Consider the following 480,520-nt stretch of genomic DNA (forward strand, 5'->3'; position numbering starts at 1 on the left):
CGAGAGCTTTCAATAGATCAAAACACATTTTTCTTCCTCCTGTCAGTCTTCGCTCGTGTTTAAAAATCAGCAATGGTAATAGCTTTTTTTCTCTCTGCGGTATATCAGTGACGCTATAAAGCAATCAAGCAGATATCATACACTTTTCACCTTGGAAAGGATATGAAGTCCCTTTATTTCTCTGAATGATCTTAAATCTTTAATTTGTTCCGTTAAATTGCCTTTGGATTTAGATGGCTTACTCTAGCCCCACACAATATGCTGTAGTCAGTTGGTTTGATGGATATGCTACATCGTAGTAATTACGATGAAAAAGTGCCATCGCAAGAAACATTTTTTTCTCAAAGTTGCTTGGTTGTGAGTGTGAGTATGCTTGTGCAAAGGTGTATATAAATATATACATGTGTGTGTGTGTGTGTGCGTGTGTGTGTGTGTGTGTGCGTGTGTCTGTGTGTGTGCGTGTGTGTGTGTGTGTTCATGTGTGTTTGTGAGCGTGTGTGAGCATGTGTGTTTGTGAGCAGTTGTGTGTGTGTGTGTGTGTGTGTGTGTGTATGTGTGTGTGTGTGTGTGTGTGTTTGAGCAGTGAGTGAGGAGAACAAGAGTGTTCGTTGTCAATTCTTTTAGACAGATGGCGCTCTCATTTGAAGATCCTCTGGAGTTTCCAAATTTACAATACATCAGCTCCAAACCAAATCTATGGTTCAAAGTAATCAGATCAGATTAGAACAGTGTGTTTACCCTGTTAACTATAATTATGTTTACTCACAAGAGAAGCTATTTAGGCAGATAAGCATCATATAATGATATGCCAGAAATGTAATCACTAGATACATACAGTCAATAGTATTCTATTACATAATACAACCATTGAAAACAGTGTCTAGGTCTGACATGTCACCCTATTCCCTACATAGTGCACTACTTTGAACCAGAGCCCTATGCCGGGCCATAGTCAAAAGTAGTGCAATATGGAGGGAAATGGGGCCATTTCAGACACACAAAGTGGTGTCTTTCGGTCATATACAATACGAGGTTTATAGTACAGTAGTAATCTTTCCATATGTCTTCATCTGACCTGTCTATGCCAAAGAGATACAGTACTACATCAGCCGCTACCAACACTAGTAATGAGTGGGGCTTTATGTGAACTAACTACAGTGCCGTATCTCACTACCTCTGTGCTGCTGAGCCAAGGATCTGACGCTAAAAGTCACCTGGGGAGTCTTTTCCTTGGCTATTACATGCTTCACCTATGTCCCCTGATCTTACCTGTCTAATGAAAACCATCATGGTGATAATGGGATATCTAGCCTGGGTTCTCTGTCGAAAATCACTATAATGAATAGAAAGGGGATTGTGACACAGTGGTATTGCACTTGCTGTGGTATTGGATGGTTGCTTAGTGTTGCTATCATAAGATGTGTTCTAAGTGTGGTGTTGCTCTCATAACAGGCATTAAAAGTAAGGCCTGGAGTTTTTCCTTGACCATGTCAACTGACCAGGAAGAAACTCAGTGCCCTAGTTACAGATGTAGGATCTTAATTTGAGCATTTGCTACAGCAGGAAAATAATCCTGCAGCAACAGGAAATGTGAATTATTATGTGGATTATAATTCATGGACATTTATGTATGGGTTGATCCATTTTTCATTAGGGAAAATCAAGTCTGACATTTCAAAGTGACAAACTTTAGAAGCCTTTTTAAAACTCAAATACACAAGTTTGCATTTCCTGCCGTGCAGGAAAATTCCCAGCAACAAAAAGAGTGATCAAATTAAGATTCTACATCTGTATAAGCACACTTTACCGCTAAGTGGTAGTTGTACCGGGGTCAAGTTGATTGTTTTCCTTGTGGTTATGAAAGCACAGCAGCCCATGTTACGTCCACAGTCCTGGAACTCAACGCCAGGCTGCTGGAGCTCTGGTAGTGAGTGCTGTCCAAGGTCCTGGAACTCTAGACGCCAGACTGTAGGCTGCTGGAGCTCTGGTAGTGAGTGCTGTCCAAGGTCTTGAACCAAAAATGTTCTAGCTGTAGTGTTTTTCTGCTTTGAAAACATACCGAACCACTCATTTATAATGGAAAACCTTGTTTCTTTGGGGGGGGAGAGAGAGAGAGAGAGAGAGAGAGAGAGAGAAAGGAAGAGAGAGAGAAGAGAAAAAAAACGGTATTATTCATTGCCTATAGTGTCTCCCTCTCTGTGTATTCTGAAATAATTGATCCTATACTTGATTTGACATTGTGACATAAGCAGAATGTCTAGTTAATTATACCTCATAAGAAGCTGCAAACAAATTTGCCGTGTATCTTTCATTGTTAAAATGTCATGGCATTTTGTATCATTTTTTTAATCATTCTAAAAATGGAACTATGTGAGTTAAAATGGAAAATCTCCTTATCTGACCAATTGACTGTTGGCTGGATCCTCTCCCTCTCTCTCTGCAGCTTTCACAAACTAAAATGGAAAGAAGATGGGAAATAGTGGAGGGGGCACAGTATAGCTATAGGCCTTCTGACACTGACTGGAAGCAACATATTTTTCTCCTTCTTTCTTGATACAATCTTGTTAGTAAGAATTGTAATCCCAAAGTCCCAACACTAGCAGAACTTCAGGGCTTAAGTCAATAGAGTCTAACAACCATGGCTGTATAGAGGTTAGCTACACATCCGGAGTGCTTGTTAAGCGCGCTCTGCTGTTGCTATAGCTCTCAGATCTTTCCTCCGTGTATTTCCTCAGCTTTCCTAATACAATCCGGTTGGTTCTACTGCATTATCAAGGCTAACGAGTGCCATGCCTAATGAATCACAGTTAAAGGTTTACTTCAGATAGACTGGCATGGTCTGATAGTGATAATGGGTACAGACTTTGATAGCATTCAGTGAAGATCATGATAAAGCTGAGGAAGAAGGTCAAATGCCATGTTTCAACTGGCACAGTGCTATGGTGCACAGAGCCACCTGCTTCATACACACATCATTCATACACTTGTGTATGGGTGGGTATTCAAACACTTGCCAACATGACCTCACCAACTCGGTGCATTACTTGCAGATGTTCCGTCTGTACTAACAGCGAATGGTCTCAACCACACACCCCTCTATTGGTAGCCATGGAGACGGAAAACATAATCTGCTAGACCTCCGTGCCTCGGTGCACTGCTACAGGGGAATTATAACTGTGCTGTACCATTGCATCTATGCATTATTGAGGTTGTGGTCTGTGTTCAATTGGCTACAACCTCAATATTGATGCACACGCGCACACATATACAGTGTGGTGAATACTTTGTTCTCCATGTATTCCAATACAATCTTTACTCCCTCTCCTTTAGCATGCTTTCACGTATGAAGCAGGATTCAATAGAAAATAAATATTTCAGCAAGTTCTGATAATCTCCTCTCCTGTAAAGCAACTCCTTGCACATAAACAACATTTCATGGAAAACATGAAGTGATTCTATTATTTTGAAGCTGATTTCATCTGAGCTGTGTTTGGTTCAAGTTTCTGAAGTTTATAAAGGAGTTGTGAATTTTTCCTGAATTCACGGATGGGCTGTAACGGTTTTCTTCCGTCGAAGGAGAGGAGGACCAAAATGCAGCGTAGTTCGTGTTCAACGTGTTTAATAAAAGACGATAACGTGAACACTACACAAATACAAAATAACAAACGTGGCAAAACCCGAAACAGTCCTATCTGGTGCAGAGAACACAAAGACAGGAAACAACCACCCACAAACCCCAACACAAAATAAGCTACCTAAATATGGTTCCCAATCAGAGACAATGACTAACACCTGCCTCTGATTGAGAACCATATCAGGCCATACATAGAAACGGACAAACTAGACACACAACATAGAATGCCCACCCAGCTCACGTCCTGACCAACACCAAAACAAGGAAAACACAAAAGAACTATGGTCAGAACGTGACATGGGCAACATAAATTCTCACTCTCGAGGTAAGCAGCACACAGCAACAATATTAGCATTGCTTTAAAATGCTGCATTGTTAGTCTTATAAAAAAACTCATTTTTCATGAAAAAAACATTTTTCATGGACATCTGGGCCAGGGTTTCTGCCAATACTACTATTTCATATTTACTAATAGACACAGAGTTGGCTCATCCATGGACCTGTGTAAGTGACATAAATGGATCATTAAAGGGGAAATATGGGATTCAAACAATAACAAAAAGTTGACCCCACCACAACAAGTTGATTTAAAGTACGGTAGAAGAACATGCCAACACGGTCTGGGAGCATATGACTTGTCCCAAAAGGTAGCTACTGTAGCTAGCTAGTTCTCTAGAGTTCTCAGCTGTCAATTTCAGCTGTCCCCAGGAAACTACAGGTCAAATTGAGCTGATAAGTTCACAATCCACATCTTATGAAAATAAATGTGCTAAATAATGTCACATTTGGACAAAATAAGTACTATATTTAAATCTACACTACCGGTCAAAAGTTTTAGAACACCTACTCATTCAAGGGTTTTTCTTTATTTGTACTATTTTCTACATTGTATAATAATAGTGAAGACATCAAAACTATGAAAGAACACATATGGAATCATGTAGTAACCAAAAAAGTGTTAAACAAATTTAAATATATTTATATTTGAGTTTCTTCAAAGTAGCCACCCTTTGCCTTGATGAAAGCTTTACACACTATTGGCATTCTCTAAACCAGCTTCATGAGGTCGTCCCCTGGAATGCATTTCAGACAACAGGTGTGCCTTCTTAAAAGTTAATTTGTGGAATTTCTTTCCTTCTTAATGCATTTGAGCCAATCAGTTGTGTTGTGACAAGGTAGGGGGTTATACAGAAGATAGCCCTATTTTGTAAAATACCAAGTCTATATTATGTCAAGAACAGGTCAAATAAGCAAAGAGAAATGACATTCCATCATTACTTTAAGACATGAAGGTCAGTCAACATGGAATATTTCAAGAACTTTGAAAGTTTCTTCAAGTGCTGCCGCAAAAACCATCAAGCGCTATGATGAAACTGGCTCTCATGAGGACCGCCATAGGAAAGGAAGACACAGAGTTACCTCTGCTGCAGAGGATATGTTCATTAGAGTTACCAGCCTCAGATTGCAGCCCAATCACAGAGTTCAAGTAACAGACACATCTCAACATCAACTGTTCAGAGGAGAATCAGGCGTTCATGGTTAAATTGCTGCAAAGAAACCACTACTAAAGGACACCAATAAGAAGAAGACTTGCTTGGGCCAAGAAACCCGAGCAATGACATGGAAATCTGTCCTTTGGTCTGATGAGTCCAAATTGGAGATTTTTGGTTCCAACCGCTGTGTCTCTGTGAGACGCGGAGTGGGTGAGTGGATAATCGCTGCATGTGTATTTCACACCGTAAAGTATTGAGGATTAGGTGTTATGGTGTGGGGGTGCTTTGCTAGTGACACTGTCTGTGATTTATTGAAAATTCGAGGCACACTTAAATCAGCATGGCTACCACAGCATTCTGCAGCGATACGCCATCCCATCTGGTTTGGGCTTAGAAGGACTATAATTTGTTTTTCAACAGGACAATGACCCAACACATCTCCAGGCTGTGTAAGGGCTATTTTACCAAGAAGGAGAGCGATGGAGTGCTGCATCAGATGACCTGGCCTCCACAATCCCCCAACCTCAACCAAATGTAGATGGTTTGGGATGAGTCGGACCGCAGAGCGAAAGAAAAACAGCCAACAAGTGCTCAACATATGTGGGAACTCCTTCAAGACTGTTGGAAAAGCATTCCAGGTGAAGCTGGTTGAGAGAATGCCAAGAGTGTGCAAAGCTGTCATCAAGGCATAGGGTGGCTACTTTAAAGAATAATTTGATTAACACTTTTTTGGTTACTACATGATTCCATATGTGTTATGTCATAGTTTTAATGTCTTCACTATTATTCTACAATGTAGAAAATAGTCCAAATAAAGAAAAACCCTTGAATGAGTAGGTGTCCTAAAACTTTTGACTGGTAATGTATGTCTACCTCAATATAAAAGAACATGTTCATCATCTGCAATTGATTACTCCTATAGTGACAGGTGATGACATTTCTGCCTCTCTATCAATATTCACTATCAGTGCAGTGCACATGATTAGATTCTGAATTTCATCAACACATTCATTTGAATGCCAGACTGCGCAATTGTTAGGCTATCTATCCAAAGTGCATCAGGCAGCCGTCCAATGCATCACTGCGCTTTGTTCTCTCGTCCGCTGTTTCGTGCCAAAGTGCTGTCGGATTCACTGCTATGTGGTCGCGTTGGCGCTCCTTGTCCCTTTCCCACACCTCGCTCTCGCCTTTGAAGGGATCGCCAAGCCGTAGGAATGTTCCCACATTAATGCGCAGTGCACGTGGTTCTTAACCGCAATATCTAAAACCCGGTATTGAGGAGCAACATTGTGAAAGAAGGAGGGGTAGAACACAATTTCTGCGCAGATGTGGGAGAAATGCAGCTCGTGAGGGATTTTCTGATTCATGAAGAGCGCGAGACGGACTCGAAATGCCCTCACGTGCGCATCGTGGGAGATAAAGCTGTTCTGGCGCTTCTATTTTTGTCTTGATTTATAACAAAAATGCGACCGAAAAGGACCTAAACAATCACGGTAAATGAGGCAACATGCAAATACGCACCGCCAGTAAGTCATTGTGATGTGTTTAGTGCTGTCTGTTTAACCATTTGCGCTGTAAGTAGTAGGGTCACCTTTATTTATTTGAAACTGAAAGGTGTCACTATCGTCATCATCTCTGGTTTGAATTTAGTGACACATGTAGTTTAATGATTGTTAACTATGAGAGAATAGCCTACTGTTAGACTGGTAGTGTTTTTTTTATGTGCAGCAAAATGTTTAAATTAGTGGAATGGTGGCTTCTCAGTCCTCTGCATTTGCGATTAGGCAAAATGTCAGTAAGAGGTCTACATGCTGATACATTTAATTTTTTGTTTTAGGTGAACGTTTGTCAACAGCTCCCGCAGAAGGTGGTTTGCCACCGACCAACAAATAATATTTCAACCGGAGTGGCACGAGCCAAGAAGAACGGACTCCGTAGTTTTTAGATATTGGGATTATATCTTCTTACTTGGGTGTCCACGATGAAGAGGAGACAGAAGCGAGTGTTGCAAATGGCCTTCGTATTCATGGTGGCTTTGATATTTCTGCCAAACGTCGGACTGTGGTCTTTATACCGGGAGAAACACCTGATGAAGTCGCACGAGGCCGGCGAACAGGTAAGGTCTAAGGTCAAGTTACTTTGGCTTTGCCACTTTTTAAGCACCAAATTCGTCGCATTTCAAACTGGTGTAGCCTACAGTAACTAACTGGAGCTACAAAGTTGATAATTTTTAAGTTCATGTAAAGTAATTGTGAGTTGGTGGGGAAAGTATTTTGGCAACAACCTGCATATTCATGGCTTGAGCAACAGTGTTAGTTAGGAAGGCTCATCAATCATCATGATCACATCATCAGTTGGGCCCACATATCATGCATCTTTTCATCAACTTTACACTAGGCAAATTTAAATCTGGACCTTGAAGCCCAGTTGCACTGCTGATTTTCATTCTTCCCCTCTGGAGGACTGATTTAGATGGGTGTGGGGCACCAGTTGGGTGCAGAAAATTTGGCCTATCGGGTAGAACATACAACCATATATAGTATTTGGTTAATATAGCCTGATGGTAGCCTAATTCTAACCATTAAATGCAAAAAAAAAATATGAATGCTTTTATACATTTCCTTGGGTGAAAGATGTGTATGCATACATTATACTTTAACAGGTGCTGCAGGCAAGCAATCGAGAGTCACCTCTGTGTAAGAGTACATTTAGTTCCTGGTTTAAATTGTACCCAAGTTATTTTGCATCCAGGCCAATGTCCCTCAAACATGATCACATGTCAACCTTTGTTGTGATTGTGGCAGGCCCGGCACCAGGATAAAGTGACTAAGGGGGCAGTTGAAATCGGCGAAGGGGTCACAATTTTGGGGCGTAATTACATTTGAATGATATTAAATTCTGCTTATATCACGCCACACCACAATAAACATAAAGTTCAAATGCCGAGACTCCATGACCATTGAGTGCTTTTGAAGTGGCAGGTTGGTGTGCACTCTATCAGCACAAAGGACAATGCTCTACACACTAAAGCGATGCCGTTTTGGTAATGAATATAGGCTACAAGATAGATAGGGTAATTCACCTATTACAAACAGCCTATGTGAATGCAGCTGTACACACAGCCGTCTTACTAAAAGAATGCAAACTAAATGCTGAAAGTAGCAACCTAGTTATTAATGCAGGCAAACAAAAATATTGAATAGTAGTTTGGCTTAGAATACAGACAATGTGAACAAATGAATGTGAACAGAACAAAACAGCGATAACAAGTATGCCTAGTAAACAAAATGTCAAATCAATAAAGGCATGACAAAATCTATATTTAGGCTAGTTACATTAACAGTAAACAAGCACAGTAAACAAAAAGCAAATAGAAACCAAAAACACAGCCTACAGCCTACTTCAGTGAGATACAGCCATGCACCGTTGTCTTGCCAAACAAACAGGCCTGTAGGCCCGGTTCAAACATGGAAAGTCATGGCGCTCATGAGTTCAGCAACACGTTGTGATATGGTACAATACACTTCTGTGGATCAAATTCGATCCACATAATCGATTAAGCAATGCCAGGCTACCATAAATGCATTTCCAATACGCACAGTTTACAACCACGAAAACGAATAGGCTACCAAGAAAGCCATACTAGAATGTATCTATTTCTATGATAAAACATACTGATATGTAGCTATACCCAGGGGCGTCATTTGGGTTCTTGCATTAGAATAATATTGAATTCTGCTTATATCACGCTATACCGCAATAAACATAAAAGTTAAAATGTCGAGAACATTGAGTGCTTTTGACCAAGAAGTGGCAGGTTGGTGCAAAATCTCAGCTGCGCTCTATCAGCACCATGGACAGCGCCCTACAAACTTAAAGGCCTATAGCCTGGCTAAGGAAGTCATTTTGCCATTCCATACCATAGGTTTTTGCTGAAAGTACGCCACTGGCTGTACCACCAAGACATTGATAAAAATCAACCAGCTAGATTGTTTCTTACCTTTTCAGAAGAGTTGCAGCCTCCTTGATGCTCTGTGGAACATCCTGATTAATCGATCATTCCACTCTCCCCGAAATATTCTTGTAAGATCCCCAAAAAATGCCAGTTGGATTAGTTGAGTGAACACGTTTGTCAAAGTGGAAAATTAGTTCTCGCATGTAGCTGTGGATGCCCCAAAAGTCAATACGTGTCAGTGCAGTAAACATGGTCGACATAGCGGAGAGAGGCCCAGAGAATCGTTGCAAGATATCAAGTGTGGCCCATTTGTCCTCATTGGAGCCGGAGCGGGCGATTTCAGTCTGCAAAAACTGGCGCGCAACACTAAACTCAGGTTCCACCAAATCTGTTTTGGTTAGATCCAGCAGTGGTTTCACCTTTTTCCCGCCTAGAAAGACATGGTTCTCAAGGGTAAACAGGGTCTCCACCAGTTGGATGTTGCGTTTGCTGAATCGTACTGACATTTCACCGATGACAGCATCCAAGAACAGTCTTTTACACTCAGTCTCTTCTCCTTTGTCCTACTGGCCTACTGTACTGTCTATCACATAATGCGATGAGATTTGTACTTACATAACTTTGCCATAATTGCTTGGAGCTTGTGGTGCGTCAGTGCCAATGGCACTGAACTGTCCACAAATGGCTTCGAACTCGCTGTCACACCCTGGCTTGTCACACCTCAGCACTCCAACGCACTGCGGACCACTTTGACTCCAGTGTAAAGATCTTACTTCTGTGTTGTACGAACGCATGCATTCGATTTCAGAGAGGAACTTCACGATGCTGTCACAACGTTTAACAGCCACTGACACAGTAGCCAGGTGTCCCCTTCTCCATTGGCTGTGTTTGGATACTTTAACTAAGCCAATTTCTGCTATCCACCGTGGCAGTGGCAGATTAGCTGGTTCCAGCTAGCTAAATAGGCTAATAGGCTACTTACGCTTTTTACAGCTAGCTAAGACGCTAACTAAACTCTGTGGTGGTGGGGTGTGAGGCTGAGTTGAGTGAAGCAGCTTCAACGGTAAACTTGACCCCGCCCTTATAATTCTAAATCAAATATTACAGGCAGAAGCGTATCACGTTATTCACTTAGCCTACCATAGATGAGAAGTGTTTTTTCCCGCTTTTTATGGAAACCAAAGGAGTCATACCTAACTACTGACAGCACAGCGGAGATACACATTTTGCACCAACCTGTCCCTCTATAATTGTAACTTTTTTATATAGGGACATAAACCTAAAACTGCGGGGGCTAAGCCCCCTTTTGCCCCCTTGTGGAGCTGGGCCCAGGTTGTGGTGGAAGTCACTGTGCTGTCTCCTAAGTGTGACTTATTATAACAAGGGTAGTTTGGTTCCTGAATGCTGATTGACTGAAACCGCTTTCCAGTAATGTGTACATTCAGAATATGATAGCATGAGGTTGGAGTACCATGGCACGAAATCCTCTTTAGCTTGTGTGGCTTGATGATCTCTTTGAACACCTACAGCTCTTTGCCAGCCCTTCATGTTATGTAGCCCTAGCTGCACTCTGTTTAGCCGTGAGGCTTGTTTCAAATATGCCTATCATCTTGTAATCTATTTCTGCTGCTGGGGGGTGCAGTGAAAACTGCCTGAGTCGGTTTATGATTGCATCTCGTCATTGCCTCTTTCTCATTTGCCTGATCGCGATTTGCATTGCCGCATGGAGTAACATTGCCCTTCGGCACTGCATGGCCCCGTCTCTGTGAAGCCTTGACAGTTCATCACCATTAGGCTAACCCAGCCTGTCGCCCTCTAGCTCCGGCCCGGGTTGACAGGGACAGAAACATCAGGCGGTGGTCATTATGTGGGACGACACCTACCGTCCTCTCCTCTCTCCACTGACCTCTACATGATACAGACTGAGTCACCCTGCTGAGATGGTCTCACATTCCATTTCGAGGTTGCCTGTCTCATAGAAAGAATGAGTAGATTGAACAAAGCCCCTCGGACCAGTGCAACTCGATGACCAATGTTCTCTCTTTTCATTAAATGTTTTTATCCACAGAAAATAGGAGCCTTAGTAGGTATGTGTTAACTTTAGATTAGTCATGTGTTGCTATTTTTGGCAGCAATTATACTGAACAAGGTGATGTCCTTTGGTTTTCTTGTAAGTCTTATTGATTCCTTTTGCTTTAGTTTATTCCATAGTGTCATAGTCTCTAAATTGAGCTCCTATACTACTGGCATTTGATACAAACAAAGCAAATCAAGAAAAGAAGAAGAAGAAGGTCTAGAACCCTTTAGTCGGGATCAGTAGGTCCCAGAGCAGCAACACAGGCGAGCTGATGAGTTCCTTCCTGATTCCGTGATTCAGAGCAACCGAGCAGCCAGCCAATCCTCTGAAAGACGGAAGGGAGCGACAGCATTATATGCTCTGGGGGAAAAGGCTCATCCTCCGTGGCAGGCAACAGAAAAATAGGAACAGTTCCTAAGATCAGAATCACCCCGTTTCCTCCCCTGACTCAAAGTCTGCGTCCCAAATTGTACCCTATTCCCTATATAGTGTACTACTTTATAGCCCTGGTCAAAAGTAGTGCACTACATAGGGAATAGGGTGGCATTTGGGAAGCTGTCCTCTGGCTCAAACTCAAAACAGCTGAGGTTTCACACACCAGCCAATCATAAAAGGAAAAAGACGCCTGGGCTTGTATCTGCTTGATTGGGCCATTTTGTCTGCAGTCAGGGTGAGATAATTGACATTGGGGATGGATGTTTCTGTTGGTCCCAATTACCAACGAAACTCACCAGATTGTCATTTCAGTTATTAACCTAGTCACCATGGTGATGTTTAGCCTATTATTACTGACATTATGATGTATTTCACACTATAAACGCACTGTAGTTTCATGTATATGGACATCATGAGCCATCAGTCTTTTATGTGATGCATCACATCGGACACATTATTGCCTTTGACCAGTTCTGTAACATTGTTCATACATTTCAATATAAGCAACTGCTTTGTGGTAAGGGTCCTGATCTCAGCTCACAGGTACATTTAGTGGCCAACAAACAGCTAGCGTGTACTGATGGTGTGTTTTGTACCCTAGATACCAGGTGCACACACACACACACACACACCAGCTGTCACTTGTGATGGGATGTTTACATGGGATGATGAGTATGCTAGATTTGGATATATGATAGCACACTGAGCAGTGAGGTGTGATAGACAGGAGTAATGCAGGCTAGGCCTAATAACAATTTGGAAGTGATGGAGGGCAACAGTAGCTGAGATTGTACATTTTTGCACTGTTAATTTGTAGTAATGGCGCACCGTACATACTGTGTCATGGCTGTTGAAGGAAGTGGACCAAGGTGCAGCGTGGCGAGTGTACATTTTTTTATTATAAAAAATGACGCCAACAAAACAACAAACGAGAAAACAACCGTGAAGCTACAGGCTATGTGCCATAAACAAAAGTCAAATTCCCACAAAGACAGGTGGAAACAAGGGCTACCTAAGTATGGTTCTCAATCAGAGACAACGATAGACAGCTGTCCTTGATTGAGAACCCTACCCGGCCAAAACATAGAAATACAAATAATAGAATATAGAATACCCACCCCAACTCACACCCTAACCAAACCAAAATAGAGACATAAACAGGATCTCTAGGGTCAGGGCGTGACAGTACCCCCTCCCCCCAAAGATGCGGACTCTGGCCGCAAAACCTAAACCCATAGGGGAGGGTCTGGTTGGCCATCTATCCGCGGTGGCACCTCTGGTGCGGGGACCCTCGTAGCGGTCCCCGGACTGGGCACCCTCGTAGCGGTCCCCGGACTGGGCACCCTCGCTGCGGATCCCGGACTGGAGGCCGTCGCTGGAGGCTCCGGACAGGAGGCCGTCGCTGGAGGCTCCGGACTGGAGGCCGTCGCTGGAGGCTCCGGACTGGAGGCCGTCTCTGGAGGCTCCGGACTGGAGGCCGTCTCTGGAGGCTCCGGGCTGGAGGCCGTCTCTGGAGGCTCCGGGCTGGAGGCCGTCTCTGGAGGCTCCGGGCTGGAGGCCGTCTCTGGAGGCTCCGGGCTGGAGAACGTCTCTGGAGGCTCCGGACTGGAGGCCTGCATTGGAGGCTGCGTGCCATGACTCCTCACTGGAGGCTGCGTGCCATGGATCATCACTGGCGGATTCGTGCCATGGATCATCACTGGGGGCTTCTTGCCATGGATCATCACTGGGGGCTTCTTGCCATGGATCATCACTGGGGGCTTCTTGCCATGGATCATCACTGGAGGGAGAAGATGTATGGGCAGTCTGGTACGTGGAGCTGCCACAGGGCTCACCAGGATGGAGAGACATACAGGAGGCCCTGTCCTTGGCAGAGGCACCGGATACACTGGGCCGTGAAGGCGCACTGGAAGTCTCGAGCTAGGAGCCTGCACAACCCGTCCTGTCTGGATGGTTACTTTGGCCCGGCACATACAGGGCGCAGGCACAGGACGCACTGGGCTGTGCAGACGCACCAGAGACACAGTGTGCAGAGCCGGTGCAGGATATCCTGGGCCGTAGAGACATACTGGCAGCCTGATGCGCTGAGCTGGCACCCTCCGACCTGGATGCCCACTCTAGTCCGGCCGATTCGGGGAGCTGGAAGGTAGCGCACTGGGCTGTGCACGCGCACTGGAGACAACGTGCGCTCCACCGCATAACATGGTGCCTGACCAGTACGACGCTCGCCATGGTAAGCACGGGGAGTTGGCTCAGGTCTCCAACCTGACTCAGTCACACTCCCCGTGTGCCCTTCGTAACACTGCCGCTCTGCTTTTGCTGCCTCCAGTTCCTCCCGTGGACGGCGATACTCCCCAGCCTGCCTCCAGGGTCCCTTACCGTCCAGGATCTCCTCCCAAGTCCATGAATCCTGAACATGCTGCTCCTCCTTACCACGCTGCTTGGTCCGTTGTTGGTGGTGAGAAGTTCTGTCACTGCTTTTGAAGGGAGTGGACCAAGGTGCAGCGTGGTGAGCGTACATTTTATTTTATTATAAAAAATGGCTCCAACAAAACAACAAATGAGAAAACAACCGTGAAGCTAAAGGCTATGTGCCATAAACAAAAGTAAACTTCCCACAAAGACAGGTGGAAAAAAGGGCTATCTAAGTATGGTTCTCAATCAGAGACAACAATAGACAACTGTCCCTGATTGAGAACCACACCCGGCCAAAACATAGAAATACAAATAATAGAATATAGAATACCCACCCCAACTCACACCCTGACCAAACCAAGATAGAGACATAAACAGGATCTCTAAGGACAGGGCGTCCACATAGCATCATGAGGACAGAAAATGATGTGGCTATCTATTTTGTGAAGTGCACCAGTCCCTCCTGCAGTAAAGCGCCCCCACAACATGATGCTGCCACTCAAGGGCTTCATGGTTGGGATGGTGTTCTTTGGTTTGCAAGCCTCCTAATTTTTCCTCCAAACATAACAATGGTCATTATGGCCAAACAGTTCTATTTTTGTTTCACAGACCAGAGGACATTTCTCAAAAAAGTACAATCTTTGTCCCCATGTGCAGTTGCTTCGTTGTACTGTGGATATTGATACTTTTGTACCTGTTTCCTCCAGCATCTTCACAAGGTCCTTTGCTGTTGATCTGGGATTGATTTGCATGTTTTGCAACAAAGTACGTTCATCTCTAGGAGGCAGAACGCGTCTCCTTCCTGAGTGGTATTGTTAAGGTTTTCTTCCGTCGAAACAGAGGCGGACCAAAATGCAGCGTGGTTATTTCGATACATATTTAATAAAAGATAAACACGAACAATACAAAACAATAAACGTAACGTGAAAACCTAAACAGCCTTATCTGGTGCAAACAAACACAGAGACAGGAACAATCACCCACGAAACACTCAGAATATGGCTGCCTAAATATGGTTCCCAATCAGAGACAACGATAAACACCTGCCTCTGATTGAGAACCACTCCAGGCAGCCATAGACTATTCTAGACAACCCCACTAACCACAATCCCATGACCTACAAAAACCCCAAGACAAAACACACCACATAAATAACCCATGTCACACCCTGGCCTGACCAAAATAATAAAGAAAACACAAAATACTTAGACCATGGCGTGACAGGTATGAAGGCTGCGTGGTCCCAAGGTGTTTATACTTGCGTACTATTGTTTGTACAGATGAATGTGGTACCTTCGGGCATTTTGAAAATGCTCCCAAGGATGAACCAGACTTGTGGAGTCTACAATTTTTTTCTGAGGTCTTGGCTGATTTTTTGATTTTCCCATGATGTCAAGCAAAGGGGCACTGAGTTTGAAGGTAGGCCTTGAAATACATCCAAAAGGTACACCTCCAATTACTCAAATGATGTCAATTAGCCTATCAGAAGCTTCTAAAGCCATGACATCATTTTCTGGAATTTTCCATGCTGTTTAAAGGCATAGTCAACTTAGTGTATGTGAAAGTCTGACCTACTGGAATTGTGATACAGTGAATTATAACTGAAATAATCTGTCTGTAAACAATTGTTGGAAAAATGACTTGTGTCATGCACAAAGTAGATGTCCTAACCGACTTGCCAAAGCTATAGTTTGTTAACCAGAAATTTGTGGAGTGGTTGAAGAACGAGTTTTAATGACTCCAACCTAAGTGTATGTAAACTTCCAACTTCAACTGTACCTGGCCTATCCACAGCCCGGGTACTTGGGAATGGGAAGACTCAAGAGCATAGAGTGGCAAGAAAAAGTATGTTAACCACTTGGAAATATCTGAATTTCTGCATAAATTGGTCATAAAATTTGATCTGATCTTCATCTAGGTCACAACATTTTGACAAACACAGTCTGCTTAAACTAATAACACACAAACAATTATACGTTTTCATGTCTTTATTGAACACACCGCATCAACATTCATAGTGCAGGGTGGAAAAAAGTATGTGAACCCTTGGATTTAATAACTGGTTAATAATAATAACTCCTCTTTACAACACTGTTTCAGTTCAGCTATATTCTTGGGATGTCTGGTGTGAACTACACTCTAGAGGTCATGCCACAGCATCTCAAATCGGGTTGAGGTCAGGACTCTGACTGGGCCACTCCAGAAGGCGTATTTTCTTCTATTGAAGCCGTTCTGTTGATGATTTACTTCTGTGTTTTGGGTCGTTGTCCTGTTGCATCACCCAACTTCGGTTGAGCTTCAATTGGAGGACAGCCTAACATTCTCCTGCAAAAACTTGGGAATTAATTTTCCGTCGATGATAGCAAGCTTTCCAGGCCCTGAGGCAGCAAAGCAGCCCCAAACCATGACGCCCCCTCCACCATACTTTACAGTTGGGAAGAAGGTTTTGGTGTTGGTGTGCTGTGACATTTTTTCTCCACACATAGTGTTTTGTGTTCCTTCCAAACAACTCAACTGTAGTTTCATCTGTCCACAGAATATTTTGCCAGTAGCGCTGTGGAACATCCAGGTGCACTTTTGCAAACTTCAGACGTGCAGCAATTCTTTTTTGGACAGCAGTGGCTTGTTCCGTAGTGTCCTTCCATGAACTCCATTCTTGTTTCGTGTTTTATGTATCGTAGACTTGTCAACAGAGATTTTAGTATGTTCTAGAGATTTCTGTACGTTTTTAGCCGACACTCTAGGATTCTTCTTAACCTCATTGAGCATTCTGCGCTGTGCACTTGCAGTCATCTTTGCAGGATTGCCACTCCTAGGGAGAGTAGCAACAGTGCTGAACTTTCTCCATTTGATGAACATCAAGGCTTTTAGAGATACTTTTGTAACCCTTTCCAGCTTTATGCAAGTCAACAATTCTTAATCTTAGGTCTTCTGAGATCTCTTTTGTTCTAGGCATGGTTCACATGAGGCAATGCAGCTTGTGAATAGCAATCTCAAATTTTGTGAGTTTTTTTTATAGGGCAAGGCAGCTCTAACCAACATCTCCATCTCTCATCTCATTGATTGGACTCCAGGTTAGCTGACTCCTGACTCCCAATTAGCTTTTGGAGAAGTCATTAGCCTAGGGGTTCACATACTTTTTCCCACCTACACTGTGAGTGTTTAAATGATGTATTCAATATGGACAATAAATATACAATCATGTGTGTGTCATTAGTTTAAGCGCACTATGGTCGTCTGTTGTTGTGACTTGGATGAAGATCAGATCAAATTTGAGAAATACAGGTCATTCCAAAGGGTTCACATACATTTTCTTGCCACTGTAGGCCTGATGATCCACTGCAAATGAGGGGGTAGCCTACTTTGTTTGGGGGTGTGATTGGGACTTGAAAATAACCCAAGAATGTTGAGAAGCACCTTAACCTCTGGATCCAACTGAGAGAATGTTGATTTCCTAGTGACTGACTGCTATTGTCAGTATCCATTTCGTGACAAAGTGACAGTTGGAAGAGCAAGGCAGTCATTCTAATTAGGCTACCCACCATGATGTCACCATGACATGCATGACAGTAATGCAGATACAGAGCTGAGTGACAATGTGGCCATGGATGAATGATCAACCAAATATATTGGAACGGAGATGGGGTTTATATAAAAACTAGAAACGCAAAAAGATTTCACAAATCGTCTGTGGAAACGGAATCTATTTTCAGTGTGAGATGGGACAAAACAGGTTGAAAAGGCCATTCATGATTAGTCTTGTAGTGGTTGTCACTAGGCATAAAAACCCTCTGTTGAAGGGACCCGATTTGGTGTGACATGCAAAGACTTCAATTGTGTGAGCGGTAATAGCTTGTTGGCTTGTTGGTAGGAATTCAATTGTGACCATGATATTTTGACAATGAATAAGAATATGAATCTCCGGTATTGTTATCGTTCGTCTGAATATGAATTTGAATCAAACTCTCCCCGTATCAACTGTGGAAGAGGCTTCCCCATTAGCATAGAGAAGGAACACATAAGACATTTAGTAATTAAACCGGTAGTAATTAAACCTGTCAGTGTTGCTTCAAAGTATTGACTCCTAGCTTCCTCAGTACAGTATATTATTTTATAGTCATTCGCTTCCTTAACGACTTCATTTTAGTTTCCTTCTGTTTTTATGACACCTCGTTATCTTCTCCCCTCACCGTTAACAGTGTTTTTCTGTAATTACTGTGCTATTTTAGAGAACTGAGATGATTGTGTTTCTGTGTTTATATAGTAGAACTATCATTATAGAAGTTGTTGTTGTTGGTGAGGTGTTGTATCATCAATGCTGCTATCATCATTTTCACCAGTATCGCAATGAGCTTGATTACCGATCCTTTTCCAAAAATATTGGCGTTTTGGTGTTGATGGTGTTGATGTTGAGTTGTTGCTCACATACTTATCATCTACATTCCACTCAGCTCCCCAATAAGCTTTCTGGCAGGACCAAGGATTTGCCACATTGTGTATTGATGATATGTATCATGAAGCTTTACATCATGTTCACCTCCATCCTCTCCTTAGTCTTGGTCCGTTTAAACCTGATTTGTCAGATGTGCCTTGTGTGCCGCTGACAGGTGGTAGAATGTGGTGGGAGGCTGTTATGTGTCTTCTGAGAATAAAGGGCATTTCATATGGAGTGACTGCCTGGCTCTATCTGCACAGTGATATAAAACAACTTATTCACCACCACCGGCTCTCGGGAGGTGAGATCTAGACGTAACCATTAAGGTTGCTTCCATAATGGCATTTGACAGGGCCCATAGGGTTCTGCTCAGAAGTAGTGCACTATGAAGGGAATAGGGTGCCATTTTGGACGCTCATCAGTGTTGTGACATGGGCATCTCTATTAAGCTAAAAGCACTCCCATAGCACTTAGTTTTTTCCCTCATGCTTCTGAGAGTAATGGAAATAGGCTCGATGTAATCACTGCCATTGTACTGTCAGACACTACACAGCAGTGCAATCTGTTTTAATGGTCATGAACCTCTTTCAGTGTAAGATGTAAATATAGACACTTATTCGAGCCTATAAAGCTCACACCTATTTATTCTCCTGGTGGCACTAACCTAAATCAGTGAGAAAGTGTGGACATTGAATGTCTATCCATGTCAACGTGTGATCAGTCTCAAATGCTCCCATACGCTAGACTAGGGCTGCACCTCAAATGGCACCCTATACCCGATAGGCCCTGGTCAAGAGTAGTGCACTATATAGGGAATAGGGCGCCATTTGGGTTACACACTAGGTATACATACCATGAGTGTAATCACATAGATGGGCCATGAATTGTCCCCGGCTTGTTCAACTGTCCCTCAGCACAGATATGGCTGAGTTACGGCTGTTTAAACTGGCAGTTCTGACTGACTCCTCCACTCTGGTGATTGTTATTCAAGGAGAGCAAAGCTTCTTATGTTTTATGGCTCTCTTCTCCTCCGCGGCGCCGGCGTCGCACCGTAGATTTACAGGCGTTTCAAACCCACCGCGCAAGGTAATACTTGTCATCGGTGAAACATAACTAACAGTTAAATTAGACAGGCAGTTTAACAATGTGGCCTGGCAGAGGTTTGTAAGAGATTATCGTGAGTCTGAAGGGTCATTATATTGCATCTATTAAAGGCAATCCAAAAACTACTTTTCAATTAAGAGGTTCCCAAGGGAGTAGTTGATCATGCCTGTGACTGTCCACTCCACTTGATGGCTAGTACCTTTAAAAAAGGTTTTATTTTAGCCTTTAAAAAAAGGTACTAGCCATCTAGCTTTCTCCTCCAATGATTGTCTTGTTGGATCGGCTTACTTACAAATTAATAAAGTTGTTTCCTTTTTCCTGTTTGCTTTTACGTTTCAAACAAGAGTTTGTAGACCTAATCAGAATGTTCAAGTTGAAAATGTGATTTTTAAACATAATTGGTTGCAATCACCACCTCTCAACAAACATTCCTCTCAGAAATCAATATTTATGATTGTATCTTGATCCATGCTGAGATTGCCAGTCAGCCGTGTCTTCCAATCACATCAACCTTTGTTTTTGTCACTGTATGAAATGGAGTCAAATTCGATATGGTTCTGAAAAGGATGCCCCCCCTGTCATTATGTCACACATTGTGTGGTGGTAGTCAGTGAAAGGGAGACGTTGTGTCCCGCTGTGTGTTATTGAGATGTAACCTTTTCGTTGTATCCGACAGTATGTGTGGAAAGGACAAAAATAGGCGTGTCCTGCATTTGAAAGCAGACAGTTGACCCAGTCGTGTTCTGAAAAGGCCTATTGTCCTTCTCGGTGCAACCAACAGACACATCTAAGAATCAACCCAGCAGTTCGGAAACACTGACTGAGTGGTTGAATGAATCACAGCACAGCTATGCTCACAATAAACCCTTGATTTATTTTAGCCTTCAAGCAACATGAATTTAAACCACAACACTACTTGTTAGACTGCTCCCCAAGAGCCACTAGCATCTTCCACAGCTTCCAGGATAGTTACTGATGATTTACAAGTGAATCATTGTAGCCTAATCACTTTAGTCACAAACGATGGGTATCTCTGTTAGTTATTAACGGCAGTCAGTTATTTTCTTTGTGTGAAGGACGGGATGTGATATCTGATTGTTGTGGGGAACCGTTGAGAAACTGAGTGATTTGTAATGTGAGGAATATAAACGTCAACAGTGTATTAGGACACCAGAGCTGATTTAAATGATGTTGAAACTGGATCACAGTGGAGGATGGATAGGTGGGTAGGATATTTTACCTAGGTTTAAATATGAATGAGCTTGATGAGTACCTTTTAATATTGTGCCGGTTCCTCAAGGCTTATTTGTGAGTTGGTCTCAGGTTATCGATTTAAATGACTTTCTATTCCCTCTTTATCCTTTTAATGAACTCCCTTCATCATCCTCCCTCCTTTTTCCTCCTTTCTTCCTCCTACTAATTCACTGACTGCACTGATGAAAAACCCAAGCAGTCTCCCTAACAAGAAAAGTCTTTGGTGCTTATTAGGATATGTGTGAGTCATTCCACAGTATTATCCTATCTCATTAAAAGCCCACGGTGCAGTTTTTGATTCTCTACTGGAGGAAAACTGTGAGGAATCATGTGTAGCCTGGTTAAACTAGACTGAATGTTGAACTCACCATTCACCTCAATGGAGAGTGCAGCGTTCAGTCTGGTTTAGCCAGGCTATGAACTGGGTTCCCTGTGTTGTCAATATATCATCTCTCTCCTCTCTTCCTGTGTCGTGAATTGCTGGCCTCTCTGAAACACGAAGTGGCTGCACTATCTTTTTATGAGGAGAGAGATGTGTCTGGGTGAGGGATGCATGTGCTGTGCTGCAGCAGTGCTGGGTCAGGCTGATGAGAAAAGAAAGGGCCGGTCGGTGCTGATGAGGGACCATGCAGCCAGTGAGTGACTGATTACTCAGCCTGTATACAGGGACAACTGGGACAGATATTATTCTGTAAAGTTTGGAATCTTGAATCCTCTGTTGTCCCATGGGGTAATACGCAGGGCCTGGCCAAATACATCTACCTGTGTGTGTGTGTGTGTGTGTGTGTGTGTGTGTGTGTGTGTGTGTGTGTGTGTGTGTGTGTGTGTGTGTGTGTGTGTGTGTGTGTGTGTGTGTGTGTGTGAAAGCTGAGGAAGTATGTGTGACGACAGGGAGAGGGAACCGTTTGCTGCCGTTATGACAGACTGACAGTGCTGCCTCCCACACTGTGAGAAACTGTGACATACGAGTAGAGCGAGGTGGGCACTGTTGTGTGTGTATGTGTGTGTCTGTGTGTGTGAGGGATTTGAGAGATGTGGGTGTGTGTGGGGGGTTTGTTTCTCCTGCCAAGGCTTTTTGATTCCCTCCAAATTGTTTTGAGCAGAAAAATGCACTCTGTCACACTTCATGCTCTTTCCCAGGGCGATTTAACAGTCAGACACACACACGCACACACACACATGCTCTGCCTGCCGGCTCTCGCTCTACAGATGAGGGGATTTACTGAAACCCTCACAGCACCCCTCCTGGTCACACTGAGAACTTGTTATGGCTCATCCTTAATCACTTTTCTCCTAGTGACTTTGCCTACCATTGAGGTGGACTGAGGTGGACTGAGGTGGACTGAGGTAGACTGAGGTGGACTGAGGTGGACTGAGGTGGACTGAGGTAGACTGAGGTAGACTGAGGTAGACTGAGGTGGACTGAGGTGGACTGAGGTAGACTGAGGTAGACTGAGGTGGACTGAGGTAGACTGAGGTGGACTGAGGTAGACTGTATCACTCTTGTTGTTTTCAGATTATATAACTACAGTTACCGAGTCAGCAGCACAAACAAATACGGTTGGTTTTCCTTCTGGCGAAACGGATTCATTATTTATTACACATAGTAACAACCACTGGTCAACCACTGACATACCGGACAGCCCCGCAAGGAAGGGAGGCACAAAAAGGAATTTAGAAACCTCGTTTTCATATGTACTAGGAAGCTAAGTGTTTGTTTCTTGGGCTTCAGGAATGTGACTGAAAAAGTGCCTCAGGCCTTGAAAAAGGAAACGTTTAACTGATTGAAAGTATTCGGGGATATCGGTGAACAAATGGCGTGGTCAAGGCTACGACGGTGCCAGTGCAATGAGTGGGGCTTCCTCAGGTGTTCAAAAGCTGATTGCCCAGTTTCCCTGATGTTGCTGTGGCAGAAGGGAGTGGTGCTTCAAATACAGCAATTCCGCAACATCTTTAATTGAGCCTCTCATTCTCCTTAATTGCCTCAACAGGTTGTCTGGTTACTGGACAGCCAATACATTGTCAGATGCAAACAGATGATCATGTTTAGCAGGCAACAGTTCTTGAGGGCTTGAACAAAAAATGCTGGTGGACCAGCTTGGTGTGGTTGTAATATCAACAGTCCCTTATCCCTGGTGTATCTTGGCATGCGTCATTCAAGACTACATTTAATTGTGTGCAGCACAATGGACATATAATGGACAATGTCTCAGAAAACTGTCTGGGTTGGTAATGCTCAGTAGAGGAAGCAGTCGGACCTGCAACCTGGACCTACAGGCTGTGGTAAAAACATTTGCATACAAAAAAGGAGGACTTCAGGAAACCAGGGAAGTCTCTCAAGTTGGATTTCATTTAATTTACCTTGACTATTTCATTCCATTTGGGAAGGCTAATCGCCAGACAAAACCAGGTGAGTTTAACAATAAATTGTGGCTAAATGTATCCTTAAGCTGACTACTTTTTTTCCTCAGTGTTAGGCTATTTGATATTTACATTTCATAAAAGGTTTATAAACTGCAGCTAAATAGCAGTTAAATACAGTATACAGCTATAGATAGTACACTGCATAATGAAACAATCCCTAGTGACCACATGTTTTGTTGGTGGACAGACTGTATTATATTGCATTCATAGACTGGTTTTACGCACAACAACTTTCTATCCAAGCTGGGAGAGAGCGCGAGGACAGCTCATGTCATGCAGGTTCAGGTAGGCTACACAGAACAGTTTTATATTTTTAAAAAATGGATTGGTAGCTGATTAGTATGCTGTTGCATTGAACATGTATTTTACAATCTGCAATGTTTGACTTTCCAACTTTAATTACTGAACGAGGAATTTCATTATTGCCACCAGCCAGCAGTCTAAAAATGGCAGCATTCCGACACCATGTAGCTTTGTGAAATGCTAGGCTTAACATGACAAAATGATGACCAAATAGGCCTATAAACATTTACCCATTAGCTAAAGCAAACTATACATGCCCTGGCACCACAGAAAGCCTATCATCGATTCAATAGGCATGCAGCTGCATAGACATGTCGCAATTTCAGCACCACGGACAGCGATCGGTAGTCTATACTTTGTGAGTGGCTGTCTGGCTGACACATTACATTTCTTTTTATTTTAGGAATGTGGGAGGGTCGAACTCGAACCTTGCGGGGGGTCCAAAGAAACTGCGTTACGCCAGTACGGCCAACCCCATGAATCTTGTCCTGTTGACATGTGGCTGTTCACAGTGACTCTTGGGTCATTAAAAGACAAGCTCCTTTCTCCTCTCTCTGCTCCTCTCTGGTTTAGAGTTATTTATGGCATCATGTCTGCTCATACAGCCGCTTCCTAATTACACTTTGCCATCAAGATTAATGTTGGGCCTTGGCTGACTGCATCTGCCAACTTTACCTTTGTTTCACCCTGCTGATGAATTGTGAGTGAAGCTAAAGTTTTTTTCTTCCAAGATCCCCCTCTGGAAACCTGGAGTTAAGAGATCAGAGGAGTAGCAGGGGAAGGCAATCACTAGCAGTGCTTGATTTGGGCCGATGCTCGCCAGTATGGAGTACCATCAACTCATATTTTCTACTGCTTGAGTACCGGCACCTCTTATAGATGAAATGTTTACCTCTTTGCTTCACGCTCTGAACGCTGCTGTGCTGGCCCTGATATCCAAAGGCGTTTGTTGATTGATATTTAGAGACTTAGAAAATAAAATAACTTGAGATGTGACTTGCACTTGGAGATTCAGAACTCAGGACTCGACTTTAATTTGAAATTATCTTGATTTGAAATGAATGTTTTGTCACTCATTTAGTGGCACACAATCATATTATCCATATAAAATACAGTTTAGCAATCTGCTATGGACTCATCTTTGCCAGAACAATACTATTAGGCTTCCTGGTGATTTCATTGCTCATTTTTATTTTAGATAGGCATAGTTTGAATGGATAATAATTATATACCTCAGTGGTGTTACTGGCCATATGTCTAAAAATAGCTGTAACATCGCGCTACCTTCAATACTTATGGGATGAAGATGTAACATATTCTGGCGAATGAATGATGTGTTAATTATTGTGAGGAAGAGAAAGTCTCCAGCCAGATCATGATTTCCATTTGGTCCTGTGTAACCCCCACTACAAACAGGTAGTCCATATGATCCTGCTTGCTCTGGACTCCAGAGAAGTGACAATGTGACATGTCCCTAGTTGATATTGACTGACTAAGATGAATGACTTTCAGCTCAAAATGCAGGTGTAAAACGCAGTTTATTTCTGTGTCTTACGTTCTGAAAATGCAACACCGTTTATGGCTGAAATGACAGGGTACATTTGCGCAGCGATTGTGTTCCCGTGTGCATACGAGCATGCGCAGGGGTCGCAACCTTTGACCCACACCTTTTTCGGGGCCACGGGTCAAAAAGTTTGAGAACCTCTGAGCCTAGCGAACAGATTGCTGATTTGTGGTACAGCTATAGGATTGGCTGCAGTACAAATGTCAAATTGTAGGGAGAGAGAATTGCCATAAATAAATATGCAGCTCCAAAACAAATGCTTTTACTTGCAAGCTCACCAGCAATGTGGCATCAAGCAACAATAGGATAGGCCGGCTGTCACTGAATTTACTTGAGACTTGACTTTTGACTCGACTCAACTCGACTTGCTCTTAGAACGCATGACATGGACTTGACTCGAGACTCGACCTGTTTTCCTCGTGACTTGAGACTTGCTTGTGACTCGAATAATAGTGACTTGGTCCCACCTCTGCTGCAGCCTAATCATTTTAGTCACCAATGATGGCTCTCTAGTTATTGCCTGCAGTCAGTAGGTGATATCTGATTGTTGTAGGGAACAGTTGAGAAACTGTGACTGATGTGTAATGTGAGGAATATCCATTTCCACTGTGTCTAATAGGACAGCAGAGCTTTTGAAATGGAAGATTTTCTTGGACACCATATTGTGTCCTCAAAGCCCCACCAACTAGTTAGATCAATCTTGATGGATGTAATTTCCTAAATGGAGTATTGGCTCTATTTGCCGACCAGCTGCATTGGCTTGGCTACAGTAGGAGTCTGAATGTATTATCCACATAATGGCTTCACTCCATGTTACATCTGCAAGATAGCGAGGTTATTTCATCATTCCTTATTCTCAGATGTGCTTTATGTCAAATCCCCATCACACAAAAGCCAAAATACTGTATTGAAACAGTCAAAAAAAATGTACCGTTGAATCAAGTTAGGTGTAAGAAAAATGACCAAGTACACCAATGGTATGTTATTATCAGGAGATTTATGATCTCAGCCTGTCTTTCTGACGTGTTTTGAGTCTTTGATTCAATCCCAACTGCCTTAGTGTGACAGCCAGACACTTTGCGGAGTGATTTGTCTACATGGGACTCATTGTTTTTTCCTCTAGCTCTGTGATGTTATTTGTGTTCCGGTATCTTCAGAGGCGTTCCATGTAAACTCCCGGGCTGATTCTCTTATGACATCAGACTCAAAACAAACACAGATCTCCGACACGACGGATATGTCCCTCCAGGCCCTCTGGCTGTCGTCTCGCTCCTCACGCCTCTCATCCCACTATAAAGTGACAGATTGCAGATATAATATGTACAAAAAAATGGGAACGCAGAGAAATAAAGACAACTTTGGGATTGTTTGGGATGTGGTTCGACCCCAAAAAGAGGGAGCGCCATTAAAAACTATGTAGCTGTGTGCCTCCCAATGCAGATATTCAGTGACGTATGGTATTAGTTACACGGCTGAATCGGAGTATATTTTCCAGGAGTGAAGCAAAGCATCATTTCTTCATCAGTATGCATTTGGTGCATCATTTCTGATGGGGGTATTATGTAATCTACCAAGTGGGCTTTTACAGTACTGCAGCTAGGCTACGACTGGCCATGACTGGGAGTAATATCAGTGAAAATGTCAACATGCGCTGAATCCACAGCATCTCTAACAAGGACCATTATTCTTGTTTTCCTTTGCTTCTAGTTTGTTCTAATGTTGTTTAAGTGTGTAATTTGCTTCCGCCTCGGGAAACGCGAGAGGAGCAGCGAAGCAACAACAAAAAAAGGAAGAACCTTCAGCCCATTTCTCCTGTGCATCTGTTTGGGTAACAAATGACCTTTTATTGGCGTGATGTTTGTGCAACAGCACTCTTGTGGATGAGTTCTCCCCTCAGCTATATTCATTTAGACGGCACGAGTGTTCATCTTCACAGCTCGGGGATTAGAAATGTAATTACAGTTTGCTGTGACATCTCTGTATCCGCCGAGTTGCTGACAAAAGTCTGGAACAAACTGGGGGATTTGCTGCCGGAGGTGTTTTCAAGACACATCTTGGCCCGGTGTAAACAATGTGTGTTTGCGTAGAAGAGAGTGATCTCTAATGAATATAGTCTAATGAATGCATATACATTAGGTGCCATATCATGTGCTAGCTTCACACAATGTGCAGAACATTGAACACTTTGCTTAAGTGCAGTAGCTTGAGCAGAGATCTCAAGCTTTTATAGTCCGTCACAGTTAGAGCTACTTTTAAGCAATTATTTCACAGTGACTGTATCAATTGTATTATTTTCTTTCGTTGACTTTTGAGGTGACTTTATTTTTAACTGAATTACTCGCTGAAGTGTTATACTGTCTTCATCATGACGTTTTGAAAAACACATGAATCGTTTTTTCCCCTCGTTCTGCATCAGATGAAAATGAGATCCACAGTCACATCATATTTATTCTAACAGTTCAATGTATCTGAATGCAACACAGTAAACCTCTAAGCCGGCAATGTGTAGCTGCTGAGAGATAGATAGATACGGGCTCTGTCCCAATTGGCATCCTATTCCCATTAGTAGTGCACTATGTAGGGAATATGGTGCCATTTGGACACAGCCTTTGAGTAGTGGCTCAAGGGTAGAGGGGCATTCAGGACAATCCGGGCACTGGCAGACTAGTGAATAATTAGACGTCATTGTTTCACTGTCTCCACCTAGCACTGCAGAAAAAAGCTTTATATATTAATCATCTGGTATATATTATGTATTGGGACATATGTTCCTGGTGAAAGCCGCATTGAGGCAAAGTGAAAAAGGTAGGAATGGGTTTGACAGCAACCTCTCTCTGCTCCTGCACATGCAATAGCCTGAGAACGATATTAATGCGTTTCCTGTGTGATTTGAATCACTTTTCCCGGTCGTGGCACTTTATATTACACACATTATCATAAGTATACCTACCCTTTGACCTAGATTCCATCTTCCATTTCTCAAAGCTTGAAGCGTTACTACGGATACTACTGGGGGTAACAACGGATACTACTGAGCCGAGAGTGGTATCCGTTGTGTCATAACCGGTTGTTGTTCTAGGCAAAAGTGAACTGAACTCACCTGAGCCTTGAGTCATTTACTAAAAATCCCCCCGTATCCCTTCTTAAAGTGTGTGTGTGTGTGTGTGTGTGTGTGTGTGTGTGTGTGTGTGTGTGTGTGTGTGTGTGTGTGTGTGTGTGTGTGTGTGTGTGTGTGTGAAATTAACAGTCAGAGTACTAGATGCTGTGTTCCTCTCTCTCCTCTCCATGTTAATTACTCAGGGATCAACAGGATGATGAGTGCACTGCTCTCCACTAGAGGAAGTGACCTCTCTCGGGATGTATAGGTTTCTGCTATTAGACATATGACTCCTAAGTGGATGTTCAGTGTAGCAGGGCATCTTCTCCACGTACTTGGCTGTAGTGGTTTCTGGTACTGTATGAACAGGGAATGATGAGATTGAGTCATACAGTTGGAGGTCTCATTTAGAAGATCTAAAACAGGAAGCGTTCATTCATCCAGTAATGGCACTGTTGAAGGACATTCGGAGATGTGTTACCTCTGGTGCTTTTGGATAACGAGAAGAATATTCACCATTCAGCGCACCATTTTGTAAGCTCTGTTCAATCTGCTGTAAGGATAGTGTATCATCCCCCTCCGACCACATTAGTTGTCTATAGAGTCCAGCTTCAGCACTTGTTCTGGTGATGCATGCCTCCACAGCGCCTCAACCAGGTAGTTTGGTTATTGGATATGCTTCAGGACAGTGTATCATCATCGTCCTAGTCTAGTCTAGTCCTTTAACATGCTGATGCAACTGATTTACCACAGTCCCAGGTCACTCTGTCTCTGAGAGGGAGGGAGGGAGGTGTAGAGAGAGAAAGAGAGAGAACAAGAGAGAGAGGAATACATTAAGTCATTCTTGCTGACTCAGGAACAGTGGGACAAGGAATTGTCGTTTTCTGAAATCAGGAAATCATTACATCAAACTGGGAGATATTTCCCCTCCATTTTCAGTGTGATATTGATAGATCGTGGCGGTTAACCGTGCTAGCCAGCTACCCACTGAGCATCACATGAATACATGGCGTCTTAAGTGTTGGTGTTATACGTCTTGAAGTTACTTGCTGAAGCGTTTGTTGTGTTGGTGTTTATGGGGAGGTTGATGGGGCACAGTGATTAGCATATCCGGTGTTTATGCTAATAGGAATGCAGTAAAAGCAGTAGTGCTAGCAGATTTTTGACCAGAAGACACAATGTGCTTATAATTGCTAGCATAATTTGAGCCGTGGGTGGGAGATTGGAGTAAGCCTTAGCCCACACTGCAATCTAAATCACAGATTGCCCCCCAGTTTATCACTGCTTGTTATTATTTGTGTTCACCCAAAAATCCCTTTAGTACTTACAAGTCATGCTTATATCAATGATGTAATGATGCCTAGATTTTAGCTCGAGGGTTAGCTGACAGCCCGTCAATTTGTCATTCAGAAGTGTCTGTTGCAAAATCTCTCTTCAAATATATTGCGAAATATGTAGGCCAAATAAACCAAAATGACGGGAAAAACATTGCCAAATGACCATCAGGCAGCACTTGAGAGCAGCTCTATGGGGAACATTTGTAGAACATTTCTGTCTGTACTAGAAAACAGTGTTGACCGTTTTGTCACCTCATTTTGTTCATGAATAATGGCATCTTGTGGAAAAACTCTATAGGGTCTCTATACCCCCCTCTCTTTCACTCTTTCTCTATTTCTCTCTCACTTTCTCTCTCTCTTCTACGTTGTCTCTCTTGCTTTCTCTCTTCCACTTTCTCTCACAAACACATAATGCATGTTAACAAAGTATTTTTGAGAGGAAAGGAACATTAACCTTGAGAATGACTTGTAAAGGGCTGTGGAACGACTGGGAATGAACTGTTACACAAAGCCTGGTGTCGTACCATTCATCAAAAATGGACTCAGAGCAATGTTATGTGTTTTTTCAGCGTGAGTTATTAAAAGAGATACCAGGGCTGACCGCTTTCTACTCCAGGCTGTTCTTCTAGAACACTGAGGAGTTCTAGAATGCTTTATTGCTCTCACATACTACAGCAACAGCAATACTGTTACTGTACCATACAAGAATGGCTTGTTCAATATTACACTACCGTTCAAGAGTTTGGGGTCACTTAAAAATGTCCATGTTTTTGAAAGAAAAGTACATTTTTTTCTCCATTAAAATAACATCAAATTTATCAGAAATGCCTAGAAGGCCAGCATCACAGAGTCGCGCCCCTGTTGACTTTGAGACAGGTATTTTGCCGGTATTATTTAATGAAGCTGCCAGTTGAGGACTTGTGAGGCATCTGTTTCTCAAACTAGACCCTCTAATGTACTTGTCTTCTTGCTCAGTTGTGCACCAGGGCCTCCCACTCCTCTTTCTATTGTGGTTAGAGCCAGTTTGCGCTGTTCTGTGAAGGGACTAGTACACAGCATTGTACCAGATCTTCAGTTTCTTGGCAATGTCTTACATTGAATAGCCTTCAGAACAAGAATAGACTGACAAGTTTCAGAAGAAAGTTATTTGTTTCTGGCCATTTTGAGCCTGTAATCAAACCCACAAATGCCGATGCTCCATATACTCAACTAATCTAAAGAAGGCCAGTTTTATTGCTTATTTAATCAGAACAACAGTTTTCAGCTGTGCTGACATAATTGCAAAAGGGTTTTCTAATAATCAATTAGCCTTTTAAAATGATAAACTTGGATTATCAAACACAACGTGTCTCGTGGAACAGTGATGGTTGCTGATAATGGGCCTCTGTACGACTATGTAGATATTCCACAAAAAAACAAACAGTTTCCAGCTACAATAGTCATTTACAACATTAACAATGTCTACACTGTATTTCGGATCAATTTGATGTTATTTTAACAGACAACTTTTTAATTGTCTTTTGAAAACAAGGACATTTCTAAGTGGCCCCAAACTTTTGAACGGTAGTGTATGTTTGATGCGTTGATCATGCAATAAGTACTAAATAAGCCGTACATAGCCTCTGTGTTTTGTCAATTTACTAGCTATGTCACAGCTAACAGCAAGTCCTAATTGCACCTGTAGATCAGACCATCAAAATTTAACTCTATGAAAAACTGAATTGCATTCCCACTTTGGGACAATAGTATTAATTTCTTTCAGTAGAAATAACTCTAAGCAGAGACTGACATCCCAGCAGTGCCAATTCATTAGAGGTTGCAACACACGCACACACACACATTACCATGGAGCCCTACATTCTAAGAATTAAGAGAAAGTTCACGCCATTGCGATCCCACTTAAATATTGTGCTGTTTCTATCTAAGGAAAAAAAGCAGGCCCCATCTAAGATGAACTGTCTTCTACCACGCCTTGGTCAGTGCAATGCCCACAGCGTTACCGACTAGCACTATCCCGAGGTATTGATTAAGGCGAAAGTACAGTAAACATTTATTATATCTGAAATGGCAGCCTTTGCACCAGTGGCAGAACAATAAGGTTGTCACAATGATGAATTGGCTGTGTTTACTCTAGGTTTTTTCTTACTTCCACAAGAAATAGGAAGCCGTTATTGACTAAACAGTTACAGGATTCTTTGTTGACTGAAATCATGGGCGTATCCCAAGTAACTTTTGGAGGATTTATGGAATTGAGATGTTCTCACCACTTGTTTGTCATAACTGTAGTAGTGAATAGTGAATAACTAGTAGTGAGATTTGAATAGTAGATAACTGTAGTAGTGAATAACTAGTAGTGAGATGTGAATAGTAGATAACTGTAGTCGTGAATAACTAGTAGTGAGATGTGAATAGTAGATAACTGTAGTAGTGAATAATGAATAACTAGTAGTGCGATGTGAATAGTAGATAACTGTAGTTGTGAATAGTAGATACCTGTAGTAGTGAATAATGAATAACTAGTAGTGAGATGTGAATAGTAGATAACTGTAGTTGTGAATAGTAGATACCTGTAGTAGTGAATAATGAATAACTAGTAGTGCGATGTGAATAATGAATAACTAGTAGTGAGATGTGAATAGTAGATACCTGTAGTAGTGAATAATGAATAACTAGTAGTGCGATGTGAATAATGAATAACTAGTAGTGAGATGTGAATAGTAGATACCTGTAGTAGTGAATAATGAATAACTAGTAGTGAGATGTGAATAGTAGATAACTGTAGTAGTGAATAATGAATAACTAGTAGTGCGATGTGAATAATGAATAACTAGTAGTGAGATGTGAATAGTAGATACCTGTAGTAGTGAATAATGAATAACTAGTAGTGAGATGTGAATAGTAGATAACTGTAGTAATTAATAATGAATAACTAGTAGTGCGATGTGAATAGTAGATAACTGTAGTTGTGAATAGTAGATACCTGTAGTAGTGAATAATGAATAACTAGTAGTGAGATGTGAATAGTAGATAACTGTAGTAGTGAATAATGAATAACTAGTAGTGATATGTGAATAGTAGATAACTGTAGTAGTTAATAATGAATAACTAGTAGTGAGATGTGAATAGTAACTGTAGTAGTGAATAATGAATAACTAGTAGTGAGATGTGAATAGTAGATAACTGTAGTAGTGAATAATAAATAACTAGTAGTGAGATGTGAATAGTAGATAACTGTAGTAGTTAACAATGAATAACTAGTAGTGAGATGTGAATAGTAGATAACTGTAGTATTTAATAATGAATAACTAGTAGTGAGATGTGAATAGTAGGTAACTGTAGTAGTGAATAATGAATAACTAGTAGTGAGATGTGAATAGTAGATAACTGTAGTAGTGAATAATAAATAACTAGTAGTGAGATGTGAATAGTAGATAACTGTAGTAGTTAACAATGAATAACTAGTAGTGAGATGTGAATAGTAGATAACTGTAGTATTTAATAATGAATAACTAGTAGTGAGATGTGAATAGTAGATAACTGTAGTAGTGAATAATGAATAACTAGTAGTGAGATGTGAATAGTAGATAACTGTAGTATTTAATAATGAATAACTAGTAGTGAGATGTGAATAGTAGGTAACTGTAGTAGTGAATAATGAATAACTAGTAGTGAGATGTGAATAGTAGATAAATGTAGTAATTAATAATGAATAACTAGTAGTGCGATGTGAATAGTAGATAACTGTAGTTGTGAATAGTAGATACCTGTAGTAGTGAATAATGAATAACTAGTAGTGAGATGTGAATAGTAGATAACTGTAGTAGTGAATAATGAATAACTAGTAGTGCGATGTGAATAGTAGATAACTGTAGTTGTGAATAGTAGATACCTGTAGTAGTGAATAATGAATAACTAGTAGTGAGATGTGAAGTAGATAACTGTAGTAGTGAATAATAAATAACTAGTAGTGAGATGTGAATAGTAGATAACTGTAGTAGTTAACAATGAATAACTAGTAGTGAGATGTGAATAGTAACTGTAGTAGTGAATAATGAATAACTAGTAGTGAGATGTGAATAGTAGATAACTGTAGTAGTGAATAATAAATAACTAGTAGTGAGATGTGAATAGTAGATAACTGTAGTAGTTAACAATGAATAACTAGTAGTGAGATGTGAATAGTAGATAACTGTAGTATTTAATAATGAATAACTAGTAGTGAGATGTGAATAGTAGGTAACTGCAGTAGTGAATAATGAATAACTAGTAGTGAGATGTGAATAGTAGATAACTGTAGTAGTGAATAATAAATAACTAGTAGTGAGATGTGAATAGTAGATAACTGTAGTAGTTAACAATGAATAACTAGTAGTGAGATGTGAATAGTAGATAACTGTAGTATTTAATAATGAATAACTAGTAGTGAGATGTGAATAGTAGATAACTGTAGTAGTGAATAATGAATAACTAGTAGTGAGATGTGAATAGTAGATAACTGTAGTATTTAATAATGAATAACTAGTAGTGAGATGTGAATAGTAGATAACTGTAGTAGTGAATAATGAATAACTAGTAGTGAGATGTGAATAGTAGATAACTGTAGTATTTAATAATGAATAACTAGTAGTGAGATGTGAATAGTAGGTAACTGTAGTAGTGAATAATGAATAACTAGTAGTGAGATGTGAATAGTAGATAACTGTAGTAGTGAATAATGAATAACTAGTAGTGAGATGTGAATAGTAGGTAACTGTAGTAGTGAATAATGAATAACTAGTAGTGAGATGTGAATAGTAGATAACTGTAGTATTTAATAATGAATAACTAGTAGTGAGATGTGAATAGTAGGTAACTGTAGTAGTGAATAATGAATAACTAGTAGTGAGATGTGAATAGTAGATAACTGTAGTAATTAATAATGAATAACTAGTAGTGCGATGTGAATAGTAGATAACTGTAGTTGTGAATAGTAGATACCTGTAGTAGTGAATAATGAATAACTAGTAGTGAGATGTGAATAGTAGATAACTGTAGTAGTGAATAATGAATAACTAGTAGTGCGATGTGAATAGTAGATAACTGTAGTTGTGAATAGTAGATACCTGTAGTAGTGAATAATGAATAACTAGTAGTGAGATGTGAAGTAGATAACTGTAGTAGTGAATAATAAATAACTAGTAGTGAGATGTGAATAGTAGATAACTGTAGTAGTTAACAATGAATAACTAGTAGTGAGATGTGAAGTAGATAACTGTAGTATTTAATAATGAATAACTAGTAGTGAGATGTGAATAGTAGGTAACTGTAGTAGTGAATAATGAATAACTAGTAGTGAGATGTGAATAGTAGATAACTGTAGTATTTAATAATGAATAACTAGTAGTGAGATGTGAATAGTAGGTAACTGTAGTAGTGAATAATGAATAACTAGTAGTGAGATGTGAATAGTAGATAACTGTAGTATTTAATAATGAATAACTAGTAGTGAGATGTGAATAGTAGATAACTGTAGTAGTGAATAATGAATAACTAGTAGTGAGATGTGAATAGTAGATAACTGTAGTAGTGAATAATACATAACTAGTAGTGAGATGTGAATAGTAACTGTAGTAGTGAATAATGAATAAATGGACATAATAAACACAAGGGAACACTAGATGAATGTCTTGACCTTGACATTCAGAACAGTTATGGAGGCCAGTGTGTCTTAACTTGTTGAGTGTAGGGGCAATATTTTGTTTGGATGAAACTGCCTATTTCTCAGGCCCAGAATCTAGAATATGCATATAATTGTCAGATTAGGATAGAAAACACGCTAAAGTTTCCAAAAATGTCAAAATATTCCCTGTGAGTATAACATAACTGATATTGCAGGTGAAATCCTGAGGAAAATCCAACCAGGAAGTGCTGTTTTTCCTGAAACCTCTCTGTTCCATTGCATGCCTTCCTTCCATTTAAAGGGATATCAACCAGCTTCCTTTCCTATGGCTTCCACATGGTCTGAACATTCTTTAGACATATTTTCAGGCTTTAATTCTGAAAAATGAGCGAGAAAGATCACATTGCGTCAATGGATGGCTGGGAGCCAGCAGCGTTTTGCATGCGCGAGCAGCTTGGAGCACACATTTTCTCTCTCACTCCTATTGAAAAAGCTACGGTCTGGTTGAAATATTATCGATTATATATTGTAAAAACAACCTGAGGATTGATTATAAAAACCGTTTGACATGTTTCTACGAACTTTACGGACACTATTTGGAATTTTCGTCTGCCCCGTCGTGACCGCTCGAGCCTGTGGATTTCTGAACATAATGCGCCAACCAAATGGAGGTATTTTGGATATAAAAATAATCTTTATGGAACAAAATAAACATTTATTGTGTAACTGGGAGTCTCATGAGTGCAAACATCCGAAGATCATCAGAGGTAAGCGATTCATTCTATTGCTTTTCTGACTTTCGTGACCAGTCTACTTTGCTGCTAGCTGTTTGTAATGTTTTGTCTGCTGAGAGAGATGTCCTTACATAAACGCTTGGTATGCTTTCGCCAAAAAGCTTTTTTGAAATCTGAGACGCCAGGTGGATTAACAACAAGCTAAGCTGTGTTTTGCTATATTGCACTTGTGATTTCATGAAAATAAAATATTTGTAGTAATTGAATTGAATTTGGCGCTCTGCAATTCTGCGGATATTGACGATAATGATCCCGCTAACGAGATGGGTGGGTCAATAAGTTTTTAAGAGTAGCATGGCCTTAGAAACAGATGATGCACAAAGCTCCTGAGATACTATCAACCTGGTGTCATGGCCAGCACCACGCTTGCGCGTGGAAGCACACTGCTCACACTGCGTTACAATAACAAGCTCAGGGTTTTGTCTGGCGGAAGACAAGAGCCAAGTCAGTCAAGGCTGTAGAAAAGCCGTCGCTGTGTAGCTCTTTCTCAAATCATGCTGCTACAGAACAGTAGCCTTGCCAGTCTAGCGCTTCAGAGAGCCACGGCAACCCTCAGCTCAACAACAACTCAAAGCAAACAGGGCCTCATTACCGTACAGCAGACTCAGCCCGGGCTGCGGGATAAGCACCTGTCACTCTCAGAGAGAGAAGGGAAGGACAGTCTAAAGGGATCTGCCGCTTGCTGCTTCGCCAAAGACAAATCCATACCGAATGCATGTCATTGCTTCTTCCATGTTATGCCTCATTAGGCTGATTTTCAGGCAATTCTTGTGTGTGTGGACACACATTGCACTGTGTCAGGAAAAGTGGGCTTAGAGTACACATCAATTTAATTGTCGGGGGATATACTGGTCATCCTCATGCCACGTAATAGCCTTAGCAAGGTCAGTGCATATTGCATTTTGAAATGTCAGTAGTGTTACAATCCTGCCTTGTCTAGGAAGCACAAGTACTGGATAAAACAAATAAACAACAGTAAGAATAGTGTTTTTTTTTTCAATGTATCTACTAAATTCGACCAGTATTTGACCAAAACGCTATAGCTAAGTGTGCTGCAAAGGCAGGTTATCCCAATGTTTTATTTCTTGCACCATCAAACTTCTATCAAATAACACCTCCCGCCTCCCTCCTTATAAAAGCAGAGTACTTTGAAGTCGAACCATCAATAAGACAGAGAGGTGTTTTCTCCTGGTACCTCCCCTGTGTTAAGCCATAGCATCAGAGGCAGGAGAGAGAGAGAGAGAGAGAGAGAGAGAGAGAGAGAGAGAGAGAGAGAGAGAGAGAGAGAGAGAGAGAGAGAGAGAGAGAAGCTTTGGCTCACGTCTTCTGAGACAGCGTGTCTCCTGAAACGATGCTTTGATCAGTGTTTAATGACTTGCATGTGGCCTCCCCACTGTGGCGCAGAGGCACAGGAACAAAGTGAACGTGCTTCTCCACTTGTGACATCTGTCATTTACTCCTTTAAAACCTTTTATAGGTGGTGAACGGTAATGACTCAGATGAGTTTAGATGTGTTAAGTAATGCATTAAGAGGTAAATGTGTGTGTGTGTGTGTGTGCGTGTGCGTGCAGCGGTGTACACTTGTGTGCATGCTTGTCCGCATGTTCTTGTGTTCACACACTTTACAGTATGGTGTTGCATTGAATAATGTGTAGCCACAAATCCTCACTCTATGCATGATTCCCTGGTTCCCTGGTGAGATGGTGAATGCACCTGGCCATAAGCCCTTTTGTCCATGATGCCATCTGGAAGGTGATTGCAGATGCACTCTCTCACACAACAGCCCCGTTGCTGCTTAAAATAGGGCTACTGTGGCAAGAAATAAAAAAATGAATGTTGACTTTTATTGGGATGAATCTTGTCCTGCAGGCAGAGCTGAGCAGTTTCCGCTAGATGGGCCAGCCGCAAAGTCAAAATTGTCTATCTCGTAAAAAAACTATGACATTCATTTAAGGTTGGGGTTAGGCACAAGCTTAACAGTGTGGTTAAGGTTAGATTTAAGGTTAGGGTTAGGTATAAAATCTGATTTTATGACTTTGTAGTGAGGCCAGGTACTGACAGCAGCAACAACAAAAAAATCAGCTATAGGACCTCATTCATCTACCTATAGCTTTACACTGGGTGTTTGCACAGACTCCTATTGCTGCGCTGTGAAGTCGACACATTAAGGCGGTAGTGCGAATATAGCCATTCCCTTCTCAGTACAGCCAGTCTGTTCTGGAGCGGGTTCTGAGCAGTAGGCCTATCTCTGAAAGCTTGTCTCTGCTGCCTGGCCACTGAGACCCTGTCATATACTACTGCTGTATTACTGTGTGGAGGGATGTCATGGTTCTTTGTTACGGGTGGGACAAATGCAATGTGGCGAGTGTACTGTGGTACACATAGGTAGTTGCAGTCAGTGCTTTCTACTGCTGTGGCGTGCTGCATTGCTATGGTGTTGAGACACTGAAGCACTGTGATGTTGTGGTGTGCCGCAGCCCAGAGTCATCCTGCAGGGCTGATCCATCCATGGACCCTGAAGGCCAGACATTTATCTCTCTCTGTACACCAGCACTCCCAGTGCCACAGAGCATAACATGAAGACAACCAGCAGCAATATGAGTGGTCTGGGAGTGTACTGGAGCATTGTTGTGTTGAATATTACATCATCACAGGAAGCTCCATGCTGATTATCTGGAAAGTTATCTGGAATGTTTGTTGCGGTATTGGGAGAATATTGAGAGAGAGGGATTTTGAATAATGAAAAAGAGAGAGCAAGTGAGAAACAGAGCGAAGGAGAGAGAGAGAGGGGGAGGGAGAGAGGCACGGAGAGAGAGAGAGGCACGGAGAGAGAGAGAGAGGCACGGAGAGAGAAAGGCACGGAGAGAGAGGCACAGAGAGAGAGACAGAAAGAGAGAGAGACAATATTGGATACGTAAATAACACTATTTCCTCTCTCAGACATTCTCTCTAAGATATTACAGTTTTTATCTGGCAATAAATAATGTGTTGAGAATTAGAAACTATAATAAAAGCCCTTTCATTTCTGGGTCGCCGCTGGCTGCCTCATGCAAAATCTCCCGTTATTTGTTGGGAACGGCTTTGAGAGAAATACAAACTGAGTTGCAGAAAAGCAATAAAGTGGTGTGTAATAAGGAGAAATCTTTACATTAGCAGCCTGTTGCTCAGATCCCAGTCTCTCTGTCTGCAGCTTGAAGCCAAGCCACTTGGAACAGTGAAGCTCATCTTCTCTAAAAATGAAACACTTTCGAACAGAAAGACGGTTAATGAGGAGAGGCTGAGCACAGCAGCAGGCCCCAGATCTGGTGGAGATGAAGCTGTGTGTGTGCGTGCGTGCGCGCGCGCGTGTGTCTTCTGCCGAAAGTTGAAAACGTCAGGATAATTAGATTTGAAGAAGCGCAGTGTGGTATGTCTGTGTAAAATCAATATGACTGAATGTTCCTGTAATCAGTGTTATTTTTCATGTCAGGAGTAAATTGCTTAAAGCAGTGACATTATCAAAGACAAATGTCCAAGACAAGGAAAAACGCCTGGAGGTACAGAACATCAGACATCCTGCACAGGTTTATCTGCTAGGTCTTGCTGTCTTTCATGATGACTCAATAAAACGTCTTTACTTTATCTGAAACTAGATAGCTAGGAGTGGGACTCTGCACATGCTGTGGTCCTTCGTCCTTTTCTCTTTGATGGGTCATTTAAATATATATACAAAAACTGATTTGAGGGTCAGGAAGTGTAATTTAGTTCTCTCAATTAGGTTTTTATGTCCTCTTCCCAGATAGTCAGCCAGGCCCTGGGTTTATAGAGTATTGTGCTAGGTACTCAAAGGGCTAATGAGAGAAAGGGCCCAGTGAACAGGCATTTGAAGTTGTAATTTCAGGAGAATGATCCTCAGTAAATGAGTTCTTGTGTAATGAATAGTGTCCCAGGGAGAAATGGAGTTTAAAAGCCTGAGAATTAATCAAATTATGAGTGTGACTGTTAGGGGAAATGTAGGAAATTGAGTGCGGCACTAAGTTGGTGTGCGCGTGTGCCTGCGTGTGCGTGTGGAGGGCAGGCAGCGAGGTGCAGCAGGATTACATGCGTCCCATGCTGCTGTGACTTCTACGTGCACCTCCAGCCCTCCACAGCGAGAAGGACTCCAGCCTGATGAAGTAGAGCAGAAGCACCATTCACCTCCTCTACAGGAAGATGAAACATCTGCTCAAATTACAGGGGACCACAGCAGCCAAGTACACTCATTATTAAACCATGCGCACAAATCACACACGCACACACTCTCTCAACCTACACACACACAGACACACACGTCAGCTCAGCCCCAAGCTACAGTAGTCCTTTTGTGTGCAGCTTTCTCAGAATGACACTGCAACTCACACCATTGCATATCTGCTTAGTGCCTATTGTCCACCAGAATGGCTATATCATTATTGTTCTCTCCCTGTTTTAATCTCCTCTTTTCATGTTCTCTCTCTCTCTCTCTCTCTCTCTCTCTCTCTCTCTCTCTCTCTCTCTCACTACAGCACCTGGTCTTTGTGTGTTTTCATAGGACAGAACTGCTCCCATTCCATGGTGATCTATTTATGGTTGGAAATGCAATGATGCGGACAGCAGACAGGCAGGCAGGCAGGCAGGCAGACAGACAGACAGTGGGGGCAGTGAATACATAGCGGCTGATGACTCAAACAGGGGCCCTCATCATCCTTCCCTCCCGCAAATGACTGAATTCCCTCCGTGACACACACACATACATACACACAAACACTGTGAATTCCCTCTGTGACTCCCCACCGTCTTTCAGAGAAGAGAAATGATAGGAGAGGTCACAGCGTCATGTTCTCTGCTAGATTGGAATTTGTTTTGTACATCGTTTGCAGCGGGCGGCTTCTCGCTCGTTCCTCGCTGTTTTTCCGCCGACGTGCGCACTAGAGATGTAAGACCTGGCACTGAAGAGCAGACAGGAATTGCATTAGCAGACAGGTGATTGGTCACCTTGGGTAGACATTAGAGGAGCAGACAGTGCAGCAGCAGCTTCCCAGTCGGTCTAGATGCTGAGCAGAGCATACATACGGTAATGGCCCTGTGTGTGTGTGTGTGTGTGTGTGTGTGTGTGTGTGTGTGTGTGTGTGTGTGTGTGTGTGTGTGTGTGTGTGTGTGTGTGTGTGTGTGTGTGTGTGTGTGTGTGTGTGTGTGTGTGTGTGTGTGTGTGTGTGTGTGTGTGTGTGTGTGTGTGTGTGTGTGTGTGTGTGTGTGTGTGTGTGTGATTGGTCTGTGGGCCCATACCGCACCAGTTTCATCACCTTCAGTAGTCTTATCTGCTGAAGAGGACATTTCCAACCAATCTGTTTGTATAATTAAAACATGGTGTTCAGCTCTATACAGTCAATCAGCGTGTTTTGACGGGATCAATTTGACCGAGACCAGCCGCAGAATCTTGTTCACATAATGAGTAGTTATTTGGGTTGCAAGTTCATTTACAAATCAGTAATTCTGTGCAGTCTAACCGCAATGTAGTCACAAACACAGTCAGTGAGTGAGTCAGTCAGTCAGTCAGTCAGTGAGGCAGTCAGCCGGTCAATATTGAGCTTTTTCTGATTGTGTATCTGGGTCTTTCTATAAACTAGGGTACCAGTGAGGAGTTCCTACGCTGGACAACTTGTTACAGATGTTGATAAGTCACTGATAATAATCTGACCATTTTTTCCCATGTCAATACATTAACGTATAAGGGGGATCATAGCTACAGTCGGAAGTTTACATACACTGAGGTTGGAGTCATTAAAACTCGTTTTTCAACCACTCCACAAATTTCTTGTTAGCAAACTATAGTTTTGGCAAGTCGGTTAGGACATCTACTTTGTGCATGACACAAGTCATTTTTCCAAAGATTGTTTACAGACAGATTATTTCACTTATAATTCACTGTGTCACAATTCCAGTGGGTCAGAAGTTTACATACACTAAGTTGACTGTGCCTTTAGACAGCTTGGAAAATTCCAGAAAATGATGTCATGGCTTTAGAAGCTTCTGATAGGCTAATTGACATAATTTGACATTAATTGACATAATTTGTACCTGTGAATGTATTTCAAGGCCTACCTTCAAACTCAGTGCCTATTTGCTGTACATCATGGGAAAATCAAAAGAAATCAGCCAAGATTTCAGGAAATGTTTTTTAGACCTCCACATGTCTGGTTCATCCTTGGGAGCAATTTCCAAACGCCTGAAGGTACCACGTTCATCTGTACAAACAATAGTACACAAGTATAAACACCATGGGACCATGCAGCCATCATACCTCTCAGGAAGGAGACACGTTCTGTCTCCTAGAGATGAACGTACTTGGTTGCGAAAAGTACAAAACAATCCCAGAACAACAGCAAAGGACCTTGTGAAGATGCTGGAGGAAACAGGTACAAAAATATCTATATCCACAGTAAAACAAGTCCTATACCGACATAACGTGAGTGGCCGCTCAGCAAGGAAGAAGTCACTGCTCCAAAACCATCATAAAAAAGCGAGACTACGGTTTGCAACTGCACATGGGGACAAAGATCATACTTTTTGGAGAAATATCCTCTGGTCTGAGGACAAAATACAACTGTTTGGTCATAATGACCATCATTATGTTTGGAGGAAAAAGGGGGAGGCTTGCAAGCCAAAGAACACCATCCCAACTGTGAAGCACGGGGGTGGCAGCATCATGTTGTGGGGGTGCTTTGCTGCAGGAGGGACTGGTCCACTTCACAAAATAGATGGCATCATGAGGGAAGAAAATGATGTGGCTATATTGAAGCAACATCTCAAGACATCAGTCAGGAAGATAAAGCTTGGTCGCAAATGGGTCTTCCAATTGGACAATGACCCCAAGCATACTTCCAAAATTGTGGCAAAATTGCTTAAGGACAACAAAGTCAAGGTTTTGGAGTGGCCATCACAAAGCCCTGACCTTAATCCTATAGAAAATGTGTGGGCAGAACTGAAAAAGCGTGTGTGAGCAAGGAGACTTACAAACCTGACTCAGTTACACCAGCTCTGTCAGGAGGAATGGGCCAAAATTCACCCAATTTATTGTGGGAAGCTTGTAAAAAGGCTACCCGAAACGTTTGATCTAAGTTAAACAATTTAAAGGCAATGCTACCAAATACTAATTGGGTGTATGTAAACTTCTGACCCACTGGAAATGTGATGAAAGAAATAAAAGCATTCACATTTCACATTCTTAAAATAAAGTGGTGATCCTAGCTGACCTAAGACAGGGAATTTTAACTGAGATAAAATGTCAGGAATTGTGAAAAACTGAGTTTAAATGTATTTGGCTAAGGTGTATGTAAACTTCCGACTTCAACTGTATATTCAATCAAATTCACGGGTTAATTTAAAATCTATGTTTAACCCTTTCTCATGTTTGGTGTCTTGAACCTCGGATTTGTCCAAAACAGTCAAGTGAAGAACGGCTGTTGTAATAGCGCCTGCGATGCAACAAATCCGATATTTCCTCAATTTGGGGCTTGAAAATCCTTGTCATTATTGTAGCCAATTTCTAAGTTGTCCTGTTCCCTTATAATTATCAGTGATTTCCTTTTTGATCTGTTTTTGTGAGAGGTGTGTCCACTTTCGTTTGTTTTCCGGCACTTCAATTGAAGGGTGCTGCGCTACTGTGTTGCGGTAAAACAAACACAAACGTGTGGTTATTATGAGGACGACATCTAATTCTGGCTTCAACGTGTCTTTCCATAACAATCCTTCCAGTACAAAAGGAACCTGGTTTTCTGGTGGCTTTCTCATTATAAAAACAGCGATGATGAGATTCAAATGGTGAGATTAATGCTACCTCTATTCAAAGGCTTTATTATGTGTGGCTGTGTCGGCCACACAGGCTACAGGAAATTCACCCCTACATCCATCCAATTTATTTAGTCAGGCCACATTATTCTCACATATTTTAGAATGTAATATTAATTTGAATATCAATGCATTGGTAAGGCACTGGTAAGGCATAAAAAATGCATCGTTCTCAAAGTGGTATTGACCTTATTTTTTTGGGGGGGGGGGGGGTGACAGGGGGTTCTATAATTTTGGGGTTCTATAATATATGTACAATTATATAAATGATACAATTGTATACTATTGACGACCTTAAAGTCCTTGAATTGAAGTGCTTGCATTTGACTTGCCAATGTCTGTATGAACCCTGCTTAAAGGATGTATAGTCCTAGACCTATGTTGTTATATAGGTGGAGTTATGGGATAATTTCCATATATTGCTCTAAGTACACATGTGGAAATGCTTAAAAATCTTTCTTAATTTTGTTTCAAACCATTTCAAAATTGTTATCCCAATGTTTTACACGGAGGGCTTTACATGGAACCCAAAACAGTTCTACCTGGAACCAAAAAGGATTCACCTACGGTGACAGCTGAAGAACCCATTTTGAACCCTTTTTTCTAAGAGTGGACCTGCTGTAACCATGTTTCCCAGCTGTGAGACGCAGAGCTGAAGGACAGGCTCATGATATCACATAAGGCTGTGCAGAGCGGTGACGGCTCCACCATGTCTACCTGACAGCATCACAAAAAGATGATTTGCTGTAAAACGCTTCCAGCCAGTCTTTAATCTGGGTTCTGTTCTGCTTCATACCGACTGGCTTAAGTGGCACCTTTCAGTGTGTATGTGTGTGCCAGGGTTTCGATGTGCCTGTTGACCAGAAGAAAAAAATTATCCCATCGTAACATAGTTATCATGTATCTTATTCATCACACGCACACAGCGTGAGCTGAATATCACCTCAGTGAGCTGAATATCACCTGGAGTGAAACGTGCTTTTCATTGTCATTGTGCAACTATTTTAAACGCAATCGCATGTTAAAAACAGTTTTGATGGAAATGTGGAGGCAATTATTTTAAACTTCCTCGTATGCCATTGAAACCAGCATGTCTCCTGTTCTGTTGGTTTTCATCTCGACTAGAAGCATAGTTGTTGCATTTTTAGATTCCCCCTCTTTCTAAATGTCTAACAAAGATTTAAATCTCTGTCACATATGTGCGCTGTTTACAATGGTGTTTTCCAGCAAATTTGATTGGCTGCTTCATTACAGGAGTTGCATGTTCTGTTAATATTATTTACCATAATGAGAGAGAGAGAGAGAGAGAGAGAGAGAGAGAGAGAGAGAGAGAGAGAGAGAGAGAGAGAGAGAGAGAGAGAGAGAGAGAGAGAGAGAGAGAGAGAGAGAGAGAGAGAGAGAGAGAGAGAGAGAGAGAGAGAGAGAGAGAGAGAGAGAGAGAGAGAGAGAGAGAGAGAGAGAGAGAGAGAGAGAGAGAGAGAGAGAGAGAGAGAGAGAGACTCTCTCTCTTTCCTTCGGTAGAAAACCATGATGCTGCCTAGGGCCTTGACAATAATTGAATAACCGTGTAACTGGCGGTGGTGGATGAAGACCATAACCGTTTACATTCATTTTTAGGATTGTAAAAAATGTGTATGAACTTTAGTTCCATGTAGATGAACTTTACCTAATAGCCGGAGTGTTTGCTAAGGATTATAAGCAATTGTTTTGCTAACTTAGTTTGTCTATGAAACGTTTTACATCTCCTCTTTCCAACTGTCCTTTGATGCTGGAGCAGCTAATCTTCTAGATCGGCGGGGTTGTAGAGTGATGCTGGAGAAGCTAATCTTCTAGATCGGCGGGGTTGTAGAGTGATGCTGGAGCAGATAATTTTCTAGATCGGTGGGGTTGTAGAGTGATGCTGCAGCAGATAATCTTCTAGATCGGTGGGGTTGTAGAGTGATGCTGCAGCAGATAATTTTCTAGATCGGTGGGGTTGTAGAGTGATGCTGCAGCAGATAATCTTCTAGATCGGCGGGGTTGTAGAGTGATGCTGGAGCAGATAATTTTCTAGATCGGTGGGGTTGTAGAGTGATGCTGCAGCAGATAATCTTCTAGATCGGTGGGGTTGTAGAGTGATGCTGCAGCAGCTAATCTTCTATTTCCACAGGGTTGTAGAGTGATGCTGGAGCAGCTAATCTTCTAGATCGGTCGGGTTGTAGAGTGATGCTGGAGCAGCTAATCTTCTAGATCCGCAGGGTTGTAGGGTGATGCTGGAGCAGCTAATCTTCTAGTTCCGCAGGGTTGTAGAGTGATGCTGCAGCAGCTAATCTTCTAGTTCCACAGGGTTGTAGAGTGATGCTGGAGCAGCTAATCTTCTAGTTCCGCAGGGTTGTAGAGTGATGCTGGAGCAGCTAATCTTCTAGTTCTGCAGGGTTGTAGAGTGATGCTGGAGAAGCTAATCTTCTAGTTCCACAGGGTTGTGGAGTGATGCTGGAGCAACTAATCTTCTAGATCGGCGGGGTTGTAGAGTGATGCTGGAGCAGCTAATCTTCTAGATCCGCATGGTTGTAGGGTGATGCTGGAGCAGCTAATCTTCTAGTTCCGCAGGGTTGTAGAGTGCTATAGGCTACTGCACTTCATTAAAAATATAGTTTGGTGTGTGAACTTTCTTTTTTATACAATGCACGTTTTCATTGCTTGTTAGTAAGTAAATAAATCACTTCTTTTAAAATAGGTTGAATGTGCCTGACTATTCATTAATTATTCAAGAAGCCGTTGACAAGGTTGTTCTGGCTCTGAGGCCTATAGCCTAAAGTGCTAATTTTGGGTCAAATGGAGAATTAGCCAATCCTCTCCAACCTGGCATGGTATAATTTGACACAGAATATTTTCTTCATTTATAGACTAATCAACGCTGATCAGACCAGGTCTTGGCTATACTTCCCTAGGCTGGTGCGGCAGTCAGCCTAAGGGTTAGAGCGTTGGACTAGTAACCGAACGGTTGCAAGATTGAATCCCTGAGCTGACAAGGTAAAGAAAAACAGTTAACCCACTGTTCCTAGTCCGTCATTGAAAATAAGAATTTGTTCTTATCTGATTTGCCTCGTTAAATAAAGATAAAATAAATAGGCAAGATTTTTTTTTAAATATCCCCATATAGAAGAATAGTAGACTTCTATGAACGCCCATGTGGTAGTCTACTGTTTGGAACACAGGCAATTAATTTCTGTTAATGCATGTATTAATTACAGAAATGTACCGTTCTCATTCTCGGAATGGAAACGTTGTTTGCAAAGTTCATCATCTGCTATACTTGTGAGAAACAAGTTTTGGTTTATTTCATACCGTCTTTTACACGCACCATGTGAGAATTGAGCGCGTGTCTGGGTTCTCTGTCCTGTTAATGTAGACAGAGCGTCTGGGTTCTCTGTCCTGTTAATGTAGACAGAGCGTCTGGGTTCTCTGTCCTGTTAATGTAGACAGAGCGTCTGGGTTCTCTGTCCTGTTAATGTAGACAGAGCATCTGGGTTCTCTGTTCTGTTAATGTAGACAGAGCGTCTGGGTTCTCTGTCCTGTTAATGTAGACAGAGGGTCTGTCCTGTTAATGTAGACAGAGTGTCTGGGTTCTCTGTCCTGTTAATGTAGACAGAGGGTCTGGGTTCTCTGTCCTGTTAATGTAGACAGAGGGTCTGTCCTGTTAATGTAGACAGAGTGTCTGGGTTCTCTGTCCTGTTAATGTAGACAGAGGGTCTGGGTTCTCTGTCCTGTTAATGTAGACAGAGGGTCTGTCCTGTTAATGTAGACAGAGTGTCTGGGTTCTCTGTCCTGTTAATGTAGACAGAGTGTCTGGGTTCTCTGTCCTGTTAATGTAGACAGAGGGTATGTCCTGTTAATGTAGACAGAGTGTCTGGGTTCTCTGTCCTGTTAATGTAGACAGAGGGTCTGGGTTCTCTGTCCTGTTAATGTAGACAGAGGGTCTGGGTTCTCTGTCCTGTTAATGTAGACAGAGGGTCTGGGTTCTCTGTCCTGTTAATGCAGACAGAGGGTCTGGGTTCACTGTCCTGTTAATGTAGACAGAGGGTCTGGGTTCTCTGTCCTGTTAATGCAGACAGAGGGTCTGGGTTCACTGTCCTGTTAATGTAGACAGAGCATCTGGGTTCTCTGTCCTGTTAATGTAGACAGAGAGCCGTGAGCATGAGCACGCATAGAAGTACCTGGCCTGCTTCTAGCATTTTTTCTTCACCTCACACAGTAAGTCAACAAAGTCAATTTTTTTTGTTACATCCATTCAAATGATCAAGTCAAATCAAATTTTTATTGTTCACCTACACATATTTAGCAGATGTTATTGCAGGTGTAGCGCAATGCTTGTGTTTCCAGCTCCAACAGTGCAGTAGTATCTAACAATTCACAACAATACACAAATGATAAAAAGTTAAAAGAATGTAGTTAAAAAATATATAAATATTAGGACAAGCAATGTCAAAGGCATTGACTAAAATACAGTTGAATAGAATACAGTATATAGATATGAGATGAGTAAAGCAGCAAGTAAACATTATTGAAGTGACCTGTGTTCCATTATTAAAATGGCCAGTGATTTCATGTCAATGTATGTAGGGCAGCAGCCTCTAAGGTACAGGTTTGAGTAACCAGGTGGTAGCTGGCTAGTGATGGATATTTAACAGTCTGATGGCCTTGAAATAGAAGCTGTTTTCAGTCTCTCTGTCCCAGCTTTGATGCACCTGTACTGACCTCACATTCTGGACGATAGCAGGGTGAACAGGCCATGGCTCGGCTGGTTGATGTCCTTGATGATCTTTTTGGCCTTCCTGTGACATTGGGTGCTGTAGGTGTCCTTGAGGGCAGGCAGTGTGGCCCGGTGATGCGTTGGGCTGACCGCACCACCCTCTGGAGAGCCCTGCGGTTGCGGACGGTGCAGTTGCCGTACCAGACGGTGATACAGCCCGACAGGATGCTCTCAATTGTACAGGGGCCCCTGTGTGGAGGATCAGCGAAGTGTAAGTGTTGTTTCCTACCTTCACCACCTGGGGGCGGCCCATCAGGAAGTCCAGGACACAGTTGCACAGGGTGGGGTTCAGACCGAGGGCTCTGAGCTTAATGAGGAGCTTGGAGGGTACTATGGGGTTGAAGGCTGAGCTGTAGTCAATGAACAGAATTATGACGTAGGTATTCCTCTTGTCTAGATGGGATAGGGCAGTGTGCAGTGCAATGGTGATTGCATCGTCTGTGGATCTATTGGGGGCTGTAAGCAAATTGAAATGGGCCTAGGGTGTCAGGTGCGGTAGAAGTGATATGATCATTAACCAGCCTCTCAAACCACTTCATGATGACAGAAGTGACTGCTACGGGGCTATAATAATTTAGTTCAGTTACCTTTGCTTTTTTGGGTGCAGGAACAATGATGGATATATTTATGCAAGTGGGGACAGCGGACTGGGATAGGGAGAGATTGAATATGTCCGTAAACACTGAGGACGCGGCTAGTCTGGTCTGGCAGCCTTGCAAGGGTTAACAAGCTTGAATGTCTTACTCACGTCGGCCACGGAGAATGTGAGCCCACAGTCCTTGGGAGTGGGCCGGTTGGTGGCACTGTGTTATCCTCAAAGCGGGTGATGAAGGTGTTTAGCTTGTCTGGAAGCAAGACGTCGGTGTCCATGACTTGGCTGGTTTTCCCTTTGTAGTCCGTGATTGTCTGTAGACCCTGCCACATACGTCTCGTGTCTGAGCCGTTGATTTGCAACTCCACTTTGTCTCTGTACTGACGTTTTGCCTGTTTGATTGCCTTACTGAGGGAATAACTACACTGTTTGTATTCAACCATATTCCCAGTCACCTCGCCATGGTTAAATGCGGTGGTTTGCACTTTCAGTTTTGCACTAATGCTGCCATCTATCCACAGTTTCTGGTTTGGGTAGGTTTTAATAGTCACCTTGGGAACAACATCCCCTATACACTTCCTGATTAACTGAATCACTGTGTCCGTGACATTGTTAATGTTATTCTCAGAGGCTACCTAGAAAATATCCCAGTCTGCGTGATCAAAACAATCTTGAAGCATGGATTCTGATTGGTCAGACCAGCGTTGAATAGACCTTAGCACTGGTACTTCCTGTTTGAGTTTCTTCCTAGAGGAAGGGAGGAAGGGAGGAGAAAAATGGAGTTGTGATCTGATTTGCCAAAGGGAGGGTGGGGGAGGGCCTTGTAGTCATCCCTGAAGGGTGAGTAGCAGTGATCATATGTTTTAGTAGCGCGGTGTACTAGAACTTCAGTAGCATTTTCCTCAAATTTGCTTTGTTAAAATCCCAAGCAACAATAAATGTTGCCTCAGGATATGTGGTTTCCAGTTTGCACAAAGTCCAGTGGAGATCCATGAGGGCTGTCGTGGTATCGGCTTGAGGGGGAATATACACGGCTGTGATTATAACCGAAGAGAATTATCTTGGGAGGTAATACGGTCAACATTTGATTGTGAGGTTTTCTTGGTTGGATGAACAAAAGGACTTGAGTTTCTGTACGCTCTCACAATCACACCATGAGTAGTTAATCATGAAACATACACCACTGCTTTTCTTCTTCCCGGAGATTTCTTTATTTCTGTCTGCACGATGTGCTGAGAACCCAGCTGGCTGTATGGACTGGGACAGTATATCCGGAGAGAGCCATGATTCCGTGAAACAGAGTAAGTTACTCTGCTACTATGCTTCTAGTAGTGGCAGTCATTCAGTGTAACAAACATCAGATAATAAATTAGTCCATGATGCTAAGTGAAGTCTGTGCCACTGAGAACCCCACAGCCAGCCCAGATGTTGGGAGCTGGAGCAGTTTGGTGGGGATTTTTACTTCTCTCTGTCTCTCTGTCTCTCTGTCTTTCTGTCTCTCTGTCTCTCTGTCTCTCTCTCTGTCTCTCCCTTTCTCTCTCTCGTAAATATGTGCCAGTGAAAACTTCATAACCTCTCTCCCCCCAGAGAGAGCGGAGCGAACTCGACGGCCACTACCAGGGTCTTCACTGCACTCTGATGAGCAAACATTTGAATAGGGAGAGTGAAATATCTTCCCATGTTCGTTTCTTTCCTGGCATAGAATGGAAAGAGAGAGAGGGAAGGGGCTGTAGGCACGGAGTCACACAGTATCCATAGTGAACGAGAAAGAGACGAGAGACAGAACTGGATGCCAAATCCACACAGACATTAATTTGCAGCGCCACATGGGACTGGTAGTGATGATGAGAGAGACAGATTACTACTGAGTCACAGTTGGTGACCAGAGAAAGTCAGAATACCTAACAACCTTCTCAAATGGGTTGTTAAATGTCAGTTCTATAGTATCACTGCAGATATCTATTGAAAATCACATCGTCTGCCATCATTACACGAAGAACCGTTCTCATTGTTAGAATACAGAGACCTAAAAGTACTCCCAAATGAATCTGTGTGTTAGCGCATGTAGGTTATAAAACAACTCCTGCAATACCTGCGTGTTCCTCTGCTGAGCGAGAGAGCAGCATTCTCAGCATGTGTAATTAAGTAGCACATTGTGCAGTGAGTCTGTGGCCCTAGACCCCGAGCTGTCTGGGCAGAGCCTGTACGGTAATTGGTAAATTTACTGGAATCAATGCGCAGGGAGCGCAGCCCGGCAGACTGCCAGTCTCAGCAGGCTCTAAGAACAGAGGGAAGAAGAAGAGAAAGGGTAGAGAGGAGGAGGAGAGAGAGAGAAAACAGAAAGGGAATGGAGGAACCACAGAATAAGGAGGAGAGGAGGAGGAGAGCAAACAGACAAGGTGAAGGAGAAGAAAATGCAACAGAACAGGACAGGACAGGACAGAACAGAACAGAACAGAACAGATGAAAAGAAGAGGACAGAACAGGACAGAACAGAATAGGACAGAACAGAACAGAATAGGACAGAACAGAACAGGAGAGGTGAACAAAACAGGACAGAACAGAACAGATGGACAGAACAGGACAGAACAGAACAGATGAATAGGACAGAACAGAACAGGACAGATTAACAGAACAGGACAGAACAGGGCAGGACAGATTAACAGAACACAACAGAATGGAACAGATTAACAGAACACAACAGAATGGAACAGATTAACAGAACAGGACAGAACAGGGCAGATGAACAGAGCAGATGAACAGAACAGAGGAACAGAATAAGTACAGGACCGGAGCGGAGAGGGAAAACCAAACAACATTTTGGTTTCAGAGAGAGAGGAAGAGTACACTGTACAGTACAGGATTAGAAGGAACAGATCAGTGGAGAGAAGAAAAAACAGAACAGAATAAACAGAGGAGACTGTTTAGAGAGAGAGGGAGTACCCCGGAGATGGATAGAGTGACATGTTTAACTCTATGGAGAGTACACTAACACAGGGTTAGTCTGGTCTGAGTAGTATGTCTTCCTTTTATTTTGATTCGAGCCATACCCCACAGGACCTGTCAAGCCTTGATCCACTGCTGAGGTCAGATTTACACAGGCAAGGTCACTGTACTGTTTATTGATCAGCCTTTCTGTCTGTCTAGCTACAGTATCTGTCTGGAGAATATAAGAGATTTTTAAGTATGCTCAACTGTGTGGATTTGACTTACTTTCCACCTTGATTGTGTTTTACAGCATTGGTTGGTGGGAAACGTGTATATTTTCAAAGCATTAGGGCTTATTTCTCCACAAGGTTTTTAGTTTGAATACACATAGGGCATAGAGGAAAAGAACCATTTGCGTTTACCCACAAAGTTCTCTTACCGAAGACGGTTGCAAAAATAACTCCCTGTATCGTGCGTGTCGGAAAATATCTGGACTGTTGGGGAAAAGTATTTAAGAATCAGCCTTTAAAGCAGGAACTTAATCAATAGCCTCCTACCTAACTTTACCTTGAAGTAGTGTATCTTTCAGATGTATTTTTCAAGTGGCTCACTGCCAGTGCTGCAAGGACATTGAAGGACAAAACCCAGACCAAAAGGAACAGTCTCACAGTTCACAATGAGTCCAGGACAACCCTGAACAAGAACAACCCTGACCAAGAATTCAACCTCTTTGCAGAAAACAACACTCTTCAGATTTTCAGAGGCTAGGTCGATTAGCTAGCTCCATGCATACTGATGTTCTATTCTGGATAGAACTGGAGAGAAGAAAACGTTGTACTCTGGAGTTATTCCTGACACGATACTAACCTAGAAAAACATAGTATAGATAGATACCCATTATACAGTCTACATGAGAATATTTAAAGCAGGTGAAAGGATATGAACAGATGCACAGTGCTTAGGGCAGCGGCCTGTTTAGTTCGTATTTGTGCGTATTTGTTCACTTTGTGTGTATGTGTGTGTCTGTTTGCATGCACACACACATTTTTTTTTGTGTGTGTGTCTGTGTCTTAGCTTTCAAAGCCTGGGAGTCTGAGAAGGAGAAGTCATGAAATATTGGTAGCCAGCTCCGACAACCCTTGACCTGCCCTTTATGAGGTGTGGATCAGAAGATGAGTTCCCTGTCTGTCTTCGTGTGTGTGAAACCCTGGGGTCATTTAGACATTTAACAGGCGTGGACCTAGTGTCTTCAGGTGGCAATGAAATAGGAATTATAGAACAATGTAAATGAAACTTGCACTCCTTTAAAGATTGGGATTACCTCTTGGCTTGGCAATTATTTTTGCGCTGTGTTTCCTGTGTCAGCTTGAGAGAGATGTAAATTACTCAAAGTGCAGGGTTTCGCAGGGTCACAGTTGTGACTGTAATGATATCAGCCTCTTAGGCTCTACCTGAGTAGTTAGAATATATTCTGTGTGCTGAAAACAAGCTGGCGTGGATGTGTGAAAACAGACAGTTATCCCTCACATAAACTGTAGTATCCTTTACTCTCATGTGGGTGAAGTGACTTCATAACGTATCCTCAGTTTATTGAACAGTTGTCATGGCAACATTACATAAAAAAAGGAAAGAAAAGTCTGAAATGTATTTTATGCTAATTAGTAGCATCAGTTGACTTTTAGAAGTCAACAATGTCCTTGTTTTTTCATCACAAGGTTTATCAGATGTGTTCTCTAAATCTCACGTCTGTCCCTAATAGAGAATGAAACTCTAAGCAGTAAACACACATTTTTATTTTCAACCTCATGCTTCATTTTACATTGGAGCTTATTTTCAATTATCCAACTGTTTCCCTATCCTTCTTACCTCTGATTAGTAAAGTGAGGAGACTGTAATAACTGTGTCTCAAAATTTTAGATTTTAGATAACGTCCAACTGTAAAATAACTGGATTATGTCCAACTGTAAAGTAACTGGATTATGTCCAGATGTAAAGTAACTGGATTATGTCCAGTTGTAAAGTAACTGGATTATGTCCAGCTGTAAAGTAACTGGATTATGTCCAGTTGTAAAGTAACTGGATTATGTCCAACTGTAAAGTAACTGGATTATGTCCAACTGTAAAATAACTGGATTATGTCCAGATGTAAAGTAACTGGATTATGTCCAGCTGTAAAATAACTGGATTATGTCCAACTGTAAAGTAACTGGAATATGTCCAGTTGTAAAGTAACTGGATTATGTCCAGCTGTAAAGTAACTGGATTATGTTCAACTGTAAAGTAACTGGATTATGTCCAGTTGTAAAGTAACTGGATTATGTCCAGCTGTAAAATAACTGGATTATGTCCAACTGTAAAATAACTGGATTATGTCCAACTGTAAAGTAACTGGATTATGTCCAGTTGTAAAGTAACTGGATTATGTCCAGCTGTAAAGTAACTGGATTATGTCCAGCTGTAAAGTAACTGGATTATGTCCAGCTGTAAAGTAACTGGATTATGTCCAGCTGTAAAGTAACTGGATTATGTCCAGTTGTAAAGTAACTGGATTATGTCCAGCTGTAAAGTAACTGGATTATGTCCAGCTGTAAAGTAACTGGATTATGTCCAGCTGTAAAGTAACTGGATTATGTCCAGTTGTAAAGTAACTGGATTATGTCCAGCTGTAAAGTAACTGGATTATGTCCAGCTGTAAAGTAACTGGATTATGTCCAATTGTAAAGTAACTGGATTATGTCCAGCTGTAAAGTAACTGGATTATGTCCAGCTGTAAAGTAACTGGATTATGTCCAGCTGTAAAGTAACTGGATTATGTCCAGCTGTAAAGTAACTGGATTATGTCCAGCTGTAAAGTAACTGGATTATGTCCAGTTGTAAAGTAACTGGATTATGTCCAGCTGTAAAGTAACTGGATTATGTCCAGCTGTAAAGTAACTGGATTATGTCCAGCTGTAAAGTAACTGGATTATGTCCAGCTGTAAAGTAACTGGATTATGTCCAGCTGTAAAGTAACTGGATTATGTCCAGTTGTAAAGTAACTGGATTATGTCCAGCTGTAAAGTAACTGGATTATGTCCAGTTGTAAAGTAACTGGATTATGTCCAGCTGTAAAGTAACTGGATTATGTCCAGCTGTAAAGTAACTGGATTATGTTCAGCGGAGGCTGATTAGCTCTAAAATACCACCTCATTCAATAATTGAATTTCTCCTATATGATCATGATCGCTCTCTTCATATATCTACATGGCTTTTTAAAGTTATTCAAAAGCACATATTCATTGTGGTGTGTCTCTTTAAATTACTATTGCTCCTCTATCTCCAAATCCCTTATTTTGATGTGTGCCTCATGGGCTGCATTTACACAGGCAACCCAATTATGATCTTTTCACATCCAATCTTTCTCAGAGCTGATTTGATTGGTCAAAAGGCAAATTAGTGGAAAAATATCACAAATGGGCTGCCTGTGTAAACACAGCCATATCGCCTTCAGCCAACAGTAAACCACTCCAATACGACTCTCATGAGGAACGTCTGTTGATTTACCATTCAGGAGTGTGTTTGTTCTCAGAGCTAACATATGCATGTGCTATCAGGATCTCTGAGATGAGATAATAGCATTACAGAATGCCTCTATTGTCTTGTTCAGTTGAGGGGAAACGTTTTGAAATGCCGTGAAACAGGGAAGTACTATCTGAAGAGATTTTACTACTACTACTGAACATAACCAAGGTCTAGTTGTAGCCCTGTAGCTCAAATTGCTCGTAATAGCCATGCAGCTACCCATAGGGCATTATCCCACTGCTACTAGGGGTGAGAAGAGAAAAACCTCAATTACTCCTCAGGGAATCGAACATAAAATACCCATTGACAAATGACTCTGGTGTCCTGTCTGTTTCCAAAAGCTGCTGAAAAGTTAGCTCTTCTGAGGCAAAGTACTATAGGGGTCCATTTGTGAGGGATCCATTTGGTGAGGGGTCCATTTGAACCACAATAACCACATTTCCACCTACATGCCATGATACTTCAGCATCTTTTGAGAAATAAAATGATGCAGGGCCTCGAAAGGGCCACTTTTCAGCAGCTTTTGGAAACAGACAGGACACATAATGGTCCTCTTTAACCCATTTGTCAATGGGTCTTTTTCGGTAGATACCCCGTGGAGTAATTGCAGTGTTCCTCTTCTCTCCCATTTCTATGATCAGAAAAGACACTGTAAATGCACAGATTTCTTTCAGGGCTTGGCAGTAACGACGACTCCTAAATCCTCAAAAGATATCAAACCAGGAAGGGAAACATTTTGCCTGCCCTGCGATGACTAATATGATCATACACACCTTTGAGATTTATCATATCAGGAGTGTGTGTGTGTGTGTCTGTGTGTGTGTGAGAGAGAGAGAGAGAAGGAGAGATTACGAAGCCCTATCTGCGCCACGGTGCTTTTAAAAGTAGAATTTCATAAAAGCTTGTTCTTCCCCCTCCGGTTATGACTTCAAATAAAATTAAAGTTTATTGGTCACGTACACAGTTTTGCAGATGTTATCGCCATTGCAGCAAAATGCGTATGTTTCTAGCTCCAACAATGCAGCAATATCTAGCAATACAATAACAATGCTCACATAATCCAAAAGTAAAATAAAAGAACAAGAAATTAAGACATCAGATTGAGTAATGTTAGAGTCAGGAATGTAAATAAATATTTCTTTATTTTTACTATTTTCTACATTGTAGAATAATAGTGAAGAAGACATAAAAACTATGAAATCACACACATGGAATCATGTACTAACCAGAAAAAGTGTTTATTAAATATATTTAGATTTTAGATTCTTCAAAGTAGCCAGCCTTTGCCTTGATGACAGCTTTGCACACTTGGCATTCTCTCAAACAGCTTCACCTGGAATGCTTTTCCAACAGTCTTGTGCTGAGCACTTGTGTGCTGCTTTTCCTTCACTCTGCGGTCCAACTCATCCCAAACCATCTCAATTTGGTTGAGGTCGGGTGATTGTGGAGTCCAGGTCATCTGATGCAGCATTCCATCACTGTCCTTCTTGGTCAAATAGAGGCACACTGGTTAAGTGTGCCTTGAATTCTAAATAAATCACTTACAGTGTCACCAGCAATGCACCCCCACACCATCACCCCACCTCCTCCATGCTTCACGGTGGGGTGGGAACCACACATGCAGAGATCATCCATTCGTCTACTCTGCGTCTCACAAACACACGGCGGTTGGAACCAAAAATCTCAAATTTGGACTCATCAGACCAAAGGACAAATTTCCACCGGTCTAATGTCTATTGCTCGTGTTTCTTGGCCTACGCAAGTCTCCTCTTCTTATTGGTGTCCTAGTGGTTTCTTTGCAGCAATTCAACCATGAAGGCCTGATTCACATAGTCTCCTCTGAACAGTTGATGTTGAGATAGATGTATCTGTTACTTGAACTCTGTGAAACAGTTATTTTGGCTGCAATTTCTGAGGCTGGTGACTCTATTGAATGTATCCTCTGTAGCAGAGGTAACTCTGCGTCTTCCTTTCCTGTGGCGGTCCTCATGAGAGCCAGTTTCATCATCGAGCGAGATGTTTTTTGTGGCTGCACAAAGTTCTTGAAATGTTCCATATTGACTGACCTTCATGTCTTAAAGTAATGATGGACTGTTGTTTCTCTTTGCTTGGTCTTTTACCAAATGTTCTGTGTACCAACCCTACCTTGTCACAGCACAACTGATTGGCTCAAACTCATTAAGAAGGAAAGGAATTCAACAAATTAACTTTTAACAATGCACACCTATTAATTTAAATGCATTCCAGGTGACGACCTCATGAAGTTGGTTGAGAGAATGCCAATAGTGTGTAAAGCTGTCATCAAGGAAAAGGATGGCTACTTTGAAGAATCTCAAATATAAAATATATTTTGATTTGTTTTTTTGGTTACACTTTTTTGGTTACTACATGAATCCATATGTGTTATTTCATAGTTTTGATGTCTTCACTATTATTCGGCAGGGTAGCCTAGTGGTTAGAGCGGTGGACTAGTAACTGGAAACCCCCGAGCTGACAAGGTACAAATCTGTCGTTCTGCCCCTGAACAGGCAGTTAACCCACTGTTCCTAGGCCGTTATTGAAAATAAGAATTTGTTCTTAACTGACTTGCCTAGTTAAATAAAGGTAAAATAAATCAAATGTAGAAAATAGTAAAAAGAAAGAAAAGCACTTGAATGAATAGGAGTGTCCAAACGTTTGACTGGTGCTGTATGTATGTGAATTGTGTGTAGAGACAGTAAGGACAGTATATGAATAGAACAGGTGTGTACAGTCGTGCCCAAAAGTTTTGAGAATGACACAAATATTAATTTAACAAAGTGTGCTGCTTCAGTGCCTCAGACATTTTTGTCAGATGTCAGCATTTCATAAGTGTCAAAGGCTTTTATTGACAATTACGTGAAGTTGATGCAAAGAGTCCATTTTTGCAGTGTTGACCCTTCTTTTTCAAGACCTCTGCAAACCACCTGGACATGCTATCAATTAACTTCTGGGCCACATCCTGACTGATGGCAGCCCAATCTTGCATAATCAATGCTTGGAGTTTGTCATAATTTGTGGGTTTTGAGGATTGACCACAAGTTCTCAATGGGATTAAGGTCTGGGGAGTTTCCTGGCCATGGACCCAAAATATTGATGTTTTGTTCCCCGAGCCACTTAGTTATTACTTTTGGCACTTTTTGGCACCTTGTGGCAAGGTGCTCCATCATGCTGGAAAAGGCATTGTTCGTCACCAAACTGTTCCGGGATCATTGGGAGAAATTTCTCTCGGAGGTTGTGTTGGTACCATTTTTTATTCATGGCTGTGTCCATAGGCAAAAATGTGAGGGATCCCACTCCCTTGGCTGAGAAGCAACCCCATACATGAATGGTCTCAGGATGCTTTACTGTTGGCATGACACAGGACTGATGATAGCGCTCACCTTGTCTTCTCTGGACAAGTCTTTTTCCGAATGCCCCAAGAATTCGGAAAGGAGATTCATCAGAGAAAATTACTTTACCCCAGTCCTCAGCAGTCCAATCCCTGTACCTTTTGCAGAATATCAGTCTGTCCCTGATGTTTTTCCTGGCGAGAAGTGGCTTCTTTGCTGCCCTTCTTGACACCAGGCCATCCTCCAAAAGTCTTTGCCTCACTGTGCGGGCAGATGCACTCACACTTGCCTGCTACCATTCCTGAGCAAGCTCTGTACTGGTGGTGCCCCGATCCCGCAGCTGAATCAACTTTAGGAGCGGTCCTGGCGCTTGCTGGACTTTCTTGGGCGTCCTGAAGTCTTCTTCACAACAATTGAACCGCTCTCCTTGAAGTTCTTGATGATCCGATAAATGGAGGATTTAGTTGCAATCTTACTGGCAGCAATATCCTTGCCTGTGAAGCCCTTTTTGTGCAAAGCAATGATGATGGCACGTGTTTCCTTGCAGGTAACCATGGTTGACAGAGGAAGAACAATGATTCCAAGCACCATCCTCCTTTTGAAGCTTCCAGTCTGTTATTCGAACTCAATCAGCATGACAGAGCCTTGTCCTCGTCAACACTCACACCTGTGTTAACGAGAGAATCACTGACATGATGTCAGCTGGTCCTTTTGTGGCAGGGCTGAAATGCAGTGGAAATGTTTTTTGGGGATTCAGATCATTTGCATGGCAAAGAGAGACTTTGCAATGAATTGCAATTCATCTGATCACTCTTCTGGAGTATATGCAAATTGCCATCATACGAACTGAGGCAGCAAACTTTGTGAAAACTTATATTTGTGCAATTCTCAAAACTTGGCCACGACTGTACAGCAGTAGTTACATAGGATGAGCCTTGACTAGGATACAGTATATTCATATGAAGTTTGTAAAACAGTTTGTAAACATTATTAAAGTAACCAGTGTTCAATGACATTAGATGAATGTACAGCAAAAAACATTGACTGTATTTGTGTTTGCAGCAAGCTCCTGCTAAAGTCCAGGTTAAAATTATTTCTCTGAACCTCCAAGGCAACCTTCAAAATTCACAGAAAGCAAACAGAAAGCAGAACAAAGCTTAGGGTATCTGAATTATTACTAGCTTTTGTTGCACTGGGAAGCACTTTAGAGAGCAATTTGAAGTCACTTCAGGTTCGTTCATGCATACATTATTTTTGACAGTTGAATTCAAATGTCATTCATATAGAAGAAAACATTTAAAAATATTAGAATCAGCACATGTTCGACTGTTGATGGAGTGAAGGGAGAATGAATAGAAATGACGGTCAGTTAAATTATCAGGGCTGAACGCTCTATCAAAATGTAAGTGTTTTACCTTTCTCTTCATAGCCTGGTTCCACCCCTCATAGCCTGGTTCCTCTCTAGGTTTCTTCCTAGGTTTTGGCCTTTCTAGGGAGTTTTTCCTAGCCAACGTGCTTCAACACCTGCATTGCTTGCTGTTTGGGGTTTTAGGCTGGGTTTCTGTACAGCACTTTGAGATATCAGCTGATGTACGAAGGGCTATATAAATACATTTGATTTGATTTGATATTACTGTTTGGCTGAGGCTCACACTGAATTACAGCGTTTAATCTCTCAGAGTGGGCGATGATGGAATGATGGAATTGTCCCCCACCCTCTTCCTCCTCTCCTCTTTCTCAGGGCTTCTCGCTGGGGCTGAGCGAAGGACACATTTACACCTGGACGGACGGCTTGAGGAGGAGAGACTGGCATGATAACGAGAGCATCAGGAGAGACGAACTACGTGTCGGTACGTCTCACAGAGAACTCACAGGAAACCACAGACAATCACTACACCTCCTGTAGCTAAAGAGTTTTCACTCTGCACACAGCGAGCAAGCTGAGACCTCACGTAACGAATGTCCACATAAAGAACTTCAACCAAGTCTATCTTTATCATGATTTACTGTGATGGTTTCCGTGAAGGTAAAGGGGAGATTGTTTTCCCAGGCAGTAAGTGTATTATTAAGGTACTGTAGGTACTGGACAGTAACTTTGTAAGTCATATTGGTCTATTTGATAATGTTCGCTTTAGCTCTGCTTCTTGAGCAACGGGAGCCCAGATGCTGGACAAATGCATTTCCATTTGAGACATGTAAAAAAATAACTCATTATTGTCTGTTTCCACCAAGTAGAGGCAAGACTAACCCTTAGCTAAGTGAGAACATGTACCACGATCTCAATTCAGATTTACATTAATTAGAAAAGGTCACTGGCAGACAAGCCAATAGTATCCACTATTCATACAAGAAGAATCTGGGGGAGGGGTGTTCGGGCCAGAAATGATTGTGTCCACACATATAGTAACCCAGCTATTTCTATTTCCATTCATTACATAAATGTCAAGTAAAGAGCAGAGAGGCAGAGACCCAATGTTCCTCTCCTAATCCAAACACAGTATCTGTGTCTCCTTCCTGCCGCTGTGCAGTTACAGCATCAGTCAAAAAGAGCTCTATTTGAAACTTAAGTATTTTCAGTCTTGGCCCCCTTAAGGTTAAATCACTGTGCCATTGCCAGTTAAAGCTTTAATATTTTAGCAGATAGATTTCAATAGTCCCATCCTGGTAGAGACCTAGTCTACATCCCAAACGGAACCTTAGTTCCTACAGAGTGCACTACTTTTGACCAGTTCTGGGTAGTGCACGATATAGGGAATAAGGTGGGTTTTGGAACGTACCCCAGAACTGGGAAACATTTGAAGCCAAGCTGGATAAATCATCAATGCCAGACAGGAAATATATTATTTCGGTCAGGGGTTCATGTCAACTGTAGATAAACATGTCAGAGGCAGTATTAATGACCAGGCAACAATGGAGAATAGAACACTTTTACAGCTTCTGGAATTGCGGAACTCGGCTGTAAATTCTAATGCATGCAGACTTCAGAGTATTAAATAAAGTCATTAGCCAGATTAGACTAAGTTGAATTGCTACTAGACTAAAACAGAGACGTCAAACAGGGCTTCTGTCTAAATGGCACCCTATTCCCCACATTCCCCTATGGGCCCTCTTCGAAAGTAGTGCACTATGTAGGGAATAGGGTGCCATTAGGGTGGCAGACCTGTCACATCACGTAACCCTACAATATGGCTGCCTAAATCCTGAACGTTGCCCTCTCTGCCCTCCTGTCTGGTCAGATCATGATGCATGGTCATTGTCCCACCAGACCTCCACCACATATGTTGAGCCTCGATTGTACGTTTGCGGCGACCATGATAAAAAGCTTTCTATTCATTTTGGATGAATCAAGCTGATTATAGCTCATCAGTGCATGAAACCCAGGGGTGAGTAATACATTTTCCCCTGTTTTTCTTGCGTATGTCGGATGGGAAAAGTGTAGTCTACTATATGCATTAACCACTTACGAATCTAAAGCAGTTCATATACAGATGCTCTGTATAATGAATTGTAGGCATGTGTATTAACCACTTATAAAGCTGCAGTGCTGGTAATCAACATCATTGTACTGTGATGGGCCTGTTAATTAAATGTTGAGCATCTCTCAATCAAGTTTGACGTCAGCCTCTTGCCCATCTCTGTTGTGAATAGATTAGTGATTACAGAACAGGGCCTGCGTTCAAATAGTGTCTCCGAGTAGGAGTGCTGATCTAGGATCAGGTCCCCCTTGTCCATGACCTCTTATTAATTATGATCTAAAAGGATAAAATGATCCTAGTCTGAGACTCTTTGTGAATACAGACTCATAATCACCACCATCCCCCTACCAGGAAGCTGTAGAAAATCTCACCCCATTGAACAGCATGTAGGAATGATTCATGTGTTAAACCAATTAGGTGATTTTCTCTATATATTGTCTCTCCCATTATGCCTTTTAAAAGCATCCATTTACATGTTCTGTCAGCAGGGAAATTGGGTGAGTGCACTTTGTCCATGTTTTTCTTTAGTTTTTTGAACCGCCATTGTTTCGAAAATCAAGCCCCTTCCGAGTGAAACGATGGAATGGAAATCCATTACTATTGAACATTAATGTGTGGGTGTGCTGGATTGGAATATTTCATTCGCCTCCCTCCTGTGAGCTTGGCTGCCCTGTGCTGTGGGTGTAGTGTTTCAATAATGATGTACCGTGGAAAATGAGCTTCCAGCGGCCAACAATACTCACAGTAGAGTTATTGAACTCACCGCATTATTGAGAGGGATCACTGCTTATGTCAATGTATAATTCACGTTGATGAGAGAAATTATGAACTATGTAAAACTTAGCAAGTGATTTATTCATTAGCGTTGGTTTTGGCGAAGGACGTAAAATGAATTGTGTTTATGAGAGGACAGGGACGTGGGTTTCGTTTCATCCTATTTCCAGCCGACTCTAAGATTGTGGCATACGATACCTACTTGAAACACAAGCTTTTACTTGGCAGACGGCGCCCTCAAAATATTTCCCACCTCCCGCTTCCAAATCCATTTAATATTTTACAAAAACAAAGATTTTTCTATTTCCCTCTTTTGTACTCGTCCTGGAAACTTTCCATGTTTCCCTCGGTCTCGCTCACACATCAAAAGGAAAGCCTCTCGTTAAGAATGTCATTGTTTTCCTTTCTGCATCCTCTCCGTACATCAAACAAAGCCAGCTGTCAGTGTACATTAACTGCATGTTTGCCACGCCAGGAGTGTTTTCAGGGATAACCTTAACATACCATACAATAATATGTGCTAAAACAGTTATTTCCCCCTAGGAGATTTCTCTCTGTATTGTAAGCTTTCTCTTTATATTAGAAGCTGTACATTTCTCTCATATGTGTCTCTCGTCCAAAAAGAACAATGCACATTAGCAGGATTCCGGAATTAGATGCTTCTATACCCACTTGTGATTTCACTGCAGCATCCTCTTATAAAGTATACCGATAGGATCCTCTACTTCTGGCCCCTTGGAGGTATAAACGAGGTAAACGGTTTAATTAGATGAAAGAGAAAGCTGTCAGTCAAGTGTGATTGGCAGCGTAAGTGATATGTAACTCCTTCCCTTCGGTGTCGGGGCCCCCGGGGCCCCCGGGGCTTGATTCATGGTGGCCATTTAGTCAAGCTCAAGGCAGTAATGCACATTGCAGAGTGTGAACCAATGATTCTGTCACCGACGCAGATGCTTTCTGAGGTTTCACATCTCAGTCCAGGAATCAAGATTAAACAGTAGGGGGGGTCGCAGAACAAATGGATGGACTCGAGTACAGCCTGTGCGGATAGATACTATAGTATGTCACCATAGTTAGTGCCATAGTATATCACATGCAATAAAACATAGCGTTTTTCATCTTAATTGGTTTCAGTGCACACAGCAAACCATTGCATCACCTTGGTAACCACTAACCAGCACCATTTGATTGAAGAAAGACAGTAATACTTTACTTCAAGCCTGCAGGCATAATGTTTTAGGTCTATAACTTGTTATAAGCATCCATGAGCTTTTAGAATCATTGAATGTTGCTGTATAGCAGTGTTTCAGTACAGCTACTGATCCACACTCATGTAGGCTACTGTTTTTAGCATTGCATGCTTTACCAAGCCCCCCTAATGAGATACTCACACCGTAGCAGTTCAAATGAACACACAGCTCTTAGCTTATTGTTTGTATTTCACTTGTGCCTAAACGGCAGTATCCAAGGAGATTTCAATCTCCTCTTCTCTATCAGCATGTTAAGCAGAGTGTGTAGAGGGCTGCTTATTCAATTTAAGAAGTCCCGGTTCCTGTTGTTGGTTTGGGGCAAACGTTGATTACAATACCGAAAACAGTGTTTTGCATCTCTAAATAGACATACACACACACACACGCACACACACACACACACACACACACACACACACACATACATACTTACGCTCCTGATCTGATAAATCACAGACGTGTGTATAATTGTATTAGTGATCGCAGGGCAGGAAAAATGTTTCCCTTCCTGGTTTGATATCTTTTGAGGATTTAGGAGTCGTCGTTACGCCAAAGTGGCTAACTGCCAAGCCCTGAAAAAAATCTGTGCATTTACAGTCTTTTCTGATCATAGAAATGGGAGAGAAGAGGAACACTGCAATTACTCCACAGGGTATCTACCGAAAAAGACCCATTGACAAATGGGTTAAAGTGGACCATTATGACCCTCTGACAGGCGCACACACACACACACACACACACACACACACACACACACACACACGCACACACACACACACACACACACAACAAAGCACCTTGAGATTTCACAGTATTTTCTGTCTTTTAGGGAAAGGGGAGCACGGCAAGCCCTACCCTCTGGCTGAGGATGAGTGTGACGACTCGGTTTACAAGGAGAACGGCTTCAATATCTACGTTAGTAACAACATCGCCCTGGACCGCTCTCTACCAGACATCAGACATCCAAAGTAAGTAGAGAGACAGATGGGTCTTTCTCTGATCCAAATGTTGACACAATAAATGTGCAGAGCAGAGGTAATAACGTGTGTTAATTGGGGGTCAATTGCTGCACTACTAACGAGAGAACAAGGCGGTGTGCGTGTTAACATTTCACTTCAAACACAAAATGGGGTCACACCTCGCATCTCCAACGATGTTGTCTTCTCTAATCCCCCAGGTCTTAGTATCTGTGTCTGTTCATTGGCATGGAGGAGAGGAGCGTGAACAAACACGTTCACCTCTATTGATTCTCACATCAAATAAATGTGAATGTAACCCGTATACAATGCACACGGTCTGCACTGGCACTTTACTGCCACTCATTAGTAGGCAAACATGGCTAATATCATTACATGGAAAATGGCAGCTTACATCGATTAGGGGTTTGTTGTGGGTGTTTACTCTGCTACTCTGGTACCAATCAAAGGTGTTTAGTTGAACAGTGCTGCGTATGTACGTTAGCATGGCCGTATTGGCTGCTTTTCGCAGTGATGTCAGATATTGCTTATTTTTTGCAATGAGGTATTTGATGGATTGGTCCATAATGGCTCTCAGGGAGCACTAGAAGGCATTGTAAGAAAGTGAGAGAGAGAAACCACTGGCCTTCTGCACACCATTAGGCCCTCATAGAAACAACATGGATTCTCTCTCTCTCTCTCTCTCTGTCTGTCTGTCTGTCTGTCTGTCTGTCTCTCTGTCTGTCTGTCTCTCTGTCTCTCTGTCTCTCTGTCTCTATCTCCTTGCAAGAAACAAATCTTCCAGTAACTCCTACTGCAATGGGTTGGAAGTCAGGAGGGGGGTTGCAGTAGTGTTACAGCTCTGTCGATAATGAGAACTATTCCCTACGCTGCGGGGGGGCTGGAGAGTGACTGCATCCCAATGGCACCCTACTCCCTATATAGTCAACTACTTTTTACCCTGTGGGCCCTGGTAAAACATAATGCACTTTATAGGGCATAGGGTGCCGTTTGGACTCCAAGTGATTCCATGTTAGCGAGGTAGGGAAATTAGATGCCACACTGTGCTGTGCATACTGTGGAGAGGGATATGGGGACATTTTCTCATTTGAAAGCTAGTTAAGCTTAGGATTGAAATATAGTGTTTTCTCCCTCTGGATATTGTCCCGTGTCTAATCTCTACTGACTGTGTGACTGTCTATGCATGTGTGTATTTAGAGTGTGGGTGTATGTGGGTGTGTGGGTGCAAGTATATTCGATAAGGTGCGCACGTAAGTAAATTTACATGTGTGAAAAGGGTGTGTGCTCAATTACCGGTAAACATGTTTTCCACACCGCACTTCGTGTGTGTGGGATCAGAACATGTGTTGACAAGAAGTCAGGTTTCTATGAAGCTAAATCAGCCCTCCAGGGCAATGCTCTTCAGTTCAGTTCCATCATCACAAAAAACCATGGCAATTTTCTTCAGCAGGTGACGTGCCTTGTGCGGAGTGTGAGAGAGAGAAAGAGGGAGAGAATGAGAGAGTGTGTTTATTAGTGTGCGAGAGAGAGAGAGGGGAGGAAGAAAGGAAGAGAGAGAGAGAGAGAGAGAGAGAGAGAGAGAGAGAGAGAAAGAGTGGGAGATAGATAGTTAGAGAGAGAGAGAGAGAGAGTGAGGGGGGGATAGATAGTTATAGAGAGAGAAATATATAGAGAGTGAGGGGGAGAGGGATAGATAGTTATAGAGAGAGAGGGGAAGGGGAGGAGAGAGAGAGTTAGATAGTGAGAGAGAACAACAGAGAATATCTATGGTGAGAGGGCATGGCATCTCTGTATATTTACAGTAATCCTCTCAGTATGTGATCTGTAACATTATTTTGTAGACAGTGGCTGAATGATCTCCATCTCCCTCACAGTAAGCTGGGGCCCTGTCTGTCTTCCTGCTCTGCCTGTCTGTCTGTTTTGCCTGCCTGTCTGTTCTGCCTGCCTGTTCTGCTTCCCTGCCTAATGTAATGACGGCTATAACTCAGATACACCCCTGATTTCAACTAATTTAAGAGATGGAAATGAGGCCAGTGCTGCCGCTATCCTAGCTGACGTTGTTGACACAAAGCGGTACGGAAAATAAACCTCACAGGTTAAAAACATTTAAGGGATTGCGATGTCTGTGAATGCTAAGTCATTTTGGCAATGTTGTATTTCTCAGTCTGCACATACTGTACACTAGAACCTAAAATGGTTCCTAGAGCTGTCCCCACTGGAGAACCCTTTGAATAACCCTTTTTGGTTCCAGGTAGATCCCTTTTGGAATTCAAATAGAACCCTTTACACAAAATAGTTATTCCTGGATCCAACCCTACTTGGTTTCAGTTACTGTTTTATATTTGGTTATTTTCAAAATGTTTTCACTGCTGAGTTAATTACAGTTTTTTCTCAATTACTGAAGCATTGGACTATCTATAATCAGTTCCACAAGTCATACGATATGATGGAGAAGTTGAACGTTCGGTAGTTAGTGTACATAGCCTACACTTGAACAGAGCCTCAGAATAAAGCCTGGCATGTCTTTAAAGCAGATGTGATACTGCATTGTGCATTTTACACCAAATGACGCTGTCACGTTCTGACCTTAGTTCTGTTATTTTATCTTTGTTTTAGTATGGTCAAGGGCGTGAGTTGGGTGGGCAGTCTAGGTTTGTTTTTCTATGTTGGTTTTTGAGTTCGGCCTAGTATGGTTCTCAATCAGAGGCAGCTGTCTATTGTTGTCCCTGATTGAGAATCATACTTAGGTAGCCTGGGTTTCACTGTTGGGTTGTGGGTGTTTGTCTTCCGCGTCAGTGTTTGTCGCCACACAGGACTGTTTCGTTCATTTCACTTTTATTATTTTGTATTTCATAGTGTTTAGTTTATGTTTTAAAATAAACATTATGGACACTTACCACCCTGCGTTTTGGTCCTCCGATCCTTCTCGCTTCTCCTCCTCAGAAGAGGAGGACGAGATCCCTTACAGACGCTGCTCAACATTTCATCCAACATTAACACCTATGCATTTACCCAGGCAGGTGTTACAGTATGTTCGGATCTGATCTGGAGAGCAGTGACCTGTTATTAAATGGCTGTAACAGCATGGCAGACAGTATAAGACGCAGTGGGGAATCCAATCATGCTGGAAAATCAACACGTAAGGAACAGACTGAAGGCGTTTACCCATACAGAATGTAACATGAATGTCATTCTCATCGGGTCTGTGTGTGCGACAACCACGGCGGTGCAAAGGCCTAGTTGAGAGGAAAAATAATCACATCAGCAGTTGATAGCATCAAGTCTGCGTAATGTTCAATGTTACCTTATCAAGTTCAACGGAAGCTGACAGTCTTGCTTCATTCTTACCTGAACTGAACGGAGTCTCTATTCAGTCATTTATTTATTCACTCTCTCATTCTTTCTCTCTTCCTCACACACTCATTTCATACAGCAAGGAAGGGAAAATGGAAGTTTAATTTAAGCCTATATGCATTTAAGAGAGGTCTATAAAGCCCCAATCCAGCCCCATATATCTTGTTTCCTCACTATACGGTGCTGGAGGGGGGTGACAATGATATTTTCCATAATGGTATGTGGCTCTATCTGCCTATTACTATGCAAATCGATGCTCTTCTCCTTCCTGAATGGTATTTCATAATGTAGAATTATCTGACAGGGCAGCTGGAGAGACCAACCTTGTGTTTTAGAGATTGGCTCAACTCCAGCAGGAATGAATTTGCTTTCCCAGCCCAGCACAGATGTAGGGAGCTGGAGCAGTTTGGTGGGCTCCCTCCCTCCCTCCCTTCCTTCCTTCCTTCCTTCCTTCCTTCCTTCCTTCCTTCCTCCCTCCCTCCCTCCCTCCCTCCCTAAATATACAATAATAAAAAACAGGGCTTCTAACCAAGTACCGAGTCATAATTCTGCAAAGACCGGTGATAAATTAGAACAGCTTGTCAAGGTTGTCACCGGGGTAAATTAGCAGGAGACTCGTGTGAACCGTAAAACTGCTGCTTCATTTGCCAATTTCAGCTTTGTCGAGGCGGCTATTAACATGCAGATTTCCTGAATTGTTTATTAGGCCGGCTGAAGCTGGAGTGGCTCTTTTAAAAGCTGATTTACTTTACGACTCAGCACAGAGGTAGAAGGTAAAGCAGGCTATGTGTTTGAGGCTGGCTGGCTGGCTAGCTGGATGGACAGCTGGCTGGCTGGCTGGAAGGCTGGCTGGCTTGGCAGTGTGACACACAGCAGGGAGCAGGTTGACTTTCCAGATGTAGGAAGACGTGATTAAAGATATCAGTTTTAGATTGTGACATTTAGCCTATCACAGAGTCACTACCAACACATGTAGCTAGTTCTACATCAAATGCATAAGCTACACGTGGAGATAAAACGCGCACGATGTCTCTGATGTATTGAATTTCGATCCCACTGGCGTCTTTGTCAGGACAGGTCAAGAAAGGTTTGGTCTGATGTATTAAAAACCATGGAGGCTAATACAGTCCCTGGTATATTGTGTATTCTCTTTCCTCAGCTGCAAGATGAAGCTGTACCTGGAGAACCTTCCCAACACCAGCATCATCATCCCCTTCCACAATGAGGGCTGGTCGTCCCTGCTGAGGACCATCCACAGCATCTCCTACCGCACCCCAGACCACCTCATCGCTGAGATCATACTGGTGGACGACTACAGCGACAGAGGTAGGACACCTGGTTAACTGTTACGCTACTGTCTGTGTTGGTGGTCAGGGTTCTTACACCACACCCTGCTCAGTGACTGTGGTAGGACCCTGGTTAAACTACAGTTATTACAGTATGGTGTTGGTAGGACCCTGGTTAAACTACAGTTATTACAGTATGGTGTTGGTAGGACCCTGGTTAAACTACAGTTATTACAGCATGGTGCTGGTAGGACCCTGGTTAAACTACAGTTATTACAGTATGGTGCTGGTAGGACCCTGGTTAAACTACAGTTATTACAGTATGGTGTTGGTAGGACCCTGGTTAAACTACAGTTATTACAGCATGGTGCTGGTAGGACCCTGGTTAAACTACAGTTATTACAGTATGGTGTTGGTAGGACCCTGGTTAAACTACAGTTATTACAGTATGGTGCTGGTAGGACCCTGGTTAAACTACAGTTATTACAGTATGGTGTTGGTAGGACCCTGGTTAAACTACAGTTATGACAGTATGGTGCTGTTATTACAGCATGGTGCTGGTAGGACCCTGGTTAAACTACAGTTATTACAGTATGGTGCTGGTAGGACCCTGGTTAAACTACAGTTATTACAGTATGGTGCTGGTAGGACCCTGGTTAAACTACAGTTATTACAGTATGGTGCTGGTAGGACCCTGGTTAAACTACAGTTATTACAGTATAGAGGTCGACCGATTTATGATTTTTCAACGCCGATACCGATAGAGATTATTGGAGGACCAAATACCGATTAATCGTCCGATTAATAAAAAAAAAAATTGTAATAATGACAATTACAACAATACTGAATTAACACTTATTTTAACTTAATATAATGAAACATGTTCAATTTGATTTAAATAATGCAAAAACAAAGTGTTGGAGAAGAACGTAAAAGTGCAATATGTGCTATGTAAGAAAGCTAACGTTTCAGTTCCTTGCTCAGAACATGAGAACATATGAAAGCTGGTGGTTCCTTTTAACATGAGTCTTCAATATTCCCAGGTAAGAAGTTTTAGGTTGTAGTTATTATAGGACTATTTCCCTATATACCATTTGTATTTCATTAACCTTGACTATTGGATGTTCTTATAGGCACTTTAGTATTGCCAGTGTAACAGTATAGCCTCCGTCCCTCTCCTCGCTGGCCTCGAACCAGCAACACAACGACAACAGCCACCACATCGAAGCAGCGTTACCCATGCAGAGCAGGGGAAACAACCACCCCAAGGCTCAGAGCGAGTGAAGTTTGAAGCGCTATTAGCGCGCGATAACTAGCCAGCCATTTCACTTCGCTCACACCAGCCTCATCTCGGGAGTTGATAGGTTTGAAGTCATAAACAGCGCAATGCTTGACGCACAACGAAGAGCTGCTGGCAAAACGCACGAAAGTGCTGTTTGAATGAATGTTTACGCGCCTGCTTCTGCCTACCACCGCTCAGTCAGATACTTAGATACTTGTATGCTCAGTCAGATTATATGCAACACAGGTCACGCTAGATAATATCTAGTAATATCATCAACCATGTGTAGTTAACTAGTGATTATGATTGATTGTTTTTTATAAGATAAGTTTAATGCTAGCTAGCAACTTACCATGGCTAACTACATTTGCGTAACAGGCAGTCAGTCTCCTTGTGGAGTGCAACGAGAGAGAGGCAGGTCGTTATTGCGTTGAACTAGTGAACTGTAAGGTTGCAAGATTGGATCCCCTGAGCTGACAAGGTGAAAATCTGTCTTTCTTCCCCTGAACGAGGCAGTTCACCCACCGTTCCCCGGTAGGCCGTCATTGAATATAAGAATGTGTTCTTAACTGACTTGCCTGGTTAAATAAAGATTAAATAAAGGTGTAAAAAATACCGATTGTTATGAAAACTTGAAGTCGGCCCTAATTAATCGGCCATTCCGATTAATCGGTCGACCTCTATTACAGTATGGTGCTCTATGTATCAAGTAGGACCCTGATTAAATAAAATAAAATAAAATTGTATTGGTCACATACACATACTGTATTTAGCAGATGCTATAGTGGGTGTAGCGAAATGCTTGTTTTCCTAGCTCCAACAGTATGGCGTTGGTGGGTATGGGGCACTGCACTAGTTCCATTACCCCTACCAACTAATAGAATCTCACTTTGATTCATCTCTGTTAGTGTATGTTTTTGGTGTCCACAACCCTGGATGTTGCTTCTGGGGGTCTTTGCCTTGAGGATAACCCTGTGTGTGAAGCTAGTGTGAGCCATACTCATTTGTGTCAACCTCTCATCCGTCTATGGTCAGGTAGTTTGGTTTGGGAGGAGTTGGGTTTTGCTCGCCAGCCAGCTGGTTGCCCTGTTGGCCGTTGCCCTCTTTCTCTCCTGTGGTTCTGTGGATGTTGTGCAGAGAAACAGATTCACTTCCTATAGTGGTGTGGCTGCTTGCCTCAGGGGGAGGGAGATAGAATGTATGCATTCAGTAGCCAGACCACTGTGGCCGGACAGGGTCAGTCATTGTGTACTGTATGCTCCCCCGCAGTGTTGAGACAATCCACTGGAACTCTCAGTCCACTGGCCTTCCGAGACACACACACACACACACACACACACACACACACACACACACACACACAGAGAAGACTCACCACGCCACCGGGCTTAGCCCGGATCATTCCACATTCCGTATTCCGCCTCTGGAAGCCCATGCATATATTAGCATAATTGAGGTATTTTTATATTGTTTTAGCGGGCGAAGAGCAACAGCACAAACAACCTCTTGGTGGATGGACTTTAGAGTGTGTGTTCTTCATTTGCATCAGGTGATGATTCAGCCTAATGGGGAATTCACTGGTTGTTTAAAGGAGCGATGCGCAGTTGCTGCATCCATTTTGGACTTATCTGGAATTCATTCTTGAAGAAGTATGTCTTGTACATAAATGGCTGATGAGTTTAGTTCAACTGTCGTATCCCATCAGAACCCAAAATATCAGCTTGTTTCACTCCAATGTTTGTAAACAACCTAAATGTAAACAAACACAGTATAGGCTCAAAACATGGTCAAAACTCATTTTGATATCATGGATGGTCAATCCTGGCATTTAGCTCTGTTTATGAATTTGAAAGTGGTTACATTTCTCCAGCCCTATCCCCTAGCTTTTTTACCAAAAACAGTGATTAGGTGCCAGCTTTGTTGTCGTTTCAACTGCTGAGTTCCCCTATGACGTTTGTAACGTTTATGTTAAAGCTGTGCACGTTCATATTTTGAGTCCATGGTCCACAGTTCATCCATGTAAACACTCTCTGTTGGTTGCTGTAGGCCTGTCTGTTCTGTTTACATACTGAGTCAGGTGAATGTGTGGAAATGGGTCATTTGGGTTCTGTGTGTGTGTGAATGGCAGCGTTGGGCAAGGTTTTGTGTGTGTGTGTGTGGGGGATCAGTGTTAGAGCTGGCAGATTCTCAGTGAGTTGAGGCTCTCTGGGACCATAGTCCTCACGGTGGGACACCAGATGGGCACAGCTGCTGCTCTACCCTACAGCTGAATCTATCCCCCAAGTGTGTGTGTGTGTGTGTGTGTGTGTGTGTGTGTGTGTGTGTGTGTGTGTGTGTGTGTGTGTGTGTGTGTGTGTGTGTGTGTGTGTGTGTGTGTGTGTGTGTGTGTGTGTGTGTGTGTGTGTGTGTGTGTGTGTGTGTGTGTGCTTGCCTGCATTTGATGTGCTAATGTTATTGTCACTGGCCATATTATATTGTTTAATTATTTTCCCATCTTACAACCACACTTCAATAGTACCTAAACTGGTCAGCTGTGTAATGCATGCCAGATATCCTGGCTACACATCCCAGGACTGCGTTCACCCCCATCATGTTCTGGTGTGTCACACAGAGGACCTAGGCACGTTCTGGTGTGTTGCACACAGCAGCTAGGCAGAGTGGCCTCTTTGTGCCTGTGGAGGACAATTCTCCAGTGAGGGAAGCGGAAACAGATTTTTCACCTGAAGCGAAAATAACAATAAGCTTTGCTGACAGAATAGCTACATTTGAAACCAAACCTTCTGAGAAATAATTTGGCAATGTATAATTATGAGTCATAATGATAATAACTCTCCATCTGTTGCTCGAATGATAAATAATGAAATCAACCTTTATTGTCTGATGCTACGTTCATAACCCTCTGGCACGGTTGTAATTCCCAGTTGTGAAGTCATAAATAAGTTGGATGCAGTCATGTGCTTTGTACTCGTTGAGAAACACTGATTGGCTAAAGGCCAACACGCTGCATCACCCATAAACTAAAAGTACAGCTACCATGCTTGTAAACAAATTATAATGCTCAAAAACCATATTAATAGATAGCTTTTTATAAACAATGTTTTGTTGTTGTATTTGCCTGCCAAAAATGCAGTTATCGAGGTTATTTTCTTACTAGGTGACATCAGAGGTCAGCATGTGGGAGAAGTTGGAGCTCAGGGATGATAGACAAGCTTCCCACTAGTAATTACCAGTTGGAGGGGCGTTCAAGTGGATCTTTCCCAGCTGAATGTGGTAAATACCACCTTCCCACTTTTTGTGAACACAGCATTAGTCACCTACTGTACCTGTGAAAATATCCTATCTATTAAGTGTCAGTGGAAAACTATGATTAGGTTGCATAAGTATACCAATCAGTTGGCTACATAGTTTATATGGATGGGCATTAGAAATTATTTCACTATTCAAATAATATGAAGGTGGAGTGGGACCAGGGGACTTACCTAGGACGGAGAGTGCACCAGAGGAGTGGGGGTCTGCAGCGGTGCGGAGGACACCAGAGTTGAGACGGTGATGAGGCCAACGGAGCAGCGCCTGGGGAGGGGTGCTCAATGGTGGCAGTGCAGCGGGAGGATTGTAGTACAGTGGGAGGTGAGATACAAGTGGATCAGGAATTCAGTGAGGCCTTTGGGGATACGTGTTTACATTTTGTGTACTTAAACGTCCGAAGCCTACTACCGAAGATAGATGAGATATGTCTGTTGGTTCGCAAATCAGAGGTGGGTGTCTTATGTTTCACAGTGACAGAAAGGATCGGAATTGGAATGGGGGGGGGGGGGATATGTGCGTTTGTAAGATCGGACATTGCTTATAACGTCAGATCGGATTTAAGCGTTGATCTGGAGATTGTCAGGCTGCATATCTGCCTTCCCAAAACCAAGCCGATTTTATTGGGGGTGTGTTACAGGCCGCCCAATCAGAATGCATTCTATGTAGGTCTTGAAATTGTGTTGTCAAACTGTAATGATTCCCTGGTGAAGGAAATAATTTTGTTAGGGGATTTCAATACGGATGTCTGCAAAAAGGCAAACCCAACTCACAATGTATTTATGCACTTCTGTAGATCACTTGCCCTGACCCAAATGATAAAAGATCCCACCAGGGTATGGGAAACAGTGCAAAGTACAATTGACTTAATATTGGTGTCTGATAAATCCAAAATATTGCTGAGTGGAGTAATAGTATATGGAATCAGTGATCATTTGATTATATTTTGCTCAAGGAGGGTTTTTAAATATATATTATAGTGTCACAAAACTGTTAGAATCAGAGGACTCAAAAAATTCTGTGTTGAAATGTTTTGGGAGCAAGTTGGTAAAATTGACTGGTCACCAGTGCTGTATAGTGTTGGGGTAGACAGTGCCTGGGAAGCCTTTAAATGTAGATTCCTTGATGTGGTGAATGTGATGGCTCCCATTAGATGGGTCAGGGTAAGGCAGAGATCTAGCCCTTGGTTTAATCATGAGATTATAGAATCTCTCCTAGCAAGGAATAAGGCCTTGATGAAATTTAAGAACTCTCAAGAGCAGCCTGATTTTCTCCTATATTAACGTCACAGAAATTAAGCACAGAGCAGGATGGATGAAGCACAGAGCAGGATGGATGAAGCACAGAGCAGGATGGATGAAGCACAGAGCAGGATGGATGAAGCACAGAGCAGGATGGATGAAGCTAAGAGGGGTTACTTTGCTGATAAAATAATTGAGAACTTAAATGACCCTAAAAAGCTTTGGAAAAAGCTAGGCTGTAGTAGTACTACCAAAAACAAACTAAACAGTATTGGACTGAACATCAGGGGGGAGATTGTTTATGAAAAAGCAGAGGTTGCCAATGAATTCAACAATTTTTGTTACTTCTGTTGCCAGCAAGCTGGTTAGAAAGCTACCCACCAGTTCTGGTATGTATATAAACGACCAAGTCAATAAGTATTATGCCGAGTTACGGGTTCAGCCAAACTCTTTTGCAAAGGTGGCAACAGCCAAATAGCAGAGCTTAAATGCTCCAAATCCACAGGCCTGGATTATATTCCTGCAAGGTTTCTTATAGATTCTGCTGAGGAAATTGGCCCATGTATTACGCATATCGTTAATCGTTCTCTTGAACAAGGCACCTTTCCCAGGGACATGAAACACACTAAAGTTATACCTCTGTGAAGAAGGAGATAAAGTCTGACCCTGGGAATTATAGGCCTGAATCTCAATCAATCAATCAAATGTATTTATAAAGCCTTTCTTACATCAGCTGATGTCACAAAGTGCTGTACAGAAACCCAGCCTAAAACCCCAAACAGCAAGCAATGCAGATGTAGAAGCAGGTGATACAGTTAACTACTGTCTCCTAATCTCCAAACTGGAGGCACTGGGGTTAAGCAGTATCCCTCTAGGCTGGGTAAAGTCCTTTTTATCAGGTAGGGAGCAAATAGTACAGGTTAATGGTTCACTGTCTCAGGCAAAACCAATAAGTTGTGGTGTTCTGCAGGGGAGCGTGCTTGGACCTTTACTGTTTTTACTGTATATTAGCAATATGAAAGATGCTTGTTCTTGCCGTCTTTTTCTTTATGCGGATGACTCTACACTTCTGGTGTCTCACAAAAGTAAAACTAAGTTGGAGAGCATACTGAGCACAGAGCTTACTAATATTAGCAAATGGCTTGGAGATAATAAGGTATCTCTACACTTAGGTAAAACTGAAGCAATTATTTTTGGATCCAGACCTAAATTGAGTAGGTCCTTTGAAATCAGAGTGGAGTTAGGGGGGAGGTGCTGACTACTAAAACCTCTGTTAGCTACCTGGGATGCATCCTTGATGGAAGATTGGGAGGTGTGAGCATGGCCACTAAAGTGCTAGGGAAAGTAAATGCCAGGACTACATTTTGGCCAAGAAAGTCCAAGCTGCTTAATAAGGACTCCATGAAAGTGATAGCCACTGCCCTCATTCAATGCCACTTTGACTACACTAGTACTTCCTGGTTTGGGGGCTTATCTAAACTTATGAAGCTTAGGTTAAGATAGCCCAGAATAAGCTGATCAGGGTAGTATTGAAATGAATCCATGTACACACATAGGCAGGAGCTGCTTTCAGGAACTCAACTGTTTGCCTGTTGAGGGTGTCCCAGATTAGACTGGGTTTGGTTTACACAAGTATTTATGGTTCTGTGCCCAGATGTCTAACTGATTACCTTCCCACTGCACACAATCACTTTCCTGGTGCACACAATCACAGCACCAGATCAGGTGTTGCTGATGTGTGCTTATACAGGTTCAGGAGTAATGCTGGGAAAGGTACTTTCTTGTATACTGGCGCTCAGAGTGTAATAAGTTGCTTCTTCCCATAAAAACGATGTCCTCTCTGGGCAGCTTTAAAAATAACGTAAAAAACTGTTTGTCTTCTGTCCCCATATGAATGACCCCTATTATGTACCTCTGTAAATCACGTCACTCAAAATGACGTAAAATGCAACAACAGCAGACAGTACAGTGGTTTTCAGGGTGCTATTCCGGTATTTGTTGGCTAGGGGTGGCAGGTCGCCTGGCGGGTAGGAGCGTTGGACCAGTAACCGAAAGTTTGCTGCATGGAATCCCTGGGCTGACAAGGTAAAAATCTGATGTTCTGCCCCTGAGCAAGGCAGTTAACCCACTATTCCCCGGGCGTCGAAGATGTGGATGTAGATTAAGGCAGCCCTCCGCACCTCTCTGATTCAGAGGGGTTGGGTTAAATGCGGAAGACACATTTCAGTTGAATGCATTCAGTTGTACAACTGACTAGGTTTCCCCCTTCCCCCTTTCCCTAACAGTAGCCTCAGCTAACAGCAATAGTGAATATGTCTGATGTTTGCCATCATAGAACTGATTCTGTTTCAACAAAAAGTTTTCTGGTGAGTGTTTTGCTTTGATCTGTGTCAGGTCTGGTGAACTCTCCGTTGGTGCGCGCCTGCAGGCTATTTGAAGTGGGGAAATAGCATACTGTTGTCAGGGCTGACCGGAGGGCTAAATGCACTATGATAGTAAAATGCCTTTTCACGTGAAACGCAACCCATAACCCATAGCCCATGAGAGAGAAAAAGGAGCTTTAAAATAAAACAATCACTTTTTGAGTCCTCAGAACTGTAGGCTACATTTAAAAGTCAGGCCAATTCATTTATCAGGATCATTAATGGGTATATCCAAAGAATTGGCAATATAAACTAAGGTAAAACAAAGGAAAATGCACATAGTTGGCTGTCATTTCAGCTGCTTGATGTGATTGTGTGTTAGTTTTAGTTGGCTAGTTAGCTACAGTAGCAAAGGAGAAGTAACAATTAGCCTAGCTATCCTCAGTGCTTAATTTGTCAATCGGGAAGTGCTGGAACAAAAAGTGAGCACGAGAGGGGGGTGACCTGGGCAGCTCTGAGGTACCAGAGCGCATGAAAAATAGAACCATCTTTATAATAAAGCATTGCATGCATATCATCACATTTGTGTAGTGGCATGGGGAACAATGTTAGTGGCATAGAGTCTGGGAAACTGTTTGTCTTTTAAAACGCATTTCATTTGACTGGAGACTTTGGTATAATCTTTTTTAATGCCGAGTTCAAAACAACTAGGAACTCGCAACTAGGAAATCTCAGAATTCCGACTTCAGTGCGTTCAAGACAACTGGGAACTCTGGAAAAACTAGCTCCAATTGGTCAAATTAGTTTTGAATAGTCATCTAACTCGGAATTCCAAGTCAGGAACTCTGGCCTCTTTCTAGAGCTCCGACCTGAAGATCACTGACATCATGATTCCGACTCGAGTTCCTAATTGTCTTAAAATCACCATAATACCACACAGTTGATCGAAATGAGAGGCTACTTTGACAAAGAACAACTGAAAATCTGAGATCAATAAAAGCTAACTCAATAGCTATTGTAGGCTACAATATGAGTAGCAAATTATAGTCCCAAAAATTATTTCCAGTTCCACTGACTCACCCAATGACACGCAGCTCCCTCGCTAGTAATGGCCTATGCGCTCATGCCAGAAGCCTCTCTCTCCTGTTTTACTTTGTAAAATACTTGGAAGTTGATCAAGTATTTTGGGAGCCTACAGCATAGAGTCTTCTCTTTTCAGCAGGAGCCATTTGCTTTCCAACCTGTTTTGTCTGCATGCTGTTTGTTCACTGACAGATTTGCCACGTGTTCCAGACTGTAGGCTATGCCTTGTTATTGGGATACACTCCACAGCTAGGCAATTTAAAAAAAATACGCTATTGATCCTCTGTGGCAAAATGATAGGCTTTCTAGTGTAGTAGGCTATTCTGAGTTATTTCATTTATTTCTGAACAAACAGCATTAACTCTATAATTTTGGCAAATGTATATAAATTCATCAGTGCTGCTGCAGCTCCTCCAGATCCCTTCGCACGGTTATGATTCTATAAGGAAATACAGTGCCTTGCGAAAGTATTCGGCCCCCTTGAACTTTGCGACCTTTTGCCACATTTCAGGCTTCAAACATAAAGATATAAAACTGTATTTTTTTGTGAAGAATCAACAAGTGGGACACAATCATGAAGTGGAACGACATTTATTGGATATTTCAAACTTTTTTAACAAATCAAAAACTGAAAAATTGGGCGTGCAAAATTATTCAGCCCCTCTACTTTCAGTGCAGCAAACTCTCTCCAGAAGTTCAGTGAGGATCTCTGAATGAACCAATGTTGACCTAAATGACTAATGATGATAAATACAATCCACCTGTGTGTAATCAAGTCTCCGTATAAATGCACCTGCACTGTGATAGTCTCAGAGGTCCGTCAAAAGCGCAGAGAGCATCATGAAGAACAAGGAACACACCAGGCAGGTCCGAGATACTGTTGTGAAGAAGTTTAAAGTCGGATTTGGATACAAAAATATTTCCCAAGCTTTAAACATCCCAAGGAGCACTGTGCAAGCGATAATATTGAAATGGAAGGAGTATCAGACCAATGCAAATCTACCAAGACCTGGCCGTCCCTCTAAACTTTCAGCTCATACAAGGAGAAGACTGATCAGAGATGCAGCCAAGAGGCCCATGATCACTCTGGATGAACTGCAGAGATCTACAGCTGAGGTGGGAGACTCTGTCCATAGGACAACAATCAGTCGTATATTGCACAAATCTGGCCTTTATGGAAGAGTGGCAAGAAGAAAGCCATTTCTTAAAGATATCCATAAAAAGTGTTGTTTAAAGTTTGCCACAAGCCACCTGGGAGACACACCAAACATGTGGAAGAAGGTGCTCTGGTCAGATGAAACCAAACTTGAACTTTTTGGCAACAATGCAAAACGTTATGTTTGGCATAAAAGCAACACAGCTGAACACACCATCCCCACTGTCAAACATGGTGGTGGCAGCATCATGGTTTGGGCCTGCTTTTCTTCAGCAGGGACAGGGAAGATGGTTAAAATTGATGGGAAGATGGATGGAGCCAAATACAGGACCATTCTGGAAGAAAACCTGATGGAGTCTGCAAAAGACCTGAGACTGGGACGGAGATTTGTCTTCCAACAAGACAATGATCCAAAACATAAAGCAAAATCTACAATGGAATGGTTCAAAAATAAACATATCCAGGTGTTAGAATGGCCAAGTCAAAGTCCAGACCTGAATCCAATCGAGAATCTGTGGAAAGAACTGAAAACTGCTGTTCACAAATGCTCTCCATCCAACCTCACTGAGCTCGAGCTGTTTTGCAAGGAGGAATGGGAAAAAATGTCAGTCTCTCGATGTGCAAAACTGATAGAGACATACCCCAAGCGACTTACAGCTGTAATCGCAGCAAAAGGTGGTGCTACAAAGTATTAACTTAAGGGGGCTGAATAATTTTGCACGCCCAATTTTTCAGTTTTTGATTTGTTAAAAAAGTTTGAAATATCCAATAAATGTCGTTCCACTTCATGATTGTGTCCCACTTGTTGTTGATTCTTCACAAAAAAATACAGTTTTATATCTTTATGTTTGAAGCCTGAAATGTGGCAAAAGGTCGCAAAGTTCAAGGGGGCCGAATACTTTCGCAAGGCACTGTAAATGATGCAACACTGGGGAGATGAGAATTGCAGGCCCATGTCTATCAGAGCAGAGAGAGGGAGATAAATCACAGGAACGGAATGTCATTGTAGTTCTGAGAGAGATACGGGGGGGGGGGGGGGGGGGGGGGGGCAACTCGAAATAAATACATTTTATTGCTTTTATTTGAATTTTGACATTGCAAAAAGCGGCCAAATAGGTTCATTTATTTTGTCTGATACCCCCCCCCCCCCCCTAAAGGACTGTTTCCCTTGGCTTCGCCTCGGGCCTAAGAACAGCCCTTAGTCGGGAGTTATCACACGATAATCCCCAGGTCCTCATGCCTTATTGCTTAAAAACTGGTGTGCTGCTTGTTCATTTTATTGTCTATACATATGTACTGTTGCTTCAAATGTGCATGTTTTACCCTGTATTAGGGGTACACCTAGTCCAATTATCCTGGTACCTGCAATGTGTGAACCAACCAATCGGAGACCTGTTGGCAAGGACTCAGCTGAATTGTGTCCAAAGGTCTTCACCTTGGCTCAAACTCAAGAGTTTCCCTCTCTCTGAGCCCAGACCCCCTCTGACACCTTGTGGGGGAAAAAAATCACCTGTCACTCCTGAAGTGTCACCTCCCGCGGTCATCGTGGAGATATCCAGGAAGTCACTCACAGCATGGAGCTGTCACCACCGCTTTATCTCCACGGCAACATTTAAGGGCAAAGATCCAATTCCCGTCAATCACGCTGCAACCGCCCCCCCAAAAATGTGATGTGCGAGATAAGAGAGAGGTGTTCTTATTGGAATAGACTGACTGACTGACAGTGTCATTTCTGCAGCTCTCAAACAAGAGGGGTTGGAAAATGGAATATGAATTAGATTCTACCGCTCAAAGCATCAAAGATGACAGTTGTTTTGAATTTATTCTACCTGAATGACAGACTCAATGAGATCGGTAGGAATCTCAGAACATGAATTTGTTGCTGTCTAACTTTAGACAAATTAGAAATATGACAGGGCATGCCAGGTTAGAAAACACTAAGCTGAAAGCTAAATGTTCACAGTAAATACCAAATAGCCTAAATTAAAACTTTGAAGTGCTTTGAAGTTTTTAAAAGAACAATCCTTAGCTAAATGGAAGGCCCTGCAAAAACATCCAGCTGTGTATTGTGTGTGCTTTGTAAATGTTTCCTTTTATAGTTAAGCCAAATCACCATCCTGCCTCCACAGGCAGTAACATACACACACACAGAGAGAGAGCCCCCACACACACACACACACACACTTCAGCTAAAAGTCTTTAGAAAGGAAAGCTGTTCTTGTGAAAGATACCCTGAGAAGCAATGTGTAATGGTTATCTCTAAATTAACCACTGCTGGGCACTCATTAAAACATGGGCGCAAATTGAATTCACTCCACAGAATTTAATGAATCATGAAATGTCCCCTCATTCAGTGTCATTTAGCTAGAACTGTGATGGCACTCTGTTAGGCACTTTTGCTCTTTTTCTTCTATGTATTATGCAAAGGTGTGCTAATTGCAAAAATAACATTTTTCGCATAGAGAAAAGGATGAATGCATGTGGCAATGCTAAGTACACAAGCCACCAAATCCAGAACGAATTTCTTGAGAGCTGAGATTGTACAAAGTGAAATAATAAGAGAAGTAAAGGAAAGTCAAGTTTTCAATGGAATTGCAGATGAAACCAACGATTTTAAGAAAAAATAACAAATGTCTTTGGTTGTGAGGTACCATCCACAAAAGCTTTTTACACTTTCAGTCAGCTAAAAGCTTAGATGCAGCAGGTCTCACAAAAAATAATTATTGATTGCCTTGAAAAACATGCTTTGGACTACAGAAATAATCTTGTGGGGCAAGGCTATGACGGTGCATCCGTCACGAGCGGAAAGCATTCTGGTGTGTCTGCGGGGATTAAAAACAGTGCAAGTTTTGCATTTTATGTGCACTGTATTGCACATAGTTTGAATTTGGTTCTAGTCGATGCTGTAAAGTCAGTGCCTGAGGCAGTTAACTTTTTTGCTCTACTGCAGAAGCTTTATAACTTTGTATCTGGCTCATATGTTCGTCTCAAGTGGCTTGCAGTTCAGAAAGAGCTGTATCCACAGCAGCAGCCCGGGGAACTACAGAGACTTACGGCTGTAAGGTGGGCATGCAGATACATGGCATGCCGTAATCTGAGGGACAGTCTTCCAGCAGTTCTGAGAGTGCTACAGGATATCACACTTGAAAATAGTGGTGATGGATCAGTGGAGGCAAGGGGCCTTCTTTCTCAGATAGATTTACATTTCATAGGGCTTTTGGCCCATTCCTCCTGACAGAGTTGGTGTAACCGAGTCAGGTTTGTAGGCCTCTTTGCTCGCACACGCTTTTTCAGTTCCTCCCACACATTTTCTATTGGATTGAGGTCAGGGCTTTGTGATGGCCACTCCAATACCTTAACTTTGTTGTTCTTGAGACTTTTTGTCACAACTTTGGAAGTATGGTAGGGGTCGTTGTCCATTTGGAAGACCCATTTGCGACCAAGCTTTAACTTCCTGAATGATGTGTTGAAATATTGCTTCAATATATCCACATCATTTTCCTCCCTCATGAAACCATCTATTTTGTGAAGTGCACCAGTCCCTCCTGCAGCAAAGCACCCCCACAACATGATGCTGCCACCCCCGTGCTTCACGGTTGGGATGGTGTTATTCGGCTTACAAGCCTCCCCCTTTTCCTCCAAACATAATGATGGTCATTATGGCCAAACAGTTCTATTTTTGTTTCATCAGACCAGGGTACATTTCTCCAAAAAGTACAATCTTTGTCCCCATGTGCTGTTGCAAACCATAGTCTGGCTTTTTTATGGCATTTTTGGAGCAGTGACTTCTTCCTTGCTGAGCGGCCTTTCAGGTTATGTCGATATAGGACTCGTTTTACTGTGGATAGAGATACTTTTGTACCTGTTTCCTCCAGCATCTTCACAATGTCCTTTGCTTTTGTTCTGGGATTGATTTGCACCTTTCACACCAAAGTACGTTCATCTCTAGGAGACAGAACGCGTCTCCTTCCTGATCGGTATGACGGCTGCGTGGTCCCATGGTGTTTATACCCGCGTACTATTGTTTGTACAGATGAACGTGGTACCTTCAGGCGTTTGGAAATTGCTCCCAAGGATGAACCAGACTTGTGGAGGTCTACAATGTTTTATCAGAGGTCTGATTTCTTTTGATTTTCCCATGATGTCAAGCAAAGAGGCACTGAGTTTGAAGGTAGGCCTTGAAATGCATCCACAGGTACACCTCCAATGACTCAAATTATGTCAATTAGCCTATCAGAAGCTTCTAAAGTCATGACATAATTTTCTGGAATTTTCCAAGCTGTATAAGGCACAGTCAATTGTGATACAGTGAATTATGAGTGAAATAATCTGTCTGTAAACAATTGTTGGAATTACTTGTCATGTAAAGTAGATGTCCTAACCGACTTGCCTAAACTATAGTTTGTTAACAAGAAATTTGTGGAGTGGTTGAAAAACAAGTTTTAATGACTTCATCCTAAGTGTATGTCAACTTCCGACTTCAACTGTATATAAGCATAAATATGATACTGTATGTTTGTAATATTGATGGGCACCAAAATTATTTCTATTTTTCATGTCCGTTTCTGCATGATACCTGGTATGTCAAATTGCAGTGTGTTTTTTTGTAAATGTACTTTTTAGTAAATAAACTATGCAATTCCTGTAACACACAAATGCTATCTTATCTCCTTGGTGCTTGAGCTATATTTTCATCATTTTTGGGGGATGTTCAACACTTATAGACCCAGATTATGTACAGTGCCTTGCGAAAGTATTCGGCCCCCTTGAACTTTGCGACCTTTTGCCACATTTCAGGCTTCAAACATAAAGATATAAAATTGTATTTTTTTGTGAAGAATCAACAACAAGTGGGACACAATCATGAAGTGGAACGACATTTATTGGATATTTCAAACTTTTTTAACAAATCAAAAACGGAAAAATTGGCCGTGCAAAATTATTCAGCCCCTTTACTTTCAGTGCAGCAAACTCTCTCCAGAAGTTCAGTGAGGATCTCTGAATGATCCAATGTTGACCTAAATGACTAATGATGATAAATACAATCCACCTGTGTGTAATCAAGTCTCCGTATAAATGCACCTGCACTGTGATAGTCTCAGAGGTCCGTTAAAAGCGCAGAGAGCATCATGAAGAACAAGGAACACACCAGGCAGGTCCGAGATACTGTTGTGAAGAAGTTTAAAGCCGGATTTGGATACAAAAAGATTTCCCAAGCTTTAAAAATCCCAAGGAGCACTGTGCAAGCGATAATATTGAAATGGAAGGAGTATCAGACCACTGCAAATCTACCAAGACCTGGCCGTTCCTCTAAACTTTCAGCTCATACAAGGAGAAGACTGATCAGAGATGCAGCCAAGAGGCCCATGATCACTCTGGATGAACTGCAGAGATCTACAGCTGAGGTGGGAGACTGAGGTGGCACAAATCTGGCCTTTATGGAAGAGTGGCAAGAAGAAAGCCATTTCTTAAAGATATCCATAAAAAGTGTCGTTTAAAGTTTGCCTCAAGCCACCTGGGAGACACACCAAACATGTGGAAGAAGGTGCTCTGGTCAGATGAATCCAAAATTGAACTTTTTGGCAACAATGCAAAACGTAATGTTTGGCATAAAAGCAACACAGCTGAACACACCATCCCCACTGTCAAACATGGTGGTGGCAGCATCATGGTTTGGGCCTGCTTTTCTTCAGCAGGGACAGGGAAGATGGTTAAAATTGATGGGAAGATGGATGGAGCCAAATACAGGACCATTCTGGAAGAAAACCTGATGGAGTCTGCAAAAGACCTGAGACTGGGACGGAGATTTGTCTTCCAACAAGACAATGATCCAAAACATAAAGCAAAATCTACAATGGAATGGTTCAAAAATAAACATATCCAGGTGTTAGAATGGCCAAGTCAAAGTCCAGACCTGAATCCAATCGAGAATCTGTGGAAAGAACTGAAAACTGCTGTTCACAAATGCTCTCCATCCAACCTCACTGAGCTCGAGCTGTTTTGCAAGGATGAATGGGAAAAATGTCAGTCTCTCGATGTGCAAAACTGATAGAGACATACCCCAAGCGACTTACAGCTGTAATCGCAGCAAAAGGTGGCGCTACAAAGTATTAACTTAAGGGGGCTGAATAATTTTGCACGCCCAATTTTTCAGTTTTTGATTTGTTAAAAAAGTTTGAAATATCCAATAAATGTCGTTCCACTTCATGATTGTGTATTAAGAAGAAAGCCATTTGTTGTTGATTCTTCACAAAAAAATACAGTTTTATATCTTTATGTTTGAAGCCTGAAATGTGGCAAAAGGTCGCAAAGTTCAAGGGGGCCGAATACTTTCGCAAGGCACTGTATTCATGAAAACAGAGTTACCCAAGTCTCTCCAGTATGTGAGTACTCTGTGTGTGCGTGCGAGAGAGAGAGAGAGAGAGAGAGAGAGAGAGAGAGAGAGAGAGAGAGAGAGAGAGAGAGAGAGAGAGAGAGAGAGAGAGAGAGAGAGAGAGAGAGAGAAATTGAGCTGCAGTTCTGACTATTCATAGTGTGTTAAAGAATTCTAGTGAAGTGACTCTTTTGGACCACACTATCTACCACACTGAAGAACTCCGGGTTAAGGGTTAAGTCACTTCTACCTCTAATCAACAATCGTAGGTAGGGCTGGGCGATATGGCCAAAATCTCATATCCCGATAAGGATACATATCACAATATACACATTTTCTGTACATTCAATGAATAAATAGTTTATAGAAAATGCTCACATGTAAAGGCCTATTTCTTATTACATGTTGAATTATACTCAACTAATAAAAGGTACTACTCATATTTGATTATTTCTCCTTTTTATTTAGAACCTTTGTGCAAATTTTCAATTAAGCATTTAACAAAATATACAATATTAATGCATAAAATCTAAAAAAGGTGAATAGAAAACACTTTAACTATAGTTGGAAACAAAATAAATATAGGCCTAAAATATAGCTTCTTGCAAGCCTCTTGCAACGTCTGATTCGGGGGTTTGTTTTGAGCACTCAACTGTACTTTTTTGGGTCTCATCCGTAGACTCTCCGTGCTGTTTCACATGATTCTTGCCTAGGTGATAAAACAGGTTAGTGGTGTTTGAGCATGTTGTTGGGACCGGCCTGCGGCATATTTTGCAGGGGACGGTTTTCTGGTCCGTGTCAGACTTTTCATACCCAAACCACGTCCATGCGACCGAAGTAGCCCCTCTTTTAGTTACGGTCTCCGTGCTCTGTGTCACGTTCACTCTCCTCCATGTTTGTTTGTGTTGTAAATTTCCTTCCACACGGCACGTGCGAACGCACGTCCAATTGACAAAAAATATTGCCGTTTAGAGTGTGATTTGCGACACAACAAAATAAACGATAGAGCATAATATGAAACGATAGACGCTGTTCTATCACACAACATATATCGTCATATCGCCCAGCCGTAATCATTGGATTCATTCATGCTCCTTAGGTGCAAGGTTAGGGTAACACACACTTCTTCTGTCATGGTCTATGGACCCCCTGAAGTAACCTTGGCCACCCCATATATAAAACTCTAGTTCCGCCACTGCCTTTACGCTCCTGGAGTTGCTAGGCTACACCAACGGGTCGGCAACCTTTTCCATTTGGAGTGCCAATTTATCTTACCATTCCTACTGATCTGTGTGCCTGTTATGATTTTGATACGCACATTTTTGTGGTACAGTTTCATTTCATTTATAATAGTCTTGGTATATCAAAATCATTGTCTGCGGTTAATGACACAAATCTAAAAGTAACTTTTATTGCCATTGCCAAAACATATTCTGGGCCCTCAGAGTGTCCCGTGCCAGTGAGCTGGGGACAGACACAGCTGTAGGTTATTTGTGCAAGGGATAAGAAGTAATCAGGCATTTTATAACTGGAACAGAGCATTAGATTTTTCCTTTTAATGCCGAGTGGTTATCGAAAGGGAGAGAGCTGGAAATATTTGCATTCTCAATTGAGTCTAAAAACAGACTTTGTTTACTTGCTGTTTGAGGTCCATTGGTGGTGATATGTTGAGACAATCAAAGATACTTTTATACATCCCCAAATGGGCATATTTATAGGCCTACATTTGCACGCAGGCCAGGTAGACTAGTCCTACTTCTATATGTGTAATCAGGTGCGAGTCCTTACTCAACAAAGACGATTAATAAATTGACAAAACTCGAAAATGGAAGGAAATTAACAAAAACTTGTCTCTCACAAGTGTAGCATAGGTTGTGAGTTCTGCAAACAACATGTCCACTCAGACAACTGTAATAATAATAATATATTGAATGCATTAACAGAAATTACCGGCCTGTTGACTAAATGGGGTATAGATACATTATACAATAATCCTTAATTACATTGAAACTAGTAATTAGAGGTCTTACTTCACTTGGTTGTTTGATGATGAGGTAGCCTAGCCTTAACGGTGACTGTATGTGAGCTTAATGGATTATCAAAATATAGTATTTGAAAGGCAGACATTTTAATGGGTGAGGAATAGGTGATTATTATAAACCGTCCTTGAGGCAGAACTGCTCGATATCTGATGGGCCAGCCTCAAATTGGCTATATTGTAAAAATTCAAGAAAACAAACATTTTATTTTCAGTCCTCGTTTAAGGTTAGGGTTAGGCATTAGAGTTAGCAGTGTGGTTAAGGTTAGGGTCAGGTTTTAAATCAGATGTTATGACTTTATGGCTGTGCCAGCTAGTGACCACTCCGCAGAGCTGCCTCCAGAACAACATTCATGACGAAAAACGCTCACCTGCGAAACACAAGCCTGCACTTTAGATTTCATCCCCAATTCTCTTCTCTAACCCTCCCCATAGATCCAACTGACGCCTTGTCTCAACAGATGCTAGTGATGGAAGTCCTGGAGGCACTTAAAGCCAATGGTGTGTAGCAAAAAATACAGAAATGTAATTCTCTGTTGCCTTTTGGGAGAGCTGAGTGGTGAGGGGTCACGGCAGCTCAGCGGTAGAGTTGTTTTAGCTTTTGGCTAAAGCTACGGTCTGGGATTTGTGGATGTGGGATTTACCTTTAGGGAGCTAAATTTGGGGGTAATTACTGAACATTTTTACTCTGCCTTTTGGATTAACCAAAACAGGCTTTATGAGATTGGAAGCCAACAGGGAGCCCTTGAGACCACAAATGCACTCATGAACACACACACACACACAAACTCTCTCTCTCTCTCTCTCTCTCTCTCTCTCTCTCTCTCCCTCCCCTACTCTCTCTCTCTCTCACACACAAACACACACACTCTCTCTACACACACTCCCTCCCTCCCTCTCTCTCTCTCACACACAGTCTAGCACGCCGTATCAGACTGACAATGAATAATTACCACCTGTTCCGTTCTGTGTGTGACGAGAGAACAGAGAATGAATGCAAGCTAAACATATTCTCTGCAAATTCAGAAGGGCGTGTCCTTGGAATATTATTGAATGATTCATTTATCCACTGTCCTGTATATCAATCAACATGTAGAAAGTTACTTTACTTTACTGAAGTTCCCTCTGGAAGTCTCCAATAAATATTCAAACATTCAAACAAGGAACATCTCTGACATAAAATGACATGAGCAGCCACTTTAATTAAGGGCTGTATGATAATTCGAATTTCACTTTTCCCAGAAAACCTCGACACGGTTACAGTTAGTTTCAATTGAAATGAAATCAAACACCCTTTTAAAAGTTGTTTTGGGAGTGTTCTGACTTCTACCATGTACAATTCTGAAACATCTGGTTCATTTATCTGGTGTGTTGCATTGAATCTAGAATGACTCCAGAAGAATGCAATTAAATGACTGAATTGACTGTGATTTAGATGGAATTGATCCCACCGGCTATAGATGTGTCAGTCAACCCCAAATGTACAGGTATCTACTGTATCTTGTCTACTACATTTGGGGCCAATACCTAATATAATAATAAATGCAATGTAGCAGACGCTTTTATCCAAAGAATCTAAAGCCCTATTGATACAGGATTCGTTTTACTGGGGGAGGTTGGGTAATGTAATTATGTACACAAGCACAAAACACCACGTCTGTCATTTTTACGTGTCAGGAGAGTAATAATTCCAGACAGAATAAACTACTGTTTTTGGCAAACTCCAAAGTCTTCTGATAATACTAGTCCCGTGTGAATCGACATCCCTGTGTTATGAGAGAAATGTCTGCGTTTGACAGGTGTTTGATCGCGGTTTGAGCAAGAAAGCAATAACTGATCTAATCAATTGAACGAAGTGCTGCGCAAAGCCCATATATGAATGTCCTACATGTATCAACTTTCACAGTGAATTATTTTGTTGACATGTTTTGTGCGGATTAATTGAATATTGCCAAATGCATCAGTAAAAAATATTGCGGCTATAAAATGCAACCCTTGCTGTTAATCGATCTCCAAGCAGCAGCAAACTGACCTAAACATTTGGAAATGAAGTCAACTTTAATATATATATATATATATATAAAATCCTGTCCAAATCGTCATCTGGAATAACAGACATTCTGGAGTAATAATTACATAACCAACATTGTCTAGGAGTACTAGTCCTGTGCAAATAGGGCTTTACAGTCATGCGTGCATACATTTCATGTACAGATGGTCCCGGGAATCAAACCCACTACCTGGGCGTTGCAAGCACCATGCTCTACCAACTGAGCTACAGAGGACCTGTATTTCTTCCCCTAACAAGACAGGTGGGTTTAGGACCCCTCTTTAATGTTACGTGTTAATTATCTAAGCTAATTAAGACCTCCGAACGGTGTTGTAAATCGCCTTAAAATGCCTCGATTACGGTACCGTAGCAATAAATAGAATCAAGGTAAGAGGAAGATCCATTGTCTTAAGACTTATACTGCACAGGACGCGTCTAATGTAGACTAAGCTTTTTGGGCTCAGGATCAGCTTTAAGGATCAATGTGAAGTAAGCCAAATCAAAGCTATGTCCTTGTTTTATTTGGCCAGACTAATTGCAGCGACTGAAATATGTTAATTCAACCCGGGCTCCATTGATCTGTCTACTGTACACTGAGTGGACAAAACATGAAGAACGTGGATTGTGTATGTGTGCCGTTCAGAGGGTGGATGGGCAAGACACAAGATTTAAGTGCCGTTGAGTAGGGTATGGTAGTAGGTGCCAGGCGCACTGGTTGGAGTGTGTCAAGAACTGCAACGCTGCTGTTTTTTTTTACACTCAATAGTTCCCTTGTGTATCAACAATGGTCCATCACCCAAAGGACATCCAGCCAACTTGACACAACTGTGGGAAGCATTGGAGTCAACATGGGCCAGCATCCCTGTAGAAGGCTTTCGACACCTTGTAGAGTCCATGCCCCGATGGAGTGAGGCTGTTCTGAGGGCCATCGGGAGGGGGTTGCAACTTAATATTAGGAAGGTGTCCTTAATGTTATGTCCACTCAGTGTACAGTATGTGTTGCCTTAACATATTTAAAAGACATGCTCTTCATGGTTTCTGATACATTAACCCTTATCAAACATACCCTTTCTTTAAAAATAATCTTAAGTGACAATGTAGCGTTCACCATTCGGTATAATTATAGTTTTTCTGTCTCCATGAGATTGTACAGGGAACACTTCAGGACCCTCATCAAAAGCTTTTAAGTATGGCTCGGGAGTCCCTCTCTCTCATGGTCAAAAAAACTAATTTCAGGTCCACATGGCACTACGCTTCAACAGGACATTCCAACTCACACAGTATCCCACTGTATTCATCATGGATTGTGAACACCATTGTCTGGTACAAGTGCTTTGTGAAGTGGAGTAGTAACCGGTGTGTCACAGGGGCCAGGGATAAAACCTCGCTTCAGGCCAGTGATGGCCCATTGACTTAGGCTCGCTGTGATCTCGAACTGTGGGGGCAGAAACCGGACCGGACTCAGCCTGCTGGGATGATTTGAGATAAGACGAAGATGGATCCAGGGCCATCCAGAGTCAGATGCCCTTGGCCAGTATTTCTGCTGCCTCTGCAAGGCTGCGTTTCTTGGGGAGGGGGAGAATAAGCCACACACTCCTTTCCTGGGAGAGTGGATGGAGATGGGATTGATTGGTGCAGGCAAAAGAGAGAGTGATGTACACTTTGTCCCTGCCACCCGCCTGCTTACCCGCTTCTCCCAAACCGACCAGCTTTTCTTCCTTCGGCAAAAACATTTAAGGCAAAATCAATCGTCTTGTCCGCGTCCTCCAGGCGTGCCTGTCGATACTCATAAGCGGCCAACTTTACTGTTGAAGTTAAGCGAGAGAGAGTCCTTCCGGAATGTGTCACTTGTCAGTGAAACTTCCTCTGGCAGATATTGGCTGCCTGCATCACTCTCTCGTTCTGCACGTCAATAGCAGCATCCCAGTTCTGAGATAAATGGAGGCCTCATTGAAGCCTCTTCAGCTGAATTTGCCTTAGCAAATAATATTAATCATTTATATGCAGTATAATACCAAAGTACTGTTACGTAAGTTCTTGGAAGGACTTGAAATGTTCCTGTGTATTATGTGGTTTTTAGTACTTCTTCAAGACACATTATGAGGCTGTCTGTGATATTCAGAGTGTTTCCTTTGTGTGTGTGTCTGTGTATGTGTGTGTGTGTGTCTGTGTATGTGTGTGTGTGTGTCTGTGTATGTGTGTGTGTGCGCATGCGTTTGTTTTCTTTCTGGCTCAGAGATAGAGGGCGGAGGCAGGTCACAGAATCTATTAAATGATGAGAATTCTCCATCAGTTCTGAGAGCCACAGTGATGTCTTTCTTTCTGAAGTTCTCATTTTGGCATTGTATTGAATCACACAATCCCACGTCATTTTTTATTTTCACTCAAGACGGATTTCTAATACAGTATATATCAGAAGAACACACACACACACACACTGTATGATCTTTATATGGAGTAGCCTCTCTATCCTCTCTTCTAAGTCCTCTATACACTGTAGAGTTAGCTGGCGGTGTGTGTGTCTACACGCAAGTGTGTATGCGTCCAATGAGTGTTAGTGTGTGTGTGTCAGGGTCAACCTTGCCAACCTTGCCATTATATCTTAATAGGAGAGTGCCAACCAGCCCTGCTTAGACTGGCTAAGTCCCAGGTCCCTCCAAGGATAAAGTTATCTCTCTGGCCCACCTTGACCACACTGCAGATCAAAGACCTACTGCTCTGGGCAACAAGGCAAGAGATCAGACACACACCCTGTCTGCACCCTAAATAGCACCCTATTCTCCACATAATGTACTACTTTTGACCAGTGCCCTATGCATGCCTTGTCAAAAGTAGTGCACTACATAGGGGAAAGGGCTCAATTTTGGTTGTACCCTTCTGTCTTGTTCTCGGTCTGCCCCATTTGATTTAGCACACTAAATAGACCCACTTTGTTTTAATTCATTTATCTCAATATATGCTCAACGAAATGATTGTTCTCAGACAACGCGGGTTAAACACTTTGTATTCTGATAAGGTGGCCTGTTGACTTGGCAACCAGACCCCCAGTTCTAATTTATGAGATCGAAACAAAAACACACCAACCGAACGAACCAACAAACGCTCAATTCATCCCTAGCTACTTAACTTCCCAAACCAGACCCCCCCCCACCCCCACCCGCCACCTCCCGTTCACCACTGCCTTTGTCTGAGATCCCAACAGAAACAACACAGCCCTAATTGCTGAAGTCAAGTTAACTCCATCCAAAGTTGCTTTGCCTCTCCATGACGCTGACAGCCAGGCTCTTTTGTCAGTACCAGTCAATGAAAGGTAAAGGTCAATGAAAGGTAAAGGTCAATGAAAGAAGCTGTCTTGGTTCCGTAGCTCCGGGGCTGTATTTCTCCCTGTTTCCCTGCAAACTGACGTGTTGCACTCCCCAGGGGACTGTCTGGAGTCTCTGGCTGCCCTCCTGGCCCTCTGCTCAGCATAACTCTCAACCTTAACACACACGCTCACCGACTCCACATGACCGCATCCTTAAGAGAAGTGTCCTCCGTGATTGATGGCCGTGCTCTTGGCTGAGCCATCGCTTATTTTGGACACCCGAGACGACCGATTTGAGCTACCCTCCCCGAACCTTACACACACACACACACACACACACACACACACACACACACACACACACACACACTCTGTCACCGTCGCTGCTGTCTCCATCCCCGACAAATTATTCCAGACTATGGCTCGCAGATGAGCTACTCTCTCTGATGAAGATGATGCACGACAGTCCCTGGCTTTTCTCCTCAAACTTCAGTAAACAACATCCCCAAAGTCATTAGGTTGAGACAGGACAGCATATTAGTCACTTCATTCAGGAGCAATGAGCTTGTACTTTGTGACCTATTGTAGACCTGGTTCACAGGTTACTTTCTTGGTACTGAACCCCTTTGACTCCTGTCTGTTTGACTGGTTATGGAGAAGTCTACGTAAGTCCCTGTTTTATAGATGTATTTGTCCCCGCCTAATTTGACTTGAACCATTTTCTCGGTGTTTCGCTGTCTTCCATTATCCCCGCAGAACATTAAAGTGTGTCGTCGGTTGGGGTCGGTACCATGGAAATTAGCCTGGAAACTCTTCCAAATGGCACTGCAATTAATCAATCATTACTGGCACATTTCCCGCTTTTTTATTTGCATCATTACCAGAAGTCCTACCTCTGTCAGCCGTGCCAGCGTGCCGTGAATGTAAGTGGATTCTAAATATAACCCCGGGCTCGTTAGTGAAGCACTACTCCGTGCTCTAGGTACTGTAGCATGCTACTGTACATTATAACAGGCTTCTATGAAACGAATAGAGAATGTCGTACCTGCTCTTACAGCCTTTAGAGTGCACTTACTGTACAACTATGGACTTGGGGTTACTGCGCTTAATAGATAGAACACTGCTGTCTGTACATTATCATATAGGCTTCTATGGACATCACAGAGAATGTCTCCTGCTCATAGAGCCTTTGGAATGCACCTACTGTTTGCTGTACATGCTTAGCTCTACATGTAGCTGGACTATGGACTGGAGTATGTGGACTTGAGACTGTACTGTTTTTCCCAGTTGATTAGACTTGGATCTACCCATATGTAAAATGTATGCACGTATGACTAGACCCGCTAGATAAAAGCGTCTGCTAAATGGCATATATTATTATATGTATAAAATATATATATTTTTTACCCTTATTTCACCAGGTAAGTTGGCTGAGAACACATTTTCATTTACAGCAACGACCTGGGGAATAGTTACAGGGAAGAGAGGGGGGGGATGAATGAGCCAATTGCAAGCTGGGAGTGATTAGGTGGCCATGATGGTATGAGGGCCCCAGATTGGGAATTTAGCCAGGACACCGATAAGCCAGGACACCGATACTCTTACAGTGAGTGCCATGGGATCTTTAGTGACCACAGAGAGCCACGACACCCATTTAAAGTCTCATCCAAAAGACAGCATCCTACACAGGGCAATGTCCCCAATCACTGCCCTGGGTCATTATTATTATTATTTGTTTTTCATACAACTGAAAGGTTGCTGGGCTATACAGTATATCAGGGATATTCAACTCTTACCCTACGAGGTCCAGAGCTGATTTTATTTTCAACCTTGATCATTAATTGCGTCCACCTGGTGTCCCAGGTCTAAATCAGTCCCTGATTAGAGGGGAACAATGAAAACAAGCAGTGAAACTGGCTCCAAGGTCCAGGTTTGAGTTTGAGGGCAGTATATGATGCTGCTGAACCTGTTTCCATCACAGCGAAAATCCAATAATGAAAAGCTGTGTGTGATAACACTGTACTGATGAGACTTGGATCTAACTGCTCCGTTTCCAATGAGGAGCTGTGTGATACAGCAGCTCATCCAGCTCCATTCAGTCAGTAGTGATCTGATCCTCCAGCAGGCCTGATAACCTGACGACCAGACCCCAGAACAGAGCACTTTTATCAGCCTGGCTTAAGACAGATAACCCCCTCCTCTCCTCCTCCTCCTTCCTCTCCCCCTCCTCTCCATCCTAACGAGATTGGACCTCCTCTATCACTCTATAAATGAGGATTGGTTATCTCGCTGAGAGCAGTCAGACTAGAGGGAGAACATTGCAATTATCATATCACCGCTGTGGATCGATTCCCCAATCCTTTACAAAAATACAGGGGTGGAAGTATACGCCCAGACAAACTGAAAGCTTTCCTGTTCTGTCATTTTTGATTTTCTTGTCCGCGATGAAGGATCCATGGCAATTATTCTACCCATTCACTTCAATTGTCAGGGTGTTCAATTCAACACTGTCATAGCCCTTTAGAGAATGCATTTTATTTAGTAGGGGTATAATGTCAATTTTTGGAACATTGTAATAGATTTCTTTGGCGGCTAAATTTCTGCTATTTTCACTTGTAAGCTTACAGAATATGTTCTGAACACATCATCTGCATAACCGTCAACTAAATCTTACAAAGGAAGTTACATGGGAACTGAAGGAGCTGTTCTGCCCACCCTGTTAGCTCATTTACTCTGAGCAGACGACAAGAAAAAGGGAGGGCCTGGGAGTGAGTCTAATTGTGTAATATGGAGCTAATTACAAACAGCAGTGGTTGTTTGTGTGGTGAATCCAGTCCAGCTGCTAATGCCAGTCCTGGCAGAGAGAAGAGCATCACGTCCAAACACAACAGAACAGGAGACGAAAACAGGACAGAAAAAGACAGAGAGAAGATACTATTTTGTCGTCCGCCCTGTATGGACAACAGTGGACAAATGAAGCCACGAATCAGGCCTGTACTATGGTTTACTGTGGTTAAGGTACAGAAAAAGCCAGAGAGAAAAAATACTGAGAAACAGAGGACTGACAAGCCACCACCATCCAGCTAGAGCTTGCCAATCATGCCTTTTTACTATAGTTTACCAGTGTGTTGTGTTATACCTCTGTTCATCAATGGTAGATGATTACGCCTTTTGTGTAGATCAACAATGGTTCACACAAGTACACAGTCATGTCCTTTTTATGAGAAGGCTTTTGTGCAGCATAAAACCCCAGCTGTGCCTCACACATTGTATGCACATGGCCTGTTTAGTTTAAAGGTACAGTATATTTTTTGCATCGTATGCTATATTGGATAGAGGAGAGACAGTGGGAAAGATGGAGGCCAGATTCAAACCCATTCTGCAGCGGTATATGTGATATGGAGGCAGCGGTTTAGACAGCTGGATCATTGTAGTCATCTTCAAGAACAATCTGCCCTTAAATAGCCATGCACTCTTATAATCTCCACCCGGCACAGCCAGAAGAGGACTGGCCACCACTCAGAGCCTGGTTTCTCTCCAGGTTTCTTCCTAGGTTCCTGCCTTTGTAGGGATTGTTTCATAGCCACTGTGCTTCTATATCTGCATTGCTTGCTGTTTGGGGTTTTAGGCTGGGTTTCAGCATAGCACTTTGTGACATTTGCTGATGTAATTTGATTGATTGATAGATATAAAGACATATCATGATGACATGCATTCTGTAGGTTTTGTAGCATATTGCTCATTTAGCATTTCATCACTTTCGTATCAATGCTGTAGTACGTTTGTCTAATATCTGTGTCTGTGTGTGTATGGCGACGCAGCCTGTGTGTGTATGGCGACGTAGTCTGTGTGTGTATGGCGACGTAGCCTGTGTGTGTATGGCGACGTAGCCTGTGTGTGTATGGCGACGTAGCCTGTGTGTGTATGGCGACGTAGCCTGTGTGTGTATGGCGACGTAGCCTGTGTGTGTATGGCGACGTAGCCTGTGTGTGTATGGCGACGTAGCCTGTGTGTGTATGGCGACGTAGCCTGTGTGTGTATGGCGACGTAGCCTGTGTGTGTATCCGTGATACATTTGACATTTTCCCAGACCTGATCATTTGGTGGTGCAGAGGGAGGGGGAACTTGTCTAGATGGTGGAGCTGGTAAATCTAGTCCAGTGAAACAGAGAAACTGGGGGGAGAGTTGTGTTGTGCAACCGAGCTCTGCCCAGTGCTACAGTACCTCTGCCTGCCTGAGACTGATGAATATGCCTGGTCTCCGAGATGGGCCCAAGCTCTGCCCAGTGCTACAGTACCTCTGCCTGCCTGAGACTGATGAATATGCCTGGTCTCCGAGATGGGCCCAAGCTCTGCCCAGTGCTACAGTACCTCTGCCTGCCTGAGACTGATGAATATGCCTGGTCTCCGAGATGGGCCCAAGCTCTGCCCAGTGCTACAGTACCTCTGCCTGCCTGAGACTGATGAATATGCCTGGTCTCCGAGATGGGCCCAAGCTCTGCCCAGTGCTACAGTACCTCTGCCTGCCTGAGACGGATGAATATGCCTGGTCTCCGGGATGGGCCCAAGCTCTGCCCAGTGCTACAGTACCTCTGCCTGCCTGAGACGGATGAATATGCCTGGTCTCCGAGATGGGCCCAAGCTCTGCCCAGTGCTACAGTACCTCTGCCTGCCTGAGACTGATGAATATGCCTGGTCTCCGAGATGGGCCCATTTGTTACCCGGCCCAGATGACAAATCATGGCTACGGCAATACGGGGCTAGTTGGTGCACTTGGCCACCTCTGCACAACAGAGCCATAGATAACTCCTAATGCCTGACATTTCTTTTATGGGCTTGCAAGGCCATCCCCACCGTGTAACCCCCATGGTGCTTGAAGCTGCTGGAAGTATGGATGGGCTGTATTTTAAATGGGGTACTAGGGCCTACATCCGCCATGCAGAGGCGCAGTAGGGGCACGCTCGAGGATGGTGCTTTACCACGTTTGATCCTGCATTAGCGACTCCTGCATGAATTAGACTTGATTAATCCAGACATCAAGAGTGTTAGATGTATGACTGTAAAGGTACTGCACTCTGAAGTACCCCCCCCCCCCCCCCCCCCCTCCCCCGTTTGAGAATCACTGAGCTACACCACTACATGGCAAAGTAATTAACTACTGAAAACGTTACCGAGATTGGAATTCAGCCAGCACCAAGCTTATAGCAAAATGCAATTCAATTGCTAGTTGAGCTACATGTAGTTCTCCCCAACACTTGTCAAAGGAACTTAGAAAGGCCGTGTTAAGAAGAAAGCATGAGCCCTGCTCCGGTACAGTGCATGGCAGTTCTACTTTCCTACTCAGCCATTCCCTTTTAAATAATGCATCTCCACTCAAATTACGCTCACTACATTAACTCATTTGATCTGATATCTTCTTCAGAGGAAAATATTCCTCCTCTCTCAGTTTTGGCTTTGATTTCGGGTTTGATAAAACTCCCCTTGACTCAACTCCCGACATGGTGCACTGTAGGCGTGTTTAATAGTGTACTTTACATGCAGCAAGAGTGGACAACACAGTGAGCAGGGTGAGGGGGGGGGGGGGGGGGGGGGTGTCCCAAATAGCACCCTATTCCCTATATACTGTAGTGCACTCATTTTGACCAGCTCTAGTCGAAGGTAGTGCACTTTAATATATAGGGAATAGGGTGCCATTTTGGGTAACAGCCAGGTTTTGACCAACACTGAAGGACTGGAGGATCCACTTGGCTCAGTTATTAGCCTACAGTTTGGCAGCCTCATCTCTGCTCTGAAGTGACTTCACTGCACTAGCTACTTGCTAGTTTAACTAATTGGATTTTTAATTCGTCTCTCAGATGACAACTGACAGTGATTACAATAATGCTGTCTTTCAGTGTTATTCAAGCACGACTTTGTTAATTAGATTCGGCGCTCTGAGCAGCTCCATTAAAATGCTGCATGCGGTTGACAGTTGGGAACGTGTGGCTTCCTGTACATGTGTACCTACCTGTGTTAGTACTACTACTGTATTCCTCTCCATCTCCCATCTCCCCATCGCTGGTGTGCTGTGTTTCTCCCACATCTTTCTAATACTTTTTTTTGTGTTTGATTGAGCCTGGCTGGATTGCCAGGTGGGTGTGGTTTGCACTTTTGGGACATTTCGATTGGTTCCATTGCGCCAGGCAGTCAAATGAAATTGTATTTGTCACATGCTTCGTAAACAACAGATGTGGACCAACAGTGAAATGCTTACTTACGGTTCCTTTTTTCAACAATATAGAGACACGAGGGATGAATACACACTGAATAACGAATAACAATAACGAGTAAAAAATAACATGGCTATATATAACAAGGCGAGCTCAATCAAGCAAAGCTAAAGAATTTGAAATTGTTATTATTACCCAGGTCTGGTACCGCTAGTATATTCCTCTCCCATACTCCCATCGCTGATGGTGGTGTTATGGTGTGTTGGTCCCAACTCTATTGTGAAGCCTGAGGGTATGGCAGGCAGAGTTGGCTGACTCAGAGAGAGAGAGAGCGGGAGGGAGGGAGAGGGAGAGAGAGAGAGAGAACGTACTGTTCTAGCAGCAGAGAGAAAAACAGACAAGTAGTTGATTGAGAAGGATAAAATCCATCCTGCTCAACTCAAACAGGTAGGAGGAGTCAGCCCTGAGGACCCACCTCTCTATCCAAAGAGGTAGGAGGAATCAGCCCTGAGGACCCACCTCTCTATCCTAACAGGTAGGAGGAGTCAGCCCTGAGGACCCACCTCTCTATCCAAAGAGGTAGGAGGAATCAGCCCTGAGGACCCACCTCTCTATCCTAACAGATAGGAGGAGTCAGCCCTGAGGACCCACCTCTCTATCCAAACAGATAGGAGGAGTCAGCCCTGAGGACCCATCTCTCTATCCTAACAGATAGGAGGAGTCAGCCCTGAGGACCCACCTCTCTATCCTAACAGATAGGAGGAGTCAGCCCTGAGGACCCACCTCTCTATCCAAACAGATAGAAGGAGTCAGCCCTGAAGACCCACCTCTCTATCCTAACAGATAGGAGGAGTCAGCCCTGAAGACCCACCTCTATCCTAACAGATAGGAGGAGTCAGCCCTGAGGACCCACCTCTCTATCTTAACAGATAGGAGGAGTCAACCCTGAGGACCCACCTCTCTATCCTAACAGGTAGGAGGAGTCAGCCCTGAGGACCCACCTCTCTATCCTAACAAGGTTGAGCTCAGCACAAAGGGAAGGGGAGAGGAGAGAGAGCACCTTTCTACATACTAAGATTGAAGAGGAGGAGTCCATCCCTCTCTTTCCCTCTGGTCTCTCTCTCTCTCTCTCTCTCTCTTCATCTCTCTCTTCATCTCTCTCCTGCGGTAGCGGCCTGTTGGTTGTCTGCTCCTGCTTTGTTTAACATTTGTCTGGCAGGCCCATGTGGTATTCATCTGGACAGGTTAGTAGCAGGATTATTCCTGCCACAACCTGTTTTCTCTCTGTCCCCAGTGATGCAGCGTTGATGGCTTAATGATGGGACAGGAAGGGCTCTGGGAGACAGCCATGCATCTGGTGCAGGGTGACACCTGCCAGAGAGGAGAGGCTCTAATGGGAGCAGAGCAGCTGGACCAGAGAGCAGACAGACTAGAGGCGAGGGGAGGGGAGGGGAGGAGATGGGAGGGGAGAAAGGATAGGAGAGGCGGGGCCATAAAGAGAGGCTACTCTCTCTTTCAAAAAAGTATCTCTCTGGTCTCTCTGGTTCTTTTTCTGGTCTCTCTCTCTCTCTCTATTTCTGGCCATCACTACTCCAGAGGTGGAGGGGAAATGGCTCTTTGTTTTACCTTAATCACCACCGCCGTGAGTCTTACTGCTGGTGATTAAATGGATGGGTTTCTCTCCTCTCTCTCCTGCCTCTAAACTCTATTCCTCTCCTGGTGGCAGCTACAGTACAGTCACCAGTGGGTACTACTACAGGGTCTTAAAGTGGAGCTGTGTTTACATGTTTTCCAAGTCAGATGAGCTGTATCACTGTGGACCGTTTCTCTTCCTGTAAGTATCACCCAGGGTTGTGTACTGTACAGGATGGGTTCTGTATGATAATCATTGGTCTGAGTGGAGACATTATTATCTCTCCTAGTTCGCAGATAATAAAATGTGCAGGGTGGTGTTGTTGCAGAGAGTAAAAGGCCATAGAGTCCATGTGTTGCCAGACTAGAGCTGCACATTCCCCAGAACACCTGGAGCTGAGAAAGATTCATGTTCTATGTGGCTTAATGTCGCTTCACTAATGCAGCGTGATGCCAGATGGTATTTAACTGGGCTGGGTGGCAGCGCAACAGAGGGGCCTGTCGTATTTAATGGCAGACAGCACTTGTGACAGTTCACATTAGTGGTAGTGCATGTTGAAAGTTTTATACCAGCCCTATTCCCTCAGTTAGGTTTTTACATGAAATATCATCAGCAAATTGTAGTGGAAAATTAGGTCACAGCCGTGGAAAGGAATCACCATGGTTGTCCAGACAGGAAGGAAGGCTGCACTGAAAGCTCTTCAATACACAAGAAGAGTTTAATGCTAAAGTACCATGTACAACACAGAAACTGTCCTTCATCTCCTTATTAATCAGGAAGTGAACTTATTCTAAGAAAGAGAAAGCATTAGCATTCACATTGGGCTTGTGTGCATTTTCTATTTCAGGATTATTATTTTTTTAAGGAACTTCCAGTTCCTACAGGCAGCAATTTCCTGGTTCATTATTTAAACTCCCCCTGTTTAAAAGTAGGTGAATCCAATTAAGCACCTCTGTCAGGGTATGTAGGTCTATACCAGTTTAAATAGACGAAATAGACTAGAGATTCTGAAAAAAACACGTTGATCAGTATGGTCATGCAGTAATATATTCTGGTGGTAGAGCAGAATATATTCAGTAACTTTCTGATTGTATGGGTGTGTCAACAGATGGGAAGAGACAGAAGATCGGATGAAGGCCCCCGGGTTGTTGGTAAAGAATTTTAGCAGTATAATATAGCTGAGAAATACAATGACTACCCCGTCTTCAAAACGTCAGGCACAAATCAAATTTACTCCTAATTTACTTATAAAAACGAATCGAGAAAATTTTTCTCTCCCCTTTAAAGACCTGCTCAGTTCTCTCTCATTACTGCTCACACACTCCAATCCATAGTTAATTAAAAATCGCTGTTGTGTAAAAAGGGTTTGGAACACAATGGATATGAAGTGAAACTAGGAAATAGGCTGCTAGTACATCATTTCCATCGGCATAGTTTTTTTTCGGTGTGTTTTTATACACCTCGACCACTTCCGTTCTCAGTCTATCTCTGTGTGGAAAGTGTTTACGGATTATATTACAGTCTGTATACTAAAAATGTTATCATGCAATAGTGCTGAGCGATTAACCGGATTTCGGTTATTAAACAACTAATTGACCGACGTCGGTTCAATTACTTGAATATCATTTAGTTAGTTTTTTTGTTGTGAGCCCAACGTGCTGTTTCTCTAGAGAGAAATTGGAGAAATCAGTCAAGAACCATGGGACACTTGGCTGAAGGGAATTGTAGTTTTCACTAAGCTAATATTTAACCTAGTTCAGTACATAAACGTGGTTAATTAATTTTCAATGACCATAATCTATTGCGCCATTTTTTTCAGGCTCAGAGACTTATCAGACTGATCTGAGAGGTAGAGGCGAAGCACGAGGTTTCACTCTTGCCAAATTGGTTTCACGCTGGGCTAATTGTGCGCCCCCTATGGGACTCCCAATCACGGCCGGATGTGATACAGCCTGGAATCGAACCAGGGACTGTAGTGACGCATCTCATCATTGTGTGCAGAACTCTGGACGGATACACCTTTACGCCTGCTATCTTAGGTTAGATACACACAGACTGCATAGACCACATGAGAGTAATGTACACAACACAAAACGAGAGGGACAGAGATAGTTTGTGAAAGTATACCTCATCTACTTTGAAGAACTAGTCAAATCATTTCATAAGACAGCGCTGCAGCGTACTTAGGCTAGCTAATTAGGATGACGAAAGACGGTACAGTCTGGGGAGGACATAACGTTAGATGGCCTGGCAGGCGGACTGCTACTGCCTGAGCAGAGATGAGATTATTACTTTAAGGAATTCAAATAATAAAGTAATCAAATAAAAACTAAGCAATATACACAACTGAAATATTTTATTATTTCATAGTAATTTCCTATTTTTCTATTGATGTCTACCCAATGTGGAGCTGACAGAGACAACGGAATATTTTCAATGTTTTCGTAATTGAATGTTTACCATTTTTGGCTTTGGAATTTGAAAAGCTCTAAAATCATTGTAACGTCATTATTTCATCATATATTTCATGTTAAAAAAATATATAGAAATCGTAAACGGTGATTTTTTTTTTTTTTAGAAGTCGAACCGAAACGGACAGAAAAAAGCACTAATGGCTCAGCACTATCATACACACAAGGGAAGGTGTAAAACGCCCCTCAACAGGACCGTTGTTTTGCTCAGTACTACATCAACATCTATTGCTAAGGTCTGGAGGGAAAAGCGGACTTAGGCTGCAGTAGTAAGCCATTAGAGGGCTGTTCATCTGTGCTCACTTGCTTGACCCCATTGCAGAGACCGTAGTAATCGAGTAAGACGACATGACTAACCAATGAGACATCTCACTTAATCAACTGTCCTCTCTTAAAGCAACAGCGCAATAATAAAATGTTTGTGTCGTCTCTGACTAGAAATCTAACTTTTACAGTTGCCATGGTAGCACATTGTTCAGCAAAATCGTACAAATGCTAAATACTTTACTGTATACATGTTTTTTCTGTATGCTAATACGATTCTTTGTCTTGTGTCTTAAACAAGACAGAGCAATTAAAATGTTTGGAACGACATAGTCCAAGGGCAACAGGAGCCACCATTAGGCTCAGTACCACCATTACGTCAACGGCGGTTTTGACGGCACCCTAGTGGTTTCAGTTGGCTGCAGCAGGGATCCCGTGAACGCTGTCTTTCATGTAGACCAGGCTTTTCCTGCCAATGTCTCGTGTAATGCCATTGCCCCGGGGCCGTGGTGTAAATCTGCGAGCCTGCTGCGGTCTTCACGGACGGCTGGCTGATGCTGCTGCTGCCACTGACTGTCGTAATCAGGGACCGTGTAAGATATGCAAAGCCCAGGGACTGTGACTCTGACATGCCAGCTCTCCTTTAGTAAATAAGAAGAGGGGCATATTGAAACATGTGGGTTTCGGAGCTGGCTAAGAGAAGAAGTTTGGGGGGAAATGGGGGAGGAGAGAGACTTGCGGGCTGACAAAGTTTAAAGTTATTGCCTTAATTCACATCATCATGATATGTTGTCAGCTCATATTGCTTCAATAGTTAGTGAGATGTGACTCCGAAATGGCAAACATGATTACAATGAATGTTGCGTTTTGTCACGGTGATGCTTGGTGACTAAAAACATTTACCACTTTGCAATTTGCAGTACGCTGGAAGCTGCAGATGTACTCCAGAAGCAACTCAATTCAAGGTACCAATAGGGACCCTGGAAACTATCACACTAATCAATGATAATATTCATCGTTTAAAACTCCCCGCATTTTAAATGTTCATTATTTTCTATTATGTGAACATGAGGGAATTGTTAAAGGGGGTCCGAAATTACTGATTTGACCTTGTTTTTTAGCTTACTCATTAAGAAATGCAGCAGCCATGACTGAAGACAAATGAGAGTTGTCTTGGGAAGGGGGTTTAATGTGGGTGTCTCGTGTGTGTGTGTGTGTGTGTGTGTGTTTGCACGTGGCAAGCGTTTGTACATTCACTCTGCCAAAACAGTACACAGTTACAGTCACTCACCCTTCTAGATAACTTAAAACAGCCTAACCAGTCTTGCTAGCCAACTTCGTTCACCAATAAGCTTCAGCCTGATAGCCTTCGAGGGTAGTTAGGGACTGTCAATAAATCACACACAATACTGTCAATGTGGAATTATGGATTTAGAAATGTTTACAAATAAATAAAATATGAAAAGCTGAAATGTGTTGAGTCAATACATGTTCAACCCCTTCGTTATGGCAAACATAAATAAGTTCAGGATTAAGAATATGTGTAACAAATCACATAAAAATTGCATGGACTCAATCTGTGTTCGATAATAGAGGTTAACTTTATTTTGTTACGATTACCCCATCTCTATATCCCACACATACAATTATCTGCAATGTCCCTTAATCGATTAGTGAATTTCAAGCACAGATTCAATCATAAAGTCCAGGGAGGTTTTTCAATGTCTCGCAAAGAAGGGCACCGATTGGTAGATGTGAAAAAAACATTTGAGTTACTCCACAATATTAACATACATTAACATACATACATATTAACATTAACATATTGGGAAAGTATTCAGACCCCTTCACTTTTTCCACATTTTGTCACGTTACAACCTTATTCTAAAATTGATTAAATGGTATTTTCCCCCTCTACACACAACACCCCATAATGTCAAAGCAAAAACAGGTTATTAGATTTTTTTTGTTGCTGATTTATAAAAAAGAAAAAGAAAAATGGAAATATGACATTTACATAAGTATTCAGACCCTTTACTCAGAACTTTGTTGAAGCACCTTTGGCAGCGATTACAGACTCAAGTCTTCTTGGGTATAACGCAACAAGCTTGGCACACCTATATTTGTGGAGTTTCTCCCATTCTTCTCTGTAGATCCTTTCAAGCTCTGTCAGGTTGGATGGGGAGCTTCACCCCACAGCTATTTTCAGGTCTCTCCAGAGATGTTTGATCGGGTTCAAGTCCGGGCTCTGGCTGGGCCACTCAAGGACATTCAAAGACTTGTCCTGAAGCCACTCCTGTGTTGTCTTGGCTTTGTGCTGTGTCGTTGTCCTGTTGGAAGGTGAAACTTCTCCCCGGTCAGAGGTCTTGAGCACTCTGGAGAAGGTTTTCATCAAGGATCTCTCTGTACTTTGCTCCGTTCATCTTTCCCTTCATCCTGTGTGTCTCTCAGTCCCTGCCGCTGAAAAACATCCCCAACAGCATGATGCCGCCACCACCATGCTTCACCGTAGGGAAGGTGCCAGGTTACTTCCAGACGTGACACTTGGCAATCAGCCTAAATAGTTCAATCTCGGTTTCTTCATACCAGAGAATCTTGTTTCTCATGGTCTGAGAATCCTTTAGGTGCTTTTTGACTCCAAGCGGGCTGTCATGTGCCTTTTACTGAGGAGTGGCGTCCGTCTGGCCACTTTACCATAAAGGTCTGATTGGTGGAGTGCTGCAGAGATGGTTGTCCTGCAAAGATGGTTGTCCAGCTCCACAGAGGAACTCCGAAGCTCTGTCAGAGTGACCACCAGGTTCTTGGTCACCTCCCTGACCAAGGCCCTACTCCCCTGATTGCTTAGTTTGGCCTGGAGGCCAGCTCTAGGAAGAGTCTTGGGGGTTCCAAACTTTTTCCATTAAGAATGATGGAGGCCGCTGTGTTCTTGGGGACCTTCAATGCTGCATAAATAGTTTTGTACCCTTCCCCATATCTGTGCCTCAATCCTGTCTCGGAGCTCGACGGAAAATTCCTTTTGACCTCATGGTTTGGTTTTTGCAAAAAATTCTAAAAACCTGTTTTTGCTTTGTCATTATGGGGTATTGTGTGTATTTTCAGAATGCACTTTAAATGACAGAGGGAAAAGAAGCAAGCCTGTACAGAACTAAAAATACTCCAAAACATGCAACAAGGCACTTTAGTAATACTGCAAAACATGTGTCAAAGACTTGAAAAGGGCTTTCTAGTAATGATCAACAACCAACTTGACAGAGCTTGAATAATAAAATAAAAAAATGTGTAAATATTGTACATTTCAGGTGTCCAAAGTTCTTAGAGACTTACCCAGGAAGACTCACAGCTGTAATAGCTACCAAAGTTGTTTCTAGCATGTATTGTCTCAGGGGGCTGAATACTAATCTAATCTATAAATATGAGTGTTTTTATTTTTCATAATTGTGTTTCAAATGTCAGAATTTTTCTTCCACTTTGAAATTAGAGTATTTTGGGTAGATCGTTGATCTAATTAAATCCAAATTAAATCAACTCAATTCCCACTTTGTAACACAACAAAATGTGGAAAAGGTCACAGGGTGTTAAGCACTGCAAATCCCCTCTTGACAGACCAAAGACAAGTGAAGGCAACGAACAACTTCTCTGGTAGAATATTGACATTAGTCAGAAAAAAATGCTCCAGGGTCAAAATTGACTACAAAATGTAAATAGGATATTTTTGGTAATAAATTCATTTTCGTTCAAAACAGAGATTTGAGAGATAATTAAGAAAACATTTTACGTCACAGAATGAAGGTTTACCATAACAGTTTTCCTTGGGTTGGGTTTATTTCAACCCTGTCCACATGCCCACAGCTGGCAGCACCAAAGTACCATCAATTCGGAGCACAGCTACACGCAACCCATTCGTAATGCCGGTCAATTTGGTTTGACATTCGATATCCCTATGGGGCTAGTTAGTGACCATCAGTTAATTACACAATTTACATGGAGCAATATTTTTAAATGTCAATAGCTTAAAATTCAATGACTTCAAAAAACCTCAAACCAACTATACATTTTAGAAATCCATATGCAAATATTAAAAGCATTTAGTGAGACAACTTAAAGGTGTGCAACATGAAAATATGGTCCCATTTACATTGTGTAGGCCAGTGACAATAAAAGTCAGGATTTTAATCGATTTAAAATTTAGGCTGTAAAACAAAAACATTTGAAAGAGTCAAGTGGTGTGAATACTTTCTGAAGGCCCTGTATATTAATATCTTGTCAGCGCATTACCGGGTCCCAAGGTCTGGCCGGTAGCAGTTGTAGCAGGCTGTACTGTACTTTAACATGACAAATGTTCCTCCTGCTGTTGAAAAGGTTTTAAATCCTCTAGCAGTCGGGATGATCAATCGATACCAAGTCCTGCAGTTCCACAGTCCTCCATCTTGACTACTGTATGTGTGGTACCTAAATCAGCGGATACGTCACCTTAATCAATGGATGCATCACTTTTCACCACCATCAACCGTTCTTTCTGCTGGAGTGAAGGAGAGAGAGAGAAAGGAAAAATATATATTGTCACATACACCGGATAGGTGCAGTGAAATGTGTTGTTGTACAGTGTCAGCAATGGTAGTACAGCAAATCTACAGATTTTATTTCACCTTGTCTGCTCAGGCATTCAAATGGCCCAATGCTCTAACCACTAGGCCACCTGCCAGGAGAGAGCAGGAGCAGTGTTCTATTCATATAGGAGTCATTTACCAAAGAACGGCTGGAGTAAGATCATCACTGGGCGGGGGCGGGAAAAATGCTCTTTACTTTTTAACTGCAAAAGGAGGCAACCTGGGGATAAAAGTTTAAAAAACAAGCCAAGTCAAAAAGTCCAAAGAAATTAAAGCCATAATGGATTTAGAATTTCCTACAATTTCCTTTCTCAGTAATTTCTTTACTGAAATGTCTTTCCACTGTCTCTCCTGGTGGACTGACATTTGGTAAATGACTTTTCCAACAGTCTTGAATGAGCTCCCACATAGTCCATTGTTTTGTCTTAAACCAGCACATTTTGTCTTTCTTCTTTTTAGAATATACAGGTGTTACTTGACCCATCTTGGAGACCCATATTGGAGAGAAAACATAGGGGAAACAATGCTGTACTCACAGGGTTAATTCACCTAGAACAACAAATAGCTCTTCCACTCTTCTACAGCTCTAACACTATACTCTATATAACCGCCAGGGCATTAGTAGCTGAGGTGGATGTCACAGACATGATTGGTTCTCCAATCCACATGGCTTCCCTCCCATTTCTCACCATATCAGGTTTGAGGCTTTTTTCTCTCAAAGCATTTCTTCCATTTCATGGATGAGGTTATTTCTCCCAACACTCGTAATGGGCTTGAGCTTTAGACCCAGAGAGCAGATGGAAGCAGAGAGGTGAGGAAGGAGGTTGGGAGGGAGGGAGGGAACCTGCCAGGCGTAGTCATGATGATCATCTGACTAGAGATACACTACTGGTCAAAAGTTTTAGAACTCCTACCTATTCAAGGGTTTTTCTTTATTTTTACTATTTTCTACATTGTAGAATAATAGTGAAGACATCAAGACTATGAAATAACACATATGGAATCATGTAGTAACCAAAAAAGTGTTAAACAAATAAAAATATATTTTATTTTTCAAATAGACACCCTTTGCCTTGATGACAGCTTTGCACACTCTTGACATTCTCGCAACCAGCTTCATGAGGTCACCTGGGGTAGAGGAGAGGAGAGAGGAGGTAGGAGAGAGGAGGTGGAGGAGAGGAGACTGGATGTAGAGAAGAGGATAGGTAGAGGAAAGGAGAGAGGAGGTAGAGGAGAGGAGAGAGGAAGTAGAGGAGAAGAGAGAGGAGGTAGAGGATCGAGAAGGTGGAGGACAGGAGGCAGAAGAGGATAGAGGGAGGCCACAGGTGGTCTGAAAGGCGGAGAAATGATACGTAAGATTGTTCCTTTCCTCAATTGTATTTTCTACATTGCTAATGTTATTCCTACTAAACACGAGGAATGTATTAGATGTGAGGCTCAGTTTTTGAATGGTGTATGCTCTGGAATGGCATGTACATATACTACATAACCAAAAGTATGTGGACACCTGCTTGTCGACCATCTCATTCCAAAATAATGGGCATTAATATGTTGTTGGTTGCCCCTTTGCTGCTATAACAGCCTCCACTCTTCTGGGAAGGCTTTCCACTAGATGTTGGAACATTGCTGCGGTGACTTGTTTCCATTCAGCCACAAGAGCATTAGTGAGGTCAGGCTCTGATGTTGGGCGATTATGCATGGCCCGCGGCCTGTGTTCCAATTCATCCCAAAGGTGTTTAATGGGGTTGAGGTCAGCTCCAATGTTCCCTCAAATTGTGGGGGCACTGAGCAAATTTAGGCCATGTGAGGCTACTGTAGCTATTTGATCATAATGTAGGGCTACCAGAGTGGCCAACCATAAAAAAACAATGCAGAAAATGCATCCCCTAACATTATAACATGGAAATAGCTGTTCTATCATTCAGCCTACAGTAGCAGCCAATGTGTGGTGTTCAATGTAGACCTACATTTCATGATACTTTTTTAAAAACATGCAGGGCTTGACATTAACCTGTTTATGTTGTGTTGTTTGATGCAAGAAACCACTTTACAAAATAAAATGCATTATTATTCCCTTACCATTATTACAGAGAATCAGACAAATTGTGCTACCCTCTGCGAATTGGCTACTTACTTTATTCAAGCCTGTCTAAAAATACAACACTGCCCCTTTAAGACAAAAGAAAAGCTCTTCACCTGACTTGCTTTTCAAAGAGGTCTAGAAATGTATACATTTTGTGCTCTTGTAGGAAGCAATCAGTCCCCTATTACTGACTACATATGATCTATAACTAGGTTAATAGCTCACTAACTAGCAAAGATATGAACAAAATGTGCACATGTGGCTACATTCAGCTCTCGCTTTGATCTCAAAACAAGCGCATCTATTCATGACCGCTCATGCTGTCAACATAGTCCAGTTGGCACAGATTCATATGTGGCAATGTTTGATTTGTAAATAAGCCTACTGCATCTCCGTTTATGCCGGCTGAGTAGTGAGTGTAAATACAATTGAGTCCTACTCCGATGCGTTCTGCCTACAACAAAATCTGTTGCATTTGTTTTGGTATGTTGCATTGAAGGTGGCTAATATTGCATGTCACAATTGCCACAGTAAAGAGAAACGTTGATAGTTTTAACAGGGAAAACTCTCGAACAGTGGTCACCAACATTTTCTGAGTCAAGACCACTTGCAAGCTAATATCTTCCGCTCAGATTCTTTTTAACATGACTTAAAAAAAACGTAAGCCTATGCAACATGAACCAATGATAAACAGTACTGTAGCAATGAGGTTTGTACAGTAAGCTATAGGCCCAATACATTACCGCCGCTTTTGGCCTTCTGCTTGAATTTACCTGCCATTGCATTGTTGTTCGGGCCATTTTTGGAGGTAGGCTAATGTGATCTGTTAATGTATTATTTGTGTAGCACAGCTGAATGATCATACATTGAAGTCATTTGATTTTAATTGTAATTTTACCGGGGTGAGGGTGCCTGCATCTGATGGTCAGTCTCAGCGGAGGGAGAGAGCAGACTGAGGGTCCGCCTCTCAACATCCCTCGGCTCTGCCTTTCCTCCGCTGACACTGACCAAGAAGGGACACCGTCTTCCAGCTGATGGTAAAACCCGTGTTGCACCGCATTATTTCTCCCATGAACAGAGAAAGTGAAAAAGACCCAAGCCACTAATAATAACAACAATGCAAGACTATAGATACACTTTCCTCCTCATTCATTACTGCTGCAGTGCTTGTTGTAGAGCTGAGTGGAAATAGGAAGAACGGGCATTTTATGGGTTATAAAAGTGTTGAATACAGTGTTGACAGTGCTGAGTAAGAACTTAAACATGAACTCACTCATAAAAACAGAAGCTCTTTGCCCTATTCGTTGACAGTCTCTCTCTCGCAATCTCACAGTATCAATTTTGCTGTAGCTTTCTTTTATGCCTACTACGTTACTGCAGACACGGTCATCTGAGCCATCCGATTGGCCAGCAGGAGGCTAATAGTGCACTTCATTTGTTCTCTGGGCCCGCAGGGAAGGTGGAGTTTGTGCCTTCAGACACAGGAAATGGTTCAAAATAGCAACAGTTTCATCTAAATAATTTCTTTGCTGCTGCTTCTTGTTGACTTTTGTACATTGTCATGCTGAAACAGGAAAGGGCCTTCCCCAAACTGTTGCCACATAGTTGGAAGTACAGAATCCACTGCTCCGTTCTGTAAGCTTGTGTGGCCTACCACTTCACGGTTGAGCCGTTGTTGCTCTTAGACATTTCCACTTCACAATAACAGCACTTACGGGTGACCGGGGAAGCTCTAGCAACGGTGCCACATTGAAAGCTCTTCAGTAAGGCCATTCTACTGCCCATGTTTGTATATGGAGATTGCATGGCTGTGTGCTCAATTTGAAATACCTGTCAGCAACAGGTGTGGCTGAAATAGCCGAATCCACTCATTTGAAAGGGTGTCCACATACTTTTGTATATCCAGTATAGAAAAAAGCAATGGATACAGGCCTATATTGAATGCTGTAGTCAGTACGTTTCAGAATAATAAAAAACTGTATCCATAGTAACTGTGTTATTAAACACAGTTACTGAGTATTGTTTTAGTTGCTTCCCACAACCAAAACACAAACACACACATTCACAAACACCCGGACACTCTTGCCCAGACACACTCAGACTCAACAGGTTGATGGATGAACCAAGGATCAGGACATCAGCCTGACTGCTAGGCCACCATGTTGTCTGGTTTGTTTCTGCTGAATATGGAACAGTCTTCCCTCCCGCTGACTTCCTCTGTATCCCCGGGGGGCCAGAGTGGTATAATGTCTGGAGCTGCTGTCTGAGGATGAGGCACTCAACTTGTTGTTGTGTTTGAGTCATTCGTTTCCCAGTAGAACAGGACACCTCATCTGACCGTGTCAGGAGATTACAGCTGAGACACGCTGCACCAAGTGAGATCAGGAAGACTGTCATTACCTGGCAAGTGCGTGTGTGTGCGTGTGTGTGTGTGTGTGTGTGTCATAGACATTAAAACCAGTAGATAGTGATAGCGCTGACGTATTTCTATAAAAAACTCCCAATGGCGCATGAAGCCAGAAGTATTTTAATTTGAAGCACACCATATTGCCGAATGGGGCTGAATGGCACCAAAACATCACTAAGGATCATGGTGAAAGTGGCCGTAACTTGCAAAGGATCATGATCCATGCAGTTGTTTTCATCCTGCCTGAGAGACACGTGCAAAGAGCGTGGATGAGGGCGTGCCGGACAGTGATTGGTCTGTGTCAGCACGTGGTCCTGTGTGACGACAAATGTGCATAACGGATCACTATTTAATTTGATTAATAGATTTGTAGCAAACTTCAACGTAATTCAGCCCTGCTAGGTTGCTACGCATTAGCCAAACAGCAGAGCTTGTGACTTTACACTCCAGAACGGACACGGGGGGCCTGGTGTGTGTGTGTCTATGGCCCTTTCTTACCCTTTCTATGTTGAGAGCTATTATTTCCCATGGGGAAGAGTGTCCCTCTCCTGTCTGTCAGTCTTTGTCCATCATTGAATAGATCCTGCCGAGCCATCAGAGGTCTGATTACAGCCCTGGAGGAGGAAACATGAAGGGACAATATCAGGGCAACTTCCAAGTCTTCATTTAAACCAGAACTTTTGACAAATCAGAGAGCGTGTGTGTGTGTGTGTGTGTGTGTGTGTGTGTGTGTCATTCCCCTTCCGATAGACACCAACAGCTCACCATGCTGATGTATCATCCTCTAGAAGTGACTTGGGGGTGTGTGACTCTGTGCAGTTCTATCCTGTTGTTAGTCATTGAGGGAGGGCTCTCTCGCTGTTAGACAGTCAAATTGCTGTGGGGTCAATGTGAGATCTTTTCAACAGCATCCTCCTGTGTGGCTTCTTGACAGAATGGCTATTGATTCGTCAAAACACACAGCCTTCGAAAAAGCTTTTAGTCAAAGAGCTGTGTTTATTATTGCTAACTGTGAATAGGATTGCTTGTATTGCTCTAGAGTGTATGCATTGCAGATTAATTAATTGATGTATTGATAGTTTTGCAATTTCACCCAGTGCAATTTCACCCAGTGCAATTTCACAGTTTCTCTCTGAAATGATGTGGCTTTTGCTTTGGTCGACGTGGTGTTGGTGTTTGTTGTATCAGAGTTTAGTTACTGTTGTCATGTTTTCCCTGATGAAATCAGAGCAGCACCGGTCCTATCACAAACATCACCTGTTGTCATTATCAAATATGACAATGATATTGGGGGTATTCAATTGTGACATTGCTTCTCATTTGCAACAGTCGTCAGTTGACAATGAATCCCCTGTTGATACTGTGGATGATATTGTGGTTGTAGGTTACCTTTGCTCAGTGTTATCGTGGAGCTTAGAGTTTAGAGCAGACCACCATAGTCCCTGTGCCCAAGAACACAAAGGCAACCTGCCTAAATGACTACAGACCCGTAGCACTCACGTCCGTAGCCATGAAGTGCTTTGAAAGGCTGGTCATGGCTCACATCAACACCATTATCCCAGAAACCCTAAACCCACTCCAATTTGCATACCGCCAAAACAGATCCACAGATGATGCAATCTCTATTGCACTCCACACTGCCCTTTCCCACCTGGACAAAAGGAACACTTATGTCCAGGTGGGACACCATAGTACCCTCAAAGCTCATCACTAAGCTAAGGATCCTGGGACTAAACACCTCCCTCTGAAACTGGATCCTGGACTTCCTGACGGGCCATCCCCCAGGTGGTGAAGGTAGGTAGCAACACATTTGCCACGCTGATCCTCAACACTGGAGCTCCCCAGTGGTGCTTGCTCAGTCCCCTCCTGTAATCCCTGTTCACCCACGACTGCATGGCCAGGCACGACTCCAACACCATCAGTAAGTTTGCAGACGACACAACGGTGGTAGGCCTGATCACCTACAACGGTGAGACAGCCTACAGGGAGGAGGTCAGAGACCTAGCCGGGTGGTGCCAGAATAACAACATCCCCCAGAATAACAACAATATCCCTCAACGTAACCAAGACTAAGGACATGATTGTGGACTACAGGAAAAGGAGGACCGAGCACTCCCCCATTCTCATCGACGGGGCTGTAGTGGAGCAGGTTGAGAGCTTCAAGTTCCTTGGTGTCCACATCAACAACAAACTAGAATGGTCCACACACACCAAGACAGTCGTGAAGAGGGCACGACAAAGCCTATTCCCCCTCAGGAAACTAAAAAGATTTGGCATGGATCCTGAGATCCTCAAAATGTTCTACAGCTGCAACATCGAGAGCATGGTTGCATCACTGCCTGGTTGCATCACTGCCTGGTACAGCAATTGCTCGGCCAACGACCGCAAGGCACTACAGAGTGTAGTGCGTACGGCCCAGTACATCACCGGGGCTAAGCTGCCTGCCATCCAGGACCTCTACACCAGGCGGTGTCAGAGGAAGGCCCTAAACATTGTCAAAGACCCCAGCCACCCCAGTCATAGACTGTTCTCTCTACCACCGCATGGCAAGCGGTACCAGAGTGCCAAGTCTAGGACAAAAAGGCTTCTCAACAGTTTTTACCCCCAAGCCATAAGACTCCTGAACAGGTAATCAAATGGCTACCTGGACTATTTGCATTGTGTGCCCCCTCCCCAAACCCCTCTTCTTACACTGCTGCTACTCTCTGTTTATTATACTGTATATGCATAGTAACTTTAACTATACATTCATGTACATACTACCTCATTTGGGCCGACCAACCAGTGCTCCCGCACATTGGCTGACCAATGTACTTTTACTGTACATAGCCTTTTTACTGTTGTTTTATTTCTTTACTTACCTATTGTTCACCTAATACCTTTTTTGCACTATTGGTTAGAGCCTGTAAGTAAGCATTTCACTGTAAGGTCTACACCTGTTGTATTCGGCGCACTTGACAAATAAACTTGGATTTGATTTGATTTGAGTGCTCCACTCTCAGATGGAGGCTATAGTCAAGTCAAGTCAAAGGTTAAGACTACATGGCTTTGAATGGTTTTAATTTACTCCATTAAAGTGCCTAGATATTCCTGATAATCAGGCCATCAGACCTATAGGGAGCAGAGTGTTTCCGGGCCATGTCATGTAGGTCTCCTTTGTAAAAGAGTTGACCTCAATGACATTTCCTGGACAAACAAAGGTTAAAGAAAAAAGGAAAATGTGGATGAACTGAGGAGTGCAGGATGGCTTAGTTGACAGTACAAAGATAATTAGTACAAAGATCATTTAATGACAATGCGACTATAATATCATAAATAATAATGGCACAGTCTGGAATTATTGTGTCATTAACGCCGCAAAACGATTATATTGGATATCGCGGTATTTGGAGTAGGATATCATAGAAGAGATCTCCCCAAATAGTGCAATGGGCCAGAGTCTTTAATGTTCAGTATGATATTATGACTGATATTAGGGTTGTCTGCTTATTTCTGCAAAGTAGTTAAAACGCTGTCCGTTCCACTTTAATGCTCAGTATGAGCCATGCCACTGTAGTTGGAGATATGAGAATGCAACCATAACAAGGCATGGGGCCTCCATATCATGTCATGCCTGTTTGGGTTTCATTAGCCAGAGAGGAATGATAGCACCCTATTCCCCATGGGAACTGGTTAAAAGTAGTGCATTATATAGGGAATAGGGTGCCATTTGAAACACTGCCATAGTATGCATGTGCTCTTTGGGGTGTGACTGTTTACTGAGCTCTGTGGTTTAAACACATCTGCTCCTGAGGGCCTCGGAGACAGATTAACTATGTCACTAAACTATCACAGGGCCCGTTGGAGGCAAGGTGGAGATGGGAGTTCAAACAGACAGAGAGGGATAGGGAATAGATAGAGGAGTGTGTGTGTGTGTGTATAGGCGGAGAAGAGAAATGCAAAAAAGCCTCACCCCTGTGGGATTGCCAGTGCCAATCAGCATGGTGGAAACAAGAAACTAGATTTACTCGTAGTAATTACAAGTAAATGTGTAAGTAAATGTACTGTAACTGCTGGCTGAGGATTCACAATTAGAGGAGCTATTTTGATATCTCGGCAAGAGACAAATGTTTTTGGGAAGGGCATTGTAAAGGAGAGAGCGAGAGAGAGAGAAAGAGAGAGAGAGAGAGTCAGGCTGTGTTGCTTCCTTTTAGATTGAAGCCCATTGGGAAATCCGTCCTCCCATCTGAGAAATCCCTTTGGTGAGATTTGATGCTGTAAAATAGAGCCTGCAGTTATTGCATTGCACTATTCCTGTCCTCATGCGCATATGACTCCATAGTTTACTCCTCAAACCTGCAGTTATTGCATTGCACTATTCCTGTCCTCATGCGCATATGACTCCATAGTTTACTCCTCAAACCTGCAGTTATTGCATTGCACTATTCCTGTCCTCATGCGCATATGACTCCATAGTTTACTCCTCAAACCTGCAGTTATTGCATCACACTATTCCTGTCCTCATGCGCATATGACTCCATAGTTTACTCCTCAAACCTGCAGTTATTGCATTGCACTATTCCTGTCCTCATGCGCATATGACTCCATAGTTTACTCCTCAAACCTGCAGTTATTGCATTGCACTATTCCTGTCCTCATGCGCATATGACTCCATAGTTTACTCTTCAAACCTGCAGTTATTGCATTGCACTATTCCTGTCCTCATGCGCATATGACTCCATAGTTTACTCTTCAAACCTGCAGTTATTGCATTGCACTATTCCTGTCCTCATGCGCATATGACTCCATAGTTTACTCCTCAAACCTGCAGTTATTGCATTGCACTATTCCTGTCCTCATGCGCATATGACTCCATAGTTTACTCCTCAAACCTGCAGTTATTGCATTGCACTATTCCTGTCCTCATGCGCATATGACTCCATAGTTTACTCTTCAAACCTGCAGTTATTGCATTGCACTATTCCTGTCCTCATGCGCATATGACTCCATAGTTTACTCCTCAAACCTGCAGTTATTGCATTGCACTATTCCTGTCCTCATGCGCATATGACTCCATAGTTTACTCTTCAAACCTGCAGTTATTGCATTGCACTATTCCTGTCCTCATGCGCATATGACTCCATAGTTTACTCCTCAAACCTGCAGTTATTGCATTGCACTATTCCTGTCCTCATGCGCATTTGACTCCATAGTTTACTCTTCAAACCTGCAGTTATTGCATTGCACTATTCCTGTCCTCATGCGCATATGACTCCATAGTTTACTCCTCAAACCTGCAGTTATTGCATTGCACTATTCCTGTCCTCATGCGCATATGACTCCATAGTTTACTCCTCAAACCTGCAGTTATTGCATTGCACTATTCCTGTCCTCATGCGCATATGACTCCATAGTTTACTCCTCAAACCTGCAGTTATTGCATTGCACTATTCCTGTCCTCATGCGCATATGACTCCATAGTTTACTCTTCAAACCTGCAGTTATTGCATTGCACTATTCCTGTCCTCATGCGCATATGACTCCATAGTTTACTCCTCAAACCTGCAGTTATTGCATTGCACTATTCCTGTCCTCATGCGCATATGACTCCATAGTTTACTCTTCAAACCTGCAGTTATTGCATTGCACTATTCCTGTCCTCATGCGCATATGACTCCATAGTTTACTCCTCAAACCTGCAGTTATTGCATTGCACTATTCCTGTCCTCATGCGCATTTGACTCCATAGTTTACTCTTCAAACCTGCAGTTATTGCATTGCACTATTCCTGTCCTCATGCGCATATGACTCCATAGTTTACTCCTCAAACCTGCAGTTATTGCATTGCACTATTCCTGTCCTCATGCGCATATGACTCCATAGTTTACTCCTCAAACCTGCAGTTATTGCATTGCACTATTCCTGTCCTCATGCGCATATGACTCCATAGTTTACTCCTCAAACCTGCAGTTATTGCATTGCACTATTCCTGTCCTCATGCGCATTTGACTCCATAGTTTACTCTTCAAACCTGCAGTTATTGCATTGCACTATTCCTGTCCTCATGCGCATATGACTCCATAGTTTACTCTTCAAACCTGCAGTTATTGCATTGCACTATTCCTGTCCTCATGCGCATATGACTCCATAGTTTACTCTTCAAACCTGCAGTTATTGCATTGCACTATTCCTGTCCTCATGCGCATATGACTCCATAGTTTACTCTTCAAACCTGCAGTTATTGCATTGCACTATTCCTGTCCTCATGCGCATATGACTCCATAGTTTACTCTTCAAACCTGCAGTTATTGCATTGCACTATTCCTGTCCTCATGCGCATATGACTCCATAGTTTACTCCTCAAACCTGCAGTTATTGCATTGCACTATTCCTGTCCTCATGCGCATATGACTCCATAGTTTACTCTTCAAACCTGCAGTTATTGCATTGCACTATTCCTGTCCTCATGCGCATATGACTCCATAGTTTACTCCTCAAACCTGCAGTTATTGCATCACACTATTCCTGTCCTCATGCGCATATGACTCCATAGTTTACTCCTCAAACCTGCAGTTATTGCATTGCACTATTCCTGTCCTCATGCGCATATGACTCCATAGTTTACTCCTCAAACCTGCAGTTATTGCATTGCACTATTCCTGTCCTCATGCGCATATGACTCCATAGTTTACTCTTCAAACCTGCAGTTATTGCATTGCACTATTCCTGTCCTCATGCGCATATGACTCCATAGTTTACTCTTCAAACCTGCAGTTATTGCATTGCACTATTCCTGTCCTCATGCGCATATGACTCCATAGTTTACTCCTCAAACCTGCAGTTATTGCATTGCACTATTCCTGTCCTCATGCGCATATGACTCCATAGTTTACTCCTCAAACCTGCAGTTATTGCATTGCACTATTCCTGTCCTCATGCGCATATGACTCCATAGTTTACTCCTCAAACCTGCAGTTATTGCATTGCACTATTCCTGTCCTCATGCGCATATGACTCCATAGTTTACTCTTCAAACCTGCAGTTATTGCATTGCACTATTCCTGTCCTCATGCGCATATGACTCCATAGTTTACTCCTCAAACCTGCAGTTATTGCATTGCACTATTCCTGTCCTCATGCGCATATGACTCCATAGTTTACTCTTCAAACCTGCAGTTATTGCATTGCACTATTCCTGTCCTCATGCGCATATGACTCCATAGTTTACTCCTCAAACCTGCAGTTATTGCATTGCACTATTCCTGTCCTCATGCGCATTTGACTCCATAGTTTACTCTTCAAACCTGCAGTTATTGCATTGCACTATTCCTGTCCTCATGCGCATATGACTCCATAGTTTACTCCTCAAACCTGCAGTTATTGCATTGCACTATTCCTGTCCTCATGCGCATATGACTCCATAGTTTACTCCTCAAACCTGCAGTTATTGCATTGCACTATTCCTGTCCTCATGCGCATATGACTCCATAGTTTACTCCTCAAACCTGCAGTTATTGCATTGCACTATTCCTGTCCTCATGCGCATATGACTCCATAGTTTACTCTTCAAACCTGCAGTTATTGCATTGCACTATTCCTGTCCTCATGCGCATATGACTCCATAGTTTACTCCTCAAACCTGCAGTTATTGCATTGCACTATTCCTGTCCTCATGCGCATATGACTCCATAGTTTACTCTTCAAACCTGCAGTTATTGCATTGCACTATTCCTGTCCTCATGCGCATATGACTCCATAGTTTACTCCTCAAACCTGCAGTTATTGCATTGCACTATTCCTGTCCTCATGCGCATTTGACTCCATAGTTTACTCTTCAAACCTGCAGTTATTGCATTGCACTATTCCTGTCCTCATGCGCATATGACTCCATAGTTTACTCCTCAAACCTGCAGTTATTGCATTGCACTATTCCTGTCCTCATGCGCATATGACTCCATAGTTTACTCCTCAAACCTGCAGTTATTGCATTGCACTATTCCTGTCCTCATGCGCATATGACTCCATAGTTTACTCCTCAAACCTGCAGTTATTGCATTGCACTATTCCTGTCCTCATGCGCATTTGACTCCATAGTTTACTCTTCAAACCTGCAGTTATTGCATTGCACTATTCCTGTCCTCATGCGCATATGACTCCATAGTTTACTCTTCAAACCTGCAGTTATTGCATTGCACTATTCCTGTCCTCATGCGCATATGACTCCATAGTTTACTCTTCAAACCTGCAGTTATTGCATTGCACTATTCCTGTCCTCATGCGCATATGACTCCATAGTTTACTCTTCAAACCTGCAGTTATTGCATTGCACTATTCCTGTCCTCATGCGCATATGACTCCATAGTTTACTCTTCAAACCTGCAGTTATTGCATTGCACTATTCCTGTCCTCATGCGCATATGACTCCATAGTTTACTCCTCAAACCTGCAGTTATTGCATTGCACTATTCCTGTCCTCATGCGCATATGACTCCATAGTTTACTCTTCAAACCTGCAGTTATTGCATTGCACTATTCCTGTCCTCATGCGCATATGACTCCATAGTTTACTCTTCAAACCTGCAGTTATTGCATTGCACTATTCCTGTCCTCATGCGCATATGACTCCATAGTTTACTCTTCAAACCTGCAGTTATTGCATTGCACTATTCCTGTCCTCATGCGCATATGACTCCATAGTTTACTCTTCAAACCTGCAGTTATTGCATTGCACTATTCCTGTCCTCATGCGCATATGACTCCATAGTTTACTCTTCAAACCTGCAGTTATTGCATTGCACTATTCCTGTCCTCATGCGCATATGACTCCATAGTTTACTCCTCAAACCTGCAGTTATTGCATTGCACTATTCCTGTCCTCATGCGCATATGACTCCATAGTTTACTCCTCAAACCTGCAGTTATTGCATTGCACTATTCCTGTCCTCATGCGCATATGACTCCATAGTTTACTCTTCAAACCTGCAGTTATTGCATTGCACTATTCCTGTCCTCATGCGCATATGACTCCATAGTTTACTCCTCAAACCTGCAGTTATTGCATTGCACTATTCCTGTCCTCATGCGCATATGACTCCATAGTTTACTCTTCAAACCTGCAGTTATTGCATTGCACTATTCCTGTCCTCATGCGCATATGACTCCATAGTTTACTCCTCAAACCTGCAGTTATTGCATTGCACTATTCCTGTCCTCATGCGCATATGACTCCATAGTTTACTCTTCAAACCTGCAGTTATTGCATTGCACTATTCCTGTCCTCATGCGCATATGACTCCATAGTTTACTCTTCAAACCTGCAGTTATTGCATTGCACTATTCCTGTCCTCATGCGCATATGACTCCATAGTTTACTCTTCAAACCTGCAGTTATTGCATTGCACTATTCCTGTCCTCATGCGCATATGACTCCATAGTTTACTCCTCAAACCTGCAGTTATTGCATTGCACTATTCCTGTCCTCATGCGCATATGACTCCATAGTTTACTCCTCAAACCTGCAGTTATTGCATTGCACTATTCCTGTCCTCATGCGCATATGACTCCATAGTTTACTCCTCAAACCTGCAGTTATTGCATTGCACTATTCCTGTCCTCATGCGCATATGACTCCATAGTTTACTCTTCAAACCTGCAGTTATTGCATTGCACTATTCCTGTCCTCATGCGCATATGACTCCATAGTTTACTCCTCAAACCTGCAGTTATTGCATTGCACTATTCCTGTCCTCATGCGCATATGACTCCATAGTTTACTCTTCAAACCTGCAGTTATTGCATTGCACTATTCCTGTCCTCATGCGCATATGACTCCATAGTTTACTCTTCAAACCTGCAGTTATTGCATTGCACTATTCCTGTCCTCATGCGCATTTGACTCCATAGTTTACTCCTCAAACCTGCAGTTTCCTCTAGTAGTCTCCACTTTTTTCCCTTTTTCTTAATGCAGATCTATCAGCATTATATTATACTTTTCGTGACATTAGATTAGCTGAGTATGCATAATTGGACACCAGGAGGGCCTTTGGGCATGTCTATAGTCTATTGTGGCTTCCTGTCCTTGTCCCTATAAGGTGTATCCACATAAGCCACACAACAAGTGAAGTGTACCCTTTATATTGTACCGGCCCTTTTCAAAAGTGTGTTATTTTAGCCCCACACACAAGCCTTTTCAGACAAAAAGCCAAGGGGTTGCTATGATACACCTCATCTGAACAGCCCATAAATTGCAACCAATAATGAGCCTGTTGCCGTGGGAAACATCTTGAGTTGATAGATGGCTCTCATTAATGTGAGGTGCTGCTGCATCTGGGAAATGGCCTTTCATTCTTTTCCCATGTTGTTTAATCTGCAGAAGCAAGAGCCATTTTCCACCACGTCCCTTGGTAATAGTAACCAAATTCATATTTTAACGTGGAGAGAGAGAGTGAGAGAGTGAGAGAGTGAGAGAGTGAGAGAGTGAGAGAGAGAGAGAGAGAGAGAGAGAGAGAGAGAGACAAACAGAGAGAGAGGGAGGGAGAAGAAGAGACAGAGAGAGAAAAACACCCCATGCGGGAGAGGCACGCTACTTTACCTTCCCTTTATTGGAAACGGTGAACATAACGTGATTTAATTCACTGACTCAGGTGACTCTGGGGAGCAGACTGGAGGTCTGGGAGCGGACTGTCATTTCCCCAGAAGTTCGTGTAGCACCACGTTTCCATTTAGGACAAGCATAAGAGACAGACAGACAGACGGCTCTACAGCTCTGCTACTGTGGGACTGGGAACGAACCCCAGGTTGGGGACATGTTCTATTAACATACTGATACAGCCTTCAGCTACGAGACCAGCCTGTGTACTACAGTGTTGTATTGGGATGAGAGTTTGACTGCGTGGAGACTACTACGCTGTAGTCGTGTAGTACAGTGATGTACTGTAGTCAATGAAAGCGTGTGAGACAGCAAGCCAAGACACTCCAACCCTGTGCCCTTCCTACTCCGTGTCACTTAGCTCAGTGTGGAGCTACTTGAGAGGAGAGCGGAAAATGGTAGAGAGTGTGTGTTTGTGTGTGTTCACTCTTTTGTGTGTGTGTGTGTGTTCAATCTTTTGTGTGTGTGCGTGAGTACCTGTGTTTGAGAATGTACACGTGTGTGTACCTCTGTGTGTGACCCATATAACAAGAGCGATAATCACCAAGCCAAACAAGCCCAAGCAATTGGGGTCAAGTGCTGGAAACACTATCGAAGCACCGTGTTGGAGGAGGATCAGTATCTCTACCTACCAAGGACACACACACACACACACACACACAGCACTCTTAACTACTATACAACAGTGCGATGAACAACTTCTCAGTTTTTCAACCAGCGCATAACACTGCTAAATGTGATATGTCGATACTCCTCCTCCTCCCGGTGAACGCCCTTGTCGATCAAATGTTCTCTGTCTCCTTCACAGAGAAATCCAATTACAGTGTTTCACCCGAGCACACACCTTCTAGTAATAGCAGTGGATAAACAATGTGCTTTTTAAAATAAGTGCTAACTGAGACTTGCACGCACACACACACACACACACACACACACACACACACACACACACACACACACACACACACACTCAAAGCATTAACCTTTCCAAAATACCATCTGGGAGACGACGTTGGTTAAGTCTTCTTTAATAGATTTTTAATTCTAGTTTGTCTTTTAAATCCTCCCAGTGAGAAGCACAATGACTAGATGATTGGCTATCCATCAGCTACACAAGTGGATGTTTTCTCACATAAAAAATTAATCAACCGTTTGAAAAATGGATCATGTATTATAATACAGGGGGTTTGTGTTTTGTTGTCCTTAGATTAGTTACCAGTTAAGCAGTTGATCATTTTTTCTGTTGGCTTGTACTGACTTACAGCCACCATTTTGTACCAGATGTTTTGTTAGTTACGATCAGGTTATATCCCATCATAAATAGGGCTACAATATGTTATACAGATAAAAATACACCTTATGGAACAGCGAGTGACTGTGAACAGTCACACACACAGGTACAATCACACATAACATACACACTATACACACGCGTACATCTGGATTGTGTATTGTAGTAGAGTAGTGGCCGGAGGGCACACACTTAATGTATTGTGAAATCTGTGGGAAAATGTATTTTAATGTTTTAAAATGTTATTATAATCGATATTACTGCCCAGGAAGCGTAGCTGCTACCTCGGCAGGAACTAATGGGGATCCCTAATAAATACAAATGCATATTTTAAGACATTTGTAGTGGGCTGTGAGTGGTGTATAATAATTAGCCTAATGTTGTTGTGATACAAGCAGTCTTGCATTTTTGTATCATATGTCTTATTATAGACAGTGTAGCCAGGGTGGAACCAGGGTGTAGCCAGTGTGTAGCCATGGTGTAGCCAGAGTGTAGCCAGGGTGTAGCCAGGGTGTAGTCAGGGTGTAGCCAGAGTGTAGCCAGGGTGAAGCCAGAGTGTAGCCAGAGTGTAGCCAGGGTGTAACCAGGGTGTAGCCAGAGTGTAGCTAGGGTGTAGCCAGGGTGTAACCAGGGTGTAGCCAGGGTGTAGCCAGGGTGTAGCCAGAGTGTAACCAGAGCGTAACTTATGGTGGGTGATGAGATTGTGAAAACTTGTTTTTATTTTATTCTCTCAGGCCTTGTCTTATTAAGGCGAGACATGATGCTGTCCAGTGATTCACTAACTCATTGTCAGGCCCAGGTACTACTGCCTGTCTGCTCTGTTGCCTGCTATATCCAATTCAATCTATCTGCTACACCACCATCTTAATAGGCTAGAGCCCTCCCGGGGACATCTGGAGTGGAATACACACACACACACACACACCCACACACACACACACACACACACACACACACACACACTTTAATAGGCTATATACCTCATGGGGATATACAGTATGTAGTGGAATGCTCTCGTCTACTGGACCGTAGGCTATGAAATAAGCAACAGCAATCATTGTGCTACATGTCCACGTCAGACCTCATGTAAAACCTCAAATATGTTAAATACCATATCTTATCTGATAATCTAATGACTAAAAATCCACATGGCCAAATCCCAAAGGAAAATATATGGTTGGAACATAATATATCAAAATGTCTAAGCTGCAATTATTTTTGTATCCATCCCCCTGCAAACAGTAGGTGTCACTCAGTCAACACATGCGTTGGAGGCTACTCCTTTATCTTATAATCACAGTTCTTTCCTCTCTAAAGGTCAACTGTAAGGGGGTTATCTATGGACAACTATGAATAATATACAGTACCAGTCCTGCCAATATCCAGGATCTGAAGACTTGTCTTCTGCCACCAGAATGATTTTCTGGACAGAATTAGGTCATTTTCTGATGAAGATGAGTTGTGTATCGTGTGTGTGTGTTGCTTGGTAATGGAGCTAGTGGTTGTTGGCCCATCTGGCACCTGTGTCTAATTCATGTCCAGGCAGGCAGTCTCTTTTGATTTGTGTCTTCCGCTTATTTTTCAATGATATGTGGCATCCTTCAACCCCCCCCCCCCCCCCCAAATAATTAAAAAAATAACAGCCTTCCTTTTTGCAATGCCACTAGTCAACTAGGCCCAGTTAACCCTGGTTCTCCACATCTCCACAGAACCAGATGGTCTCTCCCCAGTTATCCCTGATTCCATCTCCACAGAACCAGATGGTCTCTCCCCAGTTATCCCTGGTTCTATCTCCACAGAATCAGATGGTCTCTCCCCAGTTAAACCTGATTCTATCTCCACAGAACCACATGGTCTCTCCCTAGTTATCCCTGGTTCTATCTCCACAGAACCAGATGGCCTCTCCCAAGTCAGCTGTCGGCAGGGCCAGATGTGAGTCTAGATTTACTGATGTCATGGTCTCCTATGGGGCTTCTCTGGGGCTTCAGAGTCCAGAGTGTCTGCACTGCACCATGGAGACTGTTACTGTAGGCTGGCAGTAGAAATGTGGGACGTCACACCTACACCTGGGTTCAGCTACTATTTGGACAATTTAACAGAATGGGTATAGTTAAGTCTTTGTTTGTCAATGGTGGGTGTGCTCAGTGCTCAGTGCTCAGTGACCAGACTGTTCCAGTATGTGTTTTTAGGAATCAATAGCGGTACGTATGCCATCTCTATGAGTCACGTCACTGCATGTTTATGCCATTGATAGGACATTTACATTTACACAGGCAGCCGTTTGTGAGCTGCATTTTCCCTCACTCTTTTTAAAAAGACATTTAGGATATTATGAATGATCCACCAGTCTCAACATAGCTCTATAACCCAATGTTGTTTTCTTCTTCGGTGCTTATGAAAGGCGGCATGGCAAATGAACCCAGTTCGCAGTACTGAGACATCATCATATCGCTGCCTATTGATTCCATGAGCATTATAAAGGAGCCAGAACCAGAAAGAAAAGAGGGAAGAGCTGAGAGAAAGAGAAGATGTATCAAGTCTATTGACTGGTGAAAAGAAAGATCTGGGAGGCAGACTCATGGGGGGATTAGAACATATGAACATTTCCACTCTTAATTCGGTTCCCACAATGCTAATGAATGTGGATCCACGTTATTACCAGAGTGTCAGGTGGTGTTATAATTAAATACAGAACAACAAGAACAAAACAGAGCTGCTGCATCAAAGACCAGAGCTTCTCCTTTCACACAGTCTATACCCAGATGGAAATACACACACACACACACACACACACACACACACACACACACACACAGTCTATACCCAGATGGAAGTACACACACACACACAGTCTAAACCCAGATGGAAATACACACATACACACACAGTCTATACCCAGATGTAAATACACACACACACAGTCTATACCCAGATGGAAATACACACACACACACAGTCTATACCCAGATGGAAGTAAACACACACACACAGTCTATACCCAGATGGACGTAAACACACACACACACACACACAGTCTATACCCAGATGGAAGTAAACACACACATACACACACAGTCTATACCCAGATGGAAGTACAAACACACACAGTCTATACCCAGATGTAAATACACACACACACAGTCTATACCCAGATGGAAGTAAACACACACACACACACACAGTCTATACCCAGATGGAAGTAAACACACACATACACACACACAGTCTATACCCAGATGGAAGTAAACACACACACACAGTCTATACCCAGATGGAAGTAAACACACACACACACACAGTCTATGCCCAGATGGAAATACACACACACACGCACACACGCACGCACGCACGCACACACACACACACACACACACACACACACACACACACACACGCACAGTCTATACCCAGATGGAAATACACACACACACAGTCTATACCCAGATGGAAATACACACACACACACACACACACACACACACACACACACACACACACACACACACACACACACACACACACACACACACACAGTCTATACCCAGATGGAAATACACACACACACACACACACACACACACACACACACACAGTCTATACCCAGATGGAAATACACACACACACACACACACACACACACACACAGTCTATATCCAGATGGAAGTAAACACACACACACACACAGTCTATACCCAGATGGAAATAAACACACACACATACACACACACACACAGGCTATACCCAGATGGAAGTAAACACACACACACACACACAGTCTATACCCAGATCGAGGTAAACACACACACACACACACAGTCTATACCCAGATGGAAATACACACACACAGTCTATACCCAGATGGAAATACACACACACACATGCACACACACACACACACACACACACACACATACACACACACACACACACACACACACACACTCACACACAGTCTATATCCAGATGGAAGTAAACACACACACACACACACACACACACACACACACACACACACACAGTCTATACCCAGATGGAAATAAACACACACACACACACACACACAGTCTATACCCAGATGGAAGTAAACACACACACACACACACACACACACACACAGTCTATACCCAGATGGAAGTAAACACACACACACACACACAGTCTATACCCAGATGGAAATAAACACACACACACACACACACACACACACACACACACACAGTCTATACCCAGATCGAGGTAAACACACACACACACACAGTCTATACCCAGATCGAGGTAAACACACACACACACAGTCTAGACCCAGATCGAGGTAAACACACACACACACACAGTCTATACCCAGATCGAGGTAAACACACACACACAGTCTAGACCCAGATGGAAATCAACATGAAAAAACAACCTAAATGTATTCTGAGGTAATTAGAATGGCGCATGTTAATAGTGGCAAAGAAATACTGTTTATTCAGTGCCCCACACGTGAGGTAATTGCTTTGAGAGCAGATTGATACTCTGTTAGGTTGTTATATTTACGGCTTAATCTACGTGCCAATCAAATTTATTGGGATTATAAAAATAATGACTTTACGTTGAAACATACTGTAAATTGTTTTATTGTACCACTGCCTTGTGGTGGCAGCAGCAGCAACAGGAATGTAGAAATCATTGGGGTAACAATGTGTATTAAATTGAACCACCAGTTGTTGGCAAGACAGGCATTCATTTATTCTCCATTACAAGGATGTCAAATGGAGAACAACCTGAGATTTAAAAATGACAGTCTGACAGCTCAGAGCTCGTCGCGATTCATCACTTGATCTGAAAGCACATATGACATTTGAAGCGAGAGATAGAGACAGAGAATAGAGAGATAAAGAGCTGGAAAGAGCCAGAGAGAGAGAGACAAAAGGAAGAAACATTGATCACAGAGAAACATGGGGTAAATGGATGGTCGATTGAACCAAACCTTGGCAGGAGAAAGGATGGCATGCTTTTCATCTTGGTTATGCTACTGTCTGAGATTCCCTTACAGCCAATGGAAACCCTTGATCCGGGTTCTGAAACACTGCTTAGATCATCCCTTTAATGACTTGTGTTTATGCATCATCACCAGGCCTACAGTATACTGCTGTTGACTTCTATGAGACAGACATGAGGGCCAACTGCCTTGATTCGACCAACTGAAAGACAGCTATGGTGAGCCTATAATGACTTGTGCTTGTGTGTTATCAGTGCATACAGTGCACTGCTGTAGTGTTGACTTTTACAGTATATTGTAGGGCCTATTGCTGACTCCATAACCCTCAGAGCAACAATGGCACATACTAATAGTTCCTACAGGGAGACTAGCAGTAGAATAACTCACCATCCATCCAGAATACATGATTGTTCATTCTGCCCCTCAGACGATTATATCCTGGCCTTTATCGTTTCCATAGCGATATTAGTAATTGATAGGCCCTCCCCTGCTGACCGGCAGTTCTTCTCCTGATGACGTCAGCTCGGTTAAAATATCCTTCCACCCTGTGAGGAGGTTCATCTGTAGCGCTACATTACATTCTGTCGATGTGTGTCGTGGTTTGATTGGAATCTTTTGGTGTGAATTTCCTTCACTGAGCTCTTTGGTGTGAATTACTTTCATTTGTTGAGCTCTTTTGGTGTGAATGATTTGAATGAGAACAGGCGGGTAGGGCTTGTTTCAGTTAAAATAAGTCTGGTAGCCTACTGTATAAATGCATTCACATTATAAATGATTCATACATAACACGTCCTTGGGCTAGTGCACTGAAGTTACTCTGCACTGGGTGTAATGGTGTGTGTGTACAGTATTCAGACATGCTCCTGGCTGTGTGTTGAGGTTGTCGTTGTAAATCAGTGTGTTCTGGAGTTGTTCTTCTCCTGACTAGAGGCTGTAGGCTGTTTAGACTCCTAGCAGGTAAAACTCTTCTCTGTGGACCGACAGGCAGACAGACAGACCTCTTAGTGAACACATATACACAGTGACATTTACAGAGATGCAGAGTAGCTTAAACATGCTTAAATACCTCCTCCGCGTGAAGGTTAATTATGTCCAGCTAAAGCCCATTATTCCCATTCCTCTTGTTATGGAGTCCCATGTTGCATCCCAAATGGTACCATATTCCCTATATAGTGCACTACTTTTGACCAGGACCCGTAGGGCTCTGGTCAAAAGTAGTGCACTTTATTGTGGAAAGGGTGCCATTTGGGACGTATCCCCAATGTGGCGGAGTAATAATGAGGGTTGAATCCCCTGGCAAAGCAGAGTGGCTGGTGGTGAAATCCTCTGGGGCTGAACCCTCATCAGAGCCTGGTGCTGCTGCACCTGCTGAGGACACATCCACTCTTCATGTCCCACAAAGCCCCAGGCTCACATCCAGCTGTTCAGATAATCAATGATTTCACACATGGGTGGTTAGGGTGGGTGTGTGGGTGTGGGTGCGTGCGTGCCTAAGTTACACGTTTCCTTGTTGTACAAATACATTTTTTCTTTGACCTTCCCTTGTGATCTTACTTCACTGTCAGATATAGAGAATCCGGCTATGAGAATCCGGCTATGAGCCCTCCTTCCTTTTCCTGTGTCACAATATCACCTGCACTCACCACCCTCCTAATATCACTCACCACACTCCTAATATCACTCACCACCCTCCTGATATCACTCACCACCCTCCTAATATCACTCACCACCCTCCTAATATCACTCACCATCCTCCTAATATCACTCGCCACCCTCCTAATATCACTCGCCACATTCCTAATATCACTCACCACCCTCCTAATATCACTCACCACCTTCCTAATATCACTCGCCACCCTCCTAATATCACTCGCCACATTCCTAATATCACTCACCACCCTCCTAATATCACTCACCACCCTCCTAATATCACTCACCACCCTCCTAATATCACTCACCATCATCCTAATATCACTCACCACCCTCCTAATATCACTCACCATCCTCCTAATATCACTCGCCACCCTCCTAATATCACTCGCCACATTCCTAATATCACTCGCCACATTCCTAATATCACTCACCACCCACCTAATATCACTCACCACCCTCCTAATATCACTCACCACCCTCCTAATATCACTCACCACCCTCCTGATATCACTCACCACCCTCCTAATATCACTCACCACCCTCCTAATATCACTCACCATCCTCCTAATATCACTCGCCACCCTCCTAATATCACTCGCCACATTCCTAATATCACTCACCACCCTCCTAATATCACTCACCACCTTCCTAATATAACTCGCCACCCTCCTAATATCACTCACCACCCTCCTAATATCACTCACCACCTTCCTAATATCACTCGCCACCCTCCTAATATCACTCGCCATCCTCCTAATATCACTCACCACCCTCCTAATATCACTCACCATCCTCCTAATATCACTCACCATCCTCCTAATATCACTCACCATCCTCCTAATATCACTCACCACCCTCCTAATATCACTCACCATCCTCCTAATATCACTCACCACCCTCCTAATATCACTCACCATCCTCCTAATATCACTCACCACCCTCCTAATATCACTCACCATCCTCCTAATATCACTCACCATCCTCCTAATATCACTCACCATCCTCCTAATATCACTCACCACCCTCCTAATATCACTCACCATCCTCCTAATATCACTCACCACCCTCCTAATATCACTCACCATCCTCCTAATATCACTCACCATCCTCCTAATGTCACTCACCATCCTCCTACTTTTAAACCTTTAGAATTGTATGTACGGTTTGTACGCATGTATGCATGTTTTATGCTTACTGTATTGAATGACTTTCAGTGCAATGGACCGTTATGAATGTAGTATGTTTGCATCTGTAATGATCATAACCATTATTGTAAAGTACTGTACATTTAGAAATATACTGAACAAAAATATAAGCGCAACATGTAAAGTGTTGGTCCCATGCTTCATGAGTTGAAATAAAAGCACAAAAAGCTTATTTCTCTAAAATGTTGTGCACAAATTTGTTTACATCCTTGTTAGCAAGCGTTTCTCCTTTGCCAAGATAATCCATCCACCTGACAGGTGTGGCATATCAAGAAGCTGATTAAACAGTAGGGTCATTGGGGCGGCAGGTAGCCTAGTGGTTAGAGTGTTGGGCCAGTATCCAAAAGGTTGCTGGATCAAGTCCGTGAGCTGACAAGGTAAAAATAATTCTACCCCTGAACAAGGCAGTTAACCCACTGCTCCATGGTAGGCTGTCATTGTAAATAAGAATTTGTTCTTAACTGACTTGCCTAGTAAAATACAAATAATAACAATTACACAGGTGCACCTTGTGCTGGGGACTCTAAAACATCTAGTTTTAACACAATGCCACAGATGCTTCAAGTTTTGAGGGAGTGTGCAATTGCCATTCTGACTGCAGAAATGTCCACCAGAGCTGTTGCCAGAGAATTGAATGTTCATTTCCCTACCATAAGCCGCGTCTGACGTCGTTTTAGAGAATTTGTCAGTACGTCCAACCGGCCTCACAACTGCAGACCACGTGTAACCACACCAGCCCAGGACCTCCACATCCGGCTTCTTCACCTGTGGGACCGTCTGAGACCAGCCACCCGGACAACTGATGAAACTGTGGGTTTGCACAACCAAATCATTTCTGCACAAGCTGTCAGAAACCGTATCATGGAAGCTCATCTGCTACCTCATTAGGATCTTGACCTGACTGCAGTTTGGCCTCATAACCAACTTCAGTGGGCAAATGCTCACCTTCGATGGCCACTGGCACACTGGAGAAGTGTGCTCTTCACGGTATGAATCCCGGTTTCAACTGTCCTAGGCAGATGGCAGACAGTGTGTATGACGATGTGTGGGTGAGCGGTTTGCTGACGTCTACATTGTGAACAGAAAGCTGAAAATGTCTCAGTCCTTCCATGGCCTGCCTACTCACCAGACATGTCACCCATTGAGCATGTTTGGGATGCTCTGGATTGACGTGTTCGTCAGCGTGTTCTAGTTCCCGCCAATATCCAGCAACTTCGCACAGCCATTGAAGAGGAGTGGGATAACATTCCACAGGCCACAATTCACAACCTGATTAATTCTATGCAAAGGAGATGGTGCGTGAGGCAAATGGTGGCCACACCAGATTCTGAATGGTTTTCTGATACACAGCCCTACCTTTTTTTTAAGGTATTTGTGACCAACAGATGCATATCTGTATTCCCAGCAGTGGCAATTTTAGCATGTACATCTTGGTGGGGCAAACAAACAAAAAAAGTGGGATGCATGCCAGCAAAGCCACTACACATAAAAACATAGATGATGTGGCAGACTTGCTTAAACTAATGTGGTTCCTCCTGACAATTGAGATGTACAAACTATGGCATAAGGGGACGACAAGTGGACAAGAGGCCATCCGTAACTTCGATTGAGACATTAATGAGAAAGCGACGATGGACTTCGTCAATATAACTATTTGTTCAGTACTTTTGAAATGTACAGCGACAGAATTCAGAACATGGGCCGTTCTTACAGTGTTCTCCCTGTACACCAAGTCTGAGCCGTAGGATAAATAAACAGACAATGAAAGCTCTTACAATATTCGATTATTACATTTCTCTAAAACAGGTTATAGGCTATTTGTGCACCACCAAGTCAGAACAGTAGGCAAAATTAAGAGGTGAAAATAGACCAAATTATTAGGGTGAGGCACATGGGTTACTAACAGCTTGCTACACAACATACACTTACTATTACTTTATTAGCTACAGTATACATTTCTCCCTTTCATATTGCATCATTTATGCAGCAGCATACAAGACATTTTTGGGCTCACCTTGTGAAGGTGGCGCAGCGGTCCTTTGTTGGAAACTTTTGTTATCAAACTTTGTCATCAAAGTCTGGCATTCTATGGATTGATGGGTGGGAACTCTGGAAAAAACACAGCCACTCCATTGAATAGCAGGCTAACGTTAGGGGTTTCTTTGCAACGCTTGCCGTTAGCCACTGATTCCTTCCAAGTGACTCATTGTTCAATCAATCAAACAAATGTATTTATAAAGTTGGTTTTACATCAGCAGATGTCACAAAGTGCTATACAGAAACACAGCCTAAAACACCAAAGAGGAAGCAATGCAGATGTAGAAGCACGGTGGCTAGGAAAAACTCCCTAGAAAGGCAGGAACCTAGGAAGAAACCTAGAGAGGAACCAGGCTCACTCCTCTTCTGGCTGTGCTGGGTTGAGATTATTATTGAATTTGCGATTTCCTACTTGTTGTGTAATCTTTATGTACAATGGCCGATACGTTTTATCTATAATTTCTCTTAATTATTTATCTTCATGTGACAAGGATTTGCCAGTAGATTGTTGACAACTGATAATGACTGCTAGCTAAGACTTTGAAAGTAAGATGTTGACATAATCAGTCAAGCAACTAGGCAGGTAGCCTAGTGGTTAGCACGCTGGGCTAGTAACAGAAAGGTTGCTGGATCGAATAAAAATCTGTCGTCCTGCCCCTGAACAAGGCAGTTAACCCACTGTTCCCCAGTAGGCCCTCATTGTAAATAACAATTTGTTCTTAACTGACTTGCCAAGTTAAATAAAAAAAAATGTAATGTTGTAGATATAATGTGATTTGATGTCATTCTATCTGTGACCTTCAGCAAAGGGGCTAACATTTTTGAGCTCTAACCTTGACGTACTGTCCCATTCATGACAGAAAACTGAGCCAATCAGGCGCAACGCTCTGTATTTTCTGCTGGCTTGCCCCACCACCACAGAAAGCACTGAGCTCGGCTGAAACACCTTCCTTTTGGAGCTGCTTTACTGAGGAAATAAAAAAAAGACCATGTTTGTATGCAGCTTTATTAACTCAATTACATTACATTTTTTTACATTGTTTTCAAACTGATATGTGACACGTATTAATGACAAAATAACATGCAAAACAGGCAAACCCGACCCCAAAAAAGTAAAGGTGTGCCTCTGCCCCACCTGCCCTGAATGACGGGTCACCACTGATTCCCAGTCATGTGAAATCCATAGATTAGGGCCTAATAAATTCCTTATATGAACTGTAATTGAGTAAAACCTTTGAAATTGCTGCATGTTGCGTGGATGTGTTTCTTCAGTGTATATTTCCATCTCTCATTCCTGAAGCATCGAACTGTGAAGCCTCTACTTCACTCACACAGTCATGCTGGCAGGTACTGTAGCCTTGGAACAGCACAGAGGCTGAATGCATGATCCAGGAATCATATGAATCATTAAATGATTTCTCGCTTTCTGAAAAATGTGTGTTATTTTATGTGTAAAGGTTGCACCACTCACAGCAGCAGCCAGAGAGCGTCTGGGGTAGCAGGTATGAAATAGAACAAAGAGAACCATGCTGAGCTTTTGTTGTAGAGCCAGCTGTAAACAGACCAAAATACTCCCCACACCACGGATATAATAGCAGATCTATTCCTCCACCATGCAGGTCAAGGGATACAGCGTACAGCAGGTCTGGAGGTCAACAGGTCTTTCCATCCGTTATGGACTGTGATTCAGTGAAATCACTAGGTGAAATAGGGGTGGTTATCCACTCAGCTGCCGTGAATGCATCATTCTTCAAAGCCTCTTTCAGAGAAACACTTTTGATTTGAAAGCCAGGTATTTTCCCTTTGATCGTTCCTTCCAACCAAAAACACAGAGACCCAATCACTCACTCAGAGATGCCAAAAGGAAAGCTAGACTGAAATGAAATCAAATTGAACTGAAATAAAAAACAATTGAAGCCTAATTGAATTTACGTGGGGCACTGGAGCAACAGAACTCACTTGAGGAGCCCACTTTGCCCAAGTTATTGTGTGAGACATATTGGATGCCTTTTGGTAAGGATCAGACACACTGACTCAGACCCATTTGGCATCATCTTTCTCCAGGTGCTCCCCAGCTCTTTTCAAGCCAATTCATAGCTTCTCTTCTTGAGAGTCGTGGCTGCTTCATTATCAGAGTACTGAACTATATTTTGGGTGTTGGGATTTGACATTCCTCTGCTTTTAGCTCGGGCTGTGAGTCAGAACCTTAGGAAGTGTTGCTCTGCTCTGCTCTCCCTGTGGCTCTGACTGCTTACTGTTTTACAGAGCGGCTCCTCCGTACTCACGAAAGTCAAGCAAGGCCGTCGTCCTATCTCTGCTCTGATGGGCTATTGATTTAGCTGCTCTCTAAGTCAGGGAAGGGATTTCTCATTGAGATAATACTGTAGCAATTCTATCTGAAATCTTCATTGAGTGCCAAGGGGCTCCAGAGTTCTTATCTCGCCCGCCTGTGGATTGAGATTGACTTTGCCAACAATGCCGTTGTCCTTCTACTGCACTCCACTGCACTGCTCTCTCAGAAGGAAGTATCCTTACTGTCTTTGTCCCCGAGCAACTCACCCTGTCTGTTACACTCTAATGGGTTTTGTGACACAGGGAATTGTTCCGGGGTCTCGATACCTTTCGTTCTGCATTATGTTGCCCCCTTTCCAGATAACCACTTACAACAAAAAAAATGTTGTAATGTTAATCTATGTCAAAACACTGTAGGAAGGTGTTGTCGGCTAGCTAGCGTCCCCCTGGATGCTTGGTGGCCATGACCTCCATTTTATATAGGAAGCACAATTTGACAGGGCTCATTCAGGTGACTTCCAATCTGCTGTTCCCTTGGAAACGGTGTGTGTGTGTGTGTGTGTGTCTCTGTGTGTATCCCCACCTAATTGGAATGCAGGACTCATTGTGTGGCATCTCATCTGAGTTTATAAAGCACTTTCCTCCTCTTTCCTCTTTCTCTAATGAATATTAATGCGGCCATGTTGAGTGAGGTAAAGTGGAGGCTCTTCTGTTTTTTTTGTTGTTGAGGGATTCTTGTACACAATGAATATTTCCTCAACACAGACAGAGAGAGAGAGCAATGCATCATGCAACCTTAATGCTTCTCTATGAGTCTCTATGACTGTGTTGAGAAAGAAGGGAATATTTAACATAGACACGCTGCGTGCAGTCACTCAGAAAACAGGCAAGCACCTCAGTCTTACCTCTCCCTCCCCAAAGCACCTGCATCTATTCATTTGCTCTACCCCGGTTACCATACATGATTCAAATATGCCCTCAGGTTCTCTTTCCTGTCTGGACTGATGTGTTTCACGTTTATTCTAACTGCAATGTACAGGTAACTGACAAAATAATGGAAACACTTGAGTAAATGAGGGTAACAAAGTATATTGAAAGCAGGTTCTTCCATACAGGTGTGGTTCCTGAGTTAATTAAGAAATTAGCATCCCTTAATGCTGAGTGTTATGTATAATGTTAGGCAGGCCATTATTTTGGAAATTATTTTGCTTACCATGGCTATGCCCCCATAGGATGACAATGTCCCGATTCAGTGGGCACAAGTGGTCACTGAATGGTTTGATGAGCATGAAAACGATGTAAACTAAATGCCATGGCCGTCACAGTAACAAGATCTCAACCCAATGGAACACTTATGAGATATTCTGGAGTGGGATCTGAGACAGCGTTTTCCACCACCATCAACAAAACACAAAATTATGGAATTTCTTGTGGAAGAATGGTGTCGCATCCCTCCAATAGAGTTCCAGACATTTGTAGAATCTATACCAAGGTGCACTGAAGCTGTTCTGGCTCGTGGTGACACAACGCCCTATTAAGACTCTTTATGTTGGTGTTTCCTTTATTTTGGCAGTTACCTGACATCCCAGATTAGATAGATATTCTCTACAGTGATGTGTGAAACAAGTAGAGCTTGACACATGTTCAATAGCAAACCCCAAACAGTGTGAATAGACCTGCTGTGTATCTGATTTTCCCACAAACTGGTTGAATCAATGTTATTTCAACATCATCTCTCAGCGTATTGTGACGTGGAATCTATGTGGAAAATACAGTGAATTTGAAAAATGTCCATCAACTGTTGTTTTGAGGGTGCAATTTCAACCACATGATTTTTTTCAACGTGGTAACCAAATTTCAACATAGACAAACCTTGTATAAAATATGTTACATTTATACCTTTAAAACAATGTCAGATCTTCAACGTTATATCCACAATCAGAAAATAATATAGGCTGGGCAGCACCTCCTACTGGAGAATTGAACCCACAGCTACCCTTTGGTCTCCCACCCAGAGTTTTAACCAATCCCAGCCTTGCATAGCTATTATATTTGTCACTCACTATTAATCTGTTAATTACCAATGTGCTATCGTGAGGATGATTGTTGAGAGATCACCATTTTAAAACGAAATACATTCACTGTTGCTATCATTCCAAAGGGTAGGTTAAACCGAGCAAATGAAATATGACCATACTTTATCACTTATATATCATCAAAGATTCTATTTACTGTAGAGCTCTAATATAGCCTTTAGAAAGTCAGCTATTGTTTAAATTCAACCCAGAATTCAACTCAAAATGTACAATATAGTATGTCTAGGGTTTCAAGCTCTGGTTGATTTCAAATGGAATAAGGTTATTTAGTGATATTGTGTTTAGTTGTCAGTACAACCGAATATCAACATTTGAAGGAGATGTATTTTCTTCTTGGCTTTAATTCCAGTTTGTCAAAAAATGAATCATTTATATGTTGGATACATCCATCTCAACCAAACAAGTTAAAGAATAGGACTAAATTGACTTTATTTAAAGTGCATTTAAAGTTTGATTTGATATTGTCCTCTTTAACCTTGGTTTTTGGTTGGGATGGAGACCTAAACCCAACATATCAATTATTCATTTGTATACCAACTGTAATTAAAGCCAGACTAAGTCAGTGGCTCAGATGGAACTGTCCAAGCAGAATACATCTCCTTTAAATGTTGCTATTTGGTTGCACTGACAACAAAACACAATTCAATATCACTTTCAAAATACAATAAATAGCCTCAAGTTATCTTACAGACGAATGTAACAATCAACATTAAAACGAGTATCACATCCATGGCCTGCATTTTCAAATCAAAGTTATTGGTTGTGTACGCCGTTTAGCAGGTGTTATGGCAGGTGCAACGAAATGCTTATGTTCTTAGTTCCTATTAATCAATACAGCAAATGTCAACAAACACACACTAATCCCAAAAATATTACAAAAAATGTAGGTTACTGTAACTGTAAATGTCTTCTTATGTAATCATATAAAGCGTGCAGCTTCAAGATGCTATAGGTCGTAGGTCGACGTAGGTCTGTGGAGACCTTCATGAATACTGCAATCATCTGTGCAGAATCTCGAACGGCATTGGTCACTTGCACCATGTACTTATAATGTGTTCTCAACTGCAATCCAAAATATCTGACAATGTATTCCCATTTGAACTTTGCTGTGCTTTTAAATGGTTGAAAGCGCAGTGATGGACATTCGGGTGACAACTAAACCAAAACTCCGACATTGTTTTTCCATTGGAATTTGGTTGTGCGTTTAGATCCATAGTGACAATACATTGGACATTCAACCAAATTTTCATTCTCTTTTTGATTGGCTGAATATAGGTTGTAATCTTATTATACAGTTGAAATGACGTTGAGTGCCCCGTGGTTTGTATCCAATAAATGTGTGGGTACGTAACACCTTAGAAGTCTGAGAACGAGTCTGTCTGTGTAGCTTAGTGTGGACTGTCAACTCTTATCTTAGTGTGTCAATGTGGAAATGAATTAAAGGTTGGGCGTGAACATGCTCATAGCCACTAGTGAACGAACTAGATCATTAATAAACATGCTTTATAAGCTACACAGTATATCTGTAGTCCAGAGGTAGCTAAGTGAATAATAAAGGCAATAGTATAGTCTCTCCCTCTCTCCTCTTTCTTTCTTGATCTGTTTGTCTCTCTGTGTTATTCTCTCTCCTCTTTCTTTCTTGATCTGTTTGTCTCTCTGTGTTATTCTCTCTCCTCTTTCTTTCTTGATCTGTTTGTCTCTCTGTGTGTCTCTCTCTCTCCTCTTTCTTTCTTGATCTGTTTGTCTCTCTCTGTGTGTCTCTCTCTCCTCTTTCTTTCTTGATCTGTTTGTCTCTCTCTGTGTGTCTCTCTCTCTCTCTCTTTCTTTCTTTCTTGATCTGTTTGTCTCTCTGTGTGTCTCTCTCTGTGTGTGCGTCTCTCTTTCTTTCTTGATATGTTTGTCTCTCTGTGTGTCTCTCTCTCTCCTCTTTCTTTCTTGATCTGTTTGTCTCTCTGTGTGTCACTCTCTCTCTTTCTTTCTTTCTTGATCTGTTTGTCTCTCTCTGTGTGTGTCTATCTCTCTCCTCTTTCTTTCTTGATCTGTTTGTCTCTGTCTCTCTCCTCTTTCTTTCTTGATCTGTTTGTCTCTGTGTCTCTCTCTCTCTTTCTCTTTCTTTCTTTCTTGATCTGTTTGTCTCTCTCTGTGTGTGTCTCTCTCTCTTTCTTTCTTTCTTGATCTGTTTGTCTCTGTGTGTCTATCTCTCTCTTTCTTTCTTTCTTTCTTTCTTGATCTGTTTGTCTCTGTGTGTCTATCTCTCTCTTTCTTTATTTCTTTCTTTCTTGATCTGTTTGTCTCTGTGTGTCTATCTCTCTCTCTCTTTATTTCTTTCTTTCTTGATCTGTTTGTCTCTGTGTGTCTATCTCTCTCTTTCTTTCTATCTTTCTTTCTTGATCTGTTTGTCTCTCTCTGTGTGTCTCTCTCTCTCTCTTTCTTTCTTGATCTGTGTGTCAATTCAATTCAAGGGGCTTTATTGGCATGGGAAACATGTGTTAACATTGCCAAAGCAAGTGAGGTAGATAATATACAAATTGAAATAAACAATAAAAATGAACAGTAAACATTACACATACAGAAGTTTCAAAACAATAAAGACATTACAAAAGTCATATTATGTACATATACAGTGTTGTAATGATGTACAAATGGCTAAAGTACAAAATATAAAATAAATAAGCATAAATATGGGTTGTATTTACAATGGTGTTTGTCCTTCACTGGTTGACCTTTCCTTGTGGCAACAGGTCACAAATATTGCTGCTGTGATGGCACACTGTGGTATTTCACCCAGTAGATATGGGAGTTTATCAAAATCAGGTTTGTTTTCTAATTCTTTGTGGATCTGTGTAATCTGAGGGAAATATGTGTCTCTAATATAGTCATACATTTGGCAGGAGGTTAGGAAGTGCAGCTCAGTTTCCACCTCATTTTGTGGGCAGTGTGCACATTGCCTCTCTCTCTCTCTCTCTCTCTCTCTCTCTCTCTCTCTCTCTCTCTCTCTCTCTCTCTCTCTCTCTCTCTCTCTCTCTCTCTCTCTCTCTCTCTCTCTCTCGGTTTGAGTCCAGTCCAGCTGCAGCTAAGTGAATGATAAAGTTACTGTGGTGATCAGATATGGATCACAGCAGGGGGTTAATCCAGCCAATATTGAGCTGAACACAGTCTTTACAGCAGGGAGCCCCACACACATACTCTGCATCCGGGAGCTAAACAGCCCAGGTCACAGTTTAATGAGAGGATAGAGCTCTGATTATATAGCGTACAAGCGGGAATGAAAGATACTCTGCACCTCATGAAGAGATGGATAGGAAATAATGTATTCACAGCGATACTCGATACTCATTAAGGGTTCCCTGAGATGAAATAATTGCATAGTACTATGTTGTTCAAACATATTTGTTGAACGGGAAGTGTTGTAAGGTAATACAGCAAGCCTACTTGCCTGTGTGAGCATTTGCACTTATATACTTTCTTGCTTGTGTGTGTGTGTGTGTGTGTGTGTGTGTCTGCACTCATCTCTGTGCATCTATGTCCACCTGCGTGTATTTGCAGATGCACTAAAAGTGTCTCTTCCTGTGCGTCCAACCAACATCCCTCAGGTATTGATGTTGAAACGCCATTACAGCGGCAGAGGGGAAGATTTATATATGTCTGTGTGCTTTTTAGTGAGTGCGCATTCACCATCCAGCCCATCCTCCATCCAGCATGCAAAGCGTGAAATGTTCGAGGTTTGTCAGTAAACCTGTCAGCAGTCTGAGATTTCTCTCTCGACGTCTGCCAAGCTTGGTTGGTTGGTCGTAGGCACTGGTGAGGTGGGCTGGGCTCTCTGTCTGATGCCGGCAGCAGCTGTTATGTTTCACCATTCATGGCCTTATCAAACGGCACATCCATCAGAAGGACATGTCCTCTCCTTTCCTCTCCTCTTCACATCCATGGGCACCAGCTGTCAGAGACAGAGACAGAGAGAGAGACAGCGAGAGAGGGACAGAGAGACAGAGAGAGAGGGAGAGAGAGAGAAAAGGGCATGCCATCTATGCCATCAAAAGGAACATAAAAGGGCATTCTATGCCATCAAAAGAAACATAAAACATCAAATTCATAAATCTCAACATACCAATTAGGATCTGGGGTCCGCTCACAAAACAAGATTTCACAAAATGGGACAAACATCAAATTGAGACTGCATGCAGAATTCTGCAAAAATATCCTCCGTGTACAACGTAGAACACCAAATAATGCATGCAGAGCAGAATTAGGCCGATACCCACCAATTATCAAAATCCAGAAAAGAGCCATTAAATTCTACAATCACCTAAAAGGAAGCGATTCCCAAACCTTCCATAACAACGCCATCACCTACAGAGAGATGAACCTGGAGAAGAGTCCCCTAAGCAAGCTGGTCCTGTGGCTCTGTTCACAAACACAAACACACCCCACAGAGCCCCAGGACAGCAGCACAATTAGACCCAATCAAATCATGAGAAAACAAAAAGATAATTACTTGACACATTGGAAAGAATTAACAAAAAAACAGAGCAAACTAGAATGCTATTTGGCCCTAAACAGATAGTACACAGTGGCAGAATACCTGACCACTGTGACTGACCCAAACTTCAGGAAAGCTTTGACTATGTACAGACTCAGTGAGCATAGCCTTGCTATTGAGAAAGGTCGCTGTAGGCAGACATGGCTCTCAAGAGAAGACAGGCTATGTGCACACTGCCCACAAAATGAGGTGGAAACTGACCTCCTGTCCAATGTATGACCACATTAGAGACATACAGTGGGGCAAAAAAGTATTTAGTCAGCCACCAATTGTGCAAGTTCTCCCACTTAAAAATATGAGAGAGGCCTGTAATTTTCATCATAGGTACACTTCAACTATGACAGACAAAATGAGAAAAAAAATCCAGAAAATCACATTGTAGGATTTTTTATGAATTTATTTGCAAATTATGGTGGGAAATAAGTATTTGGTCGCCTACAAACAAGCAAGATTTCCGGCTCTCACAGACCTGTAAGAGGCTCCTCTGTCCTCCACTCGTTACCTGTATTAATGGCACCTGTTTGAACTTGTTATCAGTATAAAAGACACCTGTCCACAACCTCAAACAGTCACACTCCAAACTCCACTATGGCCAAGACCAAAGAGCTGTCAAAGGACACCAGAAACAAAATTGTAGACCTGCACCAGGCTGGGAAGACTGAATCTGCATTAGGTAAGCAGCTTGGTTTGAAGAAATCAACTGTGGGAGCAATTATTAGGAAATGGAAGACATACAAGACCACTAATAATCTCCCTCGATCTGGGGCTCCACGCAAGATCTCACCCCGTGGGGTCAAAATGATCACAAGAACGTTGAGCAAAAATCTCAGAACCACACGGGGGGACCTAGTGAATGACTTGCAGAGAGCTGGGACCAAAGTAACAAAGCCTACCATCAGTAACACACTACGCCGCCAGGGACTCAAATCCTGCAGTGCCAGACGTGTCCCCCTGCTTAAGCCAGTACATGTCCAGGCCCGTCTGAAGTTTGCTAGAGAGCATTTGGGTGATCCAGAAGAAGATTGGGAGAATGTCATATGGTCAGATGAAACCAAAATATAACTTTTTGGTAAAAACTCAACTCGTCGTGTTTGGAGGACAAAGAATGCTGAGTTGCATCCAAAGAACACCATACCTACTGTGAAGCATGAGGGTGGAAACCTCATGCTTTGGGGCTGTTTTTCTGCAAAGGGACCAGGACGACTGATCCGTGTAAAGGAAAGAATGAATGGGGCCATGTATCGTGAGATTTTGAGTGAAAACCTCCTTCCATCAGCAAGGGCATTGAAGATGAAACGTGGCTGGGTCTTTCAGCATGACAATGATCCCAAACACACCGCCCGGGCAATGAAGGAGTGGCTTCGTAAGAAGCATTTCAAGGTCCTGGAGTGGCCTAGCCAGTCTCCAGATCTCAACCCCATAGAAAATCTTTGGAGGGAGTTGAAAGTCCGTGTTGCCCAGCAACAGCCCCAAAACATCACTGCTCTAGAGGAGATCTGCATGGAGGAATGGGCCAAAATACCAGCAACAGTGTGTGAAAACCTCGTGAAAACTTACAGAAAATGTTTGACCTCTGTCATTGCCAACAAAGGGTATATAACAAAGTATTGAGATAAACTTTTGTTATTGACCAAATACTTATTTTCCACCATAATTTGCAAATAAATTCATAAAAAATCCTACAATGTGATTTTCTGGATTTTTTTCCGTCATTTTGTCTGTCATAGTTGAAGTGGACCTATGATGAAAATTACAGGCCTCTCTCATATTTTTAAGTGGGAGAACTTGCACAATTGGTGGCTGACTAAATACTTTTTTGCCCCACTGTATTTCCCTCAGATTACACAGATCCACAAAGAATTCGAAAACAAACCCAATTTTGATAAACTCCCATATCTACTGGGTGAAATTCCACAGTGTGCCATCACAGCATCAAGATTTGTGACCTGTTGCCTCAAGAAAAGGGCAACCCGTGAAGAACAAACACCATTGTAAATACAACCCATATTTATGCTTATTTATTTTCCCTTGTGTACTTTAACCATTTGTACATCGTTGCAACACTGTATATATACGTAATATGACATTTGTAATGTCTTTATTGTTTTGAAACTTCTGTATGTGTAATGTTTACTGTTAATTTTGATTGTTTATTTCACTTTTGTATATTATCTACCTCACTTGCTTTGGTTTCCCATGCCAATAAAGCCCCTTGAATTGAATTGAGAGAGAGAGAGAGACGTCAATTGGCTAGTCACCAAAGTCACTTCCAATTTCCCCCTCAACGCTTGCAGGGCCACATTCCAATTTCCTGTTGAACATTTTGAATGTGCACACACACATACACACCAATATTTTGAGTGGGCCCCACCTGGAGTGTGATCAATCACCTCAAAGCAGAGCAGAGCGGGGTCTGTCTGTGAGTGTCTCCATGCGGAAACGCACAGCGGGATTCAACACACAAACAATCAATTCACCACCGAAGCCCCTGATTGGTCAGTACAGCTTCCCCGACTGCTCTGCTCTGTCCACTAATTGGCTGTCTTGTTTTTGATGTCTTGTCATGAAGCACTATTTCCTGCATGTTTTTTGTGTGTTTTTTTTCTCTCTCTACCTTTCTCTGGCTTTCCCCCTCTACCCCTCTCTCCCTCTCTATACATCCCCCTCTACCACTCTCTCTCTCTCCCTCTCTATACATCCCCCTCTACCCCTCACTCTCTCCCTCTCTATACATCCCCCTCTACCCCTCTCTCTCTCCCTCTTTATACATCCCCCTCTCTCTACCTTTCTCTGGCTTCCCCCCTCTACCCCTCTCTCTCTCTCCCTCTCTATACATCCCCCTCTACCCCTCTCTCTCTCCCTCTCTATACATCCCCCTCTACCCCTCTCTCTCTCCCTCTCTATACATCCCCCTCTCTCTACCCTCTCCCCTCTGCATTTCTCTCTCTCTTTCTCCATATACCACCCCTTTACTGTCTTTCTCCATTTCCTCTTTCTACCGCTCCCATCACTCTCTCTCTCTCTCTCCGCTGTCGTCTGAATAAAGCAGTGATCCTGCCTGCCTGCACTCAACAGGAAGTAGGCCTATTAAGCATAATGACTGAGGGAAGGAACTGCATTTGACTGACTAGAACTCATCAGAGCGAGTAAAATCAGCCACAGATTTGGTTCTGAGACGCTGACGTGTTCTACACACGCCGCCACATTGTCATTACTGTTACGGCGTCACAACCATGTTGTTCGCAACACGCCTGGCTGCTCTCTGCTGGTTTGAATGGTGGGAGCTTAAAATGAGGAAAGAAAAACATTTGCCTGACATGCTATAACCTCCATTTTGGATAATTAGATGGATTATTTTGTTTTCTGACAATGTGAGAAGTCTGGGTGAGTATAGCGTTTAAATCTGCCTAGATGACTGCCACAGTGCTTACAATTCTCAGTCTAGCTGTGTGAATCCCATTTACTGCCATACAGAGTCAACGATTTGAATATGAATAGGACAGTGTTAGCATACTGTGTTCAGACAAATGAAGTCATTCACAGTATTGTCGTTTGCACAATCGAAGGATGGAACACTCAAGCAGTTATGATTATGACTTTAAAAAAGCTATTATTATTATGAATGGGGAAACAGCAGTTATGATTATGAATGGGAAAACTGTTATGACTCAAAAAAAAATCAAAATATTGGTGAATATATGGAGAAGCTGGATTCCAGGTCATGTTTCGGAGGACGCATGACTCGAACCCGCCTCTCACAAGTCCGTTGGGGAGTTCATAAATGGATCTCTCTCTCTCTCTCTCTCTCTCTCTCCCCCCCTCTCCCTCCCCCTCTCCCTCTCTCCTCCCCTCCCTCTATGCAGAAGACACATTTCAGTTGAAGGCATTCAGTTGTATAACTGACTAGGTATCCCCCTTTCCCTTTCCTTTCTCTCTACCTCTCCCACACACAAACACATTTATCAAGACCTACATTTGGGGCCAGCCTTCATGTCACAAGAGATTTGGGTATGATGACTTGTGTATAGCAGCAGGGACAGTTTGGAGCCCTGATGGGGGCCCGGAATTGATCCATCCTCTAGTTGTTCAAGGGAGTCACGTGTGTGTGTGTGTGTGTGTGCGTGTGCGTGTGCGTGTGTGTGTGTGCTTCACAGACTCATGACTGGGATGAGGGCTTCCCAGTGACTAACTGTAATGGCATTCCAATGCTTCAGAAACTAGCTACTGATGGAAAGTGGCTTTCTGATGAGACTTCTGGCTGTAAAATCCATAGCAATGGGCAAAGGGCTGTATTTCATGGACCGCGACTTAGCTGGTTGTTAAAGGCTCCATGCAGTAAAATTGGTTGGTTGGTTTAATTTATGATACAAATGAGGTTGACTAGGAACCATATGCAATGAGGTAGATAACAGATTCAGGGACAGGTTGAATGAAAATGGGGTTGTTAAACAGATGTATTTCCTCCCCAGACAAACTTCTATACAACATTAAGTCGTATAGTTGTGGGTAAATTCTCTGTTCAGATTGTTGTATTTTGTCCTAGTAAGACTATGATTGGAGATGTATTGCCTGTGACGGATAGACATTGTATACTAATACAACTAAGGTACCTTGAAAAATCAAATCAAATGTATTTCTAAAGACCTATTTACATCAGCAGACGTCACTAAGTGTTTATACAGAAACGGTGTACCCAACATCAGATGTAGTTTGACGGTAGTTGGAGTCCCTGGTGTACTGGTCCACAGCTTGAGGTGGGGTCGAGGTCACACACACACACACACACACACACAAACCGGCCGAGGTCCCAGCTGGCTAATAGGTGAGGATCCAGGTCCTGCCCTGTCACTCACCCACACTGAGGTTTTAATATTTAACACCAGGCTGTTTATTTACATGGCTGCTCAAGGATGTGAGCCTCGGAAATTCAGATGAAGGATGGAGAGGCGAGGCGCCACGCTGCTATGGAAATGAGACAGTACTCTGGAGGCCAGGACACAGAGGGTGGAAAGAGGGAAGGAGAGAGGGAGTGACGCCCAGCATAGCAGGGCTGCTAATAAGATGAGGAGTATTGTCGCCCAGCTGGCGTACTGTATCACGTTGTGCAAGCACACATGCATGCAAAACGCACACACACATAGAGAAAAATAGATTTTGTATGACGTTCTAAAGTAAGTTAGTAGTGATGCCTGAGCCAGAATGGCCCATAGTGACAGAATTATCCATAGTAGCAGAATGGCCCAAAGCTGATGAAATGAATTCATGGTCAGTTTACAGATTGATGTCAGTTTTCAAAGTGAAAGTGATCCACCAAGTATGTTCACACAGAAATGAGTTTAGTCTATTGTTATAAAGTACCTTGTATAAATGAAGTAGCGTTGTCCGAGCCAGAATAGCCCAGAGGGCAGGAACCTTTCTCCTGTTATGATGTTGTTGTTTGTTTCACCTTTATTTAACCAGGTAGGCCAGTTGAGAACAGTTGAGAAGTTCTCATTTACAACTGCGACCTGGCCAAGATAAAGCAAAGCAGGGCGACACAAACAACACAGAGTTACACATGGAATAAACAAACATACAGTCAATAACACAATAGAAAAAAGTATATATACTGTACAGTGTGTGCAAATGTAGTAAGATTAGGGAGGTACGGCAATAAATAGGCCATAGTAGCGAAGTAATTACAGTTTAGCAAATTAACACTGGAGTGATAGATGTGCATATGATGATGTGCAAGTAGAAATGCTGGTGTGCAGAAGAGCAAAAAAAAGTAAATAACAACAATATGGGGATGAGGTAGGTAGTTGGATGTTGTGGTGTACAGTATCTGTTTGAATTGATGGCTGCTGAAATGACGTTGTGGTCAGATTCAAGGCAGTTTAGGAAGTGAAAGTGATCCACCAAATATGTTTTTCAAAGCGAACAAAAGTTTCAGGACATGAATATCAGAGGAACCGACACACCACAGGTGAGAAGGTCAGCAGGCTGTTAGAAAACTGAGACAGAGGTGAAAGAACGAGGTGCTTCTTCTGCTTTGTTACCAAAGTGACAGGCACACTCGCCCACACACTCTCACCCCTGGGATTCATCGTTCATTCGGCCCCCCATCCTCAAACACAACAAACACTCATGTGCGTGCACACACACTCACACACACAAATAGACTGAAGGGCAATTCCATGGTAATGGGATTACGCCGAGACTCCGATGTTTCACTTTAAATTGTATGCCAAGCAAAAAACATTCAGTTCAAAGTTCAACAAACCATTCAACTCTATGCACAATGATAACTTTGGACAACTTGCCCAATAAATGGAAAAACACACATTTACCGGAGGAACTGTGCCGATCCAAAGTTTGGTAACAGAATTACGTTAAATCTCCCTCCGTTTTTTTCTGTTACCAAACTGTGTATCTGCACAGACAGTGCTTTCTGTAAATGTGTTTTTGCAAAATGTTCAGTTGAAATTGTTAAAAGTACATCTTGTGCATGGAGTTCTATGGTTTGTTTTTACTTTGAAATCAATGGTTATTGTTTGGTACACATTTTAAAGTGAAAAATCTAAGTCTCGGAGTTGCCCTGAAGTCTGTGTAGGAGGGTCAGCAGTGGGTCAACAACCAGGGGTCAAAAGCTCAGATGAGTCTGACAAACATCTTCCAATCTCTCAGATGGATCTACAGCGCTAACTAGATGATTCATTTCATGTCAGCCTTGATGCTTGCCCTCGTTTCAAAGGTGAAAGGTCAGTTAACAAGGCCAGACGCTCGGAGGATCACAATAAAACTGTTGATAAGCAGTTTGCAGCCTCCTACCTTTTCAGCAGTAGACTTACCAGAGCATGGGCCATATAGCTCTGTGATCACCATAAGAAGAATAAGAAGAATATGAGACAAGTTCGCTATATTGCAAAGGGAACTTATTATCGGGTGCAACCCTGTCACACATTTTTACAACAGCATCGTCCAGGTCAGGGTTTTGGTTGTTAGTCAAACGGCTCCACGTCACTAGGATGGCATTTCTCTTTTAGTGATGTGGCGAGTTTGGCCGTCATGATGAGGCTAATTAAAGGTTACACTCTGAAGGTCTGTACTGAAAGCCTCCTTCCCCTGTGTGTCCATCCGTCTGCCTGTGCAGAATCCTCCTGTGTGTGTGTGCGTGTGCGTAGTGCGTGCCTCCGTCTCAGACTGCTTGTCCTCAGAGGTCCAGCTGTAGTAAGGCAACATCTGCTAAGATACATCATCATGACTAGGCGTGATCAGGGACTAATGAGGTATTATGTGAGTGTGGTGAGATCCTTTTCTTGGATTCCTTAAAGGGCATTGTAGAATTGGATCAGACACTGATCAGACATTGATCAGACATTGATCAGACACTGATCAGACACTGATCAGACACTGATCAGACACTGATCAGACATTGTACAGTCACATTTGATGATGATATTTAGTGTATATTTATCTGTTGAGTGAATGATAGATCATGATGACTGCAGCTATGGAATTGCCAGTGTGAGCTTCAAGCAATTCTGTCAGATAGAGAAAATGGCAGCTGGTTTCAGCATTTTTTCCACCGTAGATCTGTTTAAATGAGTGAAGATAGACTAGGTGATCTGTCTGTTTGCCTTTCAAAATGAGGGTCTGCACAGGAATATTTTACCTCGACAATTATTAGCGGTGCCAATAGTATCGCAGGTAAATAATTAACACCTTGTGATAGCATTCCGTTACCTCAACAACCCTTTCATGTCCTTCAGGCACGCGGTTTCAAGAGGTGACGTAACACCGCAACACCACTGTACATCATTGCACGTGACACAACTGTATAACAGCGTAAGAGGTCCAGCCTTGCTGCAGCAACATGACAGCAGGTTCACATCATCACTATTACTGCAAATAATCGGTTAGTGACTTGGATGTGTCTGCGATTAGACACCTTGTTATCTTCAGCCGTCTAAAAATGCATGTAATTAACAGGTCTCACCATCAGACTCCGATAGTAGAGGAAACGCTAACCTGGGATTCACTGAGGCCATTCTGTTGGGATTCACTGAGATTCACATGGGATTCACTGAGGCCATTCTGTTCCCTAACTACCACAAGACTGCTCTCACCGCTTCATTTTCTTCACTTTTACCCTGAATCTCAACACAACCCCAAGGCTCCATTCCACTTGTGGAGAATTGTTGGCGCAATATCTCAACAATTCCACCTGGCCTATCAGAGGGGAAAGATGGAGCCCTATTGCGCCAATACTCTCAGATCTACTGAGAATGCCTAGGGGGTAGGAACTAGGAGTCGATTTGGGATTCAGGAGTAGACTTCTGTGGTTCTCCTGCCATGAATATTCTGGATAGCAGGCGGGCAATCTGTGAAGTATTTGATTTTACGCTTTTGATTGACAGCTCAGGACATGTTAACGATCATTACAGGGAACAACTTCTGCCTCCTAATGTAGATTCTTCCTTTGTCTGTTTTTATGTTGGTTAAACAGTGCACAAGATCATAAGCAGGTATCCACCAGCCATGCACACACACACACGCACGCACGCACGCACGCACACACACACACACACACACACACACACACACACACACACACACACACACACACACACACAGCCTCTCAAAAGTCTCCTTTGACGCTGGTTGTAAAGTCCAGTCCTCGTTGGTGATATCGATCGGACTCACCTTCATATCTCTGTCGGACATTTCTCTTTTCATTGCGAGAGAATATCTATTTCAGACCGTTGTCTCGACACCTTTGCCAGTCACAGCGTACAGCTCTGGTGTTGAAGCTGCTCTGTCACCATTTCATAACACAGAGCTCTGACCTGTAGGACACAACAAGATACAACAGGCAAAATTCTGTCTTAGTGCAGGTGGTAACATTTCACCCTCCCTTATGGATATAGGAGCACTAACCTATGGGCCCTGGTTAAAATGAGTGCACTGAATAGGGAATAGTTTGCCATTTGGGACGTACCCGTGCTATCAGATCAATACAGACCTGCCTGGCCTGATCCCTCCCTCCCTCCTCACACACACACACACACACACACACACACACACACACACACACACACACACACACACACACACACACATACACTGTGTGTGTGTTCCTGAGAGAGACACAGAGAGAGATAGAGATACAGAGAGAGAGAGATAGAGATACAGATAGAGAGAGATACAGATAGAGATACAGAGAGAGAGATAGAGATACAGATAGAGAGAGATACAGATAGAGATACAGAGAGATAGAGAGAGAGATATAGATAGAGATACAGAGAGAGAGAGAGAGAGATACAGATAGAGATACAGAGAGGGATACAGAGAGAGATACAGAGAGAGATACAGATAGAGATACAGAGACAGAGAGAGATACAGAGAGAGAGAGAGGGATACAGAGAGAGAGATACAGAGAGAGAGATACAGAGAGGGATACAGAGAGATATACAGATAGGGATACAGAGAGAGATACAGATAGAGATACAGAGAGAGATACAGAGAGAGATACAGAGAGGGATACAGACGGGGATACAGAGAGGGATACAGAGTGAGATACAGATAGAGATACAGAGAGAGATACAGAGAGAGCTACAGAGAGAGATACAGAGAGGGATACAGACGGGGATACAGAGAGAGATACAGATAGAGATACAGAGAGGGATACAGAGAGGAAAACAGATATAGATACAGAGAGAGATACAGAGAGAGATACAGATATAGATACAGAGAGGGATACAGACGGGGATACAGAGAGAGATACAGATAGAGATACAGAGAGGGATACAGAGAGAGATACAGAGAGAGATACAGAGAGGGATAGAGAGAGAGAGATACAGAGAGGAATACAGAGGGAGAGAGAGAGAGAGAGGGATACCGAGAGAGATACAGATAGAGAGCGAGAGATTGAGATACAGAGAGCGATACAGAGAGAGAGAGAGAGATAGAGATACAGATAGAGAGAGAGAGATACAGTTAGAGATACAGAGAGGGGTACAGAGAGAGATACAGAGAGAGATACAGATAGAGATACAGAGAGGGATACAGAGAGAGATACAGAGAGAGAGAGAGAGATATACAGAGAGAGAGAGATACAGATAGAGATACAGATAGAGATACAGAGAGGGATACAGAGGGGGAGATACAGATACAGATAGAGATACAGAGAGGGATACAGAGAGGAAAACAGATATAGATACAGAGAGAGATACAGAGAGAGATACAGATATAGATACAGAGAGGGATACAGACGGGGATACAGAGAGAGATACAGATAGAGATACAGAGAGGGATACAGAGAGAGATACAGAGAGAGATACAGAGAGGGATAGAGAGAGAGAGATACAGAGAGGAATACAGAGGATGGGAGAGAGAGAGAGGGATACCGAGAGAGATACAGATAGAGAGCGAGAGATTGAGATACAGAGAGCGATACAGAGAGAGAGAGAGAGATAGAGATACAGATAGAGAGAGAGAGATACAGAGAGAGATACAGATAGAGATACAGAGAGAGATACAGAGAGAGATACAGATAGAGATACAGAGAGGGATACAGAGAGAGATACAGAGAGAGAGAGATACAGAGAGAGAGAGAGATACAGATAGAGATACAGAGAGGGATACAGAGGGGGAGATACAGATACAGATACAGAGAGAGAGAGATACAGATAGAGACACAGAGAGAGAGATACAGAAAGGGATACAGACGGGGATACAGAGAGAGATACAGAGAGGGATACAGATAGAGATACAGATAGAGATACAGAGAGAGATACAGATAGAGATACAGAGAGAGATACAGATACAGAGAGGGACACAGACGGGGATACAGAGAGAGATACATAGAGGGATACAGATAGAGATACAGATAGAGATACAGATAGAGATACAGCGAGGGATACAGATAGAGATACAGATAGAGATACAGAGAGAGATACAGATATAGATACAGAGAGGGATACAGAGTGGGATACAGATAGGGATACAGATAGAGATACAGAGAGAGATACAGAGAGAGGTACAGATAAAGATACAGAGAGGGATACAGAGAGAGATACATAGAGGGATACAGATACAGATACAGATATAGATACAGAGAGAGATACAGATAGAGATACAGATAGATATACAGAGAGGGATACAGATATAGATACAGAGAGAGATACAGATAGAGATACAGATAGATATACAGAGAGGGATACAGATAGAGATACAGAGAGAGATACAGAGAGGGATACAGAGAGGGATACAGAGTGAGATACAGATAGATATACAGAGAGAGATACAGATAGAGATACAGAGAGGGATACAGAGAGAGATACAGATAGAGATACAGAGAGGGATACAGATAGGGATACAGATAGAGATACAGATAGAGATACAGAGAGGGATACAGAGTGAGATACAGATAGATATACAGAGGGGGATACAGAGAGAGATACAGATAGATATACAGAGGGGGATACAGAGAGAGAGAGAGAGAGAGAGAGAGAGAGAGAGAGAGAGAGAGGGATACCGAGAGGGATACAGAGAGAGATACAGATAGAGATACTGAGAGGGATACAGATAGGGATACAGAGAGAGAGAGAGAGAGAGGGATACCGAGAGAGATACAGATAGAGAGCGAGAGAGAGAGATACAGAGAGAGAGAGAGAGAGAGAGACAGAGAGAGATACAGATAGAGAGAGACAGAGAGAGATACAGCGAGAGATACAACCCCCACTCTTACACTCGCCCTAGCCAATGGCATGTACCAGATGCTCAGCAGGCTCTGCTCACACTTACTGGCCTGAGGCCAAACCACGACAACAACATTGGACACTTTATGGAACAAAAAGCCTTCACTATATCATACTGGAATATCCAAGGCCTGAGGTCATCTGCCTTTGGCCTAAGGAGCAGGAACCCGGACTTCACCAAATAAATCGGTAATACAGACATTGTCATCCTGCAAGAAACCTGGTATAGAGGAGATGGACCCACTGGTTGCCCTCTAGGTTACAGAGAGCTGGTAGTCCCATCTACCAAACTACCAGTGGGTATGCTAATTTGGTATAGAGCAGACCTAACTCACTCCATTAAATTAATCAAAACAGGAACATTTTACATTTGGCTAGAAATTCAAAAGGAAATGATCTTAACAGAGAAAAATGTCCTCCTGTGTGCTACCTATATCCCACCACTAGAATCCCCATACTTTAATGAAGACAGCTTCTCCATCTTGGAGGGGGAAATCAATCATTTCCAGGCCCAGGGACATGTACTAGTCTGTGGCGACCTAAATGCCAAAACCGGACAAGAACCTGACACCCTCAGCACACAGGGGGACAAACACCTGCCTGCAGGTGACAGCATTCCCTCCCACATATGCCCCCCTAGGCACAACTATGACAACATAAAGAACAAGAGCGGGTCACAACTCCTGCAGCTCTGTCGCAAGCTGGGTATGTACATAGTCAATGGTAGGCTTCGAGGGGACTCCTATAGCTTATCTCTTGGCAGTAGTACTGTAGACTACTTTATCCCTGACCTCAACCCAGAGTCTCTCAGAGCGTTCACAGTCAGCCCACTGACACCCCTATCAGACCACAGCAAAATCACAGTCTACTTGAACAGAGCAATACTCAATCATGAGGCATCAAAGCCAAAGGAACTGAGTAACATTAAGAAATGCTATAGATGGAAGGGATGCAGTTTGGAAACCTACCAAAAAACAATTAGGCAACAACAAATTCAATCCCTTTCAGACAATTTCCTGGGTAAAACGTTCCACTGTAATAGTGAAGGTGTAAACTTGGCAGTAGAAAATCTTAACAGTATATTTGACCTCTCAGCTTCCCTATCAAATCTAAAAATCTCAAATAGAAAACCGAAGAAAATGAACAACAATGACAAATGGTTTGATGAAGAATGCAAAAATTCTGCAGAGCAGAATTAGGCCGATACCCACTAATTATCAAAATCCAGAAAAGAGTTGTTAAATTCTACAACCACCTGAAAGGAAGCGATTCCCAAACCTTCCATAACAAAGCCATCACCTACAGAGAGATGAACCTGGAGAAGAGTCCCCTGAGCAAGCTGGTCCTGGGGCTCTGTTCACAAACACAAACACACCCCACAGAGCCCCAGGACAGCAGCACAATTAGACCCATCCAAATCATGAGAAAACAAAAAGATAATTACTTGACACATTGGAAAGAATTAACAAAAAAACAGAGCAAACTAGAATGCTATTTGGCCCTAAACAGAGAGTACACAGTGGCAGAATACCTGACCACTGTGACTGACCCAAACTTAAGGAAAGCTTTGACAATGTACAGACTCAGTGAGCATAGCCTTGCTATTGAGAAAGGCCGCCGTAGGCAGACATAGCTCTCAAGAGAAGACAGGCTATGTGCTGTCTGCCCACAAAATGAAGTGGAAACTGAGCTGCACTTCCTAACCTCTTGCCCAATGTATGACCATATTAGAGAGGCATATTTCCCTCAGATTACACAGATCCACAAAGAATTGGAAAACAAATCCAATTTTGATAAACTCCCATATCTACTGGGTGAAATTCCACAGTGTGCCATCACAGCAGCAAGATTTGTGACCTGTTACCACAAGAAAAGGGCAACAAGTGAAGAACAAACACCATTGTAAATACAACCCATATTTATGCTTATTTATTTTCCCTTGTGTACTTTAACTATTTGTACATTGTTACAACACTGTGTGTGTGTGTATATATATATATATATATATATATATATATATATATATATATATATATATATATATATATACGTACAGTGCCTTGCGAAAGTATTCGGCCCCCTTGAACTTTGCGACCTTTTGCCACATTTCAGGCTTCAAACATAAAGATATAAAACTGTATTTTTTTGTGAAGAATCAACAACAAGTGGGACACAATCATGAAGTGGAACGACATTTATTGGATATTTCAAACTTTTTTAACAAATCAAAAACTGAAAAATTGGGCGTGCAAAATTATTCAACCCCTTTACTTTCAGTGCAGCAAACTCTCTCCAGAAGTTCAGTGAGGATCTCTGAATGATCCAATGTTGACCTAAATGACTATTGATGATAAATACAATCCACCTGTGTGTAATCAAGTCTCCGTATAAATGCACCTGCACTGTGATAGTCTCAGAGGTCCGTTAAAAGCGCAGAGAGCATCATGAAGAACAAGGAACACACCAGGCAGGTCCGAGATACTGTTGTGAAGAAGTTTAAAGCCGGATTTGGATACAAAAAGATTTCCCAAGCTTTAAACATTCCAAGGAGCACTGTGCAAGCGATAATATTGAAATGGAAGGAGTATAAGACCACTGCAAATCTACCAAGACCTGGCCGTCCCTCAACTTTCAGCTCATACAAGGAGAAGACTGATCAGAGATGCAGCCAAGAGGCCCATGATCACTCTGGATGAACTGCAGAGATCTACAGCTGAGGTGGGAGACTCTGTCCATAGGACAACAATCAGTCGTATATTGCACAAATCTGGCCTTTATGGAAGAGTGGCAAGAAGAAAGCCATTTCTTAAAGATATCCATAAAAAGTGTTGTTTAAAGTTTGCCACAAGCCACCTGGGAGACACACCAAACATGTGGAAGAAGGTGCTCTGGTCAGATGAAACCAAAATTGAACTTTTTGGCAACAATTCAAAACGTTATGTTTGGCGTAAAAGCAACACCCTGAACACACCATCCCCACTGTCAAACATGGTGGTGGCAGCATCATGGTTTGGGCCTGCTTTTCTTCAGCAGGGACAGGGAAGATGGTTAAAATTGATGGGAAGATGGATGGAGCCAAATACAGGACCATTCTGGAAGAAAACCTGATGGAGTCTGCAAAAGACCTGAGACTGGGACGGAGATTTGTCTTCCAACAAGACAATGATCCAAAACATAAAGCAAAATCTACAATGGAATGGTTCAAAAATAAACATATCCAGGTGTTAGAATGGCCAAGTCAAAGTCCAGACCTGAATCCAATCGAGAATCTGTGGAAAGAACTGAAAACTGCTGTTCACAAATGCTCTCCATCCAACCTTACTGAGCTCGAGCTGTTTTGCAAGGAGGAATGGGAAAAAATGTCAGTCTCTCGATGTGCAAAACTGATAGAGACATACCCCAAGCGACTTACAGCTGTAATCGCAGCAAAAGGTGGCGCTACAAAGTATTAACTTAAGGGGGCTGAATAATTTTGCACGCCCAATTTTTCAGTTTTTGATTTGTTAAAAAAGTTTGAAATATCCAATAAATGTCGTTCCACTTCATGATTGTGTCCCACTTGTTGTTGATTCTTCACAAAAAAATGCAGTTTTATATCTTTATGTTTGAAGCCTGAAATGTGGCAAAAGGTTGCAAAGTTCAAGGGGGCCGAATACTTTCGCAAGGCACTGTATATACACACACAAATGTCATATTATATATATATATATATATATATATATATATATATATATATATGACATTTGTAATGTCTTTATTGTTTTGAAACTTCTGTATGTGTAATGTTTACTGTTAATTTCTGTTAATTTTGTTTGTTTATTTCACTTTTGTATATTTTCTACCTCACTTGATTTGGCAATGTAAAACACATGTTTCCCATGCCAATAAAGCCCCTTGAATTAAATTGATACAGAGAGAGAGAAAGAGAGAGAGACAGAGACAGAGAGAGACAGAGCGACAGAGAGAGCGACAGAGAGAGAGACAGAGAGAGACAGAGAGAGAGACATAGCGAGACAGAGAGACAGAACAAGACAGAGAGAGAGAGAGAGAGAGACAGAGAGATAGATACAGAGAGAGAGAGACAGAGAGAGAGACAGAGAGAGAGACAGAGAGAGAGAGACAGAGAGAGAGAGACAGAGAGAGAGAGAGACAGAGAGAGAGACAGCGACAGAGAGAGATACAGAGAGAGAGACAGAGAGAGCGACAGAGAGAGAGACAGAGAGGATAAGATCAGTCTTGAGAACATCTGTGATATTCTCTTCCCTACTTGTTAATCCTTACTCTGTCTTATCTCAGGGTCAAGAAGGCCTTGTGTTTTTGTCCAGCCCTGACAACACAGGCCAACTGGTGCTATATGGTGCTAGGCTGTCAGGCTAAATATACACACTGAGATTAGGCCTGTACTGTGTAATATTGATCAATCTGCATCTCTTAACACATACTGTATGCACAAAGACTTATGGCATGAGGTAACAGTGAGCAACAGACCGATAACAAATAATCATGGCATCCTTGTCTGATGTCTGTATGAAGACTTGTTGCCCGGATGTTGCATCATTGCATCACGCTGCAGCACACCTGGCTGTACGGCTACCTGAACCTTATTGTGGACATCACTTCAAAAGCAGACGCTGCAGGCAGGGGTTCTGCAAGGAGGAGGGCAGGTATGGCAGGGAATCTGCTTCTATATGTATAGCTGTCTCTAGTCTGCTACCCTTCAGCCTCTCGCATTTTCTCTTTCAAATCCTCTCACTCTCTCCTCTCTCTCTCCCTCGCTCTTTCTCTTGCTTCTTTCTCTCTCTCTCTCTCTCTCTCTCTCTCTCACTATTTTTACTTTTTGACTGTCTCTCTCACGCTCTCCCCTCTCTTTTTCTCTGTCCCTCTCTCACTCTCTCTGTCTCTCTTCATATCTGTCTTTACTTTGAGCTCTTGTTTACTTCTCTCCTCACCTCTGAAAACGTGATGATCTGATCTGAGAGCCTACCTGGACAACCCAGAGTTTGCTACGTGGTTTGAATGTTGCCCCACGGATGTTGGGCTGGACTCACAAATTTGAGTATGTCCCCATGTTGACTCATCCATTTCCAAGTTATTCAGCGTGCTGTGTTGGCTTTGGGCTAAGTGTGGTGAAGCCTATAGGAGGTATGTTTTGATATACAACATGTGGTTATGCTTATTGTGAGTCGAACCTTTTAAACAACTCACCTTTCCATAATACAATTAAATATGATTTAGGAATCAGTTTCTGAATCGATTTTAGGGTGCTATTTTTTGTTTTGCGAAGTTTATGGTACGTGCTTTCTCAACTTATGGATAACTATGTGTCAAAGAAGAAAGAAGTTTTCGAAGAATTTAGAAAGCAAAATGCCATGAAACAGATTAAGGGGAGCGCAAACATACGATGTGGCACACAAATTATATTCGTATTCTTCTCAAAGACGTCGTGATCAAAGGTTGTCACTGAATTCCACGTAGATAAACAAGCCTTGTTGTGATAGGGATGAAAACGCATAAATGAATAAACAAACAAGTATTAAGAGAATCCAGCCCAATCTAGTTTAGTCATGTGTTTGTGTTTGTTAACGTATCTGACAGCAAATGCTGTGTCCTGTATAATCATTGCAACAAGAAAGCTGTTGGCGTATCTCAGGACACAGCTTGATACGAACACACACACGCGCACACACACACGAACACACACACGCGCACACACACACACACACACACACACACACACACACACACACACACACACACACACACACACATACACAAAGACAGCTTGATTCGAAGAGACAAAAACTTATAGAGATGCCGGATCCGTCCTCATTCCCAATGAAGTAAAGAAAAAAAAATGCTTTGAGAGACACAGAATATAAGTAAACTTGTGTTAACTTGTTTTGCACAACGGCACCAATATTTATGCTAATAGTCCATTTTGTTATGACATTACCAGTCCTCAGTGTCGTCTGAAAGAGGTCTAAACATCCTCCTTCTTTTCTCTCGTCTCCTCCATTTTCCCCTCATCATCACCCTCTGGGCTCTGAGAAGGGAGAGAGAGTGGCCTGCACGTGCTCAGTAGGGAGGTCCTCTCATCCAATCACAGTTGATTAACCCGGCTAATTAAGCCAGACTTCATTATTAATTATGGAGGTATAATTAATACTCCATCATTCCTTGGGTAAAGGCTCCCAACCGTAACCGTCCGTATCCCCCATGGAGTGGAGGAGGGTGGGATGTGGTCGCCTCTAGCACTGGAGCCTCGGAGGATCCAGCTGGTTGCTGGTCAGGCGTTTAGAGGGACGCTGTAAAAACCCTGGACACTGGAGTGAAACGGAACAGGGACCTAGGGATCAATCTGTGGTGTCCTTGACTTTCTTCCTCCATCCCTCCCCCGGCCAGTGGGAGAAGATCATTGCGCCACACGGAGGAGGCTCCTTGATTAATGGCCGTTCCACTACAGTACCAGACAACGGGCGAGGTCGGGCGTGAAGAAGAGGAAGAAGTTATGAAAAAGGCAACATAAACCCTTTTTTGTAGAAGAGGGCAGTGGGGGAGACTTTAGTCTCTTTGATCTAAGGATCTAGGTTTCAAGGAGGATCTGTAATACATTATCTGATTATAAAATGAAAGGGAATCAGGGAATAGAGTTAAAGGCTTTGTTGTCGAGACTTCGAGAGATTGGATGAAACCGAAAACCCCCCCATCTCACTGAGGTTTCATCCTTATAGTTTGAATGAAAGCCCTTATGAATGAGAATGTTTACTAAATGCATCACTGGCCCCTCCCTTGTTTCACGTTCTCAATGCTGATGGATTGACGAGTGACGTCATCCACACTTTATCGCTTCGGAGGGTGTGCAAACTGTCATCGAATCAAACAAGCATCTTGCGGAGAGCACGGGGGAAACAGCAAGAGTTGTCCTTTTGTCTGTGTTTCTCTCCAAGCGTCTGCCTGGCTGGCGTGGAAAGTTAAAGTTTCTCAGGCTGCCTCCCAAAAGGCACCCTATTCCCTTCGTACTGCACTACTGTTGACCAGAGCTGGTCAGAAGTAGTGCGCTATAGAGGCAATAGGGTGCCATTTGGGAGGCAGCCCATGACGTGGAAGAAGTGCCTCCGCTGAGATCTGTGTCTTAATTGAACCTCGCTGTGCCCATAGAGTTCTGCTCAGCATTTAAAGCTTTTGTCACCGCGGAGGTCTCTGGCTTCGCTCACTTAAAACCTTTCCTCAGCATCTCTTAATGGTGCCGGATCAGACTTTAAAGCTTTTCCAGACAGTCAGAGAAGAAGTGACAGACAAGAGTGATTTTTTCCTGTTCCTTTTTCCTCATTTTTTTGTTTTGTTGTCTGAACAGGAACATTTGTGCCATTTTAGTGTTATTACTGTAGAGGCACGTAGACAGGGGGTTATATACCTCCTCTCCATGTCTCACCACAGAGGAATCTCTCCATCGCTTCCCTCTCTCTCTCTTTTGTCCCTCCCTCCCTCCCTCCCTCCCTCCCTCCCTCCCTCCCTCGCTCGCTATCTCTCTCTCCCTTTCCCCTCTCTCTTAATTCAATTCAACTTAATTCAAAGGGCTTTATTGGCATGGGAAATATTCTTGCCAAAGCAAGTGAAATAGATAATAACAATAGAAAATGTACAGTAAACATTACCAAATGTCCTATTATTGCTATGTACAGTGTTATAACAATGTCTCGCTCTCTCTCTCTTTTGCATCCCCCTATAATCAGAGGCAGCGATCCAATGCCAACCCCGTAATTGTGTCTGTGCGCCTCTCTGTAATTTTTCTGTCCATCTCCCTGAATGACAGATGTCATCCTCATCCTGTCTGTCTGGAGAAAAAGGGCAAAAAGCTGTCTTTGATTAAAGGGATACACAGGCTCCCGGGGATGGGCGGGAGTTGACTATTTGTTCGTGTATAATTAATGATTGGCTTCAAAAGGGGGCCTGTCTGATAGAAGGGTAATTCATCTGAAGGGAGAGCAGGAAAGCAGGGGGACTATGCCTTTGACTGACCTCACCGGATTTTTGCAGCATCACACACACACACTCCACTTTTAATTAGCCAAGTCAAGCAAATTGTTAGGATCCAGATGCATCAGCTGTTAATCTCAGGGCGGTAATCCCTTTCAAGCCCCAATGACCCCTCAGAGGTATTTGATGGTAACACTAATCTGCCTGTGCTGATTATACTGCTGTGTTAACCTGTTCATAGACGAACAGCAAGCGGTGCATGGCTTTGCATTAATCGGCTAGCACACACACACACACACACACACACACACACACACACACACAACTACAGAGACATCAACTCTCATCAGATTTCTTGACTGACACATAGCTAGATTTAAGAACCGATCCATGATCACTCACTGCCAGTCGTGGTGTCGATAAGGGACCCGCGTTTTCTGAATTTTTTTCTGTAAATGACATTTACAGCAGTATAACTCCTTTCTGAGCCACTAGTTTGCAAATGAGAATGTGTCATCACAGAGCTTAAAGTACGACTGGATGGGGTAGTGCATACGTGTGTGTGCGCTCACTCAAGCGCAATGCATTAATCACTTCATTATCAGACCATCTTATTTCAGCATGGTGTCCTACTGTATCTGTTTGCTGCTGGCCTGCAGCGTTGTGGCGTGATCCATCCTGGAGATGTGATGTGGTCCGTCTCCTACCCCATGTAATCTAGTGTCGTAATGAATCAGGCTTCATAAGAGGATAAAGTGCAGTGGATGGCACAATGAACTGCTTCGCCAGAGAAAATATATTCTGTGTCCCTAATGGCACCCTATGCCCTATATATTGCACTACTTTTTACGAGAGTTCTCCACTCTTGGGAAAAAGGGTTCCAAAATGTTTCTTCACCTGTCCTCATTGGTTCCAGGAAGAACCCTTTTGTGGTTCCCTGTAAAAATCCTCTGTTCTACAGGAACCGAAGAGGGTTCTTGTCACGGATCCCTCCGGAACTTTCATTGCGCACACCTGGCCCTTATTCTCACTGATTGTATTTGTATATATGTGCTCTTTGTTCACCATGGTGCTGTCTATTATTGTTACAATGTCCGTTGGTGCGTGTGAGTACCTGTGCTGTGTGTTTCGGGCTTTCGTGCCCTTGTGGATTGCGCAGATGATTACGGGTCTCGCCCCGTGTGGTATCATTGTGGGCGTGTGTAATTTTTTCGAGGTACTCCTCGCTCTTTTGTTTGTCTTTCAACCCTGTGTTTTGGATAGTGTTTGTTTGGTCTTTGTCCCCCGTGCCTTTACACGGCCCTCCGTAATTTGGGGGCGTAATAAAAAAAACTTTTACGCATTCCTACGCCTGTCTCCCGAATCATTGTTACCAACGTGACAGTTCTACCTGGAACCAAAAAGGGTTCTTCAAAGGGTTCTCCTATGGGAACAGCTGAAGAACCCTTTAAGGTTCTAGATAACACCTTTTCTTCTAAGAGTGTTTGGGCCAATAGGGTGCCATTTGGTATTCACACTAAATGTATTCCGCTTGTCCTGTCTGGTCATCTTCTCTTGGCCGGGCTTAGGAGGATGTGTAGGTGATTCAATTTGGATGGCACTGTATTATTTAAGAGCTCGGCGTGTTGTGTGGCTGGTGAGAATTCACATGTTTGGCGTGAAATAAGCTTAGATGGAGAGGGAGGAAGCGAAGGAGAGGGAGAGAGAGAAATAGTCTGGGAAAGAGGGAGAAATGAAACTTTCTTTAAAGTACATGTTGACTTTGGTGTTTTGCTAACTTGTTGACCTTAATACCAGCCTTGGTTATATTCACAGATAGATTTTACAGCAAAAATGTTTTCCTTAAATACTCGGTTTCGTAACCTTGGTTGTTTGAGGTCAGACAATCTCATCGTCCTCCCTCTGTAAACACTAGACAAAAAAAACTCTTTCTCCGTCTGTAATGACTTGTCACTCTGGTGATTAGAGAGCTGCACAGTGAGGTTCAGAATCACCCAGGTAGTGATTACTTTTGATTTGTCATCTTGCCTTTTGTTTAGTTAATCAACATACGCTGTACGGTGCAGTACGTGGGTTGCCACCCTGCTGTGGCAAAACCTTGAAATATTGTACCCTTAATCACAGAATAATTATTTTTCTGTTTATTTAGTGTGTTTTTTATTCTTTGCAGTTGGGGGGGAAGGGGCCGTGATTCATGAAATTGATACCTTGAGAGCTTGAATATCAAAATGCTACCTGTAGGGGTGTATGCATAATTATACAGTATGTCCACCTACCCAGCATGTCAATCATGCGAGGCAATACACTTTCAGCAGTCTGTTTTCCCATGTCATGTAATTTGTGAAAAGACCAGTCTTGGTAATGCTAATAGATTGATGATGGTTTGTCTAGCCTTGAAATTGCTCTTTGAAGCAGATGGCCCACCCGCCCGCCAGTGTCAGTTCATCATGAGCTGTTGCATTGCCTGCCATGAAATGAGTGTGTGTGTGTGTGTGTGTGTGTGTGTGTGTGTGTGTGTGTGTGTGTATGTGTGTGTCTACATGTATCCTCCAAGACCAGAGGGAGTATGTGTTTATACTTACTAAGGAAAGTAAACATTTCCCATCCTTAATCACGCAACTCCATTAATATTTGATTGAATGTTCTAGATTTTTCTAAGATAGTGTTGCAGTTCCCTGATGTTTTTCATTGGTTTTTCTATGAAGTGTGCATATGGTTTGCATCCCATCATCCCTCTAACAAAGTTGAATGTAACTTGAGTGTAGGCTTTGAGTAGGCTTCACTGTTTCATTATTTCATTATTTGCCCATAAAAACACTGATTTTCTTAATGATACTTCAGTCTGATCTGTGTGCTGTTTCATCTATTTTCCCCATTCTGCATTATGGCCTGTGAGTATGAACAATTATGCTATTAATTAAACTAAGCAATTAACTATAATGTAATGCTAGAATTGACTGTAGGTTCAGGGGAAGAGATGGGTGGCATTTAATATATATATTTTTTTTACCCCTTTTTCTCCCCAATTTCGTGGTATCCTATTATTAGTAGCTACTATCTTGTCTTATCGCTACAACTCCCGTACGGGCTCCGGAGAGACGAAGGTTGAAAGTCATGCGTCCTCCGATACGCAACCCAACCAAGCTGCACTGCTTCTTAACACAGCACACATCCAACCCGGAAGCCAGCCGCACCAATGTGTCGGAGGAAACACCGTGCAACCTTGGTTAGCGTGCACTGTGCCCAGCCTGCCACAGGAGTCACTTGTGCGCTGATGAGACAAGTATATCCCTACCGGCCAAGCACTCCCCAACCCGGACAACGCTAGGCCAATTGTGCGTCGCCCCACGGACCTCCCGGCCGCGGCCGGTTACGACAGAGGCTGGGCGCAAACCCAGAGTCTCTGGTGGCACAGCTGGTGCTGCAATACAGCGCCCTTAACCACTGCGCCACCCGGGAGGCCGAGTTTGGTGGCATTTTTAGCTTGACATTGTGGTGTCTACCACTGCCATTACGAGATCGGTGTCCCTATGACAGGACGGTTGTTGCTAATGTGACTAGAATGATGTTGTAAGTCACAGCCAACTTTCCAGGAAATATACATGTCTTATATGGGCAGAAAGCTTCAATTCTTGTTAATCTAAATGAAGTGTCCAATTTACAGTAGCTATTACAGTGCACAACAACAAAACACTTTTAGCACGGAAACTGGTTTGATACATTCACCTCTGAAGGTAAATAATGTACTTACATTCAGTAATCTTGCTCTGATTTGTCATCCTGAGGGTCCCAGAGATAAAATGTAGCATAGTTTTGTTTGATCAAATCCATTTTTATATTCAAATGTTGTAACTGGGTTCTACAGTTTCAACCCCTGCTGTGTCTGTATTATCTCTTACCAGGTCGAATGTGTTATATTCTCCTACATTAATTTCACATTTCCACAAACCACAAAGAGTTTCCTTTCAAGTGGTATCAAGAATATGCATATCCTTGCTTCAGGTCCTGAGCTACAGGCAGTTAGATTTGGGTGTCATTTTAGGTGAAAATTGACAAAAAGGGTCAGATCCTTAAGACATGCTAGCACATATTTTTTAAACCTCCCGCTTTGGGCTGGATGTGTCAATGTGTAGCAGTATTACTGTCTTAACTCAATTAGCCATAAAAATCCCTTGAAAGCGGCTGTTTACTGAAAGCTGTGTTGCGCCATTTTCCCAAAATGTTGCAATTTCCCCCCTAGCAATTAATGATCTAGCCAATGGGCTTCAGCCCCTCGCCATTTAAGTGACAGTTAGCAAGATTCACACACGGCAGAGCAAGAGCGTGAGTGAGTGAGTGAGTGAGTGAGTGAGTGAGTGAGTGAGTGAGTGAGTGAGTGAGTGAGTGAGTGAGTGAGTGAGTGAGTGAGTGAGAGAGAGAGAGAGAGAGAGAGAGAGAGAGAGAGAAATGACATGGTGCACATACAGTGGGGAGAACAAGTATTTGATACACTGCAGATTTTGCAGGTTTTCCTACTTACAAAGCATGTAGAGGTCTGTAATTTTTATCATAGGTACACTTCAACTGTGAGAGACGGAATCTAAAACAAAAATCCAGAAACTCACATTGTATGATTTTTAAGTAATCAATCACCCTCGGTCTGGGGCTACATGCAAGATCTCACCTCGTGGGGCATCAATGATCATGAGGCAGGTGAGGGATCAGCCCAGAACTACACGGCAGGACCTGGTCCATGACCTGAAGAGAGCTGGGAGCACAGTCTCAAAGAAAACCATTAGTAACACACTACGCCCTCATGGATAAAAATCCTGCAGCGCACGCAAGGTCCCCCTGCTCAAGCCAGCACGTCTAGGCCCGTCTGAAGTTTGCCAATGACCATCATGGATGATCCAGAGGAGGAATGGGAGAAGGTCATGTGGTCTGATGAGACAAAAATAGAGCTTTTTGGTCTAAACTCCACTCGCCGTGTTTGGAGGAAGAAGAAGGATGAGTACAACCCCAAGAACACCATCCCAACCATGACGCGTGGAGGTGGAAACATCATTCTTTGGCGATGCTTTTCTGCAAAGGGGACAGGACGACTGCACCATATTGAGGGGAGGATGGATGGGGCCATGTATCGCGGGATCTTGGCCAACAACCTCCTTCCCTCAGTAAGAGCATTGAAGATGGGTCGTGTCTGGGTCTTCCAGCATGACAACGACCCGAAACACACAGCCAGGGCAACTAAGGAGTGGCTCCGTAAGAAGCATCTCAAGGTCCTGGAGTGGCCTAGCCAGTCTCCAGACCTGAACCCAATAGAAAATCTTTGGAAGGAGCTGAAAGTCCGTATTGCCCAGCGACAGCCCCGAAACCTGAAGGATCTGGAGAAGGTCTGTATGGAGGAGTGGGCCAAAATCCCTGCTTCAGTGTATGCAAAGCTGGTCAAGAACTACAGGAAACATATGATCTCTGTAATTGCAAACAAAGATTTCTGTACCAAATATTAGGTTCTGCTTTTCTGATGTATCAAATACTTATGTCATGCAATAAAATGCAAATTAATTATTTAAAAATCATACAATGTGATTTTCTGGAGTTTTGTTTTAGATTCCGTCTCTCACAGTTGAAGTGTACCTCTATGATAAAAATTACAGACCTCTACATGCTTTGTAAGTAGGAAAACCTGCAAAATCGGCAGTGTATCAAATACTTGTTCTCCCCACTGTATCTAATTACTAGGTACATCCCCCATGTGAATGGACTTGGAGAAAACAGGATACTAGTGTTACCTCCTCTCAGCTCCATGGCTTTATCCGTATTGATACATTTTGCAGTATATACAGTACCAGTCAAAAGTTTGGACACACCTACTCATTCCAGGGTTTTTCTTTCTTTTTACTATTTTCTACAGTGAATACATCAAAACTATGAAATAACACATATGGAATCATGTAGTAACCAAAAAAGTGTTAAACAAATACAAATATATTTTATATTTGAGATTCTTTAAAGCCACCTTTTGCCTCAATGACAGCTTTGCACACTCTTGGCATTCTCTCAACCAGCTTCATGAGGTAGTCACATGGAATGCATTTCAATGAACAGGTGTGCCTTGTTAAAAGTTCATTTGTGGAATTTCTTTCCTTCTTAGTGCGTTTGAGCCAATCAGTTGTGTTGTGACAAGGTAGGGGGTTATACAGAAGATAGCCCTATTTGGTAAAAGACCATGTCCATATTATGGCAATAACAGCTCAAATAAGCAAAGAGAAACGACAGTCCATCATTGCTTTAAGACATGAAGGTCAGTCAATGCAGAATATTTCAAGAACTGTGAAAGTTTCTTCAAGTGCAGTCGCAAAACCCATCAAGCGCTATGATGAAACTGGCTCTCATGAGGACCACCACAGGAAAGGAAGACCCAGAGTTACCATAAGTTCATTAGAGGTACCAGCTTTAGAAATTGTAGCCCAAATAAATGCTTCACAGAGTTCAAGTAACAGAAACATCTCAACATCAACTGCAGGTATCAGGCCTTCGTGGTCGAATTGCTGCAAAAAAAAAACACTACTAAAGGACACCAATAAGAAAAAAGAGACTTGCTTTGGCCAAGAAACACGAGCAATGGACATTAGACCAGTGGAAATCTGTCCTTTCCAAATTTGATATTTTTGGTTCCAAACGCAGTGTCTTTGTGAGACGCTGAGTAGGGGTGATTTGCTGGTGACACTGTTGTCATTTATTTAGAATTCAAGGCACACTTAAACAGTATGGCTACCACAGCATTCTGCAGCGATACCCCATCTCATCTAATTTGCGCTCAGTGGGACTATCATTTGTTTTTCAACAGGACAATGACCCAACACCTCCAGGCTGTGTAAGGGCTATTTGACCAAGATGGAGAGTGATGGAATGCTGCATCAGATGACCTGGCCTCCACAATCACCCGACCTCAACCCAATTGAAATGGTTTGGGATGAGTTGGACCACAGAGTGAAGGAAAAGCAGCCAACTAGTGGGAACTCCTTCAAGACTGTTTGAAAAGCATTCCATGTGACTACCTCATGAAGCTGGTTGAGAGAATGCCAAGAGTGTGTAAAGCTGCCATCAAGGCAAAGGGTGGCTACTTTGAAGAATCTCAAATATAAAATATATTTGGATTTGTTTAACACTTTTTTGGTTACAACATGATTCCATGTGTTATTTCATAGTTTTGATGCCTTCACTATTATTCTACAATGTAGAAAATAGTAAAAAGAAAGAAATTAGTAGGTGTGTCTGAAATTTGGGCTTGTACTGTGTATATCATTGGCTCTGGCGTTATCCACCCAGAAGAGTAAGAGTAAGGCAGAACGTCAAGGTCTGCTAACCTTGCATAATGATATAATGACAGGGTAAATCACTCATGTCCAGATTGAACAGCACACAGCAGTGCAGTTAATGGCATACTACCTTATTAATAGGAGCCAATTTATTTGGGGACAGCGCTTTGTTGTTGGATTTCAACCTATGGCAAAGTCCGTCCCCGCTGCGAATGATTCCTTCCTGTCCTGTGGGCAGGAGTTAGAAAATGAAATGCCTTCAAGTCATCAGCAGCAGCAGCACCATTTACTTGTATTCAATTCAAGGCCGTAATGATTTGAATGATAAGGCTTGGTTATGCCTGGCATGGCAGGGTCAGTTGTTATTATTATTAAGCTGTGCGGAGAAAAGTTTCACTTAAGCACACAACGGTCAATCATATTAAGGTGTATTGACGCAATACTGTATATCCTGCCAGCATACTGTATAAGGGCTGTAGTGTGTCTTTATGACAGTGGAATACCTACTGTATTCCCCATGGTGTCTGTCCACAGTGTCTCGGGTATAGCATTAAGAGGTGGCCAAGTGGGAAACACTGCCCATAACAACCCTAGTGGTGTGACCTTGGATGTACCCTTACAGGATGTACCCTGTCCTAATCTGTAAGACCAGAGACAGAGAGAAGGAGAAGAGAGAGAGAGAGAGAGACAAAGAAGTGAGAGAGAAAGTGAGAGAGAATGGGAGAAAGAAGTGAAAGAGAGAGAGAGAGAGAAAAAGAGAGCGAGAGAGAGAGAGAGAGAGAGAGAGAGAGAGAGAGAGAGAGAGAGAGAAAAATAAGTGAAGAGAGACAAAAATAAGTGAAGAGAGAGAGGGATGAAGAGCGGGAGAGAGAGGGAGAGAGTGAGAGAAAGAAGTGAAGAGAGAGAAGTGAAGAGAGAGAGAGAAATAAGTGAAGAGAGAGAGATAAATAAGTGAAAAGAGAGAGAGAGAGAATGGGAGATTTATTCCACACTGCCGGCCGGTTGTGGTGGTGGTAATCCCCACATGGATGGTAAAGCTGTCAGTCAGTGAGACAGAAGGGCCAGCCCCGGTGCCTGCTGCCTCTTTAACCTGTCATAAAGCTGTCAGTCAGTGAGACAGAAGGGCCAGCCTCGGTGCCTGCCGCCTCTTTAACCTGTCATAAAGCTGTCAGTCAGTGAGACAGAAGGGCCAGCCCTGGCACCTGCCGCCTCTTTAACCTGTCATAAAGCTGTCAGTCAGTGAGACAGAAGGGCCAGCCCCGGTGCCTGCCGCCTCTTTAACCTGTCATAAAGCTGTCAGTCAGTGAGACAGAAGTGACAGCCCCGGTGCCTGCCGCCTCTTTAACCTGTCATAAAGCTGTCAGTCAGTGAGACAGAAGGGCCAGCCCCGGTGCCTGCCGCCTCTTTAACCTGTCATAAAGCTGTCAGTCAGTGAGACAGAAGGGCCAGTCCCGGTGCCTGCCTCCTCTTTAACCTGTCATAAAGCTGTCAGTCAGTGAGACAGAAGGGCCAGCCCCGGCGCCTGCCGCCTCTTTAACCTGTCATAAAGCTGTCAGTCAGTGAGACAGAAGGGCCAGCCCCGGTGCCTGCCTCCTCTTTAACCTGTCGTAAAGCTGTCAGTCAGTGAGACAGAAGGGCCAGCCCCGGTGCCTGCCTCTTTAACCTGTCATAAAGCTGTCAGTCAGTGAGACAGAAGGGCCAGCCCCGGTGCCTGCCTCCTCTTTAACCTGTCATAAAGCTGTCAGTCAGTGAGACAGAAGGGCCAGCCCCGGTGCCTGCCTCTTTAACCTCTCATAAAGCTGTCAGTCAGTGAGACAGAAGGGCCAGCCCCGGTGCCTGCCTCCTCTTTAACCTGTCATAAAGCTGTCAGTCAGTGAGACAGAAGGGACAGCCCCGGTGCCTGCCGCCTCTTTAACCTGTCATAAAGCTGTCAGTCAGTGAGACAGAAGGGCCAGCCCCGGTGCCTGCCTCCTCTTTAACCTGTCATAAAGCTGTCAGTCAGTGAGACAGAAGGGCCAGCCCCGGTGCCTGCCTCCTCTTTAACCTGTCATAAAGCTGTCAGTCAGTGAGACAGAAGGGACAGCCCCGGTGCCTGCCGCCTCTTTAACCTGTCATAAAGCTGTCAGTCAGTGAGACAGAAGGGCCAGCCCCGGTGCCTGCCTCCTCTTTAACCTGTCATAAAGCTGTCAGTCAGTGAGACAGAAGGGCCAGCCCCGGTGCCTGCCTCCTCTTTAACCTGTCATAAAGCTGTCAGTCAGTGAGACAGAAGGGCCAGCCCCGGTGCCTGCCGCCTGTTTAACCTGTCATAAAGCTGTCAGTCAGTGAGACAGAAGGGCCAGCCTCGGTGCCTGCCGCCTCTTTAACCTGTCATAAAGCTGTCAGTCAGTGAGACAGAAGGGCCAGCCCCGGTGCCTGCCTCCTCTTTAATCTGTCATAAAGCTGTCAGTCAGTGAGACAGAAGGGACAGCCCCGGTGCCTGCCTCCTCTTTAACCTGTCATAAGCTGTCAGTCAGTGAGACAGAAGGGCCAGCCCCGGTGCCTGCCTCCTCTTTAACCTGTCATAAAGCTGTCAGTCAGTGAGACAGAAGGGCCAGCCCCGGTGCCTGCCTCCTCTTTAACCTGTCATAAAGCTGCCCTGACAGCACTACTACTGCCCAGCCTCTCTGCTGCTGTTCATAACCTGGGTGCTTTAGGCCCTCCACACTATGGGTTGTGGTTGATAAGCTGTGGTCGCTGGTCGTGTTATGGTCTGAGTTATATATAACCATGAAATCAATGTGTGATCATAGATCAACCTGCGCAACGACTGAAATAAATATTTCCTTTTCTAACAATGGAATCAAGACATGATCCTACTGTACAGTCTTATTGAGCAGCGACTCCCCAGGGATAAAGAGAGCAATATTCCCCAGAGAGCAATGTTCCCCAGAGAGCAATGTTCCCCAGGGATAAAGAGAGCAATATTCCCCAGAGAGCAATGTTCCCCAGGGATAAAGAGAGCAATATTCCCCAGAGAGCAATGTTGCCCAGGGATAAAGAGAGCAATATTCCCCAGAGAGCAATATTCCCCAGGGATAAAGAGAGCAATATTCCCCAGAGAGCAATATTCCCCAGGGATAAAGAGAGCAATATTCCCCAGAGAGCAATATTCCCCAGGGATAAAGAGAGCAATATTCCCCAGGGATAAAGAGAGCAATATTCCCCAGAGAGCAATATTCCCCAGGGATAAAGAGAGCAATATTCCCCAGGGATAAAGAGAGCAATATTCCCCAGAGAGCAATATTCACCAGAGAGCAATATTCCCCAGAGAGCAATATTCCCCAGAGAGCAATATTCCCCAGAGAGCAATATTCCCCAGAGAGCAATATTCCCCAGAGAGCAATATTCCCCAGAGAGCAATATTCCCCAGAGATAAAGAGAGCTTTGACTGTTGACAAGTAGTGGGTGGGTGTGTTTGCTGGTGCAGAGAGAGATCATCTATTATCTACTAGTTTGTATGCACGGTATTACGGGGCTTTGGGAAGATATGATCTCCCTAGGACCAATGAGAAACTTTGAGAGAAAAGGTTCATCAAATATGATTTTCTCTTTAGCTCCCGTTGCTGCGTGAATAAGTCCCTCATGCTCCCCTGGTCTCTGTGATAACTGGGTTCACTTCAAGCATTAAGGTTACTTCTGTTTTCTCCCCAGTCCCTTTCCATCACTGTCGCATATCTCATGCATCCACCAGCTAAATGTGAAATGACACATTACACCAAGTCTCCTCTCCTACTGCCAGCTAAATGACCAGTTCTGGTGCTCATCTCGTCTCACCAGCCTTGAGATTATATGGCCACTGCCTCCTGTCCTCGTCTCAGCTAAATCTCTTCTATTTACTTCAGCTTACTAATGCCTCTGGGTGCCTGACTCCCGGCTTGTGTCTGACCTTCACGGCTCCGTCCCTTTCGTTTCAATCTGGTTGTGGGGTTTGACATTGGCAGCGATGCGTCGGGAGACCGAGACCCTCTAACACCCATGATTACACTCGGCAGGAGGAACAGGGAGATTTCCTGCAACCCGCTTTCCACATTTGTCCTGGCTGGGATCCATTCTACGGTAACCGGCGTCGGGGAGTCTCATAAGCAATTAACGACCAGTCACTGAGGACCTGGTGTCTCCTCTGCTTTACCTTCATATACATCATATTAGTTACAGAATCTCATTCCTCAGAACAATACCCCTTCTCTCTTTATCTCTGTCCCTCTGTCTGTTCCTCTATGTTCCTCACTCTGTTCCTCCTCTGTTCCTCCCTCTGTTCCTTCCTCTGTTCCTCCCTCTGTTCCTCTATGTTCCTCCCTCTGTTCCTCTATGTTCCTCCCTCTGTTCCTCCCTCTGTTCCTCCCTCTGTTCCTTCCTCTGTTCCTTCCTCTGTTCCTCCCTATGTTCCTCCCCTTGTTCCTCCCTCTGTTCCTCCCTCTGTTCCTCCCTCTGTTCCTCCTTCTGTTCCTCTCTCTGTTCCTCCCTCTGTTCCTCTCTCTGTTCCTCTCTCTGTTCTGCTCTCTCTTCTCAGTGGCATGAGTCATAGTCAGAGATGTGAGCACAATCCCCAATGGGGATGTCTTTCTCTCTTTTTCTCTCTCTCTCTCTCTCTTGTTTTAAACAATCCCATACCAGGTAGGGTGACAAGGGCGGGAGGGAGGGAGGGCGGGCGGGGGGCAGAGAGAGCGAGATGGAGAGAGTAAAATAAAGGCACACCTTGCTCAAAGGATAGCCTTCATTTTGAGGAAGAAGCCAAGCGATAGTAAATGTCACAGCAATTCCAAGAGCCATAAAACAGCGTAGTCACCGGGATTTTATCTGGAGCCCAGAGCTGATGGGATCTGAATTTGCTTAGCTACTGTTTTACTATACCCCAGGGGGAGCGAGACAGAAGAGAGAGATGGTATGGTACCCTTAGGACTTTGAGCAGCCATTCGTTCTGTAGGCATGGAAATAATGCAATATAGAGCCTCTCCCCTAGGCACACATTCTGGTTCTGATGAATAAGGAAATTCTACTTTACAAGATTGCTATCCTTTATTTGGCAATATTTGTCTTTAATCCCCTGCACAGCAAAAAGGAAGCAGAAGCAAAGCTCTGACGGTGATCTAAACCAATTGTCTGTAGTCTTCACATACGAATACACTGAATGTATAAGAAATAGTATTGCTACAATATGTAGAATACCTAAGAAGTAAACTTTTGATAAAGAAAAAAGACAACTTTTAGTTGACCAAACTTGGAGAAGAAACCCAAGTAGAATCCACTTGTGGAAACCTCTCCCATTCATTGATAAATGACTCCAATTCAGCGAGACGTTATGCAGAAACGACAACATCCCCTGACATTAAATACTGCCTGGTGCTTCTTTGACATTGTCTGGCGTTCATTACCGTGTTCTGTTTTCCCTTCCAGTCACTTCTATATTTATTTAACATGGCTCATCACTGTCTTGACATATTCAATTAGACACGGTGATTGTTCTTAAACAGACCTTGAAGGGTTTTGTTTTCCCACTGCGCCGGGACGACAAGGATAATTGCGGCGACTCGTCGACAGAGGAGTTTACTTGAATTGATGAAACACCCGCCACCCCGCCATCCACGTTCAACAATGAGATTTGAATGTCATTTTTCATTGTGTATGTAGCAACGTCACCTGTTGTAGAATCGATGGCAATTCATAGTGGCTTTCATTAGTAGATCAGGCCTCGGGCCACTGAACACAACACAGGTAGCAACAGCGGCTGTAGCAGCAGCAGAAACAATGGCAGTTTATTGTGGCAAGCAGAAGCACTTGCACTAGTAGATCAGTCCTCAGGCCTCACAACAGAGAGTGTGATTGCATCCCAAATGGTACCCTATTCCCTATATAGTGCACTACTTTTGAGAAAGGGTGCTCTAGTGCACTACTAGAAAGGGTGCTCTTCTCTCCATCTCTCTCTTTGTCCTCTCTCTCACTCTCTGTCCCTCTCCCTCTCCCTCCCTAGCTTTTAAAGTAAGCTTAACCGAAGGAAACATGATCAGTTATCACTGTGCAGCATGTGTGTCGATTCTCAGCTATGTGTTTACCTCCGTGTCTTCGCAAGCAGTTTTGAGTGTGTGTGTGTGTGTGTGTGTGTGTGTGTGTGTGTGTTCTCTAGTCCATGTAATGCAGTCATTCCAGAAATGGAATCCTCCACCATTTTCCGGATGGGAAAAACATTCTCTCAATGGCTCTCTCTTGTTGGTGTCATGGCATGCTGGATTATACTTTAATTATATCATAATCCCCCAATAAAACGAGCTTGATGACAGCACGGAGCCAGATGTGACCCCCATTACTAATGGAGATGCAGCCCTACTTTCTCTCCCTGCCACCCCTGCGTTATGGAGATGTCCCTACGGCGACAGCAACGCCATTAAAGTCGGCCGCCGTCGGCACGTTACTCAGATTCCTCAGGGGATTTGTTTGGCAGCCGTTCTATAATATTTAACATATGCCGCACTGTTTTTGACAGCCCTCCGTGCTAATATTGAATCCTTCCTGTTTTTGGATGTTGGCCGGTTGGTTCGATATGCAGGGGTTCAAAGTTTGCGCTCAAATTAAAAGAGGAAATCAGAGGAGGGTGCAGCTTCTCCTCGTGAAGTAATTGAATTTCAACAGATGTTGATGGGACTTGGCAAGGAGCAGACTCTCCACGGGCTGTTGGCAGTGATTAAGACATTTTCTGATCATTGTGTGTGTGTGTGTGTGTGTGTGTGTGTGTGTGTGTGTGTGTGTGTGTGTGTGTGTGTGTGTGTGTGTGTGTGTGTGTGTGTGTGTGTGTGTGTGTGTGTGTGTGTGTGTGTGTGTGTGTGTGTGTGTGTGTGTGTGTGTGTGTGTGTGTGTTTAGTGCCTCCAGAAAGTATTCATAACCCTTGACTTATTCTATATTTTGATGTGTATTTATCATTTAGCATTTATTCAAAATTGATTCAACTGATTTTTTTTCGGATCCATTTACACACAATACCCCATAATTTTTTTTTACATTTATTGACATAAAATACAGAAATATCTCATTACTATAAATATTCACACCTCTGAGTCAATACAGTTGAAGTCGGAAGTTTACATACACCTTAGCCAAATACATTTAAATTGAGTTTTCCACAATTCCTGACATTTAATCCTAAATTCCCTGTCTTAGGTCAGTTAGGATCACCACTTTATTTTAAGAATGTGTAATGTCAGAATAATAGTAGAGAGAATGATTTATTTCAGCTTTGATTTCTTTCATTACATTCCCAGTGTGTCAGAAGTTTACATACACTCAATTAGTATTTGGTAGCATTGCCTTAAAATTGTTTAACTTAGGTCAAACGTTTTGGGTAGCCTTCCACAAGCTTCCCACAATAAGTTGGGTGAATTTTGGCCCATTCTTCTTGACAGACCTGGTGTAACTGAGTCAGGTTTGTAGGCCTCCTTGTTCGCACACACTTTTTCAGTTCTGCCCACACTTTTTCTAGAGGATTGAAGTCAGGGCTTTGTGATGGCCACTTCAATACCTTGACTTTGTTGTCCTTAAGCCATTTTGCCACAACTTTGGAAGTATGCTTTGGGTCGTTGTCCATTTGGAAGACCCATTTGCGACCAAGCTTTAACTTCCTGACTGATGTCTTGAGGGTTTGCTTCAATAAATCCACATACTTTTCCTCTCATGATGCCATCTATTTTGTGAAGCGCACCAGTCCCTCCTGAAGCAAAGCACCCCCACAACATGATGCTGCCACCCCCGTGCTTCACGGTTGGGATGGTGTTCTTCGGCTTGCAAGTCTCCCCCTTTTTCCTCAAAACATAACGATGGTCATTATGGCCAAACAGTTCTATTTTTGTTTCAGCAGACCAGAGGACATTTCTCCAAAAAGTACCATCTTTGTCCCCATATGCTGTTGCAAACCATAGTCTGGCTTTTTTTATGGTGGGTTTTGGAGCCGTGGCTTCTTCCTTGCTGAGCGGCCTTTCAGGTTATGTCGATATAGGACTCGTTTTTACTGTGGATATAGATACTTTTTTACCTGTTTCCTCCAGCATCTTCACAAGGTCCTTTGCTGTTTTTCGCACCAAAGTACGTTCATCTCTAGGAGACAGAACGCGACTCCTTCCTGAGCGGTATGACGGCTGCGTGGTCCCATGGTGTTTATACTTGCGTACTATTATTTGTACAGATGAACGTGGTACGTTAGGAAATTGGTCCCAAGGATGAACCAGACTTGTGGAGGTCCACAAGTTTTTACCCAAATCAAATCGAATTTTATTTGACACATACACATGGTTAGCAGATGTTAATGCGAGTGTAGCGAAATGCTTGTGCTTCTAGTTCCGACCATGCACTAATATCTAACAAGTAATCTAACTAACAATTCCACAACAACTACCTTATACACACAAGTGTAAAGGAATGAATAAGAATATGTACATACAAATATATGAATGAGTGATGGCCGAACGGCATAGGCAAGATGCAGTAGATGGTATAGAGCACAGTATATACATATGAGATGAGAAATGTGGGGTATGTAAACATTATATAAGTGGCATTGTTTAAAGTGGCTAGTGATACATTTATTACATACATTTTTCATTATTAAAGTGGCTAGAGATGAGTCAGTGTGTTGGCAGCAGCCACTCAATGTTAGTGATGGCTGTTTAACAGTCTGATGGCCTTGAGATAGAAGCTGTTTTTCAGTCTCTCGGTCCCTGCTTTGATGCACCTGTACTGTCCTCGCCTTCTGGATGATAGCGGGGTGAACAGGCAGTGGCTCGGGTGGTTGTTGTCCTTGATGATCTTTTTGGCCTTCCTGTGACATTGGGTGGTGTCGGTGTCCTGGAGGGCAGGTAGTTTGTCCCCTGTGATGCGTTGTGCAGACCTCACTACCCTCTGGAGAGCCTTACGGTTGTGGGAGGAGCTTTTGCCGTACCATGTGGTGATACAGCCCGACAGGATGCTCTCGATTGTGCATCTGTAAAAGTTTATGAGTGTTTTTGGTGACAAGCCAAATTTTTTCAGCCTCCTAAGGTTGAAGAGCCGCTGCTGCGCCTTCTTCACCACGCTGTCTGTGTGGGTGGACCATTTCCGTTTGTGATGTGTACGCCAAGGATCTTAAAATGTTCCATCTTCTCCACTACTGTCCAGTCGATGTGGATAGGGGGCTGCTCCCTCTGCTGTTTCCTGAAGTCCACGATCATCTCCTTTGTTTTGTTGACATTGAGTGTGAGGTTATTTTCCTGACACCACACTCTGAGGGCCCTCACCTCCTCCCTGTAGGCCGTCTCGTCGTTGTTGGTAATCAAGCCTACCACTGTCGTGACGTCTGTATACTTGATGATTGAGTTGGAGGCGTGCATGGCCATGCAGTCATGGATGAACAGGGAGTACAGGAGAGGGCTGAGAACGCACCCTTGTTGGGCCCCAATGTTGAGGATCAGCAGGGTGGAGATGTTGTTACCTGCCCTCACCACCTGGGGGGCGGCCCATCAGGAAGTCCAGTACCCATTGGCACAGGTTGGGGTCGAGACCCAGGGTTGCTAGCTTAATGACGAGTTTGGAGGGTACTATGGTCTTAAATGCTGAGCTGTAGTCGATGAACAGCATTCTCACATAGGTATTCCTCTTGTCCAGATGGGTTAGGGCAGTGTGATTGCGATTGCGTCGTCTGTGGACCTATTGGGGCGATAAGCAAATTGGAGTGAGTCTAGGGTGTCGGGTAGGGTGGAGGTGATATGGTCCTTGACTAATCTCTCAAAGCACTTCATGATGACGGAAGTGAGTGCTACGGGGTGATAGTCATTTAGCTCAGTTACCTTCACTTTCTTGGGAACAGGAACAATGGTGGCCCTCTTGAAGCATGTGGGAACAGCAGACTGGGATAAGTTTTGATTGAATATGCCCGTAAACACACCAGCCAGCTGGTCTGCGCATGCTCTGAGGACGCGGCTGGGGATGCCATCTGGGCCGGCAGCCTAACGAGGGTTAACACGTTTAACTGTTTTACTCACTTTGGCTGCAGTGAAGGAGAGACCGCAAGTTTTGGTAGCAGGCCGTGTCAGTGGCACCGTATTGTCCTCAAAGCAAGCAAAGAAGTTGTTTAGTTTGTCTAGGAGCAAGACATTTTGGTCCGCGACGGGGCTGGTTTTCCTTATGTAGTCCGTGATTGACTGTAGACCCTGCTACATAACTCTCGTGTCTGAGCCGTTGAATTGCGACTCTACTTTGTCTCTATACTGACGCTTAGCTTGTTTGATTGCTTTGCGGAGGGAATAGCTACACTGTTTGTATTCGGTCATGTTTCCGGTCACCTTGCCCTGATTAAAAGCAGTGGTTCGTGCTTTCAGTTTTGTGCGAATGCTGCCATCAATCCACGGTTTCTGGTTGGGGAATGTTTTAATAGACGCTGTGGGTACAACATCACCAATGCACTTGCTAATAAACTCGCTCACCGAATCAGCGTATTCATCAATGTTGTTATCCGACGCTATGCGGAACATATCCCAGTCCACTTGATCGAAGCAATCTTGAAGAGTGGAATCCGTTTGTACGGACCAGCGTTGAACAGACCTGGGCGTGTCCTGTTTTTGTTTCTGTCTATAGGCTGGGAGCAACAAAATGTAGTCGTGGTCAGATTTTCCAAAAGGAGGGCGGGGGAGGGCTTTATATGCGTCGCGGAAGTTAGAATAACAATGATCCAGGATTTTGCCAGTCCGGGTCGCACATTCAATATGCTCATAAAATTTTGGGAGTCTTGTTTTCAGATTAGCCTTGTTAAAATCCCCAGCTACTATTAATGCAGTTTCACGATATGTGGTTTCTAGTTTACATAGAATCAAATTAAGTTCCTTCAGGACCATCGATGTGTCTGATTGGGGCAGGATATACACGACTGTGATTATGATCGAAGAGAACTCTCTTGGTAGATAATGCGGTCGGCATTTGATTGTAAGGAATTCTAGGTCAGGTGAACAAAAGGACTTGAGTTCCTGTATGTTTTTATGATCACACCACGTCTCGTTAATCATAAGGCATACACCCCCGCCCTCCTTCTTACCAGAGAGATGTTTGTTTCTGTCGGCGCGATGCGTGAAGAAGCCGGGTGGCTGTTCCGACTCTGATGATGTACCCAGAGTGAGCCATGTCTCCGTGACACAAAGAACGTTACAAACTCTGATGTCTCTCTGGAAGGCAACCCTTGCTCGGATTTCATCAACCTTGTTGTCAAGAGACTGGACATTGGCGAGTAGTATGCTAGGGAGCAGTGCGCGATGTGCCCGTCTAGAAGCCTGACCAGAAGCCCGCTCCGTCTGCCCGTTCTGCGGTGCCATTGTTTTGGGTAGCCGGCTGGGATCCGATCCATTGTCCTGGGTGGTGGAACAAACATAGTTGTAATCCTGGTCGTAATGTTGGTGAGTTGACGTTGCTCTTATATCCAAAAGTTCCTCCCGACTGTATGTAATAAAACCTAATATTTCCTGCGGTAACCATGTAAAAAATAACACATAAAAAAAACAAAATACTGCATAGTTTCCTAGGAACGCGAAGCATGGCGGCCATCTCTGTCGGCGCCGGAAGTTATGAATCTGAGGTCTTGGCTGATATCCTTTCATTTTCCCATGATGTCAAGCATAGAGGCACTGAGTTTGAAGGTAGGCCTTGAAATACATCCACAGGTACACCTCCAATTGACTCAAATGATGACAATTAGCCAAACAGAAGCTTCTAAAGCCATGACATAATTTTCTGGAATTTTCCAAGCTGTTTAAAGGCACAGTCAACTTAGTGTATGTAAACTTCTGACCCACTGGAATTGTGATACAGTGAATTATAAGTTAAATAATCTGTCTGTAAACAATTGTTGGAAAAATGACTTGTGTCATGCACAAAGTAGATGTCCTAACCGACTTGCCAAAACTATAGTTTGTTAACAAGAAATTTGTAGAGTGGTTGAAAAACAAGATTTAATGACTCCAACCTAAGTGTATGTCAACTTCCGACTTCTACTGTACATGTTAGAATCACCTTTGGCAGCGATTACAGATGTGAGTCTTTCTGGGTAAGTCTCGAAGAGCTTTGCACACCTGGATTGTACAATATTTGCACATTATTATTTAAAAAATTCTTCAAGCTCGGTCAAGTTGGTTGTTGATCATTGCTGGACAGCCATTTTCAAGACTTGCCATAGATTGAAGCCGATTGAAGTCAAAACTGTAACTAGGCCACTCAGGAACATTCAATGTCGTCTTGGTAAGCAATTTGGCCTTGTGTTTTGGGTTATTGTCCTGCTGAAAGGTGAATTTGTCTCCCAGTGTCTGTTGGAAAGCAGACTGAACCAGGTTTTCCTCAATGATTTTGCCTGTGCTCTATTCCATTTATTTTTCTGCTAAAAAAGCTCCCTAGTCCTTGCTGATGACAAGCATTGGCTCCCGAGTGGCGCAGCGGTCCAAGGCACTGCATCTCAGTGCTAGAGGTGTCACTACAGACCCGGGTTTTATTCCAGGCTGTATCACAACCGGCCGTGATTGGGAGTCCCATGGAGCAGTGCACAATCGGCCCAGCTTTGACCGGGTTTGGGTTTGGCTGACTTGCCTAGTAAAATAAATCAAATAAAAAATACCCATAACATGATGCTGCCACCACAATGCTTGAAAGTATGAAGAGTGGTCCTCAGTGATGTGTTGTGTTAGATTTGCCCCTGTCATAACACTTGTTTTTTTTATTTGACACATTTTCTGCAGTTTTACATGAGTGCCTTTTGAAAACAGGATGCATGTTTTAGAATATTTTTATTCTGTACAGGCGTCCTTCTTTTCACTCTGTCATTTAGGTTAGTAGTGTGGAGTAACTACAATGTTGCTGATCCATCCTCAGTTATCTCCTATCACAGCCAATAAACTCTGTAACTGTTTTAAAGTCTCCATTGGCACTCATGGTGAACTCTCTGAGCGGTTCCTATCTGTGTGTAGGCCAGTGACACAACATCTCAATTGAATCCATTTTAAATTCAGGCTGTAACACAACACGAGGTGGAACAAGTCAAGGGGTGTGAATACTTTCTGAAGGCCCTGTATGTTCCCGTGCTATGGCATACCTGAGATATGCGATTCATTAGATACCGGAGGCCCCGAGGGAAAACACACATTGTAGCGGTTTTTGACTTGCGGTTATTGTTTGTTAGGGGTGCCAGGTAGGTCGAGCCTACCAGAGAAAATATAGATTTCTCCTTTTTGTTTGTGAGGGAATGAGTCACGTCTGTCCGTCAAGTCTACACCAATACTAAGGACTCGTGTAAAAGTCCGTATGGAAATACATTTTTCATAATACCCTTAAAACATTAGAAATCCACAACAACTGATCGCACACATAAAAACATCACAAAACAATGATCTCTGGTTCCTCAAGAAAAGTCCCCTACCTCGGGCCTAAAAAGAGTCCCGCCTGGTAAATGAGTTCAAGTGAACTCAAGTGACCTCAGTCACGCAATGTTTGTCCGTTCATAAAGTGTAGCTTAAAACCAGTCTCAATAATACAATCAAAATCTCAAACTCTTTTATCACACAACGCTCAAGTAGGCACACATACATACACACACACGCACGCACACACACACACACACCTGTACTCCCCCCTTGGTCTCTCCTCACTCTCTTCACACTCAGTGGGTCTCTGGTTTTCCACTTAGTTTGCAGGGAGCTGAGGATCAGCCTGTTAAGAGGCAGGGAAGACAGCTGGTGTTGTCACCCTGCCTTCTTCAAACACTTAGTCTAGAGCTATGGTGCCTGGATGGAGGAGCTTACTACTCCACAATCCATCTCTCATCTATCGCCTTATAATCAATGCAGAGCTTACAACTCAAGGCAACCAGTTTTAAATAGAACAGGGGACTTAAGCAGTATTATTCTGAATTAATACATATTTAAATTAGCTTTTTTTCTGCAAATACAAATGGGCTTTTATGGAGAGCAAATAAAAACAGATTCAATGAATGCAAATATAAGTGGAAATCCAGTATGGAGTGAAAGTGAGTTTTTCACAATTTTTTCCCTTAATGATGCTGCTCCATTGCCATCTCAGTTAGATGAGATTTAACAGGGAACGGAGAGCAGGAGAAGTCTGTTGAGAAAAGGCATAGAGAAGAAACATTTCTTTGTGTGGTATAAGCTCGTATGCAGCTACGTGAGGACACTGTTGAAACAAACAGAAGTACACACACACACCATACACACACACACACACACTGAAACACACTCTCGCTCCCTGTCTCTCTCACACACACACCAAACACACACTGAAACACACTCTCGCTCCCCGTCTCTCTCACACACACACCAAACACACACTGAAACACACTCTCGCTCCCTGACTCTCTCATACGCACACACACACTTTCTCACCTCCCTTCCTACTGCAGGTTTAATCTCCAAAGGACCATATTCCCCTCCATCCCTGTTCATTAATCATCATTTCTTTACTGCTTAAAATAAAGCCGGGCCATGGGGGTCTTATAGCAGTGATGCATCCCTGGTGTTTCACACAGGAAATTACAATAGGAAGCAGAGAGGTCGGAAGACAGAGATGTCTTCTCTCTTTCATTCCTCTTTCCAATCCTATTGGTTGAATGATTTATTTGAGTACAGTCAAGACAAACAACCAACTCATACCGGTGACAGTTACTTTAATGAAATTATCTTATTTTATCTGAGAGATATTACTCATTCCTGGGCTCGGATAAATCTAGTTGTATATTCAGCTGCTGAGACCACTGTACGAGCTGAATTAATTAAATGGTTTCTTTGGTTTCTTGTTAGGGCTTCACTTCACAGTTATGGAATTGCATATTACAGCGGTTATGCTTAATTATGCTTAATGGTATACAGGTAGGTGTACCTGGAGGTACGGTTATGTTCTGAACAACCCTAAGAATGGTTTGGAAGGACTTATAACAGGGTCGTGTACATACGGGAACACTTTAGAAAAACCTCAAATGAGGGTTTCTTATTGGACAAGTTCAGATAGTACCTCCCTGTTTCACTCCGTTTCAGAGCGTTTTCCTATCTTTCTATAATGTCATTCTAAGATGGTTCGGGTCCATGTACACACCGTGGCAAAACCTTTTGCAATGGAAAACAAAAAGCGCTTCTTATTGAACTAATGAGTTCAGATCATTGGCTGCATCCCTGTAGGAGACTGTCTCACACTCCAACTCAGTCCTGAGGAGAAGGTATCATTAGTTGAATTCCCTCAGTACAACGTTTACTTCTATCCTTCCTTAATTATACTTGAACAGCCCTTATTCAAAGGTCAGAAGTCCTGCTCTTCACTCTGAAATCTTCACAGACTTTTCGAGGTTAGATGGTAGATTTCTCACTATTATCTATTATTATGTAGAAACAGCTTTTTCCAAATGTATGTCACGTCTTTTTCGTTCCCCACCCAGCCAGCCAGCCAGCCACCCAGCCAGCCACCCACCCAGCCACCCAGCCAGCCACCCACCCACCCAGCCAGCCAGCCACCCACCCACCCACCCAGCCAGCCAGCCAGCCAGCCAGCCGGCCGGTGCAGAGCGGCGCAGGAAGACATATGGGTATTCCGTGCTCAAAGTCTCTCCCAGAATATTTGGACGGTGTTAAAAAGGTCAAGGCTCCTTGGCACTAGCCACATGTTTTGAGGATTCAGGCCCGCTCCATAGCTGCTTCCCCTACTGATAGGAGCGTGTTAAAAAAACACTTTTTACAAATCTTTTCACATCTTCCACATGGATTTATTTTTTTTGGAGGAAAGTTTGATTTTACATCTCTCTCTCTTCCCCCACCCTCTCTCCATCTCTCCCTCTCTTCTCCTGACTTCTATTTGTCCTACTTCCATCTGTTCTCTGTCTGAGTGAAGCAGCAGACCTGGAGGATAATGAAGGCCTTGTTGAAGGACGACAGTAGGCACATCCGTCATAAATCCCCAAACACCCCTTCTTTTCCCTCTCGTTTGGGAGACGAAGCGTCCCTTCTTTTTCTCTCGTTGGTGGGATGTAAAGTTGAAGAAAAACAGGAACAACCGTCATACCTCCCCAAAACATCCCTTCTTCTTTTGTTTTGTGAGAAGTAACCTGTCTCAGCCGTGACTAGACAGGCCTATTGTACAAGCAGTAGCTCCTTGCAGCTGTATTGTAGTGTTCGACACGACACTTCAATTCTGTTTGTGACTCACAGGTTTTGTGTTTGCGGTTTGTCTTAATTCATTGCTATAATCGTGTCTCAGCAGCTCTCATAAACCCAACTTTCTGCCTGTTCTTCTGACTCGTACTGATACGTTAGCTAGACAAAACAACAGCCTATTTACTGTAGGTTTACTCCTCTTGTCTGCTGTTTTACTACTAATCGTGTTGACTCTCTATTTTCTGTCTGTCTGACTGAACTACAAGTATTGGTTTTATTATTTGAAATCTCTGCCTCCCCAATTTCCATGTTTTATATCTGTGCTGTGGGTTGAGGCTTTTGTGGGTGGGTGTTTTTCAGTCGCTCTATCTGACATGAACCAATAGGTAGAGGCTGGAGTTGTTTCTTAACAACCCATAATATGTTGTGCCACACAGATGTCCTTCCCCTCTCCCTCCTTAGCTGTAGTGACAGTGACAGCGTGCAACCTGCTCGCCATAGGACAGAGTCAAGTCCACTTAAACCCCTAAAGGATTGCAGTCAGAAAGCTGCTGGTGCTAAAGGACCTAGTGTCAGTGATAATGATAAGCCATAGTGATGCGCTGTCTCTGCAGTAGGAGGATTTGGCATGGTTTAACTGGTCCCACTCCTCCCACCAGTCACAGAGGTAGAATAAATAACATCAGTGATGTACACACACACAGGTACACTCGTACACACACACGCACACACACACACGCACACACACACGCATGCACGCACACACCCACACACACGCATGCACACACACACGCACGCATGCACACACGCACGCACGCATGCACACACGCACGCACGCATGCACACACGCACGCACGCATGCACACACACACACACGCATGCACACAGGAACACTCGTACACACGCACACACACACGCACGCATGCACACACACGCGCACGCACGCACGCACACAGGAACACTCGTACACACACACACGCACGCATGCACGCACACACGCACGCACACAGGAACACTCGTACGCACACACACACACGCACACAGGTACACTCGTACACACACACGCACACACACAGGTACACTCGTACACACACACACACACACACGCACACACGCATGCATGCACGCACACACACACACGGATGCACACACACACACGCACGCATGCACACACGCACGCACGCATGCACACACACACACGCATGCACACAGGAACACTCGTACACACGCACACACACACACGCACGCATGCACACACGCACGCACGCACACAGGAACACTCGTACACACACACACGCACGCATGCACGCACACACGCACGCACACAGGAACACTCGTACACACGCACACACACACACACACACACACACACACACAGCTGTAGCTGCTTGACTTTTTCACGATCACTCAAGGTAAACTTTAGGTATGTTGTTGCTTTTCAAACACTAGTAGAATGTTACGATGGTAATGGGCAGGAGGATACTTTGTAAGGGATAGTCAACAAAGTGCTGTGTATGCGTTCTATGGAAAATAATGAACGACGCTGAAGGCGTTTTCCACGAGGAGATAGCCGAGTGGATCCGACCTTCCACGGAGTTGCTTTATGTTGTGTAGAACGTATAGAGGCCCAAGTTGATTATCCCTTTAATACCATAGCTATAATTTAACACATTTGAAGGTAGAAATGTGTTCAACATCCACTGAAGTAGCTTGCAAGTTTACTAGATACAGTGCCTTGCGAAAGTATTCGGCCCCCTTGAACTTTGCGACCTTTTGCCACATTTCAGGCTTCAAACATAAAGATATAAAACTGTATTTTTTTGTGAAGAATCAACAACAAGTGGGACACAATCATGAAGTGGAACGACATTTATTGGATATTTCAAACTTTTTTAACAAATCAAAAACTGAAAAATTGGCTGTGCAAAATTATTCAGCCCCTTTACTTTCAGTGCAGCAAACTCTCTCCAGAAGTTCAGTGAGGATCTCTGAATGATCCAATGTTGACCTAAATGACTAATGATGATAAATACAATCCACCTGTGTGTAATCAAGTCTCCGTATAAATGCACCTGCACTGTGATAGACTCAGAGGTCAGTTAAAAGCGCAGAGAGCATCATGAAGAACAAGGAACACACCAGACAGGACCGAGATATTGTTGTGAAGAAGTTTAAAGCCGGATTTGGATACAAAATATTTCCCAAGCTTTAAACATCCCAAGGAGCACTGTGCAAGCGATAATATTGAAATGGAAGGAGTATCAGACCACTGCAAATCTACCAAGACCTGGCCGTCCCTCTAAACTTTCAGCTCATACAAGGAGAAGAGTGATCAGAGATGCAGCCAAGAGGCCCATGATCACTCTGGATGAACTGCAGAGATCTACAGCTGAGGTGGGAGACTCTGTCCATAGGACAACAATCAGTCGTATATTGCACAAATCTGGCCTTTATGGAAGAGTGGCAAGAAGAAAGCCATTTCTTAAAGATATCCATAAAAAGTGTTGTTTAAAGTTTGCCACAAGCCACCTGGGAGACACACCAAACATGTGGAAGAAGGTGCTCTGGTCAGATGAAACCAAAATTGAACTTTTTGGCAACAATGCAAAACGTTATTTTTGGCGTAAAAGAAACACAGCTGAACACACCATCCCCACTGTCAAACATGGTGGTGGCAGCATCATAGTTTGGGCCTGCTTTTCTTCAGCAGGGACAGAGAAGATGGTTAAAATTGATGGGAAGATGGATGGAGCCAAATACAGGACCATTCTGGAAGAAAACCTGATGGAGTCTGCAAAAGACCTGAGACTGGGGCGGAGATTTGTCTTCCAACAAGACAATGATCCAAAACATAAAGCAAAATCTACAATGGAATGGTTCAAAAATAAACATATCCAGGTGTTAGAATGGCCAAGTCAAAGTCCAGACCTGAATCCAATCGAGAATCTGTGGAAAGAACTGAAAACTGCTGTTCACAAATGCTCTCCATCCAACCTCACTGAGCTCGAGCTGTTTTGCAAGGAGGAATGGGAAAGAATTTCAGTCTCTCGATGTGCAAAACTGATAGAGACATACCCCAAGCGACTTACAGCTGTAATCGCAGCAAAAGGTGGCGCTACAAAGTATTAACTTAAGGGGGCTGAATAATTTTGCACGCCCAATTTTTCAGTTTTTGATTTGTTAAAAAAGTTTGAAATATCCAATAAATGTCGTTCCACTTCATGATTGTGTCCCACTTGTTGTTGATTCTTCACAAAAAAATACAGTTTTATATCTTTATGTTTGAAGCCTGAAATGTGGCAAAAGGTCGCAAAGTTCAAGGGGGCCGAATACTTTCGCAAGGCACTGTAGCTACAGTAGTTGCCATGGTAACAAACAGACTTGCTAGTTTAGTTAACCAAACCATCAGTCCTAGCTTGCCATTATGAACATAAAATGCCAGTAATGTTTTCAATTCGACTTTTGCTTTCAAAAGCAGCCCAAACATAGAACATGAAAGAATGAACTTTAGCCATTGAATTCTACCGTCCAAATATACTGTGCGTTATAGGGAAATAATGCATGCTCTAGAATGCCCTTCAAGCCAATCAGAAACAACTTTTCAACAAGTATAATTATATACTTAAATATAATTATAAACTGGGTGGTTTCGAGCCCTAAATTCTGATTGGCTGACAGCCGTAGCATATGAGACAGTATACCACAGGTATGACAAAACATTTACTTTTACTGCTCTAATTACGTTGGAAAACAGATTATAGCAATAAGGCACCTCGGGGCTGTGTCCAGGGACTCGTCGTGCATATGAACAGTGGCCATATACCACACCTCCTCGGGCCTTATTACTTAAGTAAACGGAGTAGAAAAATTGAAACCAACACTGCATTAAAAAGCCTGGGGACTACAATGCCATTATCCTTTTACCTAAATAACTGCAAAAACTACAGACCAGCTGGTCGGTCGTAAGCAGTTGGACTACTGGAATGTCACAAGGACATCTACCCATACAGTACATACAGTATAAGGATGTGAATATCATTCTACACTGAACACTGTGAATGCATGGGGACTATATAGTTGGAGTGGCCCTCTACAACCTAGTCACAGTAACTAGTGCGCCACAGGACCATCCTCCATGTTCTGTGAGAGAAATGAAGTCGGCTCTCCTCCGTCTCCTCCTGTCTATTGACAGTTGGTGTCGGCCCCGGGGCAAAGTGGGAGTTGTGGTACGCCATTCTAATGATCCCTCTTGAAACCAAACCCTCGCTGTGCTTCCAATCAGTCCACCGACTGCCAATAGAATATTCATATCCTGACCTCAGAGCGGGCGAGTGTAGAATGCCACAAACGAGAGAGAGGGTCCCAGGGTTCTGGAGAATTCCAGCCGCTTTCATCTGGAATAGAGGACACCTTTAATGTCCTGTACTGTACGATCTGCCTGTGAAGCGGGGAGAGAGGGAAGAGTAGGCAGGGAGAGGAGGGGAGAGAGGGAGGAGGAGGAGAGGGGAGAGAGGGAGGATGAAGGAGAGGAGAGGAGAGGGGAGAATAGGAGGAAGCTTGTGAAACAAAACCTTTATGAGCTCCTCCCTTTCATTTGCCTTTCATATTAAAACATTGGGATCTTTTTCTCCAATGTTATAATAACTGAATATTAGCATCTCAATCCATTGAATTACTTTCAATGAGAGGGCAGTGGTTCCTGTTTAATGAGCAGTGATTCATCTACTATTATAATAATTATCATCCACTCTTCCATAATATTCAAATGTTGATCTTCTCAAAAAATTAAGAATTTAGGTGCTTTAAGTGCTTATGTTTTTATTGTGCCTTTTTTATTGTGTAACATCAGAAACAGGAATTTAGCATTGTTCTCGCTTCGCATGTTCACACACACACACACACACACACACACACACACACACACACACACACACACACAGACACACACATCCTGCATGCGCGTCCTGCACTTCCTTCTCCTATGTTTTCACTGTGACTCACCCAGGTATAGATAAAGTGCACTCAGAGAGACATTCCCCTGACACCACACTCCAACATGATTACAGCAAGACGGCCCCAATAACTAAAAGGCTGTATAAAGAAAATAGACAGATATACACTAAGACACTTGGAGGGAAATCTATGTCAAATTGCATTCACAACGTGTTAGTTCTACCCTCAGAGCATTAGAGTGACAGTTAAAGTAGAAGACTACTTGTGCCCATTATTACTGCCAGAACCCCATCGTCTACCCACAATGCAGTTCTAAATATACTTAGGATCTGTTCTGTTTTAACATACATTTCCATTTCCAATTATGAGATGAGGATGAGAGACACATTATACCCCTCCTCCAAAAACAACCACATTTGCAGAGGGAGAAAAAAAACTCCTCTGCAATCAGGTTAGGCCTACTAATCAGAAGGCTTAACAGTCCTGTGCTTAAGTGAAGTGAGTCATTGATTTAAAGTTTCAGGGAACGGAAACATTTAATGACTTGAGGAAGAACAAATAGGCAGCTCAATAGGCACAGTGTATGCTCTGAGAGGATGGACTGTAAGCGCTGGTTAAAATGCACCGACTAATTTAAAGCCGCGCTCCTCCTTGGGTTTTGTTGTCCGATGTTTTTTTTTACCAGAATTTCTTTTCATGCCAAGTGTGTAATTGTTTCCCTAAACTCCCGAAGGAACCCTGAAATACATACACACACACAAATATACACGAGCGCACCTGTAACGATTCTCCTCTTGTGAAGTAGAGGCGGACCAAAGCGCAGCGTGGTGGTTGTTCATTGTATTTTATTTACGACACTATACATGAACAAACTAACGAAAAAACAAGAAACGTGAGAACTCAAAACCTAATACAGCCTATCTGGTGAACACTACACAAAGACAGGAACAATCACCCACAAACAAACAGTGAAACCCAGGCTACCTAAGTATGATTCTCAATCAGAGACAACTAATGACACCTGCCTCTGATTGAGAACCATACTAGGCCGAAAACATAGAACTGCCCCAAAACATAGAAAAACAAACAGACTGCCCACCCAACTCACGCCCTGACCATACTAAATAAATGCAAAACAAAGGAAATAGAGGTCAGAACGTGACAGTACCCCCCCCCCAAAGGTGCGGACTCCGGCCGCAAAACCTTGACCTATAGGGGAGGGTCTGGGTGGGCGTCTGTCCGCGGTGGCGGCTCTGGCGCGGGACGCGGACCCCACTTCGCCATTGTCTCAGTCCGCCTTATTGTCCGCCTCCGTGGCTTACTCACCATGCCCACCCCTCTCAATGACCCCACTGGACAGAGGGGCTGCTTGGGACAGAGGGGCAGCTCGGGACAGAGGTGAAGCAGCTGCTCGGGACAGAGGGACAGCTGCTCGGGACAGAGGGACAGCTGCTCGGGACAGAGGGACAGCTGCTCGGGACAGAGGGACAGCTGCTCGGGACAGAGGGGCGATAGCAGCTCGGGACAGAGGGGCGATAGCAGCTCGGGACAGAGGGGCGGCAGCTGCTCCGGGCGGAGGGGCTCTAGCGGCCCCTGGCTGACTGGCGGCACTGGCGGCCCCTGGCTGACTGGCGGCACTGGCGGCCCCTGGTTGACTGGCGGCACTGGCGGCCCCTGGCTGACTGGCGGCACTGGCGGCCCCTGGCTGACGGGCGGCACTGGCGGCCCCTGGTTGACTGGCGGCCCCTGGCTGACTGGCGGCACTGGCGGCCCCTGGCTGACGGGCGGCACTGGCGGCCCCTGGCTGACGGGCGGCACTGGCGGCTCCTGGCTGACGGGCGGCATTGGCGGCTCCTGGCAGACGGGCGGCACTGGCGGCGCTGGGCAGACGGGCGGCACTGGCGGCGCTGGGCAGACGGGCGGCACTGGCGGCGCTGGGCAGACGGGCGGCGCTGGCGGCGCTGGGCAGACGGGCGGCGCTGGCGGCGTTGGGCAGACTGGCGGCGCTGGGCAGACGGGCGGCGCTGGCGGCGTTGGGCAGACGGGCGGCGCTGGCGCTGGGCAGACGGGAGGCTCCGGCAGAGGCGCCGGACAGGCGGGAGGCTCCGGCAGAGGCGCCGGACAGGCGGGAGGCTCCGGCAGAGGCGCCGGACAGGCGGGAGGCTCCGGCAGAGGCGCCGGACAGGCGGGAGGCTCCGGCAGAGGCGCCGGACAGGCGGGAGGCTCCGGCAGCGGCGCCGGACAGGCGGGAGGCTCCGGCAGAGGCGCCGGACAGGCGGGAGGCTCCGGCAGAGGCGCCGGACAGACGGGAGACTCCGGCAGCGCTGGAGAGGAGGAAGGCTCTGGTAGCGCCGGAGAGGCGGGAGACTCCGGCAGCGCTGGAGAGGAGGAAGGCTCTGGACGGATGGGCCGGAGAGACAGCCTGGTACGGGGAGCTGCCACCGGAGGGCTGGGGTGTGGAGGTGGTGACGGATAGACCGGGCCGTGCAGGCGCACTGGAGCTCTTGAGCACCGAGCCTGCCCAACCTTACCCGGTTGAATGGTCCCGGTCGCCCTGCCAGTGCGGCGAGGTGGAATAGCCCGCACTGGGCTATGCAGGCGAACCGGGGACACCGTGCGCAAGGCTGGTGCCATGTAAGCCGGCCCAAGGAGACGCACTGGAGACCAGATGCGTAGAGCCGGCTTCATGGCACTTGGCTCGATGCCCACTCTAGCCCGGCCGATACGCGGAGCTGGAATGTACCGCACCGGGCTGTGCACCCGCACTGGGGACACCGTGCGCTCCACAGCATAACACGGTGCCTGCCCGGTCTCTCTAGCCCCCCGGTAACCACAGGAAGTTGGCTCAGGTCTCCTACCTGGCGTAGCCATACTCCCTGTTAGCCCCCCCCCAAGAAATTTTTGGGGCTGACTCCCGGGCTTCCATCCACGACGCCGCGCTGCCTCCTCATACCAGCGCCTCTCCGCTTTCGCCGCCTCCCGTTCTTCCTTGGGGCGGCGATATTCTCCTGGCTGAGCCCAAGGTCCTTTACCGTCTAATTCGTCCTCCCATGTCCATACCTCCTCACGCTGTTCCTGCTGCTGCTTTCTCCTTTGCCCATTACCACACCGCTTGGTCCTGTTGTGGTGGGTGATTCTGTAACGATTCTCCTCTTGTGAAGTAGAGGCGGACCAAAGCGCAGCGTGGTGGTTGTTCATTGTATTTTATTTACGACACTATACATGAACAAACTAACGAAAAAACAAGAAACGTGAGAACTCAAAACCTAATACAGCCTATCTGGTGAACACTACACAAAGACAGGAACAATCACCCACAAACAAACAGTGAAACCCAGGCTACCTAAGTATGATTCTCAATCAGAGACAACTAATGACACCTGCCTCTGATTGAGAACCATACTAGGCCGAAAACATAGAACTGCCCCAAAACATAGAAAAACAAACATAGACTGCCCACCCAACTCACGCCCTGACCATACTAAATAAATGCAAAACAAAGGAAATAGAGGTCAGAACGTGACAGCACCTACGCAGGCACTCAAACACAGTCTTTATGGATGCTACACTGGAGACACTTTTGTCCCGTGCTGAATGTGGAGTGTCAGGAAAAAATAATATTTTTTTTCACTTCTTTCAGGGATGTTCTTACTTCTGTCAGCTCTGCCGCCACTGGAAGGTCACTGTGAGGGGGATTTATGGAATGTGCTGAGAGTGTCTAGAGGGTGTTCTTCGGGAGCACGGTGCATGTGAGCTGTTGATTGGACTTTGGGGAAGTTGTTTAGGAGCCTGCAGAGGGAATAGAAAGAGAATGAAGGAGGAGACTTCAACACTATAAAGAACCTTTCCTATGAGAGTACACTACAGTACTGATAACAACAACAACAGAACAGACAATGTTTCCAGACTTCAAACAGCATCATAATAACTGGTTGCCATGACGAGACTTCCTTGACTCTTTCGGCCCATTCCCGTCTTGATACAGACACAGATCAGTTTTCCCGCAGAAAAATGCCGATCTACTTCGTATACATGTGTTAGCTATGTTGTATGGATGTCTTACAACGTCCTTATGTAGGTTCCCTTCAAAGTAACCAGGTTGTTAGCAAGTTTTCAATAAGTGCGATTCCTTCCTCAGCTTCTATCGAAGAACAACCACCATCAGTTTTCCAGGTCGTAGTCACTTTGCTGCAAACATTCACTTATCTTTTTTGTATCTTAATTATGCGTTTATCAGTTTGTCCGACTGATGAATCTGTTATCGGTTGCAAACGCTGTGTGACAAATCCATTGGGATGGTTGCAGGGCCGAGAGAAGTTTCACATTTGTTCAAGGAGTTACTCAAAGGTGATTTTGCAAAGCAGGGAGGTGTTTGGTAAAGAAAGTGGTTCAAGTCCTCAAAATCTGCTTCCCTCGAGTTGTCCTTCCTTATGTTGGAGATTTTGTCCTTTGTGGTTTCTCCTGCGTGACATGATACTTTTTGAATAGGCTAATGTATTGAGACAAAGGCAAACTATAAAACAAAGCATTGCCTTGCGGGTATTGTCTGCCTGACTCCATGCCTTCTTAAATACATTATCATAGATAATGGAAACGGATGTTCTCGAAGGCGTCGAGATGCCGAGTTGAGTCGAAAGAATGCACCTGTAGTTTATTTAGTCACTGGGAAGGAACAGAGAGCCCAGTGTTGATAAAGGGCAATTCTCAAGATAAGAGCTAGAAAAGCCACTCAGACACACACACACCTGCCTCAGCGCTGATTAAGGACCCCATGTCATATAACCTTGGTGGTAAACAAGCATAGTGAATGAAAGAGTAGCTACTGCTCCCGATAGGAGCGGGGGAGCGCCTAATGGAGTGACCTCTCCTCCCCCCTTCCTCCCACCATCCCCTCACTAGTCTTACCCGTATTACACAAACCCAGCCAGGTAATTATCCCTTGGCCTCCTTCTATTGGACGAAACCCTCGCTCGCGACAAATGTCAGTGTGGTGCGTTATACGTCGGCTGTGTCTTCTCCCTCCGCGGGAGAATCGCCCGCTGCCTCTTTATCTCGCCAATTATATGCGGCATCTGTCATCTTCTCCCGTCGAAGAGCAGGGGAACACGTGCACACACACACACACACACACACAGCGGATCAATAAGGCCCAGGCGTGGGCTTTGTTCCCCGTCTCTAACGATCGGTGTGTATCAAAGATACAACCGGAGCCCTCACAAGCAACCTTTGGCATTTGGATGTCAATTATCTCAACGCTCGTCAATAGATCTTCTCGCTTCTTGTTGCAGGTGATCTTACAGGGTGGGAAATCCATACGTCTATGGATCCTATCGCCCTTGGCTCTTTCACCTTTTAAAGCAAGGGACCGTTGTTCTGGGGGAGTGTTTAGAAAGGTATCAGCGTTTTCTGCGCTGTTATGTGGCATTGTGTGTCATCCTGTCTTTAATACATTGGGCAGTAGGCATCAACCTCACCAAGGTTGGAACAGAGTGCTCTGGTGCCAGTCAATAGGGTTTCGTAAGGAGAACAGATATTCAGCGACTCTTTGTAGGACAGTTGGCTTTCAGAAGTTGAAGGTTCACATCCACTGTGGATTGTAAAAGGATAGATAGATTGTGATTGAAACAACAGAAGGAGGAGTGTGGACAATAGTCCTCTCTCAGGAAGATTAGAAGACCTTGGAATATATGGAAGTTGGAATGATTTACCAAGCAAAAGCTTTTAACTGGCAGGGCTTTTAGGTTGTCGTGAAGGACACGCCATGGCAAAATGCAGTACGTCAATCTAAGTGAAATACCAAGCTCCTGCCAAAACATTTAGGATTTATTGGAACGGAGGGAAGGAAGATGAATTATTAGTCCAGTTGGCCAGAAGTTCATGGACTAACCACGGTCTCTCTCTGCACACGTTGTGAATCTTACCTGGTTTATTTTGTGCTTAGGATTTAGGAGTCACTTTGACTTTTTCACCACCGTGACTTGATGTCATCTCGGTAATAGCCAAGCAGCAACTGCTTGGAAAAGGCTTCTCGCCAGACACTTCTCATACCTTTAAAAAGTCACGTCATTACATGCATTCTGTTGTACTGTTTTCTCTTTTCATACACTTGGACCGTAGTAACACGTTTGCTTTACAGTTTCAGGATTTCCATATCAGAGGTCAGAAAGAGAGATTCCAATCTCAAAGGGGCTTTTGTGATTAGTGAAGGATGAATGAAAAGATATAGCTGGATTAGAAGGCCCCCCATCTTGCCCTTCCTCTCCTTTATGTGTATTAACAACCAACCACTAGTACATCGGAGCCTCGCGCACCTAGTTACACAAACAACTCCACCCTCACGTGAACACGTTTACTCCTCGCCCTTGTTCTAGAATCTACGCCTGATGGAATCCCTCAAGATTCCATTCAACCAAAGCGAGTGAACCTCATTGTTTTCTTCTCTTTAGAAAAGCTAGAGCGTAATAAATTGGGATTGAGTCGGAACATTGATCTCTGTTGGTACAGAGCGAGGTAAGCCTTTATGAGCAGTTCAAGGCGGTTCATCGCAGTCGTCCCAGAGGAAAGCCTGGTCGGAGTAAATTGAAGCCAACAAGGGGAGAAGGGGAGGGGTCTTTTTATTCAACAGGCTGGGCCTAGGCTTACTGCGCACTTCAAATACGCACAGCTAATACTGTGAACAAAGCATAGAGCCAACGGCTTGCTTAGTGATTATTTGATTCTATCTTTGATGATGCTTCTCGTGCTCTAGTGTTTGTTCTTTAGAGATTCTTCACCATCAGTATGCTTATTACTAGGTGGGTCGGAGGGCATGCCACTGACTTACATAGGCTATTGTGAAAGACCAAATAAGTTCAACAGATGTGTGGGAAATGTGAGTTGGTCAAGGTTGGAGATGAAAATACTGACCGGAGCCTGTATTTGGGCCTATTTTAATTATTGTTCATTGAGATACGTAAAAATTGTTTTCATGCAAATTTCCTGCAATTCGATGTAGTGTAAGTAACATGACTCATGACATCTTTTGGGTAGGGTATTTAATAATAATTTCATATATTTCATATAGGGAAAATAAAGTCTAGACTATTTTCACAAATGTTATTTCACTATCAAATATGTTATAAACATTTAATTTATATGAACCATCAAGTATCAATTTAGTTAAACCTCTTTTTCAGAACGTGATTAGCTCAATTGATGTCGGCAGAGTCACACCTGTGTCTATAAATTCCTGTCTGTCACATGAGCTACTTGAGATGGCGGTTGCCTGACCCAGAACAAAGTCAGGTCTTGCTCAGCTCCGTATGCTGTCTCTTGTCAAATTCCTATCTTTGATATAGCTGATGTTCCACTCTCGAAATGGCGCGCTACACTTCCAAAATGCCTGTGAATGTTACAGAGACGACCAAAGGATATCCACATGTGCATCGGAGTCGCACATCTTGTTTCTAGCCTAAAGCATTGCAGAGTAAAGTGTCGTTATAGATCGCTTAATATAATTGGGATCCAATTTTCTCATTTTTAAGGGGTACGCTTTTTGACCTTTTTTCTAACAAGGGATACGGCCCACCCCCGCATACCCCCTCAATTCGAGCCAATACTGAAACAAAGGTCACACTCACACAATACCCTCTTTGATCCAGCCGTAGAGAGGTTCATTTGAACTACACCATCTATAACGTTTTCAACTTTCCACTCATAATTAGCTTTGAAACCCACATGGGGTGTTTTGAACTTTCCACTCATAATTAGCTTTGAAACCCACATGACATGTTTTGAACTTTTCTGTTCCGCCTTTTTGATTAAAAGGCAAATTATGGAAATTCTGGCCATTTTCTTTTGCCCTGTGCGTTTTCACTTCTCTAGCTAGCTGTGTCCCTGACTGAGTCTATACCCCCTGAAGCTATTGGAGGTTTTAATGAATGACCTGTCATGGAACTGAAGAGAGAAGCCAGAACATCTAGATATGTAGTCTTTGACATGGTCGGTCTTTGAGACAAACACTATAGCGGGGGCAAATGCACACACGCATGGAGGCGCCTACACACTCACACGGACGCACGCTCACACTGTACACACACCCATCCAGTGTTGCGAAGAGTGTGAGCTGCCAATGTAGCCAGTGGCCAAGCCATAATTATCACTAAGCTATTTGTACTTTACAGATGAAACAATCGAGTTAGTATAAAATAGTATTAATACAGAAATTGATGCAATTAAAGTGCAGGGAAAACTTGGGCTTATTGCCTCTTCATTAAAAAACAGGAGCGAAGAGAGGGATACGGCAATTGCTACTTCCTAAAAACACTTATATTTCTAATCATTTATTTAACTGGAGCCTGCCCAGACTACGTTTCAAGAACTAGTTTTCAAGGGGGTGATTTCAGACACATCCATAATTTGAGTATCTTTCTCTGTGTAGTTATTGCTGGTGATGGGGGTCAGTGGGAAAAAATTAGAAGTCTTGGGCTTTGAAGGCATCTAAACTCCTGATGGACCGACCGACAGATGAGGTCAGGTAGACGCTCTATAGGCTAAACGCCCTTATTCAGCAATCCATCTTTTTATGCCTTGATGGAAAGGGAGAGAGATGAGAGAGAATAGGATGGAAGAAGAAGAGAGAGAGAGTGGGTCACAAAGAGAATTCGCCCGAGGACAGTTTAGACGGAGAGAGAGAGAGAGAGAGAGAGAGAGCACCTTAAAATACTATCCCCCTGCCTGTGAAACATCAAAGTAGCAGGGAGGAAGGAACCCAACCCACCGCCATGGCTGCTGCCCTTTATCACGAGCCGTCGGGCTCGCTGCAGCACCGCTGGGATCGCAAAACTTTCCCCCCTTCCATAACTGTTTGTCACCTCCGCCGCCGTAGCAACCATGCCATGTGTCAGTCCGTTGATTTATGACCTTGATTAATAAACCACTCAAAGGACACCTGGCATGATAGATCTCTCTCTTTCCTGTTGGAAATTGTACAGGGAATTGGCCCGCCTCTTACCTCTTTAGACCCCTCCAACCTCCTCCAGAGCTCCCTAGCACTTTCTAGGTGGCGCATATCACTTACACTAACAAGCCTAGCAGCGGTGAAACATTGAAACATTCTCCCTCCCTCCTTTTTAATTTCCCCTCCTGTCGTCCTGTTCCTTTGCGAGAGAGAGAGAGAGAGAGAGAGAGAGAGAGAAAGAAAGAGAGAGAGCGCCGAAAGAGAGCGCCGGGTCAGGCCGGGAGGCATCTCATTCATACAGCTACTGTCACTTTTATTGGGGCCATTAGTTTGAAGGGGAGACACCCTGGGAGTTTGTTGCGATTAAGGGAGAGAGGGAGGGGAAAGATAGAGAGGAAAAGGGAAAAGAAAAGTGCTGAATCCAACTTTTTTAGGTGGTGAGTAGTGACTTTGGGGAGGTGTGCCCCACTCAAGGACACAAAATGACTGACTTATTGGCCAACCCGGACATTTTCTTTGTGTGCTAATAGGACAATGAGGTTCATTGTCTTTGCCAACACTCAGATGTATGGTTATGTTTGCGGTGTGAATAATAGGCTCCGGAATGGAAAAGGACTTGTTACTGTACAGGGGTCAGACTTCTTTAGTAGACTAATGGGTTACACAGAGAACACTGGTCTTACAGGCCTACAGGGGGATGATGTAGAGACAGTATTATTGGCGTTCATCTCTAAAGGTGGTAGCTAGGCTAATATCTGTTTATGCTTTACCTCAATGTTAACATCTTAGATCAGGGTTGCCCAACCCTCTTCCTGGAGATCTACGGCCCTGTGGGTTTTCAGTACAACCCTAATTTAACACACCTGAGTCTACAAATTAGCTGCTCAACAAGACCTTAACTAGCTGAATCAGATACGCTAAATTAGGGTTGGTCTGAAAACCTACAGGACAGTAGATCTCCAGGAAGAGGGTTGGAGTGAAAACCTACAGGACCGTAGATCTCCAGGAAGAGGGTTGGTTGGGCTGAAAACCTACAGGAAAGTAGATATCCAGGAAGAGGGTTGGAGTGAAAACCTACAGGACCGTAGATCTCCAGGAAGAGGGTTGGGCTGAAAACCTACAGGACAGTAGATCTCCAGGAAGAGGGTTAGAGTGAAAACCCACAGGACAGTAGATCTCCAGGAAGAGGGTTGGAGTGAAAACCTACTGGACCGTAGATCTCCAGGAAGAGGGTTGGAGTGAAAACCCACAGGACAGTAGATCTTCAGGAAGAGGGTTGGGCTGAAAACCTACAGGACAGTAGATCTCCAGGAAGAGGGTTGGAGTGAAAACCCACAGGACAGTAGATCTTCAGGAAGAGGGTTGGGCTGAAAACCTACAGGACAGTAGATCTCCAGGAAGAGGGTTGGTCTTAGATGCTAGAAAGAAAAGTCTGACACCGAATAGGTGCAGTGAAATGTGTTTTTCTACAGGGTCAGCCATAGTAGTACGGCACTCTTGGAGCAAATTAGGGTTAAGTGCCTTGCTCAAGGGCACATCGACACCTTGTCGGCTCGGATATTCAAACCAGCAACTTTTTGGTTACTGGCCCAACGCGCTAGGCTACCTTACTAAGCCAGCATCTGTCTATAGACTGAAATAAACCCTCTTCCTTCCCCCTTTCTCTCCCATTTCAACACTAGTGTAAATCCAGACAGGGTGCGGTATGGTGCTATGCGGAGCGTTTAAAAAGCAAAGCGGTGTAGCTAATCACGGACAAACAGCGGCCGAGGCTGCAGGCGTGTGATAGAGCCCCAGCATGCAGGTATTAACGGCTACCTTTAAAGGATTTGAATGATGCCGGTAACGGGGACACGGTTGGCATGCAAAAACCTCCCGCCGACAGGGAAATGAACAAATAATACAATGAAGGAAGATAAGGATGGTTCTCCTGTTCTACTATACTGCCACCATACAGATGGTCATCTTGGCGTCTGTTAGGAAGGGGTCAAACACATTACCAGTTCTTTATATGAGAACAGAGACAGAGTGAGAGAGTGAGATAGAGAGACAGAGTGAGAGAGTGAGAGAGAGATAGAGAGACAGAGTTAGAGCGAGAGATAGACAGAGAGAGTGAGGAAGACAGAGAGAGAGGAAGAAAGTGAGAGAGAGGGAGAGACATAGAGAGAGAGATAGAGAAGGGGGCTGAGAGAGAGAGAAAGAGAGGTGGGGGGAATAAATGAATGTCGATTTGGAATGCTTTTTTCCATCACATTCCCCTGCTTCGTAACCCAGGTTCTAAATTAGATTTCTGGAAATAGATGTTGTCAGTAAGAATATGTTCATTGTTATTATTTTGATAAGGTGACAGTTCTTATTTGTATGCATGCATGTATATAGAAGGATCATATTGAACTGTATTTCAGTTATTACAAACACAATGTGACAAAGGTTGACCGACAACAAGCTTTTACGGTATGACATGCTTATTTACTGCTTATGAATGTGTCTTGTATGGGTTATGAAATCCTTATATAGGTTAGCCTTGCCGCCATGTTATTTTCCTTGGTTTATCAAGTGGGCCTCTATACCGCTGCTCCTTGTAATATATTTAAAAAAAACAGAGACCAATTCAACAATTCAATCAAGTGCTAACAGGGACGTTAACCGTTAATGCCCTTGAATGGGACCAGGAGAATGGTGATACAATAGCAAGATTAGATTAACACATCACTAGAGATGAAATTCTCTCTCTCTCTCTCTCTCTCTCTCCATCTCTTTATCTTACCATCACTCTGCCCTTCTCTCTCTTGCTTTTCTGTTTTTCCCTCTTACCCCTCTCTCCCTCTTTCGTTCTTTCCATCTCTTTCTCTCTCTTACTTATCTGTTTTTCCCTCTTACCCCTCTCTCCCTATTTTGTTCTTTCCATCTCTTTCTCTCTCTTACTTATCTGTTTTTCCCTCTTACCCCTCTCTCCCTCTTTCGTTCTTTCCATCTCTTTCTCTCTCTTACTTATCTGTTTTCCCTCTTACCCCGCTCTCCCTCTTTCGTTCTTTCCATCTCTTTCTCTCTCTTACTTATCTGTTTTTCCCTCTTACCCCTCTCTCCCTCTTTCGTTCTTTCCATCTCTTTCTCTCTCTTACTTTTCTGTATCCCCTTTTCTCTCTGTCACTCCTCTCCCTCCCTCCCCCCTCTCATTTCAATTCAAATACCCTGAATTACCTCCTGTTTCAAGGAAAAGAGCAACACTGATTGTTTCTCTCTTTCCCTCTCTCTACCTCTCTCTCCCTCTGTATTTCATAATGTACCATCTGACACCTCCTTGGTCTGTGTAATCTACCTAGAGTGTCATCCCCTCTCGTCTCTAGTAATGATGACATAAGTGTCTCTCCGGCACGACTAGCTGATTGGTGACCCATCCTGCTCAGGCACATCCAGAATAATCAGCCCCATCAGTGGCCTGGAGATAGCTTGAGCTGATGAGCAGCCGGGAGCTAACATCACCACCCCTTCCTCTTCTCGCCTCTCTCTCCTTTCTCGTCTCTCGCTCTCTCCTTTCTCCTCTCTCTCTGTGACACAACTGTGATCTTAACTCCTACTGTATAAGGCATGGTCATATGGCTACATGGTATACGTTATAGGGATACATTTGTGGAATGCCATTATCCTCTTATAGCAGTCTAAGGCACTGCATCTCAGTGCCAGAGGCATCATTACTGCCCCTGGTTCTAATAAAAACATTTTTTTTAACTAGGCAAGTCAGTTAAGAACAAATTCTTATTTTCAATGACAGCCTAGGAACAGTGGGTTCAGGAGCAGAACGACTGATTTTTTTACCTTGTCAGCTCGGGGGTTCGATCTTGCAACCATTCGGTTACTAGTCCAACACTCTAACCACTAGGCTACCTGCCACCCCGAATCCAGGCTCACATCCGGCCGTGATTGGGAGTCCCTTTGGGCGGGGCACAATTGGCCCAGCGTCGTCTGGCCGGGGGTAGGCCGTCATTGTAAATGAGAATTTGTTCTTAACTGACTTGCCTAGTTAAATAAAGGTTAAATAAAAAATAGAAATAAAATATATATGATTATAAATCTCTCTCCTCCTCTCTCTCTCTGTGTGTGACAAGAGGTGATCATAACCCATGTACTAAATAATGTATAGGGATGGATATCCTTTTATAACACTCTCCCATCTCTCTTTCTCTCTTTGAATAGATGATCTTTGAGGAATGTACTGTATAGGGATGGATTTCATTCTAACCTTTTCTCTCTCTTCCTCTCCTTCCCAGAGCACCTGAAGGGCCGTCTGGAGGAGTACATGGCCCGGTTCCCCAAGGTGCGCATCGTTCGGACCAAGAAGAGGGAGGGTCTGATCCGTACCCGTCTGCTGGGGGCCTCGGTGGCCAAGGGAGAAGTCCTCACCTTCTTGGACTCTCACTGTGAGGCCAACGTCAACTGGCTGCCCCCCCTGCTTGGTGAGTGTGTGTGTGCGTGTGCGTGTGCGTGTGGACCAGCCACACAAAGTGCAGTCCCCCCTGTTCGGTGAGTCGACTGGAACGTCGTCTCAGAGCGTAGCTGCAGGTAAAGATAACTAAAAAAAAGCTTAGATTGGGAGAGATTTGGGCCAGGAGAGGAGTGAGCAGGAAAGGAAAGTGGGGGGAGAAGAGGTCGGGAAAAGTGGGACGGAGAAGGTGCATCTTTTAGTCGTCTTTTTTTCTCTGTAAGAAGAGAGTGGCGCCGGGGAGAAGTTTGGGTCAGGAGAGCGAAAGAAAGGGTGACAAATCGAGCTAGAGAACGTGTGAGAGAGTAGGAAGGTTAAAATCTCCATAAGAAAAGTGGCTTATCTCACACTTCTATATCTGTCAGTTTCACAAAGGAAATCTCTCTCTGTTTCTGTAGTTTGTTTGATAAAAGAGTGGCGCAGCCTGAATCCATGTTCAATGCACGTTCCCGACGCGCCGCTCCAGGGGTGCAACCCTAAGCAGAGGAAAACTGCATCCTGGGCTGTCGCATCACGTGTAGCCTGTGAACAGGTGTGCTGTTCTTCACATACCAGCATAGTATGTTACTGCAACATTAGGGAGACTAGGGAAACTCCCTGATAATAGCCTTCTCCCAGCACATCTCCCAGCACAAAATAAATGGATGTGAAGTGATTACAGCCATTACTGTACTCAATCACACAGGGACTGGGATTCCCATGAAAGGTATGATAGATATGTACGCCCAGGTCCCTATGATAATAATAATAGTAGATAATAGCCACACCGCCACCACCATTCCACGACATGGCCCCATTGTCTTCTGGCTAACAGAGAAAGAGGACTCGCAGTATGGGGTTCTTTAATTGGTTGGAATGGATGAGGTATGCGTCCCAAATGGCACCCTATTCCCTTTATGGTGCACTACTTTCCTATGGGCCCTCGTCAAAAGTAGTGCACTATAAAGGGAATAGGGTGCCATTTGCGAGGCTGATGTAATGTGGGGCGTGAAGCGGAGGAGGGAGGCCATGCTGTGCTGTGGGGCTCGCATGCATGAATAGAGTGGAGGAGATACCGCAGTGAACCCCAGGCCATCCACAGGCACGGTGACACATGCAATCATCCTGCCGGGCTCTGATATCAGATCAGTGGAATACAGGGATTTGCTGTTTGTCTTTCTTTCTTTCTCTCTTATTTCAACCTCTCCCTCTACCTCTCTCTCTCTCTCTCTCTCTCTCTCTCTGTAGATCTAAGACTCCAACACCACACCATTCTAATTAACAGGCCAGGTTTTTATCACTGCTCTCTGAATCTAATGCTTCCTCTCTCCTTGGATCTCCTACAAACCCTGGATCTTACCTTGATCAAAGGACATAATGTATAACCCACATAACGAACGGAACAACTTTTGAATTAACCGCTCTTTCGCTATGTGTAACAAACCTATACGATAAGGAAGTGTGGGCATGGTAACTGGGTGGATTACATTACAGTTTTATTTTTCACCTGACTGCTACATTTGAAATGCAGTCCCTTCTCGTTTAATGAGCTCTTGAGAGTTCCCTTCCCATTTGCCTCTTGTTATTTGCCTTTTTGTTCATTTATATTTCATTACAATTGGGAGCTCTCTCTCTCGTTCTCTCTTTCCTTTGTTTGAAATGTATCCATGCAGGCCCAGTAAGATGGTGTCATGGGTATTCACGTTTTGACTACTTAACAGCAGCGCTGGAAATGTGAGGGAATAAAACAAAGGATGGTGTCACAGTAAGCACACTAGATGAATATTACAGAGACCTGCACATAAACACCAACTGATTCAAGTCAATAGTTTCTGTATGTTTATATTGGCAGGGCCAGGGGGGGGGGGGGGGGGGGGGGGGGCTTATAGCTGGGTAGTTACTGTTTGTACAGCCTTCCATATGCCAATTAAATGACATCTTAACCGTGTGAGAAACCCGCCACCATTTCAACGTGTGTTACTCTTCGCCATGCTGCATGACAATGATTTTATAGCAGTTGGCCATAAGCAGATCTGGGACCAGGCTACCAGTACTGAGCCCCATGGCATGGCAATAGCCATAGGACCACAAACAGATCTGGGACCAGGCTACAGTATTGATAGTAAAGGTGTGTCAATGTACAATACTGTACAGTCACTCCCCATTAGTCTCAGTGCTGTGGTGTTGGGCCTCTGCTCCCCTTCTCTCCATGGTCCAGCACACACGGCCCACAGAAGAGAGAGGTGGGCGGGGTGTGACAGATCTGGGGCGGCTTATCATTGCTTAGCTCAGTCACACACACACGGCAAACAGACACGTCGAGGTTGGCTCTCAGGCCTCCACGGAGCCAACCTACTTTGAAACGCTGTAATTGTTTCTAATCGTCCAGTGACTCGCTGTCGGAGGAGCAGAGCTGCCCAGAGACCTCCACATAAGGGGAGAGGAGGGAGGAAGCGGTAGAAGGGGACAGAGGGAGGGACAGAGGGAGAGACAGAGGGAGGAAGCGGTAGAAGGGGACAGAGGGAGGGACGGAGGGAGAGAGGTCCAAGGGAACAAAAGCAATTGCCCTGGTTCCACTCCCTATGTGTATTTCAGAGAAATGGAGAGAGAGAAAAACAAGAGATAGAAAAGAAAGAAAGAAAGAAAGAAAGAAAGAAAGAAAGAAAAAAATAAGGAAAGAAAGAAAGAAAGGAAGGAAGAAAGAAAAATAAGGAAAGAGAGAAGTACAATCAGCAGGGTATGGTGATTGATACATGCTCACACTCTTTCTCTCTGTTGTTCTGTGCCGCATAAAGACCAGATTGCCCAGAACCCCAAGACCATCGTGTGCCCTATGATTGACGTGATCGACCATAACCACTTTGGATATGAAGCCCAGGCTGGGGACGCCATGAGGGGAGCCTTCGACTGGGAGATGTACTACAAACGCATCCCCATCCCTCCAGAGCTCCAGGGCCCCGACACAAGTGATCCCTATGAGTGAGTACACAGATACGCATGTGCACGCAGTCATACACGCACACACACACACACACACCTACCAACCGCCTTATATGTGTCATAGACAGGCAGCCCAATTCTGAGATTTGTTTAAATAATTGGGCTTTTGACCACTCTTGACACCCTCAAATATCTTTGTGATCGAGGTCTGTGATCTGTGTCTAAGGCCATTTTATCCCTCGTGGAGATAAGAGTTCCTCCTATCCTATCCTAGGTAATCAACTCTGAAAAAGATGTGATGTGAAAGAGCTGATGTGATTGGTCAAAAGATCAGAATTGAGCTGCCTGTGTAAACGCAGCCTAATTTATGACACACGACACCAGCCTGCTACAAGCCGCACGGCTGAATCATTTCCCTCAGTCAGTTACTAGAACAGTGGCGCAGCCAGGCAGCAAGGAGGGCAGGTGAGAAAGCTAGAAAGCTAATTTCCTCTGCTAGCCCTCTTCATATATCCCTCTAAATTAATCCTGGGCTTAATGCCTTGGCTGCGTCGCCAGTTGGGGGTGAAATGTGTGAGACGGTGATAGAGGATAGGGGATTGGGAGCAGCACAGCAGTCACTGGGCTGTAACATCCTCTACTCTTCACTGTGACTGACTCCTCTGGCTCACTCTCTCGTTCCCCTGCTAGGGACTTTTTGCTTGCTGCTATTACTGTGTATGCAATGAATGCTTAAAGGAACCCGCTAACCTCTCTTTTAGACCACCAGAAATGACTCACGATGTCTGGCAAGCTGTCCAGTTAGTCACTCTTTACACCCTCAAATATCTTTGTGGTCCGAGGTCTGTGATCTGTGTCTAAGGCCATTTTATCCCTCGGGGAGATAAGAGTTCCTCCTATCCCAGCCTAGGTAAGCACTTACTGTTAAAGATACACATCTGAACCAACACCTTTTTTTGATCTCTTTAACACGTCAGGCTCCGACTGGCGATCGCTCACAGATCCACAGAGGTACGTAGGTAGAGGGCCCCTAGAATAGATGAAAGCCCCACTGACGTGAAGGCAGAACAGGATGATCCAGTGGGTGTTACCTCTGGTCTGTGTCCCAAACGGCACCCTATTCCCCTTAGGGCCCTGGTCAAAAGTAGTATACTGAATAGGGAATAGGGTGCCGTTTTGGACGCAGACATAGCTTTACCCAGTCAGCAGATACTCTTATCCCAGGTCACAGGGAGCGGTTGGCATTTTACACCTCCTCCATTTACATAGAGATACAGTATGGTTTATTAATGAAGCAAATCATCACCTGTCCTCTTCAAGGGCAACGGCATCATCAGGGGTTAAACTGTGTAAATGCTGAGATGGTAAATATATGTGGGGGGGCGACCTATATCTGTGCGACCTACTCAGAAATCCAGCTGTCAGGGTGCTGTTTTCCAGTGACTAGCGGCTCCCTCCCTTCTCGTATCTAGACCTTTCCCAGGACAACCAAATATCCTTCCCCCACCTCCACCGCAACTTGCCCAAAACACTGACAGCTCAATGCCGTGCACCCCTGGATCTGAACCTTTACCTAATTTAAATTCTATAACACCAGCTCTCATTCCTGGTTCCCTTTATCCAAATCCCCCACCTCTCTGCCTATAGCCTGAGGCTAAGCTCTCCACACTCAATGGTCCTCTTCTTATCCTAAACCCAGACAGACAGAAAGGCAGACCGACAGCCCTCCTACCTTCCAACAAACCCTCTCCCTGTTCCCAGACTATCCCCCCAGGCTGCTGCTGCCTCCTACTCCTCCAGACTCTAAGGACTTGGCCCAGGGCAGCTCACAGTAGGCTGCCCAGACTTGTATGCTTCCCTATAGGCCCAGAGGCCCAGCATGCACCCCCTACCAGGCATGAATCCATGGATCCTCTCTGGAGCCAGCCAGCACAACTCACACAGCCAGACTCCCAGCCAGGCCTCCTTGGCTCCATTCTGTTGCACTGATAAACCAGACCTTTAACCCTCCCACATTGCTTTCTCATCTCAGCTCCATCATCCTAAACTTTCAATGTGTGTGTGTGTGTGTGTGTGTGTGTGTGTGTGTGTGTGTGTGTGTGTGTGTGTGTGTGTGTGTGTGTGTGTGTGTGTGTGTGTGTTTCTTATTACCACAGGTGTCCCAGTCAAAGCAGTGCTAAATTGAGATTCATTAAGGGAATGAATGCAGAAGGATGATGCTCATGAAATGTAACACTTTCCCAAACTGCCTCCATCTGTCATGTTTGGCTATGGGAGAGAGATTCTGTTCAACCAAGATAATACCCACAATGCTGTTTGGTAATGTGAACATGGGGCGGGTACACTGAAATGATTACAGTTTAAATGAGATTACTACTGCACCAATATATTTAGACTCGAGTGGCTTATTTGAGAAAAATCACTGTGCGAGGTTGACTCATATGAAAAGTTCTGGTGGAATGACTTAATCGTAATCATAATCGCACTTTGAAAGTCGAGCACGTACTGTATTGAAGGCATGTTCATTTGTATCAGCAGACACAATACTACAACCATTCCATTTTCACTTATTGCTTGGTCGAACAGAGCAGGACACATACTTTGAGTACAATACTTTTAGTGAGCCACATACGTGTTCTGAAAGGAACTCTTCTATGTTCATGTTCCAAACAAAGATATCAAAGAGTGATTTTTTATCTCACCTACGGTGTCATCACGTAGGGGGCAACGTTTGTGAAAGACTTGCTCCTTTTAAATCCCCTATTTATTTATTTATTTTACCTGTGGGTGCTGTGTTTTTGTTTCGGGTTTGAGAAAAGAGAAGTTAACAACACGAAGAGGAGACAAGGAAGAAAGTAAAATCAATATCGAGACCAGTATTTTTTCATGGGCGTTGTGATACCGAGCTGAATATCTGGACATATTCCTCATCACAACCTTGTCTCTCTGGGAGGTTAAGAAGAATATCCAACAGGGAGGAACAATGTAATATAAATAACTAGCTTAGGCCAAGGTTTCTACTTAATTACAATGATTCTACAGAACACACATATCTCATTAGAATAACAGTTCCTTATGTACAGGAGAATGTTGAGGATGAGAAGGCTCTCTTCCTTTGTTATAACCAACGACATGCACTTTATTGTGAGTATGTTGTGGAGGGAGAATAGCATCTGATCTGAGGTCAGGGTAAGAGGCATAAAGGAGGACCCTGATGCTGACAACGTAACAGGCAGTGTGTCCATGTTAAACTTTGCCACGTGCCATGGCACTGATGGCAGATCCCCGTGTTAACTAGCAACCAAGGCTTCTGAAGATGTCCAAGACTTAATACATTAGTCAGTCCGTCTGTTTGTGAACAACCCTTTCTCTGTGTGAAACTAGAAGGACCACCAACTTCCACGTCAAGTCAGGACATTTTGTGGATTTGTACATTAAAAAAAAGAAAACATAAAACAACTTGCTTCGGCTCCGTGATTTCCTACTTTACTGATTTCCTACTTTGTTTGAAAAAAAAAAAGAGTGGGAGAGTTAGACAAAATGGGGCAGCTATGATTTTTCACAATCGCCTCTCCATTCCAGAAGAGAGAGAGAAAGAGAGAGAGAGAGGAAGAGACAAACATGTGATGGACTGGTAATGAGGCTCTACTGCTAGGTGCAGAGGAGATAAAGGATTCCACAGGCTTTCAATAAATCCTTCCTGCCTTTCTACTGGTGGCGCCACATAGGGCTGCAGGCCTGCCTGCCCCTGTCTGCCTTCCTGCCTCCATCCCTGCCTTCCTGCCTGCCTCCATTCCTGCCTTCCTGCCTGCCTGCCTTCCTTCCTTCCCTCCATCCATTTCTGCCTTCCTTCCTGTCTGCCTCCCCCCTGCCTGCCTGCCAGCCTGCCTGGCACATTCAGCACTAACACATTGGTATGTGTGAAGTGTGCTCCTCTAAGATGCCTTAATATAGATCTTAGCGCCTGTTATCAGATGAAAGCAGTTCCTCTACCTGGAACAAAGCTCATTGTGAAATGACTGATCCATTGAGAAGGCACATTTTGCTTCTTTTTTTTTTCATACTCTGTGCGTGTGCGTGTGTGTGTGTGTGTGTGCGTGAGTGTCGATCGGTCCTAGCACATCAGAACTAAATTAAACCTGATAATTTAACTTTGTCACAACGCTGTTCGATGGGCATTAATCTTGTTAAATAAACACTACACCCCCCCAACCCCCACACACCCCGACACATACACACACATGCACTTCCCTTCTCCACATTCAGATCATGACATGACCTGCACTCTGACCTATCTCTCTGTCTATAGCTGATGTCATATCGCCACCTACTGGCCTAACAGCAACATCATAATATCCTTTACATACGTACTGTATCACCATAGTCGACTCAATTTAACCTTCGCTAAGCCCCTCCCCAGAATTCTGGGCAACCAATCACAGTGCTCCAATGGATAGCAGTATGGTTGCACTCGGACAAGCTCATGTTTGAAATGAATGAAAGCCAGTGGGCAGTGGGAAAACAAGTTTTATTAAAATATATATTTTTAACGGCTTAATAATGAAGCCGTGCATCAGGAGTACTTGCTACTGTGATTTTTGAAATGCAGAGCGGGTATTTTTTTAATCCAAAATTATACTTTTGTTACATTGTTTGAAAGCTCAGGGGGTTAGCTAGTTCTCAGTATAATTGACCACCAAACATTGCTAACGCTACCTAGCTAACCACTTAATATAACTTGTTTTCTCAAAATGTATGTTAGCTAGCTAAGTTAGCCATATTAACTCCCATCTGAGGTCGACATCAGGATACGATTCCAGAGCACTAGTTTGCTCCAAATTGATTGTAGATTTGGCTACATGCTCACATTGAATTCAGAGCCAATCAGTGGCTAGCTACACTACAAACATAATTTTACCAGGTTCACGAGAAGCAGTTGACAATCCACCACATCATACCCTAGAGTTTCCTGATTACCAAAGGGTAGTCTGTGTTTAATTTCCTTGTGTATTAAAGTTTGTTATCATTGTGGGGGGATTTCGCCAGTGGTTATTGGGGGAATTGGGTTTCCCAGGAAAATGTCCAAGATTGTAACAGTAACCAAGGGAGGTGGACAGAGGTGAAAGTAAGACGGTCCGATACGGCATCCCGGTTAAATAATTAGTGGGGGTAAGCCGTGCCGGTAAAACGTACGCCTATAGGCTATTACACAGTGTTTTAACATTACTGCATCTCAGCTGCATGATAAATTAGCGAATTGACTGGAAACCGGGTGCTATGCAATCTAAATTGCGTTGTGGTTTGAGGAGAACACTTACATGTTGTCAAGGCGGTGATGGGTGGCCAAGACGCTCGGCGCCAAGGCGGAGATGGGTGGCCAAGACGCTCGGCGCCAAGGCGGAGATGAGTGGCGTGGACATGCATCAGTTCAGGCAACAAGTGTGAGCCTAATGACAATTGCAGAATGTCATCACAATACACGTAGGTGTTTTGTAACAGATGCCTCTTTGCATTCATGAAATTGCGGGTGCACAGTGCACTGTTGGGGTTTGGATGCTGAAATGAGTTTCTGAGTGGACGAATGTGCGTGGGTAGACAACAGGAGCGCCTTTGTTAAGTGATTGTTTGACAATCAGATGAAAACATCATGACTGGTTGTGTTTATGCTACATTAAAAAGCATAGGCGGCGTGTCCATAAGGCAAGGGGAAGCTTTCCCTAAAGTAAATTGAATTAAATTGCCAAAATGATTAGCTAACTCCTGTCTATACATAAATAAAAAAAATCATTCAATATAGGCCACTAAAACAGAAAGCATGATTTGGCCACAGAGGATAATTAGCTTTAAAAAAAATAGCTGCGGATTGTTTTAAAATGCATAGCCTGCAGTCGGAAGGGCTTGCAATTTGGGCAGCACTTGCTGCGAATACGAAATAGATGATTGTTGAGTTGCTACCATCAGTGAAAAGCAGAGAGACCCAGCCAAGCATATCGCAATATTTAAAAAGACAATCGCAGAAAAACTGTTTGGAAAGTAAATGGCTATTGCTGTAAAGATATGGCAATGAAAAGACTCCAGTCTATCTGTTAGATATCAACATTCTTAACTTAATTAAGCGAACAGTCGCATATCTTATTGGCACCAGCAGAGAACATCGACCATATCCCCGTTGAGTCTGCATATTCACTGTCTGCCATTGGGTCAGTGCCACTTTTGTTTGTTTTTGGACAATCACTTCCTCCTCCAGGTTAGATGGACATCATATTGTATTTGTGTCTCTCCTTTTTGTAGGTCTATCATATGGATCAGACAACATTTGTTTTTATTGATCTGTTTGTCGGTGTCAGCAGAGTAGGTTACCCTGTCATTTTTTTGCATAAAAAAATGGGTGAGCGCACGTACAGGTAAGACATTAAATCTACTTTCACCCCTGGGGGTGGGGCTTAGCGAAGCGTCAATTAGTACAATACAATAAACTCTCATTCATATATTACAGACACTGCTGCCATCCCTACATTCTATTATATCATTATAGCTGACTCCATATACTAGGGTCCCATTGTTCTGTATAATATGCAGTCTGTGGAGGCGGAGGGCATTGAATAATGGATATGTACAGTACATTCATTTTAATCATAATATAATCACCATACAGAGACAGAGTGACTGTGTGCCCTTGCCGTCTCCTACTACTGTGCCTTGAACACACACACAGACACAGACAGAAACACACACACAGACAGAAACACACACAAAGACACACGCACAATCTGCACATGGAGGCCTCAAGGCGAGGGGATTATATAAAGAGAAATAAATACATGACGGGAGGGGGGTACCTATGCAGAGAGAGCAGGGAGCTGTATCACTGGATAGCACACACACATTGGGCCTATATTCTCAGCTGACTCCCCCTTGCCCGCTGGCAGTCTCTGACCTTGGCTGCATGGACGTGCATTGCAAATGACTCCCCCCTACACACTCGCACACACACAACTCCCCCTCTATACACATCGCTAATCCTGCCTTCCATTTCCATGAATTGAACTGCTTAAAGGGATGCAGGAGGACACATACAAATATTCACAAGTTCATCTGACTCTAGGGAAGTAGAGATAAAGGGCTTCATTGCCAAAATCCTGAAGTATCCCTTTAATAAAGCCATCCATAATTGGCCATAAGATGGTTAAGGCATCCATTATTCCATTTTCCCCAGTGGAGAGCTTGGACTGTGCTGGTGAGTGGAGAGCTTGGACTGTGCTGGTGAGTGGAGAGCTTGGACTGTGCTGGTGAGTGGAGAGCTTGGACTGTGCTGGCCAGTGGAGAGCGTGGACTGTGCTGGTGAGTGGAGAGCTTGGATTGTGCTGGCCAGTGGAGAGCGTGGACTGTGCTGGTGAGTGGAGAGCTTGGACTATGCTAGCCAGTGGAGAGCGAGGACTGTGCTGGTGAGTGGAGAGCGTGGATTGTGCTGGTGAGTGGAGAGCTTGGACTATGCTGGCCAGTGGAGAGCGTGGATTGTGCTGGTGAGTGGAGAGCGTGGACTGTTCTGGTGAGTGGAGAGCTTGGACTATGCTGACCAGTGGAGAGCGTGGATTGTGCTGGTAAATGGAGAGCTTGGACTGTGCTGGCCAGTGGAGAGCGTGGATTGTGCTGGTGAGTGGAGAGCGTGGACTGTGCTGGTGAGTGGAGAGCGTGGACTGTGCTGGTGAGTGGAGAGAGTGGACTGTGCTGGTGAGTGGAGAGCGTGGACTGTGCTGGTGAGTGGAGAGCGTGGATTGTGCTGGTGAGTGGAGAGTGTGGACTGTGCTGGTGAGTGGAGAGCATGGACTGTGCTGGTGAGTGGAGAGTGTGGACTGTGCTGGTGAGTGGAGAGCGTGGATTGTGCTGGTGAGTGGAGAGCGTGGATTGTGCTGGTGAGTGGAGAGCGTGGACTGTGCTAGCCAGTGGAGAGCGTGGACTGTGCTGGTGAGTGGAGAGCGTGGATTGTGCTGGTGAGTGGAGAGCTTGGACTATGCTGGCCAGTGGAGAGCTTGGACTGTGCTGGTGAGTGGAGAGCGTGGACTGTGCTGGCCAGTGGAGAGCGTGGACTGTGCTGGTGAGTGGAGAGCGTGGACTGTGCTGGCCAGTGGAGAGCGTGGATTGTGCTGGTGAGTGGAGAGCGTGGACTGTGCTGGTGAGTGGAGAGCGTGCACTGTGCTGGTGAGTGGAGAGTGTGGACTGTGCTGGTGAGTGGAGAGCGTGGATTGTGCTGGTGAGTGGAGAGCGTGGACTGTGCTGGCCAGTGGAGAGCGTGGACTGTGCTGGTGAGTGGAGAGCGTGGATTGTGCTGGTGAGTGGAGAGCGTGGACTATGCTGGCCAGTGGAGAGCGTGGACTGTGCTGGTGAGTGGAGAGCGTGGACTGTGCTGGTGAGTGGAGAGCGTGGACTTTGCTGGTGAGTGGAGAGTGTGGACTGTGCTGGCCAGTGGCGAGCTTAAACTATGCTGGCCAGTGGGGAGCTTGGACTGTGCTAGCTAGTAGATAGCAGATGGCAATCTCTGTTGATGCTTTTTCTATTTTCTTTTAGGCTCTGAATAAATTGTGTGATTTCTATTGATGGAAATGATATGGGTTTAGAGTAATAACTGTGGTTTGGCTGAAGTTTCCCTAAACAGGTTGTGGGTGTGTGCGTGGGTGTGTTTTGCATGTGTTTGTTCGTGTGTGTGTGTGTTTATAAGCAATGTTCCCTCTAATATTTTTTGTCACTGAGCAAATTTCAGGTCTGCTGAGCGCAAACCTGAACGTTGTGAAAATTCTGTGTAACTTCCAGAGCTGTGAACACTGAGGCTGTACCCGCTTTAAGTTACAATTTTAACAGTGGCCAAGTAGGCTACTGTGGTTATTTGATCATAGTTTGTTTTGTTTCTGTATTGTTGCATTGAAATTGGCTAATATTGCGTTGTAAAGGCAAACGTTGATAGTGTTAACAGGGAAAACTCTAGAACAGTGGTCACCATCCTTTTCTGAGTCAAAATGCAAGCCGAGATCTACCACTCAGATATTTTTTTACAAACCGTAAGCATATGCAACATTAACCAATTAAAAACAGTACTGTAGCAATGAGGAATGTGCAGTAAGCTATAGGCCCAATACATTATCACTGCATATTGGCTTTGCTTGAATTGCCCTGCCAATGCATTGTTGTTCAGGCCATTTAAAAAAATAATATTTCAAAATTTGAGGTGGGCTATATGATCACACTGGTTATAGATCCATTGTTATATTAGTTGTGAGGCACAATTTTACTGGGCTGATGGTGTCTGTATCTAATGGTCCGCCTATCTGAGGGTCTCTCAACATCCTCCACAGACACTGACCAAAAAGGGACACCGTCTTCCAGCTGATGGGGAGGCTCGAGTCGCACCGCATTATTTCTGCCTCATGCACAAATCCATGTTGTTACTCCTATGAACAGAGAAAGTGAAAAAGACCCAAGCCACTAATAATAGCAACAATGCAAGACTATAGATACACTTTCCTCCTCATTCATTACTGCTGCAGTGCTTGTTGTAGCGCTGAGTGGAAATAGGAAGAACGGGCATTTTATGGGTTATAAAAGTGTTGAATACAGTGTTGACAGTGCTGAGTAAGAACTTAAACATGAACTCACTCATAAAAACAGAAGCTCTTTGCCCTATTCGTTGACAGTCTCTCTCTAGTCATGGTTTTAAACGTTTTGAAATCTCACAGTATCAACTTTGCTGTATCTTTCTTTTATGCCTGCTAAATTACTGCAGACACGGTAATCTGAGCCATCCGATTGGCCAGCGGTAGGTAATAGTGCACTTGATGTACTAGGATGGAAGCAAATGTAAGTAATTATAACGTCATAACGAGTCATGCAAAACATTTACTGTTGAGAAGAATATGTTAGTTAATGTAGAGACAAACGATTATGCATTTGGTATAAATATTAGGTTCAGAACCTAGCTATGAACCTCAACCATCATAGCCTGTTGTATTCACTGATCATGTACTCTACCTTGGCAAATAAAGGTGCAGTTCAGGTATGAATGTATGTGAGACATTCTTTTTGTCAGATGTGTGCGTACTGGTAGCGAAGTCAGGTGCAGGAGAGCAGAGATTTGTGAACAGGCGCACACTTTATTTAGCAAAAGTGAAAAACGCACAGAGCAGTCATAAGAATAATGTTTAACAATAAACATCTTTGTGAAAAATAACACGGAAAAAACAAGCCAGTCTGGCGCGTCAACAATACACACGTAACACAAACTATCTTACACAAAGACATGATGGGGAACAGAGGAATAAATACATGTAGATTGATTGGGGAATGAAAACCGGGTGTGCAGGGAACAAGACCAAACAAATGGTCTTATGAAAAATGTGAAAAATTGCGCGGCGATGGCTAGAAAGCCAGTGACGTCGACCGCCGAACGCCGCTCGAACAAGGAAAGGAGCCGACTTCGGCGGAAGTCGTGACACTTTTAAGTCATGTCCAATACCAGGAGTATCAAACTCCATTCTTTGAATGATGCTGTGTCTGCATGTATTTATTACAATTATACACGTCAACAGTGTTCACCAATCCTGGTCCTGGGACATCAATGGTTTTTATTTATTATTATTTTTTTAACCTTTATTTAACCAGGTAGGCCAGTTGAGAACAAGTTCTCATTTACAGCTACGACCTGGTTACACATTGTAACTATGCAATAGACTAGAAACATGAAGTCATTAAAGGCTGATTTGTAATTCATATATACATAAACAGAATTTAAAACAATGTACACTACACTTCCTATGCATCATGTAAATACTCTAAGCCCGGTTCATCTCAATATCTAATTCCCTTCATCTGCATTGATCTAAGGACACAGGATAGGTGTTGTATTTCATCAAATGAGAGACTTAATTTCAACCAGTAGAGAATGTGAAACGCTTCATTGAAAGAAATTCATTATCCAAGTGTTATAAATACATGCATTACAAATGTTATAATTGTAATATTATATTATAAATACAAGTTCAATCTGTACTTAAATGCACATCTGGTGTGCATTATATAAACAGAGGAAGAAAGACGAGGTAGGTAGAGAGGTGTGAGAGAGTGTAAAACACAGAAAGGGAAAGAGGTAAGAACAGAGGGGCAAGGAAGACAGCATATGATTAATGAATCACAGTGCAACCATAATATTCTCTCAGTTCATCACAATTACATAATAGTGTCTCTAGCAGTGTCTCCTAACAGCATTGGAACCCCAGCTGGCCCGAAGGTTATCTTAGTAGCGGGTGAGATGGCAATGACGGGACTGGGGGTTGGCATCCTCTTTCACATCAAAACATATCTGCAGACGAGAGACAGATGGAGAGAAAGATTAAGCCTTGTTCTCTTTTTATTCTAACATTGTCAGTCCTCATAATCATCAGTAGGTGAAATGCAAAACTGACCTTGGATCATTAACTCTGGGACAACTACATCTCTATCTGTATCTCAGTTAATAATAAATCACTTTAATAACACTTCCTGTTGACCCGACTAAGTTGGTCATGCCCTCTATGTGTCAGCCAGTTCAGATGCAGGGGGGGGGGGGGGGGGGGCCTGTTCACCTATCATCCAGAAGGCGAGGTCAGTGCAGGTGCATCAAAGCTGGGACCGAGAGACTGAAAAACAGCTTCTATCTCAATGCCATCAGACTGTTAAATAACCATCACTAGCCGGGTACCACCCGGTTTCTCAACCCTGCACCTTAGAGCCTGCAGCCCTATATAGATAGACATGGAATCACTGGCCACTTTAATAATGGAACACTAGTCACTTTAATAATGTTTACACACTGCTTCACTCTTTTCATATATACATATACACTGTATTATATGCTACTGTATTCTAGTCAATGCCACTCAGACATTGCTCATCCTAGATTTGTGTGTATTGTTGTGAATTATTAGATACTACTGCACTGTTGGAGCTAGGAATACAATAATTTTGCTACACCCGCAATAACATCTTCTAAAACAGTGTATGTGACCAATAACATTTGATTTGATTTGATAACCTAGAGGATTTAGGGAGAAGGGAGGAGAGAAAATATGGTAGTTATTGAGAAAATAATGTAGTTAAAGATAGTGTTCAACAGGAATCTGTGTGTGTGGTCTCACCTGGTGTCCACACTAAGTGGCTGCAGAGTACTTTATCAGGGATGCATGGCTTAAGCTGGATGCCACTATAGAGGTGAAAGGAACACCACACACTTTCCCTCTTTCTCACTTTTTCAATACGGTAGATTTAAAGGGTTATGCCAGGTGTACTCCCTGCCTGAATGAGATCAATTATGCCAACAAAGGGTATCATGCTCTGCTGCTGGTACATTGTAGAACAGATGTCCACAGGCAGAAAGTGTACAATGTAATAACGTGCAGTGTAGCTCAAAGCTATTGCTTTTGTTGTGTTGAACTTGATATACAGTTGTGTGTGAGTGAGGGGGGATTGTTTTAGTTTTTACTCAGTGAACGTTATTTTTGCACACATAGCCTTGTGCACTTGATCGGTCTTCTACAGTGGCCAATATAACAGAGCAGAAATAGATTGCCTGTTTGTTTCATTCTATTTCTACTTTAAGATATTTTTTTCCCACAAGTGCAATATTTGAACGTGTGTGGTCACAAGCGTTCTATTATAAAGGCATGGCTAACTGCAATATTAGTGTATTGTTAGTGTATTGTTTTTTTCTCTGGACTTGAGTGTCATTTGCAGTAAAGTCTAGGCAACAAATAACTATCGATTGCTTTCCTAATATATTTTAGCTGTGAGTTCAGTGGCGATTTTGGCATGTAAATCTTGGTGGGGCAAACCCCAAAAAATGTGCCATTAACAGGTGCCATTAATACAGGTAACGAGTGGAGGACAGAGGAGCCTCTTAAAGAAGAAGTTACAGGTCTGTGAGAGCCAGAAATCTTGCTTGTTTGTAGGTGACCAAATACTTATTTTCCACCATAATTTGCAAATAAATTCATAAAAAAAATCCTACAATGTGAATCTCATTTTGTCTGTCATAGTTGAAGTGTACCTATGATGAAAATTACAGGCCTCATATTTTTAAGAGGGAGAACTTGCACAATTGGTGGCTGACTAAATACTTTTTTGTCCCACTGTAGGGTGTCTAATTGTTCTACATTTTTTCAATATGGGTGACTCTTAAATGAGCCTGTTTTGTTTTTGTACAGACATCACCCTTCACTGAACAGCACCCTCACCTGAGAAGTAGAATGCAAAAGAAGAGAAACTGGGAATTGAACAACTGCAGTTGACATAGCTAAGTAAATGGAAGAATACTCTAATTTCAATGTGGATGAGCATTTGGTTGTGCTTAGTGTAGTCTATGGTGTTGCCAGGGAACAGCACCCTCTTTGTAGAAGTAGGAGGTGAAGATCTCCCGCACACAGATTGCATCCCGTGCTGCGTTGTTGGACCCCATCCTTGAAACATCCTGCAGAGCAGCAGACTTCTCCTCTGGCGCACGAGGGCGAGCTGCAGATCCCCTACTGGTCCTTGTGTCCATCATCATGAAGTTATGCAGGACACAGGTAGCCTTCACTCACCTGAAGTCTCCCAGGAGGTAGTCCCAGATGGCCCTGGTCATCCAACCTTGCAGTGCCCTACACGGTAACTGTAGGCAATCATTTTGAAGGTATCTGTAGGAATATGGAAGATCGTTTCATTATTAGACTTTTAATTCACCAGGTCATTGTGGATTACTAAAGTATAATATCCCTTATAACAAACCATGATAACATCGGATAGATAGATGCATGTGCACACACATGTACATGTGTAGCACGTGACAAGCAGGATCATATCCAGGATAGCATCACAAATGAATACATAAATACCACTTGAAGCTTGATGATGGGTTGATCAATTGAATCAGCTGTGTAGTATTAAGACCAGGACTGAGAACCACTGCTCTTCATTGGGACCTCTTCATCTACAGAGCAGCAAAGATTGTTTGTCACCAGAGCGTTTTACAGCATATTACTATTTACCTTGGAATAAATTCATGAAATGGAGAATGGATCAAACTATTTACCCATTACATTTATTATTTAACAAGGCAAGTTAGTTTAAGAACAAATTCTTATTTACATTGACGGCCTCCCCCAGCCAAACCTGGATGACGCTGGGCCAATTGTGCGCCGCCCTACGGGACACCCAACCACAGCCAGTTATGATACAGCTTGGATTCGGAACCAGGGTTTCTGTAGTGACGCCTCAAGCACTGAGATGCAGTGCCTTAGACCGCTGTGCCACTCGGGAGCCCCTAAAATAATTTTGTTCCTGGGTGGGCCAGACCTTCATACAAACTAAAGTGCACTATTAGCCTACCGCTGGCCAATCGGGTGGCTCAGATGACCGTGTCTGCAGTAACGTAGCAGGCATAAAGGAAAGATACTTTGCAAAGTGAGATGACAAAACGTTTAAAACCATGACTAGAGAGAGACTGTCAACTAATACAGCAAAGAGCTGCTGTTTATATGAGTGAGTTCATGTTTAAGTTCTTACTCAGCACTGTCAGCACTTTGTACTCAACACTTTTATAAACCATATGCTGCCAGCACACCTACAAGCGAACCACTCTGGGTGGCCTAAGCAGCACGCTGCAATTCACCGCGTGCTAGAGTACACGAGCCGAAAGGCTTTATCGTTGGGTTTTTCACATAAACGTTTGTCGATTGACTAGGAATGCCTTGGAGATGGACCAGTGGAATGCGATCGAATGGTTGGTGACTGCTGTAGAACTTCACTCCACTTTCTATCTCGTGCTTCTCTCTGTGGGGTGATATCTCAGGGCTAGAACGCACATGCATGCAGTTTAGAGGGAACATTGTTTATAAGCTGCATAAATGTGGTATGTGTGGAGGTCCTTCCTTAATTGGATCTGAGAGCTCATCCCTTGAATGTACATGATGATTGACATCTCCAGGCAGGTAGGCAGTAATTGGGGAGCGTGGCTCAGAAACAGATAGGTGTCAACATATTGAGGTGTTGCTGAGCTCGTCAGAGATGTGCGAAGTGTTTGTCGATAGACAGAGGCTCTCCGAATCGATGCCTGAGTTTTTAAAAGCTAAGCCACTGAAAGCTACAGTATGTCTGTCTGCACTACAGAAGAATGGGAATGATTAGTTGCATTTGGAAAAGCCTAAGTAAATTTGAGGTTGGAGCTGAGCTCCCCTATCGTTTGGACTGATGGAGACGGGTGGGAGCCCTTCCAAATTGTCTCCTCTCACACACACACACACACACACACAATCCTCTGTTGCTTTACCGTGCTGTTAAGGGATGACAAACATACATGAGAGGTGTCAAAGTCTTGCTAACTATTTGTCTGTGTCCAGTGTGTGTGTACAGTGTGTCTCTGTGTGTGTGTACGGTGTGTGTGTGTGTGTGTACTGTGTGTGTGTGTGTGTTTATTCTTCAACATCTGTCTGTGTGATTCACCCAATGATAAAGAACCTATTCTCCCTGGACAAGAGTGTTCACACATTACATCGCTTAACCCAGGACAGAAACAATGTTATATTTGAAGAAGAAAAACCTCCAACTCATTTCCAAAGAGAGAGAAAGATAGAGACACAAGGCTTCAACAACATGGCTTTATTAGCATGTTGCACTAATTCCAACAGCATTTAACTAATCACATCAGATAATTAGTATTTTGAGTGGAATTACTTCTTAATTCGCTTATAGTCAGTCAGTCAGTGTTCAGACTAGTAAATTGCCTGATCTTGCGAGCTTACATACATGATGGCTACACAGATATCAGCAGTAATCAGTCTGGTAATTATGAGGCTATGTTCAGACTGTCAGGGTTGAGCTCTAGTCTAATTCCACAAGGAATTGGCCATACATAGGAAACCACACACACATCCACAGGAGAGAGAGCCACACACACACACACACACACACACACACACACACACGCACACACGCAACCTTTCGGTTACTAGGCCAACGCTCTAACCACTAGGCTACCCTGCCGCCCCAGATGCTGTGTAGTATTAAGGCAATGAGTCTCCAGGACCAGGACTGAGAACCACTGCTCTTCATTGGGACCTCTTCATCTACAGAGCAGCAAAGATTGTTTGTCACCAGAGCGTTTTACAGCATATTACTATTTACCTTGGAATAAATTCATGAAATGGAGAATGGATCAAACTATTTACCCATTACATTTATTATTTAACAAGGCAAGTTACAGATGAATAGAGCAGCTAAGGCCTTGTTTGTAAGCTGTTCTCCAAAGGTCTATAATGTACACATCAATGTAGAACACCAGTGATCTGCTGTGGAGAGTGCAGTACAGACTCAACTGGCTGGAGGGTAGAGTAGTGTTGTGTCAGAGTGCTGTAATTTATGCATGTTTAGTATGATAACATTAGGAACCGTATGTATGAAGGTTAATGAGCTGTGTGAGCCGAGGCTTGTACAATGTGTGTGAATGTGTGTGTGCGTGCCTGTGTGTGTGTTTGTACAGTATGTGTGCATAGGCCAATGCGTGCTTGTGTGTGTCCTGCTGTTTGATTACAGTGACTCCTACTCCTATGGGCTTCACAGGCCAGAGGCCAGAGAGACTCAGTCGGCCTCAGTAAGTAGCTTGACCCGGTACACACGCGCCACTCTCTCAGAACCTCAACCTGCAGCGGTGTGACCTCTGCTTTACTCACCTGGCTGGCCAACCACACACACACACACACACAAACACAGGAACACACACACACACACACAAACACAGGAACACACACATACAGCCTCCTCCGTCTCAGCACAGCCTCATTGATCTACACGTTCCCTCTGAGATCCCTGACTAATTAAGGGATCGATAACAGCCACCACGCTGCAGTCTTACTATATCATATCCAGTTTGGCTGCTCCCTTCAACTCAGACACAATCCTTCCTGGAGGAACCCACACTGAAGTAATCACATCTCCTTAGTGCTAGCCCTCTGTCCCTGGCAGGATTGATTGACTAATATCATCTTGACTGACTGGCCTTGTTTCTTGACTACATGGTCTGCATACCAAATGGCACCCTATTCCCTAAAGAGGGCACTACTTTTGGCCACGGACTACTTTTTGATTGGGATTGTGCTAGGGCCGGGAGAAGGAACGTGCATGCTGCATATTCATATCAGCCCCCCCCCCCCCCTCAGTTTTATCTGTTTGTACACTGACTTTGCGTATAATTAATTAATCCTACAATATTGAATTTGGCTATCAGGGCACCCTTGAATAAATTGCATGACGTCTCTGAATGCTGCCCTCCTTCAATCAGATCATCTCTTCATAGCAGGCTGGTTCCTTCCTCCTTGTTGGGTAAGCCTCCTGTAGGATTAGATGAAGGATATTAATTCTCTCTCTCTCTCTCTCGCTCTCTCTCTGAGCCTATCAGCAGCAATCCAGCCTGATCAAACAGTGTAAAGCCTCCACTAACCACTGAGATATCCACAGCTAAAAAACAGCTCTCATTACCTTCTATATCACCACACAAACCATCCCACTCAATCTCTCCCGTGGTGTATTTCAACCGTAGTGAATCAAAAACGGACTTTCCAAACGAGGAGGGTTATATATATTATGCTTTAATTTCAACCACCACAACCAGAAAGTGTAGTGTCCATGACTACTTTAACTTCCCAAATAATCTTCTAGTGTTGTGGGTTTTTTAAGATAAGAATAATACGCGAGTTAGCTCTGCATTTTGTCTAATCCCTCATTCCATCCACTTTATCCAGAAGTTGTAGTGTCAATGACAAATAAACTACTTCCCAAATAAACTATGTTCTCTAGTGTTTTTCAGCTGTTGTTGGCAAGGCTGCTAAGAAGATAAAATATATAATGATTTCAGCTTGCTCCACCATTAGCTCCTTTAATTGAGTGGACTGGTATATTTCAGCGCTTTATTAAATTGGAGGGAAGCAGGCCGGAGGGTATTACCCGCAGAGTAAATAGATTTCTGCACTGAGCTCCCTCCGTCTGGCTCTGCCTTCACCACCACACACAAGCTCATACCTCACTTGTTGTCTTGTTTTTGCACAGGCAGATCATGGTTGTTATAGATACATAGACACAAAAAAAATTGGAACAAGGAACATTAGGCTCCTTTGAATCATCATTGGGTCAGACCAAACAGTTTTTCGGATTAAAAAGACTGTCTATCTGTGGAGGCCTAACCTTAAGACACCAAATCCAATCCCTCCCACAACGCCTTTGCTATTTTGGATTTTACAGCTTAAAACTTTCTTGGCTTAAAGCTCTTTTTTGTTGACTAAGATGCCCAAATAATGCGACGCTTTCCCTGTGAATCAGGAGGTGTGAAGAGATTTAATGAGTCAAGCTTGCTGTTGTGTTGTGGCTTTGCGCCTTGGTGCTGTTTATTCGGAGCATTTTGATTACAAAAACACCCCTAGTTCAACGGCTCCCCAGCTCCAACGCTAGACCTATCCTCCACACTGCCGTACCGCATCCATCCAAGCCTCGCATCAAGACACCGCCGCTCTTTTCGCCCTCTCAGTAATTCAAAGGGCTGTGGTGTTTTCCTTTTTTGGCCTCCTCTACTTACATCACAGTATTTCATCCCCCCCACGCTTTCATAGAAGATTGGCGCCTCGTCCTCGTCGCTACCGAGGAATGACTCAAACGCAGGAAAAGAGCTCTTCCCATTACCCGGAGGATTACTCTGATTCTCCACCATCGTCGAAGAAGAACGACAAGGAAAAACATTCAAACATGCCAAAGTCAGGGTCCAACAAAATCCACTCCCCGAGCTTAAGCCCTGCTGAAAGAGAGTGTGAAATAACAATGAGTACAGGTTTGGGGCAGTACAATGAGCAAGGAGGGAGAATAGGAATAGGCAGGGAGAAAGGATTAGAAAACTATTAGTAGAAGCAGTTTGTTGTTGATGGGAAGGAAGTTGCTTCTCCTTGGAGTAGATGCTGCTTACTGTGCACCAATTCCTGATCTGCTTAGATTTTTCTATAGATTCTGCAGTGGGAAATGTGAAATGTCAGGCAAATAGCCATGTCAAGTGTCAATCATGGGGATTTTTGACTGCTTGAGCTCTCTGTGAAGTTTATCGATTGCGCGAGGGTCGGTGTCAGCATATCGTGATGGACTGGTATTTCTTTGCCGTGATTGGATGAAAGCTTTGACTGAGATAAGCCTGAACGGAACATCCTTTATTACTGCAAGCCAGGGGATTTATGGGTAAAGACTCAATATGTCTTTGAGACTGCCTGCGTGTCTGAGTGCATGTTTTTACCATATGTATGATGGTGTTTTAGAAGGTGTGTATTTACGTATCCAGGGGCAACAGAGAGATGCGGGTCATGTAATTTCTCTGAATGCTTCCACTAAGACTGCAATATGATTGTCTCTGAATTATGATGCTCAAATGCCACCTTTCAATGTACAGTGCCTTGCGAACGTATTCGGCCCCCTTTAACTTTGCGACCTTTTGCCACATTTCAGGCTTCAAACATAAAGATATAAAACTGTATTTTTTTGTGAAGAATCAACAACAAGTGGGACACAATCATGAAGTGGAACGACATTTATTGGAAATTTCAAACTTTTTTAACAAATCAAAAACTGAAAAATTGGGCGTGCAAAATTATTCAGCCCCCTTAAGTTAATACTTTGTAGCGCCACCTTTTGCTGCGATTACAGCTGTAAGTCGCTTGGGGTATGTCTCTATCAGTTTTGCACATCGAGAGACTGACATTTTTTCCCATTCCTCCTTGCAAAACAGCTCGAGCTCAGTGAGGTTGGATGGAGAGCATTTGTGAACAGCAGTTTTCAGTTCTTTCCACAGATTCTCGATTGGATTCAGGTCTGGACTTTGACTTGGCCATTCTAACACCTGGATATGTTTATTTTTGAACCATTCCATTGTAGATTTTGCTTTATGTTTTGGATCATTGTCTTGTTGGAAGACAAATCTCCGTCCCAGTCTCAGGTCTTTTGCAGACTCCATCAGGTTTTCTTCCAGAATGGTCCTGTATTTGGCTCCATCCATCTTCCCATCAATTTTAACCATCTTCCCTGTCCCTGCTGAAGAAAAGCAGGCCCAAACCATGATGCTGCCACCACCATGTTTGACAGTGGGGATGGTGTGTTCAGCTGTGTTGCTTTTACGCCAAACATAACGTTTTGCATTGTTGCCAAAAAGTTCTATTTTGGTTTCATCTGACCAGAGCACCTTCTTCCACATGTTTGGTGTGTCTCCCAGGTGGCTTGTGGCAAACTTTAAGCAACACTTTTTATGGATATCTTTAAGAAATGGCTTTCTTCTTGCCACTCTTCCATAAAGGCCAGATTTGTGCAATATACGACTGATTGTTGTCCTATGGACAGAGTCTCCCACCTCAGCTGTAGATCTCTGCAGTTCATCCAGAGTGATCATGGGCCTCTTGGCTGCATCTCTGATCAGTCTTCTCCTTGTATGAGCTGAAAGTTTAGAGGGACTGCCAGGTCTTGGTAGATTTGCAGTCGTCTGATACTCCTTCCATTTCAATATTATCGCTTGCACAGTGCTCCTTGGGATGTTTAAAGCTTGGGAAATCTTTTTGTATCCAAATCCGGCTTTAAACTTCTTCACAACAGTATCTCGGACCTGCCTGGTGTGTTCCTTGTTCTTCATGATGCTCTCTGCGCTTTTAACGGACCTCTGAGACTATCACAGTGCAGGTGCATTTATACGGAGACTTGATTACACACAGGTGGATTGTATTTATCATCATTAGTCATTTACGTCAACATTGGATCATTCAGAGATCCTCACTGAACTTCTGGAGAGAGTTTGCTGCACTGAAAGTAAAGGGGCTGAATAATTTTGCATGCCCAATTTTTCAGTTTTTGATTTGTTAAAAAAGTTTGAAATATCCAAAAAATGACGTTCCACTTCATGATTGTGTCCAACTTGTTGTTGATTCTTCACAAAAAAATACAGTTTTATATCTTTATGTTTGAAGCCTGAAATGTGGCAAAAGGTCGCAAAGTTCAAGGGGGCCGAATACTTTCGCAAGGCACTGTATGTACTTTACATATGTCATACTTTTCTCAGGGGGGATTAAGTATGTTAGGGATTAAGTATGTTACTTTATATTTTTGTTAAAGAATAACTCACACCCGTTATCTGTCTTATACCACAAAGACTGCAAGTGTAGATTACTTTCTCTGGATTTCAGATGCTTGGAATTACACCAAATGTCACCTTTCAATATATGGATGTTATGCACTATTTTAACTTAATAAATCTGAACATGGTAATTAACACTTGTATTATTTCTTTGTCTCTCACTGGTTCTCTTAGACAGATAGAGAAACTGTACATCTCTCTTAAGAGCTACAGCTATAGCAGTAGATGCTCACATTATGACACAAAAAAAAATAGACACCGCAACATTGTTTTGTGCTGATCGGAAGATTTAGAAAATAACTTTACCGACAAGCTAAAGACATGGATGCTCTCTCTGTCTCTCCTACAGGTCTCCAGTGATGGCCGGAGGTCTCTTTGCCGTCAACCGTCGGTGGTTCTGGGAGCTGGGTGGCTACGACACTGGCTTGGAAATATGGGGCGGAGAGCAGTACGAGATATCGTTCAAGGTGAGCAAACATGTATAGAAGATAGCGTTTCCCAATCATACATTTCTCTTACCAATGTTCTCAAGACTGGAACAAGTCTTATCATTCAAGCATCTCGACACAGCACTGTAGAGAAACTGGAAGTCTTAAGGAGTCTTAAAGGTTGCTAGTCATACTCGTGAGGGCTAAGTTCGTCTTTCAGTATACACCAGGGTTCGACAACTAGATTCACAGGCCAATTTTTGTCAGAGCGGATGGTCGGGTGGCTTAATCAAATCAAACCAAGCTTTATTTATACAGCACATTTCAGACATGAAATGCAATACAATGTGCTTCACAGAGAAAAAAACCCAGAATAAAAACAATTCAAATAAGTGAAATATTTACTACACAAAAAACAGAAGAGGATAATTTTTTTTTTTTTTTAAAGTACACATCCTGAAAATCCGTCTGGCCCTACGAACCTGTGATTTTTCACCTGTTTTAAAGGTCTTACTCACATCGGCTACGGAAATCTTGATCACACAGTCGTCCAGAACAGCTGCTGCTCTCATACATGCTTCAGTGTTGCTTGCCTCGAAGTGACCATAGAAGTAATTTAGCTAATCTAATAGGCTCGTGTCACTGGGCAGCTTGCGGCTGTGCTTCCCTTTGTAGTCCGTAATAGTTTGCAAGCCCTGCCACATCCGACGAGCGTCGGAGCCCGTGTAGTACAATTCAATCTATAAGGGCACAAGGCGAGACCCAAATGCAGACACAGGAGGCAGATGGTTGAGCTCCGATATGTATTATAACAAAAGGGGTAGGCAAAAGGCAGGTGAGGGACAGGCGAGAGTTCATAAACCAGGTCAGAGTCCAAACAGTACCAGGCGATAGGCAGGCTCGAGGTCAGGACAGGCAGGGGTTCAATGATCAGGACCGAGTCCAAACAGTACAAGGGAATTGGCAGGCTCGTGGTCAGGCAGGCGGATTCGACGTCAGGACACGCAAGGGTCAAAAACCAGGAGGGCTAGGATAAAACAGAGACTGTGAAAAATAGGAGCTAGGGAAAACGCTGGTTGACTTGGAAATACAAGACGAGCTGGCACAGAGAGACAGGAAATACAAGGATAAATACACCGGGGACTAATAGGGAAAACAGATGACACCTGGAGGTGGGTGGAGACGATCACAAAGACAGGTGAAACAGATCAGGGCGTGACACAATCTTATTCCTGTATTGCCGCTTTCCCTGTTTGATTGTTTCGTAGAAGGGCATAGCGGGTCTTCTTATAAGCGTCCAGGTTAGTGTCCCACTCCTTGAAAGCGGCAGCTCTACCCTTTAGCTCAGTGCGGATGTTGCCTGTAATCCATGGCTTTTGGTTGGGATATGTACGTACGGACACTGTGGGGACGATGTCATCAATGTACTTATTGATGAAGCCAGTGACTGATGTGGTGTACTCCTCAATGCCATCGTAAGAATCCCGTAACATATTCCAGTCTGTTCTAGCAAAACAGTCCTGAAGCTTAGCATCTGCGTCATCTGACCACTTCCGTATTGAGCGAGTCACTGGTACTTCCTGCTTTAGTTTTTGCTTGTAAGCAGGACTCAGAAGGATAGAGTTATGTTTAGATTTGCCAAATGGAGGCTGAGGGAGAGCTTTGTACGAATCTCTGTGCGTGGAGTAAAGGTGGTCTAGAGTTTTATTTAATCTGGTTGCACATGCTGGTAGAAATTAGGTCAAATGGATTTAAGTTTCCCTGCATTAAAGTCCCCGGCCACTAGGAGCACCGCCTCTGGATGAGCATTTTCTTGTTTGCTTATGGCCTTATACAGCTCGTTGAGTGCGGTCTTAGTGCCAGCATCGGTTTGTTGTGGTAAATAGACAGCTACGAAAAATATTGCTAAACTCTCTCGGTAAATGTTGTGGTCTACAGCTTATCATGAGATACTCTACCTAAGGCGAGCAAAACCTTGAGACTTCCTTAATATTAGATTTCGTACACCAGCTGTTACTGACAAATAGACACAGACCGCCGCCCCTTGTCTTACTAAAGGCAGCTGTTCTATCTAGCCAATGCACGGAAAACTCAGCCAGCTGTATGTTACCCATGTCGTTGTTCAGCCACTACTCGATGAAACATAAGATATAACAGTTTTTAATGTCCCATTGGTAGTATAGTCTTGATCACATCCAGTTTATTCTCCAATGATTTCACATTGGCTAATAGGACTGATGGTAGAGGTGGATTACCCACTTGCCGTCGAATCCTTACAAGGCACCCCGACCTACGTCCCCAATATCTCTGTCTCTTCTTCATGCGAATGACAGGGATTTGGGCCTTGTCCGGTGTCTGAAGAAAATTCTTTGCGTCCCGATTCGTTTAAAGAAAAAATCTTTGTCCAGTACGAAGTACCTCGGTCTTGTCTTGATTTAGCTGGAGGAAGTTGTGAGCCACCCAAGTATTTAAATCACTAATACAGTCTAATAATGTATCTGTGAAGTTAAAATCCTCTAGTGACACAGAAATGTAAAGTTGTGTATCGTCTGTGTAGCAGTTAAAATCAATGCTGTGCTTTCTGATAACGCTGCCAAGGAGTAACATATACTTTATAAACTGAACAGTACCAGACCCAAAATCAAACCTCGTGGACGCCACAGCGCCTATTTTGACTCTCGGCCAGTTAAATAGGTCCTAAACCAATTTAGAACTGGAGCAGGGACGCCAACCCTCTTTTCCAGTCTTTTCAGAAGGACATCATGGTCAACCGTATCGAGTGCAGCACTTAAATCCAAGAGTACAAGGACAGAGAGCTGTTTGGCGTCTGTGTTGGCTCTAAGATCATTTAACACTTTAGGCTGTCTCTGCGCTGTGATGGGCACGAAACAAACTGAGCAATCATGGGAGAAGGGCCTTGGTCAGGGAGGTGACCAAGAACCTGATGGTCACTCTGAATGAGCTCCAGAGTTCCTCTGTGGAGATGGGAGAACCTTCCAGAAGGACAACCATCTCTACAGCACTCCACCAATCAGGCCTTTATGGTAGTGGCCACCCGGAAGCCACTCCTCAGTAAAAGGCACATGACAGCCCGCTTGGAGTTTGCCAAAAGGCACCTAAATGACTCAGGAAACAAGATTATCTGGTCTGATGAAACCAAGATTGAACACTTTGGCCTGAATGCCAAGTGTCACGTCTGTAAGAAACCTGGCACCATCTCTACGGTGAAGCATGGTGGTGGCCGCATAATGCTGTGGGGATCTTTTTCAGTGACAGGGACTGGGAAAGATGAACGGAGCAAGATGAACAGAGCAAAGTACAGAGAGATCCTTAAACCCAATTGAACATCTCTGGAGGGACCTGAAAATAGCTATGCAGCGACGCTCCCATCCAACCTGACAGAGCTTGAGAGGAACTGCAGAGAAGAATGGAAGAAACTCCCCAAATATAGGTGTGCCAAACATGTAGCGTCATACCCAAGAATACCCAAGGCTGTAATCACTGCCAAAGGTGCTTCAACAAAGTACTGAGTAAAGGGTCTGAATACTTATGTAAATGTTTTGTTTTTTTTATACATAAAATAAAATTTTAATAACAGCTTTTCCTTTGTCATTATGTGGTATTGTGTGTAGATTGATGAAGAAAAACAACAATTTAATCCATTTTAGAATAAGGCTGTAACAAAATTTTGAAAAAGTCAAGGGGTCTGAATACTTTTTCAAATGCAATGTACTTGGTGAACAAATTTCCTAAATGAAAGTAATTTCTAGCTGAATTCCTGGTGATTTAAGTATTTCTTTCCCCAAAAACTAAAATCCCTCCCCCAAAATATATAGTAATATATATATATTAGTTTTGTTTTTTTGCTAAAAAAATAAATAATTGCTTGCGGGCTGGTTTTGGCCCATGGCCACCTGTTGCCTTTTGCCGACCCTGTTACGTCGGAAGGCATGGACCAAAGCGCAGCGTGGTAAGTGTTCATGATTTTTATTGGTCAAAACAATCTAACAAAATAACAAAGTGAAAAACGAACAGTTCTGTAAGACAAATAAACTATACAGAAAACAACTACCCACAAAACACAGGTGGGGAAAAGGCTACCTAAGTATGATTCCCAATCAGAGACAACGATAGATAAAGATAAATAAAGAAACTACCCTAGTCACACCCTGGCCTAACCAAAATAGAGAATAAAAGCCTCTCTATGGCCAGGGCGTGACAGACCCCTGGTCTATACTATCCACTTCTATCTATGCTGAGGTGCTTCTATTTAGTCCTTGTCTGCACTGTGTGTGACACATAAATGCCACTAATCTTTTATTCAATATATATGATAGGATATGATACAATATAAATGATATTTACTAATAGTTCATATTATATTGGGGGGTAGCCTAGTGGTTAGAGCATTGGGCTAGTAACTGAAAGGTTGCAAGTTCAAATCCCTGAGCTGACAAGGCACAAATCTGCCCCTGAACAAAGCAGTTATAACCCACTGTTCCTGAGCCATCATTGAAAATAACAATTTGTTCTTAACTGACTTGGTCTAGTTAAAAGAAAATACAATTGTGGTCACATAGCAACCAGTGACCTTGTCCCACATTACCTTGAATTAATTAACCTTACCTTGAATGAATTTTATTGGACATATTTAAAATACATATAAAGTTGCGTCGTTCATCTTGGCACAACAAAATTACAGATGATTTAAAACACACTAAAGTCTACCAACCTTGCAATTATATTAGAGTCTAGACAATCATGGTCCCATAACAATGTGTTTCTTTGGTCCATTCTTTTCCATCCTGTCCCACCATACCCCTGCCTCAGTCTCCAGACAGGTCAATCTGCTCCCAGACAACTTTATTAAACTGGTACGACTTTCACTCAGATAAATTTATCTCGCTCTGTTCTCCAGTGTTTTGTTTCTCCTACCTTCTCCAGTACAATGCACTCCTCAGAACCCAGCATTCCAAAATAATGTTTGTGTGTGTGTGTGCCCGTGTGTCTGCAACCGTGTGTGCACGTGTGTGTGTGTTAGTTTTTACAAGGAGTAGTTCTGGCTTTAGCCTCCTTCCTAAACTAATTACAGCCAGTGATTTTTGGCTTGTTTGCGGCTCAGAGGTTATTCCATTTTGATTTACGGAGGAGAACACGGTATATGGATGTGAGGGAATATTGTGTTTATCGTGCCTGACATACCTGCCATCCAACCGGGTCTCAGTATACACTCTCTCTCGCTTTCGCTCTCTCTCGCTCTCGTTCTGTCAGTGAGTGCACTTTGTAATTGGAATGCAGCCCTTTCTTCCTTGACTGGAAACCATGGCAACGATAAAAAGAGTTCCCATGCAAAATTGCAAGTCTTCTTACAGAGGTGGGAGGGGTGATTCAGACATTTGTGTTAATCTGTGTGTTTTTTGAGTCGTTGGTGTTATTTTGTGTTGAGAATTCACAAGTGAAGAAAAAGTGTAAATATTACACAGTGGCGCCCCCATCTGTCTAAATGTTAAAAGCTCTGATTCAGAGTTGTCTGCTCCAGTTACTTAGGGGAGAGTGGGGTAACACGGAACCCAAACCGGCTGCGCGCGGGCGACATCGTGCATACATTTATTTTGTCCCCCTATACCAAACGCGATCATTTACACGCAGGTTAAAATATCAAAACAAACTCTGAACCAATGACATTCATTTGGGGACAGGTCGAAAAGCATTAAACATTTATGGCAATTTAGCTAGTTAGCTTGCACTTGCTAGCTAATTTGTCCTATTTACCTAGCTTGCACAAGGTCCTCTACTCTGACAATTAATCCACACATAAAAACAGTCAACCAAATAATTTCTAGTCATCTCTCCTCCTTCCAGGCTTTTTCATTGCTGAACGTATATGGTGATTGGCATCTACATTTTCATAGTATTGCCACGACAACCGGCAACAGTTCATCTTTCAATCACCCACGTGGGTATAACCAATGAGGAGATGGCACGTGGTTACCTGCTTCTATAAACCAATGAGGAGATGGGAGAGGCAGGACTTGCAGCGCGATCTGCGTCAGAAATAGGAATTGACTTCTATTTTAGCCCTTGGCAACACAGACGCTCGTTGACGCGAGCGGTGTGGTCAGGGTATTAGGAGAGACATTTTTTACAATCAGCATCACTCTGTTAATGAAATATAGTATTATTTCTAGCAAAGATATCAACATATATTTCAGGATGTTGTGTATTCCTGGAAACAATCAGAATTCATGTAAACATGACAGTTTGGAAAACATAGCTATGCCGTCTACAAATGTCTGTATTGATTGAAATATTAGCACTACATTTTTGAACCCATCTTCATTTCCCAAACACAATTCATCATAATCACAATCGCTTTTTTGTCTTTTAATATGTTGAAGCATCTTTTAACACAGGCTTAACACCTAACAAACACTTTGTACTTTTTAAAATGAACATAGGCCAGGCCCTGTTGTAACCTCATATCCCACCAATAATGCCTTGCATTACACTTGGGAAGAAAACACTTCAATTTGCTCAACTTGCCATTCCCTCAACTTACCCCAAGACAAACATTTTGACTTTATTACCCCACACAGCTGCAAGGATGTACTTTCTTGCTAGGTTCAGGACCTCACATTGAAGCTTATAGAGACCCCAACTGATGTATAGAACACTCTTAAGATGATCTACTTTGGTTTAGAAGCGTCATGAAACCTCTAACACAATACATTATTTTGAATTTTTTAGACCTAACTTGCTTACCACTATTTCCATGTGGTTTCTTCCTTCATAGACTCCATGAAATGATGACCTCTTCCTAAATATTTGGTCAAATTATACATTTTGTGTAGGGTTTCCTAGAAACAAGGGTGGCTCAACTGACCCCTTCGGCTCAACTTACCCCGCTCTCCTCTACTGTCACGGAGTATGGATGTCTTACAGTTAGCCTACATATGATAGCTGTTAGACTGACAGTCTATTGACACTGGTTGTATCTCACATTGAACAGATATCATCAAAGCATCTCCAGGAATTGTACCTCGTCCTGTGAGTTGTACGCTAAAACAAATTGTTACTCATGAACGCATGGGAGTCATTCATAAACCCCTCGTATTTCTGCTGATATGAGAGGTCAATGAACATCTACACTTGTCCTCTGAGGAGGCCATTTTCTGAAGACTGGAGGAATCTCTCCACATGTCAATGAAGCCTGTAAAGCCAGCTTGACCATTAACCTGAGGCTCCTCAGGAAAGCACCCTGCCTCGTTGTGATATGGCAGAGCAGGGAGAGAGGTGGAGCGCTCACACACACCGCGGGAGAGAGATGGAGCACTAACACACACCGCGTGAGAGAGGTGGAGCGCTCACACACACAGCGGGAGAGAGGTGGAGAAGCGGAGGAGAGGTGAAATGTCCCAGGATCCTTTCCAAACAGTCAGCATGACCACTCTAATTCTAATCAAGCTGCCAAGTTTGAAAGAAGGAGGGGTGAGAGAGGGAGGGAAAGAGGGAAGAGGAATGAGAAAGAATGGAGGGACATGAAGAGATAAAGAGAGGCATAGGGAGGAAGAGAGAGCAAGGGAGACAGTAAGGGAGAGGATAGCAGACTGAAGGTGTTCAGAGTAGCACTACTGACACCTGCCCTCTTCCTTCCTCTTCTTTCTAGCTCTTCCTTTGATGCAGGAAAAGAGGGGAATCGAGCGAAGTGCTCGGGAAATAGGATTCCTTTCAGTCCCTCCGCTCAAAGAGGCTTATAATGTGGCCCTGCCAAGCAGACAAAGTGGGAATCCACTTCAAGTGTGGACAGAAGGATAGGTTGTCTGTATTAGGGTCTTGCAACAAACAGAACACAAACCCATCTACACAACCATTTCAACAACAATATCCTCACTCTGAACTCAGTCGACAATAACTCAGGGCTTTGAAATTGAAAGATACCTGTGATTCCTTTCTGGAACAATAGGAAAAACAAAGTGTGCTTTTTTTCTTTTCTTTCTTTACTTCAGTGCTGACAACTAGGGTTGAACAATTCCGGGAACTTTCAATAAATTCTCAGATTTCTCCCGAAATCCCAGAATCAGGAGGGAATAAGCAGGAAATCCAGAATCATCCAACCAGGTATTCTGGAAAACCAGATCATGTATTAAATGTTCCCGAAATGTTGCAACCCTACTTACAAAACACAGTTGGTTGAGTTACAACGGTTTTGTGGCCTTGCTTAGAACACATAGCTATCAGGCTGACAGGAAGCTTTTGAAGTAATGTACTGAGGTATTGTTTGTGTTCCATCTCCATTCAGGTATGGATGTGTGGGGGCAGTATGTACGACGTACCATGCTCCCGAGTTGGACATATCTACAGGAAATACGTTCCCTACAAAGTGCCGTCCGGAACAAGCCTAGCCAGAGTAAGTTAGACTGACCAGCCAATACACTGCTTCCATCAACTGGTTATGGCTAACATGCGGCCATTTTGACTGGTTGTCTATTAATTAATTGGCACATGGCTGATAGTCAAACTGAGAATGTAGGTCCAGCCATCTATCTGACAGTCCATTGCCTTACCCCATCTCTCCCTCCCTGTCTCTCTCCCTTATCTCAGAACCTGAAGAGGGTGGCTGAGACATGGATGGATGAGTACACAGAGTACATCTACCAGCGTCGTCCAGAGTACCGCCACCTGTCCACTGGGGACCTGACGGCCCAGAAGGAGCTGAGAAGACACCTCAAGTGTAAAGACTTCAAGTGGTACATGAACGCTGTGGCCTGGGACCTGGCCAAGTACTACCCCGCTGTGGAGCCGCTGCCTGCCGCCTGGGGAGAGGTAGGAAGTTAGGAATACACACAGAACCACCACCACACATACAAGAGCACGTACGCACACAGACAGAGCTAACGCACCTACAGAACGAATGAACACACCCACAAGAGCCGGTACACACACACACACAAACAGAAAAGCATACAGCATATAAAAGCATATGTGATTACCTTAGAATCCAAAATTAAACGTCAGGTCATGTTTTCGAGGTCACTTACTGAGGCATTGATACAAATAATAGGACTTCTCACAATACTTAGGCCTACATAAACCCACTCTCTTACATGCCACCAATAACAGCTAAGTCTGAGCAGTATCCACAGGCTGATTTGGTTTCTTGCGTATTTTTAGCTGGTATTGTAATGAATGAATCTATTTCCAGACACCAATACATCAGCTAAGAGACAGTCCCTGAATGCCTCCACAGGTGTGTCACGGAAGGCTATTATTCCACCAGAGCTGTATCCCAAATGGCACCCTATTCCCTTTATAGTGCATTGCTTTTGACCATGGCCCAAAATAGTGCACTATATAGGGAATAGGGTGCCATTTGGGACTCTTCCATGTTCATTGATTTATGAATGTCTGGTGCTCGCTGAAACGTAATGCGTTTCTCATATGGGACAGGCAGCCAGCAGCCTGCTAATGAAATGTTTTAGAGTAGACAGTGTCACAAAACGGACACAGCTGGACTGTCTGCTTCTCTACCCCCAGAAACCATAAGTGGCAGATTTGACTTTACATTGTTCATAAACATGGCATGCAGTTTGCTGCATCGTATTCTGAGGTATATACAATGCCTCTCTGTGTTACCTGTGAAGGGATGGGGCTGGAGATGGCCTTGGCAGTTTATTACTATCTCACTCTATCTGTTCTCTGGCACACACACACAATCTCACTCTATCTGCGCTCTGTGAGGATGGGATCTAGCCTCAGGCAATCATACCCATAAATGCAGGAGCTGGAATCAGGTTGCCTGGAATCCACACTCATATCGTTCACCATTTACAGTTGAAGTCGGAAGTTTACATACACCTTAGCCAAATACATTTCAACTCCGTTTTTTTCACAATTCCTGACATTTAATCTCAGTAAAAATTGTTTAGGTCATTTAGGATCACCACTTTATTTTAAGAATGTGAAATGTCAGAATTATAGTAGAGATGATGATTTATTTCAGCGTTTATTCCTTCATCACATTCCCAGTGGGTCAGAAGTTTACATACACTCAATTAATATTTGGTAGAATTGCCTTAAAATTGTTTAACATAGATCAAACGTTTCGGGTAGCCTTCTACAAGCTTCCCACAATAAGTTGGGGGAATTTTGGTCCATTCCTCCTGACAGAGCTGGTGTAACTGAGTCAGGTTTGTAGGCCTCCTTGCTCGCACACACTTTTTCATTCTGCCCACAGAGTTTCTATAAGATTGAGGTCAGGGCTTTGTGATGGCCACTCCAATACCTTGACTTTGTTGTCCTTAAGCCATTTTGCCACAAATTTGGAAGTATGCTTGGGGTCATTGTCCATTTGGAAGACCCATTTGCGACCAAGCTTTAACTTCCTGACTGATGTCTTGAGATGTTGCTTCAATATATATCCACATAATTTGAGTTTGAATGTAGGCTGTGAAATACATCCACAGGTACACCTCCAATTGACTCAAATGATGTCAGTAGCTTCTAAAGCCATGACATCATTTTCTGGAATTTTCCAAGCTGTTTAAAGGCACAGTCAACTTAGTGTATGTAAACTTCTGACCCACTGGAATTGTGGTACAGTGAAATATAAGTGAAATAATCTGTCTGTAAACAATTGTTGGAAAAATTACTTGTGTCATGCACAAAGTAGATGTCCTAACTGACTTGACAAAGCTATAGTTTGTTAACAAGAAATTTGTGGAGTGGTTAAAAAACAAGATTTAATGACTCCAACCTAAGTGTATGTAAACTTCCTACTTCAACTGTAAATAGTGAGGATTCCAGGCTAAGAATCAGGTATTCATGGAGATTGTTTCCCAACCAGCTTTTTTCCATAGGGAGGTTGGGTACAGGATTGGTTTTAATCATCACTGATATACATCATTCACTATGATGGAATACATCATTCACTAATTAATTCATCCTATGTGCCAGAAGGAAACCACATCCTCCTCTCAAGCCACTGAAACATTTCAGAAACCTCACGGCGAACATGTTGTACGTTAATATGAAAAATTAAATTAATTTTGCATTACATATAATTGGATTCCTTGCTCTGCCTTCTTTTAGAAAATCTTACTTTCTATGTTTTTCTGACGTCCTGGCCCCTGGGTCAGGGTACTAATGATAATAGGTAGAATGGAAGGCCGTCTCAGCGGTGACCCACCTTTCCCACTCTTCACTGTTCGCGTCTACAAGGCCATTAGCACAAATTGTACAAGCACACACACACACACAACACAAGTCCCAGCTTATTCCCGTCCCCGCTGATTAACCACCCCTTTCGTATTAGCCAGAGGTGAAAATGGATAGTAAATAAGAAGTGAAGTGGTGTATCTCTTGATGAGAAAATGTTTGCACAGTAGGCAAATATCTCCTCTTTCCTCCCCCGGGTGAGGATGGTAGTAATTTTATCGTCAGGCTGACAGCTTCATGTGCCATCTCTTCCCTGGCTCTCACCCTGCCTGTCCCCCCGCCTGTCCCCCCGCTGTCACCCCACCTGATCTATGGATCTATAAAGAGCTCTCAGTGGGTATTCAAGCCCAGATTGCAAGGGAGGAGAGGGAGAGAGAAGAGAGAGGGGGGAGACCGCGAGAGAGAGAGAAGGGGATAAGATCAGAGGGACAAAGAGAGAGTGAGATTGTGAGACAGACATAGAGGAGAGAGAGCTCAGATTAAACTTCCTCTACATCTCTGGAAGATGACGATCAGGGGGTCAGCCTTCTCGACACCTCGGCCTTGGAGCTGTGCAGACTGGGTAAATAGGGGGCTGTCGATCTGACCCCCTACCCACCATCCAATCTGCCTCCCTCCCCACAACTCCATACCACGGCTCCTTCAATAGGTCTAAATCACTTCAAGTGATGCAATCATCAGGCCTTTTGATTCGGCTCTAACTGTGTCTCCAGATCAGCGCTGGCATGTTGATAGGCATGGCATCGGGGATAAGCACTGTGTTTTGCTCCTGGGCCCATTTCAGACGGATGAGGCTTGGGAAAAGTGGAGAGTGAAGGCCCATTATGCAGTACAATTCGCACACCATTATTGGTCTTTCAGAGCGATCAGCAGTTTACTCCTAATGACCCTGTGGTTAAATGCACTTTGTCGATGCGGGTGGCAGGCTGAGGGAGTTTGATTATTTGAGGTTTCTGAATTGCAATGCAGGTGGGTATTATTTTGCATTTCCAACTGCACTTCTGGCAAAACTTATTGCGTTATTACACGATAATGCTGCTCCACGGGTGCCTGATAGAAAAGTGCCAAGTTTGTTTGCAGCATTTAAAGGACTAAACTCTTAATATTGTTTGCCATGTAAAATACTGTAGAACTTTGCAACAATGATTTGTATTATTGGTATGTATCATCCTTTTGGAATAGTGTCCGATTGAATTAGGTCTATGTCAGGGAAACAGTGTTTCCCTGTCTTTTCTCATTGGCTGCATCCTAGAGAATATAAGTCATCTTATCTCAGAGTAGAACTATGTGTGGGTGACGATGTGACCTTCCAGAGATGGAGCTGCCTGCAGAAAATTGGTCACATCTGACCTGCACCTAATGGATGTTTCTGTTGTTGTTCACTTGTCTTGAATATTTCACTCCTTCATGATGGGAAAAGGGGAGAGCCTCGCTAGTTTAGATGCAGGAGCAACCAAAGAGGCAGAAAGCACTGAGGCCAGAAATTGTTGTGTCTTTGGCTATGCCGGATTAAGTGATATGACATGGCTATTCTATAAAATCCTTTCTCTGTAATTAATATTACCTGATTGAGCTAATCATGTAAATGTAATTAACTAGAAAGTCGGGGCACCACAAAATAATATTTATAGAGCTGCTGTCCTCCGAATAAACTCTTAAAGACCTAGTAATATTTTACATCAATAGCAGTCAATATTAATCGTCACCTTATTTCAGTCTCATCTGAAAGTTGTAAATTCTTGGTTATCTTCACGAACCCTGGCTAACAAGTTGAATCAGCAATACAAAATTGGGTTTAATTATTTATTTACTAAATACCTAACTAATCACACAGAATTGCATATACATATACATTGATTACAAATTATGTCATAAAGGAAAACGTCCCTAGCGGACGGAACAGATATGACAGCTGGTTACACAAAGAAAAGGGGGCTGGGTTTGAGTGAAAGAGTGGGAAGACTGGAGAACAAAGGGAGAAGCGATGTCTCTATTGGGCCGTAGGCAGCTACTCTATTGTAAATACAGAATCTTATGCATTTTAAATTACCGCCCATTTGGAAAAGGAAAATACAATAAATATTTACTCTGAGCTGCATTTCGGTAGGTTGGATGGCCGTGTTGCCCAACAGAGTACTTTGAAGAATGTCTCTGGTCGTAAATTGGATACGTCGCAGTAACGTTGTTGCGTGGTAGACGGGATACTCTGTCTGTTCTTTCCTAGCCCACGTTTGCAGCTGCTGTTGCTAACTCAACGGCTAGGAGGTATCACTTCTGTAGTGAATAAGAGTTCAAAGTTCAGTCCATTCGCAACCAAAGCTCACGCTGAGGTTGGCTTCGTTCTGTAGTTATTATCTGAACCCTTCTGACATCGGATCGTCATCCTAATGTACCCGGAACAGGAGGTTATATTGTCATCACGGCTTTATATAGGAAGGAAGAGGAAGGCGTGTTTCATTGGTTATAACCAATGTCTCTTCACGTGGGCGGGCCACTGAGTCGGGCCTAATTCACTCATGAAAACCCAGTTCTCACATTTTAGAAGCTAAAATCACATTTCATCCCATCACAAATAATTTCATATTCAAACATTTAAATTGCACAACGATTCCATGTGAATCTGATAACTATAATGTGTATACTTTCCACTGTATAGTTAGTTACTCATCCTATCATTGATGAGCATGTCTCGTATGACAACCGAACTGACATCATATTCATTAAGTACCAACGCATATGTTCAACTGGTTGGGTTACCAAAATATGGTTAATTTCCCCCCACCTTCTGATGTTCCTAGAATCACTATGTTAACCAAGGGATTTTCAATAGTCACATCAGTAGGGTAGAGAGAGGAAAAGGGGGGGAAGAGGTATTTATGACTGTCATAAACCTACCCCCAGGCCAACGTCATGACAAAATGTGTCGCCATTTTGTAGATAGTTTATCTGTCATTCCGTCAGTTTAGTTTTTGTTGCTCCATTTTTTACAGCTCAAGAGTTTTTATCTCAACTCCACAAAAGAAACACAGGTTATCCTGACCCAAATAAAATACGTAATCTGTACTCTGTTATTAGAAAAACATGCACAACATTGAGGAGAGCTGACATTGAGTTACATTTTTATAATCAACATTTTCAGAGCCAACCATAGTGTTGTTGTCAGACATTCTCCACACTAAGTCAAGCAATCACCAAAATTTGCTACAGCCTTAGCTAATGTCTATGGCCCCATCTAGTGGCGAGCAGGGGTAACAACTTTTATAAGAGAGTCAACCCTGTGCAAAACACCTCTGAGTATTCCATCCCTGGTCTCCTTCCTGTCAAATACAGTGACTCACTCTCTCTCTCTCTCTCTCTCTCTCTCTCTCTCTCTCTCTCTCTCTCTCTCTCTCTCTCTCTCTCTCTCTCTCTCTATACTCACTCTACTCTCTCTGTCTACTCACTCTACTCACTCTCTCTCTCTCTCAACTCACTCTCCCCCTCTCTCCTCCTTTGGAATCTCTCTCTCTCAACTCACTCTCTCTCTCAACTCACTCTCCCCCTCTCTCCTCCTTTGGCCTCTCTCCTCTCCTCTGCCCTCGCCTTTGTCTCTCCTCTGAATGTGTTCGTGAGGGCCACAGAGACAGACAGAGACCAGGCTACTTTAGATGCAGTGCATCTGGATTCATGCATTATTGAGCCATACTGTGACACGAGCCAAGCTCACCTGAATGCTATAGAGAGAATTAGGCAAATGACACAGTGAATCAAATGTGTTTGAGAGCCGAGTAACTCTGAAACTTTTAAAGTTTTCACAGTAGGGGGGCGCCTATTAACTCTGGTTTAGAGGGAGGAAGATGCTCCAGGAATGAATTAGCTTATCTCTTACAGTCACTGGTGAGAGTAGATCTTGTCAGCAAACTGTGAGAGCTTTGATACCATGTCAGATCATACGCTGTTACTTAAAACCACATACTGTGTATAGATAGTTGGCTGCTTGTACTAAGTTACTGTGTACAGTGTGTTTGGAAGGTTGCCATGGATTCCACTCACTATACACTGGAGTCCTGTGATCAGAACGTTGAGCATTAGAGAGAAGCCGGAGTATCTCATCCTGTGGTCTCTATATATATAGATGTATATTGCATGGTGTGTGTGTGTGTGTGTGTGTGTGTGTGTGTGTGTGTGTGTGTGTGTGTGTGTGTGTGTGTGTGTGTGTGTGTGGGCGTGCGTGCGTGCGTGCGTGCAAGTCTTCACCGAGGCCTCCCTTTCGCTGTTTTTGGGAGGCTTCAAAGTGTGTGTGTGTTTGGTTTTAACTGAGCCCTCTCTCTTTGTGTCCTTGTAGATTCGTAACGCTGCATCAGGTCTGTGTATAGACTCCAAGCACGGCCCCACAGGGACAGAGCTGAGATTGGACGCCTGTCTGAAGGAGGGGGCTGAACGCACCTGGGCACACGAACAGGTAGGTACAACCGGAGCCATGTACTGTATAGTAGGGTGTATTCTATACTATATTATACTGTATAGTAGGGTGTAGTCTATATTATATTATACTAGTAGGGTATAGTCTATACTATATTATACTGTATAGTAGGGTGAAGTCTACACTATAATGTACTGTATAGTAAGGTATAGGTTTAGTCTATACCATATTATACTGTATAGCGTGGTGTAGTCTATACTATATTAAACTGTGTGGTACAGTGTAGTCTATACTATATTATAGTGTAAAGTAGGGTGTAGTCTATACTATATTATACTGTATAGTAAGGAGTAGACTATACCATATAATACTGTATAGTAGGGTGTAGTCTATACTATACTGTATGGTGCAGTGTTGTCTATACTATATTATACTGTATAGCAGGGTGTAGTCTATACTATATTATACTGTATATTGGGGTGTAGTCTATACTATATTAAACTGTGTGGTACAGTGTTGTCTATACTATATTAAACTTAATAGCAGGGTGTAGTATATACTATATTATACTGTATAGTAGGGAGTAGACTGTACCATAATATACTGTATAGTAAGGTGTAGTCTATACTGTATGGTGTAGTCTATACTATATTATACTGTATAGTAGTGTTTAGTCTATACTATACTGAATGGTACAGTGTCGTCTATACTATAGTATACTGTATAACGGGGTATGGTCTATACTATTACCGGCCTGTTAATCATTCAGTCAGTCAGTCAGTCAGTATTAGTCAGGAATGGCCCCTCCATGAGTCCGGCCTGTTAATCAGTCAGTCAGTCAGTATTAGTCAGGAATGGCCCCTCCATGAGTCCGGCCTGTTAATCAGTCAGTCAGTATCAGTCAGGAATGGCCCCTCCATGAGTCCGGCCTGTTAATCAGTCAGTCAGTCAGTCAGTCAGTATTAGTCAGGAATGACCCCTCCATGAGTCCGGCCTGTTAATCAGTCAGTCAGTCAGTCAAGAGTGACCCCTCCATGAGTCCGGCCTGTTAATCAGTCAGTCAGTATCAGTCAGGAATGACCCCTCCATGAGTCCGGCCTGTTAATCAGTCAGTCAGTCAGTCAGGAGTGACCCCTCCATGAGTCCGGCCTGTTAATCAGTCAGTCATATTGCCCCTTGCAAGAAATACCTTTTTGGGAAGGTACCCTGCAAATCCTTTGATTAAAGATTATAATTTCAATCGTTTGATTAAAGATTAGTCGCAACATGTGCTGTCTGCACAACAGCCATCACAACACTTAGTCTCGCAAAAGAACCATAACATACGAAATACACAGAACTACACTAACAGGAAAATCCCACCCAAAAATGATATTTTGGTATTTGTTTCATTAGTCCATTGTTGATATAGTCCCAAAATGGTTTTGCCTGTCAGCAATCAAGATATACAACTTTCAAAATACGGCAATACAGCTGGTATGATGCACTTATTATCATTTTGCATCATACTGGCATTATTTCTGTATTTTGAAAGTGATATTTGTTGAAAACTTGATTGCTGACATGAAAAACATATTAGTAGTATATCAACAATGGACTAATGAAACAAATACCAAAAGATCATGTTTGGGTGGCATTTTCCTTTAATACAAAACAAGTTTAGGGTACTGTAGCCGGCGATTGCTTCATATGCAACTAATGTTCCTGCTGTTTACTGTTAAATCTGAACAGATCATCACCGCATTCTTGTCCTCATGTTCATCCGTCTCTAAAATGACATTTAGGGTAGTCATACTGTGAATCTCATAACGGAACTTGGATACCATGTTGTGTCTGTGTACTTGTTTGTATTCAGATATTTACATTTGGCTGGAGAGAGGACATCAGGCCAGGGGATCCTCTCCACACCAGGAAGTTCTGCTTTGACTCCATCTCCCAGAGTTCCCCTGTCACACTGTACGACTGCCACGGCATGAAGGGCAACCAGCACTGGAGCTATAGGAAGGTAACTTTATACAGAATTAAATAGAACACGATTATATTGTATCTGTATGGTACTTACTTTACTTTTGTTTTGGCTTTATATTCCATGTGGAACGTAAATGATCAATAAATAATCAATCATCAACAGAAAGCCTGGTAACTCGTACAGTATGATTACTGTTATAACACCACATCAAACACCTCATCATTCAAATGACCACCAAAGCCACAGGACAGTACACAATATCAAAGTCATCAGATAGAAAAGATGTACACTGCGTTTTTACTACTGCTTTCCAGGTAGAGGAAAGTAATAGGGGACTTATTTTATCGTCGCACCACACCTATTTCCTCCACATCGTTTATGGAGGAGAGGAGATCGTTTACTCAGCGCAAAATCAGAATGTCATTACAGTCCCACCTCTCTTAAGGTTCTGCCTAGAATGACTCGATGAGGTTCAGAGGTGCACAGATGCTAGCGCGAGTCCCAGATCTGTTTGCCACCTCCATTACTGTGGCAAGACAACACAGTCAGGTCTTGAACTCAGGCTACACAGATGCAATAGCCGCTTATTAAAGGAATGAGGTGGGCTTGCACAGTGCACGGTGGCCTTGAGGCTGTGTGAATGTTGTAGTATCAGGAAGGCGGACGCATGATACCAGAATAAAATGACTGCCAAGTACCTCTGAGGCGTTCTCCACCTCCTCATCTTTCTCCACAGCTTTATCCCTCCCCACAGAATCCTTTTTCAGTTTGAATCCATCACTGGCTATATTTAAGAGTTTGCGATCACCATAGATCATCTTTTATTGGAAGCCAGGGACGTATTTTTATTTTGTGTTGTCAGTTTTCAACGATTCGTACTTCATTCAATTCCTCTTTCTTTTGCAGCTGAATTTGTTACTTTTCCCTTTCTGTCACGCGAGGGAGGATGAGCCCAAAGAATAGACATTCAGAAAAGTAATGTAACGGTCCGTTGGAACTCGGGGTTTAAAAACTCTTGTGTGTTGAACTCATATTGCTCAGCCTAGTTTAACTCCCAAATTCAGACCCCTCTCTCCGTGAAATGAAGTAAACTCAGATTAGAATGGAGGGAGGAGAAACCGTGTTGCAGTCAGTTGCTCTGCTCCCCGTCTGTAATCTGTTTGAAGGGAGTGGGAGATGAGAGAGCAGGATTAAACAGCAGCCTGCCTGCCGGAGACAGGCTTACCTGTCTCTACTTTATTTAAATAATTTATCTCAATCCTTCTTTTCCTCCCTTTCTTCTCTTTCTCTGCCTCCTGCTCTCTCTCTCTCTACCTCATGCTTTTTCTTTCGCTCTCTGTGTCTCTCTCGAACGCTCTCTCTCTCTCTCTCTGGGCCAACACATACAGGATAAATTGCTGTACCACCTGGTGAGCAGCAGTTGCATGGACTGCAGTCCCGGTGATAAGAGGATTTTCATGAATAAATGTGACCCTGTGTCGGAGACACAGCAGTGGCTGTTCCAGAGAGTCAACGCCACCGTCCTGGAAAAATTCAACAGCGCTGCGGCTGCCAGCTCCTAGGAACCACGCGCCAACCCCCACAACAAAAAAAACAAACAAACGTGTGCATTGTAGCAGCAAGCGGCCAGCCAGTTAGCTAGCGGTCCTGTCTCCCAGACCCCCCAGCTCATCAACGTGGGGGCTACCAAGTGGAAGAGAAGGGGGTGGGGGGGCTGGGGCTACGTTTCTGTTCTGTCTGACGGATCCTCTGCCCAATGGGATCAGATCCAAAATGGAGGATAAAGACTCCTTCCTGGCTGAAAGAGATTCTGGGATTCTGCCTGGTTCTGCCCAATGGGCTGATGGGACGTTCAAGGTCGCCGATCCTCAGAAAACCAACCAGACTAGACTAGACCCAAGCTAAGCCGCCACACAGAGGCACCTTGCTGGTCGAGGACACAGAAACCTCCAGAACACTATCCTCTAGGTCCTCTATGGGTCAAAGGTCAAACACAGCAGGTCTAGTAGACTGGATTTGTTTGTATCAGGTTGAAAAAGGAATGTTCCAACTGTCACTCTCAAGATCGCATGGTGGATTTGTACTATATCGGAGGCTCATGAAATTGTTTGCTCAATTTTATAAGGCTATTTATTTTCCATTATTATTTTATTAGTATTTATTTTGTGCTAATTTATTTTGTCTTTTTTTTTAAAGAACAATAATTTATTAAGTGTATACTTGAATGGGTTTTTCAGATTTTTGGTCACCGTGATTGTACGATTTGAAGTTGTGAAAATGATGTAGTAAACATGAATAAAATGTGAAAACAATACATTAACTATTGCAATTGTATGGCTGGCGTGTGTGAGCATTTATATGATGACATATCTCACAATGATATTACATGTAGATAGCAGCCAAGAAGATGCCCATGGACTAATGATTATGCATGTGGGTGCTCATTCAAAAGTGATGATTGTGTGCCCTCTTTTGAAGAGTTTTCATAACACATCTATCTACATGTGCACTAATGGGACGATTCAGCCTTAGGAAATGTATGCCTTTTTTACACGCTTTGATTTAAGCACTTCTTAGTATGTGCTATTCAGACTTACCCTATGCACGTGCATAACAAGGTTTGCGGGTGTGGCTCCCTTGTGCACAATGTATAAAATTCCAGAAAACACGCCCACTGGGTGGCCTACCAATTTGATCAGGGAGTTGTTCTGTTTGTTCATCTTAATCAATCCCTTTATTCGCCCACACCAGTAGAAATCTACTTTTTCGAGCTGAAAGATGATGATGGCCAGAGCTTACCCATGGTGTTGACCAACGATTTAATTCAATAAGTCATCGTTTTAGTCAAAGTGTGATATATTTGGGCTTGAAGTGACACATCCAACCTGCCCACTTTGTGCAAATCCATGTGAATGCAGTCTTTTCTTATGATATGACATACAGATTATTTTCAGCCTACGTTTCGTTTCAGTGCTGGGTTATATTTGAATGTTACCACCCACCAGCATGGCATTGTTTTTTTTTGTTTTTTTGTTTTTATTATTATTATTATTTTACCCCTTTTTTTCTCCCCAATTTCGTGGTATCCAATTGTTTTAGTAGCTACTATCTTGTCTCATCGCTACAACTAGCATGCTCGGGAGAGACGAAGGTTGAAAGTCATGCGTCCTCCGATACACAACCCAACCAAGCCGCACTGCTTCTTTAACACAGCGCGCATCCAACTCGGAAGCCAGCCGCACCAATGTGTCGGAGCAAACACCGTGCACCTAGCGACCTGGTCAGCGTGCACTGCGCCCGGCCCGCCACAGGAGTCGCTGGTGCGCGATGAGACAAGGACATCCCTACCGGCCAAGCCCTCCCTAACCCGGACGACGCTAGGCCAATTGTGCCTGCCATATGAGTTCTGTTATACTCACAGATATCAGTTTTAGAAACGTCAGAGTGGTTTCTATCCAAATATACTAATAATATGCATATATTAGCAACTGGGACTGAATAGCAGGCCGTTTACTCTGGGCACCTTATTCATCCAAGCTACTCTATACTGCCCCCAGCCATAAGAAGTTAAAAGCCAATACAATTACAATTATGCATAAGGTCACAGCATTTTATACTTCACTGTAGGAAAGGGGTGGAAATGCCTGTCATGCTGATATGCTTTAAAAAAGAAATATATATTATAAGTCCCCACCCCTCAATCAGTAACTTTACTCCCACTCATCTCCAGTTCTATATACCAACCCTTGATTTCCCTCAGCACATCTCACCTATCTCTGCTGGCCACCCTCTTCGGATTTCTACACGCCATATATCTTTCAACTATGCTGTGATGTTTAACATACAATTTGAATCAATCTAATCTAATAGAATCAACGGATTGTGAGAGTATTAATATATTATCGAGTGACGGACTGAACAGGTCTCTCCAAATCTCCCAGCAAGGGTTCATTTACATTTTTGGGGGTTGCTAAAAATGTGGGGCTCAAAACAGGTGGGGCCTAGCCCCCCCAGCCCTAAATGACGGGTCACCACTGGATATGACTAATGAGTTCATCTAATTATATTTTTTTTATATGCTTTATAGTTTGCTTCCATGACTGGTATCACATTAATCTCCAGTGATCAGAAGGAAAAATCTTATAAAACAATTGCTATTATTATTTACAATCCCCTTCTCCATGCAGATTACTAATTTACCTAGCTATTATCAATAGCTCCTATCAATTTATAAATTACAGTGCATGGGGAATGGTGTTTTTAAATCTGCATCAGTTACCTGATGTGGAATAGAGTTCCATGTAGTTATGGCTCTATGTAGTACTGTGCGCCTCCCATAGTCTGTTCTGGACTTGGGAATTGTGAAGAGACCTCTGGTGGCATGTATTGTGGGGTATGCATGGGTGTCTGAGCTGTGTGCTAGTCGTTTAAACAGACAGCTCGGTGCATTCAGCTTGTTAACACTTCTTACAAAAACAAGTAGTGAAAAAGTCAATCTCTCCTCCAATTTGAGCCATGAGAGATCTCTCTCAGTGGACATTTAAGGGCCAGCCATGCTACCCTGTTCTGAAGCAATTGTGATATTCCTAAGTCCCTCTTTGTTACAGTTGTCCAGATGAGACAAAACTAGGGCCTGTAGGACCTGCCTTGTTGATAGTGTTGTTAAGAAGACAGAGCAGCGCTTTATTATGGACAGACTTCCCCCCCCACCCCCCAGTTTAGCTACTGTTATATCAGCATGTTTTGACCATGACAGTTTACAATCCAGGGTACTCCAAGCAGTTTAGTCACCTCAACTTGCTCAATTTCCACATTTATCATTACAAGATTTAGTTGAGGTTTAGGGTTTAGTGAATGATTTGTCCCAAATACAATGATTTTACTTTTTGAAATATTTAGGACTAACTTATTCCGTGCCACCCATTCTGTAACTAACTATCTGTAGCTTACTCGCATAGTGTTGAGTCATTCACATACATAGATAGACACACTGGATTTACTCAAAGCCAGTGGCATGTCGTTAGTAAATATTGCCCTGGGGAATTCTGGTTTCTACCTGGATTATGTTGGAGAGGCTTCCATTAAAGAACACCCTCTGTGGTCTGTTAGACAGGTAACTCTTTATCCACTATATCGCAGGGGGGGGTGTAAAGCCATAACACATACGTTTTTCCAGCAGCAGACTACTAACAAAACAGCCCCCATAGTCTTTTTATCATCAATTTCTCTCAGTCATCAGTCATATGTGCTGTGCTTGTTTAATGTCCTTCCCTATAAGCATGCTGAAAGTTTATCAATTTGTTTACTGTAAAATAGCATTGTATCTGGTCAAACACCATTTTTTCAAAAAGTTTACTAAGGGTTGGTAACAGGCTGATTGGTTGGCTATTTGAGCCAGTAAAGGTGGCTTTACTATTCTTAGGTAGCGGAATGACATTTGCTTCCCTCCAAGCCTGAGGGCACACACTTTCTAGTTGGCTTAAATTGAAAATATGGCAAATAGGAGTGGCAATATTGTCCTCTATTATCCTCAGTCATTTTCCATCCAAGTTGTCAGACCTCGGTGGCTTGTCATTGTTGATAGACAAAAATACTATTTTCACCTTTTCCATAAAGGTGAAAAACAAATTACAATCCTTGTCTTTCATAATTTGTTAAATTATACTTGGATGTGTAGTGTCGGCATTTGTTGCTGGCATGTCATGCCTATGTTTTCTAATCTTGCCAATGACAAAATCATTAAAGTAGTTGGCAATATCAGTGAGTTTTGTGATGAATGAGCCACCTGATTCAATGAATGATGGAGCTGAGTTTGCCTTTTTGCCCAAAATTTCATTTAAGGTGCTCCAAAGCTTTTTACTATCATTCTTTATATCATTTATCTTTGTGTCATTGTATAGTTTCTTCTTATTTTTAATCAGTTTAGTCTATGATTTCTCAATTTGCAGTACGTTTGCCAATCAGTTGTGCTGTCAGACTTAGTAGGTGACGTCAGAGGTCAGCATGTGGGAGAAGTGGGAACGCAGAATGAGAGACGAGTTTCCCACTAGTAATTAATTACCAGTTGGCATTAAAGTGTATTTTTCCCAATCGTATGTGGTAAATTCCCAATTCTGACTTGGTTACGAATGCAGCATTAGTTCAAGGTCAGAATAAGAGTAAAGAGGAGAATGCATCATATGGAATTAAGTTCCATTTACTCACCTTTAACTTGGGTCTTAATTCCTTTTTTTATGAATCTAATCTATTGAAGGTATTCATAATTGTTTTGAATTCAATCAGTCAGCTTTAGTAATTTGTTCTGTAGTTACCATAAATGGACATGAGAGGTCAGCTGTGTCCATGTATTCACCACTGCAGCTTCTCTAGTCATTCTACTATTTTTGCTCCAAAACAGGTATAAAAACAGGCTATAATTTAGATATTACATAGATTGCTCTTGATACGGAGACCTTGCCTAAAGTAAGAAAGCGATAAGATACTCTGTAAATGAGCAGTTATGCCACGGTCTCTCAAATCATGCCTCACGTCACTATCCCACTTTATTTTATGAAAACAAGTTTAGCTTCTTTGTAGGAGACTGATGTAGAATGTCAAGAAGTCACCTCAATGCTGTCTGTAACACACATTATGTTAATATAGAGCAGGGATGGGCATCTCATGGCCTCCCTTTTGTTGAGAGATAGAATAATAGAATACACAAGGTGTAATTTCAATATTTGGTTGTGCCTCAGTCGTCACTCAATTGTCAGCTAAATGTTTTTAGATTGGTATTTTAGTCTAGCGGCCAGATAACCTTGTAGTAAGTACGGCCGAATTACCGACCGAGGTGGGGCCCGTTGATCATCAGTTATAATATTAAAAACCACAAACATTTTCCTCCAACCTATGGCAAAATGTGTAGAAATGCAGGAAATGAGCTGTAAAAATGCATATTTCTCTGCCTATGGCAAATTGTGTAGAATTACAAACTCGCTTTAAAACACCAAATATTTTCTCTATGCTCCATATCAACATGTGCAGAATTGCAGGCAATGAACTTTAAACTTACTTTGCTGTCATGAGGGAGGCCGCAGACCCACGAGCCACTGCACCCCATGAGTTCCATTTTTTGTGGTCCCCACCCCAATCAGTTGCCCATCTCTGATATAGGTCATTGCTATTAAGTGTTGCAAACATTGGCAAAGGGCATATCCCATGGTTGGTATTAATAATGCAATCAGTATTTTCAGTTGCACATTTTCAATAAATGTAACGTATTAATGTAATTTCAATCCCCTCTAGTTTTAAGTTGTACGTACGGGATACTCATGGTATACGTCGTCCAACGAAATGCTTAATTCCAGGGTCCTTCCTCGACAATGCAGCAACGATAAGAACAATAAACGATAAGAATATGAACAGGGGTACATGGCAGTAGAATAAAATAGATATTAACATTTAGCATCCTCTCATGTTACGCGGAGTGGAACCCAAGAGCAGACTCAGACGAGGAGACTGGGATGAAGTAACCAAGGTATTTATTGAAACACAGGGGGAAGATGGAGTGCGGGCCAGGGGAAGCTCGGGTTGGTTGCAGGAAACCAGGTGCTGAGGCTGGAGCGAGAGGTGTTGGGACAGGGTAAGCAGGTTCGGAGGCGAATCCAGGAAAGAGTAGCTGGATGACGAAACGTGGAACTGGAGACAGGGACCAGAGTCAGAGCAAGCAGAACTGTAGCAGAGAGGAAAACAGCATCAGGCAGGATAACATGCTCTAATAACAACAACCGGCTAGAAGCGTAGACTAACTGAGCAGAGATTACAATCTGGCACTGTGGAAGTGGCAGGGCTGAGTATTTGTAGATGTCTTGATTATGGAATGGGTTGCAGCTGGTGGGGATCTGCTCTGACTCCAGCACACCTTTCTCCGCCCACACAATCACACACACACATAGAGAGAGAGAGAGGGAGGGGGAGAGAGTACTGGGGGAGTGGCGGCAGGTCAAGGAGACACAGGATGAGCAGTAGAGGGCGTTGCAGGAGCAGATGTGACAGTATGTAAGAGTATTGTTTACTGAACAAAAATATGAACTCAGTGTTCAATGATTTACAGTTATATAAACTGAGTTACAGTTCATATAAGGAAATCGTTAAATTCAAGTACATTTGTTAGGCCCTAATCTATTCACATGACTGGGAATACAGATATACATCTGTTGGTCAGATACCTTAAAAAAAATAAAAAGTAGGGGCATGGGTCAGAACCAGTCAGTTGTGTGTGTGTGTATATCTCTATAAAAGGAGGTTGGTGGCACCTTAATTTGGGAGGACGGGCTTGTGGTAATGGCTGGAGCAGAATTAGTGGAATGGTATCAAATAAATCAATGGTTTCCATGTGTTTTGAATTTCTTACATGTACGTATTTAATTAGGCAAGTCAGGTAAGAACAAATTCTTATTTACAATGACGGCCTACCCCTGCCAAACCCTAACCCGGATGACACAGGGTCAATTGTGCACCACCCTATGGGACTCCCAATCAAACCCAGGATCGAACCAGGCTCTGTAGGGACACCTCTAGCGCTGAGATACAGTGCCTTAGACCGCTGTGCCACTCAATAGCCCATTGATGCCATTCCATTTGCTCTGTTACAGCCATTATTATGAGCCATCCTCCCCTCAGCAACTTCCACCTATCTCTATCTCTGGAACACACTTGAGTCAACAAAGTTTGACACCTCAAGGATATTTAAGCAGGCCTACAGTATTCTTTTGAAAGGTTTCACATCTCAAATTAATGCATGTTATTTTGTGCGTAAAATGTAAAATCACTTGCAGTATATGACTGAAATACAAAATTCATGTCAATATTTGAAACAAGCATTAAGCCCCAGAGCTACCAAAAAGAAATGTTAAAAGGCAGCACTGTTCAAAACATGGTGACATTAAGCTAGGTGACATATCAGTGAGGTTGGCATTCACAACATGTTCAGTTATGTTGCCCCTGGTTGGTTCCATGCAGGATGGAACAATCTGTAATGGTTAGTGCAATCCTGGGACATGCAGGATGTCCAGAACCACAACCCTTACCAAACAACCCCAACCCTGAACGTAAAGATTGAAATGTCATATTCAATGAGGTGACGTAAGCGTTGGGAAGTCCCAGGATCCTGGATATCAAGGACCTATCTGTAATAGCAAAGACTTGTATCTGTGGTTATAGCCTAACAAAATGTGGCAATGTTTTATAGTTATGCAAATACGATCCGCTAATCAAACAAGCCTGCGGCTTCCTGGTTTTGATTGCTCCACATCCGTGTGTCCGTCTACCTTTTCAACCTGCGTTCCAATTTCTATAAGATTGCATCCTTCTAGAAATCATAGGCATGCCTTACATTCAGTGGTGATTTTAGCATGTGAATCTTGGTGGGGGAAAAAAAATGTAAATGTGGGATGCATGCCAGCAAAGCCACTACAAAACAATACATTCATTGGACCACAACAGTGGCAAACTGTTAGGGCCTACATAAAGCTATCCCAATAGCAGAGTCCCAACAGCAGTCCCAACACCTTACTACTGTTATACCTGTCTATCAGTGGAGCCTTGTCTGGCAGCGAAACAGTTCATTCAGCCTCATTTACTGCCTTTTAAAAAAACATAGCTGATATGGTTGACTTGCTTAAACTAATGTGGTTTCTACTGACAATTGAGATGTACAAACTATGGCATAAGGGGATGGATGACAAGCGGATAAGAGGCCATCCATAATTTTGATTAAGACATTAATGAGCGAGCTAGGGCAGACGTAGTCAATATAACTATTTGTTTAGCACTTTTGAAATGTACAGCAACAGAATTCAGAACATGGGCTGTTCTTACAGTGTTTTCCCTGTACACCAAGTCAGAACCGTAGGATAAATAAAGGGGGCACATAAGCAGACAATGAAAGCTCTTACAATATTCAATGATTACATTTCTCAAAAACAGGTAATAGGCTACATGTTCACCACCAAGTCAGATCAGTAGGTGAAATTAAGAGGTGAAAATAGATCAAATTATTAAGGTGAGGCACATGGGCTACTAACAGCTTACTACACAATACTTAGCATTACTTTCTTAGCTACAGTATACATATCTCCCTGGCATATTACATAGTTTATTCAGCATCATATAATACATTTTTGGACTCACCCTGTTGTGCTGTGCTCACTTGAACAGGAAGGTGGCGCGTCGGTCTGTCGTGGGCAAATTTTGGCATCAAACTTTGTCATCAAAGTCTGGCATTCTCTGGATTTATGGTGCTTTCAAGACAACTGTGAACTCTGGGGGGAAAAAGGTAGAATCATGATGACATCAGTGATCTTCAAGTAATAGCTCTAGAAAGAGGCCCGAGTTCCGAATGTACAATTCCGAGTTGGATGAAAGTTCTAAACGTATTTTCCCAGTTGTAGCTCGTTTTTCCCCGAGTTCGCAGTTGTCTTGAACTCACTAAAGTCAGATTTTGCAGTTCCGAGTTCCCAGTTGTTTTATGCGCGGCACAAATCAAGCTTCATTGACAGCATGGCCAATGTTGAATGTTTATCATTTCAAACTAGGAAAATAGACACTTAATCTTAGACTTGGGACTACACAGCCACTCCACTGAATAGCAGGCTAATGATTACTTTGCAATGCTTGCAGTTAGCGACTGATTCCTTCAAAACCACTCATTGTTGAATTTGCAATTTCCAACTTGTTGTGTAATGTTCATGTCCAATGGCCGATGAGCACCTATTTTACCTATAATTTCTCGTAATTATTTATCTTCTTATGACAAGTATTAAAAAGGATTTGCTAGAAGATTGTCGACTTGATTCATGATGATGACTTCTAGCTAAGATTTTGAAAGTATGATGTCCAATCAAAGATACTGTAGATATAATGTGATTTGACGTAATTGTATCTGTGGCCAGTGACCTTCAGCCTTCTTGGATGGGCACTTCTAATGTAACTCTGTGGCAGCACCCAAGGAGCTTGAATTTTCTAGCTCTACCCTTAGACTTGGCGGTGACTTAGTGTCCCCATGAGTGACAGAACACTGAGCCAATCACAGCGCAACGCTCCGTATTTTCTGTTGGCTTGCCCCACCACCATAGAAAGCACTGAGCTAGGCTGAAACGCCTGCATTTTGGAGCTGCCTTACTCAAGAAAACAAAAAAGAGACCATGTTTGTATGCGGCTTTATTAACTTAATGATATATAAATTTTTATTGTATTTTTTACTTTGTTTGCAAACTGATATGTGACACATTAATGCCAAATAACATGCAAAACAGGAAAGTCCTCCCCAACAACAACAAAAATGTGAAGCTCAAAAGAGCCCCACCTGCCCTGAATGACGGTCGCCACTGCTTATATTATAACTTTTGGTAGTAGGGCGGTGTGACTGACAGACAGACAGAGAGAGAGAGCAGATAATGTTACATGCCGACGAGAGGGATTCAATCAGGAGAGGCGCACGGTTGGCTCAATTTGGGATTCGAACTGGCTTTGGCAGACAGGGGTGCCACGAAGTAACGAGGTTAGCTAGCACCGCGTAGATGGTCTTATTTTCAAAATGAGGTTAAGAGTTGGATTTATTCTTCGCAGTGTAATAGTTATTGCCACATTCTTAGGGCTTGTGGTGCTTTGGTCTTCCCTTTCGCCGAAAGAGCACGACGAAAATCCCTTTGCTAAACGGGTAAGTTTTCAATTACAACCAGCTTTCTATTTGTCAAACGTTATAATTGTATATGTTTCATGTGTTTTTGTTGTAGCTATGCATTCTATAACATTTATGGCATGTAATTCTGGCTAACGTTACCTAACCATGTTGCTAAAGTCGCTAACGTCAGCTAGCAAGCAAGTCTGAGTCGTTGTCATGGAGATTGTTAGCGATTGAGTCTATTTTAGCTAGCTACTGTAACGTTAGAGTGCAAAAATGTCATTGGGACGTGATGACAGTCTTACTTATACATTTTGGTAGCTCGCGTTAACTAGTTAATCAGCCGACTAACGTTAGCTAGCTAGCGTGCCTGCATTGAACCCAACTCATTCCTGAATGGCAGCTTGCGTTAGGTCATATTTAAATGATTTGACGAGAATATCAAACATATCCGAAAGGCTTTAGTCTGGTAGCTGTCTCTCGTTCAAATTCTCTCCTGTTGCTCACGAATTCGACAATAGTAATCATTGTATGAAAAGACGCAACCAAGCTTGTAAAAACGTTGTGTTGAAATGACACGTAGCCAGCTGGCAAAACGAATGCCTGGAAAGCTAGCCATCTACGTTAATGCATCCCTGAAGCTAAACTCACACCTGTCAAGACTCGCACCGAAGCTGTAATTGCCTTTGTCGAATAAGTGATACTGTGTTAAAACAAACAATGCCGTGTAATTTCTTGGTTAGCTATGCAATGTTCCTAGCTATGTTTACTGTGAACCTCATGATCATAAACGCATGTGCATACCGTAATGTGGCCAGTGAAGGAATTCGACTTTAAGCTAATTGTTGGGGGACTAGTTAGCCAATTGAGCTGTCAAGTAGGGCAGATTAAGACCTTTGGTGATCCTGCAAACCTAGATGAAGAGCATGATCATCTGTTTTAACCCTTTTACGCCTTGTAAAAGCTAGCAGCTACCGCTGTCAACTAAACTTGCTTAATAATCTAAGTCTATCACACACTCCATTTTAGGCCTTGGAAAAGCAATAGGCCTAACTAACTTGTTTTTGATTCTATGTAGGAGGGAGATGCCTCTAACCTCTTGCCTAAGAATGACATTGCTGACCAGTTCAAACCCGTGGTCCCCTGGCCCCACGTGGAAGGGGTCGAGGTGGACCTGGACTCCATCCGACAGAAGAACAGAGGAGACGACAAGCTGGTTCCTGGCAAACCAGCCGGCGGTGCTCAGAACCAGCAGAATGTCATCCAGAAACAGTATGTCACCTTCAAGCCCCACACCAATGTCTACTCGGCACCCGTCCTAAGGAAGGGGACCCTGGGGAACTTTGAGCTCAAGGAGCCAGAGCCCCACGGGGTGCAGGATGGGCCTGGGGAGGGGGCGAAGCCGTTCGTTCTGGGAGCGGAGTACCACGAGGCCGCCCAGGCCAGCATTAAGGAATTTGGCTTCAACATGGTGGCCAGCGACATGATCTCCCTAGACAGGACCATCAGCGACATTCGCCATGAAGAGTAAGTAGTATAAGGCCTGAGCCCAATCCAGGCAGATAGACAAGGTGCTGGGTCATAGTATACATTTTTTTTTAGACCTAGGTCTATTGGAATGGTTTGTGTGTTTTGGCATTTGAATTGGAATGAAGAAGAAATCTGTGACATTCACCATAAAGAGTAGTTACAGTAGCAGGCCTTAGAGCCCAGGTAGATGGCTACTGTATGGATTGGTGGTACTGTGTTGTGTAAACTAGTTGTCGTCCCTATTAAGGATGTAGCTAGGCTTATCGGAATGGTACGTGTGTTAAGGAACTGTCATCAACTTAATGTTTTTTCTCTTCTAAATATGTCTCACTGGGTGTTCCAATTGAATGTTACGTCATCGTTCCTTTCACAAATGTTACAAATGTATTTTTTAAAAGATCATAATGTATCCATGGCTTGACATTAGGTCTGAAAGGCACTTGCCCATCAGGCATGTCAGGAGTCTTTTTTTTTTTTTTTTTTTTTTGCATGATTATGATCACTTGCCTGAAAATGTGAATGAACTATTTGCCATACTAGCTGCCCTTTACCGACACAGGGGAGGAATGAATATAAAGAATTTTTGTTGTCAGCAAAAAATAATTATCAGAGCAGGCTCAACTTGCCAGACTGGCATAAATTGTCTGTCTTTCACTTAAACAATGGGGGGGAGGAACCAGAAAGATCAGTTAGGCTATTGGAATTATTTTTACAATTTTGGTTTCACCTGCTCAATATGGCAATCTAAGAGGAGGCTCACCTTGTGTCACTGTTCAGAGTTCACATGCCCTAGTCAATGGGGTAACTATTTATGTCAATCCCGGTACATGTCATTTATCAGAGACTTTTATCCAAAGCGACTTTGTCATGCGTGCATACATTGGGATCTAACCCACTATTCTGGTGTCGCAAGCACAATTCTATACCTGAAGGGCTGGTATGACAAGGGTGTGAGTCAGGCTTTCAAAGGTTGGTTTTGTTAACAGAACAAAGGCTTACCACCAGACCAATAGAAAATCAGTTCTTTGATAGTCAAACTATTCAGTTGGTCCATTATCAAAACTGTATATATTGTGTGTCACAAACTTACACCTTGAGATCTGAGGCGTGGCTTCTCTATTCTGTTCATAGGGTTTGCGTCATATTGACATGTATTTTGAGAAGAGTTACACATGCTTACATTTACACACATATTAGACTATAGGCCTAGGTGTTCAATTGAAGATGTGTTTATCAAGTAAAGTCTGTATCGGCCACATTCTACCCATTGAGGATGTGGAAATGTAGCATCATTCTTCTAATAATGGTAAGATTTTTATTTTTAACCTTTTATTTAAGTCGGTTAAGAACAAATTCTTATTTACCAAACCACATGATCTTTGTTTTGTAGGTGTTCAGAACACGGTTAAGTGTAGAGAAAGCTTTGTTTTAGAGCATTTAACACAAAATCCAGGGAGGGGCCAGCTGCGTATAAGACCGTATCATCTGCATATAAATGGATGAGAGAGCTTCCTACTGCCTGAGCTAAGAATGATGCTAGGAAGAATGCTGGCATTCTATACAACACCTTGATTGAGTTATACACTGTAAGACGCATTCTCTGAAATTTGCTACTCAATTTATGACAAGGTAAGCCTATTATACATCACAAATTATACACATGTTCTGATGGCTTGCAAGGTTTGTTTCTACTAGTGTTCATTTTGGCATTTAATGGTGACTGAAATATTCGTCAAACAACTATTTTTCAGTGGCAATTGACAAAACTGTAACTGACAAAAAGGAATTTCAGTTGACTAAATTGAGAATTCTCTGACTACTAAGTGGACTGGGAAAGAGTTTTTGGAGTGATCGCTTCGCTAACCTGCCTTTAAGTAGCTACCCTTTGCCTGGTTGAAACACAAGCCCAAAAAACAGCATTGAGTTTAATAATAAAATGGTCTAGGTGTGTTTTTCTCTCCCTTGAGTAGGCTATAGAAGAGTAGGCCATCTTTGAATTTGTAGTCTCGCTCAGCCCTCCCACCCTGGGACTAGCCCCCCCGCAACTGCATCCTGGACTTCCTGACGTATCGGCCCCAGGTGGTGAGGGTAAGCAACAACACCTCTGCCAGGCTGACCCTTGCACGGGGCCCCTCAAGGGTGTGTGCTTCGTCCCCTCCTGTACTTCCTGTTCACCAACGACTGCGTGGTCTTGCACTACTCCAACACTATCAAGTTTGCTGAAGACACAACGGTGGTCGGCCTGATCACTGACGGAGAGGAGTCAGCCTACAGGGAGGAAGTCAGACTTAGCAGTGTGGTGCCAGGAAAGCACGCCCCCATCCACATCAACGGAGCTGTTGTGAAGTGGGTTGAGATCTTCAAGTTCCTTGGCATCCATATCGCTAACGGACCCCCCCCCCCCCCCCCCCTCCCCATTCAGCTGAAAAGGTGGCGCGGGAAATTCAAAATATTTTTTTGAAATATTTAAGTCCAATACAGCAAATGAAAGACATCTTGTTGATCTACCCATGTCCGATTTAAAAATATATATAATAATAATAATAATAATAATAAAAAATGTTTTACAGCGAAAACACAACATATATTTGTTAGATCACCACCAAATCCAACAAAAAAACACAGCCATTTCCCCCAGCCAAAGATAGTCACAAACGCAGAATTAAAGATAAAATTAATCACTAGCCTTTGATAATCTCCATCAGATGACACTCATATGACATCATGTTACACAATACATTTATGTTTTGTTCGATAATATGCATAGTTATATCCACAAATATCGGTTTACATTGACGGCAGTTTCAGAAATGCCTCCAAAATATCAGGAGTAATTACAGAGAGCGACATCAGATAACAGAAATAATCAAACTTTGACGAAAGATAAATGTTTTACATATAATTAAAGATACACGGGTTCTTAATGCAACCGCTGTGTCAGATTTTTTGTAAACGTTACGAAAAAAGCATACCATGCAATAATCTAAAACGGCGCTAAGACGTAAATATACAGTGGGGCAAAAAAGTATTGTCAGCCACCAATTGTGCAAGTTCTCCCACTTAAAAAGATGAGAGGGCTGTCATTTTCATCATAGGTACACTTCAACTATGACAGACAAAATTAGAGAGAAAAAATCCAGAAAATCACATTGTAGGATTTTTAATGAATTTATTTGCAAATTATGGTGGAAAATAAGTATTCATTCATTCATCCTTAATGCAACCGCTGTGTTAAATTTCAAAAACACTATGGAGAAAGCACACCATGCAATAATCTGAGTACAGCGCTCAGAAACAAAAACAAGCCATACAGATACCTGCCATGTTGTGGAGTCAACAGAAGTCAGAAATAGCATTATAAATATTCACTTACCTTTGATCTTCATCAGAATGCACTCCCAGGAATCCCAGTTCAACAATAAATGTTTGTTTTGTTTGATAAAGTCCACAATTTATGTCCAAATACCTCCTTGTTGTTTGTGCATTTAATTCACAAATCCAAATTCATGAGGCGCGATCACTAGGTCCAGACAGTCAAAAAGTTATGTTACAGTCCATAGAAACATGTCAAACGATGTATAGAATCAATCTTTGGTTAACATCCTAATCTTCAATAATGTTCCAAACGGAGAATTCCTTTGTCTTTTTGTCTTTAGAAATGCAATGGAACGCAGGTAGCGCTCACGGGAGCGCGCGTTATCAGCTCATGGTAGACACCTGATTTGAAAGAGCTCTCTTTCTCTCTCCCCTCACAGTAGAAGCCTGAAACAAGGTTCTAAAGACTGTTGACATCTAGTGCCTTAGGAAGTGCAATATGACCCCATAGATATTGTATATTCGATAGGCAATGACTTGAAAAACCACAAACTTCAGATTTCCCACTTCTCGGTTGGATTTTTGTGCTCAGGTCCGGGGCCCAGTGCTCAAGTTGGGTCACTGGGTCCACATGAACTCAAAACAAATGATTTACCCAGTCAGATATAGCATAGCGGCAAGTAGTCAAATTGTTTGCTATCCCTTTTTCTTTCTGTGCCACCAAAATGTTCGCATATAGGCTACTGGTAATGTTAACAGGGCCACGTTCCACTGAGAAAAGTATGAACATTGTCATTTGAAATTCAATGTATCAAATCAAATTTTATTTACCACATGCACTGAATAAAACTGGTGTAGACGTAACCGTAAAATACTATCTTACGAACCATTCCCAACGATGCAGAGTTTTAAAAAAAAGAAAAAAATAATAGTAACTAGGGCAATAGGGCAAAACAGCCCGGGTTGGCTTAAATTGTTAACTATTTAGTCTCCAATGTTTATTCGAAACAAATACATTTGCACAATGAGCTAACTTATAGCAAACAAATCACTGACTTTCATGTACACAAACCTATAGCTTTGTCCTACCAACATTTTTCTGCATAGCTTCCTATTCTCTTCCCAACAGCAGAAATAACAAACATACAGTAAGAATAATATTATATATGAATTATCTGCCCATGTAAATTCCCAATTCATAGATGTTGCACATTACATACTAAAACAGACAAGTGCAGAGAGCGAGAGCCTTGCTATTGGGAGGCGCCGCCGTAGGCAGACCTGGCTCTCAAGAAGACAGGCTATGTGCACACTGCCCACAAAATGGCGGTGGAAACTGTGCTGCACTTCCTCCCCTCCTGCCAAATGTATGACTATAGACATATTTCCCCTCATATTACACAGACCCAAAGAAGTAGAAAACAAACCAATTTTGATAACTCCCATATGTATTGCGTGAAATACTTGTGTACATTTGCAGCAGCAAGATTTGTGACCTGTTGCTACAAGAAAAGGGCAACCAGTGAAAAAACAACATTGTAAATACAACCCATATTTGTTTATTTTCCCTTTTGTACATTGTAACACTGTACATAGCCATAATATAACATTTGAAACGTATATTCTTGAAACTTTTGTAAGTGTATTGTTAACTGTTATCCAGTTCACTTGCTTTGGCAATGCCAATAAAGCCCTTTGAATTGAGAGCGCAAAGCACAATCACAAGATGGTGCTGCAAAGCAGGCTATTGGCAAAGTAGTTTGGGTTACACATCTCCATCACAGTCACGTCATTGTTATCAACGTTCCACAGACGCCGCAGCCACATTGAGGTCTAAAAGTAGAACGGGAGCTAATGACTGTATTGCCCAGAGATGTAGTCGATTCCCTCGAGTCCCAAGTCCCTTGTGCTCAGGTCCGGGGCCCAGTGCTCAAGTCGGGTCACTGGGTCCACATGAACTCAAAACAAATGATTTACCCAGTCAGATATAGCATAGCGGCAAGTAGTCAAATTGTTTGCTATCCCTTTTTCTTTCTGTGCCACAAATGTTCGCATATAGGCTACTGGTAACGTTAACAGGGCCACGTTCCACTGAGAAAAGTAAGAACATTGTCATTTGAAATTCAATGTATCAAATTTTATTTACCACATGCACTGAGTAAAACTGGTGTAGACGTAACCGTAAAATACTAGCTTACGAACCATTCCTAACGATGCAGAGTTAAAACATATTTTTTTTTAAATAGTAACTAACAAGGAATAAAGTATACAAGAATTTAGCTATATACACAGGGAGTAGCAGGTCAATGTACGAGAGGTAAGAGGTATTAGACGTAGATATGTACATTAAGGCGGGGATAGGTATCAGGATAAGAGTCTAATAAAAAACAGTAGCAGCAGCAAATTAGTGTAAAAGTGTATGTTTGTGGTCTCGGAGCCTGTTGGTCCAAGAGACAATGCCGCGATACTGTTTGCTGGACAGTAGCAGAGTGAACAGTCTATGGCTTGGGTGACTGGAGTCTTTGGGAATTTTTCAGGCCTTCCTGGGACACTGCCTGATATATACACTGACCAAAAATATAAATGTAAAGTACTGGTCCCATGTTTCATGAGCTGAAATAAAATATCCCAGAAATGTTCCTTACACACAAAAAGCTTCTCTCAAATTGTGTGCACAAATTTGTTTTTATTTCACTTCTAATGGCTGGGGGGCAGTATTGAGTAGCTTGGATGAATAAGGTGCCCGGGGCAAACTGTCTGCTACTCAGGCCCAGAAGCTAAGATATGCATATTATTAGTAGATTTGGATAGAAAACACTGAAGTTTCTAAAACTATTTGAATGTCTGTGAGTATAACAGAACTCATATGGCAGGTAAAAACCTGAGAAAAACGTGTCGGTTTTATTGCTAAACAACCAACCCGTCTATAAAGAATGAGGGGAAAATATATCAAAGTTGCTTGGCGACATGGACAAAAATCCATATAACACTAAATTGACTGAATTATCACTAACGATGAGTTAAACGATAAATGTATAACATACTTTTTTACATTTCCATGAACTACTACTTTGAATGCTGTAGCTATCAGTTGTCCCGTTTTTAGAAATCACCTGTGTTGGGGTAATGTCATACCTGTTACTTTTATATGTAATCAGACTGCTTTTTAACGGAGTGAAGTAACGCATTTTCAAATTGGGTAATATTGTTAATTTATCAAACAATGCCTGCGTTACTTTCATAATCCTATCTCTACCGGGCGTGTTTCCATGATCCAATCTCGATTTGCTTCCTCAGTTAGTTCTTATGCGAGCTGAGAGGCTGTTTGGAGAAATGTCATGACAGCTGCTGTCCATAGAATTGTATAGAGGGCGCACCTCTGATCTTTGCCATTGATCGCTTCTGTGATGGCAAAGCCCATAGCGGGTTTTCCTGTCCAGTGGAAATGGTCCCCTCTATACATCTCTATTGGTCTGTGTATGTGCAGTCTATAACCAGACCTGGCGGCTCGTGAGATTTGGACTGCAAATACAGTGCATTTGGAAACTATTCAGACCCCTTTTTCCACATTTTATTACAACTAAAAAAACGGATCTATCATATTTGCATAAGTATTCAGACCCTTTACTCAGTACTTTGTTGAATCACCTTTGGCAGCGATTGCAGCCTCGAGTCTTCTTGGGTATCACGCTACAAGCTTGACACACCTGGATTTGGGGAGTTTCTCCCATTTTTCTCTGCAGATCCTCTCAAGCTCTGTCAGGTTGGATGTTGAGCGTCGCTGCACAGCTATTTTCAGGTCTCTCCAGAGACGTTAGATTGGGTTCAAGTCTGGGCTCTAGCTGGGCTACTCAAGGACATTCAGAGACTTGTCCCGAAGCCAGTCCTGCACTGTCTTGGCTGTGTGCTTAGGGTCGTTGTCCCGTTGGAAGGTAAACCTTCGCCCCAGTCGGAGGTCTTGAGCACTCTGGAGCAGGTTTTCATCAAGGATCTTTCTATACTTTGCTCTGTTCATCTTTCCCTCAAACCTGACTAGTCTCCCAGTCCTTGAAATACATCCCCACAGCATAATGCTGCCACCACCATGCTTCACTGTAGGGATTGTGCCAGGTTTCCTCCAGACGTGACGCTTTGCATTCAGACCAAAGAGTTCATTCTTGGTTTCATTAGACCAGAGAATTTTTGTTTCTCATGGTCCGAGAGTCTTTAGGTGCTTTTTGGCAAACTCCAAGCGGGCTGTCATGTGCATTTTACTGGGGAGTGGTTTCTGTCTGGCCACTCTACCATAAAGGCCTGATTGTTGGAGTGCTGCAGAGATGGTTGTCCTTCTGGAAGCTTCTCCCGTCTCCACAGAGGAATTCTGGAGCTCTGTCAGTGACCATCAGGTTCTTGTTCACCTCCCTGACCAAGTCCCTTCTCTCCCTTTTGTCAGAGTGGCCTCAGGGGTACATACAGTCCGTATGTAGCCAAATGTAGCTGCTGCTCATTCCATTTGCTCAAAAATGGATAAATGGTTCAAAAGAAAGTAAGGCTCGCGTCCATAGAGACACATACTAGCTCTACTGGCAGTACTGCTACTACCAGCAGTACACACCTGCACCTGTCGACGACACAAGTTGTTCTGCTTCCACGAGCACATCCAATGCTAGCATTTGTTGTTAGCCCAGCTAGCATGGACGCTGACAGTTGTGAATCTGATGCAGCCGAAGAGCTACTGCCCCCTTCCCCGGGAAAGCACCGAACAACAGGCAGGGACGTTGGACCATTTGAAGAGGCGCAAATATGATGAAAACTACATTGATCCGGGTTCACTTGCATTGGGTGTAGTGCCTTTCCTCAGCCACGGTGTGTTATGCGCAAAAGTACTAACTCACAACTCGATGAAACCTTCACTCTTGCGCAGACATTTAGAAACGAAACATGCCAATTTGAAAAATAAACCAGTTTTTTGAGCAAGAATTAAGACTACTTCCGAGTAGTAAGGCATGTATAAAAGCAACAGATACCATTAATAAGAATGGACTGAAAGTGTCTTATGTGGTGAGCTACCGAGTGGCTAGGACAGGCAAGCCCCATACTATTGTGGAGGACTTCATTCTTCCTGCTACTGCTGATATGGCTGGGACAAGGCCCCCAAAAAACTATACAGACAATGCCTTCATCAAACAACACTGTTTCACTACGCAACAGTGACATGGCAGGAGATGTTTTTGAAACAATTACTGCTTCGCATGCAAGCCAGTGAATTCTATACGTTACAGCTGGATGAGTCAACAGAAGTGGCGGGCCTGGCACAGCTCCTGGTATATGTCTTATTTTTATGGGGGGTCAATTAAGGAAGACATCCTCTTCTGGAAACCAGGGCAGCAGGAGAGGATATTTTTAAAGTGCTGGACAGCTTAGTGACATCAAATGGACTTTGGTGGTCAAGATGTGTTGGTATCTGTACTGATGGTGCACACGCCATGACAGAGATACACATAGTGGAGTGGTTGCATCCAAGCAGTTGCTTCTGACGCCACTTGGGTACACTGCAGCATCCACCGAGATGCTCTTGCTGCCAAGGGAAATGCCTGACATCTTTGTTAAAGCAAGGCCCCTTGACTCGCGTGTATTTTCTGCATTATGCAATGAAATGCGCAGCGATCATGTAACGCTTTTACAACGTACAGAAGTGCGCTGGTTATCAAAGGTTAAAGTATTGACACATTTTTTTTTAAATTGAGAGAAGCTTAAAGTTTATTTTACTGACCATAATTTTCACTTGTCTAAATGTTTGTATGATGACGAGTTTCTCACACGACTGGCCTATCTGGGTGATGTTTTTTTCTAGCCTGAATGATCTGAATCTAGGATTACAGGGAATCTCCGCAACTATATTCAATGTGTGGGACAAAATTGAGGCTATGATTAAGAAGTTGGAGCTCTTCTGTCTGCATTAACAACACACAGGTCTTTCCATCATTGTATGACTTTATTTTGTGTGCAAATGAACTCAAGCTTACAGACAATGTCAAATGTGATATAGCGAAGCACCTGAGTGAGCTGGGTGCGCAATTATGCATGTACTTTCCCGAAACGGACCACACAAACAACTGGAATCTTTATCCCATTCATGCCCTGCCTCCAGTTCACTTACCAATATCTGAACAAGAGCGCCTCATCGAAATTGCAACAAGCGGTTCTGTGAAAATGTAATTTAATTAGAAGCCACTGCCAGATTTCTGGATTGGGCTGCGTTCAGATTATCCTGCCTTGGCATATCAGGCTGTTAAGACGCTGATGCCCTTTGTAACCACGTACCTATGTGAGAGTGGATTCTCAGCCCTCACTAGCATGAAAACTAAATACAGGCACAGACTGTGTGTGGAAAATGATTTTAAGACTGAGATTCTCCAAGACAACACAACATTGCAGAGTTATGTGCTTCCTTTCAAGCACACCCTTCTCATTAACCTGTGGTGAGTTATTCACAATTGTTGATGAACAAATAAGGTTTTGTATGTAAGCTGGTTAAATAAAGAGCAAAATTCTTTATTATTATTTGTTCCCTGGTCCTATAAGAGCTCTTTGTCACTTCCCATGAGCTGGGTTGTTACAAACTCACACTCATTCTTATGTTTAATAAATTAATCGTATAGTGTGTGTGTGGGGCAGGCTTACAATGATGGCAAAAAAACATTTGAGAGTGCGCTGACCTTGGTGCTAGAGGGGGTAAGGAGAGCTCTACGGACAATTCCTTCGACCTTATATAAACGTGTGTGTGCCTTTCCAATCAATTGACTTTACCAAAGATGGACTCTAATCAAGTTGTAAATATCTCAAGGATAATCAATGGAAACAGGATGTACCTGAGCTCAATTTTGAGTCACCTAGCAAAGGGTCTGAATACTTATGTAAATAAGGCATTTCTGTATTATTTTTTTTATACATTTGCAAAACAAATCTAAACCTGTTTTTGCTTTGTCATTATGGGATATTGTAAAGATTGAGGAAAAACATTTAATCCATTTTAGAATAAGGCTGTAACGTAACAATGTGGAAAAGGTGAAGGGGTCTGAATACTTTCCGAATGCACTGTAGGTAGGAGCAGCAGCTCATCTTTGGTAGAGCACTCGCCTTGCTTCCTATGACTGTCAAACAAATGGTGAGATTTCTTTTTTTATGGAAGTAATGCAAAGTAATATAGTAGTAACGCATTACTTTCCCCACACAACAATATTGTAAAGTAGTTCATTAAACAAAAGTAATGTAATGAGTAATATTGCTTTTTCAAGTGTCTTATCCTATTAGCTGCATTATTTAATTTCAAAATGCACATTTCTCTACTTTAGTGTAATTATATTACAATATCTGTAAAATGCCCTCCAATTTATTTCCAGCTCTATCACACTAGGCCTATGTATACTGAACAAAAATGTAAGCGCAACATTTAAAATGTTGGTCCAATGTTTAATGAGCTGAAATAAAGAATCCCGGAAATTTCCCATATGCACAAAAAGCTTATTTCTCTAAAATGTTGTGCACAAATTTGTTTACATCCCTCTTAGTGAGCATTTCTCCTTTGCCAAGATAATCCATCCACCTGACTGGTTTGGTATATAAACAAGCTGATTTAAACAGCATGATCATTACACAGATGCACCTTGTGCTGGGGACAATAAAAGGCCCGTCTAAAATGTGCAGTTTTGTCACACAACACAATGCCACAGATGTCTCCAAGTTTTGAGGGAGCGTGCAATTGGAATGCTGACTGCAGGAATGTCCACCAGAGCTGGTGCCAGAGAATTTAATGTTAATTTGTCTACCATAAGCCACCTTCAATGTAATTTTGGAGAATTTGGCAGTACGTCCAATCAAATTTATTTATATAGCCCTTCGTACATCAGCTGATATCTCAAAGTGCTGTACAAAAGCCCAGCCTAAAACCCCAAACAGCAAGCAATGCAGGTGTAGAAGCACGGTGGCTAGGAAAAACTCCCTAGAAAGGCCAAAACCTAGGAAGAAACCTAGAGAGGAACCGGGCTATGAGGGGTGACCAGTCCTTTTCTGGCTGTGCCGGGTGGAGATTATAACAGAACATGGCCAAGATGTTCAAATGTTCATAAATGACCAGCATGGTCAAATAATAATAATCACAGTAGTTGTCGAGGGTGCAACAAAGTCAGCACCTCAGGAGTAAATGTCAGTTGGCTTTTCATAGCCGATCATTAAGAGTATCTCTACCACTCCTGCTGTCTCTAGAGAGTTGAAAACCGCAGGTCTAGGACAGGTAGCACGTCCGGTGAACACGTCAGGATTCCATAGCCGCAGACAGAACAGTTGAAACTGGAGCAGCAGCACGGCCAGGTGGACTGGGGACAGCAAGGAGTCGTCATGCCAGATAGTCCTGAGGCATGGTCCTAGGGCTCAAGTCCTCCGAGAGAAATAGAGAGAAGGAAAGAAATAGAAATAGAGAATTAGAGAGCATACTTAAATTCACACAGGACACCGGATAAGACAGGAGAAGTACTCTAGATATAACAGACTGACCCTAGCCCCCTGACACAAACTACTGCAGCATAAATACTGGAGGCTGAGACAGGAGGGGTCCGGAGACACTGGCCCCATCCGATGATACCCCCGGACAGGGCCAAACAGGAAGGATCAGTCCAATCAGTCTCACAACATCAGACCACATGTAACCACGCCAGCCCAGGACCTCCATATCCGGCTTCTTCACCCGTGGGATTATTTTAGACCAGCCACCTGGACAGATGATGAAACTGTGGGTTTGTACAACCAAAGAATTTCTGTACAAACTGTCAGAAACCGTCTCAGGGAAGCTCATCTGTGTGCAAAATGCTCACCTTCAATGTCCACTGGCACGCTGGAGATGTGTACTCTTCACAGATTAATCCTGGTTTCTACTGTACCAGGCAGATGGCAGACAGTGTATGGCTGTCAGACAGTGTTGGATTGTCAACGTTGTGAACAGCGTGCCCCATGGTCGGGTTATGGTATGGGTAGGCATAAGCTACGGACAACAATTGCATTTTATTGATGGCAATTTGAATGCGCAGAGATACTGTGACAAGGCCCGTTGTCGTGCCATTCAGCCGCCACCATCATGTTTCTGCATGATAATGCACAGCCCCATGTCTGAAGGATTTCTACACAATTCCTTGAAACTGAAAATGTCTGCATACTCACCCAACACGTCACCCATTGAGCATGTTCGAGATGCTCTGGATCGACGTGTACGACAGTGTGTTGCAGTTCCTGCTCATATCCAGCAACTTCACACAGCCATTGAGGGGTGGGACAACCTTCCACAGCCTAATCCACTCTATGTGAAGGTGTCGTGCATGAGGCAAAATCGTGTTCACACCAGATACTGACTAGTTTTCTGATCCATGCCCCTACTTTTTTTATTTGATCTGTATTTCCAGTTGTGAAATCTGTAGATTAGGACTTAATTGATTTCATTTAACTGATTTCCTTTATGAACTGTAACTCAGTAAAATTGTTGACGTTTCAGGTTATGTCTCCGTGAGACGCCGTTTTAACAGATTTCATTTGTCTTCGATACGCTATTGAGGCTTCAATGTGCTATTGAGTCTTCACATAGGAATGAATGGTGTCACCTCATCGTTTTGTGTGTGTGTGCACACATTGGGCCACACACACTGTCACTGATTTAACTCACAATGGACTAATACTGTGTGGAGAACAAACAGGCAAAGGTGTATTTCTCCAGCCTTTCATCTGGCCACGGGGCCCAGTGGGAACACAAAGGGCACCTTTTGAACAGTCAGCATGAGACCGGACGGGCATCCCTGGTTGGACGCTACAGTACAGGCTTTAGGTTATGTGGCTGGGCTGCTGACATCCACGTGGACTTTACTATAGCCTAGTCGGTATGGGAGATAATAGATGCTAGACTAAAGAACATAATGAGTGATTGTGGCTGGGCTGGGCCACCTTTTTGCTTTGTTGCTTCCTAGGAATGTAGGACAACCATACTGTCGACTGATTACATTAACTGTAGTAGGTGTGAGACTGTTGCTGCACCCAGACCAGGGGTGGAGTGGAGGGTGAATGTCTCTTTAGAAACTCTCTATTTGTGAAATGGCATTCACGCACTTTAACCAGGACATCACTGCCCCAGACCTAACTGTTGCAGTCTAGACATGCAGTCTAATATCATTGCCTAGTTGGTCTACATATGTAAACCATCCCATGATATATGGGCAGCTGTACATTATTCCATCAGTTTGAGGTTGTTGACAGCCATGTGATTGCACCGTGTTAGGAAAATAGAACTTGTGTGGACTAACCAGTTACTGACAAAGTGCATCACTTGTAGTGACTTGAGCTTCTCTATACAAAGACGGTCCTGATTGGCACACTGCTATTCACGCCTTTCTGTGGATCAGTGCACAGCAGATGTAGGCAAAGGTGTCACTCACTCCATTAGGGGGCTCCCGAGTGGCGCAGCGGTCTAAGGCACTGCATCTCTGTGCTAGCGGCGTCACTACAGACGCTCTGGGTCGAATCCAAGCTGTATCACAACCGGTTGTGATTGGGAGTCCCATAGGGCGGCACACAATTGGCCCAGGTTTGGCCGGTGTAGGTCGTCATTGTAAATACGATTTTTTTCTTAACTGACTTGCCTAGTTAAGTAAAGGTTACATAAAAATGTAAATAGTGTAGAGAGGCTTTGCCATAAAGATATAGATATATTTATTGCAAACTGATTACCAAACATTGGGAAATATTTATCTGGAATAGAAAGCTGTTTTGTCAATTTGAACATTATTACCCTTTTTAATAGATGTTCACAATCATTTGTCAATATTTATTTAGCTTAATCTGTGTTTGATTACAGAAAACCCATGTGGCTGAGGTGGATTGGTTGTACTTTAGTTGTGCAATCAGGATGTGAATCGTCTCAACACAGGATCTGTAGTTCCGGTTTTGGCCACAAGATGGCCCACTGCAGTCACTGTTGAGCAGCCTTGTCCAATACACTTAATTTTAGCCCCGTTCAGGACATTGGGTAAGATTGCAATTCAGTGGAAGTAACTCTCTTTTGAGTTTCATGGCAGATAACGTTAGACATTCTCACCTCTCTGCAGAGGGGCTGAGTTGCGTTGCCTATGTGTGCATGCTTGGCCCCAGTCCCATAACACATTGGGAAGAAGCCAAGGATGTTCAGTATTTTCACCACAGCTCTGGCTCAGCTGCCCTCCTCCAGGTGCTGTGTGAGTAAACAAAAACAACTCTCTGATGAAGCGCGAGCCTGTATCAATTAGACTAGTCCCGAGACACGGCCGTAGGTCTACAGATGGGACTAGTTGTCAGCCTGGTATAAATAGTAAACCGGTTAAGCGCTCAGTCTTTTCCGCGCTGAACAGTTCATATCGTGTTTCTGCGAAATCTGAATGTATCCACACATGACACTATTACAACAGTCAAAAGTTATTCACTTCTAGAATTTGTGTAAGCCTTATGAAAACATTGACGTTACACCCTTAGCCTCCTCCTTAAATCACAACTTTAATCACTTAATTGTTTTTAGTGCTGTGATTTTCATTACTTTTCTGTTGACAGATCATAGGCCTGTTTATTTAGGATGCGTGTGGTACTTTACATGTGACTTGGCTGTGGCCTACGTGTTCCAGGCTTCGTGTGTGTGTGGTTGAGAGGTAGGTTAGTAGCGATCTGTCATACATTAGTGTTTCTCTGGGAGGGTGACTGCGTTAGAGCTGCCTAGCCTGGAGGGATCCTGTCAGCAGAAATGTGGTGAAACAGTCTCCATTTAAGATCTCTGCGAGGCGCTTCACTTCAAGGCTGCGGCAGTGTTTTATAGGCAGGAAGATGGCTGACCTTCGCTCAGCACAGGACCCTCTTTCCCTCTACACACACGAGCATACACTTGTTTTAGCTCTCTCCTTCCTATACTATTTGTCAGGCGCGCACACACACGTACTGAAACTCACATGGAGCCCCTAGAGCGACAAGTAACCTTCACAGACTGAGTTAAGGCACCGGTGTTATTCATTAGTGTTGCTCTTGTCTTCCCCTCCATAGAGCTGTTGTCTTTATAGACGCGTGATGAATGTTTCCACACACAACGATCACTCGTCAAGCTTCCAGTCTGCATCCTGACTGATATGTTGGCTAATAATCTTAGCTAAATTTAGCGTCATTTATGTTTACGTCGTCTGTCCACGAGATGAGTTGGCGAAATGCTTGCAAAATCCGTATGGAAGTTTTGCGAATTTAATGCCATGTGGAGAAATTCATGACCTTTTTACCAAGAGTAGTGCGTTCAGTGTGTTGTCATGCAGAGAACTAAAGTCTCTGGAACAGACCTTCCCTCTCACACAACAGCAGCAACCCAAGCCATTCAACTGTGTCCGCTCCCTTGAGTTAATTAACATCAGGTCCAAGACCATCACTGGATATGCTTCTATTTGTGTCGTTTCAGATGGGAATGAGCGAGGCTTTCGTGGAAACTCCTCTAGGCTAACCGCTGTTCTGCAATGGATCCCTGTTGGACTTTTTTTGTGCAGCAACTTCAAAATTGTTCTCAAATGCAGTAGATTTGAATACAGCCATAGAGCTTACGCCATGTGTAGACTATTGCACGGTGTTTACAAGAAGCTGATATGACTAATGCTTTCCCCCCCTGCCCTTCGAAACCAATCGACGCCTCAACTCAAAACACAATCCAGCACACTGTAGCTGAAGGATAAGCCATTAGTTCCGCTGTTAAACACAGAGATGGGTTGGGGATGGTAAGAGCACTGAATCCCAGTTCAGTAGAAGATCCCCCTCTAATCTTTTCCTTCACAACTTTCTATAAGTCTCTCCAGGGAGACTTCTTAAGTGGCACCCTATTCCCTATATAGTGCACACAGTTTTTGACCAGAGCCCTATGGGTCCTGTTTTAAAAGTAGTGTACTATATAGGGAATAGGGTGCCATTTGAGACGCTACCCGTCTGTCTTTAGTGCCTCCCTCTTTTGGCCTTTCCTAGCCTTTTATTTACTGTTGAAGCTTTTTTGTGCAGGTCATAATAGTGGCAGTCCAAAACCTCCCTGTAAAAGTGAGTAACTTAAGGAGGTGCCTGAGGATCTTTATCTGTTTTCAGGCCTGGGGAGGCTGGAAGACACTTTCCCTTAACTGTTGGCTCTCAGGTTATATTAAAGGTCTGGTCAAACGGGACTGTAATCTGAGGTGTTTATTTGTGTTGGTGGGTGAGAACCAGGAGGACAGGTCAGAACAGAAGCCGTTCCGCATGTTACTGCAGGGGAGATGCGATGGGAGCAACACACACACTAACACAAGGATTAACATTTGCAATGCAAAACACATTAAAAACATACACACGTCACAATGCACACAAACCAGCCAGGCGTTTCTTAGAAAGAGAACATTTTATATATAATCATCCTAAACAGGAAGGACGGGTAGGCAGACCTGTGTGATTCACCATAAATGAAACCTCCCAGAGATGCTCTATAAACTGTTCTCAGTTCAGTCTCTAAGCCTTAACAACCCCTCCCAGATACTCTAGATCTGTTGTGCTGCAAACCATTTTCAGTTCAGCCCAGACCTGACCAACCTCTTACTGCTCACGCCGTCCTGAATTCCGCATATCACTGATGATAACGCTCACAATTCTTGGGTCAAGTGACCTCGGACGCCTCGATGCTCAGTCTTTTCCTTTCAGGTCGTCCCCGAGGCAGATTGCTTTGCTAGCGACAAGGGCTCAAACCAAGGCTAAAAATAGACCCTCAGTATGCCACACCAGTGTCTGGCCCGGCCTCTCGCTCTCTCACACACACTCCGCTGTATTAACAGGGCAGTTGGATGGCTAGTTGTAGGGCAATTGGCTGGCTTGAAGCCTATACGTAGGCATGGCATGTGGCAATGGGAGGTAGTGAGTACTGTTGTTTTTGCAGTAGAAGAGCAGCAGAGACCTATAGTGAGTGAGGACGCTGAGAATGAGGAAGTGGAGTCCAGGACACACACACACACACACACACAGCGCACTCTGCCAGAGGAAACCACACAAAGCAGGGCTGCCTTCCTGCCTCACAGATGGTCTGCCTGTGGAGGAGGAGGGGGGAGGGGATTGGGGGTTGTGACAGAGGCCTAGCAGAGCTCTGGGTAGACACAAAGGAGAAAGAGCTAGGCAGCTGAGCTTAGGGCTATCATGTGTTGGAATGGATCTAGCTAGCAGCAATTGCTGGTGAAGCTAAGCTAGCCAGGGCTGTATCTATTCTGATGTCTTCAGATTGCAAAGTAGAATCTGTTGCGCCTTTGGCCTCTTTTTTGTGTGTGTGCAGTCCTATATCACTCCAAAGCAGTATTTTCTAAATGTATGAAATGCTATAGAAACTTAGTCAAAAGATGTTTCTTTCCAGCTTCTGAACATATAAATATTCCCTGTTTTCCACTACATGTTCAGTATGTATGCCTACAGCCATTTAAATTATTCCTCTCCTCCTACTGTAGATGTAAGTACTGGCACTACGACGACAACCTGTTGACGTCCAGTGTCATCATCGTGTTTCACAACGAGGGCTGGTCCACCCTGATGAGGACAGTCCACAGCGTCATCAAGAGAACGCCCAGACGATACCTGGCCGAGATCGTCATGATCGACGACTTCAGCAACAAAGGTAGCATTGGTTTGAGTACAAGTAATTACAACACAGGACTGATAGGGTTTTGTCTTTGTACCAATATTGTCTTTTGAACTAACGCTCGCCCCCTTACAAGCTCTGACTTTGCTGACAGCTACTTTATTGATGTACTTACTGTGATATGTGGTTGTCCCACCTAGCTACCTTAATATCAAGATCAATGCATCTAGTCGCTCTGGATAAGAGTGTCTGCGAAATGACTTGCATGGAAATGTTTGTTCCATTTTGAATTAGCCAATCAGGTTAGACTAGAAGGCTTCATGACATCACTCTGCTGAAGTGTATCAGCGCTTCACTGCTGTACTTGTACATTTCCTCAGATACAAGCCTTAGTGCATAACATGTCTATTCTTGGTTTAAGGTTAAAAGCACCCTGCCTTGTTTCAGCTAGGCTAGTAGATAACTACCGTTGGCTGTAAGCAGGGGACCCCCACTCCAATTACCAAGTAAAACGCCCAGCAATTGAATCAACGCTCTGCAACAACACTTTGCCATTGTCATGCAAAATTATCACTGGCTATGAAAAGCATTGGAGTGGAACAGCCTTCCGCCCCCTGTGTCTCCCTTAGTCTTGCATTGTGAGGCCCTGCCCAAGCAATGGAACACCATGCAGTAGAACTGTGAGAGCCTAGTCCACCATTCAGTTGTACTGTGAGAGCCTAGTCCACCATTCAGTTGTACTGTGAGAGCCTAGTCCACCATTCAGTTGTACTGTGAGAGCCTAGTCCACCATTCAGTTGAACTGTGAGAGCCTAGTCCACCATTCAGTAGAACTGTGAGAGCCTAGTCCACCATTCAGTAGAACTGTGAGAGCCTAGTCCACCATTCAGATGTAGAACTGTGAGAGCCTAGTCCACCATTCAGATGTAGAACTGTGAGAGCCTCGTCCACCATTGTGAAAAGCTGGCTGAGTAATTCCCCTGAAGCGGGGGCACCACAACACCAAAATATACGTAATGGACACTGACTTCATGAGAACATCAAGAGCTCAGAGAATTCATCTCATTAAGCATGCAGCCTGCCACGGATTGCTATTACCAACGCCTGTTAGTGTTCCAAACCATCTGCATGCTATCACAAGCACTTCATTGCCAGTAAAGTTAGTCTGGCCATTGGAAACAGGGTTTTGAAGGAGAAAGATACCACGTTATTGCTCAGGTTTCACATCAGTTGCTTCACATTTTGTTCTACAGCAGGCAGCCACAGCCAAACATTACACAAGTAATTATAAAGGTTGTGACTCACAGACCGCAAGCAATATATAGCGATGCCAGGGGCTCATCGTCATTGCACTTCTGATGTGGAATTAAACTCAAGGTTAGGGTTTATAAAATAGTATTTTAGGGTTGATACAGAAATATCTCTGTATAGTTAAACCATGAAACCGTCTTGCTGCTGATAGGTACTTATCACAGTGGTAGGCCGTGCCTTTTCTTACTACAACAAAAGCGGTACCTGCTGCGTGCCGACCCGGTAGTGACTAACCTGCCGTTTTTACTCGTAGAATTACAATTCTCGTCAGTGGCCAACAACTTGACTTTGAGCCAATCAGAGAGCACAAACCCCAACGTGGGAGAGCTGACAGGAGTGACTGGGAAGAGGGCGTTTTCTCCGTACAGCCACAGTTAAATGTCATGCGCCAGTCACACTTCATATGCAATGTTAGCTAGCTAAGTGCACAGACTCGATGCACACAACACTAAAGATTTCCTGCAAGCTAGCTAACCACTGGAGCAAATATTGACATAAGGAAATCACAATGGATTAGTTTCCATGAAACCGCTGCCTGTGTTAGCTGCAGTGTCCTACACTAAATTACCAAAAGTATATGGACATCTGCTCGTTGAACGTCTCATTCCAAAAACATGGGCATTAATATGGAGTTGTTCCCCCCACATTGTTGCTATAACAGCCTCCACTCTTCTGGGAAGGCTTTCCACTTGGAACATTGCTACGGGGACTTGCTTCCATTCATCCACAAGCATTAGTTCGGTCGGGCACTGATGTTGGGTAAATAGGCCTGGCTTGCAGTCGGCATTCCAATTAATCCCAAAGGTGTTCGATGGGGTTGAGGTCAGGGCTCTGTGCAGGCCATTCAAGTTCTTCCACTACGATCTCAACAAACCATTTCTGTTTGGAACTCATTAGTGAATGTTGCAACCGAAGACAGACAATTTTTACTCACTTTAGCACTCTGGGTCCCGTTCTGTGAGCTTGTGTGGCCTACCACTTCGCGGCTGAGCTGCTGTTGCTCCACTTCACAATAACAGCACCTACAGTTGACCAGGACAGCCCTAACGTGGCAGAATTTTGATGAACTGACTTGTTGGAAAGGAGACATCCTATGATTATGCCATGTTGAAATTCACTGAGCTCGTCAGTAAGGCCATTCTACTGCCAATATTTTGTCTGTGGCGATTGCATGGCTTTATGGTCAATGTTATACACCTGTCAGCAACAGGTGTATGTTGCACTAGCTTGCAAATATGCTGACGTTAGCTAGCTAACGAAACAGAGCTAGCTAGCTATGTTGCATCATCTAGCGAATATGGGTTATTGTTTCTTCGTCATCTTGCTAGGTAGTAATCTAGCTCTGGCTAGTATCAACAAGGGCTTTCTGCAAAATTGCAACATTAGCACAGCTAGCTAGCTAACATTGGAATCTAGGCCATAAACTTAGCAACACACTGACATGCAGTGTCAAACAACGCTTCTGCCACCTTCTGGTATAGAGTATTTTAACAAGGCTGACGACTTCAAGGTCTTTGCTGTGTGAACAGGAGATTGACTGCCAACACTCTGTTCAGCGGTGCTAAGTACTGTCGGCCGGCAACCGTTTGATAATCCTACCGGTGTGTCTGGGCTATAAATTTATAGTGACGATTGTAGTGTATATAATCTGCGCGACCAAGACACTACCCATTTTATATTTGTAAACACAGTCATACTTTTCATAGCACAATGATGATCTAACACTGTAGGATATCCTATTGTGTACCAATCAGACTAGGAATGCTACCTCTTCTATTACTTGTTATTGATTTGAGTCTTACTGATGTATTGTACTGCATTGTTCTGGGGCCTAGCACAAGCGTTTCACTGCACCTTTTGTACCTCCTGGTAAACTGTGTACGTGACAAATAAAAGTAGGTTTAATCTCACTATCCCTGTCGGTCTCCAGTGCACCTGAAGGAGAGACTAGAAGAGTACATTAAGCAGTGGAACGGCCTGGTCAAACTGCACCGCAATGAGAAGCGAGAGGGCCTCATCCAGGCTAGGAGTATAGGAGCCCATGTAGCCACCCTGGGACAGGTACGTTACAGCTACTCCATCACCTCTACACTTACTGTGTGACAGATGAGACAAAGAGGAGTGAATGAATGGATTGATCTGGAGCCACTAATATAGATGGAAAGATATGGAATGGTAACAACTTCTCTGTCAAGCAACTGTTCTCTCCGGTGTCTGACGTGTTTGGCCACGGTGTGTGTCCTGTCGTCTATAGGTTCTTATCTATTTAGACGCTCACTGTGAAGTCGCTGCCAACTGGTACGCCCCTCTGGTGGCCCCCATATCCAAGGACAGGTATGAGTGGCCTGCGGCTGTGATTTTGAATATTTCTACTTCATATATGACTTGTTCTACTGTAATAATGAAAATATTCTGACCCATCGATGAACGGTGCAGGTCATGAATCCTCTACCAGAAACATCTCTGTATTATGTCACAGCATAACTAGTGATATACATTGACGTTTATATACAACCTAATTCATGTGCAGATGATTGTATTGAAAATGTGTAAATGGGTGTATCCATCCATGCTGAATATGCACAACTGTTTATCTATGCTAAATATTGATCAGTAATTAATATCCATTTAGTGCAGTGGCTGCCCCACTGTAACATCTTGTGTGTGTATTCTCATTGCCTGTTTCCAGAACGGTATGCACTGTACCTCTGATAGATTATATAGACGGCAGTGATTATACCATAGAGCCCCAGCAAGGTGGTGATGAGGACGGGCTGGCCCGGGGAGCCTGGGACTGGAGCCTGCTGTGGAAGAGAGTGCCTCTCTCCAGCAGGGAGAAGGCTAAGCGAAAGCATAAGACCGAGCCTTATCGGTAAACATCCTGCTACCATCCATGCCTTGCATGCCCATCTAAAACCCAGATGTATTGTTTGTTTCCCCCCTGTGTGTGTGTGTGTGTGTGTGTGTGTGTGTGTGTGTGTGATGCATGAAACCCTCCATCTCCCCACTGTCGGTCCCTACCCAGAACGGTGTGCACGGTCCCTCTCATAGACTCCATAGAAGGCCAGACATTCCGAATTGACCCACAAGGGGGAGGGGACGAGGATGGCTTTGCCCGCGGCGCATGGGACTGGAGCATGCTCTGGAAGCGTGTGCCCCTCAGTAGCAGGGAGAAGGAGAAGAGATTAACTAAAACTGAGCCCTATCGGTAATTTATTGGCACTAAAATGCTTGCAACATCAACCCCTAACTGAGGCACAAATGATGCACTAGAGTATACAATATGCTGTTTGCATGTACAGTACTATTTGCTTGGCCTTGGCTTGCTCATACTACTGCTTGGCACTTCTCTATAGTGTATGCTGACTATGAAACACAAGTGCTACCCCATATAGTGGTCTGTAGATGTAACAATAATCAGAAAGATATGTAATACCCATGAATTACCAACTGTAGCCCTCAATGTGGTTTATTCATTTCTCTAACTTGCTCTAGTGCCAAATTTCATGCTCTTGAGGAAACGCCTATGGCCTGGACCAATTTAAAAGTATAAATTTGTCTGAACCCTGAATGCTAGCAGTCTCTGATACCTGGAAGGAATTTTGACAGCTGCCACTGCTTGTGCCTTTAGAAATCAACGCTTAAGTCTTTTGAAATTAAACGCTTTGAAATCTCTCGCTAATGTCCTGCATTCTCATTCTCAGTTTTTCTTGGTGTGATTTCCTCACCAATAATCTCTTCTGTCTTCTCCACAACTCGGTATCCTATCATGTATCCTACCACGTTATTCTATTGTTTGAGAAGATAAGTCAGTAATGTGTCACCTTTGATGGCTAGCATGATATTTGGTCATTTGACAGTAAGGATTGTTTGGGAGCACTCTTTGGGTCAATGTTCTTGTTCACTCTTTTTGTCATAATGCTTATGTTTCTCCCTATTTCATCATGTATCCACCTTCTTCCCTACTACATTTTAGCTCTTGTCCCCCTCTCTGGATGAGGCTCCTGTGGATTGTGGGTAATGTAGTTTTGGACCTTTCTCAGGTCTCCTGCCATGGCTGGGGGGCTGTTTGCCATTGAGAGGGACTTCTTCTTTGAGCTGGGCCTCTATGACCCAGGACTGCAGATCTGGGGAGGGGAGAACTTTGAGATATCCTATAAGGTAAACGCTAAGATCACTTAAAGCTCTCAATAATCTACAAAATATTTCACATCATAATAAAATACTTGGGCTATTGTTTAGTCCTGTATTGATACTGTTACTAATCATGCATAATGATTAGTAGCTGTTTATTTATTGTCTATGAATTTCAACTTATCTCTCTATTGTACTGGTATACTATTGTATTTTCAGCTCTCTATGTGCCATCTGTGTAACTCCAGCATGTTTGTTCTATCGTCCTGATCTGATCCCAGATCTGGCAGTGTGGTGGCCAGCTGCTCTTTGTGCCGTGCTCCCGCGTGGGCCATATCTACCGCCTACAGGGCTGGCAGGGCAACCCACCCCCTGCCCACATTGGCTCCTCGCCCACACTTAAGGTCAGTGTGCCAAGTCTGTCAAACTAAGCACCCAGGCTGCCCCTCTTAGCCTGCTCCCAGATCTGTGTTCAATGTCTTTCCAACTCCTATGGTGATTGTCACAATGACTGTAAGAGTTGGCAGGACGACACAAACAGATCTGGGACCAGGCTAGCTCACTCTGGCAAATCCCTGGCAGCTTTTTTTGGCTCCTTTGAGCTGACCTGGCACCATCTGCTTATTTACTTGGATTCATCCTTGTAAACTAATATGGTTCAGCCAGTTTCAAATGTCTACAAGGGTGACTAGATTGAATTATATATTGTGCTAAGCACAGTTCATGTAGGCCTACAGCCGCTTATCAAATGGTCAGTAGTGGATTAATTATATAGATATCACCATATGTATCGGTCATCTGTATTGTATCATAAAACATCAGCAATCTTATGGAAAAACACCATATGAGAAGTAGCATATAGATTGACTGACTGATATCCTTCATGAGGTGTTGTCCTTCATGGAAACTAATAATTGGTGTTTTATTCTGATCCTCCCTGCTCCAGAACTATGTGCGTGTGGTGGAGGTTTGGTGGGACGACTACAAGGACTACTTCTACGCAAGCCGGCCGGAGACCCTCACCCTGGCCTACGGGGACATCAGCCAGCTCAAGAAGTTCAGAGAGGAGCACCGCTGCAAGAGCTTCAAGTGGTTCATGGAAGAAATTGCCTATGACATCCCCATGAACTACCCACTGCCCCCCAAAAATGTGGAGTGGGGAGAGGTAGGCTAAAGTATTGTCCATATTTCGTTTTTAGTTTATTCATACTACACAATAGTAGCTAAAAGCTGAATTGTAGTCTTACTTAAAATATCAACATATGCATCTGTTGAAGAGTAGTGTGTTACTGTCTGCTACATGACCAAAAGTATGTGGACTCCTGCTCATTGAACATCTCATTCCAACATCATGGCCATTTAGTGGCGTTTGTCCCCTGCTTTAACAGCCTCCACTCTTCTGGGATGGCTTTTCACTAGATGTTAGAACGTTGCTGTGGGGACTTGCTTCCATTTAGCCACGAGCATTAGTGAGGGTGGGTGATTAGGCCTGGCTTGCAATTGGGGTTCCCATTCATCCCAAAGATGTTCGATGGGGTCGAGGTTAGGGCTCTGTGCAGGCCAGTGAAGTTCTTCCACATCGATCTCGACAAAACATGTCTGTATGGACCTCGCTTTGTGCACGGGGGCATTGTCATGCTGAAACAGGAAAGGGCCTTCCCGAAACTGTTGCCACAAAGTTGGAAGTACAGAATCATCCAGAATGTTGTATGCTGTAGCGTTAAGATTTCCCTTTACTGGGACTAGGGGTCCTAGCCCAAACCATGAAAAATAGTCCCAGACCATTATATCTCCTCCACCAAACTTGACAGTTGGCACGATGCATTTAGGCAGGTAGTGTTCTCCTGGCATCTGCCAAACCTACATTTGTCCATTGGACTGTCAGATGGTGAAGCCTGATTCATCGCTCCAGAAAACATGTTTCCTCTGCTCCAGAGTCCAATGGCAGCGAGCTTTATACCACTCAAGCCGACGCTTGGCATTGCGCATGGTGATCTTAGGCTTGTGTGTTGCTGCTCGGCCATGGAAACCCATTTCATGAAGCTCCCGACGAACAGTTATTGTGCTGACGTTACTTCCAGAGGCAGTTTGGAACTCGATAGCATTGCAACTTGCCAGTCCCGTTCTGTGAGCTTGTTTGGCCTACCACTTCACTGCTGAGGCATTGTTGCTCCTAGACGTTTCCACTTCACAATAAGAGCACTTAGGCCACTGCACCACTCGGGAGGCCAACTAAGGCGTCACTACAGACCCGGGTTCGATCCCAAGCTGTGTCACAGCCGGCCGTGACCGGGAGACCCGTGAGGCAGCACACAATTGGCCCAGCATCATCCGGGTTAGGGGAGGGTTTGGGCGGCAGGATTTCCTTGTCCCATCGTGCTCTAACGAATCCTTGTGGTGGGCCTGGTGCCTGCAAGCTGACGTCGATCGCCAGCTGGACAGTGTTTCCTCCAAAACATTGGTGCGGCTGGCTTCCGGGTTCAGCGGTTTGTCAAGAAGCATTGTAGCTTGGCTGGGTCTTGTTTCGGAGGACGCAGGGCTCTCGACCTTCGCCTCTACCGAGCCCGTAGGGGAGTTGTAGCAATGGGACAAAACTACCAATTGGATATCACGAAATTGGGGAGGAAAGGGGGTTAAAAGTACAACAAAAAATCAATATAAATAAAAGTACTTACAATTGACCGGAGAAGTTCTAGCAGGGCAGAAATTTGACTAACTGACTTGTTGGAAAGGTGGCATCCTATGACGGTGCCATGTTGAAAGTCACTGAGCTCTTCAGGATCAGGATCATATACTGCCAATATGAGGCTATGGAGATTGCATGGCAGTGTGCTCGATTGTATACACCTGTCAGCATCAGGTGTGGCTGAAAGTCAAATCCACTCATTTGAAGGGGTGTCCACAGACTTTTGTGTATATGTAGTGAAATTGCATTTGGAATGTATAGTGAGCATTATTGCTTTGTTCCAGGTCCGTGGATATGAGACCAGCTACTGCATTGACAGTATGGGCCACACCAACGGAGGCAATGTGGAGATTGGGCCCTGTCACAGAATGGGTGGGAACCAGGTCCGAAAACCCTTTGTGTCATTTGGGATTAGAGACTTTATTTATTCCTGAACATTATTCCTCATTTACTGATAAAACACCTCTTGTAGCTTTTCAGGATAAATGAAGCCAACCAGCTCATGCAGTATGACCAGTGCTTGACGAAAGGACCAGACGGGTCGGCGGTGATCGTTACACACTGTAACATGAACGAGAACACAGAGTGGAGATACTTCAAGGTATGCAGCTGCATCTAACTTCATATACAAAGTGTCTAATCCTCAAATAAGAACCTCCTTAGATTGGTGCCATTGTTTCAATATATGATTGCTTCATAAGATGTGGTAAACAGTTGGAAAGAGTATCCATCCTTGTTACCAATACAGTATTATGAGTTTTTCCTATCGCGCTACAGCTTGATGGTACTGCTGAACATGGCGTATTAGCATGTATGTGTGAGGGTATATGTCGTGTAAGTGAACTCACTGTTTCGTTTCCCTCCCAGGACCTCCACAGGTTCACCCACGTCCCCACAGGGAGGTGCCTGGACCGGTCGGACATCCTCCACAAGGTCTTCATCGCAGACTGTGACACCAGCAAAAGCACACAAAAGTGGGAGATGAACAATATTGTAGCGGTTTAAAGCTACGGCCCCACAGAGGGTATTTTACTCCAACTGGAACTCACTCGACAGGATAGGGCATCGAACACTGCACTTCAACTGTCTGCTGCATTGAGAGGTTGTGTACGTCCAAAATGGCACACTATTTCCCTATATAGTGCACTACTTCCAGAGCCCTATGGGCGGGGGCGTCAATTGTGTATGGCAATCAACATACACCAACTATTTTAAAATGGGCTACTAAAGTCATTCCAATCCCCATTAAATGGCAAATGCAGTTTAAGCAGTAATAGCTGGCAGGCCTCCGAGCGGGTGGAAAGACTGTCTGGCTAGAGCACATTGATCTGAGGCAGCTTTTGTCTTAAAACAGTGCGGAGGTGGAAGATTGCTATGACACTGCACTTTTGACTTTACATGGAACTTAACTCGTTTTTAATCTCGGTGCTGAGCTAGTGCTTAGCAGCTAATTGCTGTATGACATGTTTGTAGAAAGTGAAGTCCCTTATTGACTGGGGAATGAAGCTACAACTAAGGTTAAGGTGATAATGGCTGGAGTTAATTTTGCTTGTTTTCGCTGTCTCCAAATAGCTTTTTAGAGTTGAAATTGTGTAGGTTTAGCTGAAATGACACCAATACCTAAGGGCCCTGGTCAAAAGCAATGCACTATATAGGGGATACTGTGCTCTCTCAACCATGTCCCAAGAAAGATACTCGTCCGTACACACACTTGAATAATGGACATTTTTTCAGTTGTAGATGTTTACACGTTCTTTCTCTCTTCTCTCGGTTTTACATCTTATTGGGGTCTTTGGGCTATTACTCAGGGGTCTGAGAATTTTTCTAACTTTAAAAAAACATTGGTGGAGGATTCATTAATCAATGTGCAGAATTGAACATTCAACAATTCAAAACCACTTCTAGTAGTCGTGTAATAAACTGCCCACTAAGCTAGGGTTTTAAGAATACTATGTTTTTGAAAACTGAAATGGATTATAACCTGGTCTCAGATCTGTTTGTACAATGACCCACAGGTGTTTATTTGGCAAGAAAGCACAAACAGATCTGGGACCAGGCTAGATGGATAAGTCCACTCATGAGTCATGGTCAAGAATGAACACTGGATGTTTTGAAAGGACTTACTACTTCAATGATGTTGGTCTTAGGCACAGTGAAATTCCAAAAGCTTGAATTTAACATGTTTGCTCTAACTGGTGAATTTCAAATGGCTATATAAAGGGTCTGTGTTTTTATATATTTCCAGCTTGGTATGTAAATGTTGTTGAATGATGACTACAAAGCAACCAGAATCAGACACCAATTTGTTCAAAGCAAAATTAAGAAAATGTGTTTTCTTTGGGGTATGATGTGATATGTATGCATTTTTTATAATGTAAATAGGTTTGTTTCTAAAAGAGCTATGCAGTGAGCCTTGGATGAAGGTGTACATATCTAACTTATAAAAACATATTGGCTCAAACTGTACTCATGGCAATAAATTTTACCTTTTTACCAACGACTTTTTCCCCAAGTTCAATTGCAGCTATGTTGCGATAGGCCTATTGTATTCATGCATCTTTTGAACCTTCATTTCAGGTCTGATTACACTAAATCCCCACCCCTCCCCCAGATAAACATGGTCTCATTGTTATCTATCCAAAAGAAAATGCCTCAACCCTATGTCAACCACTCCAACTGCAGTGGATTTGAGACATGCAGTTCCCTCAGACCATCTGTGCCCTATTGACTTGTTAGCTGGTAACCACAAGGTCTACAACCAAAGGTGAAAGTCAACCTTTACAGTGAGCTAGTCTGATCGGGCGGCAGGTAACCTAGTTAAGAGCGTTGGACTTGTAACCAAAAGGTTGCAAGAGCGAATTCCTGAGCTGACATGGTAAAAAAATCTGTCGTTCTGCCCCTGAACAAGACAGAACAGGCTGTCATTGAAAATAAGAATGTTAACTGACCTGCCTAGTTAAAGGTAAAACATGAGTTTATACAGAAAATATATAAATGCAACGATTAAGATTTGTTCATAAGATCAGTCAATTGAAATAAATGCATTAGGCCCTAATCTATGGATTTCACATATGCATCGGTTGATCAGAAAACCAGTTGGTATTATCTCCATTGCAGAGATCAGAATGTTGGCGAGTATGCAGACAATGGAAGAACTGGGACATTTTCAGCTTACTGGCAGTGTACAGATCCTTGAAACATGGCACAACGACGGGCCTTGATCTTAACACTGTGCATTTCATTGCCCATACCAGCAAACCCCTTTATACCGTGTGGGAGCTGGACTTGGCTTAGGGTAGAGAAGTGAACATTGAGGGGTTGCTAGACTGACAAGAGTGCAGTTGGGCATTCCTGCTAACTTGAGTGGCATTGTGTTGACAAACTGCACATTTGACCGGCCTTTAATGTATTGTTTAATATGCCACATGACAGGTGGATGGATTATGTTGGCAAAGGAGAAATGCTCCCTAAATGGGTAAATAGATGTTGTTCAATATACTTCATGAATTGCCTGAGTATTAAGCTATATCATTTAAGTTTTAGTGCAATTTAATAGGTCACTACCTTGAAACTATTAGCTAACCAACATGGAGTACATTTTGCTTTTACACAGCCAATTCAGATTTTTCTACCAAGCGGGCTTTTAAATGATCAGCTCTGAAAGACCCGTTAGTGGGTAGAAGAAAAAAAACATTGAATTGGACTAATCTAACTTGTCATCAACAAGGCAAGGAAGTTAATCATAATATACAAAACAAAATTTTATTATAAAAAGAAATCATTCTACACTGAAACTCCACGTTAAAAATGGGTCGCAAACGTCTACACATTTTCTTGTATTTCTTAAAAACGGCAGTGGAAACAATATCAATATAGGGCGGAAAAGAACATGCCACCATCCAAAGACAAAACAAGCAGTGCTTTGAGAATAAGGAGCTGTTAATTTACAAGACAGCACAATATGACCCCTGTATGCATTATTGCAGCCATTGCACATCACTGTACATGTTCTGAAAAATCCAAAATGCTATAAATGTTACATTGTAAGGTTCACATTGTTTTGCAAATACTCCAGCTCAAGTTTCCAGGCAGTTTAGTCATCATCCTCGTCATCCTCCTCTTCCTCATCATCCTCCTCCTCCTCTTCGTCATCATCATCGTCATCATCATCCATGGGCGCTGCCTTCTTGCCAACAGCTGGCCTGCCAGGGCCACTCTTAGCAGTTGCGCCTGCGCCTCCCTTAGCCTTGTAGGCAGCAACATCCTACAACAAAAATGGACTTGGTTTCATGAGTCTCCTACAACGGTTCTAGTGAGTCATGATAAATGATAGTTGGAGTGGACCTTACCTTCTCATACTTTTCCTTCAGCTTGGCGGCCTTTGCTTCGTGTGGCTGCTTATCTTTGGGAGTCTGCTTGCCCCACAGCAGACCCAGCTGCTTGGCGATGTCTCCAATGCCCATGCCTGGGTTATCAGCCTTGATTCTTCCACGGTGTTCAGCACAGAACACAAAAAATGCAGAACTATTGGGGATAGAATGTTGAGAACACATTTAGTTCCAAAATCTGAACAGAACACTACAGAAATCAATAGTTGTATAGGTGGAGTACTTACGGTGGCCTTTTGGGGGCATTGGGGTCCTTCTTTCTCTTTCCTGCTGCCTTAGATCCCTTAGGGGGCACATAACCCTTCATGTCCTTGTCATAACGGACTTTGTCACCCTTGGCCATGTCCTCAAACTTCACCTTCTCTTTTGCAGACATGGTCTGGAAAAGAGAAAAACTGCATTAGTCACACCACTCATTGCAGCATCCATGTTGCGCTAAATCCCCACCATTTGATACATTGATTTGCTAACTGTTTCGTAGGCACGCTTTGCCCCGCCCTCTGCCCCCCCGGAAAAAACAACTTTTACATGGCGGCCGCTTAGTCAGAACTTACCCTCCACCTCTCTGAGCATTTCTTTGAGAACTCGGAAAAGTTCACTGAAGTTCCTGGGTGTTTTTTCTTGTGTTCTTCCCGGCACGTCGCAACAAAGAACGCATAGGAAGAAGTCTTTCCCTTCGGCTTATTAGGATCTTTACCTGGCATGGCTGCTATATTCTGAAAAGGGGAAAAAAATATTAAGCCAAAATTGATTAAAATCAAAATATATAAATAACGGTTAAATGTATGTTTTCGGATGGTACCACCGAGTAAACGAGCCACAAATTACTCCACGGACAGCCCAAGGACGCGAAACCACGTTAATCCGATTGAGTTCCTGCTTCATTGTGGCTATACGGCTAGGACAATAAGCGTCCCTCCATTTTGTTTCCCGCCTAAACCAAGTCTCCCAACAAATGCAATAAGTAGGATCAAACCATTTAAACATTGATAAATTGGGTCATCAGAATGATACCCGTTAGTCAGAAATAAAGACCGAAAGGCTACCTAAACCATTTCTGCAAGGCTGATCAAAGTTCGTCTAGTAACGACGCTAGCTAGGCTAGCTCAATGGCAGCAAGTATGGAATGCATCGTGCAACATCACCAACTACCTAGCACGATGTTAGCATGTTATGTCTGAAAGAAGTACCCAAAAAGTATTTTCTGTACGGAAAACTTTTAAAATGTTCCTTGTCATACTGAACATTCTTGGCTACGAGCAGAACAATACATTCTGTAAAAATGTGTTAGGGCATCAAGTTAGCTAGCTAAATAGTAACTGCATCACAGCGCGCCATTCCCAACTTCGCTGGCTTAGTTGAGTAAAATAGTTAACCACATATTCTTCAGTAAGCATTTGAGAGGTTTTTCCTTAAGTTCAAAAGCATTCCAAAAACAAACGTAACATGTAGAAAATCACGAAAGATTTGATAGGTGTAGAAGTTCTCTTACTCACCTATTATCCAGCCACACAAGTACAATGAGTGCCAATGTAAAGTCCTTCGCACTGTTTTGTGAGTGGGAGACAGTTCGCACAAACTTGATTAAATGTTTTTAGAGCTCCTCCCGCTTGTCATATACGATTGGCTGAAATTACACATTTCAATTTGAATCTGGGACGCAGGGCATGAACGGTGTTTGGATTGGCTGAAGGTCTATATTTTGAGACTATCACGGTTGTCTGTGGTGGCTTAATGAAAAACTCATGTGATTGGCCGGAGTGGGGATTTAAAATAGACGGCGCCAAAAGCCTAAACGCTTTGAAGGGGGTTGTGTGTTGGATGCCCGTTTCCACTGGATCAGTGCTATCCAAGATCATTGGGACGTCCCTACGCTAACCTTAACTATTAACCTACCGTAACTATTTAAAATGTTAACTGCAATGGGGGTGATAGTGACGTCTCAAGGATCATATTAACAGGATCCTTTGCCACTGCTAGCCCGTCAGATAATTAAGGAAACAATAGAAATGAACATTGATGAAAAAAAAACACAATAAAATGTTTGAGCTGCGAGTTAACAGATGTCAGTAATCAAGGTGAATGATCATGAAATTAAACTACAATTTACCAAAAAATAAATAATATTAAGCCAATCAGATTTGAGCAACAACATGCGCAGACATTTGAGCTAGATTTCAAATGCAATGCATATAACATATATGTATGTATTCATGTAAGGTGTAAAACTTTTTCAATATTTCAGACAGTGTTACAACGTTACTACAGAAAGACCCCACAAAGCCATTGATACGTTTTGCCTGAGTTCTTATACATGCTCAAATGTTTCCATGTGCAAGTGTCCATCTAGCCAGTGAGAAATGTAACAGCAAGCTCCACCATAACCGTAGAACAAGAGCACAAAGGCCAGCAGGGGAACAGCTGTCAGCTGCGTGCAGATGCGACCCCAGTGTGCTCCCACGCTTTGTGTTGTACTACCGAGCCGCAGACATTTTAGCAATGTCTCTGCAAAATAAAGCCACGCCACGCGACTGAAGCTTTTGTTTTCAAACAGTCTTAAATCAGGATATCATTGCAATATTGGCCTAGTAGTAGCTTTATATGGCCTAGTTAAGCCTATAGCCTAGCCTAGTGTTGCAGCCTGGTCTCATAGACTAGACGTAACATAGTATATGTAAATCCGGGTCACGCAAATATGTTACTTTTGGTATGCTTACATAAGACACATTTTTGCTTAAGGCAAAAACGGGTAGGGTATAATGCGAAAGTATAGCAACCCAAAGGTTGTGAGTTCGAATCTCATCGTGAATCATTTCAGCATTTTAGCTAATTAGCAACTTTTCAACTACGTACTACTTTTTAGCTACTTTGCAACTACTTAGCATGTTAGCTAACCCTTCCCCTAAACCTAACCTTAACCCTTTTAACTAAAACTAACTTTATCCCTTTAATCTAACTCCTAAACGTAACACTAACCCCTAGCCTAGCTAACGTCAGCCAACTAGCTAACATTAGCCACCTAGCTAGAATTCATTGCCTATCATATGTTTTGCATATTCATTTCACAAATTCATAACATATTGTACGTTTGCATTTGTTAAATATAATATGAATTGTAACGCGTAACATATCATACAAAATGGGTGATGGACATCCACAAATTAATACATATCATACGAAAATAAACATATCCATACCAGATAGAGGGTACATAATAATACATAATGCTCTGAGACCAGGTTGCAGCCAGCATGATAAATTTCCCCTAATCGATCATTCCAGCAATCATTACAACAGACAAGTCTGTATATTCTCACAAATTGATGTACATTATCGCAGCATCAATGTGTGTTTGCTAGCTACTGTCCCAATATCCTTAGCTGTAATTTCAGATAGACCTACTAGGCAACATACCTGAGCTATTTTGATGCATCAGCAATAAATGTACCCATTTTATAACTAATTAGTCCAGGTGTGTGGCGAGCTCGAGCTTGGTGGTCTATTGTTGTGGTCAGCTTTATAGATTTACTACGTTAAAGTAGTAGTCCAATGTCTAAATAATTTATGGAAAACTTCTCCTTGCTCTACACTCTTAGAAAAAAGGTGTTATCTAGAACCTAAAGGGGTTCTTCGGCTGTCCCCATAGGAGAACCCTTTGAAGAACCCTTTTTGGTTGCAGTTAGATCCCTTTTGAGTTCCATGTAGAACCCTTTACACAGAAGGTTCTACATAGAACCCAAAATAGTTCTACCTGGAACCAAAAGGGGTTCTACCTGGAACCAGAAAGGCTTCTCCTATGGGGACAGCCGAAGAACCCCTTTGGAACTATTTTTGTAAGAATGTAAGCCTAAAAGAAACCTATGGCACTTCTCTTGAAAAATGAAAAGGGCCTACTTTGTTGCTAGCATTAGCAATTTTCAGCCATCTTCACTGTTGTTCTCTCAGTCAGGCTGCTTCATGGTAGAAACTAGGTGGTAGCCTATACAGTTACAACCTGAAGTTACTTTTTTGTAGCAGATTAGGAGAATTTATGCAGCAGGTCAGGATAATTAAGCTAGCAGGTTAGGGGATTTAGGAAAGGTTAGAAAAAAGTTTAGAGTTAGCTATAATGCTCTGCTAACCGGTTATGCTTTTGAAAAGTAACTTCCGGTCGTAGCTGTACTCCATCAAGCCACAACTCTGCTTCATTCCTCCTGTTCTGTTTAGCTTTCTCACAGCCAGGGCCTCAGCAGAACTGGAGCAGTTCAGCTCAAACCGGTTTAAGTGTGTCAGGAGGAGAAAAAAGTATACAGTGTTGTTGGGGTTGTATGTCAAGATTTATTGTGAGTGTCTTTTCTCCTGCAGGCCTCAGCTGCTCAAGTGTCAATGAGGCTGAGCGTCCATGTTGCCACTATGTTGAATGCCGCCATAGCAGCTGCACTTGGAGAGGAAGATTCCTAGAAGGTCCAAGGATCTCCCAGTACAGTAAAGTTTTTTTATTCTCATTCCATAGCACCAAAATAGTAGTATGCTTATGTTATGACATAGTAGGCCCTTGTTTACGCTTGCCAACAAGTGACTAACATTAATTATAATTAGGTTGGTCCTTACATTTGTCCTATTTCACACATGTACAAGTGTGTATTATGCACGTGTACATTGGAAATTAGCTTTTTTTTTGTTGCATATCCCACTCCCCCCAAGTCAAACTTGGAGCGTGGGGTCACAGCCAAGGATAAGCCATTATTGACGGCAACCTTGGAGCAATTAGGGTTAAGTGCCTTGCTCAACGGCACAGACAGATTTTTAATCTGGTCGGCACAGGGATTCAAACCAGTGACCTTTCGGTTTCTGGCCCAACACTTTTAACCGATAGGCTACCTGCCAACCCAGAGGCCTACACCAGTAGCTGGGAAAATTGGAAAGTCACAATTAAGCACTGTAAAAAAAATATTGGGGCAGAGGTGAATTTGTGGCTAACTTATAGTAAATGTGGACAAATAGTATACCAAATGGTTAGATATCAAATGAAAGATAAGGCCACAAGACAAAATATGTAAAGTAGATGCTCAAGTTTTCCTTTCTAGCCTCAACAACACAGCCGTTCTCAACCAGCCCCATAGTGAAAGCACATAGCCTCACAAGCAAAAGGAGCTGACAAGACAATCAGCATTAGCATAAAACTGTAAGCCCCCCAGTTGTTTACCAAATGGGCCCAACTGACAAAACACCCTTTCACATACTCACTGGACACGAGATCCTATTCATACTGGATCCTCATTGTGGGAAGCAGATGACTTTATCCACAGGGTGTCAAACATAGGTATTAAAGGTGGCAGGAGAGTGCAGGCTCGATTCCTCTCCAATTACCATCCCCAGTGCTGAGTTTTTCGCACTAGTTACATTGCAAACAGTGGATTGATTTGTCTCAACTTGTGTATGATTTTAGACATAGGGGAAAAACAGGTTAGCAGTTTATGGGTGGTTTATGTGTGTTCACTTTGAACTGAGGGCTGAAGTCCTTTGGGCTCCCGAGTGGCGCAGCGGTCTAAGGCACTGCATCTCAGTGCTTGAGGCGTCATTACAGACACCCTGGTTCGATTCCAGGCTGTATCACAACTGGCTGTGATTGGTAGTTCCATAGGGCGGGGCATAATAGGACCAGCGTTGTCCGGGTTTGGCCGGTGTAGACCGTCATTGTAAATAAGAATTTGTTCTTAACTGACTTGCCCAGTTAAATAATGGTAAATATATATATATATACATATACATATAATGATGAAATGCATTTGTGCGATTTGACATCCTTCACTGTGGGCCTATTCTACAGTTACTGGAATCTATTATCATCGACTGTACAGAATAGGAGAATAACAGTGAATCCGTGAAAACATCCTACCCACTCAAGAGCCTTAATTCAGTTTGTTTACATAGAGCAGTAGAGCAATCTCTTCTAATTACGACAATATGAATCAGTGATGTTTTGCAACTGACTGACAAAAGCAACTTTATCAACAACAAACTGAAACATAACAAGCTCACAAAGGAAACATGAGGAAACCTAACGTGGTTTCATGATACAACAAGTAAGGCCTGCAGGCAAAATAACACTCAAACCGATCTGTTTATTAATATTCTCACATACAATGTTGTAATTGACATAAAATCATTGGATAAGTACAGGGAGATGTCATGGAGCAGTAGAACAACTTGTTTAAACAGCTTCACCGGTCTAGGTGATCTGTAAGTGCTATGTTATTCACATTTTGCATTTACATTTTAGGCATTTAGCAGACGCTCTGATCCAGAGCGCCTTACAGTTAGTTAGGCCTAGTGACACACACAATACTATAATCCTTTTGCAAAGACATTTACAATACAGTTGTACAGCCTACTTGTTTCAGCCATGTAAAATCATGCTTCATAGGCTCATCACAACATCACATTTTATGATCCTGCTGACATTTACGGCATTTAATAGCCTTGAATATAAAATGCCATGTCTCTCAAGAATGGCATACTATTAACTATTGAATTATATTTTTTGGATGTGCACACTCGTGGTATTACTGTACTACGACTATTGCCAAATAGTGAGATCTGTTTACGTTTGGGTGTAGATAATGGGGAGTGTCACATCATTGCAAATGCCAAATGAAGGGTCTGCCAAGTCAGATATACAAGTGTTGAACTGTAGACTTGGCAAAGGAGGGACACGGGCTGCATTTATTGAATTGTCTTCACAGATAATAAATATACTGGGTGCTGTATTTGAGACTGAAAATAATGCATTTTATTTGTAGGCCCAAGTATTGTGAAAGATGGGCCTCTTTTTTTCCCAGCTTCAAAGCTTGTGCTTTTGTTTTAGCTACAGCCTTTCTGAACTTGTCGTTGTTGTAGCTGTCTCCAAGTGAAGAATGAAATGCATGTCATTCTGTAGTCCGGAATGGATGGGCCCATCCCCCTTGGCCCCATTTACTCTTTACTCTTGTTTCAATTCAGAAGATTGCACCGTCCGTGTTCACTGTCCATTCAAACGACTGATGGCTCAGATGGTTTTGCATGGAATTATAAAGGAGATTTTGGGTCCAAAGAAGACATCCCTGGAACAAAATAAAAATAAAAAATAAACATGTGTTTAGTATTTTGCCCTATTAGCCTGGAATCCAAGATTATGGTAAACTGTCCATGACTTTCTAGTGGATGGACCATGTGATTCAGGAGAGAATGGCCTAGTTAATGAAGGGAGCATCTAGTCAAGAATGGCATTATTTTCAATTGATAAACTGATAAACTGTGATTGCAAACTGATAAGCTCCCTGTATCTGTTTGATTTCCAGGCATATAGTGCCTCTTTAAAGGAAAAACGATTGTCTGTAGTCAACAGCTGACTAAAAACAGAGCCAAAATGCATAGGCCTAGCCGTAGTGTATTTGCATTACATGAGCAAAGGCCATGATGTAAAAACAGCACGATTTACCTTTTAACTGACCAGTGAAACAAAAGTCAACTCCACATCACAGCTCACTGCACGGCAGCAGGCACACGTGCCTGACTGTATTAATAGGTTGCTTATGATAATCACAATGTAGGCAGTGTTCACTGGGCAGCCTGTGACTGGATCCAATTCGTTTCCAACTATAATTGGCGCCTAACTGCCTGCCGGCCTCTATTCGGCCTCCAGTACACATAACAGCACCACAGAGCCGTCCACTGTTCCAGAACTGTATTAACATAGACTGTATATGTGTGCTGAACATGGGCGCCGCCTACTGGAGGAGAATGGAATTTCTGTACCTTGGGCAGCAGAGGAGCTCACTGAAGTTACAGTAGCACACCATGTCGCATTTGTTCCCCTCCCAGAAATGGTTCTGCAGGGAATCGATGGGTCGCATGGTCGCAACTCCGTTGGAGATGCCAACATTGCGACAGTCCCTGCCCTTCAAGACTTTCTTGTAGCAGGACCAGCGGTTTGATGGAATGGCCTCGCTGCCCATTGCCAACAGTCCAACCAAGAGAATAGCAGCAATGAGTAGTGCCTTCATTTTGATCAAGCTGTAAATAGGATGACATAATGTTTATAATTGGTTAGAATGTCTCCAAGGTCACCCCAGTCATTAATATATAAATACGTTTTAACATTAACTACAAATCCAACCCACAAAAAAATATATTCCCGTTAGAGCCATAGGCATGGTCTGAGTTCTAGTGAGGTTCAGAGGGGGTGGAGGGACATTTTTTGAAAGTTGAAGTTCATTTATTGCATTTCTATCAAATAAAACAAATCTAAAATGCTATTTGGAGAAGAGCAAATACAGACAAATATGTACCCAGCCAACATGTTAGTTCTACAATTTGCCACTACACATTAACTCAGCACCGAGATGAAAACCTTCAATATGTACAGAGGAATCTGTTAGAATATTTATTTATTTATTAACAAAACACAAACAAATATGTTTGCTTTGCAGAACTTTTTATTGCAATGTCCTGCAATTCTACACATTTTGCTTTGAGCTGTGGGGAAATGTTTTCAGTTTAAAAGCTAATTTCCTGCAATTGTACACACTTTGCCATGACTTATGCCATGTTAAAGATATACATTCCCACACATAGAGGACCTGCATGGTTCTGGTACCGGTTCCGACCGACACTTTTGTTTATAAAATTGATCTGTGGACACCATAGATCGAAAAGGCTTGCATCGAGCGGTAACGCGGGTTCATAGCAACTCATTAGTGTATCTCTTCCGCCTGTGTGATTTAGGACAGAGAGGAAGACTTTGGAAACACATTGGAAAGAATTAACACAAAAAAAACAGAGCAAACTAGAATGCTATTTGGCCCTAAACAGAGAGTACACAGTGGCAGATTACCTGACCACTGTGACTGACCCAAACTTAAGGAAAGCTTTGACTATGTACAGTTTCAGTGAGCATAGCCTTGCTATTGAGAAAGGCTGCCGTAGGCAGACATGACTCGAAACTGAGCTGCACTTCCTAACCTCCTGCCCAATGTATGAACATATTAGAGACACATATTTCCCTCTGATTACACAGATCCACAAAGAATTCGAAAACAAACCCAATTTTGATAAACTCCCATATCTACTGGGTGAAATACCACAGTGTGCCATCACAGCAGCAATATTTGCGACCTGTTGAAACAAGAAAAGGGCAACCAGTGAAGAACAAACACCATTGTAAATACAATCCAAATGTATGCTTATTTATTTTCCCCTGTACTTTAACCATTTGTACATTGTTACAACACTGTATATGTACATAATATGACATTTGTAATGTCTTTATTGTTTTGAAACTTCTGAATGTGTATTGTTTACTGTTAATTTTTATTGTTTATTTCACTTTTGTATATTATCTACCTCACTTGCTTGGGCAATGTTAACACATGTTTCCCATGTCAATAAAGCCCCTTGAATTGAATTGAAGAGGAACATAGATGCCCAACTCCGCGGAAAGATGTCTCATTTCAGTAGGTGGCGTTTTTTCGTTGTTTCGCCCACCAAGCACGAGTTTTTATATGAAAGTCAATGAGAGAGTGTTGAATTTGGTCAACCAAAACATGTATGGCTTATTTGCTACGGTAGGTTTATTTAATCCAATAATTGTTCCCTAATGCTTAAATTGTTACGAGTGTACTGATATAAGTAGGGCACGTGACATCCCGGCAAGTTTGAGAAAAAACACTTTATATGGTTGTTGTCTCGAGATGGCTATGCATATTAATTTAATGAGGCCAATCGTGTAGCGTCTGTCTCCATTGAATACAGGCAGTTGACGTCAACAACCCTCATCGAATTTTCAAAAGCGATAACAATAATTAGATGTATCCACCAATCCAAAGAAAGAATAGGCGGGATCTAGACGGCACACTATGCCGCTTTGTGGACAACGGCTTCCATTGTTAGGACAGCGAGACATGTGTCTTGTCAGTATATCCATAATCTTCGTTTAAGATGTGAAATCTGACACCACTTGAAGCCGGGATGTCCCTTCTACCATTTCATTCGCTCTTCCGACTGTCCATCAACTCCTGTCTAAACCATACATCACAGCCGCTGACAAAGCACATGCCTTAAAATCCTGACGTCGTAGCGCAACAGGTTAGTGGTTTCGTCGCTCGAGCATATTCAGAGATCGGTTTATAACCAACTTTATCACAGTAATCTAAAAAGATTAATAGATTTTAAACAAAAAAAAACACTTTTTGTTTGTCCTAGACAGACAATAGTAAGATGGAAGGCGAGTTCAGGAAGCCAAGCTCTCTTGTGTGACGTTCACAGCGGTGGGGGCAGACGTTTTGATCAAGAGAGACCCGCATATTTGATATAATACTAGACATACAAATATGTATTTTTTACAGTTATAAGGAAGGTGAAATCTTATAGTTATTATTTGTATAATTTCATTATACTATATTTCAAGCATTATTCATACAGTTTTGTTGAATAGGAAATACATACAAAATAAGAATCATATTTTTACTTGTGTACTTGAGCTTGTGTCCTCAAAAGTGACTACACTTCCAGCAATTTATAACTATTTTTATCAGAAAGGTGAGCTTTCAACCTTTCTTGGAGTAGGCAGCATTACTTATGACCCTCTCATGATAAATAATTTGTTTTTGGGATTACATAGATGACATTTTACATTACATTTAGTTACATTTAAGAGATATGATATCTGAGTGAGTGTGAATAATAAAATCAATTGGGGCCCCCTGGAGGTCAGGGTCCCTGGTCACATAATTCAGCCATGATTACTAAAAGTTCATATAGCTGGCTAGACTAATTTGACTAATTTACCAATCTTCAAAATGTTAACTGATAAGGACTAACTGAGCAGACAGAACCAGGTTTTCCTCTAGGATTTTGCCTGTGCTAAGCTCCATTCCGTTTCTTTTTATCCTGAAACCCCCATGCCCCCCAGTTCTTAACTATTACAAACATACCCATAACATGTCGAATCAAATCAAATAACATTTTATTAGTCACATGCGCTGACTTACGAGTCTCTAACCAACAATGCAGTTAAAAATAATACAGATAAGAATAAGAAATAAAAGTAATTAAAGAGCAGCAGTAAAATAACAATAGTGAGACTATATACAGGGGGGTACCCGGTACAGAGTCAATGTGCTGGTTAGTTGAGGTAATATGTACAGTTGAAGTCTGAAGTTTACATACACTTAGGTTGGAGTCATTAAAACGTTTTCACTCCACAAATGTCTTGTTAAGAAACTATAGTTTTGTTAACAAACTATAGACATCTACTTTGTGCATGACACAAGTCATTTTTACAACAATTGTTTACAGACAGATCATTTCACTTATAATTCACTGTATCACAATTCCAGTGGGTCAGAAGTTTACATACACTAAGTTGACTGTGCATTTAAACAGCTTTGAAAATTCCAGAAAATTATGTCATGGCTTTAGATGCTTCTGATAGGCTAATTGACATCATTTGAGTCATTGGAGGTGTACCTGTGGATGTATTTCAAGGCCCACCTTCAAACTCAGTGCCTCTTTGCTTGACATCATGGGAAAATCAAAAGAAATCAGCCAAGACCTCAGAAAAAAACATTTTAGACCTCCACAAGTCTGGTTCATCCTTGGGAGCAATTTACAAACGCCTGAAGGTACCACGTTCATCTGTACAAACAATAGTACGCAAGTTTAAACACCATGGGACCATGCAGCCAACATACCGCTCAGGAAGGAGACGCGTTCTGTCTCCTAGAGATGAACGTACTGTGTTGAAAAAAGTGCAAAACTATCCCAGAACAACAGCAAAGGACCTTGTGAAGATGCTGGAGGAAACAGGTACAAAAGTATCTATATCCACAGTAAAACAAGTCCTATATCGACATAACCTGAAAGGCCGCTCAGCAAGGAAAAAGGCACTGCTCCAAAACCACCATAAAAAAGACAGACTACTGTTTGCAACTGCACATGGGGACAAAGATCATACCTTTTAAAGAAATGTCCTCTGGTCTGATGAAACAAAAATAGAACTGTTTGGCCATAATGACCATAATTATGTTTGGAGGAAAAAGGGGGAGGCTTGCAAGCCGAAGAACACCATCCCAACCGTGAAGCATGGGGATGGCAGCATCATGTTGTGGGGGTGCTTTGCTGCAGGAGGGACTGGTGCACTTCACAAAATAGATGGCATCATGAGGAAAGAAAAGTATGTTGATATATTGAAGCAACGTCTCAAGACATCAAGTTAAAGCTTGGTCGCAAATGGGTCTTCCAAATGGACAATGCCCACAAGCATACTTCCAAAGTTGTGGGGAATTGGTTTAAGGACAACAAAGTCAAAGTATTGGAGTGGCCATCACAAAGCCCTGACCTCAATCCTATAGAAAATATGTGGGCAGAACTGAAAAAGCGTGTGCGAGCAAGGAGACCTACAACCTGACTCAGTTACACCAGCTCTGTCAGGAGGAATCAGCCAAAATTCACCCAACTTATTGTGGGAAGCTTGTGGAAGGCTACCCAAAACGTATGACCCAAGTTAAACAATTTAAAGGCAATGCTACCAAATACTAATTGAGTGTATGTAAACTTCTGACCCACTGGGAATGTGATGAAAGAAATAAAAGCTGAAATAAATAATTCTCTCTACTATTATTCTGACATTTCACATTCTTAAAATAAAGTGGTGATCCTAACTGATCTAAGACAGGGAATTTTTACTAGGATTAAATGTCAGGAATTGTGAAAAACTGAGTTTAAATGTATTTGGCTAAGGTGTATGTAAACTTCCGACTTCAACTGTACACGTAGTTAGAGTTATTAAAGTGACTATGCATAGATGATAACAACAGAGAGTAGCAGCGATGTTAGGGGGGGGGGGGGAGGTGCAATGCAAATAGTCTGGGAAGCCATTTACTTAGAAGTTAAGGAGTCTTATGGCTTGGGGGTAGAAGCTGTTTAGACGCCTCTCCGACCTAGACTTGGTGCTCCGGTACCACTTGCCGTGCGGTAGCAGTGAGAACAGTCTATGACTAGGGTGGCTGGAGTCTGACAATTTTTAGGGCCTTCCTCTGACACCACCTAGTATAGAGTTTCTGGATGGCAGGAGGCTTGGCCCCAGTGATGTACTGGGCCGTTCGCACTACCCTCTGTAGTGCCTTGCGGTCAGAGGCCGAGCAGTTGCCATACCAGGCAGTGATGCAACCAGTTAGGATTAGAGGTCAACCGATTAATCGGAATGGCCGATTAATTAGAGCTGATTTCAAGTTTTCATAACAATCGGTAATCTGCATTTTTGGACACCGATCAGGGCCGATTTGTAATGTATTTCCTCCTCTTCGTCTGAAGAGGTGTAGCAAGGATCGGACCAATACGCAGCGTGGTAAGTGTCCATGTTTTAATAGAAAAGACTGAACATGACACAAATACAAAATAACAAAGTGAAACAGAACCGAAACAGTCCCGTGTGGCCTGACACAGGAAACAATCACCCACAAAATACCCAAAGAATATGGCTGCCTAAATATGGTTCCCAATCAGAGACAACGATAGACACCTGCCTCTAATTGAGAACCAATCTAGGCAACCATAGACTTACCAAAAAACTTAGATTGGATACACCCCCATAAACATACAAACCCCCTAGACAAGACAAAACACATACATCACCCATGTCACACCCTGTCCTAACCAAAATAATAAAGAAAACAAAGAACACTAAGGTCAGGGCGTGACACGATTACATTGCACTCCACGAGGAGACTGCGTCGCAGGCTGACTACCTGTTAAGGAGCCAAGGTAAGGTACTTAAACTTATCTTATTAAAAACAATCGTTCTTAACATATTCACTAGTTAACTACACATGGTTGATGATATTACTAGTTTATCTAGCTTGTCCTGCGTTGCATATAATCGATGAGGTGCCTGTTAATTTATCATTGAATCACAGCCTACTTCGCCAAACGGGTGATTTAACAAGCGCATTCGCGAAAAAGCACTGTCTTTGCACTCATGTGTACCTAACCATAAACATCAACGCCTATCTTAAAATCATTACACAAGTATATATTTTTAAATCTGCATATTTAGTTAATATTGCCTGCTAATATTAATTTATTTTAACTAGGGAAATTGTGTCACTTCTCTTGCGTTCTGTGCAACAGAGTCAGGGTATATGCAGCAGTTTGGGCCGCCTGGCTCGTTGCGAACTGTGTGAAGACCATTTCTTCCTAACAAAGACAGCCAACTTTGCCAAACGGGGGATGATTTAACAAAAGTGTATTTGCGAAAAAAGCACAATCGTTGCACAAATGTACCTAACCATAAACATTTCTTAAAATCAATACACAGAAGTATGTATTTTTTAAACCTGCATATTTAGGTAAAAGAAATTAATGCAGACAATATTAAACTAGGGAAATTGTGTCACTTCTCTTGAGTTCATTGCACGCAGAGTCAGGGTATATGCAACAGTTTGGGCTGCCTGGCTCTTTGCAAACTAATTTGCCAGAATTTTACGTAATTATGACATAACATTGAATGTTGTGCAATGTAACAGCAATATTTAGACTTATGGATGCCACCCGTTAGATAAAATACGGAACGGTTCCGTATTTCACTGAAATAATAAATGTTTTGTTTTCGAAATGATAGTTTCCGGATTTGTCCATATTAATGACCTAAGGCTTGTATTTATGTGTGTTATTATATTATAATTAAGTCTATGATTTGATAGAGCAGTCTGACTGAGCGGTGGTAGGCAGCAGCAGGGTTGTAAGCATTCATTCAAACAGCACTTTACTGCGTTTTCCAGCAGCTTTTTGCAATGCTTCAAGCATTGCGCTGTTTATGACTTCAAGCCTATCAACTCCCAAGATTAGGCTGGCAATACTAAAGTACCTATTAGAACATCCAATAGTCAAAGGTATATGAAATACAAATGGTATAGAGAGAAATAGTCCTATAATAATTACAACCTAAAACTTCTTACCTGGGAATATTGAAGACTCATGTTAAAAGGAACCACCAGCTTTCATATTTTCTCATGTTCTGAGCAAGGAACTTAAGCGTTAGCTTTTTTACATGGCACATATTGCAGTTTTACTTTCTTCTCCAACACTTTGTTTTTGCATTATTTATATCAAATTAAACATGTTTCATTATTTATTTGAGACTCAATTGATTTTATTGATGTATTATATTAAGTCTAAAAATAAGTGTTCATTGTTCATTCAGTATTGTTGTAAATGTCATTATTACAAATATATATACATAAAAATCGGCCGATTAATCGGTATCTGCTTTATTTGGTCCTCCAATAATCGGTATCAGCGTTGAAAAATCATAATGCTCTCGGTGGTGCAGCTGTAGAATCTTTTGAGGATCTGAGGACCCATGCCAAATATTTTCAGTCTTCTGAGGGGGAATAGGTCTTGTCGTGCCCTCTTCACGACTGTCTTGGTGTGCTTGGACCATGTTAGTTTGTTGGTTATGTGGACACCAAGGAACTTGAAGCTCTCAAACTGCTCCACTGCAGCCCCGTCGATGAGAATAGGGGCGTGCTCAGTCCTCTTTTTCCTGTAGTCCACAATCTCCACAATCATGTTGAGGGAGAGGTTGTTGTCCTGGCACCACACGGCCAGATCTCTGACCTCCTCCCTATAGGCTGTCTCATTGTTGTCTGTGATTAGGCCTACCACTGTTCTGTCATCGGCAAACTTAATGATGGTGTTTGAGTCGTTCCTGGCCGTTATGAGTCATGAGTGAACAGAGAGTACAGGAGAAGACTGAGCACACACCACTGAGGGACCCCTGTATTGAGGATCAACGTGGCGGATGTGTTGTTACCTACCCTACCCTTCCAGTTGCAGAGGGAGGTGTTTAGTCCCAGGGTCCTTAGCTTATTGATGAACTTTGAGGGCATTTGAGGGTGTTGAATGCTGAGCTGTAGTCAATGAATTACATTCTCACATGGGTGTTCCTTTTGTCCAGGTGGGAAAGGACAGTGATTGCATCATCTGTGGATCTCTTGGGGTGGTATGCAAATTAGAGTGGGTCTAGGGTTTCTACGATAATGGTGTTGATGTGAGCCATGACCAGCATTTTAAAGCACTTCATGGCTACAGACATGAGTGCTACGGGTCGGTAGTCATTTAGGCAGGTTACCTCAGTGTTCTTGGGCACAGGCACTGTGGTGGTCTGCTTAAAACATGTTGGTATTACAGACTCGGACAGGGAGTGTTTGAAAATGTCAGTGAAGACACTTGCCAGGTGGTCAGCACATGCTCGCAGTACATGTCCTGGTAATTCATCTGGCCCTGCGGCCTTGTGAATGTTGACCTGTTTAAAGGTCTTACTCACATTGTCTGCGGAGAGCGTGATCACACAGTCTTCCGGAACAGCTGGTGTTCTCATGCATGTTTCAGTGTTATTTGCCTCGAAGCGAGCATAGAAGTAGTTTAGCTTGTCTGGTAGGCTCGTGTCACTAGGCAGCTCTGGGCTGTGCTTCCCTTTGTAGTCAGTAATGGTTTGCAAGCCCTGCCACATCTGGCGAGCATCAGAGCCAGTGTAGTATGATTGTATTGACGCTTTGCCTGTTTGATGGTTCGTTCGAAGGCATAGCAGGATTTCTTATAAGCTTCCAGGTTAGAGTCACGCTCGTTGAAAGCGGAAGCTCTAGCCTTTATCTCGGTGCGGATGTTGCCTGTAATCCATGGCTTCTGGTTGGGGTATGTACGTACAGGCACTGTGGGGACGACGTCATCAATGCCCTTATTGATGAAGACAAAGACTGATGTGGTGTACTCCTCAATACCATCAGAGGAATCCCGGAACATATTACAGTCTGTGCTCGCAAAACAGTCCTGTAGCTTAGCATCTGCTTCATCTGACTACTTTTTTATTGATCTAGTCCCTGGTGCTTCCTGCTTTAATTTTTGCTTGTAAGCAGAAATCAGGAGGATAGAATTATGGTCAGATTTGCCAAATGGGGGGTGGGAGAGCTTTGTATGCGTCTCTGTGTGGAACAAAGGTGGTCCAGAGTTTATTTCCCCCTCTGGGTGCACATTTGTTAGTTTATTTGCATTGTTTGTAACTTATTAGCCACCACTATGCTTGAAAATATGGAGAGTGGTACACAGTAACATGTTGTATTGGATTTTCCCCAAACATAACACTTTGTATTCAGGACAAAAATGAATTGCTTTACCAAATTTCTTTGCAGTATTACTTTAGTGTGTTGTTGCAAACAGGATGCGTGTTTTGGAATATTTTCTTCTGTACAAGCTTTCTTCTTTTCCCACTGTCAATTAGTGTCAGTGTCACACTGTCAATTAGTGTCAATTAGTGCCACACTGTCAATTAGGTTAGTTGATCCATCCTCAGTTTTCTCCTATACAGCCATTAAACCCTGTAACTGAAGTCCCTGGGTCGTTTCCTAAGTTAGGAAGGACACCTGTATCTTTTTAGTGACTGGGTGTATTGATACACAATTTAAAGTGCAATTAATAACTTCACCATGCTCAAATGAATATTCAATATCTATTTTTTAATTTTTAATTTTATCCACCAAAACCTCCCAGGTCTTTGTGGGTGAATCTGTGTTTCAAATTCACTGCTCAACTGAGGGAGCTTACAGATAATTGTATGTGTGGGTTTCATAGATGAGGTAATCATTCAAAAATCATGCTTAACACTATTATTGTACACAGAGTGAGTCCATGCAACTTATTAGGTGACTTGTTAAGCACATTTTTACTCCTGAACTTATTTAGGCTTGCCATAACAAAAAGGTTGAATAGTGTTTGACTCAAGTCAGTTCAACTTTAAATATTGTATTAATTTGTCAAATAAAAAATATAGAAGTCCACTTTGACATTATAGGGCATTGTGTGTAGGCTACTGACCAAAAGAAAATCCAAATTGTATAAATGTTAAAGTCAGGCTGTAACTCAACTAAATGTAGAAAAAGTCAAGGGAGGTGAAAACTTTCTGAAGGCACTTTAAGTAGGACCCTGATTCACAAAGTGTTATGACGTTGTTGATTGTAGAATTTGATCCTAGCATAAGTTGGACATCCTCTATAACATTTTTCAATTTGCAACAATATTGATACTGGACATAAATATTGCATTCGTCTGTTATTTCAAATATTGGTGGATATATACAGCCTATTTGCTATGTGCTTATGTCACTAAATAATTCAACCTTGTGCTTTAAATAGATTCAATATTATTTGCATTTAAATTATATTACCATAACACAATTATTGGAAAGATTTCCTCGGTACAATGATTGAGGTCTTATAAACTTCAATACTGTACATTGCAGTTATAACTAGTGCTGAGCAATTAACCGAAATGTTGGTTAAATTATTTGAATTCCATTTCGTTCGTTTTTTCTGTGAGGTCAATGCACAAATTGCAGTTTCTCGATAGATAAGTCAGATCCAGCCTGAACTGTGTGATGTAGTAGGGAGTTGTAGTTTCCAACATGCTAATATCCTACATATTTCAGAGCGTAAATCAAATTAATTAACTCCAATGACCACAATCCACTGCGCATCTACTTGTCCTGTCTATCTTTCTTTTGTGCCTGCAAAAAATATAAACGGCAGAAGAATGCGCGATTGTGAGGGGATTTAGAGAGCAGCTGATGCTTGACAGGGTATCGCTACCTGAAAAACATTGATCTAAGTGATTTATAGTTCGTGTTCAGTCATAACAGTATGCCTTATTTACTCTGAAGAGATACAAATTAGTGATTTTGTCAGACAGCATATCCAGCAGCTCTAAAGAGATGAGATGATGACTTGGAATTAAATAATACAATCATAAAATAAAACAAACGAAATATACACAATAACTGAAATATGTTATTAAAGTAATGTAAATATATTATGGTTAATAAGTGATAAGCAGTAATGGACAGTCACTACCATCATGGTACTTTTATTAATTGTTTTATTCTGTGTTGTTACAGCATTCAACCCAAATAATCGAAAGCAAAATCGAGAACGATTGATTCTTTATTAATAATCGATTTATAATAATTAATGCTCCCCATCATTATTATATTTCCAATTACATAACATTATCAGCTGATTAAATTAGCCCCTACCTTATTTAGTGCTCTCCTCAGGAACGGCAGTAGCTTCTGACCCGTTTTCATTGGGTACATTTAGTAAGTAGAAAACAGAAAACAGAGGAGTCTTTATCCCTACTCTACCCCATGCTAAGAGTATGACCATCTCTCCCCTCTCTCCTCTCAGCCTGTAAACCAGAGAAATATCCAAGGGCATTGATTAAGTCCACATGCCAGGACGGTACAGGGCTAAGAAAGGAGGCCAGCATTGGGGAGTGATCCAAACCAAACCTCTCAGTCTCAGACAGATTTAGTTCATATATGCTGTGGAAAAGTACATGAACGGGTCTGAATCATGGTTTTACAGTCTAGCGGACAAGCAGCGTTTGTTCACATCCAGAATAACGTATAACACCAATTTAGCAGGCTTGAAGTAGAAGGCTATATTTTTAGTAAAGGTGTTTTCAACGTGTTTTTATTTTATTTTAATTGGTTGTATATCAGCCATTTTACATTTCAATAGACAACCATCCAAGAGTGAATGAATGAATGCCTGATACTGAATGTTGCCTTTCACTGAAACTCTCTAAAGCATCTGAATTGCTGTGAGTGTTGCAATCAGATGTGGTGGATGCTCGTACTGTTTAAATGGAGTGTCTGTCTGGGTATAATGAAATGCAAGTGATGCATGCAGTAAATGAACCAGTTGGAAGGGAAATGCAAGTTTCTCTATAGCTATAACCTTTGGCTTGACTTGGCTCCTTTCCTTGTTGACACGCAGAGGAGCTCCACTGACTGCTGATAGAGCTGGTTGGCTGTGAAAGTATCCGTCACAGCCAAATTTAATCATCTACTTTGTGTGTTAAATTAATTGCTTCTTATTGGACGGCAGCACAGTTTTATCCATTGCAGTTTCCACTTTAAACAAATCAAGCGGTATTTACTTTGTGTTATACAGCTACCGAAAACAGAGAAATGGCCTTTCGGGCTCTGAAAGCATAGGTACTCAATAAATGATGGCATTTTGCGGTTGACGCTTAATCAAATCAAATCAAATGTATTTATATAGCCCTTCTTACATCAGCTGATATCTCAAAGTGCTGTACAGAAACCCAGCCTAAAACCCAAAACAGCAAGCAATGCTGGTGTAGAAGCATAGTGTCTAGGAAAAACTCCCTAGAAAGGCCAAAACCTAGGAAGAAACCTAGAGAGGAACCAGGCTATGAGGGGTGGCCAGTCCTCTTCTGGCTGTGCCGGGTGGAGATTATAACAGAACATGGCCAAGATGTTCAAATGTTCATAGATGACCAGCATGGTCAAATAGTAATCACCACAGTAGTTGTCGAAAGGTGCAGCAAGTCAGCACCTCAGGAGTAAATGTCAGTTGGCTTTTCATAGCCGATCATTAAGAGTATCTCTACCACTCCTGCTGTCTCTAGAGAGTTGAAAGGTAGCACGTCCGGTGAACAGGTCAGGGTTCCATAGCCGCAGGCAGAACAGTTGAAACTGGAGCAGCAGCACGGCCAAGCAGCACTGGGGACATCAAGGAGTCATCATGCAAGGTAGTCCTAAGGCATGGTCCTAGGGCTCAGGTCCTCCGAGAGAGAGCAAGGAAGAGAGAATTAGAGAGAGCATACTTAAATTCACACAGGACACCGGATAAGACAGGAGAAGTACTCCAGATATAACAGACTGACCCTAGCCCACCCGACACATAAACTACTGCAGCATAAATACTGGAAGCTGAGACAGGAGGGATCAGGAAACACTGCGGCCCCATCCGATGATATCCCCGGACAGGGCCAAACAGGCAGGATATAACCCCACCCACTTTGCCAAAGCACAGCCCCCACAGAGGATATCTTCAACCACCAACTTACCATCCTGAGACAAGGCCGAGTATAGCCCACAAAGATCTCCGCCATGGCACAACCCAAGGGGGGGTGCCAACCCAGACAGGAAGATCACGTCAGTGACTCAACCCACTCAAGTGACGAACCCCTCCTAGGGATGGCATGGAAGAGCACCAGTAAGCCAGTGACTCAGCCCCTGTAATAGGGTTGGAGGCAGAGAATCCCAGTGGAGAGAGGGGAACCGGCCAGGCAGAGACAGCAAGGGCGGTTCGTTGCTCCAGAGCCTTTCCGTTCACCTTCACACTCCTGGGCCAGACTACACTCAATAATATGACCTACTGAAGAGACGGGTCTTCACTAAAGACTTAAAGGTTGAGACCGAGTCTGCGTCTCTCACATGGGTAGGCAGACCATTCCATAAAAATTGAGCTCTATAGGAGAAAGCCCTGCCTCCAGCTGTTTGCTTAGAAATTCTAGGGACAATTAGGAGGCCTGCGTCTTGTGACCGTAGCGTACGTGTAGGTATGTACGGCAGGACCAAATCGGAAAGATAGGTAGGAGCAAGCCCATGTAATGCTTTGTAGGTTAGCAGTAAAACCTTGAAATCAGCCCTTGCCTTAACAGGAAGCCAGTGTAGGGAGGCTAGCACTGTAGTAATATGATACATTTTTTTGGTTCTAGTCAGGATTCTAGCAGCCATATTTAGCACTAACTGAAGTTTATTTAGTGCTTTATCCGGGTAGCCGGAAAGTAGACCATTGCAGTAGTCTAACCTAGAAGTAACAAAAGCATGGATTAATTTTCCTGCATCATTTTTTGACAGAAAGTTTCTGATTTTTGCAATGTTACGTAGATGGAAAAAAGCTGTCCTTGAAACAGTCTTGATATGTTTGTCAAAAGAGAGATCAGGGTCCAGAGTAACGCCGAGGTCCTTCACAGTTTAATTTGAGACGACTGTACAACCATCAAGATTAATTGTCAGATTCAACAGAAGATCTCTTTGTTTCTTGGGACCTAGAACAAGCATCTCTGTTTTTTCAGAGTTTAAAGGTAGAAAGTTTGCAGCCATCCACTTCCTTAAGTCTGAAACGCAGGCTTCTAGCGAGGGCAATTTTGGGGCTTCACTGTGTTTCATTGAAATGTACAGCTGTGTGTCATCTGCATAGCAGTGAAAGTTAACATTATGTTTTCGAATGAGATCCCCAAGAGGTAAAATATATAGTGAAAACAATAGTGGTCCTAAAACGGAACCTTGAGGAACCCCGAAATGTACAGTTGATTTGTCAGAGGACAAACCATTCACAGAGACAAACTGATATCTTTCCGAAAGATAAGTTCTAAACCAGGCCAGAACTTGTCCGTGTAGACCAATTTGGGTTTCCAATCTCTCCAAAAGAATGTGGTGATCGATGGTATCAAAAGCAGCACTAAGGTCTAGGAGCACAAGGACATATACAGAGCCTCGGTCTGACGCCATCAAAAGGTAATTTACCACCTTCACAAGTGCAGTACTATGATGGGGTCTAAAACCAGACTGAAGCATTTCGTATACATTGTTTGTCTTCAGGAAAGCAGTGAGTTGCTTCGCAACAGCTTTTTCTAAAGTTTTTCAGAGGAATGGAAGATTCGATATAGGCCGATAGTTTTTTATATTTTCTGGGTCAAGGTTGGGCTTTTTCAAGAGAGGCTTTATTACTGCCACTTTTAGTGAGTTTGGTACACATCCAGTAGATAGAGAGCCGTTTATTATGTTCAATATAGGAGGGCCCAGCACAGGAAGCAGCTCTTTCAGTAGTTTAGTTGGAATAGGGTCCAGTATGCAGCATGAAGGTTTAGAGTCCATGATTATTTTCATCATTGTGTCAAGAGATATAGTACTAAAACACTTGAGTGTCTCTCTTGATCCTTGGTCCTGGCAGAGTTGTGCAGACTCGGGACACTTGAGCTTTGGAGGAATACTCAGATTTAAAGAGGAGTGCATAATTTGCTTTCTAATGATCATGATCTTTTCCTCAAAGAAGTTCATGAATTTATTACTACTGAAGTGAAAGCCATCCTCTCTTGGGGAATGCTGCTTTTTAGTTAGCTTTGCGACAGCATCAAAAATAAATGTAGGATCGTTCTTATTTTCCTCAATTAAGTTGGAAAAATAGGATGATCGAGCAGCAGTGAGGGCTCCTCGATACTGCACGGTACTGTCTTTCCAAGCTAGTCGGAAGACTTCCAGTTTGGTTTGACGCCATTTCTGTTCCAATCTTCTGGATGCTTGCTTCAGAGCTCGGGTATTTTCTGTATACTATTTTCTGTTTTGTGCGTAGCAGAGCAGAATTACTATTGCAACAACACATCAGTAGGGTAAAACTAACCTGTCTCACGACAGTCTAATCCCAGCTCTATTAGTGGGTGAACAATCCAACGCTTGGTGAATTCTGCTTCATAATGATAGGAAGCTAGTTTCTTATGACAAAGGTTTTTTGTTTTTAGGGGTGCAACTGCATCTAGGGTATTGCGCAAGGTTAAATTGAGTTCCTCAGTTAGGTGGTTAACTGATTTTTGTCCTCTGACGTTTTTAGGTAGGCAGTGTGAGTCTGGAACGGCATCAAGGAATCTTTGGGTTGTCTGAGAATTTATAGCACGATTTTTGATGCTCCTTGGTTGGGGTCTGAGCAGATTATTTGTTGCGATTGCAAACGTAATAAAATGGTGGTCAGATAGTCCAGGATTATGAGGAAAACATTAAGATCCACAACATTTATTAAATGGGACAATACTAGGTCCAGAGTATGACTGTGACAGTGAGTAGGTCCAGAGACATGTTGGACAAAACCCACTGAGTCGATGATGGCTCCGAAAGCCTTTTGGAGTGGGTCTGTGGACTTTTTCATACTAAAATCACAAAAAATTTGAATATTATCTGCTATGACTACAAGGTCCGATAGGAATTCAAGGAACTCAGTGAGGAACGCTGTATATGGCCCAGGAGGCCTGTAAACAGTAGCTATAAAAAGTGATTGAGTAGGCTGCATAGATTTCATGACTAGAAGCTCAAAAGACTAAAATGCCATTTCTTTTTTTTGTAAATTGAAATTTGCTATCGTAAATGTTAGTGACACCTCTGCCTTTGCGGGATGCACGGGGGATATGGTCACTAGTGTAACCAGGAGGTGAGGCCTCATTTAACACAGTAAAGGTCAATCACATCAAGATTATGATCGGTGATTAGTTCATTGACTATAACTGCCTTTGAAGTTTTGGATCTAACATTAAGTAGCCCTATTTTGAGATGTTAGGTATCATGATCTCTTCCAATAATGGCAGGAATGGAGGAGGTCTTTATCCTAGTGAGATTGCTAAGGCGAACACTGCCATGTTTAGTTTTGCCCGACCTAGTTCGAGGCACAGACACGGTCTCAGTGGGGATAGCTGAGCTGACTACACTGACTGTGCTAGTGGCAGACTCCACTATGCTGGCAGGCTGGCTAACAGCCTGCTGCCTGGCCTGCACCCTATTTCATTGTGGAGCTAGAGGAGTTAGAGCCCTGTCTATGTTGGTAGATAAGATGAGAGCACCCCTCCAGCTAGGATGGAGTCCGTCACTCCTCAGCAGGCCAGTCTTGGTCCTGTTTGTGGGTGTCCCAGAAAGAGGGCCAATTATCTACAAATTGTATATTTTGGGGCAGAAAACAGTTTTCAACCATCGATTGAGTTGTGAGACTCTGCTGTAGAGCTCATCACTCCCCCTAACTGGGAGGGGGCCAGAGACAATTACTCGATGCCGACACATCTTTCTAGCTGATTTACACGCTGAAGCTATCTTGCGCTTGGTAACCTCTGACTGTTTCATCCTAACATCGTTGGTGCCGACGTGGATAACAATATCTTTATATTCTCTACACTCGCCAGTTTTAGCCTTAGCCAGCACCATCTTCAGATTAGCCTTAACGTCATTAACGTCGGTAGCCCTGCCCCCTGCTAAACAGTGTATGATCGCTGGATGATTCGTTTTAAGTCTAATACTGCGGGTAATGGAGTCGCCATTGACTAGGGGTTTCAATTTGTCAGAGCTAATGGTGGGAGGCTTCGTCGTCTCAGATCCCGTAACGGGAGGAGTAGAGACCAGAGAAGGCTCGGCCTCTGACTCCGACTAGCTGCTTAATGGGGTGAACCGGTTGAAAGTTTCGGTGGGCTGAATGAGCGACACTGGTTGAGCATTCCTACAGCATTTCCTTCCAGAAGCCATGAGAAAGTTGACCCTTACTGGTGGCACAGACGCTGTTTCATCCTTTCCTACACTGAAATTACCCTTGCCTAACGATTGCGTCTGAAGCTGGGCTTGCAGCACATCTATCCTCACCGTAAAGCGATCGTTCTCCTGTATATTATGAGAACAGCGACTGCAATTAGAAGGCATCATGTTAATGTTACTACTTTTAGCTTCGGCTGGTGGAGGTCCTGACGAACCATGTCCAGATAAAGCGTCCGGAGTGAAAAAGTAGAGCGGCAGCTTATGGTGGAGAAATTAACATTCAATTCTCTAGCAACAGCTCTGGTGGACATTTCTGCAGTTAACATGCCAATTGCACACTCCCTCAAAACTTGAGACATCTGTGTCATTGTGTTGTGTGACAAAACTGCACATTTTAAAGAGCAATTTTATTGTCCCCAGCACAAGGTGCACATGTGTAATGATCATGCTGTTTAATCAGCTTCTTGGTATGCTATACCTGTCAGGTGGATGGATTATCTTGGCAAAGAAGAAACGCTTACTAACAGGCATGTAAACAGATTTCTGCACAAAATATGAGAGAAATAAGCTTTTTGTGCAGATGGATAACTTCTGGGATCTTTTATTTCAGCTCATGAAACATGGGACCAACACTTTACATGTTGCATTTTATATTTTCGCTCACTATACACCAAACATATCTACACACACTGGTTATAAAGCTCATATAACTTTGGTGACTCTAACTACAAAGCAGGTGATGCCATCACAAAAACACATTTGGTTAAAAAAAAGTACTTTCTTACCTCTTGCTTCTTCATGAGGGTTGAGGACTAAACTGAGCATGTGCACAGTGAGTCGCATGATTCTAGCTTGTTCCTGATTGGAGATATTGAGTGTTACAACTATCCTGTGTTACAACCATCCCTGGTCTCCCATACTTATTGAGCTACTATAGGCCAATCAAAATATAACATTTGTCTTAATAAACTAGTTTTAACATTGACTCGTCTGATCCAATGAAACAAGGCCCATCCATAAAAGAGCATGAAACACCCACTACAGTGTCAATTACATCATTAAGCGTCAACCGCAAAATGCCATCTTTTATTTAGTATGATATACTTTCAGAGCCCCGAAAGGCCATTTCTCAATTTTTGGAATCTGTACAACACAAAGTAAATACAGCTTGATTTGTTTAAAGTGGAAACTGTGGCATTGTGTTTGTGTGACACAACTGCACATTTTAAAGTGGCCTTTTATTGTCCCCAGCACAAGGTGCACCTGTGTAATGATCATGCTGTTTAATCAGCTTCTTGATATGCCACACCTGTTAGGTGGATGGATGATATTGGCAAAGGAGAAATGCTCACTAACACTGCTGTAAACCGATTTGTGCAGAATATTTGAGAGAAATAAGCTTATTGTGCATATGGAAAATGTCAGAGATTTTTTAATTTCAGCTCATAAAACATGGGACCAGGACTTTACATGATGCATTTATATTTTTGTTCAGTGTAAATGGTATTGATTGAGGCTACCGGTACCCTTCAAGTGATTGTTAGTGATATAGCACCATCTTGTGGTACATTTTCACACTGGCGACTTCACAGAGTTTGTCATATTGGTTAGGGAAAAGTTGAATGCCTTTATTATGTTGTTACCTTCTATAATTATTCATTATGCATGATCATGCATTATACATTTAAGGGTAATCTGCAGTTGCTAATTTGATCATTATTTTTATGTGAGCATATTCATGCACAGCGGGGTACTTTAAACTTCAGTTTTAAAACGGCTTCTAAAGTTAGTCATTTACACTTAAAAATATCAGACTTGATTTGCCGTAAGAAAAATCTATCAACCCCAACAAAAATGTATGTTAATTATAATCCCCATAATTCACATTTCCTGTTGCTGCAGGATTATTTTCATGCTGTATCAAACTGGCTCAAATTGAGATCCTACATCAATTTGTGTATTTATAAATGAATGATACAGTGCCTTAAGAAAGTATTCCCACCCCTTGACTTTTTCAACATTTTGTTGTGTTACAGCCTGAATTTGAAATTGATTCAATTTAGATTTTTTTGGTCACTGATGTACGCACAATACACCATAATCGTAAAGTGGAATTATGTTTTTAGAAATGTTTACAAATTAATTAAAAATTAAAAGCTGAAATGTCTTGAGTCAATAAAGCATTCAACCCTTTTATTATGGCAAGCGTAAATTAGTTCAGGAGTTAAACCTGCTTAACAAGTCACACAATAAATTGCATGGACTCACTCTGTGTGCAATAAAAGTGTTCAACATGACTTTTAAATGACTACCTCATCTCTGTACCCCCACACATACAATTATCTGTAAGGCCCCTTAGTCGAGCAGTGAATGTTAAGCACAGATTCAACCACAAAGAGTAAGGAGGGTTTCCAATCGTTTGCGAAGAAGGGCACTTATTGGTAAATGGATTTTAAAAAAGCAGACATTGAATATCCCTTTGAACATTGGGCAGTTATGAATGATACTTTAGATGGTGTATCAATACACCCAGTCACAACAAAGATTCAGGCATCATTCCTAACTCAGTTGCCGGAGAGGAAAGAAACCACTCAAGGATTTCACCATGAGGCCAATGGTGACTTTAAAACAGTTAGAGTTTAATGGCTGTGATAGGAGAAATTGACCAACAACATTGTGGTTACTCCACAATACTAACCTAAATTGCTAAAGGACAGTGAAAGAAGGAAGCCTGTACATTATAAAAAATATTCCAAATCATGCATCCTGTTTGCAATAAGGCACTAAAGTAATATTGTGAAAAAAATGTGGCAAAGAAATGTTCCTTTATGTCCTAAATACAAAACATTACTGTATGTTTGGGGCAAATCCAACACAACACATCACTGAGTACCGCTCTTCATATTTTCAAGCACGGTGGTGGCTGCATCATATTATTATTGCACACATCTGTCAAAGGTGATGCTAACATGTATTGACTCAGGGGGTTGAATACTTAGCTAATCAAGATAAATTAATGTTTTATTTTCCATACATTTTTTAAAACAAATGTTACAGTATTTTGTGTAGGACGTTGACAAAAAAAATACAATTAATTTTGAATTTGAATCCCACTTTGTAACACAACAAAATGTGTAACAAGTCAAGTGTGTGAATACCCGTTGCCCATTGATTCTTGAAGAATATAACATATAAATTCCTCATAAGCTTTGTTCAACTGTCGTACCCCATCAGAACCAAAATATAAGCTTGTTTTACTCAAATGTTTGTAAACATTGCAAATGTAAACAAACGAACAAACCAAAACCAATTGTATTGGTATACACATATTTAGCTACAAAACATGCTTAAAACAATTTTTGATATATTGGGTGCTCAGTCCTTGCATCCATTGCGCTATCTATGCATTTTAGAGTGGTTACATTTCTCCAGGCCCTTCCCTCCGTTTTTTTTTACCAATACAGAGGCGGGGTGTCCACTTTGTAATTGTTTCAACTGAAGATTGTCCCTTTAACTCAGAAATGAATTTCTCAAACAATATGTAGCCTGCATATTCGAGTTGATTATTAAGGACAGAATGGTGGTCTTGCCGCCATCTCCATGGTTCCATAGTCTTCAGTTGGACTGTTTCACTTCTGACTGGTTGGTTGGTTGGCTGTAGTGTAGAGGGCGAGAGGAGAAAACAAGAAATGCAAGATTATTGTTGTTTTGTCTATGGGAAATTTGATTTATTGATAGGTCTTGAAAAAACATTCAGACCTAGGGAAAAGTGCTATACAATGTAATCCATCAAGAATGACAAGATAATAATTGTACTGCCAGTGCCAGAATCTCCAATAGATCCGTCTTTGTCAGTAGGCTTGTGTGTATTGAAGCTATGTCTTAACCACAAGAGGTCAGTATTTAGTTACATTTTCGTACACCTCATGCGGCATAAAAAAAAATCTAAAAAACTCCACAGCACTTTGTGGAGAAGAAAATTACACCCCACGTCTGTGGTTAAAATACATGTTATTCCAATAATAATCATTTCCCCTATCCACAAGTGTTCCCTGTGGAGTCAGACAATATGGCTGCAACTTATATTACATTTCATATAGGTGTCAATGTAACTTTTACTGCAGGCTTGTCTGTTATCCAGGGTCACAGCCTGTATATACACGTCTCCAAGATTTCACCCTCGGTTTCTAAATATGCTTTATGTTATTCAGGGCCTAAGCAGTCGCATATTACATTGACTTATATTACAAGTTCCGTCAAGTGAGCCTGCCCTTGAAATGAGACCATTCACATTTCCTTCCACTTCCAATAAGCAGTGGAAATAGAGGTATTGAACAGTAACAGAGAATGAGTCTTCCCAGAGGCTGTAGTGAATTTGATTTGTGTTCCACTGTAATCCTAAATTCGAAGGACTTTGACAGTTGTATCGTTGTGGTTTTCTTGGAAAATGTCATATCTTTCCTGACTTATGTTTCGTTTTGTTTCAATCTGTTTTATTGAGTTTTGAGCAGCCAACGCCAGGAAAACCGTGTAAATCATATTGGAAAAGCTCAACATGGTGTGGTTGATTTTTTCTATAGACCAGAATTTTGAATTATACTTCTACATTTCTAAAATCATTGTATAAATAAATACAGAATCAATACATTGTAATTTACACAAAACATAATTGACGGCCGATGCAATTGATTATGATTTCCTACATGTTGCATTGCATGTGTAAACTAGTTTAAAAACATCAGCAATCTATGGCAATGTATTGTTCTGAATTACGACGGGGCATTCTGGTTTCCACAGTGACAGCAAACACAGGAGTGGGCTCATTGCTCTTAAATTTCACAGAGCAGTAATTTCATTTACAACTGTAGCCAAACACAGCTGTAGGATTTGGGTGTACTTGAAAGTCCTAGCAAATCATTGTTGACGCTATATGACACTCGGCTGGGTGGGAATCGTGTGTTGGTTGATTTATGTGGATATCAACACCCAAAGTACTACATTATGACTGAGTCATATTGCAATATGAGACCAATATATGAGCAGTCCGCTCTCTCTCATTGGTCAATTTACCACTCAGAAACACGTTGAAACGAACACAACAGACAGTAGGAGTACAGTTAGTTGAAATAGAGGAGCTGCTATTCGACATTGCGATCTAAAGTTGTCTTCCCGGGAGCACCTTTGCTATCAGCAGCACGTTGGAGTCAATGTCATTAAAACGATCCAGTGTTTATTACAGCTGCTATTATAGGACTGCTGAAGGGAGGGAGAGTCTCACAAACTTATCGGTTCTAATACTATTTGAAATCATACATTTTTTTATTACCTGTGATTTATTGAGCTTGCCTGTTGCAACAAAACCAATAGAAAAGCCCCAAAAGTGAAAACCCAGCCCACCTGGCTCTCCAGGTAAGCTTAAGCAAACGCTCAAAGTATTGAATGATTTCTCATATATGTGAACCCAGGTATGGTCGCGTCCCATTTGAGCTGACATGGAGCCCCTAGCTCCAGTGATAGTGTAATCTAGTGGTGTAACCCAAGAACCTGTTGCTGGTGGTCTGGCAAGAGGCTTCATGGCTGCAACAGTCAGAAGAGAGGAAATTCCCTTTACAAGCAGGGCTTAGCTGTGTACTTCCTCTCATTATGAGGCTGTGAGTGTATTTGGATGTGAGAGCAAAGGCTACTGTAGCTAACACAGACAGAGAGAGACAGAGAGAGACAGAGAGAGAGAGAGAGAGAGAGAGAGAGAGAGAGAGAGAGAGAGAGAGAGAGAGAGAGAGAGAGAGAGAGAGAGAAAGAGAGTTGGCCAGTAACCAGGCCAGTGCTGCTGATAAATTGTCAGGAATCTTAAAACACTGGTTATCAGCTGTCTGGGAGGGGATGGGGGTGGGATAGGGTTAGATGTGTCTGTGTGGGGGTTGAGCACTGGCTGGCCTGTGGGTTGGAGTAGTAGTAGACCTGGTGTGTGTGTGAGTGGGGGGTGGGGGGTTGGGGTGGGGGTCTAGTCTGTATGTCTATGCACCAAAACAAGGTGCCTTTATGTTGGCTACCATGGCTATAGGATGACAATGCCCCCACCCACAAGAAACGAATGGTCACTGAATGGTTTGATGAGCATAAAAACGATGTAAACCATATCCCACGGCCATCTCAGTACCCAGATCTCAACACAATTCAACACTTATGGGAGATTCTGCAGTAGTGCCCGAGACCGTGTTTTCCACCACCATCAACAAAACACACACGTATGGAATTGACCTTGGAAGAATGATTTCGCATCCCTCCAATAGAGTTCCAGAAACGTGTGGAATCTATACCAAGGTGCATTGAAGCTGTTCAGGCTATTATGATACTTTATGTTGGTGTTTCCTTTATGTTGGTAGTTAACGTCACCTGTATTTGAGCAATGTCCTGCATGGAGTAGTAACCTGATGAACAGTTCTGTACTTTCAGAGGGGTTGGGTTAAACGCGGCAGACTCATTTCAGTTGAATGCATTCATTTGTACAACTGACTAAGTATCCCCCGTTCCTTTACTTTCTGTGCAATTTTTTTGATTCGTCCAGTGCATCCTATTATAGCCTATGTGTGACTTGTGCATAATGCATCAACTACACATAAGTGTAAAATTGCAACTAATTGTGGAGAGCTTCACGACTTCATGAGCTCTGGAGACTAAATAGCCTAAGAACTTGTTACACGAGGGGATACTAATTATGTATTTTTGGTATGACATTTGGTCATCGAATTATGAAATACGACGTGGCAGGCAGACACAATAAAATCTGTTATGTTCATGTCTGACAATCTGAGGCGATAGCGACCACCGGTCAACTTCTTGGTGTTCTTTCCCCCCTCTCCCTCTCCGGGCAGCGTAAAAATGCCCCTTACTTTTACCCAAAGGGCGCCAAAAGTGTGTGGTCAGGGTTTATGTTAGCTGCAAACATGATCAAAACCATTCTGCAGCAAGTAATGAAAGCAGTGGGGTGTTGTGGAAGTGTAAGGGCACCTGGAATTTGGGCCACCCGGGAGAGACTTCAGGTTCTCAGCCCTACGGACAAGACGACCAATAAACAAGGGGCCACTCCGTTGCAGATCAATCTGCCACCCGCTCATTAAATCAATACGCTACGTAGTCTATGTGCGCTTAAAAGGAAACATTTTGGAAAGAAGTGGTGAGTTAGCTATCGAAATTATACATGTTGCGAATTGCTGTTGTCCGTCATATTATAGTAGACTATAGCCCATATCTTAAACGCAATTATATATATATATATATATTTATTTTTTATTTTTATGAAATCGTATTTTCAAACGAAGATGTTTGATTTAAAAGTTGTAACTTTGTCTCCAAAAATTATTAGTCTACATCCCTGTCCCCAAATAAAAACATAAAAACATAACCATTGTCAACCTAAATCATAATATAACCATTGTCAGCCTAATTCATAATATAACCATTGTCAGCCTAATTCATAATATAACCATTGTCAGCCTAATTCATAATATACCTATGCTTTATTTCATGGAGGATATTAGATGTAATTAGAAATAATATATAGGCATAACCAAACGGCCTATTTCCTATTTAAAAAAGTGCGCTACCGATACCCACAATGATTCCAAAATTACATTTTTTTTTAAGACCATAATTTCCATATAGTTGATTAGCCTATAGATTTAGTCCTACGTGAACTATAGCCTCATCGAAATTAGAGAATTCAGGCTAATAAATGATGCCTTGAAACACACTCAAGTTTGATTATTTCGAACGAAGATCTGCTAAATTTAAGTGAGGGTGCACCAAACATGTAGCTAAGCTCGTTTATTCATTCAATCATGTATTTATTCATCTATTATTCATGTATAGAAAAACATTTGCATTTTCTATTTGTTAAAATTGTAGGCCCACTGTGGCAATCTGGGCATGTAATACAAATTCCTGTATTAATCATAATACAGTATCTCCTTTCAACTTTATAAATATTGTATTAAATTGTATAATTACACGGCATTATCCATATTATTATAGCAGTTCAACTTTTACTATATTCAATTTAGAAATAAACACTTTTTTTTTGTGTCAAGCAGCACGATAGGGTACTATAGCATAGGACTAATTTCAAGGAAGCCAATTGCCAGGAAACCTATGGATGAACAATCACGGCATGCACAGACCATGACATCTTAACTTGTTTCAAATGAGAGGAAATGTGGAAATTAAATTAATCAGTAGCACTTATAAATCAAATGACAACATGGACAGAAAGACTACTTAGAAAGGACCAGGGCTACGTCATTGGACAGCTAGATCGCTCAAGATTGACTTCGAAATTGGACGTCTGTCCATCTCTTGAGAATGTTGGGAAACGCCTTCAAACCCAGCCACTAGGGGCAACTGTGAGTGCTATTACCATCAAGTAGTAGAGGTAATCCCATGACTCCGGATCCGTGTACCGTGTTCAATCCCAGTGGAAGACACACACTTTTGTTTTAACCCTATCCCAAACCTTTACACTTAACTTCGAAATGTGATGTTCGGAGCCACTTCAATATTTGACGTTTGGATAAATGTGGATTAACGTCAGAATCTGAAGTCAAATTTGGTTAAACCGTGAGATCTTGTTGCAGCCCAGCATTTTGGAACAATTCCTCAAGTTCTCCATCTCTTCAAACTTTGAGATCATTAATTAACTAGACAGGTTCAAATGGACACCTACTCTGCTGGGTTTCCGCACATGTTTGAACAGCAATGTGGCCAAGCAAAGCTGAAGTGCAGTACTACACCAGATGATTATCTCATGTATCATAAGGGAAAGTAAGTGTAGACTGGTGTTGAGGCAGCTGGCTCATAGAACATACTCACAAAAAAAATGCCTCTGTCCCATTGGCCAGCTTGGCAGCAGTCTCTGTGTCATTGACCAGCCCGAGAGACCCAAGTGGATTTTCCAGCTCTGTGGTTTGATGAAAGGGAAACCTGACACTCACGAGACCAGTGATTGGCCGAGCCATAGAGAACTTTCACAGCCCTCTTTTGATCTGAATAAAAAAGAGAACAATATCTAATGCGAGGCATTATACAGGCTTAACCTGTGTGGTTTGGACTTCAGTACTGCACCGGCGTCACAAATGCCTGGTAGTTGGGGAATTACGGTCGGGGTTATAGGTTATACAGTGCCTTCAGAAAGTATTCACACCACTTGAATTGTTCCACTTGTTTTTGTTGTGTTAGAGCCTTAATTTAAAATCGCTTAAATTTAGATTTTTTTTGTCACTGACCTACAAACGATATCCCATAATGTCAATGTGTAATGATGTTTTGTAAAATGTAACATCTGAAATGTATTTGGCAAGCCAAAATAAGTTCAGGAATAAACATTTGCTTAACAAGTCACATAATAAGGCACATGGACTCACACTGTGTGCAATAATAGCGTTTAACGTGATTTTTGAATGACTTCCTCATCTCTGTACCCCACACATACAGATATAGTGCCTTGAGAAAGTATTCATACCCCTTGACTTATTCATAATTTTGTTGTCTTACAGCCTGAATTGAAAATGGGTTAAATATTTTTTTCTCTCACCCCACAATGACAAAGTGAAAACATATTTTTAGAAATGTTTTGCAAATTTATTGAAAATGGAACACAGAAATATCTCATGTAGGTATTTACACTTCTGCGTCAATGCATGTTAGAATCACCTTTGGCAGCGATTACAGATGTGAGTCTTTCTGGGTAAGTCTCTAAGAGCTTTGCACATCTGGATTGTACAATATTTGCACATTATTATTTTTTAATTCTTCAAGCTCGGTCAAGTTGGTTGTTGATCATTTCAAGACAGCTATTTTCAAGTCTTACCATAGATTTTCAAGCCGATTTAAGTAACTAGGCCAATCAGGAACATTCAATCTCATCTTGGTATGCAACTCCAGTGTATATTTGGCCTTATGTTTTAGGTTATTGTCCTGCTGAAAGGTGAATTTGTCTCCCGGTGTTTGCTTGAAAGCAGACTGAACCAGGTTTTCCTCTTGGATTTTGCCTGTGCTTAGCTCCAGTCCGTTTCTTTTTTATCCTGTAAAACTTCCCAGTCCTTAATGATTACAAGCATACCCATGACACGATGAAGCCACCACACTATGCTTGACAATATGGAGAATGGTACTCAGTAAAGTGTTGGATTTGCCTCAGATATAACACTTTTTATTCAGGACAATAAGTGAATTGCTTTGCATGTTTTGGAATATTTTTGTTCTATACAGGCTTCCTTCTTTTCCCTCTGTCAATTAGGTTAGTATTATGGAGGACCTACAATGTTGTAAATGAGTCTGTGTTTGAAATTCACTGCTCGACTGAGGGACGTTACAAGAAATTGTATGTGTGGGGTACAGAGATGAGGTAGTCATTCAAAAATCATGTTAAACACTGTTATTGCACACAGAGTGAGTCCATGCAACTTATTATGTGACTTTTTTAGTCCAATAAACATATTTAGGCTTGCCATAACAAAGGGGTTGAATAGATATTGACTCAAGACATTTCGGATTTGAATTTTTTGTGAATTAGTAAAAATGATTGAAACATAATTCCACATTGACATTATGGGGTATTGTGTGTAGGCCAGTGACACAAATTTGATACCTTTTAAATTCAAGCTGAAAAAGTCAAGGGGTGTGAATGCTTTCTGAAGGCACTGTAATTGTAAGGTCCCTCAGTCAAGCAGTGAACTTCAAACACAGATTCAACCAAAAAGACCAGGGAGGTTTTCTAATGCTTTGCAAAGAAGGGCACCTATTGGTAGATGGGTAGAAAAAAGCAGACATTAAATATCCCTCTGAGCATGGTTCCTAACTCAGTTGAGGAATGAAACCGTTCAGGGATTTCACCACAATGCCAATGGTAACTTTACAACTGTTACAGAGTTTAATGGCTGTGATAGGAGAAAACTGAGGATGGATCAACAACATTGTAGTTACTCCACAGTACTAAGCTAAATGACAGAGTGAAAAGAAGGAATAAAAAGTGTTTGTTTGGGGCAAATCCAACACAACACATTACTGAGTACCACTCCCCATATTTTCAAGTATAGTGGTGGCTGCATCATGCTATGAGTATGCTTGTAATCGTTCAGGACTGGGGAGATTTTCAGGATAAAAAATAAACAGAATGGAGCTAAGCACAGGTAAAATCCTAGAGGAAAACCTGGATCATTCTGCTTTCCACCAGACACTGGGAGATGAAGGCACATTTCAGCAGGACAATAACCTAAAACACAAGGCCAAATCTACACTGGAGTTGCTTACCAAGAAGAGAATGAATGTTCCTGAGTGGCCGAGTTACAGTATTGACATAAACTTAAGACTTAAAAATGTATGTCTAGCAATGATCAACAACCAATTTGACAGAGCTTGAAGAATTTTGAAAATAATAATGGGTAAATATTGTACAATCCAGGTGTGCAAAGCTCTTAGAGACTTACCCAGAAAGACTCACAGCTGTAATCGCTGCCAAAGGTGATTCTTACATGTATTGACTCAGAGGTGTGAATACTTATGTAAATGAGATATTTCTGCATTTCATTGTCAATAAATTTGCCCAAAAATATGTAAACATGTTTTGACTTTGTCATTATGGGGTATTGTGTGTAGATGGGTGAGACAAAACATAAATGTAATCAATTTTGAATTCAGGATGTAACACAACAAAATGTGGAATAAGTCAAGGGGTATGAATACTTTCTGATGGCACTGTATATGTGGATATCAGTGTTCAAGGTTCAGGAGCGGTGGATGGATGAATCAGTGGGGAAAAGGGCTATTATCTTCCTGTCTGATGTATGACAGGTCCCTATGTGCTTGTGATGGCTGATGGGAGTGCTCTGGGACTCTGGGAGAGTCAAAATAACACGGTGACGTCGTCATCAGCCCAATTAAAACAAGGAAGCATTCATTGGGCCGCATGCTCATTAATCAACCCGGGCTGTAGCCTGTTGACGCATAGTGGGTGTCGGATGTGTGCGTTTGTGTACCCTCACCTCAAAAGCAGTTGTTTGGACTGACGTGTACAGAAAATACAGGGTACTCATAGATCCAACTTAGTGCCCGTTCAATATGGCAGATTGCATATGGGTCCACCGGCTCTGCACCATATAGGGGGAATGCGGTGAACCCTTTCGGAAAGCTTAGTAACACATGTGGGGACAGGGAGGGAGGGTGAGAGGGTGAGGGTGAGAGAGAGAGAGTGAGAGATGGCGTGAGAGGGGGTAGAATGTGGATGGTTGTCATCGCTGTGGTTTAACGCAGGCTAGACACAGACTTCTCCAGAAACTCTCCATTACTGCCCATGATGGATGACAGAGGAACCTGGCCCCGGATGCACCGTCCTCTTTTCTCTTCACTGGGCCCTAACTGACTAACTGACTGACGGGGGGCTGGAGGGACCCATCCAGGGGTTATACCATCACCATCACAACACTGCTCCACTCTGACCTGATGCTCATTAATGATCCAGGAGAGAGAGAAAGAGAGAAAATGAGATTGACTGTTCACAGTGCTTTGAGTAATGCAGGACTATCATATCAAGGTTTGTGTGTGTGTGTGTGTGTGTGTGTGTGTGTGTGTGTGTGTGTGTGTGTGTGTGTGTGTGTGTGTGTGTGTGTGTGTGTGTGTGTGTGTGTGTGTGTGTGTGTGTGTGTGTGTGTGTGTGTGTGTGTGTGTGTGTGTGTGCGTGCACCCGATTTCTCACGTGAATTCGTGGGAGGCACAGCCTATGTTCCCACACTGTGTCTTATGAAAACAATGTAATATTGCTGATGTTTTGGGAGACAATCTGGTGCGTAACAACACCAAACTGTAGCTATTCAGGTCAGATATGGCACAGAACAATGGTGTTAGATTACAGAGATCTCATTTCCCATGTCTTTGAGAGGACTCAGCATGGCCTCTGTTGATATAAGCTTAAAGATCTTTGTGAACAAAATCAGTTTGCATGGCAAAATGTCATGTAAAAAATAACCTACATTGATATGCCGAATTCTGGTCCTGAAAATCAATATTATCAGTCAGGAAACTGTTCTGCATTTTGAATTCAATGTTTAGAATTTATGCCCCTGATCAAAACACTTACAGAGAAAGATATGGGACATCTTTCGTTTTTTGCTGAATTCCCTTTCCTAATCTTCAGAGGAAGGTGGCACAGGGTGTAAATATTTATTGTATTACGCCACAGACTGGAAACACGCTGTGACCCACACAGCGTGATGCCGTCATCTCGACCTAGTTATCCCGGCCACTTCCACCGGACAGATAAGGAAATAGCTGAACTCGCTCCCGGTCAGAAACGCAGTGACATACCATGCATGGGAACTGGACACAGAGGGACAGTGTATGATATACGATAATATGCTCTATCACATTTTCAACTGGTCAAACCGATGAGGCCTTTGTCTGCATTCGATAGTGATTGCTGCAAGATTCATATTTACAAAATGATACGTTGTATTGATTGCCATCAATTGTCGAGGCTACTCAGAAAGAGTTCCGGTTTTTGTAAATTTTCATTTTTAACGCCCAGGCGCATTAGTTGTCAGCCAAATACGGACTTGAATTATTTGTTCTCTGTTTTTGGCGAAACCCTGCAGCGACATCTGCGTTGCTGCAGCTGCGTCGGGAAATATGACTGCTGAGAGTAATCGAACCATCTTTAAGAAGTCAATGCACCTCGTCCGAATAGGGATGACATCATATCCTCTTGGGGTAGCCTAATAATCTAGGTGTCTTTTGACCGCTGCTTCGCCATCACTCATACAGCAAGGAAGAGAAAATCCCCTTCAGTCCCTGGACCCAAAATGAAGAGCATTTGCAATATGGATGTATTATCTCATGCATGTTGCATGTAATTTAACAGGATTTTGCAAATGCGATCATAGTCCTTTGGCTACAGATAGGTTTAGACGTATACATTTGGTCTGCTTCATTTAAAAACTGGGTCATACTAGTGGTACATTTTATAAAATGCTGCCTGCTTTAAAATGTCACATAAACAAATGCAAATAAGCACGAAACGCGTCAAAAATGTTTATATTTGAAATCTAGCTTCCGTTTTCCATTTTAGTCCTAATTTTAGAAAGATATCTGTAAAAACCTTAACCGAAGAACATCTTTGACATGTTTATTGTTTTATTTTAATTCCTTGAAAGACCCATATGGGGATCAAGTGGCAATAATCTTAACATTTAGTAGGTTATAGTCCTACGAACGAAAACCTGAACTCTTTCTGTCTCTCTTATCAATGACGTGCCCAAAAGCACCGTCATTACAACCTTATGCTATTAATTGGTTTGTGTTGAAAATAGGTTTAACATTGTGAATGGTGTATATCATTCTAATGTAGGCTGGATTTGTATCTGTGTCTTGACGTACAGTGGTGTGAAATGCATGGACATTGATTTGTAGGGTTGTTATGGATGGTCAACTATAGAGTTCTTGGGCCTATGAGCATTTCGGTCTATGAGCATTTTAGGTATTCAATTGTTGATGTGTGTTGTCATATCGAAATGACAATATATATATAGGGTGATTTCAAAGTACTTCCAAAGAATCCTTCAACACCACATGTTGGATAATAATGCATGATGCATTCTATGACGCGATAAAGCAAATAAAACCACTGATTTGCAGAGTAGTCTACAAAGCCTGGAATATAGTGATTTGTTAATTATCAGTTTGTCCTATATTAACGCATTAACCTGAACGAATATTATTTAACCGTTAGCCTATAGTTAGGGTCATTTGTTGCAAATGAGCAACTATAGTATCGATTTGATGAAGGCTGTATACGCCTCCCATTCCATATGGGTCTGAATTTATATTCCAGCCAAGTTGACCAGATATTTACCGCCGTAAGGGCTGCCTTGGTTAGGCCTATCGTACAGCATTCGGGCACTGTCTATTCATTTCTTTAATTGGTTAGTTTAAAATGTTAACACTGTGCGTAACTCGTGTCTGTGAAGTCCCTGGTCTGTTTATTTCCCAGTGAAGTAATATTACACTACTACCGCGGCGGTTCATCATGCCGCGGTGACGCGCCTTCCACTTAAATAAATGGCATAAAATGTCTCGAATCTGGCCAAGGTCAGTCAGTGTCAATCCACAGCGTTTAGCTAACAAAACATAACTATTATGGCTATTAGACGGTATCCAGTCTTAATTATTTGGACACCAATTATTTACAAACCCAACTGGGAACATTGAATTAGACCTAAGTCTGAAATGTAGTCATTTTAAAACGAAGACACAGTGCTCCAGATGATTTTGAAGCACTAATGCAACGCATATCGCCATAGCCTATAAGAAAGACAAACACGAGTACATTGTTTAAAATTACATCAACTTTACCCATAAATTACATCAACTTTAGCATAGCCTAACAAACTTTACGCAAAGCAACCTTTCTAAAATGCATAATTGAGCGCAGGTACACACACACACACACACACACCTTGATATGATAGTCCTGCATTACTCAAAGCACTGTGAACAGTCAATCGTGAATAAGTAGTTTTACAAGCAGAGAGGTTGGGTATATTTCAATTCCAAACTCTCTCAATCCATGCAAATATATATGTTCCCTCACTGAATCTTCTTCGTAGTAGTAGGCCTAGCCTATATCTTTGTTTAAATGTAGGCTAATATATTGCACTGTATCCTATTGTGAAACACATAATAAGTGCTACCTACATTTTTAAAAGGTTGCGGGTAGGGTTATGTATTGTTTGAAGGTGTATTTTGTTAAATCCACAAGGCCAGAATAACGATGTTGACGCGAGGCGTAGATGGCAGTATAGTCTGCAGTGTGTGTGTGCAAACGCAGCCATTTTCCGGTTAATGTTTTTGCGTGCAGTATTCCCAAATGGATTTATGGTCTCTATTAACAGTTTTAAATGTTTATCACCGACAAAACAGAACAGTCGCCTCCTGCTCGCCGGGATAAATGGAGTGCTAGCCGAGTCCCCTACAATGACACGCATGCCCCCAGCCACTTGGGAGGTCTGCCTCTCCTCCTCTCGCCTCACTTGATCTCATAGTGCCGCGCGCCACAGGCGAATAGAGGATGCAGTATGAGTCAGGGTGTTCAGAACAATATTTTGGGATAGTAATTTGCCTAATACACATTGTGTATATAGCAATGGGTGTAGCATATCGTGTATATAAAGAGAACCCACATGAAAACACACATTTTTAATATTTCTACTTGCACATTGCACATAATTTAGATCACCCCTCTTCAATTATATTTTATATTTCATTGTCTATAGACTTTTTCAACTGTCAAAACAATAACACGTTCTATGTCCACTTCCGCCCCCCGCCCCAAGAATACGTTAAAAATGGCTATAGTAGTCTATTGAATGCCAACGTTGTTCATTTTGTGTAAATCGAAAAATCTGCACCATCAACATATAGTCTATAGCTAGCACACACACATGGGCCTGTGTTACTGCATGAATTTCAGTAACCATACATATTCTGATTTGTCTTTTGAATATGTATTATAATCATCACGCATATAACGATAATGACAATGCATTGTTATTCTGATTATTCTGATTATTCGGGTTATTATTATGATGGTGATTATTATTAGGCTATTAGTATTACAGTGTTATAACGCGTCAAAGTGGTACTTCAGAGTAGCCTACTTAGCATTATAATAACAAGGTAACAGAGCGGCTTACAACGAGCAAACAAGCGCACAACGCTCCACATGGTAGCCAGTGCAATAACTATGGAGTTACATCGTCGTAGTCAACTTTGACTGACTTCCATCAACACCGTTACTGAAAACTGTGCATCACATGTAAGCAAGACAGGAAATAGCCTCTATAACAAAAATAAAAGATAAATATCACAATTAATTCAAGTGTCCCTTGAAATGTATTCAAAACAAATGAAGGAATCCGCGTAGTTTAGGCTACTTACCATGGATTAGATAAGGTTCGTTATATCCACGACCTCTAATAGGAAGAAATACCATCAGTGTTCCAACAGCCCGTGTCGATTCCTCATCCCCTGATAATGTCCTCCCTCGGCTATACAGAGACCCCGAGCGGTTCCTTTCATGCCGAGCACTCATGGCTTTTCGACAAGACAACATAGCCTCTGTCCTGGGAGCCGGCGCACCGACCTGTGCCTGGAGAAGGTTTTTGAGGACGGTTTGGATGGAGAGGGAGTTTTTTTTGTGAGAAACTCAATCTCACATACAGTAGCAGGCCCCATCTGGGAACTGTCACAACTGACAGCAACACAGGGCACAGGCCTGATCTTCCGCACAACATTGCGCGTAAAAGTAGGCAAATAAGAGGTTTTGCATAAAGGTCAATTGTTGTCAGGTCCGTTGTCTGTTTTTGGGGATATATTTTACGTATTATTTGCAATGGTTGGAGATAGCACACAGATAAGCGTCGCGGAATATTCTGGTCACACAAGTCCAGAGATGCTTCTGGACTCGAACTGGTTTCACGATCTCTAAAAAGTTACCATCATCTTTTTGCGCGGCAAACGTGAAGCAAAAACAAGCATTCTGCAATGTTGTTTCACACTGAAGGATGCAAATGTTTGTTTGTTTGTTCATTAGTTGTTGCATATAGGCCATGATTTTACTCATCCATTGAATTATCATGGTGAATAAAGTCATTCTCTTGACCTAGTAATATTTCCACTTGCAGCCTCGACATGCATCCTTCATCTTGCCTAAATTTGATATATTTATGTAACAGCGATGCATTGTTGAAAGTCAATTTGTAGTGCCAGTTGATGCTTTTGAAAACACTGACAACCCGTGCCACTCAGTCTTAGGGAACTGAACTCAAGACATGAACATGATTTCATCTAACGTCTAACACTGGGCAAAAACTGTTTGATTCCACGTTATTTGTCATTTCAACCAAAACATTTTTTTTTTTATGAAGTTGAATCCGGTGGAAAACTGTTTGGAAATGAAAAAAGTAATCAACATCAGGGATTTTCGTATTTTTTTTCACCCAACTTTTAACCTAAATGACCAGGTGACATTTTTTGTTGATTTCACGTTGGATTCACGTTAATTAACAACTCAAACAGATGTAAATCAAAGCTAGACGTTGAACTGATGTCTGTGCCCAGTGGGTTGTATTGTCGGAAAATGCTCTTATGTGTTGTGCTGGCATAGTATTCAACTTATTTGTTCAGTATATTCTGTTGGTCTTAATGTGTTTTTTAAATGATCAATAAAGATGTGGCCATATGTTTTTATTTAGTTGTGGCCAAATTCTAGCTGTATGCGTAATAACTCTCATTGTGTGTAAAACAAAAATGTACGCATGAATATGCCACTGTGCCCTGTAGATCAATTCGTTGATTGTGCCCTATCCTCTTAGTAATCACATATTTGTCCCAGCTATATTTAAATATATCCCCTATGCAGCGCAATATCTTATTGTTAATCAAAAATTGTACTGTTGGAATAAAACATGTTTTACAATGATGCAACGTTTCATAGGCTTTTGTTTTAGTGCTGGGCCATGACAAATCATAGGCCTAGCTCAGTAGATAGTGGGCTCGTTCATCTGCCCAGGCGCTGCTGATGCCTGCCTGATCTTACAAAGCCTGGATAGGTATTTTAGCTATCAGCTAACCACATCATATGTTACTGCAATCTGTCAGTCGGTGATGTGGCACGCAACCACTGATTTATGCATGCAACGTCTGAACAGAGGAAAGCGATCTAGAACTTCATCATTGGAAGATTTTGACTCACGTGGGTTACATATAGTAGGCCGTCATTGTAAATAAGAATTAGTTCTTAACTGACTTGCCTAGTTAAATAAAGGTTAAATAAAATAAATAAAATACAAATATATAGTACATTGGCAGTCTGTTTTGAGGGCACGTTTCGCACTTTTATAGTTTTGCAAAATATATTTCAGTATTGAAATAGTCTAGGCCTGTCTCTCCTTAAAATACAAACACATGCATAACCCTGCATACTGACATACTTCTTTGTCAATTAATTGATGCCATAGTTTTCCTATATGGGTTTGATAGAAAAAATGCATTAAGAATGATCCTGTTTCCAGATTGCGAGTGGAACGCACCGCGTCATTACGTTCAGTGTTGCAGCAGGATAGCTTCGAACCATCTGATCCGACGTCAACATGTCTACCCGCCCTCGTTGAGACTGCAGGGAGAAAAAAAACTGGGTAGGAGGGGTTTTATGAAGTAATCGTTCGCAGATGTTTGTAATACCAGGGAAAAATCTTATTCCACACTTAGAGAAGTCTATCATGTTGTAAGTCCAGTCCACAGCCGTTATTAGAGGGAATTAAACAAGAGAACAAAGAACAGTATTGACCCATACACACTCATTTTGATCGTATGCGGTGTGCAATTAAGGAAATTAAACGCTTTGATATTGTAGGCCGAGGCATACCAGCCATCCTGCAAACTATATTATTTTAGTTTAGAACAGAGGATTAATCAAAACGTAGCACATTTGATTGGCACATTGGACCAGGTTATTGCTTCCTACTGTATTTACACCGATTTGAGGATGGTGAGCTCAATCGGCTGAAAACAGAGGATGGTGAGCTCAATCGGCTGAAAACAGAGGATGGTGAGCTTAATCGGCTGAAAATGGCAGCCTATAGGTCTATGAGTTGGCCTATGAGTTGTATCCTTCTATAAATAATACAGCAGTCAGTTTCATCTCTTTATCACGACAGCCAGTTGATACTATTTCGGACGCCATCTTGACACGGACAGACAACAAATTATTCATAATTATCATACTTCGGACTCGTGAAACAAGCCAATTTCATGTTACAATTATCTAATGCAATCGGATGGACTGTAAATCTTCGGCGTGTCCAATCCTCTTCTGATTTACGTTGCTGTAGATGTCACTTTAATTGCATAGCTTCTCGTGAAGAATCCTTTGGTCTGTTGTAGCCTATTTGAGGTCTGTTTACTCACCAACCATGCATTCAAAGGGCAAGTAACGATTATTTTTAGGGCAGTTTAAATCCAGTCTACTCTCTAATAAATATTTACCAAGCTGTGATGCATTGGGCAAAAGTGTGAAATAGACATGTGAAATACAAAATGTTATGTTACAGGCTTTTTATGTTGCAGGCCTAGTCTATAATTGCACAGCTGACACACATAAGTGAAAATTAGGCTGTAGACATAATGTTTTTTGGGGGGTTTCGTTGTAATGTTTGATTAGTAACGTGCATTTCAAAACAAAATTATCTAACCTATTTATAGAACAATAGGCTATTATTTTCTATCAGAAGTAGGATATTAGTCATATCCAGAATTATTTTATGCAACGGCTACAGGTTTCATCGTCCGCCCTCAACCCCCAACCCTAAAAAGGCACTTCAGCGCCGCATTTTGATAGGCACGCTATCAATCACACGAACATCCGATAGCTGGGCCCTCTCTCGAGCCTCGACAATCTACCTTCCTCGGACCAACCAGCTTTTAACGTCAAAATCCACATTTTTCCCGGCTCCGCTCTGTCTCGTCCTCTTGTGTTTTGGGCGAGAAGAGTGGAATGCCATAATTAACCAATGGAATTTCAAGCCTATATATGCTATTTCTGCCACAATGTTTACATCTTTAGAAGGGTTGGTCATGGAGCCTAAAGAAAGGCTATTTTTTTTGACTTAGACCATCAAATTAGAGTAGCCTATAGCTATTATGCAGTTACTAGAAACATATTTAAAATAGAGAATAACTTTATAACATAGAAAATGGAGTCACTAGCAGCAATAAATAATACACATTGTTAATGTTGAGTATATAACAATTGTGGTCAACTCGGTGGTCTCAATGTTGAGTAATTATTCCACTATACTATCCTATTAGTAGGCCTACAATTATTATAGTCAAGATAGTGCAGCCTAGTAGTGTGCGCCTAGTCTATTTGTTTATTTAATCCTGGTGATATTGAATAACAACAACAACGATACTAGCCTATAGGTACCAATATTACACTACTAGCAGGGCTGTTAATGAGGAATTAGCATGTAATAGCAATCCTCTAAATGATAGGGCTAATAATAGCTGTCTGTATCAACAGCCTACTAATAATACAATACGTCATAATACTCGTCATGATAATAATAAGATGCCTATAATCAAGGAGGAAAATGACAACAATGAGCTGTGTTGCATGTTGTTGAAGCATGGATACATTTCCTGGTGATTCTGTTGAATTGGTATACTATGATTTACCCTTATGGCAGCTTATTGCTGACCGAAAAGACCACAAAGTAATTTTTCGTCTGGCGCACTACACATGAATCTTCTGTCCACCCAAATAGATATTTAGTTTCATTGTAAGCTGTTTCTTAATACTATATTTATCTCCTACACGATCACCTATGTCAGAACCCGCATGTTCTAATAGGCTACAAACACGACACAGACAGTTTCTCCTGCGCGTGGGAATGTTTCTGTTTCTACTTGAGGAGCTGTTGTGGATGTATCGCGTGAGTGCTGTTTGACAGGACTCGGGAAGGGAGAGCCCAGGCAAGCCTATAGGCCTTAGTTTGAAATATTATCGAGGCCTTGGCTTCCTCTAATCAAACATAACATGCATGATTTCATTTTTACTATAGCTATACAATACTTTTATTTCTATTCGAGGGAAAAAGTGACTTGTCTACTAAGACGAAAATGTTTTTTTGAAAAATATGTCATACCTTGCAAGCGATATTTTACATTGAATGAGTTTGGTATAGAATAAACCCTTTAAAGTCTGCCTCGCATTTTCACTTTAATTATGCAACAAGGTGGTTGACTTTGTTTTAAAAAAAAACAGTGGTTTATTGAATTAATTACATTGTTTACATCTCAAATATGATTTAAATTCCACGTCTCTGGACGGAAGTGCAATTGAGTGGACTAAACAGTTGTTTAAAACACTATCACATACTGAATACGACCACAAAAATGACAACATAACACTTCATTGCTTTTTTTCTCTCAAATAAAACATTTGCTTGAACTGCATCCACGACATCAGCCAAACACCATTGGTATTTATATCCAAAGAGAGATGGAGATAGAAAGAGAGATAGGGATAGATTGAGAATGACTTCACATACACCATAGTGTCCAATATTTCTGTTTGGTTTACTCTTGGGACAACAACAAACATCCAACCAACAACATCAGACAATGACAAAGTCCCTTACCAAAGGGTGTTGTATCTTCTCCTCTTAAAAATGGAATGTTTTTTTTTCTCTTCAAATATCCACTCTCCGTAGCGGCAATTGCACATAAATATTCCATTAAATAACGTGAGAGTACAAATACAAGTCTAGAAGAAGACTTTTTCATCATTTCAAGTCTTTTTTTGAGAGGAGAAGAAGGATATTCACTGTTTGAGTTCCAAAGCCCATACATGCTGCGGCCAACCAGTCCTCCCTTTGGTTTTCTTGTCATTGCTGCTCGCTGTGTTTTTCAAAACGTCATTCTGTTGGAAACGAGGAAAAATCAGATGTATGTTATTGTTGTCGATAAATACTACTTTCTTGCCACTTATCACCACTTCTCTCCGGCATTCAAGGCTGTTATTCGGCCTACTGTGGTGTGGGAGCATGAAGTTGTTATTACTAAATTATTAGGACAATTATCATATATTTACAGACTTTTATAACGCCGGTTTAGAACAGGTATCATTTAGCAACCTTGTCTCCATAAAAACAGTATTTTGGTCGCTTATGTCAAGATATTATAGGCCTTACGGTTGTAGCCTATTGAGTTTCATAGCATAGGCTACTACAAACCTAGATAATAAGCAAATGTCTGATCTAAAATGTCAAGCCTTGCAGGAGGCTACTCCATGCTTGCATAAGTATGGATAACTGAAATTATGAATTTGTCTTACCACTTCTTTCTTTCTCCTCTCCTCCTTTGCTTCTGTCTTTTTGAAGTCAGCTTTGAAGGCCTCTGCGTCGCCGTTCTGCTCGTCCTTGTCCAGAATGTCCATGAGGTAGGCGATATAACTGGTAGCCAACCGGAGGGTCTTTATTTTGGACAGTTTAGTATCCGCAGGAACATTCGGAATGCAATCCCTGAGCTCCGAGAAGGCGCTGTTGATGCTCTGAGTCCTGCGCCTCTCCTTTCGGTTTGCCGTAGGTCTCCGTTTCACCGGCCGAGGTCCCATCCCGATCCCAGCGACGCCAGCCCCGGGCATACCACCTCCGTAGTGTGCGTGGTCTAACGCCGGGCCCCCGGTGGAGTAGTCGGGGCTGTACGAGGGTGCCATACTGTAGTCTGGGGGAGACATCTCCGGATGGCTTATCAGCCAACCGTGGAAGTAGGGGTTCTCTTCGTGGCAGCGGCTAGCAGCTGCTGCTGCCGCAAAGGAGTAGCCGTCATGATGCATCACCGGATGGTGAGGGAATCCACCAACTAAACTCATGGCGACACAGCAGTAGACCAAAAACTGTGCTACTAACGAACCACGAAACGAATACGCGTTCGCGCTCTCCAATTAATGTCAGGTTCTCCAAAATATTTTAGGGAAATAGGCTATTCTCATAAAAAGTAACTTGGTTCAGTTGGTCATTTGAAAAGCACTGCTATTTATATTTGTCCAATATAGACACCTAAACGAAACTTCAGCAATGCATGAGTTTTTAGGCGTTATTTTTTCTGTTTTGCTGGTCTATGGTGTGGAATAAAGAAGAATGTTGTCAGCTACTTACACGTATTTCTCTATTTGTCCATTCCCAACGTGAGAAAGTTCCTTATTTTCCATTAAGGAGACAGAGAGTGCATGTTTCGCCTGATGAACTGCGTCCTCAAGCACTTCGGGTCGAGCTTTTCCCCTCCAAACTCTTTATGGATTCCAGACCAAATTCATTGAATAGGGCGTCAGATAACAAAAAAGTTCTAGATCCCAGCTGCTATAGTGTGCACTGCACGCAATACACAGCCTTTCAGTTGAGCACACAACCAGAATTCATCCGTTTGATCTCCATGTCACAGCTTCATCTTTAGAACGACTTGGGTTAATATATGTCGTCAAGACCACTCTGAGCCAATCACGTCTTAGAGGAGGAGGGACATAACCTACATTGCTGGGTGTTTACGGTCCTAAATTTCAATGGCCCCTCTTAAGCATTGGCAGCCTTGACATATTTTATTAATGACATTAAGATTGTGAAAAATCCATACACCGCCTAATTAGACTATTGAAATTATAAAATAATCAGCAAAATTTGAGGTATGGACGTTTTTTGCCTTTAAATGTCAACGTTAGGGGCTGTTGTAGGCTAATTTTAAGAATGATAGGCCTATGATTAGTGGTAGGCTATTACTATTTGTGGTTTGCACGTTTGATTGTACTCAACAACAACAAAACATGCGTAGGCCTAAACGCCAAACGCATGATTGATTAGTTTATTCATGAAACTCGTCGTGCCTTGATGTAAAAGTTAGCTTTCAAGGAAATAGGCCTACATAATTTTGTGGGATATGTCACTAGGGTCGATTATTTCGGTCATCAATGCAGCAAGGCATTTATTGTACGCGCATGGAAAGGCGATTCGATATCGTTAAACAGGAATAATTATTCACAGTAGCCTATGATTTTCACACCTGACACTTTGTCATATTCATATTAAAAGCATACATTTTATCTGTCTCAAGTAGGCCAAGTCCCTTATCAATAAACCAAGCCCATTATTGGCCTATTGGTCACAGTCCATATTACTCGTGCAGAACAATTATTAACTCCATTGCATGATCCTACATTGTGTCACATAAACAACAAAATGATGCGAATAGCAAACAACATAATAATTTAATATTTAATCTGTGTAGAAATAAATAATACACTTCTTCGACATGTATTGGCATTAACTGACATGCATTATTGCTCGATTTGCGATCATTACACACTTGGCTAAACGTCCATCAATTCGATAGCAAACTATGCGTAAAGTAATTTTGAGAGTAAAATGAGAGGCAAAAAGTAATGGAATCATGTTGGCCCATTTTCACAATGTATCAAATATATATATATTTTAAATACAACATATGATATGCACAGCTTGGACATTTATTTTGTTTTTGTTGTATAATATAATTCACCCGTTGAAACAACTGACTGGCTTTAGAATGTTGGCTGCGTATGCTATATTAGCATATAAACACTATATATCTATGTGAAATTAAATTGTAATTCTTCATTACATTGCAAATAAATAATGCCCATTTCATTATAGCATTATTTTGGGGCAAATGTGAATATAATAGAGAGATTAACCTTAGGTTCTACTCTTCGTGGGACCTTCCTCCAGTACTGTAATAGGCCAATACATAAACCGATAGTCTTGAATGACCAGGGAGAATCCAGCCGATGACGCAATTTAAAGCAAAGTAGGCCTGTTTCGCACAGATTGCTGATAAGGTAAACAATTCATTTAAATACTTAACTAATTTTGTTTCAGGGCTCATTTGAACCTTTATTTAGACTCGAGGTTGTTGATGGTCACGCCCATATTTATTTATGGAAATCTCATTTGGCATAAAACCAAGTGTATCATTGCATGGTAACTCATAAGAAATTGACACGTAGTCGAGGCTATTGGCCTAAAAATGAACAATGCGTATTTTGATACAGTCCGATACTCGGAGAAGGGTGTTACATCGTTAACGATGCCTTAGTAAATGAAACTGACTAAATTGCACAGAGAAACCATTACCTTTGCTATGAGGTAAAAACCCATTTTATTCTGTAGAACAATACTACAGATCATATGGGGGTCAGAATAAACGAGTTGTCATACAAGAGCTGTTACATTTGGACATTCCTCGGCATATCTTATTCAGCCCACACACCGCATGTTGAACGTGTGTGTGTGAGTGTGTGTGTGTGTGTGTGTGTGTGTGTGTGTGTGTGTGTGTGTGTGTGTGTGTGTGTGTGTGTGTGTGTGTGTGTGTGTGTGTGTGTGTGTAGCCTAGATATGTGTGTCAGACTAGAGAAAAGGAGAGAGAATGTGTAAAAGAAAAAAATTCCCAAACTCAAAAAGGAAGGCAGAAGGGCCATGATTTATATTTGTTTAAGTGTTGTATGTGGGGGTGGTGGAGTGTAATTCATCTGGCTGAATGGAAGTTCTTTAAGTCATTTAGATACGTCCAGTCTCCAGTTAATGACACATAATTAGCCTATAGGTCACTTGTTCAGACTCCTGTTGCAAACCCCTCCTCTCCTCTCTGATTTCCTTTGAAACTGAAACTGAATTTCGTATAAATAAATACAAGTTATGCAGAGCCAAATATTTGAGCGTGAGAGAAGTGCTTGATTAAGGTGATTACATTCGGCGGAACTCAACCGACGATTGGGGATTGTCATTGCGAGTGCTATTTGCGTGACAATTAAATTCAATGAACAAAAACTCTCACTTTTTCCATGCAATTAAGCGAAATAGCCTACAAATGTAGACATCTCCAAATAATACGACGTAAAATAATAATAGTTCTGTATTGCATAATCATGGTAATAATACTATATTTATTTTATATAGCCATTTTCATTACAAAGATAATCTAAAAAAATCTGTATAAACAAACAAAACAAATCTAGAGATCTGACAGGTCTTGGTAATAACCCATAACCTTTATAGGACAATATTGAGACGTTATTCGGATATCCTGTACTCATACAGTATGTCAGTTATTTTTGTAGGATGGGCTATAAACCTTGAAAAATAAATATTCTTTTTTTGTGAGAATTTCTTGACATCCCAAAACACAAACAGACTAAAATGCATCCCTGGATGGCCACAATACCTACAACTAGTATAACATTCCATATAGGCCTACAACATTTTTTTATTTATTTTATTTTATTTACCTTAATTTAACTAGGCAAGTCAGTTAAGAACAAATTCTTATTTTCAATGACGGCCTAGGAACAGTGGGTTAACTGCCTGTTCAGCGGCAGAACGACAGATTTGTACCTTGTCAGCTCGGGGATTTGAACTTTCGGTTACTAGCCCAACACTCTAACAACTAGGCTACCCTGCCGCCCCAACATGCACAGCATATAGGCCTATAGGCCCTAAAAATACGTGAAATAGGCTGAAAAGCGGGCACTTCTCCATTCCCCTCCATACAAGCTCTCATGAGGTCTCATTACCGAACCATTTGGCTATTTCCAAAAATTGCCCAATCCAGCCATGTCCCGTTGGTTGGATTTACAGCAGGGCTGACCGTTATCGTTGTTGACCCCAGTAACAAGCTCACATCACCTCTCTCTCTTCGTCATGACCCATAACAGCAGCAATGGTCTGAGCTATAGCCTAATGCAGGCAGGCCTAAGAAGCTAAGCGTAACAACCGCCTTAACTTAATTTATTTCAGCATTAAGCTCATCCGATATGTCGACTGATAGAGAACAGGCTAAAAGCTGGATTTAAGGGACTTTTACGAGATTTTAATACAACTCACCTGCTCGTATGAATTACAGCCATTTAGAACCACCTTTTAAATCCCATAAATACGCTTTGAAATGCTTGGCGCTTGTTATTGCGAATGCTTGTCATGTCTAATATACAGGAGGACGAAGTGAGAAAGTTCATTTATTGGGAACAAAAGGCTTGATGCGAAACATCAGAGGGACCATGCAGAGATCCCTGGCATTGTGCGCATGCAGGCTAGCTAGCCTAAATGAAATTGAATTGCATTTTTACTATAGGTCCTAATATAGGCCCTCTTATACATAATGCACATGAATTAATTAACTATGCATTATATTTTAATTAGGCCATTTAAAATACGTGTTTTGTCTTTTCTTCTTTACTTCTCTGATTAGGCCAAAGTGATATAACTATTGTTTACCTTTCCTCATAAAGCCCAGGGCCTGGCTCGTGTTCACTGTGCAATTACTAATCAATTATACATGACACATAAGAACATGAGTACTAGTTAAGTGGTTGTCGAAATATTAACGTTAGAAAGATGTTGAATAGCACACACATCGTGGCAAACGTTTGACAACATGAAATGTAATGCAGGAATAAACGTTTAATGTATTCATATTTTAAATCAAAGGAAAACGAGCACGTCATTCAACAGAGAACCAATGATAATATTGAGAAGACTAAAAATCAAAATTTTTTATTTATTCAAACCACTCAACTAAGAGTTAATTAAATTACGCCCCCTTTCAAAACGGCAAACATAGTGATTCATAGAATCCCTCTTTTTTGTTCGACATTTTATTTGCAAAGGCATTGATTAAAGATTGTAAACACTCAAATAAATCTATAAAATCACCTTGTAATGTATAATGGCAAATTGTATATAGGATGCGATAAGTTCTCTCCTCATATTGTGAATGTGTACAATCCATATAGTGAGACAGAGCTGCAGAGGCAGCTATTCTCCCACACTCCAACACATTATCTCTGCTATAGTCAGTCAGTAGTGAGGCCAGTGCTGGTCAGGTAGCTCAAGGAGGTGAACATGGCTAGGGGTAGCATTGCGTGACTGGAAACAACTTAAGTTAGTGTTTAGCTATTTTCTTATGATGTTAATTCTGCATTTCCTCAGTTTTATCTGTGAGTAAGGATCAATAAACTCAAAACCCAACTCGATCACAACCCATAAGCAAAAGGATCCTACCATGAAACACTTAGCAAAATCCATCTATCCCGTTCACACATTTGTGCACATAATACGATACAGCGTTTTCCCTTAAAAGTTGAAGTATCATAAACAATGACTGAAGTCAAACATATCTGTCGAACTACCTGTATTGGGTCAGAACCTGTTTTGGGAACTTTCTCTTTTCCTTCAACAACTCCCTTCTCCTCTCCTCTGTCCTCCCTTCTTTCTCATCCATAATAGTTATCTGTAGTAATCATCACTTCCTTAGCCCCCGTCACTCAGCACCTGTTCTCCCCCATCACCTCATTGATCATCCCTACATACTACACACTACTGTCTGTGTGAATCCTGAAGTTCGCCATATATCTTTCTCATATGTCTCCCTCTCTGATTTTCTCTCTCTCTCTCTCTCTCTCTCTCTCTCTGTGTCTGTCTCTGTGTCTCCCTCTGTCTCTCTCTCTTTGTCTCTCTCTGATCTTCTCTGTCTCTGATGATCTCTCTCTCTCTCTCTCTGATTCTCTCTCTCTTTGATTCTCTCTCTCTCTCTCTCTCTGATTATCTGTCTCTTTCTCTCTCTCTCAATTCAATTTTAATATAAATTTATGGGCTTTATTGGCATGGGAAATGTATGTTAACATTGCCAAAGCAAGTCAATTAGATAATAAACAAAGTGAAATAAACATAAATATGGGTTGCATTTACTCTCTCTCTCAGGCCAGATCTTGCTGGAGAACCATGGAGGAGAGAGGAGAGGGCAGGACTGTCTGATCCCCAGTCAGGGCCTGTTGTGTTACGGTACCTCTCCACCTCTTCCACTCCAATCAACCCTTATCTACACTCCCTGTCCAGTGTTTGGATAGACTTTCCCACTACTTTCTTCCTCTCTCTCCCCTCCTCCTCTTCCTCCTCTTCTTCTTTCCATAACCACTCACTTCTGATCACTCACCCCCTTTCTTCTCTCACTCCCCCCCCCCCTCTCCAAGGGCCACGTTCAAAGCCGTACTCCTCACCTCTCCCACACCAACCTCCACCCCCTACCCCCACTCTCTCTCCTCTCTCCCATTGTCCCTCCTATCGTCCTCTGGGTGTCTATCTCATTGTGTAATCCTGAGGTGTGGGAGACATGGTGACACCAAACACATAGTTAATCCACTGTGCTTACTGTGCTTTGCGGCCAGGCGTTTTCTCATTGTCCCCCGCTAAGCACCGGAGATAGAAACCTTACAGAATCCCTACAGAGGGTAAAATGAGACAGCTTCAACGTGTGGGAATTGGGGAAATCCAACATGAGTGATATTATCCTTCTTTGCTTTCAGAGTCCGGACAAACAAGCCCATATATGGTAATCCCCACAAACTGATCGAGTTATAAGCTATCGGCTCACGTTCAAACGCTAACAGCCATTACCCAGAACCCCCCTTGTTTCTCGTTTTTGTTTATCCAATATCCATAATCAATCTCCTGCAAAATGAAATGAGGGAAAAAATCATTATACTGTTGTGGAAGACTAATTTACTAAGACTGTCTGTGAGTCTGGTTTCTAATCACTGTTTGTCTTATTGTGTTCATGTGCTATTACTGCTCAATAAAGCAATTTCACCCCCTCCTGTCTCCCTCTGACACACACACACACACACACACACACACACACACACACACACACACACACACACACACACACACACACACACACACACACACACACACACACACACACACACACACACACACACACACACACTTCGGGCTCACCTTCTGTAGTTTCTGGTAGCCGGCTGTAACAGCAGCCATTTTGAACGAGCACAGGGGTCATTTGAGAGACAAATGAGATTCATAACTCAGGATTCCCGGCTAACACAATACTACTAACCAGTTTATGCAAGACATTCCAAATCCAATCTGTTCTGTCCTAATCAGAACCATACAGTATGTTTGTAGTGTTGTAGTAGTTCACCATTACTGGTCTGGACTCATAACAACATGAAGCCTCTTATGCATCTACTCTAACTGTACTGGTGGGGAGTGGTGGGGTGTGGGGGGGGGGGGGCAGTTACTGGCCAGTTACTTTCAGCACCACTGTTTTCCTTACGGTGGCTTTCTCTTCAAACTTCTCATCAATATCTTTTAGTTTCTCTTTGAATCGATACATAAGGTGTGGATGTGTTCAACTGTGAATAAAATGCTATTTATTTGTAGATTTTATTTGTTGTTGAGCCTTGGTTATATTAATACAACCCCGTTTCCTTTGTTGTAGTAGTCACTTCCTGTCTGCGTGTGTGATTGTGTGTGCGCGTGCGTGTTTGCGTGCACACGTCCGCGTGTGTGTCTATGCTTGGGAAAACTTGACTCATGTGAGGAAAAAGGTTGTGCTAAGTTGTACTCATCAGCACCATGTACATGTTGTACAGCCAACAATGACCTAAATCTGCTCCTATCTGACGTTGTGGTTCCCCCCCATCTCCTCTCTTATCATTCTTCTTCACCATAACTAATGATGCAGGGAAGCGGGGTGAGCTCTCTCTCTCTCACATACCCCATGCTATTTCACACACAAGAAAGGTTGTTTAGCTTTAGTCTGGTCCCAGACCTGTTTGTGTTGTGTAGCCAACTCCCATGATCAATGTTGTATCAAAAATGACCATAGGAGTTAGCAAGACAATACAAAGAGGTCTGGGACCAGGCTAGTTTAGCTGACCATGTCATAGACTGCAACTGTTTTCCCTAAAACAATGACTTTTTCTTATTTTGCCTTACAACATTGAACATGAATTTATACTGGACAGTACCTACATACATGAATACCAGAGTTATGGATGTGCACTTATGATGACATTTAAATGAAGTCAAAACGTTGTGTCAATCATTGAGTTCATAGAGATTCATTGAGATCATTTAACCGATTTCCATATTTCACTCAATATTTGACTTTCATTGAAATGCTACAGGATTAGAGTGTGTAGCTACACTCAACAGCCACTGCTTCACTAGATGCTTGATGGGAAGCACCAACTAGGAGGGTGACCTCATATGCAATTCATCTCTCATTAAAGGCCCAACATGCCGCTGACTCCAAGCGAAGCTGTATCTGTGTTTTCCATTCGGTTTTGAGTTTTTTCTGCACTGACCGGTATACACCTGTAAGGCTGACAGACAGAACCACCACTAAGACTCAATTGGCATGTTGGAATGGCGTGAAGTCACTGGCTGAGACCCTGTTAATCACACACCCACTCATGCACACCACACACACACACACACACACACACACACACACACACACACACACACACACACACACACACACACACACACACACACACACACACACACACACACACTCAGTTTCCCCTCCCTCTTTCCCCTCTCTCCCCTCCCCCTCTACCTCTCTCCCCTCCCTCATCTCTCTCTCCTCTCTCTCTCTCTCTCTCTCTCTCTCTCTCTCTCTCTCTCTCCATCCCTGTTGGTTCTTGTCCACTGTCTTCTCCTCTCATCCGGTACGAGTGTGACCTGGCACAGTGGGATTTTTAGGATTTCCACTACCTTCAGTTTCACCACACTGCGTCCTCATCTGGCACTGTTTATGTTATTCCAACTAAAATACCAACCTGTTTCACTATGTATGGAACATATTACAGAGAATTCACATTGCGTAGGTACTAGTGTGTGTGTGTGTGTGTGTGTGTGTATGTGATATGATTGAGGGTCACTCACTAATAGTGGTTGTTTCCCTTCTGGTGTGTGTGAAGAATCTGTCTGGTTGGGATTTTCATCCTTGGGGCCTGCTTGTGGTCCTGGTTTGAGTTCGGAAAAGTCCACCATTGTGTGTGTGTGGAATTAATCTTTCCAAACCCCTCCTCTTCCCTGAATGAAAACAAACAGGCATTAGTGTGTTATTATGGGCTTTCACAGCTCATTGATGTGTTTTTAATGCATCTGATGCATAATTACTGCAGCCTTCTCCTCGTATTAAACGTGATCGCACCGATGGAGGGAGGAATGGAGGGAGGAATGGATGGAACAGGGCCGGTGTTTTCCTGGCTCCAGAGTGTAGCCAAGGCCCATTAGGCTCTGGAGATCCTAGGGAGGGGAGATGCTCAGCGTGTGCTTCATCACATTAACCTGACTAGACAGACACCCTCCTCCTCTCTTCTCTTCCTCCCTTCTCTGCTGCTAAGATATACAATTAAACATCTCTCTCTCTCTCTCTCTCTCTCTCTCTCTCTCTCTCTCTCTCTCTCTCTCTCTCTCTCCAGACAGTCACTCTCAGACTGCTTCTCTCAGGTCTCCCGTAAGACATATTACCTCCCCTGGCCTCTTCTAGCTTACTCGCTTAGAAAAAATATCTAGATATCTAGGTGATATCTAGAACATAAAAGGGTTCTTTGGCTAGCCCTAAAGAAGAACGCTTTTGGTTGCTTTCCACAAAGGGTTCTACATGGAACCCAAAAGGGTTCTACCTGGAACCAAAACGGTTCTCCCTCCCTCTCTCCCTCCCTCCCGCTCTCCTGCGAAGATATACAATTAAACAACTCCTGTTTTGGGAACTCTCTATTTTCCTTCAACAACTCCCTTCTCCTCTCCTCTGTCCTCCCTTCTCTCTCATCCATAATAGTTATCTGTAGTAATCATCACTTCCTTAGCCCCCGTCACTCAGCACCTGTTCTCCCCCATCACCTCATTGATCATCCCTACATACTACACACTACTGTCTGTGTGAATTGCGGAAGTTTGCCATATCTCTCTCTCTCTCTCTCTCTCTTTCAATTCAATGCAGCTCAGTTTCCACCTCATTTTGTGGGCAGTGTGCACATAGCCTGTCTTCTCTTGAGAGCCAGGTCTACCTACGGCGACCTTTCTCAATAGCAAGGCTATGCTCACTGGGTCTGTACATAGTCAAATACTTCCTTAATGTTGGGTTAGTCAGTCACAGTGGTCAAGTATTCTGCCACTGTGCACATTCTAGTTTGCTCTGTGTTTTTTGTTGTTAATTCTTTCCAATGTATCTTTTTGTTTTCTCATGATTTGGTTGTGTCTAATTGTGTTGCTGTCCTGCGGCTCTGTGGGGTCTGTTTGTGTTTGTGAACAGAGCCCCAGGACCAGCTTGCTAAGGGGACTCTTCTCCAGGTTCATGTCTTTGTAGGTGATGGCTTTGTTATGGAAGGTTTGGGAATCGCTTCCTTTTTGGTGGTTGTAGAATTTAACTGCTCTTTTCTGGATTTTGATAATTAGTGGGTATTGGCCTCATTCTGCTCTGCATGCATTATTTGGTGTTTTCCATTGTATACAGAGGATCTTTTTGCATAATTCTGCATACGGAGCCTCAATTTGAGGTTTGTCCCATTTTGTGAATTCTTGGTTGGTGAGCGGACCCCAGACCTCACAACCATAAAGGCCATTGGGTTGATGGCATAGATGGCCCTTCTTGCCTTGTCTCTTAGAGCGCTGATGTTTAGGCCGAAGTATGTATAGTTTTTTGTGTGCTCTAGGGACAACGTTGTCTAGATGGAATTTGTATTTGTTGTCCTAGCGACTGGACCTTTTTTGGAACACCATTATTTTTTGTCTTACTGAGATTTAGACCCTGGTCTGACAGAATCTGTGCAGAAGATCTAGGTGCTGCTGTAGGCCCTCATTGATTGGGGACAGAAGCACCAGAATATCAGAAAACAGTAGACATTTTACTTTTGACTAGGGCGAGGCCGGGTGCTACAGACTGTTCTAGTGCCCTCGCCAATTTGTTGATATATATGTTGAAGAGGGTGGGGTTTAAGCTGCATCCCTGTCTCACCCCACAGCCCTTGGAAAGAAATGTGTGTTTTTGGCCAATTTTAACCACACAAATGTTGTTTGTGTACATGGATTTTATAATGTTGTATGTTTTTCCCCCAACACCACTTTCCATCAATTTGTATAGCAGACCCTCATGCCAAATTGAGTCCAAAGCCTTTTTGAAGTCAACAAAGCATGAGAAGACTTTGCCTTTGTTTTGGTTTGTTTGTTTGTCAATTAGGGTGTGCAATATGTGGTCTGTCATATGGTAATTTGGTAAAAAGCCAATTTGCCATTTGCTCAGTACATTGTTTTCACTGAGGAAATGTAAGAGTCTGGTGTTAATGATAATGCAAAGGATTTCCCCAAGGTTGCTGTTGACGCATATTCCACGGTAGTTATTGGGGTCAAATTTGTCTCCACTTTTGTGGTTTGTTCTTGGTTCCAAATATTGGGGAAGATACCAGAGCTGAGGATGATGTTAAAGAGTTTAAGTATAGCCAATTGGAATTTGTGGTCTGTATATTTATAATTTAATTTAGGATATCATCAACACCGTTGTCCTCTAGTTCATTCAATGTAATTTGAGAATCCAGTGGGTTCTGGTAGACTTTAATAGCTGATTCTCAGATTTGTAATTGATCATGAATATGTTTTTGCTGTATGTTCTTTGTTATAGAACCAAAAAGATCTCAGTTTGGATCGATAACTCTTCGTGTTGTTGTTTGTTTAGTGTTTTCCAATTTTCCCAAAAGTGGTTAGATTCTATGGATTCTTCAATTACATTGAGCTGATTTCTGATATGCTGTTTGTTCTTTTTCCGTAGTGTATTTCTGTATTGTTTTAGTGATTCCCCATAGTGAAGGCGTAGACTCAGCTTTTCTGGGTCTCTATGTTGTTGGTTGAATAGGTTTTTCAATTTCTTTCTTAGGTTTTTGCATTCTTCATCAAACCATTTGTCATTGTTAGTTTTCTTATGTTGTCTGCTTGAATTTATTTGATTTGATAGGAAAGCTGAAAGGTCATTCTTACTGTTTAGGTTTTCTACTGCCAAGTTCACACCTTCACTATTACAGTGAAATGCTTTGTCCAGGACGTTGTCTAAAAGGCATTGAATTTGTTGTTGCCTAATTGTTTTTTAGTTGGTTTCTACACTACTTTCCTTCCATCTATAGCATTTCTTACTATAGTTCCTTTGGCTTTGATGCCTCATGATTGAGTATTGCTCTGTTCAGGTAGACTGTGATTTTGCTGTGATCTGATAGGGGTGTTAGTGGGCTAACTGTGAACGCTCTGAGAGACTCTGGGTTGAGGTCAGCGATAAAGTAATCTACAATTTCTTGCTTTCTCGCTCTCTCTCTTTTTCTCTACCTGGAACCAAAAAGCGGGTTCTCCTATGGGGATAGCCGAATAACCCTTTCGGAACCCTTTCTTCTAAGAATGTACCCCATGACCAATAACACTGTGAGTCAGAGTTCACACAACCACAGCCTTTTACTCAGAGGGCTGAGAGCAAGGCAGTGGAATTACTCTGAGATAAACCTTTGACACTCGTCAAACCACAGGTATCCCACAGACATTTCTACACTGTTATTTGGCCATTATGTGTGTATTGTGTAAACGTTTGTGGTCAAGGAAGTTTTTTAAAACTTGATAAAACACTGCATATCATGTGTGTGCGCGTGTGTGTATGTATATAAACTGAACAAAAAACATAAATCCAACACACAACAATTTTAAAGATTTTACTGAGTTACAGTCAATTTAAATAAATTCATTAGGCCCTAATCTATGAATTTTACACGACTGGGAATACAGATATTCATCTGTTTGCCACAGATACCTTAAAAAAATCAGAAAACCAGTCAGTATCTGGTGTGACCACCATTTGCCTCATGCAGCGCGACATCTCCTTCGTATAGAGTTGATCAGGCTGTTGATTGTGGCCTGTGGAATGTGGTCCCACCCCTCAGTGGCTGTGCGAAGTTGCTGGATATTGGCGGGAACTGGATCGCGCCGTCGTATACGTCGATCCAGAGCATCCCGAACATGCTCAATGGCTGACATGAATGGTGTGTATGCAGGCCATGGAATAAACTGTTTAAATGTGTGTGTGTATGTGTGCGTGTGTGTGTTTATGTACGCGTGTGTGTGGTTCTGTGTGCGTTTGTGCACGGGCCAGCCATCCAGCCATTATCGCCCAGAGCAGTGTAATCCGTGCACACAAAAGTGCCAGGCGTGAATTTACGACCACCTGATGGATTTACACCCGTCTCCCCCGTTATTGTGTACATTACCTCGGCCCAAGTTATGTAATGGTGTTAGAGAGATTGAGCGAAAGGATAACAGTACATAAAAACGACTTCCTCAGCGGTGAGAACCTCAGGGCTGCACGGGGGGAGAGAACGGAAGAAGAGACCCTCCTCCCTTTGGTGTCAGTGAAGTTGAGGGACAAACAGACCGTCCTAAAACTAGCTTCTAGACAAGTTGGGATGTCTGCAGAGATCACAGACACCAGTGTAAAAAAAATCCTACACACTAGCTACTCCGGGTTGTGTTTGTCTGCACAAGTCAAGGGGAAGATGAGCTGAAATGTTGTCAAGTTCTTCCCTTACGTGCTAAATGGATAAACAGCAGTATAATTCGTCATAAAGAGTGGAGCCTTCGCTGTGACACCAATGATTTTGTTGTTTGAGGAAGGAATCTCAGTGGCTGGGATGTTGACAATAAATACTGTATAATGTTACTATCAATGATAAAGGTGTTGCAAGGTGTCACAGCGTAAAACATTGAAATTTAATTGAAAAACTTTATTAAACTGAAAACTTTACAACAAAAATAGATACGGGTAACGTCCAACCTGAGACAAAGGTGGTGTTGCGGCTGTTGTACTTCAATGGCCCATTTGTTACTTCATGTTTTGAAAGGGGAAAACTCAGTGTACCATGGCCTTCTATGTGCGTGGCTGACAGTGAAGCATTTCCCTGGTAATTGGCTGTTTTAAGAGCGGTATTTTCCGTCTGTTAACATCAGTAAATAGTTGGACAACGGAAAGAGGAAAGAGAGGGTCGTAGCAGAATCAGCCAAGCCATCGCAGGACATAGTCAGCGTAGGCCAACTAATGTCTTGGAAAGTCAACCTGGTACCACATTGGTACCAGGTTCTAATCCCTGCCATACATGCCAGCTGATTATACAAATTCCGTATAGCCTAGTTCTCTCATGATTTGTCACCACAGTTTAGTTAACCCATTTGACTCATAATCTTGGTGATGAAAAGACAGAGTGTGAGGAGAGAGAAGAGAGAAACTCAGGTTTGAGAAAAGCCTTGTGCACCTGGAAACAATGGTGCCTGTTTTTAAAGTCAATCCCTCAGGACAACCTGGCTACGAGACTGGCTACGAGACTACTACTCTCTCTGCTCATTGTATACGCTTTCTGCAAACCGTAAGCCATGCCAGTAGCTTGTTTACCGTCTTGGAAAAGAGAAAACAATCCAGCAAGTTTTACCAAAGCACCATAAATCTGCATGAATCATTAATCATATAGGGGAAAAGCCAGGAGTTCTGGTATCATACAAGGATTAGTGCACAGGTCTAGTAGCTGCCACTGTGTAGAGAGACAGAGAGAGAGACAGAGAGACAGAGCGAGAGAGAGAGAGAGACAGATAGAGAGACAGAGAGAAAGAAAGACAGCGAGACAGAGAGAGAGAGAGAGACAGAGGGAGACAGAGAGAAAGAAAGACACAGAGACGGAGAGAGAGAGAGAGAGAGAGAGAGAGAGAGAGAGAGAGAGAGACAGACAGACAGACAGAGATAGAGAGAGAGAGACAGAGAGAGAGAGACAGAGACAGAGAGACAGAGACAGAGAGACAGAGAGAGAGAGAGAGAGAGAGAGAGAGAGACAGAGAGAGACAGAGAGAGACGGAGAGAGAGAGAGTGTGTCAGTAAAGTGGTCGAGTGCTGCCCTCACCTCAGCTGCTCTTGGCACTCTGTCTGGTTCCTAATGACACAGGGTCTATTCAGGGAACAACCAAGCCTCACACATCCCCTCAAGTGCTGCGGCATTAACTCACACACACTCGCACACACGCACGCAGGCTGGCACGTACCCACACACACCCAGGCAGAAACACCCAAGCAGACACACACACATACACACACACACAGGTCCCTCTTTCCCCTGAGTCAATAATATGACTGAAAAAGGTAAGAAGGGGCCGGGGGGGGGGGGGGGGGGGGGTAAAGAGTGAGGAAGACGAAGATGTCTGAATATCCCATCCATCAATCCTCCGGCACATATCCCGTCAAATAAACACTAAAACAATTTACTGGAAATGTACACAGTGGAAGTGCCAACGTTAACACTTCTTAGAAGCTGGCCCGCCGCCAGATCATTTCTCAGCGGCAATATTTAATGTGAACTGAACTGAGATGTCCCCTTTCCATTTGAAGTCAGCCCGAAGGGAATAACACACAGCTTTTCTATATTAGGCAGCAGTCTGATGCCCAGCAATCTTCTCTATGGATGTGTCCAAAATGGCACCCTATTCCCTAAATAAATTGTGCTGCTTTTGAACAGACTCCCATGGGCCCTGGTCAAAAGTAGTGCACTAAATAGGGAATAGGGTGCCATTTGGGACGCAGTCCTTTAGTGCACCTCAGATGATGGATTGGGCCTTCATTTGTATAAGCACCCTATGGCAGTTTTAGTGTTCTTACTATAAATTTGCCGTATACTTCCATTGGCATTTCATGTGATGTTGGGAAGAAACAAATTACACACCGGACTTTATTTCTATGCTTTAATAGTCCGAATCTGTCAGAAACACGATGAGTGTTGCCGGGGAGGGAGTTAGGCTAGCGCCTCACGGTAATGTGAGTCATGGCAAAGCTCCAGGTCTTCCCAAGACACTGTGTATGTGTAGGTGTGTAGGTGTGTGGACACAGTGTGCCTGTGTTGCTCTGAGGGTCTATATGAGAGGTTGAGAGTGACACCCCCATGAGGGATGAAACAATGTTCCTTCACGCACACTGCGGACCGCGCTACAGAAATCATACTCAAAAAGGCATTGCTCCTCCGACACCCTAAGCTCCCCCTCACCTCCTCCATACCCCCTAATGAATGATTCTAGGTTTAGAGGCAATTTGGCAAGGGGATGGGGTCGGAAAAAATATATTGTAAATGTACTCAGGATACACTTTGGCGCAGCATCAATAACACATAGCTCATAAGAGTGCTTCCCTACGCATTCCTCCCTCGCCAACAATGGATGGATGGTATTAAAGATGAACATTTTCCACAGGGCATTCGACAGAGCGGTCCTCTCCCTCTCTCTCCCTGGACAATGGCGACGTACAGTCCAAGTCATCATCTCGACAACATCACTGAGGAAGTGGCAGTGAGGAAGTGTGAGTATTCATGTTGACATCTGAGAAAGAACAGAGGGAATTAAAAAGTAATCCATTCCGATTTATCATATCGTAATTCCCTCAGGATTATTAATGGGGGACGCTGAATTGGAAGGATGAATGGTGGAATTGAAACAAGTCTCACAAAGAAGCCAGTTGAAAGAGTTGTAACTTGAACAGATGAATCTGAGAGTGTGGAGCAACACAACGCCCCATTAGTACATTATTTGGGCGAATGCTAAACATTCTTTCCTCAGGCCTTTGAACCCGCAAAGTCCTGGAGTCTTGCCTAAAAGCAGCACTTTTCAAGCTGTCAGAAAGAACTATGAGAGGTCACGCGTGTGTGTGATGCGAGAACTAACTAACGTGTCAGAGGAGAAGATGGATAAGATGTCTTGTACATACAGTAGATAACCGTTGAACCTTACTGTGGGAACTACCATCATTGACTTGATTCAGGTGTTAGTAACGTGTTGGCAGAGGAGTATCAGAAGTGTTTTATTTCAAATCTGACTTGTCCACTCCAACATTTGATGTAGTGTGTGAGTGTGTGTGTGTGTTTGGGGAAATGAATGCACACCCATTTGCACGTCCGCGTGTGTGTGTGTGCTATTTTAGAATTTCATATCCACCCCTCTAAACTCCTCCTCTTGCCAGGACACCAGCGATTCAAGAGGTCCACCAGTATCCTCATCGCTAAACAGCTCTGTGCAAGGATTGGTGGTGAAATATGAACCATTGTAATACCTTTTATTTATTATATATATTTTTTTGCACTTTTACCCCTTTTTCTCCCCAATTTCTTGATATCCAATTGGTAGTTACAGTCTTGTCTCGTCACTGCAACTCCCATATGGACTCGGGAGAGACAAGGTCGAAAGCCATGAGTCCTACGAAACACGTCCCGCCAAGCCGCACTGCGTCTTGACACACTGCTCGCCCGACCCGGGAGCCAGCCACACCAATGTGTCGGAGGAAACACCGTACAGCTGGCGACCGAAGTCAGTGGGCATGCGCCCGGCCCGCCACAAGGAGTCGCTAGAGCGCGATGAGACAACGACATCCCAGCCGGCCAAACCCTCCCCTAAACCGGACGACGCCTCATGGGTCTCCCGGTTGCGGCCAGCTGCGACATGGCCCGGGATCGAACCCGGATCTGTAGTGACGCCTCTAGCACTGCAATGCAATGCCTTAGACCGCTGATCTTTAAGAATATACCTTGGCCTGTGTGTGGGTTCCGTATGCGGATAGGAATGTAGGAAAGGTATGTTAACAGATACATCTGTATGGATTGGATGCAGACAGTCCCATTTTAACTGTGCAACATACTATGTTTAGATAGTGGAAACACCCACCATAAACTACAGCAAACTGCAGCGTAGGCTATTGTAGTCAACCCATCGATCCAAATACTCAAGTCCTGCATTGAAAGTGCCCAACCAATACCTTTACTTACAAAGACAACGCAGTCATCAGATATTAGACATCAGAGCTGTTTAAAAGCTCCTATAGCATTTGAGGGCCCACAAAAGCCAAGGGATCGACAAAGAAACAGACATCCATCATTCCTTAATGATTTATGAGAAGCTATTTAATATTATGACACAGTTTACAAAAACTACAAGCGTTTGATGTTTATTTTATCATCCCACTCGTCTTCAGAAGCGTCCAAAATTCCCAACACTTGCGGTGTTTATGTCTTAATGTCTTCATTCCCTTTTCCACGAGTTCTTCCAATAGAATAGCACAATAGATCCAAAGCATTGCCTTCATCATTTGTGAGGGGAAAGTGAAGACATATTTTGTTTTGAAACTCATCTGAAAAGTATTAAAATTTCTCAGGATGTTGGAACTCGACAGATAACAAACGGACAGTTATTTTGGAGTTTGTCATCCCAGAAGAAGGACGTTGACGCAACGCACCTTAAAAAGCCGCTTTATGGGTTAGAATCATTTGTTGATTCAAACAAAAACGTTTTTATTTTATTGTTCCATTAAACAAAAGCAGACTGAGTCATTTTAGGCTGAGCTAGTGGCAGTCAAACCACTCAAAAACGGTCTGACCTGCAAAATTCCAAACGTGATGGTGGTTAACCACAACGACCTAATCAAAGAATTCAAAAAGGATACGTCAGCTTAAACCTCTCGTTAAACAATCACATTGTTTATCATTACACATTGGAATGATAAAGTGCCTCCTTTTCTTTGTAATTTCAAAAGCGCCTACGTTCTTCCAACTGCAATTATTTTGCAATATTTAGCCACGTTTTCTCCCACACCCAGAAACACACAATAAATAGAGTGATGTCACAATGTTATTACCATAAGAGGTCCTACTACTATGTATGGAGAAGGACTATTGTGGGCTAGCTACGGTCATTACAGATGTAGGACCTTAATTTGAGACAGTTTGCTACAGCAGGAAAGGAATCCTGCAGCAACAGGAAATGTGAAATATTATATGGATTATAATTACTGGATGTTAATGTAGGGGTTGATAAATTTTTCTCAGGGGAAATTACATGTGTAATCTAAAAATTTAAATGACAAACTTTAGAAGGGTTTTTAAACGTTACGTTTAAAATGGCATGCATTGCAGGAAAGTTCTCCTGCAACAGGATGACCAAATTAAGATCCTACATCTGTACAGTGCCTTGCGAAAGTATTCGGCCCCCTTGAACTTTGCGACCTTTTGCCACATTTCAGGCTTCAAACATAAAGATATAAAACTGTATTTTTTTGTGAAGAATCAACAACAAGTGGGACACAATCATGAAGTGGAACGACATTTATTGGATATTTCAAACTTTTTTAACAAATCAAAAACTGAAAAATTGGGCGTGCAAAATTATTCAGCCCCTTTACTTTCAGTGCAGCAAACTCTCTCCAGAAGTTCAGTGAGGATCTCTGAATGATCCAATGTTGACCTAAATGACTAATGATGATAAATACAATCCACCTGTGTGTAATCAAGTCTCCGTATAAATGCACCTGCACTGTGATAGTCTCAGAGGTCCGTTAAAAGCGCAGAGAGCATCATGAAGAACAAGGAACACACCAGGCAGGTCCGAGATACTGTTGTGAAGAAGTTTAAAGCCGGATTTGGATACAAAAAGATTTCCCAAGCTTTAAACATCCCAAGGAGCACTGTGCAAGCGATAATATTGAAATGGAAGGAGTATCAGACCACTGCAAATCTACCAAGACCTGGCCGTCCATCTAAACGTTCAGCTCATACAAGGAGAAGACTGATCAGAGAGGCAGCCAAGAGACCCATGATCACTCTGGATGAACTGCAGAGATCTACAGCTGAGGTGGGAGACTCTGTCCATAGGACAACAATCAGTCGTATATTGCACAAATCTGGCCATTATGGAAGAGTGGCAAGAAGAAAGCCATTTCTTAAAGATATCCATAAAAAGTGTAGTTTAAAGTTTGCCACAAGCCACCTGGGAGACACACCAAACATGTGGAAGAAGGTGCTCTGGTCAGATGAAACCAAAATTGAACTTTTTGGCAACAATGCAAAACGTTATGTTTGGCGTAAAAGCAACACAGCTGAACACACCATCCCCACTGTCAAACATGGTGGTGGCAGCATCATGGTTTGGGCCTGCTTTTCTTCAGCAGGGACAGGGAAGATGGTTAAAATTGATGGGAAGATGGATGGAGCCAAATACAGGACCATTCTGGAAGAAAACCTGATGGAGTCTGCAAAAGACCTGAGACTGGGACAGAGATTTGTCTTCCAACAAGACAATGATCCAAAACATAAAGCAAAATCTACAATGGAATGGTTCAAAAATAAACATATCCAGGTGTTAGAATGGCCAAGTCAAAGTCCAGACCTGAATCCAATCGAGAATCTGTGGAAAGAACTGAAAACTGCTGTTCACAAATGCTCTCCATCCAACCTCACTGAGCTCGAGCTGTTTTGCAAGGAGGAATGGGAAAAAATGTCAGTCTCTCGATGTGCAAAACTTATAGAGACATACCCCAAGCGACTTAGAGCTGTAATCACAGCAAAAGGTGGCGCTACAAAGTATTAATTTAAGGGGGCTGAATAATTTTGCACGCCCAATTTTTCAGTTTTTGATTTGTTAAAAAAGTTTGAAATATCCAATAAATGTCGTTCCACTTCATGATTGTGTCCCACTTGTTGTTGATTCTTCACAAAAAAATACAGTTTTATATCTTTATGTTTGAAGCCTGAAATGTGGCAAAAGGTCGCAAAGTTCAAGGGGGCCGAATACTTTCGCAAGGCACTGTAAGTATGTTGCACCATACAAAACCATCAAGCTTGTTTTTGCATACCTGACGCTGTGTCATCTTGAACACATTATTGATAGCTATATAGCTAAGGGGCAAAATGCCAAAATATGTCACTGTCATTGAGCGTAACTCTTCCTTCCAGTATAGGGAATAAGTGGGACACTTTTTGCATTTCCGTCTTCTGTAACCTCTTTCGATGTCTCTCCAACATGTTAGTCCAACACATAATACATTTTTTGAAATCCTCAAGATGTTTCCTAATCACCCCCCCCAAAAAAATATTTATATTATTTTGACAGGAGGCATAACAACCATTTGTGTACTCTAAGTCAAAACCATATTTTCAGTTGGCATTTGGTAGACTGGGACAGCAGATTAGATAAACTGGGACATCATTATTATTGTCTTAATTGTACCCAATGACAATTAAATTACATTTTGTGTGCCTAATATCTTGGATAGATGTCTGAAGAGATTACAGGAGACAGAAATGCAAAGTGTCCCACTTTTTCTGAATTCACTCAAATAACAGTACTAATAACAATACTAATAATAGTACTACAAGAAAACAATGAACAGGATATAGTACTACAAGAACCAGAGCCCTGCCTAATCAAAGTACAGGGCTCCCTAATGTAAACTGGATCTTTCCTCCATTGGAAAAGCCTATAAGTGTCACACCTGCCCCCGCTCCCCCTTTCTGGTGCCCGAGCAACAGCAATTTCTGCACTAGGCTGTAACGTTATATCAAATGCTTCAGAAAGGGTTTTAAATATAGTGGATCAATAATCTGCCAGATAGGGACAGAACCAGAACATGTGGGTCAGGGGCCTTTACACCTGCCAAGGGGCCTTTACACCTGTCACATGTACCATCAATATTTGGGTAGAATTTGGATAATCTGGCCTTGCTGAAATGGATACGGTGAAGTACCTTAAACTGTATAAGGCTGAGCCGGGCACAAGAGGAGCTTCCATTTACCCTAAGTAAGGCCCCATTCCAGACTTCATCAGTGATCTCTCCACCACGTTCCCTTTCCCACTCAGATCTGATTTTATTGAGTGACAGGTTATCAAGGGACATGATTATCTCAAAACTACAGGATATGAGTCCCTTTAGTTGAAAAGGAGTTTTCAAAAGGGCATCCAGACCCGATCCGGGTGATAGAATTGGAAAGGTTGGGCTTTGAGTGAGGATAAACTGGTGGATTTGGAAATACCTAAATAAACTTGAATGGGGTAGATAATTGCGAGGTGCCATCTATATAAAGGTCATTGAACTTAGTAAGGCCATTCCTCTGCCACAACCTGAAAGCTGAATCCAGTTTGGATGGAAGGAAGAGGTGAGTATTACAAATAGGACCTGGAATAGAGAAATCTCAGAATTTAAAATGTTGACGGAATTGAGTCCACATTTTATAAGTATTGACAACAATTGGATTGGATATGTAGCGCAAAGCAGAAAGAGAGAGATTGGAGGTGACTAAAGCTGACAAAGAAGAGGAGAAACAGGAGTTGGCTTCTGTTTGACACCAGTCAGTTTTTGGTGTGTGAAGCCAGTAAACAATATTTTGTATATTTGCTGCCCAGTAATAACACATAAAGTTAGGAAGGGATAGTTCTCCGTGTGTTCTATCTCTCTGGAGGAATGCTTTACGTATTCTTGGATTCCCACCTCCCCATAGAAAAAAAGATATAAGCTTATCCACTGAAGTGAAAAAAGACAAGAGGGAGACATTGGAACAAGTACATAAATCGGGGCAATACATTAATGTTGAGACAATTCACTTTACCAGCTAAAGTAAAATGGAGAATACTCCATCTCTGAAAGTCCAGTTTAAGTTTGTTAGTCAGGGGAGAAAAGTTATCATCATGGAGGGAGGACAACGTACAGGTGACATTAATCCCTAAATATTTCAAGCCAGTCTTGGACATACGAAATGGAACAGTATCCCGTGGAATCTGTAATGCTAATTCATGAATAGGAAAGCATTCACTTTTTGAGAAATTCAATGTATAGCCCGAAAACACACCAAACCTACGCAGTACATCCACTACCTCAGGGATACACGCTTCGCGGTCTGGGATATAAAAAAGAAAGTCATCTGCATACAAGGAAACTTTGTGTTCCAGTCCCCATCTGTAGATACCATGTAGTGAGGGTGTGGCTTTTAGCTTAATAGAAAGGGGTTCTATTGCCGAGTCAAATAACAGAGGTGACATTGGACATCCCTTGCATGTGGCCCTTGATAATGGGAAATACAGTGAACAAAGTTTGTTTGTAAGTACTGATGCCTTGGGTGATGAGTACATCAGTCAGACCCAGGAAATTAAGTTTGCACCAAAGCCACATTTTCCTAGTACAGAGAATAAATATTCCCATTCTGCCCTGTCAAAAGCCTTCTCCACATCTAAAGAGAGAACCACTTCAGGAACATCCGAAGACGCAGGAGAGTGTATGACATTAAGCAGACGTCAAATGTTAGAAAAGGAGTGGCGGCCCTTAATAAACCCTGTCTGGTCCGTCAATATGATGTCTGTTATAGTGGATTCTATGCGAGACGCAAGCAATTTCGCTAATATTTTTACATCTGCATTTAAAAGTGAGATCGGTCTGTATGAGCCACACTCAGATGCATCTTTGCCGGGGTTTTAGCAAAAGTGTGATCGTCGCCTGTGTCAGGGTTTGGTGTTAAACACCCTGGCCCGGGCATTTTCAAGCATGAGGGGAGCCAATTTGTCAGAAAACGTATTGTAGAATTTGATTGGGTAGCCATCTGGGCCAGGGGATTTCCCACTTTGCATTGCTGTAATTGAATGAATAATCTCTTATTATAATCTCTCTCTTTGTACTAATGGTAGGAGCTTCCAAATTGTCAAGAAAACCATTCATAATTTAATTGTCTTCAGGTGATTCTGACATGGAAAGATCTGAATCTAATTTTTTGCAGGTAATTATTGATTTCAGTTGGACTAACTGTTAAGTCACCCGAGGTGTTGTGAATTTGAGGGATCATCTGTGAGGCAGATTTGCACTTTGATGAGTTGATGAGCTAGAAGTTGATGAGCTAGAAGTCGACCAGCCTTTTCTCCATGTTCGTAAACAAAACCGCGTGTGCGGAGTAGCTGCTGCTCAGCCTTATCTGTGGATAGTGAATTGTACTGAGTTTGAAGACTCAGCCTTTCTTTGCAAAGTTCTGGTGATGGAGAGGCGGAGTATTTTTGGTCTATTTCCAGAATTGCGTGTAATGTGGTGCGTGTTGGTGGCAGGGAAGTCAGGCGCAGGAGAATGAACTTGGTAAAAACGGAGATGTTTAATAAACGTTCAAAAAACCTCCGAAAACCAAAGTATACAAAAATAACATAATAGGGTGCAAAACCCGTCGCACACCAGAACAAATAACACACCTACATACAACAAACCATCTCTGACAAGGACATGAGGGGAAACAGAGGGTTAAATACACACCTACATACAACAAACCAACCCTTTCAAATTTGTCTCCTTGGTGGAAGGGATGGGCAACAGGGTCTTTGACATGCCGCCGGAACTCGACCGAGAGCACAGATCCCTCACCCCCAAACCCAACTCAGGGGAGAGGCCTAGGGCGATCATAGCATGCTTTCATCATTACCATGGCAAAGAACTTGCAATGTGCTGGGCGAGGGAGCATCAACCGAAACTCCGTGGCCAACATATACGATTCTACCTGGACCTGAGTGCCAATCTCGTGAAGAAAAGAGCTGAATTCAAAGACATCAAAACCTGTCTCTACAAGAAGGGGATAAAGTTTCACCTCCTACACCCTGCCCGTCTTCGTGTCATTTATGAGGGAGAGACCCACATTTTTGACACACTGGCTGAGGCTAATGCATTCCATGACCGCTGCATAGAGTAAACTTGATAGAGGAAGCGGCCCGGCTGGCTGGCCATGGCAGGAAGAATATGTGACTGGCTACTTTGCTAGCTGGAAATGGACTGTTTTCATGACACCCACTTGGATATTACTTTTCACATAAAAGCAATGTTTTTGGTTTTATAAATTTTCATTCCCGGGAGCACACAATGACATCTTTATTTGATTTAGTTTAATTGGACTGAGATGAGTGGCAACATTAACTAATACACCACAATCAAATTGGCGGACTAGCTAACGCCAATGTATTTTTACATGACAACAAGATGAATGATGTATTACATCTATCCTTGGCTGAGAAGATTTCAGACAACAGGAACAATGGGCTGGCTTGCTAGCATGGCTATCTATGCAGAACAAAAACCGGAGTGCTCAAGCACTGACTGGGCTATTTGAATGTGGCGGTGGGATTTTTCTAGGCACTTCTCCAACATTGTTACATATTCTACTAACCTTTCGGGTACATGCTTTTTCCTTTGTCACAACATATGCTCATGGTACCATGGAAATTGATTAGAATAATAGAGCCAACTAATACATCCACATGAAAACTAACAGCGGCGTGCAAAAAACGTTCAAATTAAAGTTTAATTGGGGACCTCTCTCAAACACGTCTTCTTACATCGCTCGACCCAAAGTCTTCTCGCATATGCGCAATATTGGACTCACCTGGACTCCATTACTTTGTTGATTGCCCCTCTATATCTGTCTGCTCTTAAGTTTGTTCCACGTGTTTGTTTCTCGTCTGTTATCCATTAAATGTTCACTCCCACTATTTACTTTACCAAGCACGTTGTTGTTGGTAGAGAGGTCTACTGTTTACTTTTCCTAGCATGTTGTTGGTAGAGAGGTCTACTGTTTACTTTTCCTACCATGTTGTTGTTGGTAGAGAGGTCCACTATTTACTTTTTCTAGCATGTTGTTGTTGGTAGAGAGGTCTACTGTTTACTTTTCCTAGCATGTTGTTGTTGGTAGAGAGGGCCACTATTTACTTTTCCTAGCATGTTGTTGTTGGTAGAGAGGTCCACTAGTTACTTTTCCTAGCATGTTGCTGTTGATAGAGAGGTCTACTATTTACTTTTCCTAGCATGTTGTTGTTGGTAGATAGGTCTACTATTTACTTTTCCTAGCATGTTGTTGTTGATAGAGAGGTCCACTAGTTACTTTTCCAAGCACGTTGTTGTTGGTAGAGAGGTCTACTGTTTACTTTTCCTAGCATGTTGTTGGTAGAGAGGTCTACTGTTTACTTTTCCTACCATGTTGTTGTTGGTAGAGAGGTCCACTATTTACTTTTTCTAGCATGTTGTTGTTGGTAGAGAGGTCTACTGTTTACTTTTCCTAGCATGTTGTTGTTGGTAGAGAGGTCCACTAGTTACTTTTCCTAGCATGTTGCTGTTGATAGAGAGGTCTACTATTTACTTTTCCTAGCATGTTGTTGTTGATAGATAGGTCTACTATTTACTTTTCCTAGCATGTTGTTGTTGGTAGAGAGGTCCACTAGTTACTTTTCCTAGCATGTTGTTGTTGGTAGAGAGGTCTACTATTTACTTTTCCTAGCATGTTGTTGTAGGTAGAGAGGTCCACTATTTTGCAGTACTGAACAAATCCAGGCATGTGCACTGAGTCAATAAGCGTACAAATGCTTTATTTAGCCTTCTTAGTAAAGCCGACACACACACACACACACACACACACACACACACACACACACACACACACACACACACACACACACACACACACACACACACACACACACACACACACACACACACAAACACACACACACACACACACACATCAAGGCTTTTATTGATGACACATGTGGCTGGAAAATATTCAGGTGGTTGTGCTCAAATACAATTTTGTTTTTATTCGCTTCTTTCTTTTCGTCTGGAATTTAAGACTCTCTTTCGAAGTTCAGGGGAACGTGACTGGCCCTCGGAACAATGTACTAAAGTTTTAGCATGTCTTATTAAGGACCTCTCCACTTTCAAGTTGACCATACCAATGTTTTTACAAATGCTAACCCTTTCTTTTTTAATCGAGTGTTACAACAAATACTTAGACATTAGGGCACCACAATATGTTGACAAAGAATCAACAGCTTTACAAGTTGCTACATTTACGGAGGCTAAGCCTCTCATGACATGCTGAAGCTATATAACATTTAATTAAATCCGATATTGTAATTTGACTTCATTTAATTAATGTAGCTAAACACCCAGAATAATAGGAGAAACATAGAATGTAAAATAAAATATGACAAAATTGTAGCAGTTAGAGGGGATGCACATAAAACCTGACCTTTTCCATTTCTATTTACAATGTATTTTCTTTCTGATGTATGCTAAATCAGAGTCATTAATCAATAGATTATTCATACACCTATTGAGCGAGGCCTTGAAAACAATTCAGACAACAAACATGGGTTGGCCATTGTTAGCCAGGCTAATTTATTTGACTGAGATTTTTATTTTATTTTCTTTCTTTTTTTGTCTTGGGAATCAGGGAACTTGTAAGGAAAATGCTCTCTCTCTCTCTCTCTTTCTCTCTCTCTCTTTCTCTCTCTCTCTTTCTCTCTCTCTCTGTCTGTCTCTCTCTCTCTCTCTCTCTCTCTATCTCTCTCTTTCTCTCTGTCTCTCCCTCACTCTCTCTCTCGTGCTTTTTCTCTCTTGCTCTTGCTCTCTCTCTTGCTCTGTCTCTCCTTCTTTCTCTTTTCAACCCCAGCTCTCTTATCACTGCGAGGCACACAGAGAAATGTCTTCTTCCAATTACCGGCACTCTCTGTTTACAGCCATATCTCAAGACCAGGAAGCCATTTTGAAAAGAAGTGCCACAGATAAACAAATGTGCGGAACTCTGGCATGGTCTTTTAGTCAACCTCTTACGATAAACAGGCCAGTCCGTCTCAGAACAGGAGGAACGTCTTCTCCTTCGTCTCGTCGTGAACTTTTCTCCTCTTCCCTCTGAAACCGGGAGGGACATCATTTTTAATGGGATGGCGGAAGTGGGATAGAACGCTGGCCCGGGTCTGAGAATAGTGTGCTTCAGCCTCTTCCTTAATCTGCCTAGTCAAAGATAGATGATTGTGTCGTGCGTGCGACTTGTGAGATAAGCAATTTCTTTGGAAACGTAAGATATAATGCAGAGATAATTGTTACTGTTGCTCCTGAAAGTCGTTTTCCTTTTCAGTCATGTCCTCCTGAGACCCAGCAATTCATTTTTGTCCTCTCTAGTCGACATCAGTTCTTGGTCCGTATCACTGAGGCCATACAAGCCACTGTATTATGTCCTGTTGTCCCTTTGAGAGGATATTCTGGGCTTTTCAATGACATGGGGGAGTGACCTTAACCCCTTTATCTTTCTGGTTCTTCCAAAAATGTCTTCCATCAAAAATAGCTAATTCTATGGACATTTCAAAAGAAGTGTGTGTAATTATTAATGATCCTTTTTATGAGGTTGATATTCAAATCGTTTCTATGAAGTGAATATCTCAGGAATAGTTAAGTGAGTTGTCAGGACTGCGTAATATATATTTTTCACATTAATTGAGAGCGAAACAAGAGCTTATGAAGAAATGTCGCCTCCAGTGGATACCAGGATGCCGCAGCCTTGTTTTTCACCCTTCACCCATTGACTGTAAAGCCGTTTTCCCCCTCCATATTGCGTCCTAATGACCACTAAAGAGGACAATTTTGCACTTACAAAATAACCATATATTTGTGATTTTTCCCACTTTAAACACTTATACAAAATCAAACATTTAAAAATCAAACATCTGGATTTCAGGAGGATATTGTAAAGGGCAATACAAGTGCACAGCCATGTCGGGTTATAACAACCCATGTCAACAATTACAATAGCTAATTACAAGTCTATGGACGTATACTTATTGAAGTATCTCAACTGTTATGGATGAGTGTCGCACGTCATAGCGTCATCTGCTCCATTTGACCCAGGTGTGTGTCCATGTCCCATCCCTGTATCTACGCTCGACAACTCTCTCCTCGGTCATGGCCAATAGAAAAAGGACCAGACCAGACCTGTCATTCACAGATGAGTTGTTTCCCCTCCTGACTACCCCTTTAATCAGCTGCCAGGATATGCAACGTTCAGCATTTTGCAACACTGACTTCCAGTCACTGAACACACCGAACACGTTTTATCTGTAGCCTGGAAAGAAGAAAGACAGAATGTGACAGTGTTCCAAATTGATTCCCAAACTCAAACCACAGCCTGACTTGGTTCATTAAAACCGCAAACCGTCATCGAGAGGTCAACCTAAGATTCCTAAATTGAGGGAAATATTTAATAGAGATAGGAAGAGAGGGAATAGATTAAGATGCAGACGGACTGCACATGCATGGGAATTGTCCAAGCTGGAGAGTCAATTCCAATATGGAAGCACTGTATTCTTAATTTCCCTATTTCCCATGACCTGTTTTGACAATGGGGGCGTCCAAAATGGCACTGTATTATATAGTGCACTACTTTTGATGGTCAAAAGTAGTGCACTATAAAGGGAATAGGGTGCCATTTCAGATGCAGCCTAGGTTTTCGACATATGTTGTTGTGCCACAGCCCCTCAGCAGACCCCCTCTTGGTTTCCAAACTCATGATATTTTAGTACACACTGCTGAACTTAGGGAACAGACAATTAAAGGCCGCGATAAGTGTTCATCTTGTGGACCGGTGAAGATTTTTCTGATGACTTATTTGGTCTGGGGTATTGAGGATAGTTCAAGAGCGAGAGAGAGAAAGGCAGAGAGAGAGAGAAAGAGAAAGGACAGAGAGAGCGAGGCAGAGAGAGGCAGAGAGAGGCAGAGAGAGAGGCAGAGAGAGAGGCAGAGAGAGGCAGAGAGAGAGAGGCAGAGAGAGGGGAAGAGACAGAGAGAGAGGCAGAGAGAGGCGCAGAGAGAGAGGAAGAGGCAGAAAGAGAAAGGACAGAGAGAGAGAGAGAGAGAGAGAGAGAGGCAGAGAGAGAGGAAGAGGCAGAAAGAGAAAGGACAGAGAGAGAGAGAGAGAGAGAGAGGCAGAGAGAGAGGAAGAGGCAGAAAGAGAAAGGACAGAGAGAGAGAGAGAGAGAGAGAGAGATGCAGAGACAGGCAGAGTGAGGGACAAACAGAGAGAGGGACAGAGGCAGAGAGAGAGAGGCAGAGAGAGGCAGAGAAAGAGGCACAGAGAGAGAGTGAGATGCAGAGACAGAGAGAGAGGAAATGAATTAGCCCAGCACACATGGCTTTTAATGGCAGAGAGACTGCATGACAAATGTTCTCTACCCAGAGGCCTCCAACGTAATGTTCAATAGAACAAATAAAAAGACACCCCCTCCAGGACATCAACTTTACAGCGAAATTTCATCGTGGATCCTAGAAAACAACATACATACAGTTGAAGTCGGAAGTTTACATGCACCTTAGCCAACTACATTTAAACTCAGTTTTTCACAATTCCTTGACATTTAATCCGAATAAAAATTCCCTGTCTTAGGTCAGTTAGGATCACCACCTTATTTTAAGAATGTGAAATGTCAGAATAACTGTAGAGAGAATGATTTATTTCAGCTTTTATTTCTTTCATCACCTTCCCAGTGGGTGAATTTTGGCCCATTCCTCCTGACAGAGCTGGTGTAACTGATTCAGGTTTGTAGGCCTCCTTACTCGCACATGCTTTTTCAGTTCTGCCCACACATTTTCTATGGAATTGAGGTCAGGGCTTTGTGATGGCCACTTCAATACCATGACTTTGTTGTCCTTAAGCCATTTTGCCACAACTTTGGAAGTATGCTTGGGGTCATTGTCCATTTGGAAGACCCATTTGCGACCAAGCTTTAACTTCCTGACTGATGTCTTGAGATGTTGCTTCAGTATACCCACATCCTTTTCCACCTCATGATGTCATCTATTTTGCGAAGTGCACCAGTCCCTCCTGCAGCAAAGCACCGCCACAACATGATGCTGCCACCCCAATGCTTCACGGTTGGGATGGTGTTCTTCGGCTTGCAAGCCTCCCCTTTTTTCCTCCAAACATAACGATGCTCATTATGGTCAAACAGTTCTATTTTTGTTTCATCAGACCAGAGGACATTTCTCAAAAAATTACGATCTTTGTACCCATGTGCAGTTGCAAACCGTAGTCTGGCTTTTTTTATGGCGGTTTTGGAGCAGTGGCTTCTTCCTTGCTGAGCGGCCTTTCAGGTTATGTCGATATAGGACTCATTTTACTGTGCATATAGATACTTTTGTACCTGTTTCCTCCAGCATCTTCACAAGGTCCTTTGCTGTTGTTCTGGGATAGTTTTGCACTTTTCGCAACACAGTACGTTCATCTCTAGGAGACAGAACGCGTCTCCTTCCTGAGCGGTATGTCGGCTGCATGGTCCCATGGTGTTTAAACTTGCGTTCTATTGTTTGTACAGATGAACGTGGTACCTTCAGGCGTTTGAAAATTGCTCCCAAGGATGAACCAGACTTTTGGAGGTTCACATTTTTTTTCTGAGGTCTTGGCTGATTTTGATTTTCCCATGATGTCAAGCAAAGAGGCACTGAGTTTGAAGGTAGGCCTTGAAATACATCCACAGGTGCACCTCCAATTGACTCAAATGATGTCAATTAGCCTATCAGAAGCTTCTAAAGACATGACATACTTTTCTGGAATTTCCAAGCTGTTTAAAGGCACAGTCAACTTAGTTTATGTAAACTTATGACCCACTGGAATTGTGATACAGTGAATTATAAGTGAAATAATCTGTCTATTAACAATTTTTGGAAAAATGACTGGTGTCACGCACAAAGTAGATGTCCTAACTGACTTGCCAAAACTATAGTTTGCTAACAAGAAATTTGTGGAGTGGTTGAAAAACAAGTTTTAATGACTCCAACCTAAGTGTATGTAATCTTCCGACTTCAAATGTATATAAGGTTAAATAGGAATTTTTCTCTGGCCGGGCCCCTGCTTGGGAGAAATGGTGGAGAAGATTTTCCCATGCTGTTTATTGTACTACATAAAAACATTTAGAAAGCACTGTAGCATATAGGACACTTCGGGGAGGTTTCCCAAACACAGATCAAGCCTATTCCTCAATTACAAAACTGAGAATCTCCATCGAGCATGCTGTTTAGTCCAGGACTTGTCTTAATGTCTCCCGGAAAACCATCCCATTTGGTCTACACTCCAGTACTGTGTTCATCTTGCCTACTTTAGCTTGGCAGTTGGCACCATAGAAACTGTTACACCCTGACCTTAGAGATCCTTTTTATTCTCTATTTTGGTTAGGTCAGGGTGTGACCAGGGTGGGTACTCTAGTTTTTGTATTTCTATTTTGGCCTGGTATGGTTCCCAATCAGAGGCAGCTGTCTATCGTTGTCTCTGATTGGGGATCATATTTAGGCAGCCTTTTCCCCACTGTGGTTTGTGGGATTATGTTTTGTATTGTTGCTTTTAGCTCTACCAATCTGAACGTTTCCTTTGTTACTCTTTCTTGTTTTTTTGCCGGTTATAATAAATAAAAATTATTAACCTACCCCACGCTGCATCTTGGTCCGACCATCCTTCAAACAACGATCGTTACAGAAATAGAATGAACAGAACAGGCTTGGAAGCTCTAACACTGTCATTTTGAAAGGTAAACTCATGCGTACACTCAAAATGTCTGCCAGTATCCATTATGCCGTCATTGACTTAAATGGAGACGCCCTTTCTATTCATTCTATTTCTATGGTTGGCACACTATATGATGGAATACAGTATCATGGCACACACACTGTGTGCACTCTACAGCGCCATTATGGCCCACAGTATATCTGCGGTCTTCCCTAGTGTGTTGTACAGTGTTTGAGGGGGGCACAGTCCGTGTCTTCTCTCTGCTGGCAGCCAGCCATCTCTCCTGAGTGACAGTGTGGATGGAGCTGGCTCCTTCATGCCCCGCTGCCCAGGAAGACAAACTGATAATTAGCCTTGATCTGTCTGTGGCTGTCTGTGGCTGGTTATCTATCTGGGGGTAAAGAGCGGCAGCCTGGAGGCCTCGGGGGCCTGGGTGGTGGTGGTGGGGGGAGCGGGGTGACTTATCCTAACGACACAGCCCATCCAAGGAGAGAGAAGGGGGGAGAGGGAAAAAGAGGGAGAGAGAGAGAGGGGTTTTGCGGGGGTGACCTATCCTAACGACAGAGCCCCTCTTCAGAGACCCCCCATCCCATCACCCCTCTCTGGCCTTGGAGAGGAGACCCTATGCCCCATGTGGGGGACGGCGGGGAGGGATGGGAAGCTAAAACATGAAAGGGATTCACATCATGTTACAGATGGCAAGGTCGCAGCAGAAAACTATGATACTTGTGTTTTATATTCCTCTCTCTGCTGGTTTAAGACACATTTTCTTACTTTTGGTCTCATGTTTCATATCCTGCTTTGGTCTTGATGGTTTAGCTTGTGGAGACTTAACTATCCTTCTCCTCTCCACTGCGTTCACACAGACCAACACAGTGAAATGTTTCAGTGAGGTAAACTAAACTGTGCTTGCTCAGTGAGATTTCCCCCAATCATGTAGATTCAATGAATTGGAGGGCTGTAGCGTATGGAAATTGGAGGGCTGTTAATAATTGTTTTCTTGGGGTGGTTTTTAGGAAATCATGGATTCCCCACATGCACCAGTAGGACCACTTCAAGTTTATAGCAAAGTTGAACTAGATCTCTCATCTCTATTATAGTCTCCACACAAAACAAATCTAGATCTCCACCCACAACACCAAACAACACTATCTCCTTCAGGGTTGTGCATCAGGGCTTCACCACGGTTCCATCCTCCATGGTTTGCCTGTTGGGAGTCCCCTTGCTGGTTACGGAGCACGCCTGGGTCAACCCGTAAACACACCACGGCCCCGTCAAAGACCGCCTGGGCTGGGGGAGACAGGGGGACAGGACAGGGAGGGAGGGAGAAGATGGGAGAGAAGGGTAGGGAGAGATGGAAGGAGAGCGAGAGGGATGGGGAGAGAGAGGAGGAGGTCGCATGGGGGGACACAGAGTCAGAACAGGGGGAGAGAGAGAGAGAGGAGCAGAGATGACAGGAAGGATAAGCGGAGAGAGAGAAGAGGGGAGCTCCAGTGTGCTCTAACAAGGTATCTGCTTTGGCACCTTCTGACATCACGCAGTAGTAAGTACGCCACTTACTCCTGCTAACTACGGAACAAACACACAGTGTAATTGTTACCACCCTCGCTGTTAAATTAAGCTCAGTGTTAACATTAACACCTAGCGACTGGCTCGGCTGGCTTGGCTGCTCAGGGCAGTTAAGGAACGCATGGCTAAAGGAGAAGCAGAAGCAAAGTGGCACAGAAAATGTAGTCTAGAAATAGTCTAGAAATAGGCGGTACACACAAACAATTTATACCTATACATTAGTATAATTGTGTCCAATTTTAATGGAACAACAACCAGCTATTGTTACCACCACCTATCATAAATAAAACAAATGCATTGGCCAATGGAGTAAGGAGAGGCAGTTATGTAGGATCCATTAGACGATCCATTAACGATGTATGGAGGTAGCAATAGTACCTTATCATCTGCCCTGGCCACTGGGCTCTGTCCCAAATGGCACCCTATTCCCTAGGGCTCTGGTCAAAAGTAGTGCACTGTGTAGGTAATAGGGTGCCATTTGGGACGCAACCTGAGTAACAACCTAGGGACTCCGTCAGCCTGTAGTGAAACAAAGCTGGAGTCTCCAAGTCTAGAGAAGGCTGAAACAGGATGTTACCATTATTAATTGGAAATACAAATCATTGAGACGCACACACACACTCCTGAGTAGAAGATAAGTGTGTGTGTGTGTGTGTGTGTGTGTGTGTGTGTGTGTGTGTGTGTGTGTGTGCAGGCATGGTGGCAGAGCGTGCGTCTGGGGTCAAATAGGTTTAATCATGGGGGTGATTATTAACTAACATCCCTGTCAGGTCTGATCATTAGGGCTTTAAATAGCTGCTTCTTCATTGGTGGCCTCTTTGACCAGGCAGACCAGCCATGCAGTCTCTATAATTAAAACTTCCAGGTTAATGAAGAAAGAAGAGGTATGAGAGCAGTTTACAGACAGACAGACAGACAGACAGACAGACAGACAGACAGACAGACAGACAGACAGACAGTGGTGGCCAGAGTTACTATTACCTGAGTTACCTGAATACATTATCTATTAAGATTTCACAATGTGGTTATTAACATTCAAGAAGGTTTACTAATCAAACTTATTTCCTTCATACAAATTAACATATTATGTGTAATACTTTAGAGGAAGTAAATGGTTGTGTTTGTAAACAGGAAAACAAGTTGCATTATTCCCTGTCGAAAATGTTTATCAATGTGTTAGTATTTGACCCGTGATCTCCCCTCTTACAGCCATATAAACAAATCAAATTGCAGTTCTTTGATGTTACGAAGGCGCCGGGTGAGTAAGCTAGATCTCGCTGGTGGAATGTGGTACTGTATGATGTAGGTTTAGATTCATTCAGTAGAGAACTGAAGTATAGCACCATCACATTCATTTCGGCGTTGCCTCTCTACTTGAGACTGTGTTTCTCAACCCCGATTGGCCCTTAAAGTGTCAAGTGGTTCCAGATGCTAATACCTTTTGAACTGGTAGTTCTGGAACAACAAAACCGGAAGGGCAGAAATGTTGTTGTATTTTATACAACGGGTGGGTCTTATCCTGAATGCTGATTGGTTAAAACCACATTCCAGCCGGTGTCTATTCCACGTTACCACTGGCTAAATCTATGACGTTAAAATGCCTATTTACTCCGTTCCATCTGACTGCACAATCCACTGTCTCATCAGCCCAGGCAGGAAAGTTATAAACTTGATCTCCGCTACATAAAGCATCTAGACATTACCGCACATTTCTTCTAGACTAACATTTAGTTTTCGACAGCAGAGTTTTTTATAAACCTTGCTGTCTTTCTCTCCGACATTTGCAACATTGTTTCAATACTTAAATTCGATCTCCAGCCTCCCATAGTAATGAACGTGTCGGGATGAGACAGACAGGAAGGCAGCGTTTCTGTAAGGCGTCTAGGTGTAGCAGGTAAGGCGGAGTCAGGCGCAGGACACAAAGATGAGTAATTCACGTAACTTTACTCAAAACAACAAATAGAGGAGGAAAATAATCAAGCTCACAAACACAGACCAACTTACAACGAACAAACACGCACAAAACCATGGGGGAACCAGAGGGTTAAATGAGGAACATATAATTATGGGAATGGGAACCAGGTGTGTACAATGAAGAGAAAACAAATGGAAAATGAAAAGTGGATCGGTGGCGGCTAGAAAACCGGCGACGTCGACCGCCGAACGGGGCCCGAAAAAGGAGAGGGACCGACTTCGCTGGAAGTCGCGACAATTTCTAAGCCAGTCAAAATCATGAATCAGCTGCTTCATTTTTATGAAAATATACAAAGAAAGTTTTGCAGTCTTTCCAGCTTCAGTTTGAAGTGATTGTGTTAGCTGTGTTGTTGGCTAGCTCCTCTGAACAACAGTGTCCTGACAGAATTGCGCCTCATAAGCTCATAGCTATGGATGTGTCCAAATAAATGTCACTAGAAAACAGCTTAAACAAATGCAAAGGCAGCTACTTTGATGTTATTCTGGCCACACTTTTTGACGTGACTGTAAGTTAGCCGTAGTTGGCTAACTAGCAAGTAAGGGATAAGAACGTTGCCAGCCAGTATGGCAATGGAACATTTAGAACGAACGACTGGGTCGCGTCCATAGATACAGAACAAAAAGACTGAACGACTGGGTCGCGTCCATAGATACAGAACAAAAAGACTGAACGACTGGGTCGCGTCCATAGATACAGAACAAAAAGACTGAACGACTAGGTCTCGTCCATAGATACAGAACAAAAAGACTGAACGACTGGGTCGCGTCCATAGATACAGAACAAAAAGACTGAACGACTGGGTCGCGTCCATAGATACAGAACAAAAAGACTGAACGACTGGGTCGCGTCCATAGATACAGAATTAAAAGACTGAACGACTGGGTCGCATCTTTAGCAACTGAACCAATAGAACGAACGACCAGCCGGCTCGGGTAGCAACCCTAGATTTGTGTCGGGACTATATCTTGTGGAAGGAGGAAATAGTTTGAATAAATTCAATCATTAGTGGAATATGCTGGTAACCCGTTGTATAAAAGTGATATTGCCCTCAAAGCCGGTGTTTGGAGGATATATTGGTACAGTTTTCAACAACACCCGTACCAATATACCCTCCAAACACCGGCTTCTCTGGCATGTCTCTTTGTTGTGGCAATGACATGACTTTACTTGGTGATGTCACAATCAGTGTATCGAAATAGAATGTGCAAGGCCCCTTAGACCACTGGAATTCCACAGTGCAGCCAATATGGCTGCCGCTCTATTCACGAGGGACCGTTGAGTTGATTGGGAATGCCCATTCTTGTAAATGTATTTCTATGGCTGTAAGACCCTGCAACCTGACCACAACCAGGGTGTTGATACGAGGCCCTCTCCAGTAAAAGGGGTTGACTCTTACCTGTGGTGTCCGCTACTGCAGTTGTGCAACGCACTTCGAGGGGAGATGGTGTGTTTATTCTAGATGTTACCACGGTAATACAACTTGTGCTCCTCTGCCTGATGCTCATGGCTCAGCTGGTAGAGCATGGTGCTTGCACTGCTACAGTTGTGGGTTCGGTTCCGGTGGCCACCCATAAATAAAATGGAGGCAGGCATGACTGTAAGTTTTTTTGGATAATAGCGTCTGCTAAATTGCATATATTATTATACTATACAGCTACAATCATATCAAAGTTGCCAGTAACCTTTGATCAGAAATCCAGGCTGTATCACAACCGGCTGTGATTGGGAGTCACATAGAGTGGTGCACAATCGGCCAAGCGTCGTCCGGGTTTGGCTGGTGTAGGCCGTCATTGTAAATAAGAATTTGTCCTTAACTGACTTGCCTAGTTAAAAAGGGTTTTAAAAAATTGTAAATTAAACAAACATCTTTTCAAGATTAGGCTAAATGTAGGTAGGGAGATTGTTACTGCCATAAGGATAAAAGCAGAAGACAAATGGACCAGTACAGTATATCTTGTAAGAATGACTATTTCTTTGGTAACTGCCGGCCGGACTATTTTAGAAGGGACATTCCACAGTCCTTTAATAAACCGACTAGATGGTCCTCACTTGATGTTTCCTCATATACACGGATAAATCAACCTGTGGGGTTTCTAAACATTTCCCTCTCGCTCTTTTTCCGCTGGTGGCAGCCTGCCGATTTCAGACAGACCGAACCTCTTCTTCTTCTCTCTGGATCAGGTTGATTTATTGGAGGTATAAAAACACTGAGAAAGAACAAGGTTAGATTCTATCAACTCTGAGATTGATCTAGTTTACTATAAGGATGTACCCTGCCAGATTCTGAACAACTAAAGGATGTGTGTGTGTGTGTGTGTGTGTGTGTGTGTGTGTGCGCGTGCGTGCGTGCGTGTGTGTGTATACGTGTGTGTGCACTTGTGTATACGTGTGTTTACATATAGACGTGTGTGTGTGTGTGTTTGCATCTACGTCTGTGCTTACGTGTGTTTGTTTAAGTCATCTTTTACAGTTGTAATTGATCCCCGGGCCTGCACAAGGGGACTCTCTCTGACAACACTGTCACAAGTTATTCCCAGTAATAGCAGGAAAACTTTCCTATGTGCGGTTTGGCGGATTATACCGGATTGATTTCCTGGAATTATTTATACGAGGATCTCCTGCGTTAAAGGTTCTGTGTAAATGAAAGAAGTATATATCATAGAAACGGCCTGCAGCCCAAGCCAAACTCAAAGCTTACAAATCCACCCTGAGCTTGCTAGGCTGTGACTCTCTTTTAGCAAAGTCAATAGTTTTTTTTTTTTAACAGTGAAGAGAAGTGAGGGAGTTTCTAAGTGTGTGTGTGTGTGTGTGTGTAACATAGAGGTAGAGGCCTCTCCTAGTTGACGTGACTCAGAACAGAGTCATTTAGCCGCCATACGGTATGAGCTGGAAAGGCACTGACTGGTACCATGTAAGTTGAACTCCTCCTCCTCCTACACAAACACATACGCACATACGCACGCACGCACAAACACACACACACACAAACACACGAGACATCGCTGAATTTTTGGGGGGAGAATAATAATGCCTTACAAATTAGCATGTATGAAGTTGTTTTTCCCATTTCTAGTGGTCCTTTTGTTAAATCAAAGTGACAAACAGCTGCTTACACTTGGCAGGAGACGCAGGCACTTTACAGCTGTTTCAAAATAAACAGAAATTGAAGCCCTCGCAAAGTTTACATTCCTTCCCAAACTTTTCCCCTTTAATTATTTTGCGATCTGTCCACCGAGGACTTTTTATCAATGGGATGTTTACGTGTCTGCTGAGATTATACTAAAGACACGTTAAACACAGATAAGTAGTAGCACTTCTTACCGAACAATGCTTTGAAAAAAGAGAAACTCCTTGAGCCGTTGAGGCGGTCCAAAGTTAGAAACCTGGCCAGCATAATGTTCTCACTATCTGACCACAGAGCCACACATACGGATGGTGAAACTGGCACCGTTTGGCACATGTGCGATTCCATGCCAGACAACCAGAAAAAAAGTGTGAAGGATCTCATAAATACCAGGTGACGAATTATAAACAAACCCCCTACGGTCTGAGGCAACTCGTTCCTGTATGTTTATTGAATAGCAAAATGTTTGAATAAATGTAAGAATTGTGGGGTATAAACAATGTAAACCCTGCAGGAGAAATGATGGTGCGGACATGACAGTTGTTGGTGTACTGTTTATATGGAAGTCAATGCAGTATTTCAGAGCCTGCGTCACAAATGGCACTCTATTCCCTATATAGTGCATTACTTCAGACCAGGGCCCATAGAACTCTGGTCAAAAGTAGTGTGCAATGTAGGGTATAGGGTGCCATTTGAGACGTAGACAGAATGTGGATGGGTTTTTTACCATCTAGGCCAAGTTGGCAGGCAGGCAGACCCATGTTTTACCCTTTAGGAGGCCCAGGAAAAGACACGGCTCTTGGGCTGTGGGCTGGAGACAGCTGGGTGATGCTAATGCCGCAAGTTTTTCGTGACCACATGACCTGACCATTAATAACTAGAGTGTGGAGTTTTTCCGCATTGTAAGGAAACACTCCCTGCCCTAGGCCTGCTTCAATGTTAAACATTAAGTGAAGCAGGCCTCTGTTCTGGGGCTGGATGAACGATGGTGTTGCGGTGAGTGGCCATTATTCTCCCTGGCCTATCTGTCACAGTGTTGCACCATTACTGCCCCCTTCTCTCAGCAACCTGGTCTGCTCTTCACTCACTCACTGCATTCCTTCACAGCCCAGAATCTCTCTCTCGCTCTGTCATTACCTCCCTACGTAACATACATATCTTTCTCTTTCCCGTTTATTTAACCTTTCTTTCTCTAAGTGTAAACCAGCCACAACAGAAACAGTCACATCATGCTACTGTACTGGGGACCACAGTAGAGTGGGAGTTCTGATCTAGGATCAGTTTGGCCTTTTAGATCATATGAATAGCATTGTATGGAGACCAGGGGAGACCTGATCCTAGATCAGAACTCCTACTCTGAGGCTCTTTGTGAATAGGGGCCCAGCTGTTGTTTAGGATTCAGGGGAAGCCTTGTTCAGTTCCCAGACTCTGGTCCAGGGGCCTCAGTCTAAGGGAGCCCCTAGCTGCTCAGCCCTAAGCGGTGAACCCTTAGTGGGGCATAGTGAGGTCAGAGCAGAGCGGAGCCAGAGAGCCGCCCATCGATCAGCCCTTATCAGGACGCCCTGACAGTTCAGAAGCGCAGCTGGGGGAAGAGGACCGAAGAACCCCAGGGGACAGAGAGACAGAGAGAGAGAGAGAGAGAGAGAGAGAGAGAGAGAGAGAGAGAGAGAGAGAGAGAGAGAGAGAGAGAGAGAGAGAGAGAGAGAGAGAGAGAGAGAAGAAAGGATAGAGAGAGAGAGAAGAGGGAGAGAAGATAGAGGGAGAGAGAATAGAGAGAGAGAAGAAAGAGGGTAGTGAGTTAGAAGAGAGCGAGGGAAGAGAGAAGAGAGAGGGAGAGAAGACAGAGAGATGGAGAGCGGGAGAGAGAAGAGAAGAGAGAGATAATTGAGAAGAGAGGAGGGAATAGAGAGGGAGAAAGGGAGAGAGGGAGAGAGAAATGAGATGAGAGAGAGAGGGAGGGAGAGAGAAGAGAGAGAAGATAGAGACGGATATGGAGAGAGAAGAGAGAGAGGAGAGAAGAGAGAGGGAGAGAGAAGATACTTGAATCGGTTATTGAACCCATTGCTCTTTATGGTTGTGAGGTCTGGCGTCCGCTCACCAACCAAGAATTCACAAAATGGGACAAACACCAAATTGAGACTCTGCATGCAGAATTCTTCTAAAATATCCTCAGTGTACTGTACAACCTAAAACACCAAATAATGCATGCAGAGTAGAATTAGGCCAATACCCGCTAATGATCAAAATCCAGAAAAGAGCTGTTAAAATCTACAGCCACCTAAAGGGAAGCGATTCCCAAACCTTCCAAAACAAAGCCATCCCCTACACAGAGATGAACCTGGAGAAGAGTCCACTAAGCAAGCTGGTCCTGGGGCTCTGTTCACAAACACAACCAGACCCCACAGAGCCCCAGGACAGCAACACGATTAGACACAACCAAATAATGAGAAAACAAAAAGATAATTACTTTACACATTGGAATTTTTTTAAACAGAGCAACTAGAATGCTATTTGGTCCTAAACAGAGAGTACACAGTGGCAGAATATCTGACCACTGTGACTTACCCAAACTTAAAGAAAGGTTTGTCTATGTACAGACTCAGTGAGCATAGCCTTGCTATTGAGAAAGGCCGCCGGAGGCAGACCTGGCTCTCAAGAGAAGACAGGCTATGTGCACACTGCCCACAAAATGAGGTGGAAACTGAGCTGCACTTCCTAACCTCCTGCCAAATGTATGACCATATTAGAGACACATAGTTCCCTCAGATTGTACAGATCCAGTACGAATTTGAAAACGAACCCAATTTTGATAAACTCCCATATCTACTGGGTGAAATACCACAGTGTGCCATCACAGCAGCAATATTTGTGACCTGTTGCCAAAGAAAAGGGAAACCAGTAAATACAACCCATATTTATGTGTATTTATTTTCCCTTTTGTACTTTCATTATTTGCACATAATGACATTTAAAATGTATTACTCTGGCTCCGAGCCAGGGTAACTTATGACTGCTCTGCAGCTCCAGCCCCCAGGCTGGTTGCTAGGCAACCTGACAGCCTGCCTCGTCATTCAGGAAAAACACAGCGCAGCCAGAGATAAGGGTTTCCCTCCCCTGACATGTGACAGTTGATGCTGATACATTTGAGCTCTTTAGTCAGGATCATAATGAGACCATAAGGCATTACAATACATTATAACAGCATCATTATGCGTTTTACCTGTCGCCTGGTGGTGTTACCTAGATGCTTTATGGTAAACAATAGGAGAGACGCAGCACATACTGTTTTTGAGCCAAAGCCTGGTAGGACAACAACATGACCCGAGAGAACATAGTACTGTAGTCAGTGATGCCCCACTGTGTTTCCTTGGTGGTCCTCACCATTACCCGCCATTATGTACAAATGTACAGTCCTCAAACCAATCCAATTATCAGTCTGACCCCTCTGTGTGATTCACTGCCACCCTTCCCAATTACACTGTCCCACAATATACCACCACACAATGGCCGTCTCACAGTGGGTTTGAAGAGGAAGACTCTGTGGCAGAGCAGAGGATGAGAGGAGAATAAGTGATTTGTTTAAGCCGTGGACAGTTTGGAGGATAGGAGGATGCGTGGGTTGTGAGGAGGGCCAGGGGGAGACATGGGGGGGACAGTCGGATGACTCCAGCATCATGAGGGCTGTCTGGTGGTGGTGGGTGGAATCCCATGTGTAGATAGCCTCCCTCTGAGAAGAGATAGAGACAGGGTTACCCCAGTCAGAGCTGTAGGTTAGTCTCTCCCCTCCCCCTTAGTGGCTCCAGGAGGAGACGGGTGGCTGGCCCACAGAGGTGACCCGAGTCACTTATCCACTGCCCTGTGGTTGGCCCTCTAACCTAACCACACTGGCCTGGCCTACCCCACACAGACTAAATACTGACGGGCTGTTAGATTCTAGACCAGTTAGGTTGAAGGATTGCTCTGGTACCTGTGCAACAGATAAGTAAACTGTAGCTGACAAGTAAACAAATGATTGAAATTATGGAATTTATGCATCCCATGCTAACCTATGCAAGCCATTCGTGCATGCAACTCGACTAGGCTTACTGGACACTCTCACACAAGTTAACTCACTTGCTAACTTACCCATACTATGACCCTGTGCTGTGAGTCACCCGGACCCAGCCACTGTCGGACGTCTCCATTACCCCTGCTATCTTTAGCCCATACAGGCCTTAGTATTGGAGATTATTTCTGAAACCCCCGGTCCCTAGCTGTGTGGAGTCCCCAGTCCCATCCCTCCATGTCCCCAGGGCTGTTGTTCCTACTCCCATTAGCCCCATGAAAAACCACCAGTTACCAGACCCCACATTAGTTTGTCAGTTCCAAGTCATCAGCCTCATAACGAAGCCCATTGTCCCTCACTGAAAGTTGTGGAGACATAATTATCCACCGACAGGACCATTACCCTTTACATTGGACATGGGAGTTCAACTTGATGGAAATATACTGTCATTGAAAACTCAACTCTTATGTGTGAGACATGTTGAGATACAGAGGATAACTGGGGGAAGTATTGTTTATTTTCTATTAAAGACGAGACACGATGAGATCATTCAGTCGTTCATTCATTCATTCAGAAGTCCCTTGCGAAAGCCAAGTGGTGCCCTATTACTCATTTTTATTGGTGTTTCAAACCGGTACTCTGTAGCTTTTGGTACTCTGTAGCCTTTGGTACTCTGTAGCCTTTGGTACTCTGTAGCTTTTGGTACTCTGTAGCCTTTGGTACTCTGTAGCCTTTGGTACTCTGTAGCTTTTGGTACTCAGTAGCCTTTGGTACTCTGTAGCCTTTGGTACTCTGTAGCCTTTGGTACTCTGTAGCTTTTGGTACTCTGTAGCCTTTGGTACTCTGTAGGCTTTGGTACTCTGTAGCTTTTGGTACTCTGTAGCCTTTGGTACTCTGTAGCCTTTGGTACTCTGTAGCCTTTGGTACTCTGTAGCCTTTGGTACTCTGTAGCTTTTGGTACTCTGTAGCCTTTGGTACTCTGTAGCCTTTGGTACTCTGTAGCCTTTGGTACTCTGTAGCTTTTGGTACTCTGTAGCCTTTGGTACTCTGTAGCTTTTGGTACTCTGTAGCCTTTGGTACTCTGTAGCTTTTGGTACTCTGTAGCCTTTGGTACTCTGTAGCCTTTGGTACTCTGTAGCTTTTGGTACTCTGTAGCCTTTGGTACTCTGTAGTCTTTGGTACTCTGTAGCTTTTGGTACTCTGTAGCCTTTGGTACTCTGTAGCCTTTGGTACTCTGTAGCTTTTGGTACTCTGTAGCCTTTGGTACTCTGTAGCCTTTGGTACTCTGTAGCTTTTGGTACTCTGTAGCCTTTGGTACTCTGTAGCCTTTGGTACTCTGTAGCTTTTGGTACTCAGTAGCCTTTGGTACTCTGTAGCCTTTGGTACTCTGTAGCCTTTGGTACTCTGTAGCTTTTGGTACTCTGTAGCCTTTGGTACTCTGTAGGCTTTGGTACTCTGTAGCTTTTGGTACTCTGTAGCCTTTGGTACTCTGTAGCCTTTGGTACTCTGTAGCCTTTGGTACTCTGTAGCCTTTGGTACTCTGTAGCTTTTGGTACTCTGTAGCCTTTGGTACTCTGTAGCCTTTGGTACTCTGTAGCCTTTGGTACTCTGTAGCTTTTGGTACTCTGTAGCCTTTGGTACTCTGTAGCTTTTGGTACTCTGTAGCCTTTGGTACTCTGTAGCTTTTGGTACTCTGTAGCCTTTGGTACTCTGTAGCCTTTGGTACTCTGTAGCTTTTGGTACTCTGTAGCCTTTGGTACTCTGTAGTCTTTGGTACTCTGTAGCTTTTGGTACTCTGTAGCCTTTGGTACTCTGTAGCCTTTGGTACTCTGTAGCTTTTGGTACTCTGTAGCCTTTGGTACTCTGTAGCTTTTGGTACTCTGTAGCTTTTGGTACTCTGTAGCCTTTGGTACTCTGTAGCTTTTGGTACTCTGTAGCTTTTGGTACTCTGTAGCCTTTGGTACTCTGTAGCTTTTGGTACTCTGTAGCCTTTGGTACTCAGTAGCCTTTGGTACTCTGTAGCCTTTGGTACTCAGTAGCCTTTGGTACTCTGTAGCCTTTGGTACTCAGTAGCCTTTGGTACTCTGTAGCCTTTGGTACTCAGTAGCCTTTGGTACTCTGTAGCCTTGGCTATGATAGTTAAAGCCCTAGTTTTTTAGCCCTGACATGTCAAGTCACTATTCGATGTCCATCCATGTCTGAGGACGTCAGGAGATGATGTGAAAACAGTGAGCGCTGTTACCTTCAAGTAGGTTTCGGGTTTTGCGAGGGTGTTGTGGACGGGGCTGGTGGATGAGCGTAAGCATCTGCCTCTGGTGCCAAAGGTTGCATGTTTGAATCCAGCGATAGAAAGTCGTTTCGCGATTTTTGTTTTAAGCCTATCCCAAACCTTAACCCTTACCTTAACCATTTAGAGTTAATAACTAACCGTAAGATTTCGGAGTTAATACCTAAACTTAACCTTAAAAATTTGGAGTTAATACCTAAACTTAACCGCTTCGAAATGTGACGTTTGGAACAACTTTTGAAATGTGATGTTGGAGAAACATGGATGAACGTCTAATTGTGACATGAGACTGTGAGAGCTGGGTGGACATGTGACCTGTCTGCACGTGAGCCTACTTCGCTCTGTTACCTCTGCAGGCACTACATGTGAAAGGGGTCTTTGTGAGAGTTGTTGCGGGGAGTCAAGCAACATTTGACCTGTATTGATACCATCAAAGCTGTCCACTCAAAACTAGTCAGGTCACTGTCCATAGAAACAATGCCTCTTTACGGTCTAAATGGCCAAATATTTGACTATTTGAAGAAAGCTCACTCCATGGGTAGAAACATTGGTGGGATATCAAGAGTTCAAGCATAACCACAAAATGTTTCTCTCACAAATGTATCCTCAAAGAACAAACACAGAGTGAAGTGTTGAAATACCTGTTGCTCTGTGGGTGTGTTTGTGTGAGTTCAATAGTGTATGAGGTAAGACTGGGGCCAAATTTCCCACACTGTCGGACAGAGACTTCAGGCATCTCTCTCTGTCTGTCCCAGACGCCTCAGAGCAAAACAAGGCCGAGACAAAGGCCTCCGTGGTGCCAGACTGATAAAGCTTTTCACGTGTCAATCAACTCAGGGAGCGGCACACACACACACACACACACACACACACACACACACACACACACACACACACACACACACACACACACACACACTTCTCTCTCCCCTCTCCCTCTCCCCCTTTCTCTCCCAATTCTCCCCCTCCGTCTAACCCCCTGGTTGCCTCGTATTATAGCCAGGCATCAGATAGCAAAGGGAGAAATGACTTGTTAAAGAGCAGTGAGATTAGGAACATCATTATGGACTTAGCCGTGCTGGATCTAGTTGAGAGAGGAGGTCAAGACAAACCCTTCCAGTCGTCAGACTACTGAACATCTGCCATGTTTTTGAAGAAGACTGTTTGTTTACTGTTTGATCCTAAAGCATGTATCCAGATGCTATCAAGTTTTCGTCTCTGCCTTTCTTTACTTAGATCTGTTTTGCTGGTGGGATACACAAGGAAGACACTTCAATAGACTGCTAGTCTGAAGAGAGCAGCCTTTAAAACGTAATTTAACAATCAACAGGAGTTAGTGTCCTCGGCTTGTAAATGCAGCCTTGCACGTTCAATGCCTATTGGGACAGACTATCCCACCCAAACTCACTGCAATATACTGTCTAGTTGACATTCATTCATGTCCAAAATAAAACCATTTAGGGCAGTTATAAAGGCAATTTTTCCTATTTTCCTCAGGCCACAAAACAGATTTATTTTCATTTCAGTGATAATCTATTCGTGCGGTAATTTCAGTCATTTCAGTGATAACGTATTTATGTAGTAATTAGATAACAAATCAAACGATCTGTAAAATGGGTCATGAGCCGCTCTCGTCTGATACGAGGCCTGATTGGATGATGAAGGGCTCGTCGGCTTGGCCCACCTCAGACGCCACACTACTAGCTTCCTGAGAGTGAGAGTGAGAGAGAGAGAGAGAGAGAGAGAGAGAGAGAGAGAGAGAGAGAGAGAGAGAGAGAGAGAGAGAGAGAGAGAGAGAGAGAGAGAGAGAGAGAGAGAGAGAGAGAGAGAGAGAGAGAAAAAAAATTAAAAGTCTGAAAAGCCTCCTAATAGCTTAAAGCTGTTGATACTTTGACTTCAGAGCGGTGGGGGACACTACATTCTTCAGAGAAGGAGCTGGCCGGTAGGAGCCTTATGACTATTAGTGAAATTACGCACATCACGATCGCTGGCGCTGCCAACTTCCCTGTGTGTCACTGGGGGGCCGCCCCTGATATCTGACAGGACAAGAGCATATTTGGCCAGCCAATTAACAAGCGCTGAAATAACTTGGTTAGTGTCTGTTGATATTAGGTTGTGGTATAAGGACATTGGACAAAAAGGAACACCCGCGGTGGCAAAGTTTCGAGATTCTGTCAGTTTGTTTTCTTTCTTTTTGGACGTAATAGATATGCACTATAAATGTGATGATCATGGAGATTTAGATAAAGTCCGGATTTAATGATATGCGATAAAATACCAAATCAACACGTCAGCTTGTGCGAACAAACATTTCCAAAGGAAAGTTCATTCCCTACTCCCACCTCTCTTTTATCTTGATATTCAGTTTAAATCAGGACAAAGCATGAATCACCTAGTCACCGTTGTATCATAACTCCCAGACACAGTTTAATAGTTAATAACCGATCCTCCCTGAGTACTTTATGCATTTTATGAAGCAGCACTAATGTGTGTGTATCACCGTGGAAACCAGACAGGGGGCCCTCCCCCTTTCAGAAGAGTCCTTTAGCAAGCAGGCTGTTTTACTGCTTTCTCACCCAACCCTCACTCAGCCCAAGTCCAGACTGCAAGCTGCACTACGTGTACCGAACCCACAAATGACAGACTTTCTCCCCCAGACATAGAGGAATGATGACATTTTGTAGTGAAATCACGGGGGAGTCGATGAGTTGGATCTCAAAGAATGTGTTTTACTCCCTCCTTGCTCAAGACATTATGACATCAATCAATTTGAATTTCTATTTCTCCATTTGGATAACCACAGTTTTGCAATAAGATTAAAAAAATGTCACCTTTCGATTGGACTCATCTCTAGAGAATAGATAACTATGAACAATACAAAAAAGCTCTTGAAATACTAACTAAAATACTAAGTTTGGGTATGTACATGGTGCTTCTTGGGTTGCCATAGCAGCCCGTAATTGACGTTATAGGATTTGATAGCCTTATCTCTGACATCATTTCCTCTTTCACGCCCTTTAGCTAATTAAAAATCCCATTAAAATGACGTTGCTGCGAGTCACTTAAAAACGTATCCTATCAATGTTACTCACGGTGCATGGAATCTATTCTATCTAACCATTGTAAGAATTGTGTTTAGTCATCCCAACATACAAACAAAGATGGCCGCTTGACTGGCTGACTGGTTGGGGACCTGTGATTTAGTAGTACATTATCCTGTTTCCCTCAGACCTTTTCCTCCGGAAATGTAATTGTGGGGAGGCCAGTCAAGGGCCCGGACATCTTGAAGGGCCTCCCTCCCTCCGTATGGTCCTTTAAGGATCTAATAAAGGGCTGTTTTTATGGAGAGGTAGCCGACCCAGCTCCTTCATCTCTCTATTGGAGGAGACAGTATACCAATTCAAGGCAACATTAATTTTATATCTCAGTCTGACTGGCTGGGTAATCGACCCAGCAGCCATAACCGACCATGCTGCCGTAAAATAACGGCTACAATGTTTTAATACCTAACCCCCATACGCCCTCACTGTCTGTGTGCCAGCACCAGGATTCATCTATCTACCCTACCTGGGTTGTCAGGTTGTTTTACCAAAGGTCATAGAGTTATTTGGGGGACTATTGACTGGTCTGCGCATTTACTTTTGTGTGTGTGTGTGTGTGTGTGTGTGTGTGTGTGTGTGTGTGTGTGTGTGTGTGTGTGTGTGTGTGTGTGTGTGTGTGTGTGTGTGTGTGTGTGTGTGTGTGTGTGTGTGTGTGTGTGTGTGTGTGTGTGTGTGTGTGTGTGTGTGTGTGTGTGTGTGTGTGTGTGTGTGTGTGATATTAAATGTTTACATTATTAGCCAGTTTATAACATAGTTCACTCCTTTGTGATTGAGCAGATCAATTGGAGATCATTATCATTATTATCAGTTCTACAGTTATAACATTAATATGTGTCATGCTTAGAGTATGATGTCACTCTCTTTGGACTGGTGGACTCTTTCAGACTGGGTTTGTTTTTGCATAGAACCTTGATGAAGCAATCGACATGATAGAAGTTATCTGAGTGATGTCATCGTAGTTATTTATGTATCTATTAGTTAGAAAATGTTTCCTTGTGACTAATATGAATATTTTTAGGCTGATGAAGTAGAGCTGACATTCTGACTTATATGTGTACAGTTCCAAAAGGGTTCTTCGGCTGTCCCCATAGGAGAACCCTTTTGGGTTCCAGGTAGAACCTTTTGGGTTCCATGTAAAACCAACTGTGGAAAGGGTTCTACATGGAACACAAAAGGGTTCTTCAAAGGTTTCTCCAATGGGGACAGCCAAAGAACCATTTTAGGTTCTAGATAGCTCCTTTTTGTCGAAGAGTGTAGAAAGATCCTACATTTATTAGATATGTGCTAAATATTTCATGTTTCAATATTTCACTTTCATGTTATAACTCTCCCTACTATTTTATGAATATATATATATATATATATATATTTTTTTTTAATAGTACTAAAAACTACTTTTACCCTTCCTTGCTCTCATGTTTTCTTTTCTTTCTATCTTCCCTCCCTCCTTCTCTCATTCCTTCCCTCCCTCCTTCTCTCCTTCCCTCTCTGGAAGTGTCTCACATGTTGCTGTTTTTCATTGTTTCCAGTCCTTGGGAAAAGGGTGATTTTTAGAGCAAATTATATGGGTGCATTCCACCTCATATATATGTCAGACATTTCATCAGGAGAGCACTTTCAGGGGGAGGTGGTAAGCGGCCTTGACATCAGCTTCAGCCCGCCGCCTCACAGCACTAATCCATCCTCTCTGAGTGTGGCTGGTGAACACACACACATTCACACACCTGCACACAAGCACGTATGCAGGCAGACACACACACACACACACACACACACACACACACACACACACACACACACACACACACACACACACACACACACACACACACACACACACACACACACACACACACACATCACACACACACACACACACAGAGGCACACAGGCAGATACACACTGTCTTTCTGAACCTGGGTAGCACACTTACACAGTGGGGTGCTCTGGGGGAAAGGAAAAAAAGGACCTTAAAACGACCTGTTTCTTTATGACTTATGGGTTGTGTGGGTGTGGGTGGTGGTGTTTCTCATTTTCCTAACGTAACACTCCAGATAGATGTACCACGTCTCCATTATGGAGTTGCGTTCATCTTTACAACGTTTACAGGGAGTTTGTCATGACCTGGAGGAGTTAGAGTTGTTGGGAAAGTTGACTAGGTTAACGCTGGTGATTTATCATAGGAATAGCCTGGGTCGGTTCTCCAGTACTGTGCTGAGCTGGTTGAGAAAGACATATTTTGTCTTGAGGAAACCAGGTTTATTGGTTGATGAAACCTCAGAGAGCCAGCTGTTTCCCACCACACTGGCCATAGAGAGGCTTTTATTCTCTATTTTGGGTTAGGCTAGGGTGTGACTAGGGTGGGCATTCTATGTTCCTTTTTCTATGTTTTTGTATTTTTTTGGCCGGGTATGGTTCTCAATCAGGGACAGCTGTCTATCGTTGTCTCTGATTGAGAACCATACTTAGGTAGCTCTTGCCCACATGGGTTTTGGGTAGTTATTTTCTGTTTAGTGTTGGTTGCACCTTGCAGAACTGTTTCGGCTATTCTTTTGTTGTTTTGTGTTCAGTTCAGTATATTAAAGATAACCACGTACCCCGCTGCATTTTGGTCTGACGATTCCTCTTCTTCTTCCGACGAAAGCTGTGACAACCACATAGTGGATACCAGTACCATCACTCACCCCTACAGTTCTTTTTGGAGGGTCTGTGTGTGTGTGTGTGTGCTTTAGAGAGAGAGGGAGAGAGCGTTGTTGACCGTTTTTTGACACAGGTGGTTGTGAATTGTGTTGAATTTGGATGTTAGTTGCTCTGGTGGGATTTGTAGGTAAGACTCCATCACAGGACTCAGAAGATGGCATTTTAACAGTTAGTCAACCCATTTTTCCGGATTTTTCTCATGCTTTTCGCCTGCCACAGAATACTTATTTTTAAGCACTCTTACGCTTACCGTATGCTTCCCAGTTGAAACAGTTTGCGCATATATTATGACTACATTTCGTCACGTTTTTGTTTGTTTTGTTTCGGCACACTGTTTTTTTTGTCTGGAGGCTTTTCAACGGTGATTGGTCAACAGTAGGGATTTTTCAATGAGGTGTTTGATGTCATTCAACGACAGACGGCTAGTTTTCATGCACATGTTTTCACTTGAGAAATATTGTACAAAACATGTCAAATTGAGCAACTAAGTCCCCCTCGGCAAAAATGTAAAAATATCATTACAGATTTCTGGAGTTATCTTAGATCTATTTAGAGGAAGTGTACTTGTTGCTACAGTGTCTCAAGAGGGACAAACAGTAATATTGCCACTTTTGTCGTGTTTTTGAAGCAAAGGTATCTTAAGGGAGCATGCTAGCGCGGACGTTCACTTCGCCTAGCCAAGTTCTGCTAGGGAGGCTCATGATGACAACACTGTTTGGTGGCAGTACGATCACGTCATCGCACATCCACACATGAACGCGAATGATTACACACAAGAAGAAATCAAACTGATAAGGAGAGATAACTTTGTCTCTGCTTCCATTCTCCCTAAAAGTCTGTGCTAAAAAAGTGCTACTTTTAGATTCAACTGTTTGAGTGTTATTGTTGGAAAAAATAGGTCTGCCATAACTGAGTAGACAAGCATTGATAGGACAGGAGAACTCACTTTTTCCACTTGTAAACATCACTACGTCATTGCGATGAAAAGACAAACACTACTACTAATGGGAAAAGGTTTCTCTTTGCCACGTTGTTACTGTAAATGTGCAGTACTTTTCCGGTCACTGTCTGGTGTTACACAGCTTCTGTATCTACAGTGGGGCAAAAAAGTATTTAGTCGGCCACCAATTGTGCAAGTTCTCCCACTTAAAAAGATGAGAGACCTGTAATTTTCATCATAGGTACACTTCAACTATGACAGACAAAATTAAAAGAAAAACAATCCAGAAAATCACATTGTAGGATTTTTAATGCATTTATTTGCAAATTATGGTGGAAAATAAGTATCTGACCATATGACATTCTCCCAATGTTGCACAATTGGTGGTTGACTAAATACTTTTTTGCCCCACTGTATATCTGAGCTAGGAACACAAGCATTTCGCTACACCCACAATAACATCTGTGTATGTGACCAATAAAATTGTATTTTTTTTATAACTATTTTCTATTATGGGCTCATGAACTAATAGGTCAAATGTTCTGATCCGACCTCCGACGTAGTTTTGAGTGGTCAATATAGCCTCAGATCCAGGAAGTCTCTGCTCTGAGCCTCGGACTAAAATGGCAACAGTGTTTGGAATTCTGGGTATATATGACTAAACAACTTGTACAGTGGCTTGCGAAAGTATTCACCCCCTTGGCATTTTACTTTTTTCTTTGACTTACAACCTGGAATTTAAATATATTTTGTTGTGGGTTTGTATCATTTGATTTACATAACATGCCTACCACTTTGAAGATGAAAAATATTTTTTATTGTGAAACAAACCAGATATAAGACAACTGAGAACTTGAGCGTGCATAACTATTCACCACCCCAAAGTCAATACTTTGTAGAGCCACCTTTTTCAGCAATTACAGCTGCAAGTCTGTAAAAAATCCACTGGGATTTTCCCCCATTCTTCAACGCAAAACTGCTCCAGCTCCTTCAAGTTGGATGGGTTCTGCTGGTGTACAGCAATCTTTAAGTCATACCACAGATTCTCAATTGGATTGAGGTCTGGGCTTTGACTAGGCCATTCCAAGACATTTAAATGTTTCCACTTAAACCACTCGAGTGTTGCTTTAGCAGTATGCTTAGGGTCATTATCCTGCTGGAAGGTGAACCTCCGTCCCAGTCTCAAATCTCTAGAAGACTGAAACAGGTTTCCCTCAAGAATTTCCCTGTATTTAGCGCCAACCATCAATCCTTCATTTTTTACAATTTTCCCAGCCTCTGCTAATGAAAAATATCCCTACAGCATGATGCTGTCACCACCATGCTTTACTGTGGGGATGGTCTTCTCGGGGTGATGAGAGGTGTTGGGTTTGTGCCAGACATAGCATTTTCCAGACATAGCCATTTTAGTCTCATCTGACCATAGTACCTTCTTCCATATGTTTCGGGAGTCTCCCACATGCCTTTTGGCAAACACCAAACGTGGTTGCTTATTGTTTTCTTTAAGCAATGGTTTCTTCAGGCCACTCTTCCATAAAGCCCAGCTCTGTGGAGTGTATGGCTTAAAGTGGTCCAATAGACAGATACTCCAATTTCCACTGTGGAGCTTTGCAGCTCATTCAGGGTTATCTTTGGTCTCTTTGTTGCCTCTCTGATTAATGACCTCCTTGCCTGGTTCGTGAGTTTTGGTGGGCGGCCCTCTCTTGGCAGGTTTGTTGTGGTGCCATATTATTTCAATTTTTTAATAATAGATTTAATGGTGCTCTGTGGGATGTTCAAAGTTTCAGATATTTCTTTATAACTCAACCCTGATCTGTACTTCTCAACTTTGTCCCAGACCTGTTTGGAAAGCTCCTTGGTCTTCATGGTGCTGTTTGCTTGTTGGTGCCGTATGCTTAGTGGTGTTTCAGACTCTGAGGCCTTTCAGAACAGGTGTATATATACTGAGATCATGTGACAGATCATGTGACACTTAGATTGCACACAGGTGGACTTTATTTAACTAATTATGTGACTTCTGAAGGTAATTGGTTGCACCAGATCTTATTTAGGGGCTTCATAGCATCACTTTTCCATTTTTACATATACTGCTCAAAAAAATAAAGGGAACACTAAAATAACACATCCTAGATCTGAATGAATGAAATATTCTTATTAAATACTTTTTTCTTTACATAATTGAATGTGCTGACAACAAAATCACACAAATGATCAATGGAAATCAAATTTATCAACCCATGGAGGTCTGGATTTGGAGTCACACTCAAAATTAAAGTGGAAAACCACACTACAGGCTGATCCAACTTTGATGTAATGTCCTTTAAACAAGTCAAAATGAGGCTCAGTAGTGTGTGTGGCCGCCACGTGCCTGTATGACCTCCCTACAACGCCTGGGCATGCTCCTGATGAGGTGGCGGATGGTCTCCTGAGGGATCTCCTACCAGACCTGGACTAAAGCATCCACCAACTCCTGGACAGTCTGTGGTGCAACGTGGCGTTGGTGGATGGAGCGAGACATGATGTCCCAGATGTGCTCAATTGGATTCAGGTCTGGGGAACGGGCGGGCCAGTCCATAGCATTAATGCCTTCCTCTTGCAGGAACTGCTGACACACTCCAGCCACATGAGGTCTAGCATTGTCTTGCATTAGGAGGAACCCAGGGCCAACGGCACCAGCATATGGTCTCACAAGGGGTCTGAGGATCTCATCTCGGTACCTAATGCAGTCAGGCTATCTCTGGCGAGCACATGGAGGGCTGTGCGGCCCCCCCAAAGAAATGCCACCCCACACCATGACTGACCCACCGCCAAACCGGTCATGCTGGAGGATGTTGCAGGCAGCAGAACGTTCTCCACGGCGTCTCCAGACTCTGTCACGTCTGTCACATGTGCGAAGCTGCTTTCATCTGTGAAGAGCACAGGGCTCCAGTGGCGAATTTGCCAATCTTGGTGTTCTCTGGCAAATGCCAACGTCCTGCACGGTGTTGTGCTGTAAGCACAACCCCCACCTGTGGACGTCGGGCCCTCATACCACCCTCATGGAGTCTGTTTCTGACCGTTTGAGCAGACACATGCATATTTGTGGCCTGCTGGAGGTCATTTTGCAGGGCTCTGGCAGTGCTCCTCCTGCTCCTCCTTGCACAAAGGTGGAGGTAGCGGTCCTGCTGCTGGGTTGCTGCCTTCCTACGGCCTCCTCCACGTCTCCTGATGTACTGGCCTGTTTCCTGGTAGCGCCTCCATGCTCTGAACACTACGCTGACAGACACAGCAAACCTTCTTGCCACAGCTCGCATTGATGTGCCATCCTGGATGAGCTGCACTACCTGAGCCACTGTGGGTTGTAGACTCCATCTCATACTACCACTAGAGTGAAAGCACCGCCAGCATTCAAAATTGCCTATCATTTCCACCTGTTGTCTATTCCATTTGCACAACAGCATGTGAAATTTATTGTCAATCAGTGTTGCTTCCTAAGTGGACAGTTTGATTTCACAGAAGTGTGATTGACTTGGAGTTACATTGTGTTGTTTAAGTGTTCCCTTTATTTTTTTGAGTAGTGTATATATTTTTTTTTTCATTTCACTTCACAAATTTGGACTATTTTGCATATGTTCATTTTCATGAAATCCAAATAAAAATCTAAATTACAAAATAGTAAAAATGCCAAGGGGGATGAATACTTTTGCATACTTTTGTATAACTCTGCATTGAAGCATTTATTTTTTATTATTGATTTTTTTAAACAAGATAGTATGAATTTGCTCTCTGAAAATAGTGTTGTATTTGTTATGCATTATAATAAAATCAGAATAATGCCAAAGGTTGTTGTAGAATGAATTTTAAGATCAACACTATCATTGTTATTCACTCGGACCTAAGGTGTGTGCTGAGCATTATAGTCAGCTGGACTACAGTGTTAACCCTCAGGCTTTCTGTCTCTGTCTCTGTCTCTCTGTTAAACCAGTGGAAGTGCTACAGGCCATGGATCCATTTAAGCCTCCTAGCAGCAACAGCTTCCCCATCATGTGCATGTGCAGACACACACAAACACACACACACACACACTCACCTGCTAACCGCAGGGCCATCATCCACATCCTCAGCTGCTTGGCTTGTGCATCCCCAGTTGCCATGGCAACACATGTGTGTGTTCACCAGGTGACGGAACACAACAGGTGCCTGAACAACAATCATGCTGAACAATAATGAGATTTCTCTGATGCTATCTGCCCTATCGCTTTCTGACCTTTGACTCTTGAGACATTCTCTTCACTATCTCTCCATCTCTCTGCTCTCCTCTCCTCTGTGTCTCCTAAAAGATCCTCCCTCCCTCCCTCCGCTGTAGCTCTTAACCTTATCTCCCATCATGTTTGCATGTGATTTTAGGTAATGCAGTTTCTGGGTCCTCAGCTCGCTGGACGACATGACTGCAGTACTTGTCCCGGTGCAGTCCATTTTGTTTTCTCACTGCCTCGGGGTTCTGACTGAGTTTGCTGAACCAATTAACTTATCATTAGTTACTCTTAAACCAGATTGAGAGACAGAGAGAGAGGGGGGAGAGAGAGAGAGAGTCTTTATGGCCAGGGCGAAGCAGCCCAATGGTCTGTTAGAGGTCTTTGTTCATGGGGCATTAACCCTGTGACACATTGGCCATAACCACAGCTAATTGAGTGTACTTGAGTGAATGGCAGAGTAGCTCGACCCTATTAGCAAGTTGATATGGTACCTATGTAGCATGAATGGCCAAGCAGCGACCCTATTAGCAAGTTGACACGGTCGGTTCCTATGTAGCCTACAACTCAACTGTGACCTCAGTAACCTAGGCTGCATCTGAAATGGCACCCTATTCCCTATACAGTGCACTACGTGTGACCAGTGCTCTGGTCAAAAGCTGTAGTTAGTTAAACTGCTGAACAGCTTTGTAAAACATTGCCATTGGGGATTCATGCTCTTTGGATTTCCAAAGAAACTGCTAAGAAAATCTTGGCTGGGTTTAGTGTCCATCTGATGTGTTCATAGGCATACCATACACTACTTCAACTGATCCCCTCCAACACATTAAACATCACTTAACTAGTCATATCGACCACAAACACTGTGGTCGGTCTGGGGGGGGGGGGGGGGGGGGGGGGGGTGTTTAACATTCTTGGTTCAAGTGCAGAAAAGAGGGGAAGTATGCTAGTGGAAAGAGAGAGAGCGAGAGACGGAGAGGGAGATTTCCCTCAGATTACACAGATACACAAAGAATTCGAAAACAAACCCAAATTTGATAAGCTCCCATATCTACTGGGTGAAATACCACAGTGTGTGATCACAGCAGCCAGATTTGTGACCTGTTGCCACAAGAAAAGGTCAACCAGTGAAGAACAAACACCATTGTAAACCCGTATTTATGTTGATTTATTTCCCCTTTTGAACTTTAACTATTTGCACATAATATGTCTTTATTATTTTTGAACTTCTGTGAGTGTAATGTTTACTGTTAATTTGTATTGTTTATTTCACTCTTGCTTATTATCTAGTTCACTTACTTTGGCAATGTTAACACATGTTTCCCATGCCAATAAAGCCCTTAAATTGAAATTGAATTGAGAAGGAGAGGGAGGGAGAGAGAGAGGGAGAGAGAGAGAGAGTGAGAGAGAGAGAGAGAGAGAGAGAGGGAGGGAGAGAGAGCGTGAGAGAGAGTGAGGAGAGAGAAAGAGAGTGAGCGAGAGAGAAAGAAAGGGGGAGAGGGAGGGAGAGAGACAGACAGAGAGTGAGAGAGAGAGAGGAGAGAGAAAGAGAGGGAGAGAGAGAAAGAAAGGGGGAGAGGGAGAAAGAGGGAGGGAGAGAGACAGACAGACAGAGGGAGAGAGAGTGAGAGAGAGAGAGAGAGAGAGAGAGAGGAGAGAGAAAGAGAGCGAGAGAGATAAAGATAGAGAGAGAGAGAGAAAGAAAGGGGGAGACAGAGGGAGAGAGAGTGAGAGAGAATAAGAACGAGATCACAGTATGAGAGAAGGAATAGAGAGAGCAGCAGCATGTCAGACAGACTTAGATGAGGGCTGTTAAGGGAGTAAACAGTGTTTGGGGGCAGCTGGCAGAATATCAGAGAAGTCTCCCCAGAACAGAACAGAGACTCAAATGTATTACCTTGTCCTGGTTCAGCCCAGCGGACTTCATCAGAGCAACTAAATGGCCACTTTTATTAGATGTTCCAGGAACAACAGCATTGTCTTAATGGCCTTGTTTTCTAATGGTCTAGCTTAGAAAGCGGATACACACAGACATCAATAACAGGGCCCATAGTTGAGGTTGGCCAAAAATGGCGAATTGGAGTCGGGGTGAGGGGCTGTGTATGTGTGTGTGTGTGTGTGTGTGCATGGATGCCGTTTTGGTTGGAGGTTATTTTGCTGCCCTGTTCGATCTCAATATGTGTGGCTATTTTCTTTATAGCTACTTTAAGGTATTTTAATCTTTGTCAGAATTTGCATTTTTTTGTCTGCTATTTATATCCATCTGAGTAGACCGGTTGATGTGCTGCATCTTAAAATAGATGCCTGTCAGTGTTGTAATTACAGCCCACAGGAGGTATCGTTTGACAAGGCACAAGGCAGGGGTTAGAGATCGCGCCCTGTCTGCCTCCCTGTTTTCAGACCTCGCCAGAAGGTCACTGACCCCTCTGAACCCTTACACACTCCCTTTTAACCCACTAGGGTTAAAGACACAACAACAACATGTCAACAACCACAGTGACAGTCAAAACAAGCAACTAACAATATGTTCTTATCACTTTTATTTAGAATAGTATGACGACTGATGTTTTACTCTTGTAAAAGTCTCATGTCTGTCCTCCCTTCCTTGGAGGTGACTGATTGGTCATTGTGATAAAGAGCCTCAAGCAAATTAAGCCACAGGAGACCAGAGTCCCACTCCTTCCATGTAATTGATCATTTGTCTCTCTGAGGGCCCATCTTTACGCTATGTGTGTATTTTTAAAACTGATGGATGGGTCTAGGTGTGTGTGTGTGTGTGTGTGTGTGTGCGCGAGTGCGAGTGAGTGAGTGAGCAGTTAGTGTTTGTTTCTAGCTGGCCCAGACCGTAAAGACATAAGTGTCAGGGAAGACACAGTGTCAGGGAAGCCACAGTGTCAGGGAAGCCACAGTGTCAGGGAAGCCACAGTGTCAGGGAAGCCACCGTGTCAGGGAAGCCACAGTGTCAGGGAAGCCACAGTGTCAGGGAAGCCACAGTGTCAGGGAAGCCACAGTGTCAGGGAAGCCAAAAACGTTTAAGTGTTAACCGTGACTTCATTTACATTAGTGAGTAGTGAGTAAAAGCGAGGGTTGGATCCCCACAAGCGTTGGATCCCCACGGGGTTGGATCCCCACGGGGGTTGGATCCCCACGGGATTTGGATCACCACGAGGGTTGGATCCCCACGAGGGTTGGATCCCCACGAGCGTTGGATCCCCACGAGCGTTGGATCCCCACGGGGGTTGGATCCCCACGGGGGTTGGATCCCCACGGGGGTTGGATCCCCACAAGCGTTGGATCCCGACGAGGGTTGGATCCCCAAGAGGGTTGGATCCCCACAAGCGTTGGATCCCATGGGAGTATCTGACCTGAATTCAAATGGTAAAGATCTTTAGTCTTTGGACGATTTTATTAGTTCCAGTGCCAAGCAAGTTCATTCAAGAACAGGTCAAGTAATTGAATGATTTATAAAAACAGCCAAAAGTCAGTTGAATTTTCTATGTGTTATCACTATGCTTTCTACCATCTAAAAGCACAACCAAATTCCAATGGAATAAATATTCAGACATTTTGTTTATTTGTACAACAGATTGTGTTATCACTGTACTTCATCTAATAGCAGAACCAAATGACCTGGATTGCAGTTGAGAACACATTATAAGTACATGGTGCACGTGATCAATGCTGTTCGACATTCTGCACAGATGATTACAGCAATTGTGAAGATCTCCACAGACCTGCGTCGACCTATGCATGCTATAGTATCTTGAACATCCACGCTTTCTATGATTACATAAGAAGACATTTATAGTTACAGTGACCTCAAAATGTGGCCATGATTTAGTTACTAATTGTAAGGTTGAATGTTACATTAGGCCATTTACTGTACACATAACATGCACACACATTTATACTGACTCTACACACACACACACACACACACACACACACACACACACACACACACACACACACACACACACACACACACACACACACACACACACACACACACACACACACACAATTATCAGTTATGATGCTGCTACTCTATTAATCATATATCCTGATGCCTAGTCACCTTACCCCTACACATATCTACCTCTATCACTCCAGTATCCCTGCACATTGTAAATATGGTATTGGAACTGACCCTGGATATAGTTTCATACCTTCTCTCGTTCTTATTTCGTATTTTGATTTCTCGTGTGTTTTTGTCCTCATGTTATTTTTGCGCTACACTGCTATTGATTAGTGCTTTGTTGGATTTGGAGCAAGAAAAGCATTTCACTGTACTTGGCATTACATCTTGAAACTTGAAACTTAGTTAATACACCAATAAGACAGTTCCAAACCCCTCTGCCAATAACAGCTAGTCCCAACTCCCAGACAGTCCTACCACAATTATCGCTTGAGAAATTGTTATTTGCTAAGAAGCTATTTTGATTTTTTCTTGACCATTTCAAAAAACTATTACAGTGAGGTACTTAATCGTGACCCAGAAATGATTTGATATTGAGATGAAAATGGCTACGTTGTACCTTTAACTTTTGGTTGGGATGGAGACGTGAATGCAACATATCAATTATTACTTTGTAGACAAACTGAAGTGAAAGCCAGACTAAATGAGTGGCAGAAGGAACTACCCAAGCAGGAGATACATCTCCTTCAAATGTTGACACAATTCAATATCACAAAATATAACTACATTTCAAATCGACCAGAGCTTTACTTTGCTTTTATCAACCACACTTCATTTGCTCTGTTAAACCTACCCTTTGGAATGGGAAGTGGCGATCTCTCAACGATCATTCTCACAATAGCAAAACCCTGGATGGGAGACCAAATGGTAGCTGTATATAGATACATTGTCCAGTAGGAGGTGCTACGTTGAAGAGCTTACGTTGTTTTAAAGGTTCTGATTCAACATATTTTCTACAATGTTTGTATATGTTGACATTTGGTTACCATGATGACATAATCCTGTGGTTGAAATTTCACCCTCAAAACAATAGTTTACGTTGATTTTATTAATTTTTTATCCAAACTGTTTTCCATATTGATTCCACATCACAATATGTTAACAAATTACTTTGAAACCATGTTGATTCAACCAGTTTGTGCCCTGTGGGTATTTCAACCTGCAGGGAGAATTCAGAAAATAAATAAGATGGAAGAAAGATAGTAGTGAAAACACAATTTAAACAAACGCCAACAACCAAACAAACCATGCATTCCCTTTCTGAGGCAAAGAGCCAGACGTCTATCACTGTCACAACTTCCAGTTGTAATATCATTGAACGATCTGCGAACATATGTTACCCAGCATGCCCCATGTCGGGGCTGACCTCTGACCCCTGGAGGCCTTGAAGAAGATAGCGGAGGTCACGGGAGCTGGAACTGCTGAGAGGTGGGGGGGAAACAGGTGAAAGGGGTCTAACCTGTCATCACATCACAGTCCATTCCTTAAGCACACACGCGCACGCACACACACACACACACACACACACACACACACACACACACACACACACACACACACACACACACACACACACACACACACACTATATGGGACAGAGGGCCAGGACTGCATCCAGGCTCAGTGGTTCTGAGTGGGAGAGAGAGGAGAGGAGACTAGAGTTAACATGGATCAGACTGACAACCATGTTGTGGTTACCCATGTTTCCCATGTCATAGATTCCATCTGGCTGTGCAGGAAAGGTAGCTATTCTACTTTTTATTTTACTACGGTAATTATGATGATTTAGTGCCCAACAACAATCCATAGTATAGAATGAGGGGGATTGTAGTATTATTTGACCCTGCTGGTCATCTATGAACATTTGAAAATCTTGGCCATGTTCTGTTATAATATCCATCTGGCACAGCCAGAAGAGGACTGGCCATCCCTCATAGCCTGGTTCCTCTCTAGGTTTCTTCCTTGCTTCTGGCCTTTCTAGGGAGTTTTTTTCCTAGCCACCGTGCTTCTACACCTGTATTGCTTGCTGTTTGGGGTTTTATGCTGGGTTTTAGCACTTTGTGACATCAGCTGATGTAAGAAGGGCTTTATAAATACATTTGATTGATTGGTTCTGTAGTTAAAGGATTTGCATCCTTTCCTCTGTGGATTGAGAGAAGAGACTACGCAACAGTTTAATCCCGTTAAGTTATAAATCCTTGGCATTGTTTCATCCGTTTCCCTTCATCAAGTCAGTTGACCTTATAAATGTATGTTCTGTTCACAATGAGTCCAGTTAAAACGAGGCCAAGTGGATTTAACACCAACATTAGCGCTCAGCTACCAGGATGTTTTCATTAAACTAACTCCCTGTCCTGCTTCAGGATATCTTCAGGGATATTCAGCTGGATTCCTAAACAAGAAGTCAAAGATATAAATGGCTGTTATAAAGTCAAACAAGGCCAATATGGCTGGCACAAGCCTCTTATTAGAACCCCATAGATTGGACCATTCTTCTTTGTCTTCTTCTTCGTCTTCTTCACACTTCAAGAAACATCACTTCATCACTCCCCAGATTAGCAACATAGCTAGCGTTCCTCCAGGCGGTTTATTGAGGCATGTGATGCTGAGGCAAATGTATTATAGCCGAGGATTGGGAGTAAATTAGTTCCTACTGGAGGTCAGACTGACCATTATAGATAAGGCATCTGGATCCAGAGGTTGTTCACCCAGGGAGGGGTAGGGAGGGAACCAGCTTGCCCACTGTCGTAGCCCCCTGCCCTCCTTTGATGTTGCAGTGATTTAAGGTTTTGTGAGGGGGTCCTGGGTCCTGCAACATAACTTCATTGATCTCTGAGCGTATCCACAGACTTATAGCGTTATAGATATCTCCAGACCACACTTTGTTGTACATAGGCAGGCAATTGACCCTGTTTTTATCTTAACCACCCCATAACCCCAGCCCCATCCCCATCCCAAGCCCCAGCTCTATGACCCAAGCCCAGCCAACGAAACAAATGGTGGATCCCCCTGACCCAGACATCTGGCCTGGCTAAAACCTGGCTGCTCCTCTAGCCCTTTGCCCCAGCCCCTGAGCCTCCAGGAGTGAAATAGTGGGTGAGAAAAAAAGAATAGCCTTCTTTCATGTCCCGTAAGGGAATGTTACAAACTTTAGCTGGGTACCCCCCCCCCCCCCCCCCAGCCCCCATTCACCCAAACAAGGATGCCATAGTGAGTCAGCTTTAATATAGTGGTGCACTTAGATGTTTTCATAACCCCAGGAATACCCCGACCGGCGCATGAGGACAAGTGTGTGTGTGTGTGTGTGTGTGTGTGTGTGTGTGTGTGTGTGTGTGTGTGTGTGTGTGTGTGTGTGTGTGTGTGTGTGTGTGTGTGTGTGTGTGTGTGTGTGTGTGTGTGTGTGTGTGTGTACAACTCCCGTCTTATCGACCTCCAGCCGGAGGTGTCCGGTTGCTCGTTATGTGGATCCAATCTGGATGGCTCACACTAGCAATCTGTTTGATCACAGCAGTGAAAAGTATGATAATCACTGGAGGTTGTGTAGAACGTCTGGTACAGAAAGAGCTGGTTGAGAAAATATAAAGCACAAAACTACACACACACACACACACACACACACACACACACACACACACACTGCCTGCCCCACTATATTTGTTCAGATGTGTAAAGTTATTCTTCTATATGAGGAAAGATAATACGGACCTGTTTAAGTTTATAAATTCTCCAGTAGGATAATTATTGCTCCTGAATGGCTCATCAGTTTCTGTCAGATCAGTGCAACAGAAGGAAACTGTAATCTACTATAAGAATATTTTTTGACATGTTGAAAATTACAGCCATTAGAATTTCCCACTTCCAAAACTGGCACAGTTCACTAAAAAGCACTCAATTGATATTATCAGTAGTACATTTCTTTTCCAGATGAAACGTCTCTCAAATAATCTCAGAAAAGTGTTTGTTTATGTTATTTGTTGAATACAGAGAGCCTCCAGCTGTCAAAACCACTTGTCTAGCTAGACGAGTTGCTCTTGAACATTAAAAACAATTTAACTCACTACAGGTCAAGGAGGCCCTCCCATCGTGTTGTGACTCCGTCCATTAAGCTTTCAAGCCTTCACAACACGGCATTACCGTTATGCAATTATATCTTCATACAATAATTGAATTATAAACTCAGTTTGTGATGCAAAGTCCTCCTAATTCCCCTTGAGCTCGGAATACCCTCCCCCTGTAATGACAACACCAGCGGTGGTGGTTTGTCACGGACAAATTGAAACGGGTGGCTATTTCATCAAATTGGTTATAATTGTGGGAAAACATAAACTGGCCATGACCGGATGATCACCGAGAAAAAGGGTGTGTGTGCGTGTGTGAGAGTGTGTGTCACAGGAGGCTGGTGGCACCTTAATTGGGGAGAAGGGGCTCGTGGTAATGGCTGGAGCGGAATAGTTGGAATGGTATCAAATAAAATAAACATGGTTTCTATGTGCTCTATGCCATTCCATTTGCTTCCAGCCATTATTGTGAGCCGTCCTCCCCTCAGCAGCCTCCACTGGTGTGTGTGTGTGTGTGTGTGTGTGTGTGTGTGTGTGTGTGTGTGTGTGTGTGTGTGTGTGTGTGTGTGTGTGTGTGTGTGTGTGTGTTTGTGTATCGTGTGTGCATGCTTGTGTGTGTGCTTGCGTGCTCAAGTGTGTGTGGAAACATTTGCAGGCCGATGGAATTTGATGTGGAAACAAGATGGTGCCCTTCCTGTTGTTTTCTTTCTATGAGCAGAGAGAGACGTTGAGGAGGGCTGATGATGCTAACGCTGACAGCGCCGTCACTACTACTGTCTATTAGCAGTGTTTTGGTAACTCTAGTAGTCGGACAGCGTTACGTTGTTCAGGATGCCGGTGTGAGTGTATTTGTTTGCAATATGACAGTCCAACCAGAGTGTTTTTTCACTTCCTACTCTCTTGCACATTCTTATGGAGCAAAAGGTTCTTTCTGAAGGCATTGGTGAAGCAACAATTGTGCATCAAACGTGACTCTCTTTCATATTCGTATTCTCTCTCTCTCTCTTTCTAGCAGTGGTGATATTTGACTCTGCAGAGGCAATCCCTCATCTTACATGGGCTCCAGCTATACCATAAGGGGTATTAGCCTTTAAGTGTGAAGGCAATCTGGCGTCTCATAGAGATTTGGTTGGACTTAGCAGGGCCACTTTCGGGCAAGCATCCAGGGGAGTCACCGTGACTGCTATTGAAACCAGGGGAGTCACCGTGACTGCTATTGAAACCAGGGGAGTCACCGTGACTGCTATTGAAACCAGGGGAGTCACCCTGACTGCTATTGAAACCAGGGGAGTCACCGTGACTGCTATTGAAACCAGGGGAGTCACCGTGACTGCTATTGAAACCAGGGGAGTCACCGTGACTGTTATTGAAACCAGGGGAGTCACCGTGACTGCTATTGAAACCAGGGGCGCGTTTAGTGAACGCTGTTGAATGTTTGAGATAGATATGTCATGAACAGCTATGTCACAGAGGCACGTTTGTTCTGTCTACCATACTTGTATTGAACCATTCTATACCATTAGCCTATTGAACATGCCAGGTTGGTTATTGTACTGTGTTTAACTGCAATTTCAGATAGCACACTTAGGATATAACTAATACTATAGGACATGATTTAGGCTACCAGTGCTTAGTGAACTAGCGTAGGTCAATCTCTTGTTTCCTCCCCATATATTTAATTGAAAAGAAGCACTTTTGTATCAGTTCTACTTGTAGGACTGCAGTTAGGAAACTACAATGGCTGCATAAAGATGTCCTCCCTCCTTCTGCCGTCTATCCAGATCTAAGAGCAAGATCAAAGCAACGCCTGTTTTTAACCATTTCAAAATGGATTCTTTGATTTATCTGCCAAGCAGGAAAACTGTCAGTTTTTGCAATTTCCCCCCACAAAGATGATCTTATGAGCTGGGAATGATAGACTGTACTCCGAAGGGCATTTGGGAACAAGCCGTTGCTTCTGTTTCAAACAATGGACCAGTGTATTCAAATCCAGCTTATTGGCACTGATTGCTTTTACTCCACGTATTATCACTAGAGGTTTTCCTCTGTAGCAGATGTACTGTGAAATCCATGGATTAGATCTTTGGTTACTTTAGTAGCCAACTGGATTAACAACTCAGGAAATAACAGATTCCCTAGATTCCCATATCAAAAAGAAAATGGCAACCCTCTTTCTTCAGTTTATTCATTACGTAATCATACTAGAGTTTAGGCTATACCAAGCGATCCATAAAAGGTCGTTTTGCTCCAATCTCTGATATAATACAACGTTTGATACAATATCGTGGTTCATTTCCAGACAATACTCATATCATTGTTTACTCTTCGTACATTCCCCCTAGCCAGGACTGCAGTGAGTGAGTGGTCAGTCATTAAATAATAGGGGCCTGTAGGCCTGCCTGGTTGGTCGAGCCCAGCTCTAACCCCAGCCAGAGAGAGATGGAAAGGATTCGGTCCAGATTGCAGATTAACCATGAGGGGGTAATTAGGCCCTAAAGAGAGGAGCTAAATTAACCTCCAAACCAAGACTCCTGTTGTTTTTAGTCTTTCTGGAAAATGTGGATTTTCTGATGATAGCCATTTAAAGGTGTCAGTGCAGAGCCGGGGTTGAATTAGAGAGGGGAGGCCACTACACACACGCACACGCACACACACACACACACACACACACACACACACACACACACACACACACACACACACACACACACACACACACACACACAGTGAATTAAGGGGAGCCACTACACAGTCTAAACAAGCAATCTTCTCCATTATCAACAGTCTGACAGCCTAATAGGGCCAGGACAACTAACCGGTTACATGACCAGGAAGCCTGACGCCCTCGCCACGGTGACAAAAGACCGACGGCTATCATTGAGGGTGGGTAGGAGGTTTGCGGAGCGTGGTGTGGTGTGTTCGCCGCCCTGGCGCCACCTCTTAAATTCCTCAAAAACGTTACCATGGAGATACCAATACATGTAGTATGGGTCCAATTTGATATCCATTGATTTCATCACAAGGTTTCTGAGGTATGATACCTTGATGAAATACATAGCGAAGCTAAATATCCATTCTTAGGAATAAATATATACTACACACCACATGAATGTCACATGTTTTCTTCTTGTTGCATTATCAAAAGTTGTAGGCAAATTGTTTCCGATATTATCAAGAGATAAATGTTCAGCCTCCGTACAAAAAGGTTTCACTTCTGGGGCCATGACAACTAAAGCAAAGAACTACCATGAAGGTTCAAGAGGTTATAAAGGTAAATGATTTCATCTGCTGTGACCAGAGACCAGGGTATGGCAGCAGACGTGTAGACCAACCAATGGCGTCGTGATGAGTCCGGTCGGTCCATTTTCTCCCTCGGAGAGGTGGAAATGGCTAGTTAGAGTGCTTAATCTCCAGAGACGCCTCAACACTCCCCTCCCCTGCTTTTAAGTAGAACCTTCTGCCCTGCAGTCAGCCCTCGGAGCTTACATAGCCCTGGAAAGCGTGTACACACACACACACACACACACACACACACACACACACACACACACCGCCCTGGAAAGCGGGCAGCACCAGGGGCAGGCATAGGCAGCTGGAGTTTGTCAAGCATGGCCAGGGACATTCTTGTTAGTGTAGCGTAACCTTTTCTCCACTCACACAGATAACACTGGCACCTAGCTGGCCCTCTAATCTCCTACCACTGCCAGTAGGTTGGGAGTTGGGAGCTGGGACTGGGAGCTCCATAACACCAGGGGCAAGAGGGGGTTAACTTATTCCACCAGCCCAGCAGTGGGCCACCGTGGTTGGGGTAGCAGGGGGTGGCAGAGGATGGCCTGGGGAGGGAGGGGGGCTGGAAGCCTGACGGACCCACGGTTCTTGTGACCTCACTAAGGATGGAAAGTGTCTGGCTGCTGGGATAGGGAGATTATTTATTGCTTATCTTGTGAGATCCTTAGCGTGGCTCTTTGGTGGAAGAACAACATCGGTCACTGTTCCTAGCCAGTTGACTTGACTCTTGTATCTCTGCTGTAGCCCTATGATTCATGGCTGTAGTGTGTTTCATAATGGGGACAGTGTTTGACCTCATTCTTTTTTGGGGTATCTTATCGCAAAAACAACTTGTTATAGAAAAAGTTATACATTCTGATGTAATTCTTAAATTGAATTTCCTTTATTGTATTTAAAATATAGTTTGATTGACTTTATTTGTGCATTGGCTACTTATGGCATATGAATGTGTGTCTGTTTAAAGAAATTAATCTACATTTTCTGTACCTGAGTTTGTAAATACTAAAGGTAATAAAGTCAACGCTGAAAAGACTTCATTCCTGTCACAATCCCAGGAATATTCCTCCACCCTACTCTGGGTTCAAGGGCCTTACTGCCGTAAGGGGGGGGGGGGGGGGGGTGGTAGTTTGGTGGGGGAGGGGGGTGGGCTGTAGGAGACCCTACATGTGTAGTCCAGATGCCCAGTGTAGTGGAGATGGGCGTGAGGCGGTCTAGCGGTGGCTGACAATGTCTGCGTCTCTATTCCCTACATAGTGCACTACTTTTGATCAGAGCCCTATTGGCCTGAGTAAATTATATTGGGATTAGGGTACCATTTGGGACCGGGACAATAATACAGGGGACAGCGGGTATCAACCAGAGAGAGAGAGGCCGACTACACCTCATCACCCCGCGCTGCCGGCTAATTGATTTCACAATTATACCCCCCTCCCCTCCTCCACCCCCCTCCCAGACGGTATTTCTGAATAGTATTCTTGAAAGGTGGCCATAAAAAATATCCGGGGATACAGGGTGTGCCAGGCTTTCATCCAACAAAATCTCCTCTCTCTCTTTCTCTTTTGTTTGTTCTCTCGCTCTCGTTTGTTCATTCTCTTTCTCTCTTGTTCGTTTGCTCTCTCTTTCTCGTTTGTTCATTCTCTTTCTCTCTTGTTCGTTTGCTCTCTCTTTCTCGTTTGTTCATTCTCTTTCTCTCTTGTTCGTTTGCTCTCTCTTTCTCGTTTGTTCATTCTCTTTCTCTCTTGTTCGTTTGCTCTCTCTTTCTCGTTTGTTCATTCTCTCTCTCTCGTTTTGTTTTATGCATTCAAAGCTGTCACACCTGAATTTTTGGCATGCGTAATACCCCCTCACCCACCACCCGCAAACCCCATTTCATCCACCTTTCCTCGCCAACCCACACCATTGTAAAAAAAAAGAAAAAACTCAAAATGGGAACCATATTGTTACTTCCCTCAGTCCCTTCCCTCAATCCCTTTTCTCAGTCCATTTTCTCAGTCCCTTCCCTCAGTCCCCTTTCTCAGTCCCTTCCCTCAGTCCCTTTTCTCAGTCCACATAAGGATTCCAACCTTAACCGTAACTGAACACGGATCGAAGAATTCCGACATTCTGCATCATGATAATTAAATGAGGTGTGTTCACGTGGGTCCCGACCGGGGAGGATAAATCACGGGTTGTGCCGGGCGCCGTGACACGTCCGATCACTCTGCGCCCCCTCCGCCTCTCAGGGCCCCAGAGTGGAAATCAAAGCCAGGGGGAAAGAGATGGAGATGACCAGAGAGTCTGGCTGTCTCTGACTACTCAATCGCCTCTCCTCTCCTCCACCTTTTGAACCCTAAGGCAGAGTGCAGACTAGAGCCCCTCTAACTGCCGGGAGTCTGGGGGCCTGGCTGGCTGACTTCTGTGTGAGCGAGGACTTACTGACTGAGAAGGAGGAGAGATAAAAAGTAATCCGCCATGAATATGAATGGGTTTGGATGGAATTAAGTTAGTCTCAGGATAGAAATAGAATCACAGTGGTCTACATGTTTTTCAACTGTTCTAGTGATGAAATTTCTATGGTTCTCAGTGTGTTTGTGATGACTAGTGGGTTGAATGTGGAGGCAATGGTCTGCTCCAGCGTGACTGCCTATCTATCTCTGAGAAGACAGGAAGTATTTATCAGTACTGTGTGGAAACAAGACAAACAAACCCAAAAGGACTGATGATGGGACACAAGCCTTTCCATTGATGTTCTGCATGAGAGCAGACAGGCTTATAATGCTGATTAGGAGTCGTTCTTTTATCTTCACATTTTGTGTCGTCTGACATTTTAGTGTCTGCTTTTTGATATAGAGATACAGAACAGCACGGTCTGAAACGGATAAGTAAAATCGAAGGAAAAATATGAATTTGTTAAATACAGTTGAAGTCAGAAGTTTACATACACGTAGGTTGGAGTCATTAAAAATTGTTTTTCAACCACTCTACAAATGTCTTGTTAACAAACTATAGTTTTGGCAAGTCGGTTAGGACATCTACTTTGTGCATGACACAAGTCATTTTTCCAACAATTCTTTACAGACAGATCATTTCACTTATAATTCACTGTATCACAATTCCAGTGGGTCAGAAGTTTACATACACTAAGTTGACTGTGCTTTTAAATAGCTTGGAAAATTCCAGAAAATTATGTCATGGCTTTAGAAGCTTCTGATAGGCTAATTAATTTACATCATTTGAGTCAATTGGAGGTGTACCTGTGGATGTATTTCAAGGCCTACCTTCAAACTCAGTGCCTCTTTGCTTGACATCATGGGAAAATAAAAACAATCCGCCTAGACCTACAGAAGTCTGGTTCCTCCTTGGGAGCAATTTACAAACACCTGAAGGTACCACATTCATCTGTACAAACAATAGTACGCAAGTATAAACACCATGGGACCACGCAGCCGTCCTACCGCTCAGGAAGGAGACGCGTTCTGTCTCCTAGAGATGAACGTACTTTGGTGCAAAAAGTGAAAATCAATCCCAGAATAACAGCAAAGGACCTTGTGAAGATGCTGGAGGAAACAGGTACAAAAGTATCTATATCCACAGTAAAAGGCTGCTCAGCAAGGAAGAAGCCACTGCTCCAAAACCGCCATAAAAAAAGCCAGACCACGGTTTGCAACTGCACATGGGGACAAAGATACTTTTTGGAGAAATACTTTTTGGAGAAATGTCCTCTGGTCTGATGAAACAGAAATAGAACTGTTTGGCCATAATGATCATCGTTATGTTTGGAGGTTAAAGGGGAGGCTTGCAAGCCAAAGAACACCATCCCAACCGTGAAGCACGGGGGTGGCAGCATCATGTTGTGGGGGTGCTTTGCTGCAGGAGGGACTGGTGCACTTCACAAAATAGATGGCATCATGAGGTAAGAAAATTATGTGGATATATTGAAGCAACATCTCAAGACATCAGTAAGGAAGTTAAAGCTTGGTTGCAAATGGTCTTCCAAATAGACAAGCATACTTCCAAAGTTGTGGCAAAATGGCTTAAGGACAACAACGTCAAGATATTGGAGTGGCCATCACAAGCCCTGACCTCAATCCTATAGAAAATGTGTGGGCAGAACTGAAAAGGCGTGTGAGAGCAAGGAGGCCTACAAACCTGACTCAGTTACACCAGCTCTGTCAGGAGGAATGGGCCAAAATTCACCCAACTTATTGTGGGAAGCTTGTGGAAGGCTACCCAAAACGTTTGACCCAAGTTAAACAATTTAATGACAATGCTACCAAATACTAATTGAGTGTATGTAAACTTCTGACCCACTGGGAATGTGATGAAAGAAATAAAAGCTGAAATAAATCATTCTCTCTACTATTATTCTGACATTACACATTCTTAAAATAAAGTGGTGATCCTAACTGACCTAAGACATGGAATTTTTACTAGGATTAAATGTCAAGGAATTGTGAGAAACTGAGTTTAAATGTATTTGGCTAAGGTGTATGTAAATGTCCGACTTCAACTGTAGCTTTGAGCTAAAAGTTCAAATATGGAGCTTGCTTACCACCAGCTGTGGTGTTGAATGCAGCAACAGAGCACTTGCCATTGCAGCGGTAGGAACTATCTATCATGATTAGCTAGTGACACATTTTTCTCGCTCCCCGTGGCTAATGCAGGGAAAATGGGCAGGGGCACCTGGCAGAGATGAGGCACCCCCCCACACACACACACACACTCACACACACACAAATACACACAGATGAGCGCCATTTGACTTTGGCACACTAGATTGGCACAATGCCCCTCTCCATATTAGCCTGGTCCATGTGTAAATATTTCCCCTGGTTACACAGCCTGTTGATCTTTCCGATCTTTCCATATTTATATTGTATTCAAAACATTTATTATCGGGTCAGGTGCAAATTGTGAATGGAAAGCAACGCGATGTGGAATAAAAGTGTTGCACCATTCCATCATCCATTCCATATCGGCCTGATTTATCCACATTCTGTGAATCTAAAAATAAACAGTGACAATATTAATCTTTCCACAGTGTGCAGGAGTGACTGAATCATTTTAATCGAAGACGTGTGCCCTGGCGCTGTGCGTTTCCTGTTTTGTGTGTGTGTCCGTGTGTGTGCGTGACAGGGACGTACACAGTCCAGGCCAGCCCTATGCAGCCACTACCAATAACACGGAGCTCTCTGACGCTCTGGGAGAAACCTCATCAAACAACTCCATCGTAAAAAGACGAGATGAAGAACATTTTAAAAAAGAAAATAAGAAAAAAAACGGAGAATTAGATGAATTAACTGTCAGAGCAGAATCACTGTGCTGTACAAAACAGAGGAAGTATAACCCGTGTACAGCCAAATGAGTGGGAGACTCATTCATCTGCCGCGGTCAACTCTCCTTTTGATTTACGGCCTGTTCGCCTTGATTAAAAGTCATTTAAGAGATTGATTGCAATAGAGCTATTTATTAAATCAATGAAATAATAGCGGTTGCGAGATAGCGTCATAGAGCTCATCACTATAAACCACATTCTTTAACCCTTTAGTTGCATAATGGGCTATGTGCACAACGATTCTGAAGCTATTATAACTCATTGCAGAGAAGTCTGTTGGTGGCTGTTGCCGGTAGTGACCCTGTTGCTAAGGCAATCATCACCTTAAAACCACAAAATGACCTATGACCTTTCTGCTCCCTTCCCTACACAGAGCAGAGGCCTGCACTCGGATACCCCACACCACCGACTTTAATGGAGGCTTCTCTTTCTATCAGTAAAATGATACATGCCAGAAAAATATTTTCTTAGTGATATATTAGCCAATCAAAATAGTTCGACAGCCGATATGAAAGTAAGATATGACAGGCCAAATGTGTCAGAGTGTGCGCCATATATTTGGACGCTGTAATGCCTTGATACAACTGTTTTTATTTTGAGTAGTGGTTCTGTAAAAAGACATGCAATATACCACCGGGTGATCGAATATATTTATCATGTACCAGTGACTCATTCCCAGTCAAAGTCACGTCGTCCAACGTCAGCTAAATAAATCACAGCGTTAACTACGACAGTGGATCTGTTTCATGTTAGCATGTAAATCAACGATCTACCCGACGTTACAATCCGGATATAACCACGTTATCAAACCCTTCTCTCCATATCCACGTCGACTTCCAAGAACAACCATGCACACGAACACACACGCACGCACGCACGCACACACACACACACACACACACACACACACACACACACACACACACACGTGCATTAGGCATCAATTACACATCGCCCAAATCCAGTTAACCCTATGGTAATAAACCCAAACCCTTGCCCAGGGGCGAGTCAGGTCCCAGAACCACATAGGGGACAGGGTTAAGTGAATTAAAGCAGGGCCAGCAAGGTATCTGGTGAGTGTCAGAGGGCCAGGGGGCCGTCTGGTCCGGCAGCGCTGATTTCACTACACAGTGATTTGGCCCCCCTCTAGTGTTGTTGATAGTGATGGTGATAGCCCACCTTCACTGATATCCTGTCCCGTTCCTGTGTTCCCCCGCCGTTGGCTGGTTGGGGTCAGTTCCATATCAATTCAGTCAGTTCAGGGAATATACTGAACTTCTGATTCTAATTTCAATTTTCCTCAATGTGTCTCTATTAGAAAAATGAATTTGAATTAAAAAGGAACTGACCCCAACACTGCTGGACACAGACGATAGACGGACATACGGACAATGGTCAAATGAGGGTCTGTGTGTTTGTGTGTTTTTGGCCGGGGTGGAAATGGAAATGGGGTTTGAGAGCCGACTGCACCGAGCAGCACTCTGATTCAATTAGCAGTACACAGCAATCAGTCGTTGGCTCTTTTCTGATTTATAGTTTCCTGTTTCCCCCTTCTCTCTCTCTCTCTCTCGCTCTCTCTCTCTCTCTCTCTCTCTCTCTCTCTCTCTCTCTCTCTCTCTCTCTCTCTCTCTCTCTCTCTCTCTCTCTCTCTGCCGTCTCTTTCTGTCCTTCACTCTCTCTCTGTGCCCTCCCTCTCTTTCTGTGCCCTTTCTGCCTCTCTATCTTTCTCTGCCCTGCCCACTGCCCTCTCTGATACTGTGTAAAGAGGTTTCAGAGTCCAACTGACCAAAACAGTCCTAACCCTCCTTATCGGTCAGCAGCCCAGGGCATCTAGGCTGCTAACCGGCAGGTCATTACTAACTGTATTTATTTAAACATGAGAAACACTTCCTTCAGGGCAATTAGGGAAATCCTCAATGGCTCGTTGAAGAGGACTAAGGCTTTGGAAGTCTTTGCAGGAAAAAGAAAAGGGGATATTTTGCATTTGAAGATGATGAGGGTATATGATACCGCACACTCTGGGCGGACAAGAAAATCATTTATAACCGAGCAGGCGGGAGACGGGGCAGCATAATGGGGGCCTTTGAGCGGCGGCAGTGCCACCCGCAGTCACAGAGGGTTGCCGTGGCCGCCGACATGAAAGCTGGCACGCGGGTAACCTCTGGGTTGCAGAGAGATGCTTCCTCTAATGGCTAATGACTGGTGTATGACCCATATAGAAAAACACAAAGGGGATTCAGAAATAAGTACGGCTATACATGGTGTCGTTTCAATTTCTCTACTGTAGGGACATTAACGCACACACACACACACACACACACACACACACACACGCACACACAAACACGCACACACACGCGCGCACACACACGCGCGCACACACTGTAATGGTTCACCAGTCGAATGAAACCTAGAAAGGAGACACAAAAACGACGAGACGGCAAACAAATTTGGAGTTATCAGTGTGTTTCTGTGGGAGTCTGTATTCGATGGAGTGTGCGTGTGTTGTTTTTGTGGGAGTCTGCGCTCGTTGGAGTGTGTATATGTGTTGTTTTTGAGGTAGTGTGCGAGTCCACCAAACTACCCACGACCAGGATATCCAGCAAGCATCCTCTTGCAGTGTTCTGGCAAACCTCACTTTACCCTAAGCGCTTTACATGAGCCCTTTAAAACAGCTGATGGTAAATTACTTTGTTGTGCTTTCATTAACAGTACATGGGGATATTCAGAATGTAATATCACTGTGGCAACTAGATTATTTGCAACATAATATATATATATAATTTTTCATTCCCTGCTTTAGATATATACAGATGATTTAGCAGAAACGTGTTTCATTTCCATAACCTTTCCAGAAAAAGAAATGGAATGCAGTAGAAATGATTTAATCGTAAGTAATGCATACGCAATAAACCGTGTGATACTTTCATATGCATTTAACTGGATATTATCTAGCTGATTATCTTGTGCTTTAGTGAAATCTGAGTCTAACCCTTCTCAAGTTACCTTTGAAAAAGCTCTTTGTGCATTTGCAGCAACATTTACAGTATGTTCGTTACATGAATCCAATTATGAAACGACAAGGGGCCTGTTAGGAAACAGTCATTTCAGAAGTCCCTATCTGGAACAGGAACAAGTGCCGGCCAGTCGGTGGTCCAGCTGTGACCCCCTGGGGGCCAGGTCATCCTGACAGTCTTGTTAATGTCCCCCCATCAGGCTGGTCAGGCGTCTAGCAGCTGGTCTATATAGCCACTGGCCCCTACCCGGACTAGTCCACTAAAGCATCTGATTTAAGGCCGTTTGTGACATCAAGGCTACTGCAGTTACCATTCAGGCTCCTAATCATGTTAGCCCCCCTCAACGACCAGACGCCCCTCCATCCTCCTTTCTCTCTGATGACTAATCAAAGGCCAAGGGGGTGACTGGGACTGCGGTCTGCGCATGGTTGGCCTGGTCCACGTACTGTCGACTCAGGGATGACCGACCAACCGTCTGGTGTGATCACAGTGATCAGATAAGGGAGCAGAGCTTCTGATAGCAGCAGGCTCAACGAGCCACAACCTCACAGAACCCAGCCAGCCCAACAGTCACTAAATAGGGCCTGGGTTCAATCAATCAGCCACAAGTGGTGGCTCTTAGTTTTCTGTTATCTTGATATTATCTAGAAATCTCCCCTGTGCGTAATGGTGAAACGATTGGACACTTCACTAATGCTGTAAAATGACTGAGTGAAAGCGAAACCCCGAGTATATCTTGAGAACAAAACTCAGAGGACTTTTATTGTGTTCTAAAACACCTGTAAATAATCTAGCCTTTTGTAGGCTAATCCTGTAAATACAGTTTGTAGCCTTGTATAACCATCCTGGTAAACGATGTGCATAATTATGATGAAATGTAACCTTGGGAGATATGCTCCATAATTATCACATTTACACATGTGTAACAGACTCATGTCCCAATAATAACACCCGAGTATAATAAGGCAATTTATGCTGAGCATTTCAAAATGTTATAGAAGACACAACCGACTGTAGCCTTCACATCCTGTATGTATAAAAACCCCTGACAGTAAATGTATTGGGTTATTAAGGAGTTATCCCATGACGCGTAAAATTACAACACAATCAACAGAATGGATCTGTGTACACCCGAACCATGGCAACGCAGTCATATTATAAACCTCTGAGAGCATAATAAATAAATCAAATGACAAAAATACACCTCACTCTGAGAGAGACAGGGTCGGAGAAGGTAAAAGGCCTTCCCTCCCATCTCCCCATGGGGAAATCCACCACTGCAGATTTGAGCGTCACACACACACACACACACACACACACACACTGACCTTTGATATTATTATAATAATAATCATTGAATTCCGTCGTAGATCACTTTAAACATCAACGTTAGGATAATATGGGAGTAATGGGGGATCGGACAACACTTTGATATTTAAATATATGAAAAGAATCTCAGGTGAGATGTCTGTTCCCCTGTAAGCTGCTCTGTTCTAGGTTGAATTAAAAGCCTGTCAGACAGACATGGCTGCTTCCTCTCCTTTGGTAGAGAGGATGTCCTACATACAAATAAAATGACTAGAATGGATATTCTCATTCAAATCAAACTGTATTTGCCACACGTGCCGAATACAACAAGTGTAGACCTTACTGTGAAATGCAAGTCAATATTCCTGTGATGAGGGCCTTTTCTCCTGTTCTAGTAGTTCTATTTCTATAGTGGGCTCAGCTTCGAGCCCCCTGCCTGCCTAGTCTGCCTGCCTGTCTGTCTGACTGTCTGTCTCCCTGTCGGTTGGTCTGTCGACCTGTCTGTCTGCATGTCTGCCTTGCTGCCTATAGCAGGGGTCTCCAACAGGTCTATCGCTAGATACCAGTAGCTCGTAGCCCACCTATGAGTAGCTCGCCAAACAATTTCCGAAAGTATGTGCAATTTTTCACGTGTTCCATCGCAAACTGTCATAAACAAATTTCACAGGTATCAGACACAAGCTCCCAGCTACAATCTAATGAACGCAACCTTGATATTATCCCACCCCTGGTTGGCCCCCATTGGCTTAAAAAAGCCAAACCTAACACGATATCTGCCAATTAATTTCCAGCAATATTGTCTGTCTGTGTGGTGCAGGCATTTGTCTATTACTCCATGCGTAGCCAGTTGATGTGATAGCCATATTGTAGGTTGACAGAAATACTTCTCAATGAAATGTTAACTGCAAAGTAGGATTACCTGGCAGAAGTATACCTTGAGTGAGTATATCATTTGTATCTATTACTTGTTATTAGCTAACTTTGCCAAGAAATGAGGAGCAGCAGTACAGAACCATCGCTAGACCTGCACATTAGACGGCACATTCCTCACTCACTAGATTAGCAATTAAAGGGCCAGATGCGCAATGAATTGATTGGGAGTTACACAAACAAAAATTAATGTTTTCTTCCAGACCTAAAAAAAATGGTCTTCTGATGTGATTTAACCATTGACATGGACTCAGAACATCCAAATTACAAAAAAATGAGAATTTTGAGAGTGGATCAACTAAAAGATATCTAAAACCAGGAAAAAATCTAACTGAGAAAACATAATTTGTTAATATATAAAACTTTTTTTATTTATTTTTTTTATCAGATTTTTTAGGGCCCACCTTAGAGTTGTTTATGAACCATTATTTTACCAGATATATTGACAGAAAACAGCATACAAGAGAAGGTAGTGCACTAAGGACCAGGGGAAGAGTTGCAAGGGAGAGGAGAAGAGAAGAATGTGCCTATTTGAAAGCTAGAAAATGTACATTTTTTAAAAGTAGCTGTCATGCTAGAAAAGGTCTATAGCCTGCTGAAATATAAATGTAATGCAAGAGGCACCAGACCTCAGACACACAAATTGGAGAGGTTGGAATCAGCCCCACAGCGGGGAAGAAATGCTGAATAGAGAAAGAACATTTGACTTTAAATAGTAAGAAAATATAGTAAAAATTAAACACAGGAGGATGGGAAGCAGATACGGTCACAGGAAATTACAAACTCTTAGTTTACACGCATGCAGAGGTGAGGTAAAAAAAGGGTCTATTTTGCCATTTTAACAGGCCTGTAAAAGTTGTCTTTCGACTAACAAGGTAGGTTAACGCGCAAAGTACACTCACTCTGTCATGAAGTTCTCTTTATAAGACAGCTCTGTCACATAGCCACTCAGCAAAGAACCACAGTAAACTCTGAATTGCATCGTATACCAACATACAGTAGTGCCCGTTAACCCTCATCTTAATGAATGTTTCCGAGGAGGGATACTGTACCACCAAAACACAAGTCCCTCTCTATATATTTAAACAATATATACTGTACATATATAGAAACAATATAAACATAGGTTTACAGACATATAAACCTCTGGATGATTTCTGATGCGTGAGGGAGATTCATTTAGATGAAGAGCCATAACGGCAGGGTTGCCGGGAGAACAAATGAACAGAAAAAGGAAAACAGTGTTCCATTGTTTCCTCTTGGCCTCCGACCTCCAAAACAAGGTGCCTTAAAGATATACAGGCCACAAACAATTAAACCATTGGATGGATTTTAGTTTAGCTAATGAATGAAGTGTGCACTGAGAGAGAGAGAGAGAGAGAGAGAGAGAGAGAGTGTGTGTGGACTAGTTTCACCTTATTTTGAATTTCTTCATTTTTGTTTGTTTTTGTCCTACCCTTTCGCCCTGCCCTCATCATAGTTAATCATTTTACAAATGACTAATGGTCATTATGTAACCAGAACATAAAGCAATGCTCATGCTTTTCTTCACTCAACAGAGATTTTTTTTTCTTCATTTGAGTGTTTTGTATTACTTTCTTATTTTGCTCTAAGGTTACTTCAGGTGATGTTTGACAATTCCTCCTTCGGGTTAAGCAGCCATTTTGGAAAAGCCAGCCACAACAGTCCCTGGGCCTCAACAGTAAGAGACCCTTAAGCCTCACAACACTTAGCAGGTGCCATCCTCTAGTCTAAGAGGCACTGCCACTGTCCCTACTTTCAACAATAGGTGATTTGTTGTTCTGACTTGTTTGCCCTGGTTGTGTCTCAGACACTGTAGCAGTGTGTGGTGGTCTGTGGTCATTAGTTGTAAGTCATTACCACAGGGGTTTTACACCATAAAGTCTACCCCAGAATTTCTCACAAATCACAACACAACATCTTATGAATGGGTGTCTCTGTCTGTCTTCAGTAATGACACTGATTCTTAACAACAAGTATATACACTATATATACAAAAGTATGTGGACATCCCTTCAAATGAATGGATTTGGCTATTTAAGCCACACCCGTAGCTGATGAAAACACAGCCATGCAATGTCCATAGGCAAACATTGGCAGTAGAATGGCCTTATTTAAGAGCTCAGTGACTTTCAACGTGGCACCGTCATAGGATGCCACATTTCCAACAAGTCAGTTCGTCAAATGTCTGCCCTGCTAGAGCTGCTCCGGTCAACTGTAAGCGCTGTTATTGTGAAGTGGAAACGTATAGGAGCAACAACGGCTCAGCCGCAAAGTGGTAGACCACAAGCTCACAGAACGGGATTGCCAAGTGCAGACACGTAACTTGTAAAAGCTGTCTATCTTCGATTGCAACACTTACTACAGAGCTCCAAACTGCCTCTGAAAGCAATGTCAGGTGGAGGAGGAATAATGATCTGGGGCTGTTTTTCATGATTCGGGCTAGGCCCCTTAGTTCCAGTGAAGGGAAATCTTAACACTACAGCATACAAAGACATTCTAGACGATTCTGTGCTTCCAACTTTGTGGCAACAGTTTTGTGGAAGGCCCTTTCCTGTTTCAACATGACAATGCCCCTGTGCACAAAGGGGTTCATACAGAAATGGTTTGTCAAGATTGGTGTGGAAGAACTTGACTGGCCTGCACAGAGACCTCAACCCCATCCAAACAGCTTTGGGATGAATTGGAACGGGAAAACATCCTTTCCGCAGTCCGTTGAGTAAAGTAGTGTTGTTGTTATGAAGTGGCACCACCTACTTGTCCCTGTCACGTAGGCGTCACGCCACGACACACTGACATGAACGCAAACCCCCGGCTATCACAGAACAGTCAATCTCATTCACATATTCTCACTAATGCGACACTATTTCAAGTATTTGACAGGGAGTGTAATCGCTGTGACAGGAATGGCGAGGACCGCCGTGACATGGGAAAGTTGCCTGCCCACCCAGGTGCTAACACCATGGGACCAGCTCTGTTCAGTATTGGCCGCTCCTCCACAGCTTTCAACAATGTTGTTAGGCTACTCTGACCACCACGGTTTATGATGACGCCACAACAGAGGATCATGGGAGGTGTAGTTTCATCCCGTTTTGTCGTTGGAAACTCAGTCAGGGTTGATTTGTTGTCTGACAAGTAAAAAACAAACAACTTCATTTTCCTTATTTGATTTGATTCCGCAAATATTAGTGTATGTGTTGTCCTTATGGTCAAACAATGCATGTTTTGGGGCCAACATGTGTGTTTTTAAATGCAAGACTCCCAAACACTCAAGACGGTTGTGGCTTAAGCTTCTATTGGATTGTGCGACTGGACCGGTGAAGAAGGATGATGAAATGCTCGGCTCTCTCTTGCTGTGGCTGAGTGGTGAAGGAGGGCAAGCATCTGTTACGTCTCACTCTATGCCACCGCTAACCCAGAGGGACGTGAGGGAGGCCAGTGATTTGCCGCTGGCATCCTGTTGCTCTGAGGTCATACCGGGTCTGACCCCTGTATCTATGGTAATGACCCGTTTCTATGGTAGCCAGCTCGAAGGAGGAAGGGGTGTGTAGTAGTGGTACATGGGCGGCCATTTTGGAGAGAGTAACTGATCAGGACGAGTGGAGAAAGGGTTCGGTTTTACTTCAACATCTCTCAGTTTTCCCTCTCGCTCTTTCTTTCTTTCTCTCTCTCTCTCTCTCTCTCTCTCTCTCTCTCTCTCTCTCTCTCTCTCTCTCTCTCTCTCTCTCTCTCTCTCTCTCTCTCTCTCTCTCTCTCTCTCTCTCTCTCTCTCTCTCTCTCTCTCTCTCTCTCTCTCTGGTACAGACAGGGCAACCCAAGCCTATTGTCTCAGAAAAAAAACGAATGAACAGCGGAAAAGTGGATTAAGATCTCCCCTTCTATGTCGCTTTGAAGCCTTTGTCTTTGCGGGGAACAAAAAACAAGACTTCTGCCTTATAAGTGCCCTTTTTCAGTCTAATTTCTACTATTTCTAACTTAAATTGAAACTGGATACTTACTCATCCATTCACATCAGCAGGCAAGGCAAGCACCTAGTAAAAATGGAGTATGGGACTCGGGACTCCTAGGATTTACAACGCATCGAGCCACCCCTGAGGGAAGAAGGCCATTATCCAACTCTTAACTTCCATTGCTGAAATGGATTCCCAGCTAGCTACTAGCCTACCCCGGCCCCTCAACCCCCTCAGCCCAGCCCCAACCTAGGCCATAAAAGCCGGCCCCAGCCCTGGCTCTCCCTGGCTGTTGGTGGTCCCACTCTAGCCCCTTTAAACTAGGAAGGGGGCCCAATTTGATTGTGTCTTTCCACTGAAGGGCCCATCTGAGAGGGAGAAACTTCAAACGGCTACATAATCCAGGTACAGGCCCTCCACTCTTAGCTTCTCCGGCCCCGCACGTCTGTAGCAGCCGTAAAACTGTGGCCACTGAAACCGGAGGATGATTGATTTTATACAGAGCTTGATTAGAATGGGGGTTCCAGTTCTCTAGCTGACTGTATCAATATAATTTAATGATTAAAAAAAATCAAGATCTTTAATGAGGGAAATGTCTCACTAATAGATTACTCGGAGTGTAATCAAAATGCGCGTTGTGTTGTAGTATCCTTCCGTCGGTTTATAATTGAATGAATCTTTTGCAAGATTACCTTATTCCCGCCATTGTTTTGTGTATCTAACGTTACTTTGACTACACCATCTGTAGTGTTCAATGGACAGTGTTTCCCATGCTGTGTGCGAAGTGCAACTCTCTTACCGTGCGTCTCCCTTGCCAGTCAGGCAACAAATACCCAGACATGTCTCTGTCTGGCACGGACTAGGTTGTCCAGGCTGGCTTTGGGGTTGACTAGGCGTCAGTCAGTTTGGGGTTGAGGAGGAACAACGTGTGGAGGAATGTGGGGAAAGTGCACAGTGTGTCTGGACGGTCTGAGCCAGAGGACTGAGTGTATGCCAACAGCTGTGAGTAAGGCCTGGAGCCGGGGGGCATTCCTGGCAGTCCAGGCCAGCCTTACGACCCGCGGCCACCCACATGGCCACGCAGGCGGTCAGAGCGGGCGAGAGGGGCATCCTGGGTCACCTCGGGCCCCATGGGGAGAGAGAAAGAGAGAGAGACAATGTTAACATATGTTTCCCATGCCAATAAAGCCCCTTGAATTGAATTGAGTTGAATTGAGAGAAAGAGAGAAAGAGAGAGGGGGGGGGGGTCTGCAGGTATACAGAGACTAAAAGAAATAGAGAACTAGAGAGAGAGAGAGAGAGGGGGGGGCTGCAGGTATACAGAAACTAAAAGAAATAGAGAACTAGAGAGAGAGATTGTGTGATGTGACTGGCTGCGATCACCATTCTAGATAAATGAGATGTAGAGAGATGGGGAGAGTGAAAGAAAGATGAGAGACTGGTAGAGCAGCCAAGGGAGGCAGAGAGAGAGAGACTCAAGAGCGCAACAGTGGGGATTAGAACTCTCTCCCTCACTGTTCAGCTAGATGCGGCCATGTCTAGATGGGATACAGTTTATGTCAAATTGACGTCAAAAGTAGATTTGTTTTGTATTTTAGCTAACCCTAACCTGCTACGTAAAATCCTAAGCTTTCAATCACTCTTCCCAGGTCTTGATGGATGGTTGATATCCCACTGGGCACAGACAACGTATTTTCATTGAAATTACATGGAAACAACTTTGATTCAACCAGTGTGCTCCCAGTGGGATCTGATTGGAGGAGCAGCTGGAATAGGCCTGCAAGTTAACTACAGAATATGAACTCATGTTCTAGAGAAAAACAGTAATTGATGTTGTTTGTTAGGTTGTGTTCTTTGTGAATGCTGCTTACACTTGGACATGTTTTTGTTTTGGTTGTTTCGACTGAGGCGAAAGGTTGGCAGGTTTCTCTGAAACCACGTTGTGTTTTAGTGGGGGTTTCTATCGCCACCTAGTGATCCTGGACAATGCCTTGGTGCAGGGAGAGAGAGAGAGAGAGAATGTGGTCTACCTTACGGGTAGCAATGGTGGTTTTTCCACATTCGATGAGAAGATGGTCGACTTCAGAAGAAAAAAAGTCCCAGGAGTGATCATTTTCGCATAAACGAAACGTATACACTCTTTAAAAAAATCCGGATAGAACCAAAAATGGTTGCTTGCTTCATACATGTCGCCATATAGAACCCTTAAAAGGTGCCATATATGACGCAACCCGATAAGCCTTTTTGGATCTATCTGAAATGGTTCGTTTATGCGAAAATGATGCAATCACTACTGGGACTGTTTTCTAAGAGTGTAGGCCAATTTTACGTGAATGGATTTCTTATTTGACTTATTATTTGGTCTAAAATTGTTGTGACCAGCTCTTGTAATGTGTCCTTGACGCATCGAAGGACAGAACAGCAAATAGCGTAGAGCATCAATATTGTGTGCAGATTTGCTGTTCATGAATTGAATTCATATGTCAGGCAAGTGTATAATGAAAACATCTGAAAACGAAACACAAAAACTATTGGAGAGAAATTCATGCTCTCATTGAAGAAAGGCTTTTTTTTATGCAATACCAAATGTGATCAGGAATTAATTAAGTTATTCTTTCTGCCTGTTTTGTGTCAAAATGCCTTGCTCGTGGTGTGTAGGATTTCCCTTCGCATGCAAATACGAGATATATAGAGTAAAATATACTACATTCCATTATTTTCTAAATGAATCAGCCTACCGTTTTTATTTTACCCTAGTGAAAAAATGTGTCGTTCATTTATTAAAAATAATAACATGATTCATTTATTCGGCCTATAACATAATTTAAACAGCGATGTGGCATGCATACGTCATCGTATAAGAGCACAACTCGAAGCAATGTTTAAAGTTCTAGGAATGTTGTTGTGTATGATGTATTCTAAGCCTATGTATTTGATTTGTCTGGCCGTATTGCCAAGTTAAATAAGGGAATATAAACAACCTAAACTGCATACAATTCGCTCACTACTGCAACTGTAAAAAAAAGGTTAATCTAATTGTTGAACCCATCATTGTTGTCTATGTGAATTTATTCCCCAGTGTCGTTATTTTGAAAGCATGATTTTTTCACTTTCAATTCTTAATGGACCTATTCACTATCGAATGATTATGAATCGTTTAATATTCATTTTAATAGTTTATTCGTTGATTTCGTGACGATGTAATCCTTGTTTGAAAAGAATGTCATGGGACTCATGGTCACTTTGAATCAAATAATTTGCTTTTTCTGGTTATGTAAAGAGGATGCTTGACTGGCCTATATAGCCGATTACTCCTCTTCCAACAACGGGGGGAAGAGTCTGCATTGCACGGAGGATTGCGAAGGGACACCTCAATCTTCAAAATACGATAGGCCTATAGATGTTCTATTATAGGAACAGCACAGCATATACATTACACACACACGGAAACTGATACATTCATTCAATCTCTAATAAACTGTACCTAAAAAAAACGTAAATGTCTTAATTCCAACGTTTGTTACCCATATATTTTTTTAACGCAAATCGCCCATCACCCACTATATTTCTTTCCAACAGTCGACCCAAATATATAGCGTTCTTGATTTTGACCTACTCAATATGTAAGAAAGATTTAGCAAAATCTACTTAAGTAGGCCTAGCCCAGGTAAATGAATATGTTTGCTTTGAAGTGAAACGCAATATGGCTATATATATATATATATATATATATATATATTGTAATGAAACAGGCAGGGAGCAGGTCTCGAACCCTAGACCTTATAGCCCAAGGTCCGGCGCACTATCGACTGTGCCGCAAAAGCATGCTCGTGCGGCAGAGTCGATTTCCGCGCTTATAAACACAGGGTCGTTACAATATATATATATATATATATATATATATGTATCGCATTAATCATTACAAAGAATAACTGGGTAAATGTAACCTTGTTTAAAAAAAAATCTGGCCTAGATTTAGTTCCAATGTAGTCTACAATATCAATAAAGCCTTATTGCATTGCATTTCAAAGCAAACGTTCATTTACCGAGGCTAGGCCTACTTAAGTAGAGTTTGCCACATTTTTCTTGCATGTTGAATGGGTCAAAATCACGGATGTTTTCATTTCTATGTAAAGGACATAATGATAAACCAGGCGGTCAAATGTTCCTCTAGGCTTTCTTAAAGCACTAATTCATCCCCTCAATGTGATTATTTACCTCTGATTAAGATAATTATGATTAAACGAATCGATTACAAATCAAAAACCCGTTACAAATCATTCTAAAAAAACAAACATAATCGGTTGTCATAGTAATTATAATTATGTCTCACCGCTTTGATGGCTCGGGATTACAAATGTGTGTGTTTTATAATTACACAGCGCTCACCTCTGCCTTTTATTAACGCACCTTTATTTTTTACAATGTAGTAATGTGTGAAAACAAGGACGTCAATAAAGCAAATCACTCTGCAGTCCGGCGCCGATAAGAGGGAAAATTACCCCGGTAATTGCACGATTAATCACGCGCCATTTTATGTTTTTCAGTCGGCAGACACCGAGGCACTATACCACCAGTGCTCATAGGCACAGCAGCAAAACATGGTACATAGGCGACGCTGGACTTGTACAAATCACAAACAAGCAAAACGTCCATGCTTCATTAAGCTATAATGAAGAGGCGGCATGCAGGCACAACACAGAGCAGCTATAGGCCTACAGAAAATAGATCATTTGAATGATCTTAAAACCCCACGTATATAACGGATAGCTTACATCTAAAAACTAGAGCTGAATAATTATTTGACATATAAAAAAGAAAAATGTCAGATTGATTTATAAGCAACACATCTTGAACACATGCCCATAGTATTTATTTCTTACTAAAAGTGTATAAACATAATGCATGATTATCTGTCTGTGTGTGTGTCTCTCTCTATACGTGTAAACCTGCACCGTTGTGTGTGTAGTATGCCTCGCATGTCCCAGTCTGTGATGAAGGTGGATACCTCCAAACAATAGGCGCTAGGTAGAATACAAACATACATCTCTTCGGCCTCTCCTCTCTCTCCTGATACGTTTCTCTCAGCAATATTACCCTCAGAGATCAAACAGCTTGACATTGGCGAAATGTGGCTGTTTAGAAGCCTATAGAAGCCCTGCCCTGATTGGTTGGCTGGCAACGGCTGGGGTAATGTTATGACCAGGTAATTGCAGGCCTTGGACAGATGCATTAACCAGGCTCAGTGACTGGAGCCACTGGATATTATTTTAGCCTGAGGGCCAAAGGAACCTGGAAGAACTGGGCCCTTAGAGAGGCTGAGGGCTGGACCTCCGAGGCCCCAGGAGGGCCCGGTACCCTGGCTCTGGTGCCCTCCATACCCACAGAGGGCTGCTCCCAACCGAGGTCTCGTTGGATCTCTGGGTCTCCCTCCTGGTGCTTTGAAGCAGGGGGCATTGGAGTTGATGAGCTCTTGTGGAGAGTGGGGACATTGGCACCCACCCTACTATAACTAACGCCATTCATAACAACTCTCACAACATGTGGTTGACCACTCTGTTGGTCTGTGTTTGACTGTGCCACCCCATCTGTGTATTTGATGTACACACCTTATGGTAGCTTTCCCACCCTTGCTTTAATATGCCAGGGTACCCTGCCTTTATACTGCATACTTTGGACGATTCACTGAAAGTCATATCCCCCCTTTCCCCCCCAACCTATTGCCTCTTCATTCAGTACAGAAACTTGCAAGGCCAGAAAACAGCGTTAACCGAAGATTGTGTTTCAGTGGTTTCCATCACATTTCCTGTCGGATCTTTTAGAGGAACCCCTAGCTGGAAACCAGCCCAGCAGATCCTGTTTAGATTTGACGCTTGATACAATGTAACTCTTATGGAATTCACTGGTTTGCGTCCCAAATGTCACCCTATTCCCTACACAGTGTGCTACTTTTATCCAGAGCCCAATGGGTCCTGGTCAAAAGTAGTGCACTATGTAGGGAATAGGATACATTTTAAGACATAGACACTGAGGTGAGAAACAAGTGGGCTTTCTGTAAATTAAACCTTTATGGGTTATTATATAGATTACGCTCCTACGCCTTGTGGGCTTTTAATGTCCAATAGCATAGCCAGTAAAGCCTGGGCCACACTTCCTGAGATGCACTCAGGATCTAATAACACTGTCATAGTGCTGCTGAATGGCCTGGTGTTGTACAGCAGTATGTCAGAAGAGAGCCTTTGAATAAGTTGACCCTCGCCATCCGGAAAGGTACTGCCTCCTTCCATAAAAGCTTATTGCCAAATTTACAGCAGAGTTAATTTACAAATGTTGGAAATGTACTCCAGTGTGTTATAATGTGTTGGCTATGTTGGACAAATGAGTGAATATTTTGGTGTATTATTTTCTATCCCATTCTATCCAATTCTATTCCATTCCATTCCAGCCCATTCTATTCTATTCTCCATCTCTCAGTGCCAATCTAGTAACAGTAGCAGCGCAGCGATATGATGGGGATGTATAAGCAGATAGATTAAAGCAGTAGTTCCACCCAACAGCTCAACAGCCTATAGACTGATCACTGATCTCCCCTCCTTGTAATCTGACAAGGGTCAGACACCCCAGCCTGTCACGTCTAGGCAGGGCGCTCTCCCTAGTATATCTTTATGTCGTTTGGGGGAGGGGAGGCAGCAATGTAATGTAAGTTGTCAGAGAGATATGGTCTCAGGAAAAAAACATCCCATAAAACATATCCCCACCACTTACATCACCTAACGGCTTATTCAGGACTCGCCTTAGAATCAGGAACTCACCTTGAGGTATTCGACTCAGAAACAAGAACCATAAGGAGAGAGAACGGACTGCAACAGTCAACTTGGTTATGTACATGGCTATGACAGCACTGTCCTGGTGCTGAAAATGATTGTCATGTCATATTCGCAGTCACATTCCTTTCCAATGAATCCCAAGTGCCAGACTGAGGTTTTGAAAAGTACCCTTTCCAATAGGATATAAAGTCTCCTTCCTTCTTCCCTGTATGAAACAGAAGACAACTGTTCCCTAACTCCCCTTCATCAGAGCATAGCCATGACAGGACAGGTATAGAGAATCAGCCTATGGGCCGTGTCTGTGATGGGATGTCTATGATAGGTATAGAGACTTGGTCACTGAACGCTCCCCACAGCTGGACAACAGCTGGCCATAGCTGTTGGATGTCCAGAAGACTCTCTGTCCACTCCAGAAAATAAGGGACACTTTAGGCTGCAGGATAGGAGACAGAGAGACAGAGAGACAGAGAGACAGAGAGAGAGAGAGAGAGAGAGAGTGGGGGGGGGGGGGATATGGAGAGAATGGCCCTGTTTGCAGATGGGGCTATGTTTAGGGTGTACATACTTATGGTATATACTGGATTTATATTATACAATTAGTTGCTTCACTGGCTTGGCTTCATAGCCAGTATAGTGTACAGAGGCTATACCTGGACATATTGTAATTAATTATGAGAACACACATTTATTTACATTATCATTAAATGATTTCAGATTTTTGCTAACTTTTTATACCATTTTGTTTTTGGGATGGACTATGACATTAGTATCAACTGCAACCAACTTGCTGCTGCTCTGTCAGGTCAGAAAAGGGGTAGGATATTGTTTTAATCTTCCCCACCCAACAACAATATGTATCCATGTAACCATATAGCAAATGTAGGATTCGTTCATTTATATAAATAAACATTCAGTGGGCTACAATACTCCTCCATCTTCTTTGAAAGGACTTCCCCCTGCTTGACATAACGGCAATAAAAATCAAGTCCTCGTGCGTCTTTCATACGTTACCTTAAGTACAAAATAAGGCAGCCCATTTTCAATTAGAAGGCCATCTGGAGATTACAGTTCTTTTAACCTCTGACAAAACTAAAGTCCGTTATCTCTTGTACAGTTTCTTGATCAAATCAAATGTGACATTTAAGCGGACTAACAAGCAATTATATCAGGTAATCATATCAGTATAATATCGTATCGTGATTATTTATGATATGGCCAATAAGGCTACTTGATACGTGCTAGGGGAAATATTGTTTGTGATAATGTTTCTGCTTTGAATTTATTTACGTGAACTGACGTATTTCATAAGGAAAATAGAATATATTTCTGAAATATTTTCATCATAGAAAATTAGGTTGAAAGAATGATCATAAGGACATCTCGTTTTATATCACGTAAATTGCTTTATTCCCTACAACCAATATACTTTGTTTAAGTATTGAGAATTTATTAGATACATCTTATAACGATGCTATTGCAAATAATTAGATTATTATCATGCCATGTAACTCCCTAAAATAATCGCAATTCGATGCTTTTTCGATAGGAAATAGAGTTCTCAAGAGCACTAAAGAAGACCCGGAGACAAGGAGGGCAGCTACAAGCACCATCATTGCGGGACTACCGACGGGTAATTCATTTATTTCAAAGGACTACCCCTAGTTAACGTGTTTTCTTGAAATGATCTTCATCATCATTTTCAGGTGTATTCATACCCTTTTAAAACATTATTGACACATCCCCTTGTGCGCAGGGTTGTTATGGGGCCGAGTGGATCCAACCAACCAAAACTTCCGTAACGTAATCAGTGCACATTTGCAGTCAGATGGAGTTATTGGCATGCTTTTGAAACAAACTGCAGACAATATAGGCCTATACTCATGGATCAAATCGGTAAGCAAAACAAACACTCAAAACTCCTGCCTTTCAAAAACTGCTGTCTGTTGACATCACAATATTTCAATGTCACATTGATTGAGATCTATTTTAGGACATAAAAAAAGAGCAGAAAATCATTAAAAACCCAATAATCCCAAACCATAAATTGTAAAATTACACAAAAAAAAAAGAAAAAAGACTATGGGAACCGAATTTCCAATTTCCAAGAGCGTTGGGTTTGGTCTTTGAATTGGGAGGTGCGGTTTCAGATGGTTAAGAACATCCCCAACTTTGGCATCTGCTTGACATTTGGACCCAAGGAAGCCTTGCGTGAGAGTAACGCCAATAATAAAGATGCCAAAGCACATTTAAAACTTTGGGCAGAAAACATTATTGGTGGTTCAATACCACAATAATGAAAGGAGATGCATGCGGTGGCCCCCCCCCCCCCCCCAGACCAAAAGTCTGGTAAATGGAACTCCAGAAAGATATTATACGTTTGCAAAAAAAAATCGTAAACTTAGGTAGAGTTTATCTTGAACTCTCAAACTGCATTTTGTATATGGCCTATTCTGAAGGTTAATTTTAGAACAGGCCTACTGTTCCTCAATAATATATAATAATATACAATATGAATGTTTGTAAATGTTATATTACAATTATTATTATTAGTAAAAGTACAGCGTATAGTTTTATAATGTAGGCTAGGCTAAGGGTTCGAAGCCTACCCACATCTCCCCGAGTTTCATCCAGAGACTGCGCGTCTCAGCAGCGACAGCGTGGCGTCCCGCTCCCTCAGCAGGTAGTTGTGTTGACAAACTGCAGAATATGGAGAGCCGTAAGGACTTCATCAATCATTCCAAATGAAAGGCAACCTCGGTGTCAGCCACACCGAACAAAAATGTTACCTGTATAAACAGCATCAACTATCGGAAACCCTGATTAGGCCATGGGAACAGAGCAGAATCAAATACAGCCTGTTCATTGGAAGGTAGAAAAAAACATCTCATTTCATCATACATTTCAGTTTCAAATACACCTAGACTAAATTAAATGAACGGTATGGCCCAATAAATGAACATGTATGAGCTAGGCTAATAAGTTGCGTAATAAATAAAAGTAAAAAATAGTGCAGAATAATAAACAATCACAATTTCCATGTAATGTTGCAAATGACTACAAAGTGCATAAAGAATAATAATAAGACACCTACATATTGTTGCATGTACAATTTTATGGTCAGTGTGGTGAACTAACTGTAATCCTTATTTTCATATCTTTTGTCCCAGCCTTCCTCCCTATGCGCATAAGTCGATTGTTTGGCACAAATCTTCGACTGATTTGCAGGGTCAACTCGTGCGTAATCGCTTTACTCAAGTTAAGAGTCTGCCTTATCAGAAAGTAATTTATGTCAGTCAATTAAACACGACGATTCCTATGAAATAATGTAACTTGCATGTAGGATTTTATTAAATAGTATTGTTTTTATATAATAAGAGTAATGTAAGGCGCTTGGAGCTCCTTTTGGCACAGTTGTAGATTTAGGTCCTCAATGTAGAATAACCCCGTGGTTGTTGCAACAATGATAGGTAGGCTATTAATCATATCTTAATTAGTACGAACATGTGTTTTACTGAAAAAGCTGGTACTAAATGAATGATTAAGCCAATGGATCGTATCATCTAAAGTAGGTTACCAACCATTCAATCATGAACCAGTTCTCCATCCAATTTAGCCGAGTATTTGTCATTGCTATATTTTTTTCATAGGCCCTGAAATGAGTCTGAGGAAGACAGATACAGTTGAGTTATATATTCTCCCTCCTTGACATGGTCCCTTGTCTCCCCGCGCTGTGGAGAGCTAAAAAGGGGTCAGGGTACACATTGCATCACCACTCTCTAAACTTTCTCAGATTGACCCCTCTCCCATGCAGCTCCAAGGGCCCTGTATCTCTCTGCTGACGGCCCCTGTGATGCTCTCCCTTTTCATTTACAGCACATAAAGCACACTCCGCTAGAGGTCGAGGGTCATGTTGTGTCTGGAGTCGATTTACTCCAGTCTATCTATACACTGACAGGCTCAGATGAACTCTATAGAACTCTATACACTATGGATCGGGGCTTTGAAATGCCGTTTGGTAGTTTTGAGAGCAGTGTTTGAGAGGTGTATATAGGGGACTTGATTCGTAAATATAGCGTACATAGTCAAAGGGTGAATCGGTAATGGTCACAATCTTGAATATAAAAACATTATGATCACTGTAGAAATAGTCACAGCTCAACACAAGGGGAATATTTTCTCAGTTTTATTTGTATACAATCTAGACATGTTTTATTTTCAGTGTTGTCATTCAGCAACCCATCTCAGATGTAAATGGTTTTGTTAGGCTGTTGAAAAGGGAATGGTCTATAAAAATCTCAATCCATAAATCCACACAGGAAACTAAAACGTACATGGAATTGAAGAAAAGGAAAAGTCTGTACTGTCATTTGCTGCTGTTAAACTCATGTAATTAACATTTCATAAATATTACGATAATAATCTCAAATCACTTAAATTTAAATTCATCATGGTAGTGGAGAACATTAACTGTGCAAACACTCAGTTCTCTGCATGCAGTCCAGTGCTCATACAAAATGTCAGTGCAAAAACAGGTCTACTTATGCGAGAAACATTTTTTGTTTGTTAAAATACATAAAAATAAAATATTTGTTTTAAATATAAATCTCTATACATGTGCAAATAAAATAAAATCTGGGTTTTAATCAATTGTATGCAATCATTTACCACAGTAGTTATTCTGCTCAGGTTCACATGCCAGTTGTTGTCATTTTCAACATTTTGTTTATTGGCACTATAACTAATAATAAAGACTGCATGGCTAAGACAACAGATAGAAAACAAACAGTCCTTCAGATATGTGAGAACTAAAGTGTGATTTAGGATTCAGAAGACAGCAGTGTGAAGAGAAAACACCCCCTGGTTAAAGTGCTCACTAGTTAGTAATCATTAAAAGAAACAATCTTGTAGTCCTGGGTCACGTGCAATCTACTGAACACTGCATATAGAAATGTCACAAATAAAGCGGACATGATTCCTTATTCTACATATCAGAGAGGTATGTCTGATCTAGATGACATATTTCTGGACATTTGTAGCAAATAGAATCAAGCCCTTAGAGTCACTGGGGAGAGTTAGGGAGAGAAAGAGTGAGAGGTTGCAGTCATAGAATAGAGATTGACAGGAAGATTTAAACATGATAGAGGCATCAGTCCAGAGTCACACACACAAAACAAATCACAAGATAAATGTAGTCCACAAAGGATGGTGGGAAAGATTAAAGTTCATATCTGTGGTTTCACTTAGGCTGTTTACACAGGCAGCCCAATTCTAATCTTTTTTTTCCTTCACTAATTGGTCTTTTGACAAATCAGATCTAGATGTGAAAAGAACGGATTTGATTGGTCCAAAGACCAATGAGTGGAAAAAAATGTAATCAGAATTGGGCTGCCTGTGTAAACACAGGCATCGGTGCTAGAGTCAGTGCCTGAATGTGTCCCAAATGACACCCTATTCCCTATATAGTGCACTGCTTATGACCCGAGCCCTATGGGCCCTGTTCAACTGTAGTGCAACACATAGGCAATAGGATGCCATTTGGGATCCAGCCTGTTTTGAAGGGGTAGAATGCCTGTCAACACAAAAGGATAAAGTAACAGATACACTAACAACTTCATTTATCAACATTACCTATCCCAGCTTGGGCCGAGGTAAAAACTCACTGAACAATTGTCCTCAACTCTGAAACCTATTTTTCCATCAGCAATCAAAAGCTGTATTACCAGTGTTGTGTTCATTAGGCGCCAAATAGAAGAAAATGGATTGCAACATTGAGAAACTAATTGGACTTGTCCAATAAGAAACATTTTGTCTTCCGTAGGCAAAAAACTTTTCAATTTTGCACACTAATTAATACGACCCAGCCGAGATGCATGCAGATGAGAGTTCACATTACTAACTCAAAATTGGATGCTCTGAGATTCCCATGGACATTCGAGTCATCCACACACATCAATTCAGAGTATGACCCATGGCAATTACTTTACAACTCATAAAATACTTTGGAATGGACACAAATAGTCCTTTGAAGTTCTCTGATAAAAATAAAAGGATTCCATGTTGTAAATGTGGTTGGATTAATTATTGTTGTGCCTCTTGGAAATTCATATTCATTCCATCCAATTTAATCCAGCTCACAAAGTTAAGGACAAAAATGCAGTGGAGTTTCTACCAGCCCATTAGTCATTATTTTAAGTTCCTCTAATCGTAAAAAACATTCCAACAAAAACAACATTCATTTAAAAAAAGAAAACCAGAATATTAAACTCAAAACTCATAGTTAGAGTAATTCACAAAACATAATGTGAACCACAACTGCTAATTGTTGCTGTAATAATATTCAGTCCTTGTTCATAGCATATGTTTAACTTCTTCTTGACTTCGTTAACATACTGGAGCTACACTTTTGCGTGGTTAAGCTGGAAGTAGTTGGTTATATGTTCGTATGCTACTTGTGTGCTGGATATACAGTGCCTTGCGAAAGTATTCGGCCCCCTTGAACTTTGCGACCTTTTGCCACATTTCAGGCTTCAAACATAAAGATATAAAACTGTATTTTTTTGTGAAGAATCAACAACAAGTGGGACACAATCATGAAGTGGAACGACATTTATTGGATATTTCAAACTTTTTTAACAAATCAAAAACTGAAAAATTGGGCGTGCAAAATTATTCAGCCCCCTTAAGTTAATACTTTGTAGCGCCACCTTTTGCTGCGATTACAGCTGTAAGTCGCTTGGGGTATGTCTCTATCAGTTTTGCACATCGAGAGACTGACATTTTTTCCCATTCCTCCTTGCAAAACAGCTCGAGCTCAGTGAGGTTGGATGGAGAGCATTTGTGAACAGCAGTTTTCAGTTCTTTCCACAGATTCTCGATTGGATTCAGGTCTGGACTTTGACTTGGCCATTCTAACACCTGGATATGTTTATTTTTGAACCATTCCATTGTAGATTTTGCTTTATGTTTTGCATCATTGTCTTGTTGGAAGACAAATCTCCGTCCCAGTCTCAGGTCTTTTGCAGACTCCATCAGGTTTTCTTCCAGAATGGTCCTGTATTTGGCTCCATCCATCTTCCCATCAATTTTAACCATCTTCCCTGTCCCTGCTGAAGAAAAGCAGGCCCAAACCATGATGCTGCCATCACCATGTTTGACAGTGGGTATGGTGTGTTCAGCTGTGTTGCTTTTACGCCAAACATAACGTTTTGCATTGTTGCCAAAAAGTTCAATTTTGGTTTCATCTGACCAGAGCACCTTCTTCCACATGTTTGGTGTGTCTCCCAGGTGGCTTGTGGCAAACTTTAAACTACACTTTTTATGGATATCTTTAAGAAATGGCTTTCTTCTTGCCACTCTTCCATAATGGCCAGATTTGTGCAATATACGACTGATTGTTGTCCTATGGACAGAGTCTCCCACCTCAGCTGTAGATCTCTGCAGTTCATCCAGAGTGATCATGGGCCTCTTGGCTGCCTCTCTGATCAGTCTTCTCCTTGTATGAGCTGAAAGTTTAGAGGGACGGCCAGGTCTTGGTAGAGTTGCAGTGGTCTGATACTCCTTCCATTTCAATATTATCGCTTGCACAGTGCTCCTTGGGATGTTTAAAGCTTGGGAAATCTTTTTGTATCCAAATCCGGCTTTAAACTTCTTCACAACAGTATCTCGGACCTGCCTGGTGTGTTCCTTGTTCTTCATGATGCTCTCTGCGCTTTTAACGGACCTCTGAGACTATCACAGTGCAGGTGCATTTATACGGAGACTTGATTACACACAGGTGGATTGTATTTATCATCATTAGTCATTTAGGTCAACATTGGATCATTCAGAAATCCTCACTGAACTTCTGGAGAGAGTTTGCTGCACTGAAAGTAAAGGGGCTGAATAATTTTGCACGCCCAATTTTTCAGTTTTTGATTTGTTAAAAAAGTTTGAAATGTCCAATAAATGTCGTTCCACTTCATGATTGTGCCCCACTTGTTGTTGATTCTTCACAAAAAAACACAGTTTTATATCTTTATGTTTGAAGCCTGAAATGTGGCAAAAGGTCGCAAAGTTCAAGGGGGCCGAATACTTTCGCAAGGCACTGTATGTCTAGCCTGTTTAAGGCCTTGTCACTTCATGTGGGCGGGCCAAATCTCTAAGCTACTTGGTCTCCATTGGCTCTACAGCCGGAGAACAGATCGCCTCCCACCCAGTACAAGCATCATTGCTAGCAGTACAGGAACCTATATTTAGAATGACGAGCAACAACTATTGTCCAAAGTAGTATCTTATATCAGTGCAATCACTGGTTCGTGTATTCACCGACTTCCACTCCTCGTCACTTCCGGTTAGGCCGCCACGTGGCCGATGAGATAGATGTTGTCGTAAAGATGGCCGACAAAGTCCTCGCTGATGTTCTGGGCAGCGTGGCGCGTGTTGCGGATGAACTCGCGTTTGGACATCTTGTTCTTGACGTGCGGGCTGGTCAAGTCTATAGACAGCAGGATGAGCGAGTAGCAGAGCACATACACCGCATCTGGAGAGGAGAGTTGGACAGAATGTGAGAGAGGTCAAACAAGTCCCAGCATCCAATGAAGATAAAGTTGTATATGGAGCTGTGGGGGTGGCAGCTAGCCTAGCGGTTAAGAGCATTGTACCAGTAAAAATAAATAAATAAAAATTATGGTGTTTACCTAAAAAACTAGTTTAGACTTAAGATCAATAATGGTGATGGGGCACACACACCAACAAAATATATATTTTTATCCTGCTTAGTAAAATACATGTATTCAATATATTAGCCAGCCCCAATGTTTTAGGTGATGTCTTTCTCTGTCCAACAATACTTTCTCTGTTCATTGTGTGGTCATCACTTGGCTGAGAGGGTGGGTGGGAGTTTAAGAATAAACGACAGGGAGACAGAGCGAAGGGAAGACCAGAAAAGAGCATCAGAACAAGAGAAGGGCTGATAGAAAAATAGTTTCAGAATGACGTGTCTTCGGGAAAAAAAGAAGAAGCATATTCTGAAGTGTGAATAATAGTCCTTTAAGACAAGACGCATAACAGGGAAGGAAAGAGACGTGTCTACTCATATTCTCAGACCTTACAGTGTGGGTATCAGCCCTGGTTCTGGGCAGACTAAGAGGGGTTGAACAGGGGGTCTCTTTAGAGTGGGAGAGAGCGAGAGAAAGTGTGAGAGCGTACATCTCCGCTCCTCCTTTACTGCTCTGCCACGTCTATCGCCAGTAAGTTTATAATAAATCAGCCGGCTTCTCCTCCAGGACGACGCAGAACGGCCGAGAACCACGCCAGATGTTATTACAACGCTGTCCTGTGATTGGCTGGAGCGCTGCCCTCACTCTCCTAACACTTTAAGCCCGTGGGATTATTGTGGCTTTAGGGACCAATGACAGTGTTAGTACAAAGATTTCTCACACATTTGATTCATTCAACAAGGACAGGACAATTTGGGTCAAGTGTAACACCAGAGCCCTTAGTAAATTAGAGACATTGTGGGGAGATCAACAGATGAGAGAAGACCTAAAGCCTGTGGGATTTGTTGAGCGTGGACCCAGAGTTAGGAGTTGCTCGACTGTGGCAGAAACTGGCAGGTGGTTGCAAGCGCTGTCAACAGAACAGGCCAGACAGACAGACACAGACGCATGATGTCAGGTGTTTACAGTGACATCACCGATTCCTTTTATCTCCTAGTGGAGTAAAGGGCCTTTTACAGTACTTGTGTCTTCTTGGGCTTGGTCCTCTAAAGCGGACCTACGTCTAAACTGGTTGAATCCATCTGTTGCCAGTACTACAACATCCACTTACCATAGCCACGGGAATTATCAGGTGCTGAAGCACCCCCTGATCAATCTGAATTAATATATAGTACCAGTAAAAAGTTTGGACACACCTTTTCATGCAAGGGTTTTTCGTTATGTTTACTATTTTCTACATTGTAGAATGATAGTGAAGACATCAAAACTATGAAATAACACACATGGAATCACGTAGTAACCAAAAAAATCCAAATATATTTTAGATTCTTCAAAGCCTTTGCCTTGATGACAGCTTTGCATTCTCAACCAGCTTCACAAGGTAGTCACCTGGAATGCTTTTCCAAGAGTCTTGAAGGAGTTTCCACGTATGCTGAGCACTTGTTGGCTGCTTTTCCTTCACTCTGACTGACCTTCAGGTCTTAAAATTCTTGCCATAATATGGGCTTGGTTGTTTCCGGTGTTCTTCAGGGCCTTTTGGTGTTCCTGAGCTCACCAATGTGTTCTTTCTTTTTAAGAATGTACTAAATAGTTGATTTGGCCACACCTAATGTTTCTCTCTGCTGGGTTTGTTTTGGTTTTTCAGCCTAATGATGTCTTCCTTCACTGGCAGTGACAGCTCTTTTGGACTTCATATTGAGGGTTAAGGAGCAACCGATTCTAAATGCAAATGTCACACTTGAAATCAACTCTAGACCTTTTATCTGCTAAACTGTAAATGAACTAATGGTGGAATAACACACACCTGGCCATGGAACAGCTGAGCAGCCAAAATGGAAGGACCACATATTCCTACACCATTCACCCATTTTGGATGTAAATACCCTCAAATTAAAGCTCATATTCATTCTTTAATTTCAACTCCAATATGCTGTTGTAGACAGCTAAAATAATAATAACATGGCGCCTGGCCCGCCACAAGGAATCGCTAGAGTGCGATGAGCCAATTAAAGCCCCCCACCCACGGCCAAACCCTCCCCTAACCCGGACGACACTGGGACAATTGTGTGCCGCTCTATGGGACTCCCGATCACGGCCGGTTGTGATGCAGCCCGGGATCAAACCCGGGTCTATAGTGACATCTCTAGCGCTCCTTGTGACCCATCTTTAGCGCTGTGCCACTCAGGAGGCCCATATTTATCTTACAAAAGTAGTGCGCTGGGCCTTTACTAGTCCTGTATTAGCAGACCGATATAGCACTCTGTAGCATGGGCAGACGGCTAGATCATCGGCGAAAATAACCCAGCACCCACACACATCTTGCCTCCAACTCAACACCTGTCAGGACTACAATTCCCATGAATTAATTTATTACTACAATTCCCTCCACTAAACTAAACATCCTGTAGAACTACAACTCCCTCCGCTCACATAGGCTGAATTAACATAACGTGCACCAGAACTACAATCCCCTCCACTCATCCGACTTCTCTAAACACCCTGCAGGCTAGAACTGCAACTCCCTGCAGTGCACTGACCTGGGCTGAGACCCACGTCCCGGACCAGGACAGGGTTGCAGGCGCAGAAGCGGTGGGAGAACTTGGTGATGAGTGTCTCCAGATATTCTCCCCTCTCCTCTGGGGCGTGGATGTGTCTGAAGAAGTCCCTCAGTGCGTTGGGAAGGAACTGGTTACTGAAGTTGTGCAGCGTGACCAGCTCGTCCAACACATCTCTCCTGCAATGAGAGACAATCCAATAAGAATTTGAAAAAAGCCCAGTGAGAATTAGAGAAAAGCCCAGTGAGAACTCGAGAAAATCCCAGTGAGAATTCGATGAAGAAAACCCACCTCTCATCTAGGTATACCCTCAGCATCTTCCAGTTGAGCGTGCGAGTGCAGAAGATGAACTTGGCCAGCTCCTTGGGGTGGTCCACCAGTATGCCTTTGGACATGAAGTAACTGATACCCTATTGGAGAGAGAAAGAGAGAGGATCAACATGAAACATACACAGAGAAAGAGGGATTAGAGGGGGAGAGTAGAGAGAAGAGACTCAGACAGCACCATCTCAGTCCATCACACAGTGGGGCTATCACATGCCCTTTAAGTGGCTGGCCATAGTCAGCCTAATCCACTTAGCGATACAGACAGACCAAATAACGCCATTAGAATGTTCCACAGATTCTAGGGAACCAGGCTTTGACCTGCAGTGACCTCCGAGGCTGTGATGTCTTTCAGAATGCATGCATCAGCAGTAAAGAGGTCATTTAGCTGGTAGTCATTTGTCTTCAAGGTGGGCTGAAGTGTGGTGGGTGTGATGTGTACATATTTTTTTTGTGGTTTTCATATAGTGAGGAAGGCTGATCTATGCAGAATCAATAACATACAGTGAAAAAAAGCTAATTGGCCCGTATACATCTAGCCAAATCTTATATATAAGGAACTATTTCCCGGAAACAGATTAAGCCGGCTTTATCTACGTCCGGGAAACCGGAGTGTTTCAGTGGGGAAGTGGTGCTTTAAAAAAGAGAACGAGGTATTGGGGATAAAGATGCAAAAGAGATGACTTACCTCCTGATGGTTAGCGTTGAACGTCAGACTGCCTTCATCTAGCATCATGTAGAGTCTTCTATATGAGAAGCCATAGGGAAGCCTTCTATTGTAGATGGAACAGTGACCCCATGTGGACTTACACAAACTAGGGCACAGCCAGAGAGAGAGAGCGAGCAAGTCAGGGAACAAGCGAGCGACAGAGAAAAAGGGAGGACTTGCGATTAGAAACATGATCACCCAATCAACTCTTTGAACCATTAAAAAAAGCACATTGTCCCACAGAACCTGGTAAATGGTATACCTACTAGTGGCAAGCACCATTTGAATGATTTGTGGACAATTAAAAACAATCTGTAATGGCATATCAGGTCCTGTAGCGCACTTCTCATTGGCCGCGTTCACACAGGGAGCCCAATTCTGATATTTTGTCCAATAATTTGTCTTTTGACCAATAACATCAGAACCTTTCACATTTTTTAAAGCTGATCTTATTTGGTCAAAATAACAATAAGTGACATTATTTTTGAATAATTAATTCTGAACGGCCTCTAACTATACTCACCCCTGCCTCCCTTCCACAGACCCTGTCAGTCTACTACTCACCCCTGCCTCCCTTCCACAGACCCTGTCAGTCTACTACTCACCCCTGCCTCCCTTCCACAGACCCAGTCAGTCTACTACTCACCCCTGCCTCCCTTCCACAGACCCAGTCAGTCTACTACTCACCCCTGCCTCCCTTCCACAGACCCTGTCAGTCTACTACTCACTCCTGCCTCCCTTCCACAGACCCTGTCAGTCTACTACTCACCCCTGCCTCCCTTCCACAGACCCTGTCAGTCTACTACTCACCCCTGCCTCCCTTCCACAGACCCTGTCAGTCTACTACTCACCCCTGCCTCCCTTCCACAGACCCAGTCAGTCTACTACTCACCCCTGCCTCCCTTCCACAGACCCTGTCAGTCTACTACTCACCCCTGCCTCCCTTCCATAGACCCTGTCAGTCTACTACTCACCCCTGCCTCCCTTCCACAGACCCTGTCAGTCTACTACTCACCCCTGCTTCCCTTCCACAGACCCTGTCAGTCTACTACTCACCCCTGCCTCCCTTCCACAGACCCTGTCAGTCTACTACTCACCCCTGCCTCCCTTCCACAGACCCAGTCAGTCTACTACTCACCCCTGCCTCCCTTCCACAGACCCTGTCAGTCTACTACTCACCCCTGCCAGAGGTACTCGTCGTGGCCCAGGTCCTGCCACACGCAGGATGCCAGACAGAGGTCTGTAGCGTTCAGGTAGGACAGGATGGTGATGCTGAGCTCTGGAGGAAGCATCTCCAGGTCTATGAAACCCTGCTGCTCCTTCCCCCGGCGGGCACGCAGCAGCTGGTAGATGTCTGCCCCTTGGCAGTGCTGGGGGTGGCGCCGCGGGTGGGGGTGAGGTGGCAGGTCGCCCACCCCGGGGGAGGGGGGAGCCTGGCCTGGGTTAGCCCCCATCTCCATCCCCAAATCCTGGGGATCTCCGTCAAGGCCAGGTCCAGCGTCCCAGTGCTCTCCGTACTCCTGCTGCAGCTGCTGGTTCCTGGCCACCCTCCACAGCCCCTGACCCATCTGCAGGATCTGGTGTATAGGCAAGACAACACAGGCAGCACAGTCTGCATGCGTCACATAGGGAATAGGTTCCCTCAGGAGGAATATAAAACAGAAGTAGCTCAGTGATCTACTTACTAAGCATTAAATTGGGAAATTCCTGGCTATCCAATCTGGCCTTAAATAGCCATGTACTCTTATAATCTCCACCAGGCACAGCCAGAAGAGGACTGGCCACCACTCAGAGCCTGATTCCTCTCTAGGTTTCTTCCTAGGTTCCTGCCTTTCTAGGGAGTTTTTCCTGTGCACATCTGTATTGCTTGCTGTTTGGGGTTTTAGGCTGGGTTTCTGTATAGCCCTCTGTGACATCTGCTAATGTAAATTACATTTGATTGAGCCAAAGTCCTATTTTAACAATCCAATATAAAAACGGAGGCCATCGTGCTACCTTGTTTAAATGTTTGGGAAACTGGATTACTTCCTGGTTACTTTTGTCACTGGCATGGCAACAGCTGATGGCAGGCATATCTATCTTGGAGTTACCCTGCTATGATGAGTCACTGAAGGGCTCAGCGGTTGTCACAAAATAGAGAAACATCCGTGACGGGTCAATTTAACCTGGATTCAGACCCTAGCTGTTTGTCCGCAGAAACATTTCAATGATTGCCTCTGCTTTCATGTGTCATCTCGCATACATTAGCCCAATCAAATTAAAGCAATTGCTTCCTGAAAGTGCACTCTGGAACAGTCTCTGTAAGGGGTCGAGGCAGATTCTAATGTGACTTTGCACAACAAGCTATTTTGAAATATACTGAACAAAAATATAAATGCAACAATTAACGATTTTACGGAGTTACAGTTCATAATGAAATTAGTCAAATTTAATAAATAAATTAGGCCCTAATCTATGGATTTCACATGATTGGGCAGCAGTGCAGCCATGGGTGGGCACAGGCCCACCCACTGGGGAGCCAGACCAGGCCAATCAGAATATGTTTTCCCCCACAAAAGGGCTTTATTACAGACAGAAATACTCCTAAGTTTCTATCCCGCAGGTGAAGAAGCCTGGATGTGGAGGTCCTGGGCTGGCATGGTTACACGTGGTCTGCGGTTGTGAGGACGGATGGACGTACTGCCAAATTCTCAAACAACATTGGAGGTACAGAAAATAACATTAAATTCTCTGACAACAACTCTGGTGGATATTCCTGCAGTCAGCATGCCAATTGCACGCTCCCTCAAAACTTGAGACATCTGTGTTATTGTGATGTGACAAAACTGCACATTTTATAAATGCCTTTTATTGTCCCAAACACAAGGTGCACCTGTGTAATGATCATGCTGTTTAATCATCTTCTTGACATGCCACATCTGTCAGGTGGATTAATAATCTTGGCAAAGGATACATGCTCACTAACAGGGATGTAAACACATTTGTGCACAAAATGTCAAATAAATAAGCTTTTTGTGCGTATGGAAAATGTCTGGGATCTTGTATTCAGGCTCATGGAACGTGTTTATATTTTGGTTCGGTGTAGTTACTATATGCATCAAGCCTGCTCTCTCCATCTTTACCCTTATAATCCTTGGGCCAGGAACAACTATCTAAACCTTTACCCCATCAGACAGAAGACAGTGCAACTGAGGCAAGGCCTAAACCATTTAGCCTGCTATCACTTACCCTCCATCATGCCAGCTATGTCCCTGTTTTTTCTCCAGGAAAACCCCCCCCCATCCACAACACAGATTGACGTGGTATTATATTATAAACCAGAAGTAGCCTCAGTTAACCCGCTAGGTGATATGCATTCAACTCTCTCCGACTCCCCTGTCAGTCAGTGTCAGTGAATGGGTTTGTAGCTTAATTTCTAATTCTTGTGTTTTTGTCACGTTTGTTTCCCCTTTTTTCTCATTTAACTTGCAGTGTTCGGAAAGAGCTTGTGAGTAAGCATTTCACTACACCTAGTCGGCACGTGACAAACAACATGTCAGACAGTTTACACTACAGACACTCTTCTCTCGTGTAATAGCATCTTAGAATGGTTCAGAGCTGAATCATAGCCTGGTCTCAGATTAGTTTGTGCCATCTTGCCAACTCCCGTGGTGATTGTTAAGACAGCCCAAACACATCTGGGATCAGGCTAGAATCTTCCATCCCTGTCACTACAGCTGAATCTCAATTCCAGCCCATTTAGCCTAACCACTGCTCGGAATTCCTCACATGTTCTCAATTCTCTGTTTCCCATGTGATGTGGGCATGCTCCTAGGCTGCTTGTCGCTCCATTGCTGCAATGCCATTGCACTTGTTATTCAGCATTCCCTGCTTGCTGCTGGAGCATTACGACTGTAGGCTGCTCAAAAAACACACTGGGGAATGTCTTAATGCTACAATATGTAACATTTTGGGCAAGCTGACCAAATCCAAAGAAATGTGTGTTCTAGATATGTCAGTCTCATTGAAAGCAAGTCTAAAAAGTGGTAGGTATGTTCTTTGTAAGATATGTCCATGATTCCCGTTATGTTTATTTTTTTTGCATCTTTTACTTTTGTACACAAGCTTCAAACAGCTGAAAACACACTATTTTTGGATATGGAAAACATATTTCACAGCGGTTTAGACGGTACAATGATTCTCTACACAGACGCATTATTTTGTCACAAACTGAAATTAGGCACTTATTAGAATTCTAGCAACCAGGAAAAGGCAGAGTTATTTCTGCATGTTGCATCTTTAAAGTTGACACGAGTCTACTGGTTATATGGTGAGAGGGTTACTGTAGGTCATAGATATGTAGGCTTAGACTAGGTCTAGATACATAGCCTAAACGGTTTGGATCAGTTCAACTGACCTAAGGGTGTATTTGTTCAAATGTGGATTGATGTCTTACTGTCATACTTATGACAGCCTAGCTTGCTAGTCAATTATTTTAAGCAAATAATTCAGTAGTAAAAAAAAAAAAAAAAAACTTGCACTCATTTAAAAGGAGAGAAAGCACAGTGCATGGTGTGATCACATTGGCTGAATTGATTTATTGCGAATGCACAGGACAGGCATATGGTTGGTCTACATTGGTAGTTGGTTCATGGGGTGGGGCATTCAAATTAGGTGGGTTTGGGGGTGTTTTAACTGAATCTGGTGATCGCAAACATATAATTTGAGTTTAAAATGAGCAACTATCTACAGTGGGTTTTGACTTCTTAGTGATGGAAAAACAGGTGGTAGCCTACCTGTACGGAGAATGTTGTACCCAATGGTCTGTGTACAGTCAATAAAGTGACGCAGCATACAGATTCTGAGAAATCATTCTGATCAGCTGCCTACTGAATGTACAATCTTTAACAAACGTTTCGCTAGTGAGAAGGACATTCATGCATACCTGTAGTCATGTAATAAGAAGTCTCTTGGTAAACAGAGGGACCATACTCTGTCAAGCACTAGAGTTATGTGCCCCATCGTCTGTTGACGTTTGCCTAATTCAGTAATTGGATAAACTGTCAGACAGTAGTGGGCTGGAAACACGTTCAGCGTCTTGCTGGAAACAACGTCAAACTTGAAGTTATGTTCGGCAACTGATAGATAATGTCACTATCAAGCTAGATTGACCTAAAGCCCTCGCCTTTCTTCAATATAATTAATTATACAAGCCAACCAGCCATTGGGGAGGCTCGTCTTGTCAATGACAGACCATCCTAACCAGCGCCACCTACCTGAATTGTATGGAAGATTGTACCGCCGCCGCGACGTATACACAGTCCAGAACGTAAACAACTTCGGTGGGAATAGTTTTGGGTCTTCTACCGGCAACCAGATGCTCCCATCTCCGTTAAATGCTGGCCAAAAACACCCACTCTCGTCGCTGTTGTAGAGAAAAACTGCCCTCAAAGTGACAACAGGCCTAATCTGTCCCTATCACTCAATATAAGGCTTCTTCAACTCCTCATTTCGCCCTCCTCTTTTTACACGCACTGTTGTCTGGTTTGACGTTTCGCGTGCTGTAACTGAGTAAATCCATCTAACGATTGTGATTGGTACTTAACTATGATAGTTTAACGACCCAAGAGCATGCTTTTGCGGCAAAGTCGATAGCGCGCCGGACCTGGGGCTCGAAGGTCGAGGATTCGAGACCTGCTCCCTGCTGTTTCATTACAATATTTTCATTTTTGTTTAAAAAACTATTATTCTAGTAAAAAGGTCGGCCTACAACAGAGCAGTTTAACGAATCTAATGAAATCCATTTGACTTTTTTTACAAAAAAAATCTGCAGTGCATTGCTTTGTTTCTTCTAACACATTACAGGTAGCTAACCAGAATAATGATGTTTTGCTTTCAAATACAGACAGTAAAGACGACGTTTTTACATGGATTTAGTTAGTTCAGCTTGTTTCATAAGTCGTCGTCAGTTTACCATGGACATTAAAACCAGAAGTCTACAAACAACTTTTACCGTCATCTAGTTACGAATGTGCTCTTATGAATCTTCCTTCTAGTTTTTCTGATTCACTTATCATGGCAACCAATCGCGGCAATTATGTTATTTACCCGGGCAAAACAAACTAAATACACGTCCAGCTAGCTAGCGAATTTGGCTAGCACTTCTACTCAAATATAAGGTAATTTATTATATTTTGTGCGTGGTATGTTTCAGTAACTGCAACAACGAGTCACCTCAACAAAAACTAACGTTCGCCTATAACATAGCAAGTAACTTGCTGGCAAGCTGTGTTGGTAGCTAGCCAACATGTAACGTTACATAGCTATATTGTTTTATGTTAGTTAGCTAGATTGTGTTTTATCCATTCATTGTAAAAGAGTTAATGAAATAATTGTTGTGGTAACGTTACCTGTCTGTCATTTGCATCTTCAAGGTCCGCAATGATGTCAACCGGTGATTTGAAAGGATGTCTTCGGAAGCTGGATGCTCAACTACGGGCATTGAAGTACCCAAGAGAGGTCGACTATAATGGGTATGTTAGCTAGGTCATGGATAAAAATTGTGCCACGTTCACAAACTTTTTGAGGGAAGGAGCCAGTTTATACAATCTGTCGGCACCTGTGTTGTGTTTGTTCAGTTGATGGCCACATGATGTCTCCACTATTCAGTCTTAGTTGTAGTGCAGGAGATGTATGAATATTGGTGTCACTTTTACTTGCTTACATTGGAGATATACATCCCCCATATATTCCCCCATTCTGATATATAGTGAGCTCCAAACGTATTGGGGCAGTGACCATTTTTGTTGTTGTTTAGCTTTGTACTCCAGCACCTGATTTGACCATCAGGTATTCCAAGACACTTTGGATATGAAGTGATACAATGATTGAGTTTAAAGTGCAGACTGTCAGCTTTAATTTGAGGGTATGAACCATTTAGAAATGACAACACTTTCTGTACATAGTCCCTCCATTTTTGCTATCATTATTAGATAGATCTGAATAAATTGTGAATAATGATGTGTGAGAAAGTTAGATGCACAAATATCATACAACCCCCAAATGCTAATCTCCCCTGTTATTCTAATGAGAGAGAGGTTAGTATGTCTTGGGGTATGATATTTGTGAGTAACTTTCTCGCTCATCATCATTATTTACAATTCATTCAGGACTATCTGTAATCATTGTAGCGTCCACATGCATTTATGTGTTTTTAGAAGCATAGTAAATTTTTACTTACAGTAAAATTGACTCAAATGACACTACATTATTTACCATTCATTTCTATTGGGCACAAAATAATCTGAAACACAACCAAAACAAACAGCAAATGCATCCAACAATTTTGTAGATTCACAAGCTTGATTAAATCATTGCGCGCTAGGAATATGGGATCAAATACTAAACTTTTGACTACTTTAATACACACAAGTTAATTTGTCTAAAATACTTTTGGTCCCCTGAAATGGGGGTCTCTATGAAATTACCCTCAAATTAAAGCTAACAGTCTGCATTTTAACTTCATAGTCAAATCCTAAGTATTGGAGTACAGAGCCAAAACAACATGTGCCACTGTCCCAATACTATACCAAACATTAAGAAAACCTTCTTAATACTGAGTTGCCCTCAGCCTCAATTCATCGGGGCATGACTCTACAAGGTGTCAAGCGTTTCACAGGGATGCTGGCCCATGTTGACTCCAATGCTTCCCACAGTTTTTTTTTCAAATTGGCCTGATGTCCTTTGGGTGGAGGACCTGTCTTGATACACACAGGAAACTGTTGAGTGTGAAAAACCCAGCAGTGTTGTAGTCCTTAACAAAAACTGGTACGCCACGCACCTACTAACATACCCTGTTAAAAGGAACTGAAATATGTTTGATTGGTGGAGTGCTGCAGAGATGGTTGTCCTTCTGGAAGATTCTCCCATCTCTGTCAGTGACCATCGGGTTCTTTGTCACCTCCCTGACCAAGGCCCTTCTTCACAGATTGCTCAGTTTGGCTTGGCGGCCAGCTCTAGGAAGAGTCTTGGTGATTCCAAACTTTTTCCATTTAGGAATGATGGAGGCCATTGTGTTCTTGTGGACCTTAAATGCTGCAGACATTGTTTTGGTACCCTTCCCCAGATCTGTGCCTCGACACAATCCTGTCTCGGCGTTCTAAGGAAAATCTCTTCGACCTCATTGCTTCGTTTTTGCTCTGACATGGACTGTCAACTGTGGGACCGTATATAGGCAGGTGTGTGCCTTTCCAAATCATGTCCAATCAATTGAATTTACCACAGGTGGACTCCAATCAAGTTGTAGAAACATCAAGGGTGATCAATGGAAACAGGATGCACCTGAGCTCAATTTCAAGTCTCATAGCAAAGGGTCTGAATACTTACAGTATGTAAATAAGGTATTTCTGTTATTTATTTTGAATAAATTCGCAAACATTTCTACATTTTGCTTTGTCATTATGGGGTATTGTATGTAGATTTCTGATAAGTTTTTTTATATAATCAATTTTGGAATATGGCTGTAACGTAATAACGTGGAAAAAGTCAAGGGGTCTGAATACTTTCCGAAGGCACTGTACATACTCACTCCCCGGGCAGTTTATTAGCTACACCTGTCTAGTACTGGGTCGGACCCCCTCTTGCCTCCAGAATACGCTGAATTCTTCGGGGCATGGATTCTACAAGTCGGAAACGTTACACATTGATGTTGGTACATGCTGACGCGATTGCGTCATGCTGTTGCTGCAGATTGGACGGCGGTACACCACTGCAACCAGCCTATGCTGTTGACACCAGGCAGGGTCCATAGACTCTGCCATCAGTATGACGCAACATCCCATCTGGTTTGGGCTTAGTGGGACTATCATTTGTTTTTCAACAGGACAATAACCCAAAACACCTCCATGCTGTGTAAGGGCTATTTGACCAAGAAGGAGAGTGATGGAGCGCTGCATCAGATGACCTGGCCTCCACAATCACCTGATCTCAACCCAATTGAAATGGTTTGGGATGAGTTGGACTGCAGAGTGAAGGAAAAGCAGCCAAGTGCTCAGCATATGTGGGAACTCCTTCAAGACTGTTGGAAAAGCATTCCAGGTGAAGCTGGTTGCGAGAATGCCATGAGTGTGCAAAGCTGTCCTCAAGGCAAAGGGTGGCTACTTTGAAGAATCTCAAATATAAGAAATATTTTGATTTTTTTTAACACTTTTTTTTTGGTTACTACATGATTCCATATGTGTTATGTCATCGTTTTGATTTCTTCACTATTATTCTACAAATATTCTACATATTAACCATCCATGCAGTATCTAATAATGTTTTGGGCAGACGAGACCTTGAAGAAGAGGCAGGTGTGCATATGCTAGCATTTCTCATGATTTAACATTTTGTTCCACCATGAGCCTAATTTCCGATGATCCCGTTGTTATGATGAGCATATCTGACCAGGTCTTTATCCAGGTTGTGGGGTCACTGATTTCTATGGCCTTTGTCCATTACACTGTATTTGGCTTGAAAGTGCCAACACATTTCAAGTGTGATGACATATGGAACTTGTGATGAATTAAGAATGACAATTTAGGCTAGAATGAATATTATCAACAGTCTGTATGATGTTCTTGCGTGCTATAGGCAAACCTGCTCTGTAGTGTAGGATAAGGTCACGAGACTGAATGTGTCCCATATGGGACCCTATTCCCCAGATAGTGCACTACTCTTGCGTGCTATTGGCTCTTTTTAAATTTTTAAAAAAAAAAGTGCACTATATAGGGTGCTATTTGTGATGAAGACTAAATGATTTGGCTGGAAGACAGACTAAACATATGTAGTCCTATAAACATCCAGATTGGGGCTGTAGCCACGGGTACAGTTCATGGTCTGGGTTTGTTTTGAAGTCTCCGGCAGGCGGCAGAGGGGGTTGTACGGAGCCCTGCCCGACTAACTCGGTTTGTAAACATGCTTTACATTAACCAGCCGTGGGTCCCCCTCTGACGAGGGCCCCCAGTCTGCACATCTGATGAGCAGGGAAGCAGTGATTCCTTTTGAAGTGAAGAGCCTCAAACACAATATACTTGTGGGGAACTTAAAAAATGATGTGGCTCAAATACAATTTTCTGTGGATGTGAGACCATTTAAATCAGGAGACAAAAGGTTGGCCATTTAAAAAAAAAAAAAATTTTTTTTTTAATCGAACTCGTTTGGGTTCCATTGATGTCAAAATGTGTGTTGGGCTGCGTTTAGACAGGCAGCCCAATTCTCATATTTTTTTCCACTAACTGGTCACATCAGATCTTTATCAGAGCTGATCTGATTGGTCAAAAAAAAAAAATTGTTGAAAAATTGGTCTACCTGTCTGAACAGAGCATTATCGTCATATATTTTTAGGCCTAAATGATACTAATACGTATGAAAACAGTAGTACACATTGTAAAACACAATCTATGCTTTATCTCTACAGCTTGGCCAAAGGGGATCCTTCTGCCTTTCTCCCCATAGTGAGTTATGCATTCATCTCCTATTCACCACACCTTGCTGAACACCTGGTGCGCTTCGGAGTGGAACTCACTGGGAAGAACGACCTCCGTTTTATCGAATGCATCTACAAGGTAAATCCACACATTGATTCTATTTTGTTCTTTAAAAAAATACATATATTAAGGATAATGGTGTACAGTACCTGTCAAAAGTTTGGACACCTACTCATTCAAGGGTGTTCTTTATTTTGATTATTTTCCACATTGTAGAATAATAGTGAAGACATCAACTATGAAATAACACACATGGAATCATGTAGTAACCAAAAGAGTGTTAAACAAATCAAAATATATTTTAGATTCTTCAAAGTAGCCACCCTTAGCCTTGATGACAGCTTTGCACACTCTTGACGTTCTCTCAACCAGCTTCATGAGTAAAGCTTTTCCAACAGTCTTGAAGGAGTTCCCACACATGATGAGCACTTGTTGGCTGCTTTTCCTTCACTCTGCTGTCCAACTCTGCCCAAACCATTTCAATTGGGTTGAGGTCGGGGGATTGTGGAGGCCAGGTCATCTGATGCAGCACTCCATCACTCTCCTTCTTGGTCAAATAGTGCTTACACAGCCTGGAGGTGTGTTGGGTAATTGTCCTGTTGAAAAACAAATTATAGTCCCACTAAGCCCAAACCAGACGGGATGGCGTATCACTGCAGAATGCTATGGTAGCCATGCTGGTTAAGTGTGCCTTGAATTCTAAATAAATCACTGACAGTGTCACCAGCAAAGCACCATCGCACCTCCTCCATGCTTCACGGTGGGAACCAAGCATCCGGAGATTATCCATTCACCTACTCTGTGTCTCACAAACACGGCGGTTGGAACCAAAAATCTCAAATTTGGACTCATCTGACCAAAGGACAGATTTCCACCGGTCCACCGCTTATTGTTTTCTTTTAGTAGTGTGTTTTCTACACCCTTTTTTTCCCTCCCCAATTTCGTGGTATCCAACTATCCCATACGAGAGAGGCGATGGTCGAGAGCCGTGCGTCCTCCAAAACACAACCCAACTAAGCCGCACTGCTTCTTTGACACAATGCCCACTTAACCCGGAAACCAGCCGCTCTAATGTTTTGGAGGAAACACCGTACACCTGGTGTCAGCGTGCACTGTGCCCGGCCTGCCACAGGAGTCGCTAGTGCGTGATGGGACAAGGACGTCCCTGCTGGCCAAACCCTCGCCATGGACTCGAACCCAGAATCTCTAGTGGCACAGCTAGCACTGCGATGCACTGCCTTAGACCACTGCGCCACTCGGGAGGCCCATGGCTGGTAAACTCTAATGAACTTATCCTCTGCAGCAGAGGTAATTCTGGGTCTTCCTTTCCTGTGGCGGTCCTCATGAGAGCCAGTTTCATCATAGTGCTTGATGGTTTTTGCGACGCTACTTGAAGAAACGTTCAAAGTTCTTCAATTTTTCCAGATTGACTGACCTTCATGTCTTAAAGTAATGATGTACTGTCATTTCTCTTTGCCTATTTGAGCTGTTATTTCCATAATATGGACTTGGCCTTTTATCAAATCTTCTGTATACCAACCCTACCTTGTCACAACACTACTGATTGGCTCAAACGCATGCCAAGAGTGTGCAAAGCTGTCATTAAGGCAAAGGGTAGCTACTTTGAAAAATATAAAATATACATTGGTTACTACATGATTCCATATGTGTTATTTCATAGTTTTGATGTCTTGACTATTATTCTACATTGTAGAAAATAGTAAAAACTAAGAAACCCTGGAATGAGTAGGTGTGTCAACTTTTGACTGGTACTGTAGGTTAACATGTTTCTGTGACATAGCCTTAGCATTTAAGGATCATCATGCACAGTGGAGGGATTTTTACTCCATAGGTCTCCATTAGTATGGTAGGAAGAAGACGCTGAGCGTAATACTAGAACACTGTTTTAAACAAACATCTTTTGTGATGAAATCATGTTTTCGAATGTATCCCCGCCCCCCCCCCCCCTGCAGCAATCCCACATCCTGACCTAGACCTACCCGTTTGAGAAACACATTGGCATCACTCCCCAGTTGACTGTATTATCTCCCAGGGCTCGTTCCTTCATGCCCTCCCCATGATTTAACGTTCTGTTCATTCACTGCGTGCTGGGATCTTTCCTGGGTCCTACTTTTCCACTTTTCCCCACCCCATGTGGCCCCATGCAGTGCCGTCTCCCTAACACGGAACAGTTTCTCCCAATAGCAGGGACTCCCCTCTAGATCCCCTCTCTCATACATCACAGTTATCGTCGTAATGGTTCAAAATGGCAAAGTGTTTCCTCACAGGCACTCGCACACTGTGACTTCAGTTTATTCCTTGGGGTCTCCTGAGGCCAACGGGTGTCTACCGAGACACTCTGCTGTGGTTTAACCCCTCCAAGCTTGAGCTGAACCGCAATATCTCCCCCTAATACACACACATGGAAGACATTGGCATTGCATCACTCACTACCAATAAAGTCCTTTTGAAACAGTGCAGGATTTCCTCTGTAGAAGTGAAAGGTAGGCTGCATGTGGGATTCCTTTTCATTCCTGTGGTGCTCAAATGACATGAATGTAGTCTAGGAATTCCATTCATTCTTAGCTATGGGAAATGGTATAGGCCTCCACTGTCGGAATTCCTTTTTTCATGATATTGTGCTTGGTCAGGTCAAGGCTAAGCCATTTCCTTCATCTCACGTTCTAATATTACAGCTCCTCTCTCATCACAACCAACTGAGGACAAGGACAAGGAATTACTTGTGTAATTCAGGGGTTTTTCAGTCTTTTTGTTGAGGCTGTACTATAGCCTTTGTTAACCCTGCTATCAGAACCAGAAGGGTTTTCACTGAGCGGGTCCTGATCTGCACTCTGGTGTTTCCTTCCAGCTGGCAACCGGTGGTCGGCAGCACAGCGTCCTTGAGCAATTATGTTTTATAAAGGCTTACATGAAATCCTGATTCCTGCGGTGAACACAGGAACTCCATGTTGGTCCAAGTTCTCATCTCGGATCAGAATCCCCTCTTCTGTTCTCTGAGCGCTGAGGCCGCAGGCGAGCTATCTGCCTCTCACAGCATCGGTTCATTTTCGCGAGAGAGGAGAGGGAGACCGAAAAGGACAAGGAAGAGCGAGACCCTCTGTGCGATGGCTGGCGCCCAGTCACTGCTTCACACACACACACACACACACACACACACACACACACACACACACACAAAAATATGGGAGACAGATTGAGCCGACACCAGCAGCATTTCCTACAGAAGAAATGCAGAGAGGAGACAAGCCATTTGCTCTGCGTTATAGTCGGTGACCTCCTGTCATACCTACTGCCATCTTTCCCTGAACTCATGTCAACTATAATGAGTTTTACAATTATCAGTAGAATGTTTGGATTTGTCATGTTTTCCAGCTCCTATTATTCCCTTTTCACGTGAATGAAGTGTATCGAGGGAAGGGATACACGTCATATTTTGGAAGGGAAAACAAACTCCATATACTTTTAAAGTGATTACAACCAAATGGAAACTGTGTAGAAAATATCATGGATCTACATTTATACTGTTTCTTGACTGTGTCCAGCTTACTAATAATCATTCAAATGAAACCTAGACAGTCGGGTAGCATCGAAAATTGCAAAAGCATTGGATTACAGGACAATTTCTTTGCACGTTTTGATGGTGAAGAAATGAACACATTTTCAGTGTGACCCTCTTGGACCTTCTTGAAGAACGAATGTGGCCCCCTAAAACCCCTGTACCAGATTACTTTGCAATGTGATCTTCAATGACAATTCAATGAATATTGTTTTGATCTTCGCATTTTTTACCGTTTGAATGAAGAAAACATGGTGTATTTTTGATTTGAAACTATTTTTCAGCAGGGACAATTCAGCCGTGTGTGTGTGTGTGTGTCAGTCATACTGTCTATTGTTCACCCACATCTAGGTACTGCGGGATCTCTTCCACTACAAACCCGTCCTGACCAAGCAGCAGTTCCTCCAGTTTGGCTTTGCAGAAAGAAAGACCTGCATCCTCTGTGATGTCATCGCCTTCGCCCTGCAGAAACACAAAGAGCTCAGCAAAGGCAACAAGGTCAGTCTGTCTCCCTCAGCTTTGACGAGCCTCGAGAAAAGCGTGTCATCAAACGACATGATAATGATGACACGGTATTCACGGTTCAATTAACTATTGCACCCTCTTGATCAGACCATGTCTGTATTGTAGTAGAGAATGTGTTCTCAGTAGCCTACCTGGTAAAATAAAAAGTTAATGTATTGCATCTGTGTGTGTTGCAGGCAAAGCCGAGACTGCGTTTTCAGGCCTCGAGTTCAGACTCCAAAAGTGAGGCTCTCTCATTTCAGGCTGAAACAATGAACCCCATGGCCACCAAAGTAAGTCTTTGCCAAGGACATGACAGTGTAGACCAACAGACCTGTTCAGCTCTCTACACTTTATCAAAGAGGCCTGAGCTAGCCTAGTTAATAGTCCATTGTGACGCTGCATGAGTACATGGCCCGGCCTTAACATGACTAGGTGAGATGGTTATTTCCCACAGTTGTCCTTAAGCAGGCCACTAGTGGAGAGACACATTGGTGGTGACTCCTGGCGCTCCTCTAGTAGAACCTCAGATATTGAAGAGTCTGAGGAAGAGGAGGAGGGGCTGGGACTGGAGGAGGTCCAGAACCAAGCACCTACAGTCCCTCAAACAGTGAGTACCAGCATACTTCTCCACAATATAAGCACAGACACACACACACACACACACACACACACACACACACACAGCCTTTCTCTCTGTAACACACATCACTAAAGTGACACCACACACACACAGACTGGCTTGTGACCACCCTTCCAGGACCTGGTGGTGGAGGGGAGGCTGGCAGTGCTGGAGGCCCAGCTGTTGCAGGTCCAGACCCGGCTGGGGGGGCTCTCAGCCCTGGAGCAGAGGCTGGAGCTTCTAGAGAAGGCCTCGGCCGGGAGGATCACTATAGACAAGCACCAGTGGGAGAACCTGGAGAGCAGAGTGCTACTGCTGGAGACCAAACTGACCCTCTCCACAGCCACAGCCCAGGTAGGCTATTTGTGTGTGTCCCTATCCACTGCAAAGGGATTCTTGGATACTGTGTGTCAGCCATGGCAGGGATCGCTATACCACATCTGTCTGATCTGGAGACTCTTCTAAAGAACTCTCCCTACCTCTATCCAATGACAAGTAGAAGCAGATATTGAACTAATGATGTCAGTCCATTCCAGAATGTCTACTGTATCTCTGTTTGCTGGTTAAAGATGGAAAAATGTACAGCTTTCAAGGTTGTTTTTTTTCCCTCTAGGAGTCGTCGTCACTTATCAATGGAGGTTGGAGTCATCACGTGGCGGATAATGCAACAGAAGTCACGGGTTGGAACTGATTTTGGCAATAAAAGTATCTTGGATATTGATGAGGCCATCGTATACAATAACTGAAAACCAGTAATAGAAAGATCAAATTCCCAGTGTGATAAAAGTTCAACTGATGCTCACATACCCTTACAGAGTCAAGACCCAGTCCTCCAGAGAGCCTCCTACACAACTCTGGCTGTGAGCGTCCTCAGTCCTCCACCCCTTCTGCTAGCTATCCCATCAGCCCCTGTGTGACAACGGCACCCCCAGAGGTAATGGCAGATATTACGTGTGTGTGTGTGTATATATGTGTGTGTATACATACTGCTCTAAAAAACTAAAGGGAACACTTAAACAACACAATGTAACTCCAAGTCAATCTCACTTCTGTGAAATCAAACTGTCCACTTAGGAAGCACAAGGGCAGAAATGCATATTTTTCCACCTTTTCGGCTCAGGGATTGGAACCAGCAACCTTTCGGTTACTGACCCAATTCTCTTAACTGCTAGGCTACCAGGTGGTGAGCTGCTATATACAGTTTTTATATTTGGGCTGGATTCAATCAGTAGCATCGTGAAAGATCCACGTTATAGGTCGATGGAAATTTGAAATGCAATGTTCGAGGAGACTTCGTTCACGGTAAACTCTGCATGTGCCGAAATTACCTTAGAATTTTTACGTGGATCTTCCACAATACGGATTAAATCAATCCCTTTGTTTTTCATTCATTCTTGACTCCTTTTCTATAGGAGAATATGAAAGAGAGATTGGAAAGGATAGCCAACATGTAAGTACTGTAGATCTATGTTGTGTTCCCTCTGTTAACCAAGGCCAATACACCATCTACTGTATATAAAATAATACTGCATTTATGTTTAACCTCATTACGTTTTGTTCTTCTCCTTTGTTTTAGGATGAAAGACACTTCTAGCCTTTTAAGAAGTATAGAACCCTCAATGTAAATTCAGACTTAATATGTATTTTTGTAATTGATCTCTGGATTAGTATGCGAGTGATGAATAAAGGAATCATGGACAAATATTGACTTGTGTTCACAATCCATTATATAGAGTACCAGTCAAAAGTTTGGACACACATACTCATTAAAGGGTTTTTCTTATTTTTTACTATTTTCTACATTGTAGAATAATAGTGAAGACATCAAGACTATGAAAGAACACATATGGAATCATGTAGTAACCAAAAAAGTGTTAAACAAATCAAAATAAATTTCAGATTCTTCAAATAGCCACCCTTTGCCTTGATGACAGCTTTGCACACTCTTGGCTTTATCCCAACCAGCTTCATGAGGTCGTCACCTGGAATGCATTTCAATTAGCAGGTGTGCCTTGTTAAAAGTTCTTGTGAAATGTCTTTCCTTATTACTGCGTTTGAGCCAATCAGTGACAAGGTAAGGGTGGTGGTATACAGAAGATTGCCCTATTTGGTAAAAGACCAAGTCCATATTATGGCAATAACAGCTCAAATAAGCAAGGAGAAATTAGTCCATTACTTTAAGACATGAAGGTCAGTCGATCTGGAAAAGTGCAGTCGTAAAAACCATCAAGCGCTACGACGAAACTGGCTCTCATGAGGACCACCACAGGAAAGGAAGACCCAGAGTTACATCTGCTGCAGAGGATAAGTTCATTAGAGTTACCAGCCTCAGATACTGCAGCCCAAATAAATGCTTCAGTGTTCAAGTAACAGACGCATCTCAGAGGAGACTGCGTGAATCAGGCCTTCGTGGTCGAATTGCTGAAAAGAAACCACTACTTAAGCACACCAATAAGAAGACGAGACTTGCTTGGGCCAAGAAACACGACCAATGGACATTAAACCGGTGGAAATCTCACTTGGTCTGATGAGTCAAAATGTGAAATATTTGGTTCCAACCTCTTTGTGAGATGCAGAGTTGGTGAACGGATGATCCCTGAATGTGTGGTTCCCACCGTGAAGCATGGAGGAGGTATGATGGTGTGGCAGGTAGCCTAGTGGTTAGACTGGTACTGTAATTCTGTATTTTATTTGCACAAACAATTTTACGTACAATGCCCGGTCTTGTGTAACCTTACTTTCAATCAGGGTGGCGTGTCGGAATACCCGTCAACTGAGGGCTCTATTCAATCCGTATAGCGCAGGTTCAGCATGTGCAATTATAAGCAATGTTCCCGTGTAAGCGGACGCCACATTCACGGTAAACGCTGGATGTCAGCTTAATTGGAAATAACCTTTTACATTTCTGTCAGGCAATCTGTAATTCTTCAGCAATGCAAATTGAATTAAGCCTCACGGTATGCTGATGTCTACTCTGCAGTTGTGCCTAAACTGACCCACTTGCTTGAATTTTCCTGGCCACTGAACTATGGACCTGACCAGTAGAGGTCACTAACAGACCTCTCTGAGCCATCTTCTCCAGCTATACTGGACTATACTCCAGCTCCTGTTCAATCATCCTTCCTTCTCATAGTAGAGCTCTCCTAGGCCCTGTACGAACTGCAATGTATGAAGAGCAATTGCGTTTTGAAAAGAAGGCTAGGAGAAAGGACACAAGGAATTAATAATTTGAGAAAGTCTAATTCTGCTCAAGGTTTTCCTCAATTCAGGCCGATATTCAATTCAAGGCATGTTATAAAGCAGTGATTTCTCAAACCTCTCATTGAGATCTCCAGACCTCTCATGTACTTGATCTATTCCGGAGCTAGCACACCCTCTTCAATTTGTCAACTATACTGAACAAAAATATAAATGCAACATGCAACAATTTCAGTGATTGTTACTGAGTTGTACAGTTCATACAAGGAAATCAGTTAATTGAAATAAATAAATTAGGCCCTAATCTATGGATTTCAAATGAGTGGGCAGGAGCGCAGTCAGGGGCGAGCCTGGGTGGGAATAGGCCCACCCACTGGGGAGCCAGGCCCAGCCAATCAGAATGAGTTTTTCCTCACAAAAGGGCTTTATTACAGACATAAATACCCTCCAGTTTCAGGTGGCTGGTCTCAGGCAATCCCGCAGGTGAAGTAGCCGGATGTGGAGGTCCTGGGCTGGCGTGGTTACACGTGGTCTGCGGTTGTGAGGCTGGTTGGGCATACTGCCAAACTCTCTAAAACTATGTTGGAGGCGGCTTATGGTAGAGAAATGAACATGAAATTATCTGGCAACTGCTCTTTTGGGCATTCCTACAATCAGCATGCCAATTGCACGATCTCTCAACTTGAGAACTGCACATTTTAGAGTTGCCTTTTGTCCCCAGCACAAGGTGCACCTGTGTAATGATCATGCTATTTGATCAGCTTCTTGATATGCTTATTTCCATATGCAGCGTTGTACCGTGAATGTCGTCTTTGCTGACAAAGTGCTCTTTAATTGAATCCTGGCCTAAAATATAATAGAAATGCATAATAAAAAACAAAACAATGACCAAGGAGAGTTGTGGATCCAAAGAAATGGACAACCCAGTGTGCTGGAGCATGGTGCTTGCAACACCAGAGATTTGGCTTTGATTCCTGTAAGCGCCACATAAGCTGTGGTGTAATCGAGGATTGGCCACAGTACAAACACTCAAGAGGCAGGTTAAAGGCAAAATATAGCCTTTTAATGACAAACTTAGCTGGGGACTGGGATAAAAAACCAGGACCTCCCTGGGGCTGATCAACCACCAAATCGGTCGCCGGAGGGATGGTCACCTTCTGAGGCTTAGAACCATGGTTCTGAGGGGCCCACAACATGATCAAACTCTAATTCAGAGCATATCTTACTTAATCAAACTGAACCAAAGACCTTCATTCAAACAAAGGTCCATGAGCTTGGACAGTCTTCAGCAGCTCCTGCTGCTCTCTCTAAGTGGCAAACCCCCAATCAGTGGTGTAAAGTACTTAAGTAAAAATCGTTTTTTTGGGGTCTCTGTACTTTACATTACTATTTATATTTTTGACAACTTTTGCTTTTAGTTCACTACATTCCTAAAGAAAGTAATGTACTTTTTACTCTATACATTTTCTCTGACACCCAAAAGTGCTAGTTACATTTGTAATGCTTAGCAGGACAGGAAGATGGTCCAATTCACACACTTATCAAGAGAACATCTGACAGACTCCATAAACACACATGCTTCATTTGTAAATTATGTCTGAGTGTTGGAGTGTGCCCTTGGCTATTAGTAAAAAAATACATGTAATGGTACCGTCTGGTTTGCTTAATATATAAGTCATTTGAAATGATTTATACCTTTTACTTTTGATACTTAAGTATATTTAAAACCAAATACTTATAGACTTTTACTCAAGTAGTATTTTACTGGGTGACTTTCACTCAAGTCATGTTCTATTAAGGTATCTTCACAGTTGGGTACTTATTCCACCACTGCCCCCAATGCATCTTCTTCGATGAAGGCACCCAATAAATGTTGCGTTACCGAGTCAGAAAACAAATGTGTTCGATGTGTTCAAATGCCTCTTGATTTTCATGCTTGTATATTTCACAGACAAAATCTATATATTTCACCAATTAAGCACATAGAAAAATGCAGTGCTTTTGCTGATCCTTTATTTCCCTGACCACAGTGTGATGTTTGGATTTGACCACTAGAGTTCACTAACAGACAGTATATTCCCGCTGACGTTATTAATTCATGCTTCATCGTTGCCCTCTAGTGGTCATTCTATGTATAAGAGAACAATACATCTGTCTTATCCTTCACTGCTACTTTGAATATTTGCAAAGTGCTCTGTGAGATGGAATGTTTCCAGAGCAAATTGCCACTAAATCTGAATGGTCATTCCTAGAGGGTCCATTCATTGACCCCTTGTTCTAGAGACAGCAAGTTAGAACAGAGCTAGCCTAACATCTCAGACCTTTCTCCCTCCCTCCGTCTCGCCTTCCCTCTTACCTGTTGTTTAGCTCAGCTCCCAGGCCTCTAGCTGGCTGAAGCTGTTGGAGAGGTGAAACATCCAGGTCATGTGTCTGGACCTGTCTGGAAGGATGTACACATTAGTATTCTGGAACAGAGTCTGCTATTGCGAATCCAAGGCACTGTTCCTGAACATTGTTATTGACTTTCAGTGTGAGTCAGGAGTAAGTGTGACGCAGCTCAGCAAAAACATGGGTAGATCAGAGGTGAGCCCTGACAGTGGAGGTGGTGTGTCTTTCTCTCTAGTTGTTTGTGAATGTGTGCATGTTTCCCTCTGCTTGTTTGTTTGTTTGTGTGTGTGTTGGTGTGTGTGTCTGCTTGTTTGTTTGTGTGTGTGTGTGGAGCAGCTTTCTGTGATGATGGGAGCTCAGCAGGGGGTGCCAGCTGGCAGAGCGAGACCACACAGTCTCTGTCGTAAAGTCTGATCATAGACCTACAGAGCGAGAACCAAAAGTATCAGATCCACACATTCCTCCTTTTCGACTCAACAAACAGCATGTAACTCCTTTTAAAAACACCCCCACGTCCCTCCTTTCCTCCCCCAAATCCAACAGGAGACCCTGGACCACCCCTAACCCTCACCCATACTGAAACACCCAGTCTTGGTTACTACAGGACTGCTGCGGCCTGACTGTGAGACCTGCCCTACCCAGATGTGGCTAAGCCGGGGGAGAAGTCCTTAATCACTTCTTCTCCACTGGTATGTTTCCTCAAGATTGTTCCCTAAGCCCTGCTTGTTTTTACTGGCTGTGTGTGAGGGTTTTAATTTGATGTTCTGTACTGTGCATTCTGTGTTTTCTGTGTGTGAGGGTTTTCATTTGATGTTCTGCACTGTGCATCCTGTGTTTTCTGTGTGTGTTGACTTGTTGGGATTCTGTGGCTGTGTCTTGCTGTATGTAGTCTATCAAGAGAAACTCCTCTCCCAAGAAAAAGAATGTTCTATGAATTGAATACAACACACGACTAAAGAGTACAATGAAGCACTGTTGTGATCTCCTGCCTGAACAAACACATCCCTTGCATTGTGTGGAGTTGAAGAGAGCCGCTCCATTTCAGCTTAAAGTAATTACCCGGAGCTGTAGGGCTTTTGGAAGGGGAGGAAGTGTATTCACTAGACACATACACCCTCCCTCCCTAATGTTGATATGCATTGAATAAAGGGAAGCCCTCCAAGGCATGTTGAATGAAGCCCATTGATTCCATCAATCTTTTTCTTTGCAATTGTCTTCTCAGTCATCAGTTTAGTTCATTACGAATTGCAGTAAAACAGTCAATTCTCCAAGGCATTGGATTGAATTATTATATACATTTTATATACATTTTATAATTTTTTTCTGTCATAATTTGAATGTTTTCTTGTTTTATGGACTAGACTGTGAAGCGATATGCTTCTTCAACCCTAAAGGAATGTGTCTTTTACAGCAGAAAGGCCTACAAGTGTCCAACAAGGAACAAACAAACTATGCCACCTGTTCCCTCAAGTGTATTTCTGATAAAAGGCTCTAGTATTACGTCTGTGTTGTCTTATTGCTACAACATACCTGCTATACCGTAAGTCAAACACCATCTGCACAAGTAGCTGTTTCAATAGAAAATCCCTTCCCTCCACATATACAAAAAGATAAACACGACATGCAACAATTTAAATGATTTTACTGAGTTGCATTTCACACAAGGAAATCAGTCAATTGAAATAAATTCCTTAGGCCCTAATGTATGGGTTTCACATGACTGTGGATACAGATATGCATCTGTTGGTCACAGACCAAAAAAGGTAGGGCGTGGATCAGAAAACCAGTCTGTATCTGGTGTGATAACCATTTGCCTCATGCAGCGCGACACATCTCCTTCGCATAGAGTTGATCAGGCTGTTGATTGTGTCCTGTGGAATGTTGTGTCGCGCTGCAATGGCTTTGTGAAATTGCTGGTTATTGGCGGGAACTGGAACACGCTGTCGATCCAGAGCATCCCAAACATGCTCAATGGGTGACATGTCTGGTGAGTCGGCAGGCCATGGAAGAACTGGGACATTTTCAGCTTCCAGGAATTGTGTACAGATCCTTGAGATGTGGGGCGGTGCATTATCAGGCTGAAACATGAGGTGGTGGCAGTGGATGAATGGCACGAAAATGGGCCTCAGGATCTCTTCACAGTATCTCTGTGCATTCAAATTGCCATCAGTAAAATTTGAATGTGTTGGTTGTCCATAGCTTCTTCAGTTGTGCAAACTCAGTTTCATCAGCTCTGGCAACAGCTCTGGTGGACATTCCTGCAGTAAGCATGCCTATTGCCCTCAAAGCTTGAGACATCTGTGGCATTGTGTTGTGTGACAAAACTGCACATTTTAGAGTGGCTTTTATTGTCCCCAACACAAGGTGCACCTGTGTAATGATCATGTTGTTTAATCAGTTTCTTGATATGCCACATCTGTCAGGTGGATGGATTAACTTGGCAAATGAGAAATGCTCACTAACAGGGATGTAAACAAATTTGAGGGAAGTTAGCTTTGTGGATGTATTAAACATTACTTAGATCTTTTATTTCAGCTCATGAAACACTTTACATGTTGCGTTTATATTTTTGTTCAGTATCTATGCCATTCAGCATATCCAAACCAACTTAGTCATACATTTTATATATGGGTGGTCCCGGGAATCAAACCCACTATCCTGGTTTTGTAAGCACCATGCTCTACCATTTGAGCTACAGTTTTTAACTGAAAGCCAGAAACCATCAGTCCCAATTTACTCTGCTCTAAAACGAATACGCTAGCCACCACTATGATTCATGATGTAATCACAATGTGTCTCAAGACTAAGAGCCCCAGAGGCTGATATTAAGACAGAGCGAGAGAGAGGAAAAGAAGGTCATAGTGAATGTGTCATTATCTTTTGTTGATTAGCCTTGCCTGGAACACATGGCTCTGTCGCTCCCCACATCTACCTTAATCTGCATCTCCACTCCAGCCTTCATCCGTCTCAACAGTATTGAGAAAACAGACAGAACGAGAGAAAGAAAGAGAGAGGGAAGAAGGAGGGATAATCTAAGAGGGAGCTGGCACTCGGCTCATTCCTCCAGGGTCCTGAGTGTGTGAGGGTGCCATATGCCTCTGTGTGCGCCCCGCCACTCCTCCCTCCTCTCACACCAGTCCACATTCAAGCCATAGCAGACAGACATGGCAGGCACCGCTGGTGCTTACCGCTGGTGCTTTACCTTTTTGATTGGTTAGCCCCATAGCAGACAGACATGGCAGGCACCGCTGGTGCTTACCGCTGGTGCTTTACCTTTTTGATTGGTTAGCCCCATAGCAGACAGACATGGCAGGCACCGCTGGTGCTTACCGCTGGTGCTTTACCTTTTTGATTGGTTAGCCCCATAGCAGACAGACATGGCAGGCACCGCTGGTGCTTTACCTTTTTGATTGGTTAGCCCCATAGCAGACAGACATGGCAGGCACCGCTGGTGCTTACCGCTGGTGCTTTACCTTTTTGATTGGTTAGCCCCATAGCAGACAGACATGGCAGGCACCGCTGGTGCTTTACCTTTTTGATTGGTTAGCCCCATAGCAGACAGACATGGCAGGCACCGCTGGTGCTTTACCTTTTTGATTGGTTAGCCCCATAGCAGACAGACATGGCAGGCACCGCTGGTGCTTACCGCTGGTGCTTACCGCTGGTGCTTACCGCTGGTGCTTTACCTTTTTGATTGGTTAGCCCCATAGCAGACAGACATGGCAGGCACCGCTGGTGCTTACCGCTGGTGCTTTACCTTTTTGATTGGTTAGCCCCATAGCAGACAGACATGGCAGGCACCGCTGGTGCTTTACCTTTTTGATTGGTTAGCCCCATAGCAGACAGACATGGCAGGCACCGCTGGTGCTTACCGCTGGTGCTTTACCTTTTTGATTGGTTAGCCCCATAGCAGACAGACATGGCAGGCACCGCTGGTGCTTTACCTTTTTGATTGGTTAGCCCCATAGCAGACAGACATGGCAGGCACCGCTGGTGCTTACCGCTGGTGCTTTACCTTTTTGATTGGTTAGCCCCATAGCAGACAGACATGGCAGGCACCGCTGGTGCTTACCGCTGGTGCTTTACCTTTTTGATTGGTTAGCCCCATAGCAGACAGACATGGCAGGCACCGCTGGTGCTTGGGCCATGCTAGGCTAATTGGAGTAATCAGTCATTGTAATGACTGCTGCTGGTATAGATGACTGAAATGTATGGGCCCAAACCGGGCAGTGAAGTGTCTTTAGACACACGCCTGCGATCAAATGTGACACTTAGCTTATAGCGGATTCCCCCCATGACTCTCCACAGTAAGTGGTAGTTATTGTTTGTCAGCTCTTTCCTGGGCTCATGAGGAAAGTGACTTTGATGTTTTGTTATCTGCCTATACGCAGACGATGCGCTGCAGGTAGGGCCCTGCGGCCGCTAGGGGGACTATTTGGGGGTGGACCTCAGTTCTCAACTTACTGTTGAAAAATAGCATAGAAGAATACACCACGCGCAATTTAGAAATGTGGTAGCTAGTGCATCAGCAGTTTTTCTTCTGTTAAGTCAGAAAGTCAATAAGATAGCGGTAAGTTAGTCTAGCCAGCTATCTAAACCTTCATGGCTGAACCATATCCTGCTTAGGGCCCCTGTGTAAGAACATCCAGTCATTGTTGATTTGATTCACATTAAGATTCCGTTATTATCTTACCTAACATTTGTCTCGGTTCCAAGCCGGTCATCCTGCGAACAATTTACCTACTTCACGCCCCCGAGGATTGTTTTTCTAACACTCCAATTTAACTCCACTATTTCTCCTCATTGTTTTGTTACGAAAATAATTTCCTCGGCTTGATCTAATGATTGATTGCAAATGTACTCTTATTTCTCACTCTCTCGGCCAATAGAAGCCAAGTTGTTATAGTTGGACCCGGGCCAAAAGCCCTTTGGGTTGCCAATCAAAACAGTTTCCACAGGGCTATGGGAAGTCCTACAATAACATCTTATCATTGTGAGCGAGCACACTAGGTGAGCTGTGGAGGTCACTCGGACATGGGGTTGAAAAATAAACACTGCGACTCTCTCACACTGTGAATGTGCTGCTGAGGTCACTGCCCGAGCAGACGCTACAAACTGACAGTGGACTGTTGGCAGGACCTGCATCAGAGTCTGGGTAAAGAAGGCTATAGAACCGAAAGAGGCACATTGGTCCACTACACACCACAAATCAGTGGTGAAAACATAATGTTGAAGTCGGAAGTTTATATAGACCTTAGCCAAATACATTTAAACTCAGTTTTTCACAATTCCTGACATTTAATCCTAGTAAAAATTCCCTGTCTTAGGTCAGTTAGGTTCACCACTTCATTTTAAGAATGTGAAATGTCAGAATAATAGTAGAGAGAGTGATTCATTTCAGCTTTTATTTCTTTCATCACATTCCCAGTGGGTCAGAAGTTTACATACACTCAATTAGTATTTGGTAGCATTGCCTATAAATTGTTAAACTTGGGTCAAATTTTTCGGGTAGCCTTTCACAAGCTACAGTAAGTTGGGTGGATTTTGGCCCATTCCTCCTGACAGAGCTGGTGTAACTGAGTCAGGTTTGTAGCGTGCTCTCACATGCTTTTTCAGTTTTGCCCACAAATTTTCTATGGATTGAGGTCAGGGCTTTGTGATGGCCACTCCGATACCTTGACTTTGTCCTCAAGCCATTTTGCCACAACTTTGGAAGTATGCTTGGCGTCATTGTCCATTTGGAAGACCCAAGCTTTAACTTCCTGACTGATGTCTTGTGATGTTGCTTCAATATATCCACATAATTTTCTTCCCTCATGATGCCATCTATTTTGTGAAGAGCACCAGTCCCTCCTGCAGCAAAGCACCCCCACAACATGATGCTACCACCCCTGTGCTTCACGGTTGGGATGGTGTTATTCGGCTTGCAAGCGTTCCCCTTTTTCCTCCAAGCATAACGATGGTCATTATGGCCAAACAGTTCTATTTTTGTTTCATCAGACCAGAGGACATTTCTCCAAAAGTATGATCTTTGTACCCATGTGCAGTTGCAAAACGTAGTCTGGCTTTTTTATGGCGGTTTTGGAGCAGTGGCTTCTTCCTTGCTGCCGTTATAGGACTCGTTTTACTGTGGAACGAGATACTTTTGTACCTGTTTCCTCCAGCATCTTCACAAGGTCCTTTGCTGTTGTTCTGGGATTGATTTGCACTTTTCGCACCAAAGTACGTTAATCTCTAGAAGACAGAACGCGTCTCCTTCCTGAGCGGTAGGACGGCTGCATGGTCCCATGGTGTTTATACTTGCGTAGTATTGTTTGTACAGATGAATGTTGTACCTTCAGGTGTTTGTAAATTGCTCCCAAGGATGAACCAGACTTGTGTAGGTCTACAATTATTTTTCTGAGGTCTTGGCTGATTTCTTTTGATTTTCCCATGATGTCAAGCAAAGAGGCACTGAGTTTGAAGGTAGGCCTTGAAATACATCCACAGGTACACCTCCAATTGACTCAAATGATGTAAATTAATTAGCCTATCAGAAGCTTCTAAAGCCATGACATCATTTTCTGGAATTTTCCAAGCTATTTAAAGGCACAGTCGACTTAGTGTATGTAAACTTCTGACCCACTGGAATTGTGATACAGTGAATGTATAAGTGAAATAATCTGTCTGTAAACAATTGTTGGAAAAATCACTTGTGTCATGCACAAAGTAGATGTCCTAACTGACTTGCCAAAACTATAGTTTGTTAACAAGTCATTTTTGGAGTGGTTGAAAAACTAGTTTTAATAACTCCAACCTAAGTGTACGTAAACTTCCGACTTCAACTGTATTTGTCCAGGAAAAAAAAAAATCAAATACATCTGTTCTATCATGACCGTTGTGAAACAGAAACGGCATCTGCTGCAAAGGCCAGCCAGATTGTCTGACCTTGTGGCAACAGGCCAGTCATCATGGTTGAAAAACATGGCTGGGATAAAGGCTGTTTAGAGAATAAATAACACAAGACTATCTCGCCGAGCTAAGGGTTTGCAGAGTTTTTATAGAATGCTGAACCAATGTAAGCCCTTCTGCCTCTGTTTACATTGAAGACATCTCAACCCCGAGCAACACTGGGAGTTGGCAGGAGTTGTACTCTCTCTCTCGTTCCCACCATAGTTTGTAAAGAACATATTAACTGACCTTTTGTAGTTCTTATCTTAAATCGGTTCCGAACCCCTCCAAAACAATAACTACACCCTGTGGTCGATAACCAATCAACCACGGCAGAGGATAGGACGAGGTCACACACGTTTCCGTAAACATCTAGACATTTCTGAAGCAAGGTGTCATGTAATGCAGCTTAAATGATAAACAGAGGGTAAAGGAGTAAACTTCCCTGAACAAATGAGAATGTCTCTCAATCTTTTTCTAAGGGGTCGCCAGTAATTAGAGCCTAAGGGTATTTTCAATGGATACGTGTTCTTTTAAATTGGGCCGTTATTTTTGAGTGACTAATTTTATCCCTGGCTGTCAATCATCATTGCTACATGTGCTCCACGTTGTCATATCATTCTTGCGAAAGCAACAATGCTGGGAGAGTTGACGGCTCGACTTACAGACATATATACTCATATTGTTTCTCTATGACCTTTGACCTTTTGGTTGCTTTTCAGTTCTCTAAAGCAGAGGCACTAATACCACACCATCCTCGGAGTCAACTTAATTACTATGCAACAGGAATTTGCTTTACACTCTCCATAGGAATACTGACAACATATTGTGTTGGCTTATATGGTTTAAAAGGGTGTTCTATTCAGACCGTGAAGGGAGTTTGTTGACTGACTGGTTCTGTTGACGCTTGCCAATCAGATTAAATGGCAGCCAGTGAGTGACCTTCTCGTCTGGTAGGTATTGTCTGTGTAACCTTCTCACACAGGCACCATCCGTCCACCACCAATTAGTAGCCAATCTTACAGAGCACAAGGCAACAGTTTGTTTCATGAGTTTGGTGTAGTCCTGCTGATATCGATAACTTATGTGTAAATCACTTTTTACTTTTAACACATGCTGCCAGAACATGCTGCTTTGACCTTACAGTAACAGTAGTTGGTTGAAATGAAGAGAATCATCATAGTCAAAAATAGAATAAGGAAATCAATTTTGGCAGTGGTGACTCAAGTCATTTCCACTATGCCATTTTCTCCTCAGACAACATAAGCAACGAGTCACAGGAGTTCACGAGAACCTTACGGGAGAGAAAGTCCCCATGTTGTTGTGTGCCTGTTCTATGTGTCCAGAAGAGCGGGATCCAACTGGGCACACACTGGTTGAACCAACGTTGTTTTCACGCCATTTAAATTAAATTACGTTGAACCAATGTGAATAGACATTGAATTGACATCTGTGCCCAGTGGGATCCCACTTTTCCTCTGTGGTGGAAAAAGTACCCAATTTTCATACTTCAATTTTCATACTACCCTCTATCAATGGGGGCCGTCCTGAGTGCTTTATGGAAGGTTTAAAATATTTTTGTGGATGCGGATTAGGATATACCTCTGTGCAACTGGTGATTTGGAATAGTAAATATACCTTCATAGAAAATGACTCAAGTAAAAGTGAAAGTCACCCAGTAAAATACTACTTGAGTAATAGTCTAAAAGTATTTGGTTTTAAATATACTTAAGTATCAAACATAAATGTAATTTCTCATACTTAAGCATAAATGTAAACGTGTAAATTATTCCACATTTCTTGTATTAAGCAAACCAGACAACACCATTTTAGCCAGGGGCACACTCCAACACCCAGACATAATTTACAAACGAAGCATGTGTGTTTAGTGACTTCGCAAGATCAGAGGCAGTAGGGATGACCAGGGATGTTCTCTTGATAAATGTGTGAATTGGACAAATTTCCTGTCATGCTAAGCATTCATAATGTAACAAGTACTTTTGGGTGACAGGGAAAATTAATGGAGTAAAAAGTACATTTTCTTCTTGAGGAATGTAAAAGTTGTCAAAAATATGAAAAGTAAAGTACATACCCCCCAAAACGACTTTAGTAGTACTTAAAGTATTTTTTACTTAGGTACTTTACACCACTGATCTTTCTAGTGTGTTCTACCCATCTGTCTCAGTACTGGCTAGTCACAGTCCTTTACACCACTGATTTTCCTAGTGTGTTGTACCCATCTGTCTCAGTACTGGCTAGTCACAGTCCTTTACACCACTGATTTTCCTAGTGTGTTCTACCCATCTGTCTCAGTACTGGCTAGTCACAGTCCTTTACACCACTGATTTTCCTAGTGTGTTGTACCCATCTGTCTCAGTACTGGCTAGTCACAGTACTTTACACAAGGTCAAGCTGATGCACCTATTTAACAGTAATACAACAAAGACACGCACACACACACTGCATTACAAAGCCCAGCCATATCACTACACGACGAAGGGAAATCTCAAAATAATGTGCAGGCAAAACATTTTAATACATCACGTGTTGAACTGCCAGTGACACTACTGTAAAGTAATCATCATGGCGCTTACACAAGACTAACATACTGCTAAAGTTGGCATAAGCATTATGTATTTTGTTTATGCGGACATTGTGCTGCGTGACACAATATTGAAAGAAACACTATGGCTAAATGTATTTGGTTGAAAGGTTTCTGGTCTTTCTTACTGCCTGTTATCAAATGTATCGATTACTGTATTCTCTGACATGTTGTGGGGGTTACCCTACAAGATGGCAGTCATTGTGTCACTGGTTTTCACCAGGATTCCCTAGATGAAAATAGATGTCTGATTCTCAAGGGGTTGACCCATTGAGAATGATAGATGCCTCTAGTGGCCAAAAGGCCAATTTAGCATGGGGGCTTTCACCATTTTTTTGTTGCCATTTTAAGTAGTCGGTGTAGTCAACTGGGTGGCGATTCTTATGGGTTGTAGCCTCAATGGCCCTGCCCATGCTGTCACAGAATCTATAATGGCACAGACATAGAGATGAGACCTCTATCTAGATCTATGGGTTTACCCTTCCCATGGGTTTCTTCATAGACAGTAGTCATCTTGTTGCTCAATATTTGTAGATGAACCAGATCTAAAAAAAAAGCATTTCCAGAGTATAAAAAGTCAACACGAGTCACTGTAAGAATAACATAGAGTCTATGGGTAAACAAGAACTTAAAACTCAGGTAAATAGGCTTCGTTCTTCATGTGATGATAAGTCTTTGCTGTGGATCCATGCAGGTGCAGGTGTACAGCCTAGTGAAGATCACTAGAGGGCTGTGTATCCTACCTCCTACAATGGGTGCGTTCCTCTGCCCAGGCGTTGTCGACGCATGCCAGATCTTACAACGCCTGGAAATGAATTTTATGTATCAGCTAAACACATCATGTGTTATAGCAACATGGTGTCCGACTGCACAGTTGATTACATGGCACTCGGCCATCGGAGGATGCATGCAACGTCTGAGCAGGGGAACGCGACCAGTATCACTGTGTGGCTTTAGCTCTTTCTGCATGGACTGAAAGGCCTGTCCTCTCTCCTCATTCATTTCACTGATCTGAAAGAACCGACCAGAGGGGTACACTACAAAGCTGGATCAATGAGTTAGCCAGCTAACCTTGATAAACAACCAGAAATAACTATTCATTTTCTGGTTCATTTAACTTGGTTGTTGGTTGTCGAGTCAATTAGACCATGCCAATTTCAAGTTTTATTTTAAAATTTAAATAATTTGAAAGAAGATTTAGGCAAATTAGCTAGTTGGCTTACTCATTGATGCTGCTTTATAGCATATCCTTCTGGTGAAAGCCAGCCTAACAATGGGCTTCCACCATTTTGTTTACACCGTCAAGACATTTCCAATCAGTGTATCTGAGTAAACTGAGGTGGAGCTTTTGCTTTCGTCTGCCCAATTGTCTTGCCAACCTTAAAAAAGGTCCTGTCTGGTTCAGTGGGTATGAGTGTGAAGCTACCACCAACAACATCGTTGTGAGTTCAATTCCCACTGGTGCATGTTGAAAGGGCCATATTGGAAAGAAACCTCTCTCTAAATATCTAATGAATCATTGAGCCATACTTCTCAAAAGCCCTGTTTATGCCTGGTTCTAACCTTTGTCCCGATCTTGTCCACATTCTGACTGTGCCCACAGTTGTAGACGATTAAGATTGTGATCAGATCTTCCGACCACCTCCAGAGGTAGTCAGGGGCCCATTGTGATCAGGATATCTTACAAGTGTAGACGGATCTGCACAGTGAAATCATCATTATATCGGCCTCTAAAATCATTGACAGGTGGCAAAATTGACTTATGGCGTCAATGTGTTTGTTAAAATAGATAATTAAATATTGTTTTGAAAGAATATCTGTCAAATAATGTGCATACATACACTTTTGTCTTTTATCAGAAGGTGGATAAGGTCAGGACAAAGGACGCATGTTTTTACCTGGGACAGAGCGAGGCAATGGTATTTGAACTTTCACCAGGAGCATTCTTTAAACACCTGAAGGTGTATGCATTTCTCAAAGCAGGTTGGGAAATTCAGCTTTTACACCTTTTACCTTGAGCCAACATTTAATGAAATTTCTAATAAATCACTGTTCTTATTTAATGAACATAACTCCAAAATATATTTTTAATTATTTACTTCCCTGAGCCTCCGTTGACATTTGAAATGCTCAGTCTGATCTTGTGGGCATTAGGAAACAACATAAACATATATTTACACACACATCCCTGATTGGCTGATAGGATGGTCTAGAACCCACCCCCTTAACCAGATGAGCTGTCATTGTTTTTTTATAATCATGATGTGGGCCAAATGTTCCATCCCACCTTAACAGGCTGAAATTTCAGGCATTTATTTCAAACAGGTATTACACAAAAACGGTATTAACATCATTTTCACAATTTCAGAGTGTTATTTTTACCTCATAGTGTGGAAGCGTCCTAAAGAAATGTGTTTTTAACTGAACTGCCCCTTTAAGCCGTGGTTGTGGCTGTGCGTGACATTGCACACCATCACAAAAGGAAACATCATGGACCATATTAGGATATGTAACCTTCTTCTTGAACAAATTCATTCAACACCCTGATACACGGAAATACCATATTATCACATGCACTTTAGTCATTGTATAATTTGTATTTAACAGTGTGATGAATACATCATGCGTACATGCCATTCTGAGTAAACAGCTATGTGCTTCAATTGATCACAATGTGAGTTTTGAACAGGAGAGAGAACATCCTGTCTAATTCACAGCGGTTGGGAGGTAGATGCAAATATAGGTTTATGACCGGTGGTGTTAACTTAATGATGTGATTTAAACTATAAAGTTCACACCCAGCTCCTAGTCAATGTAGCCACCCTATCATTACATATGGCCTAGAAGCCCAACAACAGCAGAAAGAACATTCACACACACACATACACACACTCACACATTCCATCACTATACAATTCCACCCATCTCTCCATTTTTAATAAGGACCTATGACATAATTAGGCAGACACATTATCGTACTTAGCATGGGTGTGTTGTATTGTATCACATTGTATAAGTAGTCTTGCACGAGCCTTGGCTTGTGCAAGCCAAAACTGCTCATAGGAGCAGGAGTCTCTCTTCTCTTCTGTGAGGCAGGTTGATGGACAAGTACACCCCCTGGACAGGACTCTAGTCTATCGCAGGGCCTTACCACCAATCTATCTCTTTAAAGCTGCAATATGTCACTTTTTGGGCAACCTGACCACATTCACTAGAAATGTGCGTTATAGATCTGTCATTCTCACTGAAAGGAAGTCTAAGAAGTGGTAGATATGTTCTATGTGTGTTATTTCTGTGCTTCCATTCCTAACTTTCGTTCTTGCATCTTTTACTTTCAGTTTTGTACACCAGCTTCAAACAGCTGAAAATACAACATTTTGGGTTATTGAAAATGTATTTTACAGCGGTTCAGATGTTACAATGATTCTCCCCACTATTGCTTGTTTTGTCACATAAACTGAAATTAGGTTAATTAGAGCTAGAGCTATTACAAATTAGAGCTATTACAAATTAGAGCTATTACAAATTAGAGCTATTACAAATTAGAGCTATTACAATTTTAGCAACCAAGAAATGTCTGAGCGATTTCGGCTTATTGCAACTTTAATGCTGAGTGCCAAGCAGAGACATTCTAAACATAAGGCAGATAAGTTGGTCTGTATTACATGAAGGGATGCAAAATTCTGGTAACTTTCCCAAAGTTGCCAAGCTTTCCAGAAATCTTGGTTGGAGGACACCAGATTTCTGGCTCATTTCCTTCTGATTGTGGGAATCTTCCAACCGAAATTGATGGAAAACCTGGGAATTTAGAAATAGTTCGACATTTTTGCAACCCTGGTGTCAGGGGCAACGTTAAAGTAATTATATACTTGTATTACTTCTAGAGCTTTATCATTGCCATTTATAGCTAATAGATTGAAATGTTCATGAACCTCCTTTCGTGTATACACTACCATTCAAAAGTTTGGGGTCACTTTTAAAAATGCCCTTGTTTTTAAAAGAAAAGCAGATTTTTTTGTCCATTAAAATAACATCAAATTGATCAGAAATACAGTGAAGACATTGTTAATGTTGTAAATGGCTATTGTAGCTGGATATTCTTATGGAATATCTACATAGGCCCATTATCAACGACCATCTGTGTTCCAATGGCAACTGTGTTCCAATGGCACGTTGTGTTAGCTAATCCAAGTTTATCATTTTAAAAGGCTAATTGATCACTAGAAAACCCTTTTAAATTATATTAGCACAGCTGAAAACGGTTGTCCTGATTAAAGAAGCAATAAAACTGGCCTTCTTTAGACTAGTTGAGTATCTGGAGCTTCAGCATTTGTGAGTTCGATTACAGGCTCAAAATGTCCATAAACAAAGGACTTTCTTCTGAAACAGTCTATTCTTGTTCTGAGAAAGGAAGGCTATTCCATGTGAGAAATTGCTGAATTCCATCTCGTACAACGCTGTGTACAACGCTCCCTTCACAGACCAGTGCAAACTGGCTCTAACCAGTGTCGTGTCTTTACTATCATTAAATTGAAGACTTATAGTTTTTATCAAAGATTCTCTGTAATTAGTATTACGCGATCAACTGATTAATCATGTAACTGTAATTAACTAGGATGCCTGACCCTAATTGGGCTCAGAGGCAGTCCTCTGATTTAGTTCAAATCAAAAGGGAATTGTATTTTCCTGCATCAGTCCAAAATCATATTACACAATTTTACAAACAGTATCATACTCAGTCATTCATCTTATACAACAATTAGATGTAAACCTCATATCTGAGGCTATTATATAAACAGTGTTATGGTAATGTGGCCACACCGTCTCCCATGAGCTTCCCCAAGTTGTAACAAATGGACCAGTTCGTAGCAATATTTTTCACCGATCTTTTATACTTTCTCCGGAACATGAAATTTGTTCGGACCTCGAGTTCTGTGAGGTGGGAGACATTCCTTTGTTCTCTATGAAAATTGACTCTCTCTATACTGTGTGTCCATGAGGAGATCCTCAGGAATTGACGAGGTCTCTCTGACCACAGCAGCCTAGTTGAAGGAGGAAAGGGGGAGGCAGGGAGAGGGGAATGGGCTTTCTGTACCCAAAGAGGGCAACGTCATGCCACCAGAATAGAAAGAGGAGTGGGAGGCCCCGGTGCACAACTAAGCAAGAGGACAAGTCCATCAGTTTGTGTCTAGTTTGAGAAAAACAGACGCCTCACAAGTCCTCAACTGGCAGCTTCATTAAAAAGTATCTGCAAAACACCTGTCTCAATTTCAACAGTGAAGAGGTGACTCCGCGATGCTGGCCTTTACAGGCAAGGATATTGCTGCCAGTAAGATTGCACCTAAATCAACCATTTATCGGATCATCAAGAACTTCAAGGAGAGCGGTCCAATTGTTGTGAAGAAGGGCAGCAAAGAAGCCACTTCTCTCCAGGAAAAACATCAGGGACAGACTGATATTCTGCAAAAGGTACAGGGATTGGACTGCTGAGGACTGGGGTAAAGTCATTTTCTCTGATGAATCCCCTTTCCGATTGTTTGGGGCATCCGGAAAAAGCTTGTCCGGAGAAGACAAGGTGAGCGCTACCATTAGTCCTGTGTCATGCCAACAGTAAAGCATCCTGAGACCATTCATGTGTGGGGTTGCTTCTCAGCCAAGGGAGTGGGCTCACTCACAAGTTTGCCTAAGAACACAGCCATGAATAAAGAATGGTACAAGCACATCCTCCGAGAGCAACTTCTTCCAACCATCCAGGAACAGTTTGGTGACAAACAATGCCTTTTCCAGCATGATGGAGCACCTTGCCATAAGGCAAAAGTGATAACTAAGTGGCTCGGGGAACAAAACATTGATATTTTGGGTCCTTAATCCCATTGAGAACTTGTGGTCAATCCTCAAGAGATGGGTGGACAAACAAAACCCCTCAAATTCTGACAAACTCCAAGCATTGATTATGTAAGAATGGGCTGCCGTCAGTCAGGATGTGGCCCAGAAGTTAATTGACAGCATGCCAGGGCAGATTGCAGAGGTCTTGAAAAAGAAGGGGTCAACACTGCAAATATTGACTCTTTGCATCAACTTCATGTAATTGTTAATAAAAGCCTTTGACACTTATGAAATGCTTGAATTATACTTCACTATTCCATAGTAACATCTGACAAAAATATCTGAAGACACTGAGGCAGCAGACTTTGTGAAAATGAATATTTGTGTCATTCTCAAAACTTTTGGCCACGACTGTACATTTATAGATATATTTTTAAACCCCCCCCCCCCACCTGCAATCTGATAGCATGTAATAAATCATGATATAAAAACAAATAAATGAATATTACATAGTAAATCTACTGAACAATACATCATAGAACCTCAGAAATAGTGACAAATTATTGATACACATTCATGGATGTTTAAGTCAGTTGGCTAAGAGTTCAGAAATGTCCGCTGCTGCTTTTTTCCATGTGTCCACAGTGGACACTTTGGCCATGTGGATCCTGGCCGTGGAGAGCTCCATAAGTACAACCAGAGTGGACACTTTGGCCATGTGGATCCTGGCCGTGGAGAGCTCCAAAAATACAACCAGAGTGGACACTTTGGCCCTGTAGATCCTGGCTGTGGAGAGCTCCATAAGTACAACCAGAGTGGACACTTTGGCCATGTGGATCCTGGCCGTGGAGAGCTCCATAAATACAACCAGAGTGGACACTTTGGCCATGTGGATCCTGGCCGTGGAGAGCTCCATAAGTACAACCAGAGTGGACACTTTGGCCATGTGGATCCTGGCCGTGGAGAGCTCCAAAGTGCAACCAGAGTGGACACTTTGGCCATGTGGATCCTGGCCGTGGAGAGCTCCATAAATACAACCAGAGTGGACACTTTGGCCATGTGGATCCTGGCCGTGGAGAGCTCCATAAGTACAACCAGAGTGGACACTTTGGCCATGTGGATCCTGGCCGTGGAGAGCTCCATAAGTGCAACCAGAGTGGACACTTTGGCCATGTGGATCCTGGCCGTGGAGAGCTCCATAAGTGCAACCAGAGTGGACACTTTGGCCATGTGGATCCTGGCCGTGGAGAGCTCCATAAGTACAATTTCTTTAAATGTTAGCAGCCATTGTTGCAATGGTAACTGATGAGGTGGAATCCAACCTTTGTACAATCATTTTCTTAGCAGCTGTGGTTCACAAAGCAACATCTAATGGCAGTATTTTTTCTATAAGTACAGAGATGACATCATTGAATTTCCCCCAGAATTCAACCACCCCCTGGCATTTCCACAGCACATGCTGAAAACTACGAAGGTCCCATGTGGTGTAGAACACACATATTGGCAACGGACTAATACCTGTGTGATGTCTTTTTTGAGGCGATAGATAGGTTCATGGCAAATTCTTTAATGAATTAATTGGTGATTGGGGTTTCTAGATGATGCAAATATATTCCTCCATACAGTCTCCCAATTGATTTGTCTGTCAACAAGTGAAAAATCATTTTCCCCACACAGTGGATAGAGTTAATGGTTTTTGTGCTGCTCAAATGGATTGACTATAGATATCAGAAACAACTCCTTTCGAGGGGTGTCTGTCCGTTAGAAGTTTGACCAATTGGTGTACTGCTAATTCTGCTCCCCAGGGGACCCCATGGGCTTGCATGGATGGGCGTCTTTGAAGGTAAAGACAAAATGATGAACCTGGGACATTAAAACACTAGCGGATTTCCTGGAAACTGAGGAGTCCATTCATATTGAATATGTCTTTGAAAGTATAAATACCTTTCTTAGACCAATAATCTGTTATAAATGATTTCTTACACACTAAGAATTCTTTATTACGACATACTGGAGAGTATAAATGCCATTTAAGATTAGATCTCATATACTTCTCTGTAGTTTCCACACATTTTCAGAGTATGCTATAATGGGTCCAAACAATCATACACAGTTTTTAGTAGTCAATCCAGAAAATTATAAATATTGTAATCTAATTGTTGAAACCATTGACTCTTCTATGTTGCATATTTAATCTTTGGTCTCTTTCTCCCCCAAATTAACTTCTTTATGACAGAGTCAAGTTTAGACCAATAGTCCAAAGGAGGAGGCAGTGGTAACATGGAACTCATGAAATTGATCCGAGGGAGGACATTGATTTTAATAATTGAGATTCTAGAGAAATTGCTTGTTCAGTTTGTTTGATTTTGATATGTGAGGAAGCTAAATTTTGATGTATGTTTTGTACCAGCGGTTCAAGAGAGAGAGAGCAAATAGTATGGGGAGGTGGGACAACCCTTTTTACTTTTACCCATTTTCTCTCCCCAATTGGTAGT

The 480,520-nt window shown here is 42.9% G+C and overlaps 7 protein-coding genes across 10 annotated transcripts; 3 read left to right on the forward strand and 4 right to left on the reverse strand.

Moving 5' to 3' along the window:
* The first annotated feature begins 7,055 nt into the window (after positions 1–7,055).
* On the forward strand, positions 7,056–250,692 carry LOC139374127 (polypeptide N-acetylgalactosaminyltransferase like 6). The gene is made up of 12 exons (XM_071115126.1): positions 7,056–7,243; positions 60,790–60,898; positions 65,375–65,513; positions 70,036–70,202; positions 206,108–206,293; positions 209,094–209,277; positions 230,784–230,901; positions 239,162–239,269; positions 239,464–239,685; positions 246,401–246,517; positions 248,334–248,483; positions 249,836–250,692. Exons 1-12 carry the CDS (start codon positions 7,109–7,111, stop codon positions 250,007–250,009), a joined length of 1,809 nt encoding a protein of 602 aa, XP_070971227.1. The 5' UTR covers positions 7,056–7,108; the 3' UTR covers positions 250,010–250,692.
* A 9,155-nt stretch (positions 250,693–259,847) lies between these two features.
* On the forward strand, positions 259,848–290,223 carry LOC139374722 (N-acetylgalactosaminyltransferase 7-like). Of its 2 annotated transcripts, none has more exons than XM_071115838.1 (12): positions 259,848–260,145; positions 261,188–261,636; positions 279,465–279,631; positions 282,837–282,967; positions 283,161–283,240; positions 283,932–284,114; positions 284,950–285,067; positions 285,322–285,444; positions 285,987–286,205; positions 288,011–288,109; positions 288,199–288,327; positions 288,594–290,223. In XM_071115838.1, the coding sequence occupies exons 1-12, from the start codon at positions 260,023–260,025 to the stop codon at positions 288,729–288,731; spliced, it is 1,959 nt and encodes a 652-aa protein (XP_070971939.1). In that variant the 5' UTR covers positions 259,848–260,022; the 3' UTR covers positions 288,732–290,223. The 2 variants fall into 2 exon arrangements, with proteins under 2 accessions (XP_070971939.1, XP_070971938.1); XM_071115837.1 differs by lacking the exon at positions 283,932–284,114 and adding an exon at positions 283,596–283,778 and having other exon boundaries at positions 259,849–260,145.
* Positions 290,224–291,474: 1,251 nt separating this feature from the next.
* LOC139374724 (high mobility group protein B2-like) lies at positions 291,475–293,698 on the reverse strand. Its single transcript, XM_071115839.1, has 5 exons — positions 293,611–293,698; positions 292,669–292,830; positions 292,342–292,493; positions 292,076–292,250; positions 291,475–291,990 (listed from the first exon to the last, which is right to left on the reverse strand). The coding sequence occupies exons 2-5, from the start codon at positions 292,816–292,818 to the stop codon at positions 291,820–291,822; spliced, it is 648 nt and encodes a 215-aa protein (XP_070971940.1). The 5' UTR covers positions 292,819–292,830; positions 293,611–293,698; the 3' UTR covers positions 291,475–291,819.
* A 4,511-nt stretch (positions 293,699–298,209) lies between these two features.
* LOC139374725 (scrapie-responsive protein 1-like) lies at positions 298,210–311,352 on the reverse strand. The gene is made up of 3 exons (XM_071115840.1): positions 311,217–311,352; positions 299,891–300,148; positions 298,210–299,196 (listed from the first exon to the last, which is right to left on the reverse strand). The coding sequence occupies exons 2-3, from the start codon at positions 300,136–300,138 to the stop codon at positions 299,142–299,144; spliced, it is 303 nt and encodes a 100-aa protein (XP_070971941.1). The 5' UTR covers positions 300,139–300,148; positions 311,217–311,352; the 3' UTR covers positions 298,210–299,141.
* A 27,580-nt stretch (positions 311,353–338,932) lies between these two features.
* On the reverse strand, positions 338,933–341,326 carry LOC139374726 (heart- and neural crest derivatives-expressed protein 2). Its single transcript, XM_071115841.1, has 2 exons — positions 340,219–341,326; positions 338,933–339,804 (listed from the first exon to the last, which is right to left on the reverse strand). The coding sequence occupies exons 1-2, from the start codon at positions 340,753–340,755 to the stop codon at positions 339,706–339,708; spliced, it is 636 nt and encodes a 211-aa protein (XP_070971942.1). The 5' UTR covers positions 340,756–341,326; the 3' UTR covers positions 338,933–339,705.
* Positions 341,327–418,691: 77,365 nt separating this feature from the next.
* Positions 418,692–458,783, forward strand: LOC139374727 (centrosomal protein 44). Of its 3 annotated transcripts, XM_071115844.1 has the most exons (12): positions 418,692–418,800; positions 444,476–444,579; positions 448,287–448,385; positions 452,309–452,456; positions 456,307–456,453; positions 456,657–456,752; positions 456,917–457,069; positions 457,220–457,435; positions 457,695–457,761; positions 457,897–458,015; positions 458,494–458,531; positions 458,658–458,783. In XM_071115844.1, exons 3-12 carry the CDS (start codon positions 448,294–448,296, stop codon positions 458,704–458,706), a joined length of 1,125 nt encoding a protein of 374 aa, XP_070971945.1. In that variant the 5' UTR covers positions 418,692–418,800; positions 444,476–444,579; positions 448,287–448,293; the 3' UTR covers positions 458,707–458,783. The 3 variants fall into 3 exon arrangements, 2 of the variants coding, with proteins under 2 accessions (XP_070971945.1, XP_070971944.1); XM_071115843.1 differs by lacking the exons at positions 418,692–418,800; positions 444,476–444,579 and adding an exon at positions 447,452–448,031; XR_011627727.1 differs by lacking the exons at positions 418,692–418,800; positions 444,476–444,579; positions 458,658–458,783 and adding an exon at positions 447,452–448,031 and having other exon boundaries at positions 457,695–457,786; positions 458,494–458,532.
* Positions 433,766–447,390, reverse strand: LOC139374728 (F-box only protein 8-like). The gene is made up of 6 exons (XM_071115845.1): positions 447,129–447,390; positions 443,053–443,450; positions 441,853–441,979; positions 441,132–441,250; positions 440,823–441,019; positions 433,766–438,107 (listed from the first exon to the last, which is right to left on the reverse strand). The coding sequence occupies exons 2-6, from the start codon at positions 443,439–443,441 to the stop codon at positions 437,920–437,922; spliced, it is 1,020 nt and encodes a 339-aa protein (XP_070971946.1). The 5' UTR covers positions 443,442–443,450; positions 447,129–447,390; the 3' UTR covers positions 433,766–437,919.
* Positions 458,784–480,520: the final 21,737 nt, after the last annotated feature.

Source organism: Oncorhynchus clarkii, chromosome 19 (genome assembly GCF_045791955.1).
Source record: "Oncorhynchus clarkii lewisi isolate Uvic-CL-2024 chromosome 19, UVic_Ocla_1.0, whole genome shotgun sequence".
Taxonomy (NCBI): Eukaryota; Metazoa; Chordata; class Actinopteri; order Salmoniformes; family Salmonidae; genus Oncorhynchus; species Oncorhynchus clarkii.

Bases quoted from the DNA above. Each gene is read 5' to 3' on its own strand.
- LOC139374127 (XM_071115126.1), top strand. From the start codon at position 7,109: ATGAAGAGGAGACAGAAGCGAGTGTTGCAAATGGCCTTCGTATTCATG. The intron at 60,899-65,374 runs GTACGTCTCACA...TCTGTCTTTTAG, and splicing joins GAGAGACGAACTACGTGTCG to GGAAAGGGGAGCACGGCAAG. The intron at 239,686-246,400 runs GTAGGAAGTTAG...GTGTCCTTGTAG, and splicing joins TGCCTGCCGCCTGGGGAGAG to ATTCGTAACGCTGCATCAGG.
- LOC139374722 (XM_071115838.1), top strand. From the start codon at position 260,023: ATGAGGTTAAGAGTTGGATTTATTCTTCGCAGTGTAATAGTTATTGCC. The intron at 279,632-282,836 runs GTAGCATTGGTT...GTCGGTCTCCAG, and splicing joins CGACGACTTCAGCAACAAAG to TGCACCTGAAGGAGAGACTA. The intron at 283,241-283,931 runs GTATGAGTGGCC...GTCCCTACCCAG, and splicing joins GCCCCCATATCCAAGGACAG to AACGGTGTGCACGGTCCCTC.
- LOC139374724 (XM_071115839.1), bottom strand. From the start codon at position 292,818: ATGCCAGGTAAAGATCCTAATAAGCCGAAGGGAAAGACTTCTTCCTAT. The intron at 292,494-292,668 runs GTAAGTTCTGAC...TCTCTTTTCCAG, and splicing joins AATGCTCAGAGAGGTGGAGG to ACCATGTCTGCAAAAGAGAA. The intron at 292,251-292,341 runs GTAAGTACTCCA...TATCCCCAATAG, and splicing joins AATGCCCCCAAAAGGCCACC to TTCTGCATTTTTTGTGTTCT.
- LOC139374725 (XM_071115840.1), bottom strand. From the start codon at position 300,138: ATGAAGGCACTACTCATTGCTGCTATTCTCTTGGTTGGACTGTTGGCA. The intron at 299,197-299,890 runs GTACAGAAATTC...ATTTTGTTCCAG, and splicing joins GAGCTCCTCTGCTGCCCAAG to GGATGTCTTCTTTGGACCCA.
- LOC139374726 (XM_071115841.1), bottom strand. From the start codon at position 340,755: ATGAGTTTAGTTGGTGGATTCCCTCACCATCCGGTGATGCATCATGAC. The intron at 339,805-340,218 runs GTAAGACAAATT...CGTTTCCAACAG, and splicing joins AGAGGAGAAAGAAAGAAGTG to AATGACGTTTTGAAAAACAC.
- LOC139374728 (XM_071115845.1), bottom strand. From the start codon at position 443,441: ATGGGTCAGGGGCTGTGGAGGGTGGCCAGGAACCAGCAGCTGCAGCAG. The intron at 441,251-441,852 runs GTAAGTCATCTC...TCTCTCCAATAG, and splicing joins TCAACGCTAACCATCAGGAG to GGTATCAGTTACTTCATGTC. The intron at 438,108-440,822 runs GTCAGTGCACTG...TCTCCTCTCCAG, and splicing joins GGACGTGGGTCTCAGCCCAG to ATGCGGTGTATGTGCTCTGC.
- LOC139374727 (XM_071115844.1), top strand. From the start codon at position 448,294: ATGATGTCAACCGGTGATTTGAAAGGATGTCTTCGGAAGCTGGATGCT. The intron at 457,070-457,219 runs GTGAGTACCAGC...CCACCCTTCCAG, and splicing joins CACCTACAGTCCCTCAAACA to GACCTGGTGGTGGAGGGGAG. The intron at 458,016-458,493 runs GTAATGGCAGAT...CCTTTTCTATAG, and splicing joins TGACAACGGCACCCCCAGAG to GAGAATATGAAAGAGAGATT.